We start from the raw sequence: 532249 nt of genomic DNA on the forward strand, positions 1-532249 counted from the left end.
CATTTGGTGAAATGTTATAGGTATGTACTTTTAACAGGCTACTATGTATATGCTTCTAACAATGATAGTCAATGGGGTTTACTCCTGGGTAAGTGTGGATAGGATTGCAGCCTTTGGGATGTTTTGGGAATTTTTTTAAACAGCCGCTTGGGAGGGTTAGGAGGATTTGTCTTTCTTTTAAATAAATTTTTAAACTTATACTTATTGTAAACTTTTAATTTACGCAATTAATTGATTTGATTTGATTTTGTCGTATGGGGGTCTTAAAATTTTTCCTGATTGATGATGTCACTTCCAGCCATGACATCACTTTCAAGCTAATGACCACTTCTGGTGGGTCCCAACAGATTGTTATTCTAAAAAATGGGTCCTGGTACTAAAAAGTTTGAGAACCACTGCCCTACTGACATGCAAAGAAGTAGGGCAGTGAAATTTGAGAGACCAGATCATGGAGCCATTGTGGTCTAATTAATTTCATTTCTAAGGTAAACTGTTTTATCTCTCTCTAAAGGGCTACATGAGTTCACATACGTGGATGTGCACTCATCCATTCATATGCTAATAGGTAAAAAAAGTTGCAAAAATTCCTCAGGCATTGTAGGAAAGTCGGAACCATGTTACTCTTCATGGGTACTATCCAAGAAGTGCCCACACCAAAATGTGCAGCACCAGTACCAGTCACAGTTCTGGAGCTGTTTTCAGCTTTTCTGAAGCACAGCTTGGTGTGCCATTTAAAAAAAAAAAAAAAAAAGGTTTCGACATCAGATCCTGCTGAGACACATATTCAGCAATGAACACGTGAATCTCAGGCAGTGATGGCTATTCAGTACCACCTCCAAGTTGCTGGAAAATGACCATCTGTACACACCCAGGATTTAGATTCGTGGTAGCATCATCAGCTGCTGTATACTGAAAGAGCACGCCTGGAAGCAGGACAATTTATTCATCGAGGAGGAAAGAACGACCCATATTCATTTCATACTCAGTCTACCAGAGCGCTCAGAAGCAGATGCCGAGCACTTATCAGATTTATCTCAGTGCCTTTTGCTGCTGCTGCTGTAGAGCCAACCTGATATACTGTGATTGCATGCAGTGGTTTGTCTGTTTCCTTTGCCCTCTTGGGATGCAAGTTCCTATAAATAAATACTGCAGTTCTACAACCCAATCCTAAAGGCACTGCTGCCAGATGCAGTGGCGCCAAAGTGACTACCGTTGCATCTGGCAGCACTGTGGCAGCTCCTGGAGGTGTCCTAGGGGGAAGGGACTTTCACCGCCTTTCCCTGGGGAAAGCCCCAAGCAGTGGGACTTCTCAAGTCTGCACCAGCTTCGGAGCCCTCTCCCACCTCACTTCCTCCTCTTGCCCTACACTCCCCCCACCTTGGAATGCCTCCCCCCACCCCCAAAGCCCTAACTGCTGCCTGGAGCTCTTATCTCTCTCCAGGCATTGTCCAGCCAGCACTGGGCTCAGTGCTGACTGGTGCTGGGCCAACGCCAGCATTGACTTGGTGCAGGGTGTCGCAGGCGTGCCTTATGGCACATTTGTGATATCCAGTGCCGGCACTCGAGGTCAGTGCTGGTGCTGGCTCAGCACAGGATTCGGCCCCTAGTCAGCTATGTTGAATTTATGACATTTAGGGCGCAATCCAGAGCACCCCTTCGGCCTGTGCAAGTCCCTTGAGCCATCCGAAGAGTGTCATGAAAGTGCTGTAAAGCACTTTTGTGCCACTCTTGGGATAGATAGGCTGGCACATGGACATGTGCTGGCCTCCCCATGCTGATTCAAGCCCTGGAGTTCGGTAAGGTTGTGTTGGCTGATCTCAGCCGGTGTGGGGGTCTGGGAGGGCAGGGAGGAGGTGGGAGGGAAGCGTTTTGGAGCAGCAGGAAGGCAGGTGGTGGACGTTCCTGGGGGTGAGCGGGGAGTGGGAGAAGTGGCCAGGATCTGCCACTTGCAGCTCCAATTTTGGTTGCAGCTCTCCCTGGGATAAGGTGAAAGTTTCCTCTTGCCTCGGGCCATGCCTCAGACAGCCCAAGTCTTCACTGGATACAGCACAGGCCTGCCGGCCTGCCTGTTCCAGCACAAGTTAGGATTGCACTGCTCTTTCCCAATGCAACCCAGTATGGTATGGGTGCAATAACTGGGAAACATGGAGGGCAGCTCCTCACTTGTACATATCACATTTGTCTCACAGAGGTACTTATCACATTTTTCTGTCCATCTGCTGCGTGCTTTCAGCCTTTCTGGTGCCTCTGTTGGAGAAGAGTCAGGAGCAGGGTTGACATAGCTGGCTTTTTTCTGTTCTGCCAGCTGAACCAACAGTTGACAGCAGAATAATTTATTGCTGGGGTAGGGAATAACAACTTTTGAGAACAACTGTCTGCCAGGCTTTCTGAGAAACCTTCTCTGACCCCAGAAGGACAAGAGGTGAGAAAGACATTGACGGCATGCTTTGGACCATCTTTTTGCTCCAAATGGCAGAGCAACCAAAAAGAATGGAAGGCTTAAGTGTGTCAACCCTTCAGCTGTCCTTTATAGCTGTCTTTAAAAGGAGCTTATATTTAGAAACTAGTGGGTGATCAGGTTTATCTCCATGCTGTGTACCACTCCATCTGCTGCTTTGTACAGATCCAGTTGCTGTTAAAAACACAACAGTAGAGCAGTCCGTTTGTTTTCTGGTTGGCAACCCTATAGGAAGGATTTAGAAGTCTAGATTTAGGAGTTAGAAGATGTTTTTTATAAGTAGGCTACCTCAGAATGCCAGTTGCAAGGGAGTGGCACCAGGATGCAGGTCTCTTGTTGTGTGCTCCCTGAGGCATGTGGTGGGCCACTGTGAGATACAGGAAGCTGAACTAGATGGGCCTTTGACCTGATCCAGTGGGGATCTTAAGGATCTTCCATTTTATGCCATGGAACCTTCTGGAGGAGTGGTGGTTGCTGCTGTTGCATCAGTTGAGGAGTGTGCCAATTTCCAAGGTCTGGCTGGAGATGAAGATGGTCTGGCTGGCTCTCACACGGTCTCTCTAGAAAGAGCCACCAAGTCCTGAAAATCAGCAGAGTTGGTGTGGAGGATGGGCATTCATAAAGGTCACATGGGAACAACATGGTTGACCAAACAGTTAGGCAGAACAAGGCAGTTGTCCCAGGCAGTATAAAAGTATGGCAGGTTGGCATTAAATTGATGGTTATTAGGTCTATTTTCCAATTAATGAAATCTCGGTTGGTCAAGTAGTAGATTAATAGCACAATCCTAACCAGAATGAGCATGTACACTGTTGCAGACATGCCATAAGGACTAATCATAATGCAAAGCAGTGCGGTATCTGGTGGTGCTATGAAAAGGCTTTGTTCTTTCCATGCAATTGACATTGTTAAGGTACTGTGAAACTGGCCTTCCCATTAAGCCATTTCTGCCCAACGTTGCATGTATGCAACAAGGATCAAATGTGTACACCTGTGGGCTGGTCAGAAAGAGGTTAAGGGGAAATGACCCAGCCAAACCCAGCAGTTATTTTATTTTATTTGTTTATTTCAATACTTACACCCCACCTTTCACTGGGATTAGTGTTTGCCTAGAGCTCAGGTCAGGAAAGTTTTCCCAGCTCCACAATCATTACATGTGTGAGAGAGGGATGGAATAATGGCCTGCCAGCCATTCCCAGTGCTTGCTGGTCAGAGCCCCAGGCGGCTGTGCATCTGATGTTTGTCTGTAAGAGGACAAGCAAGATGTGTAAAGTGTCCTTCCAAGCAGCTTAAAGCAACTTAAAGCCCTCATAGGGTTCCAGACTGTAGAGACGGACAGCCCAGTCCTAACCGACACTGGCACAGCTGGGCTGAGTGGCCTATGCCGTATCCAGCACAAGTTTAGGAGCAGGCTGGGGGTCTGCTCGGGGTGAGGGGATATTTTCCTTTTACCCTGAGTAATGCTCCAGCCTGCCAAATGGGGCTATTCGGATTTGCGCCAGCTAAATGTCTGACGCAAATCCAAGCAGCTCCATGTAAAGCTGTTGGTTCTGGGAAGGGGGTTAGGATATGGCAGAAGCCTCCTCAGCTAATCCCCCCATCCAGGCCTGTCCCACCCTCCTTGCTCTATTAAGCCTCTCCTCGCCTCCATCCCACCTTCCTGCTACCCTCCCACGCACTTACGCTGCTCAGCTGAGTACTCACTTCTGCCAGCAGCCTTTCCTTTGGATACTGCAGGCCTTCCCACCAGTGCTGCTTGCTATAGAGTAGTCACAAAAGTCTTTATGGCATGTTTGTGACATTCTAGGTCACCGCCATGACTGGCGGAAGAGGAGATCAAGATTGCACTGAAAGTGAGTTCGGCTCTGCCTCTTGTAAACAATTGGTGAATGCTTTGTTGCTGGGGTGACCGACCAGAGGGTGCATTGGTGCTTTGGGTGAGTGATCTCCCTCACCCCTGACATATCTGTTAAATGCAGAGGAAGGATGCTGTCTGAACAAGGTTTCTCAGTTTTACCATCAATGCCCCATTAGTATTACTGGTTTCCAAGATCTGTAGCTTGTTTCAAGTCAGAAATCAATGTTTGGATTGTTATTTTTCTGCCTGCACTCAAGGCAGAGCTGCTTAAGTTCTAAGCGCCTCATGTTAATCACTTCCCTAATGACTTCCTCTCATCTCAGAGTGACATGTCATTTATCTGACTGCTATCCAATGATCATGTTTTGGATGTGAGGAGCAACAGTTGCTGTCCTAAAAGTGCAGAAGGCCAGAAGCCATTGAGCGGAACTGCTGTGATTGGTTGAGCAGTAAGGTGGCTAAGTTTGCAGACAACACCAAACGTCACAAAGTGGTGAAGACCAGAAGTGATTGTGAGGAGCTCCAGAAGGATCTCTCCAGACTGGCAGAATGGGCAGCAAAATGGCAGATGCGCTTCAATGTCAGTAAGTGTAAAGTCATGCACATTGGGGCAAAAAATCAAAACTTCACATATAGGCTGATGGGTTCTGAGCTGTCTGTGACAGATCAGGAGAGAGATCTTGGGGTGGTGGTGGACAGCTCAATGAAAGTGTTGACCCAATGTGCGGCGGCAGTGAAGAAGGCCAATTCTATGCTTGGGATCATTAGAAAAGGTATTGAGAACAAAACAGCTAATATTATAATGCCGTTGTACAAATCTATGGTAAGGCCACACCTGGAGTATTGTGTCCAGTTCTGGTCGCCGCATCTCAAAAAAGACATAGTGGAAATGGAAAAGGTGCAAATGAGAGCGACTAAGATGATTACTGGGCTGGGGCAGCTTCCTTATGAGGAAAGTCTACGGCGTTTGGGCCTCTTCAGCATAGAAAAGAGCCGCCTGAGGGGGGACATGATTGAGACATACAAAATTATGCAGGGGATGGACAGAGTGGATAGAGAGATGCTCTTCACACTCTCACATAACACCAGAACCAGGGGACATCCACTAAAATTGAGTGTTGGGTGGGTTAGAACAGACAAAAGAAAATATTTCTTTACTCAGTGTGTGGTTGGTCTATGGAACTCCTTGCCACAGGATATGGTGATAGCATCTGGCCTGGACGCCTTTAAAAGGGATTGGACAAGTTTCTGGAGGAAAAATCCATTACGGGTTACAAGCCATGATGTGTATGCGCAACCTCCTGATTTTAGAAATGGGCTATATCAGAATGCCAGATGCAAGGGAGGGCACCAGAATTAGGTCTCTTGTTATCTGGTGTGCTCCCTGGGGCATTTGGTGGGCCGGTGTGAGATACAGGAAGCTGGACTAGATGGGCCTATGGCCTGATCCAGTGGGGCTGTTCTTATGTTCTTGTGTGATGGGCAGTCCACTGGGGTGGAGAATAACGGCACCTTATTTTCCTTGAATGTCTTACCAAAGAAAAAGTCAGGCTGCTAGAACAGTAAGAAATGAGATACATTCAGCAGGCTTTTAGTAATTACAGAGCAACCCAGGAAAATTTTATGCTTTGTTCTATTTGCAGAAATATTTCCTTAATTGCAGGGATATCATATCTGCTGATACAATTTAAGCTGATCACACATTCATACACCTTCCCTAGAGATGTAGCTTGGCTGTGGCAAGACAGGGCAGGTGCCCTATGTGCCATGGGAGGGGATGCCAGGCACAGACTTACTGGGTGGTGAGCAGTAGTGGCGGTGTCCTCTCTCCACGGCACTCCAGGTGCCTCTCTGAGGGGCGATGTGTGTGCTGGCAGCTTTGCATCCTTCATTCCTTGTCCTGTAGAAGCTTCCCTTTGGGGAGAGAGCCTCTGCAGAAGATGGAGTGGGACACACAAAGCCACCAGCATCCCCTCTTCTGGGAGAACCCAGAAGTCAGGTCAGAGCATCACATGATGTCGTGATGCCACTGTCCCAGGTGCTGGGGCAGTGTGGTATGCCACTTACCTCCCCCTCCCAAAGTTTTTAATAGACCTGATCTTGAATTATCAAAGTTCATCTGGATGTAAGACCTAAGATGTCTATCTGATTTGTATTCCATCCTTCATCTAAGGAGCTCAAGGGGTTTTTCATCCTGTTTTATTTACACAATAACTCTGTGAGATAGATTAAATGGAGAGTAGACCTATAGATCATATAGTTCTATGATTCTTGGGGGAGATTTTTTTTAAAATCTTTAAACATAATGTGGCTGCTGAGATTACAAGCTGAAGTGGAAAACTGGCTGCACATCTCTTTTTTAGGTGGAAAATCAATTTGGCTGTATGGAACCTCAGTGATAGGCTTTGGCCTCATGGCCAGCTGTAAAACACCCTGGACTCACTGTGTGGTCTGTGCCTAACTTCAGCCATGAATTTGCCCTAATAGGAGTCTGCAAAAGGCAGAAGGCCACCACAAGGATTGCATGTTGTCTGCCTCTATTTCAATCAAAAGGCTCCTTGTATACTTCAGCCTTGCCCTGATGTGCCAATGATACTTGGGAAGATCTCGTTTCACATTTCTGTGAAACATGGCAGCTGTTTAGCAACTGGCAGCAACACTACACACCAGTGATAGGAGGGGAAGCAGGAAAGAATGGCATCCAACTGGACATGCAAAAGGGATTGCAAGTAGGGAGAAGAATGCGTCATTGCCAGCCTTGGACCCAGGCCAAGACAATTTTGAATAACGCCTCTATTTTAACAAACAGGGGCATCTGATCTTCATCAATTGGGGCTGCAAGACACCATGACCTTTAACAGAAGTTCCTGGCACCATTTTGGAGACCTGCTCCAGCATGTGCCATTCCTATTGGGCTAGTAAGAACAAGCCAGACCTTCCATAATTCTAGGCATGAGCTAAATCTAATGAATTACCAAGAAAACTTATGAGTTCAGGTAGGCTATAAGCATAATTATGGAGATGGGAGGGCACAGAGGACATATATCTCTTTTTTCAGTGGTGGAAGTGGATGTGTGTGAAATATCTAAGAAGCTGTTCAAAGACAGTAAGTGAAAAATTCCCACTGGGCATGTCGAAGCTCTTTGATCTAAAGTAGTTCTCTGGAACCCAGACCATACTGTTGTGAATACAAAACTTGTACAGTCGTTGAAGTCTTATCACGTAGCATGAAGTTTTTCTTTCTGTCTCAAGTGATAGATCTGCACTTGAAGATCTGAGGCTGGAGTTTATCTGATGAAGTAGCCTATATGGGAAAGAGAGAGGGCACAGCAGTGGTTGCATCTAGCAATTAATGACAACACCCTTCTCCCTTGCTCTCCGCTTCACTCCTCTTACTGAGTAAACTGGGAATAAACTGGGAAAAGGGGGTTCGATACTAGGGATTGAATTTTCTGCTCTTAAGAATCAGTTGTGCTGAACAGTCCAGTGAGCTGACTCAAAGCCAGGTTCTTAGTTTACTGGTCAGCAGGGGAAGAAGATTCTTGAACAATAATCAACAGCAAAGGACTCCTGCCCTTTCGCTCCTGTCCCTGGCTCAGCAGCCTCTTGAGGACTCAGAGGCATCACAGAAAACTCTAGGTGTTAGAAGGGTCCAAAATTGGTGACAAATAAGCAAGAGGGGGTGGTGGTATCAGAGATTTTCACCACATAGTTTTTTTTGCCTATAAAACAGTGCTTCCCAAACGTTTTAGCACCGGGATCCACTTTTAAAAACAACTATCTATTACAACTCACTAGACAAAAAATAGATCTAGAAATAAATATTTATTAATAAAAATAATTAATACATTATTAATTAATAATACAGTGGGCCCGCATTTTCCGCAGGTGTTCCATTTCCCCAGATTTCAGGCCCTTCACCCTCCAAAACCAACTGGAGCTGAGCTCTGCTTGGGTCTGAAGTGTCTTCTGAGGCACGCAGAGGCAGTGCGTGACTGCCTGCTGCCACTGTGGGCCTCAGAAAACCCTCTAGAGCAGTGTTTCTCAAACTGTGGGTTGGGACCCACAAGTCAGGTCATGAGCCCATTTCAGGTGGGTCTCCATTCATTTCAAGATTTTATTTTTTAATATATTAGTATTAACAAGCTACTAAGCATATTCTTTTAACAGTGCTAGTAAGTGGGACTTACTCCTAGGTAAGTGTTGGTAGGATTGCAGCCTAGGATTGATAAAAGTTTTCCTGCTTGATGTCACTTCCGATTATGACATCACTTCCGATGGGTCCTGAGAAGATTCTCATTCTAAAAAGTGGGTCCCGGTGCTAAATATGTGAGAAACACTGCTCTAGGGGAGTGCAGCTCCCCCGCCTGTGGAGGGTCCAGTCAGCCCGCCTGTGAGTTTGAGGGACTCAAGGATAAAGGAATCCGGGGTTTCCGGATCCATGCATAATGAGCGTGGACGGTAACTGAACCTGTGCTCCCGAGGCTTATAGAGACTTTACATGGAGTATGAGTGTGTAGAAATTTGCTAGACTCTCCCTAAAAATGGAGTTCAGGCTGTTTCCCCAAATCTTTATAGAAACTACTCAGAAAGCTGAACTGGAGAGCAAGATGTGCAATTAGGAACTTCCAGTTCAGACAATAACTGAAACTGGATTCACACATGATCGATGGCATGCCAATTCCTAGAAAAAATGGGAAATATAACTTTTGAAATTGGGGGTATGAAGATTACTTCATACCAGTTAACTATTTTGTTCTGCAAACCAGACAAGAGTGCTTGCAAAGTTTTTCTTAATGTTTCAAAGATGTTTCATGGCCCACCAAAAATTGGTTTGTTACCCACAGTTTGGGAAACACTGTTATAAAAACCAATACTATAATACATGCAGAGGCGTAGCTAGGTCATTTGACACCCGGGGTCCATAAATTTTTGTCACCCCATATGACTTAATTAATTAATTAATTATTAGTTAATTAATAATAATAAATTAATTATTAATTATATTGTTTAATTAATTCACTTTTTATTCCACCCTTCCTCTAAGCAGCTCAGGGTGGTGTACATGGTTCCTCCCCTTATTTTGTCCTCACAACAACCCTGTGAGGTAGGTGAGACCGAGATAGCAATAGTCATGACATGAAATGAATAATAATAATGGCCAGAAAATAAATGCAGTGAATATTTCCCCACAAGAATATTTCCCCAAAAACCATGATTTACAGAATTTTGGTCACTAGGCTGTCACCCCCCCTCTCTGGATGTCTCATTGGCCTGGTTTGAATTAAAGCAGTGGTTCTCAAATTTTTAACACTGGGACCCACTTTTTAGAATGACAATCTGTTCAGGACCCACTGGAAGTGATGTCATGGCTGGAAGTGACATCATCAAGCACAATAAATAATTATAAATAATTAAATTAAAGAAAAACAGATAAATAAGGGGAAGCCAGCCCTGTTTCATCAAGTGAATTTTCTCTGTAGCCTGCCTGCAATAACACCCCCCCACACACACGCACAGATAAAGCAGTGAGATTTTCAGCCCTCCCCAGTGACCACGTTACCAGCTCAAGCTTCTGGTTTATTCTTTTTTTTTTGGGGGGGGGGGGTGCCTTCTGGAACATTTGTTGAGCTCCACTTTCATTAGATGGGGACCATGCAGCTAGCCTTGCATTCCTCTTTGCCTGACTTGACCAGGAGCCAAGGCACATTTGCTTACTCGCGAGTAAATGCAACAGTGTGGCTTACTTTCACTTTCCATAGGGCTCAATACATTTGACTGCTTGGAGGGAGGGACTTCCTTCTTGGGTGTTTTTTGGGGGCTGCTTTTATTGGATAGGAACAATTCTGGTGTCATTGGATTCCTCTCAGCCTGCCCTTTCCAACGAACTATGGCATGTTCACCTACTCACAAGTAAACGCACAATATGGCTCAGTTTCATTTTCCATAGGGTTCAATGCATTTTTTGGTTTCTGGTTTTTTGGCCATAACTTTTGATGGAAAGGAGATATTTCAATCTGGGTTTTTTGCATTGCATTCTGCTGGAAATTCCACATCCAATGGTATATGGCATGATGCGGTTACTCCTAATCTTTGTGACATTAGCGATGTTGGGGCATTTGTGGTGTTACAACCCCCCAAGGGTGGTACCCGGGGCAGACTGCCCCCTCTCCCCGCTAGCTGCGCCACTGACTACATATAATACACCTTCGGACTATCACCAGCCAAGTTTTCATTGTCGATTATGGCTAAAAATACAGGGCCAAATCCTGCCTGTGTTTACATAGGCCACAAGGTGTCTTAGGCCACAAACTGTTAGACCAGGGGTGTCCAAACATTTTGGCAGGAGGGCCACATCATCTCTCTGACACTGCGTCGGGGGCCGGAGGAAAAAAAGAATTAATTTACATTTAAAATTTGAATAAATTTACATAAATGAATTTATTAGAGATGGAAGTTATATGAATGAATATAACTTGCAGTAGCTCAAGGCCTATAAAAAGCCTTGTACAAAGCAAGACCAGCCTTTCCTTTGCTGCCATTGCTGCATCACGATGTGAAACAGCAAGTAGCAGAGGGAGCCCTCATCCCACAGCTCAGGCGAAAGGTCGAACAGTCGTCCTCATGCTGAAAGCAGTTGCATTGAGCCAGCATGGGCTCCAGCAAGTCTCCAGAGGGCCAGAGGCTCATTGGAGACTGGGGGCTCCCTGCGGGCCTGATTGGAAGCCTCCGAGGGCCGCAAGTGGCCCCCGGGCCAGGGTTTGGGCACCCCTGTGTTAGATAGAATGCAGAACACAATATTTACCTCTCTTCCTTTGCTCCCCCTGTCTATTTTAGAATGAAAGCAACTTGGTGCTTGCCTGTTTTGTTCATGTAATTCTCTGAGCTGTGTACTGATACCTCATTATTATTATTTCGCTAAGAATGATCTCTTACATTATTTTACTTTTTTATTTTTCACATTTTTATACCACCGTTCCTCCAAGGAGCTCAGCATGCTTTCTTTCCTCCTTTTGTCCTCATAACAACCCTGTGAGGTAGGTGAGACTAGAGTTAGTGACTGCCCCAGGTCCACCCAGGAAACTTCATGGCTGAGTAGGGATTTGAATCTGGATCTTCCAGGTCTAAGTTCACCTCCCAGACCCCTGCACCATCCTGGCTCTCATCTCATTGCAAATGTACTTTGATGGTGCATGTGTTTGCATGTGTCACACCAATTGCGTTCACACTTGAAATGTTCAGGTCTGTATCTATACCTAGAAATCAGAGTAACGCCTCATCTAGAGCAGCATGTCTACCATGACTAACCCTCTGTCACTGAGACTGACAGTTTAAGATTCTTTCCCAGATCTGGTTCTTGAGATCCAGATCAAATATCTTGAGATATTTTGGTGAAATATCTGGAACTTTGACTCTGGAACTTTATACATGTTCAGCTAAGCCCCTCCCTCCTCTGGAAAGAGTCTAGGATGTGGATTAATGAGAATACTTAGGACGTTTTTATCACTTTTGCATGTTTTACATGCATGATCACATGTATCATCATAAATTAGAATATTTATATACAGCTTTTCATCAAAAAGTTCAGAAAGTAAAATCAATCAATGTTTCCAAAGGCTTGCAATCTAAAAATGGGTGCAGAAAAGACACAAGCCACTGGAAAGAGGGACAGTTGCAACCCCCTGTTTATTATAAGAGGATACCACTTTAAAACATGCCTCTTTGCCCAGTTAGTATGGACTATCTATGGGTAATTTTTTCACAAAGTTTTTAAGCCACATTATTATTATCCATATATTGCAGATGGGTAACTAAAGCAATTGCAGGGCTAAGACTACATAGTGATTTCATGACAGAATCAAGATTCAGGCTGTGAGCTTCTTGATTCATAACATAGAAGCCCCTTAGCTATTGTTGTACCCCAGCTCTACACCTGCTCTGGTCACAGCTTGGTTCCTAGAGCATGTGGACATCAGTGCTGCTCCCTCTCACATAGTAAGCAAATATCCTATCATTTGAACTAGTTCCCCTCTGTAATTCTAGCTGTAACAAAAGATAGGCTCCGCTCTTGGACCCAGGAAGGCAGCATTATAAGGTTACCGGTATATATACTTACAGTAGGTGAATGAGTTCAAGTGGCACACAGCCGAGTTTGTGCTGATGGCAGATAAGCCAGGAGTGACTATCACATGACAAGGCAGCAAAACAGAGAGAGGACACTGGCATTTCAAAACACCAAACCTACCCCAATAAATACAAATCCCCTTTGCGTGCTACTTAATTCCTTTCTCACTAGAATACCTTTCCGCAGGGCTTTTTTTTGTAATGGAACGCACCGGAACAGTGTTCCGGCACCTTTTTCCCCCCTCCTCTCTGCCCCCACCTTTTCCCCCCCTGCCTGCACCGCCCTGCCCCCTTTTTTTACCTCCTCCTTGCCCCCACCTTTTTTCCCCTGCCTGCACCACCCCGCTCCGCACTGCTGGCTAGGGAGGGATTCGAACCTCCATCCTTGTGCTCCACAGCCCAGCACTCTCTCCATTGGTCTATAGGAAAGCCTAGTGTTAAAGTGTTCAGAACTAATATATAAGTTCTTCAGCCCAGCTGGTGGCTATCAGTGCCTCAAGTATTAGTTCCAAACACTTTGAGCCTAAGAGCTCTGGTGGCTCAATGGCTAAACTGCAGGTCTGGGGTTCAAATCCCAGTGAGGAATTATATATATAATATAATAATAATAATATAATAATATAAGGTAGGACTTAACCCACAGCCTCCAGCAGGGGGCTCACTCCAGGAGCTTAACTGTGGGTTAAGTCCTAACTGGAACTTAAAAAAAAAAAAAGTTCAAAAAAGAGCCTGCCTGGGACTGAACTTTGAGGAGTTTTGCAGCCTCAACCGGCCCCCCTTTTGGCAACTAGCAACCAACCTTTATATTTTGCAGCCATGGAGCACCTTCCCACCTAAAAAAAATTATTCCTCATAGGGATTTGAACCCCCAGCCTCTGGCTCCACAGACCTGCAGTTTAGCCATTGAGCCACCAGAGTTCTTAGGCTCAAAGTGTTTGGAACTAACACTTGAGGCACTGATGGCCACCAGCTGGGCTCAAGACCTTATATATTGTTCTGAACACTTTAACTACTGTATAGGCTTTCCTATAGCCCAATGGAGAGAGTTTCCTATAGCCCAATGGAGCACCTCCCCACCTAAAAAAAAATGGGGTGTTTCACTCCAGCTGTGGCAGGAGTGCTTTTGCTATCAGGGAGCTCACACGGGATGGATGCGCGCGCGCGTGTGTTTGCACGCGTGTATGTGCGCGTGTATAAAAAATGGTTTAAAAATAAATAAATAAATAAATAAATAAATAAAAAGTTGTGAGTTCCTGCACCTATTTTTTTTTTTACAAAAAAAGCACTGCCTTTCCGTATGAAGTAGGATTGTACCATACCTTCTTCTTTTTCAATTTTGGGAGTGAAAATATTGTTTTATTGGGAGGGGGTGCAACTGCTCATTTCTCCACCCCTTTAAGCAAAACAGGAAGTGCAAGACATGCTGGGAGTGCTGCCCGTATGTTCCCTACTTCCTGACTTGTTTAACGGGGCCACACAAGAAGGAATGCAGGAAGGGGAACAGGGAAGTAGATGACTACTGCATGCCCTTCTGAAGAATTGTATGGAAAGTGGCAATCTGTTTGCTTGGAGCTAAGAGGGTGGAGGCTTGTCTAACAGGATCATGTTGTGCTGCAACATGCTACCAGATCCATCCCCCCCCCCCATTCCCACTGTAGCTAGTTTGATAAGGAGGAGGAAGCCATGGTAGAGACAGCAGATTTTCTGCACAATGGGTGCAAACTGCCCTCATAGGTTTGTGCATGTGTTGCACTTCTTTGAGCAGCAAGAAATTCCAGGAATAGAATTCCTCGGTTTAGTTTCCTTTAAATCTGGAAATTTAAGGTATTTTTAGGGATGGGCAAGTCCAACATGGCTTGACTTGAGTCAAGTCATGAGTCTTCACCCCAACTACTCAACTCGAAAACAAGTCCTAATGGGGGACCTTTCTGAGTCACCTGGAACATTTTTGTGACTCGAAAAGACTAGAGTTATGAGTTTTTTTTTCATGGAAAAAAAAGTATTTTTATTTCAATAGTTTTTTTTTTCTCCATGGAAAAAAAACAGAACTGCTGCCAGGGTGTGTTTTTTTTGGAATTCTCTTTAAACACCCCCCATCTCAACTATAAACAAGGCGGGAGGGGGTGGGACGAACTGCATGAGAGCAGGGACAGAAGCAGCAAGAAGGAGAAGGGTCTCGGACAACAGCTGGGAGGTTTATCAGTATGACCCAATCCTTTGCAGATGCTGTCAGAAGTAGTCCCTCTGTAGCTGGTCATTCAATAAGGCTTAGTCCTCTCGAATAACAATGGAGCTATGTGGTTGGAATGTGTGATTGCTACAAACCGCCTCCCCCTCCCTGGGCTTCTCCAGCCAATTCTAAGGCAAGAACCCCCTTGGGTCCCTCCTTTCATCTTCCCTCATCCAAAGAAACAAATCAGACTGCTCATCCTACCTCCAATGACCATCTGTCCAATGACCATCCTACATCCTATGTCCAATGTTCCTTCAGAGACAGAAAAGAAAGCCCACTCCTGCCTGCCCCCTCCTACTTAACATTAACTTTTCCCTGCCTCCTGGCTGGAACTTCCCTGCTGCTTGCCTGGTCTGAATGATGGCCCCACTAGGTCTTTCAGGTCCCGAAAAAAATAAGCAAGCACACCCAGACACAGACAGATTTGAGTCTGTACGCGTGGTGATCAAGTGTCTGGTCAGTGGACTCAGACTTGAGTCAGTGCCCGAGTCATTGATGGGTAACTTAAGTGTAAATGAGTCAGCAAAAAACACATGTTTTGGGAACTCGGATTCAAGTCACCTGACTCGAGTTCCCATTCCTGGCATTTTGTAATATTTGAGTTATACAAGCAGAGCATTGCTTTCCTTCCTATGGGAATAAAACAGAAAAAGGCCGTCTCCTGTGCGTATATGTGAAGCAGCAGAGGGAATGCCTCATCCAAAGGACAGGCTGTAACACATGCCTGTGTCATTTAAAAGCAACATATGCTTTTTCCTTGAGAATGGCAGGTTTGACTCATTTGCAAATCTATGCTGATTTAATTGATTAAACAGCTAGAACTCATATGATTTGTTGGCTGCAAATCAATACACACTTACCTGGAAGTCAGCTGAATGACTTCTGAGGCTTCTGAGAAGGCATGCATAGGGTTGCACTGTAAGGTTTTGTAAAAGTGATGACAGCCCCATACATAAGACCACATGGCTATCAAGCAATGCCAGACTTCCAAAGCATCCATCTCCAACTTCTTGTTATGGACGGTAAGCTGTGTATTCAAAGACGTCTGCAACATCCAGTTTTGCTGTAGCATCCCAGACAATTAAATTGCCACATCAGATAGGATTTGATGGTAATCATGTGGTGTGCTGACAAACTGCTGAAGAATCAATCCTTGAGGAGCCTGTTCTAGGCAATGTATTATGGCTCCTATGCACAGCTCACCAGATGTTGAATTTAGCCTGCAGGTCCTTCCCACGGACCTTGGATACTCACCAATATTTCCATAAAATGTATGCTGTTCCAAGCATGACAGTTTCTGTAGCTGGTGTGTGGTGATTTCACTTACACATAGGGTGTAAGTGTTTTTCCAAGTCTTTTGGCATTGGCTCCCTTAGAACTCAGCATCTGATTCATAATCCTCTTTGGTGTGCATAAGAACTACAGACTTACCAGGGAGTAAGCCCCATGGACTATGGCAGCAATCTGGGCTCCTATTCCCTTAACTTGCTCATTCCTCCATCCCTTTAAAGAAAACAGAAAGTGCCAGACAAGCTGGGAGGGATTCTGTGTAGACATGCATGGTTGACAGCAGTCAAGAGGAATCTCCTATCTGTGAATTGATAATGAGTAGAGATGTTTGTTTCCAGTGAATAAGATGGATCCTAACCACACTTTCCTGAGAGTAAGCCCCATTGAACCACACTTTCCACACTTTCCTGAGAGTAAGCCCCATTGAACCACACTTTCCACACTTTCCTGAGAGTAAGCCCCATTGAACAAAATAGGACTTACTTCTAAGTAGACCTGGTTAGGCGTGTGCCCTAAGTCTTACTGAACACTAGGACTTCTGAGTAACACAGTTTTCTAACACCAGTGCATTATGACATTGATGCACAGGATAAAACAATGAACAAATACCATGGCCCCAACACAGCTGAAGTTGGGCATAACTGCACCCCACGGAAATGAATGCAGCAGACATGGTTAGCTCATATTCCAATGCTTTCTAAGTGACTCAGAGTGCCATCCCATTTCAACGATACGCAGGCACAGTGGTCCCTATGCTGGGTGAAGGTGTTGCAGACATGCCACATAGAGCATGTTGCAACACTTGGAGAATAAGTAGTGCCAGCGGGGCAGCCTGCACCAACCTGCTGATGTTGCATCCAGGCCTTCTGCTGGATAGAGTAGGTAAGGTCGTGCCAGGTGGCAGGAGGATGATTTGGAAGTGAGGAGAAGACATTTCAGGGTGGGGGAGGGGGGAACAGGTTGGATCAGGACCAGGAGGCAGGAGGGCTCCGTGAAGGCCTCCTCTGTTGTATCCTATCATTCCTCCTGGGCCTGACAGCTTTACAAAGAGACTTCCACCAGCTACATAGCTGGAGAGATTCAAGTAGATCCATAGGGCAGGCTGAGCCATTATTCGGGGTAAGGGGAGAAATATCCCTTATCCCAAAGAGACTTCCAGCCTGTTCCTAATCTGAGTTGGATGCAGCAGAGGCCATGTGGTCCTGCTGTGCCAGTGCAGCTTAGTAATGGGCTGCCCGGTGCCTTTTCTACATTGTAGCAGTGGTGCTGGAGCTTCTTTTTCACAGCTTCATTCGCTTAAGAAGAGGAGAAAAAAAGATTTATTAGAATGAATGTTTCTTGGTTTCCAAGAGTATCTTATGCCGGCTGCTTTGGACAGAATGATATGCAAATCAGATCTTGCCTACTGTATACCTTAATTGGCTTCATTTTACACAACTTAATAGGCATTAAAACAAACATAGTGTATAATGATGTTTGTGAAGCAGGTGCGGTTTATTTTTTGCAGAGATGATGTACTTGTCAACAACCAGATGCTGTTGAGATATATATTTCTCATCATCTATGAGGAGGTAAGCAGCTTCAGGTTCTATATAATCATTGGGAGAACAGTCCTTGTTATAATTACTAGATTAATGTGTTTTTCCCCAGATGAAATCCAGCATGATCCAGCTGCACAATGTTAGACTTGGATCTGGGAAATGTATGGACATATGAAGCTGCCCTCTACAAACTCCACTGCAGAGTGGAGCAGAGAGAATTCAGCAGAGAATTGCCTACGCTGACTGGCAGCAACTCCCTAGGATTTTAATAAATAATAAATAATAACTTTATTTTTTTACCCCGCCTTTCTCCCCGAAGGGATTTTAGAGGGAAGGGTCTTTACCAACCCTGCTTAGAGTTGCCAGGGAGATACCAACTTGGAACCTTCTACATTGAAAGCATTGCTTTAACTAAATTTAACTAAATTAAAGTTATATTGCTTTAACTACCATAATTTCAGTTCAGTTCCCTAGCTAGCAGTGAATTTGTGCCCTCAGTTATCACTGTACAAAAGAAAATCATGAGATGGTGGCCCATCTCATGGAGCTGCTGTACAGTTGAATGAAGTCTTGCAATTTGCCATGACCCATAGGAATTGGAGAATATGTTCAGCAATGTTCAGGGGTGCTCCCAATGTTGTGTGAGAGAGCAGTCAGTGTGTTTTACAGGTGTGCAGACTCCCCCCCCCTTTTACCAAGAAATAGAAACTCCTGTGACTTGATAATTCTCAAATGTTTCCCTTTGGAGGAATCTTGAAAGTCGCTTTGAATTTCTCTTTTCTGAAATGTTGATGCCAACCACAATTTTGAGAGTGTATGAATAGAAGACCAGAGTGGGAAAGACTTAACAGCCATGCAACTGACAAGGGCACCATACTCTAGAACAGGGGTCACCAAACCCCAGCCCGGGGGCCAGATGTGGCCTGTGGACAGCCTCTATCCAGCCCATGGCCAGCTTCTGATCCCCTGAGAGCCTCTGGCCCAGTTGACCAAACACAACCAGTGTTGTGCTTGTGGGGTGGGGGAATGGGGGTCCATTTAAGTGTATGCTTAATTTCTTGGGCTGTGTTGGTGCTTGGAGAAATTCTGGACATTTGAACCCATTCATTCATTCATTCATTCATTCATTCATTCATTCATTCATTCATTTGTCTAAGTTCCATCTCTAATGTATTTAAATTTTATATTTAATTTTTCCCCCAGCCCTTGACACTGTGCCAAATATTTGATGTGGCCCTTTGGCTGAAAAGTTTAGAGACCCCTGCTCTAGAACTGTCAGCAGACATGACCTACTGTACAGATTTCCAAGAAGTTCTGCAAATATAAAGTTGCTGATCACTCATACCAGATATTTACTTTATGATTCAGTGCCATATGCATTCTGAGCATGAGCTCAATCTCAGGGTAATCTTTACATAAACCTGCCCATTCAACCTAAAGATGAAGCTCCTTGTAATGATTGGAATAAAGTGATAGATTTTCAAGCAACTTTCCACTTCCAAGGTGGTACTGGAAGGAGAAAGGGATGGAAGTTTAATTTGAACAAGGAAGAGGGAGCAAGAGAGAGAAATTTGGCTGCAAACATCAGGTGCCGAGTGCCATTATATATGAGTGAAATTTCAAGATTTGTTATCCTTTGCTTATAGTAACATGCAGAAAGTCTGATGAATGTTCCTGCAGGCTGCAAATTGTTGATGCCTGGTTAGTGTTTACTACGACAACATGTTGGAGCTCGGGTTTCAGTTTAATTTTCAAGATGCCTGCCAAAGGCACTGGGGAAAAAACAGGCCTTGAACCCACCTGTTGAGACATGCATCTCTTATTACCAAATTTCATGGTGCTATTTTTATTGTACCTTCCAGCAGCTTGACCAAATGGTGCGTAAGTTTATGGTTTATGGCTTGATGTCTTTTAAGTTATAGAGGACAAGAGGGTGGAAGAGATGGGAACTTACTCCTTTCCAGCCCTTAATATAGCTCATTTTAAAATGTGACTTATCAGATTTTTCATTCTTTAGTTAAATGTTGGGAAAATGTCACATTCTAATTCTTGAATTTCAACTCTATTTACAATAATTCAGATTTGGAAATGCAGAGATTCTAAATGTGAATTTTAATCATTTCACAGGAAAATGATTTCATTTTCATTTCACAGGAAACCATTTCACAGGAAAACAGCTGCCTTGGGCGCCCTTCAGGGATAAAGACGGAATACAAATCCAATCAATCAATCAATAAATAAATAAAATTTGAAATATTGAAGGCTTGTTCAGGCTTGGGTTGGATTTTGACTTTTGATACTGTTTTTGCGTCTGTGCTGATTTTCAGATTGTAGACATCTTCAGATCAGAATTTCAATTTCAGAAGTTTGAACTTCTTTCTTTTCCTCAAGTTGATTTGCAATGTAAACACAAATGCCTTAAACAAAAACACTGAGAAAGAGCAATTAAAAAGCTCAAATTGAAAAAAGCGCATACAAGCCAATCAAAACAATTACCAATACCATTAAAAGCTATAAAAGACATGAGTGAATGGGTTGAACCAGTGCTTTATTTGTAAAAAAAAAAAAAAAAAGAGGTGCAGGAACTCACAACTTGTTAATCTTTTATTTATTTATTTATTTATTTATTTATAAACCATTTTTTTATAGGAGAAATAAAATATTTTTTATGTGCTTCCCCCCTAAAAATGAACTTACTTCTGAGTAGACATGCATAGGCTTGGGCTCTCAGGCTGCAAGTTTATGCACCCTTTCCCAGGAGCAAGCCCCGTTGAGCACAATGAGACTTACTTCTGAGTAGACATGCATAGGCTTGGACTCTCAGGCTGCAAGGCTATGCACCCTTTCCCAGGAGCAAGCCCCACTGAGCACAATGAGACTTACTTCTGAGTAGACATGCATAGGCTTGGGCTCTCAGGCTGCAAGGCTATGCACCCTTTCCCAGGAGCAAGCCCCACTGAGCACAATGAGACTTACTTCTGAGTAGACATGCCTAGGCTGTCTCAGGTGCAGGGGCTGCACCAGCCAGCTTCCTTCCTCCCCTCCTCTGCCAAGTCAGTACCTGGGTGCTGCAGCCCGTCTCCCTGGCTGGCTGGCTGGCTGGCTGGCTGTTCCTCATTGTCGTCCTCCTCCTCCTCCTCCTCAGCACATGTCCCCGCACCCTCCACCAGCTTGGAAGCTGCGCGGGAAGCAGAGCGCGGGGAGAGGAAAGGGCTGGGCTCAGGCGAGAGCTGTGAGTGCGGTGAGGCAGGGGCAGTGCTTTTTTTGTTAAAAAAAAAAAGGTGCAGGAGCTCACTTACAAGAACAAGTTTAAGATTAACAAGTGTAATATTTTATTTATTTATTTACCTCCCCACCTAAAACAAAAAGAAGAAAAAAAAAAATTCCTTATGGGGATTTGAACCCCCAACCTCTGGCTCCACAGACCAGCACTTTAGCAATTGAGCCATAGGAAGTCTTAGGCTCAAATTAGGCTCAAATTAGTTTGGAACTAATACTTGAGGCGCTAATGGCCACCAGCTGGGCTCAAGACCTTATATATTAGTTCTGAACACTGTAACTCTAGGCTTTCCTATAGCCCAATGGAGAGAGTGCTGGGCTGTGGAGCACAAGGTTGGAGATTTGAATCCCTCCCTAGCCAGCAGTGCAGGGCGGTGCAGGGAGGGAAAAAAGGTGGGGGCGGGGAGGAGGGGGAAAAAAGGTGCTGGAACGCCATTCCGGTGTGTTCCATTACCAAAAAAGCCCTGGGTTGAACTTTGCTAATGCCTCACTGGCATAAATTAGCATTGTATATTTTGAATAAAGACCATTTTGAACATTTTTAATAGGCTGTTTGAAAAAAAATTACAAAGAGGGTGCCAGGGAAATGTGTCTGGGGAGGAAGCCTTTTTATAATTGGAAGCTGCTATCAAAAAGATCCTGTCTCTATAATTTTCCTTTAGGTGTGTCCCAAAATTTGAATTCCTTCTGTGGGATTTGGAGCCTTTCATCCTTTGAATTCTACACTCTCATACCATATCACAAGTGGCTGTAGAAAAGTAATAGCATTTTTTAGTCCAATGGGGAAAATTTGCATGTAGAGTCTGCTGTCAGTGCTGTTCTTGGGTGTTCTGCTGCCCCAGGGCCTCCCTTAAAATGCCATTCATGACCTGGAAGTAATTGTGGTGACATGATGACATCACCACAATTACTTTTGGTATGCTCTGAGCGGTTACGCACCCCTTGGAGTGGCTGCCCCACTTTGAAAGAAGTGGCTGGCCACTCCAAGTGACACACAACTACTCTGAGTGTCTGTGAGGAGGGCAGTGGATAGTGCTGGTGCCCTGTAGGCACGCTGTAGGAGTCACTTGCTCCTGCTGACCCCTCCCCACCAGGAGCACTAGGGGTCCACTTAGATGGAGACATTTGTTTTCTGCTATCGTAAAACTGTAGCACAAGTTAGTTCTGCTTTTGTGCAAAATTAAAATTCATTATTAAATAAAGTTATATTTTTTTAAGTGCCAAAAGATTATTTTTTAAGTATGGATGGGCTATTTGGCAAACTACTGGTGCTCCTTCAAGTGCGTTAACAGATAGGATATATCAGAAGATGACTTTGGGTTAGGAGCCTGTGATTGAAAATTACTGCAGCTAAAATTAGGGCCCTAAAGACAGGGCATGAGGGTTCTGAGTTTTGGCAGGTTAACCCATTAGCAGAGCTGGTAATATTGAGTTGCTACTAGGGTAGTCCTTCTTCCATGCAGACTCCTCATCTTACAGCTCAATGTGATGACAGCTAGGAAAGACCTAGTGCACACAAGTACTACACATTTAAATGTGCTCAACAGCCATTCCCTCTCTCCAGGAAATCCTGGAAATTGAAGTTTTGGGAAAATGACTAAAGGTTTCCTGAGAGATTTATTTTTCTGATCTGTCACTTCTACTTGACAGAGAGATTCTGACCAAGTCCAGTTAAGCCTTCCTATGGCAACACCTGGTTGGAGAAGATGTGCTGTACTACTACTACTACTACTACTACTACTACTACTACTACTACTAATAATAATAATAATAATAATAACTTTATTTTTATCCCACCCTTCTCCCTAACGGGACCCAGGGCGGCTAACAACATATTAAAAAACAGATTTTTAAAAACATTAATACAAGCAAATAAAAACATTTAAAAACACACACTACTGAGGCCATAAAAACAGTAGTCAGATTAAAAGAGTAAAAGAGCAGATCACCGAGGAATCAAGCCTGTAAAACTAAAAGATGTATAAAAAGTTAAGAAGGCCAGAAATCAGAAGGCTTGTTTAAACAACAGTGTTTTCAGGCCTCGCCGAAAGCTCTCAAGAGAGGGAGCCATTCTCAAGTCAAGGGGAAGGGAGTTCCATAATGTTGATGCCACTACCGAGAAGGCCCTATTTCTTGCAGCCTTCATGCAGCCTTTATTGCAGCTAATAGGGCTGGCCCATCCATGAGGCTGACTGAGTCAACTCAGATGGCAGATTGGCAAGGAGACCTGTCTCTGTCTTCTTCTTGTTCTTCTTCTTCCCACTCCCTGGAGTTTAAAAGGAAGAGAGAAAAGAATGAAAGCGAATGTGTGGAGTAGAGCAGCGTTTCTCAAACTGTGGGCCAGCAGCTTGGTGGGTCTAGCTATGCCATTGAGCTCGCCTAATGTTATCCAGAGGGTTCTGGCAATTCTGAGAACTGAATGTGCCCCCTTATCCCCTACATTTACTGTCTGCCACAGAACTGTAACAGTGAAAGCTCCAACTGGCTGAAAAAGAGCAGTGTTATCAGCCGAACAACAAGCCATTTCTCCTAGATCAGCAGCCAAGGCAAGAGTATGAGAAACTTAATTGAAAATTTCTTTCACACCACAATCAATAGTTCCCAATCACCAATGATGCTGAAGAGATAAATCATCCTCTGCTCCATCTTTGTTATGGTCATGGTGCAACCAATGTAATAAAAAGTATTTTTTATTCTGCAGCTCTTCATGTCGTTAAAGCACTTGGGTTCTAAGTTAAATGGCAAGAGCAGGGAGTGTAGGAGTGAATGTCTTAAAAATACAGGTGCTTTTTTCCCCCTGGTTCCCAGCATGATTTCTGCCATGTACACCACACAGCTGCTCTGGCCTCTCCATGGTTACTACCTACAGCATGAATGAACAGGAGTAGCCAGGAGAGCAGCATGAGAAAACCTTTCAGCCATAACTAGATGGCAGGACTCAATGCACCCTTGAGACATATCCTTCAAAACTGCCACGTGAGAGTAAATACTCTCACCCTGAGGTTAAATATATAGCATGCTACTGGGATAGCTGCTGAATTTGGGTGAAAATTGTGGTTGTAGAAAAACGTTTCTGCAAATTATGAGGAAACATACCCAAATCCATACAGTTCATATGCAGTGGTGTTGCTATGCCATGGGGGTACTAATGGGGTCTGAGCTGTCTATGACAGCTCAGGAGAGAAACCTTGGGGTGCTAATAGACAGCTCGAAGAAAGTGTCAACCCAATGTGTGGCAGCAGTGAAGAAGGCCAATTGCATGCTAGGGATCATTAAAAAGGGGATTGAGAATAATACAGTTAATATTATAATGCCATTGTACAAATCAATGGTGCTGCTGCACCTAGGGTATTATGTTCAGTTCTGGTCCCCACATCTTAAAAAAGATATAGCGGAACTAGAAAAGGTGCAGAAGAGAGCTACCAAAATGATTACTGGGCTGAGATACCTCCCTTATGAGGAAAGGCTGCAGCACTTGAGGCTCTTCAGTCTAGAAAAGAGACGACTGAGGGGGGATATGATTGAAACATACAAAGTTATGCAGGGGATGGACAGAGTGGATAGAGAGATGCTCTTTTACTTCTCACACATCAGAACCAGAAAACATCCACTAAAATTGAGTGTTGGAAGAGAACAGACAAAAGGAAATATTTCTTTACCAAGCATTTAATTAGTCTGTGGTGGTGATGGCATCCAGCCTAGATACCTTTAAAAGAAGATTGGACAGATTTCTGGAGGAAAAGTCCATTACAGGTTACAAGCCATGATGGGTATGTACAGTCTGAGATTAGCTGGTCATTTATTATGAAGGCCTGGTTGGAATTTTTTTCTGACATCCGAACTGGCTGTGGATGGCAGGTTTTTTGCCTGTCCCAGACTGGCGAGGGAGCGAAGGTATATTCAGTAGGTTTCATGCATTAAAAATGGTCACTGTTTAATAAAGTAGCACAAGTTCAACCCAATTGCAATTTGGTGTCTTTGCTGGGGTGTGTGAGTGTAAATAGAATACTAGATGCAGGGAGGTGGCAGCAAGATGCAAGTATCTTGTGGTTTCCTGTGTACTTCCTCAGGCATCTGGTGGGCTGCTGTGAGATACAGGAAGCTGGACTAGATGGGCCCTGGGCCTGATCCAGCAAGGCTCTTCCTATGTTCTTAAAAGTGCATTTCTAACACCTCTGGCAGGCCGTGTAAGACCTTCTGAGGTTCAAAGAGGCTATGCACAGCACCCCTCCCGGGCCTCAGAACGGCACCCCCCAACACATCCGGGTGCGTTGCCTAGGGCAATTGCTCCCCTCAACCTCCCTAGCTATGCCACTGTTCATAAGGATCCTTACTAAGTGACCCTTGGCCAGTTGTTAATCTGCAGCCTAACCTACCCCAAAAGCTGTTGTGAGCATAGAACATGTAGTGGTGGAGTGAGAATCTTGTGCAACATGCTGAGCCATCTCCTTGGAGGAAGGGAAAGATAGAAATGTAACTAGTACAACAACTACTACCACCACTAATAGTAATAATAATTCATACTGCAAGGAGGAACGGTGTTTTTCTGGCAATATGATGCACAAGAACCATTCTCCAAATACCACAGACACTCACCTATAAGTTGATCTCACAGATAAGGCGAGGGCAGGTCTTGAGCCGAAAATCAGTAGGATTTGTATCACCCGGTACATCATCCCCATAATGAACCTCTTCCCGTGCAGTGGGCGGGGCAAAGCCCCAGGCGGTGGGTGTGGTGATGCACCATGGTTTTTTTGCTATAACTTTGATAGAACAGAGATGTTTCAACGCAGTTTGTTTCATTGCGGTCTGCATGAAATCATGCTTCAAATGATTTATAACGGGATGTTATTATTCAAAAGTAAAAATTTTGGTCAGTAGGTATGGCCACATGCAGTGTGGCCCACACTCCTCTAGCGACACCACTGGGCTGGGTTGCTTGTTAGAAAATTTGCATACCCTGCACCACTATTTGAATAAAAGGCGAACCTTTTTTTGCTGTTCAGTCTTACATCTGATCTTGCTGTAGGAAAGAGGAACCTCACGTGTTCAGCACTGTTCTCTGAGGTAAGTGAGAAGAGAAAATGGCTTTGCATCTCTCCTCCATGAACTGGGATTCCTATTTTCTATAGACAACAGGCAAATATCATTTTGTGCTACAGCTAGATAGACCCTTGATGACAGAGTTTGCTGAACAGTATCGCAATTCCCATTTCTCCCTCTGCGTTCTGCGCAGTCAGAGGAGTGCAGGTGAACATCAACCCCCACAGTGTTCTGTTCCTTAATGTGGCCTATCCATTAAGTCTCTGGCACAATCCATCAGATACGCTGTTTATGTATATTCCGGAATAATTAATGTGGCTTCCAAAGCACAGGGAAACAGTCAATTTGCACATCAGACCAGGCTAAGCAAAAGCAGAATGCATTTGCATAATGGCTACTGCTTGGCTAAATTTAACAGTGGCTCTGAATACCAACAAGTACTCTTAATGATCACATTCTTGAAGCTGGAAACAGACTGGGTCAGATGCTTTGTGTTATACAGAAGGTGATCAAACCAGTGGAGTAGCTAGAGGGGGTGCAAAGCACAAAGTTTTGCAGGAAGCCTCACTGCAGCATGCAAGGGAACCCTCCCCCTCCCCTTCAGAGCCAGGCATTCATGTCCGTTTTGCTCCCCCCACCTGCAATGGCTTCGAAGTAGAGGGGGAGGAGCTTTGCACCCCCTCTAGCTACACCACTGGTTTGGTAAAACTTTTAGGGCATACCAACAATGCCTTCCTTTCTTGGCATATTCCATTAAGTATATCTTAGCATTTTTGGAGAAACACTTCAAAATGAGTGAACTATCTTGGCTCCAGAATTCCCCTACATTGCAACATGGTGGCTGTTCCTACTTTGACAGGGGATGCTCTCCCTTATGGTGAGATGTTAAATACTGATAATCTGGGCAGTATAAGCAACCGAATGGCCACACTTGCTATTTCATAGTACAAGATCTTATGGTATGGGAAATCCTCCTTGGTTTGATTCAGAATTGACCTAATAATCATAAGCTTTCTTAGACTACAATCCAATACATGCCTATCTAGGACAGGGATGTCAAACTCATTTCATACAGAGGGTCGAAGTTAGCATTCATGGTGCCTGCTGAGGGCTGGAAGTGACATCATTAAGCAGAAAGTGACATATTAAGCAGCTGATGCCCAGAAATATGCATTTTGTTCTTACATAGAAACTCATTAACTGCAACTGACAGAAGAGAAAATGTACAAATCTTGTTCATATTTTCAAGATATGAAGGAGTCCAATTATCAAGCTGGGCGAGCCCAGTTAATAATAACTAGCTTCTGGGGGTCGCAATCAGATAACTGGCCAGATAACTAGCTTCTGGGGGTCGCAATCAGCCCACAGGCCTTAAGTTTGACACCCCTGATCTAGGAGTAGGACCGGTTGAACTCACTGGAGCTTATATTTGAGTACATGTGCATAGAATTGCAATGTCAGTGAGTGTTTGAAAGAAAGCGTTTAATGTTGGTGCAGACTGAAAACTGAAACCATTGTTAAAGTTGAGGAATATGTTATGTCTCTTCCAGGTAGTTCATGACTGATTTCGTTATGATTATGAGACAAGGTGACCTTTGAACCTAGACCTGGATAGCCCAGTAGAGTATGAACAAAAGTACTGAGAATTAGTTTAATGTTATAGCATATGCACAATAAAAGGGAGAGATGCCTGATTTCTAGAGACAAAATGCTTAAACAGCTTGAGAAAAACCACATTGCCAACTGCTTGACTTTGAGGCACAAAAAGAGACATCATAAGTTGGTCTCACAGAATGGGCGTATGTCATTTTCAGAAGAAGTGAAACATTCATGAGTTTAGAGGGGCATCGGGCAGCTCAAGAGATAACAGGGCTGTTTTGATTTACGCACAGGTTCGGGCAACATGCCAGATGCCACCTAGTTTATTCTTGCAAGGAAGGAAAACCCAATATAAATAGTTCGTTCTTGCTTTAAATCAATATAATCAATATAAATAGGATAGAGATATAGTAGGAATTAAACAGAATGTATGGTTTTAAGAAAGTGAGGCAGAGAGTTTAAAGGTCGTGGCAAGGGCAGACATTTGCAGAGGGTTTGTACAAAAGCAACAGAGATAAGAGGGGGTTAGTGCAGAGAAAATGTTTCAAAGTAGTTGGTTATGTCATGTGTAGAAGGTCAAGAGAACAGAGAGGAGCCAGGAAGATTCCATGCTATCAAGACAGAAAGTATTGAAGTGTAGGAAAGTTACAAAAACCTTATTTTTAATTCTTAAAAGGTTATAGAGCCTTCAACATCAATAACTAGTCATAGAAATATATAGTGAGAGTGTTAAAGAAGTTTAAAAGATTGGTTCACATGATAGAAGGTGAAACACACACACACAGGGAATATATTACACCCAGAAGAGAAATTAAAGCCATTTAATTAAAAAGGGATTTAAAGGAATAAAAGTCAAAATGGGTTTGTTTTTGTGTTCTCTTTAATAGAGATGGTATGAAAACTTATTTTCTCAAAGAGGTCCATAATGAGATTAATAAATGTGAGTAGGGGTCAGTGTTGAATGAAATGATGTTACAGTGAACCCTACTGGTTCTGAAGATTGTGTAATTTTGGCAAAGTGTTGAGATGAAACCCCTCTTGTATGTAAATAAGAGCCAATCAATGGTCATGTTTATTTGTTGCCCACCTATTTTCATCTTGTATGTAAATGGCATGTTATCTATGTCCTACTAAAACTGAGAGACTTTGTGATGTCAAACCTTCAGGATTGTGGCGTATAAAGGTTGAAACCCACCGGTCAAACTTCGTCCATGCTTTGGACGAGAGTCCTGTGGACCAATTGTATACAATTCAATAAAAGCCTGTAAACCGAGTACCTTGAGTACCGAGTTGCTTATTTAAGTGGCTGTTTGGCCTTGCAACAATTACACAAGGGTTACAACTTTTTTTTTTATTTAAAAAAAAGGATTTTTTTTGGGGGGGGGGGGGGAAATGAGATATGCTGCTTTCAGTAGCAGGTGATGGAAAAAAATAAATGTCAGAGGCCTGCTTTCCAGATATCAGGTTTGGAGCTTATATTCAACTGACGTTTTAAAGTTTTTTTTTTTAACCTGCACAATAATAGAAAAATAACATTCACAGTTCAAGGGGGAACAAATCAAAATGTGGAGAGGCGAGTAAGCAAAGCAAATGAGATTGTTAGTTTGCAACAGATGTCATGGGTGACTGCTGTCATTTGAAATTTGAAATTTAAGAATTTATTATATAACCATAGGTCATTACAATGTATGAAAGCACATACTGCAATATACACATATAAAACAAACAATAGCATTACAGCCTTCCAAACACATAATATGAGGCAAAAAAATTTAGTGCTCAGCATAGGTCAAAACCATAAAATGGAGGATATTTTTTTGGAATAGTTCAAAAATAAAAGAAGCTTTAACCATTATCGGGATCTTGCCAACTAATAAAGAGGACAAAGAAATTTGAATTTAAGATAACAAAAATTTGGCTCGTATTTTCTTTGCCACAAGGGGAAAGATAGCCACTTTATAAGTGACATCAGGGTCAGAGTCAGCAAGAAGCCAGCAAATCAGAGGACTGCTGTCATGAAGTCTCCCATATCATGGGAGACGGCGGCACAGGCAGGGCAGAACCCACTTTTAGTCCTCAGAGGCTCAGCAGCACGAGGGCAGGGATGAGGCCCTGGCTGGGACTGCAGGGCCACCTCAGAGGCTCTGAGGTTCGAGGTGGCCTTGCCCGCAGTCTGGCTGCCTCACCCTTCACGGGGTGAAGAACTGGATAAGCTGCGCCGCCTGTAATGGGGCCAGGCTTGGAGTCGGGTGCACGCCCAGCCCGGGGCACAGATGCGATTCTGGTGCCTTCCGAGGGTCCGGCCTCCACACCACAGGTGCTTCGCTGCCACAGCATCTGCAGGTCTCTCTGCCTCTCCTATACTATCTTACTTGGTAATAAAGTGGCCCTTTTCTCCCAGCTCAGTTGTCTCGAGTGTTCTTTGGGGGGTGCACAAACAAATGAGATATGCGACTTTCAGTAGCAGGTGATGGAAAAAAATAAATGTCAGAGGCCTGCTTTCCAGATATCAGGTCAGAAGCTTATATTCAACGGATATTTCAAAGTTGTTGTTGTTTTTTTTTAACCTGCACAATAATAGAAAAATAACATTCACAGTTCAAGGGAGAAAAAACCAAAATGTGGAGAGGCCAGTAAGCAAAGCAAATGAGATTGTTAGTTTGCGACAGATGTCATGCTGCATGAAGGACTGCAGGAAGGACTCTGCTGCAGGACTCTGCTGCAGGAAGGACTCGTGGAATGGATCTCTGAAACAGGTGCCTTCCTGCAAAGAGCTTGCTCTGAAGGAATCTTAACAACATGGAGCTCTGAGCCAAAATAGTTGAACTGAATGACCACCCTTGCTAAAGCCTGGTTAATGGCTAAGGTCTTGGCTCTATAGATAATATCTGAGAAGGAGAACATATTTTTCTCCAGAAGGTGCTCAGGTCACTGTGGATTCAGTATTGGCACAGTAAAATTCCAAGGCTGCTTTCTTAGAAGTAATTTCAGTGTGTTCGGTGGCATTTACGCCCAAGTGAGTGCACACAGGGCTGCAGTATTATTCTTATAGGAATGCTGTTTTGTTAGCGTGATTGCTTACCTGCCCATTCATTCTGGCTGGAGTTTGCTAGCAGCCCCTAAAGAAGAAGTAAGTCATGGTTTTATTTATCTTTTCATCCTCACTTGTATATACTGCCCTTTCTGTAAGAAACTCAGGGCAGTGTTCTAGCTTTTCTTTTATCTTCACAACAATCCTGTGAGTAAGGTTACACTGAGAGACAGTGGCTGGTCAAGGGCACTAAGAGCACCATCCTATGCTTGTCAACTCAGAAGAAACTCCCATTGTCTTCAATGGAGCTTCCTCTCAGGAACGTGTCCTTAGGATTGCAGCCTCAGTAAGCTTCATAGCTGAGTAGGGATTTTCATCTACTCAGGTCTTCATGGTCAAAGTTCAACACTAAGCACTGCACCACCATGGCTGTCTGGTCTGGAGCAGCTGTGCGAAAGGCAGTTGTGTCAGAGCCATGCACACCAGCTGGATGCTTCCTGTGACGTCACAGCAAGACTCATCACAAATCCTTCTGTGTTACTTGGAATGGCAGGCTGATTTTGACCTGCATTTTCACCTGGCCTGCATTCCTTCTTTGGTTTTTTCTTCAGAGGCAGTGTACCTTTAAAAAATGAAAAAGCTGCCTCACTCACAACAAAGCCATTATCAATAAACGCCACTAAAGTCCTATTCAAAATCTCTCCCCCTCCCCTTTCAGCAAATGCACGAAAGGACAGTGGAATCGCACCTGCTAGCCATAACAGGGCTGGCCCAAGACTTCCTGATGCCTGAGACAGTGTCCCCCTTACCTGGTGATGTGCCAGCCTCTGATCCTCCTACTAGTGGTATCCCTAGTGTTAGAGCCAGGGGGCCACGTGGTACTGGGTGGTTAGGAGTCGTGCGGCATGGAGTGCTCAGAAAGCCTTCTGAGCCTTCTGAGGGACTTCCGATTTTCCGGAGGGCTCTTCGGAGGGTTCAGAAGGCTTTCCGAGCACTCCACAACATCGCACAAGGCTCTGGAGCACCCAGGCAAATGAGGCGGGATGCCTGTTTCAGGGGTAGATGCCAGCCTGGGGGGGTGGACTGGTCATAGCCCTGGGCGTGATGTTTCCCAGCGTCTCCACTGCTTCCTACTGCCTGAACTGGTAGAGGGATACGAAGTGAAAGAGAAAGTGTAGAAAGAGAAGAGTCTCTGCCACTCTAGCCCACCATTTTTTCTCTCTTCCACAATTTATCTTCCATTCCATTTTCCTCTTCCTTTTCCAATCAGGGAGTGGGAGAAAAGGAGTCGCGCAGATGAGTGGGTGGACAGACATGGGCACTCCCTGCCAATCTTCTGCCTCTGACGACTGCCTCTGACATCCTCATGAGTTTGACTGAGCATTTGGCTGTGATTTGGCTGTGAGCCACCCCCTTTAGTGCTGAAGACACCATGGGTTCTGCACATCTCCAGGGCAAGCTGTATATGGGAAGGAGCTTGTCATATGTGCAACAGTATGTGTGGAGGAGCCCTTGCAGAAAAATGACAAATAGGTAGCCATGTAGAGTGCCTGGCCCATACATGTGTTGGCTTCAGTGCTTGAATTGTAGGAGGGGTCGGATGGTGCCTGCACCCCTTAGCTTTTGTGATGCACTAATGAACTAATGAAGCACATGCTAATGCTATCTATGTGTCTCCGGTTAGGTAGCTCCCGTCCTTAAGGGGGCAGCATCCCAACAAATGTTGGGAACCACTGTCCTAGAGCATCTTAGCAGATGCCCAGCACGCCTCTCCTTGTAGATATCCAGTGAGAGAGAATCCACCTCCTCCCTTGGCAATCTGTTCGGCAGGGCGGCACTGCCAAACCGCCCTGACAGTCAGGAATTTCTTCCTGATGTCCAGCTGGAATCTCCTCTCTTGCAATTTGTATCCACTTGATCTAGTTCTGCTCTCAGAGGTAGTTAACAAATTTGTTCCATTTGACAGGTATTCAAGTACTTGAGGAGCACTATCATATCTCAGCCTTCTCCAGGCTAAACATATCATGTTTCTTGGCTCTTGCTCTTTCGCTGGCTTTATTGGTTTCTGGATGCCGCTCCTCTGCTTTTGTATATTGATTTTTTGTTTTTCCTTATTTTGTTGAAAGCCACCCTGAATCTTGGGGAAAAGGCAAGGTGTACATTTGTAAAATAAGTAATAAAAAGATCTTATCTGATTTGCTACAAGGGTGGAATGCGCTTTAATGGAAGCAAGAGCAAGACTCAAGAGAACTACCCAATTTAAGTGAGGACCTGTGGCGTAGCTTGGGGGGGGGTGGAGCACCCAGTCTAGTGGGGAGTCTCAGCCCGGTGGGCAAGCGGTCCCTTCCTTCGGAGCCATTCCCAGAGGGGGGGGGGAAATGGAGCCACCAGCGAGGACCCAGTCCCACCCAACAGTCCAGCGCTGATGCAGCTGTGCCAAAGGGATGTGCACTGCATCCTACGTTGGGGGGGGGAGTCACTGAGGTCTCCTCAAAATAAGGGAATATTTCATTCCTGCTCCTCAGGGTTGCATTGCGGCTGCATCAGTGCTAGAATGTTGGGTAGGGTTGGGCCCTGAAACAGTTGCAAGCTCATCTGAAGGTTGGAGCCTGCCTCTCTTGCCATCTAGTGGTTGGCAAGAACAACTTCAAGTTGATGCACCAGCAACCATCCTTTCCAATCTATTTTGTTGCCGCAGGTGCTGATCCTCACTATATATGGAATACTAATGTTGCAATCCTATACACTAGTGGTTCCCAAACTGGTGGGTTGCGACCCACCAGCTAGGGAAGCACTCAGTTCTGGCCCCTTAAGTGGAAGGGGATGGCAGTGATGCGATCCCCAGAATCATGCCATACTGGGGACAGAAGGGTTTTTTTTAACTTACCTACAGCCAGCGCCGGCCTCTGGAGGGTGTAGGGAGCCCTGCGGATGCTGAAAGCCACCCTGAATCTTGGGAAAAAGGCATGGTGTACATTTGTAAAATAAATAATAAAAAGATCTTATCTGATTTGCTGTAAGGGTGGATCGCGCTTTAATGGAAGCAAGTGCAGGACAGATATGTATATCTTCTTCATCATCATTATCATCTTATGTGGCTATAACTATAGATGCGTATAAGTCAGGAGGGAAAAAGAACAATTCAAGAAATATGTGCAAAGTTATTGCACACCATTGTATTTGACAACAGGACAAAGAAAGGCCTTAATTCATGGATATTGCCAATGGTGTTTTAGAGTTGTGGCTTGGGAGGGGAATGGATGATGAAGATATACAGATGGGGTTGGTGGCTCTGATTGGGTATGCCAGGAGTGAGAATGTGCTGGCGAGCAGGAGCAATCCGTATAACTAATGCTTGGTTTTGCATCTAGAGACGACAAGGATTGCCTACTGTGACAGCAGGGGAAATAAGAGCAGGACCTCAGCAAGCAATTTAGTAGACATCACTGGATTTTATTGTGGTGTTTCAGAGCAGCTCTTTAAAAATACTGCCCTGTTTATATATCCATCGTGACACAAACATTCACCACACCGATTCTGCACAACTGTGAAACATGTAGCTCTTGCGATGAAAATACTATGCAAAGAAGCAGCAAATTGAATTTCCCTGAGCAAATTTCCCATTTTCCTCTTTCAACAGCCTTAATGTGTATTTTATCGAATTATTTCATGTGCTCATATCTTGGCTCAGTCGCCAAGAGTTTGCAGGCCCTATGCTATATTTGGTCCACGGTGAGGTCCATATGGAGAACAAATCAATATTTTTTGGGGGGTATGTTTTGTCATATTCTGGGAGACATTTCACCTTTGTGGATCATGGGGCACATACACACAACTGAAGTGTTAAAACTAGTTTCTTGGAGTGTTGTTGCCAATTGCAAGGGGGAAAAATGGCTTAGATAATCTCAAATGCTGATCTAGTCAGGGATTCTAATGAAACCCCTGTTCCATTGACTGAGCCTCAATCCTGGTGAGACTCATAAAAAAGAATGGGGAATATGCAGAAACATTTTCTGGCAGGTACAGTTCCAGATTTGGGGGGGGGGGACGGGGACACACGGACCTTCACCTGCCACTATTTTGTTCTGGATTTCTGTAATTCTAGGCTGCTTTTCATTAAAAAGGATCATTGGGGACCACAGACTAGCAACAACTCCATTATGAGGTCTGTTTTGGACTCTTTAATTACTTGGAGGAGACAGCAGATGTAGAAAGTCGATTCCACTTATCAAATAGCTAGCATAAGGTGTTCTCTAAACACTGCAGCCAGGCTTTCTTGGGGTCTTTGATGGTTTCCCTTCCCAAAATCATTTGCCAGGCTCTAGTTAGGTTGCCCAAACCTTTCCTCCCCCCACAGCGAGACCTAAAAGCAGAAGAAAACTCTGACAGAGCGTCTGAGTTTTCTGCTGAAGGCAACACCGCTGGATAGGGAATGACTTAGGACCGTGCTGCCAATGCAACTCTGCTTGAAAAATATAAAGTATAACTCAGCCTGGCTTGGGGTGGCAGGGAAAACCACTTCAGGAAAGCAATGTGGAGCACTGAAATGGTGAGCAGGGAGGGGTTAATCACCCCCCCCAACTTCTCTTCTTTCAGTCCCTCATAAATTTCCTGTTTGAAACAGCTTTTCAAACAAGAAAGAGTTCATTGGGTGGCTAGTATAAAGCAGCAGGCTTTGGACTCATTTAGAATGAGAATCTGAAAGAGGCCTAAAATATTAAATCTCCTAGCAGGTGCCAAGTGCAGAGACCATTACTGCCCTTGGTTTGCTACGAATGACCAAAATGCCATGACCATTTTTGGGTTTTCAGTGCTTCATCTGTATTCTCTTGTGATCCTCACAACAGCCCTTGTAAAACAAGAAAATATTCTTGACCTCATAACTGCAGCTGGGGGTGGTAGGGGGTGGGTGGCAAGACTAGACCGAGGAAGCAGAAGTTGCTTCTTTCTTATGCTAAGGACAGTTTTAAATCAATGACTGACAGTTCAATCCTAACTAAGGGCTCGATCCTGAACCCTGCACACCAGCTTCCTGCCAGTGTGCACTGTCACAAATGTGCCGTAAGGCATGTTTGTGAGCCCTTACTGTGGGTCCAGCACCAGAGGTAGCCCAGCATGAGCTGACACTGGGCCAGCTCTGGCACTGGGTCCATATTCCACTGCCCGGCAGTCACTCGGATCACCCCACAGAGGAGAGGTGAGGCATGGGGGGAGGTGGGGGGGAGGATTTCGAGGGGGGGAAGGTGGGGGAGGGAGGACAGAGAGGAGGTGTGGCAGGGGGAGGGAGCAGAGCGGGAAGGGGTGGGACCAGCAGAGCTCAGCTCCACTGGATCCTGAACCCCATGTTGGGCCGCATGGCCCAACATGGGACTCTGATTCTGCGGTGGCTCCAGAGCTGCCACAGAATTGAGTAGGCCCATTACAGGCTACTCGATTCCCCTTGCTCAGGGGGAAAAGATGAAAGACATTTTCTCCCGAGGAGATGGTGGCAGCTGCCCGGGGCACGCAGGATACTGTGGCAGCCGATTTTGGCACCATGGTAGCGCTATGCTCCAGGCAGCTCAGGATTGGGCTGTAATTTTCCAGCACTGATGCAGCTGTGACAACGAGACAAACACTGCATCCTGCAGTGGGGAGGCAATCAGGGAGACCGCCTCAAGGTAAGGGTACGTGTGAACTAACTCCAGACAATATTTGCTGGCTTCATTTGTCCTGAGCAGCTCCCTGATTCAGCTGTCCTGATTCAGCTGCTCTAGTCACTGTGCTTTCTTTTTGTTCATGACCATATGTGTAATGACATATTTTATGGAGATTACACTGCAGCATGGAATCTGTGGTGTTTGTTTATAATGTGTTTATGAGGTCTTGAAGCTAAACAAACAACTAAGAGCTTTAGCATAATGACAGAAGATGGTCTTCCATGGAAACATTCAAAAATACTGGGCAAATAAAGATATTATATGAATACAGAATGTTCTTACCACAACAAACACTGAAAACTTTTGATATGAACTTTGAGGAGGTTCAATGAAAGCACTGCAGATTGCAGTAATATTTCAATTTGTATGTCTGGAGAATCAGAATATTTGACTTGCATATCATGAATGCAAAATTTCTGAAACTGCACTATTAAAAAAAAATCTAGTATTTTTTTTAGACCATGTTTTCCTTCTGCAGGATAATCCCTTAAATAAGGTTTAGTTTCTGTTCAGATAATCTGTTCAGTTCTGAGTGGGAACCTTGTTTGCATAATGCTTTCAGTGTATGACCAAGTTGGCTGAAACTATAGGTAGAACTTTAGGGATTACCCTTTGAGCATTTGCAAATTGCCATATCCATGCCCTTTATTATGTGAGATCAATAAGAAGCTCAGTGACAACTAAGCTGAAAGTAACAGAGGATAAGAAATTTCCAGTACAATAAATTTTTCTCTCTTCTCAGTTGAGGAGGCATTGATGCAGACTGGGCTGATTATCAAACCAGGGTCTTAACCTTTTCCACAAGGACAAAAGAGTGAAGTCTAAACCAGTTTTGTCTCCCATTAAGCTGTCATATCTGACTGACAGATGCGACTGACAGATCCAATGCAATGGATCCATATTGCAGAGTTTGGATCCAGGAGTAAACAACCACAATGTAAAGAAATTTCTGCTCAAAGAAGTCCATTTGAAATATAAATATTTGAAGGGCTCCATCCTTTCCTTACAGCCCAATGCTATCCCCTACCAGCAGATAGCACCCAGTGCTGAGGTGGGTGGGGGGGATCAGATTGCCCAGGAGAGGTAACACTGTTTCTTACTTACCTTCCTGGTCTCCACTGGGTCTTTTTGAACCCATGCCACTATTTTGCTGGCCTAAGTCCAAGGAGTGGCTCAGGGTGGGGAAAGGGGGATAGGACCTTGGTGTACATTGCTGCTGCTGAGATCTACCGCCCAACCATTCTTTGTGTGACCTGCTCCCGCCTCAAACTGCCTATGATCCCCCCCAACAATCCTAGCTGCTGACCCACCTAATCCAGAAGAGCATCTTGGAGCTGCTATTGTGTGTACAGGGCCTCTGACCATTTGTGCCAGTGGTCTGGGGCTTACAGTGGCAGACTGCAAGATCTGCCACCATAAGCCCCTGGATAGGATTGGGCTGTGAAGCTTATGCATGCACAAAGATTTCAGCACCTTGCTGAAACTATGATCAGTGCTAGAAGTGCACACAGTGTTAATGGGGCCTGAAAGGGGACACCTGGGCCATGCCCTCCACCTGCATCTCCACTATGCAAATTCAGGTTAAAAATTAAGAATATACTTACAAAGAAGTATTTTTAATTGATGGTGCAGTTGATCTGCCCAGCCTGGTCCTTCAGCAAACTAGGTGGATTAAACTTCTGTGGTGAAAGAGCACCCCCTAGACCAGTGTTTCTCAATGTTTGTCGTCCCCCCAACCACTTTGCATGGTTCATTACTGAAAGTGCCACTGGAAGTATGATGATGTGATGTCATCATCAGTTCCTTCTGGATTGGGAGGCCATTCACAACACAACAAACACCAGTAAGAAGCTCAGGGAAGACAGGAGGACATTTTTGAGCTTGTGAAAAGCACATGTGGAGCGCTGCCCATTGAGCCAAGCCTTCTACTGCTGCTTGTTGCATTGCATTGCTGGTCTTGTTGCCAGGTGGTGGGGATTTGGGGGTCCTGCATGTACCCCCATAACCACCTCAATTACCACTACTGGTACAAGAACCATTGGTTGGAAAACACTGCCCTAGACTGAAATGCTGAGTTGACCATGGTCCCTTGGCCCCTAACCTAGAAATGGTCAACTTACCTCTTTGCCCAGTGGGCTCATCAGGTCTTGCCTCCAATCGAGTCCAGTGATCTGAGTAACTCATATGAGTAGCAAGCAACACAGTCTCACTTCACTTTGCTTCACCACTTCCAGTATCTAATCATGAAGCTGGCTCTCATTGTGCCACTCTGGCCCCCTGCTTCCCCTGTCTCACTCAGTACTCAACACTGGCCCCTCCTAACCCACTTTCCAGCCCAAATGGCCAGAGTGAAACTAATATTAACTATGGCCCAAATCCTAACCCACTTTCCAGCACTGGCATAGCTGTGCCAATGGGACGTGTGCTGCATCCAGCAGTTGGGTGGCACTCACAAAGGCCTTCTCAAAACAAGGGAATGTTTGTTCCTTTACCTTTGAGCTGCATTGCCCCTATGTCAGTGCTGGAAACTAGGTGAGGATTGTGCCCTATGTCTCCTAATTCCTGACTCATCCATGTCTGAACTACAACCTGCTTCAGTACTTGTCCAAGACATGACACAGACCAGTCTAGCAGAAAACAATTGCTTTCTAATATTGTACATCAACATTTCCATTCCTCATAAAGTGTTTGCTAATTCAGTTGATTCTGGGTACTTAGTGGAAGTTCCTGCTTGCAGGATAAAAATCCCTAGGAGAACATCTGACATGCCTCCGAAATGAGCTGAAAGATCATCTGTACAATAATGAATTTTCCAGGTGAAAAATGACTGCAGCATTTGACTACTGAAGAATAAGATACTGCATTGCTGTCAAAATATTAGCAACAAGGGGACAATATTCAGTTATTAATTCTTGAAGCAGCATCCAGAGGACCAAGGCAGTCATCAGAAACCTATTATAGGTAGTACCATGCTAACATGAGATGTGCAGTGGGGTTAGAGACAAACAATTGTTTTCAAGAAAACTGAAAGATGCTGTCCCTTAATGGCAGAGCACAGCATCTCCATGGAGTGCTAGGGAAGACTCCCCCACCACCTGAAATGCTGCAAGACAGCACAGAGTCAACTTTTGCAAGCCAACTAGGAAAGGTGAACCAAGAATCTGACCAAATACTGGCTGGCTTGGATGCTATTTATGGCCAGAATGGAATTACTAGCATGTGCTCCCACTGCCAGCACCAGAGGTGTGATGCACCTGGACATCACTTCCAGGTTCTCCCCGGAGGAGGGAATGCTCTCTGTGGTGGCTTTGCACCCCCTGTTCCTTCTCCTGTGGAGGCTCCCCTTTGAAGGAGAATAAAAGGAGGGGGGAGCAAGAAACCATCAGTGCCTCCTCCGAAACTAGGGGCATGAGGGGCAGTCATGCGCCCCCTTTGGCGTAGTACTTGGGGCAGGTTTCCCTCAGGCTCTACCCTAGTTTCACCTCATCCTGACTCCTCCTGTTCTTTCCTGATTAGTTTTTTTGGTTTTTTTTGCTTATCCTACTTTAAAAGTAGGTTTGGCAGTGTGCTTGCAGGGGCAGTTCAGACAAACCTCTACACCCCTCATTAGAAAAATAACAAGGAAGTGAGGAGAGGGGCCAGAACAGTACCAGTGCTGGGTTGTTGTACAGCAAAGCCCTACAAAGGCATTCTTTGGTACTCACCAAGCCCCAAATTGTGTATTGGGCACTAAGGATTCAGGGATTACTGTCATATACTCCCAGGGTTAGGAGTGCTCAGAGTTCTTGGCTCTCGAACCCTAGAGCCTTCAAGGACCCCTGTTCAGTAGTACTGCCACCACCCTGTATGTGCCAGCATCTCAGTCCAGGGACACTGAGACCCTCTAGGCTTAGTCCTATCCCTTGCAGGCACTGAGCACTTTTGTTAATTAAAGCCTCAGTCCTCAAGTTACTAGTCCTCAATGAGTATTTGGTAGCTTGCTGAACGGCTAGGCAGGATTCTGAACCTTTGTCCCCAACAGACAATGAAACAACTTAGTAAAAGGATTTTTACTTTATTAAATACATAGGGTTACATAAAGTTACAAAAGGCACCAAATGCTAGAGGCATAAAACATCTAGCAGACATATCAGCATTAAAATAACAAAACTAACTGGCATCTCTATTATTCCCTAACTCTCACTTGGGTCAGCTTTCTTTTGTAGATCTTTCAGCTCCAGGTTACCTATGAGGCCACATGGCCCTGGTGGACCAAGCTCTCCCTGCAGGATGTTGCACCCACAACCTTTTCCACCAAAAGACCTGACACACCCCTTGGGCTTTGTTCTTATACTTCTCAGGCTAACAGGATGGAGGTGACTCTGTATTTATTTAAACTGTCCGATCAGAAGCTCTTTGGGACAGAATCTTCCCGGAAGTGGGGCTGGATGCTAGCCCTCTCAGCTCTCCCCTCCCCACTGGAGATCCACAGCTTCATTCCCCCTTGATGGGCGCCTCTCTGTCTGCTTAGGTGCTACATTAGCACCTCCCATTGAGTTGTTAATTTCATTGGCTGTTGTTACATCCTTGCAGCTAGGAACTGCAAGCCACCTCTGTTACTGGTTTAGTTTGGTTCAGGCTCTACGTGCTACTAGGCCTAAACTGTACATATTCATGACAATTACCCTGCACACACAAGCCCTCAGCCAGTGCCCACCTTGGCTGACCCTTGGTGCCACCCCAGAAGCAGAACATGCACACAGAGTGAGCATGCACACTAATAATCATGGGGAATTAGTTTGGGTGCTAAAGTATTGTCTCACCTAACCTTATATGGCAGCTTCATATGACAGAGGCATTACTTCCTGCCCTTTTTTTGGCCCGACTATTGTCTTGCTTCAGTTAGTATGGCAAGTTGGAAACAATGCAAAGGTGAAAATAGGACATGGACACACTTTCTTTCATATCACCTCCAACTCTCTGGGATGAAACAGTCACCACAAGGCAACTTCCCTCTCAGATGGTTTCCTGTCTCCACTGTGACAGTCATCTCCAAAGATGCTGATAATCCATCAGCAAGAATGCACAGAGGTAGATAAAGATACTAAGGAGGAAAAGGCAAGATTCTAGTCACAAATGGACAAAGAGGTTATGTTTTGCAGATCTTATCCTCTGTTCCTTTTTGCAGGACAAACTGAAAACAATCCGAAATATGTCTCATTCTTTTATTTAAGTCAGATCACATATTACGCTTGTGTTGAATGTTAATATGCTTGTTTCTTTTAAATAGATGGGGGTCCCTATGGATTGGGACCATGTAAGAGGGATGGGGGTTCTTTAACCCCACCCCATGGTTGTGATCTGTATCAGCTTTATTCTGTGCCCCTGGATTCCCATGGCAAAAAAAGCTTCCATTGACTCTAATGAGGATACATTCCTTGGTCAAAAGCAGTGGGGGATAGGGGCAGTCTGCATCATGACCACTATGCAGGGATGATGTTAAAGTTCCCCTTTCTCTTCAATGCTATTCCAGCCAAAAACATTAGTGTTAAGGTCTGCATAACTTAACATGTGATTTGACCTTGATTGCATGCAATTCAATAGTGAAACAACACCACTAGAATCTCTCCATCTTTTATTTTCTCTGCAGACTCTTTTAGTTCAACAACTTAAACTACTCAGAATCTTCACTTGGTTTCTGCCTCACACCATGTAACAACCACTGCTAGTGAAATGAAATAAATACGGTTTATTGGAATCCCAGAAGCTTAGAACTGGGAGACAAGTTTTAGACAGAAATTTCATAGCAAAAGGGTGAGATGTATTTTTCATCCTAGTTATTAAACATCAGGGTTGACCTTACTGCCTCTGACCAGACCCATTGAAATGAAATGTCAAAAACCGATTCTCAGGTTTGGAAAGTGGAAAAGCCACCCTAAGAGGTGACATTTCACCTTTCTTTTTCCTGTAGTGATAAGTTTACCAAATGAAAATAAGGATAAAAATAATCTTTTGGGGGACATTGTCACCTCAACAAGGATTGCGTCAATTGAGCCTATTAGATGTCAGCTGAAATGGATCCTCTGAATAATGAACATCCCAGGTTTATGGGTACACAGTCAACTTTTGCAATTCCCTTGGCCTAAATTTAACAGATAGCAACCCCCAGTCCTCCCCTTTGATTTAAAATGTCTCTTCTGTGACGATAGATCCCAGCTATATCCCCCTTAACCTTTCACTACTTCAAAAAAATGCCAAAACCCAGTTACCGAAACGAGGAATTGGAATCAGTACACTCAGAAAAACTTGGGAACTGCTTGCAATAGTGGAAACTTTTCTGATATTTGAAGGATTAGGACTGTGCAAGAACCAGCACTACTAGCCCCCAACAAAAGCTGAATTTGGTGCCAAAATAACCTAAATCCTATAAATGAATAAGGGCCCAATCCTATTCAACTTTCCAGTGCTGCTGCAGCTGCAATGCAGTCCCAATGTAAGGGAATAAATGTTTCCTTACATTTGGTCTCTGTGGTCTCTGTGACTGCCCCCCCCACCCACTGCAGGATGCAGTGCAAGCCCCATTGGCATGGCTGCATCAATGCTGGAAAGATAGGTTTGGCTTCTTAGGGCACAATCCTGAGGAGGTGATGGGATGGCGCAAGTCCCCTGCACCAGCCCATCACTGTCACAAAAGTGTGATCAGCCCATCAGTTTGCTCAGATCCAGTGGCGTAGCTAAAGGGGTGCAGGGGGTAGCCGTTGCATTGGGGCATAAGCTTTAGGGGGGCAACAAGCTGAAGTTGATGCTTGTGACCAAAATTGTGAAAATCTTGGTATGTATGAATAATACCATCATGTTATATATCATTGGAAAGCTAATTTAATGCGGAATGCAATGAAGTAAACTGCATTGGAATATCTTTATACTATCAAAAGTTATGGCCAATTAACCATAAAATGAAAATACAACTGCCTTATGGAACCAAAAGTGGATTTTCTTAACTCAAAACTGACCTATGCAACTGATAGGTCTGAGAGGCAATGACATGTTATTATGTTATTGACATGTTTCAATGACATGTTATCATGATACAGCATGGAACCAATCATAATACAGTTACCCCTGCTAACTGGGTAAAAAGGCACTTTTTCAAGTGATGCTCCTCTTATATTTAGCAGGGGGAGAATAAACGTCTCTCTTTACCCCAGCATGGTGTCTCTAGCCAATAAGGGGCACACTTTTTATTTATTTACTTAATTAAATTAGATTTCTTTTCATGTGGGGGCTACAAATTTTCTTTGATCCAAGGTAGCAGATAGATGCCTTAGCTATGCCACTGACTGAGGGGAGGCAGCAGAACAAGTGGGTAGCAAGCTGCTGGGGGAGGTGGGTTCCTCCCAATTTTCACTTTTTAAAAAGCCCGAGTGTGATGTTACTTCCTGTTGTGACATCACTTCCGGGGCAACATTTTGATCTTGGTACCGGGCTACATGATCATTAGCTATGCCACTGCTCAGATTTTGCCGCCTCTTTAGGTGGTGCAGATCTGAGTAGACCTATTGGGGCTGCTGCTGCTTTACCTGGGGTAAGGGGAAGCAATTCCCTTTTCCCTGTTCTGAGCTACTTTTGCGTTGCGGCTGAGCTACAATCTTGCTTTGGATATGGGGCAGGCCAGCCGGCCTCCCCATTCCAGCGCAAGTTAAGACTGATCTGTTAGTTTCACAAGTTTTCAAAAATTGCCAATATTTTGTTATTTGGCATAATTCATTTTGCTTCTGCCAGCCATAGAGAGGAATAAGAAAGGGTATAAACATTGAGTTACTGGAATTCCTACTAAGTTAAGAGATGAGACTATTTCCCCAGTTCTTTCTTGTTCTTCTGGTTCATTCTATACACTCATCCTGAGTTCAGTTTAAGTAGAATTTCTAGCATTAATTCCAAAATTGGAGCATGTACCATTTGCCACAGCTTTCAGATTCTTCACTTTATTTGCACTGTTTTTCCTAGATATGTTACCTGTGAGCATGTGTCCTGGAACGTGCTGGAATCCCTAGCATGTATGCACTGCTGAAACAGACGCCTGCGTTGGCTCGGTCATGTCGTGAGAATGGATGATGGCTGGATCTCTTCTATGGAGAACTCGTGCAAGGAAAGCGCCCTACAGGTAGACCACAGCTGCGATACAAGGACATCTGCAAGAGGAATCTGAAGGCCTTAGGAATGGACCTCAACAAGTGGGAAACCCTGGCCTCTGAGCGGCCTACTTGGAGGCAGGCTGTGCAGCAAGGCCTTTCCCAGTTTGAAGAGACACTTAGCCAACAGTCTGAGGCAAAGAGGCAAAGAAGGAAGGCCCATAGCCAGGGAGACAGCCCAGGGACAGACTGCACTTGCTCCCGGTGTGGAAGGGATTGTCACTCCCGGATTGGCCTTTTCAGCCACACTAGACGCTGTGCCAGAACCACCTTTCAGAGCGCGAAACCATAGTCTTTCTAGACTGAAGGTTGCCAATACTGCAATAATGTGTGCATTGATAAAACAATAATAATAAAAAACAATCTTGAAGTGACTGTATGATTACAGCAATTTTTTTGTGCAGTTTTACTATGCATACATGCAGTTCTGCCCACTGGCAAAATATCACACAAAAAGAATTTTGATGCAATCATGAGAAGATCACTTTTTGTTGTTGAAGTGTTTTATGAATTCTGGCCTGATAAGCTGGAACTCCTAAATATGGGGGGGGGGGGGATTGAAATAAGAGAATTTCAGAAACATCTCCAGCTACAGTGGTGTCGCTAGAGGGGTGTGACACACACAGGGAGGTGACACCACTACAGGCCTAACTTTTTTAAATCTTGGTATTTTCGAATAATACCATCATGTTACATATCATTCAATGTGAAATGTCATGCAGTGCAATGCAATGAAACAAGCTGTGTTGAAATATCTCTATTCTATCAAAAGTTATAGCTGAAAAACCAGCGGGGCAGGGAAGTAGTGCATCACCACACCCACTACCCAGGGCGTTGCCCTGTGCACTGCACTGGGGAGGTCCATTATGGGGGAGATGTGCTGTCCTCTGGCATGGGATGATGAGAACCCTAGTGATGCTACTGCAGCTCAGCTTTCACATGTCTTCTAAGACTTCATCAGGCATTGCTCAATTCTTTTTTAACTTTAAATTTACCATACCACCACTTGGTTGAAAAGTGGTATATAAATATTGTTAATAAAATACTATTATTAATAAGGGCTAGTTTGAAAAAAGCGCACACACACACACACACACACACACACACACACACACAAAGATTTTCAGGATGCTGCATTACATAGCCACTAGCAAATTCTATATTTGCTCAATACAATCACAGAAGCCCAAGGGTAGAATGTGTTCCCTGTGAAGCTGCCTTATACCAAGTCTGGCCATTTGTACATCTAGACCACTCATCACCTCAGAGGCAGCATTTCTTCAGGACTTTGGAGAAGGGTTTCCCCAACCCTACCTGGAGATTCCTTGGTGTGAACCTGGAGTCTTCTGCATGTGAACGGGATGGTCTTCTGTCAGCAATATCATTCTGTAATTTCTTTTCAGCCTTTTTAAAAAAAAACCTGCAACCACTGAGACTTCAATCTTAAGTGGAAGTTGAAGTGAGGGAGGGAGATGGAATTCATAACGCTTTCTCCCCTTTCCAATGAAAATGTCCCCAAATCTGCTTTTGCTCTCATAGGGAGTCAGATGTCCATATATTTCTTACCTGTAAGGCAATAAGCACAATGGGGCGGGGGTGCATCAGAATAGCAGCTTGAAGGGAAAGCACTAAGAAACTCCTCCCCTGCCCATGCCAGGATGAAACTGGAGCTTCAGCAGTTGCATTGTGTAAAAAAAAAAAAAGAATGTTTGGAGGAGCAAAATCATGGAACGATGCACATAGTGTAGCATCTGTCCCCAACGTGCTCAAGTGAAAGCCATCTTCCTCACTCCGCCGCTCCCTGTTGAAGCCTCTGCTAAAGACTGGGGGACCCTTTGCAATAGCATGTGGTGCAAGAAGGCTGCAGAAAGCTGCAAAGGGTGGGGAAATTACAGGCAGCCAGGAAGGGAACCATGAGTAGAGGCTCATGTTGTTATATCCCATCCTCCTGCATGCCCATCCCCCTCACTGCATTCCATGTTGCTGTGAGGATCCCTTGGCTTTCAGTGGAGGCAGTTCACAGCACTTCAGAACTTTGGTAAACTGGGTTGCAGAAGTTGACTTTCTCTCACACAAATTGCAGGAGCATCACTCCAAATGCTATCCAATCCATAATGTGTGGGCCCGCGTGTCTCGCACAATATTTTCAGCCTGTGGTACAAAGCTCTTTATTGAAAGCATAAGAAGGCAGATTAATGCTTTTCTTTCTTCCAGGAAGAAATGTTTTTTTCTGTACAAAACCATCACCATGAATCAAATATCAAATGTATTTTTACATTACTTGCAAGATGTAATCATTTCCTTGCTTTTACATATGTGGAAAATAATAAATAGGTACTATACACCAGATATGTGGCCCCTAAGCAAAAGTACAAGAGGCAGGTACAGAAGGAAAAAAAGAGGCAAACTTTATGGAAACGGAAATGTCCTGTTGTATGTCTGAAGGATCCATATTGCTCCAATGGCCTGACTGCTTTGGTGAGTGGTTCTAGCAGGAAATCATGAACTAGGGCTCCTTTACATCTGAAATGAAACAAGATTTCAAGTCATTTTTCTCTTTTGGTTGTATGAAAGTAAACCTTATAACTTTAGGGTGCCAATATAAAATGAGCGGTGTAGGAGCATTTGCCGCATGGATCAGAGCAGACAGACTGTGAGTCAAAAGAAAAGCCCCACTGGATCAGATCCAAGGCCCATATAGTCCAGCCAGTGGCGTTGTAACGGGGGGGGACACCAGGGGGAGTGCACCGGGGGAGTGACACCACTATACACCAATACTTTTAAAATTTTGGTATTTTAGAATACCACCACCATGTTCTATATAAATCAATGCACAATTTCATGCATAATGCAATGAAACCATCTGCATTGAAATATCTCTATTCCAGTGGTGACCCACCAGTTCTTGTAAAGGTTCCCCGTCCCTTTAAAGGGGCAAGGGAAGGGGAGAGGCAGGGAAGCGATTCTCAGGATTGCATCCATATGGAAGGGTGACGGGGTGCTTTTTACTTACGTTATGAAGACAGGGATGCAGCATGCTGCAGGAGGTGTGGGAAGCCCCGTGGAGCCCTCTGCAGCGCTCCCCGAGGCTTGGAACTTCTGAAGCACTTCCGTTTTGCAGGAGGTGCTTAGCATCTGCTATTACTGAACGTTCCAAGCCTCGGGGAGCACTGTGGAGGGCTGTGCAAGGCTCCCCGCACCTCCTGCAGCCTGCTGCAGCCCTACCTTCATAGCTTAAGTGAAAGGCATCCCCTCTCACCCCCCCATACGGATGCAATCCTGGGAATCGTGTCGCTGCCCTAGCCCCTCCCCCACAAAGAGTTTGAGAAACAATGCCCTGTTCTATCAAAAGTTATAGCCAAAAAACTAGCGGGGGGCGAGGCAATCATATATCATTGCGCTCACTGCCTGGGGCATTGCCCCACCCAGTGCATGGGAGGAGCTCCATCATAGGGCTGATGAGCTGGCCTTCCGCATTGGGTCACGCAAACCCTAGTGATGCCACGAAGAGCCCAATCCTGAGCTTGACATGTCAGCTTACTGCCAGCCCGCACTGTCGTAAACATGCCGTAAGGCACGTTTGCGAGCTCTAATGCCAACTGAGCACCTGTGCTAGCCCAACTCTGGCCGGCGCTGGGTTAGCGCCGGGCAGGCGCCCGGTCACACAGTCTGCAGAGCAGCGGAGAGGAAAGTGAGACACCAGCTCACAGGGCCTAGTGTACCCACGCGATGGGGCAGAACTCGCTATAGCTGCTTACTTGACATCTTCCGGGCTGTATCACCCCAGGAGAACCGAAGAGTGAGGGTCAACTTGCCCAGGATGCTGACTGAAAGGCTTGTGTTAAATGAAGAGTTGGGAGCAGTAGTTCTGGCCTGCAACCCACCCTGCTGCTTCAGTTGGCTCTCTGATCCTCTTTCTCCTCACTCTTACAGTAATGTGAAGAGGATCAGGTTGGTAACATTCCACCTCTGTCTCCAGTGCCACTGGATGAAGGAGTGGTGGTGGGGAAACTGCTTCTATCACCTGACACCACCTGTTTGCCCACACCTGACTGCTCAAGAAAGCAACTAGATGGTGGCAAGGAGTGGGAAGCATGGTGGGCCAAAGCCTGACCCGCCCCTTACTGAGAGCTCTGCTGCCACCTCCCAGTGGCAAACCTGGGGCAGGGACAGGGGCATAACTGCTGGGTCCCAGTCCCACCTCCCGCTCCCCACCTGCCTGCCAGCCCCTGGGGCTGCCCTTTGCCCTCCCTCCCCCCACCCCGGAACGCCTCCCTCCCACCTCCCTCCTGCCCTCCCCAGACTCCTGTGTTGGCCGAGCTTGGCTGATGCAACCTACTTGGGGCAAGCTGCCATGGAGCCTGGATGCAGCCTCTGTGCTCCAGCGCACCTCCATGCGCTGGCACTGCTTGCTCCTGAGGAGGTGCAAATGTGCTTTATAGCACATTTGTGATCCTCCTGGGCTGGTACAAGGGATTTGTCCCGGCCCAAGGGTGCTTTAGGATTGCGCCCTCAGTGACATGCACTCAACATTTAGCAAACATACACATTTGCTGCCCAGCTGCAAAGAGGAACCATCATGTTGTCGAGTTTTATTCTTCCCCTGAGATGAGTGCTCTCCTAAGAAACAGAAGATGTGTGTAATTAATTAGACACAGAAACACAATCACATCAGAGTTTATTGTATTAGCTATAGGCCACTGCAATCAGCAGAAGTGAGTCATAGAAATAACATACATCCAGAAAAGTTCAAGCCAAATATTATTGCAGCATTATGTCTGTCTAGCACACAGGCACATCCTGAGAAATTAGTTGAGATGCAATACTTCAAAAAGAGTTAGCAAACCAAAGTTCAGCCCAAACAAGACCAAGGTGGTATTGCTGAATTATCAATCTGGGGAAGTAGTATTCAGCCTATTCTGGATGGAGTTGCATCCTCCCTTAAGGGCCAGGTGTTGCAGTTGGGGATGCCACTTGAACTAGCACTATTGTCCAATGCCAAGCAAGATCAGTAACTCACAGTGCCAGTTGCATTCCCACTTGGGAGAGAGCTGAATTGGCCACAGCCTTCCTGGCTGGAGTAACAACCAGGCTACTAGTTCAATCCTATGTGTGTTTATTCAGAAGTTAGTCCCATTATTCAGAAGTTATTATTCAGAAGTCCCATTATTCAGAAGTCCCATTATTCAGAAGTTAGTCCCAGGGACAGACTGCACTTGCTCCCGGTGTGGAAGGGATTGTCACTCCCGGATTGGCCTTTTCAGCCACACTAGACGCTGTGCCAGAACCACCATTCAGAGCGCGATACCATAGTCTTTCGAGACTGAAGGTTGCCAATACAAAGTCCCATTATGTTCAGTGGGACTTACCCCCAGGTGAATGTGTATAGGATTGCAGCCTAGATTACTGTAATATGTTGTACATGGGTCTGTCCTTGAAGGCAGCCTGAAAACTACTGCTGGCTTAAAATGCAGTAGCCAGGCTTCTAAGTAGGACTGAGCGCTGTGGGCATATTACACCAGTATTCAAAGCCCTGGCAATGAGCCTGGTTTTGGGACCCAGTTCAAGATGCTGGTTTTGACCTTGAAAACCCTAAATAGAGTTTAGGGACTGGGGTATCTTAACAACTGCCTCCTCCCCCACTAGCTAGCCCTCCATTTATGATCTTCATCAGAGGCTCTTCTCTTGCTTCTCGTGCCCCTTGCTAAGGTAAGGAGACAGTGTGGGCCATTTTGGTGGTGGTATCCAAATTGTGACACTCTCTCTTGGTACATTTGTAAGCACCTTTTACAATTTGCCTGGTACATTTGCAAGGACCTATTAGGCATCAGGCAAGTTCATCCTGTTCTCTCGAGCTTTGAGTAACACTGGATTCCCTTTTAGGATAACTGGGTCCCCTTTTAATTGGATGTTTTACAGTGCAATCCTATTCATGTCTACTCAGATGTAAGTTCCATTGTGTTCAATGGGGCTTACTCCCAGGAAAGTGTGTATCAGAGCCTTAAAGGTTTTTGTTTGTTTTTTGTCTCATCAACTTGCTACCATTATTAATTTTTATCTGCTGCATTTGTCTCTAATTATTATACTTCATTCTTGTTCTGGTTCTAACTGATGTTGTTGGTTGCCTTGAGGCATTTACAAAAAAGCAGGAAGTAAATTCCTAAATCAGATCAAAGGATATTGGGGGTATGTCTACTGGAGGTACCTTCTACCCAACAGAACATGTTTCAGTGGAAGTTCAACGTACATGGTTAAGAGCTTGTATAATCTTGTCACCAATGAGAGTACTCACATTGGTTTGGAGGGCTCCAAGGGGAATGGAATGTCTAAAGGCAAGTCATATGAGGGAAGGGCCAGGAAACGGGACATGCCTAGCCCAGAAGAAAATAAAGATTAATGGGGAATAGCAAAAGGTGAAAATAGATCTGAGATATGGAACATAACAGAAAATCTCACCAAAGTAGAAATATACTAGAAGATGAAAGCATCGTCAGTACCTGGTGCCACCTATTCTCCGAGCAAACAGTGTTTGGTTACTTAACCTGCTCCTTTGGCTCTGCTTTTCCAAATAGCGACTCACTGAGTCAGTGAGGAGGCAACTCTTAATCACAAGCCCTGTGCAGATGTTATTTCAGCAGGTGTGGGGGGAGAAGCAAAGGCATACCCAGCAGCCTTCAATCCAGGGACAGATCTCTCCCTACATACTGTTTGTTGCTGCAGTCAAACATTGCACTCACGCAGTGGTGTAGCTAATTATCATGTAGCCCGGTGCCAACCTCAAAATGATGCCCCGGAAGTGATGTTACAACCGGAAGTGACGTCATGCCCAGGCTTTTTGAAAAGTGAGAATAGGTGGAAACCCCACCTCTTCCCCCCAGCAGCTTGCCACCCACTTGCTCTCCCCCAAGTCAGTGGCATAGTTAAGGCATGTATCCGCTACCTATTGTCAAAGAAGATTTTGTAGCCTCCCCACGACAAAATCAAATTTAATTAAGTAAATAAATAAAAAGTGTGCCCCTTATTGGTTAGAAACACTGTGCTGGAGTGATGAGGGATGGTTATTCCTGAGAAGACCCATAGGGGCTGCAGTGGCTTATGCAAAGGGTAAGGGGAAGAGTTTCCCCTTACATTTGGCTGAGCCACTTTGCAACCTTATCTCGCACTGGATACAGCAAAAGCCTCCTTGCTTGCCTGTTCCAGTGCAAGATAGGATTGTGTCATCAGTCTCATAGGTCAGTTTTGAATTGAAGAAATCCACTTTTTGTTCCATAAGGCAGTTGTGTTTTCATTTTCTGGTTAATTGGCCATAACTTTTGATAGAATACAGGTATTCCAATGCAGTTTGTTTCATTGCATTCTGCATTAAATTACCAGCTTGTTGCCCCCTTAACGCTTGCTGCCCAGTGCAACTGCTCCCCCCTGCTCCCCCTTAGCCACTCCACTGCACTCATTGGGCTTGTGCACAGGGCTAAAGGATCACGTTGGAGGGAGCTTGTTGGCATGGGGATAGGCCTTGCCAGCATGCTCTCACTGCCTTTCTCAAATGTGCCTATATATGCTCAAATAACATCTGCATAGGGCTAGTTAAATGCAACGATCAACGTGATATGGGAATCCATGTGAGGAACACCCAACATCATCTTCTTTTTCCAAAAGCAGCCACAGGACCCACTGATTTGGATAAGGGCGATGGCATAGAGGGAGGGTGTCTAGCTCCCCCGCCCCCCCAACACACACACACACCATGTCCCTAGTCATCCACCTGAAGCCTTTATTAGGCTTCCCTCTATGTGGCGGGGAACACTTATGGGCACTTGGCAATAACAGAGAACTTATCTGCCAATATGCATGTACCTGCCCACTTCAGAGGAGTCAATGCTCCATGTGCCAAGGTCTTTGGAAGTGCAGCTGGTGGATATACAGGGCAGGGCACTCTAGGTGATTGTGCTCAGGCTGTGGAACCTGCTGACATAGAAGATCCATTTGACTTCCATTCTGTGTGTCCCTCAACATTAGCAAATTCCAGCATTTTGTATGTGTGCATTTAAGTAGGTGCACTTGTATAACATAGTACTTGGAATGCTTATACTGCTGTTTTTGTTTTTGTTTTTGCTAAGTTTATATGGTTTATGTTTTCTTGAGAATTGGTTTAAGGTGGTTTTTATCTACCTTGAGAAACCTATTTTAGGATGAAAAGGCAGGATATAAATATTTTAATGGAGAAAGAAAATAATTCTGCAGGATGTTCCAATCTTTCTTTGCATTCCTGCTATTATGAACTGCTATTCCCTGAATTCTGTTTCCAGACTTGGTAGCCTCATTTCCTGAAGAAGGCAGAGATCAAGGTGAATGTGATTATATGAGTATGCGGAAAAATATCCCAAGATGATTTGGAGGCAGCAGAACCTTTAAGTTTAGGCCCTTTTACCGAAAAATTGGATATTTCACAACACCTGAAAGGCAAAATTGGATTTTATACTTATGGAAATGTGTGTGAGGTGGAAATGTATTAAACTTTGGAATTCAACTGCAAAAGTATATTAAGTATGAATCAAATTAACTGGAGTGCAAGAGGAAAGAAAAAAAATAATGTTCCTCAAGTGGTTATGACTCAGATGTCTTCCAAATGCAATACAGAGGCAACGCTATTCAGGAAAGTGTTTATTGAATGTTTATTCTTCAAAAGAAGGACTTGTAGGCTGAATGGGAGCTTTACAGCACAATTCTCTGCATGTCTACTCAGAAGCAAGCTCTAGTGAATTCAATGGGCCTTACACCTTGGAAAGTATGGATCAGATTGCAGCCTCAAAAGCACCCAAGGACATTAGAAATTCTCTTTCCTATTCTCTTAAAAAAATAATAATCTGTTTGCTAACAATATTTTCTGTTGCTTCAAAGTCAGAAAGAACTAAGTCTAACAGAAACACACTAATACCTCAATAGCAGAAGCTTCCAGACTGTGTTTCACTGAATCCTGGAAACTTATCTGGAGCTTCTCAATGAGAAGATCAGTTGTGGTGGACAAGTTCCTCTGAAAGTCAACTCGCCCACCATTACTGACCTTCCCTGCACTGTGCAGTTCCAGGAGAGCATGAGGTGTGTTTTAGGGTTGTAAGGCCCAATAAAGCTGGCAAAAGCTGATATTTCCTTTAATCCTAAACCTCTGAGCCAGTCTTCACATCTTGCTAGCTCCCAACATACTGGCAAATATGAAGGAATTCAATCAACTCACCAGCCTCCGGAGAAGTTGTCTTAACAGAAATAAGTTTCACGTTCTCTTTATCCGATGGGGCTCTGTAGGGAGATATTAAAATGGAGAGTTATACCATGGAGGAGGAGGAATATATTACTGGAAGATTAAAGGCGCAGTCCTGACTGCGCCCTGGGCTGGCACAAGTTCCTTGCGTCAACCTGGGAGGGTTGCAAATGTGCTATAGAGCATGTTGGCACCTCCTTAAAAGTCAGCTGGGCCGGCACCCAGAGGTGCACTGGCCCGTGGAGGCTGCATCCAGCCTCCACTGCACCAACGACAGGTAAGTGAACAGACCTTGCTGAGGGAGAGTCAGCATGGCTTCTGTAAGGGTAAGTCTTGCCTCACGAACCTTATAGAATTCTTTGAAAAGGTCAAAAGGCATGTGGATGTGGGAGAACCCGTGGACATTATATATCTGGACTTTCAGAAGGCATTTGACACGGTCCCTCACCAAAGGCTACTGAGAAAACTCCACAGTCAGGGAATTAGAGGACAGGTCCTCTCGTGGATTGAGAACTGGTTGGAGGCCAGGAAGCAGAGAGTGGGTGTCAATGGGTAATTTTCACAATGGAGAGAGGTGAAAAGCGGTGTGCCCCAAGGATCTGTCCTGGGACCAGTGCTTTTCAACCTCTTCATAAATGACCTGGAGACAGGGTTGAGCAGTGAAGTGGCTAAGTTTGCAGATGACACCAAACTTTTCCGAGGGGTGAAGACCAGAAGTGATTGTGAGGAGCTCCAGAAGGATCTCTCCAGACTGGCAGAATGGGCAGCAAAATGGCAGATGCGCTTCAATGTCAGTAAGTGTAAAGTCATGCACACTGGGGCAAAAAATCAAAACTTTAGATATAGGCTGATGGGTTCTGAGCTGTCTGTGACAGATCAGGAGAGAGATCTTGGGGTAGTGGTGGACAGGTCGATGAAAGTGTCAACCCAATGTTCGGCGGCAGTGAAGAAGGCCAATTCTATGCTTGGGATCATTAGGAAGGGTACTGAGAACAAAATGGCTAGTATTATAATGCCGTTGTACAAATCTATGGTAAGGCCACACCTGGAGTATTGTGTCCAGTTCTGGTCGCCGCATCTCAAAAAAGACATAGTGGAAATGGAAAAGGTGCAAAAGAGAGCAACTAAGATGATTTCGGGGCTGGGGCACCTTCCTTATGAGGAAAGGCTACGGCGTTTGGGCCTCTTCAGCCTAGAAAAGAGACGCCTGAGGGGGGACATGATTGAGACATACAAAATTATGCAGGGGATGGACAGAGTGGATAGGGAGATGCTCTTTACACTCTCACATAATACCAGAACCAGGGGACAGCCACTAAAATTGAGTGTTGGGCGGGTTAGGACAGACAAAAGAAAATATTTCTTTACTCAGCGTGTGGTCGGTCTGTGGAACTCCTTGCCACAGGATGTGGTGCTGGCGTCTAGCCTAGACGCCTTTAAAAGGGGATTGGACAAGTTTCTGGAGGAAAAATCCATTATGGGGTACAAGCCATGATGTGTATGCGCAACCTCCTGATTTTAGGAATGGGTTAAGTCAGAATGCCAGATGTAGGGGAGAGCACCAGGATGAGGTCTCTTGTTATCTGGTGTGCTCCCTGGGGCATTTGGTGGGCCGCTGTGAGATACAGGAAGCTGGACTAGATGGGCCTATGGCCTGATCCAGTGGGGCTGTTCTTATGTTCTTAAGTGTGCTGGCCAAGCTTGGCCAGTACGGGGATATGGGAGGGGTGTGGGGAGGGTGTGGGAGGGTGTGGGTCAGGGCAGGGGGAAGGTGGGCCTGTGGGTGGATGGGTCAGTAGTGGGAGGCGGGACCAGGACCTGGCAGTTATGCTGGATCCTAGCCCTGTTCCCAGGCAGCACAGAGCAGCTCCAGGCTGCTTGGGTCTTCTTGGATCTGCACTACCTCTAGGTGGTACAGATATGAGTAAACCGATTGGGGCTGCTGTAGCTCTCCCAGGGGAAGGGAATTTTTTCTCCTTGCTTCAGGCTGAGCCTAAGCCAGTCCGAAACTTGCACTGGATACAGCACAGGCCTGCCAACCTGCCTGTTCCAGTGCAAGTTAGGATTGCGCTGCCTCAGGGGGTTAAACCACTTGCCTGTTTATTTCCAGGTTCAGTTCAGAGTGCTAGCTTTAATTTCTAAATTGCCAAACAACCTGGCACCAAGTTAATTTTACGGACTGCCTATCTGTATGTTCTACCTTATGCGCTCCAGTTAACAGATGAAACTCTTTCCGGGTGCCTCCACCAATTGAGTCTGGCTAGGATCAAGGCTTTTTCAATGGTGGCACCATTTCTATGGAATGTACTTAGGGAAATTTGCCACATGCCTTCCGTGCTCTTCTTAAGGCATTAGGATAAGGTCCAGCCCCCATCTTTTTTTTAAGCCTTTGGGACGACCTGCTTTGAACTACAGTCATCTGATTTGCAGCTGGATTGTTCTGAAACTGACATGTGGTTTTGTTCTTGATTATGTCTTTGTATTGTTTTACTGCAGGCGTTTTTGTGTAGTGAATTTTGTTGTTCTGACTTGCAGAGTTTTTAATCATAGTTGTTAGCCATTTTGAGTCATTTTCAGAATGAAATAATGTGGGATATATAATGTTTCAAAACAAATAAATACCTACTTGCCTATCTACCTATACTTACTAAGGAGACACATGTCTGAATAACCGTGCATTGACATGAGATGCATGTCTGATAGCTTGTCAGTTTGCTCCAAAGCAGATTTGCTAAATTCTTTATGACTTTACTGCTTAGCAAGCATAGGATTACTGCCTGAGGCTTTTGGAGAGTCTCAGTGACTTGCATGTGGGCTCCTCACAGATCTAATGGCAATAGCAGGGTCTGAATTGGTGTACTTTTGCTGATTACATGTATAGGCTGTATACACATACTGCTGTACGCACATGGAACCCTTCTTTATCTTTGGCCTAATAAGCAGGGGGCAGGAGCAGGGCCAGGGGAGATTGAACAAGGTTATTGTTTTTAGGGTTGACATTTCAGTATTTGCCAGAACCTTTAAGGAAGTCTTGACTAAGTAGAATCAACACATGACTTATGAAAGAAAAGTGCAACTTATGCTTGTACAAAATTAAATTTTGGGGGAAAAGAAAATAAACAAGGATAGCACAGGCCTAAGTTTAAACTAGGTGTGGGCTATTGAGAAACACCCATGAATACTCCAAGTATGTATTTGGGAATAGTAAACTGCTTGAATTACCACTGGTCATATTTATTTACACTGTTAAATCCACTGAAGAGAGTTGCTAAAGGGAGATATTGCCTAGCTCTGGGAGGAAGAGACTGCTGTTAAAAGGGTGAAAGAAATGAATTCTCTCAACTGTCCAGTCCCGAAATGCTATAAGTCAAGCAAATTGACACTGGTGAGCACAGATGCCAGTAGCAATGGTAGAAGAAGTACAATTTTGCAACTGAGTGGAAGCCAACTGTATATTGTTCTCCTACATTCACAACCACAGGGAGACCAGATGCACAGTTCTAGGAGGACTGTTCGCCACACGAATGGGTATATGAGAACTTCTACACATATTTGGGTGGACTAACTAATAAGGGACTGCAAACCAATAACTAATGGGAAGGGTCTAGACCAGTGGTTCCCAAACGTTTTAGCACCAGAACCCACTTTTTTAAAATGACACTCTGTCAGGACTCACCTAGCTTCATGAGACTTTAAAAAAAAAAAGTTTCACCTTACCATCTGTTCAAGCCTCTGTTTTTATCCATTTTATTATGGGGGGGCACCTTAAGGAGTGTTTATTGAGCTCCACGTTCATCAGATCGGGACCATCCTGGTTGCCTTGCATTCCTCTTTGTCTTTGATAGGAGCTGAGGCATATTTGTCTACCCATGAGTAAACAGGCATGTAAGGCTCAATACATTTTCCTAGTAACCTTGGAGGAGCTTCCTTCTTGAGCCTTTTTGGGGCCTGTGTTCACCAGATTGGGAACATTCTAGTGGTGTTGCTTTCTTCTTGGCCTGCCCTCCGAAGTAGACTAAGGGCACAATCCAGAGTCGCCCATGGGCTGGCACAAGTCCCCTGTGCCAGCACAGGAGGGTTGCAAACATGCCGTAACATAAGCCTCTGCGCCAGCTTCCTCTCTGAGGCTTGCGTTGACCCGGTGAGGCCGACGCAGGCTTCTGGGGTGAACAGGGAGGAGGCGGGAGGGAGGGATTCCTGGGTGTGGAGAGGGTGGGCAGGCAGTGTGTGGCCCTGGGGGTGGGCGAGGAGCAGGAGGCGGGGCTGGAATCCAGCACTTATGCTGGATTCCAACGCCTGTTCCCAGGGAGAAAGGAGCAGCTTCAAGTCGCTCTGCTCTCCTTGGACTTGAGTCACCTCAAGTAATGGTGCAAGTCTGAGGAGACCCATAGGGGAAAGGGCACCTTTCCCAGGTATAAGGGGAAATGTATCCCCTTGCCCCTGGCTGAGCCACTTGTGGCCCCTATCCTGTCCTGGATACAGCGCAAGCCTCTGTTCCAGTGCAGGGTAGGATTGTGCCCTTAGGCACATTTGCCTAGTTGTGAGTAAACATGGGTGTGCGGCTCATTTTCCACGAGGCTCAATACATTTTCCTACTCTGCTATCAGCTTGTCAGTTTCAGTTTCATGACCCATCATCAATGAGGTCACAATTCACTAGTGGGTCTTGACCCACAGTTTGAGAAACACTGGTCTAGACCAAGCCCTGTTGAAATACCAATGTCTCTATCTGCACAATCCTAACCTTGGGTTAGGCCAGCACATGTCCCCTGCACCTGCCTAAGAGTGTTGTGAATGTGCTGTAAAGCATAATTGTGATGACTCGGGAGTTGGATAGGATGGTGCGAGGACAACAGTGCCAGATCCACACTGGCCAGAGGTATGTTTGTGCCGGCGACAGACTGCTGATGTGGGGGTCTGGGGAGGGTGGGGGAAGGGCAGAACTGGGGTGTTCTCCTTCAGCCAGCCCCAGCCCTGTGCTGGATAAGGGGCAAGCCAGCTGGACTGCCCTTTCCTGCAAGGGTTAGGATTGGGCTGTCGAGCAGTTTGACTTGTTGTGGAATTTGTCTATCGAAAGAAATGAACAGTCGACAGTGAAATGTCACAGAATCATTGTCACAGGAGGATCCCTATGAACTTTGAAAAGATATAGGACTGGGCTGAGATACGCTCAGTCAGGAATGCAGAGAATGCACTATTACTTCCAGTGGTGAAATGCCATTGCTCTTTTCATGAACACTTAGAGCAGATGTCAGCAACCTTCTTCCTCACAGGGGCCAGACATCGAATCCATCAATAGTAAGAACCTCCTGATGAGGCCACAGAACTAGGAAAAGAAGAAATGGGCGCAGTATGGAGAGACATGTGCTCTGGCAGAGAATGATGTTCTAAGGAAGCTTCTGCCCTTAGCCTGCATATAGAAGCAGAATGAATAGAAAGAAAACGAAATATAACTTACTGTTCTGTTCCATTCTCTTGTCTCTCTGGAAGATAAGGAAGTTCACATTATTCTGATATCCCAGCACTGATGAGTTAATATGTCAGGAAGAAGGGCCCTAACTTACCCTGATCTGCTAGTTTTCCACATATGAGGATTTTTGTCTTTTACACAGTGAAGCAGACAAACACGTCATGTAAGCATTTTCTAATTTCAGCACCAATGACTGAATTATACAAAAGAGGTTTGGGGAGCAGTAAGGAGCCAAACGACCACTCTTTCCTGAAGACCTAGAGCTGATGGTTTAAGGCAGTTGTTTTCAAACTCTCTAGGAGAGTTTGCACCACTGTAAGTCCTTGTGGAGGCAGGAGGAAGGCAGTGGGGGGAAGGCAGCGACATGATCCCCAGGATCGCGTCGCTCAGGGGGCTGCAGGGACTGGGATGCACTCACCAGTCCCTGCAGCAGCCGCTCGCAATTGCTGCACTTTCACTTCTAATGAGCTGGGGAGCCCTGCAGATGCTTGCGCAGGGCTCCCGCATCCCAGGACAGCTGCTGCAGGGACTGATGAATGCATCCCAGTCTCTGCAGCTCCATAAGTGATGCGATCCTGGGGATTGTGTTGCTACCTCCTCCCTGCCTCCCCCCTGCCCCTGCCTGTTAAGAGGAAAGAGGCCAGTGCTTTCAGGCTGGGGCATCGCAATGCCCCAGTTTGAAAACCACTGGTTTAAGGGTTATCTAAGTTGTGCAAAAGGTTGCTCACACATGCAGTCTACTTTCAAGCAAGGGCACTCCTAGAAATCTCATCTGCAAAGGTCTTTATGACACTGTTATCCCACCACTTTCCCCATGCAGTTTAGGGTGGTGTGAGCCTGCAATCCTATGCACACTTTCCTTGGAGTAAGTCCTCTTGAACAACGTGGGACTTACTTCTGAGTAGACATGCATAGGATTGTGCTGTGCTTGTGTGTGTCCCATTTAGGCCCACAACAACTCTATGATGTGAATTAGTAAGGTTGAGAGATAGTGACTACTCCAGGTCTCAGGTAGAAATTGTACCCAGGACTTGCAGTCCAGCACTCTCACCATTACTCTCACCATTACTCCACACTCGCACTCAAATTTCAGACTGAAGCACACTAGGAATGTTGAATGGCCATGCAAGCTACAAGTGGGACGTCTATGAGTATCTATCAGTAAGATTTTGTAGCAGACTATTTAGAGCAGTGGTTCTCAAACTTTTTAGCACTAGGATAAATGTTTTTAGAATGGCAGTCTGTCGGGACCCACCACTTTTTAGAATGGCAGTCTGTCGGGACCCACCAGAAGTGAATTCATGGCTGGAAGTGACATCATCAACTTAGCGACGCAATCCTGAGGTGCCCTTTCACTGGCCCAGGAGGGTCGCAAAGGTGCCATCAGGCACGTTTGTGCCTCCTTGTGAATTGGCTAGGCCAGGATGCAGAGGTGTGCTGGCCTGCGAAGACTGAATTCAGCCTCCATGCCTACGGAGGAACCGAGCCTTGCGTCGGCTGAACTTGGCTGATGCAAGACTCTGGGGTGGGTGGGGAGGAGGCAGGAGGCTTATGCTGTTATTTTGCATAGCTCGGATTTCAAACATTCCAGCTTGGAAGTCAAAGCAGAACACGGATCCTTCTCCAATCACACAGCCCTCCCCCCTTTCCAGTGTTCCATTTTCCCACCTATTCAGGGCAAAGCACCATTCCTCTCTCCCACTGGGAGCCCATTCTGCCCAACTGCTCTGTACTCTGTATTTTCAGTGCTGTATTTTCAATGGTGGCAGAACTAGGTACTATGCAACCTGCCTGAATTGACTAATGACCCACCTAGTGGGTCCCGACACACAGTTTGAGAAATGCTGATTTAGAGAATGTTTAAATAGAAAAATGCTATATTTAAATAGAAAAATGCTATTCTATTTAAATAGAAAAATAGAAAAACACTTTCAAACATGGGACACATTGAACATAATAAGATGTTCTCAAAATCCCAATTGGTTCAAAATACTCCACCAAATACTCCAGCTGAAATTATGGCAGCATATATTATTAGAAGCCATTTTTAATATTTAAAAATTAAGTGTAGTTATCAGTTGACAAATACCTGGAGTGGTCTTCCAACACATTTTGTACACAGTGATGAGAAGGAATACGGAGAGCGTTATTACTATCAAGGCAATGATGACTGGCATTATAATACCTGCAGTTAATTGAGAGAATTATTTTGATTCACCCATGTTGTCAAGTACACTCTTTTTTCCCTAAAGCATTAAAATGCCCACAAGTTCTGTTCGACAGCTCCTCCGATGGCATCCTTTTTACCCATCACTTGTGGAAGATCTTGGCTGACTTGCTAGGCCTCCTATATATATGCAGCATATCCATGTACAACCGCTGGGTGGCAGACTTGTAGCCTGTATGAAAGATGACAACCTGGCTTCCTCCCCCAATTGAGAAGCCTGTATCTTTCCTGGGAAGCCTGCATCCATACACTTGATTCTATCAGATCTCAAGGCTTAAGGCAGCTTCCTCACATAAATACAGAATGACATTACAGATCATTGACCGAAAGTTCCAATTTGGGGAAACATGTTTGTGTTTCTGTGTATAAATAGGCCTCCTATATATTTATGGTTTTGCTGAGTCAAGCCCACACCTCAATATACATGAATACACATCTTTAATTTTGCTGAAAACAGCCTTTGGGGTTTCTGATGCGGGACCAAAATGCAGGGCAAAAATAAATCAAATGCAGGGCAAATTTAAATCAACACACACATGCAAATGATAATGGTTGGAGCTCTGGTAACTGTATTTTGAAAAACTAAGCCTTAGATACATTGAAAGCAGCCTTCCATGCAGCCAGACCATCTAGCTTAGCATGCTGTCGGTAACGGCTTTCCTGGGTTTCAAACACAGGGCTTTTCATAGCCATACCTGAAAATACCTGCTGATTGAACCTGGGGCCTTCTGCATGCAAAACACATGTTCTAACCACTGACCTACAGGTCTTCCCTCATAAACTAAACATTTTCCTACAGTGCAGATGTCCTATGCTGTAGTTTTATTGTTGTGTGTCACAGTGATGGTGTAGCAGCCAAGTAGCAGCAGTTAACAGCAGCAGAAAGCTACCCAAATTGTATTTTGTGCCTGAAATGCTTTGTTTATTGTAAAAGAAAAGGCCTGCGAGAGGCAAGCCATTTGGGCATGCATATTCTGAGGTCTGTGCTCTAGCAGGACGACATGGTTCAGTTTTTCCCCGTGTATTGGGTTGACCTCTCTCCTCTGGAATAATTGCAGTGCTTGGAGGTGAGAGCAGTGCCAGTTCGGTGCCCATTACTGCCACAGCTTTCTTCCGGGGAAGCTTGAGACAGGTAGGGAGATCGCTTGTGCAGGCAGGTTCATGGTCCGCCAAGGACTGAGATAAGGCTGACAATTTCATTTCTTACAAAAGTTGACACATGGGGAAGCAGGGGAGGTGTGTGTTTAAAAAGCATATCAACTCACTGAAATAAGAGGAAGTTTCTTGCTTGTGTTCCGAATTTTCAGTGTCATCTGCAAGAAAAGACTGTTGTTTAATTCCCAATTTAATATATTTCTATACTGCCTTTCATACGGTTGGCACTGTACTGAAGACAGCTTTGAAAAGGCAGAGTACATTAAGTGATAAAACAGTAAAAACATTTATACCAAAAATGATTTTTAAAACCCACTAAAGTGGTGGCCTACCTGTATCCCTTTAATTATTACTCAAATTCAACTACAGGCCCTCTTACATCCAGTACTACTGCCAGGAATAAAATGAAAGTTAATTGTTGGGAGGGCTGTGGGAGCTGCAAAGATAAGGTTTCCCTGTATCCATGGGAGGCCCTGGATGTGGGGGAACGCCTGTACTCATTAACTGACAAGTTTTCTGCTCCTTTAGAAATTACAAACAGTCCTTTAACATAATTGCAGTTTTCCCAACTATCCCCACCCTGCTCAGGTCAGAGTCATACCTGTGACCTAAGGCAGCAGTTCTGAACTGGTGTGCTGAAGCACTTTGAGCACAGAGGTTGAAAATCATCGAACAATTTCTGGGTGTCTGCGGCTCTGTTTTTAGGGCAACTCTCTGTAGTAACAGTCCCTCTTCCTCCACTGTCTCTAAGGAGGAAGACTTGGTTCTGTAAGGAGTGGGCAGAAGAAGAGAGACAGACAACAGCTGAGACTGTTGATTGTCAAGGGTGGAGAGGTGCCTGAAGTTTTGCAACTTGAGGCCCATTCCAAACTTGCAGCAGAATGAAGTGTAGAATCTTGAGGAGGCAGAATGGGTTGCACCACTTCATGCTCCAGGTGGGGAATGCTATTTCGAAATTTATTTTTTTTAAAAACAACTCTTTCTTCCAAGTCTAAGAAAAACAACCATGTGTCAGGCAGGTCTAGCTCCAGCTGTGGCTGCTCAACCTGAGAAAACCCAGAAGGATGGCTTGATTAAAAGAGAACACACCAGACCAAGAGGGAGGCAGCGGTACCAAGATTTCCGATACTCTACCCTTGACGCAGCAGAGGGGTGGGAGACTGCACCATAGGGATCGTCACAGCAGCCGCCTGCATCTGCCTGCACCTTTGGGCTTTGGGCTGGGCTGGCTGTGGGGCCAGTGAGATGGTCAACCCACCAGCGAGTGCCATTGTTCACAAGCTGGACCTCCACCTAACAACTGCTCCTTTAAAGTGGATCCTTCCCCCCCCTTTCCTGTGGGAACTTGCCTGGGGTGAAGAAACTACATCCCTGCCTATAAGCCACCTCCATTTCTTGACCCTTACCTAGAATAAGTCATGACCCACTGTCAGGTAAAGTTTGTCGGAGCCTCCCCTCCTATCCTGAAGAAGACAGGGGCGTTAGGTACCTCCTTGTGAGTTTTGGTCAGGCAGGGCCTAGATTTACATTTCTGGTATTTGTTGGCCGAGCTGAGCCTCTTTTTTTTTGGACTTATTTTTTGCTCCTGCTGGTGAAGTAACAAAGGACAGGGGGCTGTGTTTAATTAAACACCTTTCTCCCTCCAGAAGTTCACCTCTGTGGTCTTTCACTGGGCTGGTCACTGATGTCCTCTATTGATCCATTCACCACCTCCCTCCCCTCCTGGGGAGATGAGGTATCAAGACCGGAAGAAGCAACACCATAATCAAGGAGAAAAGTTCTTGATCAGCCCACTCTTTGTTGTGCTAGTTTTCTATCAAGCTAAGAAAAAGGGTAGCTTGGCAAAACACAGCGCACACCCCCCCCCCCCAATGCAATTAAAGGAAAAGCCCTGAGCTCCTCCAGATAGAATGAGAGAGGCCAGGCCCTTGCACCCTCCATGAGTACATGATCCTTGTTGTGTGGAGCCAGCTCAGTTGATAAACAGCACAATCTTATGCCTGTCTACTCAGAAATAAGTTCCACTGTGTTCAGTGGAGCTCACTCTCAGGAAGGTGTGCATTGGATTGTAGCCAAAGTGTCAACTAGCCCATTCTCAGTGCATTGCATGGGTGGGTCAGACCTGATATTCATGAAGTGTTAACTTCTTCTTTCCTTAGTTTAGCTAGGGATGGTTGTCTTGCTTTCAAAATTTCATCACAGGAAAAAGATATGGGTGTGTCTGCACATCTTCTAATGTGAAAATATGGGAGTAACAGAGGAGAGTGGAAACAGGAAGCAAGAGACACTTGCTGTTCCTTTCCTATTATCCTGTTCCTTTCCTATCTTCTGAAGCCACTCTAAATACCAAACAAGAAGCTTGCCAGCCACAAAGAGCAATCCACGACAATTCAAATATTAGCCCAATCCACTTGATTTCAACCTAATCTTATTCCGTGAACTTCAGGTACTTGAGTTTAAGCCAATTCAGCATCATTTGCTTCAAAGAGAATTAAATTGGATTAAATCCAAGTTCCCCAGCTTTAGAGACTGCAGGCTGAACTGACGACATATTTTTCTAAAAAATTAATTTTCTACCAGTAGTGCTTTTCAGGGATTTTTTTCTTTCGTTCTCTTTACTGACATTGATGATCTCATTAAAATTAGGTCCTGTCTTGTGGATCTAGGATCAGCCGTACTGAGTTAGTGTTGATCTTATGCTGAAGAGCAATATTCCATCTGTCTACCATGTTATTGCTGTGAAAAATTACCTGGCACTCATTACAATTCCTTGAACTTTTTCTTACAGCCCAATCCTGAGCTGCCCGGGATGCCCAGGCTTGGCGGCATCGAGAATGGCTGCCACTGGATCCTGCGTGCCCCGGGCTACAGTGGGAGGCACCTCGGGAGAAGGGGACTTTTGTCCCCTTCTCCTGGGTAAGGTATGCAGCCCCGCAATGGGGCTACTTGCTTTACTGGCGATCAAAAGGTCAGCAGTAAGGTAAAGGCGCTCATGTAGGGCGCGGAGCCCTCCTCAAGCACCTTGGATCCTGCAGACCCACCTCCCTCCCTCCCCACGACATGCCCCCTGTTGTCCTCCCCCCTCCATGTCACGGCTCCACAGTCTGGTCCAGCCGGCACTGGGCTAGCACGGGTGGGAGCCTGGTGGTGAGGCTAGCAAACATGCCTTATGGCACGTTTGTGACATTGCTCGGCGGCATGGAGCTATGCTGCCGAGCACAGGATTGGGCTCTCAGATAGCTACCACCTAGATGATATTTTTGGCTTAAAATTGCATTCACCTTTTTGTTTTAGGCTAGCATTTCTCTGTCCATACTACCCTTTTTACAAATACAGATATGTGTGAAAAAATAATGTCCAGTTCCCTGAAAGTATGCAATTTAAAAAAAAAAAATCACCCCAATTTAATGTGTTATCTGCCTTATGCCTTTGCAATGATTCCTTTTTTGTATTTTTTGACAATATTTACATATCCAGCACATGCAACCCTGCTGCATTCCTCATTCGAATGAGAAACAGGTTGGTTCTATAATGAAAACATCATAATGTCACTCATTGGTTCTTGTATGAATTGCACATTGTATAAATAAATCATTAAAAAAACTCATATCTATTAAATATAGCAGAGGGATGTTAGAAATAATTTGAAAATAAATAACAGAAAAACTAATGCATTCATATTGATAGACTTGTCTATGATTGAAGAAAGGGAACATATCTCTGCATTTTAGGGTCAAACAAGATGTGATATTAAAAATGTCATGATTGTATTTCCATCAAATAGTAGCTGCAAGTGTGGTCAATACAGACTGGAACTGTAGCATAGAGAACTTTTACAAAACTCTTTCTCCATGTGCCTGACAAAAATCACCCCCTGAAGCTGGTATTTGCCCAGGCAGGAAGGTGCTGCTGGGCATTTTTCACGGGGAATCATGGCTCAAGGTGAAAGGGTTTAAACTTTGCAATGGTGTCAATTCAGATTGGGCTTGCCTCTTAGAAGGCTGCACACATGAAGGATGCATACTTATCTGGGAGTAAGTCCCATTTAACTCAATGGGATTTACTTCAGAGTGGACACACACAAGATTGCAAGATGCCAGTTGTGTCAACGTAGTTTGGTTTGTTGTGTTGGTAGCTAATATAATGTAATAGTTAAAAGATTGCAACATGAATTTAAAGTTCCCATTCAAATCACAGATTAATTATAAAATAATGGAATAGTCTTAGATAAGATAAACCAAAGTTTCCTTCTCATGTCCCAATATAGGGATCTGTGATTTGCTCAAACCATGGTTACCATTGCCAGGACTTACCATCTGATATGCATGCAGATTTAAAGAAGTACATGGATTTTATTCTGGGTTTTTTTTTTAAGTTTCGTATCTTACTTTTTTGTTTGAAATAATATCTACATTTCATATCATAAAATATTTTTTATATTATTGTATTTTTATTTGGTGGGCCAATTCCTATTGAATGATTTCATACACACAGGTCCACAGTCTTGCATATTACACGTGCACTGTATAACACGAGGACAGCAGAGTCAATTTAGTCATGTTTACATCCAAACATGTGCATTGGGAAACCAGGTCCTGCAACTGCTTCACTTGGAGATGCTCTGACGAACATCAGACCTCATAAACGATGATCCATCATTGGTTTACTGGATAGCTACAAAACTCAGCTGAAAATGCCTAACAGGTGAAAACTCCTTACCATGGTGGTGGTGGTGTTGTCATTAGGAGGTCCCAGTGGCCTCTTCTGGGTCATGCCAGACCTTCACGGGCCTTAGAATGGCTTGCAGAAGCCTCTGGAATTTACTTCCAGTTTTCTGAAAACTACTTCCAGTTTGCTTCTGAAAACTGGAAGTAGCTTCAAGAACACTGTTTCTCAAACTGTGCGTTTAGACAATTTCAGGTGGGTCCCCATTCATTTCAGTGTTTTATTTTTAGTCTCTTAGACTTGATGTCAACATGGTATGTGACTGCATTTGGGGTGATCTGTACTTTTAACAGGCTACAGTGTATATGCATTTAACAATGATAGTCAATGGGACTTACTCCTGGGAAAGTGTGGATAGAATTGCAGCCTAGGATTGTCAAAAATTGTTCCTGCTTGATGATGGCCATGACATCACTTCCAGGTTAGTGACATAATTTCCAGCGGGTCCCATAAAATTATCACTCTAAAAAGCAGGACTTGGGCTTAAAAGTGTGAGAACCACTGTTCTAGAGGCTTTTGCGGGCCATTCTGAAACTCATGGAGGCCTGGCACAACCCATAAGAGGCCTCTACAGACTCCTAAAGACAACGACAACAACACCAGTAAGTTTTTATGCATTTTTTGCATAATAATGAAATTGCTTAATGATGGGGTTCAGAGAATTCAACCCCATCATTAAGTTGTATGAATGTTGACTGCATGCACAAACATGCAATGGCACCATAGGTATGCAGGCAACTGGGAACATAAGTAAGGAGGAATTTTGTACTCAATGTACCAGCATAGTCTGTCAGGAATGGGCAAAGATGAGTCTCCAAAACAATGGCTAGATTCTCCCTGGGACTAGGAGACCAAATCTCTACCTTTCACTTACTTTTAACTTCAGGCGTACTGTCTTCTTTACTTTGTGTTATGTCTCTCATAGGGGTGTCACTGCTGTCAACAGAGCTCCCAGCAATTGTGTTGTCCCTTTGACCTGTAAAAAAAAAAAAAAAGAATGAATTTCCATGAAACTCAAACACCATGTGCATGTGTGTGAATAGGGCCAGCTAATTCACAAGACAAACTGAGGCAGCCCCTTCAGGGCATTCAGCTCCACCTACCCACTTGCCTCTGCTAGTCACCCTCATCACTTCCTGGATGGGAAAAGGATGAAAGGAAGTGTGGAATTGCAGCCCCTGACCTGTTTAAGAAATTATTTTTAACATTCAGGGACCTTCAGCAACAGTTTACATTAGAGGATGGGTCAACTAGAGATGCCATCCTGTTAAGAACAAACTAACTAATAGCCTTCCAGGCTTGCTTAGTTTGCTTATTGGCCATATTGTAAAACAGTCTGGTTGAGAAATGTTCATGAATTTTAGACGACAGCTTTCTTTCAGTGCTTCATATAGATGCCATCTCACAGCAGTTCCATTTCAACTGAGAGCAGAACATCAATAAGTTCTCCACTAATATGGGTGCAGACTATTCTCAGGGTTTGTAGTGATTTCCCCCCATTCTTCTAGTACTCAAAGTGAGCTAGGCAGGGAGAAAACTACTTGAAACACCTGAGCGCAGGAAGGTAAGGGGGGTGAAGGTAGACCTACCCTGACCCAAGCCCTCCTGAATGGGCAAATGTTGCAAATGCATGTTTAACAAACTCATGGATCCCCCTGGATGTCTAGTTTGGCCCTTCTTTCTGAACCGATCCAGTCCTGGGCTGCTCAACCATCTCTTTAGGCTACACGCTGAGGAACAGAACTGAGATCCTTGACTATGCAGGAAGCACTGCTTGCCATCAGAGACAGAAGTACAGGGAGTCTCTGTATCCATGAGGGTTCCCAGAAATCCATTTTAAAAACTATGTGATTTAAAAACAGCCTTGCTTATCTTTGTAATGCAAGACAGAGGCATCAGGCAGACAACCATTCTTTCTCCAGACACTTAGAAAGGCTTCACTCCGAGGCAGCGGAGCACAGGGAAAAAATGGAGGAGGTGATAATTGCTTCCACTTAGCATTCTTTCACATACTCAGGGGGAAGGGAGGGGTCACTTGTCTCGGCGTGAAGCTACTCTAAGTGCCTGGAGAGAGGATGATTGATGGATTGTCTGCTGGCTGCCCTCTCCCACATTAACGAGGCTATTGTTAAAAGTCTTTTTCCCTTTAATTTAAAGGGCTCTTCTTATCACATTAAGATAAAATCACAGGTGAAAAAATCAGTGGATAATTAGGTTATACCTGTAACTTCATTTTTTAACGGATGCCCATCAACAGATCTTTGGGATGCCAGTTATGCACACTGCTTTCCCAGGCAACTCTGAGGGAGCACTTATTTAGTTGTTTTGACATGCAACCCATATGGTCACAAAGGCTTCAAGTAACTAATTTTATACATATTTTAGTTATGGAAAGGACAGTGAAGTGCACTTACCAAGGAAAAAATGATAACTTTTATATCTGGGTAGAATCAAAGGCTGTTCTAAGAATAGTCACAGGGCGCAATCCTAACCCCTTATGTCAGTGCTTTCCAGCACCGTTATAAGGGAAATGCAGCTCTGAGGTAACAAACATTCCCTTACTTTGAGGAGGCCTCCATGAGTGGCACCCAACTGCAGGATGCAGCACACATCCCATTGGCACAACTATGCCAGTGCTGGAAAGCACTGACATAAGGGGTTAGGATTGCACCCACAGTTACATTAGGAAGGAAAGACCCCCATTTCCAAACTCTCACCTGAGACCATAATAATGGTTAGAAAATGTCCTGGGCTGAACTGGTTCCCATTTTCTAATACAAGGAGGCCTTCTAGCATCCAGTCTAGTCCCATTAATGCATTGAATCATCACGTTCCATCTCCCACTGGAAGATCTGCATTAGGATCAAACTGCACCTAACCGGAAGCATGCTTTTAGTGCTTTAGTGTTTGCTTTTCTAAGTAAAAGGCAGCTGAGTTAGACACTCTGCAGATTGGGATTGAAGTAAACTGAGAAAGGTGCTTTAACCCAATACCCAGCTCAGTTCCAATCCAAATCTCAAGTGCTATTTGTCAAGGAGAAAAAGTATGCCAAAACTATAACTGAGAATAATTAATTTGCTATGGAAGGAGAGAATGTAAGAGCAGGGCTCTCACTCCACTGGAGTGCCAGTGCTCTTGGACAAAATTCTCTGATCCCCTGGAGCATGCTGGGACTCAGCTGAAATGAGATCTGGAGTTGCAAGAAAGCATCATGGTTCAGAAGCAAAGCTGCCACTACAATAGTCTCACTGTTTAATGGGCCAGTTGTCAAATGGGCTGGTCATCAACACTTGATTATGAATTACATTAAGAAGGGGATGCCTTACCAGTAGTTGATAGAGTAGAATTAGGTGCTGTAGTCACAGAACTCTCTGACAGCAACGATAGTTTAGATGTTCCTGTTCCTATTTGGATAAGATAAATGACAGTGTGTTAACCACTGTTCTCAAAACATATTTGTCAAAAGAATAATTAGGAGGCAAGTGTCACTCAGCAGAGCTGTAGCTTGATAATCTGTAGGTCTCAGTCTTTTCCTCCTTTTGTTTTTGGCACCCTGTTTTGTTCCTAGCACACTGCACAATTACAGCTTCATGACCAAAATGTGTGTGACCCAAACGCACATCTTTCTGCAAGTTTCAGAAGGTTTGCAAAAGTACTCACAATGGGAGAATATATACAAGTATAGCTGCCCCAACACTACTTAAATAGTGTGGACCCGTCTGCCGCAGCTAGAAAGCTAGTGTAGTATAGTGTTTGGAGATGGACCAGGAAAACTACCTGGAATCAAATCCCTACTAATGAAATATACCACATGTTGTTGGGTAGCTCTCAGCCTATCCTACCTCACAGGGCTGTTGGGAGGATAAAGGGAGGAGGAGTCATCTACATTGTCCTGAGCTTCCTGTTGGGAGGGTGATATATATATCATATGTATGTATGTATGATGTATGTATGTATGTATGTATACATGGTTCAGCTTCAATAGGGAGAAACCAATTGTGGAGTACACCTATTAGCTAGCGCCTGTGACATCAACATACTTCTTGCCCAGTCACCAGAGCAGTACTGCAGCTGTTCTTTAAATGTTTTGTGATTCTGTGCCACCTTTTTGATAGCACATAGCCTGTCTGGTGTATAAGAGGAAGGACAAAAATTGAGGCTAATTCAACATTCAGCATGTCAGCATGAGGGTCTTTAAGTGAAGCTAGGCTCCCATTGCAGGCAAAAATCCCACTATGACAGCTCTTAATATACTATGTCTATATTCAACTGAGGACCAAATGGGATTTGGATGGACTATCAGTGGTGTGATTGGAACTACCGTGAGCAGCCATTGCAGGATGTGGTGGGATTTGGATGGGGCCATGGCATGGAGGAGGAAGGGTTTAATTCTTTCCTCCTGAGCTGCAGCCTTCATCCAAATAATCTCCCTCAAAGCTGCTATTAACCACAAAGGGGAAAACTTCCAGTCAAAAAATTGTGACCATAAATTCTCCCCTCTGTGGCTAAGAGCAACTTTGGGAGGGATGTAATGTGGGGAAGTGGCATGGGTGCAAGAGGTGAAGTTCCATCCCTCTGAGCCACAGTCCTGATTCAACTCATATGCAAACAGCAACTTTCTGAAGAAGAAGTAAACATTCACACCCCCTCTCTTTGCCCCTGAGTTTACACAGATTTATTCTGAAGCATTGCAACATGAACATACACTTAATTCAGTTATTCATGTAGTCTAGGGCTGGAACAAGGAAGGGACGGGACTTCTTGTCTATTTACAAAAATAATAAAAAGGGATAGAGGCCTTCTGCTTGCTTCAGTAAAGCAAATCTGGGTGAGCGAGTCAGTGGAGGGGAAAAAAACACTAAGGGTTGCAGGGGGGGGGAAAAGGCCACTGCACTCTTATAGAGAGCACAGTCTTGTGATGTCTTTTTCCACATGTATAACAAGAGGTGACAGCAGCCACAGAAATAGGAGTCGAGAAGGGAAGAGCTGTCAAATCCCTGCTTCTAGGATGGGTCCATTCTCCAAAGCCTGTATCACAGGTTGTTTTTTTTCCTTCTGGGGAAGGAGAAGTTGCTGAGGAAGTCAATGTCCTCTGCCGCGAAGCATAACCAAATGCACCTTGGAAGAGGTCTCTAAAAACATATAATCTGCTTTATGCTCTTCGTAGTTGAGGTGCAATGAACAATTAAATATTCTTTAGGAGACTTAAACTGCATTTATTTAATTTGCTTTGAATATTACATCCCACCTTGTTGCAATTGTCTCAAGGCCAAGAGCCTTGGGTGGCACAGAGTGGTAGGTACTGCAACTGAGAACTCTCCCCATGACCTGAGTTTGATCCCAGTGGAAGCTGAGATCTCAGACAGCCAGCTTGAGGTTGACTCAGCCTTCCATCCTTCCAAGGTCAATAAAATGAGCACCCAGCTTGCTGGGTGAAAGGTAACATGACTGGAGAAAGCAATGGCAAACCACCCCCACCATATGGCTCCATTTTGCCCCCCCCCCCGCTGGGAATGGCTCCGAAGGGAGGGGCTGCTCGCCCACCTCCCTGCCAGGCTGAGTGCTCCAGCCCCCTTCCAGCTACACCACCAACCCCACTTATAGTCTGCCATGAAAGCATCACAGAAGCAGCAAAACCCCAAGGATCAGTAATGACTTGGTGTTTGCACAGGGGACCTTTCTTTCTTCAAGGCCAGGTGGGGCTGGGGAAGGCATTATCCTGAGAGCTGTTGCCAGACTGTTGGACCAATGGCCAAATGGCTCAATAGAAGGCAACTTTCTACATTCTCAGATGTTACCAGTGAGCTGTCAGTTAAAGGACCAGTTAGGAACATAGGAATGTGCCTTATAGGGAGCTAGATCATCAGTTCGTATTGTCTACTCAGGCAGAAAATCTTATCAGGGATTAAATCTGGAACCTTGTGTGTGTGTGCAAAGCAGGTGAGCTGCTACTGAACTAGTCCCCCTGAATAAGTGATGATAACACAGACGATCAATAAAACAACAAAAGATGAGTGGTCAGATAAAAGGACATGGGTAACATTAAAGGTCCAAGAGACCAGGCTGGGCTTCACCTGTTGCCTAATGAATAACAGAGAATATGCCAGGAACACAAGACTATGCCAGGGAAACAAGGGAGGGAATTCCAGAATTCAGGTACTGCCACAAAAAAAAACCTTTTCTTTAGGAGTCATCTGCCAGACCTCCAAAGGCAAGAGCAGTAAGAGGAGGGCCTTTCATGGAGGTCATAACTGGCAGATAGGTTTATATATGAGAACGGAGATATCCAAATCCCAGGCTGTTTAGAGGTTTAAAGGCCAACTCCCTCAAGGCCTGGTATCCTGGGAAATGTACCTCCCACTCCCCTTTGCTACGCCACTGAGAAGTCACAGTATGTTTAATAGAACTAAGCATAGGATTGCAGCCTTAGATTATGCATAGAACTAAATTCGTGTTTACAATAACAAAAAATACTTAAGAAGGTCAATTACATTATGAAAAGCCACAAAACTCTGTTTCATCTTAAACAACATTTATCCAAGTCACGCTACAATTCATGCAGATATGCTTGTAAGAAAGCCCCATGAAACACAATTGGACATCTTTCTAAATAAATATGCACAGGACTAGTTCTGTGTTCCTTACAGTTCATTTCCCAATACTGTGGGGGAATTTCCAGACATCAAGTATTTGAATCTATTGATTTCCCCCCCTCCTTAAATCTAATAATGCAAAACACAGTTTTAAAGTGATATTAAACATGGGGTTCTCTTTTTGAAAGTCTGTTTGGAATTCACACTGAAAGTAAAACTTGGAGAAAGTAAAACTTGCTGAAAACTTAGATGTAAGATGTAAACCCCACAATACAGTTTTTGTTCTAGGGCAGCGTTCCTCAAAGTGTGGGTTCGGACCCACTAGGTGGGTCACAAGCCAGTTTCAAGTGGGTCGCAAAGCATCTAGCACAGTAGCCATTGAAAATACAGAGCTGAAAATACAGGGTACAGAGCTGCTGGGCTCCCGGTGGAAGAGAGGCATGGTGCTTTGCCCTGAATAGGTAGAAAAATGGGACACTGGAAAGGGGAAGGCTGTTTGGTGGGAGCAGAAATCTAAGTTTGTATTCTGCTTTGAATTCTGAGCTGGAGCATTTGAATTCCAAGCTCTGCAAAATAACACCATGAGCATGCTGTGTAATGGGAATTTTGGCTGATTGTGTCTTAGGTTTGAAATCTAAATTGATGATGTCATTTCTGGCCATGACATCACTTCCAGGTTAATGACATCACTTTCAGTGGGTTCCAACAGATAAAGTGGGTCCTGGTGCAAAAAATTTTGAGAACCACTCTTCTAGCTTGATGTACTGCAAGGAGGGGAGTGCTTGACTTTTATACTTTCACCAGGACCTAAAGGGAAAAGACCTGTCAAGTGCATAATACATTTATGGTATTTGAGGCTTTGGGACAAGGTGATGGACACTAGCTTACAGCCTCACTGCACTTTACAGTAAACATGTAATTGACCCTGACACTCTTAACTTTTCTTTACTAAACAGCCTTTGCAGCAGCAAGAAATAGTGTCAAGAGCATGGCATGGAGACCATTGCATTTCCCCCTTCAAATTGTGCCCACTTGCAGCTGCTATTCCCTCTGGGAGGGAAGCTCCCATTCCTGTCAGTGAGAGCTTTCCTCTTGAGGCCAATAGCTTGTGGGCTTCCCAGAGGCATATGAATGACTATTGTGAAGAACAAGATGCTGAAGATCCACCAGGTTTCTTCCCTCTAGATACTGATTCAGGCCACTGCCTGGGATTAAGCTGCACAGACAGTTGTGCTGTTTGTCCTTAGATTTTCTCTTACATGCCACAAGCTTTAACTTTTGGTACAGGTTAATTCCAGGTGACTGTTCTGCAGTGACACCCCTCAAGTGAGAGCCTCTCCACAACCTCAGGGAAAAGGAGCCACATTTGTGCTTTGAGTTTGTTTCCATCCATTAGAACTTCTGCTAAATGCAGAAAGACAAACCACAAACAAACAAACAAAAGCTTCTTCATGGCCTACAGCAACATTTCTGCAGTATTTGCATCAGTAAAGCTTTATTCAGGGCTGCCTTTGTTTTGTGGCAGCGGCAAAGGCAGACAGTTCAGTGGTTAAGGCTGTGTAGGTGAGTACAAAAGAACAGATCAGCATTGAAAAGTAGGGCTAATTGAGGCGGCTGCAAGTGCAATTACTTCTGGGGGCTGCAAGGCAACTCTTATTTTATTTTTTCAAGTTCACAGTGTTCTGTCGAAATGGCCTCTTGCACTGTAGCAGGTATTCATAGTGCCTTAAAGGGAAGTGATGTCCTTATACAGAAGGTTGACAGAAGCCCATTCCAAGTTATGTGAGAGTAAAATGAAATGACCTTCTGCTAAGAGTGGAAATGCCATACCTTAGTTTCTGATTGAGTGGCCTTACTTTGCTGTATTTTCCTGAGAGTACATTTCTCAGTACTGTAAGAATTTCTGGCCATCAAGGATTTGGACTCCCACCCCACCCCTTAAATATAGCAAGGCCCCCTCCCTCAACAATGCTATTCTGATGGAATCCACTCTCTCTTATGGTTGGCTTTTGGTGGGCTGGCCATGTTTTGAAGAGCTGTTAGTTTGGAAACTGGGGGGGGGGGTGTTATGGTACCAATTATGCATACTGTAAAGGAGTTCCAATAAGGATCACTTGAAAAAATGTTGGGTGGCTAGCTGAGGATAATAATGTTGAAGGGGCAGAAATCACCAGCAGGGATGTACTGATATAAAGGCAGTAAGATGTGGGAAAGGAAAGGGGCATAGAGAGGATTCAAGGTAAGGACCCTATGAAATGGGCCTGTCCGTTTGTATCCCATTCAGACAAGTACTAAACATGAGGCACAGAGGGTTGTGCCACTGCCATCGTAGCTGACTTCACAGTTGCCATGGCAGCTGTTGCCATCTCTGTTGTCTGGGTTGCTTGCAACATTAGCACAACATCATCAGCCATAACATTGCAACGGTTCAGCCTTCAGAGTGCTTGTAAATTGTAATTGGGTGCCAGAACTGATCCTGAACAAGCTCAGCATGTGCCTGTTGGCATGTGTACAATTGCCTCTGCCTGGGCTGATTAAAGACTGCACCAGGCTCCAAAGGTTATGTGAACTGCCTCTTCATCTTGGCTCTGTAACCTCTAATTCATATGCAAGAATAGGGCCATATGACTATATGTTACTGCACCAAGCAATAAAGTATCATTTTGTTTTTTAAGATGCAGCTTCCATTAATATAGCAGTTGAATACAAAACATGCAGTACTTACGCCTAGTGGTTGCATTAGATGTTGCTTCTGATTCTTTTGGGGTCTCTGTTGTTTGGGATGTTGAATTCACTTTAGAATCTGATGGAGCCATCAATTGAGTTGCAGAGTAGGACAGTTGGTTGGTAAGAGAGAAGGAGAGTTGGTTATTTGCAAGGTTGTTTAATGTAGTGTGCTCTATGGGGGAGACTGCCCCTGGGTTGCTAAGTGCATATCATAGTCAGTGGTTCCTAAACCTTTTTGACTAGCGGCTCTCTTGATCTACTGGGCCATTGTCTGTGACTCCCCATTTGTGTTACAATCCTATACATTGTACAGAGTGGTGGTTTTTTTGTAAGGATTTCATGGCTCCCCTGCACGGTTTCCAAAGCTCCCCAGAGCTATGGCTCACAATTTGGGAACCACTGCACTAGAGTTATACCAGCTCCATTTTGTTACCAGTTTCTTTAAGGGTCAATTCAAGGTGTTAGTTATTACCTTAAAGCTGCAATTCGATCCACACTTTCCTGGGAGTAAGCCCTATTGACTATAATGGGATTGACATCTGAGAAGACATGCATAGGATTGAGCTCTAAATGTCCTACATATGGTCTGGAGCCAAATTACAGCCTGAACCTGTGTGTTTTTCTGGACTTTAAGATTATTATTTTGGGCCCTGATGCTGGCCCCTGGGAGGGAGCAAGATCAGTGGTAGTGGCATATGCTGCATCCTATCCCCCTCCTTTGCCCACCGGCACAGGTGAATGCAGATTTGCACCAGTCATACGGCTTGCACTGGTCCAAGAAGACCCGTTACATGGGTCTAATGTCCACTTATCTCAGTGAGACCTCTAGCCTGCAGAACTCCCCCACAGAATGCAGTGCAGCCCACACTGGTCCCATTGCACTGGTACACAGGAATTTGCACTGGATTGGACTGCCTGAGTATAAACGAGGACATATCCAACACTTTTCGGGCCTTTACACTGTAGTGGAAGATTAGTAAGGGTAGCCAAGGAGTATTCCGTACACTTATCTACCATTACTGATTTTCTCACTGAGAAGCATCCTTTCAAGGAATAGTTTGAAACACTGTTCTAAGCCAAAGGGTTCAAACGTGTTAATTCGTTCAGTGTAAGGAAGATGCTCCATTCCCTTGAATATTTTGATTGTCCTTTCTAGGGTTGGCACCAAAATTTTGAAAAAGCAAAATCTGAAGTGAATGTTAAGAACCTCCCCTAAGGGGAAACACCTGAGTAATTTCAAGGACAGCCAAATTCTTGGCCCCACTGCACTCTCAAAACATTTGTCTTTTAGAAAGTAATTTGGCTTTCCTTGAATGTAGGGGTGGGTGGGTTCTCCACATCCCTACCTCAGTTCTGAGTTCTTGTGCTTCCTTGTGGTAGTGCATATTAGTAGTCGCATTATCCTACCATCAAAAGGAAAAGTATATGCTGACATCAAAAACAGCACAGCAATAACAGAGCGAATCATGTCTGGAATGATTTCCTCAGGGTGCCATTTACTCTCCTCAAAGTGATTAATTCTGTGCTACTGTCTAGAAGTGAAGCTGCATTGTCCCTTAGAAGAGCTTCACTCTAATGAAGGTTAGCACTTTTTCATCTTCGAACATGCTTCCACAGCATCTGCTAATTCATCTTTGCAACTCTCCTGAAAACGTAAGTGTAAGAATAATATTATTCTTGTTCTATATTGAGTTAAAGGAGCCAAAGCTATTGAAGAGTCAGTGAAAAAGGAGAGCAAAAATGTGGAAAGTAGACATTGGGAGCTTTCTTGGTAGCTCTGCCTTAGTACCACAAGGCTGTTTCTCAGGGGCAACTTTACACAATCATTTTGCTGTGGAAACAAATGACTGCAAACAGAGGCCGAGTCATGTAGTAAGGCCCCCAACTTACAATATCCGGAGTCATTTTTCAAAAATGAATGCCCTTTAGTTATGATGGCTTTACTCCATCTTTCTATTTTTAAAAAATCAAGGTACCTAACAAGTTGCTGAGGACCACAAAATAACAATGGGTTGAATCCAGGGCCAAAGAGAGGGTGGGCCCCAGGAAAGATTTTGAACAGTGGTCCTTCATAGTCTGCATTAAATGACCTTTATCAATTTTTTTAAGGGTTCAAGACATCAAAATTTCAGTTCCAGTATTTGGCTGTATGAATGAAAGCAAAGAGTAACTTCAGAGCACTGCCATTTTCTGAACTTTTTTCATCAAAATTCATCGATCACCTCTCTGAAATGATCGAGCTGATTTCGCCTCAGTGCTCCAAACTGACAGATCACTCGGCCTATCCTGTAACTCTGCTGACCATCAGCAATTCTGGACCAAGTCCATTTTGCTGAAAGTTCTCTCAGCTGTGGCAGTTGTCACAGGGATGCTGCAAGAAATCCTCAGAGAAATGGCAAGTGAAAATATTTCACAGGAGAAGAAAAGGGGAGGCATGAAACCACCAGCACTTCCTCTGTAACTAGGTTGGAGCCTGAGGGGCAGTCATGTATTCCCCATTGGTGAAGCACCTGGGGCAGGTATCCCTCAGGCTCCGCCCTAGATACAGCTCTGCTACTAGATGAAGCATCCTGGTTGCTGCAGCTGGAAGGATGTGCTGCAGGGTGCTTGAGAACCACATGGATTGTTCCAGATTGGTTCCCACAGTGATGGGTATGTCCAGGTCAGAGTTGGGAGTGGCAGCTGTGGAGCTGTCAGGTCATTCCGTCCCTCAACCTATTTGGGTGGCAACCTTATTTGGGGCATGTTTATCTCAGGGCCCTGTGGAATTATCCTTGGCAACAACACCCCTCTGCAGCCCTGGTTGTAGCCTAAGTTTTTGTGAAGTGCTGCTTTGTCTTCCAGTTCCTTCTGCCCCTGGAAGACGTGCTCCACTTACTAAAGCCTCCTGCCATCTTTATAAATACATAAGGATAAATAATGATGCAAGCCTTTGAAACTTTTAGGGTCACAAATACACTCTTTCTGAACAAGTTATCTGGTAATATGGGGGCCTTGGGTGCCCTTCGGGGAGACATGCGGACTATAAATCAAATAAATAAATAAATAAAATAATATTGGTCTTTGAGAGTTCTACAAGTTATTGTCTGAATCTTCTGGGAAGAAAATTCTTCTAGCCTACCTTTCACAATCAAATTAGGTTTTAATTGTATTACAACAAAGTGAACACGTTTGATATGGATTAATGAAATAGCAGAGTCTGGGCCGACGCAGGCCTAAAATAACAGAAATATTCAAGAAATTACCTTCTGCAGTAGTTGTGTTTTTGGTTGTCAAAGTGTTTCCTTGTGTAGTATGAGGACAGGGGAGGGAGGAGAAAAAACAAAATGCAGTTTGTTATAAAAAATAAACTAGTCTGCTTGAAGAAAAGATGCCCCTCCCTAATACCGAATTTTAATATGAAGCCTCGCAGGAGAGGAAGGACCACTGCAGCTGCTGTATTACCTCTCATTACCTGGCAAGCTACAGCAATGCTTGCCAAGGGATGGAACTGGGGGCACTTCTGCGACAGCAGTTGCTGCACTGGCACAAGGAGCGAGTAGGATTGTGCTGATTGACAGGAATGGGACTTTAGATAAATCACAACCAATTTGTCCCATTCATTTCAATGATGCTTTGTGATGATTTAACTTTCTCCGGGTACAACCCACTGATCATAGCTACTTTAGAATTTCCACAAAGTAAGAACCCAAGAGTTTACCTGTGTGTGTGGTTGTTGAAACAGTGGTTGTAGAAAGGATTGGTCTGCTACTGATTGAACCTGTAAAATAATATTTCACATTCAATGTAGTCATTTCATCCTGCAATTCAAATTAATGTGAATTAATTTGGTTAAATTTGGCTATGAGACTAAAATATTAAGCTAAAGATTAATTAATCCTTCTCCTTTGATTGTCCTGCAGTAGTTGCTACCAGGTGTAACTAATTATACATCTGGTTGCCTCCACTGCAGGGCAATCAAAGGAGAAGGCGAATTCCTGCCCTGACCAGGAAGTGCGGAAAGCAATAGAGGAAACCTTGGGCAGCTCTGGCAGGATCTAGCAGATGCACTTTTGCTGACTGCATAGCCTCCCTTGCAGATATCAGCAGCCTGTACCTGTGCTGGAGGTCGGTATGCAGTCAGCAACAGTGAACTTGTACAGCTAATAGCGTTAGAGAAATGGGTGGTACATTGGGGAATTATTTTTTAGGTTTGTGAACTGTTTGTTTGTATATGTATATATTATGCCAATAAAGGTTCTGATTACTGACTGACAGTGAACATGTATGATGTTGACAGAAGTGCCACCCACCTCCACTGTTGCCTCCCAGTGGCCATAGGCAGGAATTCTCCTCCCCCTTTGATTGCCGCACACACACCCCAGTGTCTGCTGGCACCACTAGCTGGTGTTTGCTACAGCAAACCACTTTATTAACTGCTCTTGCTCAGAATTTACATTCAAAGCCATAACTCCTCCCAACCAGGCAAAAGAAGCATCTTTTAAAGTGGCATCTTCTTATATTTAGAGAGGGGACAGCAATTGTCCCTCTTCAGCCCAGCATGGCATCTTTTCCAGTAGCTGTTACTGGTGTCTTTTCTGCATCTTTTTTTTAGATTGTGAGCCCTTTGGGGACAGGGAACTATTGATTGATTTCTTTTGCTATGTACAGTGCTCTGCAAACTCCTTTTTGTTGAAAAGCAGTATATAATATTCATGATAATAATAATTCAAGCTTGCAACATATGAAGCTAATAGCAGAGTGCTTTTGACACATGCAATGCACTTGGCCTTTTCACTGAGTGAACATAACCATTCTTCACATATCTATGATTCAATAGCAGGGGTGCACAAACCCTGGCCCAGGGGCCACTTGTGGCCCTTGAGGATTCCCAATCCGGCCTGCAGGTAGCCCCCAGACTCCAATGAGCCTCTGTCCCTCCGGAGACTTGCTGGAACCCGTGCTGGCCTGATGAACTGCTATCAATATGAAGGCGACTGTTTGTCCTCTCGCATGAGCTGTGGGGATGAGGGCTTCCTCCATTGCTTGCTGTTTCACGTCTGTGATGTGGCAGCAGCAGTGAAGGAAACGTCAGTCTTGCTTTGTGTAAGGCCTTTTGTAGGCCTTGAGCTATTGCAAGATCTTCATTCATTCATATAAGTTCTATCTTTAATATATTCATTTATGTAAATATATGTAAATTTATTCAAATTTTAATGTAAATTAATTCTTTTTTATTCTTGGCCCCCCGACACAGTGTCAGAGAGATGATGTGGCTCTCCTGCCAAAAAGTTAGGACACCCCTGTTCAATAGTAATGAGTGTCCCTAGGTCAGAGAGCCTTGCTTCTCATCACATTATTCCCAGAACCTCATTCATGGGATCCCATCAAAGATTAAACCTAAGACTTTATACATGCAAAATGTATGGTGAACCGGTGAGTTAGAATCCAAGCAACTGGCACAACACTAGGATGTAGTCCCAGCTTTGTGCAATTTGCTGTTAGAAAAGCACATTAAATAAAAGTTTGATATGTTAAAATCAAGTGGCAAAATCTAATCTCTGATCATAGGAGGGGAAAATGCTTTCTTTTTCAACAGGCCCGCCAACACTATAGCCTAAATGTCCCTTAGCTGTTTTTCTCTTGTTGTTTTCTGTGTTCCTGTTGCTGATGCATTATTTCAGTAATTAATCAAGTCATCTGTTCACTCCTCTGACACTGGGATTCAGCTGGAGGAAATATTTTTTTCCAAAGCTTTGTATTTGGAGACATAGATTTATGACAGTGCATGGCAACAGGGGAAGTGGATGCTTTTTCTAGAACAAAGCCACCCCAACTGATGGGCCTGTTCTCAAGAGATGCTTAAAAATAAGATGATAAAGGGTGCTCCTTACCAGTAGTTTGAGACAGGCTGGTTGCTGCTGTAGAACCCTCTGCTGAAGATAAAAACAATGTTAACCATTGTTCTCAACAATCTCTGTCAAAGAAATAATTAGCACTCAAGCAGAGGGAATGGGTGGAAACAGGAGCCATTCTGTGGAGCAGCTGTTTTAACAGTTGGTGATGCTCCCCTTTGATGGTTTATTGATTAACCTTTTCCATTATAAACTGCCAATCCTTATATGGCTTTGTGATATCAGGGGGTATCCAGATCACTATCAGAGCCCATTTCCCCAAATGGAGCCCATTAGCAAAATATTTTCAGGTGCATCTGTTTAACTATATTCTAAATTCTCTCATTAAAATCATCTCACAAAATGCTTCTTTTTACTTCTTTTTTGGGGAAGGGCAATACGATAAAGTCAATTAGAACAGCTTTCTTCAATCAATTGTCAATCAGTACTTTGCTCCTGTGTTGAAAAGGCAGTAATAGGGACCGATTTGGGTGATACTAATAGCTGGTCCTGCCCATCACAAGAGTAACAGTGGGGGCATACATGTTTACAAAAATAAATATTTAAAACACATAGCACTGGATAGTTCACTCACCCCCCTATGGGGGTGGGGGGTGGGATCTGTACACATTTACTATTAATCACATGGCATGCAGGATACCATCCAAACTGTTCTGATGATAAGGAAGGAGAACTGAAGTAAGATTAAGCAGACCACTCAACAAAATGGATCTTTCCACTCTAAAACCCATTTATATTTAGTAGTTCACCATGCAGATTAAGCAATTTTTTTTTTCTTTGCCACCACAGACCTTTTATTCTGGACTTTGCAAAACTGCATATAAACCTGAAACTCTGGCTGCTGGGCTTGGGCACCATGATCCCTGTACCACCAAAACAGCTTTTGTTAACCCAAACCACGCCTTTGATGAGCATTACTATAAGTAAAAACAATCCAACAAGTGAAAGATCATTGTTTTCAGTTGGGGGAAAGATGTTCAACACTTGCCAATCATGTTGGGTTGCATTAATACCCTGTCTATGCCCAAGCCTGGGTGGTCTGAACCTGCAAAGCCCTAGAAAGGTGGAATTTAAGAGCATGATGGCCTACATGGAAGGGAGTTGGCAGTGTGTGGCAGAAGCACTTCTGGCCCCCAGGTCACTGAGACACAGTGAATTCCAAGAATGTATAAGATGGCAATCCCATGGAACACATCCCTAATATTATCTGGGCACTTATCGTAGACACTCGCCTATAAGTCGACCCCACAGATAAGTCGAGGGCAAGTCTTGAGCCAACAATCATGGGATTTTCTATGACCCTCAGATAAGTCGGGGGCTAAAGGTGTCTGACTATAGTTTTGTCTGATTTTACCCCACGCCACATCCTGAAAAATAACCTACCATTAATTGTTACCTAAGAACTGTAACCTCTAATTTATTAAAAATATAGTAAAAGATCATAAGATACATTTTTATTCTTTTTAAATTCTGGTCTTCACCACCTTTTTGTAAACACTATCAGAGTAAGTGCACTGTAAACAACATACCGGTAAATCAGTGGTTCCCAACCTGGTATTCATGTATTCCCAGGGACACTCAACAGGACCTTTAGGGGTACTTGAAAAAGAATGGAATAATGGTAGAAAAAGGCAGGTCATGCTCCAGAATACCTTGCAAGGACCAGCAAGGCAGGAAGGGAGGTAGCTAGTTGGTTTTGAAAGCCCCACCAACAGCTAGTTTTTGGTCATCAATTCATCTATGAACCAGTGATTGAAAACCAGCACAGTAAAAAAGCTGAAACATAATATGGAAAGTGATCAATCACCCAGAATTTCTCAGCACACTTCTGGTGCAAAACAGTGCAAAGGCAGAGTCTTCTGTTCCTCAAACAGATAAAAAGAGAAAACACTGTGATGAATACATGAAGTCTGGGTTTTCATAGAGAGGAGATGAGGGCTTGTATTATTACAAACATTTTGCTAATATGAAGGGTACAATTTATTATTGCCAAGGGATATGCAAGTGAAAAAGGTTGGGAACCATTGCAGGAGAACCAAGAATCAAATCCACCTTTAAGGTGTCTGGTGTGTTAAGCCAGAAGCTCTACATACAACATACAACCCATAACACATAACTGAGAGTGTGCAATTCAATTCACAGCAGAGAGATGCAGCTGCATATATTTGCAACCCTTTTTACTTAGAAGTAGACCCACTGCTTTCCATGGGTGTTATTCTTAAGTAATGCTGCATTGAATTGTAGCCTGGGAATTGTTGCTTCAAATGGAAAGGGGATCCCATCCTGGTGTTGAAAAAAAAAGACCTTTGCCAAATGCAAAGCCTTTGCAAAAGGGAATTGGGTTGCAGTGGCAAAAGGGAACGGAGGGGAATAAAAGCTTAACTTTGGCTGAAACGTCCCAGGAAAGTAACTAAAGCAACTTAACCAGCTGCCTGCCTAAGCTTAGCAGAGAAAGAACCTGTTCAGAGTTGAAAGGCTCTGCCCTCTGATTAACCCGGAGATAAGGCGAAGTGAGAATTGGAGCTTGATTACTTGGCAAAAATTTCACGTACTATACCTGAGTATCTACGTATATATCTTAAAGACCACCTTGTAGTCTGCATCCCACTGCAGATCTGTTGGCCAAAAGCAGCTTTGGGTGCAAACTTGCATTCATGAAATCCTAATGATGACAAGAATTAGGTATTTTGGTGGCTTCTGCCACCATGGAATACTTTCATCCAACACTCTCAACAGAACCTTGGTCTACACACACAGCAGAAGGACATGGGCAAAAGGTGGTAATACCTTGGAAGTGGCAGAATGGACTGAACCACTTTGGGCTACTTATGAATGCTCTCTGCAAACATAAAACACACACACACCTAAGGAAGATTATGTTGTGCTGCTTTTCTGTTCTCTAATGTTTAGTACAGAAGAGTATTCAAACATGTGATTTGCCCACCTACATAATATGAAGTGGTTCAGTCCAGGCTGTCATTTCATGCTACTCATGTTACACCAGGCCATTGCTTTAAAGTATCTTCTGGAAATGAGTTTCCTATTCAGGCAAACAGAGATAGGAGTACTGTGCATCTATATACACACATATGTGTGCAATTACTTTTTGTCATGAATGTGATTACACATTTGCAAATGTTTTCTGCCATGAAGCTCTGTGGATAATAACGCTACAGATCCACCTAACAAATATTGTTTTGTTTCTGAAAATTCTAAGGAGAAAGATTCCATAGCCACAAAACCACCAGTGCCTGCATGCAACAGCTAAGATAATTTGGGATCTTAGCTGTTATCTTGGGATAATTTGGGATACACTTAGGACAGCTATCCCAGTAAAGGAGATGTGGCTTGTGGCAAGAATATTTTAGGATGATACCTGGTTTCTAGAAATATGAATAGCTTGCTTCCTCTTTCCGAAAAGTGGACTTAGGTTTTTTTTAAAAGCTAGAGCAGAATTGGGTGGCCTCTGCCTCTCTGGGCGTTCGTATAATTTCTTTCCAGTAAATACTGTATACTTAAATGGCCCTGTTCTCTATGCATTGACTTTGCTGTGAAAGAGGTCAATCCACTATGAAAAGCTTAATTATATGGCACTTATTATAGTGTGAAGAGCAAATTATAGTAGTGAACCCAGACACAGGAAAAGTCTATTGACAGTGATGATAGGTCTGATTTTAGTGCAATGTGCCATGGAAACTGCAGGCCTGATTGCTTAAAGTATTAAGTGGTGAAGGCTGTGTTGTTTGGGGACAGAGCGTGGGCGGAGAAAACTGTGGGACTTCAAAACTACCTTATCGCTCACTGAACAGATACGAAGTCCAATGCGTGTATATAAAAGGAGCTGAAATTGATAGGCTTAACATGAGCTGTTGAGAGGACCAATTTGCAACAGCAGAAGAGACTTCCACTGTCGTAAAATGGCTGCTGAGTGCATGTGCACTGCTCTGTCAGTGGTCATTCTGCAAGTGTTGCTACAAGAGGCAGCAGCACTATAGATTTGCCGCCAGACCCAGCTGCACCTACCAGACTTGGTAAGCTAGAGGTGGGGGTGGACAGAACAAGGCAAGCTGAATGGGGGGAGTTTCTGAGTGGGGAGGGTAATGGTTGGGACGTGGAATGAGAAAGGGAGGGGGTGGATCTCGGCAGCATTAGCATGCGCTGGATCCTAACCCTGTTCCCTGTCCTCTACTTCTCCCTTACTCTCCTTAGACTTGTACCAGCAGAAGAGTTGGCACATATCCACAGACCGACTAAGGAAGCAGAAGCTTGCCCTGAGGTAAAGGAACCAAAGTTTCCTTACTTTGAAGAGATCTCAGTGACTGCCCACTCTCATGCCCCCCACAAGATACAGCACATGCTCAAGATACAGCACATGCTCCATTGGCATGGCTGCATCAGCATGGAGGAATTAAAGCTAGGAATGGGCCTAGAGGTGAGCTGGTTGTGTGTAGCCAGCAGAGATGGGCAAGTCAGGCATGACTTGACTTGAGTCAAGTCAGCAACTTGGACTCAAGTCACCTGACGAGTTCCCTTTGTTGGTAGCCAACACTGATCCCTCAGCAGCCCTTTTTAGTAAATGGGAAAAGTTGTAAAAAAAGGAATCAGGATTGCATCTGTTGTTCTCACTCCTGAACTTCTCATCTTATTCTTGTCTGTACAGAGCCTCTACACAAACTCAGGGGTAATCAGATATTTTGAATGCACATAGAGGAGAGAGCAAGATTCCTGGCCCTACTCTCTTCCCACATTCAACAGGAAGTCTAAGGGTGCAATCCAGACCTGACGTTGGGCCGGCGCAAGTCCCTTGTGCCAGCCCGGAAGTGTCTTGAAAGTGCTATAAAGCACTTTTGCACCACTCTGAAGGAAGTTAAACCAGTGCACAGACTTGCGCTGGCCTTCCCGTGCTGCCATGGGCCCCAGGGACAGGGAGGTTTGCGTCAGCTAAACTTGGCCGAAGCAGGGGTCTGGGGAGGACAAGGGGAGGGCAGGGAGGAGGTGAGAAGGAGGCATTTCAAGGCAGGGGAGGGTGGGCAGCAGGCGTCCCTAGGGACAGGTGGGTGGGGAGCGGGTGGCGTGACCAGAATCCAGCATTTATGCTGGATCCTAACCCTGTTCCTGGGTAGCCTGTTCCAGTCCCAGAGGTGGCGCGGATCCGAGTTACCCCATTGGGACTGCAGTGGCACTCCCCAGGGTAAGGGGAAGTGATTTCCCTTGCCCCTGGCTGAGCCACTTGTGGCCCAAACCTTGCACTGGCCTGCCAGCACGTTAGGATTGCACTGCCCATGTCTTTTATACAAACCATATGCACAGCTGAGGACTCTGCCTCTTTTAGGATCCCTGTTTACTCATAAAGAGCCTATGCTAGTATTGTTTGCATGCCGTTGAGGCTTTCAGACAGCATGCTGAAGCAGAGGTTCCCAAACTTGAGGTGTTGTGATGCTTTAGCCAGCAAAGCAAAGCCCTTTCTCTGCTACTGTGCTCCTGCCAGGGACATAAGGGGGATTTACTTACTCCTGGCATCTCTGGCTTTCTGGAGGACACAGGAAGTCCATGGAGGGCTCCTCAAGCCTCAGAACAGTTTAAAATAGCGATTGTGACCCACTTCCAGTTTTGTGATTGCAAAAAATCTTCTGAGTCTTCACTTCCAGTTTTGTGATTGCAAACTGGAAGAGGTTCTTGATTGCCCCTCCCCCAGAAGAACTTACAGTGATTCCCACAGTTTGGGAACCACTGCACTAAAGGTTAGGGACCTGCCCTTATAATGTGTGTTCAGACTAATGTCTGGACAACATTCCTCTTGGTATGTATGTGGACTTGCTCTGCATGCTCTGGAGCCATGAAAAATGTATAGTGTGAATTGTGCAGAGAGAGCACAGAAACATATTGTGGTGTTTTTAAGTGCTTAAGCAGAAGCACACAGAAAGCCTTGGTAATATGGCAATTGCGGGCAAACCCCCCCTTTCTTACGGCAAACCGACAGGGGTGCTAGTTCCCAGGCTGAAGTGTGACAATAGCTGATACAGCACTCTGAGAGAAGAAGCACCCATTGTTCTCACCCCTGTATGAGATTCTAATGTGGCTTTATCTGAGAACTGAATGTAGCTGTTAATGTTGCAAGTACAATAAAAACGCAGGAGGAGGCTAGTAGAATCAGCTTTTCTCTCTCTCTGCTTTGAATCTAAAAGTCTGTCTCTCGTCTCTTCCTTGGCTCCTTGATTCTTTCCTGCACTTATCCAGCAACCTAGCCCGGGGGCTTGGTTGCTCCCCCAAGGGTCACTGCAACATCTGGCGCCCGAACAGGGACATCTAATCCTAGAACAGGACTTCTAATCCCAGAACAAGAACCTCTAATCCTAGAACAGCGACCCTCTGCAACAATCAGGTACAGTAGACAGGCTGCTTGTCCACTGGTGACCTCCCATTCATTGCTTTGACTTTCTGTCGCTCCAGGTTTCAAACCCTCAGAGTGCTTCTGCTTTAGCACTCTCCCTCAGGCAACAAGATACAGTCTTGTGTGTCTCCCAGGCAGCCTTGCGTTGCTACATTTGGGTTTATTCTGACTCTCTAACTTCTCACTGCATCTGTTCTTACAAGCATCCTGACTCTGAAGTCAAGTTGCTTCTCAACGCTATTGTAGCTATACCAGGCGCCCAGACCTGGGGCCAGCCAAGTATAGCAAACAAGCTGCTTTACTCTTTCCTATATCAAGTAGCCTGTTTCGGGTTGCTTCCCATTCATTGCTTCACATGACCCTGAAACAGGGGCCACGTTTCATCTGACCCTGAAAGAGGGGCCACGATAGCAGCTAGCTTACCCGCCTTGCACAGGTTACAGAGCTCATTCATCCTGACTTCAGGATCCAGGTAAGTATAGCATTGGTAAGTATGGGTATAAGCTTATCAATACCGAAGCAATGATTTACTGTTTCTCTTTAGCAAAGCTCAGCACCATGTTTCCTCCCAAAAGGTCACAGACGTAATTTACCATCCAAACTTACACTCTACAAGTAGAGCTGCAAACACAGTCAGAGGAAATAAACAGTGTTACAAGCCCTCTTCTGCCAGACATCAGCTTATATTTTTCCTTTTCCTCCTCTACACCAACCCAGCTAGAACAAGCAGCCATCCCATACAGAAACCATGGCTCAAAACGCAATAGCATCAAAAAACTTAATACCAGAGGAGTCTTTAAAGCTGTCCATAGTTCTCCCTGTAAAACAAGGTCAGAATGCCCAAAGGCAAACAGTCAAAAAACAGAAAACTCTCCCCCATTCTGTGCCAAAAGAGGTACAGATTACACTTAAAAACAGTTAGCATCACTAGCATAGATGCTGAAGAATTACAAAAAGGTGCAACACATACATATCTTTTAGTTCCCTATGGTTGGAAGTTCCTAAGAACCCCTGCACAGAATGCAGTATAGCTCAGTAATGTTCCAACCACTTAAAAAGAAATCCAGAAGTATCATTAGCTTTTTCCAAAAGCATTTTTGCTAAACAGCCCAAAGCATGTTAAATAGCCTAACTTCGTGTCAACTAAGTGTAAATTAAGCCTTATAGCCATTTATCATATGGATTTTAATAGCAGGTTCCCAAGTAAATCCTTTTTTCCTACAGGACCTGCCTTAAATTTCACAACAGTTTAGTTTTTATATAGTACCAGAAAAAGTGGAAACACAAGCACTTTATTTGTAGTAAAGAGTATAAAGTGTTATTTCATGTTGTACCTGCAACACCTGAATTAAAAGTCCCCCAACAGTTAACTTTGGTGTAATTGCAACATTTAAGAGCAACATTTGTAATAATTGTTAAAGCCACTGTTTGACCACCTTAAAAAAGGTCAATCCTACAACACAGGCTATTTTTCCCCCAGATGCTTAAATAGCTTTATTTTTTATCTAACCCCTCAAAAAATGTGTTCTGCTATCCAGAAGCCATCATTTCCCTTGTTAGAAAAAGTAGGGAGCAAGCAATAAGACTTCAAAGTCAAGAAGTCTTAACAATCACTCTACCCATTATAAAAAACAAAGAGTTAAGATTTTAAACTTGCCCAAGTAACACAGGCAAATCTCTCTTTAAAACCAGTTCTGATCCTCAAACTGCTACCGACAAGCTAAACTCACCCCTCCCTTTCAGTTTAGTTTGTAGTAGTTCCCTAACTTTTCAGTGTTTCTCATTTCACACACCTTTCAGAACAGCAACCATCAGCCATTTTACCCATCAGCAGCACTTATCACAGCTTTAAAGTCAAACTAAACCTTATTCTGTTATTAGTCAGAGTTACACCTCTTTTTTCTAAGATGTTTATGTAAAGGTAATAACAAAGCTATTCAGGCTTTTAAAAAGTCTCCCTGTTCCCATAGCTTTGACTGATTCTATCCTGTTCCATCAGAAACCTTTTCTGATCCCAAGGCCCTTAAAGGCCCTTAAAAGACCTCCCTGAATTCACCAAGAAAATGATTTTCTGATCCCATTCTGCTGCATCAAAAAATTTCTCCTGATCCCATAGTTTCATCATTCATCAGGAAAAAGATTTTTTGATCCCATTCTGTTTCATCAGAAAATGATTTTCTAGTCTCATTCTGTTCCATCAGAATCCCATAGTTTTAATCAAGCCCTTAAAGCCTTTCTGTTTTCATATACAAGTAACTAGCAGACAGTAATATTTTAAATTAGTTGTAGTGGTTTAACTATATCAGAAAGGTTTACACAAGGTTATTTCCAGTTCAAAGTTCAGATTCTTACAGAGAATGCAAAAAATAGCAGTTTAGCAACAGTTATGTTGCATTTCAAAGGCCAGAGTAAGTCATACAATGGTTATGAGAAATGAAGTCATTATGATTAAAAGTGCAATGCCATTTGCTGACTGCAGAGAGTATGTGAATTGTATGTGAACTGTATGTGTAAGATGGAACAACAGAATTGTTTCCAGTAAAAAATGTATGTGTTTCAAGAAGAGAACCCCACATTGTAATAACACACATACAAACTTTTCTCTTCTTCTCACTTCTAAATCTCACACACATACTCAATGCTTAAACATAAATCCCTTAAGATGTTGATGTGACTTCACTCACTCTCACGTCTAACTCTAACACTCTCTCAATGCTTAAAAATGTTCCCTTGAAACGCTGTGTTACAACCTTTTGCTAAATTCTAACTTTCACATTCATTCTCAATGCTTAGAAATAATCCCTTAAAATGTTTAAACAACTAAAGGCCTAAAAATAATCACCACTTCTGAATGATCAGTTTGTTTTCAAACCTAAGCATATCTCCTATAACATCTTAGACCTTGCAACACACACACACAGTGCATCTTACAATTTTTCTATTTAAATAATTAAAAAAACGAAAAATATGAGATCATATTTAAGCAACACTTTACAAGGCTCAAGCCTCCCTGTCTTTAACACTAAATGCAAATATAATGTGCTTTCACAGATAATTGCTGGACCCAGAGTAAAAGGGCAATCTTCATTAATAACTTAGCAGCAAGATTTTGCTATTCTGTTTATTTTCACAGAAATGTTTTAAGTGTCAGCACAGTGCGTGAAGATGCGTGGCACTAAAGTTTCCTGAAGACATCCAGTGAACCAAGAACCCCTAATAAAAAGTTCAATGTGTTGTTCTTATGTTTGTTTTTGCTTTTTATAATTGTGTTAAAAGATAGTCATTTAGCACCCCCCTTAAGGAAGTGCATAGTATGTAACCAAGTTTTTAAACTTTCCCAATGTTTGCATAGTTCATGATGCAATGTCTTATAATGTAAATGTAATTCATGGTAAAATCCCAATGTCCATTTTGCATGGTGTCAAATGACCCCACAATGCCAAATGCTATCTCAAAATTTAAATAAATAAAAAGGGGGACAATGTGGTGTTTTTAAGTGCTTAAGCAGAAGCACACAGTATTGGCAACCTTCAGTCTCGAAAGACTATGGTATCGCGCTCTGAAAGGTGGTTCTGGCACAGCGTCTAGTGTGGCTGAAAAGGCCAATCCGGGAGTGACAATCCCTTCCACACCGGGAGCAAGTGCAGTCTGTCCCTGGTCTGTCTCCCTGGCTATGGGCCTTTCTTCTTTGCCTCTTAGCCTCAGACTGTTGGCAAAGTGTCTCTTCAAACTGGGAAAGGCCATGCTGCACAGCCTGCCTCCAAGCGGGCCGCTCAGAGGCCAGGGTTTCCCACTTGTTGAGGTCCATCCCTAAGGCCTTCAGATCCCTCTTGCAGATGTCCTTGTATCGCAGCTGTGGTCTACCTGTAGGGCGCTTTCCTTGCACGAGTTCTCCATAGAGGAGATCCTTTGGGATCCGGCCATCATCCATTCTCACGACATGACCAAGCCAACGCAGGCGTCTCTGTTTCAGCAGTGAATACATGCTAGGGATTCCAGCACGTTCCAGGACTGTGTTGTTTGGAACTTTGTCCTGCCAGGTGATGCTGAGGATGCGTCGGAGGCAGCGCATGTGGAAAGCGCTCAGTTTCCTCTCCTGTTGTGAGCGAAGAGTCCATGACTCGCTGCAGTACAGAAGTGTACTCAGGACGCAAGCTCTGTAGACCTGGATCTTGGTATGTTCCGTCAGCTTCTTGTTGGACCAGACTCTCTTTGTGAGTCTGGAAAACGTGGTAGCTGCTTTACCGATGCGCTTGTTTAGCTCGGTATCGAGAGAGAGAGTGTCGGAGATCGTTGAGCCAAGGTACACAAAGTCATGGACAACCTCCAGTTCATGCTCAGAGATTGTAATGCAGGGAGGTGAGTCCACATCCTGAACCATGACCTGTGTTTTCTTCAGGCTGATCGTCAGTCCAAAATCTTGGCAGGCCTTGCTAAAACGATCCATGAGCTGCTGGAGATCTTTGGCAGAGTGGGTAGTGACAGCTGCATCGTTGGCAAAGAGGAAGTCACGCTGACATTTCAGCTGGACTTTGGATTTTGCTCTCAGTCTGGAGAGGTTGAAGAGCTTTCCGTCTGATCTGGTCCGGAGATAGATGCCTTCTGTTGCAGTTCCAAAGGCCTGCTTCAGCAGGACAGCGAAGAAAATCCCAAACAAGGTTGGTGCAAGAACACAGCCCTGCTTCACTCCGCTTCGGATGTCAAAGAAATCCGCTTCGGATTTCTCCGCTTCAGATGTCAAAGCACACAGAAAGCCTTGGTAATATGGCAATTGCGGGCAAACCCCCCCTTTCTTACGGCAAACCGACAGGGGTGCTAGTTCCCAGGCTGAAGTGTGACAATAGCTGATACAGCACTCTGAGAGAAGAAGCACCCATTGTTCTCACCCCTGTATGAGATTCTAATGTGGCTTTATCTGAGAACTGAATGTAGCTGTTAATGTTGCAAGTACAATAAAAACGCAGGAGGAGGCTAGTAGAATCAGCTTTTCTCTCTCTCTGCTTTGAATCTAAAAGTCTGTCTCTCGTCTCTTCCTTGGCTCCTTGATTCTTTCCTGCACTTATCCAGCAACCTAGCCCGGGGGCTTGGTTGCTCCCCCAAGGGTCACTGCAACACATATGGTATGGTTCCATAAGTACTGGAAAGTTGGATGGGATTGGGCCCTTATTTTTCTTTATATAGATCTGCCTCTGAAGATATCACAAAAATAGAACACTACAATTTTCAGATGGTTTTTACCACCACCCTTGCAACACACTAGTGTGTATTCAGTTGAACAAATATACCTCTTTATATATGATAACTACGACTGATTATTTGCAGAGAGAGATTTTGCACAAAGTAAATGTTTTTCAGAATGAGGGCACCATGGTGGAAGAGCTGCTACTGCTCCTTCTTCAACTGGGCTTCTCGTCTTTACTGATGAGGAAGTTCAGGCAGTTTATATTTCTGAGATGGATTAAGATGAGGCAACCCTCGTTATACATCAAAATAATCTTCAAGTATAAGCAGTTAGGTTTTAAGGGAAGGAAAAGATAATGTCAAGAGTTTGAATTTATTGCATTAATGTATCCCACCGTTCCTTGCAGCAAGGCAATGTGAAATATGGTACACCTCATTCACATTCACACCTCTATCACACATTTTCTATTAAACATTACTTTTGCTTCTTATAGCCCAGTCCTATTCTCACTGGAACAGGCAGGCTGGCGGACCTGCGCTGTATCCAGGGTTGAGGCTGCAGCAGTGCAACTCAGGGCAAAGGGAACCAACCCCCCTTCTCCCAGGTAACAAGGCAGCGGCCCAAATGGGGCTACTCGGATCTGCGCCACCTAAAAGGTGACACAGAGCCAAGCAGCCCAGTACTATGCCGGACCACCCAAAAGGGGGTTAGAATCTGGCCTAAGTGCTGGATTCTGGGTCCACCCTCTCCCAGACCTGGTTCACCCATGGAATGTCATAAATTGATTGTGCATTAAGTGAAGAAATACTTTGTACATGCTCAAGAGTTTTCTTTTTTCTCGGAACCGGGGAAAATGTGAATGTGATGAGTCCAGTGAAAGGTTCTGGCCCAAAGTACTACAAAAACCTGGAGCCAGCTTTGCATGTATACCAAAAGGCTCATGTAAATTCGGTGCATACATGTGGAGAGCAGCAGTCATTTCTCTGCAAAAAAGGGGGGGGGCAGTTGTAATCACAGGAATGACTATCAGCTCCTCGCATGCTAGGCCAGTTCACACAATTCTTCTGTACACAGAGGTCAGTGTGTGCATGAATGTGCACCTGATCGTGTTAGAGAATTTGACAGTGTGAGCTTGCCCAGTATGTGGCAAAGTGATGTTATAATTCAAGTCAGGGAAAACAGGTTCCATCCAACTGAGGGCAGAAAGGAATAGGAATTTGGAAGTGAAGCAACCGATTGCTGATGTTGTTTTTGCATTATTCAAGAGAGTCTTGAGTCGTAGCTGGCTTGACCTGAGTGACTAACATCAGCTACAGGAATGTGACAAAGCATGTACAGCATGAAGGAGGTCACTGTAGCTGCTTCCATAATGCACTTATTTTTAGAACATCCTGTTATCTTTCAGACACTCACTGCAGCTACAGCCACACCCACACACATCACTCAGCTTCTGACACATTTCTGGAAGTGAACATGTTGGGATCGGTGAACAGAGCCTGACTCCCACACAAAACTTTCCGTGGGAATGTTGCTTATAACAGCTTCCACAACTGCTGAAAATTTGAGTCCGTCCGCATGAATATTTTCCCAAATACATCAAAGAAAATAGAACTACTGTAGCCAAAGGTATATAGAGCCTGCTGCGATGGTCTGAAAGCAGATCAGAGAAGTGCAACCCAAAGGAAAGTGTGCATGGGTGATTGGGAAACCAAACCAACACTACCATCATTGGGCATGAGAACTAAGAGCTAGTAAGGGAACTGTAGGGGAAAAGGGACACCGTTCACACGTTATGTTAAGATAGCGTTTCTCAAACTGTGGGTTGGGACTCACTAGGTGGGTTGTGAAACATTTTCAGGTGGGTTGCACAGCATCTAGATCAGCTGCCAGCTGCCATTGAAAAAACAGAGCTGAAAATACAGGGTACAGAGCCGCTGGACAGCGTGGGCTCCCAGTGGGAGAGGATGCGTGGGAGAGGCAGCGTGGGAGAGGCATAGTGCTTTTCCCTGAATAGGTGAGAAGATGGGATGCTAGAGAGGGAAGAGGGCTGTGTTGTTGGAGAAGGATCCAAGTCTATGTTCTGCTTTGGCTTTTGAGCTGGAACATTTGAATTCTGAGCTATGCAAAATAACAGCATGAGCGCACTATGAAATGGGACCTTTGGCTGATCACAGCTTAGGTTTGAAACTTAAATCGATGATGTCACTTCTGGCCATGACATCACTTCTGGATTAATGACATTGCTTTCCAGTGGGTCCTAACAGACTGTCATTCTAAGAAGTGGGTCCCAGTAAGAACAAGCTTGAGAATCTCAGTATAAAGAGATGTGCTGTAAACAGGAAGTGTCTCTTTTTGGTCAAAAGTTTACTGTGAATGTTTTAGGACTGAGGTGCACAGGGAGATTTTTTAAAACACTTTTCTTTGTGCTATTTCCAGTCTAAAAATCACACACCGCATGTCTGTTTACTGCAAACACAGCTATTTGTCCCTAAACTAGCAATCAAGTAGATGCTTTGGGGACAAATAGGTACATGGGGACAACTCTTGAGTAGAAACAAATAGCACAGGAGGAAAATGCTAGCCCTCCCAGTTGGCCCCCTTGTGGCTGCTTTTGGATAAAAAAGGAAGCACTCTACTGGCTTGTAAACTTGGCATTAAGAGATAAGTTTAATACAATATGTGCTGCTCCAAAGCAGTCCCCCAACAAGTCCCTTGTTCAAATGTATTGTCAGCCAATAACTCACTAGGCCAGTGGTTCTCACATATTTAGCACTGGGACCCACTTTTTAGAATGAGAATCTGTCAGGACCCACCGGAAGTCATGTCATGACCAAAAGTGACATCATCAAGCAGGAAAATTTTTAACAATCCTAGCCTGCAATCCTACCAATACTTACCCAGGAGTAAGTCCGATTTACTATCATTGTTAAAAGAATATACATAGTTGCTTGTTAAAAGTACAGGTCTGTAACATATCCCCAAATGTAGTCACATAGCATGGCAGCATCAAATCTAATATATTAAAAATAAAATATTGAAATGAATGGGGACCCACCTGAAATTGGCTGGCGACCCACCTAGTGGGTCCCAACCCACAGTTTGAGAAACACTGTACTAGGGAGTTTTACAGCCCAATCCTATCCTGCGCAGGAATAGGCATGCCAGCTAGGAGGTGGCTGCCAGGCAACTTGGAGTAAGGGGATTTATTTCCCCTTAACAAGTGTTGCATGCCAGCCAACCCTCATGGGGCTACTTGACCCACCTGAAATTGGATCTGGATTTATTTCTTTACCCAACATGTAATTAGTCTGTGGCGATCTTCGGCTTGCTACAGACCCAGGGCCAAATCCTATCCAATTTTCCAGTGCTGGTGAGGCCATGCCAACAGGGCATGCGCTGCATCCTGCAGTAGGGAGGCAGTCATGGAGGCCTCCTCCAGGTAAGGAAATGTTTGTTCTCTTTCCCCAGGGTTGCACTGTGGCTGCACCAGCACTGGAAAGCTGGATAGGATTGGGCCCACAGTTGTTTTGTATTATTGGCAGCAAGCAGCAAAATCTCAATTGTCTGTGAGAATGAAAGATGGCTGGGCCCTTAGTGGGTTGAAGATTGCCAAATTGAGACTTAGGTGGTGTGATGTCACCCCCCCCAAGGGTGACAACCAGTGCAGTCCACACCTACCGCACCCCAAGTGATGCCACTGGCTCAGTCTCTGAGGAGAATGGAGAACAGCTGTCCACCTTAGGTCTGTCCAGTCCCCCTTTTAGGTTTTATAATTATCAGCACATTGAAAACAGATTTGGCAGCAGAGTTAATAGTTTGCTCTCAAGAGTCAAGCCTGATGTGATAGTGATAGTTCCAAGTGCTCAAACAGGGAACTCCTACAAATGTAGGAAGTGGGGTTTGGTCTTACTAGCAAAAGGTTACAAGGTGAGAAAAGCAGAACCCCTTCCTCCACTTACGGTATCTCACCTATCAGTTTCTCTCCTCCTTAATTGAATGCTGCTACCAGAAGTAATCTCAACAGGGTCAAATTTGTATAGGGAGAGGAGCTGCAGGCAGGCAACTAATGGCCCCAGGATGACTCAGCACCCTTCATTTCCATTCTGTTACCAGGATCCTGTTGCTGTTAAAACCAGTCATCATCCCTATCCCACTCTAGTGGTAACTGGGCAGTTGCACATTTAGCACCCCAAAACTGCCTATCACCCATTCCTACTGGGGTTTTTTCCTTTTCAAAGTGGTTCTCCCCAATTACTCATAGAGTGACCCAGTAGCGCACTATAGAGTGTCTGCATTTTGTGGAACGCAAGTTCCAGCCGTGCAACCCATTGATAGGATTGGGCTCTAAGATATGGAATCCCAGTTAAGAATCCCAGCTGAGGATGGATGTTTCTGAAAGTGAAGATTCCAAAGGGCAAAATACATGAAAAGAGATAAATTGTCAAGGGGAACATGAGACCATTACTTAGAGCTACGGGGTGACATTCTGGAGAGAATGCACTAAAATGGTGGAATATCATCAAATACCCTGCAGTGGGGCCCACTAGATCATGGAGCAGCCTGTAAGGGAAAAGAAGAACAGCTAGATCCCTGTTTCTGCAAGCCATTTAAATTGGACAAAGCTGTGGAAAATAAATTTACAGGAGAACCTAAATTCTGCTCTTCAGAGAGATGGATAATTTGTCTAAGTAGGTCAGGTCACTTGCATTCCTAATTTAGGGGAAAGAAATGAAATATGCGAGTGGGTCAACACAAATAGGATTAGGGTAATTGTGTGAATAGCTATAATTATACAGGCCTACAAAATTGAGGGTCGGAAAAGTTTTTCCCAAACTTTATGATGGTTTGATATGAATTTGGGGTGCTGATTCCAAAAATGGCATCCGTTTTGCCCTATCGCATCTAGTTTTGGAGACACGGCACAGCCTCTTTAGTGAATGGTTCAAGCAGCTTCCTCATGCTTCCTCATGAGGAAGCTGCTTGAACCATTCACTAAAGAGGCTATGCTGTGTCTCCAAAACTAGATGTGATCGGGCAAAATGGATGCCATTTTTGGAATCAGCACCCCAAATATACCCAGGAATTGGTGTAATGTTTAAGGAAGCAAAATGTGTGTTGGCCTGTGTAATTAGCTGCATGTCTCAAGAGTATCCTTAAAGCAGTTTTAATATCACACTAACAGCTCAGTTCTATCCTCGCAGTTCGCCAGCATATCATGAGGTCCACAGGTGTACCACAAGGTATGCTGGCATTGCAGCCTCTTTGCCAGTCTGTGTGGTGTGGATCAGCCACCAGCAGCACCAGCCACCAGCAGGGGATTGGGGATCAGGCTGGGGCAGATTAAGGTGGGACATGAGCAGGACAGTGGTGGGTTGTGGCAGCACCAGTGTCTGCCATATCCAAAGCTGCTGACTCAGCCCAGACATGCCCTGGCAGGCTTCTCTGAGCTCTGCCAGCAAAAGAGCTGGCATAGAGGAGTCCTATTGGGTCCATGTGGCAGCGAAGAAGTAAAGTTTTTCATGTCTTACCTCTCCCAACTGGCCTTGTCCCCAATGGGCACACTGGATGTCCTGCATGCAGCATGCCAGCCCAGGATCGGATAGGAAGGCCATAAGTCTTCCAGCAAGGAAAGAGAAACTATAAGAATTTTTAAGTCCTCTCAGCTCCTGGACCCCTTGCAGATATTGGACCTGTGAATTTAAGATCAGTGGAGGAGGGGCCTTCAAGGACCTCTGGTTTTTCGTCAGACTGGAAGTGTCTCTTAGAAGCCTCTGGAAGACTTTTTGAGGCACAAGGAGGCTGCACACAGTCTCCCCACGCTTCAGAACACCTCCCAAACATGACTGGAAGACATTTCTGGGTGCATCTGAGGAATTCAGTGAAGCCCTCCAGAGATGGCTTGGGACCATGGGTCCCAAACCCACAGATAAAGAGGACCAAACTCTATATACATCATTTGAACATCATGAGATGTTTATATCTATATCTGCATCTATGTGTAATACCTTAAGAGGCAGTGTGATGTAGTGGCTAGCATGCCAGACTATATGATACATGTTCAAAGCTTCACTCAGCCATGATGCTTACTGAGTGATGTTGGATCATCTGGCTCGGACTAACCTACTTCATATGGTTATTGTGAAGGCAGAATGGCAGGGTGATGGGACCATGCCTGTCTCTCTGAGCTTCTCAGAGAAAGGGACCGAATGAAAATATAACAACTAAACAAAAAAGTTCATTCCTAGCATTGTATCACATTGCACACATAACTCAACCCTATATACATTTATTCCAAATACAGGGTGCAATCCAGAGAAGTACTTGAGCCAGTGCAAGTCCCTTGTGCTGACCCAGGAGGGTCGCAAACGTGCTGTAAGGCACATTTGTGCCTTCCCGTGAGTTAGCAAGGCCGGTGCACGGAAGCACTTCGGCCTGCAGAGGCTGGCATAAGCCTCCACACTGACAGAGGCACCAAGTCTTACGTCGGCCGAGCTCGGCTGACACAAGACTCTGGAGTGAGCCGGGAGGAGGCGGGAGGGATGTGTTCCGGGGTGAGGGGTAGATTTGGTAGTCATATTTGGAGGAGGCTTGAGTAAGTAATTAATGTTACTGTTTAATTATTTGTGTTTAACTGTCTTGGAGACCCGTATGTGTGGGTGGAGAGGAAGGATACAAATGTATGAAGTTAAGAAACAAAAACCACAGGGGGCCAACCACAATGCTCCCAAATGCGAGGACTTGTCTAGGAAAAAAAACAACCCAAATGGCCATGCATTGTTTGTTTGTTTGCAATTTACACTTCAGTAATTCCAAAAACAAGACTAAGGGTCCAATCTGATCCAACTTTCCAGCACTGGTGCAGCTGCAATGCAGCCCCAAGATAAGGGAACAAATGTTTCCATACCTTGAGGATGCCTCTGTGACTGCCTCCTCCACCATACGATACAGTGCAAGCCCCATTGGCACAGCTGCACCAGCAGTGAAAAATTGGATAGGATTTGGCCCTTCGACACTTACTGAGAATCTGCACCTCCTTCCTGAAATATCCTTCCTTTCCCCTCTGACTGAAACCTGAAACAGCATCCCTGCAGCACAGTTCCAATGTAAGAGAATGAGGCCCAAATCCTAACCCACTTTCCAGCACTGCTATAGCTGTGCCAAAGGGACATGTGCTGCATCCTGCAGTTGGGGGACACTCACAGAGGCTCCTCAAAGTAAAGGAATGTTTGTTTCCTTACCTAGGAACTGCAATGCCCTTATGTTGGTGCTGGAAAGTGGGCTAGGACTGCGCCCTGAATGAATGAACACAAAGAGATTACAGGTCAGCCCTCAGCATCTGTGGGGGTTTCATTCCCGGAACCCCTGCAGATGCTGAAACCCGTGGATAACCGAATCTATGGGTCAGGGCCCTCACCTGACCTCCAGACATGACAGGAAGGCGCTTTCAGTTCCATCCAGGAGGTCTATTCTGGGTCCTCCCACAGGTTTGGAACCCGTGGTAGGTCAAATGCATGGGTTCCGAATCCATGAGTAAAGAAGAACCACTGTACAGTATTAAAAACAAGGAATGTATAGGAAAGCAAGTAGAGGAGCATTTATTATATTTCATTTCAGCAACTGCACTCTTCATGTATCCAACAACATAGAGTGCTGTCTTGTCACATATACATCCCCACACAACAGCCTTTGCAACAATAGGCCACATCATATTAATAGGCACAGTGTATGTGATGCTTTGCTGGCTGTGTGAATCATTAATTTGTATATTTTTGTGATTGAATATCTGGATATTTAAGTCATGCAAAATTACCTATAAAAATAACTGCTCTGAATTGTTTTCTGGCCTCCAGTTCTGTCCATTTCTAACATACATACATCCACTGAGAAGTAGGTGCCAAAAGACTCTCTTCCTTTCGTAAACATAGAAACTAGGCACCACCCATTCTCCATAGCTTACCAAGAACATTTCATGAGCGCATGTGCTTTAAGGTATTTTCTGTGAAACAAAGCATTAAAAGGAACTAGTTCTGTGTTTTTTTTAATTTGTTAACTAATCATATCTAGTCTAACCTCTATATCAGCCTAAGGTTTTCACTTCTCCAATCACTCTCCTGCAGAACAAAAGACATAGCGTTCATGGACCATGCAGTACATCCTCTTGTAGTGTTACTTTCTGATAAACGGAGAGCAAAGCTCGGTCTGTCCCTGTTGATCCCTTTCCACCTTGCTTTCCAGAAGTCCTATAATTCATGCAAAGTTTAACAATGGCAGCAAGCTCATTATTCTAACGCTGTCAGACAGCATCAATGGTACTTCTATCTAGAGTTTCAGAGCTTACACTGACACGATATGGGTTTTAAAAGGTTTAAAAGCGGAACTTTCAGTGGCAACATCATTAATGCCAATCTCCTTCTCTGCATTTTTAACCTGCAGTGAGCCCAAACAATAACATGGATTATACCATACAAGACTCCTGTTTATTCCCCTTCATTTCCTAATGAATAACACACAGACTGGGCTTTTAATTCAATACCTGCAATTATGTAACTCTTTGACAAGAGGCATTCTGCTAGCCGATTCGTAGCCATTCAATCAAGTAGAATCTGTTACCATAACTGTGAAAGGGTAAGATGATGTTTTCTTTAAAAACAACAACACACACACACAAAACTTCTCTTTTTCTTTTTTCTAGAAAATTCTGGATTTTAAAAAAACCCTTTTTCCAAACACAATGAAAGAACAGTACTAGTTGCTTTTTAGCTATCATCTTGAATAACATTCTTGATTTTACTATAAAAACAAACAATCCCTACTGCAAAAATTGATCAAAGTATATAAAATCCAGTTTAAATGGTTGAAATGTGCTTAAATAAAAGCCATTTAGGGGCCAACTTTGAAAGAAAGAACTGATTTGGTGAAACCTAGTAACGAACTTGGCCATCCTAAAAGCAATCTTATGCATAGTTACTCAGAAGTAGTTTCTATTATTTTCAGTAGGGATTTTCCCAAGTAAGATTTCCCAAGATACTTGGGAAAATTCCAAAGTATTTTCAGTTGGGGATATTCCCAAGTAAGTATTCATAAGATTGCAGCCCTAGTCATACATTCATTTCAGAAATTTTTTCAGAGTTGGAATGATAAACCTATCTGCTGCGTTACAGTTTTTTCTCCCTCTACATCCTTTCACCGACATTAAAAATAAATAAAAATGGCCATACAATAATGAAGCACCTTTCTCTGTCTGCGTGTAAACCTGACATTATGTAAGCATCTATTCTGTGCATCATTGTTGTTCTTGGGTCGTAATAACAAAGAATTACATTCTATAATTCTCTAAAATGATCTGACTGAGTGGAAGATCCTTTCGTGGGAGATCTTGCTAAACAGCAATTAGGAGGACCTAGTGTGTCACAGATTAAGGGCACAATCCTAACCAGGTCTACTCAGAAGTAAGTCCTATTTTGTTCAATGGGGCTTACTCTCAGGAAAGTGTGGTTAGGATTGCATCCTAAGTGAATTTTCCCCATACGCCTGATGCATAACTACCTAGATCTCTAGAAGAGTTTACCAGCAATATATATATTCCTATGTCCTCCTCCTCCTTCAGACATGAAATCACTCAGCCCATACGTGTGGGAGCAAAGCGTTGAGGAAGTGGCAGTTTAATTGGGAAGCCTCTTCCTAGCCAGAAATCCCCACTGTTCCCAACTGCTCGGAGATCATGAAAGTCAAAAGAGTGGTAGAGAGGAATGTACCCTTACCACCACTACAGCAGAGACTGAACACAGCCAGAGAGAAGAGGGCCGTTCCAAAAAGCTTCATCGCTAGTCCTTCTCTTGCAGGCATTCTTGTTCAGAGGCAGCAGGCAGAAAGCTCTCACACCGTGGGAGAGGGCCTTAATTAGCCAGTGGAAACAGTGTGCAGTGAGTCTATGAATGGTCACTGCCCATTCCTGCTTTTTGGGGGGATCTTGATAAAGAACAGGAGGAAACACGACAGATTCCCTCCGGGATTCAGCACGGAGGAGATTTATTGTTTCAGCTCTTTAACAGGAACTCCTTTTCTTTGGCAAGGCAACTGTGTTTTCGTTACTCCTTTATTTTGTTCTTCAGCCTCAGAGGTCACAAAAGGTTTCGAAGAGAGCAGATCTTTCTTTGGAAGAGGATTTGATCTGTGGTGTATTTTTTTTGTTTGTTTACCATGTACCTCTCTGTGTTCTAGAGGGGCAGCTGCATGGTAGTGCAATCCTCTGTGTGTCTACTCAGAAATTAAACCCCACTCAATTAAATGGGACTTACTCCCAGGGAGGGATGCGTATGGGATTGCAGCTTTGGTCTGGTGCAGCAGAAATCACCAAGCATCTTGTGAGCCCTTTCAAAAAAACGCATTTACTATTGCACCAGCTTTCATGTGCTTCTGGCAGAGGCTGCAGTCTCAGTGGGCCCAATCCTATCCAATTTTCCAGTGCCGGTGCAGCCATGCCAATGAGGCGTGCACTGCATCTTGTGGTGTGGGGGTAGTCACAGAGGCCTCCTCAAGGTATGAGAACATTTGTTCCCTTACCTCGAGGCTGCATTGCAGTTGCACCGGTGCTGGAAAGTTCGATAGGATTGGCCCCAGTGTTGGCTACAGACCCAGGGTAACGTTCATGCAGCTCACAAAGTGCTCTTTTGCCCATGAAAGCAATTTGTTTGTCTTGGAGATACCACCAAATCCTTCATCGTACATATTTTAAGCAGAAAGGAGAGAATTCAGGTATTAATAACCGCTTCATAATATTTCCTGGGATATTCCTCATGGTATTATATAAATAGCAATATAGATATTTTTAAGGAACTAAAGATGCACAACACACTCCTCATAGAAATTCTCTAGTACTATCCAGTACTATCTCTAATACTATTTTTGGTTTCCTTTGAAAGTCTTCTAGGTTTTGTCTAAGCAGGAAAAATTGCATCAGATGGACAAGAGAGCCTGATTCAAGTGAAATGAGTATCTCCCAGCATACAGCTTTGCTCTATTCCTTATTATCTTAACAATCTTTTATTGAAAATTAGGCTGAAAGATCATGACTGTACAAGGTACAGGTAGAGGGGGAGGTGAGGAGGGAAAACAAGCACAACTCTCAGAGCAGACTGGCCCAGCAATGTGACTCAGGGCACAATCCTAACCTTGAGTTCGGCCAACCCAAGTCCCTTGGGCTGGCCTGGGAAGGTTGAAAACGTGTTGTAAAGCACGTTTGCACCTCCTCAAGGGGAAGCCAGGCCGGTGCTCCAAGACGCACTGGCTTGCAGAGGCTGACAGAAGCCTCCACACTGGCTTCCCCTCCACCGCTTGTATCAGTCTACCTTGCTGACACAAGCGGAAAAGGTAGGCATTTGGGGGGCAGGGAGGAGGAGGGTGGGAGGCGTTCCTGGGTGGGGGGAGGGAGGGCAATGGGTGGCCCAGGGATGGGTGGGCCAGGAAAGGAAGGTGGGGCTGGGATCCGGCATAACTGCTGGATCCCAACCCCCGTCCCCGGGGAGAATGGAGTGACTTCAAGCCGCTCCGCTCTCCTCGGACTTGTGCCACCTCAGGAGGTGGTGCGAGTCCAAGGAGACCCATTGTGGCCAGCAGCCCTTACCCGGGGTAAGGGGAAAGGTTTCCCCTTTCCTCTGGCTAAGCTGCTGCTGACCACAATCCTGTGCTGGGTACAGCGCAAGCCTCCTCACTTGCCTGTTCCAGCGCAAGTTAGGATTGCGCCCTCAGCTGCCTACACAAAACCAGCTCCATACTATATACAAAAAGGGGTTTCTCATTAGCAGTGATGGGAACTTGAGTCAGATGACTTGGGTCCAAGTTGCAAAAACACATGTTTTTTGCTGGCTCCTGCAGACTTGAATCACCTGCGTCAATGACTCGGGCACTGACTTGTGCCTGAGATCGCTGACTGGACACTGAGTCCCCACACTTGCAGACTCGAGCCTGTCTGTGTCTGGGTGTGCTTGTTTACTTTTTTGCAATGTGAAAGACCTCGTGAGGCCATCATTCAGACCAGGTGAGCAGCAGGGAAGTTCCAACCAGGAGGCAGGGAAGGGTCAATGTTTTGCTTCAGCATTGAGCAGGGGGGGAGGCGGGAGTGGGCTATCTTGGAAGAAACTGATTACACAGGGCAACACACATTTTTCTTCCTTAAATGTTACAGCAATTCCTGGGTATCTTTGGGGTGCCGATTTCAAAAATGGCATCCGTTTTGCCCTATCACGTCTAGTTTTGGAGACACGGCATAGCCTCTTTAGTGAATGGTTCAAGCAGCTTCCTCATGAGGAAGCCTACACCATAGCTTCCTCATGAGGAAGCCTACACCATAGCTTCCTCATGAGGAAGCTGTTTGAACCATTCACTGATGAGGCTATACTATATCTCCAAAACTAGACGTGATAGGGCAAAACTGATGCCATTTTTGGAATCGGCACCCCAAATGCATATCAAACCACCAATAAAGTTTGGGAAAAACTTTTCTGACCCTCAGTTTTGTAGGCCTGTGTTATCATTGGATGAAGGATGGGCAGTCTGATTTTTTGCTTTGGATTAGCTAAGGCAGAAGGAGAAGCCCAAGTGGGTTCTTGCCTTAGAATTGACTGGACAACCGGGGGGGGGGGGGAATGAGGTGGGGAAGCCGGGAAGGAGGCAGTTTTTAGCAGTCACGCTTTCCAACCACATGGCTCCTTTGGGCTCCATTGTTACTTAGGAGGAGGAAGCCTCATTGAATGACTGGTGCTAATGAGACTGCTTCTGAGAACAGTTGCAAAGGACTGGATCATACTGGTAAGCCTCCCAGCTGCTACATGTGACCTTCCTCCCTCTTGCCACTTCTGTTCTTGCTTTCATGCTTACCGCCCCCTCCTGCCTTGTTTATAGATGGGGTGGGAACATCAGGAGAGTGTTTAAAATAGGATCAGGATGACCTGCCTCATGTCTGTTTTGGTCTTGAGATGTAGATCCAGTGCTTCTCTGCCAGTAAAGTAGCTACAGAGGGAAGAGTTCTCATTGACATGTTCTCAATGACGAACATGTCATCATCTTCCAGGTATCCCAAGCATTCTGTGAAAGACAGTTTAAAAACTTCTTACATAGTTACATTTATTCATTTCAAATCCAGGCTCTAGTATACGCAGGGGATAGGTTCCTCCCCCCTCGTGGATATTGGAAACCGTGGATAAGGGGGACCCTATTGTAAGTATAGGGTTTTTCCATGCCCCACCATCCCCCCCCCACCCATTACCTTGCACAGTAACACTGTGAAGGAGGTTTGGCAGAGAGATCACATGACTAGCCCAAGGTCACCCAGCAAGCTTCATGGGAATTTGAATCTGGACCCCTAATCCTGGTCTAGCTCTCAGCTACACTATACTGACTCTACATTGCTGTTGCACAACTACATAAAACATGCATTTGCACCAGTGACTTCACCGTGTGCTACAGTAGCAATATCAATACTAATATGAATGCTTATTATTAATAGGTATCTTTGATTGGTTGACTTTGATTGGCATATCCATATCCTTCTTTTGATCAATACAGGGGAGATTAGCATTATTATGCACGTACACTGTGGTGTAGTGCTAATCAGAAGCAGATCTTGTTATGTTTATAGTGAAGGGGGTCATAGAAAAAAGCATTATTGGATTGCTGCCATGTTCAGTGTCATGCTTCGGGGATCAGGAGTCTGGAAACATTTAAAATGGAGGCTCACAGCCTTTATGAATAATTGTCATATAAAGTCCCCCAGTATGTGTTTATGAGCCCTGCATCCTGCTCCAGCCTAATTAAATGGGAAACAGTGAGTCAGTCTCCTTGGCATCTTTTGTTATTTGAAATGCATGCACTGATTATGCTCTTGGCTGTCTCGAAGGAAGCAAAACAGAAGCCATGTGTTAGGGCCAAGCCTTAATTTTCCAAAAGACTGTGTAAGCTCAACCACTATCTATTGAAGCACAAATCACATCTTGATCCAAATCATATGTGATGTGAATGCTGTGGGAGAAGAAAAGGTGAGGTGGACAGAGAGAACGCCTGAGCTAACAAGCCAGCGGCATAACCAAACATCTGGCAAATACAATTAATTTTAAGCCCCTGCTTTTCACCCTGTTGTAACCTTACCGGGACCTCTTTTTTTCCTCTAGTTACCAGCCTGTCTGTCTGTTACCAGCTCAATGTTTAGTAATGGGAGCCAACAAATCTCTCACAACAGGAACTTGGAAATCTCTCAGTCCAAGATGGCAGCTAAAAAACTCTGTAGTCAAGGCTGAATTATTTTTATTACATTTATATCCCGCCTTTCTTACAGCTTGGAATGCAAGATGGGCTCCCTAGCAGTCACCCACCTGACCTAGCCCTACATATCTTCTGGAAGGTGGCTACATCATGTGCCCCCAAACCATGTCCTGGGACCAATTAGCTCCTCCAAGAAAAGCAGAGATGCCTCTGCTCTGTACTTTATTTTCCCCCTTGCTGGTTATGCGAGGCTGGGGTGGAAAAACACACAGCCTGATGACATCATATTATGCCTTGTGTACTGCATAATGTTGCAATGATGAAAGAAAGAAGCACAGAGCAGCTTTATGTTTCTTGTAGTGACTAGCTGCACCCCAAGTAATCACTCTAATCCAGGGCTGGCTCATCCATGAGGCCAACTGGAGCCTTTTGCTATAGGCACTTAGGCTATAGGCTATAGGCACTTAGGGTGCCTATCTCTGTCTCAGTGGTGTATCCAGAAGGGTGCAAGGGGAGCAAATTCTCCAGGCTCTGTGCTTGGGGTGGGGGTGGGGGCAGTGCAGTGACCTTCTCGCCCCCCCCCCCCCACTGTGTACACCAGAAACAGTGCTGAGAGTGGCTGCAGGACAGTAGCCACTGTTGGTGACATTCTGCTCTGCTCTGAGAGCCACCCCCTAGTCTCCTTTTCTTTAAAGGGGAGGAGAGGAGGGTGGCCCTCAGATGCAGCAGGAAGCAGAGCACACCTCCTCCAATTTCAGATGAGACACGTTCATTCTCTGGCTGAGATGGAGCCTCTTGTGCCACTTCTAAGCAGCACGAAAGGCTCCATTGGAGCACTTTGGGGCCGCTGGAAGTGGTGCCCAGGAGGCAGATGCTACCCACCTCCTGGAAATAGTGCTCACCTCTGTGCTGGGTGCTGTTCCTAGTGGCCCCAAAATGCTCCGATGGAGCCTTTCGCACTGCTTAGAAGCAGTGCAAAAGGCTCTGTTGCAGCTAGGGCTGCCTCCTTCCATCCCCCTCAAAGGAGAAAGGGAGGAGGCAGCCTGCGGAAGTAATTCTGGGTCAGGGGCAGGGGGGACACAAAGATAGGGAAAAGCCCAGGACTGCCTCTTCTCTGTTTGCCTAATTGCTTCCACTGCCCCTCCTTGAAGAATGCCCTGGATTGGAAAGGGAAGAGCGGGACAGAGGGTAAAAGGAAATGTGGGGGGGGGGGAGGAGAGCACTGAACTAGAACATTGAAGAGCGGGAGGAGCAGAGGCTGGCACAGCATTGGGAGAGAGGGATCAACATATGGCATGCTGCCTCAGGTGCCAGGAGGCCGTGGGTCAACCCTGCTCCAGCCAGACCACCACATAGATCAAGTCAATGTTGCCCTCATACTGGACAGATTGCCCCACTTTGAAATTATTTTAAATACCCTTTGAAATTCTATTTTTCATGTACATTAAAAAAAACAAGGCATTCATGAACTATAACACTTATTTTTATTGGTCTTATGTTCGGCTCTTAGTTATACCTGAAAATAGCTGATTTTTAATTAGATATTTGATGGCAGAGAGCCCTTTACAGAGTATCATAGCACAGTCAGAATCATCCTCTGATTGAAAAGACAGATTACTTAGCATTTATATAGCATATTCTTCACATAACACTTTGTAAGATTTCAGCATGTTGCAGAAGAGGCTGAAAGAGCATTAAACAGACACAATAAAGCATTAATAATACAACAAATAAAATAAATATTGATAAAACAGTATAGATTAATACAGGGGTCTCCAAAGTTTTCGACAGGAGGGCCGCATCATATATCTGGCATAATGTTGAGAAAAAATTTAAATAAATTTGAATAAATCTATATTAATCAAATTTATATTAAATTTGAATAAATTTCAATACCCATGGAAAATGGAAAATATTCCTGAAAGACAAGAAGCAGCCCAGAGTTGATGCTGCAAGGTTGAAGAAAACGACTCAGTACTCAAGGGTGATCGTTTGCAGGCTTTATTTCGTTGCTATCAACGGGCATCTCACGGGACTAGCGTCCAAAGCGTAAGAGCAATTGTCAATGTTAACTGGACCCTTTATACCATTTTGGGTTCTTTGTCTGAAAATCTAGACTTCCCATTGGCCGAAAATTCGCATCATAGATGGGGCAAACTCCTAATAGGCTGTAGATAACCTTAGAGACACTTGATAGGTATGTTTCAGGTTACAGGTTTCCATAAAAGGTAAAATTAGACATTTAAACATATTGAATTACAAAGTTTTCAAAAACCAGTAGGGTGTGCTATAATACCATTTACCCAGTGTTAAACCTTATTCACATCCATCAATCCAATTAAAATTATTTTGACAGGTTTCCTTGCCAACCTCATTAAAGAGATGACACAATGTGCTTTTGCCTGGTACCATTATCTAATCTGCATACCTTTCCCCTTTGTTAATAAAAACATTGAACACCTGTGGAGCCTCTCTGCAAAACTAAAGCTCTTTGTCTTTTCTTAAGACTCTTCTAAAATCAAGCAACCTTTTGGTTCCTTAAGAACTACTTCTAATGACTACTATATCCCCATATGTCCCCCATACAATTTAGGGCAAAGATTATTTTGTCCTAGCTTTTGCCTGTGTGTGAAAGAATAAGATATAAAGCTACAGGCAGGCATAGTGAATGTCCTTGCTAAGATGTGTGTACCTCTGCCAAGATGAGGCCTATCTTTTTGTTGCCTAGCTTCGTTATCTCTACCTACATTCCAGAGTGTTTACACTCTGAGGCCTAAACAGCTTCTGTGAGACTAACAATTTTGCTTTAAATGAAGTCAAACAGCTTTGTACTATTCTCTGTGTTTCCATGCTTTAGCAATGTGGCTTTTAAGCTTTTGCACAAATGGCATTACACCCTGGTTATTCTGCTACCTTCCATCACTGATTCCATGTAGCTGCTCTTGGCCAGCCCCATTTCTGCAGAAGTTGCCCTTCCACTGCAGTGCCTCCACTGCTCTTCTGCTGCAATTGCTCTGTCAACGCCCTGGGTCAGTCCCACGTGGGCCAGGGGAGCCCAGGCCCTCAGAATGCCTTCTAGGGCCTCTGGGAGGGCCTCCATGTGCCCCGGGTTGGACTGTCATGGATCTTCCAAAGGTGAGGAGAGCTGTGCAGCCTTCCGGGTTAGCTGTGCCTCCTGCGCAGCCTCCCTGGCCCTCGGGGAGGCCTTAGAATGTCATTTCCTTTTTTCGGGAAAAACTGGGAATCCCTCCCTGTCTCTCTGAAGGCCTTTTAAGGTCTTAAAACATAACTTCCAGTTTCTCCAAAAACCAGAATTGACCTTTTAAGGCCTCCCAGAATCCTTTGAAGGCCTTCAGAGGTGCACAGAGTCCTCCGCAGAACTCAGAACACCTTCTGGAGGCGAGGGGAGCTGTGCTCCCAGAGCAGTGTTTCTCAAACTGTGGGTGGGGACCCACTAGGTGAGTTGCGAATCAATTTCAGGTGGGTCGCCATTCATTTCAATATTTTATTTTTAATATCTTAGACTTGTCGCTACCATAGTATGTATGTGACTGCATTTGGGGATATGTTACAGACCTCTACTTTTAACAAGCAACTATGTATATTCTTTTAACAATGATAGTAAATGGGACTTACTCCTGGGTAAGTGTGGGTAAGATTGCAGGCTAGGATTGTTAAAAAATTTCCTGCTTGATGACATCACTTTTGGTCATGACATCACTTCTGGTGGTTCCTGACAGATTCTCATTCTAAAAAGTGGGTCCTGGTGCTAAATGTGTGAGAACCACTGCTCCAGAGAATTTCATGGCTTGCTGTGGGCCAGATGGAGAGGCTCACTGTGGACTGGGGTTTGGAGACCCCAGATTAATAGAACATTGCCCCCAAATCAGCAAAGTTGGCACTGGGTGAGCATCTCTGGGGAGAGAATTTCACAAGTGAGGTGTCCCCTCTGAAAAGGCCCTGGTGCCATGAGTGCAAATGGCACTGGATGCGTAATAAAATTAAATGTGTGAATGAGCCATCACAGATCACTCACTGCAGATACTGTATAATTTGCATGTCACCTGATGTCAACTAAGATATTTTCCACGGAGACAGCTCGCATGCTGGACTGAGATTCATTGAAAGTCAGAGTAGTCACCTAATAAGTATGGGTGCAACCTTCCATATCAAGGGGCAAGAATCCTATGAGTCAGGAAATCTCCTCTCTGCCAAAAAAATCTAGCTCAAGTTTAAGAATGAAGACCATATCAGTATCTTAGAATTGCAGATAAGGAGTCCAACTTCCTTATGTTTAGCATTGCTAACTGAACCTATCAGTATTATTTCCTTCACTTCAGAGCATATATCAGGTTTATGTTGATGTGAAATGTTTTTCTGCAGCTGCAGTTTCTTAGTATCTCAGCATCACTGAAATAACTGACCCTCTTCCATGTTTGCCTTCCAGTTCTTTCAATTTCTGAAAACATTTCCTTATTCTTGTATCCCACAGAGCTCTGGCAGCATGCATTTCCTGAGACAAAGTGACAGCATGCATCTAACCCCAAATCTTGTCTTGCTCATGAGAACAGCTATGTGGTTCCTAGGACCAGCTGGAGCTTTAAATTACCACCTGCATTGGCTGCTTGCTTGAGGCATACTAGTCATATGCCAATGTGTTCTCATGTCCAGGACTGTACTGTTAGCACTGCTAGCCTACATTTGAGGTGCTTAGTGATGCTACTGAAAATGGCCCATCTTCCATTGAAGTGCTATGTATGAACTGCTCGTTCACTCTGGGTAGGGGAACCAATGCATATTGTTCACCACTTGAAATGGGAAGCAGTGCTCATCTGCTCCTTTCCAGGTGTTTAACCCATTCTTGCCTGGCCCACAGGTGTACACATTTGGTCCCTGTTGTATATATGCAATGTTGGGCAGAAATGGCTTAATGCCCTCTTTAAATCAGGGACCTCGCCTTAGAAGCTGAATGAAAGCACCAGCATAGTGTAGAGAACTGAGTGTTGAATTGAACCGAGGAGACAAAATTCATGCCCTTGCTCAGTCATGACCTTGGGAACTATGAGGTCACTGTGTCTCAGCCTAACCCAAATCACAAGGTCCTAAAGAGAATTAAATAAGAAACTTGGGGAAAACCCTATGTATTCTACTCTGAGGGGCTTGGAGGAAACGTGGGAAGCAAATGAGAGAAAGAGAGAGGTGTTTCGCTCTCCTCCATCCCTCTCCCAATTCATAGTTTTTGAGGGATGTATTCCAAGAGTGGAAGTTTCCTGACAGTGAGATAGAGACCAGTGGTTTAATCTACATATTATTGACTCAGGGTCTCAGAAGAAAGTCTTTCCCAGAAGTCTTTGCAAAGCCAGATATCAAAGGGTTATATCTGAAGTTTTCAACAAGCAAATCCACCATCCCTTTCTATCAATATGTGAGGTCACATTGCACGGACTACACCAGTGACAATGACTGGACCTTGAAAGCAGAGGATTTGCTAGTGCCTTGCTTCTTCTTCATGCACAGTGCAATCAGGGGATTGATATTCCTTCCTTGTAGAAGGAATACCTCTGTCTATGGCAGTGATTTTCAACCTTTTTCATCTCACGGCACACTGGCAAGGCACTAAAATGGTCAGGGCACACCACCAGTTTTTTGACAATTGGCAAGGCGCACTGTGCTGCCAATGGGGGGCTCACATCCCTCAATGGCCCTACTAATAAATGACCCTCTCCCAAATTCTTGTGGCATACCTAGGGACCATTTGTGGCACATCAGTGTGCCACAGGTTGAAAATGGCTGGTCTGTGGGAAAGGAGAAGAAGCAGACTGGCGGGATGTGTACATGAATCAAATTTCAATCTACCTACTGGGTCAAGAAAACTTGAGCTAGCTCTGTTGACATTGCCATTTCAGGCAGTTTCTAGTGGCCACCAGTGGTTGTGCAAATCAGCTCAGAGTATCTAATATTAAAGGGAAGAAATACTTTTATTAGCGCCCAAACACTTCAGCTGCTTGGTCAACTGTGTATCTCACTTCTTTTGCTTTTCACACTCCTCCCCATGTTGTCTGTGTTTCCACTTTCCAATTTATATAAGACATATAAAACCAGATGAAATTATTTTCCTTCCCATGGAAGGCTATCAATTGTGGCAGTAAAGTAACCAACTGAAAATCAAAAGTGTTCAGGGCATCTTGCTGAAAGCCAATATTTCATATTGCCCATGGAAAGCTTGAAAGTAGAGACAATTTTTCACACATACACACATCCAGGAATTTATTACAATGCTGGACATTCCCTCATAACAGTATATTCCAGCACACAGCCATCTGTTCTTGCAGTGTTTCTAACTAACCAGAGTTATAAGAGGACTTTCAAAGCTGAGCTACAGGATTGGAAATAAAAAGAGAGCCAAACTAATATCAGACAGGCAACTATTTCATTCAGGAACATTCTGTGGAGTTGGGAATTGATTATACAATGGATCAATACTTTACCTTTTCCACTGTGTGCATTAAATAATTTACATTCTTAAAAATATCCCTGCAGTACATTCTGCCCACTTGTGTATAATATTCAGACAGTTTATGCATGTCTTTGAACAGAGCGCATTAGTAAAATTTACGAGGAAACTCTTGGTGTTTTGTTTTGAATTTGCAGTGACTAATTCCCTAAGCCTGGTGGGCCTGGACGAACCACAAAAAGGCTGGACTGTCCTCATCCATGATGTTATGGATGAACTCGAAATGCAGGAAAGAAGATATCAAGGTAGAAGTAGCTGTAGTCACAGCCTTACTCAACCAATAGAGACAAAGCAGCAGGGGATGGACAGGTTTTTCCCTCTCCACAGGAATATTGGCAGCTTCAGTTCTGTGAGAGGCTAGACATGTATCTGCTAGGTTGTTGTTCTACATAGTTGTGGCCTTTACCTATATTACTATAACTGCTGAGTAGCTATTTGTTGTCTTATGAAACTACCCATTCAGATCTGGTGGCCAGATTTTCCTTTGTGTACTGACACCTTCCAGAACTGGTTGAGCACATGAGACAAGCCCTCATCTGCACGCAGTGGCGTAGCTAATGATCATGCAGCCAGGTGCCAAGCTCAAAATGTCATCCCGGACGTGGTGTCACAACCAGAAGTGATGTCATGCCCAGGCTTTTTAAAAAGTGAAAATTGGAACTCACCTGCTCCCCCCAGCAGCTTACCACCCACTTGCTCTGCTCCCTCTTCCTGGTCAGTGGCATAGCTTAATAGCCCAATCCTGAGCTGCCTGGCTCAGCGGCACCAAAAAGGGCTACCACCGAATCCTGTGCCTCCAGCACTACCGCGGGAGGCTCCTCAGGAGAAGGGGATGTTCATCCCCTTCCCCAGAGTAAGGTAAGCAGCCCCGCAATGGTTAGTAAAGTTAGCCTGCCCCCGCCAGCCTCCCCGGAACGCCTCCCCCACGCCCTCATCCACGCCCCCGCCTCCTGTTCAGCAGCCCAGCAGCCCAGGAGACCGCGGAGCCGCAGAACTTGGGCCACCGCCCGGCGCTAGCCCAGCACCGGCCAGCACTGTGCTAGCACCTGTGGGAGCCCGGCGGTGAGCCCTGCAAACATGCCTTATGGTACATTTGCAACTGTGGCCAGTGGCATGGAGTCGTGCCGCCGACCACAGAATTGGGCTCTGAGGCATCTATATGCTGCCTAGGGTCAAAGAAGCTTTGGTAGTTCACTCTCCATGACAAAATCAAATTTAATTTAGTAAAAGTTTAGTAATTTAGTAAAAAGATATTGGTTCCATGCTGTATCATAATAACATCTCATTGGTGCTCAGAACAATTAGTCTCATAGGTCAGTTTTGAGTTAAGCATATCCACTTTTTGTTCCATAAGGCAGTTGTGTTTTCATTTTCTGGTTAATTGTCCATAACTTTTGATAGAATACAAATATTTCAATGCAGTTTATTTCATTGTATTCTGCATTAAATTACCTTTCCAATGATATATAACATGATGGTATTATTCCTACATATCAAGATTTTCACAATTTTGGTCACTGGTGTCAAGCTCAGCTTGTTGCCCCTCTAAAGCTTGATGTCTGGTGCAACCACTACCCCCTGCACCTCCTTAGCTATGCCACTGTCTGCACCCTTACTTAGGCTTTGGAATCCCTACCCCAGTGAGGGTGATGTTACTATATCTCGCCTGCTCTTCTGATGCTTCCTGAAGACATATTTGTTCTTCAGGCTTTGGGGATGGGATGAGCAGGAGGAGTTCTTAGAAAGAGATTCCTGGCCAATCTCTCTGTAGTTTGAACTCTGTTTTCATTGTACATTTTAATTGTTCTCTTATTGTTGTATGCTGTTAATGCATTGCAAATCACTTTAAGGCTGAGAAGGAAGGAATTCAGTTTGTCCATCCACAGACTTACATGGGGGGGGGGGAGAGGATGGACGGACTGGAAAGGTCTCATGGCAAGGCCAGTAGCTGGGAAGCTCTCAAGTCTGAAGGCAAGCTGGGCAGGTACTTGCTTGGGCTTGCCTCAGTTAACACTCACAGGGAACACCTGGGAGAGCAAAGAGGAGACATGAAGGGGAGGAGGAAGGCTATAGCTGGCAGGGAAGCTACAAAAGAGCCTGCCTGTGATGGGGGGGGGGATCTGAGGGAGGCTCGCCTTGCTGGGCACCAGCCACAACCTGGCTGGGAGGCCTTTTGAATCCCCAGGGTGGAGAAGGATATGTCTCAATCTCCTTCCCACCCCAGCTCTGATGCGACACTAAGGGTTCTGTCCACCCCACAGTGGGTTACCACCCTCACACTTGCTCAGTCCTGAAGTGGGTGCAGACCCTCAGTGACTTCTTGATGTGGTACCTCACCGCTGTGATACCCGTTGCAAGAGGCAGGGCAGTAGCAGTGCACCTCACACAATTTATCACAAAAGAAAGAAAGAAGGTTGTGTTTTTAGAGGTTCCAGCTTTCTAGGACCACCTGATAGGTTTGGAAATGGTTAAAAATGGAGAAGTTACAGCACATTAAACAAGTCAAGGTCACAGAGGAATAAATCTGTTAGAAAAGGGGAGGGGGAAAGGAGAGCAATCAGCAAAGCACTCCTTTTCCTCTGGGGAAATCTACCACCCAGCTAGTTGCTGTGGAGGCTGGTTAAAGTTTCATAAGAATTACTTTAATCACAGTTTCATATACATCTTCTGAGTGGTCAGACGCTCCTACTACTTTGGACCAGAGAACCCCAGAAGCTGTTCTGCTTGTGTGGAAGTGTGGGGGAGGGGGAGAGAGAGCATACATCCTTCTGCTGCAATGGTCTAAGAAAGAGAGCATGGAAGAATAAAATAGAATTAAGGACACACCTCCTGCAAGGAACATGGACATCAGGTGAAAGGTCTCAGGTGATTTTACAGTACTCTCCAGAGTCCTGCAGGCAGTGTTGCATCCAGATTCCAACAACCTAAACATTCTCTGCACTTCAACGTTCTAGCTTGCTCTGCTCTGTGCACCCTTCCTCTTGAATTCCTCCTTGTTTACTAGAAACATTTCTAAAACTAATTCCAGCATTGAAGCATGTGAGGTTTGCTACCTCATTCAGTTCCTCCAGTTCATTTGCATCTTTTTCCCCTTACACATTGCCAGTGCACGTGTGATAATTGATTGAACATTGAAAAAGAAACAATGTGAATTCGTATGTGAAAGATTTTGTGCACTGTTTTACTGATGTGAACATGCACTTCTGCATATTGGTAAAGCACCTTATTGCAGTATCTTGATATAACTGTAAGTATACCTACATTGCTTTTTTGCCGTGTTGTATCAATGCCCACAAAACTCCACACTAAAAGAATGCATATGATCACACCAAGATAACTTTTTTGCATTATTTTATCAATGTGCAGAAACACGTGAGGAACTCAAAGGTGTGCAAACTGTGCATGTGCAGGACTCTGTACAACATTTGAAAATTTAAAGAAAAGAATGGAAAATTCTTAGTTTATTAAATCCATTTTGGAAGCAAGACTAGGTAATTCAAAATCCTAAAATCCTGGAGGAAATTCAGATGAGGGGAATTTCAGAAGCATCCCCAGTGGTGGACCTCCCATTCATTCTATGGGTCAAATGCCATGGGCGTGGAGCCTTGAGCAGCTTTAGGACCCAGCAGAAGCCTCTCTGAGGTTCCTGAGGGGGTTAGAAACTGTGCTTCTGGTTTTAAAGGGTCAGGGAACCTCAGAGAGCTGCTCAATGCTCCATGCAACCTGGATCATGCGTGCTATGGGGGGGCGGTGCTATTGTGAACCTTTATTTTGGAGCATGGGGCTGGGGAGGTCTGCCACTGAGCATCCCTACTACATCTTTAATTACTATCACAAGTGGCTTATTGCCTTTCATTGCATATCTGCATGAGCAATTGTTAGAAAACAGTTTCTATGATGTGGCACTATGAGGCACAGAAGCTTTGATCACATCAAAATATTGGAAATCTAATTGGTCTGAACATACTACACATTGTTTGAGTGAAAGGTAAACATTTTCCCCTGCAATCTACAATCATTCTTCTTGTTGGGCTTTTAGAAAGTGGGTATTTTTGTGCTCTGAAAGATGGATAATTTAATCCATTCAGGTAAGTGTGATAACAGTACATTACATCCCTGAGCCTATCATGTGTCATTACAAGAACTGAGGAAGCTTTGATAATAGCTTTGTCCACAGAGCATGTCAAGCTCACGAATTAACAAAAGATGGATGGGTGCCCCAAAGAAGTTTAATGCAGCAGAAAAGCAAAGCCAGTGAATAAGTGATCTTGATGTTAGTTGAATTAACTGAGTCACATGTATTATTTCTCCTGCCACAATAAATATTTAAAAGACTTGAAACTGAATGCAAGGTCAGTGCCATTGTTATCTAAATGAGATGTTACAACAGTTTGGGAACAAGGAGTTCAAACACTTCAGTCAAAACTTGACCGAGTGGTGCTGGACTAACCACAGCTAACCAGCTAACCTTAGGCACAAGTCATTATTGAATGGAATGGATCCTAGCCCTAGAGCTTTGCTTCACTGGATCCTTAGCCCTGTGTCGGGCCTCCCGAAAGCAGCCATTTTAGTGCCACTGCAGCCCTGGGCACTGGACAGCTCAGGACTGGGTTGCTAATCAGGTGGCTTACTTCACCAGGGGATAGACCAGCAATTTTCAATTAGGGTGCCAGGGCAAGTTGGTGTGCCATGAATGGTCCACAGGTGTGCCGTGGGAGTTTGGCGGTGGGTAATTTATTAGTAGGGCCACTGAGGATGGGAGCTTCTCGCCAGCAGCATGGTGTGCCTTGTCAGTAGTAAAAAAAAACAACTAATGGTGTGCCTTGACAATTTTAGCACCTTGTCTGTGTGCCATGAGATGGAAAAGGTTGAAAATTGCTGGGATAGACTACCAACTACTGATTCAGCAGCAGAACTTATTCTGGCAACAGTTTGGGAGAGAGAGAGAGAGAAATTCTCAGTGTGACATCATGATTAGCAGTGAACTAATATTTGAGAGAGATTAAAGGACAGGAAGGAGGATGAAATGTGATAATAATGATATGAATCCATGTTCTCATTTGAGTGAGCATATTTCTTTGCTGTTTTCTTTTGTTGTTTTTCCTAGCAAAACGCAGCAACATTTTCGCCCCCAGGCAAAACAGATTAAATTTATTTACCAGGCTCAAAAAGTGCTGTTTCCTTAGTGTAACTGTTTGAAACAAACAGAAATTTGAAACATTATAAAATATATGCATTCATTGCTATTTTGTCTATAACATATGGCAGATAGGCATGCTTTAGTATACAAAGAGTGCAAATCACCAAGTAGCTAGTGAAGGCACACAGAGAGGGAAAGGACAACTTAGCAAGCTACCCTGTGCATTTTTCTGTTTCGTATCAAGTCCAAAGTCCAGCTGAAATGTCTGTGTGACTTCCTCTTTGCCAATGATGCAGCTGTCACTGCCCACTCTGCCAGAGATCTCCAGCAGCTCATGAACTGTTTTAGCAAGGCCTGCCAAGACTTTGGACTGACAATCAGCCTGAAGAAAACACAAGTCATAGTTCAGGATGTGGATTCACCTCCCTATATTGCAATCTCTGCGCATGACTTTGCCACAGTCTGAGGCAAAGAGGCAAAGAAGGAAGGCCCATAGCCAGTGAGACAGACCAGGGACAGACTACACTTGCTCCCAGTGTGGAAGGGATTGTCACTCCCGAATCGGCCTTTTCAGCCACACTAGACGCTGTTCCAGAACCACCATTCAGAGCGCGATACCATAGTCTTTCGAGACTGAAGGTTGCCAACAACAAATAGCGCATGACTTGGAGGTTGTCCATGACTTTGTGTACCTTGGCTCAACAATCTCCGACACTCTTTCTCTCAATACAAGCTAAACAAATCGGGGTAAAGTAGCTACCACATTTTCCAGACTCACAAAGAGAGTCTGGTCCAACAAGAAGCTGGCGGAACATACCAAGATCCAGGTCTACAGAGCTTGCATCTTGAGTACACTTCTGTACTGCAGCGAGTCATGGACTCTTCGCTCACAACAGGAGAAGCTGAACGGTTTCCACATGCGCTGCCTCCGACGCATCCTCGGTATCACCTGGCAGGACAAAGTTCCAAACAACACAGTCCTGGAACGAGCTGGAATCCCCAGCGTGTATACACTGCTGAAACAGAGACGCCTGCGTTGGCTCGGTCATGTCGTGAGAATGGGTGATGGTCAGATCCCAAAGGATCTCCTCTATGGAGAACTTGTGCAGGGAAAGTGCCCTACGGGTAGACCACAGCTGCGCTACAAGGATATCTGCAAAAAGGATCTGAAAGCCTTAGGAATGAACCTCAACAGACAGGAAATCTTGGCCTCTGAGCGTTCTGCTTGGAGGCAGGCTGTGCAGCATGGTCTTTCACAGTTTGAAGAAACGCTTTGCCAACAGACTGAGGCAAAGAGGCAAAGAAGGAAGGCCCATAGCCAGGGAGACAGACCAGGGACACACTACACTTGCTCCCAGTGTGGAAGGGATTGTCACTCCCAAATCGGCCTTTTCAGCCACACTAGACGCTGTGCCAGAACCACCATTCAGAGTGCGATACTATAGTCTTTGGAGACTGAAGGTTGCCAACAACTATCCTGCACCACTTTGGTGGAAAGAAGCCAAAATAAAAATAATACAAATAAATAGCATAAATAAATACTTCAGTTCGGGTGCAATCCTATGTTCAAGTTGTGTCAGCATCACTTCTATCTTGGTGCAACATCTCACATATCCTAAGTAGGTCCAGCATAGGGAGGGAGGAAACAGGAGGTTTAACTTCATGCTGGCTCAGCTCTCCCAATAAATCCAACAGCATCCTTAGAAATTCCGATGCCACCCATCACCCATAGGGTGGCAGCCCCACATGGGCCCCACATTCATAGCACACAGTGCCTATACCTTTAAACATGGTATAGAAGAGGGAATTTTAGCAGGTGCAGCTTTTTAAACCCTTCCATGTTGAGCTGGACCTGCCAAAATTCCTTCTTGTATGCAATGGTTAAAGGTATAAGAACTCTGTCCACCATACATCTGGTCACCCTACCCACATGGTTTGGTGTGCAAAGAGCCAATTATTACAACCTACTCAGTCTCAATGCCAGTAGTTAAAGAAGTGCCATCAGGGGGAACCAAGAAGGGAGTGAAGTCAGCAGCGCAGGTTCAATTAGCAGCCACCGCTGAGACAATTCCTTCATGGCAGTCCTCAGTAATGAGTAACACAGCAACAGGCACCACTGCCGACCATGGAAAATTGCAAAAAAAACACACACACACAGTACAAGGATGCCACAGGGCCTCCACTGCAGGAGCCAGTGTGGCACCGAAAGGAGAAGGCAAAAGAAGAGAACCCAGAACCACTGAGTTCACAGCAATCGTAAGCATATCTGCTCAGAAATCAGTCCCATTGCGTTCAATGAAACTTACTCCCATGTAAGTGTGTATAGGATTGCAGCCTTTCAGCCCAATCCTATGCAAGTTTACTCAGAAGTAAGTCTCATTAAGTTCAATGGGACCTACTCACAGGTAAGTGTGTGTAGGATTGCAGTCTTACAAATCCATCACCATTGGTCTATCTAGGTCAGTGTTGACAAAGGAGGCTGGCAGTGGCTCTGCAGGGTTACAGAAAGGAATTTTTTTCTGCCCTACCTAGACATACAGGAGATTAATCTTGGGATGTTTGGCATGCAAAGCATGTACTCTGCTACTAACCCCAGCCCTTCCCAATCCAAGAAATACCTTTTAGACATCAGCAGAGTAAGTAAAGGAAGAGAGCTCTCTTGGCCAAGGTCAGCTATATGAAATAAACACACATGCCTCTGCAGAGCAAGAATTTGAATCCCTGTTGGGGTATCTACCAGTTGGAAGGCACCCTTTTGCTTGGGGGGGGGGGGATTGTGATGAGCCACAAGAGGAGCCCAAATAGCACTCAGTCAAGCTGGTATCTCACTGCACAGAGATCCAGGATAGAAGCCAGCCAAAATGGGGTTGAGCCCTAGCAAATAAAGAGATGGTTTGCTAATTGTTATATAGCAGGCGTGACCAAACTTGCTGAATGTAAGAGCCACATACAATAAATTTCAGATGTTTAAGAACCTCAAGACATGTTTGAGAACCACAATATTTAAGAACCATTTAAATTCTTAAATCTCTCTCTCTCTCTCTCTCTCTCTCTCTCTCTGGCCCAAATCCTATCCAATTTTCCAGCACTGACACAGCTGTGCCAATGGGGCATGTGTTTCATCCTGCAGTTGGGTGGCACTCACAAAGCCTTCCTCAAGGTAAGGGAATGTTTGTTCCTTTAGCTCAGAGCTGCATTGCCCTTGCCTCAGTGTTGGACAGTTGGTTAGGACTGTGCCCTCGCTCTCTCATTCAGCTTATGTTTTAATCCAGTGGACTCTCAGTTTATACCTAGCAAATAATTGCAAAGCTTACAAATTTTTTATTTACCTTTTATATTAATTATAATACAAAAAGTAGCTCAGCCAATATATTTATGCGAGTCACACATTGTATGTCAAAGAGCACATGTGGCTCGTGAACCATGGTTTGGCTATGCCATCATATAGCTTTAGTTATAAACATCTTAGTTTTCCATGAACAAGCCATGCAGAATACATCAGACAGATTCCAAAGAGAGACTGAGGAAAAGGAGACTGACATTGTAACCTGTCCAATCTTCATCTCAAACATCTTGAAGCAAAAGTGTCCCACATTCTGATAACAGTTTTAGTACAAAGACAAAGGATAGGTCAACAGGAGAATGTGTGAACATTCATGCACCTCGTGCAGGTTAAAAACAAAACAAAAAAAACAACCTTGTTGTCTCTCCAGTACAGTTTCCTTCTTTTGCTGCTGTGATTGGGTAGTTCAGCATGGAAACAAGAGTTTCCCATCAGTCACCTCTTTCAGTTCCTTTAAGCGTTTTCAATCAATCTCATATTGTGAGTCCCTTGTGTTTCCCTACCTTTCCACTCCTGTGTGTTTTTAAAAATCACCTATAAAACTAGTATCCTTTATCCCATCTGTATAATATTTGGTAGGTCTACTAACACCCTTTGAGTGTTAGTAGAATGCCTGAAAAACTAATAGCAATTGAATGTAATATACATACGTTACCAAACAGCAGCTGAGACTCCTACTGAAAGCATCAGGAAATCAAAAGAAATGGTAATCACAAGAAATGAGATAATATTGAAAATAAATGTGATTTTACCAAATGAGCATCGGTTTACAATCCTATACACTCTTCTCTGTAACTTCCACCGAAATCAGTGGGACTTCTGAATAAACATGCACAGAATTGCTTTCTAAATGAATTAAATTTTAATAATGAAAATAAATTGAATAGCTAACCTTCCTCCTCCAAAAAGAAGTGGCTTGCCCAACGCTTTCTTGTGACCATACTTGTTTGTAGTGTAGGTTACATTGGGGAACCATGCATGAAACATTCCTGTGACTTGCATCCAACTAAGCATCTGTCAGGAGCCACGAAGGCTAGAATTAGGATGTACAGATTAGGAGACTGCTGTTTGCACAGTGAACTGTTAGGGTTACATCTCCAAGCATTTCTTAGTGGTGAAATATTCATAGGTTTACTATTAGGTAGGTTGTTCCCAAACTGTGAGCAGTGTCTTCCCAGGGAGCCACGGAAACCAGCCAGGGAAACTGTGGAATCCTTGTAAAAAACCTACCACCCTATACAATGGATAGGATTGTATAAGTGGGAGGATTGTATAAGTGTATAATTGTATATACAATCCTATAATCCAGCTCATACATTATAAATACAAAGTAACATACAAATAACATTAAAAATAAAAAACAATTAAAAACAATTAAAGCAAGATAAAATACATAGCAGCAGATTAAAAGCACACAGTAAAAGACATAATTTATAAAAGCCCCCCTTATAAGGCCTCGAAGGCTTTCCTGAATAAAAATTATTTCCAATGCCCCACTGGAACATTAATAATGAGGAAGCTGTCCTCAATTCAAAGGGGAGGGAATTCCATAGCGCAGGTGCCACCACCAAAAAGGCCCTGTTTCTGGTCGCCATCCCCTTCACCACTCTCAATGACGGCACAACATAAGAACATAAGAACAGCCCCACTGGATCAGGCCATAGGCCCATCTAGTCCAGCTTCCTGTATCTCACAGCGGCCCACCAAATGCCCCAGGGAGCACACCAGATAACAAGAGACCTCATTCTGGTGCCCTCCCTTACATCTGGCATTATGACATAGCCCATTTCTAAAATCAGGAGGTTGTACATGCACATCATGGCTTGTAACCCGTAATGGATTTTTCCTCCAGAAACTTGTCCAATCCCCTTTTAAAGGCGTCCAGGGCAGACGCCATCACCACATCCTGCGGCAAGGAGTTCCACAGACCAACCACATGCTGAGTAAAGAAATATTTTATTTTGTCTGTTCTAACTCTCCCAACACTCAATTTTAGCGGATGTCCCCTGGTTCTGGTGTTATGTGAGAGTGTAAAGAGCATCTCTCTATCCACTCTGTCCATCCCCTGCATAATTTTGTATGTCTCAATCATGTCCCCCCTCAGGCGCCTCTTTTCTAGGCTGAAGAGGCCCAAACACCGTAGCCTTTCCTCATAAGGAAGGTGCCCCAGCCCAGTAATCATCTTAGTCGCTCTCTTTTGCACCTTTTCCATATCCACTATGTCTTTTTTGAGATGCGGTGACCAGAACTGGACACAATACTCCAGGTGTGGCCTTACCATAGATTTGTACAACGGCATTATATTAATAGCTGTTTTGTTCTCAATACCTTTTCTAATTATCCCAGGCATAGAATTGGCCTTCTTTACTGCCGCCGCACATTGAGTCGACACTTTCATTGACCTGTCCACCACCACCCCAAGATCTCTCTCCTGATCTGTCACAGACAGCTCAGAACCCATCAGCCTATATTTGAAGTTTTGATTTTTTGCCCTAATGTGCATGACTTTACACTTACTGACATTGAAGCACATCTGCCATTTTGCTGCCCATTCTGCCAGTCTGGAGAGATCCTTCTGGAGCTCCTCACAATCACTTCTGGTCTTCACCACTTGGAAAAGTTTGGTGTCATCTGCAAACTTTGCCACCTCACTGCTCAAGCCTATCTCCAGGTCATTTATGAAGAGGTTGAAAAGCACCGGTCCCAGGACAGATCCTTGGGGCACACCGCTTTTCACTTCTCTCCATTGTGAAAATTGCCCATTGACACCCACTCCCTGTTTCTTGGACTTCAACCAGATCACAATCCATGAAAGGACCTGTCCTCTAATTCCCTGACTGTGGAGTTTTTTCAGTAGCCTTTGGTGAGGGACCATGTCGAACGCCTTCTGAAAGTCCAGATATATCATGTCTACGGGTTCTCCCGCATCCACATGCCTGTTGACCTTTCAAATAATTCTATAAGGTTCGTGAGGCAAGACTTACCCTTACAGAAGCCATGCTGACTCTCCCTCAGCAAGGCCTGTTCGTCTATGTGTTTTGAGATCCTATCTTTAATGAGGCATTCCACCATCTTACCCGGTATAGATGTTAGGCTGACTGGCCTATAGTTTCCTGGGTCCCCCCTCTTTCCCTTTTTAAAGATAGGTGTGACATTTGCTATCCTCCAATCTTCTGGCACCGTGGCCATTTTGAGAGACAAGTTGCATATCTTAGTCAAGAGATCTGCAACTTCATGCTTCAATTCCTTAATGACTCTTGGGTGGATGCCATCAGGGCCCAGTGACTTATTGATCTTTAATTTATCAATGAGGTCTGAAACATCTTCTCTTTTTAACCTCTATCTGACTTAATTCCTCGGTCAGGAGGGGCTGTTCGGGTAGCGGTATCTGCCCGAGGTCTTCTGCCGTGAAGACAGATGCAAAGAACTCATTTAATTTCTCTGCCATCTCTAAGTCTCCTTTTATCTCCCCTTTCCCTCCCTCACCATCCAGAGGGCCAACTGCTTCTCTGGCAGGTTTCCTGCTTCTAACATATTTGAAGAAGCTTTTATTATTCCCCTTAATGTTGCTGGCCATGCGTTCCTCATAGTCTCGCTTGGCCTCCCATATCACCTTCTTAGATTTCTTTTGCCACAGTTTATGTTCCTTTTTATTCTCCTCATTAGGGCAAGACTTCCATGTATGGAAGGAAGCTTCCTTGCTCTTTACAGCCTCTCTAACTTGGCTTGTTAGCCACGCGGGCACCCTCCTGGATTTAGTGGAACCCTTCTTTCTTTGCGGTATACACCTCTGCTGGGCCTCTATTACTGTTGTTTTAAGCAGCCTCCATGCACTCCGGACTCTTTTTACCTTCCCTTTCAACCTCCTTCTAACCAGCCTCCTCATTTGAGAGAAGTCCGCCCGTCGGAAGTCAAGGGTTTTTGTGAGAGATTTGCCCGGTATTCTTCCCCCGACATGCATGTCGAAATGGATCGCAGCATGATCACTGTTCCCCAATGGCTCCGTAACATTGACATCTCTAACCAGGTCCTGTGTACCGCACAATATTAAATCCAGAGTCACCTGTCCTCTGGTGGGCTCCATGACTAGCTGTTCTAAGGCACAGTCATTTAGCACGTCAAGGAATCTGGCCTCCTTTTCGTGACCAGAACACAAATTGACCCAGTCAATATGAGGATAATTGAAGTCCCCCAAGATTACAACCCTGCCCCTCCTTGTCACGTCCCTGATCTGTTTCCTCTTTTCAAGGTCCCCTTCAGATTTCTGGTCTGGAGGATGATAGTACGCCCCCAGTATAACATCGCTGCACAGGCCTGGTAATTTAACCCACAGAGATTCTACACTTCTATCCCTTCCTTAACATAAACGGCCACCCCACCTCTGCCTGTCCCTCCTGTAGAGTTTATAGCCCAGGATTGCAGTATCCCACTGATTCTCCGCATTCCACCAGGTTTCCGTTATGCCCACTATATCAATGTTTTCCCTTGTCACCAGACATTCCAGTTCTCCCATCTTTGCTCAAAGTCTTTGCTGTGATGACCATCTTTAATAGGTGAATAAGTGGTATTCTGAAATCATATTACACGATATAATTGTTTTTCAGTCTTCTTAGAAAACCCTGGCGTATACAAGCACATAGTTCCTTACCTACTCATGGCAGCTAGAATGACATTGAATAAATATTGTAACATTGGATTAATTAATGAATAGTCAGACACTGGAAACGAAAAGATCCTCTGACTATTTTATAATGGCAGAACAAATTCTGGGGATATTGCCATAATGGAAAAACTCACTCACCAGATCAGAACATCAGCCAGCTGGCAAGGATCAGATCAATTCTCATCCCCCAAGTAAGCTTCATAAGAGTGAAATCTTAGGCTGCCCATCTGTGAAAGTAAGCATTCTTTATTGTTTTGGAGGACAGAACCAGGCTGGCATGAGTCTGTTTGTTTTCGCTACCAATTTCCATGTTTTGGAAAGATAGCATGCACTGTGATGTGACCCTCAGTCCCTGTTCACAATGACTTCCCATTAACAGTCATGTAGATGACTTTGAACTAGCTCTGCTGAAGGCACAAATAAAGACTTGTTCAGGCTTGGATGGATTAGGAACAAAGGCAGATATCACAAGAAATTGTGAAATGGGAATTTGTTGTTAGTCACTGTATCTAAGAGAGATTTAAAAATAGAGCACCGGTTCCACAAAAACGGCCAGGGGCTTTGCAGAGCTTCTGGTTCTGTGCATCAATTACTGGGCAGAGAAGTTGGTGAAACCTTTATGTAGACAGGAAAGAAAGCTGAGGGCAGGAAAGCTTTTGTGATTTACTGATTTGCTTAATTCCCACCTGCTAAGCTCATTCTTGGGGGCCTTGCATGGCAGTTGCATAAATGTTTTCCGGAAGGGAACCTAAGTCATGTTCGGGTAGGCACATACATTTGAACAGTCTAAAGGCATAATAGTTTGCAGTTATGTCAAAGACTGTCTTTCTTAAAACGGCAGCAAATAAGGCTGCAGTCCTCTGCACACTGACTTGGCATTAGTGCAGGGCAATTTGCTGGAGACTATCAACTGCCGAGCCTCTCTTGACTTGTCTGTTGGTCAGTCTTGGACCTAATCAGGCCTATCACTAGATGATACCTGTTGCCCAACAACTTTTTTATTTCTTATAAAACGCATGAAGCATGACATGCATGAATACACATGTACATGGTGCTCAGTGCCCATCAGGATGGCCCAGCCCAAGCCATTACTTTGAAGCTGGACAGATGGCGAGAGAACTCAGATCTCACGGACCTCAAAGAAGGTCACACTTTAGACCAGTGATTTTCAACCAGTGTTTCACGGCACATTGGTGTGCTGTGAAAGGTTCACAGAAGTGTTGTGGGAGTTTGAGTACAGTGGCTGAAAATTGCTGAAAACCTCCTCTGAGTTCTGTGGCTCTGTTTCTAGGGCAATGGTCTGTAGTGGCAGAGCCAGTGGACAAATTGTTACAACAGATTGTTGCCCTAGAAATAGAGCCACAGAACCCAGAAGAGTCTCCCAGAAGCTGGAAGTAACATCAAGAGGCACACACAAAAGTGAGTCTTGACTCAAGTCTATTCCAGTATTTTCATTTTTAGGGTAGAACCCCTGAGCCTCAAGTCAGTGTCCAAATTATGATATTCATGACACTAGTTCTTACGAGTCGCAGAAAAGTGTATTTTTGTGGCTCAAGTCCAAATCATCAGAGTCTAGGGTCATCCCTGTTCTTTTTCCTCCTCTCTCCTGCCCCCTCTCCTCCTTGATTTTCTCCTCTCTCTCGTTCCTTGTACATAGTAATTGCTTACAATTAGGGCCATTGGCCACCACATAAGAGTCCCAATGCATGACATATATTTTCACCACATACATCTATTAATGTGTGTTCTGAAAAACATGACTGGTATACATTCCTTAAGGTAGTAACACCTTCATTCTCTCCAGGCAACATCTGAGATGTTCAGAATTAGCTGGCAATGATAGAGTAGATTTGTGAATGCCACATCATTCCTGTTTAAAGAGAGGTCGGGGTGGGGGGGAAATCCCATTCCATACTCCTGTACAAGTGTATGTGCATTATTGATATGAACTCAGCTATGGGGCTATGCTCCCAGTTCACTACAAGTTTGGTCTAAACATGAAACTTGCTTGAGAGCAGAAATGACAAACATGAGCAATCATTTCTATTCTTTTTACCTTCAGCTTCCCAGCATTTCAGAAGCTTCAGGGTTGTAACTAGGATGGGTGAATAGGTGGACCGTAAACAATGATCTCTGTTTCCATATTTACTTAGGAATGTTATACTTGGCAGTGCATGTTTCCACTGGCTGAACGCTCATTTCCTGGTAACACAACTGGGGGGTGAATACAGGCTTTGCAATGTATATCTAGGCATAGTATAAAAGATAGCTTACGTATGAATAGGGAATTGGGGAAAGCCAGCTGAGGGGAGGACATGTTATCATTATTGGAACCCAAATAAGCATATTGCTCTGAAAATTCTAACATGGGTTATTAAAAAGGCAGGGTCTAGTAAAACATTTTTTAAAAAAATTATTTGCACTATTTTCAATGTGAGTTCTGCATTGTTGGAGAACTTTGTAGCTTGGTCGTCCAGTACTCCAGCATAGTGGCATTTTGCAAGGGGAGGGGCCACAGCATAGTTGAATGCAAAAGGTCCCAGATTCAGTTCTTGGTATGTCCAGATAGGGCTAGAAAAGACCGCTTTTGAAACCCTGGACAGCTTCAGCCAATGAGCATTGACCATATTTATGTATCCAGGTGGACAGGGGTGCTATGGCTGGCCCAGAGGTGATCGGTTCTAGCCATTTCCAGAAGCCCAAGGATCTTTTACTGAGAGGATCTTAGCCACTGCTCCAGAATCAGTATCAAGATACAAATACTGTCCTGATATTTTTAAGGCTTTATTCAGATTACAGAAGAAATAAGTTTAATTCTGTTAGATTGCCCAATTATTTTATGGCCAATGGAACCCTATCCCTACCATACTCACACAGCCTACCAACCAACCTTAGGTTTAAGGTGGCCAACCTTAAATGTCACTACATTTCTGAAGTCAGAAGTTCATAACTATACTACCTTGTCTTTACATCAGTGGTCATCTTCTCTCTTCACGCATCTTCTGATTCTTTTGGTCAGCCAAGAACTGTTCTTCTGGGTTCCCTTTTAACCCTTCTTGTTTTCTTGCACCACTCCTGCCTCCTCCTGGATGCCATCAATCTGCTAATTTGATGTTATTTCTTCTTTCATTCTTGGATAGTTCAATAACCCTCCAATTGGACCTGTCATCTCTTATTGCTTTAGCCTCTCTTGACTCAGGTTGATCCTAGTGCTACAACACTATGGCCGCATAGTGCATGCCGGTCTCTCCGAAAGGCCAAACAATGCCAGTTTGCATTCTTGGAGCCTTACTCTTTGCTTGAAGTTGTGACCTCTCATTAGAATTCCAGCCATGTCACAGAATATCTCAGTTTGCTTCAGCTGTATTTCTTTGGCATACACACAAGCACACTCTATAATATTCATCTGGCATCATCTTCTCCTGCCCTGGAACGCCTCCCCTCACACCCCCCACTCACCTCTCCATTGCCTGACACTCACCCAGAGCGCCGGGCAGTGTCTGGCCAGCCTCTGATTGGCACTGGGCCAGTGCAGGCTTCTGCTAAGCCAGCTCCAGTGCTGGGCCAGCACTAACTGTCCCAGATATGCCTTACAGCACGTCTGTGACAGTGTGTGCCAGTGGCCGGCCAGCGCAAGCCCATCAAGATTGGGCTTTTAATGTACTGCATTTTTCGCTACATAAGACGCACTTTTCCCCCCCAGAAAAGTGGGGGGAAAAGTGTGTGCATCTTATGGAGCGAATACTGCAAAAAAAAAAAAAAAAACACAACTAACAACAACTGCGGGTTGGAAACGGCCCGGCTGCCCCTTCTCTGCCCTCAGCCCTGCCCTCTGCCCGCTCGCTCTGCTCTGCTCTGCATGGCTTCCCCGGGCAGTCAGAGGCTGAGCTGGCCGGGGGGGGGGGCTCTTGCCTTCCCTCAGTGCCTGCTCAGACTGTGGCAGCGCCAGACGGAGTGTGAGGGCGATGAGCAGCGGCTCCAAGGCGCCGCAGCCCGCCAGAGCCTGAGCCTCAGCGGTGCCGCCGCATGCCCAAGCCCGCGTGTCTATTCAGAAGTAAGTCTCAGAGTCAGTGGGGCTCACTCCCAGGAAAGCGTGGGTAGGGTGGCAGTCTCGCTGCCCAAGCCTGGGTGTCTACTCAGAAGTAAGTCTCAGAGTCAGTGGGCTCACTCCCAGGAAAGCGTGGGTGGGGTGGCAGTCTTGCTGCCCAATCCTGTGCATGCCTACTCTGAAGTAAGTCCCATTAGAGTCAGGGGGGCTTACTCCCAGGAAAGCCTCTCTCTCTCCCCCCCCCAAGCCTGGAGCATCACAGCCCCTCTTTCCCCCCACCCCAAGCCTGGAGCATCACATCCTCTCTCCCCCCAAGCCTGGAGCATCACAGCTTCTCTCTTCCGCCCCACAAACCTGGAGCATCACAGACTCTCTCTCCGCCCCCCAAAGCCTGGAGCATCACAGCCTCTCTCTTTCTTCCCAAGCCTGGAGCATCACAGCCTCTCTCTTTCCCCCCCAAGCCTGGAGCATCACAGACTCTCTCCCCCCCCCAAGCCTGGAGCATCACAGCTTCTCTCTTCCCCCCCAAGCCTGGAGCATCACAGACTCTTGTCCCCCCCCAAGCCTGGAGCACCACAGACTTTTGCTCCTCCCCCCAAGCCTAGAGCATCACAGACTCTTCCCCCCCCCAAGTCTGGAGCATCACAGCTTCTCTCTTCCCCCCCCAAGCCTGGAGCATCACAGACTCTCTTTCCCCCCACCCCAAGCCTGGAGCATCACAGACTCTTGCTCCCCCCCAAGCCTAGAGCATCACAGACTCTTCCCCCCCAAGCCTGGAGCATCACAGCCACTCTTTCCCCCCACCCCAATCCTGAAGCATCACGGACTCTTGCTCCCTCCCAAGCCTAGAGCATCACAGACTCTTCCCCCCCCAAGCCTGGAGCATCACAGCCTCTCTTTCCCCCCACCCCAAGCCTGGAGCATCACAGCCTCTCTCTTTCTTCCCAAGCCTGGAGCATCACAGCCTCTCTCTTTCCCCCCCAAGCCTGGAGCATCACAGACTCTCTCTCCCCCCCAAGCCTGGAGCATCATAGCCTCTCTCTCTCCCCCCCCAAGCCTGGAGCATCACAGCTTCTCTCTTCCCCCCCAAGCCTGGAGCATCACAGACTCTTGTCCCCCCCCAAGCCTGGAGCACCACAGACTTTTGCTCCTCCCCCCAAGCCTAGAGCATCACAGACTCTTCCCCCCCCAAGTCTGGAGCATCACAGCTTCTCTCTTCCCCCCCCCAAGCCTGGAGCATCACAGACTCTCTTTCCCCCCACCCCAAGCCTGGAGCATCACAGACTCTTGCTCCCCCCCCATGCCTGGAGCATCACAGACTCTTCCCCCCCCCAAGCCTGGAGCATCATAGCCTCTCTTTCCCCCCACCCCAAGCCTGGAGCATCACAGACTCTTGCTCCCCCCCAAGCCTAGAGCATCACAGACTCTTCCCCCCCAAGCCTGGAGCATCACAGCCTCTCTTTCCCCCCACCCCAATCCTGAAGCATCACGGACTCTTGCTCCCCCCCAAGCCTAGAGCATCACAGACTCTTCCCCCCCCCTAAGCCTGGAGCATCACAACTTCTCTGCAACACAAACACTTTCCCCCCTCTCTCACACACACAGGCTGCCCCCTTCTCTTACACACACACAGATGCTCTGCCCCCCCCATTCACACAGCAGGGGAGGGGCGCTTTCACTCACCTCATCCAGCATCTGAATGTAAGCACCCCCCCCCCAACCTGCCATCACAAAGAAAAAACTGTCTCCTTGGTCAGAATGCCTGTGTTTGCTTATTGTACAAGTCCCAGGTAAGGCTCGGTTCTCACCATAAATTCAGAGGTTTGTTGTGTCTTGAGAATTCAAGTTGTGGTTGGACTTTCCACTTGTTCATTTGTATTGGAATCATGGAAGAACTCGCGAGGAGGTAGATGTGGTGTCAGCCGTGGCCCCTTTAAGGGTAAGGCCTGGGCATCCAGCAGAGTGTGCTGCACAGCTGCAGCCACTGGAAGGCAATAGGGCCCTCAGGGATATAAGGAGTACCTGAGGCAGAAAGGGTCTGTGGGTTTTGAAGGAGTGTAGGTTGGAGGTAGGAGAAGAGACTGACTGATTGGGTTTATTGAATTTGGAATCTGACTGTGGATTGTGACTGGACTTGGATACCCTGATGGATTTGACTGACCTACCTGGAATCTGACCTTGGACTGTAATTTGGCTTATTGGCTCTGGACTCTGATTTGGCAACTCTGATTGATGGGACTGATTTACTTGGCATCTGTGGACTGGAACTGGACTCTAACTTTTGCTTGCTGCACTGGTGAGTTTCACAAGGGGGACTGATCAGCCTTAAGTGGGCACGAGGCCCAGTGGATTAGAATTTGGCAGAATATCATTGTAGCAGAAAGATAATGTGATCCCCTATTTGTGTGCACCTGCTTTTGTGAGCTTCATAAATTCTGACTCTAGCGATGATGAGTTCTTGGGGTTTCCAGAAAACTAGAGTACTCAAACTTTTAAGTCTCTCCATTTGTTAATGACAGTGATAATGGTTCTTAATGCCACTGTTGACTTCTGTTCACTTTACATGGTTCAAATCTTATTCTGTTATAGTTTATTAAATATTTTATTACACTATTTGGTTCAGAATATTTTTTTCCTGTTTTCCTCCTCTAAAAACTAGGTGCATCTTATGTTCAGGTGCGTCTTATGGAGCGAAAAATACGGCATTTATATTGTATGATTTAGTATTCTAGATTTGGTTGTACTCCCCCTTGCATATTTTATAGACAGGCATCTCATAAGTGTAGTTAATGAAGATATACGTATGTCCAGCGGGAATGTCTTGATGTTGAAGAATTGGAATAATTATAAGGGTATCCTAGAATATGTATCTTGTCACAAATTTTGAGACTACAGTGAGCTGTACTCCCTCACATGTTGGGAGTCTATATTATACTATACAAGAAAATCAGAAAAATGAAAAAAGATGGTGGCACTGGCCCCCTTTTTGACAATATGGATTTAAAAACCAAACCACAACAAAGCCATGGCCATGATCCAATGCACAGATGTTCACTTGAAATGGAGGGCTCTTGACTGTACACAGTTTGGTAAGATTGTGGTTCATGTTTACAAAACAAACATCTGCTAGACATCTTAGTTAGAATATTCAAGTGCTTTTAGGACTAAGTGTTTTAGGGTTAAGTGCGTTCAGTGTTACAAACTGCATATACTGCAATTTCCTTAGAGGAAAAACCATATTTTAATTTCCTTTTGGAGGAAGTTGTTTCTTTTTGGATGGTCTGATAAAGACAGATTCTTTATCACTTTATTCATTTGAAGGTTATGTCCTCCCCAGCTCAGATAACAAAAAGAAATTAGGTAAGAAGGTAAGAAGGAACTACTTACTGGCAGCTCAGTCTAATGGCCCAATCATATCCAGTATTCCAGCTCCCATGCAGCTACAATGCAGTGCCGAGGTTTATAAATGTTTTTTTAACCTTGAAGAGGCCTCCATGACTGTCACTTATAGCTGTTTTTTAGCAGTCTACTTATTTTTGATATGTCGATTGAGTAACTTTGGTGTTTTCTTCTTACCTTTAATCAGGCATTGATATGGCCACATCAGCACTGAAAAGTCAGTTAACATTGGGCAGTTAATAGTGATGCTGCCCCCTGCTCTCTAAAGGCCAAATGTCCTTTCTGTCCAGTATTTTATCTAAGGCTGGTCTAACACTTTTACAAATGTAGATTTCAAAACAAATTACAATATACATAGCTGACCTATCAAAATCCCAAAGCTTTGTTGCAAGTGCTAGTTATTATTGTCACTCTTTATAAACCCAACACTTGTCTTTATAAACCCAACACTGACAGGTCATTGGTGGCCCTTAATGGTTATTTACTTCCAATGGATGTCAAGAGATTTTTTTAAAGTCATTGGAAAGGACAAAAGTTTACAACATTTTCTGAGAACAGCCAAATCCATACTAATCACAACAGCTATGCAAATATTTTTGTTTAAGTAGGTAAGACTGTTAAGCTGATTGCACTGTTGCATCATGGCCTGTTAAAATATTATCACTGACTTTTGTTGAATTTCTGTTTATTCTGCATTTTGAGTCTTACTATGAGTGTCGTAATCTGAGAATGTCATAATAAATAAGTAAGGCTGCAATCCTAAATACACTTTCCAGAGATGGGCAGCCAATCCTGAGTTGCCCAGGGCATGGGGCTGGCTGCTACATCCTGTGCGCTCTGGGCAGCCGCTGCCTCATCCTTGGGAAAAGGGGACTTTCGTCCCCTTCCCCCAGGTAAAGAGAGTAGCCCCACAATGGGGCTACTCGATTCACTGCAAACCAGAAGATCAGCAATGAATCAAGAGCCTCCATATAAGGCAGCAAGCCCAACATGGAGGCTCTGGATCTGGTGGGCTGAAGATCCACTGGTCCCGCCTCTCTCCCTCCCTCCCTTCCCCTGGCACACCTCCTCCCTGCTCCATCCCCAGAACACCTCCTCCCCGCCCTCTGTTTGCCTCCCCCCTCCCTGAACGCTTCTCCCTGCCTCCCCCATGTCTCCACTTACCTCTACACTGCTTGGCACTCCATGCGACCTTAGGGCCAAGCAGCAGAGTTCCAGCGGCCACCCAGTGGTAAGCTGGCACACACTGTTCAGGATTGGGCCCTAAGGCTGCAATTCTATTCAGATTTGCTTGAGAGTAAGCCCTGTTGACTATAAGAGAACTTACTTCTGAGTAGACATGCGTACAATTGCACTGTAAATGAATTGGCAGTAGAGTAGGAGAGGCAAATGCAAGAGGAATTTTGCAGGCCACTCTTACTCTGGCTGGCTCCTGCACCTTTAACATGACAAGTCAAAATGCACATGGTAAAGTTTTTCCCCTCTCTATGTCAGGAAAAATTCAACTGCTCACAGTGTGTAGTCATGCCTGTGTATGTCTTGATGATTGCATGATCAAATGATGACCTGCATGTTTGAAAGTAGAATATGTCATGAATCACTAGCTTCAAACACGAAGCAGATGACCCTATGCAGTGGTGTAGCTACAGGGGGGGAGGCACAGTAAGTACTGTAAGTGACACAATACACCGTGTAAGTGGCCCCTCCCACTCACTGTCGGAGCCATTCCGGGCAGCGATGGCACTGTACAGGCACTCACCAATCCTGTGGCGCCTGCAGTACTTACCGCACTGCTCCCTCTGTAGCACTGCCCTTCGTAGACTCTTGGAGGGCAGACAGATAGACATCCTATCAAAATGACCAAAGTGGTGTCACATGGGAATTTAAACACAACATCCAAAATATACATTTTGTGCAATGTTGTAACAAAATACGTTTCTCCCTTCTACTCATTCAAAAAGGAAAGAGGCTTGGAAGAAGCAAGCCAGATGCTTAAGAGTTCTTCCACTGGTTAGCCTTTATAAGCTTCTCACTTCGTCTGTTCTGAGATTTTTTTCTTACATATTTGGGGTTATTGTAACAGATTTTTTTTGTAGATTCCCTAATTAACAGAATTATAAGAAATTGTTGCAATTAGAGAGATCCTCCCTTTTTACTGCCAGGTACACCGAATAGACAGGATGGGGGAGGGGGGTTTCTATTGCAGGAAAAATAGAGGGTAAATCAGAATGATTGGCTAATAAATCTTTTTGATGGGACAGTACCCTTTCTAGCTATAGGTGGGAGTAATTTTCATGTTAAATATTTCCCCTCCTATGTCAATTTCTGCTCATTGCAAAATAGTATATCAGGAAGAATTTCCCCACCAGAGGGAGTATGCAAACATTCTTCCCCTTTCTGTTTTGGCCATGAATTAACAGTCTACTGCCTCTTAAATGCAGCCCAGTATACAAATTCCTCCTTTCTTTTCTTCCCTTAGCCTGCTGCATACCTATATTAAAAGAGCGGCTAGGGAACTGTATGGTCCTTTTCAACAAACTCTGTTCAATTACCAGCATCTGTGTAGAGCCTGGCTCAGTTGTCAAGGTTCAAGCGACAACATGTTGTGACCGAGTGGGATGGCTTCCATACAGATCAGTGCAAGACAGTGGCGTAGCTAATAAAAGTGTAAAAGTGCCAAGTACAAAATGATGCCCTGGAAGTGATGTCACTTCCAGAAGTGATGGCATACCCAGATTTTTTAAAAAGTGAAAAATGGGGCAGTGGCATAGCTAAGGCATCTGCTACCCAGGGTCAAAGAAGATTTTGGCTGACCAAAATACAGGCTGGCCCTTGATGGCAAAATCAAATTTATTAAATAAATAAATAACAAGTTTTCTTCTTAACTGGCCATAACTTTTGATGGAATGCAGATATTCCAGCGCAGTTTCATTTCATTCAGCATTAAATTACCTTTCCAATTATATATAACATGATGATATTATTTGTATATACCAAGGTTTTCACAATTTTGGCCACTAGTGTCAAGCTCAGCTTGTTGCCCCACTAAAGCTTGTTGCCCAGTACAGTTTCTACCCCCTGAAGCTCCTTAGCTATGCCACTGGTGCAAGAAATATCCTTCTTTGTATTTGGAAACTGGAAGTATTGCAGAGAGCTGGATTAAACGGTCAAATATGGGTTTCTGCAGGATCAGATGCAGATAAATCATGGTTACAGCTCCCCAAACTGCTCATTTGCTAACATACATTGATGCAAAGGACAGGTAGAGATATAGAGCAAGGGTTCTTGGGGGAAGATCATAGAAGCATTCAACACATGCCCCAAATCGCATATTGTACCTATAGGCTGAAAGAACTTTTGTACTTATGTGAGGCACTCTAGGAAAAAAAAAAATGGCAGCTGCCAGGAGGCGGCCTGATGTTCCTTGTACCTTTATAAAAACAGTTTATTCAAAGAAAACAGCCCCTTGTTCTGTTGCATGACAAGGCAACCCCTTACCTAGTCTTTTACCACAAAAAATAAATCGGGTCACAAAGAGTGGGAATTTACCTAAAATGAATGAGGTTTTAACAAAAGTAGATGGGGGTTTAAACAATGCAAGCAAATGGCATACTGAATTGACATTTTCTGTTGTTGTTGCCCCAGCCCTACTTTTTATACCAAGCACAATCATATCCCTGGACCTTGTGGGATTGGTTAATAACATGCTGTAGCTCAAAAAGGCTGAGAAAAATTCATAGAAGGGAACACTGGATAATTATTCTCCATTAATGATCTGCCAAGGGTTACTTCCAGCATGAGCCTACCCTGCTATGTAGGAGGACCAGGGGCATCATTTCAGGCTGTGGGAAGCTGGTGTCACAGTAAGGCCTGCTTCTGGATATATTTAAGATTAAATTACAAACAAGAGTGCGATGAAGTTGAAGCACAATTCAGGGGTGCGGCAGAATTCTGAACAAATTCTTGAGTGTAACAGAAGAAGAGGTGAGCTAAATATTTACACAAAAATAAAAGAGCACTAAAACCTATTTTTGGTATTTGGATCAGGTAGAAGCCTCTATCAGGAATGAACCACAGCCATTGAACCAAATTGTGAGTCAAGTCACAAGTCTCTGACCCTTGACTTTGGTTGACTTGTAAGTCATAACAGGCAGCCGTTGCAACTCATCCTGAGCCACTGTACAGTCATTTTTGACTTGCGTCCAAGACTTGCGTACAAGACAAGAAATGAGTTGCAGTGCAAGTCTGGCATGGTAAAAAAAAAAGTAAGCAAGCACACAAACAAAGTTGGTAGCACACACAAAAGCAAGTCAGGTCTCAAGTCAATTTGAGTCATGTCTCTTTCATGAGTCACTGCCTTGAGTCACAAGTTGGGTCCGAGTCAGTGACGCCCATAACTCAAGTTAACACAAGAAGCAAAAAATGCATGTTTTTGTGACTCAAATTGAGTCTTAATGAATTGAGTTCGCATCCCTGGCCTCAATATACTCTCATTGGAGCACATAATGGCACATTCAAGCACTAATGAAGGTGGGTACTGATGCAGGTCTAGACTTAGGAGCTGCAGGGCCCATTGAAAACACTTTTTTGCAGGGCTCCAGATTCACAGCCAAGGTCACTAGAATCTCAGAGACATAAATACAATTTATTTTAGATGTTATGGGCACAATCCCAACCATGAGTAAAGCATATTTTTGCCTCCTCGGGAGCAAGCCGTGCAAGGGTCTGGGGTGGGCGGGGTGGAAGCAGGAGGGAGGTGTTCCAGGGTAGGGCAGGCAGAGGGTGGTCCTGGGGGCAGGCGGGCAGGGAGTGGGAGGCAGGCCTGGGATCCGGCTGTTAAGCCAGATCCCAACTCCATTCCTGAGCAGTGTGGAGTAGCTTCAAGCTACTCCACTCTCCTCAGACTTGTGCCACCTCAGGAGGTGGCGCAAGACTGAGGAGACCCATAGGGGCTGCAGTGGCTTACCCAGGGGTAAGGGGAAGAGTTTCCCCTTACTTTTGGCTGAGCCACTTTGCAGCCCTATCTTGTGCTGCATCCAGCGCAGGCCTCCTGGTCTGCCTGTTCCAGTGCAAGATAGGATTGCGCTGTACATCTCCATGGTAGAATGGAATGAAATCAAACTAAGAACTTAAAAAGTGTGTGTGAATTAATGGACCAAATGGATCTAAGTACATTTTAACCCATTTCTGCCAAGCCCACAGGTGTACACATTTGATCCCTGTTGCATATATTCAACGTTGGGCAGAAATGGCTTAATATAAAATTGCATACATATAAGCCCACAAGTAAACAAAATGTGTTGGGTTACCTCTGAAAAGTAAATAGTTACAAAGCACTTGATTTAGTAACTGTGAAATGATTTAGTAAAGGTATTAATTTTATTTGTTCTTTTTACTTTAGTGCAGGGCACCCTTAGGCAATTGATCCAAATGGCTTCACGCTGGCCCTGCACTGAGGATGGATCAGGTTTCTTAGTTGTTAAAAATCCCAGATTTGGTGTGTGGACAAGACAGGCAGCCACATGATCAAACGTATTGGACTGCTATCACATGATTGGGCTGCTATTATGTGCCTGAGAATAGACCATGGATATTGAAATATAAGGGGTAGATGAGAAAAAATTTAAATGTAAAAAAACATAAAGCTGTTTGAAGTACATTGCCTATTCAAAATCCAAAGAACACCAGATGGAGCTATTACTTAGCAGAGATTAATAATAATATATTGCTTTGTTCTGGTTTTGTGTGGGCAGAATAAGTGCCTTGCCATGGTGATTTGTGTGACCTGCTGGTGAGCCTTTGGTCTTGGCAGAAATTAAGTTTCTGTTGGGGAAAAAAACTGCGAAACAGTTGCACTCCCACCATTTGCAACAAGGGAACTTTCAAATGGCATATGATTCATTGCCCTGTTTCTTCATCTCTGGAGTGACAGCTTGAAATGATAACTTTTGGGTGAGCTGCCCACTCTTCAGCTTGTGACACCATAATTGTCTGAGCAAGAGTATCTAGCAAAGGGATTGTGCAGTAGTAAAGCATGAAAGCAGTGAAGGCCTTATCTGTTTTATCCCCTGTGATGTGTAGAGAGAAGCTGTGATAAAGGATTTGTCCAGATGAACATTTGAACTATGGTTTACATTACTGTGAATGAGATAGTGGGAAGGGTGGCTCACAAGCACCACCTGCCTTGAAGATAAAACTTTTAAACTACAGATCTGCTTGTTAACCAATCTCTGGTAACCATGGTTGCTTTTAACTAGGGTTCATTCAAACAAACCAGGATTAAACTGTCCTTTCAGATCTCATTGGTGAACAAATGAGAGATGCAATTAGTTAAAAATCAAAACCAAAAGTGTTCGATCTTTTCCTCTGACATGTGAAGGAGATGGGGAATGGAGAGGAAGAATACAAGCTTACAGTTTTTCCAGTTTTTCCTAATTTGTGATTAGGGTTGCATCAAGTGTCAGCTGTAACAGAGACTTGCTGTATGAGAGGGCCCACCCAGCCAGGCTGCAGTCTCAGAACTGATGGCAGTGATAGTGCCTAATGTACCATTGGAATGGGGGGGGGGGGGGTCCAGTGCAAAGCTTTACTCCAAGGTCCCCTCCAGTATCTGGTGGCACTGTTTGTGATCATTTAAACCGTTGTTGAAATTATTGTGTTTAGCTCATCTTACAAAGCCAGCAATGTGCTAGCAGTAATGAATGTGGAATTTGCTTCCATCAGAGGAGCAGGTGTATTTCCAGAAGGAACAGAAGCAATGTAACAGACCAGTGGGAGAAAGACAGAAATTAGATTTATTAGCTTTGCATAAGCAACAATCTCCAAGCTCAGAGAACTGTGGTTCAAGCTCAAGACAAACAGAATGGAATACAGTGTTCTTATGTCCCTCAAAATAGAAGTGACATCTCCTTCTATTGACCCAGTCCTCTTGTGAGCAAGTTTGTGTGTGGCACATCTGCAGCTGCCCACAATGATGCCGGATGCATGGCTAATAGCATTTCCAAGCCTCTTGTGTACAGCCTCAGGGAGAAAAAGTGTATGATACAACTCCCCTGAGAGGTGGCATAATTCAGGCATGTGCCCAAAACATCTCAAGATGTGATAACACCAAGTGTCATTACTAGCAGGTGTAAATGCTAACTAAGCATGATTCAGCAATTTTGAAAAGATTAACCCAAATGTGAAGGAACTGACTGACTATTGGAAAGAACTTGTGCAGACCACCAATACTTGAAATACACAGGTCTTCTGCTATCTACCAGTACAGACGGACCTGCCCACTGGGAAACAGAACTTCCACATTGCCAGTTGCTTCTCTTTTAGTTGTATCTGACAAAATGCTCCACCGTATCCTACCCTCTGTGTCAGACTGCGAAGCCTGATACAGAGGCTCTCAAGCCAGTGCCTGCAAAATAGCTGGTGCAGACTTGAGAAACCCCATTATGGGGCCTGGGGCTTTCCCCTGGGAAAGGGAATGAAAGCCCCTTCTCCCGAAGAGACTTCGGGCAGCCTTGGTGGTGCTACTGGATACAGCTGTAGCCATTTTGGTGCTGCTGCACCTGGCAGCATCGTTGGAAATAAGATTGGGCTGCCTGGGGCCTCTAGTCTAGGAGATATCACAAACTGATATGGATGGAAAGGTGATGCATGTCCAACATGCATTCTTAGTCCATTTGAACAAAGAATGATTAGCATCAGTGTAACACCCTTTGGTGGGTTAAGGATGCACATTGGTCCAGGCTCCATGTGAAAGCATTGTGCATAGAGCAGGAAGCAAGCTCGGGAGCCTAAATCCTCTCTTCTTCTTCGAAGTGCTCAGTTTTGCCAGTGCCATGGAATCTGTTAATAAATCCTACAACACCCACTTTCAGCGAAACTACATTTACCATAACAAAGCAGACTTTTCTGGAGGAAAAGAAATCACAGGCCTTGTTAGGCAATTTCTTGGTTTCCTAGCAACAGCATAGGGAAACCCATCAGAGACTTTGAACTAAAACTGCAAAGTGGGATGGCTACCTGGAGCAGACTCAGGTTAATCCAAATCAACAGATTTCACCTTTACATGCCAGAGGACACAACAGCAGATGTGCAACCTCCACAATAAAGAGGGTAATTATCACTGGTTCATCTTTTACTATGCATGTTAAGCTTCACAGTTCCCAGTACAAGAGATTGGCTATTTAATAATTACTAGCCCACAGAAAACAACAGGCAGGAAGCAATTGTCAGAAGTCGCATCACTGATTATTATCTTGCTCTTTCAGATGTTTCTGGACAGTTCAACAAGACTGCAGAATCCGAGCTTTTCTTTTTAAAAAGCCAGGGTTCTTGGTCAAGTCATTATCTCTCAGCCTAACTTATCTTATAGGGTTGCTGTGAGGACCAAAAGGAGAAAAGGAACTGTATGCACCATCCTGAGCTTCTTGGTGGAAGGAGTCTAAAAATCTGAAAAATTAAAAACACACACACACAAAAACTGGTGATCAGCGCTTGGAAATGCTTTATTGTAGACTCAGGCCTCCAAACTACCCCACAAGTTGGATCTAGTATATGGAGAAAAACCTACTGAGTGTGGTGTGGCGGTGGCAAAGCATTACCTACTGCCTCCTATCTTCGCACCTGATCTTTGCAGAGTTTGTGCTGGGTAGCCGCTTCCCCCAGAGAAATTGGGGCACAGTGCCTTCTGGGGTGACTGGCAGTGGAGGCAGCTATCTGGCACGAGTATCTGTGAAGATCAGGCATAAAGATCTGTGAAGATCGGGCATAAAGATGATTGGGCATAAAGACCACCAGAGGTGGTGGTCTGGAACAGTAAGACTTCACCGCTGCCACCACACCATGCCCAAGAGAATTCTCTCCGTGCACCACAAGCCATAGTTTGGAGGCTCCTGTTCAAGACAAATGATGAACCACAGGGATTGGCAAAATGACTTGAGTTCCAATTAATCTGGCTGTGATACATTCAGGGCAATCTGTCACTATCCATACACACCTTTCCCGTGTCTGTTGTATTGATTTGCACACATATTCAGTATGTACAGCAAACAACTCTGGTGTGAAACAGCATCATACACAATGACTCACTGGTGCTTTGGTTTCCATCCCACAGAGAGCCAGGGTTGTCGTTCACACTGGCATGTGCAACTGTATCCACAGATACATATAATCCAGTCAGTTGTCTTGTGGAACATGGCAGATAAACCCCGCTTTAAAACACACACACACACACACACACACACACACACACACACACACACACACACACAATGTTCTTGGTTCAGGGCATTTTGCAAAAGAATTGGTCTAGGGTGACTTCAATCTCTAATGACACCATTTGAGTGTATTTGCTTTATAACCTTTGATTTATGGATGAGCTCTTCCTAGTTTCTATGGCAATGTGCAGTATCATCAGTCATTAGTGTCTACTGTACAGAAAAGATCTATTTACTTACAGCGGCAAAGTGTGCTTAATAAATTACTTGTAATAACTCCAGAAAGCTTGATTGGCCTGTATCATTGGCTGTTTAATGTTACACTCTGTCACGAGCTGCATGTTTTAAATATCAAAGATGAAGCTCATAAAATAAGAGAGGAAGAGTGTTGACACGTTTACTGGCTGATTAGAAATTCTGTTAAGCGGGGCACAAGAGTGTTAATGCAACAAGAGTGTCCCTACATAAAGATGATAGATTCTTAATTTTCTTTTTAGACCCCTGTGATGAACTCACAGACCACCCTCCATCATTCCAAAAGGTGTTGTCTGGTTTGTCCTCTTAATTGAACCTCCTACTGACATACATCTTTGCTAGTCTTAATGGCCTCATTCAACCAATTTGCTCCAGTGCATATCATGGATTGCCCCTGCTCAGACATTAGGTGAGCAGTCTGTGTGAGCAGTCTCCTGTGAGGTTCTTCTGTGAAGATCATATAAAGCAGTGCAATGGCAATGACATCATCACCGGGTGCCGCGGCTCGTTGCATGAGCAAAGCTGAGTTTCCTATTCTTAATACTACAAGCTACGAGGGTCACCCAGAAAGTAATGCACCACATTTTTTTTCTCAGCCTACAGTAATGGTACGAATGCGAAACTTTAGATATACATTATTTGAATTTTCAGGAGTGCGCACACAGTTTTGGTTTCTTCAGACAGATAGTGTAGCTGCAGCAGTGTTTCGAAATGGCGTCTGTAAGTGATGTACGTTACAAGCAGCGTGTCGTCATTGAATTTCTCACTGCGGAGAAAGAAACTGTTGGGAACATTCACAAACGTTTGTGTACAGTTTATGGAGAATCTGCAGTCAACAGAAGTACGGTTAGTCACTGGGCACAGAGGGTGAGGCCATTAGAAGGCAGTTCGGCAGAGCTCCAAGATTTGCAGTGTTCAGGGCGGCCATCCACGGCTGTCACACCTGACAAGACGCAGCTTGCTGATGTGCTCATTCGCGAGGACCGAGGCATAACGACTAGGCAGTTGGCGCTGAAGCTGTCAATCAGCAAAGGAAGTGTGGATGCAATCATCCGTGCTCTTGATTACTCAAAAGTGTGTGCACGATGGGTTCCGCGCCGTCTTACGGTGGACCACAAGTCTCTCAGAAAAAACATTTCTTCTGAGTTGCTGAAACATTTTGAAGATGAGGGGGAAGCGTTCTGGTCCAGGATTGTGACAGGTGATGAAACCTGGGTTCACCATTTTGAGCCCGAAACAAAACGACAGTCGATGGAATGGCGTCATCCTCAATCTCCACAGAAGAAAAAATTCAAAGCAACTGCTTCCGCTGGTAAGATCATGATCACTGTGTTTTGGGACTGTGAGGGCGTCATACTCATTGATGTGATGCCAAGAGGCAGCACCATTAATTCTGAAGCTTATGTGAAGACATTAACCAAACTCAAGGAGCGCTTCCAGCGACTTCGGCGCCATAACAACCCAGGTGAATGTTTGATTCAACATGATAACGCTTGGCCTCACACAAGTTTGAGGACTTCGGAACACATCACTAAACAGGGTTAGACTGTGTTACCCCATTCTCCCTAGAGCCCTGACCTAGCTCCCTCAGACTTCCACTTGTTTGGGCCATTAAAGGATGCCATTCGCAGAAGACATTTTGAGGATGACGAAGAGGTGATTCGCACAGTGCAGAAATGGCTTCGTGACCAGAACAAGGAGTGGTACCAACAGGGCATACATGCCCTTGTGTCTCGCTGGAGGAAGGCCATAGAACTGGACGGAGATTACGTGGAAAAATAGGGAGTATAGAAGAAACATCATTCTTGTGTGTAAGTTTCATTGTGTTCAATAAATAATTGTTGAAGAAAAAAAATGTGGTGCATTACTTTCTGGGCGTACAACTCTCAGTATTCTTTCTTGCTCAAGCTCTCTCGTCTCCACACCTTTTGACATTCTGTTCTGATCATTGAGTATCCCAGTTCTCTTTTCTTCATCCCATTCTAGAAACAGATCTCTGAGATAGCTTGGCACTGTGAAAGGAGCCTGAGACAGTAAGTTAGAAAGATTCACCCTATACATACTAACACACTGCTACTGTACCTGTTTGATGTGACTTGGAAAGCTGAGCAGTGACTGGTGAAAGAGAGGGCAGTGGCATATATCTGCCCATAAGACCTGCTCCCAAGGGCAAAGTGGGATGTGATATAGAGGAGGAAAAAGAGTGGCAGATGCAGGCGGGATTAGCGTTGGGGAGTGGAAAAGCATGGAGGAACTGGGTTGTTTACTTTGACCTTTCAGCCTAGGGAAACACATCTCACAACCACTGTTCCCCATAAGCTGAGCAGCATAGAGCTTGGCAACTTGGACTTTTGCCAAACATCTGGAGATGGCATTGCAGCAGCAGAAGAATGTACCGGTGTGGACAACTTAGAAGGAATATTGCTCATGACCCAGTACGGGGTTGTGACCCATAATTTGAAGAACACCAATATACTTAACTGAATTTCTGGGGATTTAACTGGGGAATCAACTGAGCAGTTGGAAACCTGCAATTCCACAAGCAAATTAAACTAGAAGGTATCAAATCAACCATAATTTAGGTCTATAAAGGCCTTTTCACATGGTCAGAAATGATGAAGCCTGAATGTTTGGATGAAAGGAGGATCATGCCTGCTGTTCCTACTCATTACCTTATCACATTAGTTTGCGTCATAGAGATGATCAGCATGTGGAGGTCAGGAGCAGGTATGGTGGGTCTGTATTTGTGAAAAAGGTTCACGAAAGGCTGTAATACTAAACTCACCTACTCAGAAGGAGCTTCTTGGCACCCTCAGGACCAGTGGCTCCAAAGTGGCTACTGCTGTATCCAGCAGATGCCAGAAAGCAGCTGGAGGTCCCCTCAGGGGAAGAGGATTGTCATCCTCTTCCCCCAGCCCTGCAATGGGGCTTCTCATGTCTGTGCCAACTATGTATTTTGCCAGAGCAGACTTGAGAAACTCCATGTCGGGCTTTCTAGTCTGACATGGAGTTCAGATAAGGCGGAGGAGAGCTCCGCCAATCCCACCCCCCTCCTGCCTTGGTTCCTCCTGTAGTCCGCCCTCCCCCGCCCTTGTTTCACCCTCCTCCACTCCCCCCCCCACAGAGGCTGCACCGCTGCACAGTGGTTGCACTTACCCCTGTCAGTGACATGTTCTCTTCCTGCTGGCATTGGGCAGTCCCAGCTCCTTACTAACCGAGTGCTATAAACATGCTTTATGGCACATAAAGCACCCAGTGCCAGCATCAGGGCTCAGCACCAGCACTGGCTGAGTTTAGGATTGGGCCTTAAGTCCCCATGAATACATTAGGAGCAATTTTTCAAAATTGCACTGCATGTGGCAGAAGCACTGAAATGATTGAATTATAGAATCTTGAAAAATCTTGACTTCTTCTGTTTGGTTACAACAATTATAATGCCTGGAAGGAAATCTGGAATCTTGGTGAGCTCTCTTTAGGCACTGACTTCCCTTGTTAAATGTTCCAGCATGCTTTTTTGCCTTGTATCTTAGGCCACCAATGCTCACATCATCAAGTTGACTAAATATTGTACATCCATCTAGCCTTGAATAAACTGGTGAGATGCAATTACCCGGCACCAGAATCTGAATTAATGTAATGTGTGTGGCTGGGTAATAAGATCTTTTATGGTTTGATAATCTTTTTTTTTTTTTTGGTCAGACAAATTTACAATATTGGACAAAGGAAAATCATTGACCTATTTGTCTAATGCCATAAGCCCTCTATTATGAAAGATATTTGTTAATTGAGGAGAGTTTGTTGAGATCACTCCATCAGTGCAACCCAGCTTATTTCCAAAGGGATCCTCTCTCTCTCTCTCTCTCTCTCAGTTAGAAACAGGATGTGGGGTTTGCCTTGTTCTGCTGTAAGCCCACATCTTCTCTGATTTGGGAAATAGAAGAGTCATATTCAAGTCAGTTAGCCTTGTCATTGGAAACAATTCCAAACCATCTGCTATCTAATAAAACAAGCTGTCTAGACAAACCCCAAGCCAAGGAGCAAATCAGATACTGCACTTGAAGCCATCACATATATTAATAATGTGCTTGGTTGCCTGTCAAGTTTTCTGACTGGTAAAAGGACTCAAGATTACAGTTTCAGGCAAAACAGATTCTACAATGAAATGAACTGCTATCTTGAGCCTTTTGCAAGGAGCAAAAGTTCTCAAAGAGATAATTAATAGTTCTTGCACTGCCTAATGGGAATGACAACTTTGCAAATTCAGCATCTATTTTGACATTTTTAAGTCTGACTTTTATATGTCTTGTAGGCCCTGGTAGGTTTTAGACTTGAGGAATGAAAGTACAGCCAGAATTTATTTGTGGTTCCTTGTTTTCTGGCACTGAGGTTGCCTTTTCTCAAGAGTTTGACCTGAAATGTTAGGATCACTCAGTCACTGGACAAACCAGTAACATATCAGGATGAAGGCCTACAAGCATGAGACAGGCTTTCTGCATGCAAAGCACATGTTCCACAATTGAACTATGGCCCCTTTCCCAATATGCAAATTACACAGCCCAAGTTGGAGCAGCCCCCATAGATTCACTTATGGAACCTGTGGATAAAGTTCTGCTCCAGAGAGGGCATGGGACGAGGTGTGGAGTAGTTGTGAATCATAAGCCTGACAAAAAGCATGTAGAAACACATGTTAAAACCTTTGCTGAATAATAGTCCTATTGATTGTAAAGCATTACTGATGAAATGACTTTGCTGTGGGGCAGGGTAAGGGGTGAGGAAGAGACCTTTTTGTAAACTACTCCAACATGTCCACATCTGATTAAACTGCCACCTGTCATCTTTATGAAATTACAAACACTACTGAGAACATTAAGGTGACAGTTCTGGCCAGACATTAACTAATCGCTAGAACTGAAGAACAAAGGCTTCTGATCTCAAGTGACAAGTTGCCATTTTCTTTAACAAAAGGAGAGTTGCATTCCAGACAGAAGAAGGAGACAATATAATTTTTTTATATTGATGGTTTTTTCTTTTCCTAAAGGTGTGCATTAATTATTTTAAGTATATTCACATGAAAATTGTAGGCTGCTGTCAATAACACTGAGATCTTTAAGTTGCAAATACACTTGCACAAATGCACACCAGCTTTAAAATAGCCAGTCCAGAGTTCTTTTTAAGTAAGTTGCCTTCTTGGCACTTGGTTTTTTTTCTTGCACAGGCTGGAAAAATTAATCTACATATGGAGGTTTTGGCGCTGATTGGTACATTTCTACAAAAGAATCAGAAGAAAGCAATCTTGATGGCGATCAGTGGTGTACCTAATGATCGTGTAGCCCAGTGCCAAGCTCAGAATGTTGCCCCAGAAGTGATGTCACAACCGGAAGTGACATCACACCTGGACTTTTAAAAAGTAAAGACTGGGAGGAACCCATTTCTTCTTCCAAGCAGCTCACCATCCACTTGCTCTGCTGCCTCAGTGGCATAGCTAAGGCATCTATCTGCTACCTTGGGTCAAAGAAGATTTGTAGCCCCTCCCAGACAAAATCAGATTTAATTAAGTAAATAAATAAATAATGTGCTTCTGATTGGTTTGAGACACTGTGCTGGGGTGAAGAGGAACAGTTATTCTCCCCCTGCTAAATATAAGAGGGACACCACTTGAAAAAGTGCCTTTTTACACAGTTAGCAGGGGTAACTGTATTATGATACATGGAAATGAGAGCTGGCTCATATTAACACCTTATTGGTTTCATGCTGTATCGTGATAACATGTCATTGCAACATGTCAATAACATAACAACATGTCATTGGCTCCCAGGACAATCAGTCTCATAGTCAGTTTTGAGTTAAGAAAATCCACTTTTTGTTCCGTAAGACAGTTGTGTTCTCATTTTCTGGTTAATTGGCCATAATGTTTGATAGAATACAGATATTCCAATGCAGTTTGTTTCATTGCATTCTGCATTGAATTACCTTTCCAATGATAATATAACATGATGGTATTATTCATACATACCAAGATTTTCACGATTTTGGTCACTAGTGTCAAGCTCAGCTTGTTGCCCCCCTAAAGATTGATGCCCGGTGTGACTGCAACTCCTGCACACTCTTAGCTACGCCACTGATGGAGATGCATCTTTGTTTCATGCTAGGATGGAACTGTGCATCCACAAGTGGAGTTCTCTTTCTCCCCTGTAATATGCAGAATTGTGGTCAATGTCATTGTGGACAATGACATGAAACAGGGGCATCAAATGCACAATGCCATGATTCTACCTGTTATAAGGAAAAGGAGAAGAACTTAACATGAGAATTCTGCCTTCTGTGTCAGCCCTGTGTCAAGTGAAATATGTTGTTTCACCCTCACGGTCCAATCTTATTCTCTCCCCTCAAGCTGATACAGCCTTGTTAAAAACTGGAATGCTGTTCCAGTGGGGGGAGGGGAGGTGAATCAGGAGCCTTTGGAGGGGAAATGAAAATAATTTTATCACACTGACAAAACACTGATGTGTTTGACACCTCGAAGGAGTCCGGGAGAGGGGAGTGCAGCCACCATCAGTAGAGTGACTGGTTATGGAAGACATGGCAGTGGGGGTAGGGCAGGCCATTACAGGAGAATGAAAGTCAATTGTAGACAGACTGTTCCTCTGTCTGGCCCTTTCCTCAACCCTCTGACCCTTGCCACTCTCGGCAACAATCCCGAGTCTGTAAGGGCTACTCCTGAATGTCTGGTCAGTGAATAACAAAACCTGCCTTGTCCAGCATTTAATCCAGGATGAGGGTGCTAACCTGGCATGTATCACAGAGACCTGGCTAGATGAGTTGGGAGGCGTAGGCCTCTCCCAGATTTGTCTGCAGGTTTCCGGGTACTGCAGCAGCCACAACTATAAGTGAAGTTATGATGGTCTATCACCATCATAGTGGTTCTCGAACTTTTCTGGCTCGCGCCTCCCCTGATTGGCCATGGCTCCCCATTACAATACCTCACCTCAGTTACCCCTAAAATGGGGATGAAGGTGTTATAATTATACACTAGAAACAAAAAAACAGCTGCCAGTACTCTGAAGTGCCAGCAATCCTAACCACACATTCCTGAGAGTAAGCCCCATTGAACAAAATAGGACTTACTTCGGAGTAGACCTGGTTAGGATTGTGCCCTGAGTTTGTTAGCAGCACACCTGGAGGGTTTGGGAAAGGGAGGGGGGAAGTGATGAATTTGCTGGAGGATGTTTTGTGTGAATCTGCTAATTGCAAACTGAGACCTAGAGACTGTTTGGTTGCAATCCTAAACTCACTTTCCTGGGAGTAATTCCCATTGAACACAATAGGACTTACTTCTGAGTAGACCTAGCTAGGATTGTGCCTTTTGTCTTACAATAGCAGCCAACAGAGTACCCCCCTCCCCCCCAAAAAAGGAGGCAGGAGGAAAAAGGGGAATGGCTAAAAAAGAATGGGGATTTTTTATTTTTAATCAGTTTTTGGAGACAAAGCCATCAAGAGTGGCTTTTTTTCTTTTTTGAAGGGGGAGGAAAAAGAGAAAGGTGAGGATCCTTGGTTAAGCTGACCCAGACCCCAAGCCTATGTAGGTCTACTCAGAAATAAGTCCCATTTGCATCAATGGGGCTTACTCCCAGGAAAGTGTGGAAAGGATTGCAGCCACACCCAGCAAGATTACAACTCACCCCAAAGTAGATGGGGACTGCTCACACACACACACCCAACATGCAGATGCCACCCCTGTTCCCCCCAGGCAAGACAGAGGAATGCAGGCTGGGGCATTTGGACACCCCCCACTAAGAGCAGGCTGGCTCCCTCCTTCGCTGAGCTTACTCTTCCCTCCCAGTTTGAAACCTGTCAGAAGCGCACCCTGTGCTGATGAGATGCAGCACCTCCGCACTCTTCCCTCTCCTCCAGCCTTGACCAATCCCAGGACGCCCAGGGCGAGGGGCACACTGGGAAATGTAGTCCCTGGGACGAGGTTGGACATGGAGAGAGCTCCATGATGAGATGCGGCACCTCTGCAGATGCCCAGCCAGCCTTCTCTCCCACATCCCCCCACCACGTTTCACATGCCCTCCGAGCCTCACACTGCCCCACCCACCTCTTTCACAGCTGAAGAAAAGCAGCAAGTGAGCAGGCAGCAGATGCAGCTGAGCTGAGCAGAGCAGAACTCTGCAGAATCAGCTGCAGCCACCTCTCTCCCCAGATGCCTCAGACACCTCTATCGGCTAGCCACACCTCCCTAGGGAGGTGGGACACACAGACTGAATACCTCAGGTCTATCATGATACCATTCATCTTACCAGGTACCCTGTTCAGCAGTCCAGTGGGTTTGAATGCCTTTGTGTCATGATGGGGGGCAAGACAGAATAGAGACTCTGTTGGTGTAATGCCCACCATCCTGCCCAACAATCTCCGTGCCTGAGCTGAGCGGGGTAATCTTGAGCGTGGTATTGAAGTGCCCTTGTCTATTAGTGCTGGGGGACTTTAACATCCATGCCCCGGGGATAGTACAATCCAGAACTTCATGGCCACCATGGCAACCATGGGTCTGTCTCAGCAAATATCTGCACTTCTCTGTCTGGAGAGGGCTGGCCAAGTGGACAGGGAGAGTGGTGAATTCATCTCTGAGGGAGGTGTTGTTACCACCGATCTTGAAACAGGCGGTGGTTCTTCCGCTCCTGAAGAAACCGTCCTCCCACTAATTTGAATAACTTTCAGCCAGTCTCAAATATTCCCTTTTTGGGCAAGGTAATCGAGATAGTGGTGGCATCCCAGCTCCAGAGGGTACTGGAGGAAGCTGGTTATCTGGATCCATTCCAGTCTGGCTTCAAGCAGGGTTTCAGGACAGAGACTGCCTTGGTCGCCTGTTACTCCTGCTGGACCTCTCAGCAGCCTTTGACACCATTGACCATGATGTCTGACTGAGTTGGGGCTTGGAGGCACTGTTTTGTGGTGGTTCCACTCCTTCCTGGCTAACAGATTCCAGAAGGTGGAGCTGAGGATGCTTGTTTGGCATCCTGGCCCCTTAGGTGTGGGGTGCCACAAGGTTCCATTCTGTCCCCAATGCTGGGCAACATCTGAAGGAAGCTGCTGAGAGAGGTCATCCAGAGGTTTGGAGTAGGATGCCATCAGTATGAAGCATCTTTTTAACTGATCCAACCGCACCTTACTGTTTTTAAGGTTTTAATTGTTTTTATTAATGTTGCAGCATTGTTTTATCTATTGCATTGAAATATTTTGTAAGCCGCCTTGAGGGCCCCTAAGCAGGGTGGAAAGGCAGGATATAAATCCCTTAAATAAATAAACAAACAAACAAACAATCCCTTGGTCCCCAGCAATAGTGTGATATTGGGGATCACATTGCCTCCATCCTCCCACCCCTTAAGGAGGCAGAGACAGGGCTTCTTGGGCTGGTGGACTGCAACCCTGCACGAGTGGATTAGAAACTTGGAAACAAGTTAACAGAAGATTGTAGCTCAATATATTCTCCCTTTTTAAAATCATGCTGCAATGTGGATGTGAAGTATCATGTGGTAACTTGACATTCTCATGCATCATTGCTGAGACTTGTGAACGTCTCTCTCTCCTCTGCTGTGCTCCAGGCAGATGGGAGGCTGCTGGGTCTCGCGGAGGAGGGGACAGTGCAGCAAGGATGAGTCATGCAAGTGCTGGTAGGATGGTGCAGTGGGAGATGGCTGAGAACTGGAAGAGGAACAGAGCTGCACCTACAAGTTACAGCTAAAGATGCTCTGTATTTAGGAGCATCTTTCATCTGATTAAAGTAATCCTGATCAGTTAATGAACTGGTCAATTAATCTATTGATTAAATTTGTACATGGGTAAAAGCAAAATGTACCTTTGGTTTTTAGGCGAATCACACATGTCATCATAGGGAAGATCCTCTCCAGTATAAAAGAGAATGAATAATTCCTCTGTTAAGATGCTGCTGGAATCTGCAGCTCATACAAGCTCTTGTATTAAATAGATTTTTTAAAAAATCTGCTTTAGGATTAATTAGGACATCTTTGTGATTCAATTAAGTTTTTAATTAAGGGTACATTTCTATCTTGCGCTGGAACAGACAAGCCAGGAGGCTTGCGCTGTAGCAAGGGGGGATAGGGCACCACAGTGGCTCAGCTAAAGGTAAGGGGAAACTCTTCCCCTTACCCCCAAGTAAGCCACTTTAGCCCCATGGGTCTCCTGAAGTGGTGCAAGTCCGAGGATAGTGGAGCTGCTCGAAGCCTGTCTGCGCTGCTCAGGGAACAGGGTTGGGATCTGGCATAACTGCCAGGTCCCAGCCCCGTCTGAACATAGTGGGACTTATTTCTGATTATAGGATTGCACTGTACAAGTTGCAACTCCATCAAATATAGGGTGTGATTGGTCTAAGCAGAGGCAGAGGCTTTGCCAGGGGCTTAGAATCCATTTTAACTGAATAGTCGTATCATGTACATCTTATGGTTGGAGCCACAAGGAGTCCTCTGGCACCTGAGAGCCAAACATGATGTGAAAAGAAAGAAATATAACATGTCTCCAGGGCTTTTCCCAATATTTGCAGGATTGTCAACTGACCAGAAGAAACATCCTGGTCTGCTCTTGTGCCTTAGTTAACACTTATGATTGTTAATCATAAGCAGAAATAAGCAGGTGGAAATGAGCAGGTGAAGACAAGCGTTCTCACCTGCTAATGCTTGCACCACAACCTGCAATCTGCACAGTGCACAATGCAATGCACCTGCAATCTGCACAATGGTGTTAGGTTGAAAATTTGGCAACCTCACATCTCAGAGAAATTCACATCAGGAGCTGACTGTGTAATCTGTGTGTAGGTGGGGAAATATAATTAAAAAAAATAAAAATCCCAAGCAAATAAAACAACGCAACAAATTGTGTTTGCTTGATTGGCTAGACCTGGCTCTGACTGTATCGCAAGCTTTTCTTGCAACTGTTGCCATGGTAATGGAAATAGCTATAGATTTTAGTGATTTTTTTTTTTCCTGGAGGACAATGAAGGCACAGTTTGGAGCAACATGCCATCAAGGGCAGAGGAGGGCAGAGAGAGGCAAGCAAGTGCATCTCACCACCCACACTCAGGTCTCCTGTCGCTTTCCTTCATTCAATCACCATCCCTATTAAAGGGCCCCTCCTGGAAATTGCAGCGCTTGCCCTTTGAAAGCATTGCCTTTCTGCCCTTGGATCCAATGGAAAGTAAGCAAATGCTTCCTCCGGGCAGCTGCTGGAGTGCGCTTTTTGCTCCTTGAGAAATTGACATGACATTTCATGCAGGTGACATCCTTCGAGGTTTCTAATCCATATTAATTTGCACGTTATTGTTTCTAATCTGACTAAATGAGATATTATTCTGTGGGAGCAACTGCCTGGTCAGTGAGTAATGAAGTCATCCTCCCTTGTCATGTAATTACTACTGCAGGCTCTAGAAGGCTTCCCTTTGCCTCCTGCTACAGAAATGCTAATGAAAAGACCTGGGTCTGATTTAGGCCCGGCCCCTGCACTTATTTGGCCTTCAGGAGTGTTCTGTTTCCTCAGATGAACAAGCCCAGCCTGCCTCACCTCTTCCATTTGAACTTTTGGATACTTTGAGTTGCCTTGACAGTCCTCCCTTTGGTGTTGCTGAGTGCAACAACTTCAAGGGGGAGTGGTAAGTACAGCAGACACCACAACCCTCCATGTAAGCAGCTCTTCCCAGTTGCTGTAAGAGCCATTCGGGGCAGCGACGGCAATGTCCGGGTATAGCGAGTGCCTGCATGTTGCAAATGGCTCCGATGGCAACTGGGAGAAGTCACTTACATGGGGTGTAAGTATAGCAGTGTTTGCTATACTTACCACACCACCACCACCACCCCATCTGGCTAGGGCCACCCTTAGGACAATTTGGCCAAACTGGACCCCACATCTGGAGGGTCCTCTTGCTGGAGCAGCAATTGGAGCACCCACAGCCAGAGCTGGTACTTCACTGTGTAGCTGATGCTCAGACATGGACTCTTCCATGTTGAGGCGTCACAAGGAGAGAACAGCGAGCAGAGCATTGCCACTGGACAGCTTCCCCTGCCTACCACCCTTGGGTCCAATTGGCTTGAAATGGCTCCCCTGGAAGAAGTTGGCGGTGACACCACTGCTGGGTGCCTCGCCACTGCTGCCAATCCTCATAAGTAGGGGGCCCAGTGAAGGTGGGGGGCCCCTGCAAAAATATTTTGCATTGGGGTCCACAGCTCCTAAGACTGGCCCTGCCTCTGGTTATGCTACTACCACCAAGAATAACAAAAAAGCTGGTGCTTTTGAAACTCTGTTCATCAGACTTTAATCAAACTTCCCCTGGGGGCTGGGGATAAGAATAGGCCCTCAGTTTGGCTGTACTTGTCTTAAGAGGCGACTAAACAGCCACCTGGTAGATGGGACTCGTTAGGTTGGCCACCCCTGCTTTAAATGTTGCTGTGACTAATAAGGATATGCTCATACCTTATCTGATCTGTTTTACATCATATAACAAGTTTAAGAAATGACTCGTTTTATTAGTTGAGGTTTTTTTCTAAATAATGTCAGTTATCATCCTGCTATTCCCCTGGGGGCTGGGGGATAAGAATAGGCCCTCAGTTTGGCTGTGCTTGTTGTAAGAGGCGACTAAACAGCCACTGGGTAGATAGGACTCGTCAGCCTGGGAAGGCAGCTCATCTGAGAGAAGGAAAACTCTGATCCCAAACCTCCACTGCCTTATGGCTACATCCAGTTATGGAAAAGGCTTCAGGAGTCAACCTCGAGGCAAAATCCGGAGCTGGAGTCCCTGAGGCAGTTCATGGCTGAACACAGTCATGTTCTGGCAACTCCTGTGATGCCGCTGGAACCAACCATATTGACTTCTGCCTTTCCATTGGACCATTTCAGCGACGTGGAGAGGGGGGATTTGCTGCATTGAAAACAGTCTATCCTCCATATCTACTTTACCCAGGCTTCGCACACTGGAGAGGACACTCTTGTTCCAGAACCACCATTCACAGCGCAATACCATAGTCTTCTGAGAGTGAAGGATGCCAACATGGAATCAAACTGGGAGAGATACATCAGCTGCAGTAGCAGGGGTGACTTCCTTGATCTGTCTCCTCTCAGTGCTCAAACTACAGGATGTCCAGTGGAGTGTCTGCCATTTTAGAAGACTTTTGTTGTTATTCAGTCATTAAATCATGTCTGACTCTTTGTGGCCCCATGGACCACAGCATGCCAGGCCTCCCTGTCTACCACTAACTTCCGGAGTTTGTCCAAATTCATGTTCATTGCCTTCGTGACACTATCTAACCATCTCATCCTCTGCCCTCCCCTTCTTTTGCCTTCATTTTTTCCCAGCAGCAGGAACTTTTCTAAAGAGTCCTCCCTTCTCATGAGATGACCAAAGGATTTAAGCTTCAGCTTTAGTATCTGTCCTTCCAATGAACAGTCAGGATTGATTTCTTGTGGGATTGACTGATTTGATCTCCTTGCAGTTCAAGAAACTCTCAAAAGTCTTCTCCAACACCATAATTCAAAAGCATCTATTCTTCAGCAATCAGCCCTCCTTATGGTCCAGCTCTCACAGCCATACATTACTACTGAGAAAATCACAGCTTTGACTATATGGACCTTTGTTGACAAAGTGATGTCTCAGTTTTAATTAACGTGTCTAGGCTTATCATAGTTTTCCTTCCAAGAAGCAAGCGTCTTTTAATTTCATGGCTGCAATCTCCGTCTGCAATGATCTTGGAACCCAAGAAGATAAACTCTGACACGGCTTCCATTTCTTTCCCTTCTATTTGCCATGAAGTGATGGGACTGGATGCCAGGATCTTAGCTTTTTTAATGTTTAGTTTCAAGCCACATTGTGCACTTTCCTCTTTCACCCTCATCAAGAGGTTCTTTAGTTCCTCCTCACTTTCTGCCATTAGAGTGGTATCATCTGCATATCTGAGGTTATTGATATTTCTCAAATTGCAATTTTAATTCCAGTTTGTGACACATCCAGCCCAACCTTTCGCATGATATACTCTGCATATGTTAAATAAACAGGGTGACAATAGAAGGCTAAAAGTGACTAAAATTGGTTTGGCTAAAAAACTGGAGGACGTCAGGGGTGTAGGCAGTACTGCCACCAGATTGTTGTCCTGGAAAATTCTGACTTAAAAACTTGACATTAAAACAAGACAGGTGCCCCCCTCCCACATCTGCAGGGGATCAGTTTCAGGCCCCCCTCCATGGATACAGAAACAATGGTGTCGTCCGGGATCTTACCCCGCAGCGGGAACCACCTGGCAGGACGAGGCAGGCAGGCAGAAGGAGCTCCAAGCCCCAGCAAGCAGGCGAGAGCATGGGGCAGCGGGGGGGGGGGGACAGGGAGACAGGAGCCTGCCACATCAGGGAGCTGCGGTGGAGCCCGCGGCCACGGCACGGTCACTCATAGGGCGGGTACCCGGCCAAGGGAGCAGACGCATGGCCGCGCCACACCCGCACAATGCGACTGGGCCAGGTGGCCTCATATGGAGGCGGTCTGAGATGGCCTGCCCACTTCCCGGAAGGGGCGGAGACTGGTGGGGCAGACACCAGGCTCATAAGGAGCCTGGTCGCTAAGGCGGGAGGTGGTGCCTCCCTGGGCTCCCTGGCAAGGGAGGAGAGGGAACACAGGCAAGGGAGACCTGCACAACCTCTGTGGCTTGCTGAGGGGGACCCAGTCAGAGGGTACTGGGACAGGGACCACTCGGGCACCCCTTGGACAAGTGGGAGAAGCAGCACAACCCCGCAGAGCCAAGGCAGGCTGAGGGAAGGAGCCCAGGGCTCACCCTTACCGGGAGACCCCTGGAGGTCATCCCAACTGACCCCCACACTCTGGGTGAACCACATGGGAGCAGCCAGGTATCAGCAGGAAGCGGAAGCAAGGGGTTTGGCCAGAGACTCTGGGGCAGTGAGGGACATTCCTGGGGCCAGCGACCCAGCGGACTCTGCCCAGTGGCTCCCCACCCAACCTGTATCTTCACCTGGGGTAAGGAACACCCGGCATAGGCACTGTTCGTGCTAAGCAACCTTGAGACCTGTGATGCAACAAGGACTCAAGACACCATAAGGAAAGTACAAAAGACTTTATTGAGACAATTACAGTATTCAGGGCTCCTGTGATTTAACAGATCCCTCCATGAATGTTAGTGTTAACAAGATTAATACATGCCTACAAACCCCTTTTTGCTGTTCCTCGTGTTCCTTGCCGCTCCAGCCAGGACTCCTTTCTTGTTAATGCCTCTACTGAGACTCTGCCCCTGGGCCCTGCCCCAGGGATGAACTTCACACATGGATATGGGGGAACCCTATATCTCTGTGCCCCCCACGCCCATTAACTTTGTTTCAGTTCTTATTGCTGATGCCAAGAGAAAATGTTTCTCCCTTTTATTGAATGCTGTAAGCAAGCAAGCTTATAGTAGGGTATGTAGGCAGGCAACCTGAAGGATCTAATCGAACATTAACAGGATGATACAAGGGACACTCGTACAAACAAAAATAAATCAGAACAACTGGAAATAGCAATTTGTTTTAAGAAGGAATAATGAACTCTAAAAGGGGTAAGCAGACAAAATAAAAACATTTACCTGGGGTTACAAGGTCTGGGCAGTTGTTTTCACCTGATGCCTAAAGCTTGTAATCATCAGCTGCAACAGTCAAAGGTGAGGAGATGTCACCTTCCCTGTGCCTAGATGTGTATAGTCCCACTGAGCGCAGCAGCTTCAGGGCAGCCTCCTACTTATAGCTTCATTGAATTATAGGATTGAGCATGGGAGGCTTGGCCATCCCGACTCTGTATAATTCCAGCAACAGAAAGTAACAGGAAGAACAATCCTTAGCAAGCAGCACTGCCTGCTCTGCCATGGTTTCTGCCAATGACCGAGTCTCATTGACTCACTGACAGTCAGAGCATGCGGCAATGGAATAGGGAAGGTCCAATCCATAACGGGCAGCACTTCATCACGTTTGCTGGATGCTCCAAGGCCTGCAGCACATCTTGGAGGGACAGTTAAAACATTTTTGACAAACCCATCCATATGAGACTCTCAGCTTCTATGAGGTTTCTGATGGTATCATGATAATTCTTTCCCAATCATTTAATTAGTACTGATGCTGAGTCCCTGGTGCAGAGTGCCATTGCTGTTGAAAAGAAAGGCACTTCCCAATGATTGTTTATCTGTGTAATTGCAGAGCAGCAGCAACTCCTCACTTTGTCTCAAAGAGTCCCCTTTACTTGCCTTGGATCTAGAGGCTCTTTGTTTTAATTTATTTTGTTCTTAAATACCTCCTGCTATTTAAGCAATAATTCCCTGTAAATCAATTGTTAGCAGCAGTTAATGACTGGTTGGGTAATTAAGAGCTGAAAGCAAAGCTGAGGGTGTTCGGTGTTCCAAGAATCCAACAGACACTAGATGTAGTATTAGTGCTAATGCACCCTATAATCAATGGTTTCTCCTAGTAACAATTTATACTCCCCCCCCCTTTTTTTTGGGAAAGGACTGTATGTATTATAATTGGTGGCAAGCCTTTGGAAAAGTCACACCCTCTTGATTTGAATCATGTTTTTGTGCTTGAGGACCAGTTCTAAACAAAGCTCTGGATTTCAGACTTTTCTAAAGAATCGTGGGGTTCTTTGGAGGGTTGTTGTGTTGGAGGTCCTTCAATGAAAGATCATTAATGAAAGACAACAGTCTTACCCATGGCACTGATCCTCTGCAATGTATAGCTGCAAAGGGTGCACTTTCCATGTAAGATGACATAAAGTGTGCTGTGTAATGGGACATTTGATTGATCATGGCTTAGGTTTAAAGTCTAAATTGATGAAAGCATTTCTGGCCATGACATCACTTCCAGGTTAATGACAACATTTCCGGTGGGTCCAAAAAGATTGTCGTTCTAAAAAGTGGGTCCCAATGCTAAAGAGTTTGAGAACCACTGTGTTAGGGCCCAATCCTCATGTGCCAGCTCACTGCTGGTGCGCACTGCTGCAAAGGTGCCGTAAGGCACCTTTGCAAGCCTTACCTCAGGCCCAATGCTGGAGTTAGCCCAGTGTAAGCCTGTGCTGGGCCAGCTCTGTGCTGGGCCCGTGGTTTGCTGTCTGGCAGCTCGCATGAACCACTGACTAGCAGAGAGGTGAGCAGGAGTGTGGGGGAGGTGAGGAGGAGGTGTGGTGGGGGATAGGAGGAGGATGGGAGGGGGGAACAGGAAAAGCTCAGCTCCACCAGATACAGAGCTCTGTGTTGGGCCATGTGGCCGGACATGGGATTCCTTGATTTTGTGCGGGTTAAAGAGCCACCGCAGAATCGTCCCCTCCCCCCGAGCAGCCACCAGTGGCTGCTGACATGCTTAGGATGCTGCGGCAGCCATTTTTGGCTCAGCAGCAGCCCTGTGCACCAAACAGCTCAGGACTGGGCTTCCTGTCTGCAAGAGCCACATATCCAAATAATCAGAAGTCAAGATATGCATACACATGATATGTAAATCAATGTGAAAACTAGCCCCCATGCTCTGTTAATGTGCAGTGTTTTCCCTTTAATGTGCTGCTGCACAGGAACTTTTTGATCAGCCTTTGAAGTGCACCAAAGCAAAGACAGGAGCTTTTCATTATTTTTATCTTGCAGCAAAGAGCAAGAAAACAACTACTGGGAAGGAATCCAGCTGGAACGAGGAGTTCTATGAAAGACTAGAACTAAAAATTCCTACAGGGGTTTAGAAAAGCCTGCCTATGTAAACCGCCTTGGATTAAAGTCTGAGGAGAAATCTGAGGACCAAAGAAAGGCAGCATATAAATACCTGTATAAATAAATAAATACAGCACTGAGGTCAGGCAGCTCATGGTGACCTCCAATTACTTTTCAATGCACATTAACAAAGGATGAAACGAAAATTAAGTGTATTGATTTGCATATCAATAAGCATAACTGCCTTTTGCTTCATGAATTGGATTGCTTGTGGGGCTGAAACGTCAGAGGAAGCAATTACACAGTGGTGAGTAGGCACTGCAGCAAGTCACACATGTGGGTTTGGTGCCTGGTCAATCGCACACTGTGTTGCCATGGCTTAGAAAAAGTACTGTTGGGGGTTTGTTTGAATTATTCTGTTGCAATATGGTGTGCCTAATTGGCCAATGGTTGCCATAGACACCCAAACTCTGAATTGCCCCTTACGTTCCACACCAGTTTTGTTAAGGCCCTACTATACCCTACAGATTGTATTCCTATACTTCTCTCAAGGTTAGCAAGCAACATGGAAATATCCTCTTCTCCTTCCTCTATTAATTAATTGTATTTAAATTATTAACTCTAATCCTTCCATGTAATGGTCACATAAAGCAGCTAATATGCAACAGTTTATCATTCTGGTGTGCAATCCATTGACCCCCTCCTAGGCTGGGCCCCTTTCAAGAACAGTAGCAGTACATCTCTGAAATCTCAGACTGAGCACTGTCCAAACCCGGCTATCAGAGCTTCCTTTTAACTGGAGCTGCCTGGAACTGAACTGGGGAATGGCACACAGACTCCTTCCCTCAAAGTCTACACTTTGCCTGCTTCTCAGCCACTGAAGAGGAAAGACTGAAGAAGCCCAGACAAACTGTATACACAAATGCACTCTGATACTGCTCTGATGTGTGCAGAACTTTTCTGGCTGAGATTGATGAATATACCTTGTCACCTGAAGTATGTTTGGGAACAGTTCTTGTTTAGGTTCAGATGATTTCAAAAAATAGTCCAGGTTTTATTTTGGTTCAGGGGGAAAAAAAGTCTAATCCAGTTTGGGGTTCAGGTTCAAGTTGACCCCCTGTGGAACATATCCATCTAAGGAAGTGGTTCCCAATCTGTGATCTATGGACCACAGGTGATCTTCAAGATCCTAAGAAGTGGTCCATGAGGTCTCAGGAAAAAAAAAAAAAGATAGCCTTCAATCACTTCCAGTATCTTGCTGAGCCAAAGCTCCTCCATGGAACACCAGAGAGGGCGGAGAACAGATAGCCTGCAGCTGGCATTTCCAGAATTTCACTGAGCACTCCCCCATGGGCTGCCAAATTTAATTGTATTTTTTTTGTGCAGAGGAGTGGAGGGTGTGCATGTGGTCCATGACAATTCCAATTTTTGCCTGAGTGGTGTGTGGGCTCCTAATGGTTGGGAACCACTGATCTAAGACTTGCAGTTCCTTTCCTGGCAAAGGCCACTGTGCTTTAAACAGCTACCTGACAAAGAGAAATTCAAGAAGTCCACCCCACAGCATTCCTCATCAGTTGCAACTGTTGGGTTTCTCCCTGTAGGTCAAGGGAGTCGCCAGTCAAAAAGGTTTGGGAACCAGTGATGTAAAGGAATGGGAAAATCTTCATTTGTTCTATTTGTGCTTATCAGACTGTTGTTCAATGCACAGGACCAGGCCCTAGTACAAAGCTCATAATTTTGCAGACACCCTGTGCAGTAGAAGCAGATTGCCATTGGCTCCCCATTAGGGCTACAATTCTATATAAGCTGCTCAAAACAATAAAGGGAACACTTAAACAACACATCTGAGATCTGAATGAACGAAATATTCCTATTAAATGCTTTGTTCCTGACATAATTGAATGTGCTGACAACAAAATCACACAACAATCATCAATGGAAATCACATTTATTAACCCATGGAGGCCTGGGTTTGGTGTCATATGCAAAATTGAAGTGGAAAAACACACTACAGGCTGATCCAACTGCGATGTAATGTCCATATAGCAAGTCAAAATGAGGCTCAGTAGTGTGTGTGGCCTCCACGTTCCTGTATGACCTCCCTACAACGCCTGGGCATGCTCCTGATGAGGTGGCGGATAGTCTCCTGAGGGATCGCCTCCCAGACCTGGACTAAAGCATCCGCCAACTCCTGGACAGTCTGTGGTGCAACGTGGCACTGGTGGATGGAGCGAGACATGATGTCCCAGATGTGCTCAATTGGATTCAGGTCTGGGGAACGGGCGGGCCAGTCCATAGCATCAATGCCTTCATCTTGCAGGAACTGCTGACACACTCCAGCCACATGAGGTCTAGCATTGGCTTGCATTAGGAGGAACCCAGGGCCAACTGTGCCAGCATATGGTTTCACAAGGGGTCTGAGGATCTCATCTCGGTACCTAATGGCAGTCAGGCTACCTCTGGCGAGCACATGGAGAGCTGTGCGGCCCCCCAAAGAAATGCCACCCCACACCATTACTGACCCACTGCCAAACCGGTCATGCTGGAGGATGTTGCAGGCAGCAGAACGTTCTCCCTGGCATCTCCAGGCTCTGTCACATCTGTCACATGTGCTCAATGTGAACCTGCTTTCATCTGTGAAGAGCACAGGACACCAGTGGCGAGGTTGCCAATCTTGGTGTTCTCTGGCAAATGCCAATTGTCCTGCATGGTGTCGGGCTGTCAGCACAACCCCCACCTGTGGACGTCGGGCCCTCATATCACCCTCATGGAGTCTGTTTCTGACCATTTGAGCAGACACATGCACATTTGTGGCCTGCTGGAGGTCATTTTGCAGGGCTCTGGCAGTGCTCCTCCTGTTCCTCCTGGCACGAAGGCAGAGGTAGCGGTCCTGATGCTGGGTTGTTGCCCTCCTATGGCCTCCTCCACGTCTCCTGGTGTACTGGCCTGTCTCCTGGTAGCGCCTCCATGCTCTGGACACCACACTGACAGACACAGCAAACCTTCTTACCACAGCTCATATTGATGTGCCATCCTGGATGAGCTGCACTACCTGAGCCACTTGTGTGGGTTGCAGACTCCGCCTCATGCTACCACTAGAGTGACTGCACCGCCAGCATTCAAAGGTCACCCAAACATCAGCCAGAAAGCATAGGGACTGCAAAGTGGTCTGTGGTCACCACCTGCAGAACCACTCCTTTATTGGGGGTATCTTGTTACTTGCCTATGATTTCCACCTGTTGTCTACTTCATTTGTGCAACAGCATGTGAACTTGATTGCCAATCGGTGTGGCTTCCTAGGTGGACAGTTTGATTTCACAGAAGTGTGATTGACTTGGAGTGACATTGTGTTGTTTGAGTGTTCCCTTTATTGTTTTGAGCAGTGTATATTGTATAGGGCAGCAGGTTTTTCACGAGGATTTTGCAGCTCCCCTGACTGGTTCTCATGGCTCCCCAGGGAGCCATGTTTCACTAGGAACTTTCCATACATGCCAGGGAAATCTCCCCCATTAGGCGATAGCTAAAGGTGTAGGAATAGAGCTATACAAATCTGGCAATCCAAAGATTGAATTCCTGAAAATGAAAAATGCTACAAGCCCCAAAAGATACTCCCTCCCATCCAAACTCCCTACTGCTTCCAGAGAATACTTCTTCATTTATCATATGCTCCTCTTAATGATTAGTTCTTCTCTTGTCAGTGTGCACACCTAGAAACCATGTGGTCAGTTCTCTTAGTTCTATAAACCCTGAGAACAATACTGAGAACAATACTTTGCATTCCATTTTGTGAGGATCATAATATACACTCTAATATGTTCTGCAGTTTTTATGTTCTAGAATTGATTGTAGGTTGTCCTTAAATATACTCTTCTGTTAGTGTGCTGCACTTCAGAACATAAAGGTGAAATACACAGAAATTATCTCAAAGGTGGGGGCCTCAAAGCTATATTTTTCATTCTATTAGATCCACCTGATTCAGAGCCACTGGAACAAAATAACCAGCCAGTAGCCGCATAATTTTTTCTCCAACTGAATATATCATTATTTGAGACTGTTCACCATGGATATAGGGAGTGCTTTCATATTATCTCATTTCCAGAAATGGTAGAGCATGTTAAAAGAATAGCCTTCAGTGGATCATACTATATTTTAAGAAATACTTCACAAGTTATCTATAGGGCTATTTACATGTTATGCTGTACACATGGTCAGGTTCCTGTATGCCTAGTATGCATTTGCACTTGAATACAAATATTCATTCATTTCAAAGCATGGGAAATGTAGATCAACTTACAAGATGCTATCTAATTTGTCTTCATTCAGATGTTAGAATGCTTCTTTTTATGGGTTTGTTTTGTTGTGCTTTTATGTTTTGTGTAACTATGTAATTTTGTAAAATCAATAAAAAAGTATATTAAAAATGTAGACAACAGGTTGTGTGGACCACTGTAATACTGTGGAACATAACACTGCATTCACTTTGTATAGTTTGTATGCATGTCAAAAAAAATGTGTATGTGGGTTTTGGGAGTGTTTTGGGCAGGCGTGGGAGAGGACCATGTGGTTTTGATCTCTGTTTCTTTATTAAGGAGACTTCAAGCACAATCCTCCTGATTTTAGGAATGGGTTAAGTCAGAATGCCAGATGTAGGGGAGAGCACCAGGACGAGGTCTCTTGTTATCTGGCGTGCTCCCTGGGGCATTTGGTGGGCCGCTGTGAGATACAGGAAGCTGGACTAGATGGGCCTATGGCCTGATCCAGTGGGGCTGTTCTTATGTTCTTATGTTCTATGCTTGTGTACTCAAAAGTACGTTTTGTTGTCTTACTCTTACTTATTCTTAAGAAAATGTGCATAGGTGAAGTTTCAACCATTAACTTCAATAAATGTGTAACTGAGAAAATACTGAGGATCAGGGCCTCCTCTATTGTGATAGTCGCCTTATTGAATTCCCTCAGTTTATTTCTCAGGCTGCTTTTTTTGGGGGGGGGGGGAGCACACTGGCATGGCCATGATCTCTATGTTTTGACACATAGAGCATGGATGATGTGCCATGCCAATGTGCTCCCCCCAATGCAGCCTGAAAAATAAATTGCCAACAGCATGACATGTTTAATTTCTTCTGCTCCCAGCAATGAAGCCCCACTTGATGCTGGACAGATACCAAGTAATCAAAACAAATTAGTACACAAAGACAAGGGTGTCTCTCAAATCCAATAAAAAAGCTGGTGGGCTTCCTATGCTTCAGGGGAAACTCCATGACTCAGTCTGCTCATTATCACCCTGGGTTTCCCACTGCTCTCTTTAGGTGCCATTTCTGGGCCATGCTAATTCTTCAGAAAAGGAGCGTTCACTCCCGTAATGCAGCCCTGGTTTTCCAAAATAGCTGTCAGTCTGGCTTGTCTCCCAGTGTGATGTTTATGTATGAGCCTGTTTGTGTACTCTAATAGGAAGGATAAAGGTGCTATTAGCTCTCAGTGAGTCTTCTCTCACACCTTTAATAGAGAATGGCACTTGCAATTGGTCACTCTGTTATCCTCGCAGGATCAAAGATGTGAGGCAAACACTGGGTGATTTAGTCTTTCTCATGAAAGGCAAACTGCTGCTCTGCCTTTCACCAAGCTCAGCAGCCTCAGGACCAGCTGTCTCATCACAAAGCAGATACTATGATATTATTAATCTAGCACTTTTAATGCACTAAGGACGATATAATCCTTTTGACACCTTGTTGACAAGAAACCTAAAGGTAGTTCACCATTCTCCTATTCTCCTATCAGTGAGAGGCTATACAGGAGTGCCCCAGTATCCATAGAGCTGGACCCCTCTATGGATACTGGAAACCGCAGATTCTGGGGGAACCATTTAAAACATGTTAAGAAAAAAAAAGTTACTTTTCGGTCATTGAGTAGTGCTTTCACTGTGTTTGTAGGGCTCCAGGCAGTCTCATTGGCTTCTTCCAGCCTCTTCAGGTCACATGGAAGCCTTTGTCTTCACCCAGGTTTGCCCCAGAATGCATCACGCAAAAGAACCCACTGTGTGAATGTTAAGTTTTCTTTGGATGAATCAGTATAATCAGTGGCTTGAATTATGCAGATGGTGGCAGAGGCAGTGGCGTCACTAGGATTCGTGTCACCCGGTACGGGAGGCCTGCGCGTCACCCCATGCAGTGGGCGGGGGAACGCCCAAGGTGGTGGGCGTGGTGATGTATCATTGCCCTGCCCCCACTGGTTTTTTGGCTGTACCTTTTGATAGAACACAGATATTTCAGTGTGGTTTGTTTCATTGCATTCTGCATGAAATTACGCATTGATTGAAATATAACATATGGTATTAGTCCTCCAAACTCTGATTTTAGTGATTTTGAAAACTTGTAGAGTCTCACACACACACACCCCGTGTCAACTTACTAACACCTTATTGCAGCAGTTCTCAAACTTTTAGCACTGGGACCCACTGTGCTAATGACAATCTGTCCAGGACCCATTGGAAGTGATGTCATGGCCAGAAGTGACATCATCAAGCAAATTAAAATAAATAATTATAAATAATTAAATTAAATTAAAATAAATAAATAAATAAGGGGGAGCCAGTCCTGTTCCACCAAGTGAATCTACTCTGAAATAAGTCCTATTGTGGTCAATGGGGGTTACTCTCAGGAAAGTGTGAGTAGGATTGCAGCCTATGAGCCCAATCCTATGCATGTCTACTCTGAAGTAAGTCCCATAGTGGTCAATGGAGCTTACTCTGTAGCCTGCCTGCAATAACCCCCCACCCCCACCCCCCAAAAAAAAAGAATCAGTGGGATTTCCAGCCCTCCCTAGTGCCCAATTTAAAGTTCTTCTATTTCAGGCACATGAAGATAAAAACCCTTCTGGCTTCACAAGTGCAAAATAGAAAACTTTCCTCTTACCAGTTCAAGCCTCTTTTTTGTCCTTTTCAGTGGGGTGGGGGGAAAGCTGCCTTCTGGAGCATTTGTTGCACTCCAGCTCCATTGGATCAGGACCCTTCTGGTGTCCTCACATTCCCCTTTGCCTGGCCTGACCACCAGCCAAGGCACGCCTGCCTATTCACGAGGAAACGCGACCATGAGGCTGCTTCACTTTCCATATGCCTCAATAGACTGCAGCTGGGAGGGAGGCAGGGACCTCCTTCTCCCTTTTGTGTTTTTGGGGGCTGCATTCATTGGATCAGGACCATTCTGGTTGTGTTGGATTCCTCTCAGCCTGCCCTTTCCGAAGCAGTAAGGCACGTTCACCTACTCATGAGTAAACACGCAATATGGCTCACTTTCCATAGGGCTCCATGCATTTTTCTCCGGTTTTTTGGCCATAACTTTTGAAGGAAAGGAGCTATTTCAATTCTGTTTTTTGCATTGCATTCTGATGGTAAGTCCGCATCCAATGGTGTATGGCATGATGGAGTAGCTCCTAATGCCGTGATGTTAGTGCGTCACCCCCTAGGGTGCGTCACCTGATGCGGCCCACAAACCCCGCACCCCCCTAGTGACGTCAGTGGGCAGAGGAAATCTGGCCTTCTGCCTTTTGTCCTGGCTCCTTAGCTACTGTGTTTAGAAGACTATGAGGGCATGATTGGGATAAAATTTGGGGCGGGGATTTAGAGGCCAGGGTTGAGGATTTCATTAAATGCACCCCTATTGGTAAAGCAGCTACCACGTTTTCCAGACTCACAAAGAGAGTCTGGTCCAACAAGAAGCTGACGGAACATACCAAGATCCAGGTCTACAGAGCTTGTGTCCTGAGTACACTTCTGTACTGCAGCGAGTCATGGACTCTTCGCTCACAACAGGAAACTGAACGCTTTCCACATGCGCTGCCTCCGATGCATCCTCGGCATCACCTGGCAGGACAAAGTTCCGAACAACACAGTCCTGGAACGAGCTGGAATCCCTCGCATGTATATACTGCTGAAACAGAGACGCCTGCATTGGCTTGGTCATGTTGTGAGAATGGATGATGGCCGGATCCCAAAGGATCTCCTCTATGGTGAACTCGTGCAAGGAAAGCACCCTACAGGTAGATCACAGCTGCGATACAAGGACATCTGCAAGAGGGATCTGAAGGCCTTAGGAGTGGACCTCAACAGGTGGGAAACCCTGGCCTCTGAGCGGCCCGCTTGGAGGCAGGCTGTGCAGCATGGCCTTTCCCAGTTTGAAGAGACACTTAGCCAACAGACTGAGGCAAAGAAGGAAGGCCCATAGCCATGGAGACAGACCAGAGACAGACTGCACTTGCTTCCGGTGTGGAAGGGACTGTCACTCCCGAATCGGCCTTTTCAGCCACACTAGACTGCTGTTCCAGAACCATCTTTCAGAGCGCGATACCATAGTCTTTCGAGACTGAAGGTTGCCAACATGAATGTTCCCCTTATCATTTGAGCACTGTTTGAAAATGAAGGTGGCTCTGCAGGCAAGGTGGACATGAAACAACAGAGGAGGAGGAGAGGGCAAGGGTCATTCTGCACCTCTGCCTAGGAAGTCATCATCTGTGAAAATGAGAATGGTCTTAGGACTTAATAACATGCCTCATAACTTCATCAAAGTTTACATGATTATAATGTAACGTATTATAGCAGGATGTTGTTGGCATCCTTCCGTCTTGGAAGACTATAGTATCGCTGTGAATGGTGGTTCTGGAACAGAATGTCCTCTCCAGTGTGCAAAAACTGGGTAAAGTAGATATGGAGGATAGACTGTTTCCCATGCAGCAAACCCCACCTCTCCACATCGCTGAAATTGTCCAATGGAAAGGCAGAGGCCAATACGGTTGGTTCCAGCGGCGTCGCAGGAGTTGCCAGAACGTGACTGAGTTCAGCCATGAACTGCCTCAGGGACTCTGGCTCCAGATTTTGCCTCGAGGTTGACTCCTGAAGCCTTTTCCATAACTGGATGTAGCCATAAGGCAGTGGAGGTTTGGGATCAGAGTTTTCCTTCTCTCAGATGAGCTACCTTCCCAGGCTAAGGAGTCCCATCTACAGGTGGCTGTTTAGTCACCTCTTACAACAAGCACAGCCAAACTGAGGGCCTATTCTTATCCCCCAGCCCCCAGGGGAATAGCAGGATGATAACTGACATTATTTAGAAAAAAAAACCCTCAACTAATAAAACAGGTCATTTCTTAAACTTGTTATATGATGTAAAACAGATCAGATAAGATATGAGCATATCCTTATTAGGCACAGCAACATTTAAAGCAGGGGTGGCCAACCTTTCACCTTTAGGGCTACTGGACATTTAACAGTTGTGTAGAGGAGGGAATTTCAGCAGGTGCAGCTTGTCATCTCACAGAGATGTGTAGTACTGAGTAGCACAGGAATGGAGGGGAGGGTTTCAGGAGAGTGTAACAGAGGCAGGGAGGTGGTGGTGTAACAGGACAGGGGAAGGGCGGGATGGGGGTTTCCTTACCTTGAGGAGGCCTGCATAACTGCAGGAAGCAGTGCACACCTCATGGTATGGCTGCATCAGCACTGGAAAGTTGGATAGGACTGGGCCCAGGATCACATGGGATACCATTTCTTCAGTATTCAGGAACCACTTAATTTGCAATAGACTGCTCCTATTACAATAATACTTTATGATTTCACAAGTACATTGCCTTGAGTGCTTTTTTAAAGGCAGAAACCGCTTTTAAAATAAATAAAAGATCCGGTCTCTGGGTTTGGTTCCTGAGTTTATTTTGGTGTGATTCAGCACTTTCAGCTGACAGTCTGAAGCTCAAGCAGGTGTAGACCAAGCAAAAACAGGAGGTTCGGTATTCCTTTCTGAAATACATTTCTTTTTTGCTTAGAAAGAAAAAAAAAATATTAAATGGAGCAATCTGTGGCGGAAAAGTTGCAGATGAAATATAACTGACTCCATAATGATTTGTTGCCTCCTCCTGACAATGATGGTGTGGTACTTGCTATTTCGACTGAATCTCATTCCCAACATAGCCAATGCCAAAGAAATGACAGGGAAAGATATTTATCTCACGGCTGCAAGAGAGCTGTTTTTCAAGTAAGACAGAAGCAATGAGTGTTTTGAACACCTCATACTTCAATTAAATCCAATTTTCTTTCACTGGTTCCTTTTAGTTTTTAGTCTTTCACTGGTTCCTGAAGCTGAAGTCCACCTGCAAACTGTTGCAGGCAAGATTTCATTTGGGCTCAGGGATAATTTTTTTTAATCATTGGCATACCTCAAAGTTAAAAAAAAATACAACAATAATAAGGAGAAAGGTCTCTCAGATCAAGAGAGAGTGATTTCTAATTAAACTTGGGTCTTAAAACTATTCTTTTTAGTATTTATGTAATTTTTTTATAAAAAGAATCTCCATCAGATTGTACCACTTACAGATATTTACCAGGTATTACTGTACAATACAATAATGAATTGAATGCAAAAGAAGAGCAAACACATTGCACAAGTATTAAAACACCTATCTGAGAAGATAATCTCTGGGGGAAAATGTAAGTACTATTGTCAGGTACCTGCCAGTTGATAAATCACACTGTTCCTGATGTGATTAACAGCTGATTCAGGTTTAGTGCCAAGTTACACTGGGCTCTGCCCCCCATAGTTTAATGGTTGAGGCTGGGGGCAGCAGTTCCTCCCCCTCCCATCCTCAGGGGGTAGAAATGAAGGGCTGTTGCCACTGCTATGACTTTTTCCAGTTTTGGTGGCAACTCCTCCACATTCCCACTAAAGGGTAGCCAGAAGGCAGGGCTGTCATGCTAGTCCAGACTCTTGGCAGCAGTACCTTCTGCTGTCCTCTCCACCAGTGAATGCAATAACACAAGGTCTCTGGGAAATGCTCCCCTCCCATTTAAGGATGAAGGGCATTCAGGGGTGAAAACAGTGGCAGTGCCACCACTGTCTCTGCAAAGGAGTTGGTAAAATACTGGGTGGTCTTGGACTAGAGTGCCAGCCCTGAGTTGATCAAAACTTTCTGTTCCTCTCACAGGAATATACAAATCTCAAAATACACAGGATGGGATGCACAACTATGGAGGAAGAAACTCTTCCCCTGCTCCCCCCTGAGTCTTCTAGAAACGTGTTTGGCTTCCCTCAAAAAGGCTCCAATTCTTGGCCTTGAGTGGAACCCTGCAATTCACTTCAAATTTAACTTTTTCAAATTTACAGTGCCAAGGCCAGGCCTACAAGGAGACACAGAAACATCCCTGATGATTGGGTGCTGCCACTTATTTGCAAATGGACATCTCTGAAAGCACTGACAATTGGCAAGAGACCTTTGCAGGCTTTTCGGCAAAGGCTCAAAACACACCTGTTTCATCTTGCATTTGGTTGCTGAGTGGATCTTTGCCTTCTGGGCCTCTAAAATACCACTGTGTGACTTGACTCCTTCCCTGGACTAATTTGCTCCCCACTGGAGGAATTATTAAATATTTGTTAGAGCTTGCTCTGTTTTGGTTTATGTTTCATTATGTAATGTTAAAATTCAAGTTTTAATGCTTTGATATTTTTTCTTTTTACCTGTTGTGATACTTTGTACTTTGTTATAAAGTTGTTATAAAGACATCCACTAAAATTGAGTGTTGGGAGAGTTAGGACAGACAAAAGAAAATATTTCTTTTATGTCGTTAGCCTGTGGAACTCCTTGCCAAAGGATGTGATGATGACATCTGGCCTAGATACCTTTAAAAGGGGATTGGACAAATTTCAGGAGGAAAAATCAATCATGGGTTACAAGCCACGATGTGTATGTGCAACCTGCTGATTTTTGAAATGGGCTATGTCAGAATGCCAGGTGCATGGAGGGCACCAGGATGCAGGTCTCTTGTTGTCTTGTGTGCTCCCTGGGGCATTTGGTGGGCCACTGTGAAATATAGGAAGCTGGACTAGATGGGCCTATGGCCTGATCCAGCGGGGCTGTTCTTATGTTCTTAAGTTTTGTAAACTGCCTTGGGCATTTACTTTGACATGGGAAAGGCAGGATATAAACAAAAAAACAAACAACACTTATGGAATCAGGAAAAGAAAACAGCACCAACGTTCTTATAAAAGGTATGAGAACTGCATAAGAAAATGCAGTGGCCCGATCCAGGTCAAATTCCCTGATTATAACAGCTGTGTATGCACGGGGTGGTTTGGTCAAGCTATACATGGTTATGCGAGAAAGGCAAGTTCTGTTGCCCAAATAACATTCTCATGGTAAGTGATGGCAGCCCGCAGCTCATGCTTTTGTTGTCCCAGGCATGGGAATCTGCAAATAATTAAATCAGAAGGGCTCCAAAAATTAGTGTCAAACCTTGGTGATCTAATGCTGGCAAAGTACTTTGGGGAAGGATCTTCCAAACACCCATACATGTCAAAAACAGCCATCTCAACCTTCTTTTCTCACCACTGCTTTCCACAACAATGAGAAATGGAAATGGATGTCAGAAGCTGACCTTAAAAGCTGGAAATACTTTGGGCTTCTTTGTGGTTTGATCACAGATCCAAAAAAACACAAAAGCTGTTATATCAGCTCATACAACCCGTGTGGGTTTTCCAATTGCTTTCACAGCTGCATCTTTTTCCTCCTTTTGCAGACCTCTGTGTGATCCTTTCCTGCTGCTGAAAGAGTGTGCCAAAGAGTGTCTGCAAGTTGCATAGACATGCAGTGTGGGGGGGGGGGGGGGGAGAGAGCAAGGGAGAGATGTTGCTACAGAGCTCTATTGTTTTTGCAGCAACAGACCCGTAGGACTACTCCTCGAAATCTTCAACTCACTGATCACATCAGTGAAGGGAAAAGGAACGATCCCTATGAATTATGTTGTTTATGTAAGAACCTCACTGGATTGAAACCTGAAGAATCTACGGTTGGTCCAAATAACAGCTTCTGCACTCTCTGTGAGGCTTAAAGCCCCGCTCTACCTTCTGTGTCACACTCCTGATTCAGGTTGGGCCTCTTGCGCATGAGATGTACATAAGAAAAAAGCACAGCTGCTGAGTGGTGTGGCTTCCCTCTGTAACCCAAGTACCACTGTCCCAGTCTACAATTCCTGTTTCTAGGAACCCACTTTGAAAGGCACTCCAAAGGCAGTGGGCGGGGGGACATGGAGGCAGAAATTTGTGCCACTGAAGAATGAATATGCTAATGTAGCTCAGATCAGACACTTGAAATGACTATTAGGACGCAATCCTAAATACACCTTATGCTGGCCCAAGTCCCTTGGGTCGGCATAGGAAGGTCGCAAACGTGCCGTAAAGCACGTTTGTGCCTCCATGGCTGGGAGCCTTGGCGGCAGGCAGAAGCACTCAGCGCTCTCGCGCCAACACAAGCAGCAAAGGTAGGCTTGGGGGGCATGGGGAGGGGGCGGGAGGGAGTGTTTCTGGGCAGGGGAGGGCAGGTGATGGGCGGCCCCAGGGGAGGGCACGCGGGGAGCCAGGGGCAGGGCTGGGACCTGGCAGTTATGCTGGATCCCAACCCCCGTCCCCGGAGAGAACGGAGCGGTTTCCAGTCGCTCTGCTCTCCTCAGACCTGCGCCACCTTCAGAGGTGGTGCAGGTCTGAGGAGACCCATAGGGGTGCACAGTCCTTACCCAGGGGTAAGGGCAAGAGCTTCCCCTTGCCCGTGGCTGAGCCACTGCACCCAATGAACCTGCGTTGGATGCAGTGCCAGCCTCCTGGCTTGCCTGCTCCAGCACAGGTTTGGATTGCGCCCTTAGTTGGCTAACAGCACAATCCTAACTTGCACTGGAACAGGCAGGCTGATGGGCCTGTGCTGTAAGCAGCACAAGTTTGGCACTGACTGCAGGCCAGTCCAGGGCAAGGGGAAATACTTCCCTTTACAGCACAGCAGCCCTAATGGGGCTACTTGGATCCGCATCACCTAAATCAGTGGCACAAATCCAAAAAGCCCAAGGCTAGGACTAGCCTAAGTGCCAGATCCTGGCCCCACTTCCTGCTCCCTTCCTGCCTGTCCATAGACCTGCCTGCCGTCCGCCTTCCCCCACCCTGAAACTCCTCCTCTTTTATTCTGCTGTATCAGGGATAGTTGAACAGAAACCACTGTGTCTGATGCCATTGCTACTGTCCCACTCCAGTAGGAAAGGAACAAACACAACGGAGGGAGGACCTTCCTTCCTTCCTTCCTTCCCCTATTTATAAAACAGGAATTGGGGTTGCTGCTAGGAACTCTAAGCACATCCCACACTTTCTGTTTCTTTCAAATGGACCACAAGGAAGGATCCAGTACATGGCTGCTTCCCCACCTTGCTTCTTCCTCACGTGGTCTCTTTAAACTCAAAGGGATTGCACAGGAAAGGAATGAGGTTGGGGTAGTGGGTCATCACTGTCCATGCTGAAAAAACATTTGGGCAGTGGTGACCTCCTTCCATACACAGTGTTGTTACTAGGAGAGGTGAGGGCCACACTGGGTGATATGCACAGGGTATGGTGAGGTGACACCACTACTGGCACAAATTATTAAAATCTTGATGTTTTTGAATAATACCATCATGTCATATTTCAATCGAAGCGTACTTTCATGCAGAATGCAATGAAACAAACCACTTTGAAATATCTATATTCCATCAAAATTTATAGCCAAAAAACTAGTGGGAGCAGAGCAATGGTACATAACCATGCCCACCTCCCAGGGTATTGCCCAGCCTGCTGCATGGGAGGAGGTCCATCATAGGGTGCCTGCTGCACTGGGTGATACAAACCCTAGTGACACCACTATCCATATGTCCTCACTTTGCTCATTCCTCCCACAGTTAAAGCAAATCATAGAGCTGAGAATTCCTCACAAGGTCATCTAGTCCAACCTCCTGCCTGTAGCAGGAAATCCTTCTAGGTTCCTGTCAAGCCTCTGCTTGGAGATCTCTAGTGAGGGACAATCCACTTCCTCTCTCGGCAATCTGTTCCACAGCCAAACTGCCCTTATAGTCAATCATTTCTTCCTGATCATCCAGCCAAAGTCTCCTCTCTTGCCGTTTCTACCCATTTGATCTCATTCTACTCCCAGAAGCAGTTGAAAGCAAACTTGTTCCTTCTGCCATATGACAGCCTTTCAGATATTCGAAGAGAGCAATCATATCCCCTCTCAGCCTTCTCTTCTCCAAGACAAACTTACCAGGTTCCCTCAACCTCTCCTCACAGGGCTTGTTCTCCAGCCCCTCTGATCATCCCCATCACTCTTTTCTGAACCTGCTCCAATTTGGCTGCATAGTTCCCAAACTGGTGCACCGAATTGGACTCCTGGTGAGATCTGCCCAATGTAGAGTAAAGCAGAAGCACTACAAATGCAAGAGGAAGGAGAAAAGTGAGTGAAACAACTTGCTGAGTTAGATTAACAGCATAATCCTATGCATTGTTACTCAAGTCCCCATGTGCTCAGTGAGGCTTCCTCTCAGGCCTAGATGATGTGATTAAAGTCATGTCTAGTTTGGTCCAAAATGTCACTGAAATTCAAAGCTTGTCACTATTCTTAAAAACAGTCACTGACTGCACCTCTTTTATTCCAAAGCTTTTTAACGCCCCCCCCCCCGCACCTTTTACATTTTCATCCTTTTCTTTATATCTATATGTGCACGTATTCACTAAGGATTTCACTAAATGCACCTGCTGGATGGCAGACCTTGAAAGCTTATGCTGGAATCAATTGGTTCAGCATTAAGGTGCTACAAAATTCTCTGTTGTTTTTACTGCAACAGTGCTACCCTGCTGGACACTGAGCATCAGATTTGCAACTCAATAAAGGTATTTAGCACAGAGGGATTAACTCGCTTTACCATACTGCAGTTACACACACACACCATTCGCAGTTCCGTTTCTGTCCAGCAGAGGCCAGTTGCCACCTATGCACCAGCCAATGTTGTTTATAGTGTGATCACTAATTATTAGTGGAACACCCACATTTGCCAAGCAGAACAAATAGGGAGTACAGTTTTGAAGCAGGGAGCTTGCTGCTCCTGGTCTAAATGTATGCTGTTCTAATAGCACTGCACTAAGAATAGCTTACTAGTGAGATAAACATGTTAAGAAAATTAAGACCCTTTGGTCTCCAGGAAACAAAATGTATCCTTTGTCACTTTTAAATAATGAGAACATTTAGCACAAACCATCAGGAAGCATTTACTAGAACTTAAGTGGAGGACCTGGTAGAAAACACATGCCCTGGGAATATCCTCCTACTCCAAGTTGGGGAGGGAGGCATCTGCAAGAGCTGGTGGAAAAGATAAATGGATGAAGCTGCTCTCTGCCATTATCTTCCTCCCTTCACAGAGCATGGGAATCTTGTATCCATGCAGAAACTGCTGTTACATAAATAAGGGTCAACTGCCTAACTACTGGAACTGCTGGAGCTTGAAGTTCTGGTTTCATTAATCAGTTTTCATGCACTTAGTTGGGGATTAGCATAGACTGCCAGTTTTATTAGCATTATATTAGTTTCCTTGACAAATCCAGAGCTGAGCCGTCTAGCCCTCAAACAGTTTTCAGGATCCAACCCACCTGGCACTTTTTCCTCTCCCTTTCTCACTGTTTTATCCTGCCTGTTCAGAATCAATCAAGCATTAGACCACACGCTACACTTCACAAAGGTTACAGTGATTTTCCTTCCAGGCCAGATGGGCAAGTGCAAAACGAATTTTCAGAACAAAGGATGTCAGGAAAGTCACACTGCCAAATTATTCCGCTAAAGAGAGCTCCTGGAACTGTTTGGCTTCTCAGACTTTGTTAGGTCTAGCAATAAATTAGATCAGTGGTTCCCAAACTAGTGGGTCTCAACCCTCCAGGGGAACTGGAAGCAAGCCATTCTCCCTTAAGGGGGAATGGCACAACAAGGAGAGCAGCAATAACACTGCAGTGATCAGGGACTTCCTAACATACCTGGGGGATAATGTTGGCTATTTGAAGGGCAAGGGGGCTGCAAGCTGCTTAGAAAAGTTCCTTGATCTGATTGCGCCCACTTCCGGTTTGCGATCGTGAACCTGGAAGTGGGTTGTGATTGGATCAGGGAGCCTTTCTAAGCAGTGGGGAGGCCGTAGAGGGGGCTGCAAGCCCCCCATGTCCTCTGGCTGGCCAGCACCCATCTACTTTAGGAAACCCCTTAGTCACGGCAGTGGTGTCATCATGGCTGTGCCATTGCCACCCCCCACATTCCCACAAATACTTACAGCAGTGGTTCTCACAACTTTTAGACCGGGACCCACTTTTCAGAATGACAATCTGTCCGGGACCCACCGGAAGTGATGTCATCAACCTGGAAGTGATGTCATGGCCAGAAGTGACATAATCAAGCAGGAAGTGACATCACTGTTCTCACCCAGTAGTTCAAAAACTGCAAATGACAAGAGAAAATAGTCCAGCTGAGAAGCTTGTTTCAATTCTCACCACAACCCCCACCATTGCTACCAAGCATCCCACCTGCTCACTGTATTAAAGGGAGAGTATCTCATGGTGTTTTATTAGCTTTTATTGGGTTATTTCTCAACCATTTTCCAAATGCAAAGTATAAGGAGAAAAAACCTATTTAAACCTCCCCCACTTCAGGGATCTGCTGAGGTTTTAGTGCCTGGAAGTGGGCGGAAAAGGGGGGGAATAAAATGCCCCCACTTCAGGGATCTGCTGAGGTTGAAGTGCCTGGAGAGGGGTGGGAAGGACAGGGCTTGGGCTGGATGGGAGTGGGGGAGAGGGGAGCTGGATCACAGGGCAGAGCTTGAGCTGGAGGGAGGTGGTGAAAGAGAAGGCAAAACAAACCAAAAGACTTGCCCCCCATTTGCAGGGAGAGGCTGCAGCCCACCTCAAGATAATCCAGCAAGGCTCCCTGGAGGCACACTCACTCCTGTGCGCCTGTGCAAGCGCTCCTGTGCTTCTGCTCCTGAGAGGAGCTTTTACACAAAGGCAAGCTGAAGCAAAGGCAGTTCTAGCTTCCAAGATGGCTGCCTGCCCTCTTTGCCAGCCTCCAAGATGGCGTCGCACATACACAGAAAGCTCAGGGCTTTAGGCAAAGGCAGTTCCAGCTTCCAAGATGGTGCCGGCTGCCTAATTTACCAGTTTCCAAGATGGCCATCCGCATCTTTCAGCGACCCACTTGACCTCAGGTCATGACCCACCAAGTGGGTCGCGACCCGCAGTTTGAGAAACCCTGATTTACAGTATTTCCAACTTCCGAGGAGAAGTTTGGGAATCACTGAATTAGATACAGAAGTAAAACAACCACTGCTACCCACAGGGTCTCCTTGGGTCTCAATTTGTGTATTCTTATCTATGCATTCTCCCATCTTGGAGGTCAAAGTGGCACATGTGGTTTCCTAGATGCTCTCCCATCCAGCTACTGACCTAATCCAGATCTGCTTAGCTTCAGTAAGATGACCATGCCCGTATCTCCCGACATTTGGGAGGTTTTGTACATGATGAACCAATAATTCAACTTTTTTTTTGCTCTTCTAGGACAACTTGAGAAAGGACAACATATCTGTACCAACATATATGTGAACAACATATCTGTAGCTAACTCCAAAAGAAGGAATAGCTTATACATTTTATCACAGCAGAGCAAGTGAGTTGCTCCCTTGCCTCAGAGGCAATTAGAAGGGCACGTGCCTGCTGTCTTTCAGCACTTCCTCAAATTCATGAACCTGCTCCTTGGAGTGAAATGAAGACTATACAAAGAGGAGATGTGGCAAAGGATGCAGAGTCAGGTAGCAGCAATAGCACGATGAGACTCTAGTGGATCAGCAAGTGGAAGGATTGCTTAACCTTTGCCAGAGATGGTACTTCTTCCTTTAGCAGCTGAGTATAAGGACAATTGATACTTTTGCCCACTATTCAACATCTTTGTCCACCCTGATATAAGAGGCAGGGTGGACTTTACTTTTGCAATATTGTTGTCTAGCAAGGTGGGTGGAAAAAGAGGTCAGTGGAAGAATGGGGCAGAGCTGAATCAGCTGCATACATTTTTACAGGGTAGATCTAAGCAGTTATAGTATTCATTTTATACCACTTTAACGTCCTTGCTTCCTGCAAGAATCCTGGGAATTGTAGTTTGGAAAGTCCTAAAAATTGCAGTGCTTCTCAAACTTTTAGTACTCACATTTTAGAATGAGAATCTGTCAGGATCCAGAGGAAGTGATGTCATGACAGGCAGTGATGTCATCAAACAGGAAAGTTTTTAACAATCCTAGGCAGCAATCCTAGCCACACTTAACTAGGAGTAAGTCCCATTTACAATCATTGTTAAAAGTATATTCATAGTAGCCCGTTAAAAGACAGATCTGTAACATTTCCCCAAATGCAGTCACATACCATGGTAGCATTGTATCAAATATATTAAAAATAAAATATTGAAATGAATGGGGACCCACCTGGAATTTGTTTGTGATCCACCTAGTGGGTCCTGATCCACAGTTTCAGAAACACTGTTTAGAGAGCTTTAGCTCCACGCATCACAGAACTAAAATTCCCGGGGTTCCTGGAAAGAAGGAATAACTTATAGTGGAATGAAATACATGTCTTCTCAGAAGTAAGTCCCATTTACTTCAATAAATTCCATATCAATAGGCATGTATAGGATTGTAGCCTGAAACAAGTTTAAGTAGATGTGCTTTATGTCTCAAAGGGCTGATAAAGGGAAAGGCACCATTTATGAGCAAAGACCTTGCAATCCTACAAAGAAGATAGCTATCCCCAAGTTTTCCACCTAAGAAAGATGGAATGATGAAAGAGAGGGAACTCATGTGGTTTCTGTTCTCATACTTGTTTCTCATGTGGTTTCTGTTCTCATACACTGTTGTATTCTGCTTTCTAGAGAGGCACTTGCTACCCTACCATGGTTGGGAGTGAGGCAGCTTTGGAGGGAAAATAGCTATGATAGTAATAAAGATACTCAGAAATATGACAAGGTAGATAAGGCATTCTACCTGAGAAGAAGCCAAAAGTAATTACTCTGCAGAGATTTTTGACAAGTGCCAGAGAACCATCCGAAACGTATTCATCATGTTTACTACGCATCTGAAAAACTGTCATTTTGGGCTTTTTAAAATAAAAAATGATTCTATTTGTTTCATTAGAGAAGCAATTATCAGGATTGAACAAAACTGAGCTCAGATGTAAATGTGTCACCTGCACTTTGAAACTGGCACACTAGAAGAGAAAAAGAAAGTCCCTAATGAGGTTGCATAAGCCTACTGTCATTGTATATTAGGTTAGTATGCAACTTGAGCACAAATCTTGAGCAGCTGCAGAAACAGAAAGCATTTCCTATCACTGCAACAATATCTGCTCCAATACATGGTGAGGTTATAGCCTTCGATGGCATTAAATGGGCCACCAGATTCAGGACAGTACCATTTTGTGGGGTCAACAGTGGGAGCACACTATTGGTTTCATGCTCTGTTTGTGGACTAACCAAGGGCATCTTTTGGCCAGCGTGGAAAGCAGGATACTAGGATTGATGGACTATCCAGCGGGCTTCTACTTAAGTTCTCATGCTTGTCACCACTGCTGGGCCATTCATGGGACCACCCAATGCAGGTTGCATCAGCTGCAGATTGTGAGGGGTCCAAGATTCACCCTGAGTTTGACACTACTGCCTCCCTCCCACTTGACATCAATGCAAGTTGCAGTTATCTGCTTCCTGCTCGCTCAAGTGTTAAGTAGATAATTTGTACTTGGGCTCAGGGTCAAAAAGGGAAGCCAGGAGTCAAAGGAAGGCCCCCAGAAATTTCCTGGGAACTTATATTTTCCAATCACATCTGGACTTGCTGCCCATGTAGGATGTTGGGTGAACGGCAGCTGTGGCTTCCGCAAGCCATATGTGCTGGGCCAAGGAATGCATACATGACACTCCTGAACATTGTCAAATCTGGGTGGAAACTGGCCTGCTACAGTAGCTCTTTGGCTTGTGGATCTACTTACTATGAAGGAGTGTATCAAGGACACAGCAGTGGAGCTACAGCTGCTGCAGAAGTACATTTTGGTACATACAGAACACTTTCCATTCTAGTGTGAGACTAAATATGATGATCTAATTTTCTGCAAGGATTTTTCCATATTTAAATTTTTTTAGAGACTTAGGAGTGTGTTTGGTTTTCTGTATTACTGTATGGCAGCCATTTTCAACCACTGTGCCACGGCACACTGGTGTGCCAAGAATGTTTCCCAGATGTGCCACGGGAATTTGGGAGAGGGTCATTTATCAATAGGACCATTGGGAGATGTGAGCCCCCATTGGCAGCACAGTGTGCCTTGTCAATTATCAAAAAGCTGATGGTTGACCATCAGAAAGCTTGAACATTTTAGTGCCTTGCCAGTGTGCCGCGAGATGAAAAAGGTTGAAAATCACTGCTGTATGGAGTGGCTGACACTGTGTGCGCCAGTAGACCTGGGCTCTATATTGGGAAATACGGTAGACCAGAGCTCCAGAGACTCCTCATGCTGTTGCAACTCTCCCCTGCCCTGTTTTGCCCACCCTGTCACCACCCTCCACTCACTTTCATCCCCCCTCCCACTTTGGGAAGGGGGAAACAGTAACATTGTACCCCCTGATAAAATTCCTCTTGGAGGCCCTGGATGAAAGTGGTCCACGCCAATTCCAATATTTGCCTCAGCGGTCCATGGGCTCCTAAAGGTTGGGAACCACTGCTCTAGCTGAAACTGGAAGTAAGCCGAGAAGCTCAAGGTGAGGCTTTGGGGGGCTAGTTTGTCAGCAAGACGTGACATGAGAACAGAGAAGTAGTAGTTCAGTTGGGGGGAAAAGGTCTCTAAAGGAACTGAACACATGAAGTGTCTTCTACTGAACCACGCCATTGATAAATGAAGTTCAGCATTGCATACATTAACAAGTAGCTGCTCTGTAGGGTTTCAGACAAGTGGCTTTTCTAGCTCTATACCAAGGCTGTTCTGCATGCAAAGTGGTGCTCTCCCATTGAGGTCCAGTCCCCTTCCTTGAGAATGCCATAACTCAGGAAGTATTAAGCACACTTTCTTCTCACCCATCAGTCCATTCCCCACAGTCACATTCTCTCTGCAAACAGCAGTTTGGAACACATTCTTTGTAAAAGTCACATCTAGTGCCAATAAACCAGTCATTTGGATTATTAATTGCTATTATTTCCTACTGATTGGTAAGCAACACAGGTCATTTTAAGGGAACCTGCAAAACGTATCCAGAGGTTGTCAGTAGCTTTTTTCACAGGCCACAAAGGCATGTCTATTATAGAGGGGAACCAGCCCCAAGCATAGCTTGTTGCATGTGTACCTGTAACATACATAACATTCAAGACTGCATTTGTCATACAAACTGCTGGGAATCATCCTGAATGGGCCCCAAAATTTTCTCTAATTACCTCTCTCTAAATTTATCAGTGACCACTATGAGTCATGGATAAAATATTCTTGCAGTTGCTGGGTGACCATTCTTTGTTAAGCTGATTGTCTGCTAATTGTCAGTGATGATCAGACAATGTGCCACGAATGAGAGTGAATGATGAAAACCTCTCTCCCCTCCACCATTTTCAGAAGGTGACAACCTTCAGGTAGTAGGAGGGGCAGAGAAATAGCATTTTCACTGTCTGAACAGGGAGGAGGCGGCAAAACAAGCTGGCCTGGATGATTGCTTGATTTTCCAGCTGAAGTAGTGCTGGGGAGGGTGGTGAATCTGGTTAAATCAGCCAGGAAGGGGGTAGGGGTGAGTAATCTTTAACCTTGGCCTTTTTTCCTATTAAGATTGGCACCCACTAGTTGCTCCCCCTGCCACAGGAATAAAAATAAAAAGACTCTTTCTCTTTATCCTGAAGGTAAGAAAGCTGCTTAGGCAGAGGCATCACTAGGTTTGCATCACGCGGTGCAAGAGCTCAATTGTGTCACCCACTTGATGTAACTCCTCTCATACCAGACCATACAGAATAAATTACAATATCATACACAAAACCTTACTGCAGTGGCATCACTAGGGTTGGTGTCACCCCCATTAACTTTATTTATTTTAATCTATAACAGTACAGGTCACCCAACAAATCACTAAGCAACATAAAACCAGTGGCCAACCTGATGATACTCATACAACTGGATATGAGTTCTAGTATTACTTCTGATATATGGAAATGAGAGCTGACTCAAACTAACACCTTATTGGCTTTTTGCTGTGTCATAATTGTCTTCTAATTGTCAGCGATGATCAGATGATGTGCCAAGAATGAGAGTGACACCTCACTGGTGCTCAGAATAACCAGTCTCATTGGTCAGTTTTGAGTCAAGAAAATCCACTTTTGTTACATAAATAATTCCTTTTCTGATTATTTGGCCATAACTTTTGATAGAATACAGATAATTCAATGTTGTTTGTTTCAATGAATTCTGCATTAAATTACACATCAAATGATATATAACATGATGACATTATTCAAAATACCAAGTGTTACGTATGCAATTTATGCAGGATCGAAATCCTCAGTCATATGGCTGGCCATAAGTTTTGGCTCAGACTTATGGCTGGCCAATCGGGTGATGGATCAAAATCCTACCATCCTATTGGCCCTCTAGTTAATATTTCAACCACACCAATCATGGGAAGTCTGGGCGGAGCTAAAGGGTATAAAAGCCAGGGGTGTTTGCCTTGTGTCAGATTCATGCAGATTCATTGCCAGGTCCAGTTCTGAAGATGGAATAAACGTATTGAGCTGTTACCTCTATGCCTTCCTTTATTCGCATGGACCCACTATATAACACCAAGATTTTACCATTTTCTCCAGTAGTTGTGTCACCCAGTGCAGCCTGCAAAACCCACTCCCCTCCAGCAACGCCACTGAGCTCAGGAGAGATAATAATTAGCAAAATAGCTCAAGGAGAAAAGGTTAAGTCATCTGTCATTGCTCTGCAGTTCACTAGGACTGCATTTCAGTTTTATAAAAATCCCATCAGAAGACTAAATATGTCTCTTTCAGTATCTTGTTTTATCTTAGCCCAGAGAGAGTTAGACGGAGGCCTGGGAGATGTTTTGCTGAATTGGAAGGGGCTCCAAGGGTCTACACTGTTATCCTGGGAATTTGAAACAGGGTCAGTGCTTTGGCTGCCTTTCTTTCAATATGTTCTGCTTGTATATTTGTAAATAAAATTAATATTACAAAAACACAACCAGTTTTCATCTATTTCATTGAATGGAACTAACTTTGATGATACTGTGCCCTGAATTTCCCATCACTCAAGGAAGTAGGAAACACTTAATATTGTAGTTCTGGAATTTTTTACAAAAAGGTTCCATTAAAAAAAAAAAAAAACTTTAGCTACCAGAAGGCAATTCAACATCTGATTAGCAGTTTCAGAGAAAAGCCAGAAGCATATTCCCCTGTGAGCATGCAAATGGCTTCATGCTTTCCGGAGCTTTCTATTATTCAGAGGGGAGATTTTAAAAGCCTTGAGGTGTCCCAGGCACACACAGCCTACTGAATTTTAAAGAAATATGCTTTCAAACCATGAGTAGCCCAATCTTAAGTTGTGCTAGAACAGGGAGGCTGGCAGGCCTGCCCATATCCAGCACACGGTTGGGCCAAAGTGGCTCAGCCTGGGGCAAGGAAAATTGCTTCCCCTTACTCTGGGGAGAGCTGCAGCAACCCCAAAGGGGCTACTTGGATCTGCATCACCTAAAGAGGTGGCACAGATCCAAGCAGCCCAGAGCTGTGCCAGGCTGCCTGGGAATGGGATCAGGATCTGGCACTCCTGCTCTCCTGCCACCTGCCAACAGGTGCACCTCCTCTGTGCCCTCCCCATGTTCCCCCCAGGCCTCCACACCAGCTGAGCTCAGACAGTGCAGACTTACTTTCCTCCATCACCGCTGAGGCTGGAAGCAGCCTTAGTGGGCCAGCACATGTCCTTGCGCCAGCCAGCCGACACCCGTAGGAGATGCTAAGGGACTTTCGTTGGCCCATCTCACATTTAGAATTGCGTCCTTAGGCATTTTGAACATCTGGCAATTATTTCTGTCTAGAAACTGAACTTTCATTCACTCATTATTATTCAATGTTATGTTTCTTCTACTCCCAGCTTCTTCCATAATGTTACACATCCTTACTATGCAACAGACTGGACTTTCCATAAGGCTGTTCAACAATCCATGGGGGTAAGGCCAACCTATTTAGAGCCCTTCCCTCCTTGGAACCAGTAGGTTATGCCTCAGAGCATCAGGTTTTGAAGAAATGCCTACTTATTTGATTCACTGCTCTTTTTAGAAACCAAAGTAGCTGTAAGGAAAGGACTAAGGAGTTATTCCTTGAGACAATATATTGAAGGTTTCTGTTGGTATTAGAGCACTCAGTTCTTGGCTGTCTTGTTGCTCTGGGCAGGGCCTAGGAGAGGGGGGTAAAGGGGGTAATTTGTACCTGCGCCCAGGGTCCAAAGGGGGGCCCAGGAACCAAAGGAGGGGGCCCAGAAATTTCCTGGGATCTGACATTTTCCTATCTACTCAGACTTGTTGCCCATACAGGATGCTGGGGATACTGGGGACACTACTGATGCCATATGGGTAGGTAGAACTGGGCTCCAAAGACTTTTTCAGTTGTCTCTACCCTCCCCTCACCTTGCTTCATCCCTCCCTGCCCCTGTTCTGCTCACCCATCACCATTCTCCCCCACTCTGTTTCACCCCTCTCCCTTTGCAAAGGGGCCCAAAAAAACCTTTGTACTCCCTGATAAAATTACTCTCAGAGACCCTGGCTCTGGGCTCAAAATCACCCCGGCATACCTGTGACTTGACCTGATGGCTACCTCAGTCTAAACTCATTTGCTTTCACATGGACACTGACACTTTTCCCATGAACAGTGATAACCTACCTTTTCTATTCTCAGATCTTCTCTTGTGAGCCTACTGATCATACTGTTCTCCCTTTCTTTTCAGTCACCCTATCCTTGCTTCTCCCTGCCCCTTAGTTCCTTAGATGCTTGCAAGGCTGTCTACCTCCTGAGCCTTTCAGCCCTCCAGCAATTTAATGTTTAGTCCTTCAGAAATAGATGCCCATAATGGATTGATAGCCAGCGTGGCCAAAACTGTAGAAAGAATAAGCATTCAGTCCATTCTATCCCCCCTAGGCCCTGGATGAGTTTACCCTCCAAAGTTCCTGCACAACTATTCCATTTTTTCACCATTATAGAGACAGGCCTTTCACATTCAGTGTTAGAATGTCCATGAAAATTCTATAACCAGCCTTCAGCTCCGAATCCCTTGGCCCGAGGTCAGGGCTCTTGGAGGATATAACCCTGCTGGTTGGGGTCAGGCTGCCCAGCCTTGGGAGGGCCCCTGCTGTCTCTGTGCTGGTTCCCCAGCCAGCTGGCCCTCACGGGATATAGTGGGCTTCAATGCCCCATCTCCACGATCCCGTCCCTCTAGGGATCACCTTCTGTGTCCAGGAGGGTCCTGGGTCAGGGAAGTCTTTCCCCAGCCTCCTCTTTCCAGGGCAGATGCCTGTCCCCTGCCTCTCTCCTTTACCTTAAGCAGGAATGCTGCTTTCCCTCTGGCTTTCCTCAGGCCTTATTCCCCTCTGGAGAGGAGTGACTTCCCTCTCCAGGCTCCTTATGAGGCCTCTTCCCTCTTGGGCCGGCCCCACCCCTCCTAACCACTTGCCTGCCTGGTGTTCCCAGCTGGTCCTTATTCCTCCTCCCGGGTAGGTGCTCTGTACGGGACCCCAGTCCTGTGAGTACTCAGGTTTTTCTCCGGAGGAGTTCTCTACCCCAGAGGAGACCCCTGTTCCTGGGGAGCTCCCAGCCGCCAGGGTTGGATCCAGGTGACAGTAAGGTACTACCATGATTGGATTAGATTGGATTGGATCCAAGCACTTTCTTGCACAGGCTTTGAAAGGTTGCTGTGACCCGACCCCCCCATGAGGCTTTGTGACCCCATTGGGGTCAAAACCCACAGGTTTAAGAACACTGTTCTAAATAATAAAGAACGATTCTAAAAATATTTAAATATTGTAAATAATACATTGTTCAGTAGGAAGCATTTTCTAACTTGGTGATCTGAAACTGCCTTAAATGCAGACTGACCATTAGCCCATTCTAGGGGGTTATTGTCTGCAGTGACTGATAGCTACTCTTCAGACAAAGAAGGGTCCCAACCCTTCCTGAAGACTTCAGGGATAGAACCTGGGTACTGCTGCTTGCAAAATAGATGCTCTGCCATGGAGTTACAGTCCCTTCCCTTGTTTCTAAAATGAAAAGGACAAACTCAAGTCCCATCTCAAATATGTCATGCAAAAACCTGTTTCTCCAAACTTCACTTGTGCAACATTGTACTTCCACGGGAACAAGGAGCTGCAAAATCCTTTAATACAGCAACAGAGAATGTAAGCAGCAGCCTAGAGAAAAAGGCTTTGCTTTTAATGCCTTAGCATGTCGCCTCTTTTATTACACCCACAAGCCACCCACCTCCTCTAAATTGCTATTCTCTCAAACACCCAGTGCTATTTCTTTGGTATGAATTCTACATCAGCATGTGGGCCTAGCTGCGAGATTTGAGCAAACTCTTGCAGAAATAAGTAATGGTGGGCTTCATCAGCCAGTGGATTTCTGCCCCCCCAAATGCCCCCCCTTTTTTTAATTAAAAGCAATGCATTCTGTTACCCTGATAGAATGGAATAACAAAAGTGTTGCTTTTGCCTTCCCAGTCGTTGCTTTTGAGTCTTGCACAGAAGAAATGATCTCTGGGCGTATAGGCTGTCGCATCCCACAGACACTTTGAGAGATGTGTCAGAAAACCTCCAAACCTCCACAGCTAATTGGATGCTGAATTATTAGTGACACTTTAGTAGAGAGTAAGCCTGTCATTTACAAGGAACAAGGAGGAATTCTGTGGATACTGAAACTTGACATTTTGTGGGAGAAGGTGAATGGTCCCATACCACGGAGAAAGCACAGCTCTATATTTTTCAGAGGCAGAACATGACACATGAAACCAAATGTGTTTTTCGCTGCCAATTATGCTGCTTGAAATATGTATGACATGTGATCTTCCAAATTTGTGAAAACACTCTTTGTCCTTCAAATGCATGGTGTGCTATTTCATTTTATGAGGGTTTTTTGTTTTTTTTTTTGGTGGGGGTCCAATTATATTAGAGAGGGACCATAGCTTTGTGGTAGCACATGTATTTTGCATGCAAAAATATCCCAATCACAGATTTTCCTGTTTTCAGGTGTAAAAGATCCTGCCTGGAAGGGCAAGGTCAAACCTGACAGAAAAAGATTGAGATCCTGGAGAGCCACTGACAAAGTAAGCAACAGTGGACTGCATGAACCAGTTGATTGATTCCGGATAAGGAAGATTCATATGTTTATAGAGTTCCCAATGAGCAGGGGATAGAAGTATGCAGTAAAAAGATGTGAAATACATCAACTGCACTTTGGCTGGCCTCTGAATTTTATTTTTGATAGTTTAAATCCTGCTGGATTAACTGAACCTGTTAGATCTATGTAATAGGGAAGTACACCTATAATTTCTAGGGATGGGGTAAATCTGCAAATAAGGGTTAAGGCTGCAGCCTTAGCCTCCTTGGTGAAAGGATCAGTATATTTTTTTAATATGTTACCCTGAAAAGTGCCATTTGCAATAGATCCTGCCTTTCTCCCAGATTGCTCAGCGCTGCTCGCATTTTCATAGTGGGTTGGACGTCCATACACTTTCCAAACCAAGTCCTATTGTTATCTCTAACAAAATATTGATGATATACCTGTACTTGCACTTAATTTTTTTTTTCAATAAAAGGCATGATACCTCAGTATGAGCACAGAGTTCATCAACTCATTTGATCACATAGTGAACAAAAGAACACACTGAATCAGAAGTTCCCAAACTGGGGTGTCATGATGCCCCAGCCAGAGAAGCCTTGCAGCTTCCCCTTTAAGGGGCAGGACAACAGCAACTGCAGCAATACAAATGGGATGATCATGCTGCTACTGGGCAGGGAAGGGGTTTTTCCAACTCATCTGAGGGTTGCTATGGCCCTCTGAAGGGTCTGGGGAACCTGTGACACCCCCCCATCTGCTTCAGAGTGCTGTTAAAAGGGGGGAAAAACCACACCTGTTTTTGTCCCAAAACTGTATGTTCAACCTCCTGATTTTAGAAACGGGCTATGTCAGAATGCCAGATTCTGGGAGGGCACAAAGATGCAGGTCTCTTGTCTTGTGTGCTCCCTGGGGCATTTGGTGGGCTGCTGTAATATACAGGAAGCTGGACTAGATGGGCCTATGGCCTGATCCAGTGGGGCTGTTCTTATGTTCTTAAGCTGCCAGGAAAGTTGCAGAGATGCTTGCAGGCTCCCCAGACCCTCCAGAGAGCTGTAGCAACCCCCAGGTGACTTAGAAAAAACCCCTTCCTTCCCCAGCAGCAGCATGATCATCTTGATCACATTGCCACCCCCTCCACTCCCCCACAAACACAGGTTCCCAAAGTCTCCCTGAGAGTTTGGGAACCTCTGTCTTGAATTATCTAAATTTGCATCTAGATGTGCGTAGCTTGAGTGGTGAGCCACAGTCACTCTTTTTTTGTACAACCTTCCTCTGATAACTGAGCTCTGGAGCATCTGGCTTTTTCTGTTCCTACTAGAAAAGTACTTATTAGGTGACCCTTGTAGAATGCACAAAATTACATTCTCTCTTCCTCTACAGGTAGCTCTCAGAGTGCTGATTGGTGGTTCTTGTGCCTATTTTGTTTGTTTTGATTTGGTTTGAAGTCAAAAGATTATCTGAAGAATGGGAGAAATCAGTGCTTGATTCAAAGTCAGTGTGGGCACCAATAGAGGAGCAAAAGTGGGAGGAATCAGAGTTGGGCCTTGAACAGAAAAAAAGATGCACCTGGTCCTGTTGACATTTGCATCTGAAACAATCCCTAAATTAAATACACTGCAAGTCAAAAGGGACAAAAATCACCCTATCATTTCAAGCTGACCAGCCAAACCTTTTCCTGGTTGCTCTTAAAGGGGCCTTAAGTGACTAAGAGTGCAATCCTAACTTGCGCTGGAAACAGGCAGGCCAACGGGCCTGCGCTGTATCCAGCACAAGTTTGGGGCTGACTGCAGGCCAGCCTGGTGCAAAGGGAAACGTTTCCCTTTACCCCATGTTGCGCTTCAGCAGCCCCAATGGGTTTACTTAGATCTGCACCACCTGATGAGGTGGCACAAATCTGAGCAGCCCAGGACTATCTTGGGCTGCCTGGGACTGGGGTCAGGATCCGGCATAACTGCTGGGTCCAGGCCTCTCCTCCCGCTCCCTGCCCATGATCCTGCCCACTGCCCGCCCTCCCCCCACCCCAAAACACCTTCCTCCCGCCTCCTCCCCAGACCCCTGCATTGGCTGAGCTTGGCCAAAGCAACTCACCCTTTCCCTGGGGCCCACAGCAGCATACATCCATGCGCCAGCCTATCTCCCCAAAGAGTGGGGCGAAAGTGCTTTACAGCACTTTTGAGACACTTCCAGGCCAGTGCAAGGGACTTGTGTCGGCGCAAGTCCATTCTAGGATGCAATCCTATGGGCCATTAGTGCTGGCACATTTACAGCACCCGGGGAGTAGGGTGCACTGGCTCCGGGCCAGTGCCAGTTGGTGCTTAGCCTCAGTACTGGAAGGAGAACAACGTGCGGCCGCCAGGGGTGAGTAACACTGCTGGGCGGCAGTGCAGCTTTTTGGGGAGGGGGAAGGGCAGAATGGGGGAGGGGGATTGGAACCAGTGGAAGTTTCCTCTACCAGATCTTATCCTCGGTGTTAGGCTAGAAAGCCTGACACGGAGCCTCTCAATCTGCGCCAGCAAAATTGGCAGCTCTGATTTGAGAAGCCCCATTGCGGTGCCACTGTACCTCCAGCACCACTGCATCTGGTGGCCTCAGGGAGGATAGGATTGGCTGTTAGAACCTGATCCTATGCATGTCTAGACAGGAGCAAGTCCCACAGTATTAGTTACCCCCAAGTAAGTGTGTATAAGATTGCAACACAATGGGCATGGGGGTTCATTTTTAATGAGTATGTGTACTCTGTTTTTGCAAATCTATTTGAGGCCTCGAACTGAGGAAAAAGCAGAAATGCACATTCTTAATGACAAAATGATAATGGCAGCACATCGCCACAACCCGTTCCATCTCTTGCTCAAGACAGATCCATCGTCAACCCCAGCCTCATTCTTTTAACCAACCATGCAGGAAACGTTAGCAGCCAAAGGTTTAAATTTTTTGGCATTAGACAAAACTCAGGAGAATATACTTGTCAGAGGTTCTGCAAGTTTCCCACACCACGCCCCCTGGTCTCATGGTTGCCACAACACCTCCTGCCTACACAGCAGAGGAGAACAGGGCTCCCAAAGGGCCAATTTAGCTCAGTGCCACATCTGCAGGTAGGAGCATTTGCTACATAGAAAAAGTTTGTCATTCTCCAGGGGCTGTCCATTTCAAGGAAAAAAATGAAAAAAACCCAGAAATGCCATTTGCAAGAGAAAAAAAGGAGACAATGGTGTTCAGTCACAGAAACCAGCTAAAGCAGGGGAAAAAAATATGTATTCTTTTCGATACCATTCTGCTACAGCTCCCTCATTATTTTGCCTCACAACACATCCTAGAATACCTGAATCTGATTATTATGAAACTTCTGCATTACCACAGCTAATTTGAACAGCTCTGATTTCCTGCAAAAGGCCTGTCAGATTGACTGGAAAAGGCCACCATGAGTTTGATTTATGCACCCTGGAACTTGTGGGACTCTGAATTGAAACAAGATGGAGCCATAAATGTTGTCGTTCTGACTGGAAGTGCTTAAGCTCTTGGTTGATTCAAACATTCATACCTTGTTTCTCTTGTAATAGCCTACTTTTCATTGTCACTTTTGGAGAAATCTTAATATTACAACATTAACGGCCCAATCCTGAGCTGCCCGGAGCGCCCAGGCTCGGCGGCACTGAGAAGGGCTGCTGCCGAATCCTGCACCTCCCGTGCTACCACAATGGGGCTACTCACTTTAGGAAAAGGTGCTCATGTAGGGCGTGCAGCCCTCCACGAGCACCCTGGATCCTGCGGAGCAGAGCTCCGCCGCCCGGCACACCTCCCCCCGCCCTCTCTCTGCCCACCACCAGCCTCCCCCTCCACGGAATTCCTCCTCCACACCCCTGTCCACGCCCCCACCTCTCGTTCCACTGCTCTGTGGTCCAAGAGACCGCCGAGCCGCAGAAGCTGGGCGACTGCCCCACGCTAGCCCAGCACCGGCCTGTGCTGGGCTAGCACTGGTGGGAACCTGGAAGTGAGCCCTGCAAACGTGCCTTATGGCACATTTGCGATTGTGGTCGGCGGCATGGCTCCGTGCCGCCGACCACAGGATTGGGCTCTAAGCTATTTCTGCTCCATTTTGCATATATGAAACAGGGACCAAATGTGTACACCTGTGGGCCAGGCAAAAATGGGTTAAAGAGGACTACAGTGGGTCCTCCTTATCCACAGGTTTGGTATCTGCAGAATCAGTGGCTTCGCTAGCAAGGGATGGGGGGCAGTCAGCCTAGGTACCAGCCTTGGGAGGGGGGACAACCCAAGAGACCAAAGCAGTTAAAATCACAGTTTTGAGGAATATTATCATCATGTCATATACTGTTGGATGTGGAATTTACAGCAGAATGCAATTTAAAAAACAGAGTGAAATATCTCCATTCTATCAAAAGTTATGGCCAGAAAACAAAAATGCATGGAGCCCTATGGAAAATGAAACCGAGCCCTATTGCATGTTTACTCTATGCAAGTTATTGCATGAATGTGCCCTATTGCATGCATGAAACTGAGCCCTATTGCATGTTTACTCTATGCAAGTTATTGCATGAACTTGCCTTTGCCCATCAGAAAGGGCAGGCTGAGAAGAATCCAACAACACCAGAATGGTCCCAATCCGATTAACGCAGCCCCCCCCAAAACACCTGAGAAGGAAGTCCCTTTTTCCAAGCTGGTGAATAGATTGAGCCCTATGGGAAGCAAAACTAAGCCATACAGCTGTGTTTACTCACAAGTAAGCAAACATGCCTTGGTTCATGGTCAGGTCAGGCGAAGAGGAATGTGAGGCCACCAGAATGCTCCCAGTCGGATGAACATGGAGCTCAACAAATGCTCCAGAAGGCAGCCCCCCCCCAATAAAAAGAATAACACAGAGGCTTGAGCTGGTAGGGTGAATTTTAGACTTGTAAAGCTAGGTGGGTTCTGATAGTGATATGGTTTAAATATAAAAACTTAAATTGAACTGGGCACTGGGTAGAGCTGAAAATCTCATGGATTTGTGTGTGTGTGTGTGTGTGTGTGTGTGTGTGTGTGTGTGTGTGTGTGTGTGTGTGTGTATGTGTGTGTGTGTTATTTCAGGTGGGCTCCAGAGAAAATTCACTTAGTGGAACCGGACTGGCTTACCCTTATCTAATTATTTGTTTTAATTTAATTTAATTATTTATTGGTGATGTCACGTCCAGCTATGACACCACTTCCAGTGGGTCCCGGATAGATTGTCATTCTAAAAAGTGGGTCCCAGTGCTAAAAGTTTGAGAACCACTGGCTTAATTCAAAATTGACCAAATGACCCCCTCGGGGGTTTGTCCTAGTGACCAAAATTGTGGAAATCGTGGCTTTTAGGAATAATACCATCATGTTATATACCATTTAATGCAGAATTTCATCCATTGTTTGTGGGGAAATATTAACTGCACTTATTTTTTGGCCATTATTATTATTCATTTCATGTCATGACTATTACTATCTCTCAGTCTCACCTACCTCACAGGGCTGTTGTGAGGACAAAATAAGGGGAGGAACCATGCACACCACCCTGAGCTCCTTAGAGGCAGGGTGGTATAAAAATGCAATTATGTTGCATGGGGGTGACAAAGATATATGGGCCACGGGTGTCAAATGACCTAGCTACGCCACTGCGCAGAACCACTGCGAGTTCTGAACCCATGGCAGGAGGACCCACGGGGAGGACTCTGTGAGTCAGAAAGCAGTTTGGATATCCTTGGTTTTCAGCATCTGTGGGGGTTTCCAGGAACAGAACCTCCATGGATGCCAAGGAGAGACCTGTAGTTCTAGGCTTGAGAGTTGCCTTGAAATTGGCCTTTTACAGGTTCTGTTGTACCTCAGCAGCTTTGTATCTTCATTTTTGCAGTGGGTGAGGTAGCAGAATAGGGTCTCCATTCTTCTCCCTCTCCTGCTGTGAAAGCCATCACCAAAGTAAGGAGAAGGGGGCCTACCAGTGGTGCATCTGTGCAGTAGTAGAGCATGGGTGTATCTAATCCTTCGCAGATGGTTAGGGCAGGTATCAGTGACGGTTCCCATTTGGTTGCCTCGGTCCTGATAGCTGTCCAATGGTACTACACGCAGCCACTGATGGTATGGTTAAAAACCTATGCACATAGTATGTCTTCTTTTTGTGTAATGAATGGAAGGAATATTTTTCTCAGAGTTTCTGTAGAATTGTCTCATAGCACCTAATTTGAATATAAGTCAAAACTGTGCAAGCACCTTCAGTGTCTGAGAGCTTTTATGCAACAGTTTTATATAGTAGGCAGAAAAATTGTAGAAAAGGTGAAGAGCGAGGAGAAAATGAAAAAAAGGAAGCACATCTGCCATCAAGTCATTTTGCTCAAATTCTGTGAAGTGGAAATATTTAATCAAAATAGAAATGGATCAATTAATAGAGAACTGGAGGAAAAAGATCAGGCACATCAAATATTTGCTAGGATCAGTCACCTTAATAAGAGAAAAAGGCCATGACCCAAGAAATGTTTGAGTTTTGTTTCTACTACCTTAACTAAGGTCAGTATGCTTAACAGCAAACAATTGAAAAGATGATTTAGCAAGTTATGGCTCAGCCAGGCCAAGGGTTTCCAAAGCTTGATAAAAGATTCACTTCTAACATCTGGCAAATGTTTGACAGACTGCCTTTTTCTTTTGGTATAACCTTGATCCAGATTCTACGGGTTGCTACTACACCAGTGGTGCTGATGCATTGCTTTTCTATAATTTGTTGAAAGTGGAATTAAAGTGGAAGCTCCATACAGCAATTCAGTATCTCATTAGATTATCCAACAACGTCCTTCCCCATTTTAAAAATGGGGAAAAAAAAATAGAAGGAAACCAGGAATTAAAACTTCCCTTCTCCCTATTTGGGAACACTGAAGCAATTTAGGGCCCAATCCTATCTGCAATAGTGCCAGTGGTACACTGCTACCCACTGGCTCCAGCTGTCACAAAAGTGCAATAAGACACTTTGCTGCTGGCAGTAGCAGCAGCAGCACTGATGCAATGCTGGGAGGTCAACACTGAAGTATAGATGGCAGTGAGTGTTGCCGCTGGCCAGCACTTTTGTAGTGGGTGAGGGTGGAAAGGGGCAGAACTGGGCAAAGGGAGGGGAGGATTGGGCCTGGGGGTGGATATGCTGTCATATCCCCTCTCCCAAGCCAGGAGACCCGACACAGTTCTCCTCAGTGCTGCACCTGTTCAAAGGCAGGCGCAGATCCAAGTAGGTCCATTGGGGAGCATCATAGGCTGACACGGGATTAGGGTACATTTGTTCCCTTACCCCGAGTAGACCTGCAGCTGCTTCCCTGACCCCACTGGCATCTTTTAGATTGTGAGTCTTTTGGAACAGGGAGCTATTAGTTATTTGATTTTCTCTGTAAACTGCTTTGTGAACTTTTTGTTGAAAAGTAATGATAATCATAATAATAATCATAATAGGATTCAGTGTAGCCATTTTGCAGCCGCTGGAGCCCTGGGCACTATGGAAGCTCAGGACTGAGCTGTGAAGCTATTCATGGGGAAATTAAGGGGCAATTCATCACTAATCTCCATATTGTGATAAACAGGAAGCAATAATATGGGCAGGACCTGCAAACAAGGAACTTTTAATTTAAGGCACAGAGATTTAAGATGTATCAACAACACTCTGCCTGTCCATACTAGATTTTATTGCAAAAATCATCCCAAATCACACTGGAAAAAAATATGGGAGGACAACATAGAAAACTTTGAACTGCAACAATCCAACAGCAATTATACCTTCATAAAAAGTGAGAGAACAAACAATGGCAATTCTAGAGACAAGGCTCCTTTATTCACCTGCAGTTCTTCCTACCAGATCGCTATAACTACTTTGGAAATGTCAGCATTCACACTGCTTGTTGTGTTGATGTTTCTTTTCATCCAAAAGCACTGAAGTATGTGGTGTTGACAGTTCTGCAGGCTTGAATTCTAACTCTGCCTCCCAATGAACTATGAAAAAGTTGCATACAGCTTATTGAAATGGTCAGGCTGTGCCATGTTGTGCAATTGAATTTGTGTAACAAAGGATGCTACCATGAAAGCCCAACTGACAGGTAATGGGGCTTTTCGACAGCAACAGCTTTGTCAAAAGAAATCTATCAGGCTCCTGGAGCAAGTACAAGGAAGAGATGGACCCCTCTGAAAAGTCTTCATGTACAGCAAAAAAACAGTGAGGACAAAAACACACAAAGGGTAAGATGCTTCCCCCCCCCATCTTCTCAAAATCAAAGAGCCACAGAAGCTTGTCATTCAGAGTGATTTTTAACCCTGTTGGCAGACTGCATTCTTGTAATGGATATGTCATGTAATGCCACAGTCATTTTGTAATAGAGGATGGTGTTGGCCTCAGCGGTTCACACAAGTAGCCTCTCACACTGTCTTCTCAGGAGCATTAATATAATACCATTATAATTCTCATAAGTTGGCTACAAATAGAGGGGCATAGACAAAAAGATGCTTGACTCCAAGACACCTGCTTGGATTGTTGGCAGACAGATGGGCAGCCCAAATGTATTGGGCTTACCTCCCATGCTCTAGCCTTACGGGCTGGCTCTGGGTGTTGTAAAATATGCTGTAAGGCACTCCAGCATTGGAGGTAAGGCCACAGCACCCACACTGAGGCCAGCACTGAGAAGATGCATCGAGGGAGCACTGGGCAGTGCCGTTGAATCCTAAGCCCTTCCCAAGCTGTGGAGATGAACACGAATCTCCTCGGTTATGTGCCAGTTCAACAGAGGATGCAGATCCAAGTTGACCCACTGGGCCACCTGGGCTCTACACAAGGAAACGTCTGAGAGCTTCCCTGGCACCATAGGATACAGCAGTGACCATTTTGGCACCACTGTCTTACTGGGCTCTGGGTAAGCATAGGGCCTTTACGTTCCTTCACTCTGGAATCAAAAGCAAATCTTGCTTAGTCGCATGCTGTCAGAACACATTTTGCAACTGGCTGCTTTATGACAGTCAGCATTGCCAAAAGGCAGGATCCGAGGATGGGCAGCTGTATGACATAAGTATAAGATTAGGCTGTAAATTGCTGAAACAATTAAAAGTTGCAGCCCTAGTTTTGAAGACACTGTGGACACTGTAGAATGTAGACACCACTGTAGACAACCTACTATACACACCAGTGGCGTCACTAGGGTTGTGTGGTCCTCAGTGGCATCACTAGGATTCATGTCACCCGGTGCAGGAGGCCTGCGTGTCACCCCATGCAGTGGGTGGAGCAACATTGCCCTGCCCCCACTGGTTTTTTGGCTGTACCTTTTGATAGAACACAGATATGTCAATGTGGTTTGTTTCATTGCATTCTGCATGAAATTACACATTGATTGATTGATATATAACATGATGATATTATTCCTCCAAACTCTTATTTTAGTGATTTTGAAAACTTGTAGAGTCACACACACCCACCCCGTGTCAGCTTACTAAAACCTTATTGCAGCGGTTCTCATAGCACCGGGACCCACTTTTTAGAATGACAACAATCTGTCCAGGACCCATTGGAAGTGATGTCATGGCCAGAAGTGACATCATCAAGCAAATTAAAATAAATAATTACAAATAATTAAATTAAAATAACAGAAATAATTAAATAAGGGGGAGCCACTCTTGTTCCACCAAGTGAATTTTCTCTGTGGTCTGCCTGCAATAACACCCCCCCCCCCCCCCGAAAAAGAATCAGTGAGATTTTCAGTCTAGTTTAAAGTTCTTCTATTTTAAGCATATCAAGATAAAGACCCACCTGGCATTTCAAGCGCAAAATAGAAAGCATTCCCCTTACAAGTTCAAGCCTCTTTTTTTTTGTCCTTTTTAGTAGGGGGGAGAGCTTACCTTCTGTAGCATTTGTTGCGCTCTAGTTCCATCAGATCAGGACCATTCTGGTGTTCTCACATTCCCCTTTGCCTGGCCTGATCACAAGCCAAGGCACATCTGCCTACTCATGAGTAAACACGACCGTGTGGCTTAGTTTCGCTTTCCGTAGGGCTCAATACACTCGCAGCTGTGAGGGAGGGACTTGCATCTTGGGTGTTTTTGGGGGGCTGCATTCATTGGATAGGGACCATTCTGGTGTTGTTGGATTCCTCTCAGCCTGCCCTTTCCAATGCACTAAGGCAGGGGTCTGCAAACCCCGGTCTGGGGGCCAGATGCAGCCCGCGGAGTGCCTCTATTGGGTCCGCGGCCAACCTCAGATTCCCTGAGAGCCTCTGGCCCAGTTGACCAAACACTGGGTTGTGCTTGTGGGGTGGGGGAATGGGGGTTTATTTAAGTGTGTGTGCTTTATTTCTTGGGCTGTGTTGGTGCTTGGAGAAATGCTGGACATTTGAGCCCATTCATTCATTAATTTCAGTCATTCATCTAAGTTCCATCTCTAATGTATTTATTTAAATTTTATATTTAATTTTTTCAACACCATGCCAGATATTTGATGCGGCCCTTTGGCCAAAAAGTTTAGAGACCCCTGCACTAAGGCAAATTCTCCTACTCGTGAGTAAACGCACAATACGGCTCAATTTCACTTTCCATAGGGCTCCATGCATTTTTTTGTTTCTGATTTTTTGGCCATAACTTTTGAAGGAAAGGAGCTATTTCACTCTGGTTTTTTGCATTGCATTCTGCTGGAAATTCTGCATCCAACGGTATATGGCACGATGGGGTTGCTCCTAAAACACAATTTTAGCGCATCATCCCCCAGTGCATGTCACCCCCCCTTGCGTGTCACCCGGTGCGGCCGCACCCCCTGCACCCCCCTAGCGATGCCACTGGCGGGCCTCACCACATGATGTACACAGGGGAGAGATGCCACCACTGGCTAAAATTTTTAAAATCTAGATATTTTGAAATAATACCATCATGTTATATATCACTCAATGTGAAATTTCATGCAGAATACAATGAAACAAACCATGCTGAAATCTCTATTTTATCAAAAGTTCTAGCCCAAAAAAAGTGGGGCAGGGTAATGATACATCACCACACCCTCCGGCCCAAGGCACTGCACTGCCCACTGCATGGGAGGAGGTCCATCATGGGGGGGGGGGGGGGCTGACATGCTGGCCTCCCACATTGGGTGATGTAAACTCTAGTGACATCTCTGTTAGACATTGAGACTGACCCAGGTTCTGAAACCTCAAGCCGACTTCCAGTGAAAAGGCTCAGCTCTCAAATACAATGAAGTAAAAATAAAATAAAAAGAATAGTGCTTCTGAGCATATCCAATGTGTGTGCACCAAGGATGCTAGGCTTCTATAACAAATCTCCAGGCATGTTTAAGCCCTGACATAACTAGCCTTAGAAGTGATTTTGTTTTTAAGGAGCTGAGGAGAAATAAATAACAATATGAAAAGGAATGAGAAATGCCTTAAGAAAACTAACAATATTTAGTATTTCTGAATGTGCATCTCCAAAAAAAAAAAAAAAAAGTTAATTTTTAATTTTAATCAGTTACATTGTTTTCCTTCCTTTATTCATATGTCATTCCTTAACTACTCCTTGATAACCAATTCAGAACTTGGGAGTTCTTTTCCATTTCCAAGAAGAAGCAATTTTAATTTTTTGCCTTCATTACCTTAGAAATTTAAATGACTTGGCCTGATCTATAACCCAGTACTCCCATCTGAAATCCTGCTGAAGGATGTTGGCTGAAAGATGTCGAGGACTCTAGTTTCACTAATATACAAATTGGAACATAGTATTTTCCCCTAAACTATGTATAAGAAAGAACTTTCAGCATATTCATATGAAGCAGATAAAGCTGACCAGAGAGTACAACTTAGGTGACAAATGCTTTGAATTCTGGTTCTTTAGAATGTCTGCATCCATTTAAAACAGCATGGTGACAAATCAGGAGTCATACATGGTGTGCCTGGAAACCTGGCTCATGTGCCACCTGTCATATGCAGGTCAATTGTGTCTGGCTTACTCCATCATGTAGATGCAATTTTGCAAGAAGCTGATTGGTGCCTTGCTGACCATTAGCATTCTGGGAACTTCTCAGTCTGGCTCCAGCTCTTGCCCACCCTTTGTGCAGTCGGAGATTAGCTGGTTTGGAATCTTTTGCTTCCTTCTGGATTGGCCTTAGCAGGGAAATTTTTCACCTATTCCAGACTTTCATTTGGTTGACATGGTTCTTGCCTTTTTTGGTCACTTCAGGAAAGTTTCATGTGAACTAGGGAGGCAGTGGTAGGGATTTTTGTGTGCACCCTGAGGGCCCATTCCTATCTAACTTTCCAGAGCAACCATGCCAATGGGATGTGCACTGCACCCCACAGTGGGGGGCAGTCAGGGAGGCCTCCTCAAGATAAGAGAGCATTTATTCCCTTACCTCAGGGCTGCACTGCAGTTGCATTGGTGCTGGAAAGTTGGACAGGATTGGGCCCTGAGGTCAGTAAAAGTCAAAAGGTGAGCTAGTACTGGTCCTCAGGGGCTTGCTGGCTCAGGAAGGCTGACTAGTGAGGCCTGTAGCTTGGACTGCAAAGGCTACCACAAAGATTTTCTGGCTTGGGGGGGTAATACAGTTCAGCTACCTTGAGCCTTCAGGTTTAGCATAGAGAAGCTTGGACCATTTATTGATGGACTGTTGCTCTGAGTCAAGATGCCATTTTCGGGGAGTAGATGGCTATTTACTGTCTTGTCAAAGTTTGTTATCTGCACTTAAGGGGGAGGAGTTTCAGGCTATGCCCATTGCTAGTCTTTTCTCTGTTGGCTTTTAATAGTGGCCCAGTTTAACCCGGGCCTCTGTCTTGCTTGTTTATTGGGAAGGGCACATGAGAAAACACAACTCTACACAAAATCCAGTTTACTTTCACAGCTTGTTTGGACAGAAAAGAGTACCCCCCCCCCCCGGTCCTTCACATCACAAGACACAATTCCCTGAGCTAATCCTACAAAATGCCTTTGTATGATCATCCAAATGTCAATCCTGTAAGGCAGTGGTATTCAAACTGGGGCATCGCGACGCCCCCGCCTTAAGGGGTGGGGGGCAGCCAGGAGACAGGGGGAAGGCAGGTGCACTTGCCCAAGCCTCCTGCAGCCTCCCAGGGGTGCGGGGAGCCCTGCTCAACCTTCAGCAGGGCTCCCCAGGTCAGGAAAAGTGAAAGCGGAGCAATCGTGCCCCGCTCCACAAAAACTGCTCAAAAACTGCTTTTGCGGAGGCAGAGCAGATCACTCCACTCTCCCTTTCCCTGACCTGACCTGCTGGCGCTCGCACAGGGCTCCCTGCACACAGGGACGGCTGCTGCAGGGACTGGAGGGTGCACCCCAGTCCCTGCAGCCCCCTGAGCAATGCGATCCTGGGGATCACGTCACTGCCTTTCCCCTGCCCCTGCTGCCTCCCACCCGCCACCGCAAAGACTTACTGCGGGTTTCAAACTCCCAGAGAGTTTGAAAACCGCAGCTGTAAGGAGATGTAGGAAAAGCACTTGGAATCAATTAAGTGTGAAGTATTATGGATATGCATATGGTTCTTGACATTTTATCTTGGTCTGTTTAGTGCAGAAATATGTTTAAGCACCATTTGGAAGCCATGAGTAAGTCAAGGCAAGCACACATTGTGCCTAAATCAATCAAAAAATGATTTCATCAGAGTTATCCTCGAAATATTCTTTGGCTATATGTATTAGGCAGAGGAAAATTGCCCCTCTGAAGTCTGCCACAGGCGAGGTCATCCAGGATCGGACGCAGCAGATGGAACGCTGGGTGCAGCACTACTCTGAGCTATATTCCAGAGAAAATGTAGTCACCGAAGAAGCACTGAACAACATTGAGTGCCTGCCTGTGCTGGAAGAGCTTGACAGTGAACCAACCCTAGAAGAACTTCACGTGGCCCTGGACTCCCTTGCCTTTGGCAAGGCACCTGGAAAAGACAGCATCCCTGCTGAAGTCCTAAAATGCTGCAAAGAGATCATCGTCACTGAGCTGCATGAAATCCTCTGTCTCTGCTGGAGAGAAGGTGGAGTACCTCAAGACATGAGGGATGCAAACATCATCACGCTGTACAAGAACAAAGGTGACAGGGGTGACTGCAACAACTACCGCGGCATCTCTCTCCTTAGCGTTGTAGGAAAGCTGTTTGCCCGAGTTGTACTAAAGAGGCTCCAGGTACTTGCAGAGAGCGTCTATCCAGAATCGCAGTGTGGATTCTGAGCCAACAGGTCCACCACTGATATGGTATTCTCCCTTAGACAACTGCAGGAGAAATGCAGGGAACAACGACAGCCACTCTTTATAGCCTTCATAGATCTCACAAAGGCTTTCGACCTGGTCAGCAGAGACGGCCTCTTCAAGATTCTCCCCAAGATTGGATGTCCACCCAGGCTCCTCAGCATCATCAGATCTTTCCACAAGGACATGAAGGGCACTGTTGTCTTCGATGGCTCCACATCAGACCCTTTTGACATCCGAAGCGGAGTGAAGCAGGGCTGTGTTCTTGCACCAACCTTGTTTGGGATTTTCTTCGCTGTCCTGCTGAAGCAGGCCTTTGGAACTGCAACAGAAGGCATCTATCTCCAGACCAGATCAGACGGAAAGCTCTTCAACCTCTCCAGGCTGAGAGCAAAATCCAAAGTCCAGCTGAAATGTCTGCGTGACTTCCTCTTTGCCGACGATGCAGCTGTCACTACCCACTCTGCCAAAGATCTCCAGCAGCTCATGGATCATTTTAGCAAGGCCTGCCAAGATTTTGGACTGACAATCAGCCTGAAGAAAACACAGGTCATGGTTCAGGATGTGGACTCACCTCCCTGCATTACAATCTCTGAGCATGAACTGGAGGTTGTCCATGACTTTGTGTACCTTGGCTCAACGATCTCCGACACTCTTTCTCTCGATACCGAGCTAAACAAGCGCATCAGTAAAGCAGCTACCACGTTTTCCAGACTCACAAAGAGAGTCTGGTCCAACAAGAAGCTGACGGAACATACCAAGATCCAGGTCTACAGAGCTTGCGTCCTGAGTACACTTCTGTACTGCAGCGAGTCATGGACTCTTCGCTCACAACAGGAGAGGAAACTGAGCGCTTTCCACATGCGCTGCCTCCGACACATCCTCGGCATCACCTGGCAGGACAAAGTTCCAAACAACACAGTCCTGGAACGTGCTGGAATCCCTAGCATGTATTCACTGCTGAAACAGAGACGCCTGCGTTGGCTTGGTCATGTCGTGAGAATGGATGATGGTCGGATCCCAAAGGATCTCCTCTATGGAGAACTCGTGCAAGGAAAGCGCCCTACAGGTAGACCACAGCTGCGATACAAGGACATCTGCAAGAGGGATCTGAAGGCCTTAGGGATGGACCTCAACAAGTGGGAAACCCTGGCCTCTGAGCGGCCCGCTTGGAGGCAGGCTGTGCAGCATGGCCTTTCCCAGTTTGAAGAGACACTTGGCCAACAGTCTGAGGCAAAGAGGCAAAGAAGGAAGGCCCATAGCCAGGGAGACAGACCAGGGACAGACTGCACTTGCTCCCGGTGTAGAAGGGATTGTCACTCCCGGATTGGCCTTTTCAGCCACACTAGACGCTGTGCCAGAACCACCTTTCAGAGCACGATACCATAGTCTTTCGAGACTGAAGGTTGCCAATACAATTAGGCAGATGGCAAATCAGAAATTATTATTATAATTGTTGTTTATATACCGCTTTTCAACAAAAGGTACTTCACAAAGCAGTTTACATAGCTGAACACATAATTAAATGGTTCCATCCTTGCCTAACTGGTACATTGCCCTCCTTGCCTAACTTGCCTTCCTAAGCCATTGGGTGGGCAAGGAGATGGTGGCAGCAGCAACTCCCCCCCCCCCCCGCCACTGCCTGTGTGCAAGGTTGGCCCATGTAAGGGTGGCCAACATGTGTGTGTTGGCCCATGTAAGGGTAGCAGCATTTGGTGCTATACTACAAAATGGCCAATCTTCAGCCATCTGAACCAAAAGTCTCAAAGTATGGGATATTTGGGGAAAGCTTGGCTTTAATATAAAGATGCATGAGAATATGGCATCTTCACTTGGTCTTTTCTCTTTGGGGCCTCATGGTGTATTCAAGATGGCATGGATCACTTATATATTGTACTTACCTATGCAGTATACCACACAACTTTGTACTATAATTGTATTTTTGAATTCCTGTTGTGAGGCACCTTGAATCACCAGGAATAGGATGGCTAGAAGGACAAGGAGTGTCAAACTTGTTGCAAACAGATGGTCGAATAGCATTTGTGAGGCCTGCTGAGGGTCGGAAGTGAAGTCATATAGCAGGAAGCTATGTTGTTAAGCAGGTTATGACCAGAAATAAGCACTTTTTTCTCACTTAGGAATTCATTAGCTGCAAATGGCAGAAAAAAAAATACACAAATTTTGATCATATTTTCAAAATATAGCCGATCATGCAGGTTGCCCTTTCAGCAGTAACACCTCAGCACAGCTTAGCAACTGAGAGCAGCTGATGGTGATACTGGGGGAGCGTGAGGGCCAGATAAGGAGCTTCCAGGGGCCACATTCAGCCCATGGGCCTTATGTTTGGCACCCCTGAAATAAGATGTTGAGCAGCGGTAAACATGGAAATTAATTTTTCAAAGTTACTGCACACTTTAAAGACACCTAGGCAAGATGCCATTACCACATCCAGTGGCAAGGAGTTCCACAAATTAATTACATGCTGAGTAAAGAAATATTTTATTCCATCTGTTCCCACTCTGCCAACATTCAATTTTAGTGGATGGCCCCTGGTTCTGGTGTTGTGTGAGAGGGAAAGGAACATCCTTCTATTCACTCTTTCCATCCTCTACATAATTTACATAATCAGAGGGCATAATTAACAATCAGAAGGATCCAGGCTTGACTCTCCAGAGGCAGGAATGGCAAGTAGTGATAACTGCACATAGAATTGGGTCAAAATCCTAAACACTACCACCGCCACCACCCTTTAATGCAGTTTTATTCAGACCAGAACCCAAACCAGCACTATTCTGCTTTTCCTGATTTTCTGCTTGGAGTACTGGCCCACTTACTTATCATTATGAGTATGTGTATATGAAAAACTCTGCAGGTACCAAAAAGCATTTTGATCTGTGAATTACCTGTCCTGGATCTTTGTAAACTGTATTTCTTTACTACATTTTCCCAAGATCTCTTCAGATCCACCACCTTGTAGAGTTACTTAATTCAGTATTATTTCTTAATTGTTCACAGCAGTCTCCATGTTTTCACAGTAACTATAGTGGCAATGGAAAGATGCTACATCACCAGCCACCCTTTGTAATATTACAGAAAAATCAGCAACAGGGAGCTGAGCATTTCTTGGATTTTTGAAAAGGTTCATATCCCCTGATTTATGTGCTCACATTTGTTGGACAAAGGTCTTGCCAGCTGGTACATTCTTACAGCTTTCTCTGCACTGCTTCTTCCCTGGAAGGCAGTCTGTGTTCCAAGAATTTCTCCATTTATCCCAAACTCTATCAACTCACCAGAATGACTGTTCACCTTCTGGGGTCCATTTTTGTGGTTGGCTTTTCCTAGATCAAGATCTTCAAAGTATAAAAAAAAAATACAAGATTCAATTACTCTCCCAGATAGCTGCTTACAGCAGTAGGTCACCCACAGCTTTGTTCTTGGAATTTTGTAAGTAACATGGGGGCTTCTTTTGCTTACAGGAAGCCTAGAAGTCCAAGACCCTGCTAATGGAAATAGAGCCGCAAAGGGTAAGGACCCATCTATCATGTGGACCGGATTACATTCAGTGATAGAGAAACCAAACCAAACCCCAAAGATAAGTTCACATTTACAGTTAAAGTCAAACAAGACTTTGTTCTAAATGTGTAATGTACCCTTGTTGAGGGAGGAGGTGACAGGGTGAATAGAGAAGCTTAAGCACTTTGCTCCTACAACAGTTTTGATTTTGATGCAACAGTTTTGATGCAAATTGTGTTCTCCCTCTGCACTATTTTAATTAGGAAAAAAAAGTTTCAATTGAAAGCCAATGGAAATGTTGTTTTCTAAGTAAAATAGAGCGCAATATGCACGGCAACCATGACAGGGCAAAGTGCTAACATTTCTGCCCTCTGCCACAATTCAGCTCCATTTCATCACCATCCCCCCCTTACAGTAGCATAGCTAAGGGAGTGCAGGGGGTAGCAAGTGCACTGGGCTACAGGGTGGGTGAGGGCAACAATGTGACTGAGTGGGCAACAACCTGCAGGCAACAGCACGACAATTGGGCAGCTGCCGGCAACCCTGCCAGTTCCAGCCCTCACCTCCAGCAGAGCTGAAGGACTGCAGCAGTCGCGGCAGGCACTGTTGAGGAGCTGGCCCTCTTCCCTTCCCGAAGCTGAGACTTCTCCAGTCCGCCCGCCCGCCTGCCCGCCTGCTCATTCAGGCACACGCGCACCTCTCTTTCACTCATTCTGCCAGTCCTCCCTCCCTCCGTCATTTCCCCCGCCCATCCTGCTGGACACCCTGCCCGCTGAAGCCCTATCTGGCTTCCAAGGCAAGCGAATGTGGGGAGCAGAGGAGGGAAGGTCTGCCTGCATTTAGGGAGGGAGGAAGAAGTGTGCTTGGGAAGAGGGGGGCTGTCTGATGCTGGGACATGGGGTGTGTGTGAGTGGAGCCCCTGCTAGGCAGGCAGGGGGAGTCCCCAGAGACCCTAGACTTAGGAGGGGGTTCTCCTTGTGCAGCAGGACTAGCTGCTTATCGCTTCACCCCCCACCTCCTACTCTCCTCTGCTCTCCACACGTCCTCTCTCTATTTGCCCTCCCCTAGCCTCCTCTCTCCTCCTGAGTTCCTGGCAGGGCTGCACCAGCCCAATTGTTTCAGCCCAATTGGCAATTTAAGCCAGTAGGCTTTGCTTCTAAGTAGACATGCAAAGGATTGGGATCCCCCCCAGGCTGCAATCCCACCCCCACTTTCCTGGGAGTAAGCCCCATTGATTATAATGGGCTTGCTTCCAAGTAGAGAGGCAGAGGATTGGGCTCCCCTCTGAGGAGGCAAGTTGCAGCAGGAGCACTGAGCAGCACGTGGCTTGGCCTCATCATTTATTCACATAATTCCTCAATTCCACTTCCGAAAGGTCAGCTGCTGGCTCTTATGATTGTCTCCAGCCCCTCCTGCACATCTCAAACTGTGTAAGGCTGCAATCTCAATTCCTACCTTACCTCACTTACCAGGGAGTAAGCCCCATTGAATACAATGGGACTTACTTCTGAGTAGATATGAATAGATTGCACTGTAAAAGTGTAACAAGCACTTTCAACAAGTGCTTGCTATTTTAAAATGTTAGCTAACATTTCTCACTCACTTTAACAAATAAAAAGACCCAATTTAATTAATTAAATTTGATGTCATTGCTGCGGAGGGGGGCTACGGAATTGTTTTTGCACCTGGCAGCAACTTGGTTAGCTACACCACTGCCCCCATACACTACAGCGGGGATATGTTCTGCGAACCCTGACATTAGGCACATTCATCATTGTCCAAACAACTTAGAAAGGCAGCTGGGTAATGTTCCAGAATGCTTTGTGGCAGCTGGGGAACACCCCAGACTGCCTATGGGGCTGGTAAGAAAGGAAGGAAAGCTTGCATAGTGAGGGTTATCTAGTTGAGCCATCAAGGAAGAAAAGAAACCATCCCAGTGAATTTGGTGGATGCCCCCTGTGCACTCCCAATCACTTTGGCCTGTTCCATTGGTCAAACCATTCTCTCCACCCACAGTTCAGGAACTGCAGTTCCATTATGGGACCACCATCATATATGCAGTCCATTGTTGGTTGAAAGGTCATTATGTGGCACATACCTGTATTTGAAAAAGAAAACACCAGGGTATCTATACCTATAGATCTCTTTTATCTATAGTTTATGATAGCAATTCAAACACCACCTCCTGACAAAGTTATTGAGTTGAGAATGTGTGCTGAAGTTCCCAGGTAACACTCTCTTTTTCTGAACATGAATACGTCTGAAACTTTGCATGCAAAAAACTAGAATAAGAATCAGCCCTAAGTTTAATATATGATTTTAAACAGAGTGGGCTATACTAATGTGTTCAAATCTTAGACCTGGAAAAAAGGCCTGTAAGTACTGATCAAACTGCAATTTGCAATAAATATTTCAGATCATAGCCCAGAAACAAAACAGCAACTCTGATGCAACATATATGAATAATGAATTTTGGCTTCCTGGGCATGAAATTCCAAGAATGCTGCTGTTGTAGCTTGAAAAATATGTTAGTGTATTATTGATGTTCTTCTAAGGTCAGCTAATTCACTTAAGTTGTTGGACCAATATACTAGGACCAAGCTGAGTAAGAGATTTCCAGCGAACAGTTATGACTTTGGCTATTAAACATTGGGCTTAGCCAGATTTCATCATTTTAAGTACCTCAGATAAAATTCTAACTTTATTATAAAAAGTACATTCATGTCATAAAAATAAAAGTATACTAATTACTAAAAAATAGAAATTAACTGAATTTTGCACACATCTTTTTTTGTTAAACATTTTGTAAACTCTCTCAAAAACAGTGATTGCTAATTCATGTGTTGTGTTATGAGTGTATCTACTGCCATTGGTCCAAATCAGTGACCCTTATGGTTGACAGCAGATTCTTCATGATGCTTCTGCCCTGGATCTGATGCTGATTAATGCCTGGCCTCCATTTAATTTCCCTCTTGGATGATCTGATCATGGAGGAGAATACCCTGGTATGTTGCACCATGGACTGGCCATGCCCTTTTAAACTGTCACTATGACTATTCTGCAGAAGCAGCTTGTCAATGGTCAATCTACTGTTTAGATTGGGGTGTCAAACATTTCAGCCCATAGAAGAACTTTATCCAACCCTCAGGCTCTCTCAGCACCACCATCAGATACTCTCAGCTACTGAGCTGTCACTACTGAAAGGGCATCCTGCATAATAACTGGGTTCTCCCATATCTTGAAAATATCAAAATTTGTGTATTTTCTCTTCTGTTATTTGCAGCTAATGAGCTGTCACTCTAATGAGTGAGAAAAAGTTCTTATTTCTGGTCATAACTTGCTTAATGACATCACTTCCTGCTTAATGAGTGGTCATTAAGCAGGAAGTGATGTCATTAAGCAAGTCATAAGTTTCAGCATTTAGCAGGCACCATCAATGCTATTCATCCTGCTGTATGAAATGAGTTTGACACCCCTGCATGCACCCTGTACATCCTGCAAGCACTCTGTACATCCTGCAAGCACTCTGTATGCACACACACACACTAGCCAGTATAATACTAAGAGTTTGATTTATGGACAATTGAGAGTAACTGCACAATATTTGGAAACAACTATGATAATCTCTCCCTGATTAACTGGTATGCTAGCAGAAGTGCTACATCTGTGCAGTAGAAATTCAAAGGATGGATATCTGTACCTGCACTTTTTTTTGTCTCCATCCTGAGTCGAAGACTGAAGCAAGAACTAACGAGTTCAGTATAAACAGAGCCAATGAGTTCCAAAATCCATCACAAAATTTCATATATAATAACCAATGCTGAAATTGCAGGCATCCTAATCAAGGTCTGCTTTCTGTTACTAAATCATTGACTTGACCAGTATGAAATCTTGTACTTCACAGCTATATTTTATTTTGCCAGTGGAATTTAGAATCAGTTATCTTGAGACAAGGGACTAGTTCAGACATCACTTGCATGGAGGAGCAGGCCCAGGCCTTGGGAACTGACATCAGAAGTGAAGCAGACATTCAGTACTGGCCCAAGACTCCCAGGCACATCAGGCAAAATCTCAAATGCCATTATCCCTTTATCTGATGATGCACCAGCCTCAGCCACTCTTTGTCCTTCCTGGATTTGAAAAGAAAGAGAGGAACAGAACGAAACAGAAAAGGAAGTGTGAAGGTCTTCCGCACATTCTCCTCTGCTCCGTTATTCCTAGCATCTTGATTCATTTTGGGGGAGGTGGTATGGTTGGGTACCTCCTGAGGCCCATACACCTGCACTGGGGGAAGGACAATCAAAGGTTTCTTACTTGTCTTTGGGTCAGAGAGGGTGAGCAAATGAATGCTGGTGATGAGAGAGGGGGGGGTGCTGCGAGCTTGCTTATCAGCTTTCTCTCTCTGGCAAGTAAGCCAGCGACAGTAAAGTGGAACAGCAGCCAGTACCTGTGACTGCAAGGCAGTGATAGGCCCATTGAAAGAGTGGTGGCCACTTAGGGTATGTTGCCTGAGGGCCCCTAACATTTGGAGCTGACCCTGAAGCCCACTCATGATTCAATCGCTTTTACTTCACTGAAGAAAAAAACCAAACACACCACTTAATTTAAACCATCCATCGCACATCAGCCACACCTTCAGGCAGAAGAAGGCAGTTCTTACTTTCTGAGGAGTATACAAGAGGTTCCCTTTTGAAACAGCCTCAGGTTTCATCTGCTGTTTGCCTGCCACCTCCTTTAATATTCCTCAGCCAGCATGACCTCAGTAACCGCATGTGCTTGGCTCAACATGCTGTGCCTGTGTTCTGACAACAAATCCAGTGTTGATTTTGGCAGGCTGCACAGAGGCTCTCACCAAGGCCCAGTCAGAAAGATTTCCCTGACGGCCCCATTTCATTCTTGTGCCAGAGTCGCTCACACTTTCCTCTTTTCTGGCCTTTTCCTGAGATTACCTGGCATCACTTCTAACGCTCCTGCTAGAGCTGAAGGCGACTTTGTTTCCCTTATTTTCCAACCTTCTTAAACCAGGATTTATGAAGTGTAATATACTTTGAGTGTTTCATGCAGCGACAGTCATTTTTCTTGTTTGCTGTTTTATTCCAGACACCATTCTTCAGGTATCAGAATGGTTGGAGTCAAGAGGCTCCAGGAAACTTGGAGATGTTGAGCCCTTGGAAACTGGCTTCTGGTGCCTATAAGGAGAATAGCTTCTCCTCCATTTGTCAACTTTGTCCACAGGCCTGTCTGAAGCCAGGTTCCATTTCCACTTCCACGGAGTTCCATGCCTGGCCTGGTTTGAAAAAGCATCAGGTGGTGGAGGAGTTAGGGAGGTGATGATCCTCTTGGCTTTTCTTGGACAGCCGTCGCAAACAGCACCACAGCAGCCCTTACTTTTTCCTCCAGTGCCGTAGCTGAGGTTTTCAGCGGCAAGCAATCCCCATCCTTTGGAGCAACTAAGCACGTGGGGAGGTTCCCATACTTTTAATTAATTATACTTTTAATTAGTGTCTTTTTGTTTTTTGTCTCCCTGCCTAAAACCAACTCTAGAACCAGTGATGTATGGGAACTTTTGAAGTGAAGGAACTCAACATGACACCCTTCCTAAGCACACCACCCCAGGGTCATGTGTTCAGGTGTACTTACTCCCAGGAAAATTTTCCTAGGAATGTAACCTTGGTGTAATGCAAGTGATATACAGTCTCTCATTTCTTGGGAAAGACAACAGCCTAGACATTAACATATACTATGCCTAGAGCTTGTTTGTTTCTGATGAGTAAGACAGGATTACAGACTTACTGAACACAGTGGGCTTACTTCTGAGTAAATAACACAATTTTCAAACTACATATGCCCCAAGACAAATTTTGTCTTGGCTCAGTTTGCCTCTTGTTGAGCCTGGTGCTCAGGTCCTGGTTGAGCTCAGGTTGTTGAGCCTGGTGCTCAGGTCCTTTGACAAGCATAGCTCCTGAGCACTCTTGCTGCAGGAGAAGTTGTGGAGCTCCACTTCTCTCAATTACATCCCTACCCTGAATCATTTGTAGCAGTGGCAGCACCAGGGATGAACCCAGTGTTTGTGCTTGGGGGGGGGGGGGGCGGGCTGAGCACTACCTTATCTCCAGAGCCCAGGTCAAATGGGCTTCCATTTGAATTTTGGCCTCAGTCGCCAAGGTTTGCTAGGTGGGTAAATCTGGGCTCCTGGCTGGGCTAGGAGCCCAGATCTACCTGCTGGGTAGACCTGGGCTCCCATTTCTATTACCCTCTGGAGCTGCCTCTTTCAGGCTCCCAACCATTGTTGGGCTGCTACCCTTCCCTGCTGGTGCAACAGTTTGGAGTCTGGATCTGCCTCTGGGTAGCACCCAAAGTACCATCAGTGGTGAGAGAAGTGCCAGCTGGGAGGGGGGTCCATTGTGGGCCTTCAGTAATCTGGCTTTAACGCTGTCTTGGAGAACCTTGGCATTGTGTAACTGCTAATTTAGTCTTTATTCATCTCCATTTTAAGCATGCAATCAGCACGTGCCTGCTTGAGGTTTCTTTGCTAATAGCAGACATGAATGTGCCTGATCCCGACTAGGACTAAGGTGGGGGAGAGGGGTTTAATCCTTGATCTCACACCATTTTCCAATCCAGATCAAGACTTTCCCCATGGCTTATATTTGTCAGGATATGAATTTACAAGCCTGAACAGAACAGGACAAAGTGCACTACAGGTCAACCTGACCAGGTGCCTGTAATTAAGCTGAAAGTGCAAAGTCATGCACTGCATGCACATGCACTGCATCAGCATCAAAAGCTGATACAATGGGTTGCTGTAATGTAAAATCTGATTGGCTAAATGAAATATAAAGGTGGAGGACCAGGAGCTAGCTTCTGGGGGCTGTTTTCTTCTTTCTGTCTGTAACATTTTGGACTGAACTGCTAAGGGACTGCTTTGGACTTTTTTTGCTGCTGCTGCTGTGTGTGTGTGTACACATAGACTTGGTAATGGGAGCTACTGTGTCTGTATCTTATTTGCATTACAAGGACCAGTGATCTGGAGTACTGGTATTTTCTTTCTAATCTGTGCACTCTGTTAGGTTATGGGCCCAGAGCTGCCAAATTTCCAGGTCCTGCTGAAAGTCCAGTGAGGAGATGAGCATCTTTCTTTGTGCCCAGGAGGGGTAAAGAACAGCTGGAAGGCTGAAGCAGCAGAATGCAGTCTGCCATGGCAGTGGGTGGAGGATTCCCTCTCACCCGGCTCAGTGAGACAAATCATCTTTAATGGCGCCTGAAAATGGAGATGTACCTCAGAAAAGAGAATCTGTGGACAATTGTGAGTAACCCCCCAGCAGCCCCAGATGAAGAGAAGCTGAGGCTAAATGAAAAGGCACTAGTCAGCATAACTTTGTGCCTAGAAGATAGCCAGTTGTTCCATGTGCTGAGGTCTGCTGCAAGGTGTTGGGTTGTTTTGAGACAGATTTATGTGAGGGAAACAGCAAGCAGTAAAGTTTGTCTCTCTTGCAAACTTTACAGAGCATGGTTAAAACTTGAAGATAAGCTGTCTGATCATCTCAATTTAATGAGAAAAAACTCTTTCTGAACTAGAAGAACAGGGAATGGACTTTTCTGAAGCTCACCAGGTTTATGTTGTGCTCAGTTCCCTGGATGAGTTGTGGGATTTGTTGGTCACAAACCCTGAATCTATGCCAGAGCAGGAGCTGACTGTGAGTTATTTGACTGGGAGACTTCTGTGGGAAGAGCAGAAAAGGGCGGAAAGGTCCTCTGCTTGAGGGAGAAATGAGAGTGATTTATTGCCCAGGCAGAAGGGAGCTGCATTCTGAAGTGGTGGAGAAGAGACAGAGAAAGTTGTGTGACAGGCTGTTATAGATGTGATTCAACTAATCATCTCCAGAAGAACTGCTCAGCAAGGAAAATGAAAGCTGCGGCCAGGAGAGATATGACCTGGCTAAGGAGGGGCAGCACCCAAATCTCTGTGGTGAAAGCAGCAGGGGGGAATACAAGAGATGTGGTTGTTGGACTGTGGTGCCAGTGAACACATTCTAAATAATCCAGAGCTATTTTCCATTCTGGGACCAGCTGCCTGAGAGCATGTTAGTCTGGCAAATGGCAATTGTTCACCTGTGAAAGGACAAGGGTCTGTATATACACCCTGCATTGGTGAATCATTTAATGGAGTGTTATGTGTCCCTGATTTAGACTATAATTTGCTGAGTGTGTCTTGTCTTGACAATGAAGGCTATGAGGTTGTATTCTCAGGGGGCATATGTAAAACTAAGAAAAATAACAATGTGTGCACAAGGCACAATGCAAAACAATTTGTATGTCATGAAGCCCAAAGTAGAGAGCAGTACAGCACAGGCTACAGCACAGACAACATTTCATAACAAACCACTTCATGATCAGTGTGTCCACCTGTTACACAGAAGACTTGGGCATGCAAGTTTTAAAGTGCTAGAGAAGATGCCTGATAAAGCAACAGAACTGAATGTGAAGGCCTGTAGGACTTTTCTGGACTGTGCTACTTGCAAAGTCAAAATTTTTCCTGTCAGCAAGAAAAGTGACAGGAAATCTGAGAGGAGTCTTCAGCTGGCACATGCTGATGTGATTGGTCCCTTATCACCAACATTGGGAGGAGCCAGATTTGTGTTTGTAATAGTGGATGCTTATTCCAGATATGGGTTTTGTTACTTACTAAAAAGAAAAGCTGATGTCTTTGAACAGTTTAGACACCGGGTTAATTGGGTAGAGAGTTCTTATAACCAAAAGATATGCCAACTTCAAACTGATAGAGGTGGTGAATTCATGGCAGGCAATTTTCAGCAATGATTAAGAAAGAAGGGGATTAACCATAGAAAGACAAGCCCTTATACTCCAGCTGAAAATGGGGTTGCTGAACAAAGGAATGATGTTTTGCAGATAATGAAAGATTCCCTACAGTCAGGAATGAGTAAACCATATTGGGGTGAAGCAATTTTGACAGCCAATTCCTTTCCTCTTTCCATTTTTGCTGTTCTGCTCTAGGCAGTTGTAAAACTTCCTGGCAATTTTGAGGCTCAAAATAAATGTGACACACTCTCACCTCCCCAACTGTGAATCTGTCAGGGGGAACCCCTTTTTTGCTCTCTCTGATCTGCACAGAGCAACAGCTTCCTGTTTTACCTGGTCCTCATCAGTTACTTTGTTCTCTGAACTATCAGTGACTTGTGAAATTTGTTGCTGTGGCAATGGCTTTTCACCTTGTGGGGGACCTTGACTGGTAGGAAGAAAAACTTCAGAATTGGCATGTATTTTCCCCCCAGTTCTTATGTTCAGAAAAATCTGCTGAACGTGAAATAACATCTTTGCTTCCATCTGTGAAGCGATATGCCTTTGAACCAGATTCATATCCTGAAAACAATTTAGCAGACATTATGACAAAACCATTATGTGCACAGACACACAAAGAGCTTACCAAAGAGCTGGTACTGTAAGTTTAGGCACTGTAAGTTCTGTTCAGCTGTAAATTGGAGGGGTGTCAGGATATGAATTTACAAGCCATAACAGGACAAAGTGCCTGACCAGGTGCCTGTAATTAAGCTGAAAGTGCAAAGTCATGCTGAGTCATCAAAAGCTGATAATGTAAGATCTGTAATTTTGCTGCAATGTAAAATCTGATTGGCTAAATCGGGTATCAAACTAGTTTCATACAGAGGGCTGAATAGCATTCATGATGCCTGCTAAGGGCTGGAAATGATGTCATTATGCAGGAAGTGATGTCATTACAGGTCTTAACCAATAATAAGCACTTATTCTCACTTAGGAACTCATTACCTGCAAATGACAGAAGAGAAAATAAGCAAATCTTGATCATATTTCAAGCCCAATTTTCATGTTGGCTTCCCTTTCAGCAGTAACTCCTTAGCACTGCTCAGTAGCTGTGAGCCTGAGGGCCAGATAAAAAGCTTCCACGGGCCGCATCTGGCCTCCGGGCCTTATGTTTGACATCCCTGGGCTAAATGAAATATAAAGGTGGAAGACCAGGAGCTAGCTCCTGGGGGCTGTTTTCTTCTTTCTTCCTTCTGTCTGTAACATTTTGGACTGAACTGGTAGGGGACTGCTATGGACTTTTTTGCTGCTGTGTGTATATATATGTACATAGACTTGGTAATGGGAGCTACTGTGTCGGTATCTTATTTGAACTATGAGGACCTGGAGTGCTTGTATTTTCTTTCGAATCTGCGCACTCTGACAGTATTTGCCCCAGGCAAAAAAAAAACAACAACTCCCATGTGTACTAATGAGAGATTCCTATCAGGCCAAAGGCCCGTCTGGATCAGGCCAAAGGCCCATCTAGTCCAACTTCCTATGTCTCACAGTGGCCCACCAGATGCCTCAGGGAGCACACAAGACAACAAGAGACCTGAATCCTGGTGCTCTCCCTTTCATCTGGCATTTTGAGGTACAAATAGTAACTGAATTGGGACTGTGGTCGTGGCAATGGGTTAAAGCCTCTCTCAACACCATGGTCCCAGTTGGGATTTGGAGGCCAATGGCTGCTATTTTACAATTGTCTTCTTTAAAAAGCACACAAATGCCAATCATGTGCTTAAAATAGCTTCTTGTTTGTCACATATAGACAGTAAAACTCTGGTTCTCCTATTAACATTTTTACAGTGGATCATATGCCTTTAATGTCTTGCATAACAGTTGGTGCCTGAACTTGTGTACCGTATTTTTCGCTCCATAAGACGCACCTGACCATAAGATGCACCTAGTTTTTAGAGGGGGAAAACAGGAAAAAAATATTCTGAACCAAATAGTGTAATAAAATATTTAATAAACTATAACAGAATAACATTTGAACCATGTAAAGTGAACAGCAGTCAACAGTGGCATTAAGAACCATTATCACTGTCATTAACAAATGGAGAGACTTAAAGGTTTGAGTACTCTGGTTTTCTGGAAACCCCAAGAACTCATCATCACTAGAGTCAGAATTTATGAAGCTCACAAAAGCAGGTGCACTCAAATAGGGGATCACATTATCTTTCTGCTACAATGATGTTCTGCCAAATCCTAATCCACTGGGCCTTGTGCCCGCTTAAGGCTGATCAGTCGCCCTTGTGCAACTCATCAGTGCAGCAAGCAAAAGTGAGTCCAGTTCCAGTCCACAGATGCCAAGTAAATCAGTCCCATCAATCAGAGTTGCCAAATCAGAGTCCAGAACCAATAAGCCAAATTATAGTCCAAGGTCAGTCAAATCCATCAGGGTATCCAAGTCCAGTCACAATCCACAGTCAGATTCCAAATTCAATAAACCCAGTCAGTCTCCTCTCCTACCTCCAACCTGCACTCCTTCAAAACCCACAGACCCTTTCTGCCTCAGGTACTCCTTATATCCCTGAGGGCCCTATTGCCTTCCAGTGGCTGCAGCTGTGCAGCACACTCTGCTGAATGCCCAGGCCTTACCCTTAAAGGGGCCACTGCTGACACCACATCTACCTCCTCGCCAGATCTTCTGTGATTCCAATACAAATGAACAAGTGGAAAGTCCAACCACAACTTGAATTCTCAAGACACAACAAACCTCTGGATTTATGGTGAGAACCGAGCCTTACCTGGGGCTTGTGCAATAAGCAAACACTGGCATTCTGACCAAGGAGACAGTTTTTTCTTTGTGATTGGGGGGGGGGCTTACATTCAGATGCTGGATAAGGTGAGTGAAAGCACCCCTCCCCTGCTGTGTGAGTGTGTGTGGGGGGGCAGAGCATCTGTGTGTGTAAGAGAAGGGGGCAGCCTGTGTGTGTGAGAGAGGGGGGAAAGTGTTTGTGTTGCAGAGAAGTTGTGATGCTCCAGGCTTGGGGTGGGGGGAAAGAGAAGCTGTGATGCTCCAGGCTTTGGGGGTGGGGGGAGAGAGAGGCTGTGATGCTCCTGGTTTGGGGGGCACAAGAGAGAAGCTGTGATGCTCCAGGCTTGGGGGGAGAGAGGATGTGATGCTCCAGGCTTGGGGTGGGGGGGGGAAAGAGAGGCTGTGATGCTCCAGGCTTGGGGGGGAGAGAGAGGCTTTCCTGGGAGTAAGCCCCCCTGACTCTAATAGGACTTACTTCAGAGTAGGCATGCACAGGATTGGGCAGCGAGACTGCTACCCCACCCATGCTTTCCTGGGAGTGAGCCCCAGTGACTCTGAGACTTACTTCTGAGTAGCCTCTGACTGCCTGGGGAAGCAGAGCAGAGCGGGCGGGGCCAGGGCTGGGGCGGAGTTTTTTATTATTTTATTATTTATTTTTTTGCAGTATTCGCTCCATAAGACGCACACACTTTTCCCCCCACTTTTTTGGGGGGGAAAGTGCGTCTTATGGAGCGAAAAATACGGTATTTTTCTCTTACTCCCCTGTCACTGTTTCCTGCTGTTCTATGTCTATAAGATTTACAGGTGAATGTAACTTAGCGACATTCTGGTCAGCAACAGGCCATAGCAGATTCCTGTTCCCCCACAAGCCTCCGATGCTGAGAGGAGCTGTGCTGTGGGGCTCAGAATGGCCAAAAAACTGCAACTTCTGGTTTCCAGAATTTACATTTTTTCCCCCACCTTGTAACCCTGGAGAGCTTCCCTGGGCCTCAGAATGCCTTATAAGGCAAAAAAAGGCACTTCCTGTTTCCTTCTGGAAACTGGAATTTGCAATTTTTCAGACTTTTCAGCCATTCTGAGCTCTGTGGAGGTCACAGAAGGATGCCTAAGGCCTCTGCGGTACTCAGAAAAGCCTCCAGAGGCAAGGGGAACACAATTCCTCTTGGCTTTGGAGGCTTTGCGCAGGTGACATTGTTTAATGACAATGTCACTTGATGATGGGGATGGGAGAATGCATCCCTGTTAAGCGAAGCTCACCTGTTTTTGTAAACTGCCTAAACACTGACTAAAAGGTGTTATAGAACTATATTAGACAAGAAAACTCTATTCGGCTTGGGAAGGACAAAATTACTGGTGAGCACTGCAGTCTTTCATCTCAATTACTGTTCCTAAGAGAATCCTGCTATTATAAGCCAAGTTTAGTCAGGAAGGGTAAGTGGCACTCCTAAGGGTTGCACCTGAAGTCCCTTCCCCTGCTCATAAAAGTTCAACCTGGTGTCCTTTCTATTAAGCTTTAAAACGGCTTTCTTTGGGCTTGTCTTCAATGGCCAAGACTAAGCAGATGGTAATGTTAATTTAACTAGGTGGTGTTATGTATATTAAGTCTTGTTTTTAAATATTGTCGCCATCTCTGAGACCTTGGAAGGGGCAGCCTAGTAACTGAACTAACACACTACACACAGGTGGGAGAGAGGTTTAATATAGGGCAGGGGTGCCCAAACCCCGGCCCTAGGGCCACTTGCGGCCCTCGAGGACTCCCAATGCGGCCCTCAGGGAGCCCCCAGTCTCCAATGAGCCTCTGGCCCTCCGGAGATTTGTTGGAGCCCGCACTGGCTCGGCGCAAGTGCTTACAGCATGAGGGCAACTGTTTGACTGCTCGCTGTGGGATGAGGGCTCCCTCCACTGCTCTCTGTTTCACATCTGTGATGCAGTAGTGGCAGCAAAGGAAAGGCTGGCCTTGCTTTGTGCCAGGCCTTTTATAGGCCTTGAGCTATTGCAAGACCTTCATTCATTCATATAAGATCATCTTTAATATATTCATTTATGTAAACTTATGTAAATTTATTCAAATTTTAAATGTTAATTAATTCTTTTGTTCCCCGGCCCCCGACACGATGTCAGAGAGATGATGTGGCCCTCCTGCCAAAAACTTTGGACACCCCCGATATAGGGTGATGGTATGAGGCTGATCTTCCCACTGTTGCCCATGCTCTCATTTTCTGGTCAAAAAAGATAGAAATTAGAGAAAAGTGATGGGGGCAAGGAGAATTAATAGCTGTCACTGCCTACTCACCCACCTTCTCTTTCCCTTCTGGGAAATTGGACCTAGAAGAAGACATGGGCAGTGATGGTGAGAAGGAAGGACCCATCTTGTCCACTGCTTGACCCACCAGAATCTTCCCTGGCTCCAATACAACCACAGGATTCAATCTTATCCCCCTCTGCTCTCACAAGATTCCTCCAAGCTCCTGATCCTGGCTCAAACCCTAAGGCATGTGAGTGCCAGTTATTTCACACCTGGCAAAGGCATGAGCATAGGAGGCCCCCCACGTTCTTAGCTTTGTGTAAAACTCAAAACAGTAAAAACTCAAAAATGCTGTTTTGGACACGAGCTGCCACTTTTAGATTGCTCGAGTGTTACTATGGTAACTGACTTTGCTTAAACATAGCTATGCATGGAAGGGTGGTCTCAATTAAGCGCCAAAAAGAGAAATCTTTGCAACTTGACGTTACTCTTATTCAGATAATGGAGATTTTTGCCTCTGTGCACAAGAGATACATATTGACTGTGGAGCAGGGGAGGAGCGGTGAGGCTGTTTTATTCTAAACCTAGTTTACTCACCACAGCAGAATAAGATCTGTACAAGGAATGCCAACCACTTCACCCACTTGAGAATTTTCCCCTCATCTATTATAGTTGAAATAGAGCCTAAATAACCAATGATGCATAAAAATATATTTACAGCTCTGCCATAACAGAATGAGTTGTTCTAAAAAAACCAAACAAAGCTGACTTCAGGGTTTATTTCTTACGTTTTTTGGAATTCTAATGTTTCCCATTTGTATGATGGCAGCTTATGGGAAAATACCTTTCATCTTCTTGTCGGCTTGAACTTGCCTGTCTTAGCTGGGCTACGAGGCACTTTTTAAGTGGTGACTTTCTTCTATTTAGCAGGGGGAGGACAGGTGTTCTTCATCCCAGCATAGATCTTTTCCAGAACCGTTTGCTGATGTGCCCTTTGCACACACGCACACACACTCCCCATTGTTGGTTCTCTGGGACAGGGAACCAACTTTTCATTTATTTTGCTATGTAAGCTTCTTGGTGACCTTTGTTTCAAAGCAGCATATAAATATAATGTTGATAATAAAAGATATTCCCTGGTCCTAAATAGGACAAATGAACCTGGAATACAGATCAAACACAGAGAGAAACAAGCGTTCAGCCCTTGCAAGAGGCTTGGTAGAGTTCATGTCAAATCCTTGTCCTGAGCGACAGGAGTTGGAGATGTGTAGCCTTACAAACTATAGGGTTTGACCTTTCACAAAATAAGCACCTACAATTTTACATGTGGTGAATAGAGTAGTGGCTGGCCTACCTATAACTTAGGTAAACCAGGGAGAGGAAGATTTGAGGGTCTTGTCTGAGGAAAAGGTTAGTTAAGTCCATACAAGCACCTGCTGAATGCTGAGGGAACAGACACACTGTGTGTGAGGAACCTACTCTTCTGAGATGAAGCCAAGTCTGGGCAACTTTGCTGTGGACATCTGGCAGACCGGACCAACCCAAACAGAAGGGTCTCATACATAAACAATCAGAAAAAACCTAAATGAAGAAAGGACAACCCTTGTAGTGGTGGTGGGGTTAAATTTACTATACCATTTTAAATGGTGAAGATCTCAGTGCAGACTTAGCCCAAGGGAAGTTAGTTTATAAACAAGTATGCTAAAGTCTTCAGTTCCAGCTTATTAGTTAGAGTAGATTTTGGGTTCAGTTGTCAAATTTGGGTTTTGGGTGATTTGTTTTTTAAAAGTTCATTTTAAAAAGAGAGTATAGTTTTCAAAAACTGCTCTCCTGTAGCCAGGCTTGAAGTGGTTTGACATTTCCATTCCATGAAGGCTCAATCCACCTTTAAATCACCACACATAGTCTGGTGCAGCATGTAATAGTTAACTGTGCAGTCCTAGGCAGGTCTGCTCAGAAGTAAGTCCCACTGAGTTCAGTGGAACTTATTCCCAGCTAAGTGCATTTAGACTGCAGCCCAACAGCCCAATCCTAACTAATCCCCCCTCCCATCTGTTATCCTCAAGGTAAGTGAACATGTGTTCCCTTACATCAGTGATTTTCAATCTTTCTCATCTCACGACACACTGACAAGGTGCTAAAGTTGTCAAGGCACACCATCAGTTTTTTGACAATTGACAAGGCACAGCCATAGACAGCAGGGGCTCACATTCCCCAGTGGCCCTTCTAACAAATGACCCTCCCCCAAATTCTCACGGCACACCTGCAGACCATCTGTGGCACACCAGTGTGCCATGGCACAGGGGTTGAAAATGGCTGCCTTACATCAAAGCAACACTCCACTGCCCCAATGAATCTCCTTGGATCTATGCCAGCTGTTTTGCTGGTGCAAGTCAGAGGAAAATAAGGGAAAGGGATTTGGATCCTGCCACTGGTGCATGCCACTGCTGCTGAGATCCATACCCCTCCTCCATTCTGCCTCCCACCTGCCCCTTTCCCACCCAGAAACTCCCTTGTCCCCACTCCCTATCCTGTTCTCCCCCTCCCCGTCCCCACTGCTAGCTGACCTCCACTGCTGGAGTTAGCTGGTTGCAGCTGTGGCCTCAAAACAGCCTTCAGCGATGCTGGCAAGATTGGGCTGGAAGACATATACTCTTGCTGCAACTAAATCCTCCTAATCTAATGAGCTACAATAGTAATGGGAGCTACCAGGGATATACATTTAGTGCTAGCTTGCAAGTAATCCCATCTTTCTCTTTTCTAGTTCCATTTCCATGTATGAAGAGTTACATATCTATGCCACCCTGTAGGAGTAGACAAAGGGTAATGTGGATATAGTACTCAGTAGTTAGGGCAGCCATTTTCGACCACTGTGCCATGGCACACTGGTGTGCTGCGAGGGATCCACAGGTGTGCCACTGGAATTTGGGGGAAGGTCATTTATTAGTAGGGGCAATGGGGATGTGAGCCTCCCACTGGCAGCATGGTGTACCTTGTCAATTGTAAAAAACCTGATGGTGTGCCATGACAATTTTAGTGCCTTGTCAGTGTGCCATGAGATGAAAAAGGTTGAAAATTGCTGAGCTAGGGACCTGCACTTATTTCATCCTTCTGCTCCATGCTTTTAATTGGTTAAACTATGAATGACTTTGGAAACCATAGATCACTGCTGCTACCTGAAGCTGGAGAGTTCAGGCAGACAGAGCCTATGTCAGTGGTTCCCAAACTGGGAGCCATGGCTCCCCAGGAGCTGCAGCCACCAGCCAGGTGAGCCATGGAATCCTGGGAAAAAACCTGCCGTCCTATATGATGTATAGGATTGTAGCCCTAATGGGGAGCCGTGGCCAATGGCCCAGTAGGTCAAATGTTGAAAAAAGCCAGTTGAAAAAGTTTGGGACCCACTGGAACCCTATTAAAATCAAACAGCAGTGGAAAATAAACCCTGACACATCTTACTAGCTATGATCCCTTCCCTACTTACAATCCAATCCTAACTCCCAATGAGGTGATGCAGTGGTGCAGCATGGCTACCACAATATCGGGGGAGGTTTGGCCTCTGGAGGCCGCCTCACAGTTCGGGAACATTTGTTCCCTTGCCCAGGGTGTGCCCCAGCAGCACTCCTTTGGGTCAACTCAGACCTGTGCCAGCTTGATAGCCGGTGCATGTCCGTGTTGAGCTGTGCAGGCAGATCAGGCCTGAGAAGGGGGGGTTAGGATTTGGTAGGTGATCTGCCTGCTTCCTGGGCCCAATCTACCCTCCTCCCACCCTGCCCCATTACTGCCCACCCCTTCTCCCCTTCTGTTCTTCCTCTGCCCTGTCCCACCTCCCCCACTGGCTTGTCTGCCAGATGACTGCACTCCTTTGGGATGCTGAGGCATCATTAAAGCCTCCAAGGTGATGGAAAGGTTCCAAAGAGGTAAAAAGGCAGAAAATTGAAGGAAATCTGCATTTGGAGAACCCTTGCATTTTACTGCAACAACATAAGACAGACTCACATGGATGTAGTATAATTTAATGTTTATCCCTCTGCAGAGTATTTTTTCATCACTCTGAATCTGCAGTGTGAAGATAAATTATGTATTTAGGCATTTGAAAATTTTATTAAAGCTTTATTCCCATCAGATTTCTTTCAAACGATCCATATTTCAGGGTTTTCATCCTTAATTAATCTTGGCAATGGCAAGGAAAATGTGGAGATGGTTATGGAAAAATGATTTTTAACTTGTCTTAATACTGTGACTTCCCCTTCCCAGGAAGAGATGCTGTTTCACACGGGTTGCTTTTTTTCTACACAGCAATAATCTCCATGGAGGCAAGAAAGATGAGCCTCCACTTATACTGTCGCTCACTGTTGGTGCAAATATTTACTTGCTGTAATTACATATTTTAAGCAAAATTGACAGACAATTGTTTGGCCTTGACTCTTAATCAAACATATCGGTTTCCTCTTCAAAATACTTGTCTGTGATAATTTCCCCCATATCCTCATTGTTTCTACTAAAGATGCCACCAAAATTTGGTAAAATCAAAAAAGATGCTGGCAGCAGATTCTTGGCCCTACCCTTGTAGGACTCTGGGGGAGAACTGCTAGAAATAATTTCTGGACTCTGGAGATAATAAGAAAAGTGTCCAGAAAGATCTCCATGGGTTTATTGAATATAGTTCAAAGCCTGGCACATTAGTGATATCACCAATATGCATTGACACACCTGATCTTGGCCTAACAAGGTTGCTGTAGTGACTTACCTGTCCAACACAGATTGATGCGATTATTTTATAGTCTCTTATACATCTCTTATAGCGCAGCAGGAGTCAACCCCATGGTCTTGGAAATATTCAGAACAAACAACCATTCAGTATGGCCAAACTATTTCTAAACTAGAAACCACAGCTGCTCATTCCAGACACGCACACGCACCTTGGCTTCTTGTTCCCATGTCCCATTTTTTGTTCCCATTTCTGTTGGCCAATTGCTGCTAACAGACCTTCTCCATATATGAAGTAGCAAGTTAGCTTCAGCAGCTAGTCAGTCAGCATTTGAAGCAAGCTTGTAGGCATTTACCTTCACATCAAGCTGGGAGGGAAGCAATCACTGCTGGCTGATGAGCTAGTGTCTCCTAACAATTGGGAAACAGAAAAAAATTAGCTGACAGCTCAATACTAACCTGCAGTGGACCAGGCAGACCAGCTGCACAAATCCAGTGCAGGGTTGGGCCTACCTACGGCTCAGCATGGGGCAAGGGGAATCTATTCCCCTTACCCAGGTAATGCGGCGGCAGCCCCAATGGGGCTACTTGGATTTGTGCTACCTAAAGAGGCCGTCCAGGTTGCCCAGGGGTCCACCCACCACCTGCCCTCTCCTGCCCTGGAGCTCCCCTGTTCTGCCCTCCACAAATCCTTGCATAGGCTTGACTCAGCCTGTGTGAGCTTACCTCTCTGCCAGCACAACGGGGCCCATTTTGGCCTCTGGAGGCCAGCGCACAGATGTGCACCTGCCTCCTTACTCTTGCGCTGACGTGAAAGTGCCTTATAATTTCCTAAAATACCTTACAGTGAATACCTTTACCTTTACTCTGCAAGTAGGTACCGTTGTAGCTTATCTCTGATTTTTGATCACTGCTGACCCTTACATACATTTTTCCCTCTCCAAGAGGCTATAGATTGAGAAAAAGAGGGGAAACAGCACAATCTTTCCCCAATGGAGAGTTTATCATGGGTCACCAGGTCCATATTGTTTCACAAGCTCTTATGCAAGGCTACAGGTTATCTGCAGTAGACACACTAACCATTATCTCTTTTCCACTGCAGAGGAGTACAGTATAGAAAGCAAGCACTGACTGAACACAAACAAAATGGGGAATACTAAGAGAGGATTACAAGCTACTTTGCAGCCCTAGAAATGTTCCAAAAATATTAGTAGCTCTCACTTTTTCTACACTAAGCACTTTTCACCCCAGCCAAAGAAACCGCTTCATGAAGAGGTAGAGTGAGAGGTAGAGTGAGAAAGAGAAAGCACTCAATGTGTGCCTTTGTTCTCCACTTAGTAGTGGCTTTCTCTTGAGTCTTTTTAAGGGGAAAAAAGGCATGTACAAACTGAGTGGGAGTTTTTTTGTTTCTCCCTTCCTCTTCTTTGTCTCCTCAAAAAGACATTTTGGGGCAGCACTTCGTGTGCATGCACTGCAAACCTGGGTGACAAGAATACTTCAGGATCTACAGATAAGCTAGTAAGTGGGTATGTATGCCAGTGCTTGAATGGACTTTGTATGTGTGTGTAGATATAGATCACTGCACCTGAGATTTGCCATTTCAGATACATTCTAATCTCCCTCTGGTCTGAGGCATTTTCCATTGTGTGAAGCCCTGACTGATATCCGTTTGCTTTTAAGGGATTGTCTCATCATTTTTGCTTACATAATCCCTACAGCAATTCTTTCTGCTTTTAACATTGGATATGTAGTGTAGAAACAATAGTGATTAAGTATTATTGCAAGTAGGACATCCACGCAGTAGGATTTTGCCTCCCCTTCCCCCCACAGTTATACAGCTCAACAGTATGAATTTGAATTCTGGAGTGATTTGCTTGCATTTTATGCCTGCAAACCAAATATTGTGGAGGCACATTTTGTTATATAGACTTCCACAGCCAGATGAAATTGTCAGTGATCAGTACTGGTTTGCATATTCTGATACATGTTTCCATTCACATTTAGAATGCATATGTGGTATGAAGCAACCCCAATCACTTTTTGATACACTTCTGTAGCATAGGTGGACTGGGGGCCAACATATGTACTTTGAAGCTTCATAGACATCAGAAAAGTGCTCCATGTAAATGAATGCCTCAGTTGTTGTCACTCAGTCTCATCCACCCACCCACACCACAACAATTTGCTCCTTAAGAAAGAAAACACCCCAAAAATGTTGGTTTTGTTATTATGTAAATATATACCTACTGGGGGCTTAACCTATTATTGCTGATTTTGGACCTAGAGAGAGATGGGAATGGACACATCAGTCAATACAGTGACACTTTTAACGGATCGATTTCCAAAAGCCTTGACAGGCTTTTGAGCTTCATGCTTTGTCTGAACAGGTTCTGAGTGCACCCACTCAAACTATGCTATTTACCAATTTTGCTTAGGAAAAAGGAACAAACACTACAATCACAAACCAGCCACAGATGTTATTTCAAGTGACAACAGATGTACTCAAAGCTCTTCCTCCCCTCCCCAAAAATTATCATCAGTGATAAAGTCAACCAACTGCACTAAAGAGTCAAGGTCAAGTGGTAAGCTATTAGAAACCCATTAAGCTACCTTGGACTGAGCAAGGATGACTGGTAGCAACTCTTCATTGTCTCAGACAGCGGTCTTTTTCAATCTTGTAACACAAGATCTTTTGCAGTGAATATATAAGTGATTCAAACTGGGTGCTATATATATACAATACCCCTTTGCCCAACGCTTAATCTACACCTCTGTTTTAATGAGCAGAAATAAATATTGGAAATACTGTCTATAAGAATGGAAAAGAAAAAAAATAAACTCACATTATTTGCTAACGTTGTAGTTCAGCGGTGCAGTTCACATTGTGACAAAATTAAAACAGCCACTGTCTCTGGTTAAGCAAAGGGGACGTCTGCATCAAATGTCTTTATTCTGTGCACAAGTAAATAAGGGCCCAATCCTATCCAACTTTCCAGCATGCCCCATCGGTACAGTTGCACTGACACTGGAAAATTGGATAGGATTGGGCTCTAATGCTAGGGAATACGATGGGGTGGGAGAAGAGACCTCCATTGTACCACAGAGCGAGGCCAAATGGTCAGATTTTACCTGCAGGGAGGAATGAGTCCATCTTCTACCTACAGGTAGTCAGCATTGCCAGAACTCCTAAGGATAGGCATCCTGCTGATACGCAAGTGGACTTCTCTGGAGCAGAATTCCAGTGAAAATGCTGACGACTTTGGGCTTCTTCTTCTTATTGGCACTTGTGGAACAATTTGGTAAACAGTCTCTCTTTATTCAAAGGAAGTGACTATGATCTGTTAATTCCAAAAGACTACACAAGAGTGGTTACTGAGGTAATAGTATTTATACTGCACATCTGTATGCAGGGACTACTATCTAGGCCGTGCTATAGACCAGGAGTCTTCAAACTGGTGGGTCGCAACCCACCATCTTTGGAAGCCCTGCTTCTGCCCTCTTAGGGATGGGAAAGAGGGGAAGGTAGCAATGAGATCCCCAGGATCGTGCTCCTACCAGGGACAAGGGGGCCAGCCAGCACCAGCCTCTTTAGGGTTCCAGGGAGCCTGGGGACCCCTCTGCAGAGCTCCATAAACCTCCAAATGTCTGAACAAACACCCACTTCCTGTTTTTGTCATGAAACCGCAAGTGGGTTATTTTTTTTACTTTTTTCAGACATTTGGGGGCTTGGGAGCCCTGCAGAGGGATTCCCCAGGCTCCCTGGACCCCCAAAGAGGCTGGTGCTGGCTGTAGGTAAGAGTGCAAACCCCCCTTGTTCCTGGCAGTGGCACAATCTTAGGGTCTGTGTTACTGCCTCCCCCCTCCTCCCCAACAACTTACATTGGTACCCCCACAACAATTTACCTCCATGAGAGTTTGAGAACCACTGATACAGACAAACTGACCATTCCCCATTTTCCCTGAGAGGATGAAGCACATACTAGCATGCTTCAGAAATTTAGTGAGAGAAGGAGCCTTAAGTTCATGCACATTTTTATTGAGTAGTAATATAAAATGCTTTTTTTTCTTCATTGTTACAAGTGCATGCTTTGATTGCCAACATTTCATAAGTCAAATTACAAAGGCAAGGCTGTAGTGAATTACTTGGGCACTTATACAATTGTTAAAAAATATCAGTGGACTGCTTTGTTTGTTTTTCCTCTTCCTTTAAGAATGAACCAGTTGTAACCCGTAACTGATATACAAAGGGAAAAAAGTGAAAAAATTACACGTTTTGTGGCACATGACAGAACAGAACAAAATGACTAAACCATCATGACATTAACAGTTATCATGCATTTAGTTTCACATGTAACTACAAACTTATTTTAATTTCACAAGGTTTGCTAAACATGCTAACCATCTATATGTGCACTGACAAGCTTATATTAAAAACTTTTAAGAATACTCTCCCCCTTAGATTTTTCAAAGCTTTTTTGATTACAAAATTTCAAAGGCATTAGCATTTTCTTTTTTTAGAGAATATAAAGTACGCCAGTATACATACATTTCCAGTATAAGTCAGACCACTAAGCGCATTACAGTCCCATACAGGCCTATACAGCCAATTTTTTTTTCCTTAAAAAACATGCATAGGCAGATTTTTACAGAATATAGATGCTTTCACTGCACTTAATATGGTGTCTTGTTCACTATACTTAAAAATGCACCACTCATAAATATTTAAATTCAGCAAGCCACAACCAAGACTTGATTTACCAAAAAAAAAAAAAAAAAAAAATCCTAAGTATAAACAGCAAAATAAAAGAGAAGGGTATTGTTATTCCAGTTTTCTTACAAACTTAGAAGAAAAAGATTTGTCACTGCCAAATTAGTAAGGTAAATGTTATATTTAAAGAAGGGCTTTCAAGCACACGAAAGAAACCTGAGGTAAGCATAATCTGTACAAAATTAAACTGTCCTTTTTGGCATTTTTAACAAATTCGTAGCATTCTTTTTATTTTTTAAGATTGCCTAATTTTTTTTAGATAGTCATCGTCTGACGAGAGTAGCAAAACATTATCAATAAATAGTCTCCTTATTTAGTTTGTACATCACTTTGTTAAAAATGTTTTTGATGTTGTCCATGTTTAGTGCTGCAACTGTAAACGTACAATAGTTAGTAAGAAATCAGACAAGTTGTCATGTCCAGTAACATAATAAAAGGCCTTTCAGTTAACATATCTAGAAGTTTCCAATGCAGTAGGAAAACATGTTCATTCCCCTAACTTTGCAATATATACCAGCATTAGCTTTCATTTAGTTTTCTACAAGCATTTTAAAGGCATATCCAAAGGAGGTGTTTAACCCCCACCCCCCACCCACAGAAATTAAGTTTACTATCTCTTCTTAGATGATATTGTAAACTGAATCCAACACCTGGCCCCCAGAGCAAGTAAGCTATCATCAGAGGCAAGAACATCCAACTGCTGATGAGCAGCAATCCTGTCCTGCCCTGCAGCTCAAACACAGAAAAATCACAAGTCAGAAGTGGTCACTGAATGTTGCTGCTATTACTGCCATTACTGTCAGTGCCATTAGTCTCTGAGGAGATTGCCTTGTTGATGGAGTTAAGGCTGGCGTCTGATGGCACGGCATCCCTGCGTGGGGGCATCCTCTCGTTAATCCGATCCAAGCCTTTGGCTTCTTCAAAGCTTGTGATCTTATGCTGGGGCGAGAATCCTTTGATAGCTACACAGAGGATGGGGGAGGAATAAACAGAAACAGAGGAGAGAAAAGTCAATGGAGAGACAGTGTTGGCATTTTATCAGCTTACTGAACAGTCAACTGAGTGAGTAACTCCTTCACGGTGAAGAAAATAAAATGACAATGCAATTAAAGCTTCTGGATGTATTTGGAAACAGCTAGAAAGTAAACAGCCAATGTCTCTTGAAAGATTAAGATGCTTCCAACAAAAATGCAACTCTGACATTTTTTTCTGCAGCTTGGTTTAGAATGAACAATTTTTCAGGAAGAAATGGTGCTCACAGCATGATGATAAGCAACTAAAATCTGCTGTCTTGAAGTCTAAAGGCCGATTCACAAGTTTTAAATTTTTGATAATGCAGTGACATCACCACAGTGATTTTTGACTTGTCACCTTCAATGGAAGATTGTATTTCTGTGGCACACACTAGCTACATGAGACTGAAACAACAAAGCTGTTGTCAAAGGCTTCACATAATGCTGAAATGTTCAAAACTGCAATCTGTCCACAAATTCTTGTTTTGACCTCTCATGACCATGTAATACCAGATGTCACGCTTGTTGCAGAAAAAAAGAAGCGCTGTCCTGTGGGAAAAATCTTCTTATGTTCTTCTGTATACATTTTCATGTAGAAATTTCCCCTGCCCACTTTAATCATGGTTATGTATTACACTGGTACCAATGGTGACCACAGTTAAGACTAAGTAAGCTCCTCCTCTACCCTGATTTGTTAAGTGTCTTCAAACCCTGCGTAAGAATCCTGGCTAAAAATGGCAGCTGAACTAGCCTTGGTTCTTGCCAGCATCATTGCTGATTAATGTAACCATGGTTCACATGAAAGGATGGGTAGAAGTATACTGTCTCATGGTCTGCTCTACTTAATCATGGTAAGCAGGTTGTCTCCTTTGCCCAGGCACCAGCACTGGGTGTTTGGTTGCAGATTTATCATAGGAGGATAGCCTGATAGCTGCATTAGACAGAAGTTCCCCTCCATGTCTTCACTACAGCAGAAATGATCATGAGCTATTCAGGAACAATAACCTTCTCTGTCAGCCCTACAGCACTACAGAATAATCTGGTTAAGCTGTAGTAATTCAGTGTGACATGGACTGTGAATATCATTCTTTTGTCATATTTGTCCCTCTTAACTTTGAAAGTGTAAGAACATAGGAGCCAGTAACTAGATTTAAAAGTCAATGAACCTGCCCCTCAGCAATGACATTAGGAGTTCCACATTGATCTCACAGGGTATTTCACACACTCAATGAAAAATATTCAGGGGGTCTGATGCAATTCCATCCTTAGAGAGACTTATTTAACTGTGACACTTTCTAAAAATATAAAAGGGAGAGCACATGCTAGGCTTGAGTCCATTATGAAGGCTTAACTATGAATTGTTGCTATCCCTTAGTGTGCTTTTTTCTTATTCAATAAAGCATAAATCAATGAATATACTATATTTCAAGAATGTTGGTTATGTTCCTTTCTGCTATGTTTCTTAACATGCAGGACAGCCAAGATGGTCAGCTAGTACCAGCAACATTGGGGAGGGGGGGTGCATCTTGAGATGGGTAGGAGCAGAAAGTTGGGCTTTGGATAATGAATTGTGCTCTTTGGTCTAGCTGTCATGAACATTAACCAAATTTGGCCTGCATTAAGAAGAAAGCATTTTCTTCTCTGAATTGTGAGATATTTTCCCCTAAAGGTGAGAGTCCCTGGTTCTATTAAACCACTTGTGTTGAATTTTGTGGCAAGTACAACTTCTCTCATGCTGACATTTTGCCAACTACTGCTGTGGAAATGCGTACTACTGTGGACAGGTACAGAGAACTGATTTTTTCCACTGTGTGGTCATTTTTTCCCCCCATTCACTGATGGGGGCAAGGGATCCACTGCACGCTGGGCAATCTGAAGTGGTGAAAAATGACACTTCCTGATGATTCCAACAATTTCAGTCAGTGGGTTGAATCCAAAGATTCTTGAGTGGAAGGAAGTGTTATTGTGCAGACAATTCCACAAGAGTTCACACAGTACTATAAACAAGTAATTTCTACAACAGTTGTTCTCATCGTTCTGCTTGGGCAATAGGCTGCACAACAACAGAGGAATATTATTAATTTAGTTTCACTTTTCTTGTGCAGCTATCAAACAGCCTTTCCATGAGCACTGACTCCAACCAAGCGTGTCTATCAGCTTTGCATCCTGACCACTTCAGACAACAGTTCGTTGTGCATCCTGCCACACATCAAAGAAACCCACCTCCTGGTCGACTGGAACTTCACATGTGTAACCCTTCAGTTTACACCGGAATATTTACATCGGTTTACATTGGTTTACGTCAGAAGATTAAGAACCCTCCTACCCTCACCAATTTCACTAGATTTCATAGTTAAGTATGAAGGAAATCCCACTGCAGAACCTCCCAATTCCCACTTAAAAAGCCCCACAGCGCTGCTAATTGTTATCCAGTCCCTTGAGGCAGGTGTATAATGAATGGCAATGTTAGGTGTAATGTGGTCTGATTTGGGAGGATGTTCTGCTGCAGTTGGAGGTGTGGACATTAGGCTCTGTTAAAGGCTTAATTTAGGTCCCTAGCAAAACATTTCATCTATTAGATTTCTAAAAGGAGAACACCTTAAAAAAATGTAAATCTTTGGTTACAGTGTAATGTAATGATAGAGGCTGAACAATGTGTAGTCCCAGAATGGGCTGTGTATTCAGTTAATCATGGTGTCGAGCAGATATTTTATATACTTTGCTGTTGAAGAATATGGTCTGCTGCAGTTGCTGGTCAGACAATGATTATTAGCAATTTACATTGAGAGTACTACTAAAAACACAACACAGTCACAGAAATCACAGGAAAAAAAACAGCCAAACTGTAAACAAGAATGCACACTGCAGAGTAGAGTTTGCCAAAAGGAATAGAGAATTCCAACATAAATAGCAGCTTGCTCACTGCTATTTAGAAAGCAGTTGTATTTTCTCTTACTTATTGCTAAGAATTTTGGACACTGCTGTAACAAAAAGATATGAGGGGCCAAAATGGCACTTTTAGTCCAAAAGAGCTAATGATTTTTTTTTTTTAAACCCACACATTTTAGGGGGGCAAGAACAAAATACAACTGAAGATTTTTTTTGTTTTGTTTTAAAGGGGAACTTTTGAGAGTCTTCTTGCAAAATATTTAAATAACTAATTGCATTATGTAGATAAATATTTCAGGTACACACATTTGGAGATCTCCTACCCATACATCTGACAAAATTGCTTAGGAGTTGAAACAAAAGGATCCTTGAGAAAGGCAGTTTGAAGTTTTGCATTCAAATCTCTTTGACAGTAATTCATTTGTGCTGGTAGTCAATGATAGTGCTGATATTAATGGCTGCACTACAGGAAATTCCCAAAGCTTGTAGGAATATGCATATATCTATAGCTAAAATCTTACCATCATTCATTATTTAAACATTTTTTTTAAAGGTGACATCTTACATTGAATTACAGTGAAGACTCATTCAAAAATAACTTTCAGTAGGGACCCTGGTATGGGGAGAACCCCGTTCAAGTTTAGGAAATCACGTTCTCTCCATTTTTAGAGGTAGCTGAAGATTATTTGAGGAACTGATGGGTCCCCCGAAGGGAAACTGCTTGTTTGTCAACTGGCTTTATACTAAAGAGCTGACATACCCCCTTTGAGTTGAGTTGCAAGCTTCTTATCCTTGTGCGACATTGATTCAGCACTTTAAGCTTAATGGACACAGATCAGAACATCTTTGCAACTTTAAGAAACAACACCAACAACAAAAGAAACACTTTCCCCTTTAAAGCAAGTAAACTTAGGTTAATACTGAGCCACAATTGTTAGCTCAACACCCACACACTCTATACAAGCTACAGCAAAATGAATACACCCAGCAGAGCCCTTATCTGTTGCAACAACAGAAAGGGGTCTGGCCAATTTACCTTCATCAGCCTCAATAGCCTCAACAGTAGCTGAAGAGAAGAAAGGGGTAGCAAAACGAATGAGAAAAATGAGCAGAGGATTTAACTCTAAGAACAAGTCAGCGAATAGCAAAGGAGCTAGTACACTTAAAGGTTACTGTAAGTGCTGAATTTTGACACAGAAGACAACACAGAATGCTACACACAAAACAGAAACAGGTATTTTAATATGCAGGCAATAGATTTCTTTTTCTATGGGGGTGGTGGTGAAGAAGGATTCTTATTTTCTCTTATATTAAAATGATTGTGCATGTTGATTAAATTGAAATTCTAGCCCATGTTGTGTATCAAACCTGCAAAGTGGATTGTGAAAAACCATTACTGCAGCATGTGGAGCATGTTAGATTAAGGAGAGACCAATAATGCGGCATGAAGCCAACAGAGAAAAGCCACCACAAATGCAGATTCCCAGAATATTTGAGCACTTCCAGTGGGTAGGATCAGACTATGCCTCGGGGAAGTGGAAGTTTGTGAATTTTCATAAAGCACTTTTCTTTTTGGACTCCATTTTTTAAAAGAAGTGTTAAAAGTGGTCAAAGATATATTGGAAAGAGCTGCTAAGCCTCATTTTTTGCTTGTGTTTTTTTTGTTATATTAGAGAACATGTGTCCCACTGCCCCCAAAATTGCTTAAAATGTTAACAGAAGCTACACAGTTTTAAAATCCAGATAAATCCTGATCACACTACAAAGGGGCCCAACTGGCCATTTCACAGCTGCTGGTAGTATAGCATAGATTTCCATTCACTATGATTTCTTAAAGGAATGTCTTGAGCTTATGAAAAAATGAACAAAACGTACCCATAAATTTTTGCCTGGATTCATATTGACAGCCACAGGTTTAAAGCAGCTGTTAAATGCAATCTAAATTACTGCTGGTGTTAAGCATGCTAGCAAGGAAGAGTATTTAGACCATAAGGCAACAATCTGGCCAAAGCCTAATTCAGAGAGTTTCACTTTTGTAGTTGTAATGTTTAATATAGATTGAGATCAGTGGAATCTTGTTAAGTGTCATCTTGCATCAAGGACAAGTTCCCCCTTGGAATCTATAGCCCTCAGGTGAGGCAAATAAGTGAACTAAAAAAACCAAAATAAATATGAATAAATATGAAAGAGACACAATAGAAATTAAGATGAGTAACAGGATCCAAACAAGCACAAATACACTTAAAATAATGGCCACTAAGGATGTACACATGTCACAGAATATATTGCTCATATTTTCTGTTAATACATAGACTGGCAAAAATGTGCTTAACAGAAACTATGTAGATTTCAGTATATTTGGTGAATGGTGCAAGGTGTTAACTAATGGGTTGCGTATAGTAATGTTTCACTAAGCCATAATGCTGCAATATGAGGAGATTTCCTGGTAGTACAGCTCTTAGACAATATGAAAGAAACAAATGTTATTTATTTTATAAAGACAATAAGGTTTTTGTTGGGTCAAAGCACTAACAATGCTAGCATGATCCTTCCACAGGTTAAACATTCCATTGGTGTGTCAATGGCACTTTGGTCATCATGTTGCAGCATTGACAAAGCAGAACATGACCATATGTATAACACACAAGCTACCAAAAAGAGAGTTTACCACAGAATACCTGAATCTTCTAGATAAGAGAAAAAGAGACAGAAAAAGGGAAAAATACAGGGAAGAAACTCCAAGAAAGAAATGGGAAAGTTAGAGGCTGAGACTGAGTTATTGAAAAGGCGAATGTCCACATCTCACAGTTATTGAAAGCTACATCATTATTACAGCAGAACACTCATGGGTGCATGGAATATACGTTACACAGTAAAAACACAGATAACAGAGTGCAGTTAATGCATTAAATATTTGATCTGGGCTCCTCATTCCAAAAGGAATATTCTACCATCTATAGCATAACCCATACAATATAGAACTTGAAAGAAATGCCAAAGAAACTTGGAGAAATGCCTCAAATTTTACATACACAGCAAACTTACTGTTAAGAAATTCTTCTCTTCAAATTCTTCATTCAATTAAACTGAGAATTTGCTGCGTGTTTTTTTGAAATTATCTGCTAGCTGTTAGAATTGCTCTCAGAAACTGTGTTCCAATTACAGAATTCTGACAGGGCAATTCTTGATGAACAAGAGAAAAAGAATAATGAACAACTGTGTATTTTTTGTTGAACGAAATCTCCTGAATGTGGGTTGGCATGTGGGCCTATTCTGAAGCCTTACATATGTGTAACTTCCTCTGACCATGCATAGGGAGAGAGGTCATTTCTAGTGATATCAGTAACCTGAACACATTTGGAAAGGCACCCTGCCTGAATGCATAGTGCATTGGAGGACGGCTTGCCTATGCTCTGAAAGATGGAATTCTTAAAAGAGCAACAGTACTTCAGGCCAGAGGAGTAACTAGGACTGAGCCTGAAGGGCACCTGACCCAGGTGCTAAGCCAAGGGGGGGGGGCGCATGACTGCTCCCAGGCTCTGCCCTAGTTACGGAAGAGGCGCTAGTGGCATTGCCTACTGGGAAAATGGGGGAAAAGCCACTCCAGCAAGCACCCGTCCTCCAGGGAGAACTTGGAAAAAATGTCACGACATTGTGACATCACTGCCCTGGGTGCCGGGGCAGTGCATTATGCCTCTGCTTCAGGCCACTTACTGTAATTATTTGAGTGTTTACCTGACTCTTCTTCCCCCACTAAGCACCATGATAGGGTGTTCCAAGCTTGTTTCTGCTTTTTGTTTGCAGCACTAGATGATGTGAATTATTATCATAGTTTGAAGAATTTATATCTTCTTTTCCCATGCTGAAGCAAATGCCCAAGGCGGCACTGATTTATAGTCACCTGAGGGTTTTGTATGCTAAGTCAATGAGTTGTCGCTTGAGTCATAAGGCATGAAACCAGACAACCATGAAGGTTTTTGCTGGCTTAAGAACGCACATGGGTGTGAAGTGAACATTTCTATTTTATAAATGTATGTCTTCAGAAGCCATATATATTCCTTCACAGTGAATTCCTAAGCTCATGCAAGCCAGAACTGGGTTCCCAGTGCTGAAACCAAAGGCTCATGCAGGCATGGTGGCTTCTGGATGGGTCATGCTCAATCCCCATGGGAGAGGGGCAGGGGAGAAGCTTTATGGTGTATGCATGTGTGCCTCCTTTACATGAAATCACTACTTATTTAGATGTATTTTTCTACACATGAGTAAAAAAATGTGTCCCAGCAGAATCCCAGGAAACTAGATCAAAAGTGAGATGTAGTCGCATTTTCCCCTTGACGTGACTGAGGGACATTGAATCTGTGTGAGCTGAATCATTTTTTTTTCCTCTCATGGCAATTGAAACTAATAAACATTCCAAAATAGGGTTTGTTTGTTCATTTATTTGATTTAAACAACCCAAATTTTGCAAAGCAAACAATTTTCAGTTTGTGGTCTGGATTTCTCCCTCTCTCTCTCTTTTCAGGAAAAGACTGCGGTTTTATAATGGAAAAGCAGCTGAATTTATGCACAGCACATGTGCACAATATACTTACCGCTTTGCAGAGTTTGTTTTCCTCCAGAGAGCACCCCGCTGGGCAGCATTCCTGTTGGGGTCAACCCCTTCAGGGTCAGTACACTCTCACTCTCTTCCCTGGCAGGAACAGAATGAGATCATGTCAGCTACAGGTAAGCAATGGAGGCTTTCCAAGAGAGGACAGCAAAAGCTGGACACCTTTCCCTTGTATCTGAACCTAGCTCCAGATAGGAACCTGCGTCTGTATGTGCTAGATTTTGACTGCCATGAACGTTGGAAGCCAATTTTTTTTTAAATGAAAAACAGGGTAAAAATATAGTAAACATCATTGATAGGCGCTAAATACTTTATCAGTAATTTCAAACTACAAAATTATGCATGGGAAGGATAAAGTGGATAGAGAGATGCTCTTTACACTCTCATATAACACCAGAACCAGGGAACATCCACTAAAATTGAGTGTTGGGAGGGTTAGGACAGACAAAAGAAATTATTTCTTTACTCAGCGTGTGGTCAGTCTGTGGAACTCTTTGTCGCCGGATGTGGTGACAGCATCTGGCCTGGATGCCTTTAAAAGGGGATTGGACAAGTTTCTGGAGGAAAAATCCATTAGGGGTTACAAGCCATGATGTTTATCTGCAACCTCCTGATTTTGGAAATGGGTTATGTCAGAATGCCAGATGCAAGGGAGGGCACCAGGATGCAGGTCTCTTGTTATCAGGTGTGCTCCCTGGGGCATTTGGTGGGCCGCTGTGAGATACAGGAAGCTGGACTAGATGGGCCTATGGCTGTGGGGCTGTTCTTATGTTCTAACTATTACTCCCACTCCCAGGTCAAAAATTAAAATTTTATTTTTCTTTTGTTAGTTGAACCAATAGGTGATATAAAAACTAAAAACAAGCAAGGTAGGATGCTTGAGGTTGAGGTTCATTTTTACTTTTTATTGTCGTTCAGTATTATTTACAATATAGCGGACAGCAAACTCCATATATGTCCAGCAATCTCTCTGATACACCTACTCTCCTCTTAGGCCAGGCTGTGCTGCTGGAATATTTTGAGCTTCTTCACCTCCTTTTGAAATGTGACACACAGTATGATCCGAGCAACAAGCGGCAAGAATGAAAAGAGCAGGGGGTTGCCACGTCCTCTGCTACTAATTACAGTTACTGTATTCTTAGTGACTGATTTGGTGTTCTGTCACTATGTATATGATGTTTTCAATTGGATAATAAATAATATTTATATAGGTTTTTTTTTGTCATTACCATTCAATTACATGAAAAATGGTTTAACTGGTAGTTCAGCTACTTGTAATTTAACTACTGCCCATCACTGGTAAACACAAATTTTTTTCTACTTATGCAGGATAAAGAAATTGAAGAAACATGAGAAAATATGATCTTGACCACATTTGGTTGCATCCAAAGTTCTTGCTGTATGAACAGAAGGAAGTTCCATAGGTTTTCCTCTGTGTAGAAAAGCTCTTTTTGTTCATGAAAGGAGAACTTTTGATACAGCCATAAGGTTAATGCAAGATGTTCAACTCTTGTACTTGCACTGTAGTGCACAGAGAGTTAGGTTCTTGTGCAGAGGACCAATATAAGAAACATAAGCACATTTATACCTATCTCCAAATTGAAGCAATTCTTAACAGATTTTCAGCAGCTACAAAGCTGTCAAGGTTGTACCCACCTGAAGTATTTATACTTTAATCAAGAATTCAGCATAAATGGAAACTCCGAATGAATTCCCGTGTCCATGTTAGTCCCATGAGGATTACGACTGTCAGGTGACAGCTTGGGCACTTTTCCAGTATGCTGCAGTTCTTAGATCATTTAATTTCATTTGTGGCTTAGGGCAGAACTAATTATTAGGCAGTGTGTCTGGAATCCTGGTTGCTGCTACAGCCGAAAAGCAGTAGGGGAAGAGCACAATTTGCAAAGAAGCAGGAGTGGAGAAGAGATGTGCTTAATCCTTCTCCTGCTCAATGCTTTTGTTCTGTTACTCCAACTCCGAGCTGCGATTCACATGTGCATGCTTAATGTACTGCAGGCAAAAGCAGCAAGGTCTGGCTCTAATAGTGCTGCTGTTTCAAGGAAATCAGAACAAGAGAATCAAAATTCTCTGTCAATGTAAAATAATCCTGCACAATCCTTTGCATGAGACCACAGTGAAGAAGTGTTTAAAGAAACAGTCTTCCTGGTTCGTCTTTTCTAGAAAAGAACTGCCTGTGTGCCAGTTAAAATATGTCATGTATATACAGCAGCATCACTAGAGTTGGTGTCACTCAATGAGGGATAGGGAGTGGATGGAACAGAGGTTGGATGGAGACTAAATGGGACAGAGGGAGGGCAGTGACTGCCAGAAAAGTCTTGGGAGCCCAGGTCTATCACTTCCTAGACCTTGCCTCCCATTTGGGCTGGCCAGGGAATATTCTGGCTCCCCTACTCTGGTATCACTTCCTCATGGTGTCTCTCAATGTGTCCAAACCCTATGCACTTCACTAGTGCAAGAGAAAAAAAAATATGAAAGGAAAGAAACAAATTGCTGTTTACATTTCCTAATGCCATACAGTGATAAAGTTTCACTGCATGGGTGTAGCCAGATAGCTAAGCCAACCAAGGCTCTGCAAGTGCTCCAATGTACACGGATAGCTCCTTGCTGGTATGACCTACTCTACTTACTGTAACACTGGGGGAAGCTTGTCCCGCAGAGTTAATAGGGGAAGCACATTATCTTTCTGTTAGACAATGTGTAGGTGAAGCTTCAGCCAATTCTATTGTACATACTGGGGCTCCAACACATCCAAGTAGCCTCTCAATCAGGGCTGTAAGAAAGATAAATACTGAAGAAAAGCTCAACATATTAGTGCACTAGTTCCCAGTCTTAATGGCACTATGACTTACTTCTTCCTCCACAGTGAGTCACGACTCTCCTAATGGTGCTGGGAAAGCCTGGGTCTCTTCGGGGCAGCAACGTACTTTACTGGCCTCCACAGGCCTCATAATGGTCTACAGAAGCCTCCTAAAGCCACTTCTGGTTTTTGGAAGCAAACTGGAAGTTCTCTGAAAACTGGGAGTGGTTTTCAGAGACTGCTGCGGGCCATTCTGAGGCCTGTGGTGGCCTGTAGAGTGGGTTGTCGGCCTGGTGCAACACAGATGAAGCCTCTGGAACTGACCAATGCTTTTGGAATGGATTCGATTTGGCGCCATTTGGACACAAGTGCAGGTGGGACGGCTCAGCTTGCTACCCACCTTGCATGGACCAGTGACCCACTAGTGGGTCTCTACTCACCCTTTGGAAACAACGGCTGCATAAGTACATTCACAAACCAGAAGCATCTCAAAGTGGATTTGGAAGCAATGAACATCACACTGAAGGAAATAGCATCAACCTGTAGCATCAACCTTGTAGGAAATAGCATCAACCTGCAGCAACTCTGCTTGAGATGGAGGAAAGAAGATACTTCACAGCTTAACTTTTTTGCCCTCAACTGATTCTTCTCCCCTTTAATTCTCTTTTCATTTTCTCCTCAGTGGGTCAAGTCTTTACCATTAAGCTTGCAGGCAAGGCTTATGTTATTTCTAATTTTTGCACTGTGCCTAGAAATTTTCAGGTGCTTTATAAGTAATAAGCAACACAAAAAACATACCTCAGCACAGAGAACACTCGAGCCATTTTGCCTATTGCCCGGATCTTGTTCCTTATGACTTCTTTTCGAGCTGCAGCTGTCGCACCTGTGAGAAAAATGAGGTTTAAGAAAACATGCTGTAGAAACAGTCACACAATTTTTAGTACTCTGAATGCAGTAATTCCAAATTTTCAGTAATTCCTCAGTTACTTAGCTTCCCAAATGAAAATGACATCATAGGTAGCATATCCTGTTACTGTTCTTCCAGAGCAAGCAACTCTGGATGCTGCCCTGAGAAACTAGAACATTTAATCTCTGCTGCTGAAAGTTGTTCCATACACACAAATACTTTAGTCATACTTTTACCAGCACATTACACTTTTAATATATGCATGTGAAATCTATACGCTGCTTCTTGTTCAAATGCAACTTGGTTTTAGCTGTTTAAATGTTTTTGCATTTTCAAAAATGTAACCTGTGGTTAATGTGAAACCAGCTGACAACTCTATTCTAGAACTAACAGCACAATCCTATACATGTTTACTCAGAAGTAATTTTGTTCAAGAAGCTTACTCCTAGGTATGTGCATTTAGGATTGCAGGATTAATTAGAAACTGCACTGTAAATTATGCAGTTAGAATGGTTTTCTTTTAAATAGTTATTCAGGATTTGTCTTGGCTCATGTAATATTTTTGCAATGAAATATCAAGCTATTATTTAACATGCATACTTCAAAGCATTTGAATACACTGCCTAATCAGCACATTTCCTCATTAAGATGCAGAGTAAAATCCCAAGTTAAAATTCCACTGACAGTCAGGACTACAGTTTACAGTGTAAACTTAGGTCTGGGTTGTGGACTTGAGAAACTGGGCACATCTTGATTGCTCAAAACCTTTCAGGTCTTTTCACACTTTACATTCATGAGAAGTTCACTTTACATTCATGAGAAGTTGCTTCAGCATGGTGACTTTTTGTGTCCCCTGTAATGTTTAGAGCAGCTTGCCAGATGTCTGCTCTGGTTATATGAACAGCTCACATACTATTATTAACAGTATTTTTTATACTAGGAATGGGTATAAAACAGGTCACAGGCATGAATGTAATTGGGTAGATCCATGTAACAAGCTATTCCAGGCATTACCAACCAGGGAGTCATCACTTGGACGCAATATATGGTAACATGCACAGTTCTTCTGTTGATCACCAAAAGTGTTTATAAACCATTCCTGAAAGTCTTGTTACCCACAACACATATCCCCAGGCATTTGGTAGTATCAATACCTCGATTGTGTCAACTAATTGAACATCTATTCATAATGACTAGAGGTGTTTGTTACTGGTTAGTAAGACAGGATCACAGGCTAAGTCTTACTGAACGCAGTGGGCTTACTTCTGAGTAAAGTAACTACAGTTTTCAAACACCTCTAATAATGACTTGTGGTGGAGACCTAGCTCAGATTTAGAGGGAGTAATGTCTTATACCAGTGGTTCCCAAAGTAGTGGGTAGCAACCCACTATTGGGAACCAAAATTGGTAACCTTAAGGGGTGTGACAAAGTAATGCGTGTCCTGACACCGCTGCAGCGATTGTGGTGCTGTGGGAACCTAGGAGTTTTTTCCCCTTACCTGGGGGGGGGTCCAGCTGGCCTTGGGGGGGTCCAGGAGGCCCACAGTCTTATTCGCAGGCCTCCCTAATGCTAAAAATCACTCTGTTTGGGGATAAGGAGCACACACACTTTTTTTGTATAAAAAACACCTGCACCTTGGGTAACAGGTGCCGCTTTTGGGGGGCAGAAAGCACACACATTTTAAAATAAAAGAAACAGACTATTTTAAATACATCTTTAAGCTTGGATTCAAAACAAATGTGAACTGAGAAGGCACAACTGAGAAGCAAAATAATTGGAACTTTGTGAAAAAGTACTGGTGTGCACCCTTATCCATGGAGGTTCCATTCTGGAACCCCTGTGGATAGCTGAAACCACGAATAGCTGAAATGGCCCATCCCCGAGGTCCCAGGGGGCTGCCTCTCCTCTGGAGGGGCCTCTGAGCTCAGCAGAAGCCGAGGATGTTCATCCCTTGTCTCTGCCAAGCTCAGATTGAGCTCTGTAGTTTAAAAAATGCTATTTTCAGTTTCAAGGAACCCTACAGGCTTCCCCGGGCCTCCCAATGCCTTATAAGACATTAAAAATGTCACTTCCAGTTTCTCCATGAAACTGGAAGTAGTGTTTTTTTAAATTACAGAGCTCAGTTTGATCTCATCCTTGGCCTCTACTGAGCTCAGAAGTCCCTCTGGAGGTGAGGGGAGCAAAGCTCTCCTTGCCCCCTAAGGGGTTGCGCTTGCGGGTGCGCCCTGGACCCAATTCAAGGATTAGTGAATCTGCGGATATAGGATCTGCAGATATGGGACCCCCCTGTATTTAAATCTCTGCAGCAAATATTACCAATGGTTGGGGTGGCAAGTTTGTGTGTTTCTTTCATCTCTTTGACATATAAATCAGAAAGGTAAGTTCCAACCTTTAAAAAAATAAAACAAGTTACATAACTTCCTAAGAATGGTAGAAATTCAATTACAAGTTGCAGGCCATTTCGAATGATACAAAGAAGGGTTTGTGACATGTTACACTCATCTAACACACCTATGTTATATGCGGACAACCAACAATGCTGAACTCAATTTGTACCCTTGTCTAATTGGCAGGAATGGGAACTCAAGTCAGTGACTCAGACTCGAGTTACAAAAATGTGCATTTTTGGCTGACTTGTTGACTCATGAGTCGCGCGCATGGAAGACTCTGAAAAACACTCGAGTCAGGGCCCCCCTGACTCAGTACTCATCCCCACGCATGCTGATTCGAGTCTGCCTGTGTCTAGGTGTGCTTGCTTACTGTTTTTGCAGCATAAAAAACCCTATGGGGGTCATCAATTAGACCGGGAGAGCAGCGGGGAGTTCCAGCCATGAGGCAGGGAAGGGTTAATGTTTTCCTCTTGCAATGAATAGGAGGGGGGGAGGCAAGAGTGCGCTTTTTGCTTGTCTGTGATAGGAAGGAACAGATGATTAATGGATGCAGGAGGAGGAGCCCATGGGGGTTCTTGCCTTGCGATTGGCTGCAGAACTCCAGGGAGAGAGAAAAAGGAGGTAGCGAAGTTGGGGGGAGGGAGATGGTTTGTAGCAATCACGCTTTACTCCGCATGGCTGTTACTTGGGTGGAGGAAGCCTCACTGGCTGCAGTGGGACTACTTCTGAGTAGGGCTGCAAAGGTTCAAATCGTCCTGGTTAGCCTCACAGCTACTGCTCGTTACTCTCCTCTCGCCGCTTCTGTCCCTCCCACCCTCTCCTGCCCTCTTTACAGATGGGACAGAGCAAAAGGGGAATCTTTAAAGTGAACTCTCTTTATCACTCTCTCTCACACACACACACAGCCCAGCAGCAGCGATAGGCTTCTTAAAAGGGGGGAGGACTCAACTGAGTCCTTTAGACAGTGGCGGACCTCCCATTATGTTCAATGGGGCAAATGCCCCAGGCGCAAGCCTTTAGGATCCTGCGGAAGCCTCTCCGAGGCTCCCAACGCGGTCGGAAACTGTACTTCAGTTTTCTGGAAACTTCCCCTAGCATTGGGGAAGGTTCAGGAAGCTTCTCTGACGCAGCATGCAGTTGCACAAGGCTCCGTGAGCCTCAGATGAGTGGGGGGATGGAGTTGCACGCAGGGGGAGCAACTGCCCGCAGGGGACGCCATTGTGGACCTTTGCCCTGGGGCATGGGACTGGGGATGTCCACCACTGCCTTTAGAGTTGCGAAGGAGTGATTTAGTGACTTGGAAAGTGTCCCCATTATGACTGTTTTTAAGTTGAGTTGTGGGGGGGTGGAGACTCTAGACTCGACTCAAGCCCCGTTGGATTTTCCCATCACTGCCAATTGGGCAATCAAATGGGATCCTATCTTTCTAGAACTGGGTTTGTCATTTAAGTGGAAAGTCAGATTTTGTAACACTACAGTCCTAAGAAAATAGAGAGAATATTAAACACACAAGAGGCACAAAATAACAGAGGCAAGAACAGTCTTTGAAAGGTACATAATGAGAAAAATGGAAATGCAAAATACAACTGGAAAAAATAAGAAATGGAAGAAAGCATACTAAAAATCGTCAGTACAGTCTGTAAGATCATAATGGATGTCTCTTATACTTTTCATTGCCTCCTATTAAGTTTTTTCCTCTGTACATGCCACCTGAATCTGTTTTAAAATTTCTATTTCTGAAACAATGATACTGTCTGTCTTAGTACACTTTCAGAGCTGCTCTCAGTGGTCAGAACTAATGACAAATTCCATCAGTTGTTAACTTCCTTTCAAGTTCTAGGTGGTAATCAACATCTATCTAGCATTCAAGGCCATCACACTGATTAATGTTGCAATCCTATACACACTTTCCTGGGAGTAAACTCCACTAATTCTGGTTGGGAGAAAAGATGGTGGTGGTGCATGTGAATTTCAGACATGTTCCATTTGGCCCGTAAAACTGCACTTCTGTCCCCTGGCTTACATGTGAATAGAGCAGACTTGCATTTTAAGAAACAGGTCTTCTTCTGTGGCTTTTGTTGCCACACTGCATACAATTTGGGACCAACACAGTGTTCCTCCTCACTTAGGGCTCAGTCCTAACCAACTTTCCAGCACTGGCATAGCTGTGCCAGTGGGGCATGTGCTGCATCCTGCAGTTGGGGGGCAGTCATGGAGGCTGCCTGAAGGTGAGGCAATGTTTGTTCCCTTACCTTGGAGCTGCATTGCCCTTATGTCAGTGCTGGAAAGTTGGTTAGGATTGCGGCCTTAGTCAATCATATGCTTAATATTAAACCACATTTTGCAAGGGCTGCCAAGATACTGGCAGGATCAGGCAGCAAGTATAGAAGGAGAGATTCAAAATGGAAGATGTGAAAAGAAAGTCAAATTCCTGAGAGTCTGCACTTGGAAAAGTCAAACAGCAGCAAATGAAATTTAAGCCATTCTTGCCCATTGCATAATACCTTTCTTCTGCGCATAAATAGGATCTTCTTATGAAATTCCAAAGGGGGAGGGGAAAGAAACAGATCAGTGAAGATTGAAGAATTAAAAAAAGAATATATGTTTATATAAACACGATAACATCAATGGAAAAGTAATGCTTAAATAAATTCTGAAAAACAGAAAAGAAACAAATTAGGTAGGGAACAATGAAAAGGAATTTAAAAGGAATGATGAGGAGAAAAAAAAACACTCTTCAGCTCAAAGCCTTGTTAGCAAGCTGTTCAATGAACTAAAATGCAGCAAGACAACCACAAGGCTGGTCCTACACTGGCCATGCTGCTTCAGGCATGCAATTATTCAGGGGCCCTTGCATAGACACAAACCTTACATGTTAATTAGAGTAGGAGGAACTCAGCTAGGAATATGTATTGATTTGTGCATACCACACTTTAACCCAAACAAAGGAGGTGGTGGGCTGCAGATTTTTGTTTGTTCTGCCCTATCTGCTGTTCAGTGATAGTTCTGTATCCTTTTGCTAAGAATTGTTCATATATTTCCTGATAAAACATTGCCTAATAAAGGCAAAAAGCTTACGCACATGAACTCTGATCCCAAAACCAATAAACTGTATCAGACATTTGATGAGTGTGCCTGTACCTGCTGCCTCCCAGAATGATCCCTCCACTTCACAATCTGCCTTGAAATGGGATATATGTGTTTAGGTAACAAGCTCTTTGGGTAGTTTGGTAAAATACTGCAGCCCAAGAAGTGGTGGGATAAAGGAAACATAGTACATGTGAAATGGCCCTCAGTCTTCCATATTCCAATAGGGAGCAATAAGGTAAAAAGAGATGGTTGGTTCTTTGGGGGGGGGGGGTGTCTCACTACCACAGTTTCCATCTTTTTGCACAGATTTTACTGTAGTAATCATGCCTTAATACCTGTATTCATTACTGCTTTTGAAAACTTCATGAGCTTAAACAAATTGTATAGCTAACAAAATCGAATATATGGTGACAGAGTTATATTGCAACATGTATCTGGCCTGTCTCCAGCATTCCCCTACAGCAGGGCTTTTCAAACTGGGGTGTCGCGACACCCCAGCCTGTGGGCCCTGGCCTCTGTCCCCTTAAGAAGTGGTGGGATAAAGGAAACATAGTACATATGAAATGGCCCTCAGTCTTCCATATTCCAATAGGGAATATGCTCCACTTTCACTTTCACAGCTGCAGGGAGCCCTGCAGAAGGTCGTGCTGGGCTCCCCACATTCTGGGGAGTGCACCTAAGCCCCTGCAGCCCCCTGAGACGCTGCACCGCTGGCTTCACCCCCCCGCCCCCACAAGCACTTACAGTGGCTCAAACTCTCCACAAGAGTTTGAAAACCACTGCCCTACAGTTTAATCCCCAAATACAATTATTTGGAAGTTAAGTCTGTAGATTTCAAATGCAGTGCACATTCTAGAGAATACTTGAAAGGACTGCAATTCTAATCTGATAAAGGGCCAAGGTGCATATGACAACACGGGCCATGGTGTGCTTGTTTTGTCTTATATGACAGAACGTGTGTGGGGGCGGGTGTGTCCAGCTCATGTGGCGTAGGAGCACAATGGGAAAGTTTTTCATGGAGCAAATACCATCCATGCTCCCATCTGCATTGGAAACATAATGGCAGGTAGGCTCAAAGCCTCCTACCACCTTTCACATTTCTACTCTAAATAGCTTCTGGGAATCTATTATTTCAGAAGAACAGCTTCGTTAATTGCTGGCAGCAAAGGAAAATAAATGCTATGGCACTTCAATGCTTTCTTTCTGACCACTTAGGCCACAAGAAACCAATTAGGCTCAGATTGTGACCCCAATACAACCCCAATCCGCCACATGATACCCACTTCTAAATTTGTATATGGCTTTCAGCTTTTCAGTCTTCCATGCTTTCCTGTTATCTCTTCAATGCTCTGCTTTGTCCTCTCAAAAAATTCATTAAAAAAACCCCCATATTATATGGTGGTTTTACCCCAGTATAACCCAATTCAGGTTGACCTGCAGCCTAGCTTTGGGTTTCCCTAAGTCACCCGTTGAAGCTGAATGTTTTAAAATGCCAGTGTGTGTATGTTTTAGAATACAGGCATACATTGCTTAACCACTGTCCACTTAACAATGGACCTCATATATGATGGTGGTCAAAGCACCACAAAGAGGCTCTTAATGACGCACTCAGGTCTCCCATGGTCTGCAGCAGAAAATCTGTTTACATAACAAAGAAGCTCTTAATGCAAAGAAGAGGCAATCAGTCTCCAGTAGCTTGTGAAGCCAGCTAGTTTCTGGTAGGGAGTGTCTGTTTACACAACAAAGGTACTAGATTGGGCTGAATGTCCGCTTAATTACCTAACAGCATAACAATAGGGATTGGAGAAGGTATCCCCATCATTAAGTGAAGCACATCTGTACCACCTGTGACTCAAATAATACAGATGCTAGCCCCTGCTGCTTGCAAAGATAGAGGAGGAATGAGGAGAACAATTTGCATGAAAGATAAATTAATTGGAAGGTTGGAGATAAAACAATCATATTTGTTGTATTTTCCAAGTTGCATGACTTTCAGGCTTTTAGTAATTATTTGGGAGGGACAGAAAGAACAGTGAAAGTTCTTAATCACCCCAACGGGTGGTATGTTTTAGTCAACTAGACAAAGACTATTCCATCACTAGTAGCACTGTGTTCATCCAAATCATTTAATTATGTGCCATCTAACAGGAAACAGGCTTCAGCCCTCTGGCTCACTACAGGTTTCCAAGGCAGCTCTAGAGTTCAATCAAGTTGCTTGCAACTGCACTACCAGTTTAGGCAATTATTTTTCTAACCACCAGCTTTCACCTCTGTTGAAGATAACAGTATAGGCTCATGTTAACAACTCCAAGTTAAAGCTTGCTTGTTCATAGTGCCATTATGATTCAGACATAATCTTACAGAGATTACAGAGTGGCAATTGCCACACTTACAGAGTGGCAATTTTGATTACTAAACCATATTTCATGCATAATGTGGTCACCAACATCTTCAGGCTGAAACACTGACAGCTCAAATCCTAAGCCATTTCACTGTACTAGCTCTAAATCCTGGGCAATTCCTATCCACCAAGTACACAATATATTTAAAATGGTTACAGTTTCATTCAAATTATATTCAGCGACAGAAAATTAGGCCAGGTAATTAGGAAAAGGTACTTGTGCTGTTGACGCTAGTGTGGAAGACAAATCAAGGCTTACGCTTGTGTCAAGCTGTCTATCATATAAGCGCATAATTTTAATTAGTACCTCCTTAGGTATTTAATTATTTCAGTCAAACACATGAAGCCAGGAACGACATTAACCAGGATAGAAACTCAAGGTGTGGATTGGTTGTACAGTCTAGTTCAAGTTGCTAGGCAATACACACAGTTCATTTAAGCAATCAGCATGCTGCTTAACTGCAGCCATAAAATATATTTGATGATAAATAGGCAGAACCATAAACAGATGTAATTGCAATATAGTTAACTTCCATAAGTCAGAACAAACATAGGAAACAATACCATAGAAAGTCTATTTTTATTGCTATTAGTCACTAGTTCCTACTCAAACTAATTAGAAATAGCCAGAGCTTCTTCTGAAACATATAGCATTTACATGGCTATTTGACAGAATAAGTTTTTTTTTAATTTGTTAGTTATATCCTCCAAAGAATCACCTTATAAAGCAGAGATTATATACATGTTATATATAGAGCTGAGCTACAACTACTTACCTAGTTTCATGTTTGTTCTTGTGAATATCATTTTTTTGACAAAATTTTACACTCCTTGCAAACACATCTGCATGTGTTTGCAAAGGGATATTTTATGTCCCTTTTCCCACTGAGTTCTGCTGTTTTTCTTTCCTTTTTGATTGGTCCTCACTATTGTTTGATTTGACTGGTTGGGGCCATCCAGCAACTTTGCTGATAACATCGCAACCATGCGTTGCAATTTCATGAGTTGGTATAAAAAAGAGGCATGTGGGTTGCCAATCAGATTGAACAGCAGTGAGGGCAAATGAAGCTGAGGACAGTAAGGTCAGAGAAGAAAAATGGGACTTGGGTGAAGTAGCAGCTGGGGGCTCATAAGCATGCAGGTTAGTATCAAAGCAAATGTGAATATTCAGGGAGCAGCATATTTCTATGGTAATTAGTTGCCCTGTAGCAACTAAGAGCCCAATCCTCTCCAATTTTCCAGTGCCGGTGCAGCTATGCCAATGGCACATGTGCTGTATCCTGTGGTGGGGAGGCAGTCACAGAGGTCCCCTCAAGATAAGGGAACATTTGTTCCCTTACCTCGGGGCTGTATTGTGACTGCATCAGCACTGGAAAGTTGGATAGGATTGGGCCCTAAGCTCTTTGGGACCATCTGTAATAGGTCAGAACACATCATTAAAATAATAAAGATTAAATTAATCAGTGGGCAACTCTGGGAGCCAAGGAGAAGAATGATACTTGATTGGAGGATAAGACAACCAATTTAAGAATTGCTTTCCATTTTTTTAAAAGCATAATTTTGTTTCTAAATGCTGAGCCTCAACAATGAATAATAGAAATGATAAAAAAGCAGGTGTTCTTTTATTGTGGTTTTTATAATTAAGTTTTTTCAAAGTGAAACTAGGATGTATCTTGGGCACCTCATTTCAGACTCACCAATTAACTGCCAAGGGCATTTTGATAGTACCGGGTAGCTTTAGGTTGGTAATAGTAGGTTTATACTGTTATCCTAAAGGCGGCCCAGTGGAGTTCAACATATCAGTAAGTGGGCCTAGGATTGCAGACTTAGGCAGGGTTGCTGAAGACAAAGAAGCAATTCTAGAGAAAATAGATTTTCATCTTAAGACAACCATCTTAATAGGATCATCTTATGGAACCCAAACAAAGACATATGAGGTAACTTTTAACAAGGTTTCAAGGAAGTTACAAAATCTGCTCAAGAACTCAGGTATGGGGGAAATTATGGCAATAAAGGAAAACAGAAAGTTTTATGAAGTGATATGAAAATTATTCCATTAAAATATAGGTATAGTATTAAAATAAGTTACTCCCATTAAGGCATATTTTAATAAGATAGGGTTTATAAAGAATTTGTACACTGAAAGGCCATAGAAATGATAGATAATAATACTTTGTTATCACAATGAACTAAAACTTACAAGCTGACATCAAGACACCTCTGAACTGAAATGTAGATCTATGTGATGTGCTTATAATAAAGCTCTCTTGTATCTCATACATACTGAATTCACACCTAATAGTGCTTCCATGATAGCTTCTATGAAGTACCTCATGGCTTAGTTTCTATATGAAAGAGGAGACCATTCAAGCAGATAGGCTTTGAGGGCAAGGCCTGAGCTTTCATTTCATTATTGTTTTCTAAAAGACACTGGGTTGGATCCAGAGAGCTTTGGGACCCCTGCACACACACCCAGAAGGCATCTCCAAAAGTTCGGAGACACTCCCTAGAAGAGAGTGGTATCAAGTGAAGGAGACTGCATGGATAGGGGAGTATTGCCAAAAATTGTGCAGAAGCACCTTGCATGAGCAGAACCTCAGGAGAAGTTTTTCGGGGTTGCTGCATGGAAGAGAGGATAAGAAAATGGTGTTGCATGAACAGACTTCCAGTTGTGTGGTTCTAGTCTCAAACCACTAAGATCAGACAAGATACAAACGCATAGACAAAAACCACAATGCCTTTGAACTCCTATGCATCTGGGATTTTGCTTGCTCCTTTGAACAGACAGAAGCTTCAAGGCAACTTAGCTTTGCTTACTCTTTTTCCTTATGATTTGCATATTTTTGTTGTATTGGGGGATTTTTTTCATAAATTGGAAAAAGGAGGCAGATGCACAAGGGAGTTAAGACTTCTAAAAGAGTATATTTTCATTTTGTGCCACATCTGTTTTTTTTTTTAAATAAAAGTAACTCAATCCATAGATGACATGAAGGCAGACACTTGTACATATATAACTAACAACAGTCCTCTCAGTCAAAAACATGTGAATGACACACTCTCTTAAGTCCCAACAATTAAAACAATTCCGTCATTTTTCATAAGAACTGTTTAGCTTCCTATAGCTACTAAACCAATATGACCATGGGTCATAAAACAATTCCAGTTCTTTAGTCTGTGCAGAAGGGGGTTACTCTCAAGGTAGGGAGTGTCATACTGAAAGGAAACCTAGCAGCTATGGCATGCTAAATACGCGCTCAGGTAACTGTCTCCTTTCACTGATGAGCAAGGATCAAGTTCTCAATTTAGAGCGGGTGGTGTTAAAGATCTAAATAAGGCAGTGGTTTCCAAATTTAAAGCTCCAGGACCCACTTTTAAAAACAACACTCTAGCTTTATGAGACTAAAAAGTAAAGAAATAAAAGTTTCGCTCAAGCCTCTGTTTTTATCCTTTTTACTATAGTGGGGAGGCTGTATTCTGAGCTCCAGGTTCATCAGATCAGAACCATTCTAGTGGCTTTGCATTGCCCTTCACCTGGCCTTCGATGAGAGTGAGGGCATGGTTGCCTGCCTACTCACAAGTAAATATGCATGTGTGGCTCAGTTTTGCCTTCCATAGAGGGCAATACATTTTCCTTGCAAATTTGGGAGGAGGGACTTTCTTCTCTAGACTTTGTTGGGGCCTGCATTCATCAGATCAGGATCATTCTGATGGCGCTGTGTTTCCCTCATCTGTGCTTCAAAGTGGACCAAGGCACATTTGCTTACTTGAGAGCAGTGCTTTTTTTGTAAAAAAAAAAAAAAAAAAGGTGCAGGAACTCACAACTTGATAATCTTTTATTTATTATTTTATTTATTTTTATTTCTATTAGAAAAAAAGCCCTGCATATATACATACGTGTACATATATATGTATACACACACACATACATGAACATATGAACATACACCTCCAAACACATACGAACAACCCAACCAGCCCCCTAGACGTCCACCAGCCCCCCCGAAGGAGACGGCTCACGCCCTGCTCGTCTCCCGGGGCGGCTGGCGCTGAGGGCGGGGCTGCCCCTGCCCCCCGCAGGTAGACTGCTGCTGCCCAAGGAGGCTCCATTCTGGCCTCGGCGGCCAGGTGCTTCCCCTCAGCAGGATGCAGTGTGCCCGCCCCGGTCTGAGGCAGCCCACAAGCCGCTGCCCTTCTTACCATTGCGCCGCGGCTCCTTCGTGGCCCTGAGGCGAGACCTGGGCCTGAAGGCCGCCATGGTCCTCTCCAGGAGCGCTTAGCAACCGACGCGCACTGCCGATTGGCTCCCTAGTTGCCATGGGTGGGGCCCCCAGTCTGGTCCCAGCTGCCCGACTGCAGAGGTAGGAAGGCGGCTAAACTCACCCCTCCGCTCTGGTCATGGCCTGATCAAGAGCTTGCATGGTGACATTTGGGCTAGGTCGAGACTGGTCCTGGCTGGCAGGTGGCAAAAGCCTGAAGAAGGTTGTTGGCACTGCTCCTGCCCGTCCCCGTGGCTGCTGGCTTATTTATCGATACACACACACGCACGCACGCACGCACGCACGCATGTATGTATGTGTGTATATCATATATATGTATACGCACATACATACACACACATATATACACACACAGAGCGTGACGGTGAGAAGGGCGGCGGCTCGTGGGCTGCCTCAGACCAGGGCGGGCGCACCGCGTCCTGCTGAGGGGAAGTGCCTGGCCACCGAGGCCAGAATGGAGCCTTCTTGGGCAACAGCAGTCTACCTGTGGGGGACTGCATAAAAAAGGTACTGGAACGCTGTTCCGGTGCATTCCATTAGAAAAAAAAGCCCTGCTTGTGAGTAAACATGTGCTTCTCATTTAAGTTTCCATAGGGCTTAATGCATTTTTCTTATTAGCATCAGCCTTCCAGTTTTGCGACCCATCAAAAATCAGGTCCAACCCATAGTTTTGGAACCACTGACAGGCTTCCACAAATGCACTCGCCAGCTTGCCAAGAACAAGTGGCCCTTGCCCTGTGGTACGCTGATGCCTAGTATTACAGAGATACTGTATAAAGATATGCTCTTTTCCCTCTCATACAACACCAGAACCAAGGACATCCACTAAAATTGGGTGTTGGGAGAGTTAGGACAGACAAAAGAAAATATTTCTTTACTCAGCATGTAGTTAGTCTGTGGGACTCCTTGCCACAGGATGGGGTGCTGGCAACTGGCCTAGATGCCTTTAAAAGGGGATTGATCAAATTTCTGGAAGAGAAGTCCACAAGCCATGATGTGCATGTGCAAACCTCCTGACTTTAGAACTGAGTTACCTCAGAATGCCAGATGCAAGGGATGGAATTGGGATGCAGGTCTCTTATTGTCTTTTGTGCTCCCTGAGGTATTTGGTGGGCCACTGTGAGATAAACAAGCTAGGCTAGATGGGCCTTTCACCTGATCCAGCAGGGCTGTTCTTATGTACCCAGAATTCCCAGCATAGTCGAGAGAAAGCTAGAAACAACTAGGGTCTTCAATACTGCTTGTAAGTTATTTCTGCTTTTTAAAAGCAGCTCTAACACAGAGTTCCACCTTTAGATGCTAACTCAAACTTAGAGCTATAAGTTTTGTTTTGAGAACAAAATGGCTAATATTATAATGCCATTGTACAAATCGATGGTTAGGCCACACCTGGAGTATTGTGTCCAGTTCTGGTTGCCAAATCTCAAAAAAAGACTTCGTGGAAATGGAAAAGGTGCAAAAGAGAGCGACTAAGAAGATTACTGGGCTGGGGCACCTTCTTTATGAGGAAAGGCAATGGCATTTGGACCTCTTCAGCCTAGAAAAGAGACGCCTGAGGGGGGATATGATTGAGACATACAAAATTATGCATGGGAAGGATAAAGTGGATAGAGAGATGCTCTTTACACTCTCACATAACATCAGAACCAGGGGACATCCACTAAAATTGAGTGTTGGGAGGGTTAGGACAGACAAAAGAAAATATTTCTTTACTCAGCGCGTGGTTGGTCTGTGGAACTCCTTGCCGCAGGATGTGGTGACGGCATCTGGCCTGGATGCCTTTAAAAGGGGATTGGACAAGTTTCTGGAGGAAAATTCCATTATGGGTTACAAGCCATGATGTGTATGTGTAACCTCCTGATTTTAGAAATGGGCTATGTCAGAACGCCAATGCAAGGGAGGGCACCAGGATGCAGGTCTCTTGTTATCTGGTGTGCTCCCTGGGGCATTTGGTGGGCCACTGTGAGATACACAAAGCTGGACTAGATGGGCCTATGGCCTGATCCAGTGTGGCTGTTCTTATGTTCTTAATATTTTAAACTAATTTTTATTCTAGTTCTGTTCCAAAATGGGGTCTTCACAGTAAAAAAACGTTTTACATCTGGCAGTCAAATGAAGATGTATTGCTTTAGGGGACCACTTGCAGCCCTGGGGAATCCCAATGTGGCCCACAGCATGTCCCCAGTCTTCAATGCGCCTCTGGCCCTCTGGAGACTTGATGGAGCCCATGTTGGCCCAATGTAACTGCTCTCAGCGTGACTGTTTGACCTCTCTGGTGAAATGTGTAACGAGGTCTCCCTCCACTGCTTGCTGTTTCACGTGTGTGATGCAGCAGCGAAGGAAAGGCCGGCCATGTTTTGTGCAAGGCCTTTTATAAGTCTTGAGCGATTGCAAGACCTTCATTCATTCACATAAATTCCACCTCTAATATATTCATTAATGTAAATTTATGTAAATTTATTCAAATGTTAAATGTAAATTAATTCTTTTTTCCCCGGGCACCCCCGATACAGTGTCAGAGAGATGATGTGACCCTCCTGCCAAAAAGTCTGGACATCCCTGCTTTAGAATACAACAGGGATAGAATGTAAGAACTTTCAAGTTAGATCCGACAAAGGTCCCTTTAGTCCAGTATTCTGTCTCCTACAGTGGTCAGCCAGATGTTTCATGGAAGCTCATGAGCAAAACAGGATGGATACAGCTATCTTTATTTTCCTCCAAAATGCTTCTTGATGAATTTAACTTCATTTCCAATCCTATAAGGAAGACTTCCATCACAGTAATGGAGAGCATTCTTCCTAGAACAATTTACTTGCTAAACTGTATGACTGATATAGCACTATTTAGCAAACTTGAATATCATGAGCTTTAACATCATAAATTGAATATTATTATTGTTTCTTAAGTGGCTCTCCATGACATTCCATTCATATAAGTGACTCTCATTCTAAAGGTGGTCATCCATACTCTGCAAACTTGGGATGCACAGAAAAAAATATTTTAGTACTAGTGACCATTTTGTAATTTTGGTCTTTACAAACCATGCATAAAGCAAACAAGTCAATGCCTAGCAACAGCATGTTTTGGGGAGGGATTGGGCTTTGGAGAGTTCTCCCCAAACCCCACCCAACAGCTTTCCTTCAAACTAATTAATAAGATTTTCAGGCAAAAATGTTAATCCAAGCAAACCATCTCAACAGAAAGCACAAGGCTCTTACCATCAAAGCCGTCTTCTTCTGTTCCAAGTTCATCATCTGAGCAAATGTTCAGCACGTTGACTAGCATCTCTGTCACTAGAAGGGAAATCAAGTAGAAGATGTGAGAAGCTGGTACAGCTACTGGATCCATCAAGAGGGCTATCAGAGTAGTAGGGTTAATGATAGTCATGGCAGAAAACACTCAGCATATCAATGGCACAGAGCTTTTATTATATAAGCAGGAATATAGAGAGAATGAGGGTCCAAGATAATAAGGATGATGGGTACAATTTACTGCTGAAACTGAAGGATCACTGCAAAAGTTCCTGTTTTTAAACACATTCATCCCACTCTTTCAGTGTCTGAGTTACACAGAAGGAAAGTCCAACGTTCTTTTCTCAAAAACCTACTTTTCAGCTCAACTCAAACAGTTTTGACCAGACCCTCTACTGGTCCATTTTGGTTTTGCTACTCACCCTCCCCCCAATATACTAGGCACAAGGGCTGAGGTATTTGGGTGCTGTCAGTTACAAAAAAATAAGATATTTTAGCTAAATACTTAGAAATGTTTGAATAGGGAAATAAGGCATTTCTATATCTATGAATCCTCTGTACCATAACCAAAACCTAACATTGGGTGGCTGCTAATGCAAGTTGACAGCATGTCTTCAAAGTAAGGACTCCTCTGCACCAAGCATTCCTTTGATTTTGCTGAAAAAGCAGTATGTTTAACCAGGCTCAGAGGTCAGCCTAAGGCAATTCCCAAACTGTTCCTACCTCATAGCAAGTTGTAGGGCATCTACAGCCTATATTACAGATCCCATTTTATAAGGGAGATCTGCATCAATGACTTCCAGAACAGCACCAACTGAAAGAAGATCCATGAATGGATATATGCTTTGCACTTACACCATTAGCTTAGAGAATAATACAGAAGAGAGAGAGAGAGAGAGAGAGAGAGAGAGAGAGAGAGAGAGAGAGAGTCTCAAAGCACAATAATGCTTCCTTTCAGTAATGAGTAGCCGGAAATTCTGAAGAGATTTCTAGACTGCCCTTATGGCCAATGTTGCTCAAGGCAACTTAACAGCTTCAACAATAAAAATCTGTTAAGCATACTAAAAGCCCCACACATATATCAGACATGAAATGATGGAAAGTAAAGCAGCAGAAGTCATTCATATACAGATTGAGCCTCATTATTTCTCTCTCCAGGCGCTTAGAAAGGATTATCTTTCTTTCAGGTGTTCAGGGAGAAGGGAGGGGTTTGCTTGGAGAGAGAATGATTAATGGATTGTCAGCCGGCTGCCATCTTTCTAACTATTGTAAAGGACTGTTTTCCTTTAACTTAAAGGGCCCTTCTCATCATGTTGAGATAAAAATCTATACAACACTAAGAGTAGCATTTTAAAGGGGTGCATTTTTCCCCTTCTCCAGGGATCAGCACATTCCTTCTCATCTGCAGTGGCCATTCATGTTGAGTCAAACCTCTGTATAAGAAAATCCGTGTATAACAAGGTTGGACCTGTATATCACCCGCCTACACCCAGACCAAGCCCGCAACTGTGAGAAATGGCAATGACGATCCAGAATAGTGGACCATGCCATCACATGGGACAAATGCTAAAGAAGAAGATTATATCTATATCTAAATCAGTATCAAAATATTTTAAAAGCCCTGCAGAACAAGCATGTGTTCTCCTGGTTCCAAACGTTATGCAACAAGGGCTGCAATCCTAACCATACTTTCCTGAGAGTAAGCCCCATTGAACAAAATAGGACTTACTTCTGCGTAGACCTGGTTAGGATTGTGCCCATAGTATCTTGGTGGCTTTTCCTGGGAGATTAATTCCAAGGTTGTGCTGCCACCACACAAAAGACCCTAATCCATTAAAAAAAATATTCATTCAAGCAATTTCACCCTGCCTTTTGCCCCAAACAAGGCTCTCAAGGCACCCCACAACCATTTAAATACAAACACTATTCAATATCATTGGAGAGCTCTCAGATTGTTCTTGTGATTTAACCACAATTGAAACCTTGACCAGAAGAGATTGTGAAGAGCTCCAGAAGGATCTCTCCAAACTGGCAGAATGGGCAGCAAAATGGCAGATGCGTTTCAATGTAAGTAAGTGTAAAGTCATGTACATTGGGGCAAAAAATCAAAACTTCACATATAGGCTAATGGCTATCTGATGTGCCATTCAGCTGATGGCTGATCAGCTAATGGCATAGGCTGATCTGATGTGACAGATCAGGAGAGAGATCCTGGGGTCCTTGTGGACACCTTGATGGAAGTGTCGACCCAGTGTGCAGCGGCAGTAAAGAAGGCTAATTCCATGCTTGGGATCATTAGGAAAGGCATTGAGAATAAGACAGCAAATATTGTAATGCCATTGTACAAATCAATGGTTAGGCCACACCTGGAGTATTGCGTCCAGTTCTGGTCGCCACATCTCAAAAAGGATATAGTGGAATTGGGAAAGGTGCAAAAGAGAGCAACAAAAATGATTACTGGGCTGGGGCACCTTCCCTATGAGGAAAGGCTACAGCATTTGGGCCTCTTCAGTCTACAAAAGAGGCGCTTGAGAGGGGGACATGATTGAGACATACAAAATCATGCAGGGGATGGACAGAATAGAGAGATGCTCATTTCCCTCTCACATAACACCAGAACCAGGGGACATCCATGAAAGTTGAGTGTTGGGTGAGTTAGGACAGACAGAAGAAAATATTTATTTACCCCGTGTGTAATTAGTTTGTGGAACTCTTTGCCACAAGAAGTAGTTATGGCATCTTGCCTGGATGCCTTTAAAAGGGGATTGGACAAATTTCTGGAGGAGAAGTTCATTACGGGTTACAAGTAATAGTAGGTAATAATAAAAATAATAAAACTTTATTTCTATCCCGCCCTTCTCCCCAAAGGGACCCAGGGTGGCTAACAACATATAAACAGATTAAAACATAATTTCACAAACAGATAAAAACACATTAAAAAACACATTAGCAGAACCCATAAAAACAGTAGTCAGATAAAAGTCAGAATAAAAGAGCATAAAACAGCACTACTTAGAGGAATCAAGCCTGTAAAAAGCAACTAAAAGATGTATAAAAGATGTTAAAAAGGCCATGAAGTCAGAAGGCTTGGTTAAACAGCAAGGTCTTCAGGCCTTGCCGAAAAGTCTCCAGAGAGGGAGCCATTCTCAAGTCAAGGGGAAGGGAGTTCCACAACGTTGGTGCCACTACTGAGAAGGCCCTATTTCTTGCCGCCGCCCCACGTACCTCCTTAGGCGGCGGTACTTGTAAAAAGGCCTTCTCTGATGACCTGAGAGGACGAGCCGGATTGTACGGGAGTAGGCGATCTCTAAGATAGCCTGGCCCAGAGCAGTATAGGGCTTTAAAGGTCAAAACCAGCACCTTGAATTGGGCCCGGAAACGAATGGGCAGCCAATGTAGCCCCCGGAGAAGCGGACTGACAGAGTCAAACCACCTAGCTCCAGTGACCACACGGGCCGCCGCATTCTGCACTAATTGCAGTTTCCGAACCGTCTTCAGGGGCAGCCCCACATAAAGCGCATTACAATAATCTAACCTCGATGTCACCGTAGCATGGATCACCGTGGCCAGGTCTGCACGATCCAAGTACGGACGCAGCTGGCGCACCAGCCGAAGCTGAGTGAAGGCCCCCCTAGCCACCGCTGCCACCTGGGAATCCAGGAGCAGCTGCGAGTCCAGGTGGACCCCCAAGCTGCGGACCTGCTCCTTCAGAGGGAGTGCAACCCCATTCAGAGCAAGCCGATAATCCAGCACCTGCATCGAGGATTTCCGGAACAGGAGAGCCTCTGTCTTGTCCGGATTTAATTTCAGCTTGTTAGCCCCCATCCAGATCCTCACTGCTTCCAGACAGCGCTCCAGGCCCTCAACCGCCACCCTGGAGTCTGGAGGAAAGGAGAGATAAAGCTGGGTGTCATCAGCGTATTGATGACACCCCACTCCAAACCCCCGGATGACCTCTCCCAGCGTAGATATTAAATAGCATGGGGGACAGAATTGAACCCTGCGGCATCCCGCACTTCAAGGGCCAGTTGTGTCGAACAGGCATCCCCCAGCACCACCATCTGGGACCGACCTTCCAAGTAGGAGCGGAACCACCGCAAAACAGTGCCTCCAACTCCCAGCTCGGCCAATCGGCCCAGAAGGATACCATGGTTGATGGTATCGAAAGCCGCTGAGAGGTCCAGCAGGACCAACAGGGACGCACTCCCCCTGTCCAGTCCCCAGCGTAGGTCATCCACCAAGGCGACCAAGGCAGTTTCCGTCCCAAAGCCCGGCCTGAAACCAGATTGAAAAGGATCCAGATAATCCGCTTCATCCAAGACCCTCTGGAGTTGGGCCGCCACCACCCGCTCAATTACCTTGCCCAGAAACGGGATGTTGGAGACTGGCCGATAGTTGTTCAACACAGTGGAATCCAGGGAGGGCTTCTTCAGGAGGGGCGAACCACTGCCCACTTCAAAGCAGGTGGCAACATCCCCTCCCCCAAAGAAGAGTTGACCACCCTCCCCGTCCACTCAGCCAGTCCACCCCGGGCAGCTCTTATCAGCCAAGCTGGGCAAGGGTCAAACAGGCAGGCAGACGGCCTCACACTCCAAAGGAGTCTGTCCACATCCTCAGGCTGCACAAGCTGAAAAGAATCCCACAACACTGGACAAGCAGTTGCCAGGGGGACATCATCAGACATTGTCAATGTGGCATCCAAGTCGTAACGAATGCGATCGATTTTATCTGCAAAATGTTGCGCAAACACATCACAGCGGCTGACCATGTATTCCTCCTGGTCCACTGGCGGGGCCTGATGGAGGAGGCCCCGCACCACACAGAACAGTTCTGCTGGACGGCTATCAGCAGACGCAATGGTAGCAGAGAAGAATGATTTCTTCGCTGCTACCACCGCCACGGAATAGGCTCTATAATGAGCTCTACTCCGTGTCCGATCGGATTCATCACGAGTTTTCTGCCACCGTCACTCTAGACGCCTGCCCTGCCGCTTCATCCTTCGCAGCTCCTCAGTAAACCAAGGAGCTGCTCCGAGTCTGCGACGTGGCAGAGGTCGCTCCGGAGCAATCTCATCCACTGCCCTGGACATTTTCCCGTTCCAGAGGTCAACCAGGGCCTCAGATGAGGTGCCAGTCTCGGCAGTGGGAAAATCCCCCAGAGCCCTCAGGAAACCTTCAGGATCCATTAGCCTCCGGGGGCGGACCATAGAAAACGGTCCCCCGCCTCTGCGGAGATAGGAAGTCGCAACCAGCCTAAACCTTACCAGGAAGTGATCTGTCCATGACAACGGAGTGATCTTGATCTCCTCTACATCCAGATCACTGCCCCCGTGCCCAGCTGTAAACACCAGGTCCAACACGTGTCCTGCAGTATGTGTCGGGGCCAAGATCTTCTGGGACAGGCCCATGGTTGTCATGGCAGCCATGAAATCCTGAGCTGCACCTACCGCAGGGGCCTCGGCATGAACATTGAAGTCCCCCAGCACTAACAGGCGGGGGGCCTTCAATGCCACCCCCGAGATCACCCCAGTCAGCTCAGGCAGGGAGACTGTTGGGCAGCAGGGCAGGTGGTACACCAACAGAATCCCAATCCTGTCCGGTCCTCTCAACACAACATGCAGGCACTCGAACCCAGCAGACTGCTGGACAGGGCACCTGGTGAGGGAGATGGACTCACGATAGACCATTGCAACTCCCCCTCCCCGTCCCTGCAATCTTGGCTGCTGCAACACCTGGAAGCCTGGTGGACAAAGTTCAGAGAGACTAACGCCTCCCTCCACGTCCAACCAGGTCTCCGTAATGCATACCAGGTCAGCTTTCTCATCCAGAATCAAATCCTGGATGATACAGGTCTTATTATTCACCGACCTGGCATTCAAAAGTAGCAGCTTCAGATCCAGGGACTCACCGCCAAGACCACCAGGCATCCGAGAATTGGGGGAGGGACCAGAAGGGGAGATGATCTGCCTATGATTAACTCTCCTTCTCCTGTAACGGCCTGTCCGACCCCCAAGCTCTTGGTTTTAGAGGCAAGCTGCCTCTGACTGCCAGATGCAGGGGAGGGCACCAGGACATAGGTTGTTCCTGTTGTCTTGTGTGCTCACTGGGGCATTTGGTGGGCCACTGTGATATACAGGAAGCTGGACTAGATGGGCCTTTGGCTTGATCCAGCGGGGCTCTTCTTATGTTCTTATACTACTTTACTGCCCTCACTATACTGATCTACATTACCAATTTTTATCCCCATTTCTGCAAAATTCTCACAGAACTGATACTGTTCGTCATTTGTTGGATGGAAGAAATGAGTCCTGCTCGCTAAGTGTAGCAAGATATTTGCATTCTGTGTTGTCCAGGCGTAAATTTTTCTACTTCTGCTCCCCTGCATGTTGGTCTTGAACAGGGGCGTCTAAAGTTTTTGGTAGGATGGCCACATTATCTCTCTGACACTGTGTCGGGGTCCAGGGGAAAAAAAGAATAAATTTACAATTAAAATTTGAATACATTTACATAAATTAATATACTAGAGGTGGAACTTATATGAATGAATGAAGGGCTGGCCTTTTCTTTGCTGCCGCTACTGCATCACAGATGTGAAACAGCAAGCAGTGAAGGGAGCCCTCACCCCAAAGCTAACGCAAGAGGTCATGCTGAGAGCAGTTGTGTCAGGCCAATGCGGGCTCCAGCAAGTTTCCGGAGGGCCAGAGGCTCAATGGAGACTGGGGTCTCCCTGAAGGCCGCATTGGAAGTCCTTGAGGACCACAAGTGGCCCCAGGGCTGGGGTGTGGGCACCCTTGGTCTTTAATAGTGAATGGTTTTTGTGCCTGGCTGTTTTACTTTGCCTTGTTTGATGTTGTGTGTTGTTTTTTTTAAATCTTGCTCATGCTTGTCTTGTGTGCATTCTATGTTGTCCACTGCCTCTATTTCCTGGAAATTATTTTATGCCAATAAAGGTTTCAATCAGTTAATCAATCAATACAAACACTAAAGTATACAAAAAAATAAAATAAATAAAACAAATAATTGATATTTACAACTACAGCGAAAAACCAACACACTGACTGTCAGTGATAGACCTTGCACTCCTAGCTCTAACTTTCTGTAAATGGGGGATTTGGAGCAGGATCTCCTCAAGACATGTTATTAGAGATCAAAACTTCCAAGTCAGAGAGCATGATTTCTTTTGGGGTTGGGGAGTTTTAATCTGGTACTTCCTATTATGAATAATGAAGTTGTGTATAACTGAAATCCTTCATCTCGTACAATTACGAGACTGCTCCCGCACCTGTTATTTTAAAGTAAAATCATATACTAGAATAGTTTTAAGGAAGTTTCCACTCTTCTGTGCTGCACAGTTTTCTAATACTCTGTCCCAAGACATTTGTGTGGGGTTGGGGGAGCAAAATAGGTAGAATGGTGCAGGACAACAAGCCTAACTTTGAAAAATAATGACATAAAGAAGTCTGGTTTTAAGAAACAGGGATGGGGGTAGATGGTATACTGAGATTTCATTCCCTGGTAGCTTAACCCTCAAATGCACATTTAAAAAAATTCAAAGAATTTCAAACAAGGTATCCAGGTCCTAATCTGTGGATTCAGGACCTCAGTGAAAGACCAAATCAGGGCGTCCCAAAATGACCAGAAGTGCTTTTCTGGCACCACTGGAGGAGTTTCTGAGGCCCAAAGAGGCCTCATGTGGCCTATGAACATCTCTGGACACAACTGGAGAACATCTCAGGTTGTGTCCAGAAGTAATAATGGACTGACCTGTGGATTTGCTTATCCATGGATTTCAGAATCTGCAAGAGGTCAGGGAACGGATCCCTCACAGATACCGAGGCCCAACTGTATATGGAAGGAATAAAAGCATTTTTATAACTGCTAAAAACAAAAGTGAAGAAACATGATGGTACCAGACTATACTCTACTGCTGACCCTAAACAATATTTTGCCTTATGTGGGCTCATCCACACATTTCCGACATCCCCAAGGGCCATGTGTGCCAGTATATAAAGACTCCCTCAACTCACTGTATTCCATGGAGAAAGTAGTGGACATACCTTTCTCTCCAACAAACGGCAAGGACCAGGTGAAAACATCCATGAAATTGGGAAGCCAGTATGGATGAGGAGAACAGTTAAACTGTCTGATATTCATAACGTTGTTCTCATATTTCAATACTGCCGCTACAAAGGGGAAGAAAACAAAAATCATTAGCCCTTTGACATTAGCAATTACCTGGCACAATTCTCCATCAAGTGTGGTTAACTGAGGACAAAACTCATGGCTTGAAAACATAGCGAAGTATTGAGGTAGGCAGATAAGTGCAACCTGTAACACTGAGCTGGCTTGTCTAGACATCTTGAGCTAACCATATGCAATGTCTGGTAGGGCAAGATGGCTGAACAGGAAAAAGTGCCTGCAGAGGGAAGATGTTGATTCACTATAACTAATTGCTATAGCATCAGTGTTGCTGGAGTACAGCCCTTCTTCTCCCCAAGAGCCCAGCACTGATCAGTATGCATGCCCCATAAGCAAAAAGCAATTTTGGTGTGCGTGGGGAGAAAGGTCAACTTCTTCCATGCCCAGCACTTCCATGATCTTCAAGGCAGATACATGAGGCTGCTATGCACTAATCCTGATCACAAATCTCCATTAGTTCTGAGTGGTAAAGTGTTTGTTTTAATACAATTCCCTGCCCCTTTTCACAGAACAAATCACCAATATTTCTGTTGTATTTGTACAGAGAATATTTCATAATCTGTGTATAAAACGAAAAAAATATGCTGCTATTTGTATACAGGTCTTCCCTTCAACATAATAAGACATGTGTTGTTTCCTAAAAAAGGCAAAAATAATTTGCAAATCTTTTGTATATCCAAATTAGAAATGGGTCAGTGACCATCACCTTTGTTTCCTCATCAGTTTTGCTTTCATACTGACAGTTCAAAGAGTAACATTCAAACTAGATGTAATGTTAAACATATCATTTGCTTTATTATAATTATTGCTAATATTGTTATTAAAAAGTAGCTGTGCAAGGTCTTAGGATCATGATATGGGCAAAGGAAATTATACCCTTTGCTCTGTTATGGTTCTGATCTGAACTGCTCTCTCATGACTGTTCTGCATGCATTGGAAAGGAAGCAGCCATGGGTACAAGAGGCACAATATTTAAGTCAAATCTAGTTTAGCTCAGTATAGACTGGTTAGGAAAATGAATTGCAGCTATAAGAATAAAAAATCAGATTTTATTACAAATGACATGATTTAAATTCAACAATAATTTATGTAAATAATAGACTTTTTAAAAAAGCAACTAGAAAGAAGTCTCTAAAAATCCCTCTGAAAGAGCAGATGGTTGAAAACTTAAAAACTTTTAGGATTGAAAAACTATGGAGGGATGAAATAATTCCTTGAGGATCTAAAAGCAACTTTAACTTACATTAAAAATTTATATTACTGATATTGCACTCAAGTTATAAGTAACTTTGAAACAACCATTTAAACTGTATTTTTTTTAACGCTCTTCATTTTTGAAGGCTAGGAGGAAAGTATCTTGGCCATTATCTGAAAAGCAAAAGGGAAAACATGCTTTTATAACTGATCAATGTGAAAAAACTAAATAGCTACAAATATCCTAATTGAGAGCAAAGCTGAGATGAAAGAAAAACAGCTTCATTCAGTATGTTCTTGTAGTGCTATTGTGCTGTTAAATCTGTAAGGTTTAAGGACTGCCATTTCCCAAAAACTGTACAAAAGATAATTATACTGTCCATTAAGGTTTCAGAGAAAAATATTTCAGTTCTTCCCAGGATTTGTACTTACTATTATCAAATGTAATTGTATGATCCAATTGCTTCTGTACAAGGAGCTAAATTGTAGGTACAGAACAAAAAACTGTGCTGGTCATGATAGTGTAGCTCACCTGCCTTTAAAATCTAATTACCTGCAACTGGATATTTATCTGTTACTTATCTATTTTATTAGCAGCATTTACACCTGCCTTTTTATTACTAATGATATTGACTGATGGTTTTCTTGTGTCCACACAGCAGCTGTTGGTCCACTCATTCTGATACTTTTGAAGCATGAGTATTGTCTGAATACAGGGACTGGAAGAAGTCAGGTACCTTCCCCCACTCTGACATTAGCTATGCAAACTGCAAAACCTACCATGGCCTACTACCAATTCTACGAACAGATACAGAATTGTATTGCATTTTAGTTTGCAATCCCACACATTGTATTTATTTGCCACATTTTTATACCACCCTTCCTGCAAAGAGCTCAGGGTGGTATACATTTTTCCTTTCCTCCTCACAACAATCCTCTAAGGTAGCAAAAGCTGAGAGTGACTGGCCCAAGGTCACCGGCCCAGGAAACTTCATGGCTGAAGCAGGGATTTGAACCTGGATCTTCAAGGTCTCTCCCAAACCACTATACCAGTGATTCCCAAACTATGGGTTGTGACCCAATTTTTGGTGGGTCTCCCAAGCAGCTCCTCCAATCAAAACACTGGTGACAGAAAGATCAGATAACTAACTGTGTCAAGACCTGAAGCTAGATAGCTGCTATTACCCTGCAAAGAGCTCAGGTTTGCTCCAGCAGTTTGCAAAGAACTCAGCTCCTGTAGTTTATAAGCTTGTGCAAATAAAGAAAATAAAGTGTTTAAGCATCTTTTATCTGGTTATTATTACATGTAAATAAAAATATTACTTCTTCCTAGATCTCTTTTTTTAAGTCTTGTAAACCAAAGGGAGTAATGGGGGGAGGCAGGGAGGAGGCATTCCGGTGAGGGTGGAGTGGGAGGCGGGCAGAGGGTGGGGAGAGGGCGAGGAGGAGGAGTTATGGAGGGGCGGGGAGGAGACATGCTGGGGGAGGGAGGTGGGACCAGTGGAGCAAAGCTCCACCAGATCCAGAGCCTCGGTGCTGGGCTCACCACCCTACACGGAGGCTCTTGATTCACCGCCAACCTTTTTGTTGTTGGTGAATTGAGTAGCCCCATTGCGGGGCTACTCTCTTTACCTGGGGGAAGGGACAAAAGTCCTCTTCCAAAGAGACACTGGTGGATGCCCAAACCGTGCAGGATGCAGCGGCAGCCACACACCCTGGGCAGCTCAGGATTCGGTTGCCCAGCTCCTACATTTATACAACTATTAAACTGGAAAGGGGTTAGGAAGACAAGACATAAGTCATCATACTTCAAAAGTCATATAGTGTCTGAAGGAAAATTTAGCGCTTGCCTGCTTTTCAATCTTACAGTAACTAGCAGAAAGATATTTGTACTCCGATTGTCTGAGATTTGGGAATGTCAACATGTACATATAAATGTTGACAATTTGATACTGTGAATGTCAGTAGTCACTGTTATCATTAACAGTGCTTCATCTAATCAGAGCATTAGATGCCTGTGAAACTGAGGGTCAGAAACACTTACGGTATTTCAAAATTTCCGTGGTTTTATATGAATTTGAGGTGCTGATTCCAAGAATGGCATCAGTTTTGCCCTATCACATCTAGTTTCAGAGATACAGCATATCCTCAGTGAATGGTTCAGGCTGTGTCCTCATGAGGACACCTACACCATGGCTTACTCATGAGGAAGCTGCTTGAACCATTCACTAACAAGGTTATGCTATATCTCTGAATATAGATGTGATTAAGCAAAACCATTCCATTCTTGGAAGGCTTACTCATGAGGAAGCTGCTTGAACCATTCACTAACAAGGTTATGCTATATCTCTGAATATAGATGTGATTAAGCAAAACCATTCCATTCTTGGAATCAGCAACCAAATATACCCAGGAATAGGTCTAACATTTAAGACAGCAAAATGTGTGTTGGCCTGTGTTATTAAATCTAAACTATGAAAATAGTATTATGAAAATCATGAACTACTGAAAGATTACCGAAAGACTACCTGGAGACAGGGTTGAGCAGTGAGGTGGCTAAATTTGCAGACAAAACCAAACTTTTCCGAGTGGTGAAGACCAGAAGTGATTGTGAGGAGCTCCAGAAGGAGCTCTCCAAACTGGCAGAATGGGCAGCAAAATGGCAGATGCGTTTCAATGTAAGTAAGTGTAAAGTCATATACATTGGGGCAAAAAAATCAAAACTTCACATATAGGCTAATGGGTTCTGAGCTGTCTGTGACAGAGATCTTGGGGTCCTTGTGGATACCTCGATGAAAGTGTCGACCCAATGTGCGGCGGCAGTAAAGAAGGCCAATTCTATGCTTGGGATCATTAGAAAAGGTATTGAGAACAAAACAGCTAATATTATAATGCCGTTGTACAAATCGATGGTAAGGCCACACCTGGAGTATTGCGTCCAGTTCTGGTCGCCGCATCTCAAAAAAGACATAGTGGAAATGGAAAAGGTGCAAAAGAGAGCGACTAAGATGATTACGGGGCTCGGGCACCTTCCTTATGAGGAAAGGCTACAGCACTTGGGCCTCTTCAGCCTAGAAAAGAGACGCCTTAGGGGGGACATGACTGAGACATACAAAATTATGCATGAAAAGGATAAAGTGGATAGGGAGATGCTCTTTACACTCACATAACACCAGAACCAGGGGACATCCACTACAATTGAGTGTTGGGAGAGTTAGGACAGACAAAAGAAAATATTTCTTTACTCAGCGTGTGGTTGGTCTCTGGAACTTCTTGCCACAGGATGTGGTGATGGCATCTGGCCTGGATGCCTTTAAAAGGGAATTGGACAAGTTTCTGGAGGAAAAATCCATTACGGGTTACAAGCCATGATGTGTATGTGCAACCTCCTGATTTTAGAAATGGGCTATGTCAGAATGCCAGATGCAAGGGAGGGCACTAGGATGCAGGTCTCTTGTTATCAGGTATGCTCCCTGGGGCATTTGGTAGGACCGCTGTGAGATACAGGAAGCTGGACTAGATGGGCCTATGGCCTGATCCAGTGGGGCTGTTCTTATGTTCTTATATTAAAAGTGAATTGATTTAAACCAGCAGTCTTCAAACTCAGGACTGCTGTATGCTGAGAAATTCCTCCCTGGCATGACCGGAGCTTATCATGACCGGGGAGCCTTCTATCTTCATCTTTGATCTCTCCCAAATGTTGTGCACATGTGCCCAGAAATCTGGGCACAAAGTCTGTTGGCGTGACATAATGTGGGAGCGACTAGCTGGAATGAGGTTTGGGGGAGATTATAGATGCAGATAGCAGACTCCCCTGTGAATGGTTAGCTCCGTTTAAGCGGGTTTGGTGCCCACTGATTTAAATAACACAAAAGAATAGCAGTGAAGTGAGATACAACTGTAGTGGCAAAAGTTATCTTACCTTTGTTATTGTATACATCTAGATAGTTTGGTGCTGAAAAAATTGTAATTAGTGAAGGGAAGCCTGTTGTCTGGCTTTTCCTGTACATACGATACCTGAAACAAATTGCATAAGCAACACTATTAGAAACATCTATTGCTTGCATAGCAGTGTTGATCTAGATTTTGTTATGAATATGGCTACATGATACTGGCTAAGTTATAGGATACATTATAAAAGATATAGGATAAAGTATTTAGTTATGTATATGCACAGTATGTGGATTTCATTAAGACTTGCATGTGCAACTTGTTCACTTGATTATAGTCATAGGGTGCAATCTACCAACCACGATGACTTCAAAATTCTTTTTAAATGACACTTGAGTGGAATATACATTAGACACAGCGTTAGATAATCTGCAGCCCCAAACTGGTTAAACTTAAAGAATATAGCCTTTGAACACAGCTGAAGTGAATTTCCTTCCTTTGGGTTTGGGACTGACTAGGTCAGACTCTAATAAACTGATGTTTGATCATGAAAGACTGCATAAGTATCAAAGCAGCTTTCTGGCTTCCTCCAACTTTGAAAAGCAACTTGTAGGGCACAGTTGTGAGTAAGTTTAAAAATAAACAGTTTTGTATTGGTAGAATGCTTACAACATACTGTGTGAACAAGCAAAGCAAAGCAAAAACAAAAACTTCATGGAACTTCAACCTCTTCATGGAAATCCTTAACTTTAAAAACGAGATGTCAGCTCTACTGCAGGCCATGCAATAGTGAGATTTATGTCTATTTTTGTTCCCCATGTAGTCTTGCTTCTGACAACAAAACGTTACTGTCTCAGCTGGTCTATACTTATTTGATCAGCAGTGAAAATGAAAGACCTCAGAATCTTGGAAACAAACCAACCAATATGATATTTCCTCCCTAGGAAGAGGCAAGAGTAATGAACAGACACAGCACTTTCTTTCCTTTATACCCTCCTCTTTATATTCCCTTAGGAATATAAAAACACTCTAAAAATCTTGGCAGTAAAACAAAGCAAAAAGCAACCCATCACTTCTAAAGTAATTGTAACTTGAATCTCTATCTTGTACTTAACTTTCAGCATACAGAAAATGAAACCTGATGAATTGTTGGATACATCATTAAGGATACACAATTCATTTCACAAAGCTTTTGAATATATTGAGAATAACAATTTTACAGACGTATTTAATATAAACATTGGCAACAGTGGAATAAATTGCTGGGGTTTCTAACTTTTGATCACAAACGTCTGAAACGTGTGCCAACCAAAAAGTCCCCAAAACATTTAGGCCCAAATCCTAACAAATTCCCTAGCACTGGCATAGCTGTACCAATGGGACGTGTGCTGCATACTGCAGTTGGGTGGCACTCACCGAGGCCTCCTCTCAGTTTGCAATTAGCAGATACACACAAAACAAAGTCTTCCCCTCCTGCAAATCCATCACTTCCCCCCTCCCTTTCCAAAATCATCCAGGTGTGCTGCTAACAAACTCAGGGCACAATCCTAACCAGGTCTACTCAGAAGTAAGTTCTATTTTGTTCAATGGGGCTTACTCTCAGGTAAGTGTGGTTAGGATTGCAGCCTCAGAGTGCTGGCAGCCTTGTTTCTAGTATATAATTATAACACCTTCATCCCCATTTTGGGGGTAACTGAGGTGAGGTGTTGTAATGGGGAGCCGTGGCCAATGGCTACAAGGATCAGGGGAGGCGCGAGCTAGAAAAGTTTGAGAGCCACTGCCTTAGGGAGACAACTTGCAACTCCATGCACCAAGCATCCTTAACTATGACGATGTTTGAATGAACATGCAATATTTCAAGGTCTCCACTTCTAAAACCTAATGGAAAAATCAATGTATATATTCTTATACATTACTTTTGGGGGGGGTCACTTCCACACCTGTTTGAATGGTAGATAAAACTGAAAAACTGTGCATAAGGTACTGGAGTAAAAATGATTCCACAAAACACTGTTTACTATAGTGCAGAGGAATTATGCACTGGAACAGGCAGGAAACTCTTCCCCTTACCCCTGGGTAAGCCACCAATTAAGACCAAAGCCCAGTGGGTCTCCTTGGACTTATGCCACCTCAGGAGATCTCAAGTCTGAGGAGAACAGAGCAGGTTCAAGGTGCTCCGTGCTGTTTGGGTAACAGGGTTAGAATCCAGCATAACAGCAGAGTCCCAGCCCTGCCTCCTGCTCCCTGCCCCTGGGACCGCCCTCCCCCACCCCAGTACACCTTCTCTCCGCCTCCCTCTCCACCCTCCCCCGACCCTTGCGTTGGACAAGCTCGGCCAAGGCAACCCTCCCTCCCCAAGTCGGCGCAGAGGCTGGATACAGCCTCTGCAGGCCGGCACACTTAATTTAGCTCCCATACACTGTTTGTAGAACTAAGGGATGCCCTTGCAAGTCACTTTGTAAACAGTAGTTGATTTGCTGGCTGTGGTTATTCATTTCCTTTTACTCCTGACTAGCAACCAGGAAAAAAGCCAGTTATTTTTCCTGCAGATTCTGATTAGCAAGAGGGGGGGGAAAAAGAGCCAAACAGTATTCCATGAAACAAACGGTCATGGGGTTATTGGAAAGGTCTCAGGTTAATGGCACAATCTGTGGCTTTATGTTCAAGCATGGGGGGAACTCAGACATGGGGTCTCTTCTTATAGAAGCTATATACTTTACATTGTGGGGTGTTACTGACCCCAACATCTTACGTGCAACTATACTGCTTTACTGAAAAAGGTCTCAATAAAGTTTTATTTTTTACTTGCAAATGATCCTCAGGGCACTGCGGTGCCCAACTGGAAACATTTTTTGGAGGGCCCCAGGTTCACTGCCATTCTACTCCATGCCACTTAGGTTCTAAGTGAGATAATTTCCTTCACCTACTACAGAAAATATTTAACATTTTCTTTATAAAAAGCCTTCTTTGGCAACTGTTCACTAGCTTCACTAATACCTAAAGGCAGCTTTACACATACCTTAATGTTGAAAAAATGTTTAACATGTTCCCATGTACATGGCATCCAAATGTATGTTGCTGTGGCAAAATAAGACACAAACACACACATTTTCATAACTCACAGTATGGGCTTGTTTTTGCAGAATGTGTGTTTTACTTTCCTACACAGAGGTTCTCCCTGTGAAAGAAAAAAGTCACGTGTAAAGCAGCCCTAAGGATCCTACAAGACAGCTAGATAGCTTGAAAAAGTTGGTTTTCATTCGGCTGTTTTGAAGCACTCAGCCATGGCCATTTTTCATTTTGAAGGACATTTAAAAGCATTTCCCCTCAGCAGGCTTGGAGAGGAAACATACAGAAGGCAACGCAAGGGAACATCATTTATTCAAAAAGCAAGGAAAAACACTCACCCGGCATCCTGGGCTTCATGAGCTCGGAGTATAGATAATAAGTTATTGTGCTGTAGGAAGTCGCATACAGCAGGGTAACTGTTGGGGAGGAAAAGGAGGAAACATTTGTTAATGAAAGGACCAGAAGCCATCCATTTGCCTCCGACACTCACAACATCTCTGATTAATTCAGAAACATTCAGACTATGAGGTCAGGCACTTTTATGAAAGCACAGCTTCTTTGCAAAAAAAAAAAACAACTGTGCATGTGATAAAGGCAAGAAACTTGTTATAGACCAACATTGGCATCTGCAGGGGTTCCATTCCTGAAACCCATAGATAAATGAATCCACAGGCTGGGGATCTGACCTCTGGACATGCATTCCAGTTGCATCTGGAGGTCAGGTCAGTCCTACACTGCAGGTTTGGAACCTGTTGATAAAAAGGACTGACCTGTATATACAGAAGATACTCAACTGGGCTCAAAGACAGGGAGGCATTCCTAGTATTCTTGGAATTAGATCTCACTGAGTCCAGTGGGATTTACTCCCAGGTTACTGTTCTTACCTTAGAGCAAGCTCCATCTGCATTCAGTGAAGTAGACAATCTGTTTTCAGAAATATTAGGAATGCCTCCCTTAATCTTAACCTGACCTTCATAAAGGTATATGTTTTATGTGGCAAGTGTGGTGTGTTCATCAAAGTGTACACATATAACTCTGCTTGGAACTTGATTATTTCATTTAGGGCACAATCCTAACCCACTTTCTAGCACTGCAGCTCTGAGGTAAGGGAACAAATATTTCCTTACTTTGAGGAGGTCTCTGTGAGTGCCACCCAACTGCAGGATGACCCACACATCCCATTGGCACAACTATGCCAGTGTGGGAAAGTTGGTTAGGATTTGGGCCTTAGTGACTGTTTTCAGTTTGTCTTGGGATACAATATACAAATGCTGATTTCAGTGGAAAGAGGCACAGATAAATTGCATTTCACTGTGTATAACACTGTTCAAAAATTTTAACTTTTTTTTTACAAAAACGAAGTTAGCCGTTCTTTATAGATTTTTGGTTGCTGAACGCGAAAATCACAGTTAAAATACTCTCCTAGCTCAAATTTCCAAGTAAATCGACCATTTCTGTTTCACATATATTTCAATGGGATGTTATAATAGCGACATTCATAAGTTAGCGTGGCAAACATTAAATTCCAGTCCGGGTGAGTTGGATCACATGTCTGCCTCATAAATCACGTGATCATACCAAAGAAGTGGTTAGAACCAGATCCATCCAGTTTGGACATCCCATTGAAATACATGTGGTATCTATACAAAATATAAAAAGTCAGATTAATCTGAAACCATAGCTAATAGAGGATTTTTACTATTATTTTCGTGTTCAGCGCCCAAAAATCTATAAAGAAAAACTATTTCCATTCTTGTAAAAATTTCATTGTTGAACAATATAATTTGCCCTCTTACTACCGCAAAAGGACACTCACGAATCGAGACGTTCCAGTCATTACCAGATAAAACATTAGATTTAGGAATGACAGTGTTTTGGTGTATCCAAATTTCAACCTATGAGCCATCTTTCAATCACACTGTACAAGGTACGGTCTACAAATTATTTGTACTGCATCTAGGACAGATTTACACATGGATCTCCCGACAGCATATTGACACCTATGCTGGAGAGATTAGTCACCAGTGTGCAGGAGTTTCATGCCATAGGAGAGGATCAGTGGTGTGAAGAGTACAATGGTGTGGAGAGCTAATGGGAGGATCACTGTATCAAGGCATGCAAGATGTTACATTCAGTTGTAAAAAAAAAAGTCACATGGAAGTGACCTCCCAGACCAATAAAGCACTCCCTCACTTGGTCACAGCTAGCAATCTTGAATTCATGCCTGGACAAGTGGCTGAGGTGGGGGCTTTATTCACTTTTAAAACATTTTTACTCTGCAGATAAAAGTGCCAGGAGTGTCACTGTATACTCCAAATCTTTTACCTGGGATTACACTTATGGATAATGAAGCACAGGAGAATAATATTTAATGTAAAGGGTCAATCAAATTCTCAGTCATGACTGCATAAAGATAGTACTTAGTATTGGCAACCTTCAGTCTCGAAAGACTATGGTATCGCGCTCTGAAAGGTGGTTCTGGCACAGCGTCTAGTGTGGCTGAAAAGGCCAATCCGGGAGTGACAATCCCTTCCACACCGGGAGCAAGTGCAGTCTGTCCCTGGTCTGTCTCCCTGGCTATGGGCCTTCCTTCTTTGCCTCTTAGCCTCAGACTGTTGGCAAAGTGTCTCTTCAAACTGGGAAAGGCCATGCTGCACAGCCTGCCTCCAAGCGGGCCGCTCAGAGGCCAGGGTTTCCCACTTGTTGAGGTCCATCCCTAAGGCCTTCAGATCCCTCTTGCAGATGTCCTTGTATCGCAGCTGTGGTCTACCTGTAGGGCGCTTTCCTTGCACGAGTTCTCCATAGAAGAGATCCTTTGGGATCCGGCCATCATCCATTCTCACGACATGACCAAGCCAACGCAGGCGTCTCTGTTTCAGCAGTGAATACATGCTAGGGATTCCAGCACGTTCCAGGACTGTGTTGTTTGGAACTTTGTCCTGCCAGGTGATGCCGAGGATGCGTCGGAGGCAGCGCATGTGGAAAGCGCTCAGTTTCCTCTCCTGTTGTGAGCGAAGAGTCCATGACTCGCTGCAGTACAGAAGTGTACTCAGGACGCAAGCTCTGTAGACCTGGATCTTGGTATGTTCCGTCAGCTTCTTGTTGGACCAGACTCTCTTTGTGAGTCTGGAAAACGTGGTAGCTGCTTTACCGATGCGCTTGTTTAGCTCGGTATCGAGAGAAAGAGTGTCGGAGATCGTTGAGCCAAGGTACACAAAGTCATGGACAACCTCCAGTTCATGTGCAGAGATTGTAATGCAGGGAGGTGAGTCCACATCCTGAACCATGACCTGTGTTTTCTTCAGGCTGATTGTCAGTCCAAAATCTTGGCAGACCTTGCTAAAACGATCCATGAGCTGCTGGAGATCTTTGGCAGAGTGGGTAGTGACAGCTGCATCGTCGGCAAAGAGGAAGTCATGCAGACATTTCAGCTGGACTTTGGATTTTGCTCTCAGTCTGGAGAGGTTGAAGAGCTTTCCGTCTGATCTGGTCCGGAGATAGATGCCTTCTGTTGCAGTTCCAAAGGCCTGCTTCAGCAGGACAGCGAAGAAAATCCCAAACAAGGTTGGTGCAAGAACACAGCCCTGCTTCACTCCGCTTCGGATGTCAAAAGGGTCTGATGTGGAGCCATCGAAGACAACAGTGCCCTTCATGTCCTTGTGGAAAGATCTGATGATGCTGAGGAGCCTGGGTGGACATCCAATCTTGGGGAGAATCTTGAAGAGGCCGTCTCTGCTGACCAGGTCGAAAGCCTTTGTGAGATCTATGAAAGCTATAAAGAGTGGCTGTCGTTGTTCCCTGCATTTCTCCTGCAGTTGTCTAAGGGAGAATACCATATCGGTGGTGGACCTGTTGGCTCGGAATCCACACTGCGATTCTGGATAGACGCTCTCTGCAAGTACCTGGAGCCTCTTTAGTACAACTCGGGCAAACAGCTTTCCTACAACGCTAAGGAGAGAGATGCCGCGGTAGTTGTTGCAGTCACCCCTGTCACCTTTGTTCTTGTACAGCGTGATGATGTTTGCATCCCTCATGTCTTGAGGTACTCCACCTTCTCTCCAGCAGAGACAGAGGATTTCATGCAGCTCAGTGACGATGATCTCTTTGCAGCATTTTAGGACTTCAGCAGGGATGCTGTCTTTTCCAGGTGCCTTGCCAAAGGCAAGGGAGTCCAGGGCCACGTGAAGTTCTTCTAGGGTTGGTTCACTGTCAAGCTCTTCCAGCACAGGCAGGCACTCAATGTTGTTCAGCGCTTCTTCGGTGACTACATTTTCTCTGGAATATAGCTCAGAGTAGTGCTGCACCCAGCGTTCCATCTGCTGCGCCCGATCCTGGATGACCTCGCCTGTGGCAGACTTCAGAGGGTCCCACTTGCTTAGGTCAGTTTGGCACTGGGAGGATGAACGAAAATGGCCAACGCCTGCTAGAGTTTTGCTGTCATCACGGTCTCTGTGTCAGCAACACGTTCTTCAACACAAAGCCCCAACATAGAGTCTCTTGGAGACATCCAAGATCAAAGCACTGGCACCAGCTTGACCTGATCCTCACCAGACGCTCCAGCCTTCCCAGCATCAAGATCACACGCAGTTATCATGGTGCTGCCTGCGACACTGACCACTCCCTGGTATGCAGCAGAGTGAAACTGCAAACAAAGCGACTGTATCACACGAAAAAGGAAGGAAGACCTCGCATTGATACCAGCAAGACCCGGGATCAGAGAAAAGTGGAGGAATTTGCACGAGCGCTTGAGGAATCTCTTCCAGGCCCGGCCGACGCAAACGCATCCAACAGATGGGAACATTTCAAGAATACCGTTTACAACACCGCCTTGTCCATATTCGGCAAGAAGACCAACAAGGCGGCAGACTGGTTTGAAGCCCACTCTGAGGAGTTGACACCAGTCATTGAGGAAAAGAGGAGAGCTCAAGCAGCATACAAGGCCTGTCCCAGTGAGCGCAACCTGCAGGTCCTCCGAACCGCTCGCAGCAAAGTCCAACAGACTGCCAGGAGATGTGCTAACGACTACTGGCTCCAGCTCTGTTCCGAGATACAGATAGCAGCTGACACGGGCAACATCAAGGGGATGTATGATGGTATCAAGCAGGCCCTAGGTCCAACACAGAAGAAAATTGCCCCTCTGAAGATAGTACTGGCAACATTGAAAAGATACAATACAGTCTCCTCACCTCTCACTGTTGGGGAACCCACACAATCACTTATAGGGACTGGGCTCCAAATGCATCAGAAAGGAATGGGCAGAAATTACAGAAGCTGTGCTGTAGGTCACTCTGTGCTGTAAGTCGCTAGGTCACTCCTCTGACAAGTGACACTAGGGCAGCTACCACCTCCACCTCCCTATGCTACAATTCCAAAGTGGCCGTGTGAGAATTAACACAAAACCCCCCAAAATGAGACAGACACACACAACCAATTTAGAAGTCTTTAAAAATGGAACTGTTTTTGTTTTGAGCATTTGTATGTGTCGCTTGCAGCCAAATGAGCACCCAAATGCGATGCAAGTCAAGGTGGTTGCTTGAACAGCACTACTTGCCTGGTCCTGTTTGTGATATGTTTGACCTGTCACAAAATCATCATAGTTCAACTTAAAGCAATCTATATTTTAACTACCAGTTGATATTATCAGCATATTTGCTTTACACACAGAGACAGGACCTTTGGTGCATAATGATATGATCTGTTCTCTTGATGGGCTATTATGATTCAACTGACATTTTTCTACTGTGCTGGATAAGAAAATTAATTTCCCTTGAGCTTGGCATTAATGTTTTGCACTATTATAGACCTCTCTTAAGAACAGCCTCGTCTTTAAAAATCAACCCAACACCAACAGGTCTCTTTAGTTTAACAAAATTAACTGGCCCAAAAATCAAGCATCTTTCAGAGGTTTTTTGCTAACCCCTGAAAAACTCGAGGATTTCTCTGCCGCTTTTAAAATATTACAATACAAGGAACTCACAGAAACTGTCTCAAGGCACCTTAAAGACTGAGAGCCCAATCCTATCCACACTTACCTGGAAGTAAGCCTCATTGACTCATAAGTAGATGGACATAGGATTGGGCTCTGACACTCTTACTGTAGTACAAACTTTTGTAGACTACAGTCCATTTAATCAGATGCATAAAGTCAAATTTTCAGAAGGGTGTCTATGTGAGTATGCATTACAGAGAAGATAAAATTTAAAGTAGCTGATACACATACTGTAGACACTCGAGTATAAGTTGATCTCAAAGATAAGTCAAAGGCAGGTTTTGAGACAAAATAATGGAATTTTCTATGACGTTGGCGTTTAACTTAGGGGGGATGTCTAACTATAGTTTTGTCTGATTTTACCCAAGGCCAGATTCTGAAAAACAACTACCAGTAATTGTTACCTAAGTACTGTACAGTCCCTAATGTATTAACAATATAATAAAAGATCCGAAGACATTTTTATTCATTAACTTTTTAAATCCTGGTCTTCACAACCTTTTTGTAAACACTATCAAAGTAAGTGCACTGTAAACAATATCTGTTGTGCTCCCAGGGGCATTTGGTGGGCCGCTGTGAGATACAGGAAGCTGGACTAGATGGGCCTATGGCCTGATCCAGTGTGGCTGTTCTTATGTTCTTATACAGTAGAACCATTAATCAAATCCTTCTTTAAAGGTGCCTGCTGTGTGAAGCCAGAGGCTCTACATATAACATATAACTGGGAGTGTGTAATTCAGTTCACAGCAGAAAGACATGCAACAAGGACTGAGCATCAGCTACACATAGTTGCAACCCAATTTACTCAGAAGTAGACCCGCAGCTTTCCATGGGTGCTATTCTTAAGTAATGGTGCACTGAATTGTAGCCTGGGACTGTGTTTCAGAAGAAAATGATGATTACATCCTGGTGTTTTAAAAATCAGACCTCTGCCAAACATTTGCAAAATGGTCCAAAATGCAAAATTTGCTAACTGGTGCAAAATATTTTGTAAAATGTTTGCAAAACATTTGCAAAATGGTGCAGAAGGGTTGGGTGTGATCCTGCCAAAGAGAAGGAGGCTTGATTTAAATGGAAATATCAGGAGCAGTGAAAAGGTTAACTTTAGCTACAGTTTGCTGCTTCAGATGGAAGCAAGGATTACATCCTGTTTAAAAAAGCAGACCTCTGCCAAACATTTGCAAAATGGAATGAGGGTGCAGAACAGTCTGCTTAAGAGAAGGAGGCTTGCTTGATTTAAATGGAAGCCTTGTGCCCTGGCTGGCTTTTTGCTCAGGAGGAGAATAAAAGGTTAACTGTGGGGGCAGCTTGCTTTGTAGCTGGGTCACCATAGAGATTGATTGCCCTGTCATTACCTCTGCTGCCACAACACCCCTGACCACTGAGTGGCCTGGAACAGGGGTATCCAAACGTTTTCGCAGGAGGGCCACATCATCTCTCTGACACTGTGTTGGGGGCCAGGGAAAAAATAATTTACATTTCAAATTTGAATAAATTTACATAAATGAGTATATTAGAGATGGAACTTATATGAATGAATGAAGGTCTTGCAATAACTCAAGGCCTATAAAAGTCTTTGCACAAAGCAAGACCGGCCTTTCCTTCTCTGCTGCTGCTGCATCACAGACGTAAACAGCAAGCAGTGGAGGAAGCCCTCGTCCCACAGCTCACACATGACGTTGAACAGTTGGCCATCATGCTGAGAGTGGTTGTGTCAGGCCAGCGTGGGCTCTAGCAAGTCTCTGGAGGGTCAGAGGCTTATTGGAGACTGGGGGCCCCCTGCGGGCCAGACCGGGAGTCCTTGAGGGCCGCAAGTGGCCCCAGGGCCAGGGTTTGGGCACTCCTGGCCTAGAAGATAAGGGGAGGAGATGATTTACACTTGATTTATTGGCAGAAATTTCTTGCTTTATAGGCGTGCACCTATGATATATCCCTGTCTACTAAAGCTTTCACTGTATGTGTCTGATGACATTAACTGTACCCCATGAAAGCTTTTGTCACAATAGTTTGTTCATCTTTAAGGTGTCACAAGACTCTTTGCTGTTACAGACTAAAATAACTCCTCCTCTGGAAGTTGCTATCACAAAAACTGGGAGTAGTTTTCACCACCTTATAATTTTACTAAGAACGTCTAGGGTGTTGCAATGAGAGTAAGCAAGGGATTAGTTTTCATTCGCTGGACAAACTCAGTTTTGTTCAATTCATGTTCAATTGCCATTAATTCACTCGTGTCCCCCTGACCCCACAAAGGAACAATGACATAAGAACATTTCTGCAGGGTCACACCAAAAAGGTTCACATAGTCCAGCATCCTGTTTATCACAGTAGACAAGGAGGTGTTCCTGAGAATCTCACAGCTCACAATATAAAAGCAATAGCTCTCTCAGCAGCTGTTATTAATAGAGATATTGATTTTGAATCCAGAGGTCCCATTCAGCTATCATAGTTGATGCCCACTGTTAGACTAGTCCTCCATAAATTTGTCTAATCCTGTTTTTAAGACACCTGAGCAATCACTACAACCTGTTGCAGCAAATACCACAAAATATGTATTGTAAGCAGAATTTTCTATTGTTTGCTCAGAATCTATAGCCCAGCAATATCAATAGGTAACTGGGGGTCAATCCTACCCAACTTTCCAGAGCTGATGCAGCTGTGTCAACAGGGTGCACACTGCATCCTGTGGTGGTGGGGCAGTTACAGAGGCCTTCCTAAGATAAGGGAACATTTATTCCCTTGCCTTGGGGCTACATTGCCATTGCATTGGTTCTGGAAAGTCCTAGTACAGCACTTCCCAAACTGTGTATCCATGGCCCACCACGGGTCATGAGTGAATTTTGGTGGGTTGTGAAACTGAGAAGGCAGATTAGTCTATATGCATCAAGGGTTAAACAACCTGCTTCTTGGGGGGAAGCACTGCTGCCCAATCACCATTATAGCCGAAGAGGCTTGAGCAACGGGTAAAGTGAAACTTCTTTAGGTGGGTCCTGATCCTAAAAAGTATATATTTCCAAACCTAAAATAACCACAAACACTTTAGCCCTTTCATACAGTAAAGGTGCTCCAATCCTAGGCACAGCACTCCATGGTCATTTTGACTGTGCTTTTCAGCAGCTTTTCTAAGTGTCTGATGTCCTTTTTGAGATGCAGTACTGTGAAATGCAATTAACTTAATAACTCATGTCTCTCTTCAGCATCTACACCTTGAAAATCCAATCTGAAAATAAACCCTTGTTCCCTAAGGAACAAAAGAAATAGGAGGGATAAGACTTCTAACAAGTCGAGCTGAACATTTTTGGTTGTATCCAAAATATCACTCAGAAGCAAAGAAAGATACAGACAAGAAAGTCGCTTGTGATGCATCAGAAAACTGCTGCCCTGCTTGCGACATCTCTTGCTTCACTTAACCATGCTGGGTTAAATGCTTTCTATGAACCCATCATATTGAGGTTGCCATAGTAACTGGCTTTTGTTATATAACTAAGGGATCTGCTGGTAATATGAAGTAAGGAGGAAGATTTTAGATACAGTTGCACCAGTAATTGGAAAGTCTATTAATTTATAATTTCTGACTAACGCAACCTGAGCTCTCATGGCACTGTAATTGATACATGACTAGTGTGGCAGATGTAATGTAGTTCAGTAAAATTACCAAACAATCTGTCATGTACATTAACATAATAATTGTTGCCATTATTATAAAGCCCATGATTCAAATATATGCACTCCTTTGCCGTCTGCTTGCACTTTTCTGTTTGCAACTTTGCTCTGTTAGAAGACAGAACTTTAAGACCATTAAGTTCATTTTGGCAAATGCATTTAGGCTTAGGGTGCTTCCAGAATTGTAGTCTGTCTCGGATGAAGTAAAACAGACCTATAGGCTTGGTAGACAGGAAAACGGGGAAGCAAGGACTGGAAAGGCAGAGATGTAGACAGAGACTGGTCTGATAGCAGCTTAATGTTCTTAAAAGAATGCTGTTCAGACTGAGAAATCAAGACAGAGGCTTTGCAGAGCCATGTGCAGTCCACTGGCCTCATGCCACCTGACCTGAACCACTGATCCAGTGGCAGCAGTACCACCATCTGTACCGACAGTACCACAATGCAGACTGGCAGCTCCCTCTTCTGGCAAGCTGGTGAATTATACAGACTTGTCATACTTCAGACTAGCACAGATGCACATAATTTCAGTGGTGAGCCCACTGGGGCAGTCCACACACATTTCATTTAAAACACAGACAATTTTTTTCTCCCAGATAGAGTTCAGGGGAAACTCATTGTGTGAGATCACAGTAAAAGTTGGCTGCGTACAGTACTGATTGCCTAAAACCAGTGAGACCACTAACGCACTTTGTCCCAGAAGCAGGTTTTAAACATTAGTTCTGCTTTAAAAAGGGAAGGGATTTAATAACCATGCAACTGAATACATGTCACTTTTCAAAATTTAAAAAGAGAAGAAAAGATGGAAAGCCTGCCCAAAGCTGGGAGATGAGAAGACAGACTATTGAATGGGTGGTCAATATGCTAGCCAGTATATACTATACATTTTGAAGTACAAAATGTACTTCAAAATGTAATATGAAAGTGTTGCTGGGGTGGGGTGGGCTTGAGTTGTGGGAGAAAAACGCAATAAGTCTCAATTTGTATGCATGTTGGTATACAGCCTTCAGTTTTGCTTCTCTGTGCTCCCTTCCTGAAATTGAAGACTTTTTTTCTTTTTCACTTTTCACTTTTTTCTTTTTCACTTTTTTCTTTTTTTTCTTTTTCACTAAAATATTTCAGAATTCATGCAACCAAATGTCCAATGAAGCCGTGTTATTTAACTCAGGAGTGGGTTACTTGTTTAGGACCAAAAACTATTAATCAGATGTCTTCTTTAGACCAGCTTTTTAAGCCATTTCTGCCAATGGCTGCATATATGGGACCAAATATATACACCTGAGGGACGGGCAAAAGGTGTGTGAAATTCTAAAGTTCCTGACTATCAGATATTCCTACTCTCATTTATTAATTTATTTTGCTATGTAATTGCTTTGTGAACTACCCCTGTTGCAAAGTGATATATAAATATTCATAATGATAATCTGTTACCTTTAACTTTAACCTTAATCTTTAACTAGTTACCAATTCATAAAAGGACCTGCCCTCTTATTCCATGACTGCTACATTTACTCAAGAGCCTTTGGTGAGAAACTCTGTCAAAAGCTTTTTGAAGGTCCAAGTATACAATATCAACAGGATTGCCTCTATTCACATGTCTGCTGGAACTCACTAGGAACTAGAGAAGGTTAGTAAGAGAATATTAATCTTTGCAGAAAGCATGCTGATTCCCCTTCAGAAAGGCTTGTCCAATATGATTAATAATTTTTTAATTATACTTTCCCCACCAGTCTATTCAAAACAGAAATTAAGCTGACCAGTTCGTAATTTCCTGGACACTCCCCCCCTTCCCTTTTTACATACTGGACTTACATGGGCTACTTTCTGGTGCTCTGGCACAGACAGGTAAATACTTTTATGAAAAGATTAGCAGTTTCATATTCGAGTTCTTTTAAGAACTCTTGAGTGGATGCCATCAGGATGGGCAGCCCAATCTTGCGCTCACGGTGCCAAAAATGGCTGTTGCTGCATCCTGCACGCTCCGCAGGCAGTGGGGGCAGCTCCTTGGGAGAAGGGGACATTCATCCCCTTCCCCCCGGTAAGCTGAGTTGTCCTGCAATGGGGCTACTCAATTCTACGTCGCCCCAAGTGTCAGCGTAGAGTTTTGAGCCTCAGTGTCAGTCTGGCAGCCCAAAACAGAGGCTCAGGATCCAATGGAGCGAAGCCTCCCTCCCACCCCACTCCCTCGTTCTAGAACGCCTCCTCCTTGCCCTCCACTCACCAGTCTGCCCTGGAACACCTCCTCCCCACCTGCCCCCATGCCCCCAACTACCTCTCCACTGCCCAGCAGTCCATGCGACTGCCAAACAGCAGAGCTCCGGTGCTCACCCAAAGCTAGCCCAGTGCCAGCCAGTGATGGGCTAGCACTGGCACTCCACCAGTGCCAGGGGCTGCAAACGTGCCTTATGGCATATTTGCAACAGTGCGCGATGCAGTGACCTAGTGTGTACTGTATAGGATTAGGCCCTCAGTGATCTGTGAACATTTGGTTTGTGTATCTAGGACTTCTACCTTAATCACTTCTAAATACTTATCTAAATACTAAAACGTCATATTTCTTTGCTTTCAATGACTTAAGTAGATAATCGCATTATAGTGGCATTTCAGAAAAAAAAATTCAGGAAGACTAATGAATATTTTTCATATTCTGAGCTCATTTTATCAGTGTATAAAAGAGTCTGTCTTGATTCCAGCGGTTGTCAATGTTTTGTTTATGATCTCTCAAATACAGTATATATACAAATATTTTGATTGTGGAATTTTACATTACAAAATACTTTCACAGTTTAAATTTTAATCACATGTTATTTAATACAACATTCATTTTTATACATGTTAAGGCAAAAATGATGAAAGATGGAGGCTGCATTCCAAAATATCTTCTTGGCACTAAGGTGCAAATTTGATTAAACTACTAGAGAATGGTTGACTTAAACCAGAGGTCTCCAAACTTTTTGGCCAGAGGGCCGCATCAAATATCTGGCATGGCGTGGAGGGCTGGGGAAAAAATTTAAATATAAAATTTAAATAAATAAATTAGAGATGGAACTTAGATGAGTGAATAAATGAATGAATGGGCTCATTCATTCAACTTCTCTGGCCCTCAGAACACCCTCCAGACACAATCAGAGCACAGTTCTGGTCATGTTCAGCTGAGTGGGCCAGAGGCTTTCAGGGGACAAGAGGTTGGCTGTGGGCTGAAAAGAGACTTGCTGCGGGCCGCATCTGGTCCCCGGGCCAGGTTTGGAGACCCCTGACTTAAATTATCAATACGACCTTGCTCTTTCTGGAATTCATTTCAAGTTTATTTAATTGACTTGTTGCTCTTTGGCATATTTTGAATGTAAATATCAGAGGAAAGGGTCTTCTTTCTGCTATATTTTCTTACGTTTTTATGCAATACAAGCTTACACCAAGAGTAACTGCATTTTTTTGCAGTTTCTTCTAAACATATTCTACTATGCCATTTTATAGATTTTTTCATTCCAGTATCAAAAAAAGTTCAAAGTATTCAGTCACATCATTTGAAGCCATCATCTTAACCAAGATACCCACAGACAGGTGAATAATTGATAAGCACTACTGAAATGGTACTGAAGCTATTTTATAAAGTCTACCCCACCTGCTAAGATTGCACATTACTTTATCCTGGGTAATGTTTAAAAAAAAAAGGAGAGAGACTGGATCACAACTTGGGAATGGATGGGAATTGAATCACAATTGGAATGGATCACAATTGGATAAAACTTATTCTGGATAAAAAGGGGTGGGGGAGATGAAAAGCTCAACATGGGTATCTGGAAGGAAAGCTGAACTGCTGTTTTTCTCTCAGCAGAGGTTACTTTCAGTCATAGAGTTCCATTAGGAGAACAATGGCTGGGAAGTAATAAAAGTAGGAATTTAATTCTCCCCTTCCCCGACCCAGGTTGTATTTTAAATAGCTTTCCCACTTTACAGGGAATTACATGCCTGCTGCCAGCACATCTAGTGGTGTCCTCTGATGTTGATGGAATTTTCGTGTAAGATTCTATGTAAATTTCATGTGAAAGAGAATTTTCAGGCACAAGAGAAGTACTGGTAGTACTCTTTGTTTTCAGAACAGTATTCAGTAGTTATGGAAAAATCAAGCCCTATATAGAAGAGAGAGAATTACAATAGTTTGCCCAACAGCACAAGCATGGACCAATCCAGTTCTCTTCAGAGATCATATTAAATAAGAAAACACCCTTACCTGTAGAAGTACGAGCACCCCCTGACTGTGTTGTGAGTGAAATGTTCCTGAGTCTTCTCATTTCCAAAGTCCTCTAGGGGATCTGACCACAGGATGTCACACATAGGTCCATATGCAGGTGGTTCTTTGAATCGATCTAACTAAGAAAAAAAGACCAAGAGAAAGGATAAGGGCATGTCTACATCCTTTACAACTTCCACTGTGGTCGAAGCTAGCTTGTACTTGCAAAGTATTAGATGGAAGGACCCTGCATTAACCTACTCTGTCAATGAAAATCAGGCATATCAATTCTGTTTAGTGCTGCTATTTTAATGCTACCCCCTTTCTCTTTTGACCTCTATAGGTCAATCTCAAGGTTGAATCAGAGTGTGGTTCCGCAGAGCCATAGCAGATCATCCTAATGCTGGTTGCATATTAGCTTAAAACTGATGTGCTACTACAGAATGTAGGTATGCTTCATATGTAAAGGTATTTGTTTCCGGGGAGTAAAACAGGATTACAGCCAAAGTCTTACTGAACACAATGGGCTCACTGAAGATGCTTGCCTATAAGTCGATCTCACAGATAAGTCAAGGGCAGGTTTGAGCCAAAATCATGGAATGTTCTGGGACCCTTGGATAAGTCGGGGAGAGGTTTAAACTTAGGGTGGCATCTGACTATAGTTCTGTCTTATTTTACCTGAGGCCAGAACCTGAAAAATAACCTACTAGTAACTGTTACCTAAGAAATGTAGTCTCTTTTACAAATATAGTAAAAGTTCCTAAGATACAGTTTTATTCTTTAATTGTTTAAATTATGATCTTCACAACCTTTTTGTAAACACTATCAGAGTCAGTGCACTGTAAACAACATACCAGTGGAACAGTGGCTCTCAAACTGGGGTACATGTACCCCCAGGGGCATTCAACAGAACCTTTAGGGGTACTTCAAAAAGAATTGAATAATGGAAGAAAAAGACAGGTAGTGCTCCAGAATGCCTTGCAGGGCCAGCAAGGCAGGAAGGGAGGTAGCTAGTTGGTTGCGAAAGCCCCACCAATAGCAAATTTTTGGTCATCAATTCACGTATGAATCAGTGATTGAAAACCAGCACAGTAAAAAAAGCTGAAACATAACATGGAAAGTGATCAATCACCCAGAATTTCTCATGACATTTCTGGTGCAAAACAGTAAAAAGACATAGTCTTCAGTTCTTCAAACAGATAAAAAGAGAAAATACTGTTATAAATACATGAAGTATGGGTTTTCATATAGAGATGAGGACTTATATTATTAATATTAATTACAAACATTTAGCTAATATGAGGGATACAATTTATGGAAATGGACTACCAAGGGTTATGCAAGTGAAAAAGGTTTGGAACCACAGCAGGAGAACCATTAACCAAATCCTTCTTTAAGGTGCCTGGTGTGTTAAGCCAGAGGCTCCACACATATAACATATAATTTATAACTGGGAGTGTGCAATTTAATTCACAGCAGAGAGACAAGCAACAATCAATGACTGTGAGCAAGTGCTGCTGCACATCATTGCAACCCTATTTACTCAGAAGTAGACCCATTGCTTTCCAAGGGTGTTTTTCTTAAGTAACAGTGCACTGAATTGTAGCCTGGGACTTTGTTTCAAATGGAAATGAGGACTATATCCTGGTGTATAAAAAAAAAAGGCCTCTGCAAAATGCAAGCATTTGCAAAATGGAAGGAGGCTTGCTTGATTTAAATGGAAGTCTTTAGCCCTTTTCTCAGGAGGAGACTAAAAGATTAACTTCAGTTGGAGTTTGCCATGGAGGTTACCACGGAGATTAACAGCTCTCCAATTACACAGGCCAACACACATTTTGCTTCCTTAAATTCCTTACACCACTTCCTGGGTGTATTTCTAGTTTTGGAGACGCGGCATAGCCTCATTAGTGAATGGTTCAAGCAGCTTCCTCATGAGAAAGCCTACACCATGGCTTCCTCATGAGGAAGCTGCTGGAACCATTCATTAATGAGGCTATACTATATCTCCAAAACTAGACCTATTCACCCATCTCCAAAACTGGAACCATTCACTAATGAGGCAATACTATATTTCCAAAACTAGACATGATCGGGCAACACGGTTGCCATTTTTGGAATTGGCACCCCAAATTCACATCAAACCACCATAAAGTTTGGGAAAAACTTTTCTGACCCTCAATTTTGTAGGCCTGTGTTATCTCTGCTTTGCTTCTCTGGTGCTGCAACTTACTTGAAAAGCCCTGACCCTTGAGTGACCTTGGAGATAAGATGAGGTGATGATCTAAGCTTGATTTATTGGCAGAAATTTCTCACCCTATAGGCGAGTATCTATGGTACTTCCGAGTAAAAGTGACAGAATGCAACAGAGCCCCCAAGATGCAACAGAATCTCCCTAGATGATCTCATTAGGTGAGTAGATTCATATGGAAAAAAATGCTCCTTCAGGTGTATAGGATCCAAACCAGTAACAGCTTTATACGCTATCACCAGCTCTGTCAGTTGTGTCAGGAAGTGTTTATCAGCCAGATGGCATGAGTGTGAAAGCGTTATAACCCCAGCACCAGTTAATCGGCAGTAGCATTCTGTACCTTGATGTCACCGTTGCATTGATAACCATGATTGGGTCTGACTGCTCTGAAAGAAGTTTGTTGGTGACCCAGCCTTAGCTGGCTGAAGGAGTGCTGAGTCACAGCTACCACCTGCAGGTTCATTGCTTATAAACGAAACTGGTTTATAAGAAGTGACCCATCAAGTGGTGAAAAATAAATGTGTAACACCCTGTTGTTTTGACATTCAACTGCCATCAGCACCGTCATCCAGACAGAGGCTACTTGCTGGACCAGGAACCACAAATGGGAATCAGTTGTGCATATAAGCTTTTTTATTTTTTTGCCACCTAGATATCCTCAGAAGTCTTAGCTCCCCTCAAGGTATTTCTTAACTAACGAGAAAGAGGCTCAAAGTCACTTCATTTTACTCTATACCCACTGAATTTACTTAATAAAAAGTAAAGAATTCCCCCAAGCCACATATTATTCTGTAGCTTAAATTTAAAGTGATATGAAAATATAAAACAATAAGTTGCATGTACAGAAATAACTTTAAGCTTAACAATGTGGGATTTGCTGAAAATAAGGGATTGCCCATTCAGATACACCTGTTATTTGAGGCATTAGGGATGTTCCTTTTAATCCTTTGAAAATTTTCTATCAGTAGGGTAAACATGAAGTTCTTAAACTGGGCTGTCGCAACAGTCTGAGAAACCCTGCCTCTGGCCCCTTAAGGGACATGGGAAGGGGGAAGGCAGTGATCAGAAACTACTTCCTGTTTTACCATGGTAATCCGGAAGTAGTTTTCTATCACTTTTTTTAAAAAAACAAACCATTCTGAAGCTTGGGAAGCCCTGAGAAGGGTTCCATGGGATTTCCTGCACCCGTTGGAGGCTGGTACTTCACACAGTGAGTAAAAAAACACCCCTTTGTGCTCAGCAGCAGTGCAATCCTGGAGATCGTGTTGCTGCCTTCCCCCCTCCCCAACAAGACTTACCCCAGTTCCAAACTCCCAAAGAGTTTGGGAACGGTGGAATAAACTATCATAGCCATTACATTTTTCAGTATTCAATAAAATGTATTTTACATTCTGTAGATTAGTTAGTTAAATACTTATTCATGAGAGTCTATTACAGCCATTTTCAACTGCTTTGCCGTGGCACACCGGTGTGCCGCAAGTGGTCCACAGGTGTGACACAGGAATTTGGGGGAAGGTCATTTATTAATAGGGTCAGTGGGAGATGTGAGCAGCATTGGCAGCATGGTGTGCCTTGTCAATTGTCAAAAACCTGGTGGTGTGCCTTGACCATTTTAGTGCCTTGTCAGTGTGCTGTGAGATGTAAAAGGTTGAAAATCACTGATGTATTAGTTCTAACTCAATGGAGCAGTTTTGCAATTTTAGTTTGGATCAATTGATTAACGCACTTGATATAAGGGGTCCTCTGGGCATTACGATGCTCTAATAATTTTAAGCAGAGTACAGTTCCTTTAAAACCTGGTCTAATGCCTTTAAGTTTTCCATTCAGAATTCTTTGTATATGGAATTGTATTCATCACCACTATGCACCAGCATTTCCGTAACCAGATTTGTTTTGTTTAGGTATAACCCCACTTCCAGAAACCAGTAATGCAGATCCCTGCTACAATGGTGAAGTTCAAAATTAAGGATAAGTCATTTCATTTAGGATTGTATATTTGTAGGGTTAACAAATAGATTAGAGGGGCTCTGGCAGATTGATAACCTACCAATCTACCGTAGTATTTTTTGCTCTAACATATGTATGTCAGGGTTTGCTCTAACATATGTATGTGAACTAATTCACAAAACCTACTGATGAAACAAAATCCATTTTTCAGGAGGTAAAACATAAATCACATGTTTAGTCATGGACAAAAGAACAAGAGAATAAAGCAGGGGTGGCCAAACTTGCTTAACGTAAGAGCCACATATGGTAAATTTAAGATGTTTGAAAGTCACAAGACATGAATAAATATTACACACGCTTTTATTGTTACAAAATGTATATATAAATACTAAGAAATCCATGTATGCAATTATATTAATTCATGGATGTTGTTTTTTTTAATCCCTGATACAAATCTTACATTAAGAACTGCTCCTTGATTTAAGAACTGCTCCCTCTCTTGAAACTTTCCTGCGAGGTCTGAAGACTCTTCTGTTTAGACAAGCTTTCTGAGTTCCTGGCCTTTTTAACATCTGTTTAACATCTTTTAATACATTTTTAACACCTGGTTACAGGCCTGATCCTTTTATAAACTGCTGCTCTATGCTCTTTTACACTTTTATCTGACTACTGTTTTTAATGATGTGTTGCAAAAATGTTTTTATCTGTTTTTAAATTATGTTTTTTAATTTGTTTTTAACCTTTGTTGTAAGCCAACTTGAGTCCCTCCGCGGAGAAAGGCGGGGTAAAAATAAAGTTACTAATTAAAATTAGCATTTAAATGATTAAATATATTTACTCACTATGAACAGTAAACTTATGTTTTAATCCAGTGGACTCTCAGTTTATATCCAGCAAATAATTACAAAGCTTGAAATTCTTCTATTTATCTTTTATTTTAATTGTGATGCAAATTGGAACTCAGCATATTTCTGCAAACTGCACATTTTATGTCAAAGAGCCACGTGTGGTTCACGAGCTGCAGTTTGGCCAATCCCGGTATATAGGAGAGCTGAAAAATTACAGCACCTACTAATAAATTGAACATATATGAAAACAGTAAGAATATGCGCCTACTAATAAATTGCGCCTACTAATGCGCCTACTAATAAATTGTACATATATGAAAATAGTAAGAAAACAGAGAGAACATTTGGAACCACCACATCGGTTTGTGGCTTTTTAGATTTCTATTATCCAAACTTACTTTTCTGATGTCATCTAAAGTGTTGATCTCTGGAGACAGGCCACCATGCACACATAGGAACTGTTGATTCATCAGAGCAGCCAAGGGAAGGCAGTCAAAGGCATCCATACAGGCATCATACACACGTTCTGAATACTTTATTTTACCTTTGGGATATTAAAATAATGTCAGAACAGGGCTTGCAAACGGAAAACGAAATGACTGGGCTTATGAGTTTAGACTTGCAGGTTCCACTTAAGAATATAAGAGGAGTTCCACGGGATCAGGCCAAAGGCTCATCAAGTCCAGCTTCCTGTATCTCACAGTGGTCCACCAGAAGCTGTAAGGAACATACAAGACAACAAGATCCCTGAATCCTGTTGCCACTCCCTTGCATCTGGCATTCTGAGGTAGCCCACTTCTAAAGTACATCACACTTGTGATGGGATGCAAGAGAGCCTGACATCTGACAAGCACTCTGACATCATGAATCAGGAGTTCTGGTCTAGAGCTGCCATTAAGCCCAAAGATAACATCTGAAGAAATCCAGTTTGAGATCATTGGACGCTTCCATGAGCTGCGAGATCTTGAGAAGTGACTGACAAGCTGAGCTATTCCAGTTGCCCTTCAGTGAGAGAGAAGGAGCTATTTGTCAGTCAGCATGGGTGGCAACTGTGGCTAGAACCGATACCAGACTGTGAGAGATCCGTCCAGAATGTTGTTTATTCTTGAAAGATTAGAACTTCTTTGTTATTGTAAAAACCCCTCAGGGGTTTAGAGAAAGACTGCCTATGTAAACCACCTTGGATTAAAGTCAAAGGAGTAATCCAATGACCAAGAAAGGCGGTATATAAATACCAGTTGTTATTATTATTGTTATGAACCCATAACTGGGTTGGATCCCAATGGCACATGCAAATATCAGTGCCTTATGGGACACCAATGCTCACACCATAACATTCACTATACACTTTCCCAGGTAAATAAATATGGCCTTCAATCAAGGTGGCCTTTAATAGCAACAGAGAGTCAGTAAGAAGAACAAGAGGAGCTGCCAATGCTAAACAGGGAGTTGCTACCCAATAGCGTAGCACAGTAAGTATTGCAGGTACCATAATGCACTGTGTAAGCACCCCCCTCCACTTGTATTGGAGCCATTCCGGACAGCAGCGGCAATCTGTTGTTGTGGCATCTGCAATACCCACTGTACCAACTCCTGTAGTTACGCTGTTGCTGCTATCTCAATAATAATAAGGATTAGAAAGCTGCCCTACTCCCCCTGTTCCCTCCATCACTGTGCAGAAGTGTCCAGCCTACACACACATCTTCAATTGATCATGATGTTGTTGCCTTGTTCTTTAGAATTCCCGAGCCATGGGAAATGCTTTCAACATGAACTTGCTGGTTTAGTTTAATTTTTTTGTAGGGCTTGGCGTGCTCTTCTCTGCTAATCTGTGAAATTAGCAGATTAGCAGAGTGTTGGGAGAGTTAGAACAGACAAAAGAAAATATTTCTTTACTCAGAGTGTGGTTGGTCTGTGGAACTCCTTGCCACAGGATGTGGTGATGGCATCTGGCCTGGATGCCTTTAAAAGGGGATTGGACAAGTTTCTGGAGGAAAAATCCATTATGGGTTACAAGCCATGATGTGTATGTGCAACATCCTGATTTTAGAAATGGGCTATGTCACAATGCCAGATGCAAGGGAGGGCACCAGAATGATGTCTCTTGTTATCTGGTGTGCTCCCTGGGGCATTTGGTGGGCTGCTGTGAGATAACTAGATGGGCCTATGGCCTGATCCAGTGGGGCTGTTCTTACGTTCTTATGTTAAATTAGTTTGAAGATGGTTTACAACCTGCTGAATCAGTTCATTTCTGCTTTTATCTATTGTTTTAGTATAATACTGTATTTTTATTCTGTTTACTGTTTGGAGATGGCTTTAAGGGTTTGTTTTTTTTTATTTTGTGAAGCCACCTTGAATTCCATTTGGGGAAAGACAACATATGACCTTTAAAATAAAATCAATGAATACATATTAATTCAGTTTTGTTCTACAATCTAATCTATGCAGTCAGGATTATATGCTATATAGCATTTCATAGTGCTAACCATCCTTTAAAGCTGCATCTACAAAAGCCTGTAAATTCCTGCTAACATTTTAGTAGGCACCCTAAAAGGTTCTTCCAGAAAGCTATAATTTCTTTTTAGATTCCATTGAGCATTCCCCCATCCCTTCAAAGGGCAGGTCATTATAGAAACCTTCACCACACATCTTCTTAATTATCTGCAGAAACATCATTACAAAATGAATGAGACAGTGCAATTAAACCAAAATGTTAATTCACAAATGTGCATTTTAAAAACTCAGTAGATTACGAAGTGCTGAGTCAATTAACATTATTTTAATCTTCTGTTCCATAAAGGAAATGTAATTGGTATGTCATTGTCCACAGTTCTCTAGGTCAGAGCAAATGCAGAGGGTTGCATCTGGACCAAGAATGAGCAGGAGACCCATTGACAAATGGAACACACAGGTCTCTGCCTGAGCCCTGGGGGCAATTACCCTGTCTCAGACAGGGTGGAAATAAACCCCCCATTACTGATCTCCAGGCCTGCAACCTCTTTACTTTCCCCACCATATAGATCAGTGGAGCTATTTCTTGAACTAATATTTGTCTATGCCTCATTTTCTACTTCCCAGTTCACTGAATCTTATCCTGCTGATTTCTCACAAGTTGAGTGCTGTACCCTTCCTGGTACACTTGCCTACTGTTCCTGCCCCTACACCGAACTGAAATGTCACAGAATTTGTAAAGGGACAAATGTCCTGTTCGTTTCGGAACAGGTGTACTCTACTGAAATAAGCCACAGACTAGGGACATACACAGAAGAGCCAGCCTCCATGTCATGGCCCTGAATCCAGTTTAATCTATCCAGTTTAATGTATTCCTGAATGAACTTCAGGAATACCCCTCAAAAACAGCAGTACAAGTAAAACAAATAATTTTTATTCATACTTACATTCTTGTTTAAATGTGAAATACTCTGTTAAATGTCTACATTCATGATTCCCACGCAGTAAAAACAGTGTTTTGGGATAAAGAATTTTCAAGGCCCACAAATACAGCACACACTGCAAAAGAGGAACAAAAAAAAAGCTGATCAAGGATGAACCATCAATTCTTCTTTACAAAAGGTACTGTGTTCAAAATATCTTATATATTAATAATTCCTACTCATTCAGAGATTTCATTACAGTTTAGCATTGCTACACAGTGGCATCGCTAAGTGGGTATGAGGGGTGCGGGCCACATCGGGTGACATGCGAAGGGGGGGTGATGCACAAAGGGGGTGACATCACTAGTGACCACAATCGCGGTTTCTAGGAATAATACCATCGTGTTATATACCATTCGATGCATGGTATATTTCCTACAGCAGAATGCAATTAAAAAACGGAGTGAAGTATCTCAATTCAATCAGAAGTTATGGTCAATTCAATCAGAAGTTATGGTCAAAAAACCAGAAAACAAAAATGCAACTGTCTTATGTAACAAAAAAGTACATTTCCTTAATTCAGACCAATGATTGTTCGAACAGTCAGAGATGTTATTATGACACAGCTAGAAACCAATAAGGTGTTAGTAAGGTGACATCCTCGGGGGGGGGGGTGACACCACTAGTGATCAAAATCGCCATTTGTAAGAATACCATCATGTTACGCATCAATCAATGAATAATTTCATGCTGAATGCAATGAAACAACCCCCACCGAAATATCTGTGTTCTATCAAAAGGTATAGCCAAAGAACCAGCAGGGGTAGGGCAGCAGTACATCACCAAGTCCACCATCCAGGTCGTTGCTCAGCCCACTGTATGGGAGGAGGTTCATTATGGGGGTGATGCACTGGCCTCCTGCACCAGGTAGCAAATAGCAGCAGCTTGTTTAACCCTTGATGACACAGTCTAATCTGCCCCGTCAATTTTGCAGCCCAACAAAAATTGGGTCACAACCCACAGTCTGGGAACCGCTAAAATACCAATCAAACTAATTTTAAATTTTTTCAACAGACTAAAAAGGCACCCCAAATAATCAGGCATTACATTTTATTAAAGTAGTTACTTTTAATATCAGTACTTATTAACGCTACAGATGCAGGAACCTTCTTAGAAGAAATCTTAACTGTATATAGTGCAACTGTATACATGTCTGCTTAAAAGTAAGTCCCACAGTATTCAAGGGAACATAGGAAAGTGTGCAGATGACTGCAGCCTAAATGTGTTCTCATGTATCCCCAGATACTTAAACTTTAGTGTACTATATCAAAGCAACAGAACTCATTTGGATGGAACAGAGCGCGTGGAGACACACACACACACTCGAAAAATGCTTCAAACTATGACCAGCGTTTTCCGATAAAGATTCAGTAGAATATTTCATCAGCTTTTACGAAAGTGAATTAGCTTGGAAACCTGTTAAGTACAAACATGACTACTGCGCTACATAAAATCAGTAAGCAATCCACTGAAGGGCCTGCCTTCCACTGCGGGCAGCACAGAAGATCTTTCAAATGTGAGCTAGGCCTCTCTGAGGAGGCACAAGAAGATGCTAAGCGGGGTGGGAGAGAGAAAAGCTCCTCTTCAACAACTATAATGCACGGATACCGTCACTGGTCTAGAAAGTAGAATGCAAAAATTGTACTGCTGTTACATTTATTTCACATTGGCCACAAGCTCCTCTCACAGCAGCTCAGAACCTGACAAATGATCCCTTTGATCTGCCTATCTGTAATGAGCATCTGAGCTGCTTTTGGAGTTTTATCTTTGTGATGCTGGAAAGGATCAAACAGTTTCCTGACTTAGGACCACCTCATTTGCTTAACTGGTGGGGGAAATTGGATCATATTCTTTACATAAACTCTATAAAATTAAATGAGGCTGCAATGGAGAAAGACAGAAGCACACTTGAACTAGAGGAAAGAGGAAGCAAAATGTAACTTTTGAAGTTGCTCTCCTTTTAGGAGCCCTACAGCTACTCTTCTTGCCAAGTCATCTCTTCTTTAGATACTTAAAAAAAGAGGACAAAAGATTCCTAGAGGCTTTATTTCATACATGTGATGCTTATTAACAAAAGGTAGCATATTAACCTACAGCACTCCTTCCAGAACTGCAAAATTAAAAAAAAAGTATTGGACATTTCTAAAAGTAACAGAAATATCCAGAAATATACTATTTCCACAAATTATTCTGAAGGACCAAAAATGACAGCAGGGGACATTGGAGCTGAAGAGAATAACACGCTGAACTTTGAATTGAAGGGAGGCGGGGAGAGAGGGGTTCATTTCTGGAACAGTTTCTGGCTGGTCATAAACTGGACAACACTTGAAATACCAGCGCTTGATCACTGCCATAAAAACAGAGGAAGAGGCTACCTCAAAGGCACACTCAGAATATTCTTTGGCCCAACAGATTTCAAGTTATTTAACTCTTTTCAGGGGCAACTGGTGTGTTTGTACCCCGACCAAGTGGTTCTTCAAGTTGGACCTCTGTTTCAAACCTTGTAATCTTCCGGTTGGGAAAGAGCTCTGTCTGAGACCCTGGATAGTCATTGCCAGTCAGCACAGACAATACTGAGTTAGATGAACCAATGATCCAACTTGGTGTAAGGCATCTTCATAGATATTCATAAAGGTTTTTTCCCTATTGATTGTTCCAAGGTCCAACAAGGTTAACAAAGATGGACATTTCATTTAATCACACTCATCCCTTAGCGATTTGACCAAAGGCTGTCTTAAAAATTAAAAAAAACAAAAACAATTCCAGAAATGGGAAAACAAACTCAAGGCATACTGTAAGGCAGTTCTTCCCAATCTTTGATGTCCTGTACATTGAGGGTGTAGTACTTGGCTCCCAGAAGTGACTAGCGATTACATCATCATCAGTTATTTCCGGAGACCGCATAGGACTCTACAAATGGAAGTAAGAGGTTCAGGGCAGGTGGGAAGACCTTTCTGAGTGTATGAAAACCATGAGTAGGAGCTCAGCCCACCAAACCGAGCCTCCTACTGCCATTTGTAGTGTCCTTTATGGTCTTGCTGCTGCCCAGCCAGCAGTCCATGATGCCCCATGGTGTATTCAAGTATTCAAGTTTTGATGAAACACCAGTAGACTCTGATTAGGGGTCCAAGCCAAACTCCCTTCACAGGATACACATTTATAATCCATTTTTCATCCAGGAGAGACTCCAAAATCAGCTTACAATTTAAACAATAAAAAGGTATAATATATTAAAAGGGGTAGTTCATGGGAGTCTGGCTGATGTGAAAGGTACCAACTCACAGCCCCAACCATGGCCCTGCAAATGAAACTAAACTAAGGGTGCAATTCTAACCCCTTATGTCAGTACTTTCCAGCACTGGCATAGCGGTGCCAATTGGACGTACGTTGCATCCTGCAGTTGGCTGGCACACACGGAGGCCTCTTCAAAGTAAGGGAATGTTTGTTCCCTTACCTCAGAGCTGCATTGCCCTTATGTCAGTGCTGGAAAGCACTGACCTAAGGGGTTAGGATTGCACCCTAATTTTGAGTTCCTCCATTTGTAAACACTTGAGCCACATTTTTATTTAGTCTATAGAGAAAAACTTCAGGTCAATTCGCATGTCACTTGCAGGAGCCCAACAAATTCAGTATGGTCTCTGATATATGCTTTTGTCACTCCTGTGCTATTTCAGATGCTGCTCTATTCTACTGAATATAACACAAGGAGGATGAGAAGAATCCTAGCTCACAACTCCTTAGTTACATAACGTCTGCAGTAACTTGAGTGAATTTCACAAAATGGGCAGCCATAACTTTGAGCACACAAGGGAAACAATATATGGAACAGAGTGGTGCCTTTATTACATAGCAATTTATTGCCACACCATATAAACTGGATTCTATTTTCCCTTGGGCTTAAATGCAATGATTCTTTTTCCCATTTCTTCTGATAAACGTAGGCCTGTCACTACACAGTGAGTCACAGCCTTCCTACTGCTGAAATCTGTTACTGTCATTCCACAATTTGAGGCCTCGCTTTTCAGTACACAAACTAGCTGACATAAGAGAAGTTTAAATTCTTTTTTTATAAATAGAAATGTAATTGCTGTTCTCAGGTCTGAATAGCTTTCCCCCCTTATTCAGACTGACTTGAGACACAAGGGTTTGGTAACATTGATTTGCTTACTATTAGAAGACAGTTTTACCCCTTCTTAGGGAGCACTGTACACTATAAAGGACATGAGCTGGTCCAAAGCCCTGTAATGTTAAGTTCCACTTACCTGAATCCTGACATCATTACAGTGCATTTTTTTCTTGCCCCATTGTGATATCATGACTGCCACAGAATAGGCCTGGAAGATACACTGTGCAATGATGTGAAGACTTGGGAGTAAGTTGAGCAAGATGAACTGGAGTGAAGAGGAAACTTGACTGAATGCCAACATTTTCCACAGCAGGACCAATTCTTTTTTAATGTGGCATTCTGCCTAATGTTTTGTTCAACTTTCACTCTCTACAATATCATCCCTATTTCTTGTGCCCTATTCACCATGATTTCTTATCAGTGTGTTGAATAATTTTCTCCACAGTCTTCAGTGGGAGTTTTCTTTGTGGTTAGAACCTACAGCAGTGAAAAGAGTTCCATCTGGCTGGCTTTCTGCTTTTTTGCCACTGACTAATTGCATGACCTCAGGCAAGATTCTCTCTCTGACTTGTATTTTAGTTTATTTACATGACAAATTACAAATCAAAATATTGATTTGCCAATCAAAGATGCTATGAGGCTTAATTAAAGTGTTTTGTGCTATTTCAATTTGAATGCTTATGGAAACTTCAAATTATGATAAAGGTCTCTCATGGCTGTTGTTATGTTATTGAAGTGTGACCTCACAGACATATTGTTGCTTTTAAATACAATCACTGAGAATTATGACATAGTTACCCATCACCAAAACATAAACTGTCTTCTACCCTACAGCAAATTCAACAACGGATAGTGCTAAGGCCATTTTCCTAGTTTCCGGAATCATCTCTCTTCACCAACTGGAAAAGTTTGAAAAATGGAAAGAAGAAAGTAGGGCACACGTAAGAAAGATGAACAAAGGTTCCATTTGTTTTTTAAAAAACCAAAAAAAAATGTATTCCAACAAGCAATTATATGCTATTCAGTATTTCTGGGCTATTTGAAAACAGCACAAGAGCACATGTGCATGTGATAGAGCAGTGTTTCTCAAACTGTGGGTTGGGACCCATTAGGTGGGTCATGAACCAATTTCAGGTGGCTCCCCATTCATTTCAATATTTTATTTTTAATATTTTAGTCATGATACTACCATGCTATGTGACTGCATTTGGGAAAATGTTACAGATCTGTACTTTTAACAGGCTACAGGCTACTATGTATATGCTTTTAACAATAATAGTCAATGGGGCTTACTCCTGGATATGTGTGGGCAGGATTGCAGCCTAAGATTGTTAAAATTTTTCCTGCTTGATGATGTTACTTCCGGTCATGACATCACTTCCAGTGGGTCCTGACAGATTCTCATTCTAAAAAGTGGGTCCTGATGCTAAAAATGTGAGAACCACTGTGATAGAGCATAAGTGAGGCTGCTTAACTTCACCAGGCACACCTATCCCACCACTGTGCCTGCCCAGTATCTACTGATTGGCTACAACAGTGGAATATATTTTATGTCTGTTGAATGCAACATGTGTGGTCTTAATCCTTACAATCATCAAGCCCTCAAAACATGGAAGGGAAGGGCAGTCAGGAAAACACAGATCAGGCTCATGTACTGTATATGGGAGCCTATGTACCACTTGATCTTAGTCAAAAGGCCAAGAAGGGATCCTATGTATAAAAACTCTGAATTGTATTCTAGTTTGTGGGTGAGACAAAGTCTCATGGGCAGTATAGGTACTGGGGTGGGATGCCAAGAGATTTTTGTAAATTTATCTTAACGTAAGTGACTAACGTAAGTGCTCCCGTTGTGGAAGGGATTGTCACTCCCGAATTGGCCTTTTCAGCCACACTAGACGTTTGTTCCAAAACCACCTTTCAGAGCGCGATACCATAGTCTCTCGAGACTGAAGGTTGCCAACAACTTCAAGTGATTATACAAGCACAAGCATACAGACATTACGGCATTTGAATATTTTCAAAGGAATGGGGAACTGCTGTGCTGTTTTTAATGATCTAATGTCTGTGAGACTTTCCAATAACTGTCCACTCCTGCTTGAATATTTTCTTGTGTGCAAAGTTGTTGTCATATTTGCACCACAAAAGTGTATTATATCATCTTGAACATTCTCCAACCACAGTACTTTATTGTTTTGTGTTGACATTTGATTCCTCATTCATCACCTTGAGGCTTAATTACTGATGCACACACTTCCAATTTAAGAAGGTAACAATATGCAAAACACTCTTACTTGAACTATTTTCCTTCCTACTGGCTCAGCAGCACCTACTCATCTAATATTTTAAGAGGCACCCATTAAATCCATTCCTTACAAAACTTGAAGGATATTCTCTCTCTCTCTCTCTCTCTCTCTCTCTCTCTCTCTCACTGTAACCTGCATGGAATTAGGATCACTCTGGGTCTGCCAAAAAGAATGGCTTTTCTATATGGATCTACTCAACTCAAAAGATTAAAATAATTATCCAGGTTTTTCTTATGCTCTTCTGAGACAGCTGCTGGGCAATGGTTAACAGTTGTGAACGCCTTAATGCATGTTTCTGCCCTCTTTTGACATTAAATGACTAGCATACAGCAGTGTGCGGACACTGGCAGAAGCAACTTCTTGGCTTTCTCCCTAGTTTGAGTAGTCCCAGCAAGCTCTCCACCACCTCCTCACTTAGGGGGGTATCAGCACTGTTAACGGACTTCCAATATTGGGCACACACATTCTGACTGTTTTGAAGAATTAAATATTTTTACCTTTCCTCCCTCAAATTTCCCAACATCAATTCTGACCTGTAACAGACAGTACTCAAAGACGGATCCTGTCAAGGCCAAAATGGAACAGAGTGTTGGCTATGGGATGTCTGGTTCCTTGCAACACACTGGAAGCAGCCTCAGATATTGGCCAGGGTGGGGGAGGAGATGTTTGGTGGTAGCCAGGAATGATTCTGAGTTTGAAGAATGCAGCCTGTCCTTACTAGTCTACTGCTGCTGGTAATTTTTATAAAGTACAAGTCTCTTTGAATGTCAAATGCAAGGAACCTTTCTGAAGTGATTTTTGCCTGGAGGTCAGCCTGGAAATTTCTGAACATCAGCCTCTTTTGCAAGAGGAATCTGTGGTGGGAAACTGCGTGAAAACACTTTTGCTCCCAGCTGGCAGTTTCCAAGCCTTGAGGTTTGGGATGACTAAGGGAAAAGCTGAAATTTTCCAAATATATGAACTTAAAACCAAAAAACAAAACCCACACTTCAGGTTTGGCCTGCATTTGAGCCTCTTGCTTCCCTACCAAATACTATCCAAATGCTTCACTTATTCGTTCAACAACAGTTTTCTCCTATGCATGTTCCTCACAATGGACTGACTAGTTGATAAAGGGGAAATAGAAGACAAGGGGAAAGGTAAATAAAAAATGCAGACTCCTAGGACAGGGATGTCAAACTTATTTCATACAGAGGGCTGACGTTAGCATTCATTGTGCCTGATGAAGGTCAGAAGTGACATCATTAAGCAGGAAGTGATGTCATTAAGCAGATGATGACCAGAAATTAGCACTTTGTTCTCACAAAAACTCATTAGCTGAAAATGATATAAGAGAAAACGTGCAAATTTTGTTCATAGTTTCAAGATAAGAGAAAGCCCAAATATCAAGCTGGGAGAGCCCAATTATAATGGAGGCAGAATCAATTGCTTCTGGGGCCACATTTGGCCCATGGGTCTTAAGTTTGACACCTTTGCCCTGGGAAATTCTAAAGCTTGAAATTTATAGGTGACTGTAACCATTTGCATTGATGTAAAAGCAGAGAAGAAAACAAAACAAAAAAAAAAACACAGTTAACTGCAGAGGTGAGATGACTAAACCAAAAAGAAAAAAGGGCAGATTCTCAACACTATCCAGAAGTCCAAGAGATGTTCCTATATTAACAGGACAGCAGTTCTATCTGAGAAGCACTATTATTTATTTGTTTAATATATTTCCCCCCCTAATGGTGGCACCCAAGATGACTTACATAAAATCAAGAATACAACATATGAACCTTAACATAAAACCATCAACATAAAACAATGCAGTAATAAAACAGAAAAAAAATTCAAAAGCCAGAGGCAGCAGCACAAAACGTCACAAAAGCATTAGCAGTACATAAAAATCTAAAACATAGGAGCACAAAAATGTAGGAGTACAAAAAATAAAAACAGCAATAAAGTAACAATAGATGGTAATAAAAGCATGAAAAGACAGCTGTCAAACGTGGCAATAAAGGCAGGCATAGAACATTAAAAACTGGCACATAAGAAGAGCCCCACTAGATCAGGCCAAAGGCCTATCTATTCCAGCTACCTGTATCTCACACATGTCTCAGGGAGCACACAAGACCTGCATCCTGGTGGCATCTGGCATTCTTGCATCTGGCATTCTGAGGTGGTCCACTTCTAAAGTAGGCTAAACAACTTCTAAAGACACAATATGGTGCAATAATCCCCACCCTACCCATCACTGCACAAATGCCAACTGAAACAAACATGTTTTTAGTTGCCACCAGAATGCTTCAGAGGGGGCAGTTCATAACTTCCAAAGGAGGGCATTCTGTAACTGTGATGCCACAGCCGAGAAGGTCCACAACCACCACCACCCCCCCACACACACTTCAGTTGGCAGTGGTAAGGGCCCCATCTGCTTATCTTGGGGAGTGGGCCAGAACATATGGAAGAAGGCAGTCCTCAGGTACATTTGTCCCAAGTTGTAAACAATTTTTAAAGATCAAAACTGGTACCTTGCTTTTGGCCTGGAAGTAAACCAGTAGCCTGTGTAGTTATTAGAGCAATGGTCCAACAGAATCAGACCCCTGAGCACCAGAAATCACACGCAACCTAAAGTTTCTGAACCATCTGCAAGGGCAGCCCCACATTGAGTGCAATGCAGTAATCTAAACAACACTACTGCAGTCAAGTCTGACAGACTCTAGTATGAACACAGCTGGTCAAAAGCCCCCATAGCTATAACCGCCAACTGGAAATCCAAGAGCAGTTGGGTGCCTGATCCCATAAAGAAGTGTTCTTGAACTTTGGGGTAGGGACACCAATGGGATCGCAAAACCTTAATTTGGAGGTTGTAGCAACTTTCAGGAATGAAAAGGTTGAAGACCACTAGACTAGAGGGGGGAGGCATCTGGTGTACTGCTTCAGGATCCAGGAGATGTGTCCCAGTTCTGCTCAGGTTTTTCGCAATTGTGCTAAAATAGTTTTCACTAGTGCCATGCTTCATTGTAACTTTTTCCGCTCTCTCTAATATTTGGTTACAGTGAACAGGGCTGGGAGGGCATAACAGGGGTGGCGATGGGCGGAACCAATGGTGGGTTGCACACTTTATTGAGGTTGTGACATGAAAAAGGTTGAAGTCCACTGCAGAGGGTGTGCAGCCCAATTCAGAGCAGGTTGGGAGTCTAGCACCTTTGCAGGGGATTTCTGAATCAAGAGAATGTCTGTTTTGTCAGGATTTAATTCCAGCTTGTCAGCCCACATCCAGTTACCAAATACCTCCAGGCAGCGCTCCAACACTTCAATAGTCCTCCAGTATTTGGTGGAAAGGAGAGAATGGCTGGGTGTCATCAGCATACTGATGGCATCCCACTCCAAATCCCTGGATAACCTGTCCCATCAATTTCATGTAGATGTTAAGATAGACCCCAATGGCACCCTTTACATCAACAGCCAGGATGCTGAACAGACATCCCCCAGCATCACCTTCTATAAACTGTCAGCCAGGAAGTGGAATCACTGCAAAACAGGGCCACCAAGCCCCAACTCTGCCACCCGCCCCAGTAGGACATCATGGCCAATTGCATCAAAAGCCACTGAGAAGTCCAGTTAAGACCAACAGGGATGCACTTTCCCTGTGTAGTCTCAGGAGTAGGCTTATTTGTTCCAGAGTCAGTCCTGAAGCTGAACTGAGAGGGATCCAGATAATCTGTTTATTTCAGAACCCTCTGGATCCTGGATGCTACCACCTGCTCAATCACCTTGCCTAGAAAAGGGAGGTATGAAACTGGCCACAAAAAATCTAGCACAGAGTTTGCAAACTGCATGCATGAAGCTAGCAGCTGAGCACTGCTGCATGTATTCTGGCGGATCACAGACGGCAAATCCTCACAGATAAATTGACAGCTTTACAGTTTGGCAAGAATCATATGGGACCGTGCCCTAAAACCAACCTACCTTGTCCTCCCCTTCCCCCAACCCCCCAATGGCGAAAAGTATTTGTGATCCGTTTCCACACTGTAAAAATCACAGTTCCCCTTGATTGTGAAATTGTATCACAGGAGATGAAAAGTTCTTCCAATTTGATATACAGACGGATTATTCCCTAGACATGCTGAACACCCACATCTTGCTTCGTACATGCTCTAAGACAAGCAGGGTCTCAAGATCAATCTGGATGACACTTTAAGCACTTGTTATGCAGCTGTATTCTTGCTTGCTTTTTCTTTGGCGCTAATGCTTTCTTCCTTGGTCAAAAAGTAATCCAGATTATTACTGCCCCTCTTCTCTAGTCATGATCCAAAGAGAAAACAAGCATGCAAGACGCATAGCATGTTCTTAAACCAGTTATTTTCAATCTTTTCATCTCATGGAACCTGACAAGGCACTAAAATTATCAAGGCACACCATCAGTTTTTAGACAACTGACAATGCACACTACACTGCCAGTGGGAGGGTCACATCTCCAATGGTGCTACTAATAAATGAACCTTCCCCCAAACTCCTGCAGAACACCTGCAGATCATTCATAGAATCAAAGTGTTGGAAGAGACCTAAAAGGTCATCTAGTCCAATCCCTTGCCTTAGGCTTCGCGGCACACCAATGGGTCCTCCCTCTCTCTGTAAGATTTTTGCCCCACCTTTCCTCTGCTGGAGCAGATGCTCAAGATGGCTCATTTCAATTAAGGTTGCTAAGTATCAGCTGCTAGAAGCTCACACAAGTTGTGATGCATCAAGAGCAACACAGACACCTTCCCAACTGACATGTGACAATATACCAAGTCCTTGATAAATCTCCTTTTTTTTTTTTTTGCTGCCTACCTGGCCTCTGAGAAACAAGGGATTAGCAAGAACCTGACGTGCTCCAACATGCTGCTGGAATGCTTTCAGCATCATGGGGCACAATTTGTGCAGGCCGCTACTAGCATAATATGAATGGCTAAAAGTGCATGCAGGTCAGAGGAAACACCCAAACTGCTGATTCGATACAGAGTCAGACAATCTGGTCCATCTAACTCAATGGTGACTGGCAGAAGATTTTCAAACACATGTCTCCAGGCCTAGTTGAGATTCCAGGGACCAAACCTGGGACCTCTACATGCACAGCAATGACTTTGAGCTACAGCACTATCCCCAAACCCCAAAACAGCCCTCATTTCATAATCCTAATTTATAAGACAAAAAGTTATTTCAATGTGTTATGAATTAACTTTCTTCCCACAATCTTCCCACAGGAGGTAGTTTAAAAAACAAATGCAATAACAAGAAAGAAAGGGCTTACACATCAATAGGAGAACAAAGCCCATTCCCTTTACTTGTTGCCTAGAAAACATCAACAATTATAACTGATTAAAAGTCTGGAGATTTTATTGTGCTAAGTGGCATCTATCTAGATATGTATGTGCGCTTACCAGATATTTTAAGCACTTTATTTTGCTTTCCAACGCATTATTAAATTTCTTCCGCCTACCTTGTGTAATTTACAATTCTTGCTTTTAACAAAAAGGACTTTCCTTCATATACATCACCTCTCAGCCAGAAACAAATTATTCTCAGCCTACATACAAGGATAATTCCACCCACCACAGAAAGACTGAATCAAAAGAACTTCAAGTCTAAATGCCTGAACTTAGTCCAGGTTCACAATAGGTGCTACCCAACTTGCTTTCATAGTACATTTCACTGGCCAACACTTCAAATACTTTAAGAGACAAAGGCCGCAATCCTAATCAATTTTCCAGCACTGACTTAAGGGCAATTCAACTCCAAGGTAAGGGAATAAACATTGCCTTACCTGGAGGCCTCCATGACTGCCCCCCAAAGGCAGGATGCAGCTCATGCCCCACTGGTACAGCGATGCCAGCTGGGAAGTTGGTTAGGATTGCACCCAAAAAACTACAAATCTCAACTACTTTCTATCCTCTTGTTCAAAGACCAACTAGTCCCTGTAGCATGCCTCCTGACAGTGTTGAAATGAAAAATTCTGATAAGACATCCTGATTGACTGGATTCACCATTTCTTTTTCTACAGTCCCTTTAAATATTCACTATACGTTATAAATACATAAATTCATTATATAATGCTCCCCTTTGAATTTAAAATGTGCAAGGTTATAAAACACAGACGTTTTATACACGTTATTAAACGGTAAGAGTTAATGCTTTCAAATGATGGGAATGAGCATCAAGAATATAAACGTTAAGACAGGTAAATGCAAAGCCTCATCTGGGAAGAATAACAAAAGTGGATGAGTTCTATTTTCTCCTGTTATATATTTTTTCGCTAGAAAAGAGGGTTCAAAGCTCATGGAAATCTATAGGACCACAATATGAATACGAGTCCAATATTTGATGCTGGAAAGTTATTTTGACTTAGATGAACACAAAGATAGTAAGCAAATCTGTCCACAAAGACATCGTGCTGTGGCTCTACAGTACTTAACATTGGTTGATCCTCACCTGGAATACTATAGTGGATTTTGAGTTTAAGACAAAAGATTTAACACATATTTGAGGAAAGGAAAAACACATGCTCAGAAAAGGCAGATTACAATGCAAGTTTCAAACAGCTACAAAGCTCCCATTAAAAAAGGTGGGGAATCCTTGTTGGTCCTGGAAACTGATAAGGATTGATGATCAGTGCAGGCTGTGGAGTCTGCATGGCGGGCTTCCTACTGTTAAGACAAATGAGTTGGCTCTCAAGGGAAATGGTCCAGTGTCTACCCAAATGTGAAGAAAATTGCCATCAAGATGTATCTTTACACTGTGCGGCTTTAGATAGCATGAAATGCCATCTAACTGCATGTATGGTTGCACAACTGAACATATCAGCTGGGAAAGTTGTGGGATCTCCTTTCAAACAGGTTTAAAAAATGAAGAATACAGGTGAATATCACTTAGGGCACAATCCTAGAATTGATTTGGGCTAGCACGAGTCCCTTGTGCAGGCCCAGGAAGGTCACAAATGTGCCATAAGGCACGTTTGTGCCTCTTTGGGAGGAAGCCAGGCTGGCTCTTCAAGGAGCACCAGCCTGCGGAGGCTTCCTCTCTGAGGCTTGGGTTGGTCCACCATCTTACCACCACTGGCCATACTGCTGCCACCCTCCACAGTCACATGAGAGGTGGAACATCAGAATCACATCTCACTGTACAGTCAATATGCTAAAGCTGCAATTTAACTGCACTGGGTGCTTTTTGGATGTTCTGCTTCCAAATGACCACGTAGGGGCATCACATGGGAGAGGTTCCACATTCACTCCTCATCCAAGTCAGCTCTCAACCATATTTCAATGTGCAAAACAAGATTTCTCTACCACACCTGCCACAGTGGTAGAGGCACAGTGAAATTTGAAGTCATGTATTAACCCGAATTGTATGTTTTCCTTTTGAAATTGATATTGCAAGTTATCTAAAGTTTGAACATACTTACTTCAATACTGAAGTACCCTCTGTCAACATAGTCCCCTAGAAAAAGGTACCGTGTGTTGGCAGGAGAACCTCCCACTTCAAAGAGCTTCATCAAGTCAAAGAATTGTCCATGGATGTCCCCGCAAACTGAAAGAGAGAGGAACAAAAAGAGTCATTTATTATACACATGCATACATATATATTTATACACACACACACAAGGTGTACTTGTCTGCTTTGGGTCTAACTATGCATGACATAAAACCTTTCTTTAGAAGACAGAAATCGAATGCAAGTGGTCCTTTTATCTTAAAAATGAAATGCAGAGAATCAGAGGCCATTCAGTCTAAGACTGTGACACACAACAAGGGGCAAGAACATCTCTCCCCTGCATCAAAAATCATTCTCTGAAGCCAGGGTTGGCCCAACCACGTCTACTGCCCAATACCATCCGTTCCTCACTGCTGCCTTCTTTGCGAACTCACATCCTCTCCCAGAACTCACATCCTCACTTCCTCTCCCAGAAAAAGTTCTTATCTCCTCACTGTGCTCCATCCTTGCACCAGGTTTAAATGCAGTGCATCCTATAAACACTACATGGGTATGGAGCAAAGGGGTAGAGAAGTGCTCTATTCTTACGCAGGGTTTAAAGGGATGTGTACCATTGAAATGCTAGCCCTGAGAGTGGATAGAACGGGATGATCCAATTTTCACTTTAGTGTGAGAGGAGCAATTTAATGTGACTCATGTCGGCATGGGCTGGAGGGAGTCAGCAGCAGACTTGGGGTGAAGGCACCTAGAATCTGCAGGCTCATCCTGCCATCTGCTGAGGATGCAAGTACATCAGTAGTATAAGGACCCCCCTTCTGTCAAAATACCAGAACCATGTGGTGTTCAAAACATACATGACCGGAAGCACATGGTCGGATGCGGAAATATGTCAGCGGAAACCACGCCCTGGAAGGGGTGGAGGGTGGTCGTGTGACCCCTCTAGGAACTCCTCTAGAAACCCTTGACCACGTGGTGGGGGTTTCAGAATGGCTGGACCAATGGGGTGGGTGGCGCCCAACAGGCGCCATTTTCTGCGCTGCCCCCCGGAAATGGGGTGCCGTGTGACCCCTCTAGGTAAACTCCCCTTGGGACGCTGGACCAATAGGTCCAATAGGTTTTGGGACCACGGAACCGGCAGCGTGGTGTGGAGGGTGGTCCCGAGGACATGTCAGGGCATGTCTGGATGAGAGGAAGGCATTTAAACTGCTGGGGAGAGGAGAAAAAGCCCTCTTCTTTTTTTGCAGCCAGCCTTACCACAACAAACTTACCACAACAAACAAGCAAAAATGGAGAGACCCATGGAACTTGACTTGCCAGAGTGTTTTGGAAAGGAGAGACCCATGACTTGCCAGACGGCCAGTGTTTGGGACGACAATCAATTTTTATAACCAGGAACCAGAGGACATTGAGCAAAGTACAACAGCACCAGAATGGGTGACACACTGGAATCGTGCTTTAGAGCTGGAAGATGAGACAATTGTTGATCCCCTTAGTGTGGAAAATGATTTATCCCAAGAATTAGAGACGGGTGCAGGACCCGTTTGGCCCAAACCAATGGTAAATATACATGTTTTACAATAAGTGCTTGTGACATAGAAGGGTTGTGGGAAGTGTGCTTATAATGGGGGGAGGGGGAGTCTGGATATATGTGATTATGGATCAGCTATACATTTTTATAACCAGAGGGTGGAGGAAATGGAGCGTAGGATGACAGCGCCAGAATGGGTGACATACTGGAGTCGTGCTTTAGAACTGGGAGAAGAAGAAGCAAGCATCCCCCCACTTGTTGGGGCACATATGGTGGCTGAAAGCCGAGAATTAGAGGGGGATGCAGGACCCGGTCGCCTCATTTCCCCAGTAAATATATGGAGGTGGAAGTTGGGGGCAATGTCTTGGGGCCTGCTATTCCATCGTGTATACTGTATGTTGAGAGCATTTTTCTTTGTCTAGACAGATGAGCTGGTTAGAAATTTCCAAAATCTGTCTATTGGGGAGCCTCTAGGACAACCCTGCAAAGGCCTGTGCCCTTGAATGACTTGTTGTGGCAAAAGGAGAAGAATCACCTGTAAATAAAAATGTTTTACAACAGACACTTGTGTCCATATGTGTGCTAGTCAACAACATGGCAGTTCAAATTTTAAAGAACATATATTATTCACCAGGGGCAATCAGGAGCTGTGGAGGAGTGAACCCCCTCTACCAGGAGGCTAAAAAGCAAAGTAAATCACTGACCAGAAAGCAAGTTAGCACATGGCTTTCAGAACAGGATACTTATACACTGCACAAACAGGCAAGAGTCAATTTTAAAAGAAACAAGACTATTGTCTCAGGAGTGGATGCTCAATGGCAGGTGGATTTAGTGGAACATGCAGCAGTTTTCTAAGTACAACAACGGTCACAAGTATATCTTAATGGCAGTGGACATACTGTCTAAATATGCATGGGCTAGAAACCTAGAAGACAAAACAGGAAGGCAGGTGTCTGGGGCTTTTCAACATATCTTCAAACGGGGAAGAATACCTCGCAAGTTACAGACTGATTCTGGTAAAGAGTTCCTGAACAAGCCTGTAAGGGAGCTACTAAAAAAGCACAATGTCCACCACTTTGTTACCAACAATGAAGTCAAAGCCGCAGTTGTGGAGCATTTTAACAGGACTCTGAAAACAAGAATGTGGAGATTTTTTACAGCTAAGAACACATTCAGGTATATTGAAATGCTGCCACAGCTTATAAAGAGCTATAACCATTCTTTCCACAGAACAATCAAGACACGACCCATGGATGTTAACAAATCCAACACACTATCTGTCTGGAGAACAGTTTATGGAAACAGGGTACACAGAAAAAAAGCAGCTCCCTTGTTCAGAAAAGGAGATCACGTACGAGTGTCCAAGCTCAAGTGGGTTTTTGAAAAAGGTTGTGAACAAAGTTTTACCACAGAGGTTTTCATAGTTGACCGAGTCCACCACAAAGCAAAAAGGCCTACATACAGATTAAAAAATTATGTGGGGGACCCAATTGTTGGGACATTCTACCCTGAAGAATTACAAAAGTTGAAGACCAAGGACCAGGTTTACAGGATTGAAAAAGTTCTAGCTACAAAGGGGCAGGGTAACAAAAAGCAACACTTGGTGAAATGGTTAGGCTGGCCTGACAAATTCAGCAGTTGGGTTGCAGGTGCAGATCTGTGTGAACCTGCAAAGGTGAGAAAATGGGGGGAAATGGATTTTATATCACTCTACCTAGCAATGCATGCGCTAAGGTATTTCCTCAGAACACCAGCGCCTCTTTCACCACACAGCTGGCACGACCTCTGGAACTGCCGGGGGACTGGGAAGTTGGATTAGCAGAGATACAGTATATCTCTGTATCCAGTACAGTATCTCTGTATTCCAGTACAGCTGGAATACATTCACCGAGAATGCAACATTTGAAAATTCTAATGGGGAGAAGTTTTTTCTACCAAGGGGCTATTACGCATCCATACCTGAGCTGCTGGATCACATGAACAATGCCATGCTGGCCCACGAGGACCCCCTGGAAATGGTTCTGCACTATGACACCGTGGCTAGCGAGGTCAGGCTTAAACCCCCCTTCACTTACACATTTCTAGCAAACGGTGAGCTGGGCTATATATTAGGGCTGTTCCCTGTCCACCCTGTCAAGAAAGTACCTTTCACCGCAGATATAACTGCAGGGTTTACCACTTTGTACATTTACTCAGTTATTGAAGCACATCAGATCGTGGGAGACTATTATGTGCCCCTGCTACGTTGTGTGCCCATACGCTGGGAGAGCAGCAAATGCATCACCATAACTTATGACAAACCTCACTACGCTTCTGTGAACAGCGATCACGCAGACACCGTCTCTGTGGAAATAAAGACAGTTCAAAACAAAAACTTGTCATTTCGCTTTGGCAAGGCGATTGTGAAGCTTCACTTTCGGCCCCGGAAAAGCTGCGTGTTCTAAAAGATGGTTCTTTTAAAAAGTTATGGGGATCCTGCCATTTATAGCAACTATTACAGGGCACAGGCAGGACAAGGCCTCCCTGGCTACTAAGGCGCCCCTGTTATGTATGGGGCACGGGTTGGGGGGTATTCTGGAGTCTTTTTCGAAAAACTGTTCCCCTTTTGAGAAAGGGGTTCGAGATTATCAGGCCCCATGTAAAAACAGAGGCCCCGTTAGCTGCGCCTTCGCTGCTTTCCTTTTAAGCCCTTTTCTTCTTTTCATGTACACAAGCCTGGACCCCTCTTGTGTATTCACTTTACTCAAAATGTTAAGGAAGGGATAGAATCCAGCAAAGTAGAGATTGAAGGTGGGTCCGACTCCACTGTAGAATCTCGATGGGTTAAATTACCAGGCTTGTGCAGCGATGTAATACTGGGGGCGTGCTATCGTCCTCCAAACCAGAAATCGGATGGGGACCTTGAAATGAGGAAACAGATCAGGGAGGTGACAAGGAGGGACAGGGTTGTAATCATGGGGGACTTCAATTATTCTCATATTGACTGGGTCAATTTGTGTTCTGGTCACGATAAGGAAACCGGATTTCTTGACGTGCTAAATGACTGTGGCTTAGAGCAGCTAGACATGGAGCCCACCAGAGGACAGGTGACTCTGGATTTAATATTGTGCGGTACGCAGGACCTGGTTAGAGATGTAAACGTTACTGAGCCATTGGGGAACAGTGATCATGCTGTGATCCGTTTTGACGTGCACGTTGGGGGAAGAATACAGGGCAAATCTCTAACAAAAACCCTTGACTTCCGACAGGCAGACTTCCCCCAAATGAGGAGGCTGGTTAGAAGGAGGTTGAAAGGGAGGGTAAAAAGAGTCCAATCTCTCCAGAGTGCATGGAGGCTGCTTAAAACAACAGTAATAGAGGCCCAGCAGAGGTGTATACTGCAAAGAAAGAAGGGTTCCACTAAATCCAGGAGAGTGCCCGCATGGCTAACCAGCCAAGTTAGAGAGGCTGTGAAGGGCAAGGAAGCTTCCTTCCATAAATGGAAGTCTTGCCCTAATGAGGAGAATAAAAAGGAACATAAACTGTGGCAAAAGAAATGTAAGAAGGTGATACGGGAGGCCAAGCGAGACTATGAGGAACGCATGGCCAGCAACATTAAGGGGAATAATAAAAGCTTCTTCAAATATGTTAGAAGCAGGAAACCCGCCAGAGAAGCGGTTGGCCCTCTGGATGGTGAGGGAGGGAAAGGGGAGATAAAAGGAGACTTAGAGATGGCAGAGAAATTAAATGAGTTCTTTGCATCTGTCTTCACGGCAGAAGACCTCGGGCAGATACCCCTCCTGACCGAGGAGTTAAGTCAGATAGAGGTTAAAAGAGAAGATGTTTCAGACCTCATTGATAAATTAAAGATCAATAAGTCACCGGGCCCTGATGGCATCCACCCAAGAGTTATTAAGGAATTGAAGAATGAAGTTGCAGATCTCTTGACTAAGGTATGCAACTTGTCCCTCAAAACAGCCACGGTGCCAGAAGATTGGAGGATAGCAAATGTCACGCCTATTTTTAAAAAGGGAAAGAGGGGGGACCCGGGAAACTATAGGTCGGTCAGCCTAACATCCATACCGGGTAAGATGGTGGAATGCCTCATCAAAGATAGGATCTCAAAACACATAGATGAACAGGCCTTGCTGAGGGAGAGTCAGCATGGCTTCTGTAAGGGTAAGTCTTGCCTCACGAACCTTATAGAATTCTTTGAAAAGGTCAATAGGCATGTGGATTTGGGAGAACCCGTGGACATTATATATCTGGACTTTCAGAAGGCGTTTGACACGGTCCCTCACCAAAGGCTACTGAAAAAACTCCACAGTCAGGGAATTAGAGGACAGGTCCTCTCGTGGATTGAGAACTGGTTGGAGGCCAGGAAGCAGAGAGTGGGTGTCAATGGGCAATTTTCACAATGGAGAGAGGTGAAAAGCGGTGTGCCCCAAGGATGTGTCCTGGGACCGGTGCTTTTCAACCTCTTCATAAATGACCTGGAGACAGGGTTGAGCAGTGAAGTGGCTAAGTTTGCAGACGACACCAAACTTTTCCGAGTGGTGAAGACCAGAAGTGATTGTGAGGAGCTCCAGAAGGATCTCTCCAGACTGGCAGAATGGGCAGCAAAATGGCAGATGCGCTTCAATGTCAGTAAGTGTAAAGTCATGCACATTGGGGCAAAAAATCAAAACTTTAGATATAGGCTGATGGGTTCTGAGCTGTCTGTGACAGATCAGGAGAGAGATCTTGGGGTGGTGGTGGACAGGTCGATGAAAGTGTCAACCCAATGTGCGGTGGCAGTGAAGAAGGCCAATTCTATGCTTGGGATCATTAGGAAGGGTATTGAGAACAAAACGGCTAGTATTATAATGCTGTTGTACAAATCTATGGTAAGGCCACACCTGGAGTATTGTGTCCAGTTCTGGTCGCAGCATCTCAAAAAAGACATAGTGGAAATGGAGAAGGTGCAAAAGAGAGCGACTAAGATGATTACGGGGCTGGGGCACCTTCCTTATGAGGAAAGGCTACGGCGTTTGGGCCTCTTCAGCCTAGAAAAGAGACGCCTGAGGGGGGACATGATTGAGACATACAAAATTATGCAGGGGATGGACAGAGTGGATAGGGAGATGCTCTTTACACTCTCACATAATACCAGAACCAGGGGACATCCACTAAAATTGAGTGTTGGACGGGTTAGGACAGACAAAAGAAAATATTTCTTTACTCAGCGTGTGGTTGGTCTGTGGAACTCCTTGCCACAGGATGTGGTGCTGGCGTCTAGCCTAGACGCCTTTAAAAGGGGATTGGACAAGTTTCTGGAGGAAAAATCCATTACGGGGTACAAGCCATGATGTGTATGCGCAATCTCCTGATTTTAGAAATGGGTTATGTCAGAATGCCAGATACAAGGGAGGGCACCAGGGTGATGTCTCTTGTTATCTGGTGTGCTCCCTGGGGCATTTGGTGGGCCGCTGTGAGATACAGGAAGCTGGACTAGATGGGCCTATGGCCTGATCCAGTGGGGCCGGTCTTATGTTCTTATGAGAAACATTTCCCACCATATCTCTGGCAATATTCCAGGCTGCTGTTTTTACATGTTTTTATATTCAACAACAACAACAGTATTTATATACCGCTTTTCAACAAAAGTTTCACAAAACGGTTTAGAGAAAAAATCAAATATCTAATGGCTCCCTATCCCAAAAGGGCTCACAATCTAAAAAGATGCAACGCCAGCAAACAGCCACTAGAAAAGACACTGCTGGGGTGAGCCCCGAGGGGAGTTCCTAGAGGGGTCACATGGCACTCCATTTCTGGGGGCGGTGCAGAAAATGGCGCCCGTTGGGCACCACTCTCCGCATTGGTCCAGCCGTTCTGAAACCCCCACCACATGGTCAGCAGTCTCGAGAGGAGTTCCTACAGGGGTCACACGCCTACCCTCCACCCCTTCCGGGGCATGGTTTCCGCTGACGTATCTCCGCATCCAACCATGTGCTTCTGGTCACGTGTTTTGAACACCACGTGGTTCTGGTATTTTGACAAAAGGGGAGTCCTTATACTACTTACATCAGGTTGCTTCATGACTGGGCTGGCCATGCTGGAAGCAGTGGTTTGCTGCCCCCAAACCATTATTTGCTGTAAACTTGTAAAGATGGGTTTTTGCATAGTTTGGCATTACTAACATTTAAATCCTACTCTAGAGCTCAGTGTAGATTTTAGGAAATAAAATATCATCTTTAACTGAGTCAGTAATTGAAGTATATTAATCCAAGCTGCTGTTGACTGGTCAACTCTAGTCCAACAGAGTATATAAATTTTAGTAGTGCTTCTAAAATCCTTAAAATCTGCATAACCAGAGAAAACAGAAGGCCAAATCTGTGTGTGTAGCATAGATAACAAGGTCTCTATTATACAAACTTCTTTAAAAAATGCTTCTCTATCTCTAGCCTCAGACCACCTAAGTGAACTAGTTGCTTTACCACAAGTTATTTGTGGTTTACTTGCTTTGTTATAGACAGAAAAGAGGAGAAATTTTATAAAGCATGGAAATGGCAATTTTTGCACTGCTTTGTCTAATAGAACTGCCCTTGACACAAGCAATTCACTATGGAACACAATAAGGTATTGGTGAAAGATCTGAATTCTTATCACCACCAGGAAGAATGGTATTATTCAGAATAATTGAATAACTCAGTGGTTCTCACACATTTAGCACCAGGACCCACTTTTTAGAAGGAGAATCTGTCAAGACCCACTGGAAGTGATGTCAAGACCGGAAGTGACATCAAGCAGGTCTGTAACATTTCCCCAAATGCAGTTACATACCATGATAGCATCAAGTCTAATATATTAAAAAATAAAATATGAAAATGAATGGGGACTCACCTGAAATTGGTTCGCAACCCACCTAGTGTGTCGCAACACATAGTTTGAGAAATGCTGGAATAACTGGAACAGTTTGATATAAAGTGTGTCAAATTCCTTTACTTACTGAAAGAGAATACTTTTCATACTTCTTCCAAGTATGAAAACCATGTGATTGTGAAACCATGAATCCAGAGTAGGAATGGGTGTGTTTCATGTTAGTTTTCACTAGAGAGCAAACATATGAGGCATGCAGCAGAATCACACCCACAAATCACCTTCCCCCACATCAACAACGCACTGGCATACCTCCACATGATCACTGTTGGCAGAAACTAATACTGAATGCCAGGAGAGTTTCTCCTTGTGACTAACAATCTGATTATTCTAGGGTTCCAATCCGGCACTCAGCCTTTGCTTCTGCAGACCAGCTCTGAACATGAGGAGCCCAGGAAGAAGCATGCCTTACCAGCATGTCTTTGGCAGAGACAGTGGTTGACAAAAAAATGGGCCATTTTGTGGACGTTTGGATAGTCACTTGCTTATCAATTTCCCATAAATATTTTCAAACATTTGATTTCAATTTCTTTGAAAAGTTACATCCCTCCAGTTTTTTCTATCTCTATTATCTCAGTTTTCTTATTAACTAAGTTAAGCCATTGTTCCAATAATATCCGAACTCCATTACTGCTTCATAAGGATTATTAACATTTACTGCATAAACACCAGCTTTCTATTCCCTAGTTTAATGCAAACTACTTTCTTACTTTCCCTATAATAACTATCAGTGATTCTAAAGCCATAACAGTAATGCAGACGAAAGGTATTCTAGCCTAGATCCTTTTTAAAAATACAATTTGGATTGTTTACTATTAACATTTACCTTTACCTAGTATCTTTATATATTGCAGACATCTGTGTTGTACAGGTCTCACCCCAACTGAATACTCTTAAAGTTTCAAATTATAATCCAGTTGCAAGGTATCAAAGGTCTTCTTAGGTCTAAAATATCATTAAACTCTCCTCCTCTTTTACACACATTGGATTCCTTAAATTAAACAAAGAATGTTTCTCACTTTATCCTTTAACTGCTTGTAGAAAAAGCAAACTACTGTGATTTTCATGAATACATGCTCTTACTCTTCCCTTTACATCAGGGGTGTCCAAAGTTTTTGGCAGGAGGGCCACATCATCTCTCTGACACTGTGTTGGGGGCCGGGGGGGGAAGAATTGATTTACATTTAAAATTTGAATAAATTTACATAAGTTTACATAAATGAATATATTAAAGATGAACTTATATGAATGACTGAAGGCCTTGCAATAGCTCAAGGCCTATAAAAGGCCCTGCACAAAGCAAGGCTGGCTGTTCCTTTGCAGCCGCTACTGCATCACAGATGTGAAACAGCAAGCAGTGGAGGGCACTCTCATCCCACAGCTCATGTGAGAGGTCAAACAGTTGCCCTCATGCTGAGAGCAGTTGCATCGGACCAGTGCGGGCTCCAGCAAGTCTATGGAGGGCTAGAGGCTCATTGGAGACCAGGGGCTCCCTGAGGGCCACATTGGGAGTCCTCAAGGGCTGCAAGTGGCCCCAGGGCCGGGGTTTGGTCACCCCTGCTTTACATGAATAGAAAATATTAGAGCAAATATTTTATAGCCATTATTATGGCTATAATTAAAGTGAATTAATTAATTAAGTTAATTAATTAAGTTAAATAAAGTTTAATTAAGTGAATTAAATTCACTTTAATTTATCTGATTTATTCCCATTTTGTGGAATATTTCCGTTTACCATATATAACATTCCTGAAAGCTGTGTACTCTTCCTTCAGCTATAATAGCTCCTTAATCTTCAGGATGATGTCAACATTTATTGTGTTAAACTGGTATTATTATTATTAGTATTGAGGTCAAGTATACCCCAAGAAAATAAAATAAAAATAAAACACCTGGGGAACTCTACTAAGCATGAAACTAGTCGCAAGTTTAAAAAGAATCCACAATATACGTACTTAGGAAAAACTATAGGTTTAAGGGTCTCTTCATAAAATGCCACAGTGCCAATAAATGGAGAAAATCACATTCAGGCAAGTCTTCCAATAACACCATGAAATCTCTTCAATTTAGTACTGTTTTGCCATTTTTCTTCCCTCTTGCTAGTCAGAAGCTGCAAGAAAAAGAATTGGCTTTCTTCCTGTCTGTAGTTAGAAGCTACAGGAAACAAGATGACCACAGTCAACAAACTAACTAGCCTTTTTACAATGTATCTGGCAAGGACATCTACAAGATATCTAAGGTGTTACACTGTATTACTTCCCACCACATACTAAATCTGCATTTGTACTGGTCTGGGATGGCTGGTTACGAAGATGCAAGCAATCTTTGAAGTACTAAAGGTATTTGTAGAAAAGAAACTGTGCAAAGCTAACTGAAATGAGTTTTTATTGCCCATATTGGGCCACTTGTCATATGTCATACTTCTGCCAGCAATAGAACATGGAGCATGGCCTTTGGTGCTGAAATGCTGTGCATGACAGTTTCATGTGGGAGAAGGAGGTCTTTTATGTACCTGGGCCCCAAGCCATGTTATAATCTGGACTTGAACCGAGTCCAGAAACATACTGGCAGCCAATAAAATCGATAAAGCACTGGAATAACGTGGTCAGACAATGGACTCCCAAAAAGAACCTGACTGCCACACTTCATACCCACTGATGTTTCCAGAGCAACCTCATGTAGAACACTTTACATTAGTCAAACCATGATGTAACTCAGGTGAGGACAACTGTGGCTAAGTATTAAACTGGTATTGAGGTCAAGTATACCTCAAGAAAATAAAATAAAAATAAAACACCTGGGGAACTCTACTAAGCCATCAAGAAAAGGCTCAACTGCTGTACCAGATGAATCACGATGAATGTGCTCCTGGCCACAATCACAACCTGGGCATCCAACAGTCAGGAGCAATAGGCCTGATCTCTCAGGGGCTGTATAGCAGAGGCTGCAAACCCAACCTTGAATCAGCTTTCCAACAGCACTACACCTTGCCTGGATTAAGCTTCAGTGTACTGACCCACATTCATTCCTGCAGTCAGGCTGTGATTCAGAATGTTCACAGCTTCCATTATGGCCAGATGGAAAGAAGAGAGAGAGAGAGAGAGAGAGAGCTGGGTGATATCCGTATCCAGTGTTGCACTCCAAATCCCTGGATGACCTCTCTCAGTGACTTCACACAAATATTAAGCAGCATAGGATGCAAGATAGAACCCAATAGGTCCTATAGGCCAATGGGCTGATCAGCAGTCCTGCACTGCAACCTTCTGAACCCTATATGACAGATAAGAGTGGAACCACTGTAATGTAGTGTCTCTAAACGTATTTCTGTCAGGAAGTCCAGAAGTTCCAATGGTCAATTGGAACAAAAGCTGCTGCGAGGTCCAGTAGAATTAGCAGGGTTGCGCTCCCTATCTAGTTTCCAGAAAAGGTCATCCATCAGGGCATTTAAAGCTGCTTCAGTTCCACACCTAGGCCTGAAACCAGACTGAAAAGTATAAAATTAGCAACATAATTCAGGAACACCTGGAGCTGCTCACCACTACCTGCCCAAGAGTGACAGGTTGGAGAACAACTAAAAATTATCTAAGCTGGGGAAGTCTAAAGAGCATTTCTTTAACAATGGCCATCCTATCATCTTCCAAGGCAGCTTGCATCTCATCTCCTCTTGAAAAATCACTAAGTATCTCCACCACCCAGCTAGCTGGTACCTCTCATGCCCCACCTTGATTCACTTTAAACAGTAAGGACGGGCAAGGGTCAAGCAGGCATGTGGTTGGCCTTGGACTCCAAGCAGTCTGTCCACACTGTCAAGTTGAATAAACTGTAATGTACGAGTCATTACATGACTCGTAGTCATGAAAACTGGATGTGTAGCTTGCCAAAAAGCACATCCTGGACTACATCCAGTGTGAAATCTAAGTTGGAAAGGATGTGGGCTCTTCGTCAGAAAAGTATCTTACAAATAGGTTACAGCACATTACCAATATTTCTTCATTCTTTCCCTGGGAACTAGAATGTAAGAAGTTTAATAATAATAATTATTATTCTAATAATAATAATTCTAGCAACAGCCCAATCTAATGTAACACCCCCCTCACTCAATGCAGCTGCACAAGTGGGGTATGTGTAGCATCCCACAGGGGAGTTTCAAGCCCTAGAGGCCACCTCAAGGTAAAGGAACATTTATTTCCTTGCCCTGGGGCAAGCCGCTGCTGCCCTGATGGGTCTATTCATCTCTATGATGGGTCTATTCATCTCTATGCCAGCAATTTTGCCTACACAAGTCTGAATGGCCCTGGGTGAGTTGATCGAGGCCAGGAAGGGAGATGGGGGAGCTACCAAGAACCACCTCCTTCCTGTCCTGGTCCCCATTCCACACATCTTCCTGCCCATATCATTCCATCCACCCCCCACCTCCCATGCCAACTTACTGGCATGGGGGATCCCAAGCGGCCACTGTTGCCATTCACCATTTGCGGTAGTGGCTAGGCTGCATTCTATGGTGCGTCACATTTTGCAATAGCTGTAATGCATGCTGTGCCACTGAAATGCATGTTCTGACAACTCAATAGCCCAGCAGGATAATTTTAGCTCTCTTTTTTCCATAAAACCAAACTGCTTCCTTCCATTTTTTTCCTAGTATATATCAAGAAATTTAACATTTTCATCTTCATGTATTGTCAAACTGCTCAGTCAAACCTAATATGTTTTCCAGTGTATGCTCCACATATTCCTTACTGATATCTCTACAATAGCTCATTCTACCCTGCTGAGGGGACAGAGAGACAGCTTTTAAAGTGATGACTTCTTAAACTTAGCAGGGAGAGAGCAATTGTCCCTTTTCATTCCAGCAAACCATCTTTTTCAATGGCTGTTGCTGGAATCTCTTCTGCATCTCTTTTAGAATGTGAGCCTGTTAGTGGCAAGGAACTATTTATTGATTTATTTTGTTTTGAAAGCCACTTTGTGAACTTTATTTTCACAATATCATTCTATTAATTGCTCATATTCTCCTGTCATATCCTCAAGACAGTCAATTGTAACCTGTTAGATTTAAAATGACGCCATTTTCTTTTATCCTTTATTTAGTTTGATAAATTTCATTTCAAAAACATGACAATTCTTTTAAGAAAACTTTCAATATGTCCAATTTAATTCTTTTAATTTCTTCACCACCATTTCTTGTATCTATATTTCCCACTCACTGAATTATTACCCTTTGCCCTTCTATCATTGTAATGTTATGTAAATCAAATTTAGAGTAGTTCTATAAGTCAGTATTAAAGATCAAGAATAAATACCTATTCAGCTTTATAATTAGGCAAACAAGCAGGTAATTAGCAAATCACACCCACCCACATTAAATTAATTTGTCAAATGATAGGGGAAAACAGTTACACAATCAAAAATTCAGATTCAAAACCAATTAAAACAATTAAATGTTCAAGTTTTCTACTGACCAAGCCCTCAGGCCCTGCTTATCACATCAGATGTAATTAATCTAAGAAAAAACAAAAAATGCAAATACAGGCATGACCCAGTTTTTTTCATTTCAGTAGCCTATTTTAGGAGAAGACCATATTTGATGTTGTTATTCTTATACAACCCAGAATGATAAACTTTGACCAATCTAATGCAGATTCCCCAGAAGTTTAACAAGCAGAACCAAATCTACTGCCCGAATTCAATGTAGCCTTTATAATTACTCCTTTCTTCTGTCACTATTTCATTTATTAGACTAGGGATCTCCAAACTTTTCAATATGAGGGCCACATTGTATATTTTATACATTTTCACAGGCCGGGGAAAAAAAGTTGTATAAATGAATGAATGAAATTTAAACAAGTGAGTAAGGTTTTTTTTTTTGATCTGTTTTGTAATCAGCATGATATGATTCAAAACAAAAGAGAAATGGGAAAATTAGATTGGAGACCCCAAACTACTTTAGAGATTCTAATGCTCTAATTGCCTCCTAGATCGTTTTATTGTTTTTTAAATGCATTTAAAGAAGTTTGGCTTGATGTTTTTAACCACATGCTTCTCATATTTTTTTTCCTCCACATCCCTCATTGTCAGCTTATATTTCTTTTGCCGAAGTTTCTGTTCTTTTTTGTTTTCAGCTGGGCAAGACTTCCATGTGGTGAAGGAAGCCCTCTTGCCTTATACAACCTCCTTGATTCCACCCATGAGCCATGCTGGCATCCTCCTGGATCTGGCAGCACCTTTCCTACTTAATGTTAAACATTCCACTTGAGCTTCTGTTATTGTGGTTTTAAATAACCTTGATGCATTCTGGAGAGATCTGAGTCGCTTGACTTTCTCTTTCAACTCCCTATTTACCAGTTCCCTCATTTATTAGAAGCATCTTAGGGCACAATCCTATCTTGTGCTGGAACAGGCAAGCCAAGAGGCTTGCGCTGTATCCAGCACAGGGGCCATAAGCAGCTCAGCCAGAGGCAAGGGGATACATTTCTCCTTACCTCAGGGTAAGGGCCACTGGCCCTTATGGGTCTCCTCGGACTTAGGCCACCTCATGAGCTGGTGCAAGTCTGAGGAGAGCGGAGTGACTTGAAGCTGTTTCGTTCTCCCCAGGAACGGGAAATCCCTTTCCCCGCCCGCCAGCCCCCGTGGTCACCCACCACCTGCCCTCCCCCCACCCAGGAACACCTCCCTCCTGCCTCCTCCCCGCCTACCTTTTCTCCTTTCATTGGCCAAGCCAGGCAACCCGCACGGAGGAGGCTGGTGCAGAGACTTGAGTCAGCCTCCGCAGGCCAGCGCTTATCTGAGTGCCAGCCCAGCTTCCACCTTGCGCTGGCCCAAGTCAAGGGCTGGATTGAGCCCATAGCATCTGGGTTGGATTTCCTTGGAAATGTTCCTGTTATGAACGCTGAATTGAATAGTGCTGTGATCACTGTTCCCTATCAGTTCAAAACCACTTGCATTCACACTAAGGTCAGCTCCTGGTCAGTTCCAGGTCCAACTAGTTTTACAGCTCAGTCATTTAGTGTAGAGGTCTCTAAACTTTCCGGCTGAAGGGCCACATCAAATATCCAGTACAGTGTTGAGGACCGGGAAAAAAATTAAATAAAATTTAAATAAATAACGTAGAGATGGAACTTAAATGAATTAATGGGCTCAAATGCCCAGGATTTCTCCAAGCACCAACACAGCCCAAGAAATAAAGCACACACACTTAAATGGACCCCCATTCCCCCACCCCACAAGCACAACTCTGGTTGTGTTTGGTCAACTGGGCCAGAGGCTCTCAGGATATCAGAGGATGGCCGTGGGCCGGAGAGAGGCTGGCTGCGGGTCACATCTGGCACCCGGGTCGGGGTTTGGAGAACCCTGTATTAGACAATGGAAAGTGTTTCTTTCTTTCTTTTCTTTTTTTTTTGGGTAATCATCCCATAGTTCTACAGCTTACTTCAGTTTGACAGCCAGAGGACAAATATCTGTCTTGTTTGTTTGCGGAAGCACCAAACATGTTCCTGTAGCCAATAAAAAAAGATAATGAATTCCCACCAGGTTTTACACTCCTTTATTTACCAAGACCATGAGTTGTCATATGATAAACATCTCAAATGTAGAACTTGAGACACAAAAGCCATTTATTCATAGAGAAGGAAAATTGCTGTGTAGTGCAAGTGCTGTTAATAAGGTTACACTGAAAGTTACCTCACTGCACAATGCAAACATTACTCATATTTCATTGTCTTCTTTCACAGCTTGGCTTCACATTATCTTGACTTGCTATCTAAAGGAAAACAGCAAAATTAACCTCATTTCTCCCTCCTCTAATCATTAGGACATCCCTGCCTGACAGCTACAGGAAATCAATGCAGCAGCTACAACAACAGGATTGCTCCTGGAGCCGTTACTCACAGTGATCCTCATGTGAAACCAATCCTACAACTGATACAAGTCATTTCTTCCCTGTTTGTTTTTCTATATCATGCAACTGGCCAAAGCACCTCACAATGTAAAATGGATCTGTGTGTCAAATACTCATTTCCATTTTATTGCTCTGAAATCAAGGGCTGCTTTAGATGTTATTTTGCCTCTGATATTTAAATTGTCAAAATGTTGGTTCCTACCTTGTATTTTCATAGACACTTCTCACTCTCATTTCCTGATTTAGGACTTTTGTTAGCCGCTTTGATTAAAAATATAATCCAAGTGGCTAACAAAATCCCAAATGAGGAAATATATTATAAAAACAGTAAAACAAATATCAGTAAAACAGCCTGATATTTCCAGTATAACAACCTGAAAGTAAAAGAGTAGCAAAATGCTTTTTAATTTAAAAGCATCACCAAGCAGTTTTGGCTGCCGCTGGAAGGTATGCAGAAATAACAGCAGGGAGATCTCTTCTGGTTGTTCCATATTCAGGATGCCCCTACTGATAAGGTGCTCTCTCACATGGTTACCGTTCACACATCTAAAGGTGGTAGCCTTGGTGAGACATTAAAAAAAGACTTCAGCCATGTATTATAATGCTTGACCAGTTTCTTAAGGGAGGAGGTCACTAAGGGCTTTAAAGATCAAAACCAGCATCCCGTTCTGCAAATAATTTCATTGGAAGACTATTCCTGTGGATGAAAATAATATGCAGTGTATTACATAAAGGGCAGTGTCCCATGTATGTGTGTCAGGCAGCCAATACCTGAAACAGTTTCCCCATCTATCTACACACAACAGAAGACAAAGTGACACTATTCCTCAGATGTTACAAAATAGTTTTTTTTTGCATTGAGGCAATTTCAAATGTAGTAAAAACATAAAATATGTTTTCAATGATGCTGAAAATCAGGCTGATGGACTTCATTGAAGTCACATGTTTTTGGGAACAAGAAAAAAAACAGCTTTCATAATATAAATCAGAAGCCATCATCATTGTTTGGCTAACTTGATTGAAGTTCCCATCTCCCAAACTGCTACGGGGGCTCTTTCATACCTTATATAGAATAGACAAGACAAAGATCCAGGCCCAGGCTTGTCTTTAATGCAGATACAGTAGCTTTTTGTCAGGGCACCCATGTGCAATGCTGCAATAGAGTATAATTGCGAGAACATGAATGAATACTTCACTCAGGAATGTCAACAGGATGTAGCTGTTGGATGTTCTTCTTTGTTAGGCACCTCTATGAAGTATATGCAGAAATGGTGCTGTAGTATAATAGGTCTTTTATGAAACAAATCATTAGAAAAATATGGTTTTAAGAGTGGCTCCACTTCCAATATCTAATAAGTTTATGGAGAGCAAAAAATAGAATAATTTACTAAGTAGGATGACTTACAAGTCTTCAAAGTTTTGCCCAAGAGCCTTCAAAAAAAAGTTGATAAAAATGCCAACTATATAACCGTAGCTGAGATTGGCTCAGACTTACAGAAGTCCATCTGTAAAGCAAAATCTACATTGGTACCACCTTGCTCAACAAACCTAAAACATAGTTAAAACTGCATACGATTTCTTAGGCGCATACAGAAATGTTAATATTGTAGTTAAACCTGAATGCACAGTAAATTAATGAGTGTGTACTCATCCATACACCCCCCACACAGATAACATACGTGACAATAATTCAGACAGGATGAAATCAACAACCTATACATGAAATCTTAAGTTATGAAAAAGTATTACAGGTAGGTCATGCCTTATCTGGGCATCCAATATTCTGACTATTCTGAAATCCAGACATTTTTATCCCTTGCTTCCTATAGTGTAAAACTAGAAGGCTTTGTGCTCATTCCCACATACTGTGCAGCACAGTATGTAAATTCAGTATGTTTTTTTCTTGCTCCCAAAAACATGTGACTTCAGCAAAGTCCATCAGCCTGATTTCAGCATCATTGAAAACATATTTTATGTTTTTACTACATTTGAAATTGCCTCAATGCAAAAAAAAAAAAAAAAAAAAAAGCTATTTTGTAATATCTGAGGAATAATGTCATTTTGTCTTCTGCTGTGTGTAGGCTGTAAATTCTGCTCTGTGGTGTGTACCTGTATAGATACTGTTGAAAAATGTAAAAGAGGTTAGCAGTCACCCATATGGGTAATAGCGAGAACAGCAAGAGGAAGCATTTTTCATTATATTTATGCAATTATTCCAAAATCCAGACAAATCTGAAAACCAGACACCTTCCCATCCCAAGCAGTTCATATAAGGGTTAATCAACCTGTACCTTGCCCCATGCTTTAACATATTGGTTATACTAAAAGAATACCTCATTGGAGAATCTATGCTTGGATATATAATTTTTCAGGATCAAAGTAGTTAGCCCTGCTAATTTGGCTAGAGGCATCTCCTAAAAGTTGTTTCTTGTATATAAGCTGGAGGAGAGCAACTGTCTCTATTCACCTGAAAACAGAATCTCTCTCAGTGATTTTTACTGATCTCTCCCTTACATCTTTTTTAAACTGTGAGCCATTTTACGACAGGGAACCACCTTCTGAACACTGTATTGAGACTTTTTGCTGTTAAAAGCAGGGTATAAATATTCTAAAGAAAAGAAATCAGTTTTCTCAAAGGACCCAAGGATTCTGAGGAGAATATTCACTCTGCAACATTACACCACACACACTCACAAACCTTCCACTGCTCAGGCATCATTTCCCCATCATTCTTCTTAAGAGAATGATCCCAGTCAAACAGCAATCCCAAAAGATCTGTGCAGATATTATTGTTTGTGTGGAAAGCCAATGCATGGAGGGGAAACCGATCACATCAGCTAGTCATGCTGCCTGCATCAGTGCACTGCTAGCCACACCCCAAGCAGTTTGAGGGGAAAAAAAGTATTTTTAGAAGTTTGCTAGTTTCATATAAGCTACACAGAAATTGGAAAAAGTAATCAAGGCCACAAAAGATAACGGGTTACTTGGCAGGCGCACAGGTTTGGGCAACATGCCAGGTGCCAACTTGTTTATTCTTCCAAGTTTTCAAAGGAAGGAAAAACAAGTATAAATATTTAGTCTTTGCTTTTAAGTGTGTGTGTGTGTGTATATATATATATAAGTAATTAAAATTAAAACCAAGTAATTAGTTATATATTATAAAGTATATATATTATATACTTATATTATACTTATATATATTAAAGTTATATATATATACTTTTAATTTTAGTTACATATATATTATATGTAATATATATGTAATATATATAAGTAATATATGTAATATGTAATATGTAATATATATATATATATATATATATAATAATTAAAATTAAAACCAAAATGCTTGATTTTAGGAAAGTTTAGTTTAACACTGCATGCATCCTTATCTTAAATTGTCAAGGATGTTTTTGGGCAGACATTGCAGAGGGGAGTTCAGAATAGCTAGATAGATCAACGGGACCATCCTTAAAGAAAGAGTCTTTGTTTGAATGTAACTGAGATGGAACAGAGGGGGAGCAGGTGCAGAGCTGCCTCAAAACGGCTCTGGATTGTAAGCCCTTTAGGGCAGAGATCTGTCTTTGTACTCTTCGTAAAACATAAGCAGTGCTTTTGTTTTTGTCATACTTATTGTTATTGTTATATAATATTAATACATGTAATGTGTTTGAAGGTAAATGAAACAAGAATTTGTTAAAAGAAATCACATATGCAGAGTACTAACTGTTTTTGTGTTGGAGTGTAGAAAGGTCACAAGAAACTAGCTGAAGCCTTATGACACTTTAATAAGTGCTAGTCAGTCACAAAAGAAAGGTCATAAAGCCCTCAATACCAATATACTCAAAGTAAATAGTTATATAGAATTATATAGTAAAATTCTTAAAAGGGAGTTTAAAAGATTCTAGTTTGCACAAGTTAGCAAAAGGCCCACAAGAAACATACTAAACCCAGGAGGGAAGATGCAGATGAGTAGCATAAGCAAAGCCATCCTAATTAGGAAGGGTTTAAAGGAATAAAAGTCAATAAATGGGTTAGACGTTCTGCCAAATTAAGGTCTTCACACCCAGGTTTAAGTATTTGTGTGTTCTCTTTAATAGGGATAGTATGAAAACTTATTTTCTCAAAGAGGTCCCTGATTAGACTAATAAATGTGAGTAGGGGTCAGTGTTGGAAAGAATAATGTTACAGCGAATGCTACTGGTTTTAGAAACTTTTGGAAATTGTGTAATTTTGGCAAAGTGTTAAGATGAAACCCCACCTGTATGTAAATAAGAGCCAATCAATGGTTTTGCTCACTTGTTGCCCACCTATCTTGTATGTAAATGGTATTTATCAATGTCCTATTAAAAATGAGCCCCATTTATGATGTCAAACCTTCAGTGAATGAGAAGTCTGGATTTTCAGACAAAGGATTGTGTAGTATAAAAGCTGAGGACCACAGTTCAGATGGGGTCCATGATCTGGACATGAGTCCTGTGGACCAACTGTGTACAATTCAATAAAAGCCTGTGAACCTTCATCCTTGTGTACTGGGTCATTCTGAGTTGCTTATTTGAGTGGCTGTTTGGCCTTGCAACAAAAGAACACAGATATTTCAGTGTGGTTTGTTTCATTGCACCCTGCTGTAAATTACACATTGAATGGTATATAACATGATGGTATTATTCTTTAAAAAAAAACACAATTTCCACAATTTTGGTCACTAGTGGTGTCCCCTCCCCCAAGGATGTCACCTTATTACCCCAAGGATAAGGATGTCAGCTTGGGGGTCCACCTGGACTCGCAGCTGCTCCTGGATTCCCAGGTGGCGGCTGTGGCTAGGGGGGCCTTTGCTCAGCTTCGGCTGGTGCGCCAGCTGCATCTGTACTTGGATCGTGCAGACCTGGCCACGGTGATCCATGCTACGGTGACATCGAGGTTAGATTATTGTAACGCGCTTTATGTGGGGCTGCCCCTGAAGACGGTTCGGAAACTGCAATTAGTGCAGAATGCGGCGGCCCGAGTGGTCACTGGAGCTAGGCGGTTTGACTCTGTCAGCCCGCTTCTCCGGGGGCTACATTGGCTGCCCATTCGTTTCCGGGCCCAATTCAAGGTGCTGGTTTTGACCTTTAAAGCCCTATACTGCTCTGGGCCAGGTTATCTTAGAGATCGCCTACTCCCGTACAATCCGGCTCGTCCTCTCAGGTCATCAGAGAAGGCCTTTTTACAAGTGCCGCCGCCTAAGGAGGTACGTGGGGCGGCGGCAAGAAATAGGGCCTTCTCAGTAGTGGCACCAACGTTGTGGAACTCCCTTCCCCTTGACTTGAGAATGGCTCCCTCTCTTGAGTCCTTCCGGCGAGGCCTGAAGACCTTGTTGTTTAACCAAGCCTTCTGACATTCTGGCCTTTTTAACATCTTTTATATATCTTTTAGTTGCTTTTTTACAGGCCCGATTCCTCTAAGAACTGCTGTTTTATGCTCTTTTATTCTGACTCTTCTGACTACTGTTTTTATGGATTCTGCTAACGTGTTTTTTAATATGTTTTTATCTGTGAAATTATGTTTTAATTTGTTTTATATGTTGTTAGCCGCCCTGGGTCCCTTTTTGGGAGAAGGGCGGGATAAAAATAAAGTTTTATTATTATTAACAACTTATTGTTTCCATGCCATGTCATAATAACATCTCATTGACACTTTGGATAAACAATATCATTGGTCTGTTTTGAGTTAAGGAAATCTACTTTTTGTTACATAAGACAGTTGTATTTTTGTTTTCTGGTTTTTTGACAATACATTTTGATAGAATGGAGATATTTCACTCCGGTTTGTTTCATTGCATTATGTTGTAAATTATGTATCGAATGATACATAACATGATAATATTATTCCTAATAACCAGATTTTTAGCAGTTTTGGTCACTAGTGGTGTCACCCCCCTGCAACTTGGCACCCATGGCCTGCAGCTGCAGTTCCCTTGGCCCCCCATTTGTACGCCACTGCGCACATGCTTCTTTTCTTCTGGGATCATCATCTCCTGGATGAAGAGGAAGAACAAGTATTGGGCTTCTTTGCCAAACAATTTGTATTTAAATAATGGTGCAAACCACAGTTCAATTCTGTTCACAGGGAAACCAGGAGCAAGTGAGCCAAGATCCACTTATGACCTCTCCCAGGATTATTCCCAGAAGAAAAGTACCAGCTGCTTCTGGAACAAAGAGAATCATTTGCAACAACCCTGCTGTAATTTGGTATATAACCCATGCTTCTTTCTACACACCCACCCATGCATCACCACCCCCAACCTCTCTTTCTGCTTTTTTGAGAGAACACAGAGCTGGAGAATGCTGGCTTCTTTTCCTTAGCACCTTCTGCCAAATTAAATACTTATGCCAAGACAGAAGTCTGATCTCTGGATGAACAGGGCTCTTTATGTGCAACACATACACAGGTCAGAGGAACCCAAGGACTCTGTCAGTATATTAGGTGCATACATACATTTATACACGTATGTGGGCACTCTTCTGTGGCCTAATAAAGCCATTTTTAAAAGGCTGACTGGTTATTGAGCACAGTGTTCATTGGGTAGATGGAGACTGTAAATTGTCCATAACTTTTGGTATGCATGTGGGTCGTGGCAAAGGATTACAAGTTATTTGAACATATGTCCCAAATGCAACAATGTACACTGGACCCACAAGTCTACACTAAGATCATCTGAAGTCAAATTTCTAGACATACTGGCCTATTCTGTGGAGATACTGTAGTCTTCGAATTGAGTCTTTTAAGGGCAAACTACCAATTATATTAAATTTGCCATTAAAACTGATGAGCTTTCTTTTTTAAATAGGAACCACAGGGGACCTAAACCAAATCAGAATCTGGCATGTGGGAGGGAGCATTTAGTACCTTGTCCCTGTTTAATCCCGACCTGAATCTCTCTTCCACTCTCTCTTTCTCTCTCACACACACCTGGCAGTTGCTTTATTTACCCCATGCAAAAAGCTTCCATTATACTTTTTGCTAAATAAAATATTCATCTGCTAGCAAAGCCTGATATGCTATATGAATTCATTTGACATGCCTAGTGTACAAAAACACCCTTGGTTTTGTAGGGTTTGGACAAAAGATTTTTCCTTCTTAACGGTACTCCTCATGCAACCTACCTATCAACTAATACAATAAAACATGTTAAATAATGTACCCATTTAGAATTCTTATTGAGCAGCAGGTGACATGGATGAGTCTGCTTTGACCCACTTTATGGGAAGGTGGGGAACAAGGCACATAAATCACACACCTGACATTCTCAGTTATTCCGGGTACTCACAGACAGTGTTGTATCATTCAAAATGGAGTAATTTCTACTACCAGAAAGGGAAAACAAAACAAAATAAAGGGGCTGCCTTCCCACACCCTACTATCTGGGATTACCCAGCTGGGGTACTCCCAGTTACTGGGGTTCCTCAGCAAGGAAGCTGGTTGCAAGGAAGGGTGTCCCAGGAAGTCACCTAGCTTTGCTATCCCACCATAAGTAATCTGTCAGGGACCAAAGACCTATCACTCTTAGTTCTGGATGGATCAAAACAAGCACTTGTAAAGTGCTTATTGAATTTCTTGAGGAAGACACATGTGCACGCATACGGAAATAGGAAAGTGTCAAACAGGCCAAAACAGGCATTTGAACTAGTGGCTAATGAAAGCAGTAAATCCCAATGCAACTACCTAAGTTTTGCCTAGAAAGCATTTACTTGACTGAAAAATCCTCTGGACACCTCTGGGTGGGGGCAGTCACTAATGTACAGGTAGCATCTGCAGGTGCTGAAACAGAACATGTGCTGGCTCAAACTAGTCAAGTCCTTTCATGGGATTTTGCAGCATCAAGGTTCTACTCTAACGACAGGCCAATCCCAAGATATGAATCCTAGGGTCAACTTCTTAAACCTCCTCTTGGCCATGGTCAGGTGGATGGACTTGACCAGGGGTCAGCAACCTGCGGCTCTAGAGCCACATGCGGCTCTTTCAGCTGTCTGCTGCGGCTCCTCCCGGTGAAACTGGCAAAGGGGTTAACAGGAGGCACCTGTGTTGGGAGGGCAGGTTGCTTCCCTCCGCCCCCTGAGCTCACTGCCCTCCTCTCCCTTCACCCCCACCTGCTCCACATTGGTTTCCCTTTTCAATTTTGCGGGCTCTGCAGGCTTAAGCTCCCTGTTTTTCCCTTCCCCAACTCTCCAGCAGGCTCAGCCAATCAGCATCCAGCAGGCTCCTGGCTTTTTCTGTTGGAGTAGCTCAGGGCCCTTCACTGGCTGACCACCAGCCAATCCTGAGCTGCCCTCCTCCTCAGCCATTGTAAGCCCTTGCAGCCTGCTTTTCCTTGAGCAGGTTCCCACTCAGTGCAAGGAGGGGCTTTTCCTCCACAGCAGAGGAGATATCCTGTGTCTCTACTCAGTAGTAAGCCCCATTACAGCAGATGAAGCTTACTCCTGGGAAAGAGTGCCTGGGATGGCAGCCCTGGAGCCTGCTCAAGGCCAAGCGCAAGGATGGGTGAGTGGGAGCCTGCGAAGGTCTGTTTGAGAGTAAGCCCTGCTGTAGTCCCTGGGCTACTCCTAGGAAGGTGTGGAGGGCTGTAGCCTCAGCCTCCTCCTGTGCAGGTCTACTCACAAGTAAGCCCCGCTGCAGTCAGTGAGGCTTCCTCCCAGGAAGGTGTGGAGGGCTGTAGCCTCAGCCCCCTCCTATGCAGGTCTACTCACAAGTATTCAGTGAGGCTTCCTCCCAGGAAAGTGTGGAGAGGACTGCAATCTGAGAGCTCCAACCAACTTGTCTGCTCAGAAGTCCCATTGTAGCCAATGGGGCTTACTCCCAGGATAGTGTGGAGAGGGTTGCAGCCTGAGTGAGGGAGGGCAGGCAGGCAGGGCAGAAGCTGGCCTGTGGCTGTCCCCCCCCCCTTCTTCTCTTCCCCACCTCTGGAGTCTGTGTCCTTTTTTCCTTCCAGCAGGGTGCCTCTGGAAGGTGGGGGGAGTTCTTTAGTATCCATGTAAGATAAGCAGATGTCATAACCGCCATATATATTGGAATCCTGGAAGATCTGGTGAGGAGGTAGATGTGGTGTCAGCAGTGGCTCCTTTAAGGGTAAGGCCTGGGCATCCAGCAGATGTGCTGCACAGCTGGAGCCACTTGAAGGCAATAGGGCCCTCAGGGATATAAGAAGCACCTGAGGCAGGAAGGGGGGTGTGGGTTGGAGAAGGAGTGTAGATTGGAGAGGAGACTGGCTTGCCTTATTGACTTTGACTTGGATACTCTGACTGATTTGACTGACTTACTTTGGAATCTGACCTTGGACTGTGACTTGGCTTATTGACTTTGGACTCTGCCCTGGATACTCTTTGTGAATAACTGCTGGAGACACTGGAGTTTGAAGTGTGGCTGCTGTGCCCAAGACCTACTAAGGACCAAGGGTCTGCTGTAGTGGTGGGAGGCTGCTGGCAGCAGAGAAGACCTCTGCAGGTTGAACAGGCGAGCTACCCTGGAGGTGGGGTCCAGCAGGACTACAGGGCAGAACCAGGGTCATTTGTTGGGGAAAGAAGGGGAGCTAATTTGCTTAAAGTGGGCATAATTCTCCAGGCAGCGAATGACCTTGGAATCAGGCAAAACACCATAGAGGACCAGGTGTCTGAAAACACAGGACAAGAATGCATAACAAAACTAACTAAAAGCTACAAGAGGGGGCTACATTATAAAAATGGGACCTGTAAGAGCATAAAGGTAAAAAAAAAAAAACTATATATGCAGTATTATCTTCATTTTAGATGTCAAAAGGGTTTTGTGGCTCCTGAGGTTTTTTTCCTCCAGAAAACGGGTCCAAATGGCTCTTTGAGTGTTTAAGGTTGCTGACCCCTGGACCTGACCAACAGATACCATTGATATCTAAGGGTATCAATAAAACAAAGCAAAGTTTTGCCTAGCCCTTTGTCTCATCGAGGCTAATGCCAGATACTTTGGCATGCCAAACACACACTTGAAGTTAAACGTTCCTGGTGGATGCGCAGGTTACTCAGGTCAAAATGATAAAGTTGTAGTGGCAGCCTAAGACAAGCCAGCTTCATATTAAAAACACATAAGACTTTCTATTAGAGAAACTAATTTAATTTTCACCATAGCATTAGAACCTGCTGTGCTAGTCACCATGGCCAGGAAAACAAAATCCAAATTAATGAAGAAGTTCCTGGCGATAATCTAGGCCAGTGATTCCTAACATGGGGTACGTGTACCTCTGGGGTACTTGTTAGGACCTGTAGGGGTACTTGAAAAAGAATTTTGGAAAAAGGCAAGTCTTTAATAAAGACCTTGTGCCTTGTGGGGCTGGCATTAGAATGCCTTGCGAGGCTAATAGGAGGGGTACAAATAATAGAAATTTGACTGCCAAGGGTTACACAAGTGAAAAAATGCTGGGAACCAGCATTTAGGCAAATGAACAAATGTTTAACATCCAGTGCTGAATGTAAACCAAAATGGTTTTTTCTCATCTTCAGTTCCTCCAGAAACCAACTTTAATTTGGATTATTATCCATTAAAGCTTGTTCTCGAGAAACTCCTTCCTCCAGAGAAAAGAAATCTTAGTATTTGTTTCCAAATATACAATACTATACTATTTCCCTGCACTTTTAAAAATCCTTCAGTTTCAATATGTAATCAGGATTCCAAGGTCTTTAAATAAATGGCAAAAGTAGCTTCTGGTCACCTGAAGCCTTCTCAATGTCCTAAATTCTTTGCTTCACAGAAATATGCATTTCCATATTTAGAAGATCATTCAATATATAGTCGCACTTGGAAGAAGCACCCAATTATGGGTTCAAAGTGCCATAAAATAACTTCACCTTATTGATTAATATTTTCACTGTTACCCTGCACATGCCTGATCTTGTCTGATCTTGGAAGCTAAGCAGGGTCAGGCCTGGTTAGTACTTGGATGGGAGACCACCTGGGAATATCAGGTGCTGTAGGCTTATACCATAGTCTTTCGAGACTGAAGGTTGCCAACCATTGATTAATTGTGCAAGAACATTTTTTTTGCCAGGCATTTTTAGCCTTTTCTCATTGCTAAAATCAGCTATTTGTTCAAAAATAAGATTCAACAATAAACAGGCAATATTTAACAAACCTAACACAGGTTACAATTTAGAACTCTAAGAGTGTAATCCTATGCATGTCTACTCAGAAGTAAGTTTCACAGGAATCGATGGAGCTTAGGTGTGTATATGAGTACAGCCTAAAGAACCATATAATTTATCAATTTATTCCTTCCTCAATAAAAGTGGATGCACGTACTATCTCTTGCATTTGGCTACACACAATTATCACAGTACTTAATTAGGGTACATCATTAGAATCTAATAAAATTAAGACTCTTAAGAACTACTTTTTTCCCCTCAAAAGCAGTTTCTGTAGCTCCTATTACCAAGGCTGTATTTGTCTGCTCTACAGAAATTTTCTTACTAAAACCACTAACTCCATTTTACCAGCTTATCTCTCAGTTAATACAATCAAAATGCATACATGGTACAACTTTATTATGATAGAAAATATATTTTGAGAGAAATGGGAAAACTGCACAGTGGGAAAGGATCTGAATGCAGTTATCCTTTCATGATCTGATTTCTTCAATGGCTGCAAATGGAGGCAATATTATTTATTGGGTTTTGAGATGAAAGCCTGCTTTGTCGCCCACAGATACTTATTAAATATTTTATCTTGAAAGCTGTAAAACAGAGCCCAAGGGCTTTTAGAGGAGAGCTTTGCTCCATTTAACTTACAAAGGACACTGTTTCAGCCATTATACTGTAAGCCTCTTCTGGTCCTGCAGCAGAAGGATGTTGGCGTAGTATGCCCTTTAACCCCCATCAGCACACATGTTCAGATGGTCATTGATTACATGACATACAGAGATGTTCCAATGGAAAATACCAAACAAGTGAGTTATAAGTGCGATAATTTAGCGATGACTTAGATGCAAAGCCTGTATCTGTTTTATGTCAAAAAGTAAAAGAGCCAGGAAAGGGAGGAGGGATTTGTATCATGGAGATGGGGGTGGGGCTTCATCATTTTTTTGCATACTATTTTTCAGGCTTAAATAGCATCCCTCCCCCCACACACAAGTGGCTATTCAATTTACAGGGAAGACATAGAGGTTTCAAACATGTCAACAGTGCAACAGCTTGAATCCACCACTCTCTCTCCCCTATGCAGTTACCCTTTCAAAAAACCAGGTATCCAGTTGCCAACCTCCGAAAGCCATATACACGTTTTTTGTTCCACTAATCAGTACCAGTTTTATCTTAGAGCCCAATCCTAACCAGCTTTCCAGGCACAATGCAGCCCCAAGGTCGAGAATTCTGTGAATGCCCCCCACTCCACAAAAGATGTAGTGCATTTTCCACTGGCATGGCTACATAAGAGCTGAAAAGTTGGACAGGATTGGGCAATGAGTGTCATATCTGGATACTTGTTGGCATCCTTCAGTCTCAGAAGACTATGGTATCGCGCTCTGAATGGTGGTTCTGGAACAGAGTGTCCTCTCCAGTGCGCAAAGCCTGGGTAAAGTAGATATGGAGGACGGACTGTTACTCATGCAGCAAATCCCCCCTCTCCACATTGCTGAAATGGTCCAATGGAAAGGCAGAAGCCAATACGGTTGGTTCCAGTGGCGTTGCAGGAGTTGCCAGAACGTGACTGTGTTTAGCCATGAACTGCCTCAGGGACTCCGGCTCCGGATTTTGCCTCGAGGTTGACTCCTGAAGCCTTTTCCATAACTGGATGTAGCCACAAGGCAGTGGAGGTTTGGGATCAGAGTTTTCCTTCTCTCAGATGAGCTGCCTTCCCAGGCTCATTAGTCCCATCTACCTGGTGGCTGTTCAGTAGCCTCTTAGAACAAGTACAGCCAAACTGACGGCCTATTCTTATCCTCAGCCCTCAGGGGTTGGATAAGATATCTGGATAAGACAGGAAGTATCTTCTTTACAGGAAATCTCAACATGTTCCACACTAATACATAAAATAGTCCCGTTATCTGAAGTGTGCTTCTATGCTGTAGTTCTTACATCCATTTACACATAATCTTGGATTCTGGAACCATAACTCTTCCACCCGTACAGCCTTCTCTCTCCACTTCTCCAAATATCTCTGCCAGAATAACTTTTGATGCTAATCAGAGTGCTACAGAATGAAGTAGTCAACAATATATTTGTAATTATTTAATTACAGAAAATTGTATTGGGATTTGATAATCCCAATACAGAACACTGAACTGTTTTAACTTGGAGAACTTTTACCACACTGGAACATTTGACAGACTGCAAATTGCAACAGACCCATCTGGCTGCGCAAAAAAAAAAAAGTTCTTCATCAAGCATCTGATATATTGGTCAAAACTTATAGTTATTATGGTGCATACGGCACAGGGGCCACAGATTGTGCTAATTTGATCTCCATTATCTCAATTACTTTATGTCATAACTAAGTGGTAATTCGATCTCCATTATCTCAATTACTGTAGATACTCGCCTACAGTATGTGAAATTTTTGCAAAGTAATCAAGCTCCAATTATCACTTCGCCTTATCTCCCAGTCAATCAGAGGGCAAAGCCTTTCAACTCTGAAAAGTTTCATTTCTCAAGCGGCAGACAGACAGGTGCCAAGTTTCTCAAACAGCAGGCAGGCACAGCTCCTTAGAAGCAATGTGTTAACCTTTTATTCTCCTTCCTTCTGCTGCAGCCTGGTTCTGCTTTGCAAATGCTTGCAAAGCAGGTCTGTTTTTTGAAACACTAGGATGGGAATCCTCTTTTCCATCTGAAGCAGGCTACAATCCAATGTACCCTTACTTAAGAATAACACCCATGGAAAGCAGTGAGTCTACTTCTGAGTAAAAAGGGTTGCAAATATATGCAGCTGCATCTCTCTGCTGTGAATTGAATTGCACACTCCCAGTTATGTGTTATGGGTTGTATGTTGTACGTAGAGCTTCTGGCTTAACACACCAGACACCTTAAAGGTGAATTTGATTCATGGTTCTCCTGCAGGGGTTCCCAACCTTTTTTACTTGCATATCCCTTGGCAGCCTATTTCCATAAATTGTACCCTTTATATTAGCAAAATGTTTGTAATTAATAATACAAGCCCTCATCTCCTCTATATGAAAGCCCAGACTTCATATATTTATCACAGTGTTTTCTCTTTTTTTCTGTTTGAAGAACAGAAGACTCTGCCTTTGCACTGTTTTGCACCAGAAGTGTGCTGAGAAATTCTGGGTGATTGATCACTTTCCATATTGTTTCAGCTTTTTTACTGTGCTGGTTTTCAATCACTGTTTCACACATGAATTGATTACCCAAAAAAAGCTATTGGTGGGCTTTCACAGTCAACTAGCTACCTCTCTTCCTGCCTTGCTGTTCTTTGCAAGGCATTCCTGACTTGCAAGGCATTCTGGAGCATGACCTGCCTTTTTCTACCATTATTCCATTCTTTTTCAAGTACCCCTAAAGGTCCTGTTGAGAGTCCCTGGGAGTACATGAATACCAGGTTGGGAACTACTGTTTTACTGGTATGTTGTTTACAGTGCACTTACTCTGATAGTGCTTACAAAAAGGTGATGAAGACCAGAATTTAAAAAGAATAAAAATGTATCTTATGATCTTTTACTATGTTTTTAATAAATTAGAGACTACAGTTCTTAGATGACAATTAGTGGTGGGTTATTTTTCAGGATCTGGCCTCGAGTAAAATCAGACAAAACTATAGTCAGACACCCCCTTAAGTTTAATTCCCGACTTATCCAAGGGTCATAGAAAATTCCATGGTTGATGGCTCAAAACCTGCCCTTGACTTATCTGTGGGATCGACTTATAAGCAAGTATCTGCGTACTTTATGTCATAACTAAGTGGTTTTGGACACACAGGCATGACTCGAGTATTTATTTGTACGAATGCAAGTATGTGTAAGAAGAAGTGTAACCTTTACTCTGAGCTTGTCTCTATAGCTGGTGGGGGATGAAAATAGTATGAAATTACAACACATGTATTCAGAGAGGTCTCCATAACTGGGCTTTCTCGGAACTTAAATTCCATCAGCAGGTCATTGCATAAATGACACACTGTGGTTCATTGTTTCTACATATCTTGTAAGGAAAGGGAATGTCTCTGTGACCAGATGTTGTCCTGATCCACAGGAACCTTCTGTATATCTGGGTGCATCATAAGCAGTACAGAATGCACCTATAAATGTATAGGAGGTCTTGAGACCAGGTCGTTGGCATAAAAGTGCATGGGCCTTACTTCCTGCTAAAAGAGCAGCTCCCAATCTTGAGGGAGTTCAGCCCAATTTCTGCTATTCTGCAGCACCACCTCTGCAGTGACTAGAACTTGTACTGCTTCTCTGCAGCTCAACAGGTTGTGTGAGGAAACAACAAGGATCTAGCTGGCTTCACATAACCCTCACTCCAAGATTTTTCTCGGCAGTCTGAGCAGCCTCTCAGATCCATTAACAACTCTGTCTCATCTCATCTGCCTACTCCAGTGCCTATTCACCACCTCTCTTTGACTGCATCTCTTGCTTCTTACCCTGTGATTTTTACTTGCTTGTGTTGAAACAGGGCTTTATTCCTCCTGGGCCTTGACAGAATCCAAATAGTAACCAAGACATGCAGACAGGACATATATTTCTTATTTCCCATGATGAGCAAATTCTATTAACAGATATAAAAGCCATCTACTTGCAATCAACATGACCATGTGTTGTCAAAATGAAAATTTTTAAAGTAACATCTTGATGTCAAAAAGGATTTTTGTAAGTCTTAATGCATCTCTCTTGTGCAACACCTCACTGCTTGAGAGAGCTTTACTAAAAATAGCCTAGCCTGCTTAGGTGGCATCTTTGTATTATATGAAGCACATCTACTAACTTTATCAAGGACCCCTACAGACACGGGCTTCACACAGATTGTAAGCAGCTGACAGTACACAAGAGAGAGAAAGAACATTGCACGCAAATAATTTTTTGCAATTAGAAGTTTTCAACTATTCTGGAAAGATCTGCACTTTCCTACGCACTACATTGTCGGCACAGTATTAAGAAAAGCACTATTGAAAGCACTCCCATTTCACGGAAAATCTCATACAGTGAGACTAATTCATTTGTCAAATTGTTGAACAAAAAGTTATGTTCCAAATGTCTACAGGAGAAGTAGAAATAAGGATTAGAACTAGTGCTCCCAATTACCACTGATCTATCATCTCCTCCCCCAATCAGTGTAACTCATAGATTTTTGAAGAGAAGAGTTTAGTACAAAGTTTAAAGGACCAGTCGTCTCAGAACATTTTGGGATTTTACACACACACACACACACACACACACACACACACACACACTTTTTTCCAAATTCAAGGAATACTATTTATATGAGACTACACGTAAATACCTTAGCACTATAAACGTTGCATGCAAATGAACACAACACCAGGGTGACCAGATGGAAGAGAGAATTTTGGCAGGTACAACTTTTTAAACCCTTCCCTACTGAACTGCACCTGCCAAAATTATCTCTTCTATACAATGGTTAAAGGTATAGGCACTCTGTCCTCCATTGTATCTGGTTACCCTATGCAACACAAAACCATGGTTTGGCATTATCTGTGAGCAGTGGTTCCCAAACTCAGGGAAGGGGGCGATAACATGATTGCCATGATCGCACTGCTGCAGAGGGCAAAAGGGCTTTTTAAAACTTACTGGAAGATCTGGGGAGCCTGTGACCTCTTCTGTAGTCCTCCCTGCACCTCCAAACTCCTGTAAATAGCAAAAAAAAAACACAAAAAAACAACCCCACCACTTCTGGTTTTCATTGCAAAAACCATAAATTGCCTTTTTTTCCTATTTACTAGAGTTTGGAGGTGCAAAGAGGACTGAAGAGGGGGTTGCAGGTTCCCCGGATCTTCTGGAGAGCCATAGCAGCCCCCACTTAAGTTTTAAAAAGCTCTTTCTTCCCTGCAGTGGTGTGATCATGGTGATTGCATCACTGCTCTCATCCCATCCCTTAAGGGGCAGTAACACAGGTTCCCAGGCTGGGGCACTGCAACACTCCAATTTGAGAACCTCTGACTGTGAGAATAGCAGACAGCCTTGGCTTTCCACACTTCTCCTCCTCCTCCTCACATTACATTATTTCCAACATTCTTTCTGAGTTCCTGGTAAGTAAAACTTGCTGTTCTTAGGCATGATGACAAACTATTGCTTCCTAACAGCCAGTGCATAGTTGGCAACCTTCAGTCTCGAAAGACTATGGTATCGCGCTCTGAATGGTGGTTCTGGAACAGCGTCTAGTGTGGCTGAAACGGCCGATTCGGGAGTGACAACCCCTTCCACACTGGGAGCAAGTGCAGTCTGTCCCTGATCTGTCTCCCTGGCTATGGGCCTTCCTTCTTTGCCTCTTTGCCTCAGACTTAACAGCCAGTAAGGCAGTTTAAACCACTGTGGCATGCAGGGGAGGAAGGAGCATGAGAGTCTGAGACTCACTGCTTGTGGTGTGAATGCATTCAGTCTCCAAGATACCCTTCCAAAACATTGCAAAAACCTTTTCCTAAAAACATGAGGCGCAGTGGCTGAGTGGTTAAAGACGCTGGACTGTTGACTGGAAGGTCAGCAACCCAGGAGTTCAAGATCCAGGTGCTGCAGGTGAGCTCCTGTTACTTGCCTCAGCTCCTGCCAACCTTGCAGTTCCAAAGCATGTAAATGCAAGTAAATAAATAGGTACCACTTTGGTGGGAATGTAACAGCATTCCATGTGCTTCAGCGTTTAGTCATGCTGGCCACATGACCATGGAAGATGCCTTCTGACAACACTAGCTCCCTCTGCTTGGAAACAGAGATGACCACCACCCCCTAGAGTCAGACACAACTGTGCAAGTTTACCTTTATTTTCCTAAAAACATAGCCTGAAAAAATACATCCTTAGTAGCAGGGAGTGATTTCAAATATGTTATCTGCAATGAAACAAATTGCCTAGTCCAGTGTTTCTCAAACTGTGGGACCCACTTGGTGGGTTGCAACCTGAGATCAGGTGGGTCACGGAAAGATGCATGCCGCCATCTTGGAAACTGGCAAAGTAGGTAGGAGGCGCCATCTTGGAAGCTGGAACTGCCTTTGCCTCAGCTTGCCTGTGTGTACTCAAAGCTCCTCCCAGGAGCAAAACAGAGGCTTGCACAGGCACACAGAAGTGTGTGTGCCTGCTGTCTTCAGGGAGTGGGTTGCTGGATTATTTTGAGGTGGGTTGCACCCTCTCCCTGTAAATGGGGTGCAGTCTTTTGGTTTGTTTTGCTTTCTCTTACCCCATTTCCTTCTAGTTCAAGCTCTACCCTGCGATCCAGCTCTGGTGGAGAAAAGTGCATTCTTCTCCCCCTGCAGGCACTTCAGCATCAGCAGAACCCTGTAAGTAGGGGGCATTTTTATTCCTCTCCCTTTCCCCACTTCCATCCAGCCCAAGCTCTGCCTTTCCGTCCCCCCTCCAGGAACTTCAACCTCAGCAGATTTTAGGTTTTTCTGGAGTCGTGCATTTTTAAAAAAATGAAATAGATGTCTCCGTTCATGAACTTTTTAAAATTACATACCTGGGAAGCCCCCTGATTGTAAAGGTAACTTGAGGAGATATGATATGTTGGCAACCATCAGTCTCGAAAGACTATGGTATCGTGCTCTGAATGATGGTTCTGGAACAGCGTCTAGTGTGGCTGAAAAGGCCGATTCGGGAGTGACAATCCCTTCCACACTGGGAGCAAGTGCAGTCTGTCCCTGGTCTGCCTCCCTGGCTATGGGCCTTCCTTCTTTGCCTCTTTGCCTCAGACTGTTGGCCAAGTGTCTCTTCAAACTGGGAAAGGCCATGCTGCACAACCTGCCTCCAAGCGGGCTGCTCAGAGGCCAGGGTTTCCCACTTGTCCACTCCTAAGGCCTTCAGATCCCTCTTGCAGATGTCCTTGTATCGCAGCTGTGGTCTACCTGTAGGGCGCTTTCCTTGCACGAGTTCTCCATAGAGGAGATCCTTTGGGATCCGGCCATCATCCATTCTCACGACATGACCGAGCCAACGCAGGCGTCTCTGTTTCAGCAGTGCATACATGCTAGGGATTCCAGCTCGTTCCAGGACTGTGTTGTTTGGAACTTTGTCCTGCCAGGTGATGGCAAGAATGCGTTGGAGACAGCGCATGTGGAAAGCATTCAGTTTCCTCTCCTGTTGTGAGCGAAGAGTCCATGACTCGCTGTAGTACAGAAGTGTACTCAGGACGCTCTGTAGACCTGGATCTTGGTATATTCCGTCATGTTTTCTGGAGTTGTGTGCGTTTTTTAAAAAATGAAATAGATGTCTCCGTTCATGAACTTTTTAAAATTACATACCTGGGAAGCCCCCTGATTGTAAAGGTGACTTGAGGAGATAGGTCAAGCATTATGGCAGAAGTCCTGCTGTGCTACATAACAGTGATTCAGGCTACAGTTCTATTCACGTTTACCTGGGAGTAAGCTCCTTTGACTATAATGGGTCTTCTGAGTAGACATGCATAGGATTGAGCTCTCACTGATATGGATTTGGTCCTTGCATATAAATGTGGAATCATTATAGAAAGCTGATGCAATTGTTTAGAGATGGAGGGAGGGAAGGTACATCTATTGGTCTTATGCTAGGAATGGTATCTGAAAAGGCAAGGTAGCATTACTTATTTTCACTAATAAGTAAATAAGTGCTTTTTACTTATTAGTGAAAATACAGACTGAGCAAGACAGTTTTCTAAGCCTGATTTGTAAGTGATGCAGTAGGAAGCCCTTCCTACAGCTTTTGTGGCTCTGATAAGTTGAGATGCTGATATTCTTCCAAGCTGACTTTTGCAGAATATTTGCTCTGGCAATCCTGTAGTTCAGGTTATTATTTTGCTTTTGTCAAGGTTGTAAATAGGTTTTTTTTCTTCTTATACTTTGCTATTGGAAAATTGCTGAGAAATAATCCAATAAAAGCTAATAAAATACCGTGAGATACTCTCCCTTTAATACAGTCAACAGGTGGGATGCTTGGTAGCAATGGGGGGAAGTGAGTGCAAATTGAAACAAGCTTCTGAGCTGGACTCTTGTCATTTGCAGTTAATGAAGTACTAGGTGAGAACAGTGATGTCACTTCCTGCTTGATGATGTTACTTCCGGCCATGACATCACTTCCGGTGGGTTCCAGAGGGCAAGTGTGAGAAGGAATGCAGCCTAGGATTGTTAAAAATTTTCCTGCTTGATGATGTCACTTCTGGTCATCACATCACTTCCAGTGGGTCATGACAGATTCTGACAGATAAAAAGTGGGTCCCAGTGCTAAATGTGCAAGAACCACTGCTCTAGAGCATACCTGATTTACCACACTGAGGATGAAATCCTAAACACACTTGGGGCTAAGCCCTATTTAACTCAATAGGTCTTACTTCTAAGTAGGCACACATAGTACTGTGTTGCACTTAGAGTAACTGGGGGGGTGACAGAATCTTGATTGCCTTGGCTGTGGGAGCATGCACAGATTTAGCCACCTCTCTAGCAATCATGTTTAAACTAGGGCAGAACATTAGCACAAGCTATTTCTGACTTAAGACAACCAATTCAGTTTCACTTCAAGGGGGAAGAAAAGTAACGTAATCCTGATTTAGAACAGAACTCTGTTCAATCCCTGTCAGGTTTAACATGCATATGACTTGCCTCTGGGCAAATCCTTTGACCCCTGAAGGTACATAAACAGTTATTTTAAGTTATCTTACAGCCCAATCCTGTGCTGGCATTGAATGTCACAAAGTGTCATAACTGTCACCCATCAGGAGAGACCCAGCACCAGCGGAGAGGCCAGCGCCAGTTGGTACTGGGCCTCAGCAACAGAAGGATCCAGGAAAACCACCAGGCGGTGACTATTCCTGTTGAGCGGTGGTGAGGCTTTCTGGGGTGGAAGGAAGGTGGGGATGGGGTGGAACTGGGCGGAAGAAGGTAGGGCTAGTGCGTGGATTGGGTCCGAGAGGGGGGCAGGGAGAGTGGCAGAGGCTGCCACCGAATCCTATCCCCCCTTCTCAAGCCACGGAGCCTGACTCCTTGGGTCTCCTCAGTTCTCCAACAGCTGGTACAAATCTAAGTAGACCCTTCAGGGCCAGCTGTGCTTGACACAGGGTAAGAGAACCAATGTTCCCTTACCCCTAGGAGACCTCCAGCAGATCTCCACCCCACAGGATACAGCAGTGGCCATTTTGGCATCATTGTACCACTGGGAGCAGGAAAAGTCTAGGATTGGGCTGTTAATAGTCTAACATCAAACATTTTTCCAAGAACTGGATAGAGAATGCATAATAAATCCCACAGAAGAACAAATTCCCAACAAATCATGAATGCACAGTTTTATAAACACAGTTAATATCTCTTTCAAGAGGGTCTTCTGCTTGATAACAAAGTGCTGATTCTTGTTGCTCAGATGTGATCCTTTATTTACAAGTAATGGAATGAGAAGAATCTCAGCAGAATGAACAGGTGGTCATTCCCCAATTGGAGATCCTGCCGTCCCTCAGGCATACTTGGTATTCCTAAATGGTGTTGTAGCGTCCTAGCCGTTTGCACTATGCTCCATGTGCTATACTGTACTTGATCTTAAGCTATTTAGGAGTTTAACTAGTTGACGGGGGCAAAAAGTAAGTGGAACACTTTGCTTCAGTTTATACTAATCTTTTCAAAAGCAACAAAACATCCTTCCTATCAAGAGGGAAGATGAAGGAAAAAGTAGCAAAATCATCAGGATAAGGCTGAAACAATTCATGCTTTCCCCACTAGTAGGGCAGTATGAGTATAAATTTCCAAATACACAAGTGGCCCACCTGGAATTCATCAACTGCATTCAAAGTACGAGATGCAGAAAATGGAAATCTAACTTAGGTTAGCATTGCTTTTAAGTGGTTTCAGGAGGCCTCCAAGGGTGGCACTGATGGCAGGGGGAGTGCCTGAACTACAGCCAGGTCCTATGCCATCATTAGGTCAACAAGACAGCCACCTAGGGTGCAAACCTTAGAGTGGCATGGTATGGACCTTTGAGGGGCACAGTTTTCTACATACTGGGTTTAAAAAAAAAAACCTATGTAAAAATGCAACTGAGAATTTTTTTATTCTAAGAGAAATACCACAACAATGCTATGGAAAACAATTATAAAGTTTTATTTTAAAAAATGGTTGATGGGTTAGCCTTACCGAGCGTACAAAGGCTGGCCCTGGCCACAACAACAGGCAAAGGACTGAGACGTGTACTTCTGACAAATGGGAGAGAATCTGGTACTACAGAGACAGTGCTGATGCTTTTATACTGGTTTGTGCCATTTTCTGTTTTTGATATTGTACTTTATGTTTTTTAATTGTTTGCTCACTGCATCTTTGCATGCTTTCCTAGTTTTCTTCCCTAAATCAAAAACAGTCTCAACATTGTGATCAGGAAGCCAGTATGCAAATTATTATTTGGGCCTAGTATTTTCGCCTATAGTTTCACCTAAGTTTTTTTTTAATTATTATTTTTGGCTGTGAAGTTTTGCTCAGTTTGACTCACGACTCGACTCATTTCTCAAAATGACTCAGCTCGAAAGACTCGAAATTTCTTGTGAGTTGAGTTACAACTGCTGTGTGTTATGACTCAAGAGTCAAGTCATGGGATCGGTGACTTGGAACTCCACTCGCAACTTGGGCTTCTTGCCTTGAGCACATCCCTGATATCTAGTCCTTTATTCTGAATGAGGCTAGCAGAACTAGTTAAAAAGGTGTTTTTTAAACAGAGATTTGAGGAATTACATTTTCGTGCATCATTCAAGTGATTTGAAAAGATGGAAACAGAGTACTAGCATAAGGGCCATCATTGGTTCACGAATATTGAGAGAGAGATTCACTGGCAGAAACTAAACCACAACATATTCTGCTGATGCTGAAAAGGAGATGCTTAGGAAGTAACACAGATGATGATTTGATGTCTGCAAGCAAGTAAAGCAGCACACAAAAGGCAACTAAGAGTAACTAAATTGGCTGAATTCCGACGTGCTTCTACAATTCCGCCTTCTGCTACAATGATAATCCCTGGCCTGAATGCTCCAAATGCTTTCAAGTACTGAATGGACAGAGGATTTCGAGTTTTGTTTGTTGGACAGCAGGCGAGTTTTTCAATTAATAGAACAGCTATTACAGTAAATGGCTGGCAAGGGACAAGATGTCTCTGCCTCTTCTGCTTCACACAGTGTAATTTGACCTTTTCATAGTGCACACATGGTAAAATCATCTTGGAGTTCCTACACACTAATTGTACAACAAACAGACAGCGGGGGGGCGGGGCGGTACAGCCCTTCTGTTGACACTGTTCTGTCTGATTCAGAGGGTTGCCTGTAGTGCATCTTTACACATTTCTAAAGGCTCACACTGGTAACATAATGGATTGTTCTCTTATAGAACCCTGCTATATGGGAGGAGCAATAAGACTGATTGCAACCATTTTGACATGGATAACCATGGCACAAGTGAAAAACTTTTTTTTAAGCCATTCTATTCCAATAGCCTAGATCAGAATTCCTCAAACTGTGGATCGGGACCCTCTAGGTGGGTCACAAGCCGATTTCCAGTGAGACCCCATTCATTTCAATGTGTATTTTACTTTTAATATATTTGACTTGATGCTTACATGGTATGTGACTGCATTGGGGGGAATTACACATCTGTACTTTTAACAGGCTACCATGTATATGCTTTTTAACAATGCTAAGTCCATGGGGTTTACTCCCAGGTAAGTATGGCTAGGATTGCAGCCTTTGAGATGTTTGCGATTTTTTTTTTTTTAACAGATCAGCAACTGCTTGGGAGGGTTCTTCTTTATTTTAATTAAATTTTTAAACTTATACTTATTATAAGCTTTTAATTTACATAGGGCGCAATCCTAACCCCAACACTGGCATAGCGGTGCCAATTGAACATGTGCTGCATCCTGCAGTTGGGTGTCACTCACGGAGGCCTCCTCAAAGTAAGGGAATGTTTGTTCCCTTACCTCGGAGCTGCACTGCCCTTGTGTCAGTGCTGGAAAACACGGGCATAAGGGGTTAGGATTGCGCCCTTAATTAGATTTGCTTTTGTCATATGGGGGTGTTAAAAATTTTCCTTCTTGACTTCCAGGTTAATGACATCACTTCTAGTGGTTTCCTGACAGATAAAAAATGTACTTTTTTATTATATAAGACAGTTGTGTTTTTGTTTTCTGATCTTTTGGCCATAGTTTTTGATAGAATGGAGATATTTCGCTCCAGTTTTTTCATTGCATTCTGCTGTAAATTACACATTGAATGGTATATAACATGATGGCATTATTCCTACATACTGTGATTTTAGCCATTTTTCAGCTTCATCATCTGGGCATGCAGAGCAAGAAGTGAAGGCATTTACACATTTTACTCATCCTCCTGTACCATTTTAAGTGTAATGCAAGTGTTTTCTAGTCATTCTGCATTTGGAAGAAGTTGAACTTTTGGTTCTGAAGGAGAAATGCTGGAACTACACAGCTTTATTCTTTAAAAGGAGCAATAGCAATTGTCAATCTGTGGTTAAGAAATCTAGAGTTTTCTTCCTATAAGCATCATGCATTAATGGATTCTGAATGTATGACAACACACACATATATGGAGAACAGTTTTTGTAGAGAAAATGCAGGTTCAGAGTTGTCTTGGTACAGAAAATCCAAAAGCTGTAGTTCGAAAACCACAAGCAGAGTGGCACACTAGTGGGGCTCTGCCAGAAGAGAGGTGGAGTGGGGGTGAAATGAACCAGAACCAGTAGCTACCAGTTCTCAAATCCCCATCCTGGACCAAACATGCCTCCAGCAGGCTCTTCAGCAATACAGCTGGTATAGCTTTGAGGAGCTCCACAAGGGACCATGTAGCAGCCAGGAAAGTAAATCTTTCTCCCTTACCCCTCTCAATTGGTCTTTTCCCAGGGTAGCATGTAGGATGAAATGGATGCTGCACCGGGGCCTGCACAGCATCCCCAGGCAGGAATGAACTGAGACAAGTAGACTTTTTCAGATCTTGTGATTTTTAATGCATCTTGCATGGGTTTGTGAAAACCTCTGATCTTCTTACCCCATACAAAATAATTTCAGAACAGAAAGGAACTAAGGAATATCTGCAGCATGGCTAACTGTTGTAGTATGGTCTCAACAGTGTTCACGAGAATGCTGGTCCAGCTCATCACGAGTTTCCAAAATGGTCCCAAGTGCTAGAAGAAGTTAATTCGTATCATCTTTAATTGGTACAATTCTTTGGAACTGTAATTCTGGAAGCAGCATTTGTGTATCTAAATAGGAGGATACTTGTGAAGATCCATGAGTGATTGCAGCTGTGTTGTGCAGTTCTTTCTTAGCCAAGTCCTAAAAGTTGAAGATCTCAAGAGTTGCTTCTTTGCTTGCCTGCCAAGATGGCAACTGTAAGTGCAAACATTTTCTTGCATGATGCCTACACTTTATAAGATGGATGCAATCTTGGCTCTGCAGGGCTCTCAGCTCAAATTCTGCTGGTTCAGCAACTCTCAACATTTTGCCCAGCAGGGACCCATAGTTACCCAGAACATTTACTTTTCAAATTAAGCCTTGATGATACCACTGAGTGAATTCTAAATATTGTCCCGTTTTTCCCTTGGTCTTAAGAGTCTCCTGTAAAGAACTTGGTTACCAGAAGAGAGAAACTGCAATTTTAATAACTAGGTTATTGTTTTCAACTCTCATAGGTTATAGAATATTAATCTACATGGATTAATGTAGGGAATATTACATGGAGGGAATATTATGCAGCCTCGTCTTTACTGGGTCTTTGCTCATTACACAGCCAGTTTTTTAAACATACAACATTGTGGCACAAAGCATTTCTTACCTTTTTAGTGCCAAATTCAAAGAACAGTGTTTTATGGTTCACGCTGCTGAACAGATTATATAAGGTCAAACTAGATTTTATGCTAAAAAATGCATAATGCGGTTTAGTGTTTTTTTGTTCTTTTTATAAATAGCATAATGGGGGGAAGGAATGTGATGAAACCACAGGAAGAAAGGGGACTTTAGTACTTTGGGAATGAAACTGCAACAGGGGCAATTACACCCCCTGGATTATTTTTATTGGGGAAAAATGCCATTAGTTTGACATTTTATAAGAAAGAGAGTGATTGAGTGAGATGAATATCACAGCAGAACAACACACTAAAGCTCACCCTACCATGTTGTCAATGTGCTCCCCCCCGTACTATTTATAAAAGAAACAAAACCATTTGGCCACGTTGCATAGTGTAGCATGGTCTTCATTCAACAGACAAAAACTGGGCATTTTTTTCCATTCGTAACAATTACATAAGCTAACATAACAATTATAGAAGCTACATTTTTAATAAGCTGTTTCTGCACTCCAAGACATTCAACACACACACAGGCTGGATTCATATGACCAATTTACCATACAGAATATTGCAGACAACCAAACTTCCCCGGAGTGAGACTGCTAACCCCAGGTAGTTCAGCCATCAGACACTCACATTTTATTGCAAACTCAACTGAAAACATTACGTAAGTTGCATCTAGTGTGACAATAGCAAATTCATTTTTACAGCCCTGAATGCTTCCAATGCCGCCATAAAAAACACACCACTGTTCTTAAAAATAAATTATTATATAGCAAGACAATCGGATCTTCTTTACCGTCATCAATAGTTATCTCACAGCTTGAACAGTCACCCTCCTGACCATGCTGACAGCTCATTTGTCTGCTGTACTAAATGCATGTCTAACTTCCATTAATTCTCTGAATCACTTAACACAAACATTAGAATGGCATTGCCTGTGTGATACAAGATATCTGCTCTCCTACCAAGCCCTATCCAGCAAGCCAAAAATAAAGGCATGCATCCAAACAAAGCAACTGAACCAGCTGTTTCCCTTAGCAGTGTAAATTCCTACTTGTCACGTGAAACAGAATTTGTTGACTGAGCAATGCACGTTGTTCAGAGGGCAGCACACCAAGCTCTGCATGTTCAATGAGGTGGCCGAGTCCTGACATCGACATCAGCCCCATGTGACACGATAGCCTCAAGTCTGCTATCAGTTCCATTTGCCACTTATTCCAAGGAACAATAAAGACATGCTCAGGTTGGGTCCCCTGTCTTAAATTTTAAAGCATCTTACTCTTCCTAGTCTTACAGTAAATCCCATGCCTATTTATTCATAAGTCTCACTGTGTTCAGTAGGACTTACTCCATTATAACTGTGTTTGGAATGAGATCAGAACTGCAATTCTACAAACTAATTCTATGGTTTTCAAACTCGCAGGGAGTTTGAAACCCGCAGTTAAGTCTTTGCGGGGGGGGGGGCAGCGGCATGATCCCCAGGATTGCGCTGCTCAGGGGGGCTGCAGGGGCTTGGTGCACTTGCCCAAGCCCCTGCAGCCCCTTGGGGTGGGGGGGAGCCCTGCATGACCTTCGGCAGGGCTCCCCGGGTAAGGGAAGGTGACAGCGGAGCGACTGCGCCCCGCTCCGCTAAACCGGAAGCGGTGCGTGATCGCCCCACTTCCCCTTTCGACTGGGCTGCAGGGACTGGGGTGCACCCTCTAGGCCCTGCAGCAACCATCCCTGGCTGTGGGGAGCTGGGCACAAGCACCTGCAGGGCTCCCCAGGTCAGGGAAAGTGAGAGTGGGGCAATCGCGCTCCACTTTCTGTTTTGCAGAGGCAGAGTGTGATCGCCCCACTCTCACTTTTTTTTGGGGTGGGGGGAGGTAGGGAGTCCTGGCTTACTGTTTCTATTGCTAAGACAATGGAGGCACTCAAGACAGGTACAGAAAGAAGCAGGCAGGAAACTACAGGCCTGGCAAGTGCTGGGAAGGTTAAAACTCTGATCTGTGCCTACAGATGAGGAAGGATGTAAGGCTGAGGCTTTTGACAGAGATGCTCCAGCTTAGATGCCTAGGAAGTCTACCTCAGGAAGAGAATTTGGTGCCATTTAACCCCCTCTTTTCCATTACTTTTCTGACGCTCCAAAGAGAAATTGGGTAGGTGAGATTCCCCCCCCCGACTTTTCATTTTTCTTCAGGTTCACCCCCCTCCCAAAATGGGAGGACCCTGATGAATAAGCCAAAACTTCCACCCCAAATGGGTGAAAGTTAAGCAATGTGAGTGTTGGACACTCTGGAACACTCATCCCTATTCATTCTGTCAAATCTATGACCCAAGAGAAGTGAAGGCCATGTACTTGTCAGCGCAATAACCAACACTCACCCCATATCACTGTTTCCCTTTCTTCCCCATGTGTCATCCTCCAGTGTCTCTAAATTTTAGAATGTAGGCACCTTGAGGCAAGATTCAGTTCTCTCCATTTCTATTACTTTGAAACACAATATTTGATGATTGAGTTGGGCAAATAACCCATTCAGTCAAATTTTGGACAAATAATGGAGGTTAGAATAAGCACAATTTTAACCCTATTTGTTCAATTACGCTTAAATATATTGGCTAGTAATCAGGAGATGCTTGCTCCCCAGAGCTGTTACACTAATGCTTTGCATGGATGGCTTGCCAACTGAAGACTGGTGCAGGTGGCATTCTGCCCTAGAGACTAAACACAGCTGCTCGGGGATTCTCCCAGGTTCCTCCAGCCAACTGTCCAGGGCACCAAAGCCAATCTCTATGCTCATCACAGCACATGGCCGAGATTGTCAGCTGCCACATTCTGTATCCACTAGGAACACTTTCTTTTTCTGACACTGTGAAGAAAAATTGAAAAACATTCAAAACAGCATTTCTTAACCTGTGCAGGCATTAACAATACTTTTTATGAAAGTATCCCAAAGCTGAATTAAGTCTAACTTCATAAAAATAAGGGTTTTTTACACATGGCACTGAGTATATAAGCACTTCTTTCTTGACTTAGATGTCATGTATGAATGCTGTCATGACGAGGACAATTCAAAAGGAGCAAATTTTTTCTGTGGATCTAGCTCAACACAGGTCCCGTGTTAAGTTAGACTTGGTCCCACCTGAACCCCCCAAAGGCAACCAGAGCTGTGCTCCAGGCTTCAGAATGGCCAAAAAAAGCTACTCCAGAAGTGAGTAGCCCTGAGACATTCCACAGGCCTCAGAATTTCTTATAATAAGGCATAAAAATACCACTTCTGGTTTCCCTCTGGAAGTAGTGTTTTTCTGTCTTTTTGGCCATTCTGAAGCCAAAAGACAGAGACAGCGGGTGGATGTGAGCGGACTCTGTGGGCTTCAAGAAAGCCCTCCAGAGGTGACTAGAGCACAGCTCCAGTCACCTTTTGAGGGTTTAAAGGGGCCAAAACAGCCAATTTTATAATCTGCGGTTTTCGGTATCCGCAGGGAGTCCAAGAAAGGATAGTTCACAGATACTGAGGACCAACCTGTATAATATGAAACTATGCCCAAGATCTGTGCCTGCTGGGAGAAGTTCACCAATACTGATGGGCACCTACTTTTTATGTGTATTTTAAAAACATCTGTAATGACTATACCAATTCCTCATTTGTCTAGTAAGTTTATTTGATGTTTGGACTACAACAGTCCTAGGGATTATTAAATTCTGTTTCTTTATACCATCCTACCACCTCCTCCTGCATCGCCCAAATGCACAAGACACATGTACTGTAAAATGTCTCGGAAAAAAACCACACAAACCTCAGAGCTACCCATAGCGCAACTCAGTTAGCTGTTTGCACAGTATTAGCTGCCAAATTATATCAACCTCCTCTTATACTGGAACACTGTGGCCTATCTAAGGATTATTGTTTGCATCTCTTCCTGTTTGTTCATGAAAATCATTTCACTTCAAAGAAACAACTGGCAGGATGGATCACTATCTACTTCCTGATAGAGCACTTAACATCAGCTTGCCTGTACTGAAATGCTCTGTGCCACCAACATGCACAAACTGAGAGCAAATTAAATTTAGAGGTCATGCCAGAATAATCATTCATTGGTTCAACATTGCAGATGATGGAAAAGAAAACAAAACCTATACAAATAGAGAGCTTGCATTTCCTGTATACGATTAGGATCTTTTCCAACAAGGATTTCCAACCAATGTTTTCAGCCATTTATTTCATTATTCTGAATGACCAATAAGCATTTAAAGTGCCCATCATGCTTTCTTGTGGTTTGATAAAAGTGTTGCAATTAGATGGATGACAAGTATGCAAGATTTAGGGCTATTTTTCACAATGCTGTGTGTACTGGAGAAAGAGACAATCTCATTTGCATTTGCCATAAAAAAACAGAGAACTTTGAAATTTGGTTTGCATTTAAAAATTGCTCAATTTTTCCATTTAAAAATTGATCAAGTAAAAGTGTGGACAATGACAGGGAAGAAGCTTGATAAAGATTATCTACAGTTACAGTGGTTGAAGAGGGACATAAAACATCAAGAACCCAATGGCCTCTCAATTCTAGACACAAGTTCTAGAACCTTTGTATCTATTCTAATTAAAGCAACATGGAGATCAATCCCCATTCTGAGTCCATATTACTTGCTAAAATCTTTTAAGTTTAGCACTGAACAGTGAACAACCAAGCATGATGAATAAGAACTTTTTATATCACATTCAGAGATTAAATTAGTTCAACTTTTTAAACAGCTTTTCTATCAAGATGTAAAACAGAACAGAAAAGATAATAAACATTATTTGCATTTTTAGCCTGCCCTTGTCCAAGGAACCCCAAAGCAAAGTACATGGTGCCCCTTTGCCTTTTGTCTTCACAACAACCCTATGAGGTTGGTTAGGCTGAGAGATGATGTGTGGTGGCTCCAAAGTCATCCCAGGGAGTATCATGACTAGTGGGGATTTGAAGCTAGGTTTCCCCAATTCTTGTCCAAGACTCTGGACACTACACAGGGCTGAATTTGGCAAATATTTAATGATTGTCCTATTATCTACAAGCATAACTCCCCTAGAGTTCTGAAAGTGTCTCTCAAAGTTAAATTCTAAAGATGATCTTTAAAAAACATTAAATATGATCACACTTACTTTGCACTAGTGTTTATTTCACAAGTTTGATATATTCAACCATGTCACTGAGGCCCCTATATAGCAAAGCAACTACCTTGCCTGAACACATGATTCAAGTTAACCAATCCAATATCAAGGATATATCAGACATGTGCCACCAGATGGCACCTTAAAAGCAACTAATTGTGTTCTAATGGTACATATCTTATGAAGCAGCATATGGGTCACACAAAGTCACACAGTGACTCCACAGCACAGTGTCCAGAACCTATCAGGGGCACACTTTTTATTTATTTACTTAATTAATTTGATTTTGTCTGGGTGGGGCTACAAATCTTCTTTAACCCCAGGTAGCAGATAGATGCCTTAGGTATGTCACTGACTGGGGGCATGCAGCAGAGCAATTAGGTGGCAAGCTGCTGGGGGGAGGAGGTGGGTTCCTCCTCACTTTTTAAAAAAGCCCAGGTGTGACGTCACTTCCGGTTGTGATGTCACTTGTGGAGCAACATTTTGAGCTTGGCACCGGGCTACATGATCATTAGCTACGCCACTGCTTTTTTGTGCTGTTGAATGTTCACATTTCCATCAAATGAATCAACCAATGGTATTCAAAAAATGCTTGCTACAAATTTACACCTGACTTGCTACAAATTTACACCAGCAGCGTAACTTTAAATGACATTATTTTTCCAACCCACTTTAAGGGGGAAAAAAGGGGGGATTCTGACACTTTGCTAGATCAATTAAAACACACAAGAATGATCAAGAAGATGCACACACACTTGCTACCTTCCAAAACAGTCCTACAATTCCTTTACTTAGCCCAGCCATTTTCAACCTTTTTCAGCTCATGGCACATTGTCCAGACACACTCCCAATTTTTTACTTACATTAAATTACTACATTGCAATTAATTAATTAATTAATTAATTAATTAATTAAATCATTACATGACAAAGGGCACAATCCTAACCAGTTCTACTCAGAAGTTAGTCCTATTTTGTTCAATGGGGCTTACTCTCCAGAAAGTGTGGTTAGGATTGCAGCCAAAGACTAGGGCGGGGTGGACATGGGGGGGGGGAAATGTGCCTGTGGGACTTACTTCTGAGTAGACATGCCTAGGATTGGGTTTTTGGCTGCACTCTTTTTTTCTCAAATACAGGAGCAGGCAATTGGCACTTCTCCTCTTCCCCACCTCATCTCCTCCCACAGGAACATTCCCCCATCTCATAATTGCAGTTAGCACCTCTCCTCCTGTCCTTCCCCTCTCTTGTCTACACCTTCCAAAGGTCCAGAATCACTTGCCTCACATTCTCCCCCCCATTGCCTGCTCCTTTATCTCAGAAAAAGTGACCAAAAGCCCAATCCTAGGCATGTCTACTCAGAAGTAAGTCCCATTATAGTCAATGGGGCTTACTCCCAGGAAAGTGTGGAGAGGATTGTGGCCCAGCGCCCTTCCTCTGAAAGGCAAAGGCAAGGCAGGGAGAGTCTCATTGGGGAGCTGCAGGCAACTGTGGCAAGGAAAAGGGGCTTTTCAGCCCTCAGTCAGCCCATTTTTAGGCTGCTGGCCTCAGCAGACTTGTTTATAGCTGCTTGCCTGTCCCTGGCTGTTCTCACTCACTCCGCCCAGACCTCCTCCAGGCTTCTCTTGATGCCCAATCAACACGCAGGGCAAACAGCAGACTTGATACCAAATCCAAGGCGTGTCTACTCAGAAGTAAGCCCTATAATAGTCAATGGTGCTTACTCCCAGGTAAATGAGGACCGGGTTGCAGCCTTGCTCTTGCTCAGCCAAGGCTGTTCCTTTTTCCACCTGCTGCTGCATGGGAGTCAAAGCACCTGCTTCTCTGCCTGCAGCTGCTGCCTGCCTGCTCTGGCCCCACAGCGGTTGAAAAACGCTGACTTAGTCTGTGATGGTAACTGTGAAAGACAGAGTAAAATTTCAACAGCTGGATAGAGGATTCCCTTCACAGTTTCATTTTGTTCCCCATCTTTTTTGTCTCTCCCTTCCTGAATGGCTTCCAATACCAATTGCCATGCAAACCTAAAGCAACATCCCAGTTAATAAAAAGTTATATCAAAGAGCAAGTCAGAATGTTACACTGCTGCTGCCTATAACATCAGTAGGCCCAGCACAAGCTGAATGGGTACCAAATGGTGCCCCAGTTTTCTACCTTTCTTTTTTGTGCACATATATCAGTGGTTGCACGGCCCAAGCTTCCTCTGCTGCACCTTGCCCACCCAGCCACTACACCAAAACAGGTTGGGCAGAGTGTACTGGGAGCACACTCATGACCCAATTTTTGGTAGGTCATGAAACTACAGGTAGAGCTTATTTATCCACATTAGTTCCGTTCCATGACTCCGCACAATTAACAAAAACCGCCTTGTGCTAAATTCCATAGAGTTATGCAAATACACTGCAGCCTGACACTTCTAGATGGAAGGAAATTAAGGCAGCTGTTATCAATCCCCTCCATACTCAGCCCTCCCATTGCCAGCTGCCCAACTTCTTTCACAGGTGGGATGCTGATCTTTTAAGAGTCCAGCCCTATGCATTTCTACTCAGAAGTAACCCCCATTCCGGTCAATGGGGCTTATTCCCAGGAAAGCGTGGAGAGGATTGTATGCTAAATCTCATGCTTTGCTTGGTGAGAAGGCTTGCTTGTGTTGGTGACTGCTTGCATCATGGGGGGGGGGAAATTTGGCAAACACTCCCTGGGTTTTTTAAAGCAATCCCCTCTGTTGCTACCACACCTGCCCCTGTGTGTGTGTGTGTGAGTGAGTGAGAGAGAGTGAGTGCAAGCGCGCTCCACCTTGCTGCACGTGTTCTGGCTACAGAGATTTTTGCCCCCCCTTCCCCTCTTCAGCCTCTTTGCTGGCTCTGGGCTCCAGGACTGTTCCTTGGAAAGGGGAACCTCTTCCAGGGCTATTTCCCTGCCTGGGCAAGACAGAGCCTTTTTGCAGTGTTTTGGGCTGCCTGGAAATGGAGTGAGATGCCAGCTCAGGGCAAAGGTGTGCGTGACTTTCGGTTACCCCACCCCATTTCGTTGAGACAAATCCACAGATAAAAAAATCAGTGGATAAATAGCCTGCACCTGTATCTGCATCATGGGTTAAACACCTGCTACTTGGGGGGAGCACTGCTGCCCAATCACCATTATAGGCACAAAGGCTGGTAAAGCAAAACTTTTTCTAGGTGAGTCCTGAAGCTAAAAAGTTTGGGAACCATTGCACTATCAGGGTAATCGGTGGGTACTAAAGTGCCATGTACATTTTACAGGAAACCCCCATCTCCCAATAAAGTTCTAGTCACTCAGGGACAAAACATTGTGCAGGACCAAACATGCTATGGACCAAACTGAATGGAAGGGATGAATGACAACAGAAAATAGGAAGGAAAAGATCTTTTGATATAGGGCAGAAGTATTCAGATGCAAGTAATGATTGCTCTGGAACCCTTGTATCTTCCAAAGAATCATGTGACTATTCTGAGGCATAGTCTCAGTAGCTACCAGAGAGGACTATAACTTTTTGCTGTTGGCTTGCAGGAGCCAAGAATGCACCCTGGAACATCCCCCCCCCCAACAAATACTGTCAACTTTTTTTGCCTGTGATGCAGTTAAAGCCACAGAAGAAAGAAAACTGTACTTGATTAATTTCTGCCTACAAAGGTGTTCTTAAATTCACACAAACACAGCCTATTTTTCTTCTAAAGACAGAATCATCTGGAATGTAGTGTGAATTTAAAAATGCCTTGGTATGGACAGAGTGGAACCCCTGTCCACTCTTGCTGACCTCATTGAAGATCTCCTGGTAAGCTTCCAAGGAACCCCAGCGTTCCAACACAGCCTGAAAATGCTGCTCTGACATGGGATAAAACTGCTAAATTATGTCTGGTAAGTATTATGTTTGGCCAATACTCCAACATATAATTAACAGAGGGTGCTCCTTGAAGCAGATATTTTAGCCCACCTGATGGCTAGGCCACCCAGTCTGAAACATAAATGCACCCAGCTGTCTTCCAATCTGCAAGGTGGAAGATCAAATCAGGTGCTCTGCAAACTTTCATGCAGACATCTGAACATCTTCTGCATGCAGACATTTTCTGGAATAATGGTTACTGAACAAGACACAATTTCTTTGAAGGAAGACCAGTAACAATGAAAGCAGGATGAGGAAGAGATTGAGCCAGTAGGGGGCCTGCAGATATACCACCTTCTTATCCCTGGATTTCAGTGTATTTAATGCAGTCCCATCTGGGGCCAGAATCTGCCCTGTTAATTCCCTGCTATTCCAGGGGAATCAAGGCCTGCTGGCAATGCTACAGAGGTGGGAGTCTAGCTGTGAAGAGAAGATTAGGCAACACCTGCCAGCACTATGCCTGGATTTGTGGAGTATTATCAGCTGCTAATTCCTAAATAAACCCTCATTTTTTATTATTATTTTTTTAAAATTATAATAGCAGCCAAGCAAGATGAGAAGCAAAATGACCAGAGTAAACTTGTTTCCTTTTCTACCATTCAGTTTTCAGTATACTCATCCACATTAAACAACAAAACAATCTGCTATTACAGATATGGATTCATTGCAGCAAGTAGACGTTGCCTAATTTATTATTTCTGAGCAAAGATGTGAACTTCAGACATTTTAGGTTTTTCAAATGACAATTAAATGTGCTTATTTCTAATTTGTTGGCAAAGCCGGTTGTTTTTAAAAACAAACAAACAAAATAAAGACTTCTGTAGAGATTACAGAATTTTTGCATCCTCTCTCATGGCTTACAGATGAATTCAAACAGCTGCTATTAGAAAACATCAGCATTTGCCAGAATCTCCCAGTGCCAAAGCAGCCAGCATTAGAAGTAGGTTCCATGAAAACTAGGACACAAATGCACTGTTCTGCTGGGATGACAGGACAACACCCCTAACTACATCAAAAACTGGAAGAGCATTGATGAAATGTTTATATCCATGGCTATCAGTGGCAGACCACCTAAACAAAGTCCAAGCAATTCTCATTAGGAGAAGGGAACTTCCACATTGCCATTACTTCAGCAGCAGGCTATGAGGCTGAGCTGGGATCTTTGCAGACCTGGAACTCTAACCCACCTCCTACTCTATCCGTACAATATGCACTGATCTGGTATCTCCCTGTCTGCATACAAGTTTACCATTCTGGTTTGTCATTGTTTTACTTGTACCATGCCTGGATGATATGAGCCAGCCAAGTCATCCCATCCCTGGCTGGGACCCAAAAATTACATGTGAAATTTTCATTTCCACCATGGATACAGGGCTCATAGGCTTGGTGGTTGCAGTGGCCATGTTCAACACATCCTTAGGTCTTCTACACAACACAAACAATTTGGTCCTGAAAGTAGCATCCCTCAAACCTTTCACTTTCACTTAAGGAGATGGAGGCTTCTGCTCTTTCAGTATCGATCAAAGCTCTGAAATGAGTGTGGAAGAGGTTTTGTGAAAGAGTTCCAGATTTCCATGTCCTATGAAATATGACAGCCTGCAATGCAGCCTTCCTGTGCTCCTCTCATACACCAATGCCTTCTGTCCTTATATTTGTACCACCAAATGACTGTAAATAGTTCTAAGCAACTGGAAAGCCATGATTTTTTAGAAGCACAGAAATAACTATGCAAAGCAAGTTACTCATTTGCATAATTTATTATGGGGGTTCTTATCGGACAACATACAAACCTGCGTATGCTGCTTTTACTTTAACAGTGGGCAAAAATAAAAAGGGCAATAAGTAGTAGTTATGCTTCAGGCAACAAAATCAAGGGTACCAGATCTTTCTTTATTTCTGGCTCAGTTCAGACAAAATATCAAGTTCTGATTTTCTGCTACAGTGACTGTTGCGCTCTCCCTCTGCTCCTCTTCTTTGCATGTCTTTTCAGCAAAAGGTTCTGCTTTCAGTTTGAACTAAAACACAGTTTTCCATTGGCCCAGTTCAGATGTCATTCAGAGCAACCTTTTAATTCCAGTTCTGCATGGTACCCCCTACTCTCCTGTACACCCGAGGGGAAGAAAGATTCTACTTTCAATCGTGGCTGACAACAAGCCAAGATTTACCATGACATCCAAACCTGGAGGATACTGGTTTATTGAACATGTGTGAGGATAGAAAGTCACCTTCTGCTAAATCAGATCATTGGTCCATCTAGCTCAGTACTGTTAACAGACTGGCAGGATGTCGGACAGGAATCGTTTTTTGCTCTACCTGCAGTAGCTTGACCCTGTGACTTTCAGCATACAAAACAGGTGTTCTTCCATTGAACTACAGTCTAAAAACGGAGTCTGCAAACAAGCCAGATCTGAAGCTGGGATGCAATCAAAAATAGAGTTCTTCCTCTCTCTGGCACATTTGAACCAAGCCATTAAATTCACACTCAGGGTACATCAGATAACAAACCAAGATCTGAAATCACAATTTGATCGTGGCTTGTTTTTCCTATCTGTATTTTTCCTATCTTGTTTTTCCTATCCTATCTTGTTTTTCCTATATGCCAAATTCATATGCAACTGGAAACTATGGCTGAGTTCACAACAAAATTAAAAACTCATTTTCCTTATGTCATGTATGAAAAAGGTGGCAGAGGACAGGAAAGCACACAGCTCTTGAGACTTGGTCTTGTAACAGGACACAATGGTTTTCCTTTACAGCTGCACTAGCTATCTATTCCTCACTCACCCATACACACTCATGTCTCAAAAGCATAATACTTTATATTTACATGATGCATGAAGGCTGATCAATAGCTGCTTATGATTTATGTCTTTCAGAGCTGAAGAATTCATTCTTTATTAGTTGAGCAGGAGTAAATATATGTGCAAATGAATTAAATTCTATGAATTTCCTTTCCTACTTAGGACACTTGCTCAGAATCCAACTTGCTTTGTTTCCTCACCACACCATTTGATTTGAACAGCTACCATTAACCATTTCAATTTGATAGTCACTTTGGTTTTCATTTGTGAAACTTCCTTATTACAGCAGCTCTTGATTGCTTCCAAAATTCCTTACCAATACTGTGGTAGCAGCCAGTTGCAATCTGTTAGCTTTGATATCCGACTGAAACTGAGCAGAGGAAAATTTACGTCCAACATCAGGAAACATTTAGAACCGAGGTCTAACAGCCACTGCAATAATTTCCCAAGGGAACCTCAGGAAGATTCAGAGAATTTAAAACTAGAACTGACAAAGAAGAGAAGAAAAACCAACACAACAAAATCCTTCTCCCAGTGCAAAAAAGCTCTTGTATGTCTATTTTACATAAACTTAAAGCAAAGGATGTCAAACATAAGGTCTGCAGGCCAGATGCAGCCCCCGAAGCTCTTGATCCAGCACCTGGACTCTCCCAGCACCACTCTCAGCTGCTCTCAGCCGCTGAGCTGTCCTGAGGTGGCAAACCTGCTGCAGGGGCAACCCGTACTGCTGAAAGTGCAACCCACACTGCTGAAAAGGCAACCTGCATGATAATTGGATTCTCCCATATCATGAAATATGATCAAGATTTGCATATTTTCAAGCCTTGGGAAGCCTTGGAGAGAGAGGTGAGGGTGAGCAGAGAGCCGGAATACAAGTTCCAGAATGCTCTGGGGCAGAGGAGCTTCCATGATGGCGGTGGCCAGGGAGGGCTGCAGGAGCGGCGGCAGTGAAGAGGAGGAGGAGAACCTGCAGTGCTGTCGGGAGGCTCCCTGGGACACAGAGGACGAGGCTTCCCAAGCAAGCTCAGCATCCTACCCATGAAAGGGGAAGGAGGAGGAGGGGGAAGCGGGGGGAAGGGGAGGGGATTGATAACAGCTGCCTTAGTTTCCTTCCATCCGGAAGTGTCAGGCTGCAGTGTATTTGTGTAACTCTATGGAATTCAGCACAACACGTTTTTTGTTAATCGCAGCGAGTCACGGAACGGAACTAATGGAACTAACGTAGATAAATAGGCTCTACCTGTAATGAGTTCCCAAGTGAGAAAAAAGTGCTTACCTTCCTGTAATGACATCACTTCCTGCTTTGTGACATCACTTCTGGCCCTCAGCAGGCATCATGAATGCTATGCAGCCGGCTTTATGAAATGATTGTGACATTCCTGACTTAAAGAGTTTCTTGCTTTACCTACACAATCTTAATCCATTATCCCACTAAAAAGCTTCTTCACAACAATTCACTATAACCCCTTTGCTAATCCTGAAGGTCTCCACCCCTAACTATTCTCTTCTCCTTGTTATACAGAACATAAGAAAAATGTACAGTTATCACAACTAGTAACCATTAACCATTAATAGACAGATCTGCAATTTCTTCTACCCGTTCTTAACTACTGTTGTTACATTTAATACCTTCAGTTCCTTGGCACCAAGGTCAATATAAAGGCAAGTTACTTCTAAAAAGATCAGAAAATTCACATTTGAATTCCTTAAGAACTGTTGGGTGGATACCATCCAAATTTTATTTTTTATTTAAAAGATTTTTATCCCGCCTTTCCTCTGCCGAGAAAGGAAGCCAAGGAAGGAAACAGATGCTGAGGCAGCATACCATGCAGTGATTTTAATCTTTAATTTGTCATAATGCTCTAGGACAGGGATGACAATCTTGTTTCATAGAGGGGGGTGAAATTAGCATTCATGGTGACTGCTGAGGGTCGAAAGTGACATCGTTAAGTCGAAAGTGACATCATTAAGCAGATGATGGCCAGAAATAAGCACATTGTTCTCACACATAAACTCATTAGCTGCAAATGACAAGAGAAAATGTACAAAACTTGTTCATATTTTCAAGATATGAGTGAGCCCAATGATCAAGTTGGGAGAACCCAGTTATAATGGGGGCAGGATAAATTGCTTCTGGGAGCCGCATTCGGCCCATGGGTCTTATATTTGACACTTCTGCTCTCGAACCTCATGCCTTGTCACTCCTGTTTGACAGTTTGTCAGACTTCCTCCAGAGAATAATTTAGATAGGAGCATGTGCTTTACATCTTCTATAGTGGAAACAGTTGCAAAGAATTCACTCAGCTTCTTTAGGAATCTAACCTTCCCTTTTATTCCTTCATTATCAAACAGTCCAACTGCTTCCCTAGCAGATTTTCTGCTTCAAATGTATTTTTTAAAAAGTTTCTATTGTTTTCTTGGCTGTTTTAACATATTCTCTTTTTATACTTCTTAATGTCAATAAAATTTTCCCTACCAGACCCTGTGTTCCTTTTTGTTGTCTTCATTTGTGCAAGACTTTCTGAAAGGAGCTTCCTGGCCTCTTATAGCTCATATGTACTAGCTAGTAGAACTTGCTTCCAAATATTGCCTCATCTACAAATCATATAGCAGTGGTTCTCAAAACTTTAGGGTGCGTTACTCTCTAAGTAAGTCTTTGCAGGGGAGGGGCAAGGGCAGGAACACAACCCCCAGAATCCGGTTATTAAGGGGGGCAAGGGGGGATGCTTTTTCTTATTGTGGGCTTCTGCAAGCAGCAGGAGATGTGGGAAACCCTGCGCAGTCCTCTGCAGGGCTCCTAGAGTGTTAGAATGTTGAGAAACAGCACACGCAAACCACCTCCTGAAAATCAGAAGCAGTTTATGTGCGCCATTTCTCAACATTCTCAACACTTGGGAGCCTTGCAAGAGCTCCTGCTGCTTGCAGAAACCCACAGTAAATAAAAGCACCCCACTCGCACCTCTTAGCGATGTGATCCTGGGGATTGCGTCACTGCTTCTCCCTTCCCCCACCCCTTAAATGGATGGGGAAAGCTTTACACAGACTGGTGGATCGCGACCCACCAGTTTGAGAACCACTGTCATATTAGGATACCAGGCTGGCAACACCAACATCAACAGTTCCATCATTGTGTGACTCCTGCTAGCTGATCCAACACATTGTATTGGTGTTAACACCAGAAGCCACCACCATTCTCTGATGTGGTTCAGCACCAACATTTAGACTTGTCATGCAAAATGGAGATGGGCAAGACAGAAGAGGGGAAATCTCCCTTGTTTATTGATCATCCTAAAATTTGAAAGGAAAGACTATGTACTAGGGCTGCCATTCATGGAAATGGGTTGGGACACCCACTGGAATTTCTATTAGAATTTTGAGGCTATATCCTTTTACACCCCTTTTGCCACAGTTGCCAACTGTCTTCCAACACTGCTTCTCAACTTTTCTTCCATGAGCCTCAGCAAGTTGCCCCCCACAACTTTCACCCATTTTTGTATTCTTTCCCCCGTTTATAAATTCATATGATGAACTGAAATCAATTCAATTTTCTGTAAACTATCTGTATAAACTTTCTGATGAAAATACAAACAATAATTATAAAGGAAAAGCCTGCTTATATTTACATAATGCATGCTTATAATATGAAAATATGCAAGCCTATAATTTTCATGGGCAGGAGGTCTGGTCTAGAGGGTAGAGCCTCCGTCTGCCTGAAGATAACATCCACAAGGTCGCCAGTTCGAGGCCATCGGCACAGTGCGACCTTGGAGCAGCTGACAAGCTGAAGCCGAGCAATTCCATCTGCTCAGAGCGTGGGAGGATGGAGGCCAGAATGTGAAGCCAGATCGGAATGAAACACCTTGAATGTAGTAGTTCTTGAAAGAAAGAACCTTCTTTGAAATTGTAAAATCCCTATTTAAATAGGGATTTAGATAAAGCCTGCCTGTATAAACCGCCTTGAATAAAGTCTTGAATAAAGACCAAGAAAGGCGGTATATAAATACCTGTTGTTGTTGTTGTTGTTGTTGTTATTATTATTATTATTATTATTATTATTATTATTATTATTATTATTATTATTATTATTATTATTATTATTATTATTATTTCAGAGGCCCTCATTCGCCTCAGCCTTCTGAAATTTGGAAGCTGATGACAAGAGAGATGTCTTTGTCAGCTGTGGTACCTTTATGTCCTCCCAAGGGAGGCTCACTTGCTATCAAGTCCCATCTCTTCCCAGTGCCAAACAAGGACCTTTTTATAAGCCCTGAAGATGAGTGTCTTACTGACTCTACCAGATCTTATTATGTCGTTACTTTTTATTGCTTTGACAATCTTATTTTAAATTCTGAATTTTACTATCTCTCTCTCTCTCTCTCTCCAGTCCTGACCTTGTGAGCTGATCTGGAAGTTTAACACTAACAGGCAACACATATGTTCTTAAATAAATTTCTCTCACATGAGAGGGAATACCTCTGAATGTCATGCTTTCCATATGCAATTTCTATAAAGCAACATATATTAAAAGGTATCATTTTAATCCAGTTTAAATCTATTGTGCAGTTAATAAGGGGCGCCTTGTTCTCTATTAATTTTTTAAATCAATGAATCAGATTAATCAACAAAATATTTCAAACCTACTTGGCACACTTTGTAGACCCAACCATATAAATACAACCCTTTTCCAGCCTGAACTGCATTGTAGTAAGTAAGCAGCTATGTTGGAGGTAGCAACAGAGGCAGAACAGCATAGCACTCCAAGCCAAGTCAAATCACAAAATACTAACAAAAGGTTTTGTTACCCCACCTCCTAACACCAACCTGTTTCAGTCTTTTGTAGTGGAAGAGAGAGAAATACTAATTTTTGGAAAGTTTCTGAGACTGGGTCCTTGGGAGGTTGCCAAAAGGGAACTAGGATAATTGTATTCTTGTGAACAAAGACTCTGTCACACGTCCCTTCCAAGGTATTGCTACGGTTGCTCTTAAGAACATAAGAAGAGCCCCGCTGGATCAGGCCAAAGGCCCATCTAGTCCAGCTTCCTGTATCTCACAGTGGCCCACCAAATGCCCCAGAGAGCACACAAGACAACAGGCACAACCTGCGTCCTGGTGCCCTCCCCTGCATCTGGCAATCAGAGGCAGCTTGCCTCTAAAACCAAGAGCTTGCACATACCTACTATGACTTGTAACCCAAAATGAACTTCTCCAGAAATTTGTCCAATCCCCTCTTAAAGGCATCCAGGCAAGATGCCATAACCACTTCTTGTGGAAAGGAGTTCCAGAAACTAATTACACGCTGGGTAAAGAAATATTTTCTTCTGTCTGTCCTTACTCACCCAACACTCAGCTTTCGTGGATGTCCCCTGGTTCTGGTGTTATGCGAGAGGGAAAAGAGCATATCTCTATCCACTCTGTCCATTCCCTGCATGATTTTGTAAGTCTCAATCATGTTTAGGTTCACTTCCATATCAAGAGGCATTTCAGTTCATCAAACACAGTTTTTTTAACATCAAAAGGCAGGAACTTTACAGCATGGCAAACAGAGCATGTTCCCCATTAAGTCAAGAGATTCCTATAGTGCACGGTCAAGTAGCCTCACATCTATCTGCACAGTTATCAAAAAAGGAGAGTCTTCTCCCTTGCTAGATTTAATGTGCTCCCGTCTGCAGTCTTTTCGGGAAATTTCATAAGACAGCTCATGCTGCAAGGCTATGCTCTTGTGGGCTGAAATTCACTAAGATCATTGTCCACTCCATTCTCTATTGTCCCTTTTACACTGAGATCTGTCAAAGATATCTGGATCCTATACCAAGAACAAGAGAATTTACTGATATGGCAAGAATATGCTACCTCCTAAATGATTCTTCTGTGGAAATAACCAATATTGTGGCAACCTTCCTGTAGCAGGTCACTGAGCTATGCGATCGAGAAGTTGATCTGCTTCCTGGCTGACCAAATGTGATATAGTTGCAGATTTGTTGGTTTTACATGCTAGTAAAGGATTCTACTACTATGAGGGTGCAAACCATCTTCTGTACCTTCCTAGTAACACAGCTATGTAGTTATCAGAGTTTAAAGTGCATAATACATTTTCCTTACTGTAATATGCATTTCAGGTTTTACAGGGAAAGGCAATATCCATCCACCCAAGCAGAGGCATCAATAGAGTTTGCAACACCTGGTGTGAGAGTTCACTGTGTCACCCCCATGATGGACCTCCTCCCGTATCAGACCATACAGAATAAATTACAATATCATAAAAACAGCCTAAATTCAGTGGCATCACTAGGGTTGGAGTCACCCCCCATTAACTCTATTAAATACAGTGGTGCCTCGCATAACGAAATTAATCCGTTCTGCGAGTCCTTTCGTTATGCGAGTTTTTCGTTTTGCGAAGCGCGTTTTCCCATAGGAATGCATTGAAATTTAATTAATGCGTTCCTATGGGCAAGAAAAGTCAGAACAAAGTCAAATTTGGTTTACAAAGTGTTTATTAAGTGCTCTTTAAAGGCATACATACTGTACAGAGGATTTCAAAAACAGGGGGGATGCTGAGTGGGGAGCTTGAAGGCTGTAATCCTGTGCACACTTTCCTGGGAGCAAGCTGACTTGAAGATCCTCCCCTTACTAGGGTGGATGGGATCATAAAGTGACATGAAGATCCGCCCCTTACTAGGGTGGACGGGATCATAAAGGGACATGAAGATCCGCCCCTTACTAGGGTGAATGGGGTCATAAAGGGACATGAAGATCCGCCCCTTACTAGGGTGGACGGGATCATAAAGGGACATGAAGATCCGCCCCTTACTAGGGTGGACGGGATCATAAAGTGACATGAAGATCCGCCCCTTACTAGGGTGGACGGGATCATAAAGTGACATGAAAATCCTCCCCTTACTAGGGTGGACGGGATCATAAAGGGACATGAAGATCCGCCCCTTACTAGGGTGGACGGGACATGAAGATCCGCCCCTTACTAGGGTGAACGGGATCATAAAGGGACATGAAGATCCCCCCCCCTTAAGACAAACCAGGACAATTAAAAAAAATTCGTTATGCGAAGCATAAGTCATAAAAATTCATTATGCGAGTTACCAAACTTCGCACACCTCTTTCGTTCTGCGGGTTTTTCGCTGCGCGGGGCATTCGTTATGCGAGGTACCACTGTATATAACAGTACAGATCATCGAAGAAACCAGTAACCAACCAAAAACCAGTGGCCAACGAGATGGCATTCACACAACTGATTAAGAGTTCTAGAATTCGCTCTTAGAGACATAAAAAGTGACTCATACTAACACCTTATTGGTTCCCTGCTGTGTCATGACGCTATGTAATTGGATCTCAGAACAGTCAGTCTTGGTCAGTTTTGAGTTACGGAAATACAACATAAGGTAGTTGTATTTTCCTTTTCTTTTGGCCATAACTTTTGAGAGAATATAGATATTTAAATGCTGTTTGTTTCATTGCATTCTCCATTAAATTACTCATTAAATTAATTTTGCATATAACATGATGGTATTTTTTGAAAATACCAAGATTTCACAATTTTGGCCATTAGTGGTGCCACCCCCCCCAAGTGTGTCACATGGTGCGGTCCACACACCCACCCTGCACCTCCCTAGCAATGCCACTGTACCCAAGGATAAATAGCAGTGCCTAAAAATGCATTCCTTCTCCACTTCCCTCTCCCCAAATCACGTGGAAACATAAATAACTTTTAAGTGTTTTTCCAGCATTTTAAGTATTTAAGTATAATAAGCAAGGATGTACTAATACAATCTTTAGCCTTTTCAGTTTCAGTGAATAATAACACAGGCCTACAGGGAAAAAAACAAAACACCACTTTTTTGTTGCCAGGAAGATTGGAACAAATTTAGGATATTTTTGGGCTGCTGAATCAAAAAAATGGCATCGGGTTTGCCTGATTGGCTTTTGTTTTAGGGGTCCAGCATAGCCACCTTATATACCAATCCAAGCAGGTTCCTCATGAGGAAGCTGACACCATGGCTTCCTTATGAGGAAACTGCTTAAATTGGCATATAAGGTGGCTATGCTGGACGCTCAAAATAAAAGCCAATTGGGCAAAACCGTTGCCATTTTTGGAACCAACAGCCCAAATAGACCGCAAAATAGGTCTAACTTTTAAGATAGCAAAATGTGTGTAGATCTGTGTAATTAAAGAACAAGAAAACCCCTTCATAATAATAAAAAAGAGAGGTTACAGGATTGAACTTTTTCTCTGTTGCAGGCTTTAAACTTGTTCACTGTTCCAACAAACACATTCTCAACTCAGCAGGAGCAAGAGTTGAAAGTGATCAGCAGTAGCAGGTACACAGCTGTTATGTTTAGGCAATTTTTTAAATTCCCAGCCTCAGGGAACCCTTCTACAAGAACTTGGTTATCAAGGAACCCCTGGAATCTGCCATTGGACCCCTACATGTTGCAGATGCAAATTTTAATGGGACGTATCTCTCACACATGTCCCAAATAGGCATAAGTGTTGCCCATATAAATGAGAGATAAACCTTAGAAATTCACTCAATTCCGTGAAGGCCTGTAACGTCAACTAAAAAGCTAGTCCATTATTAAAGACATTTAAACTGAGCAATGCATGGGTTTCTTGCAACACAGATTGAAAATCATGGTGTTCTAGACATAGGCAGCAATATAACACATGTCCGATTCTTCACTAGCTCTTAGTATTTTTTTTCCTTAATATTATAATTTATACTGTATTAATTCATACTATTTCCATGTATGTGATCAGGGCGCATGCTGCTTCCCAGGTCTCAATGCAGCCTTTTGCGCCGCTTGTAAGCGGTGCAGAGCACTGGAGTGGTTTGGGGCCACTGGAAGCGGTGCCCAGGAGGGGAGTGCTCCCACTTTCAGTGGTCCCAAAACAGTCCAATGGAACTCTCCGTACCGCTTACAAGCGACATGGAAGGCTTCGTTAGGGCCTGGGTTGTCTCCTCCCTCTTTTCAAGGGGGGGAGGCAGCCGCGTGGAAGTAACTGTGGTGATGATGATGCCACCACAATTACTTATGGGTCAGGCGGGTGGGGGGCAGCAAAGGCAGAGGTAGCCCCAGATGCAGGAAAGCCTGGGAATGCCTCTGCCTTCTGGGGTAATCTTTGGGGAAGCCTCTACAGTGAAAACATATCTCTGCGCAAGGCTCTATGTACCCAGCCCATCAGCAGGCTGCTGTGGACCAGAATGGCCAAGCTTCCCCATTACATGCTGCAGGCTGGATCAAATCCTCTGGAGGTCTGCATGCAGCACCCGGGCCGGGGTTTGGAAACCCCTATGCTAAATAAAAGTTGCAGTCAGCTCACTGGTCAAATCCTTGCAGTTGCAATCTTACCTAGGCTGTCAAGGTCATGCCCAAAATGATTTTTCTTTCTTCCTCTCATTATTTACCATTTAATACAATATCTTAATATTAATTTTTGTATTATTTATTATTAATAATAATAATAATAATAAATATACATTAATAATTATTATTAATATTATATTAATATTAATATTGATTTTAATATTTTGATTTAATACAGTATTTAATACAATAATCACACAAATATTTACAAAAGATTCACATTCCAGAGTCATGATAAATACTAAAAACCTCTGCACGCCCGAGTGACATGAATGGGGAGCTGTAGAAGAGCATTGGTGAGTCTCATGAGGCCCCCATTCATTTCAACTGGGTTGCCCAGAAAAAGTTTCCACTGAGACTGAGCTCTGGGAGGCATGGAATGCAGAAAACAAAACGCATTCCCATTCACAGAACCCAACCACAAGTAGTAGTATTGGCAACCTTCAGTCTCGAAAGACTATGGTATCGCCCTCTGAAAGGTGGTTCTGGCACAGCGTCTAGTGTGGCTGAAAAGGCCAATCCGGAAGTGACAATCCCTTCCACACCGGGAGCAAGTGCAGTCTGTCCCTGGTCTGTCTCCCTGGCTATGGGCCTTCCTTCTTTGCCTCTTTGCCTCAGTCTGTTGGCAAAGTGTCTCTTCAAACTGGGAAAGGCCATGTTGCACAGCCTGCCTCCAAGCGGGCCGCTCAGAGGCCAGGGTTTCCCACTTGTTGAGGTCCATCCCTAAGGCCTTCAGATCCCTCTTGCAGATGTCCTTGTATCGCAGCTGTGGTCTACCTGTAGGGCGCTTTCCTTGCACGAGTTCTCCATAGAGGAGATCCTTTGGGATCCGGCCATCATCCATTCTCACGACATGACCAAGCCAACGCAGGCGTCTCTGTTTCAGCAGTGAATACATGCTAGGGATTCCAGCACGTTCCAGGACTGTGTTGTTTGGAACTTTGTCCTGCCAGGTGATGCCGAGGATGCGTCGGAGGCAGCGCATGTGGAATGCGCTCAGTTTCCTCTCCTGTTGTGAGCGAAGAGTCCATGACTCGCTGCAGTACAGAAGTGTACTCAGGACGCAAGCTCTGTAGACCTGGATCTTGGTATGTTCCGTCAGCTTCTTGTTGGACCAGACTCTCTTTGTGAGTCTGGAAAACGTGGTAGCTGCTTTACCGATGCGCTTGTTTAGCTCGGTATCGAGAGAAAGAGTGTCGGAGATCGTTGAGCCAAGGTACACAAAGTCATGGACAACCTCCAGTTCATGCTCAGAGATTGTAATGCAGGGAGGTGAGTCCACATCCTGAACCATGACCTGTGTTTTCTTCAGGCTGATTGTCAGTCCAAAATCTTGGCAGGCCTTGCTAAAACGATGCATGAGCTGCTGGAGATCTTTGGCAGAGTGGGTAGTGACAGCTGCATCGTCGGCAAAGAGGAAGTCACGCAGACATTTCAGCTGGACCTTGGATTTTGCTCTCAGTCTGGAGAGGTTGAAGAGCTTTCCGTCTGATCTGGTCCGGAGATAGATGCCTTCTGTTGCAGTTCCAAAGGCCTGCTTCAGCAGGACAGCGAAGAAAATCCCAAACAAGGTTGGTGCAAGAACACAGCCCTGCTTCACTCCGCTTCGGATGTCAAAAGGGTCTGATGTGGAGCCATCAAAGACAACAGTGCCCTTCATGTCCTTGTGGAAAGATCTGATGATGCTGAGGAGCCTGGGTGGACATCCAATCTTGGGGAGAATCTTGAAGAGGCCGTCTCTGCTGACCAGGTCAAAAGCCTTTGTGAGATCTATGAAGGCTATAAAGAGTGGCTATAAAGAGTGGCATACATCAAGGGGATGTATGATGGTATCAAGCAGGCCCTAGGTCCAACACAGAGGAAAATTGCCCCTCTGAAGTCTGCCACAGGCGAGGTCATCCAGGATCGGGCGCAGCAGATGGAACGCTGGGTGCAGCACTACTCTGAGCTATATTCCAGAGAAAATGTAGTCACCGAAGAAGCGCTGAACAACATTGAGTGCCTGCCTGTGCTGGAAGAGCTTGACAGTGAACCAACCCTAGAAGAACTTCACGTGGCCCTGGACTCCCTTGCCTTTGGCAAGGCACCTGGAAAGGACAGCATCCCTGCTGAAGTCCTAAAATGCTGCAAAGAGATCATCGTCACTGAGCTGCATGAAATCCTCTGTCTCTGCTGGAGAGAAGGTGGAGTACCTCAAGACATGAGGGATGCAAACATCATCACGCTGTACAAGAACAAAGGTGACAGTGGTGACTGCAACAACTACCGAGGCATCTCTCTCCTTAGCGTTGTAGGAAAGCTGTTTGCCCGAGTTGTACTAAAGAGGCTCCAGGTACTTGCAGAGAGCGTCTATCCAGAATCGCAGTGTGGATTCCGAGCCAACAGGTCCACCACTGATATGGTATTCTCCCTTAGACAACTGCAGGAGAAATGCAGGGAACAACGACAGCCACTCTTTATACTCTCAACCACAAGTACAAGTCAATTAAGATAGAAAGATCAAGGCATGAAGCAATTCATGCAAATTAATGAGTGGGTGGGAAACTTTTTCAGCCCAAGGCAAAATCCGGTTTTGTTACCAAGCACAATTCATTAATTCCCCTAGTGACATTTTATTGCGACTCTTCTGTCGTTTCTTTTTTCTCATTTTTTAAAGTTTTCTGTTAAAATATTTTTTTCCTAGATTTTTCTTTCCCAAACCAGCCTGTCCCTATATCTCTGAGGTATGCTGGTTTTGTCAAAAGGATCTCAGTACACACAGCTTCTGTTGGAAAAGACATCCACATGCAGCTATGAACTATTTGGGGCAAGGGCTCATCTCTTCAGCCTAGGTTGCTTATGTCACCAGCTGCTCTCAAAAGCTGCCCAATAATGCTAACCTCATACAATGCAATCCGATGCATGGCTGCTCAGAAGCAAGACTCATTGATTTCAATGGGACTTACTCCTAGGGGAGTGCATACAGACCAATTCCTATTCATCACTCAGGTTACTTCTCTCTGCTTCAAGATCTAGAGAGCAGAGATTTTTCTGTGCCATTCAAAGATAGTCTACATGTGCAACTACACATAAAGAGGGTCCCCTATAAAATCATGTGTGTATAAAATCGAACCCCTTTCATAACTTTGGCAATGACATCCATACACCATCACCAGCTTCTAGGTAGCTGAGCTCTGAGTTGCATGGAGCTGGGCTATGAGGTACGCAGTCATGCACCTTAGAACAGAACCTTAGGATGGATATTTAAAATGTTGTATGGCCATGTGTGTGCATTTTCTAAACAGCAACAACAGGGGCCATAGTCTGAACCATAACACAGGGGAGAAGGCATTTATCTGGAAACATCAGCCAAGTTATCTCAAGCCAGGAGATTTCAGCTGCTCATTAAAACCCATTTCTTGGGGAAGGTGAACTCTACAAGCTTCTGAATTCTTTTCCAGCTTGCTTTAAAAGTCAGGGGGAAGATAACTGCCATTTCCCTCGCTCCTTATGGAATGTTTTGGAGCCCCATTACATTGCAGAGAGGTCAAACTGGGGCTTTTTGAACAGCTGCCCTCTGGAAAGTGTAGGGGAAAGGTTGAGGCAGAGACCCTTTGTCACAGTGCACTCCTTTAAAGAAGCTTCTTTGCTAAGAAATAGAGAGGTTACTCCCTTGCTTTGCGAGCCTTGGATTAGTGTGGAAAAAGAACCAAGCATTTCTGACTGATTGCAAAATGGCTCAGTTCTTCCAAGATTTTCGGAGCTGACCCTTGGGAAACTCACTCAGCATAATCACTCACTTTATTTGCTTCAGACCTCCGCAATCAATTCTCACTCATCTTGCGATTTAACCTTTCATACCTGCCACGGTCGGAATCCAGTTGGACCCCCAACTGCTGTTTGCACCAGGAGTGAAGCTGCTATTGGTGACAGATTACATCAGTGTCTGAAGTCATGGCTAGTTTGGCCCTAACAGTGGTATCGAAAAACAGAAGCAAGCATCAAAATTAAACATGGACTAGGAAATCATCCATTCATCTATCAGACATTGATCATATATTAGCCATCCTGTTATCTCTTCATTCCGATATAAACATTTGCACCTACCAGTGACTGGGGCATCTATATCCAGCAAATTTTTTTCCTGGCGGAGAATTGAAGCACCCTCTGTTATTATTCTCAAAGCAACACTCTCTTCCAGCCTTCCTTCCTTCATAAGGTGTGCCTTTAGGATATCCACACGAGGTTTTCCATCATTGTCAAACACTTCCTTTGCTGTGAGCCGATGGCTTGGAGGAAATGGGACAGCTGCAAGAATAAAGACAAATAGATTCAATACACCAAGTGGGTCCATTAAACCCATTAGGCCCAATAAAAGCAAAAGTTGTGACCAGTGGAGGTGTTACCAGATCAGTTTTAAATAACTATTAAATTGTCAAGCAATTAGGGCTTATTTCTGATGCAGTGGTATTTAAAGTCAAATTGTAAGAGATGGAAAAGTGTAAGTAAACATTTAAGAATCCTATAAAATTGGTGCTCTCATCCTAAAATGAGTGCATCATATAAAACCTACAGGTATTCAAGAAAGTTTGCTGCAATCACTTGGAAGTTTCCTTTACTGCTTTCTCTTCTCGCCATGCTTGGCTGTATCCATGGGTATTTCAGCAATCACACAAAATGCAAGCAAAATCTAGATTTTGCCAGCAATAGTCACAGAATCAAACCAAATGGTTAGTGCAGACACACCCACTCTTTAGAAGCCTCCATGCAAAGCACACAAACCATCACAGACCCACAGAGATGACAACCCTGATGTTCTAGGAACCAACTACAATATTAAGTCATTTCCCCATCAAGGGTTTAGCACAAAGCTTTCCATTGTCACGTAGCATTGTCAGGTCAGCTTTACAGAACTCATGAGATGCTGCCGCTTTCACTTTTTTGCTCCTAGCTCAGAATAAGGAGAGGTGATGCTCAGTCTGAGGATCAAGATGCCGCATTATCCCAGCTTAACCCCCTTTTCCAAGCAGCTAAATTGGAGTGGCATTAGGGACTGCCTGCCTTGCCAGCTGCAGGGTAATTATACTGATCCCAGCTGCTACTCTTCCGGGTGGGTGAGATTATAGAAAAGTGAATGAAAAGCTCCGGGGAGGATTCAGAATTGGGACGTTTACAGTATATACAGGCCAGGTTTCAAATGGAGTGCATCTCCCAGGGTATATTTGAAGTTCCTCAAGTTATCAGCAAACATTACTTGAGCCTGCTATTTCTTAAATGGTCATTTCAGATTATGCTATTTTCCTCTCTTGTAGTTCACAAGCAGAATGGAAAAGAGAAGCCAGAAACTCCTGGACTGGTTGCAAAAGGGATGAATACAAACCAGAGAAAAAGTCTGCAGGGAAAGGAGGTATGAGAGCAGATTACACCTGCAGAAGAGATAAGGGTGAGTATAACAGCTGGAGAAGCTGTGAAGATCTCTGATTTAGGCCCTTGTGACCACTGAGCAGTGGCATAGCCAGAGGGGGAGACAGAGCGCTCAGTGTGGCGGCGAGCGTGTGAGCGGCTCCTCCCCTTCGGAGCCCTTCCTGGCGCGGGGAGCAAAACGGAGGCATATGCAAAACGTATGTGGGGAGCAAAACGGAATGGCTCCGAAGGGGAAGGGCCACTAGCACGCTCCCCACCACACTGAGCGCTCCCCCCTCCAGCTACGCCACCACCACTGAGGTCTCTTCCTCATCCCCCCCAGGCATGTAGCTCCAAATCAAAGTGGTGCAGAGTGACATTGCTGGTGTAGGGAAACAGGAGAATTAAGCAAGCCTGACACCACTGAGTATGATGCTGAAGGAATGTTTATTGGGCTCCAAGAGGGTCAGTTCATTCCTAGTCCTGGGAGGTTGCTTTTTCACAGTAGACCCCACCTGAATGGTGGCACTGTGTTCACATAAGGGCAAGGGCCTGTGGGGGAAAAGGAAGAGTCCAGGTCATTTGCCACTGCAGAAGCAGGGAAGGGTCTCTTAACGGCTGGGTTCTTCCAATCACAGGGTTTGAACCCACAAAGTCTCAAGTCTTGTTAGGTATCCTGGTATCTCTTCCTGGTCTTCCTTTCTCCCCGTCGGTCCTGGCTTTTTCTCTGTCTCCTCCTCAGCTTTGCTTTATCGTTGCTCATCCAGACCTGCTTAGAACTGCCTTCTGTCTCAGGCACTCTTGGCTTGACCAGCCAGCCTGTCCTCTGTCACTGTTGTCTTCATCCTCTCTCTGTGGCTCCCGTTCTCCATTCCTTTTCTTCTCTGGCTCACTCCTGAACTGTCCTGTCCTCCTTTCCATGCTCCTGCTCACCCCACTCTCTCTCCCTACCCCACTCTACCTTCTCAGCACCTTCTTTATAGGTGAAGATTCCCCACATATAACAAGGTCCAACATGTACCATCACCTGTACAGTGGGTTCAGGGGTTGTCTTGTGTGCTTTTTGTCTTGTGTGCTCTCTGAGGTAGTGTTTCTCAAACTGTGGGTCAGGACCCACTAGGTGGGTCACGAGTCAATTTCAGGCGGGTCCCCATTCATTTCAATATTTTATTTTTAATATATTAGACTTGATTCTACCATGGCATGCGACTGCATTGGGGAAATGTTACAGATCTGTACTTTTAAAAGGCTACTCTGTATATGTTTTTAACAATTACAGTAAATGGGACTTACTCCTGGGTAAGTATGGGTCGGATTGCAGTGTAGGATTGTTAAAAAATTTCCTGCTTGATGACGTCACTTCCGGTCATGACATCACTTCTGGTGGGTCCTGAAAGATTCTCATTCTAAAAAGTGGGTCCCGGTGCTAAAAGTGTGGGAACCACTGCTTTGAGGCATTTGGTGGGCCACTGTAAGATACAGGAAGCTGGACTAGATGGGCCTTTGGCCTGATCCAGCAGACCCTTCTTATGTTCTTATGTCCTGGTCAGCACACTACTTGGTCTATCTTTGACATCATTTCTGATACACAGTTACTGGATTCGTTCATTTTAAAAAAAGCCGAATCTGATCATCTACGTTTCTGATAATTGAAATTACTACAAATTCTCTGCCATGCATACATTCACAATCAGTGCACCTCTAACTAAAAATACATGTTTTGTTTTTTTTACAAGCCAGCAAATATTTTATTCCAGATTTCACATTAGCTACTGTATAATTATCCTTATTATTTATAAAAAGAGCTTAAAGGTAGAAGTTTTCTTGCAGGTACGATATGTACTGGATGGAATACATGAAGTATTCCTACATGAAGTATATCATTTTAAACTGGAGTTTGGACATGCCTTTAGTATGAAGGTTAAACAGAAGATGTGAGTGAGAAAGATCTTCCATGGCTCCCACTTCAGATTATTCCCTTGTTCTTAGTAAAATACCTAAGAGGCTGAATAAAAAATCCTGCTAGGAATGGGACTCGTCTGCTTGCTTCCTGCAGAAAAGAGATAGTGGCTGTGGAGATCACACACACACACACTGTACCTTATGACCCAACTCTATCCAGCTTTCCAGTACTGATGCAGCCATGCTAATAGGGCATGCATTGCATCCTACAGTGGGGGGACAGTCATGAAGTCCTCCTCAAGGTAAGGGAATATTTGTTCCCTTCCCTTGGGGCTACATTGCAGCTGCATCAGTGCAGGAAAGTTGGATAGGATTGGGTCCTTAACCTGCTTAAGTTCCTGCGTTCTCTTCCAGGTTAGAAGAGAACTGACAAGACCCTTAGGTTGTTTCAGAATTTTCTGCATTCAGAAAACCTTTGTCGGCAAAACCTTCGCTCAAATGCAGCAAGACGCAGGAATGGTTAATGTTTTCATTCATTGTGATATGTGCCAGCATCACCAACGTTCTCAACATAGCTATGGGAATAAGGTTCTTAATTAAACAACCACTGTGGTGCCAGCAGAGAGGAACACAACACCATTCTTGGCACACACTGCAAGCACTATTGTTTTCCACACTTGCTTCCTGACATTTTAACAAGATACTCTGGCTTCTACTTATCTCACACTGCACACAACACAACTTTTCCACATTTCCAGGTACACTCATGTGGTCTAGAAACAGACACATGGTCCAATGTGACAATTTAACTATTAATTTTAACGTCAAATGCCAGATGTTAATAACCATCTAAAACAGAACAGTGGTTCCCAGCCTTTTTTCACTTTACCACTCGGCAGCCCATTTCCATAAAGTGTACCCTATAACATTTGTAATTAATATACAGTAGAACCTCTTTAAGTTGACCACCCAAGGGACTGGAAGAAATTGGTCAACATAGGGAGGTGGTTGACATACGGAAAAAAAGGCATTTAAATATTATCATGTTTAGCTCCCAGGACAACAAATGCAAGGCCAAGTTATTATTTAGATTGGATTTTTAAAATGTTTTATTGCAAATATCAATGAGAATTGATCCTCTTGTGATGCTTACTATTTATTTCATCTATATCTATATCAAGAGACAGAGAATAAACAGCCCACAAACAGTGTTTTAAAAAAACCCTGAAAATTCATAAGCTTAAAAAAAATTGTAAGTTAAAAAAAAATACTTGGTTTCATGGCAGACAGGCAGACCAATGCTATCCCTTGCCAGCCCATAGCATGTAGCATGTTACATAGCCCCAACAGCTTTAAAAAACAACACTTTTTTTACTTAGGCTGCCTGGCCTCCACTGGGTCTCCTCAGATTCACTAAATGCCAGAAGGCGTCTGATACGGTCCCTCACTAAAAGCTGTTGAGAAAACTCCACAGTCAGGGAATAAAAGGACAAGTCCTCTCATGGATTGGGAACTGGTTGAGGACCAGGAAACAGAGACGGGTGTCAATGGGCAATTGACAAAAAAAAGTGGAGAAAGGTGGAAAGTGGAGTGCCTCAAGGATCTGTCCTGGGACTGGTGCTTTTCAACATCTTTATAAATGACCTGGAAACAGGGAGGTGGACAAGTCTGTGGATGACACTAAACTTTTCTGAGTGGTGAAGACCAAAAGGGATTGTGAAGTGCTCCAGAAGGATCTCTCCAAACCGGGAGTAGGCAGCAAAATAGCAGTTGTGTTTCAATATAAGTGTAAAGTAATGCACTGGTGATGGGAACCAAAGTGAAAGAACAGTGGTTTCACTATGCACAAGCAACCTCATGTTCTTCACAACTTGGTACTTGTCCAGGTAGAATTGGCAGCTGGCGCAGGTCTGTCAGCTATGTGCAATGTGCCTACCTATAAAAACCCTTTCGCACACGCGCTAGCAAGCATAGGGGAGGGACTGTCGTGTGGCTTCTTGCTTTTCCAAGATGGGACAAACCAGACAAAACACAGGCCCACAGTATCGCGTACAGTGGGCAACTTACGGAGGGTAAATTAATACTCTGTGCAATGGTCAAAGTGGTCAAGATACAACTTACAGAGGTGGTCAATATAGAGAGGTTGGTCTCCCATAGTGTATATGCAGTGTCTGTCCATACTGTGAAAATTAGGTCAACTTAAGGAGGCGGCCAACTTTGGAGGTTCTACTGTAGTTGCTGTTATTTTAAATTTATATATTGTAACTGTAAATAAGTGGCACAATAATGGGATTAAAAAGCTGGTTTTCAATAATAATAATAATAATAATAATAATAATAATAATAATAATAATAATAATAATAACAACTTTATTTCTACCCCGCCTTTCTCCCCGAAGGGACTCAAGGCGGCTTACAACATATTAAAAACAATTTAAAAACAAATAAAAACATATTAACACATACTAAAAACAGCAGTCAGAGTAAAAAAAAAAAATAGGTAAAAAGAGCATAGAGCAGCAGCATGTCATAAAAGAATCAGGCCTGTAAAAAATATTAAAAGATGTTAAAAAGATGTTAAAAGGCCAAGTGGTTTTCAACCACTGATCCATATCTGATAATACACAAATTGAAAAAAATTAGAACTTAAAACAATGACAAAATGACCATATGTAGAGACAACCTGGAAGAACACACTCATTTGTCAGGTCTATGTTCTGGGTAAGACAGAAACACAGCCAACAAGGTGGTTCAGGAACAGGTGCAGATTGCTGGAGTCAGCAGGATCAGCAAACACCTGTGACTGCCTCACCCTGGGTGTGGCATAGCCTACACTGATTGGCCACTCCAACTACTTAATGCTTGGTCTATTCAGCTTCCAGTGCAGCAGTAGGAGTGTAGTAGGAGACTACTGAACTGCTGCCAGTAACTTGGGAGGCTGGATGTGAGTATATACATGTTGTTACTGACCATGGAATGAACTTTGACTGTGTATCTTGGAAAACTGATTTGGATTTGTTGTTTATGGACTGACTGCTCATTGTGCTGACTAGGACTGTTTACTGATTACTCTACCTGTGATAACCCTTGCTCTGAAATATAACCACTGCATTCAAAGAACTCTGCTGGTGTATGCTGTTTTGTGTGCCTGCTTGTCCAAGGTTCCATACAACTCTTTACCAGACAAAGGGTTGCAACTCTAACAACGGTTATGGGCCCAGCAACTGCTGAATTGGTGGGCTGGTGAGCTACAAGAGCTACTGTTGCTGTTGCTGTTAAAGCTACAGGAGGCTACAACTCGAGAGAGCATGGAGATGAGTGCAGTCACAGCCTCTAGGTTCCTGATAACCCGGTTAAATGGACATAACTATGCCACTTGGTCTCGCAAGGTTACATTGCTACTGAAGCGTGAGGCCCTGTGGAATGTGGTAGTTGCTCCACCAGATTTGGGAGCCCTTGATGAGGAAGATGATGCAGAACTTATAGAGGCCTACCACAGGGACAATGAAAAGGCTCTGTGTACTATTGGCCTGACTTTGGAGGATCAGCAGCTGGTCCATATAGATGGACTAACCTCAGCAAAAGACTGCTGGGATGCCCTTCGAGCTATTTATGTAAGGGACAGTGTCGGTGCACAGATACACCTAATGCAAAAATTGCTCAGGGCTCGCCTCCAAACAGGAGGAAACATGCTTAATCATCTGGAGTTTATGAAATGAACTCTAAGGGAACTCCAAGAACATGAGCTAATATTTACTGACCTTCAGCAAGTGTACATCATTCTGTGCTCACTAGATGAAAGCTATGACCAATTTGTAGCAAACTTGGAAGTGATACCACGAGCGGAATTGACAATACCCAGCCTCACCAGTCGACTCCTTGATGAGGAAAGGAGGAGACAAGATAACAGAGTGATAACAAGCTGCATTCCTCAGCCCAGCACAAAGTGAAAGCAGCTGTGGAATGTGACCTTGACCCTGTTGAGTCTGCAAAGGCTTATGCTGTGAAAAGATGTTTTCGATGCCAAAGCACTTCTCACCTAATTAAGGACTGTCATTCCAAGGAAGGCAAGAAACCCCTGCATTCTGGCAAAGGAGGAGGGGTAAATTTGACAGTCACCAAAGAAACAAAGGACTGTGTTGATTGCTTTGTAATTGATAATGGGGCCACGGCAAACATTAGCAACAGCAAGGGACTGTTGAAAACGTTTGAGGCAGTGAACAACCCTTGAAATGGTTTATGTGCCTAACCTCACTTATAAACTCCTGTCTGTTGCTGCATTGACAAGGCAAGGATACACTCTGACATTCACTGAGAAGGAGTGTGTGATAAAGAAGGATGCTAGGCATGTGGCCACTGCTGAACTGCGTGGGGAGTTGTATCTGTTAAGCACCACTTCAAAGGCAACTGTGGGGGTCTGTGTTTACTCATGAGCCAGCGCATAAAGACTGTATGCGCTGTCCAAGTTACATCGCCAACTTGGTCATGCGTGTTTCCCAGCCCTCAGAAAGACTGTTGAACAATCTGAAGGGATAAAATTAAAACCCTGTGGCCTATACCTGGACTGTGAGGTGTGCAAAGCTATGAAGTCCAAGGCTGCACCCACCAGGAAGCCTGGTAATTATGAAACTAAAGAGGTCCTGGACCTAATCTTCATGGACTTGATTGGGCCATTCTCTCCCAGCATGGGGGGAGCAAGATTTGTATTGTCCATTGAGGATCATTTTTCTCGTTATGGTTTCTGTTATCTAATGAAAACAAAGGCAGAGACCAGCCAGACTGTAGCGTACTGGCTTAAGTTTGTGAAAAGAAAGACAGGCAAGCTCCCAAAAACCATCATTACTGATCGGGAAGGAGAATTTGTTAATCTGAAGTTTGAAAGGTTACTAAAAGGCAATGGCATTGAACATCGCTTGACAGCCCCGTACCGACCGCAGCACAATGCACATTGTGAAAGGCGGGGCCAGACATTACAAAATATGGCTTTCTGTATGATAAAGGACAGCGGGTTACCCTTTAAGTATTGGGGCGAAGCAATGATGTGCGCTTTGCATACTTTAAACGCAATCTGGCATTCTGGTACTGGACAGATACCGTACAAGCTCTGGCACGGGAGGACACCCTCTCTGGACTATTTACATGTGTTTGGTGTCCCCGCATATGTCCATATCCCTAAAGCACTGAGACGCAAAGGGCAACAAAAGAGCAGGAAAATGTATTTCCTTGGTTACGATGCAAACCATAAGGCTTACAGGTTTGGGTATTTGCACTCTAAGGCCATTGTGATCAGTGCGAGTGCAAAGTTCTTGGAAGATACTACGGGGTGGGAACGTTTAGGCCCCTGTGTCTCCACTTCCTACCCGGTGATAGACCACAATGGAAAACAACCACAGAAAACTGTCCCTGTTAAAGGGAAATCACCTAAAAGGCAACTTCCAACGCTGAAGAAGGAGCCTATGGAAAGCAAGACATCCCTTGATATGGATGTAAGTAGACCCCAACCTGAGCTTGAGCCTGAAACACCAGCTACACAACCTGAGGAGGAGGAAATCACTATACCTCGTAGATCAACTAGGGAAAGGAAGGAACCTGACCGGTTTAAACCAGGGACTGTTTGTCAGGCATTCATTGAACCTTCCTCCTACGACTCCATAAAGGACGTGCCTGTAGAGGAACAAGCAGCCTGGAAAGATGTCATGAACTCTGAATTAAAATCCATGTCTGAATTGGATGTATATGAAGAGACTGATCTCCCACTTGGGGAAAAGGCAATTGGGTGTAAATGGGTTTTCAAAGTAAAAAGGGATGCAAATGGTCAAACCAAGTGCAAGGCTAGGTTAGTTGCGCAAGGGTTTGGGCAAGATGCAACTGACTATGCCGAACTGTTTGCACCTACCCTTCGAAACAGTTCACTGTATAGTGCTCTGGTAATAGCGGCAAAAGAGGATTATGTGATCAGACATCTTGATATAAAAACTGCTTATTTGCATGCACCTCTAAGATATACCATTTACATGAGAAAACCTACAGGAACTCCTGAAATGATAAGAAATACTGGTTACTTAAGAAGACTCTATATGGGCTCAAGCAATCAGGGTTTGAATGGAACCAATGCCTTTCTAAGACACTGAAAGACGAAGGTTTCCACCAAGATATAGCTGACCCATGTGTGTTTACCAGGGGTAAAGGTCAGCGAAAATGCATAGTGCTATGTTTCGTGGATGATTTAACTATACTGTGCAAAACAACAGAACAAGCAGATGAACTAGTTGAGGTATTGGGAAAAAGGTTGACGTTACGGGACATGGGTAAGATACGCAAATATGTTGGGGTGGAAATTACGGAGGCGTCTAATGGCTATAAGATCTCTCAGAGAGAAAAAATAGCCCTATTGCTAAAGAAATTCAACATGGAGCAATGTAATGGGGTGAAGACTCCTATGGTGACTGGTTTTGATAAAGATAATACACCCAGTCCCATGTTCGATACCACAATGTACAAGTCATTACTGGGGAGTCTGATGTACCTTAGCCAATGGACGAGGCCTGACATCGCTATGGCGTGCAATTTGTTAGCCAGAGCATCGAACCAACCCACGCAGAGACATTGGCTAGCAGCAAAGCATATATTAAGGTACCTGAAACGGACAATAGACATGTCCTTGTACCTAGAACCTAAGGGTGATCAGAGACTCACCGCGTATGTAGATGCAAGCTTTGCCACAGACACTGAAACTAAGCAATCTACCTCGGGAATGGCACTGTTTCTAGCTGGAGCCTTAATTGGGTGGAAAACTGTGAAACAAAGACATGTGTCTTTGTCAACATGTGAATCGGAATTTGCTGCACTGAGTCTAATGTGCACCGAGCTTATTTGGCACAACCAATTGCTAATGGATCTTGGCATACAAGTGCCAAAACCCATTAACGTGATGGAAGACAATCAGGTGGCCATACAGATGGCTACGACACCTGGCGTAAGGGGGAGATCGAAACACACTGATGTGCGCTTCCATAACGTAAAGCAATGTGTTTCCGATGGTCTTATCTCCCTGCTCACTGGACTGACGGAGATGCCCGCTTATATACAACCACCAGTACTGGCGTGGCAGCACTCAAATGCTTGTGAAGTGGAGGAGAGTGAGAGCTGAGCCTATGAAGAGGCACTTTGCCAAGCCTGTGTGCTGCAGTGGCATGTTTGCCACAGAGTTTAGGGAGGGACGCCCCACCAGTCACCAAAACAATAAAGGGAGGGAATGCAAGCTTTTCTCAAGGTTAAATAATGAAGAGAACCCATCGTAATGCTGAATTAATTTCACAACTTTTCTCTTGTCTTGTCTTACACTGTTGACATATGTAAGTTTTCCCAAGAGTATTCATTTTTTTTGCATGCCCCTAAATGTTCCAATGTGTATGTGTACCCCAGGTTGTGAATCACTGGTCTAGAACACTTTTCACTCAACAGTCTGCAACACAGACCATGTCATACTCACAAAGCCACAGTCTTTTCATTTTAGCATTATAGAAAACATTGATCCCCGTTTCCTTTCAATGACAAACTCTTATCGACACCTGGAGCTTTCCTACTTGCAGGAGACTTACAGGCTTATCTACCCATTCCAGCAAGGGAAGACCAGTGTGGCCGCAACTAGAAGTAAATCCCTGTTAATAACTCACCACTTTGATCTATCAGATTGATCTTACTCCTCTACCTTTGCTTGTCATTTGCTTCTCCTTGTCTGACTTGTATTTTAGTTTGCAAGCCTGAGGGCAGGGCCTGTGCCTTATTTTTCATTCACATACAGAGCCTGCTGCCACCTCTGCATACAGAATTTTAATTGAATGCAAGTGACTTTGGGAGATTAGTTTTACCTGAAAAGTAGAACATCGAAATAATACTATCATATTCAATTCATTGCCAGGGAAAGGTCTGGTTCACATATACAAAGAGATACATACAGACAAACTGCCTGCTTGTTTCATTTAATGCTGGCCATACAAAGAAAACTGTTCACTAAGACTAGTGGAGAGTTTCTTCCTAGCCAGCATTTTCTGCTATTCCCCCCCCCCCCAGCCACTAGATAGGCAGCAGCTTCTGAGTCATGATAGACAGAGAGGCAGACAATAATTTCTATCTACTCTAGATTAGATTATTCCAGAATAACCACAACCCTTTCATTCCAGCAAGGACTGAAACATCTATAAGAGCAAATTGCAGATGGAGAAGAACTCCACCCCTTAATGAACTTTTAACAACTCAATGAAATTATAGCAGCGTTGCTTAAAGGAAGTATAATTAATCCATATTAAGAGACCTGAAGTGCTCCAAAACCTAGTCTATTTTGTATTCAAGCAAAAAACTACAAATAAAAAAACTCATTTGTCTGTTTCAAATCAACCATATTCAACCCAGCACTGGCATTTAATTTTTCAAAGCTGATTATATATACACACACATGAAACATTTATAAATACTAAAAGCAGGCCAATAACAATACAAGTAGTCCTTTTGTAGTAGGACTACAAAATTGAGGGTCAGAAAAGTTTTTCCCAAACTTTATGGTGGTTTGATATGAATTTGGGGTGCTGCTTCCAAAAATGGCATCTGTTTATCCCTATCACGTCTAGTTTTGGAGATATAGTATAGCCTCTTTAGCGGATGGTTCAAGCAGCTTCCTCATGAGGAAGCCATGGTATAGGTTTCCTCATGAGGAAGCTGCTTGAACCATCCGCTAAAGAGGCTATGCTGTGTCTCCAAAACTAGACGTGATAGGGCAAAATGGATGCCATTTTTGGAATAAGCACCCCATATATACCCAGGAATTGGTGTAATGTTTAAGAAAGCAAAATGTGCGTTGGCCTCATTATAATTTAATCTTATGTCTGGAGAGGCAAAAGTACAGCCTGGCATTTCAAATGAAATAACCATAATTTTTTTTTGTTTATAGCATTATGCCATAAAAACATGTTAGTAGCATGTTTAAACAACAAAGATTGTTGGATCCAAGTAAGTCATGAGACTTAAGCATGGGAAGCAAACTCATTTTGGTTTTTTGTTGTTAAATCTCTTGAATTAGGTGCTCTAAATTTAAAATACTAATGTTAGCTACTAACCTCTTATTTTTTATTTATTTATTTATTTATACCCCGCCTTTCTTCCCTAAGGGACCCAAGGTGGCTTACAACAATGATTAAAAACATAATTAAAAACATGATTTAAAAACAAGATAAAAACATAAAAACTCGTTCTGACTCACAACCAACTGAAAGATGTTTCAGCTGTAAATGAAGAACAATTTTTTAAAAGGACAATGGAAGCAGAATTCTTGTCCTCTGTTACTTGGTGGCTAGTGTAATTTGTACATAGGCAAAGTAAGTGCATACAGTATTCTGTTTGCACAGAGGCACTAAAACGCATAACCAAACTTTAAAATGGGTGTGTTAAAACCATGGTTTTCATACCATCACCAAGAGAGGGCAGTAACGATTTCTAAAATCTGAATACATGTAGTCTACGTGTTTGGATTTTCATTTGTTCCCCATATAATTTCAGCTGAACACTTTTAGACTGAACTTCAAAGTCTTAGCAGCCTCGAGAAAATGCAGCAAAGGAGAGAGACCATTTGTTCATCTACACCAGGGGTGCCCAAACCCCAGCCCTGGGGCCACTTGCAGCCCTTGAGGCCTCTCAATGCGGCTCTCAGGGAGCCCCCAGTCTCCAATGAGCCTCTGGCCCTCCGGAGATTTGTTGGAGCCCATAATGGCCCGATGCAACTGCTCTCAGCGTGAGGGCGACTGCTTGACCTCTCGCGTGAGCTGTGGGATAAGGGCTACCTCCACTGCTTGCTGTTCCACGTCTGTGATGCAGTAGTGGCAGCAAAGGAAAGGCCAGCCTTGCTTTGTGCAAGGCCTTTTATAGGCTATTGCAAGACCGTCAATCATTCATATAAGTTCATGTTTAATATATTCATTTATGTAAACTTATGCAAATTTATTCAAATTTTAAATGTAAATTAATTCTTTTTCCACCGGGGCCACCAACACAGTGTCAGAGAGACAATGTGGCCCTCCTGCCAAAAACTTTGGACACCCCTGATCTACACTAAACAACAATGGCTCTCCAGGGTTTCAGAGAGCGGTCTTCCTAGCCTTAGATAGAGATGCCAAGAACTGAACCTGGAACTTCTGCAAATGACCTACCACTGAGCTATGAACCTGATCCTAGTATTGTCTTCTACAACACCATAAAGACTTGAGAGACCCATTTGGGGTTAGGCACCAAAATGGGTAATCATTGAAACTATGAGTGAAAGAGAAGCAGTAAAGAGACTGAGGTTTACCATAATTTTAAAAGTTTGGAAAGCAAGTTGATAATCAGGTGACATAAGTTAGATTTCATTGATTTTAAATGGGACTGAGGAATGATTCACACTTCACATTGCAGAAAATGTGTTTGCAAACATGTGCAGACACATGCACAGGGAGATGTGGCCAAACCCAGCTCTACCAGATGTACTGTACTGGTATCATACTTGTATTTGTCATGGTATACGTTATAGCAGCGGTTCCCAAACTCACCTTGCCACACGTCACATTTTGTCACAGCCATTCACTTCTGGGTTTGGAGGCCTAACATGAACCTCCAAACAGCAGTAAGAGTGTCAAGGTGGCAGGGCACACAGCACACACAACACTCAGTTTTTGTGCACTGCAGCTCTGCTGCCATGTGGAGTCTCCCACCACTACTTGGATGCTCACGCCATATTCTCCCTGCTGGGGCAGTGGGCAGCCCATGATGCCCCGGCAAAAGCTTCAAGATTGGGAATCACTACATTATAGATTTACAGGTTATTATTTGCTTACAAATTAATAACTTTAATATTTTTATTACCTACTTTGACAACATAAAAACATGAGCAAAAGACAGGTTCCAGCCCCCAGGCATGTGTGAAGTGGTCCCCAAAAGTTTTAATTGTCTGAATAGCAAGCCTCCTTTTGAAAATCTTTGTCAGACCGATTTCCATACAGTTGCAGGTTTACCACTCTGTAATAATTTTTTGTAAAACATTTTATTCTTTCCATGTCTTTTAAGCGACTCCGGAATGTGAAATAGCAAACTGAATTGTTCATATTAGTTTTCACCATATGAGCTAAAGAGAAAAAGCCTTGACAGTTGCATCTCCTCCAAGTGCTAAGAATAAACAGAACCTTCTACAAACTGCCTTTTAATGGTCAAGTTTGGAGGGTCCTTAGGGTCCAAGTTCCTTAGACACCATTGCAACAAATTGAAAACATGGATATTTTTCGCCTTGCAAACTTTCCTCTAGGGGAAAGTACTAGCCATGTCGTCATGTGCTTCTCCACAGTCATGTGGATTTTCTAGTAGTCCGCCAAAGCAAACTAAATCATTGGGGCTGTGTTTAGTTAGAGCTACAGAAAATAATAAATGGAACTTTTATTCATCAGAACCAAGCTTAACTATATTTTTTATGCCCCAGAAACCATTCTCATGAAAAGAAGTTTTGTTTGGGTACATTAATACAACCGTGTGTCGCTTAACAAGCTTCTGCTTAACAACAGACCGCATATATGATGGTGATCAAAGCACAACAAAGAAGCTCTTAACGCAAAGAAGAAACTGTCTCTAGTAGCCTGTGCAGCCAGCTAGTGTACGGCAGGGAGTGTCCGTTTACACAACAAAGGCACTAGATTGAACGTTCACTTAATGACCTGAACGTTCACTTAATGACCCAATCACATGGAAGCAGGGATTGGAAAACATATCCCCGGCATTAAGTGACACACCTGTACTCATATCTCAGGTTGTCCACACATTGTCTCTTGAACCACCCATGACTATTTTACAAAATTATTTTTTAAAAAAGGTTTCTTACTAAACAAGCAAAGACAGCAGTCTAGAAAACAACCTCTTCAGAGAAAGCAGATCAAATATTTTTAGTCATTCATGGCCTTAAATAGACATAATGAATCAATGAAGCTTCATAAAGTTTTCCTCCCTGGTTACCTGGGAAAAAAATTATATTCACTACAGGTGTGGCTATTTATAGACATCTTAATGGAAACGTCCCTTTTTCCAAACACAATAGATCTAGGCATGTGCATCAAGGCCACTCCCTCAACCCAAGTTTCCTATTAACCAGGATTTGAAAACCAAGGTTAATTGCAAACCCTGTTTGAGAGATTTTTTTAAATTCTGCTCTTAAAACTCAAACTCTTACAGGCAACATCATAAAAGAATTAAGTCATGCATGTTGCCAACTTACTAATTAAACGATGGATTTTCCACCTGCAAATACATTGTGGAAGAGAAAGATGTAGGCATATTTGCAACGAACAATTGCTATGAAGTAACTGCTATTTTAGACTTATTTTGCCAAGTTGCTTATTACAGGTGACATACAGTACACAGAAAGTGAGTCACTATAGTGCACGGTTGCTAAGAGATGGCATAGTCACAGCCCACTTATAGTAGATAAGCCTGCCAAACAATGTGCCACACTGGAGAACTACTGTACCTGGTGAGACCTCAGTAGAATATCAGTTTTCTTACTGTTACTCTAAGTACCATGCACACTTGATGACCTTACATGTGATGGCCAATATTTTGTACTTGTGGTTCTAAGGCCAAAATCCAAAACACACACAGCTGGGAGTAAGTTTCATTAAACTCACTATGGCTTAAAACTCATTGTGGCTTACTTCTGAGTAGGCATGCACAGGATTGTATTGTAAATAATCTTCTAGGTTTGCAGTTTAAGAACCCCTTAGAACAGTGTTTCTCAAACTGTGGTTCAGGATCATGAGTTGATTTCAGGTGGGTCCCCATTCATTTCAATGTTTTATATTTATTAGAAAAGGCTTGATGCTACCATGGTATGTGACTGCATCTGGGGAAGTGTTACAAACCTGTACTTTAACAGGCTACTCTGTATTAGCCAATTACCTCCACAGCCCCATGCCCGGGGCAAAGCGCCATGAAGGCACCCCCCTATGGGCTGTCACCACCCCCCTCAGCCAGAAATCCGCCCCCCTCCTTACCAGAGGCTCACTGAGCCTCGCACAACCTCCTCCCACGCTGGGGAAACCTCCATGAGGTTCCCCGGCGCTATAAACTGTGCTTCCAGCAAACCTGAAGCACAGTTTCCGCCCCGTCAGGAGCCTCAGAGTGGCTTCCGCGGGGCCCTAGAGGCTGGTGCTTGGGCATTTGCCCCAGGTCAGCCTATGGCAGGCACGTAACTGCTCTGTATATGCTTTTAACAATTACAGTAAATGGGACTTACTCCTGGGTAAGTGTGGGTAGGATTGCAGCCTAGATTGTTAAAAAATTTTCCTGCTTCATGACATCACTTCTGGTCATGACATCACTTCCTGTGGGGTCCTGAAGGATTCTCATTCTAAAAAGCAGATTCCAGTGCTAAAAGTTTGAGAATCACTTTTTTCTAAGGTTTACATAAATCTAAGGTTTAGATTATCTTAATTTCTGACTTTTAATTGTACAATTGTATTTGTTTTACTTTTCGTAAGCTGCCTGGAGCATTGTTTAAATAAAGTCATAAATCTTATAAATCACATAAATCTAAGGTTTAGATTATCTTAATTTCTGACTTTTAATTGTACAATTGTATTTGTTTTACTTTTCGTAAGCTGCCTGGAGCATTGTTTAAATAAAGTCTCTCTTTCTATCTCTCTGGACTAATTTGTTCAAAAATCTGCACTGACAGAGCACAGCACATACACACAAGACAACAGTTTCCACAACTTCCAGTGTGGCACAGTGCTATCAACAATTTTTTTCCTCAACAATGTACTAGTGCAGAGGTCTCCAAACCCCAGCCCGGGGGACAGATGTGGCCCACAACAAGCCTCTATCTGGCCTGCGGCAAACCTCTGGTCCCCTGCAAGCCTCTGGCCCGCTCAGCTGAATGTGACCAGAGCTGTGCCCCAGTTGCATCTGGAGGGTGTTCTGAGGACTGGGGAGGCTCTGAATGCCTTCTAAAGGTCTTTAAACATCACTTCCTGGTTTTCTTGAAAAATCAGAAGTGACATTTTTGGGTCATCTGAAGGCCTTAGGCTTTCTGAGGCTTTCTAATGTATGTTTTTAAACTTTATATTTAAAGGGTGCAATCCTAACCACTTATGTCAGTGCTTTCCAGCACTGATATAAGAACAATGAAGCTCCGAGGTAAAGGAACAAATTTTCTTACTTTGAGGAGGCCTCTGTGAGTGACACCCAACTGCAGGATACAGCACATGTCCCACTGGTACCAGTATGCCAGTGCTGGAAAGCACTGACATAAGGGGTTAGGATTGCACCCAAAATTTATTTTTCTGGCCCTCGACACCATGTCAGATATTTGATGTGGCCCTTGGGCCTAAAAGTTTAGAGACCCCCTGTACTAGTGAAAAAAAGAAAAAGAAAAAAATTAACTTAATACAGTATATAGCTTGATATATGCAGGTCGTACATACATAGGAACTCCTACCGCCATCAATCTGGAGGATGGAAATAAAATTATTTCCAAAACTACAACAAACAGTGACTTAAGATCATTCTGACCTCCATAGTGGCTTATCACCACAATGTGTCGTACTGCATCAGTAGGCACCAGCAAGAACACGGCAGCATAGGTTGACACCAGTGGGACAGAAAAAGGAGCCATTGTCAGATTCATTGTTCCAGCGTAAGACAAAGTTAGTGTGAAGTACAGAGCTGGAGAGAGATGGAGACACAGTTGGTAGTGGGATAGAAAAGACTGACCAGTTCATCACCTTAAAGGTATTTTAGCCAATAATCACCAGTCACAGGCCTACTAGACCATATAAGGCAGTTCTCTGTATGACTGGATACGTTCCCACTTGCTTTGCCTTTCAGAAACTCTACGCTAGACATCTATAGCAGAATTTTTGTACTTTTCTCTCTTAATGGCAGGTTCTACACCCCACTTACACTTCCAAAGGTGAGAGGTTTCCCGTGCATGTTGATGCCGGAGAAACACTAATCCAAATCTCCTTTGACTGTATCACTACTTGAATGACAGGGAGGTCAAAGGTTCCAGCATCCTTTCCCTTTCACTACTGCTTTTAATCACTTCAAGAAGGGTCATAATTTGGCTACAATTAGGGGGAGTAAGAGGTAGGGGTTAAAATTTTATACATTTTTGGCATAACTTCAGTGCTGCAGTGGTCAGAACTGGTCACAAAGTTCTTAGATAAAAGCTTAAGTAAAATTTCAAGGGTTATTCCAACACAGCGTTTCTCCCCCACTGTACCACTTCACATGGTTCACCTATTGGGAGATTGTACTGGCAATGATGTCATCACCAGTTATTTCTTAATTGGGAGACCAGATACAACACGACTGGATAAGAGGCTCAGGGCAGACAAGAGGGCTTTTTTGAGTGTGTCTGTGGCTCCCATGAGTACCATTGGATACCACCTTAAATACCACTAGTGGTACAAGTACCACTGGTTGAGAAACACTGTTCTAAGATGTATCTTGCAGTTAGAATAGTTTGCGCCATTTCAAATAAATCTCAAAACAAACAACGGCTTCTATCATAAATTCTGATCTGGAGTTTCAATTAAGAACAAAGTTTTCCTAATTTCTTTCCCTCTCCAATTTCTTCCCCCCTCCCCCAACATACACACATATATGCTTTGCGTTGGTGAACCCTCTAGATGGTGTGAGGGGCCTGAAGTTAGAGAGGGAAATCAAAGGGAAGAGCTGGCCTCAGTTGTGTGTCTTTCTACTTACCCTAGGGCATTACTGGAACTTTGCATATACTTGAATGTACACATTATCTCATATTTTCATGTCAATTGTTTTGACTACCAACATTAAAAACATTTTTTTTAAAAGCCAGGGAAACAGCAGACCCTTTAAGTGTAGACAGAAATCCCTTTAAGTGTAGACTGGCACATGGAGGATTACATCTGGAAAAGCTGATTGCAGCTTCCAGCCCTCCATCAGTGGAATTTGTTTTTGAACTTAATGCTCCACCCAAGTTTGTTCCATAAGCTTCCAAGAAGCGTTGACAGCTTGTTACTTTTATTAAATATTTAAACAAAGAACAACTGCATTCCATAACTGCCGTTATAGGAACAATACAATGGTTGAAACCACTATTTAAAAGCACATGTGCATGCACACCCTAAAGGAAAATGCAACAGCTCCAACAAAATTTAGGAAGATACTCACCTGATGATACAAGACAAACTGGTAACCTTCCCTGGTCTTAAGCGCACACTCTGCTTTATGCACCTTCCAATACCTCCTCCAATGAAAGCTGGCACAACAATTTCAATGTTTCTATTTCCCTAGTAAGGACCTCACAGCTCTTCTATTGCATCCTTCTATCCAAGTAGTCCCAACATTCCCACTTTCCAAGACAAAAGGAATAGGGAGCACAATAACACCAACTTTCCAAACACCATTCTCTCTCCAAACTTTGTCACTAGGAAAAATGTTCAAACCACCAAGTATACAAATGACTCAATATGCAGGATTTGGGCTTTTTGTCTATAGGAGGGTTCATTGAAGGTTTCTTTCAGCCCAATCCTATCCTCCCCTCTCCCCCCACCGCTAGGGGGCTGCAGATCAGGAAGCGTGGGAGAAGTAAAGGAACACATTTCCCCTTACCTCCCCATAAGCCTCCTCAGACATGCACTAGCTAAATGGCTGGCGCAGACTGGAGGACAGAAAGAGGGCATGTTGGGAGATGAGGAAGGGGATAAGATCTAGCACAACTGGCCCGTGCAGGGTGCCACCATCTCCCACCTAGCCTCCTGCCCTCTTCCTGTTCTGCCCTCACTCACTGTCCTTGGCAGGTGCTCCTCCATCTCTGGCATGCAGTGAGCCTCTCTGCCGGCAATTCAGCAGCACACAGTTTCATATGCTGTCTCTGTTTGGGCTGTTAAATATTCTTTAAATCACTGCACAGGAAGCTGCCTTATACAGAGACAATTCATTCATCTTGTCTGATGCTGTTGACTCAGATTGGCAGTGACTATTCAAGGTTTCACAGCAGAGACAGGTCTTCTCAGGTGGGATTCCTACACCCTTTTAAATAGGTGATGCCAGTGAGTGAGTATGGGACCTTTAGCTGCAAAGCATGACCTCTACCAATGAATTATGGTCTTTCCCCATAGAGCTATGCTTGAAGTCTTCCTTATTTGTTTTTCAACAGAACAGAAACATAGGTGTCTAGATACAACCATGCTCTAAAGGCAAGCATATGAATTCGACAGTGTCCTAGAAGGGCAATCTGAATTTTTTCATGACCACCCTCCCCGATTCACATAACTGAACTCCACTCCTCAGTCTGGCCAAAAGACAATTCCAAACGTTATCACCCGACACTGTGAACCTATTTATTCACAGATCTGGGAATTCATGGAACCATGGTCTATTTAAGCAAGCGTCTTTACTTCCATGTGATTTAATCTTTGGGGTTAAGTCACACTCTGAACATTTCTTGCTTCAGCTCAAGGACATGAGACTATCTTTGACATGCTCTGGTTCCACTGAAGGAAGCTCACAGAATTCTTTTCTTTGACCTTGGAAAGATTTCTTATGAAGATCCACAATCCTAATGGGAGTTTGTCACAATTTGACAACAAAATGGCCCTCCCACAAGGAACTGTCGTCTTTAGAAAGCAAAATTCAACAATCCATATTTAAAACACATCTCATCTTCTAGAACAGCACACCAACAGCCATGGTTAAGTGGGGAAAAATTCCCTGGCTTTCTCCAATTCACAGGCACTTCAAAGTTTCATCCCACATAGCCATTTGTGCTGGACGCAGCAACACCAATACATTCCTTTCAACCTCTTCAAGGAAAATGGCCACAAGCAATCCAAAGGAGCCCCAAAACAAGTCTCCATAACTATACTGAAGTCCAGCTCTTTTGCGATTTCCGAAATGCTCTTTAAACCACAACACTGTGACATTCAAACCATGTTACAATCAATACCTGTAGCTTAATACAAGTGTTTGATCTACACTTTCTTTGTATCTGAAAATAAACTGCTCCTAGCTTCTGATGTTTCAGGCACCATGGTGGCTCCATTTAAAAAGCTAAATGTTTGACATTTTACAGCTCAGAGAAAGGTTTTGGGGGAAAATGTAAGCTAATTACACAGGTCCAACTGTACCTAGTTAAACTCCCACTGAGCAATCCAGGAGCATGTGGGCAGTTCTGTGTAGGTAGGAGTAAAGTTGTTGCTGATTTCACCACAGCATGAGCAAACTTCTTATAAGCTGTTCAACCATTTCATTTGAATATCTCAGTCAGCAGTAGGAAAATAACTTGAAAGACAGCAGCCTAATAGTTTGGTTCCATGCTACAAAGAACATGTAACTCCTATCCCATTATATCACCCTTCGCTTCCTTTGTAAAGAATCACACTTTCACCACAAAGTCACATTTGATATAGCTAAGTGGGTAAAGCTACTTTTTTGCATTCTCTTTTGTGGGTCCAATTTCTCTGCTCTGTTATTCTTATGATCATCTCCATTCCAAGTCATTCTTAAACAAGGCAACAACAGGTGCTCAGATTGCAGCACTGATTAAGTGGCATTAGCTCCCATTCTGTCTTTCTTAAACAAGGATGATTCTGTGGCATTGTCTTGCCACCACAAGGTGCTTCTTATCACCATGTGTTTCATGTTGCTCCAGCAGGATAACTTTGAGACATTAGGATTCCTTCATTTACTAAAAGGAAAAGATGCAAAGTCTAAAACTGGCCTAGAAGTTATACTTTCTGGTCTTGCCACCTAATTCTACAAGAGGAGGCTGGCTGTAGGTAGCAGGTATGTACGGTCAAGGGAGGCAGAGCTTCATCTGTCAAATTACAATGAAATGGGCTCAGTGATTACACACATGAGCCAACCAGTTTGAGGTGTTGCACAATCACAAGGGTGGTTGAATTCTTGTTGTATCAAGTTCTAGTAACGTGCCTGTTACTATACATGCCTGTATACTACACAGGGAGAGACTAGAGGATGAAGCAGCGAGAGCTCAGCACTGTGATTGCGTACACATGCTGTGGTTTCTAAGTAAGCCTCTAGAACAGCTATTTTCAACCTTTTTCATCTCAAGGCCCACCATAAGTTTTTGGACAAATGACACCACACTGCCAGTGGGATGCTCATATCCCCCAATGGCCCTACTAATAAATGACCCTCCCCCAGCAGCACACCTGTAGACCATTCACAGCACAGCCACGGCACACTGGTTGAAAAAATTGCTGCTAGAATGCTTTACAGCACCACAGGAAATGTCTCCCCAGACATTCGCTTCACTGGTTGATAAGTAACAGAGAGGAAGTGAGGCCCTGTGCACATATTCAAAAATTCTCTTTCTAGGTGAGACCTGGGCACTGTCTTATCAATAAACAAGAGAAGCCACTTCATGCCTTTTACAAAATTCATCAGCTGCAACAGGATGAGATGCCATAAGAACAGCCCTACTGGATCAGACCAAAAGCTCCACCCTAGCCCAGCATCCTATTTATTTTACTTACCTATTTATATCCCACTTTCTCTCTCTGGCAGACATTCATTCCCACATCAAAAGCTCATTAAAAGTGATTCATTAAAAACCTCTAAGAAGCTCACAAGCAAGAAATGACAGCAACATATCTCTCCAGTCATTGCTCTCCAGCAGTGACACACTGCCTAGGAACCTGGAACCACCATGACTAGTAGCCTAGCAAATGACTGGCTTGTCTACTATGAATTTGTTCAATACAGTTTTGAAGCCATCTAGAACAGTGGCCATTGCCACATCTTGTACAAGCAATTCCGTAAATTACATCAAATGTTTACCATAAAGATTTGCAGCCTCAGTTGCCAGTGCCTTGCGTACAACAAGCTCACAGTGACTTCTGTGAGCATGAGAAACATTCAATGTGCAACACCTAACCCACTCACCTCACTCACTACTTGTGCCAGAATCACACCCTCAAGAGTATTTGCCCTCGTCCCCTATTATCAACCAATCTGAGATGGTTTGCAACTTTTAATTCTGTAGACTGGGCTAGAGTTACAATCAGTCACTGCCATCCATTTATCTTATATGGAGAAGGAAAATGGAGACACTAATGGCAAAATTACTCCCTACGCTAATCTTACAGAACCTCAGTTTTACAAGGTCTAATCAATTACTGCATAAGTAAGAGATTTTTCTGCAAAGAATGATCTATTGACAGTAGTTATAAAGCCTATTTAATTTTTTTTAATTCTCATGTAGACCTGCATTGTAGTTTTCAAAACATTGTCAGTTTTGCTACTAGCCCCCTCAAGTTATTTTTCAGTTTATCATCATTCGCAGATCTCAAATTATACAGCTAAAACGGCAATCTGGATTGCACCGTGGAAAAACTGTTTCAGATTCAACATAAAAATTAAAAATAACCCATAGTTTAATAAGAACTTCCCTGGTACAACAATGCTCTTCTAATTACAACAGAAAAGAAATTACACACACTCACACACACACACACCAAGCCCAACATAATAATGAACTCACTGCTCAATAGCCATAAATCCCTGTAGCCCGGCAGGCTCCAAACTGCGGCCGGGATCTGGCATTTCAAAAACAAAAAAGCAGTCCCCGAGCAGCGCTGTGCTTTCCATTCCACACTGTAGCCCCTTATCTTTCCAGTTGATCTGCTCAGAAACATGTGCCGGGCAGCCACTTCCACCCAGAAATCAGGATACAGAATCTGCTGGGGCAACAAGCAGCAGAGGCGGCTGCCAGGCACACGTTTAGACTGGAAAGATAAGAGGCTGCAGCAAGGGGATAGCTTCTTCTGCACACAGTGGCCCACGGTTTGGAGACCACTGCTCTAGCCATACAAAATTACTAAAATTTCTTCCAGAGAAGTAGCCAAAAGACAAGGAACACATTTAAATTTATATTTTGAAATTTGGTGTGATGCACCATGCCAGAGCTCCACAAACCAAGGAGTGGATGAGATTTTAAAGTAGAGCATGGTGATGAGTCATTTTTCTCTCAGTGGGGTTGCTTCCAGTTACAAAGCAACATTGTGAAAACAATTTTTAATTTTTTTTCAAGGGGTGGGGGAGGAAAGTGAAGGTTTCCCCTCCTAAGTACCTGCCACTGCATTTTAGAATTTCTCCTCCTAAACAGACAAAATTTTGAAGCAATCAGATTCTGGTTCACAGGTCTGTCTTCATCGTGCCTCGTTTGCTCCCAAAGTCTAACTAACTTAACTTAACTAACCATGTTAAGTTTAAGGGTCATTTCATTGAGATCGATATCCAAGTACAGCAAGTCTGCAATCCTAACAACACTCAAGTAATTTACTTGTCAACTTCTATATGTAAAAATTGATTCATCCTATTAAGGTTGCAGTTTCAAGCTCAGTAACTAGGGAGTGAGTGCCACTTAATGTGATGCACTTGCTGCTCAGCAAACACACACAGGACTATCATATCTGTCAATGCCTATAAAATGAACACATAATGTCACAAAGATGCTTCTGTATCAATGTTCTAAGGCAATGGTCTAAGCCAGGGGTCTCCAAATCCCGGCCCGGGGGCCAGATGCGGCCCACAGCAAGCCTCTTTCCGGCCCGCGGCCAACTTCTTGTCCCCTGAAAGCCTCTGGCCCATTCAACTGAACATGACCAGAACTGTGCTCTGATTGTGTCTGGAGGGTGTTCTGAGGGCCAGAGAGGTTGAATGAATGAGCCCATTCATTCATTTATTCATTCATCTTAAGTTCCATTTCTAATTTATTTATTTAAATTTTATATTTAAATTTTTTTTTCTGGCCCTCCACACCATGCCAGATATTTGATGCGGCCCTCTGGCCAAAAAGTTTGGAGACCCCTGGTCTAAGCCAATCTCAACAAGGAGGAATCATGACATAAAGGCAGAACAGTTTCTGAAGGTAGAAGAACTTATAGTATTGTTATATGGGGAGAAACTTATTTTGGCTCAAGACCCACAGAATTGCTTTCCGAAAGGGAAGGTAATCCCTTTGAAATCTTGATGCATTTAAGTCAACATCACAGAGCTAAGATAAGCTTTGACTGTATGCAAAAAAGAGGAAGAAAGATGTAAATGAAGATCATATTGAAAGAAAGAGCAAGAAAGCAAAGAAGGCCAAGATAAGGGCTGTTCAAGCAAGTTCCAGGACCCAAAGAAGGAAGAGAACAATGCAGAGATAATTAGAACAGTGTTTCTCAAACTGTGGGTCAGGACCCACTAGGTGGGTCGTGAGCCAATTTCAGGTGAGTCCCCATTCATTTCAGTATTTTATTTTTAATATATTAGACTTGATGCTACCATGGTCTGTGATTGCATTTGGGGAAAAGTCACAGATCTGTACTTTTAACAGGATACTATGAAGGTGCTTTTAACAATCATAATAAATGGACCTTTCTCCTGGGTAAGTGTGGGTAAGATTGCAGCCTAGGATTGTTAAAAATGTTCCTGCTTGATGATGTCACTTCCGGTCAAGACATCACTTCCGGTGGGTTCTGACAGATTCTCATTCTAAAAAGTGGGTCCCAGTGCTAGAGGAGTGAGGACCATTGAATTAGGCAACCACTTCAGGGCAAAGCTGCAACCAAAGTTAACCCTTTATTCTCCTCCTGAGAAAAAAGCAAATCAGGACTCCAGGCTTCCATTTAAATCAAGCAAGCCTTGTTTTCTTTTGCAGACCCTTCTGCACTTTCATTCCATTTTGCAAATGTTCAGCAGAGGTCTGGTTTTTTAAACAACAGGATGTAATCCTCATTTCCATCTGAAACAAAGTCCAAGTTTCAAATACAGTGCACCATTACTTAAGAATAACACCATGGAAAGCAATGAGATGTACTTCTGAGAAAATAGGATTGCAAATATGTGTAGCTGTACTTGCTCACACTCATTCTTTGTTGCTTGTTTCTCCACTGTGAATTGAATTGCACACTCCCAGTTATATGTTGTATGTTATATGTAGAGCCTCTGGCTTAACACAGCAGGCACCTTAAAGAAGGATTTGATTAATGGTTCTACTGGTATGTTGTTTACAGTGCACTTACTCTGATAGTGATTACAAAAAGGTTGTGAAGACCAGAATTAAAAAAGTTAATGCATAAAAATGTATTGTATGATCATTTACTATATTTAATAAATTAGAGACTGTACAGTTCTTGTAGCTTATTTTCCAGGATCTGGGATTCTTATTTGGGTAAAAATCAGACAAAACTATAGACAGAGACCTCCCATAAGTTGAACCCCCTGACTTATCTGAGGGTCGTAGAAAATCCCATGACTGTTTGCTCAAGACATGCCTCGACATCTGTGAGACTGACAGGTGTCTGTGGTAACTGTGGTCTATTGCCATGTTGGCTCTAACTCATTGCAACTCAAGCATCTTTCCATCCTTGGTCTACACTTATAATGGGAAGAGTGTAGAAGTGCACTGTGACCCTGTTGGTTTGACATTAAATTCAGAGAATGCAAACCTCAGCTGTCAAAGCAGCTGCTAAACCTATCAATTTTCAGATCAGTTACACACTGTTGATCAGTCCCAAGTACAACATAACTAGGGTCTCCCAAGCATACTGTCCTAGGAGGTTTCTGCTCTCCCCCTTCTCATGCCTAGTCCCAGACTCTGAAATTCTTCAGTTAATTGTTCTTCAGAATCATGTACTCTTTACCCAGAAGATACAGACTGACTTTCCAACACAAGCTCAGATTAAATTCATTTCTTCCAGCTGTTACAGAAGCTCAGAACAAACAGGGTTAACTTGGTCCATCCTGAAAGTCAGCTTCAAGTCATATTCTAAATACAGAAACAAAGGACATCCTCAACACTTATTTAAGCCAGGCAGAATATACCAAACTGACATACATTTCCAGTGCTACAAATGCTCTCATGGAAGATGCACAGCCAAACAGTATTATATGATTTTTCAACATTGGCACCTCACTAGCACCTTTTGGTTTCAAGGATATCTTCCAATCAAGCAAGGCAATATCCTATAAACACTGATTGATTTCTGCTGATAGTCATAATTTCACCCTGTAGCAAGGAGATAATTATTTTGTGTCAGTGGTAAACCTAGAAGCACTTCTAAGTAGGCCTGAAGATAGTTCATGGTCTAGCTCAGTACTTCTCTAACACTTTAGGGGCCCTAGAGGCTGCTGCCTGATTTATAAATGCCAAGGGATGTGGCTATAATGGTGATGGGGCAGCAATGCTCCCCCCCCCACCAAGTAGCAGCTTGTTTAACTCTTGATGCACATCTGCCCTGTCAGTTTTGCAAACCACGAAAAATTGAATCACAACCAACTGGTGGGTTCCCGGACTAGCTGATGCTTCTCTGTAGTCCATATGAAACCTCTAGACACAGCAAGACATCCAAAAGAGACTGATTGGTAACTGGCTCCCTTTAAAGGCATCTTGAGATCTGAGAAGCCAATGCTAGGAAGGACCATTCTTCCCATCTGTGAGTCTTCAGTGGTTTGCCACAGCTGAAGGAAAGTTTTACTTGCCCAAAGTGAAGCTCTTTCAGCAGACAATAAAAAGGGCAACGATTTTCTCCAGTGACTGAGGCCTTGGACAGCTGTTCAGCAAAGAATCTAAGGGAAAGATCACTAGACAGATGTGCCCTCACAATATGGGATAAGATCATATTTTGACAAAAAAATTCAGCTATACACACAAACACACACACCAAGGTTAAAATTTCCTGATTTTAGGGAAGTGATAAAGTTTATGTTATACATGAACTACTTTCCCCATTCTAAGAACTGTGTAGATTAATGAAAAGAAATTCATACTAAAGATAGTTTATGAGCTTCTGTAAAATTTTTATATGTAACCCTGACACTGACATGTGCACTCCAAACCAGGATATGTTCAAAACAATGGAAAGTTAAATTCATTTGTTTTTCCTCCACAGTGAATCAATTTGATTAATGTTAATCAAGCTTTACCTAAACTACTGGAAGTCCTTCCCCTCTTGTCCTTTCATAAAGGAAGCAACTCTGGGAGGCTGAGAATTGAGAAGCAAGATGATCTTAGGAGAACATGTCACCTTTCAAACTAGGTAGCACATAAACTGCTAATCAATGTTTGGTGTGAAAAACCAATGCCTATAGAAACAGCTGCATATCCCATATTCTTGTACATCACATATTATGCATGTAACTAAATTATTGTGTTGTGGTAGTAGTGATAGTGACAGAAGCCAATACTTGCTGCCATGCATATGAAAACAGCGCAGACTTACATCTGCCATGGAATTTAATTTCCAGGGTATCTCAAAAAGCCTGGTCAAACCAGAGCTTACTTACAGGAAGATACAAGGACATTATCATGGTTAATAGTTCCCTGCCTCTGCGCTCCTTTGGTTTCTGCTTGCCAGGAAAGGAAAGGGGGGTTGATGGGGACTGAATGGTTAGCAATGTCACATTTTTCCCCCAGCTGCACATTACCATGGAGATGTGGTTTGGTGGCACACTAGCATCTTCTGGTACGATATAGTTTGGACTCTAAATGACAAAGCACTAAAAGGTTTGGAAACATCTTAATAGATGCCCACATTTCATAATTTGGTTCAAGGATATGGCCTAAGGGGCCTGGGAACTTCACATACACCATTTTAAGTTTCATAACTGAAGAAAAGTAAGATCTAAATGTAAATTTATTTATGGTTCTATATTTGTCTATTTATGGTTCTAATATGGTTCTATATTTATTTATGGAACCATATTGGTTCTATTCACTCATTTTTACCATAGCACAAAACAGCCCCTGCCTATGGCTAGACTCCTAGAATGAAAGGCAGTTTCTTCAGTTCCAGAACATAGACGAACAGACAATCAGACATTATCTAATGTAAGGGAGAATTCTCCTAGTTGCCCTTGCAACTAGAATCCAAGGGACCCAGGCGAGTACCAGGTTAATTCTTTGTTTTGGCAGAGAAGATGAAAAAGTTGGTAAGTCAACAGTATGCCTCTGCAGATGAAAATTCCTGGCAGGAGTCCTGCAGAACAAAAATGTCAGTCTTCTGCTTGCTTTTCCTCAAAGCTCATTATGCCTTTCCTTGCATGCCCAGCACTTACAGTGAATTCAAACCTGTTCCTTGATACCATCATCTCCATCAGTGCCTCAGCCTCTGTCAACCACAAGCCCAAGAGAATCCTCCACATAAGCCTTTGGGAGGGTCAGAATCAAATAGTATTGATTTGCTTGGAAAAAAGGCCCCTTCCAGGAAGGCATGACCATAATGCATCTGTAGTAACACATTCCTCTGCAGAGTGTGTGTGGGTGAGCTATAATATTAGCATTTGTGGGAACAAACCCATTTGAAATAGGCTTATGTTGCTTCTTCCAAAGCAAAAAGAATAGTGTACTGGAAGATTTTTAAATGCATGAAAACCCACACATGCACACAAGGTCTATGAATGCTAATGACTGTACCGAGAAAGTTAAGAACGTTTCATTTGAGGATTTATAAAAATGCAGGGAGAAAGGTTCATATTCTCTTGGCACTGTGGGAATCCACCCATGCAGTGAACAGGATTACTGTACAATAGTACTGGAAGTGAATATTTAATAAAGGCTTTCAAGTACCGATGGCTAGCTACAGTAACACAAGGACTATATATGCCTGTTTTTCTTTTTCAAACTCTTTGACCTTCAGCAACATTAATATGAGAAGAATTGTTAATGTAGTAAGACAAAAACCTTACTAGGATTACTACAAGGGAAAACTTGCATGTGCCTGTGTGAAATGCAATACAATGTTAACCAAGCTCCAAGCTAATACATACATCCACACAAAGCTGTTTATACCCAAATACTCAGACACTGTGCCGATACCGGACACTGTGCCGTTACCAGAGAGCCAGTGGTTCTAATGGGTCGAATGTTACTTAGCTACAAGATCAAATCCCTGTAAAGCAACACATTGTATTGGATTATCTTGGGCAAGAATGGGAGTGGGAATTATTGTCCTTGCTATCCTTCAAGATGAGAATGCTTCATGGGAGAATGAATAAGCGAGGGGGGGGGAGAAGATAGTGTAACAACCATGCAACTGTTTTAAAGACCTGTCTGTGGAAGGAACTGAAGAGGAAAGGATGACAAACTTGGCATAAATTGGGTAGGAGAGGATGTATGAAAGTCTTAAATCCTTCCCTGTCTATAGAATTGGACAGAGTATAAAGGCAAATATGTTAACCAACCAAGGCAAACCAAGGCAAAGGTTAACCAACAAAAAGCTTTTTAGTAATTAATCTTTTTCAGCCTATTATATTTAAATATATTTCCAAATTATAAAAATCTCAGTTTATGTGGCTTTTTGATGATATTCAAAGAAGGGCTAGTGAGAATGGGCAATTTAAACAAAAACCTTGTGAACTATAATTGTCAATTTTTTTTTCCAATATCCAGAACTGCCTCAGAAAGAAAGACACATGTCTCTGTCTCTGCATGTCAAGTTTTTGTTACCAATTAATATTGCTCTCGATTGATTAAGCAACAGTTACAGAGGCCGACTGCAATGTAGGAAGTTAGCGGTTCTGGGAAGGCTTTTTGAAGCCTTATTTATTGGTCATAGCTGCCGATGTCCAATGCATACATATAAAAAGAAAACAAATGGAAACCCAAACATAGCACTGAACAAAGACACAAGTTCTTTTGAAGTAAATGTGTAACTTCAGGCACCTTGATCAATGTTTTGAATACATTTAAATGAACACACATCACTTTTAGTTTCAGCTTTCCTGGGGATTGTGGGTAAAGTGAATTGTTTACACTTTCAGCAACAAAGCCAGACTCTGTGGACAGGTGCAGCTTATGTTTACTCAGCACCCAAGAGTCACCCAGCACCTGCATGGCGCTGCACTGTTCATCCCTAAGGGACCCTTTAGGCAAAAGAACACAACTGTGGCCTGCTCTCGATTACTCCAGCTACACTGATAAAAGCAGCACTAGATGTAAAATCCTTTTAGACTTGAAAAAGTTATCAAACTTTTTGGCAACCATCTAATCATTCCTGAGATTTACCTTCATTTCACCCCACCGACATCCTTGTTTTCACAAAAAAGAGATATGTTCTTGGACCAAAGAATGTATTTCTTCAGTTCTACAAAGATGAAGACTTAGGTACAGTCTGGCTGCTTATCAACCTCAGGCCACAGACCCAGAGCAATACTTTCCAAACTATGGGTCGGGACCCACTGGTGGGTTGCAACCCAATATTTGGTGAGTCCATCTTTCTGATGGAAAGATCAGATAACTGCCTCAAGCCCTGAGGCTGCTCAAAAATAGATACTGTAGCTGATAATTACCCTGCAAAGAGCTCAGTTCCTACAGTGTGCAAGATAGTTACTAACTGCCCTGCAAGGAGCTGAGTTCCTGCAGTTTGCAAGCATATATAAATATAGGAAGTTTAATGTTTCAGGGTCCTTTTTTTCTGGTTATTATTACTACTTATAAACATTTTTTCCCCTAGATCTCCTTCTTTTAAAGTCTGTAAACTTAAGTGGATCCCAACAGATTTTCACTTTAAAAAGTGGGTTCCAGTGCTAAAAAGTTTGGGAATCACTGCCCTAGAATGTCTCTTGCATGCATTTGTTATAGAACATTACACCATGGTCAAATGCAACACTAAATCAGGGGTAAGCATTACAAGAATGGGCCTCAGACGTTCATGCCAAGGAGGGAGAAAGGCAATGAGAAGCAAGCAAGCAGAGCGTACCAACAGCTCCCATTTCCCCACAACCACCAAATTAGGCCAAGCCACAAGTGATGCTAAATATGTAGAGGTATTTGTTTCCGGTGGGTAAGATGGGTTTTCAGCCTAAGCGTTACTTCTGAGTAAAATACCATTTTCCAACACCCCTATTATACATTATATAGTAAGAGGCCTGACTTTACTCATGAGTAGCAGCCATGATTACTTTGGGGACCCCCAACAAGGAAATAGTAGGTATTTCCTTCTGTGCCTCTTTCCTGCTGAAAAAAATCAGTGTCTTTCCCCAACATGGCTACTTAAACCTGAAATGGACATTTGCTACAGTGATACTACAGAAGAACATAAGAACATAAGAACAGCCCCACTGGATCAGGCCATAGGCCCATCTAGTCCAGCTTCCTGTATCTCACAGCGGCCCACCAAATGCCCCAGGGAGCACACCAGATAACAAGAGACCTCATCCTGGTGTTCTCCCCTACATCTGGCATTCTGACTTAACCCATTCCTAAAATCAGGAGGTTGCGCATACACATCATGGCTTGTACCCCATAATGGATTTTTCCTCCAGAAACTCGTCCAATCCCCTTTTAAAGGCGTCTAGGCTAGACGCCAGCACCACATCCTGTGGCAAGGAGTTCCACAGACCGACCACACGCTGAGTAAAGAAATATTTTCTTTTGTCTGTCCTAACCCGCCCAACACTCAATTTTAGTGGATGTCCCCTGGTTCTGGTATTATGTGAGAGTGTAAAGAGCATCTCCCTATCCACTCTGTCCATCCCCTGCATAATTTTGTATGTCTCAATCATGTCCCCCCTCAAGCGTCTCTTTTCTAGGCTGAAAAGGCCCAAACGCCGTAGCCTTTCCTCATAAGGAAGGTGCCCCAGCCCCGTAATCATCTTAGTCGCTCTCTTTTGCACCTTTTCCATTTCCACTATGTCTTTTTTGAGATGCGGCGACCAGAACTGGACACAATACTCCAGGTGTGGCCTTACCATAGATTTGTACAACGGCATTATAATACTAACCGTTTTGTTCTCAATACCCTTCCTAATGATCCCAAGCATAGAATTGGCCTTCTTCACTGCCACCGCACATTGGGTCGACACTTTCATCGACCTGTCCACCACCACCCCAAGATCTCTCTCCTGATCTGTCACAGACAGCTCAGAACCCATCAGCCTATATCTAAAGTTTTGATTTTTTGCCCCAATGTGCATGACTTTACACTTACTGACATTGAAGCGCATCTGCCATTTTGCTGCCCATTCTGCCAGTCTGGAGAGATCCTTCTGGAGCTCCTCACAATCACTTCTGGTCTTTACCACTCGGAAAAGTTTGGTGTCATCTGCAAACTTAGCCACTTCACTGCTCAACCCTGTCTCCAGGTCATTTATGAAGAGGTTGAAAAGCACCGGTCCCAGGACAGATCCTTGGGGCACACCGCTTTTCACCTCTCTCCATTGTGAAAATTGCCCATTGACACCCACTCTCTGCTTCCTGGCCTCCAACCAGTTCTCAATCCAGGAGAGGACCTGTCCTCTAATTCCCTGACTGTGGAGTTTTTTCAGTAGCCTTTGGTGAGGGACCGTGTCAAACGCCTTCTGAAAGTCCAGATATATAATGTCCACGGGTTCTCCCGCATCCACATGCCTGTTGACCTTTTCAAAGAATTCTATAAGGTTCGTGAGGCAAGACTTACCCTTACAGAAGCCATGCTGACTCTCCCTCAGCAAGGCCTGTTCGTCTATGTGTTTTGAGATCCTATCTTTGATGAGGCATTCCACCATCTTACCCGGTATGGATGTTAGGCTGACCGGCCTATAGTTTCCCGGGTCCCCCCTCTTTCCCTTTTTAAAAATAGGCGTGACATTTGCTATCCTCCAATCTTCTGGCACTGTGGCCGTTTTGAGGGACAAGTTGCATACCTTAGTCAAGAGATCTGCAACTTCATTCTTCAATTCCTTAATAACCCTTGGGTGGATGCCATCAGGGCCCGGTGACTTATTGATCTTTAATTTATCAATGAGGTCTGAAACAACTTCTCTTTTAACCTCTATCTGACTTAACTCCTCGGTTAGGAGGGGCCGTTCGGGCAGTGGTATCTGCCCGAGGTCTTCTGCCGTGAAGACAGATGCAAAGAACTCATTTAATTTCTCTGCCATCTCTAAGTCTCCTTTTATCTCCCCTTTCCCTCCCTCACCATCCAGAGGGCCAACCGCTTCTCTGGCGGGTTTCCTGCTTCTAACATATTTGAAGAAGCTTTTATTATTCCCCTTAATGTTGCTGGCCATAGTCTCGCTTGGCCTCCCCTATCACCTTCTTACATTTCTTTTGCCACAGTTTATGTTCCTTTTTATTCTCTTCATTAGGGCAAGACTTCCATTTACGGAAGGAAGCTTCCTTGCCCTTCACAGCTTCTCTAACTTGGCTGGTTAGCCATGCAGGCACTCTCCTGGATTTAGTGGAACCCTTCTTTCTTTGCGGTATACACCTCTGCTGGGCCTCTATTACTGTTGTTTTAAGCAGCCTCCATGCACTCTGGAGAGACTGGACTCTTTTTACCCTCCCTTTCAACCTCCTTCTAACCAGCCTCCTCATTTGAGGGAAGTCCACCCGTCGGAAGTCAAGGGTTTTTGTTAGAGATTTGCCTGGTATTTTCCCCCCAACGTGCACGTCAAAACGGATCGCAGCATGATCACTGTTCCCCAATGGCTCAGTAACGTTTACATCTCTAACCAGGTCCTGCGTACCGCACAAAATTAAATCCAGAGTCACCTGTCCTCTGGTGGGCTCCGTGACTAGCTGATCTAAGCCACAGTCATTTAGCACGTCAAGAAATCCGGTTTCCTTATCGTGACCAGAACACAAATTGACCCAGTCAATATGAGGATAATTGAAGTCCCCCATGATTACAACCCTGTCCCAAGAAGAGAGGAATTTGGGGTAAAGAGAGGGAAAATGCTATCTCTATGCTGCAGCTCTAATTGATTTGCAGGGCATCAACTACTCCTGCATAAAGTCAAACCCCCAAAGTATGATGGTGCTGTTGCACTGTGTCTTTAGGGTTCAAAACAAACTCAGCAGACTGAAATTGTGGTGATTTCCAAGTCTTTATTCATTGCCAGCAATGGGCTTCTCTCAGTGGTTCAAAATGGGGAACACAGAGAGCTGTGGTCTCTCAGTGTCCCAGAAAAAAAGCAACATTCCCTGCTGGGTGTGACCGTATATACCTGTGGGTTCTTTGTCTCGAGAAAACTCCAATCATATTTGTTAGAGCCTATGATGTCCGATATGGGGATTTTTCCATTGGCTATTGCCATATCTGGAGCATACATTTAAATATCTCAGGTTAACTGTATTCGCCATTTTGGAGAACTCCTCCCCTTTCTGCAATGTCAATACTATTTCAAAAGGGGGCAGTGTGCCTCTATCTTAATTTTCCCAATTACACTAATCTTGTAATAATCCATTTATTTAAATCCGTGTTTGTATTGGCAACCTTCAGTCTCGAAAGACTATGGTATCGCGCTCTGAAAGGTGGTTCTGGCACAGCGTCTAGTGTGGCTGAAAAGGCCAATCCGGGAGTGACAATCCCTTCCACACCAGGAGCAAGTGCAGTCTGTCCCTGGTCTGTCTCCCTGGCTATGGGCCTTCCTTCTTTGCCTCTTAGCCTCAGACTGTTGGCAAAGTGTCTCTTCAAACTGGGAAAGGCCATGCTGCACAGCCTGCCTCCAAGCGGGCCGCTCAGAGGCCAGGGTTTCCCACTTGTTGAGGTCCATCCCTAAGGCCTTCAGATCCCTCTTGCAGATGTCCTTGTATCGCAGCTGTGGTCTACCTGTAGGGCGCTTTCCTTGCACGAGTTCTCCATAGAGGAGATCCTTTGGGATCCGGCCATCATCCATTCTCACGACATGACCAAGCCAACGCAGGCGTCTCTGTTTCAGCAGTGAATACATGCTAGGGATTCCAGCACGTTCCAGGACTGTGTTGTTTGGAACTTTGTCCTGCCAGGTGATGCCGAGGATGCGTCGGAGGCAGCGCATGTGGAAAGCGCTCAGTTTCCTCTCCTGTTGTGGGCGAAGAGTCCATGACTCGCTGCAGTACAGAAGTGTACTCAGGACGCAAGCTCTGTAGACCTGGATCTTGGTATGTTCCGTCAGCTTCTTGTTGGACCAGACTCTCTTTGTGAGTCTGGAAAACGTGGTAGCTGCTTTACCGATGCGCCTGTTTAGCTCGGCATCGAGAGAATGAGTGTCGGAGATCGTTGAGCCAAGGTACACAAAGTCATGGACAACCTCCAGTTCATGCTCAGAGATTGTAATGCAGGGAGGTGAGTCCACATCCTGAACCATGACCTGTGTTTTCTTCAGGCTGATTGTCAGTCCAAAATCTTGGCAGGCCTTGCTAAAACGATCCATGAGCTGCTGGAGATCTTTGGCAGAGTGGGTAGTGACAGCTGCATCGTCGGCAAAGAGGAAGTCACGCAGACATTTCAGCTGGACTTTGGATTTTGCTCTCAGTCTGGAGAGGTTGAAGAGCTTTCCGTCTGATCTGGTCCGGAGATAGATGCCTTCTGTTGCAGTTCCAAAGGCCTGCTTCAGCAGGACAGCGAAGAAAATCCCAAACAAGGTTGGTGCAAGAACACAGCCCTGCTTCACTCCGCTTCGGATGTCAAAAGGGTCTGATGTGGAGCCATCGAAGACAACAGTGCCCTTCATGTCCTTGTGGAAGGATCTGATGATGCTGAGGAGCCTGGGTGGACATCCAATCTTGGGGAGAATCTTGAAGAGGCCGTCTCTGCTGACCAGGTCGAAAGCCTTTGTGAGATCTATGAAGGCTATAAAGAGTGGCTGTCGTTGTTCCCTGCATTTCTCCTGCAGTTGTCTAAGGGAGAATACCATATCAGTGGTGGACCTGTTGGCTCGGAATCCACACTGCGATTCTGGATAGACGCTCTCTGCAAGTACCTGGAGCCTCTTTAGTACAACTCGGGCAAACAGCTTTCCTACAACGCTAAGGAGAGAGATGCCGCGGTAGTTGTTGCAGTCACCCCTGTCACCTTTGTTCTTGTACAGCGTGATGATGTTTGCATCCCTCATGTCTTGAGGTACTCCACCTTCTCTCCAGCAGAGACAAAGAGCCATTGTTCATCCTCGGCGATTTCAATGCTAGAGTTGGTGCTGATAACAGTTCATGGCCCACTTGCTTAGGTCAGTTTGGCACTGGGAGGATGAACGAAAATGGCCAACGCCTGCTAGAGTTTTGCTGTCATCACGGTCTCTGTGTCAGCAACACATTCTTCAACACAAAGCCCCAACATAGAGTCTCTTGGAGACATCCAAGATCAAAGCACTGGCACCAGCTCGACCTGATCCTCACCAGACGCTCCAGCCTTCCCAGCATCAAGATCACACGCAGTTATCATGGTGCTGCCTGCGACACTGACCACTCCCTGGTGTGCAGCAGAGTGAAACTGCAAACAAAGCGACTGTATCACACGAAAAAGGAAGGAAGACCTCGCATTGATACCAGCAAGACCCGGGATCAGAGAAAAGTGGAGGAATTTGCACAAGCGCTTGAGGAATCTCTTCCAGGCCCGGCCGACGCAAACGCATCCAACAGATGGGAACATTTCAAGAATACCGTTTACAACACCGCCTTGTCCATATTCGGCAAGAAGACCAACAAGGCGGCAGACTGGTTTGAAGCCCACTCTGAGGAGTTGACACCAGTCATTGAGGAAAAGAGGAGAGCTCAAGCAGCATACAAGGTCTGTCCCAGTGAGCGCAACCTGCAGGTCCTCCGAACTGCTCGCAGCAAAGTCCAACAGACTGCCAGGAGATGTGCTAACGACTACTGGCTCCAGCTCTGTTCCGAGATACAGATAGCAGCTGACACGGGCAACATCAAGGGGATGTATGATGGTATCAAGCAGGCCCTAGGTCCAACACAGAAGAAAATTGCCCCTCTGAAGTCTGCCACAGGCGAGGTCATCCAGGATCGGGCGCAGCAGATGGAACGCTGGGTGCAGCACTACTCTGAGCTATATTCCAGAGAAAATGTAGTCACCGAAGAAGCACTGAACAACATTGAGTGCCTGCCTGTGCTGGAAGAGCTTGACAGTGAACCAACCCTAGAAGAACTTCACGTGGCCCTGGACTCCCTTGCCTTTGGCAAGGCACCTGGAAAAGACAGCATCCCTGCTGAAGTCCTAAAATGCTGCAAAGAGATCATCGTCACTGAGCTGCATGAAATCCGTGTTTATACTTATTTTAATCACCTTTTTATCTTCTCTTCTAATCTAATTTTAATTATTTTGTAACTTTTTCCTACAAGAAGTTATATAGAAATCTCTGATTTCTATAAAATCTCTCTCTTCTCTGATATAAGTTGCATTTTCAAGAGAAATCTCTAGCTGGAGGCCTCTCTCCCACATTCCTGAGCATCTTCCTTATCGGATTCTGCCAACTTTGAGTTTGAACAGACTCTCTGTTAATGAGTCTGTGCCTACCAAGATTAATTATTCTCATTACTAGAAATAGTCTTAAATTCACTATCTATTCTGGCGCCTAGGAAAGTCTGGGCATTTTAGTTAGTTGTCAGGTTTGAAATATTCCTGCTTAGATAAGAATTTCACATTCCATATTAGCTGTACTGCCTTTATTTTGCAAGCCTCACTCTAAGGCAGACTTAAATCCTTTTAACTTTGTTTTCTCATATTAATTTAACTAATATTCAGCAAAGAATATACTTGCTAACTTCTGAGTTTACAAACAATAAATTTTGTAACATCCTATGTGCTACTTTCCCCTTTTAAATGACTTTAGAACAGCTTTTAAAGTCCCTATTTGGTGCTTGAGCGTCTGAATCACTGTTCAGAAGCTGCATTTTCACTTGTGGACTTCATGTGGCTTCTGTTGACCTCTAATCTATCCTACTAATTATTTTACAACTTTTACCTAAACAAAACACTTCTGCTGGTAGCAGAAGCTGTCACTCTCTATCTACTGTTATTGCTCTGGCTAATTTGCTACTGTTTCAGAGATCATAGAAGGCTGCTCTGTTGTCTAATTGTAGGCCTTTCAGTCTGCAGCCTAACTCTTAGATGTTACACTGTTTCTCTGTAAATACATTATTTTAAACTTTATTTTGGTTTAACAATGTCTTTTGGTTTTTAAAATAATCCAATGTGCTCTTCTGTGTGTTTTCCCTTCTCTGCTTAATGCTGTCTTGGAATTGCAGATGAAGAGGGCGGGATTCCAGCAGCAAGTAGTTAGAGCTCAGATGTCATAAATCTGTCAAGGGGATTCTTTGAAGCTTCAGCTTGAATCTATAAATTTTACCTAGTTAGCTTGACAACAAATTGCTGTTATCTTGATTGTGTCAAATTGGTTTATTGCTTAAGCAATTAACTACCTCTGTTTATCTATCTGGGACCTCTCTGTGTTAGGCTAGCTCTGACTCTGAAGGGTGACACAGAGTTCATTTGATTTTACCTATTTATTCCCTAACATTTCCTAACTTATTCTTTTATTTCTTATTTACCCATTTCCTTTACTTATTATACTTCTCATTTAATTTTGTTCTTGTAAAAGACCAATTAGGATGTATCCTTGATTCCTTCCTAACAGACTTTTCCCTGAGGACTCCCAGCTTGTAGTCCTTCCTCTAAGGCTTCTGGGTAAAATGGATCTAAACTCTTCTTGGCAACTGTGCTTGTGAACATGCTAACATCCCTCTAACATAACATAACATTTGGCTCATACATACATTCTGATATCCCAAATGCTCTCTCTCATGAGTCTTCTTTGTGAGATGTATTTGCATCTAAAATATTTTGGTTCAGCATAATGGCTACATACAACTTGTAACTTCCAGGGCCTTCCCTCAGTGCATTTAATGTTCTAGGTAGTTTCCTTTAAATTGCTAAAATCAAGAATGTAGAGAAGCGGGAGCAGATTTTTGTGCGAGAGGACTGAGAGCTCAGTTCTGGCACCACAAATAAATTCCTGGGCTGAGGTAACCCTGCTCTTTAATTCTAACTGCAGGTCCTCCCCAGATCCACTATTTGCTGCCTGGTTCCAGTTAGTAGACCTCAGGGTTCTAGTAAAGCACTAAGCAAACCCTATAAAGTCTGAAGTCTGCTTGACAAGGGATGCTGGTAAATTTAAAATATGGCTAACCCAGCAGTTTTCAACGATTTTTCCTTCTCACAGCACACCAGCATTGCTTCTTGTGATCACTTGTCACTTCTAGCTTCCAGAAGACTCTTCCAAGTTCTGCAGCTCTGTTTTTAGGGCAACTGTCTGTAGTACTGAACTGTCGGTCCATCTTTCTCCACCAGAGGAAGAGGGACAAAGAGTTCACTACTACAGACGAGTTTGACAACCAGCGGAAGAGGGACAAAGAGTTCACTACAGACGAACCCAGAGGAGTTTTTCTGTGATTTTTCACTGCTGCGCTCCACAGCAGTGGCACGCACATCAGTTGAAAATTTCAGAGCTAACCACTAAGCCCGACACATCCTTAAAACTACAGACAAGAGATTCAATTACATCACAATCCTACATGTGTCTACTCAGAGGTTCCAATGTGTTCAAAGGGGCTTACTCCCAGGAAAGTTTCTAAGCAGTCTCTCTTTCAACTTGGGCGAAGTGTTAGTTGGCCACTGCTCACACAATGCTATTTTGACTGTAATGGATGGATGTTAGTCTGCTTCTGTAAGTATCTTGTCCAATTTCTCGCCCTCCAGGACTGTGAAATTGATTACATAAAAGTACATAAAAGTAGGATAGTACTATTCTTTCCAAAGAGCAAACATGCAAAGAGTGAGAATGAAAGATGTAAAAAGTTCATATTGTGGGTCATACTGTTAGCCTTGATGCAACTCAATACATATTGAATTGCTGATGATGGTATTCTAACAAGGGTACCATTTTGAAATTCATTTCACTCACTGTCATGCAACACCTTGAAGACAGCAGCGTATCATTGAGTGCAGCATTGTAAGCCAGTGGATTCAAAGCACACACTCAGCACCCAAACAAGGCACACATATGGTTAGTAACAGGTTAGCAAAAATTTCAATTTGTACAATGCCACTTTGCGTCTGGCATGTACAAGAGAAAATCAATTACGATGTCCCCCCAGAGATGTAAAATTGCAGAGCAGGCAGACTTCAGTATTGCAAGGAAAAAAAGTTAGTATATTATTGATTTCAAGACATACAGGATTTCTCCTTTCCCCCTTCCCCCCCAAATGTTTGGACCACACATCTTGAGACTGCAGCATTTTAAAAGCCTGTTTTCACCCTTCTTCCAGAACCTTTGCTTTACTTAATAGATTACAGTGAACACAAACCAGGAAGCACAAAATTGACACAAAACAGGAAGAGGAACACAGATGTGCAAGACTAAAATACTCTAAACACCAGAGAATATGCAAAGAGAGACCAGCGTTTGCTGTCTGTTTTTGCTTTGTAAACAGGTTCAGCTACTTGGATCAGAGACAAGAATCTGTCCTGTTCAGGCTTTATCTGCAGAACCCTACATGGCCCATATTTACTGACGGGTTAGAAGTTCAGATTATGAATGCATGATATACTACATACTTATCTATTCCAACTTTTGACCAAATACATACATGCATTTGCCTTCCATTTTGAACCCAAGAAGTAAATTTTATGTAATTCCTCCATGAAGTTCAGGACAGAGTTTTATAGTCTGCTTTAGAAACCTGATGAGTGCAAATCCCAGCTCCAGGGATTACAAAACTCTTTATCTGGTTTACAGCAAAGCCAAACAGTTGTCAAAACAAAGGCATTTTGCACAATCCAGCAGGATTGGAGGCATGCAGCAGCTGGCTGAAAAGGATAGTCCAGGTTGCAATGAAGTCTAACTGAGTCCTGTCATCACCAGTTACAGACACTCCTGAATGAGAGACAAGCGCTAAGAGAAAGAGAGGCCCAAAGGGTTAAGAAAACTTTGTGTGACAGCTGCAAAAATAAAATAAATTCATACAGCATTCATATTGCACATTCTCCACCCAGGATCTGAAAAGAAGTATGTTCACCATGACAATCCTTCCTCTACTTTTTCCAGACAGTATAAAAATCACCAATTTCACATATTTACACCACAGTTTTCCAACAACCACCATTAATTAATTGCTTCTCAAGCTTTTGTTTTTAGAGAAGCACAGTACACAGGATGGTCACTCAGAAGATGGGAGGCGAGATCAAAAAGAGAAGATAAGCCCTGTTGTTCACAAGCTGTCATCCCCAACATGTTCAATGAATGTGTGGAAAGTGGGACCATGACTGCTTCCCCCATCCAAGATACATGTGCCTTCTAGGCCTACCCCTTCTAGGCCTAACCTTCTTGGCCCTACCCCCAATCTTTGCACATTCAGTGAACTATAGGAAAGGGAAGATGATTCTTACAACTAGACACTACACATTATTGGAAACCCTGCATAACTGCTGCCCCCGATTGCACAGAGTAGGAGTCTCCAAACTTTTCAGCACAAGAGCCACATCGTATAACTGACTCGGTGCTGTGGCCAAAAAATTAATAAATTTAATAATAATAAATAAATACATTAGAGATGGAAGAGGGGGAATAGATTTTGAAAAGGAAAATTAATTTTGGGAGAATTAATTTTTGAAAGGAGGGAATATGGTAGTGAATCAGTATTTTGGGGGGAAAATTGATGGGGAAATTATTTGGAGGCAATGGGGAGAGAACTAATGTGTTGGAGCAATGTTTTTCAAATGCTGGGTCGTGACCCACGAAGTGGGTCGTGAGCCGATTTCCGGTGGGTCGCAAGAAGCAGCACACCGCCATTTTGGAAGCTGGCAACTGTGTGGGTGCCGCCATCTTGGAAGCTGGCAGAACCGTCCAGGCTCCCAAGCGGCTTGCGGAAGGAGGGAGTGAGAGCGGGAGAAGTGGGGTGACTGCGTCAGTAGCCATAAGAGGGAAGGCTCTGGAGCAGCTTGTGGGAACAGGGGGGAGAGTGGCTGGCAGACAGCAGGCAGGCAGGCAGGGGGAGGTTGCCCCCCCAAGTAATCAGGCTGCCCCCCCCAAGTACCAGGAGCTGCCACCTGAACAGGAGGCTCCAGAGAAGCAGGCGGGCAGGTGAGCAAGAGGACGGGAGACTGGCAGAGGCAGGGGCTGCTGACCCAAAGTGCCGGGAGCCTCCTCCACCTTCTGAGAGAAGGAGGGCTCTGAAGTTGTTTGAGGGCGGAAGGGAGGGGGAGAAGCAGGAAAGCCGCCACTGCTGCCCCAAAGCGGCTGGAGCTGCCTGGCTGGGAGTTTGGATAAGTTTGGGGTTAGCCTCACTCATTGCTTCCTGCTTAGTAGCTGCTTTTTTCGGGGGGGGGGGGGGGAGAATTTAAAAAGGGATGAGTTGGACTACAGTCCTATCCACAATTTCCTGGGAGTAAGCCTCATTGACTGTAAGGGGACTTACTTCTGAGTAGACATGCATAGGCTTGCTCTCTCGGGCTGGAATCCTATCCACACTTTCCTGGGAGTAAGCCCCATTGACTATAAGGGGACTTATGTCTGAGTAGACATGCTTAGGATTTGGCTCTTGATCCATTACAGCAGCTGTTAGTGTGGAGCGCATGCAGCCTTGAGCTAGTCAGCAGCAGGTATGCTGAGGCAATCTTCCTGCCAACAATTAAATAAGCACACAGATATTCATGAATGATGCATTAAAATGCACCCCCCTTAAAAGGAAGAAAGGAAGAAAATAAGAGGTCAGGTACTATTTCCTTGCCTCCGTCTTTTTCTCTTTCTATTATTCCTCACCCCAAAATGGGAAAGCTCATGCAATGGGAATGGGGACTTGGAATAGCAGGAGGAATTGGAGGTTCCTTCCAGCCCTTTCCATCCCAGTCCCCACACCCTGCATTACATTTTCTTTCAGCAACACCTCTCCCTCACCCCATGCTTCCTGCCTGTCATGTCAGAGGCACTGAGGTCTCTGGAAGAGTTCCCTGCACACATGGCTGTCCTCCATAGATTCTGAGCATGTGCTTATGCAGCCACATAAGGGTACATGGGAGAACTGCTGTTATTCTCTGTGTGCACTTATTTTTAGGACTCTTTCAGGTTTGAATTAAATTAACCATCCTGGTCCTCTTAGTTGGAATATTTTCTATTGTCACCTACAGTTTATGGTTTCCTAGGTGATAACAGTGACGTCACTTCCTGCTTGATGGTGTCACTTTCTGCTTGGTGATGTCACTTCCTGCTATGACATCACTTCCAGGTTAATGACATATTTCCAGTGGGTCCCGGACAGATTGTCATTTTAAAAAGTGGGTCCCATGCTAAAAAGCCTGAGAACCACTGTGTTGGAGGGATAAAGAGTTGGGAAACAACTGAATAATAAGAAAAGCTGGGAGTAATCTGAGAAATTAATTTGTAAAGAGAAAACATGCTTTCAGTGTATATTGGATAGATGGGGCTGATTGGCCAGCTGTCTGGTCAGGCTATTGAATGTATCTGGTACGCCTTCTCTCAGGTTTCCAAAGGGTGTGTGTTATAATTTTGGGAGTTGAGAATCAGGCAGAAGTTACTCTTATGTTTGCCTTCCCCCCCCCCCCAGTCTTCTGAGACAATCTTTGGTGAAGCCTCTTCAGCAGAAGCATCTCTAGGCACAAGGCTCAGCATTCCTGGCCCGTCAGCAGATTGCTGTGGACCAGAACAGTCAAGCTTCCCCACCACATACCATGGGCCACATCAAAACTTCCCATGGGCTGGATTTGGCCCCCAGGCCAGGGGGAGACCCATGGCATAGAGAACTTTGTGCACATCCATCCCCCATTCAGAGCACATGCTGCATGAGCAAGAGTTAGGGTAGAACAGGAGACAAATTTAGATTCTTGGCTCCCCCTCCATGTTTTCAAGTGAGTGCATATGCCTGTGCAGAGAGGCCAGTTAAGTTGTGAATAAAGTTTATGCATTTTGGAGTCTCCCATGTTTAAAAGGTTTTGCTTTTGCAACAGAATTTGGGACATGAGCTATCAGGTGGCAGAGTCATGTTGATAGGACTTAGAGTCTCAGAGGGGGAGAGAAGGAAAGTTGTATTTTTTGAAAGCTTCCCTATGGAAAATCTTTCAGCAGGCAATACGGTGGTACAGGAGGGAGGTTGGCATATAATCTCCCCTGCCTTTAATAATTTTTTATTTTTATTTTTATTACTATTATCAGCAGCAGCAGCACAGAGTTTCTTGCTCAAGAAACATTAAATAATGGCATCACTCACTGCAACTTGTGGTACAGTCCTTTCTACCTACTCAGAATTCTGCCACCACATTCTTCTGCACATGCAAATCAGGTCTTCAATAAGAGCTTAGCTAACTCCATTTTTACTTACGTAGTTTCACAAACCATTGTTTTTGGAACGTTCAGTTCAATGCCAAGTGAAGACAATCCTTGCCCAATTTATGCTTTCCAAATGTAATATACTGCTTTTGATAGCTTTTCATCACTTGGGCCAGCTCAATACAGGAGTATCATCTATTCTAGAAGCAACAAATGTATCACTAAGCTACAGATAATAAGCTTAAAGTTTCTAACATGATAGTTGCGGTCAGACTCTGGTGAACCATGCACTTTTATAAGATTACATATTAATTGAATTAGTTTCATATGATGCCAAATTCTGGAGAAGAGCAACATATTTATCTAATACCCTGTACTGAAATAACATTACGAGGGATTTGGGGTATGCTTATTTAACTACCAGGAAGTCTACAGGTCTGAAGGTAAACTATGGTATCCAAGATGTTTGTCAGAACTCTAATCTACAAGTGGCACAGAAGATCCCTGGTCAGACATTTTCACTTTAAAGCACTCGCACTGAGAGAATGTGAGTGCACTGATCTGTATTCACTATCTCATCCTGGACTGGGACTGGAAGCAAATGGGCAGCCACTGTAGTTGTTGAGGCAGTGATCCAGCCGAGTCATAATGTCTGGCCCCTGTAACTACTTGAGCCACTGCATTCTGCACTAATTGCAGTTTCCAAATTGATTTAGTGTGTAGACCCACATAGAGTGCACTGCAATAGGCAGTCTTGAGATTACTAAAGCATGGGTCACCGTAGCCAGGTCCAAATGGCTCAATTACAGTCTCTATTGGCGCACCAGCCTAAGCTAGGTGAAGGCATTTCTAGCAACTGCTGTCATCTGCTTCTCCAGAGAGAGCCAAGAGTCCAGGACAACTTTCAACACACCTGCACATCTGTTCCTGCAACCCCATTCAGAGAGGGTAGATGATTCAGTACCTGCATCGAGGATTTCTTGACCAGGAGAATTTCTGCCTTTTCAGGATTTAGTTTCAGTTTATTGGCTTTCATCCAGTCCTTAATGGCATATAGACAGCATCCCAGAACTTCCACTGCTTCCTTGGAGTGAATTACATGAATTACGTGAATTACTTGCATTAGGGTCACTTCAGGTCCTCTGGAGGCCAGGCCAGGCCTGCAGCCTGCAGGCCTCCTCACCTCCTCAGAAGGGCTCTAGGGCATGACCAGAAACCACTTCTGGTTCATGTCCTAGACTCTGCATTCACAGGTGGTGGAATCCACTAATGCCAAATCCACTGTACCCACTGTAATTTAATTTGTGTATGGAAAAGGCTTGCCCAGACACCATACATCTCCTGGCATTGCTCTCCTAGACCACTGCTGTATATGGCAACAGTGTGGCACATTATGCACAGTGATGGCTCACAAAGCCTCTGTTGCTGCCGGTAAGTTGGCAGCTGAGGCTTGTCATGGGCAAAGAGAAGGAGGGCAGAGGGTGTTTGGTGGCAGATCAGGGGAGGGCAGGGGACTGGAAGTGGCTTTAGCGTGCACTAGATCCTATCCCCTCTTTCCCAGGCTTCCCACCCCTTTTTTCTCTTGGAACCTATACCACCAAGACGGCGGGTGTAGGTCTGGGGAGACTCATAGCTGACCAGGCAGTCTACTGGGGATAAGTAAATTATTTTTGCTGCTCCCTGTGCAGTCTGTACCAGTCTCACATCTTTGTTTCATATTGTACTATCGCATACCTTTTGGAAACTGAGTTATCTAGAATAAAACATGCATGATGTATATGTTGGATTCTTAAGACAAGAATGGATAGGTACCTTAAAGGCTGACCAGTTGTCTAGAAGACTGACTTCTAGAGGTTCAGAGGGAAGATTCTGGGTGGGTAACCACACATACTGATTAGTGCCTAATCCTAACCCCCACCAGTGTCACCAATGCAGCTTTCTGTTTGTGATGTAAAACAGAGACATCAGGTGCTTAGAAAGGCTTCACTCAGAGCCATTGACCCCTCCCTTTACCAATGCAAAGTGATTATCTTTCTTTCAGGTGCTTAGGAGGACGGGAGGGGTCACTGCCTTGGAGTGAAGCTGCCCTCTCTAGTTTTAACAACTATTTTCCTTTAATTTAAAGGGCCCTTCTCACCATGTTGAGATTGAAAAATTGATGGATAATTAGGTTATACTTGTAATCGCTTGCATGACTATCTACAACAGTAAGAAAAGCAGTTTTTTGAAAATTGATTTTAAAGGGATAGATTTTCCCCTTCTCCAGGGATCAATACATTCATTCTCATTTGCAGTGGTCATTTGTGTTGAGCCAAATCCGTGTATAAAAAATCCATGTATAACAAGGTTGGACCTGTATAATCTAAAAGTCTCATTAAAAGTCAGGGGCAGAGAGCTGAAAACCAAGAAACACTAAAAAGCTCATAAAACTAATGCATAAAGGCCTTAAATCGTCATATTAAAAAGCCCAAACCTCAGAAGGCAACAGGAAAAAGAAATGTCTTTAAGTCCTGCCGGAAAGCCACTAAGAAAGGAGTAGTTCATAAACTTAGACTTAGAAACCTTTATTGGCATATATACATATTTAAAAAGTTCATAAACTGAGAGGGAGAGAATTCCATAGAGTAGGTGTCACTATGGAGAAGACCCTACTTTTTGCTGCCGCCCCTCCCACCTCAAGAGCTGACGGCACCTGTAAAAGGGCCCTCTCCCATGACTGGAGAGGATAAGCTGGATTATATAGAACAGTGGTTCTCACACATTTAGCATTTAAAAGTTTGAGAACTGCTGCTCTAGCACCTGCATCATGGATTTCTGAACCAGGAGAAACTTTTTCTTGTCCAGATTTAATCTCATCTTGTTAGCCCTCATCTAGGTCCCAGCTGCCTCCAGGCAACACTCCAAGGCCTCAACAGCTACCCTGGAATGTGATAGAAAGGAGAGAGAGCTGGGTGTCATCAGCATACTGATGGAATCCCACTCCAAATCCCCAGATGACTTCTCCCAGCTGTTTCATTTAGATGTTAAATAGCATGGCGATCAGAATAGAACCCTGAGGCACCACCATCTCAAGGAACAGGGTGCCGAACAGTCATCCCCCAGCACCACCCTCTGGGACCTGTCCACCAAGTAGGAACCACACCCCCAAAGCCAACTGGCCCAGAGGAACACCATGATCAATGATGCCGAAAGCTGCTGAGAGGTCTAGCAGGACCAACAGGACACACTCCCCTGACCTACACCAGAGATTGGACATCTAAGCAAGGTGATCAAGGCTTGTTTCCAGCCCAATGCCCGGCCTGAAACCAGATTGAAATGGATTCAGATAATCCGCTTCATCCAAGACCCTCTGGGATGCCATCACCCGCTTGATCACCCTGCCCAGAAATGGAAGGTTAGAGACTAACTGGTAATTTTCTAGCACAGTAGAGTCCAGGGAGGGCTTTTTCAGAAGGGGTCAAACCACCACCCACTTCAGGGCCAGCAGCAGGAATCCTCCATCAAGGAGGAATTAACCACCCTCCCTGTCCACTTGGCCAGCCCCTCCCAGGCAGATCTGATAAGACAAGCTGGGCAAGGGTTAAGCAGGCAAGTGAATGGCCTCACTCTCTAAAGGAGTCTGCCCACATCCTCAGATTGTACAAGCTGAAAAGAATTCAACAAAGCTGGGCAAGTAGACACCAAGGGGACAACATCAGTCATTGTCACTGTGCTACTAAGTCATGACAAATGTGAGTGATTTTATCTGCAAAGTGCTTTGCAAACATGTCATAGAGGGCAACTATGTGTTCTTCCTGGTCTATTGGAGAGGTCTAATGGCCTTGCACAACATGGTACAGTTCCGCTAAACAGTTATCTTCAAGACACTATGGTAGCAGAGAACATCTCTTTGCAGCTATCACTACCACAGAATAGGCTCTATTATCCCCTACATGTCAGGGACTGACCATAAGCCAAGAGAAAATGCTATCTTCCTGAAGGAAGTTATACTTACTTCTCATACTTTTCACTGTCAACAAACCCTGATCACAGACCAAATTAGACCATTGGCCATCTAGCTCAGCACAGTACCATTTCCACTGCCCAGCAATATCTCTAAGATATCAGATAAGAGTCTTTCTGAATTCTACTTGGAAAGGATTGAACCCGAGACCTTCTGGACACAAGGGATGTGGTCTATCACCAAGGTAATACACAGTCCCAATCCACACTAGCATTCAATCTAGTTGGGTCCAGGAATTGTAAAACGAACAGATCAGGACCACACACTTGCAGCTTTAAAAAAAAACAAAAACAACTTATTTGTAAATGGTGATTGAAAATATCTTGCAATTTTCTGCATCCTTAGGTGGTCTCAGTATTAGAAAGGCAATGTTGAAAAGGTTTTGTCTGTAGAGTCTCAGTTTCAGAAGGAGACGGAAGCTTGAAAACCATCAACACAAACTGCCATTTAAGCTTTGAATGCAAGAACACATACTTCTCTATATATCTGCAGTCTCCTATAGATCATGCATTAATGGATTCAATAACCGATTACTTCAGCTCCATGGGATGCAAAATTCGGGCGTACCCTCTTAGGAATTATGACTTTGTTTATTCTTCTCTCATTCTGCATCTTGCTGTGCACATTTCATTTTTTCCCCCTCTTTCAAGCACTCCAGCACAAGCCCACAGGAATACATTATAACATCTTTTAATTAGTCACCAAAATGAGTAATCTACAGAATGCTTTTCCTGCAAATGAACAATGACCAATATTTTTCATGATCTGAACATTCTGGTTTCAGATGTCCCGGCAGGTGGACTTTCCAACCAGAATCTAACCCAGAGGAATTGGCTTTTGCTACCTGTTTCTTTCCAAACATTCCTATGAATCCTCTTCCTTAACACCAGTTTCATTTTACTCAGTTCTACGCTTTTCTTCATTATTTAAGGCTCTCAACATCAATTACTTAAATTTTCCAAAGGTCCAGACTGAGAATGCTAAATTAGAGAGCTCATCCCACTTAAGAAGGGCATGAGTAAACTTCAAATAATGCTTTGTTAAGAATCACAAGCAGCTTGACAACCCTACAACCACACAATTTTTAGCATCAGTATTATTTTGCTCAGAGGGGACCCTAAGATAATAAACTTGCTTCACACTCCTAACAGAGCATAAATGTTTGTATTGGCAGAAGTGTTTAAACTAAAGCAAGTCACACTATTTTTCTTTCTCTGAAGGAGGTGGTGTTTACTGTCAGAGACAGAAAATGGTTGTCTTCCTCTCTGCCTTTAAATAGAGAAAACAGTTTCCAGTCCAGGGTAGGGAAAGGAATAAAGAGCAGTCAAGCAACTAAACCCCTCAACATCAGCACCAGAGGTTCGAAGAGCAATATGGGATGAGGGAATGGAAACAACCACAGCAACCTAAGAAGAATTTGGGGTGGGGACATGCCACTCTGGATTGATTCTGTGTGTCAAAATGGATGGAAGTGGCCCTAGCTAAATTTTATTTTATGAAACCTATGCAGGAGATCTTTTTTGACAGTGTAGAAATCAAATAAATCAATCAAGCTGAAGTAGCTCTCACAGTTTGCAACCCAGGAAATGGTCACCTGAATCAAACGTTTCAGTGTGTACTGTGTTCGTGGTTTATATCACAAAACCAGGATTCTCTGGGGTTAGGTGATGGTTGTTAGGCAATGCTACTGTGCTGTAGCATGTAAGAGGCATCCAGTAGTATCTAAAAGGCCTTGTCTTTGGCACCTCTCCTGGAGGCAGCCTAGAGGCAGGGAAGCACAGGCTGCTACAGGCAGATGGGCATGAATTGTCAAGGAAACAAAATGAGATCTATGAAAGAAAGGAACTGAGCAGGCCACACCATGATCATTTATGTTTCACAGTTATTATACTCGTATATCATATTTTAATATATGTTCCAAGGAGCTCAGACAAATGAAAATCCCTCTACTTTTATCCTCACAACAACCCTGCGAGGAAGATTAGGCTGAGAGAAAATAACTAGCCCAAGGTCACTCAGGAAGGTTTATGGCTGAGCAAGAATTGGAACTCGAGTCTTCCTGGTCCAGGTCCAAGCTCTCAACACTACACAGCAGCTAGTTTGATGGAATGGAAAGCAGGAAGCTGCTATCATTGCTGACTGGAGATTAAATACCCTGATCCCCAAGCCATATCATGATTTAAAAGTCAAAACCAGCATCTTGACTTGTGCTGAGAGATGAAGCAGCAGCCAATGAAACCATTTATTAAATAAATGGTTCTCAAATTTTAGAACCTGGACAATTTTTTAAAATGACACCGTATTGGGACACACCTAGCTGGATGAGATTTTTAAAAAAATTTATTTTTCGATATCACTTTTTTATTTATTTACAAGTAATATTTTATTTATAGGTGTGCGTCACTTAATGACTGGGATACTTTTTCCTATCCCCGTTGTTATGTAGTTAGGTCATTAAGTGAACATTCAGTCTAATCTATTGCCTTTGTTGTGTAAACAGACACTCCCTGCCAGACACTAGCTGGCTGCCCAGGCTACTGGAGATAGATTGCCTCTTCTCTGCATTAAGAGAAGACTTTACTGCAGACCTGATTGCCTCATTAAGAGTATCTTTACTGTGCTTTGACCGCCATCATATACGCAGTCCGTTGTTAAGGGAACACCTGTATTTGCAAAAAAAAACAACTCAATCCATTTACCATATCAAGCAGCCCTAATGGATTGTTTAAAGTACAGGTGAGCAGTATAGCAACAAGATGCAGACACATGACCTCACACACACATTCTCTCTCTCTCTCTCTCTCTCTTTCTCTCTCTCTCTCATACATATGCATTTATAAACCCAGGCTAGTTACTCCAAATAGTGCTGGGAAGAACTGCTGTTTGAAAGAGCTGTTGCTATTGAGCATAAGGCCAATGACCTGTTTTAGTACAAGGCAGATGCACATTCTTGCCATTGTTCGCTCATGTTCATGTGAACACAAACTAACTGCAATCTCATGCATGCATACAGAACTTGGAAGATAATTCCATTTAGTGTAGTGGAGTGACTCCCAATAAAACCTGGTTAGAATTTGGATGTAAGAACCCATCTTGCCAGATAGGTTGCCACTGGCTGGTTACAGCTGTGTAGTGTACTAATGGGAACTAGTTTTACAACTTCAAAACAAATGCCTTTAAAATTAAGCTGTTTGTCTTGATGTTGTAAACAACATGTGGAGGGATTATAAACCCAGCTGCATGAGGAGCTTACAGAGTATAACCCAGTCTGTTACAGTCCTGCTATGGAGGCATCTTTTTCATGGCTCAAGCTTTTAAATTGCATGTTTACATGTGTTTGGATTGGCAGATGCTCTGGGGTCGCCCAGGGCCAGATTAGTCAACAATGACACCAAGACAGCTGTCCAAGGATGTCCCCTCCCATTTCTCTCCATAATGCTACATCTTCTGATTCAGCTTCCACTAAACTTAGTCTTTAAGCTTTTATTATAACAAAAATATTATGATTTCAAGAAGTGATGACGCTGAAGTGTTCAATGTGAGAGGATTTTTTTAAAAATCAGAGGTAGTCTCTGAAATGGGATAAGGGAGCTGAGGGCAGCCCTCTTCCCACCAGGGAAGCACCTATGAGGCCCAAAGAGCACCGAGTTGGCGTTGTACAGATGTGCAGCTTGTGATGAACAGGTGCTGCCTCAGGACTAGTAAGGTTGTGGTACTTCCTGCCACTTCACTCATTTTTGTCAGGCCCACACGCATTTGGTCCCTGTTGCATACATGCAGTGTTGGGCAGAAATGGCTTAAGGAACTATCTCCTCCCATACAAACCAACCTGTCCCCCAAGGTCATTTGAAAGGGCCCTCCATGTGCTGCCTCTGGTGGAAGACAGGCTGGCAGTGACAAGAAGCAGGCATGGAGAAACACCTTTGTGGACACTCCCACCAGAAGAATTAATAACTATGCCCTTTTTTGCTAGCCTGCCTGCAAGGCCTCAAAACTTTTTTTCTTCATTTAGCTTTTCCCTCTTGAATATGATACTTGATGTTTGGAATTTGTTTACATTTTATACTACACTTTTTGAGTCTAGCCATTTTAGACATGTTGCTTTATTACTGCAATTCCGCTGCTGCTGTTTTATGGTCAGTGTTTAATTGCTTTTTATTGTAAACTGCCTTCAGCACCCTACTTCAGGGGGAAAGGTAGGATATACGTAAATCCTTAAACAAAATCTGAATTTACCAAGTATTAATTATATGTTTGTGGATACCAGGCTTACTTAAAATGAAATGCTTAGTTATTCTGAAATGCTGGTGTCACTATGAAATTATGTACTGGTTTGTTATACGGATATAGCTTATTGCTGACTTTGTTTTCAGTCATTTTACTTGTTGCAAATAGCTTCAAGTGAAATGTCTGTGGAAAAACAGTACACAAATACAGTTAGCCACAACGTAGATGCATTTAACTTACATGAATTCAATAATATTCGCTCAGCCAAAAAGGGGGGGGGGGAGAGAGAGAGAGAGAGAGAGAGAGAGAGAGAGAGAGAGAAGCAGTTTACATAATGCCTGCAATTCCATCCAATCACTAAGTTTATGCCCTGGGGCACATGTGAGATGGGAGAAAGAGGTGCCCATCCTAACCAGCTACACCATCCAGCTAACCAGCTGGTAATATGTAAATAACCAGCTAACCACCCGTTCCAGCTACAATGCAGCCCCAAAGAAAGGGAACATGTTTGGGAGGGGGGCTTCTGTGACTGCCCACCTTCCAAAGGATGCAGAGCATACCTTGTTCTCAGGGTTGCAACAGTGCTGGAAAGTTGGGTAGATTTGGCCCTGAATCTGCTGCTGTCTCAGTTCCTGCTTGTCTCTCAATGCGATTTTGATTTTTAAAGAGACAGTATGTATTTTTTTAAGGGAAATTTTAATTATACCTAATTGTCACCTAATGCACTGACTCCAGAATCTAACCCTTTTGTAATATGTAGACTGTACATATGTACAGTGAAATAGGACAATGGCTCCTCCCAAACATCTTTCTTCAGGAACTCATGGGAGACATTGCTACTCTGCAATCTTGCTCGAGTCTCCAACAACAAGGCAGCCACAGCACATAATGTATTTGTGCAATATGTGAGGAACTGCTCTGAGATAAAGAGTAGGTTGAGATTTTTAAGATGCTATAGTACAGGCTTATGAGACTGCTGATTAAAGGACAATTTTAAATATACCACAGAAGTTGCTGGCAACAAAATTCACTCAGCCAGTCTGCAGTAACTAACTGGCAGACCTCTCCTGTTGAACTAAGTAAAATAAAGCAGCATCCCTATAACACCACTATACAGTACTTCTAACTACAAGCACTGGACATGAATCCCGCTTGAGGGGGTGGGGGGCAGATCACGAGGCAAAACCACTCCAAATGATTGGATGTAAAGCACTAAACCAGCTTCCAACAAGCAGCAGTATGTAATCCCAATTTGAAAATGTAAAATGTTCTGCATTAAGGTACACCATCTGTTCTGTGCACTGTTCTGTACAAAACCCTATATTATACTAACATCCTTTACAAGGACAAATCTAAACCAAGCAATACGAGCCAATGTAGTTTTTAGTAATCAGTACCTTCTTTCCAAGGGGTGGGAGACACTTTATCAACAGCTTCACTGCAGAGCCAAGGATATTTTCTCCCTTTTTACTCTTACAGGTATCCACCCACTAGCCTTGCCAAAGATGAACAGCATACAGACTTCTCACTAGAGCTTGGAGGATGTCATACTGGTACCTACTTGCACTAGAGATGATGATGATTTCAACAATCCACCAAACAGAGTATGGTTTGAGGTGTTTGAAAACAGTGGGGTTGACCATTCCTGTTATAAAGGAAAAAACCCAACACATTACATATTTAGTCTTTTCCCGCACTGCACCCAGGACCACTACAAATCTCTCACTGCAACTGTTCTTTAAATGTTAGAGTTGGAAGGGATCTTGGAGGTCATCCAGTCCAAGCACTTGCTCAGTGCAGGCAATTATAAGGTTGCCCTCATTACCTGCAGGGGTTCCATTCCCTGAACCCCTGCAGATACCGAAATCCACAGATATTCAAATCCGAGTTCAGAGGGTGATCCAAGTTGTGCTTTTTTTTTTCTTTTTCTTTTTGCTCAAAATGGGCATTTCTGAGGGTCAGGGAAGTTGCTTGCGGCCTCCTCTGGCTCTCAGATTATTCTCTGAATCTGACTGGAGCACAGCTCTGATTGAGTTGAGGTTCCAGGTGGTATGGAACCTGCAGATATCAAGGGCCCCTTTTACAGTATCCCTGACAGGTGGCCAGACAGCCTGTGCTTAAAAACCCCCAATGTGACCTACTACTGCACAAGGCAGCCTATCCAGTTCCAGACAGCTCTTTAGAAATTTTTCCTCAAGCCTAGTCTAACACAATCCTACATGTGTACTCAGAAGTTTCATTGTATTCAACTGACCATTTCTTCTAGATGCTACTGAAGAAAAACTGATCACAATACAAAGAGAAGTGTCATAGCAAGTTTTTATTAATTTATTTTAAACTTTTCACCCAGGACCCACATTGCTAGGTAAAAGGATATTGCTATTTTTAAAAAAAAAATGTGTAAAAGAAAACATGAAATAAGATTAATAAAAGTTGCTTTAAAAAAAATCAGGAGTTAGGCTTGAAAATTAAGAAATACTGTTCAAGACAATGTCTCATCCTTTCTTTTAAAGAAAAAAATAATCTGTGGAGGCATAAGAATAATGTTCATCATTTGTGGGCCGTCAGCTCCCAAATGTCATCAGTTTTAGTTGCCATTAAAGCGCCTTTAAAACAGTTATAACCACATAAATAAAATTCCTTTTTGCATACTGGATGATGCAGCCTTTTGAGGGAGCCACCCCATGAACCGATCTCCTATTACAGACCTGAAGACAGTAAAAGGGGAGGGGGGTGTCCTTGTGAACTTGTTCTTCCCCTCATTAAAAGCCACTGGTACATTGCCAGGGTGCTATTTTGACACGGCTGTGGTACCAATTATACACAGAAGGGCTGCACGGCAAACTGTTTTTTTCCCCGGGAGAAAGCAGAACTCACTTTTGGAACACTGCAATGGCAGCTATGCATGTCACAGGACTTGAAGACATCGTGGCCATCTAGTTCCCTTTAACAAGGTTTTAGTAAGTAGGTCAGCTGTCACCTGTGACAGGGTTCAAACTACTCACTGAGGAACATTATCTGTGGTATCCCAGTATCGTTTTTCAGCAGCTGAGTCTGGAATCTTTTGCGCCTTCAGAGCTCCCGGGTATATTTTTCAACTGAGGACTTCATTTCTTTTTCAGGATCTGGGTGTAGGTGAGGACAGACAGCAGAAAACGTTGATCTGACAAAATGGCTTTTTATTAAGGTTTTCCAGCTTACAAACATAGCAAACACCATTCATTCATTAATATTGTGGATGATCCAGGATGATGGAGTATAAATTTCCATTCTTAGATTTTCAAATACAACCAACAAGAAGCTAAGCATACATCCATCTGTGAGAACTCTGAGCAGCACATCACTCAACTTCCTCCTTAACAAATTTATCCCTCATACTTCCCTCTTAATGTGTTAAGAAATTTTAAAAAGGTAAATGAAAGCCTCCATCACTTTTTAAATGCTTATTATTGAGGGCTAATGTTGGCTGCCATTGGATTTTAATTAGTCGCCTTCTGGATTTGCCAAAGCAGATTTACAGAAAACCCACTTTAAAAAAAGAAACAAAAACTAAGCTGAGTGACTGAGCTGGCAAGACAATACCCTCAGTATTGCCTGTAGTTTGATCAAGTCCTCTTTCCCCTTTACTGTTGGTGTATCTGATGATATTTGGGGGGGGGGGGGTAGGCCACAGATCACAAGCCAAGTAGGTGTTTTGCATGCTGTGGGGCCCACATTCAATCCTTGGCATCTCCAGAAAGGTTGGGAACTTCCTCTCTGAACCCTAGGAAGTTTGTGCCTGCTAGTGCAGAGACTACTAAATAGATCAGGAGTGTCAAACATAAGGCCCGCAGACCAGATGTGATTTGTGGAAGCTCTTTTTCCAGCCTTCTGGCTTTTCCAGCACCACCATCAGCAGCTGAGGTGTCCCTGCTGAAAGAGCAACCTACATAATTGAGTTCTTCCATATCTTGAGGATTTGTGTATTCCCTTGTCATTTGCACCGAATGAGTTGCCAAGTTAGAAAAAGTGTTTATTTCTGGTCATGACCTGATTAATGACATCACTTCCGGGCCCCAGCAGGCATCATGAATGCTATTTGCATTAAATGACTTTGGCACTCCTGAACCTGGAGTGGAACAATGGTCTGACTCATTATCAGGCAGCTTCCTTCCTAGTTTCCAGTGTTTTAACTCTTAATGTCTTTGTCGTCCCCCCCCCCATTTCTGCACTACTTATAATTAGCTACCAGAATCTTTGAAATTATGTCACTATAAAATAGTATGCTGTGCACCTCAGCTATAAGAACTAATATAGTTCATAGTAAATGTGAAGACAATTCTCACACTGTAGGGGGGGAAAGCTATATAAAGTCAGCCATAAAACAAAAACACAAAAGTTACTGTTGTATTTCTGTTGCCCAGTTACATGAATAGCCACAGCTCTGAGTATATGCTATTTAATAATGGAGCTGAAACAGATAATTGTATTTTCAAATCACTGTTACTGGATAGAATCAACACACTGTGCTCCAGAACAAAAACAGTAAAGCTGGGAAAACCTACTCCTGTCCCAGGTAGTAGAATAACCAGGGGGAAATGCAGTATTAACCCAGCCCAATGATGTCCGGGAATACCCTTTAGCTTTCTTTCATATAATTAAATGCTGTGACTTGAGCAATCAGCAAAGAGCTGCACTCAGAGACAACTTTGCTAAGGACATAAAACCAATGAAAGGCCCACTTTCAACAGTCAAGTGACAACACACTGCACTCCCTCCACACACCCATCATCACATCAGGGGCTATTTCACTAATTTAAACCAACCGGATTGTGTTTGCAGTTTTGGAAATATGTATTAAAATCAAGACAAGGTTGAAAATCCTGACTGTAAAATGCCCTTTTGTGAACCCTCAACCCAACAGGGTAATGACAGCTGGAGACAGGTTGTTGTTGATAAGATGATGTCACCTTCAGGAATTCCCCCAAGCTCTGCCAGCAAAGCAACCTCGCTGGAGTAGTGGCACAGGCTAAAAATAGGCTTCTCAAACATGGGGAGTTAAGGAACTTGGGATGGAGAGAGACAGTCTTAGGAAAACAAACTGAGCTTTTTTTTTTTTAGCTGTAGCAGTTTGCTCTACAACACAGGCAAATGCCTATAGCAGACACAATGTGCAGAAGTTGGGAAGGGGGCAAAGCAAGTTTTTTCTGAAGTAGCACATGTACCCTTTCGGCCCTAACTTCAGGAAATTGAAAATGCATCTCTCTATTTCCAGTCAATGTGCAGAGAGAGAGACTTAAGAACAACTCATTGTGAACTAGCCTACAGTCCAAAGGCCACATCTGCTGTTCTCTACCTCTGAAAAGCTTCTTTCATCCAGTCTGTATTATGCAGTGTTGCTGCAAATCAACCTCCACAGACTATGAAGTGGTTTTGGACAAGCCCTCTTCTACAAATTGCTTTGTTGGAAGTACAGCCAATTACTGTATTCACTTTTAAAAACTCCTTTACAGAACTGGAATAACCCAACCACGGTTGGGAAGCACAGTAGCTAAACAATTTGAAACTGGTGTTGAGTTTGCAGTGTAGATGCACTTACAGTATATGCAGACTTCATGGGCTAATACTGCACTGTCACTTGAGTCATACCTAGAAAATAGTGGTAGACTCAATAAAAGCCTAAAAAAATAATGGCAGGCTCAATAATTAAGACAAGTCTAAAAAGACCCATGGTGTCCGACAAAAAAAAATTCAGGACTTCACCAAAGAGTTCAGGGTGCAGAAAATGGTGGCAGGATTAAAAAGGAGATTCCCAGCAGGCCCAGATAGCATCAACCTGTTACACCTACTATTTTGAATGGGCTGAGTATGGAGTTTCGTGCCATGTGTCCTTCAGCCTTTGGGTCTCTGTTGTTTAGAACAGAGGCTTTTCTAAACATGTTTTATGGGGCTTTTGCCCGGGTGAGGTGCTGGTTAGGTCAAAGCTTGCCTCCCCTGATAGAGTAATTCAATAGGGTGACTGTGTTTTGGAACACGGGATTTTGTCCCTTCATTTGAGGGTGTCCAAGACTGACCAGAAGGGGCGTGGGCAATGGATACAGCTTAAACGGGCTCCTATGTGGTACCTTTGCCCTGTATCTGCCATGGAACAGTATTCCTTATTGGCTCCTCCAGGAGCGGGCCTGCTATTTTGACATTTGGATCGGCCCCCCTCACGATTTATCAGTTTCGGACCATTTTTAAAAGGGCATTGGGTCACTTGGGTTTGAGGCCAGAACTATACGGGCTTCATTAGAATTGGGGCAGCATCAGCAGCGGCTCGAACTGGTTTTTCACCCCAGGACATCAAGCAAATCGGCAGATGGTGCTCTGGTGCGTTTAAATACTACGTTTGTTAATGCTAGGCCTGTTAGTATCGGCCGTGACTCCCTGGGTGCGCTTGGGGGGTAGTTATTCTGCCAGTTGCATTTACCCCACGTTGGCGCGATGTGAAGGTGCCGTCTTTGGTCTATAAGGAACCCTGTTGATCAGGCTCTGGCCTGGATCATGTTTGGCCGCAATCCTGTTTTGGATGGGGTGATGTGTTTGTGATGTCCAGGTTACTGGCCATGCAAGCGTTTGCCCAGACCCATTTGGATGGGGGGATGTGTATTCCTCACAAAGTTGAGAGAATTTGTTATACCTTTTTAACCGTGAGCTATTCTAAGTGGGTGTTAAGTGAGTTTGCCTCACGATATGCTTTTCTTTCAACAGGTCTGCGAGGGAGGTGCCCAGCCAGGGTCCTGATCTGCGGACATTCCATAGTTTTTTGGACCCGGAAGACACCATATCATCCAGTTTTGGCTCTCAGCTGGAGCTAGGTGATGTTGCACACATTGATTGGCTGGCCAAGAGGGGTATGTGTTGGGGGCGGTTTTTCCCAGCCTTTCTGGATTTTATTGCACTCAACCCCCTGCCCCAGGTAATCATTGTCCACTTAGGCGAGAATGACTTGGGCCAGAGGATGTCTATGTCCTTGAGGCTCCAGGCCTGCAGGGATTTTACAACGCTCATTAGTCAGTTCCCTGGGATTACTGTCCTGTGGTCTGATATGCTGCCTTTGAGGGTTTGGAGGTGGGCGTGAAGCATCAGAAGAATAGACGTTCCCTTTAGGGAGAAGGGCGGGATAGAAATAAAGTTTATTATTATTATTAGACGTTGCCTGCAAAAGAGTTAATGCTTACCTGGGCAGAGTCATCACGGAGCTCGGGGGAGCGGCTATCCATCATCCTGGAATTTGTTTTGGGCAGCCTGCTCTTTCCCCTATCGGTTATGGCCTCTTTTTAACAGACTTGCGACAGGACTTGAGAACCTTTTTGAGTGCAGGGAAGGCCAAGGGCTAGGCTGACCTCCCCTTGTGGCGGTAGAAGTGCGGGGTGGGTAGGCAGAAGACCTTCTCGGTATCCAATCTAAGTCAGCAAGGATTTAGGGAGTGCATGGTAATAATAAAATCATGTTATATATCAATCAGTGCGTAATTTCATGCAGAATGTGTTCTATCTTTGTTCTATCAAAAGGTACAGCCAAGAAACGAGTGGGGGCGGAGTGATAATACATCACCACACCAACCACCTGGGGTATTTCCCACCCACTGCATGGGGGGGGGGATGACACACTGGCATGCCGCACGGGGTGACACAAACCCTACTGACGCCACTGGACCCACTAGAAGTGATGTCATGACCGGAAATAACATCATTAAGCAGGAAAAATTTTTAACAATCCTTGGCTGCAATCCTACCCCTACTTACCCATGAGTAATTCCCATTTACTAACATTGTTAAAAGAATATAGATGTGTGCGCCACTTAACGGGGATATGTTCTGCAATCCCCGTTGTTATGCGATTAGGTCATGAAGTGAACATTCAGTCCAATCTATTGCCTTTTGTTTTGTAAACAGTCACTCTCTGCCAGACACTAGCTGGCTGCACAGACTACTGTAGATTGCCTCTTTTTTGCCTTCAGAGCCTCTCTGTTGTGTAAACAGACACTCTAGGGGGCTATAGGAGATGTGATTGCCTCATTAAGTGCAACTTTATTGTGCTTTGACCACCGTCATATATGCGGTCCGTCATTAAGCAAACCATTAAGCAGCAGATGTCTGTATATAGTAGCCTGTTAAAAGTACATGTCTGTAACATTTCCCCAAATGCAGTCGCATACCATGGTAGCATCAAGTCTAAAATATTAAAATTAAAATACTGAAATGAATTGGGACCGACCTAGTAGGTGTCAACTCACAGTTTGAGAAACACTGCACTAGGTTTTCCAGGAACCTAACGCTAACCGACAACAAGAACTGACTGTAACTACTTTTGAGCAGAGAAAAATTTCTAAAACAGCTTGTGATATGGAGTTGTGTTCACAAAATGTCAAAAATCCCACCAGTGTGCTCAAACCCTTAAGTAGCATTTTTGGTTCCCAGCTGTTTTGTTATTCCCTAGAAAAAATAAGAACCACAGGCACAGAGTTGCTTCATCAATGAGGATGATCTCTGCAAATGTTCAGCTTCAGAGATGTACACCAACATAATCAGGAGGATTTGAGGTAACGAAAAGCTCAAATATCTGCAGATATAAACCAGATTTCTTCAACTTGCGTTACTTTGCACCACTTTGCATTTGGCACGGACTTTTATACACTCCAGTCATTTTAGCTTTATGGGATCCTTCTGCAGTTCTTCACAGTCTGCTCTGCATGAATTGATCTTGGATAATTGTGTATCATCTGCTAAATGTCACTGAAGACTGATCTTTTTTCTCTTCCCAAAATTTTATTGTTAAGCAATACACACCCCAGGACAAATTCTGGAGGAAAACAGACTAGAACAGTGGTTTTCAAAGTGGTGGGTTGTGACCCACCACAGGATGTAAAAAGGGACCATTCCCCCTTAAGGGGAGTGACCCAGGAATGGGTGCTCCCGTGGCACTACAGCGATCATGGCGCTGCATGGATCCAGGGACTTGTCTCAGTATGGGGAGGGTCTGGGAGGTCTGCACTCCCCTCTGTAGGTCTCCCCCAAGTTTCTTACTGCTCCAAGCTGCAGGTCGAAGTGCGGGGGGGGGGGGTCACACAATCAGAACTGCAGAGCAACCTGCAGATCAAAGCAATAAGAAGCTTGGGGGAGACCTGCAGAGGGGGCTGCAGACCTCCCAGATTCTTTCTGAAGCCTGCAGACCCCTGGTAGGTAGACAAGCCCCCCCCCAAGTCCCAGCACCACTGCTATCACTGCAGCGCCAACAAAGCACATCCCTCCTCCCAGTCTCCACCCCGCCAACACTTACCAGAGGTTCTTGAACTCCCAGAGAGTGAGAACCGCTGGACTGGAAAGAGGTGAAATAGTATAAGAGCAAACCATTAACTGATATTTCTTTAGAGTTATTAATCCATGAAAATTCCCTACACTTCTTCCCTATTACTTAATTTTAATAAGAGTTTTTGCAAACAGTATTAAAGGATTGTATTTCTTAAAAAATATATATTGACATTCCTGTTAAATGCAGACTTGTTGACTCCTTCAGTGAACTATATCTGATGGAGTCACAACTTTATCATTTATGAAAGCCATATTAAGCCTAGCATACCATATTGTTTTAAATATATGGTTTATAGTTGTACAACATTTTATGTTTAACATAAGAGCCCTGCTAGATCAGGCCAGAGGCCCTTCTAGTTGAATTCCCAAAGTGGCCCGTCAGTTGCCCCCTCAGAAGCCTACAAGAAGGAGGAAGGCACATCTTTCTACCAGCATTCTCCCCTCCTCCCCGCAACAAGTATTCTGAGGTAAATGGCCATTGAACCTTACTTAATCACTCCCCCCCCCCCTCCAAAAGTAAAAAGCCTCAAGTGTCTTTCCTTACAAAAATAATGCTTCAGTCCCTGATCGTTTTGGTTGCCCTCTTGTGCCTTGACCACCTCTACAGTATCTTTTTGGAGATGTAACAAGAACTGTACACATTATTCCAAGGGTGGCTGCACCAAAGATTTATAACAGGGCATTATAACAAATTGGCACTTATTTTTGATCCTTTTTGTAATGACTCCTAGCATGAAATTTGCCTTCTTCACCGCTACTGTACATTGGGTTGACATTTTCAATGAGCTATCCATCATGATCCCAAGATCTATTTCCTCATTTGTCACTGACAGCTCAGACTGCATCAATGAATATATGATGTTGGGATATTTGGGCCCATGTGCCTCACTTTACATTTATTTACTGAACTACATTTGCCATTTGGTTGCCCATTCACCTGACTTGGAGAGATCCTTTTGGCAGTTGTGGGCCTACCATAGGGTGAGATGGGGCAAAAACCCCAGGTGCCAGCTGCTGGGACCCTGTGGAAGCCTCTCTGAAGCTCCCGACGGGGGCAGAAACTGTGCTTTCTATTTGCCAGAAGCACAGTTTATAGCGCCAGGGAACATCACAGAGGTTTCTCTGGCATGGGCTGTGGTCATGCGAGGCTCCATGAACCTCTGGTGAGTAGGGGGGCGGATATCTGTGCAGGGTGCCATCGCAGATCTTTGCCACAGGTGCAGGACTGCGGATGTCCTCAGCTACCTTTTGCAGTGCTAGACTTTCAGTTGTGGTTTTCAACTGAATACTCCAAGGTCATCGGCAACCATTACCACCTCAGTGTTTATCTAACTCCAGGTCAGTTATGAACAAATTGAAAGGACTGTGTTCCGCACATATTTTTGGAGGATCCCACTTATTCCCCTCCATTGTGATTATCCACTTATTCCCATTTTCTGTTTTTAACCCGTTACAAAACCAAGCAAAAGACCCATCTTCACATTCCATGACTGCCAGATTAAGAAGCTCCTATGCTGAATCTAAATTGTACTAGAGCTAAGCTCATCCAGCTCCACATTCTGGAAACACACCTGGGAATTCAACTAAGTACATGAAAATGAAACCTCCTTTCATTCCCTTATATACATTTTTATTATGTATAAATGTAATCTTCCCTACATTTGAAGACTACAATTTATTATAAAGTAAGAAGGAGCAGCTTGAAGTAACAACCAAATTCATAGCTCCTTCTCAATCCTGGCATTGCAAATTTATGTGTTATGCATTCCTGGCTAAAGTGTTTATATGATGCCAGTTTCTCAGAGCTGGTTGTCTAGAGACAAGCAACGGTCAAGCAGGGAGAGAAGTCCAAGTACAGTTCAATCTGTACCCAAGAAATAAACTGCTCAGCCAGAAGCTAGGCCAGAATTAATCTCCTCTTTAGGAGCATATACACACTTACTGGGCTGTAATATCACCCTCTGATCATCTGTTGTAGTAGCAGTGAGCAGCTGCCCCCCCCCCCCGCAGCTACCTTCCAGGTGGCTTATAGAACAAGGTAGCTCAGCACCTTGGTTAGATTTCTCAATTCAAACCACCCTGTGCCATCAAGAAATGGTAATCCAGAGTATCCTGAATGGATTTCCTGGTTAATAATTCATGCACTTTAAAAGACGTCAACAGTAAACTCCAAGAGGACTCTTCAGTTATTGAACATATTTAGAGCAAGCTTATTATATATACACCCAAGTACAGTCTACTACTGGCATATCTGGGGTGGGTCAAGGGGGCAAATACCCCAGGACACCCATGCCTGTAGGGGGGCACCTTCCTCACTCCCCACTGCTGCATTCCTCATCCCCATTCAGAGGCTGAGGGCCTTAGAATGTGACATTAGAAGGTCTTCTAGGGGCCTTAGAAGGCCTTCTGAGAGCAGAGAAGGCTGTGTATGGCCTCCCTGGTCCTTAAAAGACTTTCCAGGGCCAAAATGTCACTTCCAGTTTTCCAAAGAAAACCAGATGTTTAAAGGCCCTTTGGAGGCCTCAGAAGGTTACTGAGAGTGAGAGGGTGTTGTACACAGACATGGCTGATGGGAGGGGGGCAGCATTTTGGGGCCCTGGTCCCAGGTGGAACAGGGGACTAGGTCGCAATTGAAGCCCACACACAGACTATCTTTAACTGCCCTTGTGGTGTGCAAAGTTATTTCAAGTTCTTATGTTCATCCCCAAAACAATTGTGTCACATACCATCTTTATTTCCTTTTTTGGTATATGAGAAAGAGAATAAATAGCCCACTGAGAGCAAGTCCAAAATATTTGGCTGTAACAAATAGTACAGTCCTAATTAGATTATACCTTGGGCGCACATATGAATCTCCTGTTTGAATGTGTTTCCACTGCAGAAACTCTCTACAGCAAACATGATCTAATCTAGGGCAAACCATTTTTTCCACATGACTACCAAATGTTCATGAGAGACTTCCCCCTCCCCAAAATGTATCTGCCTTGGTGTTCCTGCTAGGGTTCCCAGATCATCAGAGGGAAGATCTCTCCCCAAGTTTACCATCCATCAGCACATACAGATTTTTTACCCATGGAGCACAGAGAATAATGCTTTTAAGCATACTGCCAGCAGGCCTTGCTGCCATGGGTCATGGATGTGTTGTAGCTATGAAGATGATCCACAGCGATTATACACTTCTGACCAAGACTACTGATAAGAACTAGTCTGTGGAATTATCCTCTCCGCAGAGATCCAACTAGCTCCCCTATTAGCTGTGTTTAGAAATAAAGTTACACTGAACTAGTCTGAAATATTTTAGCAGCAGTCTTGGGGTACAGCCAATGAGTAAAGCTGTATTATGCAGACTATAAAACAATGGTTAACCAGAACTTGGAAGATTGAAAAGATAATTAAACTGGCTGAAAAGATATCAGCTAATGGAAAGGGGAAAAATACCAATGACTCCCCCCCCAAAAAAAAAGTTGTCATTTTTAATGTTTAAGAAGTTTATAAACCAAAAAAATATACCTTTAGTTTATAAACCAGTATAAATCTTTAAGCTAACCAATAATGTATTTTTCAATTGACATGTTGAATTATGATTTTAAAAATCATTTTTATATAGCACTCCACGCTTTGTTGATTTATAATCATATTTGCATGCTGTTATACCCATGTCTTTTCCCTTTTATGAGGGTTTGCTTTGAGCCTTTATCTTTGGTATCTATTCTTTTTTAATTGGAAAAGTTTAAAAAAAAGAACACATAACTGTACTCCAAGATGTAATTCACTTCATGGACAAAGACTTTGATTTTACTGCATTTTAACCTCTAAAGTTTTAGTCTTGGTTTTAATCATCCAATTTGTTTTAATATTGTAGAGTAAGTTATAAACTATTTTGATACCCCTAAGGCTAAAAGCAGGATGTAAATATTTGGAACAAAACACCAAATACAGAGGGTTTTTCCAACACCACTGAATCTCCATCTTGACTCCCCTATCACAGATTTCTGGGCAATTACTTCTGAAGGCAAGGCCCAGCCATATTGTGACCAACCTCTTTGCTACATGACAGGCTGCAATACTTCAGATCAACTGACTTTGCTTAGAACAGCAGGCAATACATTTCATTTTGAACTGGGTAAGTTTTTTTTTGTAATCTGGTTATACTACAATTTTTTCCTTCACCCAGAAATAATTCAGTAGTCACTACCACCTGCTCTGGGGTAATAATATGTCCTTCAGGATCTATAGCAGGGGTGTCCAAAGTTTTAGGCAGGAGGGCCACATCTCTCTGTCACTTCATTTAAAATTTGAATAGATTTACATAAGTTTACATAAATGAATATACTAGAGGTGGAACTTATATGAATGAATGAAGGTCTTGTAATAGCTCAAGGCCTATAAAAGGCCTTGCACAAAGCAAGGCCAGCCTTTCCTTTGCTGCCGCCACTGCATCACAGATGTGAAATAGCAAGCAGTGGAGGTGTTGCAAGGTTGAAGAAAGCAAGACTCAGTACTCAAGGGTGATCGTTTTGCAGGCTTTATTTCATTGCTAGCAACGGTCATCTCACGGGACTAGTGTCCAAAGCTTAAGAGCAATTGTCAATGTTAACTAGACTCTTTGTGCCATTCGGAGTCCTTTGTTTGAAATCTAGACTTCCTATTTGCTGAAAATCAGCATTATAGATGGGGCAAACTCTTAATAGGCTGTCGATAACCTTAGAGACACCTGATAGGTGTGTTTCAGGTTACAGGTTTCCATAAAAGGTAAAATCAGACATTTAAACATATTGAATTACAAAGTTTTCAGAAACCAGTAGGATGCGCTGTAACATCATTTACTCAGTTTTGAACCTAATTCACATCCAACATTCCAATTAAGAGTATTTTGACATGTCCTCTTACTAACCTCATTAGAAGAGAGTGGTATTACACAAAGACAGGTGTGAAGGCCAACTTCATAAGATATTTTCTAGGCAGAACTTACTCATCCCTCATTAGGATGGCCTGGTACGAGCAGCCTGTCTTATCTCTTCTGCGTTCCTTTTCTTTGTGTTAGTCCAAACACTGAACACCTGTGGAGCCTCTCTGCAAACTAAAGCTTCTTGTCTCTTAAGACCTTTCTAAAATCAAGCAACCTTTTGGTTCCTTAAGAACTACTTCTAATGACTACTATGTCCCCATATGTGAATTACAATTTAGGGCAAAGATTATTTTGCCCTAGCTCTTGCCTATATATATGCCTTTTGCTCTGAAAGCATGAAAGATATAAAGCTATAAGTGAGCACTGGCAGGAAGGCATAGTGATGTCCTTGGCAATACGTGTACTTCTGCCAAGATGAAGCCTATCTCTTTGTTGCCTTAGTTGCACTATCTTTTCTAAATTTCAGAGTGCTTACACTCTGAGGCCTAAACAGCTTCTGCGAGCAGCTTCTATGAGACTAACAATTTTGCTTCAAACAGCTTTTTACTATTCTCTGTGTTTCCATGCTTTAGCAATGTGGCTTTTAAGCCATTTACTTGAATGAAATATTACCCAGGTTAACATAAGAACATAAGAACTGCCCCACTGGATCAGGCCATAGGCCCATCTAGTCCAGCTTCCTGTATCGCACAGCGGCCCACCAAATGCCCCAGGGAGCACACCAGATAACAAGAGACCTCATCCTGGTGCCTTTCCCTGCATCTGGCATTCTGACATAACCCATTTCTAAAATCAGGAGGTTTGCGCATACACATCATGGGTTGTAACCCTTAATGGATTTTTCCTCCAGAAACTTGTCCAATCCCCTTTTAAAGGCGTCTGTCACCCTGGTTATTCTGTCACCTTCCATCAGAGGAAGCCCTCATCCCACAGCTAACGCGAGAGGTTGGACAGTTGCCCTCACGCTGAGAGCAGTCGCTTCGCGCCAGTGCAGGCTCCAGCAAGTTTCCGGAGGGCCAGAGGCTCATTGGAGGCTGGGGTCTCCCTGAGAGCCACATTGGGAATCCTTGAGGGCCGCAAGTGGCCCCAGGGCCGGGGTTTGGGCACCCCTGATCTATAGTACAGACACAGTTTAGTTTTCCAACACCAATCCCTACAGACTAACCTTTCTCAGTGGATTTTAATATAGTTTCACTAGTGCAAATCTTTCATTTTCTGCTTTATCTGACAAGCCTGATGAATATAAGAATCAGTCATCTAACCAAGACCTAAAAACTGTTAAGTGCGGAGTCATGACAAGGGAAATCCAAAATTCTCTTCAATCTGCAGCTAGCACAGTAGCCTTGAGTGCATGCTAGAAGTATTTTTAGCCAAGTTTTTCAGGTAATGTAGGCTACAAAACAAGGTGTATTGCTGAGGCATCTTTTCCTCCCCCACTTTTTTTGCTTAGTGTCATGCCCTTACATATATTTTCTGACTTGCCGGGGTTTCACTTCCTGTTCATTGCCCAACAACAAAAGCATTCAGGCAGTAAGTGTGATCTGATGATGACTCACAGCCTAATTCTATCCACATTTTCCTGGGAGTAAGCCCCATTGACTCTGAGACTTACTTCTGAGTAGACATGCATAGGATTGGGCTGTAAATCATTTGGGACCTTGTAACATCTTAACATGATTATGTTGACCTAAAGGAAATGACAAGTGTTCCAAGACCCGTATGTACAGCAACATGCACTGAATGGGGTTTGAACTTGCTGTTCCTGCAACACTCAAATATCCAGAAACCAGAGGCCAGTTTAGGAATCAGATACTTATCATATAAAAGGTTACCAATCAAAGGAACCCAGCCCAAATTAGGTGTTTTTTAGAAATGTGAGACAATTGGATTACAAAAGAACAGATTGTGCAAGAGACCTCCATTGCATACAGGAGTAATTATAACAGATGCAAAGAGTTTGATTACTTCTATTTCTTTCTTTTTTTTGAAGCACATATGACCATAAAGGGGGAAAAAAGGAGTCCCATGTTGCCTTGCTAAGCCACATTTCCCCCAGAGCAGGTTCTCACACATTTAGCACTGGGACCCACTTTTTAGAATGAGAATTTGTCAGGACCCACCAGAAGTGATGTTATGACCCAAAGTGACATCATTAAGCTGGAAAAAGTTTCACAATCCTAGGCTGCAATCCTACCCACACTTACCCAGGAGTAAGTCCCATTGACTATCATTGTTAAGAGCATATACACAGCAGACCTGTACAGGTCTGTCACATTTCCCCAAATGCCGTCACATACCATGGCAGCATCAAGTCTAACATAATAAAAATAAAATATTGAAAGAATGGGAACCCACCTGAAATTGCCTCATGACCCACCTAGTGGGTCCCAATCCAGTTTGAAAAATACTGCCCCAGAGCATTTCATAAAAAATGCCTATGCCTACAGATCCAGTCTATTTATACACTGATTTTTTATACACGGATTTGACGCAACACTAATGGCCCCTGCAAATGAGAAGGAACATGCTGATCCCTGGAGAAGGGAAAAAGGCACCCCTTTAAAATCAGTTTTAAAAAACTGAACAGTCCTTTAACAGCCTCCTTAATGAGAGAGAGAGAGCGCGCAGCTGGCTGACAATCCATCAATCCTCCTCTCTCCAGTGGACCCCCCCCTTCCTTCTGAGCACCTCTGAAAGAAAGGTGACAGCTTTGCATTTCTGAAGGGAGGGACTGAGTGAAGCCTTGGAGGAGGACTGATTGATGGATTGTCTTCTTATCTTATCTCTTATCTTACATCGCAAAGATCAGCAAGGTTGTTTTTAAATCAGTGGAGCAAAGAAACTTTGTTTTTTAAATGGAGCCTCAACCTGTAAACAATAGAGACATCAACATTTCAAGTAACTAAGGAGTGGAGTGTAGAGAAGAATCAATGCTCTTCTACAAGCCACACACACCCCAATTCCAGATGTCATATGACCAGTTCATGGGGCAGGGGAAGACAACAGGAGTCAAAGTATGATCAAAGTATGCAGGGGCCTGCAAGTGTTGAAATGCTAAAGGTCTCCCATTTTCAGTTCAGTACAAGTGTGCTTGGGCTACATTATTGCAAGCTGACACTTTTTCCTTGTCATACATATTCCTGCATCACATTTGGGTCAATTTCACAATGCAGCAGGCACAGTCGACAAGTTTCTAGTTAAACTGCTTTTTTAAAATAGGAGTTTTGCGATGCCAAGTTGAGTTAAAGAACAAACTTGTTATAAAACAGGAAACACATGTTGGTTGCCTTCCTTTTTTCAAAAGCTCACATTTCTTATCTTTTATACTTCTCTCCAGACTGGTTAAAGAACCAAGCTGAATGTGTCTCCAAATTTCTTCTGCAAGATCTACAAGAGATTTGGCTGGAAAAAAAATGAGATAATTGTAACCTATATTTAATGGTATGTACCTCATGACTGCATAAGGAAATTGGGATGCATTTCAAGATTTTTCAAAGTGTTCTTTGGTGTCCTGTGCGCCCTGTGAATCTGTTAAAAAAATATTCATGGACAACGAACAAAATTTGCCAGGATGTCCTTTTTTATAGTATCTGTATGCTACCAACTTATACTGCCCATACATGGAATAAAGCAGCACATATATCCTAATTGTCCATGGATTTTTCACCCATGGCTTTATCTGTGATGAAAAGGGTTTTTTAAATGAAAGGAAAAAAGTTGTTTAACAATAGCCTCATTAGTGTTAACAGATCTGTACTTTTAACAGGCTACTATGTATATGCTTTTAGCAATTATTGTAAATGGGACTTACTCCTGGGTACATGTGGGTAGGATTGCAGCCTAGGATTGTTAAAACTCTTCATGCCAGGTATGAAACAGCATTAATGCCAGGCAGTAGATTCTCCATGCGCCATTATGGTTGCAACTCTAGCAGGAACTTTAATTGCTTAAAATAAGCCAAAAGCTAGTCAAATTGGGCTATTTCAAAGTTGTGATAAACTTTTTGCAGGCGACTATAGCCATCATATTAGGCAATCAACTCATGGAGAAGGAACAAAATTATGGTCACTGGCCCCACTCCTGATCTCTGTGGCATTCAGGGGAGAACAGGTCTCACACACGCACTCGGGGCTGGAACAACAATAACCCAGGTCTTTTTCAATGTATAGATATAACATCAGAAGGCAGTCCAACATGTAGGTAACACACAAGAGCATAACAAGAGCTAGTCTTTCTAGCTACAAAGATTGGCAGCAGCACTCCACAGTTTCAGGCAGAGGCCTCTCTCATTTCTACCAGGAGATGGAAGGTTTTGAATCTGGAACATCTGCATGCAAAGTGGTTGCTCTACTGCTGCAGCATGACTCTGTCCCTATGTGTACATCTAGTGTGCAGTTCTTTGAGTGTGCCAACATCAGACAGCCAGTAATTTGCAAGGCCTCCATATTTTTCCTTGAAAATTAAAAAACGCAAGGAGAGGACATTGTCAAGACTTCTATAATTACAAGTATTCTAACAAATATATTTGCTAATGAAAAGGTTTAAATTCATCCAAATTTAGTATTTAAAGCATGTGAAGTGCTTTATCAGTTTTACTGAATCAAGTATTTCAGTTCAAGGATTTCTGGCTGTTAGAAACTTTGAAATATTTATACAGCATGTAATAATACAGTCTACATGTTCAGTTTGTTGACTAAACATCAACCTGTTCACTAAACATCAACTTCAATGCCAAGTTAGATTCGATCAATTTAGGGCAGTGGTTCCCAAACTTTTTAGTACCGAGACCCACTTTTTAAAATGAACCCACCTTACTTTATGAGTCTAAATATAATTTCACCTTACCAGTCGCTCAAGCCTCTGCTTTATCCTTTTTATGGGGTGGGGGACACACACACTGCCTTCTGGAGCTCCATTCATCTGATCAGGACCATTCTGGTGGCCTTGTGTTCCCCTTTGCAGTGGATTGAGGCATGTTTGCTTACTCATGAGTAAATGCCCATGTGTGACTCAGTTTCACTTTCCACAGAACTCAATACATTTGTCTTGTCAGCTTGGGACTTTGAGCATTTGTTGGAACCTATGTTCATCAGATTGGGACCATTCTGGGGTAACTACATTCCCCTTGGCCTGCCCTTCAGATGGCACAGTTGTCTAGTAAACATGCATGTGCTGCTCCATTTCTGTTTCCATAGGGCTCAATATACTTTCTATGTTAGCTATCAGCTTGTCAGTTTTGCAACCCAACCAACCAAAAAAAAAAAAAAATCGGGTCCTGACCCGCTGGTTGGTCCCAACCTCCAGTTTGGGAACCACTAATTTAGATCATTGGAAGGTTTCCCTCAAAACTCACATCACGAGTGAGGTATACTCTCACTATCCAGAGCACCAGATTCCATTCAAAAGTGGTTTATGTCAAGACACACTACAAATGCTACTGTGTGTGTTTTAATTTGTACACCTGCTTAATGTATCCAGTATTGGACTCAATATTGTGTCTAGTATTGCATGTGAGTGTGGAACTCCATGCCCTTGCTTAAATAAGATACAAAGATACAATGCACAGGAGTAAAATACTACTCAAACTCAATTACATTTTTTTCCTCCTTGGAAAATGAGGCAAAAAGAACCTTTGAAGTAGACAGCTGGAGCTTCTAACAAATGGTTTGAGTGGAAAGGCAAACCACATTATCTGCTTCAAGTCTATATTTACAGCTGACCAAATACTAATGTTAAATAAAGCATTTTTATGTTTATGGTGTACGCAGATACCATTCCACAATTTTTATCTCTCTCTCCTCAAACCTAACAGTTAACATCCACTCAGAACCTTTTAAACTGTTCAGATCACTTCACACACCCATTTTCAGCACTCTTTCCAACAACCCTATATGGTAAGAAAGTACGTATTAACATGCCCTATACTGCAGGGCTGGGAGTGCTGAAACTGACAGAATGGGTAGCCTAAGGCAAGTTAAGTTTTTGCTACAGGCGAGATGCAATCTGAGGTTTCCTGGCTCACTGTTCTCTCTTTCACACTCAGAGAGAGAGATCGAGAGAGAGATCTATTCTTCTTACTAAGTTTGGGCACTACATTAAGGGCAGCACCAAAAGCCACTGTTTTATTACCTATAGTGATGCAAATATCACTGCACATAGCTGCACTGAAGTAACCATTTTCAACCTTTTTCATCTCACACTGAGAAGGCTCTAAAATGGTCAACACACACCACACTTTTTTGAAAGGCACACTGTGCTGCCAGCTGGTGGCTCACATCCTCAATTGCCCCAATATATGACCCTCACTCAAATGCCTGCGGCACAGCTGCAGACCATTCATGGCACACCAACATGCAGCAGCACAGTGGTTGAAAATCTCTGAGCTAGAGACACTGAAGAGGTCAAACCACTTGTTGGGCAACAAAGCCATCCATCCACCAGCTCTCCACATCAAGATATGCAGTCCAGTCTGCAACCAAGGAGATGCCATGGAGCAGTGTAGGCAACCTATGACTTATGGCCCTATCCTCCCCACCACCCAAAATTGTCCAGCCCATGGTCCCAAAAATATTATATCCGCTCAGTCCATGGTGGTCTTAAATAAGAATTCAAGTTTGTCATTTTATCTCTGTAGGTGCTCATGCTATTGGCAGACCAAGGACTAAAACATCATTTGAGATTCATTCTCCATCTGGGCATATATCTCTCCATGTTGTGCCCAACTCTTTTTTTCCCCTTAGTTTTATGGCCTAATTCAGGGGTGCCCAAACCCCGGCCCGGGGGCCACTTGCGGCCCTCAGGGACTCACAATCCGGCCCGTGGGGAGCCCCCAGTCTTCAATGAGCACCCGGCCCTCTGCAGACTTGCTGGAACCTGCGCTGGCCCGACGCAATTGCTCTCAGTGTAAAGATGGCTGTTTGACGAATTGCATGAGCTGTGGGACAAGGGTTCCTCCACTGCTTGCTGTTTCACATCTGTGATACAGCAGTGGCAGTGAAGGAAAGGCTGGCTTTGCTTTGTGCAAGAACTTTTATAGGCCTTGAGCTATTATTGCAAGACCTTCAATCATTCATACAAGTTCCATCTCTAACATATTCATTTATGTAAATTTATTCAAATTTGAAATGTAAATTAATTCGGCCCCCAACACAGTTTCAGAATGATGATGTGGCCCTCCTGCCAAAAAGTTTGGACACCCCTGGCCTAATTGGACGTTTTGTGCATGTGTATCAAATGCACACGAGTTCTTACTATTGACAGATCCAATGCCCCTTTGTGAAAGATGGTTGCCGATCCCTGCCTTAGAGGAACTAGTTCAAGACCATGCAAGCAAACCAAACATGTTTCCCAGAAGAAAAGGCAAAAAAAACATGGTCCCAGATGATGTGCCTGAAAGCAGACAAGTACCAAAAGTATGGAAAGAACAGAAATTAAAGGAACTGTGTTTTTTGCAAGATCGCAGAGGCAAGATCATAGGAGGATGCAACTAAGAATTAGGTGACATGAATAACTGGGAGCACTACAGAGATTGCTTTAATATTAATATTCTTTTCCATTTCTAAGAATCATCCTCTAATTAGGCTTTAGTATAACAGGATGTTCCCTATGACTCTGTTCTCCTTGCAATGTGCATCCATGAAGAAAAGGAATCTCAAGGCCTGAGGATATTCCATTATAACACACCCTGTTTTGAAATGTTATCAGGATGTACAAAAGATCATCTCTTTAGAGAGCTGGCAACTTATGCCCCAAATGGAAGTTCCAGACTTTCAGGTCCATTTCCTGTTGCTTGAGAGGTTTTGGATTTCAGCCAGGCAGAAATGGATACTGTTCAAAGCAAAAAAAGAAAAAAGAAAAAAAGAAAAAGCAGGTCGGTCAACTTAGAAAACAGGAAAGGGAGAAGAAAAAATCCTTCAATTCCCCCAACAATTTGGGTTACATGTTCATATTAAAAATATAGTTGTTGAAAAAACCTAAAATATTCTAGTTGAAGTATGCATAATTAAATTTATGCATGCAATCACAACCAGGAAATCGGTTGCAACCACATTTTGTCAGTGTTTAGAGGTGTGGGGAGCCTTGCAGAGGGCTCTGCAGGGCTCCCCACACCCCCTGGATGCCAGCAGGGACTCAGGTAGGTTTAAAAAAGTCCCTTGGCCCCCTGCAACAGCACAATCCTGGGGATCGCATTGCTGCCTTCCCCCTTTTGCTGCTCCTTATGTGGACAATGGCATTTGTTCTCAGGCTGGTGGGTGACAACCACTGCATTAGATGTTAATACATTTTTAATCAAGAACCAGGATGGTGTAAGCACATAGGGTCAGCAACCTACAGTCCGTGGGCCAGATACAGCTCACCAGCTAAAGTTATCTGGCCTGTGTTCATTCAGCTTGGGAAGCAAAGCCTCCCACAATTTGCCATGTGCTTGCCACATGGCAGATGTGCTTGCCACATGTGATGGGAATGGCAGAGCCGCTTGCAAGCCCGGGCGGATGATACCACCATTCCCCATCTGATGCGTAGCAAACTGGGCAGAAGGGTGTGCTTCCCAAGCCAAGTTCCATGCAGCCACTTCCAGGTATTCAGCAATCCAGATGTTCGTCGATGATGTCAGTGCAGAACATCTGGCCCCTCTTTCACAAAAATGTGGTTGATCCCTGCTATAGTGGTTGGTGTTAGACTTGGAAGATCCAAGTTCAAATTCCTGCTTAGCCTTGGAGCTTCTTGGGTGACCTTGGGCAAGACACCATCTCTCAGCCTAACCTACCTCATAAGGTTGTTGTAAGGACAAAAAGGGGGGAGGGAACCATGTATACTACTCTGAGCTCCTTGATGGAAGGGTGGTAAGGAAATATGAATACATAAAAATTATCTAGCAACGAAATAGATGTGGCCAATTCAATTCAGAGGACATCACTTATACACAAAAACAATTAACAACCAGCCACAGGTGGCAAGCACCATCTTAACAAAGGCATTTCTTCCTGTGCATGAAAGAATGGGGAATGTCACCTTTAAGATGATGTGCATGCTGATGATGATGAGCATATAAAACATGTGCAGGCTGCATTTTAAAAAAATTTGGTTTATTCTTTATTTAGAATTATTCCTCTTGCGCAAACGTGTGCAATTTTAATCAGCTAATTAACCAGAACTTTTGATACAATCAATCAACTAACAGCATAATTATATGTACCTTTACTAAGAAATAAGTCCCCAATGTGTTCAATGCTTACATCTTTACTGGGCATCAGCCTTCATTTTCTATAACCCTTGCAAACAGCCAAACACATACAGGTTGGCCAGACATATCAGTCCCATACTGTTCATTTTTGTTTGAGGGGTGGCAGGGGAAGCTGAGGTAAGAGTGGCTTTTAGTTTATGGTGAGACTTGAACCAAGGACTTCCTGGCTCAAATTTCACACCTTTAAACACTATGCCACACGAGATCTCCTAACAATCCCATTTACCATCAAATCAGCAAATAAGACTGAGAACTCAAAATGAAACGGCAACATTCAAAAAGTGTTCCTCTATCATTAAACAATCAAAGATGAAGATGATGATAGGAATCTGAGAAACACAAAGCCAGTTTTTGAAGTGTACATTCCAAATGACTTTTCTAGGTCAATAAGAGGATTTTCCCTACTCAGCCTCATCACTTTCTTTTCTTACACAAGATACATTACGGACCACCCAGGGTGCATTGTGCCACTTTCCAATCTAGAACAAGATCCGCAGTGAAGCACAGCATGCATTATTAACTGCACTTTTTCTCTGCTTATAACCAAACCTAAGACCTGAATCAGGGATTTTCCAATATGCAACAGTGAACCTGTCCAGAAAAATGTATCAGTTTTGGCAAAAGCAGAACAGAGTTCTGGCAGCAGTGAAAAGCAAATCAGGAGGAAATCTCAGTAGTCTGAGCCTATCCTACTCACCCCTTACCAAATATGTTATTGAGAAGGTAATTCTGAGTGAAAACGAAACTGTACTTTTTTGTTATAAGATGACCATTATAAAGCACACAATCCAAACTCACCCAACATGTGGAGGCAAGTTCTGCAATTATATTTCAATCTACACAGTGAAAGCAAAACTGCATTTTGGCAGTTTTAATACTGTGCTCCATTTGCAGTGCTTGACTTCAAAAGTCACTTTTTTGGTTCCTTGCTTTATACAAGGGGTCTCCAAACCTCAGCCAGAGAACCACATCTAGCCCTCTAGTCATTTTTTTCCAGCCCGTGAGGTTCCCCAGCATCTCAGAGTTAAAAATAGCTCAAAAGACACACTTCCAGGTTTTCCAGCATGGGTATATAATGCATTCAGCCATTAGAGGTGCCAAATGTAATGCAATGGAATGGAAAGAAATTATTCCATTATATTCAGCACCTCTAGTGGCTGAATTAGATATACAATGATGCTGAAATATACACATTAAATGTATACCTGAAATAGAATTATAACTTAAAGTCAATGTCTGCATTAATCTTATACGGAGCAGAAACTGAGACAAAAAAAGTTTGTGATTTGCATTGTAGCTTGCTTGATACTTTTTCAAAATTCATTCCTCCTCTTCCTTTGCAAGTCAACTCCCCTCCTCCTTTAGCCCCTATCCACTTACTGTAGTCAAACATTCAGCATACTGGTTCTCCATGTATTATTTATTTTCTGGTCCTCCAACTGTGTCAGATACACAATGTGGCCCTTATGCCAAAAAGTATGGAGACCCTTGCTTTATACAGAACCCAAGGTGTTTAGCAGAGGCTTATGGATTCTGTTTTAAGTAATTAATACTATCTGTGATAGCATAGTTTCCAGAAAGGGAATGCAGAGGAAAAAGGGGTGCGGGTGAATTTTGATCTTCTGAATCCTGCCCCACCTCAGCAAACATGTACTGCCACTATTCATACGTCACACTTTTCCCGTCACACACTTACACATCACAATGTAAGCACATTGCCTTCTGCCATCACAGAAGATGCAATACACTTCCCCCAGCCCTTTGTTTACTACAGATGCCAGCCCATGCTGCCCTACAACTAGCCTTGGATGTTATGCAACAGCTATCTTTTTAGCCTCCTTTCATTGCGTATTCTCTTCAGTTCTCCAGCAAAAGTGAGAAAGTTGGGTAGTGTGCAGATGAGCAAATAGGATAACTGGCCAAAACAACAAGATTTCCCTATCATATTTCTGTATAGGGAAGTTAAAAATGAAAAAATCATCTATAAAAGTGTAACACTATAGGAAAAAGTGTAGACAGAACTAAAAGTGAACTTCAGTTACAATGTATCCTATTCACAGGCTACACAAAAAGGCAGGAAGGCTGAAATGATGAGATTGAAAAGAGATTGACCGTGTCTTTCTGCATGGTCAACTGGCTATTTAAAAAACCCTAATAAAAGAACATTTTAAATGGTATTTGTCTTTCATACGTGCATGCTAGCAGTCAAAGAAATGCACAAGAGTGTTTGAAGAAACATGTGAACATTAAGAGCTAAGATCTACAAAGACACACTTTTCAATCTCATCATTTCAGCCTTCCTGCCTTTTTGTGGGCACTCTGCCTATACAGGTGGGGCTTTGGTATTTGCAGGGGATTTGTTCTTGGACCCCTAAGGATACTGAATTTCGCAAATAATTAAATCTGTGATCAGCCCCACCTTTTTTGGCCAAAAAACGCTACTTCCAATTTCCCAAGGGAAATGAAGTTTTTTTTAATAATAATAATAATAATAATAAAAAAATAATAAAACTTTATTTTTATCCCGCCCTTCTCCCTAACGGGACCCAGGGTGGCTAACAACATATTAAAAAACAGATTTTAAAAACATTAATACATAACAAACATTTAAAAACACATTACAGAGGCCATAAAAACAGTAGTCAGATTAAAAGACAGAATAAAAGAGCAAGTTACCGAGGAATCAAGCCTGTAACAAACTAAAAGATGTATAAAAATGTTAAGAAGGCCAGAAATCAGAAGGCTTGTTTAAACAACAGTGTTTTCAGGCCTCGCCGAAAACTCTCAAGAGAGGGAGCCATTCTCAAATCAAGGGGAAGGGAGTTGCATAATGTTGGTGCCACTACCGAGAAGGCCCTATTTCTTGCAGCCGCCCCCCGGACCTCCTTGGGTGGCGGCACTTGCAAAAAGGCCTTCTCTGATGACCTGAGATGGCGAGCCGGATTGTACGGGAGTAGGCGGTCTCTAAGATATCCTGACCCAGAGCAGTATAGGGCTTTAAAGGTCAAAACCAGCACCTTGAATTGGGCCTGGAAACGAATGGGCAGCCAATGTAGCCCCCGGAGAAGCGGACTGACAGAGTCAAACCGCCTGGCTCCGGTGACCACACGGGCCGCCACATTCTGTACTAATTGTAGTTTCTGAACCGTCTTCAGGGGCAGCCCCACATAGAGCGCGTTACAATAATCTAACCTTGATGTCACCGTGGCATGGATCACCGTGGCCAGGTCTGCACGATCCAAGTATGGTCGCAGCTGGCGCACCAGCCGAAGCTGAGCAAAGGCCCCCCTAGCCACAGCCGACACCTGGGAATCCATTTTATGCCATATAAGGCATTAAGGCCCAGGGAAGCCCCTCAGGAAACCAGAAGTAGCTTTTTTGGGCTGCAAGGCCTTTCTCAAGTCCACAGAGGCAGTGGGCGGACACGCTCTGCCTCTGCAGGCTTCAGAAAGCCCTCCAGAGGCAACTGGAGCATAATTCTGGTTGCCTCTGGACGGCTCGGGTAGGAGCAATTGCAGATTTAATTATCTGTGAAATCTGGAATCCGCAGGGGAACTGTGGCACTCCTGCGGATCATTTGCGACACACCAACGTGCCACAGCACACTGTTTGAAAAAATTGCTGCTCTAGATGAACATGAATGCAAGGTTTGTGCAATTCTCACGCAAACTCCTGTAGATGCAGTCAATGAAGCAAAACAGAAGCTCAAATTCACCTGGAAGCATACAAATTATGCACAGGAAGGATAGAGTGGATAGAGAGATGCTCTTTTCCCTCTCACACAACACCAGAACCAGGGGACATTCACTAAAATTGAGTGTTGGGAGAGTTAGGACACCCAAAAGAAAATATTTCTTTACTCAGCATCTAGTTGGTCTGTGGAACTCCTTGCCACAGGATGTGGTGATGGCATCTTGCCTAGATGCCTTTAAAAGGGGATTGGACAAATTTCTGGAGGAAAAATCCATCACTGGTTACAAGCCATGATGTGTATGTGCAACCTCCCACTTTTAGAAATGGGTTATGTCAGAATGCCAGATGAGGGAGGGCACCAGGATGCAGGTCTCGTGTCTTGTGTGCTCCCTGGGCATTTGGTGGGCCACTGTTACAGGAAGCTGGACTAGATTCAGTGGGCCTGATCCAGCATGGCTGTTCTTATGATCTTAAAAGTAAACCCTGGAGAAGTTTGCCCCCTTATCCATCCATCAAATTCCTGAAATCATCACCATGATGGAGAATACAGCCAGCAGTTAAAGGATTCCATTATCTTGAGTGTATTCAGCTGCTGCTTCTTTTGTGAACCAATAACTGGTACTAGTAGAGAGCTAACATCTCCTTGCCTGAAATAAGGGGACCCAGAATCTGGTTTGCTCAAGCCCCAAAGACAAACCAGGAGAGAAGGCTCAAGGATGTGAAATAAAACATAACCAAAGACAGCAAAGGGACCAGAAGATTCTACAAGAGAATAGGAGGGCACTTAAGCAAGAGAAGTAGATCAGTGCACTTTCTGGGAAGTGGAAAAAGCAGACTGAGATGCAGCCACCAAGTCAGAGAGAATAATTTCATGGCTGACCTATCACGCCCTTTGCAAGCGAACACCAATCATCCTGAAAAAGCAGGACAGATTGACGATATCGCACTTGAACTACCACCAAGTCTGTTTTTGTGAGAGTGTAACAGCCTGTGCAGAGGCAGCAGCCACACCAGAGCCAAGCAGTCCTAGGGTGGTTCGTGCTTTCAACTATCACAGGTTGTCAAATGCTGTATCTCTCCAGAGAGGTAGACTCTCTTCCACACATTGTTCTGCAATGTGCTTTTAATCAGGTGCTCAGAGACCAGTATCTCCCCTCATTGTCAGGAAACAAAAAAGGTCTCTCTGAGATCACCTCTTTACAACTTTTGCTGGTAGGTGAATTTGAATCTGTGACCCTTCCAGTTGCTAAATTTCTACATTTGAGCAACTTGAAGCGGGCTAAGTTGCTGGTTCTAGGCAACTTGAAGTAACTGTGTAAGCAAACTGGTGTGTTTTAACTCTTATTTCCTATCTCTCTTTTAATATATACCTTCATACATGACTGTTTGGAGATATTAGTTGTAAAACTATATGCCTAATAAAGGTTTGTTGTATGTTGTATGTATGCTGTTTCTCTCAAAAACACCAATATCAGTGGCTATTGTGCAGTAAATGGGTGGTCTATGAGGAGGAAAAGAGGAGCATAAGGGATAGCTGAAATTACCAGTATGTTAAGTCAGGTAGAACGCTAAAAAGTTGTATCAAAGGGTTGACTGTGTTGGCAGTTCATTCATGTTCAGATAAAAGTGTCATAATTTCTGTGCATTAGCTGCATAGAATTACACATGTCAATTTGATCAAACTTCATATATATATGTGTGGGATGCAAACCACTTCTGATCCAATTCCTATTTTTTAAAATCCTTTTTAAAAAAAAAAAGGAATTTGAGCTTCTTTGTTTATTGCAACACACTTTGTAGCTTGATTTTCAAGATATATATCTGCAGCTAAGGTGAGCCACAAACCCATTGCTACTTCTTTGTAAGGGAGTCTCTAATGAAAGCTGAGCATCAGCACATACTTAACCAAGGCCAGAAAAGGAAAGAATGCCACTGCAGGTAACACATGGGCATTCACTACACCAGTGGTTCTCAAACTGTGGGTTGGGACCCACTTGGTGGGTCGCGAGCCAATTTCAGGTGTGTCTCCCTTCATTTCAATATTTTTAATATATTACACTTGATGCTTCCATGGTATGCAACTGCATTTGGGGAACCTGTACTTTTAACAAGCTGCTATGTATATTCTTTTAACAATGAGAGTAAATGGGACTTACTCCTGGGTAAGTGTGGGTAGGATTGCAGCCTAGGATTGTCAAAAATTTTCCTGCTTGATGATGTCATTTCAGGTCATGACATCACTGCTGGTGGGTCCTGACAGATTCTCATTCTAAGAAGTGGGTCCCGGTGCTAAATGTGTGAAAACTGCACTACACAATGAACCCACGTGCTTTCCAACACCCTCCATAGAACGTGACATACAGAACTATGGACCTTGCTCTCATAAAAAGGTAGTGAACCTATTTCTGGGTTGTACCACTTTACGTTGCAGGGTAAGGCTTTCAACTGAATGCTCCTCCCTCCACACACACACCCTCTGCATACATAAAACTACTGTGTGAGAGAAATAGGCTATAACCTAGCCTTCTCCCTGATATGCTAACTGCCTAACAGTTACCACAAAAAACTGATGAACCTGGTGTGTGAGTGAACTCATCCCTCCCAAACCAGGACCCACTGGGTCAATGAGACACCTCCCTAGTTAACAGAGAGAAAAATTCCTTGTCCTGCTTAAAAAAAGGAAAAGAGATGATCAGAGAGACAAAAGATGACAATAGTCTAATGAACCACATGGAGTACATCCACTTTACCTACCTCAGACCCGTCTCCATTTGGGAGTTGGCCTTGAAGTTGGAGTGATCAATTGAAAGAAAGTTATATATTGCAATCCTGGCAAACTCATAGATAGAGGTGTTTGAAAATGGTGTTTACCTTATTGAAAAGTAAGCCCACTGTGTTCAGTAAGATTTAGGCTACAAACCTCTCCTACCAGAAACAAGGCAACCCTAGTCATAGATGATGCTTTCCTGAAACCAACCACACAAAAATCAAGAAGCCATATTTACAGAACTCCAACAAATAAATTTTATCAAGAAAAACCAAGTAAGAAATCCTAGGCCAGTATAACAATCAGTCATACCCTCTAGTTTAGTCAATTTCCCCAAGACCTTATTTGTCCTTGAAGGAAACTATGAACCCAAGAGTGAGAGTGTGTGTGCAAGAGTTGTTTCAAAGATTATGTTTTCATGATGCACCCATAAAACATATCTGGTGTTTACATGATCACATATCCCAATAGAATAAAGGCACCAAGAGTGCACAGTTAATAACAAACCATTTTCCCAGCTCCCAACTTGCTTCAGTATTGTTTCTGCGAACAAATTATACTAATGAATGTCACAGAAGCATTGCTATGAACTGGTTGTGCGGATAAGGCTGCAACTGTTGAATGAACTATTCACGGCTGCACACAAATTAGTTCTATGGTGTTTGTATTAAGGAGGTATCATTAAGCAACAAACTATTAGATGATGTTCAGGATGAAGTGCATGGAGAGATGCTGTGAACTCTCCATTAAAATAATGAAGTTGGTTTCATAAGGTTTATGTTTTATCCCAAGTGCCACAAGGCATGCATGCTCTGTACTCTCAACTCAGCAGCCTGAAGGTAAGCTTATCCATTCAGCACCTGCAATAAAAACAAACAAACGAAAACGGATTTGTATTATAATCTGTCTAGCCGGAGTACCTGATCTTCTAAAATAGAAGCCAAACTGAACTGCAACATCTAAAATGGTGTAGCATAGTGTGAACTGGCAGAGCACAACAGCTAAGAGAGAAAGCTATATATTGGAAACATCCTGGTTTGAATCCCACCTTCACCATGAATTATCTTGGTAGGTGACTTAAGACAGCTGCTCTCTCAGCTTCAGCTGCCCTTCTGAAACAATAACACTGACAAGGTGAATTGTAAGGCTTACATCAAGCACGTGAAGTGCTTTGAACCAGTGCTTTGAACCGTCAAAAGCATGGTCTAAATGCTAATGAGATCACCACAGTTCTATAGACGCCAAAATAACATTGCCAACTACAAGTAACATTCCTTGAATCATTATTGGGCAAAATGCAAATTCACTTCTCTGACTTGGTCAGGATAGAGTAAATATAACCATGTCTCATCTCATTCAGCGTTATTCTCCAAAGCACTCATTTCTAATCCTTTCAGAAGTCTCTTTGAGCAACCAGTTTAATTTTCCTTGGAGACTCATCACTAATTAGTTTAGGACAAACAGGAGCCACCTCTACTTCAAAAGTGTGTTCACCCTTAAGATCTTTCCAAACTGATTACAATAGATAGCAATTTCAGGAACTGAAGCAAGCTACAGGCTGTATACATGTAGCGGTTTTGGAAAGATCTGAAGGATAAATAAGCTTTTGAAGTAGACATGGGCTCCTGTTCTAATAAAAATAGAAGACTCACACCTAACATCACCAGATGCCTTCTATGTGCTCTTTCTGCATCTAATTACTAGAGACTCCATTTTTACCTTTTGTGTAACTAATGACTTGAGAGCAGGAGTGCTGAATCTAACCAAAGGTTCAGCTTACCATTAACTACAGTGGACCACCAGCTGCCTCTCAGAAGCCCACAAACAGAAGAGAAGGCTCACTTCTCTCCCCCATTGAGCCCCTGCAACTGATATTCAGAAGCATACTGCCACTGAATCTGGAGGCAGCATACAGCCATCACGACTAAGAGTCAGGGATAGACCTCCCTCCCCTCCATGAATTTGTCTAAACTCCTTTCTCCTCTCCTGGGAAAATGCCTCTTTTTTCCTCCTAAAGTACAGCACTCAGTATACACTGACAAAGCAGATTGTCACATTCTCATTCTAGATCATGTATTATGCAGTGCCTTTGTCTTTCTAAGGTAATTTGGAGTCTCATGATGACTGCCTGGTTTCACCGCTGAACAACAGGATTGTCTAAAACCTAGCTCACACCTAGGCATTGATCCATTTTATTCACCTGACTTGGGAGCAAGGAATTTGAATGCCTATTAATTTAAAAGCAGCCTATCAGAGCTTGAGAGAAGGGGCTAGGCTCCAAAAACCTGACTAAGAGCTGTCCAGCTGCACTGAGAGATGTGTGGAAGATGCACTTGGGCTTTGCAAGACGCAAGCCATAATCCTGTACAGTTAAGGTAGTTAAATCCTAGGACTGCTGTTCCCAAAGTGGTGGGTCACAACCCACGACGGGAACCAGAAGTAGGGCATTCCCCCTTAAGGGGAATGGCTCTGCCCAATGGCAGTGATGGTACTGCAGTGATCACAGCTCTGTCACTACCAAGAAGCTTGATTTTTACCTGAGAGGCAGAACTGGCCTCTTGCAGGCTCCTGGATGCTCACAGCCCCCACCAATGTCTTCCATGGTTGTGTAAACAATCCTTACCTCCAATCAGCAGCTACTTCTGTTTTTGCTAGAAAAACAGGAAGTAACTGCTGATCAGAGGTAAGGGCTGTATACATAGCCATGGATCTTGGGTTCTAGAGACAGTGGAATTTACACCAGAGGTACATCCCAAGCATGACTGTATAATTTTTTTTTTACTTGATCTCAGGGCAGTGAGAAGCTTCCAGTTTCCCAGAAGGGAATGTGGTCCTTCCCAGTACTACCCTGGAGGTCACCACAAAAGCCATCTAAGCTAGTGACACACAGTGAGATCACTGTGACGCAGCTAGTGAGAGCAACGCATCTCATGGAAGTGCTGTGAATGACAAATTATGTGTTGTGCAAAGAGGTACTCTCTCTCATCTGACCTGAATCTACTGCCAATCAATTTCATTATAAAAAGGGTGAAAACCTGTTTACCATCTACTTTTGGTAAGTCACTCCTAAATGTTCAAAGCCTTATCATGTCCCCTTTAGTTGTCCTCTTTCTAAATTAAAATGGTCCCACATTTTAGGCTTTCCTGTACCTGTTCAAGGTAAAGAGGAAAAATAGGGTGCCTGGGAGTATTTCAAAAAGAAAGAATGTGCTATGAAAACAAGTAGTGTATATCAGCGGTTTTCACACATTTAGCACCAGGACCCACTTTTTAAAATGAGAATCTGTCAGGACTCAGCAGAAGTGATGTAATGACCAAGTAGGAAAATTTTAACAATCCTAGGCTGCAATCCTATCCACACTTACCCAGGAGTAAGTCCCATTCACTATCATTGTTAAAAGATTATACATAGTAGCTTGTTAAAAGTACAGGTCTGTAACATTTCCCCAAATACAGTCATACACCATGGTAGCATCAAGTCTAATATATTAAAAATAAAATATTGAAATAAATGGGGATCCACCCAACCCACAGTTTGAGAAACACTGCTGTATATATTTTGGCACAATAGTGGAGTTTCTACTTTCTTCACTCCAACCATGGTAACTTGAAACCAAATATGTATTTTGCATGAAATAAATCTGTTTTTTCTTAGATTAAGTCACTTAAATATTATAGTATGCTCTATCTGAAATTAATGCCAGAGCAATACCCACACAGTTTAATGAGAATGTTATCCCTAATCCCTAAGCACTCAATAGCAAACACTGTTTACTTGCGAGACAACTACACCTGAGCTTCACAGCCCTTAGGGAAATAACAGCCAGAGTTGGAGAGAACTGGGGTTTCATATTCCCCAATGTGCCCATTTTCCATGGGGAGAGATTAACTTTCTTGTCCCTTTGCATTTCATAATGAAAACAGTGCATCTGCTTTCTAATGCCAATGAAGTCATTTGATAGAGGGGGGAAAACAGACAATTATGGAAGTGTTTTACATTGCTGCTACAATGATTATAGCTCACAGAAGTTCTTGCTCCTAAATGACTATGAAAATTTATAGTATTTCTTTTATATGAATCACAATTTTACAAAATATCCAGGAAACAAAAAATCCAAAACATCCAGTAAAACACTGAAGTAAAAAATCAGTCCTTTTCAAAGAGTATTTTTGAAAGTGTATTTCAGCACACAATTTTCATAAGGTGTTGGTCTTTTCGATTACTGACTGCAAACTGCAAACCCGCATCTGAGCCAGTGGCTTTTACAATTTGTTCCAAATAACTTTGGAGTCCCCTATAAATAGAGGTATTTGAAAATGGTATTATTTACACCCATTGTGTTCTGTAAGACTTAGGATGTAAACCTATCCTATTCACCAGAAACAAACATCTCTGCCTAGAAAAATATCTGAGATTCTTCAATGAGCCCATCAGTAACAGCATATATAAGTTCCTCTAAAAGACAGCATTCCCACTCTCTCTTCAAAACGCACAGTTAAAGAAGAATACTGGATGTATACTAGGGTGCTCTTTGCCCAGGGCAGTGGACTCATCAACTGATAACTCAGAGTTATCAGAGTTACCAGAGTTAACTGGTAACTCAGAGTTACCATGGGTCTAGCACAGGGGTGTCCAAACGTTTTGGCAGGAGGGCCACATCATCTCTCTGACACTGGGAAAAAAAAAAAAGAATTTGCATTTCAAATTAAATTTGAAAAAAATTAAATAAATGAATATATTAGAGACTGAACTTATATGAATGAACGAAGGTCTTGCAATAGCTCAAGGTCTGTAAAAGGCCTTGCACAAAGCAAGGCCAGCCTTTCCTTTGCTGCCACTGCTGCATCACAGATGTGAAATAGCAAGCAGTGGAGGGAGCCCTTGTCCCACAGCTCATGCGAGAGGTCGAACAGCTGGCCATCACGCTGAGAGCAGTTGTATCAGGCCAGTGCAGGCTCCAGCAAGTCTCCGGAGGGCCAGAGGCTCATTGGAGACTAGGGACTCCTTGAGGGCCGGATTGGGAGTCCTTGAGGGTTGCAAGTGGCCCCAGGGCCAGGGTTTGGGCACCCCTGGTCTATCAAATTGATGTGCAAAGACTAGATGTACCCAAGAGTTCACCTGGATATCTGCTACCAAAATATCGGATGGGGGAGAGATTAGTTGATGAATTCTAGAGGCTTATTTTGTTTATCCCCATTTGAAACCTTGTAAAAGGCAGCATGTAATGGCAGATAAACTGACAGCCACTATGCTCAAATAATGTAACACTTGGATAGAAAAACACAACATCCTTACTGCTGGTGTTGAGTGTTCCGGGCCACTGATCCTAAAAACCTAATGTATGACACTGCAACTTTGAGAATTACAAAATATTTATCTGAATGGGAGTAGAGGAGATGCTTACAAGTTTGCTTAAGAAGGAACAGTCAGGATTTAGGTAAAATGAAACGGGTAGGAAAAACCCTATAAGAGGGTTCTTAAATAGAATAATATAGAATCATAGAGTTGGAAGGAACCTGATAGGTCATCTAGTCCAACTCGCTGCCTTAGGGGTTGAAAATCAAATCATTTGATTTTCCTGTCCTTTAATACTGGAAGAACATGGCTGCCAAGCACAATACTTTGGGCTTTTAAAAAAGCAGTTTGTATTTCATTCTCAGAATTGGAGAGCTCACATACTGAGCAATATACAGGGTCCCTGCAAGCAAGAGGTGACACCCTGCACTCAGACTACATAAAAGCTATGTTAAAAAAACAAACAGAAATACACATTTGTGTTGCCCTCTTCTGACAACTTAACCCAGGCAAAAGAGATGTTAGCTGGGATGACGTTAGCAGCCTTGTAAAATCATTCATGTCCAATGAGGCCATGCTGTTTTCCAAATGGCAGTGCTATTATACCAAACAACAACGGCATATCTTGCCAATTAAAATAGAAATTTTATAGCCCTAACCCAGTGGTTTCTAAACTTTTTAGTATCGGGACCCACCTTTAAAAATGACTATCAGGACCCACCTAGATTTATGAGACTTTTAAAAATAGGAGATCTAGAAATAAATAAAAATATTACTTGTAAGCAACGATATTATTTATTTACAAAAAATTTGATCTATTTCTCATAATGAAGCAGCCCTAATGAACTGTAATAAATGCTCTCCTTTTCCCACACTTCTCCCTGGGGGGGGGGGGGAACAAAAAAATTTCTGGGTTGTTTTTTTTAAATTCTTTATTGGGTGTATCAGCTAAGCTCAGCTCCTTGCAAACCCCAGGAGTTGAGCTCTTTGCAGGGCAATTAGCAGCTATCTTGCAAACTTCAGGAGCTGAGCTATTTGCAGGGTAATTAGCAACTATCTGATTTTTGAATAGGGCTTGGGGCTATTAACAGGGCCTCTGAGAGGAAGTTTATCAGATGCTACAAAGTTTCTTTTGGGCCCCTTTGCAAAGGGGGAGAGGTGAAACAGCAGGAGAGGGTGTGGTGGGCAAGTAGAATGGGGGCAGGGAGGGGTGAAACAGAGTGGGAGGACAGTGGATACAGCAGAAAAGTCTTTTGAAAAGGGAGACAGCTGGAAAAGTCTTTGGAGTTCAGGTCTACCCATGCATATGGCATCAGCAGCTAGATACAGTAATACAGAAAAACAAGCACTCCTAAGTCTTTCTAAAATATTTTAAACATAGAAATCAGGCAGAAAATTAGCATTATCATATTTAGGCTCACTAGAATGGAAAGTGTCCTGTGCGTATCAAAACTTGCTTCTGCAGCAGCAGTAGCTCCATAGCTGTGTTGATGAGCTCCTATACACTTCTTCAAGGTCAGCAGATCCATAAGCCAAAGAGCTTATGGCAGGCCAGTTTCCTCCCGGATTTGACACAGTGTTAAGGAGTGTCATGTATGCATTCCTCAGTCCAGCATATATGGCTTGCTAGTAGTTGCAGCCACATTCTCACAGTAGTGTCCCCAGCATCCTGTGCAGGTAACCAGTCTGAATAGACAGGAAAATGTAAGATCCCAGGAAGTTTCTGGGCCCCTTCCTTTGGCTCCTGGGCCCCCTTTTTGATCCTAGGCACAAATTACCCCCTTTACCCCCCTCTCCTAGGCCCTGGCAATTAATTATCTGATCTTGTCATTACTTGTGTTTACATTGGAGGCTCTGCCCAGCATTTCACAACCCATCAAAAATCGGGTCCTGACCCACTAATGGGTCTCAAACTACAACTCAGGAACTACTGCTGTAACCACAAGGGATTCACTTGCCTATGACCAGCCTTCATGCTACTGAGATAGCACTTAAATAACCAAAGCAGATGGGCAGACTTGATCACATGGGGCTAGAAGTAGACTTCAGTCCGAGGACACTTTACAAACCAGCTCACGCCCATACACTGGGGTTATTTAAACATCACCCAAATACTCATAAGAGATGCTAATGGAAAACTGCCTTTCACTTGCATAAGGTAATAATACAAAAGGCCCCATTCTGAGTGTCAAAATGCATGCAAGTTGCCAAGTCTGGAGCTATCAATCATACAGCTTTGGGGAAAAGAGAAGCCAGCAGAAAAAGAACGTAAACAGTGGCATCCTTTGTTACAATAAAAAGTAGAAAGATTTGCCATCATAACATGTCTTTTTGCTATAGTGTGGCACCTTTGCCTGTCATTAAGGGAAACAAACAGAAAATGAGTTTACCAGATGAATTCAATGTGCTTGAAGTACAGCTTGCCATGTGACTGAAGCAAATCATTTTGGTTTGCTTTTTCTGATCTACCTTGGATAGGTCAGCTATGCCCCACTTGTAAACAAAACGGCTCATGTAAGACAAAGCAATGTAAATTTGAGCTGTATCACTTTTCAGCAGTAGTGGCTCCACTGACATTGTGCTTTACATCCAACTTAAACAGATCAATATATGGTAGTTATTTTCAATAATAAGGTGGAAGAACAGAAATAAAAAAACTGCAGTAAAGAAAATATTAACAAACATTAAGATAGATAATGCTGTCAATGACCTTCCATTCCAAACTTGCAGAGTCTCTTCCAACTATGTTGATTCCTTTGCTGATACACTTGAGAGTTATCCACAAAATCACCCCAAAGGGGGTAAGTCAGGATAGCTAATTAAGGACATGCTAATAAAGGGCTACTGAGTAGATTGGAAGGCTACAGCATTGCTGACCATCTGTATATCACCCTCTTTCTTCTAAGGCCTTCCAAATCGAGGTTCCCCACTTTGGGATAATCATGTGTGCACAGTGTTGGCAACAATAACACTGAAATATCAATTAAGTATCTTGTATACTTACTTGTGTGAAGTATACCACATCCAGGATTCAGCACAGGTGACAGTATACAAAATTTCACTGTACCACCAATTCACATGCACCTCACTCTGCCTCCCAGCAGAAAGACAACAAGCCACTGTCAACTGCAGACTTTCCACAGTTTGCCAGGAGGTCGTCAGTGATCAAGACAGTACACGCCATGAAAGGCTATATACACTTAGGACAGTGGTTCCCAATCTGGGGGTTGCACCCCCCTATTTTGCACTGTTAAATCCTCCCCCTTAAAGGGGGGTGGGGAAAAATGACCGGTAGCATCTGTACCCATCACTTCCAGGTTCTTGCTGACAACAGGGAGGTGAGAAATGAGTTTGAACAGGGCTTTTTATCCCCTTTCAGCATCTGTGGTCATGGTGCAGAGAACCACAAATGACAGGCACCCTCACTATGGGTCCTCAGAAGGTTTCTAATCCTGCCTTAAAGGGGTAGGAGTTTGGGAGCCACTGATCTAGGGCATAAACTTGGCTACTGCATATTTAGTGAGGAGGGTCCAGAGGAGCAGAACTGAGCAAGGACAGAAGAGCTGACTTACCCCTTCTGCCCCCTCCCCACTATGGACCACCTGCTTCCTGCTCTATGCATCCAAAAGTCTGTGCTATGGCCATACTTTCTAGGAGCGCCAAAGATCACATCCAAGGTTCCAAACAGATTTGCTTCATTAACACACTAAAGAGAATACATTCTTAGAAGAGAATTGCATGTTTTAAGCCATCCAATATTTTAGCACATAAACTTATTAAAAATTTCCTCCCAAACAGAAGTCAACTGGATCCATTTTAATGAGAGCCAACCTTAAGAGGAGCACATTACTGGGTCAGAAATGGCAGCTTTCCTGCCTGCACTGATGTCAACTCAGCTGGAACTGAACTCAAGTTCCTTTTATAGATACTACTTAACTGCACCTTCAGCTAATCAAACAAATGCATTTTCATTTGTATCAATTATGTGCACAAGAGGGGACTAAGCAAACTAAGTATTTACAACTTTGCACACACATATTCCAATGCTATATGCATTTGCACAGGCATGCACTATTCCATATCATCTCAGACACCAGAGGTCTAGAACTAGCTGCAGTTCTCTTCTATTGGTAAATTCAGTATACACACACATACCATCACAAAATGTGCAAAACAGTCAAATTATCTGTGGCAGGAAATTAAGTGGTAACTTGAAATTCATGCCAAAAAAAAACACAAAAACTTACAATGGCATACCAAAAGCTCAACAACATGTCTGAAACCCATAATTCTTTAAGTCTATTACCCATCAACTCCAGGAAAAACACTGAACTTGCCAAGTAGTTCTGCTTAAAAATTGTCACTATGCCCACTGCTAAAGCAAACAGAAGCAAGACATTTAAAAGCCATTGTTACAGGTAAAATCATTTGACTGTATCACGACTACTCTAAATGCAAGTTTGGTTCCCTAAAAAGGATAGTATTTACTCATGGAGGAAAAGATGCAACCTATGTGCAGGCTCATGTGTGGTGATCATGTACAACAGCTTTACTTCATGGACGTAGAAAGGGAAGCCATAAGCCTTGAGAAGACTGTATGTGCAATCAGCATGGATTACAAGCTACACAGGAGGATTACACCTTTACCTAAAGGAGTGGTGCCCAAACCCCAGCCCAGGGGCCACTACTGGCCCTCAGGGACTCCCAATCTGGCCCTCAGGGAGCCCCCAGTCTCCAATGAGCCTCTGGCCCTCCAGAGATTTGCTGGAGCCCATACTGGCCTGACACAACTGCCCTCGGCATGACGGCCAACTGTTCAACCTCTTGTTTGAGCTGTGGGACAAGGGCTCCCTCCACTACTTGCTGTTTCACATCTATGAAGCAGTAGCAAAGGAAAGGCTGGCCTTGCTTTGTGCAAGGCCTTTTATAGGCCTTATGCTATTGCAAGACCTTCGTTCATTCATATAAGTTCCATCTCTAGCAAATTCATTTATGTAAATTTATTCAAATTTGAAATGTAAATTAATTCTTTTTTCCCCTAGCCCCCAACACAGTGTCAGAGAGATTATGTGGCCCCCCTATCAAAAGGTTTGGACACCCATGACCTAAAGGAAAGCATGTGCCCTCTAAGAAAGGTGTTTTTTAAAAAGCTTGGATTGTAACATCAGGGAGGGGTCACTGCTCAGTGGCAGAACACTTGCAATTCATAAATAAGTGCAATGTCATGCCAAGGGACTGAGGCCTGATCTAAAAAGCCAGTTGAAATGTTGCCTCTGCCATGAACTTACCATAGGCATGCAACTCTCCTTCAACCCAGTTCTCCATCTGCAATAAAGAAAAAGACACTGACCTACCTACACAGCTCTCCTAAGTCCTGCTAAGACAATGTACATCAGTGGTTTTCAAACTGGGGCATCGCAATGCCCCAGTCTGAAGGCCCTGGCCTCAGCCCCCTTAAGGGGCAGGGAGGAGGCAATCCTGGGGATTGCGTCGCTAATGGGCTGCAGGGACTGGGATGCACTCACAAGTCCCTGCAGCAGCGTCCTGGGGGTGCGGGGAGTCCTGCGCAACCATTTGCAGGGCTCCCCAGCCTGCAGAAAGTGAAAGTGGAGCAACTGCACTCCGCCTCCGCAAAACTGGAAATGGAGTGCAATAGCTCCGCTTTCATTTTTAGAAGCATAGGGAGCCCTGCAGACACTCACGCAGGGCTCCCCGCACCCCAAGACGGCTGCTTCAGGGACTGGTGAATGCACCCCAGTCCCTGCAGCCCCCTTAGCTATGTGATCCGCAATCCTCCCTCCCCCCGCCCTCCACAAGAACTTACAGCAGTGCAAACTCTCCCTGAGAGTTTGAAAACTGCTAATGTACATGAAGAGCTTTGAACACATACAGCTTATATAGATGGGAAGAATCCAGGGAGCAGCTGCAGTGCAAAGCACCTTCTTTGCATGCAAATGTCCTTGGATCAATCCTTGGCCTCCTCAGTTTGGATTGGGACAGACCTCTACCTAAAACCCTGGAGTGCTGCTATCAGGCAAAGCAGACAATAATAAGCAGAATTCATTAGTAGGCACCTTCCAAACGATGAGACCACAGAATCCAATTGTAAAAGACCAGCCTCCAGTTATCTTTTTATGGGAAAAACCAACCCGTGGAAGCCTCAGGGGCGGAAATCGTTTGCCATAAGAGAACCACTTCTGAAAAACCTAAGCTTGTGTAGCCACATGAATGGCTACATTCTGCTGAATTTTGCCTTGAAGTGGCAACTTCTTTTGTAAACTGAAACTTCATTCGTCTTTCTGAGCTGCCTTAAAGGTCACAAAAGAGCAATAAATATACACTTCAACATGATTTATCAGTAATATAACCCAGTGGTGTCACTAGGGTTCGCGTCACCCGGTGCAGGATGCCAGCGCATCACACCCCCCCCCATGCAATGGGCGGGGAAACACCCCAGGTGGTGGATGTGGTGATGTACCATCACTCTGCCCCTACTGGTTTTTTGGCTGTACCTTTTGATAGAACAAAAATATAACACATTCTGCATGAAATTATGTATTGATTGACATATAACATGGCGGTATTATTCCAAAATTGTGATTTTGGTCACTAGTGGTGTCACACACCCCCCTCTGGTGTCAACTTTACTGCAGCAGTTCTCAAACATTTAGCATTGGGACCCACTTTTTAGAATGACAATCTGTCCAAGACACACTAGAAGTGATGTCATGGTGGAAGTGACATCATTAGACAAATTAAAATAAATGAGTATAAATACTTAAAGTAAAATCAATAAGCCCTGTTCCACCAAGTGAATTTCCTCTGCACCCTGCCTGCAATAACAGCCCCTCCTCCAAAACCAGTAAGGTTTTCAGCCCTACCCAGTGCCCAGTTCAATTGAAGAACTTCTGTTTAAACCAGATCACTGTCAGGATCCACCTAGCTTTGCGGGTCTCAAAAAAGTTCACCTTATCAGCTGAAGCCTCTGTTTTGATCCTTTTTAGTGAGGCTGCCTTCTGGAGCACTATGCACTGCAGGACCATTCTGGTAGCCTTGTACTTTCCTTCACCTGATGTTCCACACCAACCAAGGCACATTTGCTTACTCACGAGTAAACACAACTGTGAGGCTTCATTTCGCTTTCCATAGTGCTCAATACATTCATCTGCTTGGAGGGAGGGACTTCCTTCTCGGGTGTTTTTGGGGGCTGGATTCATTGGATCAGAACCATTCTGGCATCATTGGATTCCTCTCAGCCTGCCCTTTCCAACAGACTAAGGCACGTTTGCTTACTCGCGAGTAAGGATCCATGCATTTCTATAGGGATCCATGCATTTTTTGTTCTCCAGGTTTTTGGTCATAACTTTCGATTGAAAGGAGATATTTCACTCTGGTTTTTTGCATTCCACTCAGAATTCCGCATCCAACAGTATAATATGTTGGGGTTACTCCTAACCATCACGATTTTAGCACGTCACCCCCCCAGTGCACGTCACCTGGTGCGGACCGCACCCCCCTAGCGACATCAGTGATATCACCCTCAACCATAAGGCTTCCTGTGCCATGTTCCAGCAACCTGAGCTACAATTCATAAAAAATATTAAAAGCATATTTTCAATCTAATACTGGTCTTTGAAATAGAACCCAGAGCATTAAACACAGTGTTAGAAGTTCCACTGTGACAGAAATAAACAAACCCAGGCACATTAATACTTGATGCTTGCACCTATTTTTCCAGACTTGGCCATGTGCATTTTAGTAAGTTTAAAGAATATAGAAATTGGGAGAAACGCCATAGCTCAGTGCTGAATTACTACGAACATGGAAGGTCCACCCAGTGGTGTCACTAGGGTTGGCGTCACCCGATGCACTAGCATCTCCAGGCAGCAGGAATAAAAAAGATGTCATAAAGGCTAGAAATACCACTCATATAGGAAGCAACAGAAGACAACTGGGTAGCAACTATCACCCACAGCATTCTGCCACCAAGAAAAGGGAGATAAGCTTACTTGCAGTTACACCACAGGCAAAGTGTCAATTTAAACTGGACTTTCCCACAGCCCCAATATCGCATACTTAGTATCTAATGAAGGACATAAAAATAAGAGCATTGTGGAACAAGGATAACCACTGTAGGAATAATAGCACAGATAACATGAATGCTATTTGGCCTACTGTATGAAACAAGTTTGACATCCCTGATCTATACCAAGAGTGTTGGGAAGAGAGACATTCAGGTATTATAGTATCATTTTTGTGGAGCTCAAATTAGAAAAAAAGGGCACAATCCAACCCAAGTTAAATACTACTTTTAAAAAAGTCACCATTTTCTGGTTAGGCCTCTTTCTACCTCCTATTAAATGTAGTGAATGAATGTATTGTGGCAGTACATAACAAATCAGATATGGCTCCATGACAATATCAGTGAGGGCAAGCAAGGCCTATTCAGCAACTGATTCCTTCATTCCAAATAGGTGAAGTCTTCCATTGTCTTGTGAACCAATTGCTGAAAAAATCACCAAGGAGATGTTTTTTAAATGCTAATGAAAGTGTCTGCAAAAATGGTCTCCTCCCAGCTCATCCTTATTTTAAGTAACTTTGATTAAAACTAAGGAAAATATATGCGTTGCAAGATTTAACTTGCTGAATTATCCTACAAGACAGTTACAAAATACCCATGAACATTTTAATAAGCAGGTGTCATGTCTTTGCAATAGTGCACATAACTTTTTTTAATGACTTATGTGAGCCAGAGTTGTTACTTTCCTGCTTAAGGAATAAAAAAAGATCCTTAATTTTTCAGTTAAATTGTCATTAGAACAGAGGCACGTTCCAGGTACACACCTGAAAATCCTATCACTCTCATGCCAATAGTTTGTCCTGCTGAATCCGGAGTGTTTTGTAGACATCTTCCAAACCTTCATGGACTCCTTTAGCAATTACTGTATACATTTAATAGCAGAAAAAGCAGCCATTAATCCTGGCAGCAGCAAGATGGGAACCATTCAGCATTAAAAGGGTTTGAGTGCATCTTTTAAATTCATTGCTAAACCATAAAACAAATAATTCTGCAAATATGTAGAAAAGATCAATGTACTTGCTTGTCAACAAACATTCTCCCCTTCCCACAAACAGGGATTAAGCTAACATAGGGACCCCTTTCTCCTGCTCAAACTCATAAATGGCAGAAATTTTCAAAAATACTCTATGTAAGCATAATGCATTATGCTTTTCAAGATGAACTACAAACATGGCAATATCAGCCCACTCCAAAACCTGGGTTTATCAGAGGGGCAGGGTACCAAAAAACGAGCATCTCATGCAGACATCCAAGGTTCATGATTTCACAATGGGTCACCAATTTCAGTTGCATTCATATGGTGACATTTCCTTTAGTACAAAATACATATCTAGGTGTCTTCACACACATGAAGACGAGTAGTTCAGTAGCTGTACGCATTATTTCTTCATCTTAAAATGTGGGATTAAGTTATGGCCAAGAGGTACAGTCTTACAGGTAATAGATAATCAAAAGCCAAGCCTTTCTGTTCCTCTCTGGGAACAATATACCCTCAACGCACTTGACAAAAATCCATGCAGCAAACCATGTGGGGTTTTAAAGGTCATGCTGAAAGGACTATCTGCAAGGTAGCTTCAAATGTGCTGGATGGAAAACAGGTCAGAGTTACTTACAGCGCAATCCTATCTTGCACTGGAACAGGGTGCACTTTAGGATTGCATCCTTAGGCCTGTTCTTCTCCTAAGTCACACATGTACAACCTAGCAAGAATCCAGGATGTCAAACTCACAATGGGTATGTCCACCTGTTACCGTTGAGGCATGCCAATAAATAAGGACCCAACTCCCTGCATCACACAGATTGGAAATGGTTTCCATAATAGTAATACTGAAGAATGATCTTCTTGTAAAATTCTTGCCACAGCCCCATAACACAAGCAAGCATTAACCTCAGACTGAGGCTTGGGAGCTGATGCTGAGATGAGCAGCTTACCTAAGTGAATTCAAGAGGCAAGTTTCAAAGCAGGGAAATCCAATTCATAGCTCAGTCCCTTAGGCACAGTGTCATACTAGCTCTCACCCTAACCCCTTGCCCATCAAGTACACAGTTGGAGAGGTCAGGGAAGACCTCCTTTGTGAGACCCTACTATTTCAGAAAAACAAAAGCATTGACCCAATATTTTGTTTTAAAAATGTATATGCTCCCTTTCCCTTGCCAAGGTAAATGCCCAAGGTGACTTAAAAAGTGTAATTCAGTATTTATCAAACTGTGCTCTGGGAAAATCTGGAGTTCCTTGGAAGCTCCTCAGGGGAAGACAGTATGCAGGCCTCTTTCGAAACCAACTTGCTCAACGCTACCAATCTTTCATGCAGGCATAGCAGAGCACTGTGTGTCTTCCAGGGTGCCTTCTCAGGAAACAGCAGGCAACAATAAGATCCAATAGGACTGGCCTTCACCTTGCGTGAACTGACTGTGCAACCTAGAAGACATGCTCTCTTTGGTAGGCACATAAATGCAGAAAGGGTTCCTCAAGGGAAGGAAGGTCCTTTGAAAGCCAGTACTCTGGTGAGTGTTCAGAACAGGACCATCTCAACTCCAAAGCATATTTCCCTGATTACACAGAGAGAAGTTATTTTGCAATACACCTGGGAGTGCCCTGTGCATTCCACTTCATGATCATGCATGGCACTTATGTTTCCCCTCTAAAGGCTGAGCATTCCATTAAAATTTTTCCCTTATTTGCAATTATGTGAACCCATTTCAAACAATGCAAGGAATTTAGTGCGCTAAGTACCACTTGAGTTTATTGGGTTCTGAACAGATGTGTGCATCACTAAGGAAGATGGTTCATTTGTTTGAAAATGAGATGCTACCAACAAAAGCTAGGACAAAAATCTAGGACTGAAAACATTTTGAGCTTTGCCATCAACCTCAATAAAGCCAGAATGTGTTTTACACTAATAGTGATTACATGAATTTTAGTAGTTGCTATACCAAAATCATTGCTGAATCAATGTTTTCTATTTTTTTTAAAAGTGGAGGCTCTTAGGGATACCACCAAATTTAGCCCCATTTCCTCACTGTGTCCTTTAAACTGTTTTTATACTTTGTTGAGAAAACCTGGAACTCTAATCTGCTGTACAGTATTCTAGAGGTAACACACTGATTTAATAGCGGTGTTTCTACAATGCAGTCCTATAGAAATGCAAGTCCCATGTTCAGTGGGGTTTATTCCATAACAAACATGCTTAGGATTAAACAGTCAAAATACTTAAGACCTAGAACCTTAGATCACTGCATCTGTATAGAGTTCAGACTCCTTAAAACAGCATTTTAGCTTCAGTGGGAATATTTTGCACAGATTATCATTGTGTATTATTACTGTGTAAAGCTTCTTTAAATACAACTTTAATTCTTACTACAGTCACAGTGCCCAATAAGCTTTCCTTGCTATGTGTCACAATAAGCTGGTATTCTTGATCCATCATCTAACGGAGTATCTCTTCCATAAGCCTTTCTTCAACTGCTAGAATGCAACTAAATAAGAATCTGTCTTACAGATATTTAGTTAACCTGGTGACACACCTATTAGGTAGCTGAACTTTTGGATATTTGTACCCTGGTAACTGACATTCTTCTGATCCCCCAGCAACCTGCATAGGCATACACAGGCAAAGAACTAAATATACCTATTGAATGACAATACAAAGAGTTAAGAAAGGTAATTTTTTCTGCAAGAGATTTGCTTTCACGTTCTCAATCTCTTTTAGGCCAACAGAAGTCCTTGTGGTAAAGCTCCACCACTGGACAAGCATGACTATCATTATAGAAGACATTTTTCTTACTGACACAGATGTTTAATTCCATTATAAAACCTTTTGAGGATCTCGGAAATCACAAAGGTCCACAAACATGAAGACAGCTAAGAGATACTAGCCCAAATCAAAACAGTTAGCCATGATAACCCAAGAAGCAAGCCTTATTCCACCCCCCCAAGTAGCATCCCCCCACCAAGTAATTCCAATTAGCATAATTAGAAGCAAGAGTATACAGTCACTTGGGTGTTAAATCTCCACTGCTTCACTCCCAGTGTTGCAGGTCCTTAGAGGATTAATTTGCACTTTTTCAAGAACTGGAAGCAGAGGGCAATTCTGTCAAATCTGGCTGTGAAGATGCCTTCTATTATTGTTTTGAGCTACTTTCTTTCTCAAAAAAACTATTTGCATGCTCTTCATTCTTGTGCAGAGCACAAGTTGTTACAGAAGTGGCAGTGAAAGATAGAGTAAGCCCCTCCTCCATGTTCTGTAACATCCTTCCTAACATCTACTCTAGCACCAGCACTGCCGATTGATCAAGGGCCCAATCCTATCCAACTTTCCAGTGCCAGTGCAGCCGTGCAGATGGGTGTGTGCTGCATCCTGTGCTGGGAAGGCACTCACAGAGGCCTCCTCAAGGTATGGGAACATTGTTCCCTTACCTTGGGGCTGCACAGGTGCTGGAAAGTTGGATAGGATTGGGCCCCAAGTCACTTGGGGCCGACCTTTTGGAAAATGATGCTTGTGGGCTTCTAAAAGCTTAACAAGGTTCCGCAAGCTAATAAAATATCTGCTTCATTTCAATCCCTAGAAGAAACGTCTTCCAGGGTTACATGAACATATGTTTTAAAGCATCGCTTTAAAAGAAGCAAAGGTTCTTTTTGCGTGTAAAGTGACAATCTCTACAAGAGAAAACAACCAGACATTTCCAAAGATGCCAGTAGGTTAAATCATTTTCCTTCCATTCCATCCAATGAACACTCTCTACCTTTAAATACTAGTATACACCATGGGTCAGGAATATAACCTTTAGAAAAATGCAAGCATATTTCACCCCTTCCAACCCACTGATAGCAATTATAGGACAGCACCTACCTAAGAGTTACACTGAGACATGAATATATGTTGTAACAAAACACCTCTTGTCTGCTGCCGGAGAACTGCACGTTTAAAAAATTCACAATATCTTACTTTCTCCCCTCTCCTCACTGCAGCAGACAAATTCCTGGACCATTTTCTCCAAGATACTCAAGAGAATGAATCAAAGTCAAAGATACGTATGCTCATAGGTTTTTATTCCCAAATAAGTTTCTTTAATATATATTTTTATTAGAATACTTCATCTGACCCACATTTTATAAAGTCAACAGGATCCAAAGAAGAGTTTTAAGGGAGGAGAAAATGTATCACTAAGAATAAAAAAAAAAAAACCTGCATAATTTTCAATCCAGGCAAGAAGGTCTTGAGAAAGACCTTCATGAACACATCAAATGCTTATGTGGAACCATTGAACAAAGTGAGGTGTACTTCCAAGCAAGCGAGCATACATAGAATTCAAGCTGCACAAATGCTCAAAGTGGGATATATTTAGCAAAGCAAAGAAGTTAAGAACCTGTGATTGAAATATTTTACATAATGCTACCAGGGAAACAAAATATTTCTACAATGCATTCCGTTTTTGTATTTGAAAAGAAAAAATGCAACTTAATATGCCTGTTCTAATACTAGATCATACTTCATTTTAAGCATTAATAGGCACTGTTCTTCAAGGGTCTATATTTCAACCTTCAAATTGTGTAACACTGAATAAAAGAATCATATTCAATAAGAGAATGATTCAAAATCTTATTGACAAAAATCTGACATGTTTCACCACCATCACCGCTGGGCAGCCAAGCAGTGATGCTAGACAATTCATGTGAAGTCCAGTCCCTTACTTCAGTTCACTTAAGTAATATTGTTCTGCAACCAAAGATTTGGTTGACCAAGAGATTGCCTGGTTAATAAACTATGGCAGCCTCATTAAATTTCCATCAGAAGAACAAAAGCTTAGAAGAGTTGTTAACCATTTACTTGTTAATGTGACAAGAATATAATGCATATGAATGGCCTTTTAAGAAGGCCAATGAAATAAACCTTTAAAAGCAAATTTGCTCCACCCCCCCATATGAGTAATTGAGCCTGCAAATCTTCAAGTTACTTACTTTATAGATCATGGGGCCCAATTTAGAAGGTAATATTTAAGAGGCTATAGCCTCTTATTTTCTTTACAACTACAGCCCTATCCTACACTTGCACTATATTTACTCAAAAGTATGCTACCGTGTGGCTTATGTCCAAATATGCATGCATTTGGACTATCTCCCTAATACGAAAACATTTTTGCTCTTAAGTAGGCTGAATTCCAAATCCAGCCCACTCTTGCATTACTTAATAAATTCAGCAATTTGGACTGAGAACTCCTATAGATGAAGAGTTCCTTCATCTGAAAACTGAAGGGAATCCTCCACAACCCTCAGTAAGTCTCTCATTCCATTTCAGGGTTATGGATTCTCATAAGAGGCAAAAACAAAGTTCTCAACATCCATTGCACTAACATGCAAGCTTACATACATTAGAACTACTCAACCTATTGTGCCATCACAGACATGTAACAATCTATAAGCTTAACTAGGTGACGTGACAAATATTTCAGGTAGCAACCAGTTCAATTCTGTGCATGTTTATTCAGAAGTAAGTCCCACTGTATTCAATGAGTCACACTATGCTGGATTTCCCAATGTAACTGCAAAACATATATACAAGTCTGATATATGAGAAGTTAATTAATTCAGTTCAGAAGAGGAGTTTTAAGACGACTATACACCCACCCACCCCCAGTATAACCTACAGCTATGACCCTGATGCTAACAGAGTTCAACAGAGATCTGTGGGGTGCCATCACAGCTTTAGTTTGTGACAAAGTAGAAAATGTTCTCCTTTGTTGTTTGAATTTTAGCATAAAATTTTATCAATTAAAATACAAAGACACTTTACCCTAAAATAAATATGCAAGATTTACACTGGTTCATACCCAAATAGATATGGTTTCTTTTAGATCACTTAGATCCAGAAATAAAAACTAATGAGAGTTCCTATTTTGTTTAGACTTGAAAGCACTGTTTTCTAAAATAGCATTTTAAATAACCTGGCCTGCAGAAACACTTTGCCAAGTAAGTGCCCTGCTACAGCTCAATTGCACGTTTTCTTGGACATATCTCACTGATTCCAATGAGGATTTAGTCCCTAGTAAATATGCTTAAAATTGCAGACTTAATATGCATAAGTAAATATGCTTATACAGTCTTAAGGATGCAATCTTGACTTATTAAACCTACTGGAAGAGTTACCATTGACCTCAATGAGAAGTGGACTGCACCTCTGGTTACAATCCAGAACCAACCTACTTAGAAGGAAAATATCAGTGAAATGAAAGAGATGAACGTGTTTTAAATGAGGGCAGAAGGCTTGAATCCTAAGCATACTTATGGGAAAGTAAATCTCATTGAAACAGTCGGACTTCTGAATAAATATAGTTAGAACTGGCAAATTACTCACATCTGTAGTTTCTCACACAGCCATGTTTAGCCATTCCCATGGTGTATGCGTGTCTGTGCGTGTATATAAACACACACACACCAGGAATAGATAAGCATTTTCAATGCTTTCCCCATTAAGGTCGTACATCTTGAAAGTCACAAGCCAACATAAAAAAATTGAAACCAACGGATATGTATTTATGAGGAAAATGGAAACCCCAGCCGAATTCTGCACGTCTGCTAGACAACTTAATGTTCAGCTGAGCCTGATCACTGGGGTGGGGGTGGAGGTTTACATGCAAAAAGAGAAATGATGGTGCTAACAGTTTGTGTATTGCTCTCCACCATGCTCCGTTTGCTATATGGCACGGTTCTGACCGCACATCTGTATCAGTCTAAATCCAATCGTTCAGGGATCCTGGATAAAGAATCTGCATTCCTCATCCATGAAAGGCATGGATCCAGCTAGCGACATGATGGCATCGCTGACAGATTCCTTGCTGCTGCTGCAACTGCAGAGGGTTCGCCTGTCACCATACCAGCATTGGCTAGGAAAAGCAGACAAAGGGGGAGGGGGGAAGGAAAGAGCTGCACGTATACAGGTGGATTCTCGTCCTCTCCCCTGCAAATAGAGAAGTGGGCCAAAAAGGAGAGCCAATGGAGAGGAAAGAGTCCCCCCTCCGTTTCCTCCCTCCGCCCCCTCCCTACTCAAGCACTACCTCCAGGTTGTCACACATCAAACAGCATGTTAATGCTAGAAGGGGGGAATGGAGGGCAGCGGTGTGAAGGGGGGAGCCCCCGCTGTCAACGCTTGGAGAGAGATACACAACACAGGCGGGGGAAGCTGACACGCATTTCGCCTGAAGGATCTCGCCGAGCCCCCAAAGGGCCACCCACCCCAAGGTGGGCGGAGGGAAGGTGGAAAAGCCCTCAGGAATCGCGGGCGGGGAAGGGGCGTCGAGAGGGAGGCTACTCTGCGGCGATCCCCTCCCCCAGATCCTCCAGGGGAAGGAAAGTGGGGGGTTTCCTTCCACTGCCACCCACCCCCCACACCCATCTGCCTCTCGCGAGCCCCGTGCAGTCACTTGGAGGGAGGGAGGGAGGGAAAAAAACTGCTGCAATGTAGCAAGAGAGAGAAAGGCGACATTCCTCCCCACGTACACTCAGAGAGCGCGAGGGCTTCCCCCAGCCCAGATCGATGTCTGCCAGGAGGGGCTTCCCTCCCACGCACCCGGTCCCCAGTGCCCCGCGCCGAACCCTTCCGCAACCCTCCCCCCACACACAGGGGAAGGCTCGTTCTCAGGCACCCACTTCCTATTCCTCCCCCACCCCTTTCCTCGCGCCCTCCCCACACACACCTCCTGCCCAGTTCGCAACCGCAAGTCGGCAAACACGCAGCCAGCCCGGGCGGAGCGCTCCCCTCCCTTCCCCTCTGTGGCCAAAGCGCAAGCGGGGGGGGGGGGCAGGCGAGGGCTCCCCTCCCCCAGGGCTCCTCCGAGCGCGGCCGTCCCCGTGCCCGGTGCAGCGCGCCCGGGCTCACCTCTTACCTTTCACCACCCTCTCCGTCGTCGACAACTTCGGGTCCAGCGCCTTGTGCTCAGACATTTCCAGCAGCAGCAGGAGGAGGAAGGCGGCAGGGGCTGCTCTCTTCTCCCTCGCACAAGGCTGGAAGGCGGCGGCGGCGGCGGCGGCGCAAAGCAGCCCAACCTCTCCGGGCACCCTCGGGGCTGCTCCGCTGGGCACCCTTCGCCGAGACTCTGCGCTCGCTCTCCTGCGCTCCTTCCCCTCCGCCGCTCCTCCTCCGGATTTCGGGCTTCCCCTCCCCTCCCGTTGTCAATCACGCCTCTCCTTGATTCGAATTAGCGGCCAGAGGAAGAAATCCAGGAGGGCGCGAGCGCGCAGCCAAGGAGGAGAGCAGTGCGGGAGCCCCAGCGCCTCGACAGCCTCTGCCGCGCCAGCTGCTGCTGCTGCTGCTGCTGCTGCACGAGACCCGTCTCCTTCCTCGCTCCCTTCCTCCACCTCGCTGTCGTCTTCGCCTTCTCCCCACCGCCGCCACCCCTTGCGCAGGGTCTCTGCCTTCACTCAGCCGCCCCAGCCACTAGAGCGCCGCTCAGTCCCGGGCGCAGCCTCCCCGCAGCCTGCCACTCGCCTCTCCCTGCCCCCTTTCCAAAACGCTCAGCTTCTCAGCCATTGGCTCCGGACGGGCTGCCAATCACTGTCAAGGTAGCTCGCGCCCCCCCTTGGAGCGCCTCCCCTCCTTCTTTGCCGCCCCCTCCTGCTTTCCCAGGTGCGCACCGTGGCGCGCGCGCGCACACCTTGGAGGGAGGAGGGGGGTGGTGGGAGAGCGAAAGCAGAACTGCAGCAGTGGTGGGGGAGCGGCAGGCAGGCCAGCTAACCAGGAGGAGGAAGCAGAGGTGGGTGGCAACCTCCCTGGAGGCGGTGGGAGTTCGGCGGAACAGAGGGAGGAGCGAGGAGTCTTTGTGTGCCCTGCCTGGAGCGAGGCGAGCGTTCTCCACCGGGGCTGCGGCTCCCTGAAAGGGCTCCTTTGGGAGAAGCCACCTCAGCCCTTGCCTGGAGCGCAGGAGCGGCTGCCGGCCTCCAGCTCCTCGCCCTTCCTTCCTGCCAGCCCCCCAGCCGCAACCCAAGGCCGCAGCAGCAGCACAGCCTTGAGGAGGGAGGGAGGCGAGAGTGTATCACTGGCAGGCGGGGGCGGGCTCCGCATCTGCCGCTTTGCTACAGAAGGAACAGGAAAAAGGCTCCAGCGAAGATCGCGCCTGCGTGTCCTTGCAGTCGCTCCAGGCTCGTCTCTCCATGCGGTGCTGCGGCCGGCCTGGGCGGCGGGGGCGAAGGGGGGTGCAGGAGGTGGCAACAAGCTGTAGGGGGGCAGCCAGCTGAGCTTGACTCTAGTGGCCAAAACTGTGGGAACCTTCTATGGGCGAAGAATACCATCGCAGGATCTCATTGGAAAGGGAATTTAATGCTGAACGCAATGAAGTGTTGGGAGAGTTAGGACAGACAAAAGAAAATATTTATTTACTCAGCATGTAGTTGGTCTGTGAAACTCCTTGCCACAGGATGTGGTGATTGCATTGGGCCTGGATGCCTTTAAAGGGGGATTGAACAGATTTCTGGAGAGAAGGTCCATCATAGGTTACAAGCCATGATGTGTATGTGCAACCTCCTGATTTTAGAAATGGGCTATGTCAGAAAGCCAGATGCAAGGGAGGGCACCAGGATGCAGGTCTCTTGCTGTCTTGTGTGCTCCCTGGGCATTTGGTGGGCCACTGTCAGATACAGGAAGCTGGACTAGATGGGCCTATGGCCTGATCCAGTGGGGCTGTTCTCATGAAACAAACCACATTGGAATATTCTGTATTTTGTCAAAAGATATGGCCAATTAACCAGAAAACGTTTTGTTTACTTAATAAATGAAATTTGATTTTTGTCATGGGGGCTACAAAATCTTTGATCTCAGGTAGCAGTTGCCTTAGCTGCACCACTGAGTGAAGTGAGCTGTCAGGTTTCCTTTGGATCTGGAGTGATGTTTGCCCTCCAAAAGCAGAATAGCTGTCCCCTCTTCAAGGCTTTTGAAGAAGAGGAGTGGCTGATGAAAGAAAAGAATGGGTTACGGCTGCCCCTCCACCTCTCTCTCTCTCTCTCTCTCTCTCTCTCTCTCTCTCTCCCCCCCCCCCTTTTAGATTCCAAAATGTGACAGATGTCAGACAAAACTACCATTTTGAAAGTGTCAGATTCCCATGAGGATTTTACCCGTATTTCACAAGTGAGGTCAAGAATGCCCCTTTTAAAATCTGGACGGGGGGAGGGTGGGCGATGGGCAGCCCCAGGGGTGGGCACGTGGGGAGCCGGGGGCAGGGCTGGGACCTGGCGGTTATGCCGGATCCCAAACCTTGTCCCCGGAAAGAACGGAGCAGCTTCCAGCCGCTCCACACTCCTTGGACTTGCGCCACCTCCAGAGGTGGCACAGCTCCGAGGAGACCCATTGTGGCGCGCAGCCCTTACCAAGGGGCAAGGGGAAGAGCTTCCCCTTGCCTGTGGCTGAGCCACTGCACCCAATGAACCTGCGTTGGATGCAGCGCAAGCCTCCTGGCTTGCATGCTCCAGCGCAGGTTTGCATTGCGCCCTTAAATTGTGTATAACAGCTAATTTCTTTTTTGGTCAGACTGGACTGCAGTGCATCTTCCTCTTCTGTGGGAGATAAGCCACATTAAAATCCTAAACTGAAAATTAGCAGAGAATGGAAAGACTGACATTTTCATTCAGTGAAAAATGAGTAGTTAGGGACAGTCTGTGGCCAGGCTGCACAGAAGACCTAGATTCAAACCATGGTGACTCCAATTGCAGAATTGGGCAGCTTGTGAAGGGGGTAAGGCCCCAGAGAGCTAGTACTAGTTGCACCCGATGCTACTTGACTAGATCAGGATGGTGTAAAAAGTCGACCAGGTTGGATACTGACCCATCAAAGTGCCCAACTGGCCAGCTGATTTCTGAACCCTCAGTACCATGCACCATCAGGGGTTGGGCATAGGTGACCCAGTGCAAATCTTTGCCCAAGGGCCACCAGTAACCAGGTGTTTGCACTGAACTAGATAAATCAGTGCTCTGACAGTATGAAGCAGTTTCATAGGTTCATGCCTTACTTGCAGGATGCAGCTGCCATGACTGGTGAGAAATGCATCCAAAGTATGAGGCATAATATTATTATTAATATAAAGTTAATAGAAAATTAATACTGGGAAATGCAAACCGGAGAGTTTATAGAAAGCTGCCTCTTACTGAATGGGACCATTGGGTCTTTCCCAGCCCTACCTGGAGATGCCAGGATTGATCCAAGGAGCTCCTGCATGCAAAGCAGTTGGGCAGGAGGTCTGGTCTAGAGGGTAGAGCCTCTGTTAACACCGAGGACACCCGCAGCTCCCTGAACGGCTGAGAATGGCAAGACCTTGAAGCAGCTGACAAGCCCAGCTGAGTGATTCTACCTGCTCTTGGGGTGAGCAAGAAGTGTCTTGGCTGCCCTCCATGTGAGAGATGAGCTGCTTGTCAGCCTGCGTGGGAGAACTGGAGGCCAGAAGTGAGACCGAACCAGGAAGATCCATTCTGAAATGTTGTTTGTTCTTGAAAGAGAGAACCTCTATGTTTGTAAAAATCCCTTGAGGGATTTAGAAATGACTGCCTATGTAAACCACCTTGAATAAAGTCAGAGGAGTAATCTGATGATCAGAAAGGCGGTATATAAATACCTAGTTATTATTATTATTATTTTCCAGTGAGCTACAGCGAGCAATATAGTAGCTTCCAAGGTTGTTAGTAGAAAAACATGTGCCACACAATCCTAGGCAAGCCAACTCAGAAGTAAATTGCACTGGGTTCAATGGAACTTTATTTATTTATTCGATTTATATTCCAGACTTTCAGATATGTCATTTTAGGATTGCAGTCTTAGCAACTAGAGCAGTGTTTCCCAATCTGGGGGTCGTGAAATGTTTTCCCCCTTGAGAGGAGTGGCAACTTGGCAGTGATGGCACTTCCAGATTTGCACTGCCACCTCCTAAGTAAAAAAAGGGGTTTTGGACATATCTGTCTGCAGCGGCTGGAGATGCCTCAAAACCTGGGTTCTCACTGCCACTGAGCACAGTTAAGTCCAAAAGCTCCTTTTTTTACTTATGAGGCAGAAGTGGCGTGAACCTGGCTGTCACTGCCAGCTACTTCCCTTAACAGGTCCAGCAGCCTCTTACAGGTCCCTTTAGGGAATGGTTGGGAACCACTGAACTAGAGGATGGTGAAAAGAGAGTTTCAGTACTGTAAAGCAAAATCATGCACACCATGTACTTAATCTGTGTATCTAGCTGCCATGGCCGGGATTCTAAACTTTGCCCCAGAATTAATATCCTTTTATCCTTTGGACAGAGGCTTAGAGTTCAATATCCCATGGAGTTCTGGAGCCTTTTCATTCCTCTGCCCTCATTCTCCAAGTAATTCTATAAAGGCAGATCATAGCACAATAGAAGCTACTTGTGTGTTTCCCTTTTTTGAGGGGAGCATTCAAAGGAGGACCTTTAGAACTGTGATGCGCCTTTATTTCAAAGGCTTGACTTCCTTGTTCAGATCTTGTGTGTTTGAGCTTTACTTCCTTCAGAAATTGGATAGAAATTTCTGTCCCCCTTTTGTATCTATTTCCCCCTTCAGAGATTTTTATAAAAAGTTTTACAACAATTTTATATTTTAAATATTTCTGGTTGATGCATTTACCAGTTCATCAGTTATGCTTGCTTGTTAAAGCAGTAAGCCAGTTTGCCTGTTATTATATACAAGTGAATCTTGTAAAAGCAATTTAAAGGTTTGTGTTCCTTGTCCTCACTGGAGAGAGAAAGGAGGGGTTGAATCTCTCTTAACCCTGGGATAACTGTTAGAACTTATAGTATTGTATAGTAGAACTTGCTTGCTCTAAGTTGCTTTAAGTTGACGGGGGAAATGAACCTAGCTCAGCTGTGCATTTAACCTGTCCATTCCTGGTCAGAGCTGAGACCTGCACACTGATCTCTGCTGCTAGATGTATCTCCTGACAACAGTGGGAAGTGTGCATGAAGCTGGGACAGAGGCACAGGTGGATATTTTGATCCCTCCATTGTTTGTCTGCAAGAATAATAGTCTTACTATGTCCCCTCTCCCCAATTGGGCTGTCAAATATAAATGCAATAGTGTGGAATAAAAGGTAAGAATAATAAGCCTTTGTGGGAGATCAGTTTTATTTACCAGGAGAACATGTACAGCCTGTGCAAAGAAGAACAGTAAAATGGTTTAAGGTGAACTGTGCTGGTGTGTACCTGTCTCCGTGAAGGTTATTTTCCTTAGTTCACCGACAAGCTGAAGGTTACATCCTTGTTCTGATTCAGCTTTATAAACTCGCAGCATTGGGAAAGATAAGGCAAGAGGAGAGGCAAAAATTAAATAAAATGTGTGTGTTTTTAAAAAACAAAACTTGTGTTGATCATTTTTGTTATAGGCATCAGTCTAATCCTATGATCCTTCTCAGATGGTCACCACTGAACCTTGGCACTGGTTTGTCAATATACTCATTAAAGAGCAATATTACAGCACATAAACAGGGAAGGAGAAAAAAAATGCTTCCCTATCAAAGCAGCAAAAGGAACAAATGCAGCAAAAGGAACAAAGGCCAAAATATGACACCTGCGTAGTTTTGCCAGTCAAATATACTCCTGCTTCTGGACAATTTCCCTAGCAACAGAATTCAAAGAATACCTATCAAGATGCCAAAATGCACAATTTCAGGGCACAGTAATATTTTCATCATATTCACATATGTATGGGACTGTTTCAGCACAACACGTTAGGGAGAGTTCTCCTGTAGGCTATGACCTGCTCTGGCAACTGCCATTGCTCAAGTGCCATAAGGCACTTCGCCACCAGCAGGGAGCACACTACGACACAGGCCGACAGGAGCCGGAGCACAGGCCGACAGGAGCCGAGGGGCATCCGGTTCGGGACTCCTCATCCCTATGGGATGAGGATGGGGAGGTTAGAGAACAACAAGACAAAGGCAGGGTAGGAGAAGAAATTGGGAAAGGTAGGGAGATGGGATGTGATAGACGGTTTGGCACAATGAGAGGATGCGGGGACAAAGGAGTGAATAAGCAGCCCATCCTGGGGCACTCCGTGTATAAATGCTTTTATGCGAATGCCCGAAGTCTACGAGCAAAGGTGGGAGAACTGGAATGTCTGGTGACAAGGGAAAATATTGACATAGTGGGCATAACGGAAACCTGGTGGAATGCGGAGAATCAGTGGGATACCGCAATCCCGGGCTATAAACTCTACAGGAGGGACAGGCAGGGGCGTGTTGGAGGTGGGGTGGCCCTTTATGTTAAGGAAGGGATAGAATCCAGCAAAGTAGAGATTGAAGGTGGGTCCGACTCCACCGTAGAATCTCTGTGGGTTAAATTACCAGGCTTGTGCAGCGATGTAATACTGGGGGCGTGCTATCGTCCTCCAGACCAGAAATCTGATGGGGACCTTGAAATGAGGAAACAGATCAGGGAGGTGACAAGGAAGGACAGGGTTGTAATCATGGGGGACTTCAATTATCCTCATATTGACTGGGTCAATTTGTGTTCTGGTCACGATAAGGAAACCGGATTTCTTGATGTGCTAAATGACTGTGGCTTAGATCAGCTAGTCACGGAGCCCACCAGAGGACAGGTGACTCTGGATTTAATTTTGTGCGGTACGCAGGACCTGGTTAGAGATGTAAATGTTACTGAGCCATTGGGGAACAGTGATCATGCTGCGATCCGTTTTGACGTGCACGTTGGGGGAAGAATACCAGGCAAATCTCTAACAAAAACCCTTGACTTCCGACGGGCGGACTTCCCTCAAATGAGGAGGCTGGTTAGAAGGAGGTTGAAAGGGAGGGTAAAAAGAGTCCAGTCTCTCCAGAATGCATGGAGGCTGCTTAAAACAACAGTAATAGAGGCCCAGCAGAGGTGTATACCGCAAAGAAAGAAGGGTTCCACTAAATCCAGGAGGGTGCCCGCTTGGCTAACCAGCCAAGTTAGAGAGGCTGTGAAGGGCAAGGAAGCTTCCTTCCGTAAATGGAAGTCTTGCCCTAATGAAGAGAATAAAAAGGAACATAAACTGTGGCAAAAGAAATGTAAGAAGGTGATAGGGGAGGCCAAGCGAGACTATGAGGAACGCATGGCCAGCAACATTAAGGGGAATAATAAAAGCTTCTTCAAATATGTTAGAAGCAGGAAACCCGCCAGAGAAGCGGTTGGCCCTCTGGATGGTGAGGGAGGGAAAGGGGAGATAAAAGGAGACTTAGAGATGGCAGAGAAATTAAATGAGTTCTTTGCATCTGTCTTCACGGCAGAAGACCTCGGGCAGATACCGCTACCCGAACGGCCCCTCCTAACCGAGGAGTTAAGTCAGATAGAGGTTAAAAGAGAAGATGTTTCAGACCTCATTGATAAATTAAAGATCAATAAGTCACCGGGCCCTGATGGCATACACCCAAGGGTTATTAAGGAATTGAAGAATGAAGTTGCAGATCTCTTGACTAAGGTATGCAACTTGTCCCTCAAAACGGCCACAGTGCCAGAAGATTGGAGGATAGCAAATGTCACGCCTATTTTTAAAAAGGGAAAGAGGGGGGACCCGGGAAACTATAGGCCGGTCAGCCTAACATCCATACCGGGTAAGATGGTGGAATGCCTCATCAAAGATAGGATCTCAAAACACATAGACGAACAGGCCTTGCTGAGGGAGAGTCAGCATGGCTTCTGTAAGGGTAAGTCTTGCCTCACGAACCTTATAGAATTCTTTGAAAAGGTCAACAGGCATGTGGATGCGGGAGAACCCGTGGACATTATATATCTGGACTTTCAGAAGGCGTTTGACACGGTCCCTCACCAAAGGCTACTGAAAAAACTCCACAGTCAGGGAATTAGAGGACAGGTCCTCTCGTGGATTGAGAACTGGTTGGAGGCCAGGAAGCAGAGAGTGGGTGTCAATGGGCAATTTTCACAATGGAGAGAGGTGAAAAGCGGTGTGCCCCAAGGATCTGTCCTGGGACCGGTGCTTTTCAACCTCTTCATAAATGACCTGGAGACAGGGCTGAGCAGTGAAGTGGCTAAGTTTGCAGACGACACCAAACTTTTCCGAGTGGTAAAGACCAGAAGTGATTGTGAGGAGCTCCAGAAGGATCTCTCCAGACTGGCAGAATGGGCAGCAAAATGGCAGATGCGCTTCAATGTCAGTAAGTGTAAAGTCATGCACATTGGGGCAAAAAATCAAAACTTTAGATATAGGCTGATGGGTTCTGAGCTGTCTGTGACAGATCAGGAGAGAGATCTTGGGGTGGTGGTGGACAGGTCGATGAAAGTGTCGACCCAATGTGCGGTGGCAGTGAAGAAGGCCAATTCTATGCTTGGGATCATTAGGAAGGGTATTGAGAACAAAACGGCTAGTATTATAATGCCGTTGTACAAATCGATGGTAAGGCCACACCTGGAGTATTGTGTCCAGTTCTGGTCGCCGCATCTCAAAAAAGACATAGTGGAAATGGAAAAGGTGCAAAAGAGAGCGACTAAGATGATTACGGGGCTGGGGCACCTTCCTTATGAGGAAAGGCTACGGCGTTTGGGCCTCTTCAGCCTAGAAAAGAGACGCTTGAGGGGGGACATGATTGAGACATACAAAATTATGCAGGGGATGGACAGAGTGGATAGGGAGATGCTCTTTACACTCTCACATAATACCAGAACCAGGGGACATCCACTAAAATTGAGTGTTGGGCGGGTTAGGACAGACAAAAGAAAATATTTCTTTACTCAGCGCGTGGTCGGTCTGTGGAACTCCTTGCCACAGGATGTGGTGCTGGCGTCTAGCCTAGACGCCTTTAAAAGGGGATTGGACGAGTTTCTGGAGGAAAAATCCATTATGGGGTACAAGCCATGATGTGTATGCGCAACCTCCTGATTTTAGGAATGGGTTAAGTCAGAATGCCAGATGTAGGGGAGAGCACCAGGATGAGGTCTCTTGTTATCTGGTGTGCTCCCTGGGGCATTTGGTGGGCCGCTGTGAGATACAGGAAGCTGGACTAGATGGGCCTATGGCCTGATCCAGTGGGGCTGTTCTTATGTTCTTATGTTCTTATGACAGCTTAGAGGCCAGCACCAGTCATTGGCAGAGGCTGCTACTGAATCCTATCCCCCTTCCTGAGCTGCAAAGCTCTATACAGGCCTCCTCAGTTCTGTGCCAGCTCAAAAGCTGCCCCATTGGGGCTGCCTGGGTTCGACATGAGGACACGTGAGGACACATCTGGAAGCTTCCCTGGCGTCAATGGATACAGCGGCAGCCATTTTGGTGCTGCTGTACTGCTGCATGCAGGAGAAACTTAGGATTGGGCTGTAAATGATGTATAATTCTTAATGTACACACACTTTCATAGACTTTAAAGTTACCACTGCACTCTCTGTTTGCCTCAACACTGCTCTCTTTCTCGAATTCCCAGGTACCCACAATCCCCTCTCTTCCCCCTCCCCCCTGCATCCTCCGTTTGCCTCCACACTGCTCTCTCTCTCCAATTCCCAGGTGCCCACATGTCAAAGGGATGTCAAAGGGATGTCAGACCCCTTTGACATCCGAAGTGGCGTGAAGCAGGGCTGTGTTCTTGCACCAACCTTGTTTGGGATTTTCTTCGCTGTCCTGCTGAAGCATGCCTTTGGAACTGCAACAGAAGGCATCTATCTCTGGACCAGATCAGACAGAAAGCTCTTCAACCTCTCCAGACTGAGAGCAAAGTCCAAAGTCCAGCTGAAATGTCTGCGTGACTTCCTCTTTGCCGATGATGCAGCTGTCACTACCCACTCTGCCAAAGATCTCCAGCAGCTCATGGATCGTTTTAGCAAGGCCTGCCAAGATTTTGGACTGACAATCAGCCTTAAGAAAACACAGGTCATGGTTCAGGATGCAGACTCACCTCCCTGCATTACAATCTCTGCGCATGAACTGGAGGTTGTCCATGATTTTGTGTACCTTGGCTCAACGATCTCCAACACTCTTTCTCTCCATACCGAGCTAAACAAACGCATCGGTAAAGCAGCTACCACGTTTTCCAGACTCAAAAAGAGAGTCTGGTCCAACAAGAAGCTGACAGAACATACCAAGATCCAGGTCTACAGAGCTTGCGTCCTGAGTACACTTCTGTACTGCAGCGAGTCATGGACTCTTCGCTCAAAACAGGAGAGAAAACTGAACGCTTTCCACATGCGCTGCCTCCGACACATTCTCGGCATCACCTGGCAGGACAACGTTCCAAACTACACAGTCCTGGAATGTGCTGGAATCCCTAGCATGTATGCACTGCTGAAACAGAGACACCTGCGTTGGCTCGGTCATGTCGTGAGAATGGATGATGGCCGGATCCCAAAGGATCTCCTCTATGGAGAACTCGTGCAAGGAAAGTGCCCTACAGGTAGACCACAGCTGCGATACAAGGACATCTGCAAGAGGGATCTGAAGGCCTTAGGAGTGGACCTCAACAAGTGGGAAACCCTGGCCTCTGAGCGGCCCGCTTGGAGGCAGGCTGTGCAGCATGGCCTTTCCTAGTTTGAAGAGACACTTGGCCAACAGTCTGAGGCTAAGAGGCAAAGAAGGAAGGCCCATAGCCAGGGAGACAGCCCAGGGACAGACTGCACTTGCTCCCGGTGTGGAAGGGATTGTCACTCTTGAATTGGCCTTTTCAGCCACACTAGACGCTGTTCCAGAACTACCTTTCAGAGCACGATACCATAGTCCTTCAGGACTGAAGGTTGCCAACGCGCAAAGTTACCACTGGTAACGGGCAGCCCAATCCTGTGCACAAGGCTGTAGTGGTGCTGAAAATGGCTGCCGCTGCATCCAATATGCTTCAGGCAGTTGCCTCTTCCCCCTCAGGAGAAGGGGACTTTTGTCCTCTTCCCCTTTGTCCTCAGGTAAAGCTGCAATGGGGCTACTCAATTCTACAATGACCCAAAGGTCGGCATAGAATTCAGAACCTCCGTGTTGGGTGGTCAGCCCGACATGGAGGCTCTGGACCTGGTGGAGCCCTGTCTCCCTCCCACCTGTCTCCCTCTCCCCCCTGGCCCTGGAACGTCTCCTCCCTGCCTCCCCATATGCCTCCACCTACCTCTCTGCTGCTTGGCTGTCTGTATGACCACAGAGTGGCAGAGCTCTGGTCTAGCACTGGCGCTCCACCAGTGCAAGGGTCTGCAAATATGCCTTACCTGCCAATCTGCAAACATGCCAATCTGCAAAACTGAAAAATTAAGGGCACACTCCTAACAATTTTCCAGCACTGAGATCTCTGAGGTAAGGGAACAGACATTCCCTTACCTTGAGGAGGCCTCCATGTCTGGCAACCAACTGCAAGATGCAGCACGTGCCCCACTTGCACAGCTATGCCAGTGCTAGAAATTTGATTAGGATTGCACCCTTAGGGCCCAATCCTATCCAACTTTCCAGCACCAGTGTAGCCGCAGTGCAGCTCCAAGGTAAGGGAACAAATGTTCCCTTACCTTGATGAGGCCTCTGTGACTGCCTCCCCACTTCAGGATGCAGCACACGCCCCATTGGCACAGCAGCACCAGCACTGGAAAATTGGATAGGATTGGGCCCTTAATCATTTCTTATATAACCTCTGCATATTTGCATGACAGGTAATGGAAATGGCTAGTTCTACCATGTTTTGAATATACTTGTTTAATAGGGCTGCAGGAAAGCTCAGACATTTTGGTCTATGATTGCAGAAACAATCTTTGACTGTTTATAAGTCTGTTTACTCATGGATCTGGCTATTCCTTTTCAGTTGTGTAACTTACATTACTCTGCCATATCACAAACACTGTATTTTTTATTATGTTAACAGTTGCTAGACTTGTTTTGGGGAATTTTGGAGAAGTTTGGGGAAACTTTGGAAATTATGTTCAGAACCTTCCAAAAAAAAAAAAAAAAAGCACAGCTAATGAAATTATGGGACAATTTATTCTCAGGATGACTGTCACCAGTTGCAAACAGCTAACCAAGTGCAGGAACTTTATAATTCTATATAAGGAGAGTAATAAGGATCAGCTTTTTCTGCTTCTCTGCAATCACTTCGGTCATCCCCCCCCCCCACACTTCTTCTTTGTCCCTTTCTTTTGATCCAGCTTAATGAATACACTGTTGCAGCACAACTGAATTTTATTTCCTATTGCAACTGGGCCTACTTGCTTCTATGTGGCATATTCTGCTCTGAGCGTGGGAGGATGGAGACCAGAATGCGAAACCAGATCAGAAAGAAACATCTCGAATGTTGTGGTTCTTGAAAGATAGAACCTTCTTTCAACTGTAAAAATCCCTACGGGGATTTAAATAGCCTGCCTATGTAAACCGCCTTGAATAAAGTCTGAGGAGAAATCTGACGACCAAGAAAGGCGCTATATAAATACCTGTACTACTACTACTACTACTACTACTACTACTACTACTATTATTATTATTATTATTATTATTGATGCGAGTTTGTCTCCTTGATGTCGTGCTGTGATTAGCTATTGGTTTTGTCCAGATCCTGGAGAGGGTAACTCCAACTAGCCTAGTCAGGGTTAGAAAATGTGGTTTTCCAGATCTTGCATTATCTAATTTTGTCTTCTGAGTGAACACTTAGGGTGCAATCCTAACCCCTTATGTCAGTGCTTTCCAGCACTGGCATAGCTGAGCCAGTGGGTCATGTGCTGCATCTTGCAGTTGGGTGTCACTCACTGAGGCCTCCTCAAAGTAAGGGAATGTTTGTTCTCTTACCTCAGAGCTGCATTGCCCTTATGTCAGTGCTGGAAAGCACTGACATAAGGGGTTAGGATTGCACCCTTAGTGTGATAGCACAAAGCCTTCATGATAGGATACCATCCAACTCCAAACAACCTCCTTTCTGTACCCAATTTTGGTCATGGGTAGATGCGCCATTAAACATTTTGCACTTACATAACATGTCTTGTAGTTGCCCAGCACAAGAGAATTGAAGTGCAATCACGCCTGCTCAACATGTTCAGTTTAATCATTGGATCACACTAGCAATACATGTTTTTTGATAGATGTTAATCATTACAGGTATTTGATGCAACCTTGAAGCCACTTCTGCTCATGTACATGTCTATACTTCTGTTGACCTGAAGTGCATAATTGAACAGAGGGTTCACAGCCTAACATGTATTTTAGGATATGTGGTGCTGAGTACATGCTAGGAGAGCATGACCCAGGTCCATCTCGTTTTGCTTAGGCTGATGGCAAGAGAGCACCAGGTCCCACATGTCTTTGGGTAAAAGGCCAAACTTTCTGGTTTGTGAGAAACCTTGTTTTGGATAATTCTGTGACAAGCTGCTCCTTGCTTGGCCATCCTTTTCAGACCTACAAGCAATGCCATATCTTGGGAGCTTCCTGGCTCCAAAATAGTCAGGACTATTGGTGGTCACAGAGGTTGTGCCTTCTGCTCCTAGTTTTCCTGACCAACTTTATTGGCAATTCAGTCAGGAGCTTTATGCTAATCAGGACACAGGTCACCTGAGCAACTGAGAAGTCTCCAGTTGCACCTTTCCCAGGGTGTTGCACAATCAAAGATTACTTTCTCCACTGGGGATGGGCAATCGAGGTCTGGCCCAGGATGAGCTAACCCCACAATAGACTCTAGGTTGTCTTTGGGAAATGTTCTTATAAAATCTCTGGTCACAGAAGCCTTATTATTGCATACTCTGTGTTGCGTGTGACCCGTTGGTACTATGTCAAGCACCTCCTCCTCCTACCAGCAGAGGCCAAGATAAGCATTCGCCCACTCACTTCTTCTCCCTTTCCCCATGACCTTTTCTCTGAGTTCAACAAACCACAGTTTAGTGTTTGCTGAACTCTATTCCAAGAAGCCTTCCCCTGCAAAGCACTCTTGGCTTCTCTGCCATGCTTCTGGAAACTGGCTGAGGCCACTACCTAGCCCCTCTAGAATTGCTTGTTGAACCCTTTTCCACCTTGTTACTCTCTCTAAACTGGAAGATTGTTGTGTCTTTGCTAACTGCAATCCCTGCATCAACCCAATCTTCAGCTACTGCAGATATGGATAGGTGACTTTGGATACTGACCAATGCACAGTCTTCTGTGCCTCATGTGCAGTCAAATTGGATGACTTGCTTTGTGTTTCTACACCATCCTTCTTTGTTTAGTGCCTGTGTGTGGGAGTCTAGGACTTTGGATTATTTTAGTACTGTTAAGGTAGTGACCTGGGAATTAGCCCCAGGCCTCTTTTCCAAGGAGACTCCCTTAACTGTCACAACAGCTGCCCAAACAACTTAGATGCCCATTATTGTTGGCAACCTTCAGTCTCGAGAGACTATGGTATCGCGCTCTGAAAGGTGGTTTTGGAACATCGTCTAGTGTGGCTGAAAAGGCCAATTCGGGAGTGACAATCCCTTCCACAACGGGAGCAAGTGCAGTCTGTCCCTGGTCTGTCTCCCTGGCTATGGGCCTTCCTTCTTTGCCTCTTAGCCTCAGACTGTTGGCCAAGTGTCTCTTCAAACTGGGAAAGGCCATGCTGCACAGCCTGCCTCCAAGCGGGCCGCTCAGAGGCCAGGGTTTCCCACTTGTTGAGGTCCACTCCTAAGGCCTTCAGATCCCTCTTGCAGATGTCCTTGTAGGAGCATTGTTTAAGAATTGAAGTGCTGGTTAAGGGGAACAATGCAGTAGGAGAGACAAGTTCCACACACCAAGTGACTGAGGGCCCAATCCTAAACACTTTCAGTGCCAGCGCTGGGTGTCGCAAGTGTGCCATAAGTCATAGAGCTCTGCAACACCCAGAAACGAGTAGCCACTGGCAGTGGGCCAGCACTAGTTGACACTGAGCCTCAACACCATGTGGAGGGCCGACTGACGCTGGTAGAGGGAGGCAGGGGGGGTGGGGATTGAGCAGAACGTGGTGGGGGAGGGTGGGAGAGGGGGGAGACCAGCCAGATCCTGAATTCTGTGTCAGGTTGGAAGGCTGGAAGGCAAAATAGCTGGCACAGACTTGAGAGACCCCATTGTGAGACTTTGGGTTTTCCCTGGAGGATGGGAATGAAAGTCTCCTTCCCCCAAGGAGACCTCCGGAGGCTTCGACTGTGCTTTATGGCTCTTTGAAGTGCTCACTCCTTGCCTCTAGCTAGCCACTGTTTCAAGCTACAGGATACTCTAATCTGAGCCATGGTCTTGTACTGTGGCTGGAAATCTTGGTCCTTTCCAACTTCTTTCGCCATTCTTCCCAAGCTCTTCACCCCTCCTTTCATTCCCCTGACTGGACACAAACCTTGTTCCCTATTTTTTGGCTCTTCTAGTTAATATTTCTCACTTGCCAAGATGCTAGTGTCTTCCCATAATATCCTATTCTTCCCTTTTCTCTTTTTCCTCCATTTTGCACGTTTGAACAAAATTTTGCATTTGCCCTCTTTCCAATGATTTCTTAATGTGGTGTGTGATGTAAAGCAGGGCCTTTTCAGTTGTTGCACTTGGCCTTTGGAACTCCCTACCACTGGCAAATAATCAGACGCCCAACCTCATGGCATTTAGGCAACAAATAAAGATGCATGTATTCTCTCCACCTTTACCAAGTTGTCTGATTTTCTTGTCATATTACTGTCAGTTACTAACCGAGGGCCCAATCCTAGCGAACTTTCCAGCTCTGTTGTAGCCACAATGCAGCTCTGTGGTAAAGAAACAAATATTCCCATAACTTAAGGAAGCCACAGGAATTGCTCCTCCACCGCAGGAGGCTGGCACAACTGCACAGGCATTGGAAATTGGATAGGATTGGGCCCTCAGTTTGTTTTAGTGATTTATTTTTTAATTTGTTATAGAGTTTTAGAACATGTTTCATGTTTTATAACTTTGTTATAAAATGCAGCTTTGAAAGCCCTTAACTGAAAGGCAAGATACGGATACTAAAATAAAACAACTATATGTTTATATCATGTATATACTTTACATTTTTAACATATTTTAGGAATATGCCTAAAAGATGCAATTGGTGAAGTGCCAGTTCAAATGAGATGACTGGGGCACAACAACTGTGCTAATTCCATTGTTGTGATATCTCAAGATTAAAAATTGTGCGATGGTATGCATTATTTGAATTATCAGTCTATTAATAAAGGAATGGTGTACACATTCTGGTAAATGACTCCCCTCCTGCACTTCAGACAACCTTTTCATAGTACTTTGCGATGGAAAAATAAATGCTGGAACAGCTAGCTCTCAATCTGCTACTATAAAAAGTCAAATATTTACAAAGCAGCGCACTGAACCTTGAAGGTTATTGTAGAGCCCGAAAGGTTTTAATGAGTCTAATTGCTTGAAATATGCCCATCACAATACTTTTTGTAAGGTTCAGCCATCATCTTTTCATGTGCGCACTCATGTGTGCCTGTGTGTATACATACACATGTGCACATGAATGCACATATAAGTCTGCATTCTGGAAGTGTCCCCTTCCCTAAATCTAAGTCTGAAACGCCCTTCCCCATGCAACCCCGCAGCCAGCTGACTTTGCTGCATGCTGGAAATCTAACAGCCCAATCCTATATCTGGTGGCTCCACTGGGTACAGTGACACCAAAATGGCTACCGCTGCCTCCAGAGGCACCACCGGGGGTGCTGGAGGGCTCCTTGGGGAAGGAGACTTTCATCTCCTTCCCCTGAGTAAGGGTGCAGAAGCCACAGTGGGTCTTCTCCATTCTGTGCCAGCTGTTTTGCCATCGCAGACCGGAGGAGCTCTGTGTTGGGCTTTTCAGTCTGACACGGAGCATAGGATTCAGCGGAGCAGGGCTTCCGCTCTGGTTCCTCTCCCCACCTGACCCTCTCCCTGCCCCAGAATGCCTCCCCTGGCCCCCACAGCCCTCACTCCTGCCCAGAACTCCTACTGTGCTCTGGGTGATTTCCATTCACTGCCAAGGTGGCACCGGTGCTTACTCCTCTCGGAGTGTCACAGACATATCTTACGGCACGTTTGCAACACCCAGCACCAGCACTGGAGCTCCGCAGCCTCGCTGAGGTGCCTTAGAATTGGCCCCTAAGACCATAATCCAAAGCATACACATTCCTAGGAGTAACTCTTATTGAAGATAATGTGACTTATTTCTCAGTAGACTTGTATAGTCTTGTACCCTAAGATAGGTTTACTGGTCAACATGTGCTAAATTTCAATGTTCTGGGTGACCTGGAAGTACTGTAACAATTTGGGGATACTTTTTCAGGGTTTGAAGAAAATGTGTATGAGTATTTTAAGATTTTTGTTGTAATTGGGCTGCCTTGAAATATATGTGTTCTCTGTGGTAGCACCTCACATGTGAAATGTGCTACTGGTTGAAGACCAGGATGGCGCCCTCTCTTCATTATTACAGTATCTGAAAACCCACCTTTGAAGAGTTGTGTTAGGAACAGTTTTATTTTTTCCTTGGATCTTGGAGTTGTGGTGGGTCACAGGATGAACATGAGTCAGCAGTGTGATGCAGCTGCAAAGAAGGCAAATGCAATTTTAGCCTGCATTAACAGAACCTTCCAAGTCACAAGAAGTTGTGGTTTCGCTTTACTCTGCAGTGGTCAGACCTCACCTGGAGTATTGTGTCCAATTCTGGGCACCTCACTTTAAGAAAGATGCACCAAACTGGAGCAGGTTCAGAGGAGAGCGATGAGGATGATTAGGGGGCTGGAGGACAAGCACTGCGAGGAAAGGTTGAGGGAACTGGACATGTTCAACCTGGAGAAGAGAAGGCTGAGAGGGGATATGATAGCTGTCTTCAAATATCTAAAGGGCTATTATATGGAAGAAGGGAATAATTTATTCTCAGCTGTCTCTTAAATAGAACTAGAATCAATGGGTACAAACTGCAAGAGAGGAGATTTCGATTAGACATCAGGAAAATTCCTGATGGTCAGGGCGGTTCGGCAGTGGAACAGATTGCCGAGAGAGGTGGTGGACTCTCCCTCACTGGAGATATTCAAGCAGAGGCTCGACAAGCACCTGTCAGAGATGCTCTAAGAGGATTTCCTGCCTAAGGCAGGTGGTTGGACTAGATGACCTATAGGCCCCTTCCAACTCTATGATTCTATGAAATCCTGTATCCACATGTGGCTTCATTTACCAGTACTGAAGAGCTGCCCTCTAATATGGGGTAATCATCATGCCATGAGTTAAGGTTTATTGAATTTTCTAACAATAAAGTTTCTCGATTTCATACTTCAGGCTATTTCAAATAGAAGGAAAACAAAGTTTTTAGCTGTGGTTGGCTTTGAAGCCACAGGAAACTGTGGGTACTGGGGGCAGGGGAGAACTGTTACCAAAAAAGTAATGTACTGTATATGCTGCCATGAGCTGCAAGGTGTCTGTATGTATGTGGGTGATCTGGGTTGGGACACTTCTGAGCTGGTCTATAAGTTAAACAAGAGGGATGTACTTCATTCACATTTGCTTGTCTCCTTTCTGTTAAATAAATAATTCTCAAAACAATGGGCATGAGGGGGCCCCAGTGATAAGCACTGAAGTACCTGGGAAGCAAACACATGAGTTAAGCACTGCCTGAGGAGAAGGTAAGTACTAGCTTTTATTTCATGTAGGTTTGAGGTTTAAAGGAGAGCTCTGTAATGTAGGACACCCATTGTCAGGAGCTGATTCCTTGGGAATTCTGCAGAAACTTACAACTTTTCAGCTCCACAGCAGCAAAGTCTTGATTGACTGCAGTAAAACTAATTTGTTCCACTAATAGTCTGTGGAACTTGTTGCCACCACACCACACCACACCAATCAAGGTGAGACGGTGGCCACTAGTTTAGAAAACTTTAAAAGCATTGGAATAATTCATGGAAAGCAATCTATCAATGCCTGCTAACCTATTAACGATGGTTATACTCTACTTCTGAGTTAAGTGGCAGTATGCTCCTAGCAATTACTGCTTGTGGGCTTCCTGGAGACAGCTGGTGGCCCACTGTGGGAAACAAAATGCTGGACTAAAAGGGCATTTGACCTGATCCAGCAGGGCTCAGTTCTAATTCCACTGAGATCTGGCAAATTAAAAGTGGAAGAGAAGCCCTTGGAGACACAAATTTCCCCTTTCCCATCTTCAGGATTCAATGTGCACAACTGCACCTGATTTCTAGTAAGCTAAGCAGGATGAACAGGTACTGCAGAAAATTCTGGTTCTTTTGTTTTCTTTAGTGCTCATCTTTGATAATGGATTACCTGTGGTAATATTTATTAAGACTTGAGATGTCCCCAGGTCACGTTGACAGTGCAGTGCTTCCACATGAGACACTAGCCATTTAAATTAGAATACCCTCTAAACATATTTTAGTGTGGCTTTGGTTCCTTCCATGAATTATGAAAATGTATAGATGGTTTTTCCAAGGATATTTTCTTGAGGGTTTTTCTATGAACCATTTCATACATAATATGCTCATTCTATCTAGATGTACTTTCCAAAATACTTCACAGTCTCTTGACTGTATTATACTTACACAGAATACAATTCACCCTATTTGAATTACTTTACTCTTAGCCTAGCATAATTCATTGCCTTTACCGTTACACCCAAATCAGTATGAGGCAAGGTTGCCATGAATGTAATTCCATACATTTTGTTCTTGCTCACAACAATACTTAAAGCAGTCAGCTTCCATCTGCTGAAGAGACTCCAGAGGCAAGCTAGGTAAGATTGCTCCAGAAATTACTCATAGTCATAAGGTTGGTGAAGAGGATCAGCAATGTCATGGAGGAAAATTAGTTGGGTGATGGAAAAATTATGATGCTTCACAGGAAATACGGAGATATTTACAAAGTTAACATACCAGCAATTAACATATATACAGTAGTTCTTTTAGAGAATTCCTCCATCTGTATCTGGCCTTTCTCCAAGTCACTTTTTACTGGTAGCACCCTTTTAGCAGTTTTAAAATTGCTTTTCCATATGCTTTGCAGTCTCTGTTCCCTAACTTCAAAAGTTTTTGTCACCTGCTTTCCTAGGTTTTTCTATGGCCTGGTTCCCCCTGATGTGGTGAACCCATGTCTGGGTGAAACCACTTGAAACTGCATATGCTGTTTGCTAGCCTGAATGTTTCCCATTCCCAGTACAAAATAGATATTGGGGGATAGTTCTCACAGAGCCTTCTCCCTCACATGGTCATGTTTTATGTGCAGGAGAGTTTTTGTATAGAATGCATTTAGTCATCATGCAAGTCTGTAGCTCCAGTCTGCAGTGAGACAGCCCAGACACAGGTTTACCACCTTAGTGAGAACTAGAGCTCAGTGTTCCGTTGTCCACAGATCCCATTATATGTTTTAGGATTCTTTTTTTAAGAATACAGTCATGCATCGCTTAATGACAGGGATAGGGACTTCCCCCCTCGTCAAGTGAGGCTTGATGCAATGCAAAGGCTCCACAGTCAAGGGGATGCTCTGCTCCCCTTGCCTCTGGAGGCTCAGCCTCCCAAAGGCAGCACGCGCCCACTTGTTGCCTCTGCAAAGCTCTGACTGCCAGAATCGCATGAGAGACGCGACTTCTGGTTTCACGGAGGAAACCAGAAATCGTGTCTCTTATGCGATGTGGTAAACCCATGTTTCTTGCGCTATTGGGGCATTCTGAACCTTGCAGAGGCAGCAAGTGGGTGCGCGCTGCCTCTGGGAAGCTCAGATGAGCCTCTGGAGGTGAGGGGAGTAGAGCTCCCCATGCCTTTGGAAACTTGGGGTGTGTGCTCTGCGATGACCATGTGACCAACTGTAGTCGTTGCATATGTAATCCAGTGTTGGCTGGAATGTTGCTAAGGGTTGCACACCTATAATTCCATTTTCTTAGCTAAAATAATCTGAGATTGCACAGGGCTGGTGTAAGTCCCTAACGCGGGCCCAGGAGTATCGCAAGTGTGCTATGAAGAGCGTTTGTACCTCCTTCTGAGTCAGCCGGGCTGGCGCATGGAGGTGTGCCAGTGCACAGACGCCCTATCTAGCCTCCACGCTGACAGGAAGTGGTAAGTTTGTGCTGGCCAAGTCAAGCCAGCATGGGATGAGGCATTTCATGGTAGGGGGAGGGCGGATGGCAGGTGGGCCCATGGGCGGGGGCCAGGTGAGTGGAGGGCAAGGCCAGGATCTGCACTTATGCCACTTGAGGTGGCACAGATCTGAGTAGCCTCACTGGGGCTACTGCAGCATTACCTGTGGTAAGGGGAAGTTATTCCCCTTGTCCCAGGCTGAGCTACTTTGGCCCCAACCCTGCTCTGGATGCAGGGCTGGCCTGCTGGCCTGCCTGCTCCAGAGCAGGTTAGGCTTTGGGTTTCAAACCATTTCAAACCCTTTTCAAAACCCACCTTTTACATGAATGCTTGATCCAGTGGTTCTCAAACTGTGAGCCATAGCTACCCAGATGGCCACAGAAACTAACCAGGGGAACTGCAGAATCCTTAATCCCTTACTCCCCATATCCTACTGTCACTAACAGCCCAATCCTATGCTGGCCTGTGCCGGTAGAACAATCACGTACACAGTCACAAACATACCATAAGGCACATTGCGCCAGCACAGAGGCCTGACCCACCAGCAGAAAGCCCTTGCACTGGCCCCCTTCCACAAGTCGGAGGCCAGCACCTAACAGAACAGATAGGCACTCCATGAAAGGGCAGGGGGTGTAATGGGGGTGAGACGAATTTTCCAGCCCTGACTTAGGGCGCAGTCCTAACCAACTTTCCAGCACCAGCATAGCTGTGCCAGTGGGGCATGTGCTGTATCCTGCAGTTGGGGGGCAGTCATGGAGGCCTCCTCAAGGTAAGGCAATGTTTGTTCCCTTACCTTGGAGTTGCATTGCCCTTATGTCAGTGCTAGAAAGTTGGTTAGGATTGCAGCTGTAGTATTATAAGGGAGTGTGCAGTGAACAAGAATCTAGGTATAAGTTATTGAAGCGGCAGGGCCATATAAAAGGAAGAGTTAGTCTTGCTGTTCTTTGAATATTTTTAATTGGTGATAGGTGATTTATTGCCACTGGGTGCCACAGTAGGGTAATTCACAGTTGCCTATTTGCTTGTTTTATGCTTATTTTGAAGCACACTGATGAAGAAAAAAATAATTCAGCATTTTGAAGTTCACAGAATTCAAGTGGGTGGGCCAAGAACTATGTTGCTAATCTCAAGCTATTGTCACATATTCTATCCATAGTCATTCCACATAGCAATTCCAGAAAGTAATGCAAGCTCTGTGTGTTAGGAGGGAGATGGGTGGAATTGCATTTTATCTTGACACAAAATACTGTAACTGAAGTGCTGGGAAAAGGTGATATCATTAATTAGAAGTGCTGCTTCAAGGTCCTCCAGTGCAAGACACGACTAACAATTATGCTTCCATTGCACTGAACGCAGTGATAATTTGAAAAAGCCCCACAGCCACAAGGCATTTCTTCTTTTGTTCCCAGTGGGATTGTTGCATAACTAATTTTTTTCTTTTCTTTTTCACATTACAAGGGTAGTGCATGAAAGATTAAGTCAGGATAATTCAGTGAACTGGAGTTAAAGCATAAATATTTAACAGAGAAGGGAGCACAGAATGTCCCTATCACATGCACCAGTTAAACAGGGTATAGAAAGGCCTTCCAAACAATTTGGTTCTGCTCATAGGTAAGTTATGAGTGGAGTGGATGCACTAAGTAATCTTAATAGCATGTTCTGCTCAAAATGTAGCTGTAAATTCAAGTGTGAAATTGTCAGAATTGAATTCTTACTCCCATTGGTTTGTTATGCAATTTGGAATTTCCTAGCGTACCTGCTAACTGATGATCTCAGTGATCACTGGTGACCTCAGTATATAGCTCAGTATATAGCTTTTAGTGTGATGATATTTTTAAATCCTATCTAAGCTACCTTGGGTGTCCATATAAGTGGGATTCAGATATGATAGATAACCACTATCACAATAAACCCAAGTGTAAAGGACTTTTGCACATACCCACTCCACATCCATGGCAAAAGGGATGCTTTGGATTCTTTACTGACAAGTGAGAGGATGAGGTGGAATTATGACATTTTCCCACATCTCTTTCTCAGTGCTTCCCAAACTGGAAGAATGACCAAAATTCGCCTCAGGCTGATTCAGATTGAATTTAGGTTGAGGAGTTTTTCCCCCATATTCAAATAACACTTTTCAACATAACCAGTTTTAAAAGATTAAAGGCGCGATCCTATCCAATTTTCCAGCACCTGTGTAGCCACAATGCAGCCCCAAGGTAAGGGAACAAATGTTCCCGTACCTTAAGGGGGCCTCTGTGACTGCTGCCCTACCACAAGATGCAGTGCATGACCACCACCACCAACAACAGTATTTATATACCGCTTTTCAACAAAAAGTTCACAAAGCGGTTTACAGAGAAAATCAAATATCAAATAACTAAATGGTTCCGTGTCCCAAAAGGACTCACAATCTAAAAAGATGCAACACCAGCAGACTGCCACTAGAACAGACAGTGCTGGGGTGACCAACTGGCACAGCTGCACCAGCACTGGAAAATTGGATAGGATCTGGCCCTTATTTAAAGAAAAAGAAGATGCAAGAATCACACCCAGGTAGAGTTTGGTTTAAAATACCTTAAGCAGCACAGAGGGACCTAAATTCTAAAATCTATATACCTTTTCCCTAAGCAGTTGAGCTAAGCAACTTTTCCCTAAGTAGTTGTGTAGTGGGTGAGGGGGGGGGGAAGAGGCCCACTAGACAACTGGGCAGCATCTCAACCCTCGGCAAGTGGAAGGGCAAATTGCCAATTTCCTAACCCATTTTTATACTTAATTTAGCCAATCAAAATTAAAATTATGCATTAAATTCTGCTGATTCATGCTAGCTGGCAAAAGCTCTTTTTTATCCTCAATCACCCCTCCCATATCCATGTCCAGCTGGAACCAATTTGATTAGGTACCCAGAATTCCACACCTTGTCCTTGGAGATGAAACAGAGATACCTCCACAGCTGTTAGCATTCTCCCCTTCTTCGCACCACAGGAAAAAAACCAAGCAGATTCTGAAAAGGGTAGTCTCTGGGCAGAGTTTTATAACCCTCTACTTAATGCAAAGTCAGAGATCACAAGATGGACTCCAGACCAAGATACTGTAAAATGTAAAATAAATGTTATATATCAAACATTCTCCCAAAGAGCATAGCTTTTCAAAGAAACCAAGGCTCAAAGAAATGTTGATGTTGCTTGAACTGCCAAGATTCCCAGCAAAAGTAAAAAAAAAAAAATGCAATTGCCTTTCTCCCACACAAAAGTAAATGGCCTGCTGTAAATGGTCAGCAGTTGCACTAATTGTATTGCACATTACAATACCTGGGAAGCCATCTTAGTGACCACGAAGTCTGGACTGTCACAGGAGGTGACACTTCTGGCTCGAAAGTGATGAAGTTGCTCAGACTAAGAAAATGGAGAGGTGCGGTAAAAAGGAAAGAATGTTAGGAGTTGGAATTAGACACTCTGAAGCCTTCCTGGGTGCAGAATGCTGCTTGTTTGGTTTCTTGGAAATAATTTTTAGGGGAAAAAAACCTAATATCACAGTCCTCCTTAAGAATATAACATTAGAGCCCATTTCAGACTTCAAATCTAGCAATAGACATTAAGAACAGTCATACAAGTGTCAGCATTATGTTTTCATTAGTGATGGCCAAATGCTTCTGAGAAGCTCAGAAGTAGGGCATGAAAGCAATGATCATCTCATATTTGAAAACATTTATCTACTATCTATTATGAATCTGTCTTCTATTGCATTACACTACTATTGAGCTGTCTAGGTCAGTGCTATTTACACAGGCAGTGGCTGTCCAAGAAGTCTTGGGGCATTTCCAAGCCCAACCTGGCAATGCTGGGGATTGAACCTGGGGGCTTCTTTATACCAAGCATGTGCAATGAGTCCATACACCAAGAAGCTGATCTCCAACCTCTGGACATCAGAAACATATTATCCCTGAACGTTTGAGCCTTCTACTCATTAGTAGGTGACTTACAGAAGTTGAATCATTTTATAAAGCGTGAAATAGAATCACCTGGCTTAGATCTACAGGTTCTGTAGAAGCAGGCAAAGTCTTAATGACTTGTGTTGCCTTCACCTTCCTGTTCTCCATGATGGAGTAATAGTTTATGAGCTATATAAACAGGTCTGTTCTGTTTCATGTTAATATCCCCTCTTATTCTCAGCTATCTGGTGTTAGCAGGTTACCCTATTCTCAATAATCTCAGGACAAACTATAAATATACAGAGCAAATTTCCTCCCTTCCATTCTGTTATCAAATATACTGTATTGCCAAAAGGTTAAGCTGAAAGCTGGGTAGGGTACTTTGCCAAGGAATATTACTAGTACCTTGTACTTTGCCAAGGAATATTGTTCTAAGAAATCCCATTATGAATGGAGCTGGTGGAATTGTGTAGTTACTAAAAATGGGAGCCACGAGCTATGAAGTCCCTGGTTCAATTGTCCTGGTTCAAATGTCCCTGGTTTAAATGTCATGAACTCACATGTTGGCTTAACCAAGCCATTATCTTGACAGCCTCTTTCATCTGTGATATGGGAACAATAATATTGCTATACCTCTCAATGTTGTTGTTTACTTTACTAAGACAAAGTATGTGAAGTGATTTGAATATTTGAGGAATATATAGAACATTTAAGAGAAATTTCACTGGTCTTATAGAAACCTGTTTTGGTTTGTCTTAAAAATTCTCTTAAATGTACTACAGCTGTATCAAATGTGGTTAAGAATGTCTGTATTTTTCCATTTTTATCTCACTTTAAAAAAAAAAAAACAAAACCCCAAGGCAACTCACAGTAAGATATAAAAACATATAAACAATTAAAATATTTTTAAAACAGTTTGTTTTACACTTCCTCCAACAAGCTCAGGATAGCATACATGGGTTTTGCAATTATAGGTTCAGCCTCATTATTCACATGGGTTCTGTTCCAAGCACTCACATGGATGGCAAAAAAAGCACTATAGCAAATCAATTTAAAAAACAAAGATTTAAAAAACTTTAAAAAATTTAAAAAACCCTTCTTCAGGGTTCAGTACATTCCTTCTCATTTGCAGGGGCCATTCCTGTTGAGTCAAATCCGGGTATAAAAAAATCCATGTATAAACAGGCTGGACCTGTATTAAATGAAGGCTACACTGTGCAAATTGTGCGCACTTTTCCCAGCTGTGAACATTTCAAAGTTTTAGCTCCTTAAGGCTACAATCGTAAACACACTGTTCTGAAAGTAAGTTCCATTGAAAAGAATGGGGCTGAATTCTGAGTGGACACACATAACTTTGACAGTTTTACACTGTGATCCAAAAACAAAATTTGTAAATTTTTTACTGGCATTTGAAATAAAAACAGTGCACTTAGAGTAAGCATGACTTCTGGCCAGGGATGGAAACACAAGTCAGGTGACTTGAGTCTGAGTCACAAAAACATGTGTTTTTTGCTGACTTATGTACACTCGAGTCAGGCATCTCAATGACTCCAGCACTGACTTAAGGCTGAGGCCACAGAAATGAGCCCCCACACATGCAGACTCGAGACTGTGTCTAGGTGTGCTGGCTTACTTTTTCGTGTCATGAAAGACCTTATGGGGCCATCATTCAGACCTGGTGAGCAGCAGGCAAGTTCCAGTGAAGAGGCAGGAAAGCATTAATGTTTTGGTTTTGCATTGAGCAGGAGGCAGGAGCGGGCTCCCTTTTCCATCTCTGAAGGAACCAATGATCATTAAATGAAAGTTTTTTCCCTGGACGAGTTAGGGGAGAAGGCGGGGGAAGGCAGTTGCTAGCCATCCAAGAGAGATAGCATGGCTCCAACAGGCTTATTGAAGGTCTGGCCGCAATGGCACTACTTCTGAGTCAAGCTGCAAAAGACTGGGTCATACTGGTAAGCCTCCCAGATGCTGCATGTAACTATCCTCCCTACTGCTGCTTCTGTCCCACTCTCTTGCAATACGTCCCACCCCCTCCTGTCTTGTTTTCAGATGGAGACATCAGGGGAGTGTTTAAAGACAACTCTGGCACACACACACACCGGCAGCTGCTCCAGTGTTTTCCAGAGCTATGCCTGACACTTGTATCAAAAAGACTCAGAACTCAAATCTTTTAGTGTCCCCAAAATGCTCTGGGCAACTTGGAATGTCTGCCCATTAGGACTTGTTTTTCTGAGTCGAGTTAAAGGGGTGGAGACTTGTGACTCGAGTCAAGCCGTGCTGGATTTGCCCATCTCTGTTTCTTGTACAGGTTTATTTCATAAGAAAGAGTCATAATCCGCTGTTTTAAAAACAAAAAAAGGAAACATTTGCTCAAGGAAATAAATTCTGTACCAGGCAAATTGCAAATATTGCACACAGAATTTTATAAGTGCAAATGTACTTATTTTGTTCAACTGTTTTCAAGTTGGAGACTTCCTTTGAATTCATAATTCTTAGTAATATGTTTTTTGCAAGAAGCACTATGGTGTCAGGGGGAGACTTGGGAGTAAGTGATAGACAATCCTGGTGTATGGTTAGGAGAAAGAGGTTAAAGGCCATATGATGGGGCATGAAATAATGTTAGTCACTTTCAGTTGCGTGCCTGCCATAGACCTCCCTTAGGCAAATGTCCCAGGTGCTGGGTGCTAGGACCCCACGGAAACCTCTCTGAGGCTCCCGACGGGGGTGGAAACTGTGCTTCTAGTTTGCCGGAAGCACAGTTTATAGCACTGAGGATCCTCACAGAAGTTTCTCCGCATGGGAGGAGGCTGCATGAGGCTCTGTGAGCCTCTGGTGAGTAGGGGGGGGTGGATTTCTGCATGGGGTGGCAGCGATAGCCAAGGGGGGTGCTATCGCAGAGCTTTGCCTTGGGCGTGTGGCTGCGGAGGTCTGTGACTGGTCCACTTTGAAGTCTTTGAATGCTTGTGTTAAGCTGAATTCCACTGACCCCCTGCACAGCAAAATAATTACCATGCTATTTATTGTCAAGATGGGCAAAATTCAGAAAAATGTTTTCCAAGCCACGTGAAATTAAGCAGGAGCTGACTCTTAATTAAGAGTTAAGAGTTAAGAGTTAAGAAATTAAGAATGACTCTTTATGCAGCTTCCATTTACTTCAGTGGGATTCAGGTAGGAGAACTTCCCACTGGATTTAGTCTGTACTAACTTCTGCCATCATTGAAATGATGAATCAAGAGCCATTTACAATTCATGGACTCCTTTTATTGAATTAAGCACTTGACTCTATAAACAAATTAGTCTAGAGCAGGGGTCTCTAAACTTTTCAGCCGAAGGGCCACATTAAATGTCTGGCAAGGTGTCGAGGGCCAGAAAAAAATTTAAATAAATACATTAGAGATGGAACTTAGACTGTTCTAAATTCCATCTAAGTTGGATGTCTGAAATGAATGAATGAATGGGCTCAAATGTCCAGGATTTCTCCAAGCACCAACACAGCCCAAGAAATAAAGCACACACACACACACACACACTTAAATGGACCCCCCATTCCCCCACCCCACAAGCACAACTCTGGTTGTGTTTGGTCAACTGGGCCAGAGGCTCTCAGGGGATCAGAGGCTGGCCAAGGGCTGGATAGAGGCACTTTGCGGGCCGCATCTGGCTCCCGGGCCGGGGTTTGGAGACTCCTGATCTAGAGCAATGTAAGAAGCTCCAAACTCAGGATAAATGATTGGTAAATGTGCCTTTAGTCTAAAGCCAACCTTCTCGTCATCGTGGGAAGGCTGCTGAGATTTCACAGGGACAGCCAGCAAGCTGTCACCAATATGTGCTAGTCAATGCATTGTTCTCATATTCCTTCATCCCCTGAGGCTTTATGAGAGCATTTGTAAGTTGTCACTGATATTGGAAAAATGCAAGCTCTATCCATGTAGAGGTATTTGCAAATTTAGAGCTGTGGCCAACAATTTTCATAGAATCCAAAACTATTTATGTGACGTCTTCGTATTAGATCAGTGTGTGTGTGTGTGTGTGTGTGTGTGTGTGTGTGTGTGTGTGTGTGTAGTTACTTAGATGATTACCTGCAAATGTACTAAGCACTACCAAGACTTCAACGTCCAACTATCAAATATCAGAAGTACCCTCCAAGCATTGACCAGAGAAGGAGCAGCTGCAGCGATTAATAAAACATCTCTGGGGCAGAAGGCATGGTTCAGAGGTTGAGCTGCCTGAAGCTAAGTGAAAGCAGTTCAATTTGTGCCTGGAAGGAAGACCGGAGGTTGCTGCCAAATTGTCATGACTCTTGGTGAGAGAGGAGCTACTAGCTTGCTGCAATGAAAGGGTGGGCTAGAATGCTGAAAATGTCACTCACTAGGGTGATAACAACTGGAGTTCCCCTGCTGGATGTGATTTGTGGCTGTCTGCAGAAGCTGAAGGCATTTGCTGTGCAGCTAGAGAGATGACAACACCATGGAAGGAAAACATCTGGAGACTGAAGCGTTCTATATATATAGAACAATGTTGTAAACACTCTTATTGGGTCTAGGGGTGTCCAATTCTGGGCACCCCCCTTTAAGAAAGATGCAGCCAAACTGGAGCAGGTCCAGAGTAGAGTGACAAGAATGATCAGGGGGCTGGAGGACAAGCCCTGCGAGGAAAGGTTGAGGGGACTGGGCATGTTCAGCCTGGAGACTGAGAGGAGATATGATAGCTCTCTTCAAATATCTAAAGGGCTGTCATAAGTTATTTAGTTTAATAACATTTAATATGCCATTTAGTTATTTGATTTTTCACTGTAAACCGCTTTGTGAACTTTTAGTTGAAAAGCGGTATATAAATACTGTTAATAATAATAATAATAATAATAATAATAATAATAATAATAATAATAATAATTAATATGGAGAAAGGGAATAATTTATTCACAACTGTCTCTGAAAGTAGACCTAGAACCAATGGGTACAAACTGCAAGAGAGGAGATTTCGATTAGACATCAGGAAAAAATTCCTGATGGTCAGGGCGGTTCGTCAGTGGAACAGATTGCCGAGAGAGGTGGTGGACTCTCCCTCACTGGAGATATTCAAGCAGAGGCTCGACAAGCACCTGTTGGAGATGCTCTAAAAGGACTTTCTGCCTAAGGCAGGGGGTTGGACTAGATGACCTATCAGGCCCCTTCTAACTCTATGATTCTATGATTCTAGGACAAACTGTTTACGTAAACCACCTTAAGTAATAATATAATGAGAAATCTGATTATGAGAAAGGTGGTATTTAAATAAAACACCACTCTCTTCTAACTTCCTGTTGCCCAGCACCAGCAGAACCGAAGAGAAGCAGCTGGGTTGTATGTATGTGTGCATGTCTGTGAGTTTTGACTTTCTTACTGGGTAACTGCAATCTGTTGTAAGCCATCTTGAAGACCATTCAGTTAAAAGGAAGGATATTAATTAGAGAAATCCCATGAGTCAAATGCAAACCCAGAGAAGGGATCCTAGTTGTCTTGCAATTGAGGAGAGGGACAAAATACTAAAAAGGTGGGAGCAAGACCTCCTAGAGGAATTTTATCAGAAGGCACAAAGTTTGTTCTGGACCCCTTCCCGAAAGGGGAGGGGAGAGGTGAAACAGAGGAAGGGAGAGTGGAATCAGGGTGGGCAGGAGTGGGGTAACAGCAAAAAAAGTCTTTGGAGCCCATGTCTACTGGGCTTCTCAATGCAGAGCACTGTTGGCAGCTAGATACAGTAATATGGAAAATTAAACACACTCCCAAGTCTCTCTAAAATCTTCTATATATAGAAAATCATTGCAGAAAATTAGCATCATCATAGTTAGTCTCACACTAGAATGGAAAGTGTCCTGTGTGTACCAAAACTTATTTCTGCAGTCCCACAACTGTGTTCCTCAGCTCCTTCATGGTAAGTGAATGCACAAGCCAAAGAGCTAATTTTGGCCCATTTTGGCCCATTTTGACCCAGATTTGACACTGTGGGCCCAATCCTATCCAATTTTCCATCACCAGTGCAGTCCCAAGGTAAGGGAACAAATGTTCTCATACCTCAAGGAGGCCTCTGTGACTGCTGCCCCACCACAAGATGCAGTGCATGCTCCATCGGCACAGCTGCACTGGCACTGGAAAACTGGATAGGATTGGGCTCTCAGTCATGTATGGTGGAGGGTCATGTATGCATTCCCTGGCCCAGTGCATATGGCTTGCTGCAGCAGTCATGTGCTCAGCATCCCACACAGGCAGCAAGTCTGGGTTAGACTGGAAAATACAGACATGCCCCTGTATCTGCCAAGGTTCGGTTCCGCAACCCCCCATGGATACCTGAATCCACCGTTATGAGGGAATGCCTACCCTACCCACCAGAGGCAAGTGGAGCATAATCTCTGAGAGAGGGGAATGGTCCTCTGAGCCCTGCAGAGACCGTGGACATCTGTCTGCAGCCTCTGTGGGGCTCAGACTGAACTTTACAATGAAAAAAGTCACTTCAGTTGTTTTTTTTGTAAAACTGGAAGTGATGTATTTAATGCCTTATAAGGCATTAGAAGGCCAGGAGAAGCCCTCAGGTCCTCCTAATGCCTTATAAGGCATTAAATACATCACTTCTGGTTTTATGGAAAAACAGGAAATGATATCTTTTACATTCTAGGCCAGGGGTGTCAAACTTGTTTCATACCGAGGGCCGAATAGCATTCATGATGCCTTCTGAGGGCTAAAAGTGATATCATTAGGCAGGAAGTGATGTCGTTAAACCAAAGGTCACAACCAAAAATAAGCACCTTTTCTCAGAAACTCATTAGATGCAAATCACAGAAGAAAAAACACACAAATCATCATATTTCAAGACATGGGAGAACCCAATTTTCATGTGGGCTGCCCTTTTAGCAGTGCCACCTCAGCATTGCTCAGCAGCTGAGAGCCCAAGGGCCTGATAAAAAGCTTATTTGGGCTGCATCCGGCCCCCGGGCCTTATGTTTGACACTCCTGTTCTAGGGCTTGGTCTGAGCCTGACAGAGGCTGCAGATGGCGTCACTGGCCTCTGCTGGGCTCCAAGGACATTCCAGAGGGGTTGTGCTTGGGGGTGCATGGACCCAATCCGTGGATAAGTAAATCAGTGGATATGGGATCCGTAGATATAGGGCTCCCCTGTATAAGATCCCATTAAATTTCTAGGTCCCTCCTTTGGCTCCTGGATCCCCTTTTTGATCCTGGTTCAAGGTAAAAATTACTCTCTGGATTGCCCTCTCATGGATCCTGGGTGACCTTAAAGAACATGTGATCTTTCAACAATTTTCTGCATCCATAAGCACGCTAGCTGAACTAGCAAATACAACAGACAGTGACGGGCTGCCCAATCCTGAGTTGCCCAGCGCACAAGGCTACTGTGGCGTCAAAATGACTGCTGTGGTATTCAGTGTGCAACCAGGCAGCCGCTGCTGGTTCCTCAGGGGAAGGGAACTTTTGTCCCCTTCCCCTGAGTAAGGGAAGCAGCCTCGCAATGGGGCTACTCAATTCTATGGCAGCTCAGGAGCTGCTGCAGAATCAGAGAGTCCTGTGTCAGGTCTGTCGTGAATATGTACAGTTTAGGCCTAGTAGCATGAACAGCCTGAACCAAATTAAACCAGTAACAGAGAAGTGGCTATTTATAAGCTACTCTAATTCTTCAAAACTTTTGCCTCTTACGCCTAGGAATATGAAATAGAATGGCTCATGGAACTCTGCGATGTATTCAGGTTCCATTAGGTCATGGCTACAAAGCAAATAGGGTGGTGGTATCAGTCCCCAGCTGTCTTGTTCTGACAACTAAGCAATAGTGTTTTGAGTGACATGATTAGATTTCCCATGGAAACTCATGAGGGTAGGATATAAGAGAGTGAAACAATTGCAGTAGCTTTGGAGATAAGACCTTAGTACTTATTCTGTACCCAAACTCTTGTGGGTATTGTGCTGCTGTAATAAGTAAGCGTTGACAGCTATTTATGTCAGGTCCTTTTGAATTTGCAAACAGAACTTGACAAAACTAAAGCAAGTGTCAAGAGGTTGTTTTACACTCTGTTGCACTACATAAAGTGATACGAAGACATTTCAGAAAAGTTTAATGCAACAGGGGAAAAAAATTCTTGTGCTTTGTTGGACAAGAAGCCAGATCATGTTAAGCAGACAGAAGTGACATGACACATAAGGATTTCAACTTTAAACACTGCACTTAAAATATGAAAAGCTGGCCATCTTGAAGGTTTCTAGATCTTCAGACAAAGGTTAGCAATCAGTCCATCAGCAATGATGAGCAGGTATCCCCATAACTAACAAACCATAACTATGAACCAACCTTAACTATCCACCAAGAAGTGCTGAAATTCTGCAAACTAAGGACATTTGCATTCATTGTCTTTGAATAATTGATTCTGTGGTGCTAACTATAGAGAATGGGAATGAGTTATGCATGCCACTGGAACCCCTAATTCATCATTGCTTACAGACTGTTATTCTTGGAACTCCTTGGAACTCTAGTCCCAAGAGTTGGAACTAGTTATCTCTCCAAACAAGAGAGTTTGGAACTATGAAAGAGAGTAACTGTACTGTTCACATGTTTAACAATAGTTCTTAACAAGATATTTATAATGCATATATTATAACACAGCAATTACATTATGTCCAGCTATGTGTGTATTCCACAATCACACAAACTTTAGCATTGGGTGTCATGTCCAGATATCTGAGAGTCTCAGTTATCTTTTTAAAGAAGCTTCATTGTTCTTATGAATGTGAAAAGAAGGTTTAAATGTGTGCATGAAACGCCAGCTGAAGCCTCAGAAGTTGGAGAGAGAGAGGAGAGACGAGTAGTGCTTCTAAATTACTGGAATTTGAGAATTAGGGGTTATTCTTGGAAGAGTCATGAACTTAAAACCTGAATCAATGAGGCTAAACGATGATATACAGATAGGTTTCCTTTGCTTGATTTATCTGCAATTTGAACTTCATTCATCGGAGCAGAATCTGGTTCCAAAATGGTGTGACTGATTGCCATAATCGTTGGATTTCAATTTTTAAATTCTGATATTTACTAATTTTTTCATGTGCCGTTTCAGCAATTCTATCACCAGGAATTGCTGCCGATAACGGTCACTTAATTTTTTTCTATTACTGTAATATCTGGTGTATTATGAGCCAAAACTTTATCAATTTGAATTCGAAAATCCCACAAGATCTTGACTTGAATCATCATCATCATCATCACCATCAGAACATTTGGACACTTTATAAATAACTAATTGTTGAGCGCTGCCTCTTTAAAAGCCAGGATGAAATAGACTTGGGGGACAGTTTCAGTTTTTCTGTCAAAGCCTATGACAGCGGGTTAGGCTTGCGTAGTCTCCTCAAGGGCCTAAATCAGTGGTTCCCAAACTTTAGGCCCTAAACAGCTGTATACACACACACACACACACACACACACACACACACACACACACACACACACACACACACACACACTTTTAAAAAAATCTACATTTTTATTCCTAACTTTTGACCTTAACAATGGCATCACTAGGGAGGTGTGGGCTGCACTGGATGATGCACATGGGGGGGAGGTGACCAAAATAGCTAAAATTATGGTTTTTAGGAATAATACTATCATGTTATATACCATCTGATGTATAATTTACAGCAGAATGCAATGAAAAAACGAGTGAAATACCTGAATTCTATCAAAAGTTATGGCCAAAAAACCAGAAAAAAAATGCAACTGTCTCATGTCATGAAAAAGTACATTTCATTAATTGAAAAAGGACTAATGAGACTATTATTCAAAAAGCCAATGGGATGGTATTATGATACAGCATGGAACCAATAAGATATTAGTAAGGTGACACCCGGTGTGTGTGTGTGTGTGTGTGTGTGTGTGTGTGTGTGTGTGACACCACTAGTGAACAAAATCATGAAAATCATGATTTGTAGGAATAATACCATCAAATTATATACTATTCGATGCATAATTTACGGCAGAATGAAATGAAAAAACCACGCTGAAATCTCTGTGTTCTATCAAAAGGTATAGCCAAAAAACCAGCGAGGTGGGGCGATAATGTCATTGTGCCCACACTGAATCGTTGTCCTGCCCACTGCATGAAAGGAGGTCCATCATGGGAGTGATATGCTGGCCTCACACACCAGGTGATGCGAATCCTAGTGATGCCACTGTATCTTAAACCTAACCAAAAGTGGTTAGGTACTAAGGATGGATAGGTACGCAGTAAATTCAAGCAATTTCAAATCCTATTGATTTCAGCAAGAGAATTAAAGCTGAATCCTGAGCTGTATGGGGCTGTGGCAGCACCAATAATGGCTGTGGCCGCATCCTGCATGCCTCAGGCAGCCGCCAGTGTCTCCTTGGGATAAGTGGACTTTCGTCCCCTTCCCCTGGGTAAACGGAGTAGTCCTACAATGGGGCTACTCAATTCACCACCAACCAAAACGTCGGTGGTGAATCAAGTGCCTCCATGTCGGGCAGTGAGCCCAACGCAGAAGCTTTGGAACTAGTGGAGCTTTGTCCTGCCTCCCTCCCTCCCCCTGGCATGCCTCCTCCCCGCCCTATCCCCGCCTCCCCGTAACACCTCCTCCCCGGCCTCTGCCTGCCTCCCCCCTCCCCGGAACACCTCCTCCCCACCTCCCCCCATGCCTTCTCTTACCTCTCCGGTGCTCAGCAGTCCGTGCAACCACTGAGTGGCGGAGCTCAGGTGCTCACCCGGTGCTAACTCAGCGCCAGTCAGCGCTGGGCTACCACTGGTGCTTGGGCCCACAAATGTGCCTTATGGCACATTTGCAACAGTATGCGTCAGTGGTAAGCCGAGCTCAGGATTGGGCTCTTAAGCATGTGTTCTAACAATTCAATCCTAAACCTGCTTACTCAGAAATCAGATTGTATCAGATTGCAGTCTAAATTTTGAAACAGGAAACAAAACTGACTGGGTTCCATAATCATAATATTGCATTATAATATAGTATTATAGTTCAAGAAAGGAGATCAAGTTTCAGTAAAAATCCTGGCCAACTGGATCTTGACTTTTCCATTTGAACTCAATGCCTTCTGAAATATAGCCACTAAATTAATGCTGGAAAGAAAGAGGGAATATGTAATGTTTGCCAGAGTTAAAACTGTAAAACATGGAAAATTTTGTTGAGCAGCTGAGTACAACAGATGGAGAGATCTTAAGGGAAATAAACAAAGTTTGGGAAAGCAAGCAACATGTTCTAGCAGTCACCAGTGATCTCACAGTATTAAAAAAAGTCAAAAATTAAATAGAAGCTACAGAACACAATACTATTGCTACTGGCATCATATAAGAAGGGCAAGCAAACAATTGGGTGGGAAAGTGAAGCAAGATTCGTTTTACTGGTAAAATACATGGCTGTTACAGATGGTATTACTCCAGGTAAACTGGAATGAGGAATGAAGAGCTTCCAATCATATGACAAAGAGCATACAAGTAGATGGTGAAATTAAATGTTCTTCTACATTATCTACAGGGGAACTTACATGGAATATTGTTTCCTGTATAATAATATTCTCTCTAAAAACAGTGAATCTGCTCTTCTAAGACACACACACACACACAAAAGTGGCATGCAGCTTTGGGATCTGTTGTTAGAGAACTATACATCCAGAGTCCCATCAGGTCCACTAAATAGGTGATATGGTTCCTTCAGTTAATATGGTTCCTAGATAAGTAGGTTAATGATAAACAAGAGGGACAGTAGCTGAAATTAGTGCATATTAATATAAATAGGGAAGATTCCAGAGAAAACCAAGTGTTGTACTGAATCCCATTAATACAAAATGCTTATATTTACACTTGTTCCCTTAGTGGGAATCATAAATGTCTGATTTCCTATAGACTGCAAACAAGTGGATGTTTGACTTGCGTGTAAATCAACAGATTTGTACCACTTTATATTTAGTACCCTTCATGCGAAAGGCACTTCATAGTGCACAGCAGGATTATAAAGGACCTGTAATATTGGCAATCTAATCTTAAGGAGAATGCATCAAACTAGGCAAATTAAATAAATGCTTCTGTGTGGACAAGACACTGGTGAGGGAAAAGTCCAAACTGGGTAGGGGAGCATCTTATAACAATGATACCAGTGTGGTGAGCTTAGGGCAGTGGTTGAACTTACTTGGGTCATGATGCCCCTGTCAGGCCCCTTCATCTTGAATCTCACAAAATCTTGTGAGCAGTGCCCAACTCTTGCGTGATTTCATGAGATCCAAGATGGCAGTGCCCAAGTCTTGTGACTTGTGTGTGATGCAGCAGACATTTTGGGAACAAATGGCCTAAGAAGGTATTTCTGTGAAAACTTTACTAGAGTAACTCTTGAGGTTGAAATTGAAGAATGAAGGTGAGGGGGCCATGCCTTCCATCTGGAGTAGCCTGAACATATAAAGCTGTTATCTACTGAGTCAGAGCCCAATCCTAAGCTCTTTAGCACTGGTGGTACGAGCATACCATGAACACTGGGTGTCACAAACATGCTGTAAGGCACATCTGCAATACTCTTCCCATCAGCACTGGCGCCATGCCAGTGTCACTCAATGCTGAGCCCAGCACTGGCCAGACGCTGCCCAGAGCTAGGTAAGAGCTCTAGGTGGTAGAAGAACCTCAGGGGCAGAGGGAAGGCAAGGCAGGGGATGAACTGGGGTGGGATTGGCAGAGCTCTGCTCTGCCAGATCCTGAACTCCATGTTGGGTCAAAAGGCATGGCATGGAGACTCTCAAGTCTGCGCCGGCAAAATAGCTGGCACAGACTTGAGAATCCCCATTGAGAGACTTGGGACTTTCCCCGGGGGATGGGGACAAAGGTCCCCGTCCCCTGAGGATACCTCTGGCAGCTGCCACAGGGCTGCAGGATGCAGCAGTAGCCCCTTTGGCACTGCTGCACCCGGCGACAGTGCCACCTTTAGGACTGGGCTGCCTGGCTGTTGGTTCATCTAGCCCATTAACTATACTGAATGGTAGCAGCTCTCCAAGATTTCAGGCTTGGGCCTCACCTGGAGATGCCAAGGATTAAACTTGCAATCCTCTGCATATAAAAGATCACATATGATCCTCTGCATGTACTGTCTTACTGAGCATATGCCCTTCCTTCAGCTTGGCGTGAAGATGGGAAGAATAAAGCCAGCAAAAGATTGCTAAGGAGAGATGAGCTTGAAGAGTAGTGACCTCCTGCAGTGTTGAAAAGGAGTAGAACTAAACTGAAGTTGTGCAAATATTCAAAATGCACAAAGATTTCCAATGTTGTGTTTCAGTTTTTTAAAGGAACTTTTCAAATTTGAGACTCAAGTTTTGGAGACAAAGATTTTAGGAACCGTTGGGTTGTTAATGGTGCTTAATGTTGGAAGGTATCAAATGGGAAATCTCAAAAGTTGCTTGCTGTCAAATGCTGCAGTATTGAAATATAATCCAGCAGTAAATATCTTTGCTTATGATTTAGTGTCAAATACCACATCAAATTACATGCCAAATAATAAATAATGATTAATATTAAATATCAGTTCCAATTGATACTAGACTTCTGAGATGGACACCAGGGCTACATGCCTTAATGAAATCAAATCTGGATATTTGCAATCAAATACTAAATATTAAAAATTTGAATATTTATCATATTTGCAAATATGCAATGTTGTCTGCCTCCTTTCTGGAGCAAAATGGTTAGAAACTGGACAGTATTGCCAACCACTAACTAAAAGCAAAGACTGACCATCCATACCAATATATTCCTAATTATAGAGCAACTCTGTCTAGTTTCTGATTGTAAGCTACTTGACTGAAATGCAAAGTATGAATGAATTAACTTGAGTAGAGAGTGCATGTGGAAAATTCAACACCTAACAGCACAATCTGTTCTCCTGTTGCACTCGTACCGCAACTGTTGCAACAGCACAGAAGATGGGGTGCAGGCAGAAAGGCCTGTGCCACCCCACTGGTGTCAAAGCAAGATGGAGTGCATGCTAGAGCAGGTAAAAGCTGCTCCCAGCAGTGCAGGGGCAGGGGAGGGTAGAGAGGGAGTTTAACAGTGCAGGGAGGGGCGGTAAATGGACCAATTGGACAGGAGGTGTGGGTTGAGGCAGGAGGCATGGTCTGGTTGTTGAGATGATAGTTGCCAGAAGAATGCTAAGCAGGAGCGGTCCTGGCTGAAAATGGGATGGGAGACTGGAAGAAAGCTGAAAAGCTGTCATGAGAGGACAGAGCCAGCAGGAGTCACTGTTATGACCTGTGACTGTGAGAGTGTGATGGACTCACAAGCAATACCACAGGAATGCGGAAGAGTACGGAAAGTCAGTTTGAAAGAAAGAAGAGTGAACGGATTCTCTCTTCTGCGCAATGGTGAAAGGTATAGACACTCTGTCCTCCATTGTATCTGTTCACCCTGCATGGAAGGCATACCCAGATGCCCGATATCTGGAAGTGAAGAGCTCTACAAGTATTTGTAGAACAATTATTGTAAAAACTCATTTGAAATAAAGATGAGTTTAGTATAGCCTGCCTATGTGAACTATCTTGAGTCTGTAAGTCTCTCTAAATGTATTGTGAGAGTCAGTGAGAAAGGTGGTATACAAATGCTGTAATTATAATTAATGAGTTCTGGGAGGGGGTGGGATCAGCAGCCACAAACACCATATCTTATCCCTCTCCTCGGGCCTGAAATCTTGATATTGCCTGAAATCTTGATTTGCACTGATGGATTTGCAGGCACAGTTCCCACTAGATCCACTGTGCAGGCTGGGACTTTCCCCAGGGCAAGGGAACAAATGTCCCCTGACCTCAAGAAGACCTCCATCCTGATTATTCCAGCATAGGATGTAGCATGGCCACACAGTATCAGCGCTCATTAGGATTGCTCCAAAACATATTTTGAAAATAATTTTTTAAAACAAAAGTATATCCATTTTAAAGACAATGCTGGGATCTCTTGAGGATTCCCCACTTGAACTGTGTGCCCTCTTACTCCCTCTCAAAAAATACTGCTGCTCTGAGCAACTGTTTGGGGTGTTTGGCCTGGCCCCATTTTTAGTGCACTGGAATGGGGCTGTCACACTCCACACGGACAATATCTGTGCATTGTTGGTTGTATTATACCATGAGGATCCTGATAAGAATATATATGTAGAGGACCAGTGGTGTAGCTAGAGGGGGTGCAAAGCACTAAGTTTTGCAGAGAGCCTCACCACAGCATGTAAGTGGCCCCTCCTCCTCTCCATCAGAGCCATTCTGGGCCTGGTCAGATTTGAGGGCATGCACTACCAATCTTATCAACAAAAGTTTTGGACAAGTCAGTAATCAGAAAGTGGTGTCAAGAAAGATATCCCAAGTAAGTGCCTGTCAACCTTTCATATCAGCCTCTACAGTACCTGATGTTTTGACTATGCTAGATACACAGCAGGAAGCCTGCCTTTTATACATATTTGTTTTACTAATTATGTAGCTATTTCTTTGATGCCAATTAAAAAAAACCACTAAATAGCTTCAACAGCCTAAAGGAAAATGAACAGGAATAGTCAGGAAATTTTGTTTAAAAGCTAATAATGTGAATGTATTATTAGTTCAGCAATTCCCAAAATTTTTAGCACCAGGACTCACTTTTTAAAAATGACACTCTGTCAGGACCCACCTAGCTTTATGAAATTTTTCAAAAAGTTTCACCTTACCAGCTGCTCAAGCCCATTTCTATCCTTTTTACTACGATGGGGGAGGGTGCCTTCTGGAGCATTTGTTGAGCTCCACATTCTGATGAATGTGTTCCCCTTTGCCTGGCCTTTAATAAGAAGTGAGGCACATTTTCCTACTCATGAGTTAAATACGCATTTAAATGAGTTAAATGTGCTGATCTGTTTCACGCCACAGACTGAAAACCTCTGCCCTATGAAGTTGACTGAGACATGCTTGTCTACTCATGAGTAAACATGCACATGTGGCTCAGTTTCACTTTTCATAGAACTCAATACATTTTCCTAGGCCACTATCAACTTTACAGTTTCAGTTTCACGACCCACCAATGACCAGGTCGTGACCCACTGGTAGCTCCCAACCCAGAATTTGGGAAGCACTTAGTCTGTTCTGCTTAATGTTTGATTTTTTAAAATAAAATAATCATGATGGAATATTCCGTTCAGTTACCCTGCACATGCCTGATTTCGTCTGTTCTTGGAAGCTAAGCAAGGTCAGGCCTGGTTAGTATTTGAAAGGGAGACCACTTGGGAATACCGGGTGCTGTAGGCTTATACCATAGTCTTTCGAGACTGAAGGTTGCCAACCATTCCCTTGCTTTATTTTATTGATTTGGCTTTGTCCCACTTCCACCAATAACAACAAGCCCCTCAACAACACCAATCCTCCCCCCGCCCTCCACTCCCTGGGTTGGAAAAGGAAGATGGAAACAAAACAAAATTGTGTAAGAGAGAAGAGCAATGGGCTAATGTTGGAGGAGCAGAGGCTGGCACACCACCAGGGAAGGGGGCAGTTTGTTCCCTTGCCTCGGGGCTGCATTGCAGTTGCAGTGGTACTGGAAAGTTGGATCGGATTGGGCCCTAAGACTCACATAGTGAACCTGGATAGGATACCGGGGTGTTCCAAGCATGTTCATATTTTCACATGAAATGGTGGTGCAGATGGAGTTGTACTGATATGCACCAGTTCATTATCAGAGGACATACGGTGGAACAGAATGTACACCTTCAATAGAGCTTAGAAGGTTACAGACATCATAGCGAAGTTCATCATTATTCTCCTGTCAAATGTCTGACACCTTAATTCCTAAGAATGATGAATCCTCCTCAACCTAAACTGATGAGATGGTGCAAATCTGAGCAGACCGGTTCTGCCCTGAACCACACAGGAACAGGGTCAAGATCTGGCATAACTGCCAAGTCATGGTTCTGCCTCCCGCTCCCCACTCATAGTTCCACCCGCCACCTGCCCTTCCCCACACTGAAACACCTCCCTCCCGTCTCCTCCCCACCCTCCTCATGCCCCCAAGACCACTTGTCTCCAGGGCCATGTGCTGGCGAATCTCCCCAACAAATGGCGCAAAAGTGCTTTAAGGCACTTTTGTGACACTCTCAGGCTGGCGCAAAGGATTTGCGTCGTTCCAATTCCATTGTAGGATTGCGCCCGAAGTCAGTTATTTCATTCATTGTTATTTAAATTACTCTGCCCTGCTTTGGTGGATCATGGAGAGATTTTGTTGTAGCTTCCAAAAGACAAGCTGGAATGCGTAGCTTCCAACTCTTGGCATCCGTCACATTAGATAGTTTAAATGCTGACACATTCTGACACATGTAATGCTGAAGATTTAAAGTTTCTTTACAGTTCCCAGATGTATCATACAGGCTAATTTCATGGCCTTGCTAATCACTCTCTTCTGCCTATGACTTCTTGCAGGCTGAAATTTCCAGAGTGCACTGTATGTTGGGAAGCAGCTTGGCATGTGAACCTAAAGGTGTTTCTCAAACTGTGGGCCCACCAGTTGGTCATGACCCAATTTTTGGAGGTTCAGAAAACTGACAAAGCTCGCATATTAAGCTATGTGCATCAAGGGATAAACAACCTGCTGCTTGGCGGGAGCACTGCTGCCCAATCACCATTATAGCCACAGAGGCTTGAGCAACTGGTAAAGTGAAACTTTTTGAGGGGTGAGTCCCAATGCTGAAAAGCTTGAGAACCACTGCTCTAGAACAGTGGTTCTCAAACTGGTGGGTTGTGACCCACCAGCCTGGGAAGCACTGTCCCTGACTATTTAAAGGATGGGGGAGTGGGAAGGCAGAGGTGTGATCCTGGGGATTGCGCCTCTGGGTGTGCAAGGAGTCCCACAAAACACTCCACAGGGCTCCCCAAGCCCCTGGTAAGCTAAAAATCACAATCAGAAACCACTTCTGATTTTCAGTCACAAAACCTAAAGTGATTTCTGACTGTGATTTTCAGCTTACCAGAGGTTTGGGGAGCCTTTCAAAGGGCTCTATGGGCTCCCTACACCCCTGGAGGCCAGCACTGACTATTAGTAAGTAGAATGTCCCCAATCCATGGCTGAAGTGCTATCCTGGGGATATCCAAGATCTCCCCCTGGGAGTTTGAGAACCACTGCTCTAGACATAAAAGGGAATTCATTCGGTAATACATCCACATGTAACTTTGTGATTTGTCAAAGAAGGGGCCAAAAAAAAAAGATATTGCAGTTATGGTGGTAATGAACCATGCATAATGCAATTTGAAAAGGGACTGTGGCTTAGCGGTATAGCACCTGCCTTTTCATGCTGATGGTCCCAGTTTACATTCCTAGTATCACATACCACCAAGAAAAAAAATCCTCTTGGAAAACCAGGAAAGCCACTGCCAGCCAACAATAACATGCTAGATAGACCCATGGCTTGACTCAGTCTAATGCATTTTCATATGTTAATTCTAGTTCTCCAGCAAACTGAAATAACAGAGTGTTCCTTGGACAAGTGGCAAAGCACAGAATATTTTCTTATGGTCTCAATAAAAAATGATCACCTATACCTGAGGTATTCAATCTGTGCATCCTGCCTCCTTAGGGAGGCGTGGCTAGCTGATGTGGCATTGCCAGGCATCTCAGGGAGAGAGGTGGCCAGCAGCTGCTCTGCTGCACATGCTGCCTTCTGACTTGCTGCTTTTCTGCAGCTGTGAAAGAGGTGGGTGGGGCAGCATGAGGTTGGGAGGGCTGTGAAACATGCTATGGGGAGGTGGGAGAGAAGGCTGGCTGGGCAGGCAGTGGTGCTGCATCTCATCATGGAGCTCTCTCCATGTGCAACCTCGCCCCAAGGACTACATTTCCCAGTGTGCCCCTTGCCCTGGGCATCCTGGGATTGGTCAAGGCTGGCATCTGCATGTTGGGTGTATGTGTGTGAGCAGCCCCCATCTACTTTGAGGTGAGTTGTAATCTTGCTGGGTGTGGCTGCAATCCTTTCCACACTTTCCTGGAAGTAAGGAAATGGGAGTTGATGCAAATGGGGCTTACTTCTGAGTAGACCTACATAGGCTTGAGATCTGTGTCAGTTCAACCCAGGATCTTCACCTTTCTCTTCCCCCCCCTTCAAAAAAGAAAAAAAGCCACTCTTGATGGCTTTGTCTCCAAAAACCAATTAAAAATTAAAATCCCCATTACTTTTTAGCCATTCCCCTTTTCCTCCTGCCTCCTTTTTTTTGGGGGGGGGGGTACTCTGTTGGCTGCTATTGTAAGACAAAAGACACAATCCTAGCTAGGTTACTCAGAAGTAAGTCCTATTATGTTCAATGGGGCTTATTCTTAGGTAAGTGTGGTTAGGATTACAGCCTCAGAGTGCTGGCAGCCTTGTTTCTAGTGTATAATTATAACACCTTCATCCCCATTTTGGGGGTAACTGAGGTGAGGTGTTGTAATGGGGAGCCATGGCCAATGGCTACAAGGATCAGGGGAGGTGCTAGCAAGAAAAGTTCGAGAACCACTGGCCTTCACCAATGACCAAGAGCATTTATGCTGCTAAAGGTCTCAAAGGACCCAGAGAACGGTATCTAGCATTGGCTTGCCAGATATTCTTATGAAATTAGATCCTTGCCATCTAATGCATTTTACTTTAATGCCTTCATATTTAATGTATTATGTGATCATTGCTTCTGGGCATTATAACTTGCTGAAAAGCCATCACAGGCTCAACAATAGTACAAATGGATACATCTACTTCTGCCTCATTTCACAAAGCCTGCTGAATGCAACATAGTTCAAAAGTTGTTTTGAACAGATATCAGCCTGCTCAAGAAAGAGCTTTCATTTGTCCTTCAGCAATTCTCTATCCAATCCCTATCTCGAGTCCTTCTTTCATGGCTTATATGAGTAAATACTGTACATAGAAATCAATGAAACTGCACTAGTGTAGTTAAGACATTTGTTAGAATTGCACATATGTAAGTGAAGCTCAAACCTGGTGGTGGCAGACCTATTTATTTATTGTTATTTATCTATTGTATCTCAGGAGCTCAGGGTAGCATCAGGGGTGCAGTTAAAGGAGAGTAGAGTTCCAGAACTTCTTTTACAGAAGGATGGTGATATCATCAGCAGGATTGTTTAAAAAGCAGCCATTATGCCCTCCATCAGGCATCAAAGGCTTTCTGAAATAAAAAAAGTCTTCAGACCTCACTGGAAGGTTAACAATGAAGGAGCTGTTCAAACTCAAAGTGAGGGAATTTCACAATACAGGCACCATTACTGAGAAGCCCTTTTCTGGCCACCATCCCCCTAACCTCTCTTGATGGTGGCACAACCAACAAGGCCCTCTCTGATAACTGAAGAGAACAGGCTGGATTTCAACTGAGCTCCGAAAATAAAAGCCTGTGAATCAGACAAGTATGTACAAGTATATACAGGTAGATCAGGTCTCCAGGTCCAGACAGGAACCCAGGTCTACCCACCCAGCAAATCTTGGCCACAGAGACCAAAGTTCATCTGGGAACCCAGGTCTATCCACCTAGTTGACCTGGGCTCTGGAGTTAAGGTAGTGCTAATGGCCCCCTCCCAAGATGATGATTGAAGACAAGGCTTTTGTAGTTTTGTAGATTAGTGGAATGTCTTCCTTAGGAAAGCTTACCTGGTGCTTCTGTTATTGTCTTCCAGGAACTGCCACCTGAACCTTTTGATTCTTCTATGTTTTTTTTTTCTCAAGAGGGAATTTTGCCAGCTCAACATGGCTCAACAGCTCAACATGCCAGCTTTGCCAGGTGCAGCTCAACATGGAATGGTTTAAAAAGCTGCACCTGGCAAAATTCCCTCTTCTATACAATGGTTAAAAGTATGGTTAATAGTATGGGCATTCTGTCCCCCTTTGTATCTGGTAACTCTATTTAGAAACAGTAGTGCTGTTTTGCTCTTCAGTGCCTACTTTTGTTGTTTTGTTATTTTTATTATCTACCACTTGTGAGTATTTTAAAAATAAAGTCTAATATAAAAATGTCTTTAGTACAATAAAGTAAAATGAGTACTTCTGCCTAGTAGCATAGCTAGAGGGGGCAAATGGTAAGTACTTCAGGCACCACAATGCACCATGTAAGAGGCCTCTCCCACTTTCTGTCGGAGCCATTCTGGGCCTTGATGACAAGTCCCCAAACCCTAGTGGGTTCTTTTCTCTCCCTCCTACATGCTTCTCCTTCTACCTTCACCACCTCTTCCTCAGCAGCAATGGCCAGGGTAGGTTGGATGGTCCCCCCATGCAGCCGCTCCTCCACTGCTCTGGTAGGCAGAAGGTGGGACCTGAGAACAGAGACAGGGTTGCTACAGCAGATACTTCATTCCTTCCTCTGCAGCAGGTGGTTGATGTGGAGGGGAAGGAGAAGCAGTTGCTAAGCAACGTTCACCACTGCTGGGTGGGATAGACCTGGAAGGCAGAAACAGCTGCATTGCGAAGATGGCCTTTACTGATACTGGGTAAGTGGGGCAGCAGTGAAATGGTTGCCTCTTCCAATTATAACTATGGACCCCAGGGCTCATTCGTGGGCTGCCTCTATGCCCATCCTCCATGTTCTGGGCCAAGATACCCTGACACTAAGAAGGAGTGAAGCTCTTTCTTATATGCTTAACACCATACATAAGTGTTTAAAAAAGGTTGCTAGCTGCCAATCCAGGTAATATTGCTGAATGTTGCAGGCAGCCTATAATAGATCCAGCCGGATTCATCGTGGTATCAAACATTCTTACATGTTAAATGAGGAGGCAGTTCCAGTCTAGTTCCTAGCATAGCTGGTTCAAGAACCAGTGCAGGGCATGCTACTGGAGGAAAAAAAAGAATATAAGCATTCAACCAGGGAAGAGCTTCCACTGTATGGGGGGCGGGGCGGGGCAGGAGAGACATCCTACACATGTCTACTCAGAATAAGTCCCACTGTGTTCAATGGGGTTTATCCTCTAGGAAAGTGCATATAAGATTGCAGTGTTAGGTTTGTTCTGAGAGAAAGGGTAATACGAG

General features: G+C 43.8%; 2 protein-coding genes across 4 annotated transcripts; both read right to left on the minus strand.

Annotated features, from left to right (window-relative positions):
- Nucleotides 1-46478: 46478 nt before the first annotated feature.
- EMCN (endomucin) lies at nt 46479-103900 on the minus strand. 3 transcript variants are annotated; one of them, XM_066631793.1, is made up of 14 exons: nt 103707-103900; nt 82352-82390; nt 80179-80238; nt 79724-79762; nt 76477-76554; nt 70485-70562; nt 68033-68134; nt 62544-62591; nt 61141-61236; nt 59040-59064; nt 53559-53620; nt 50619-50697; nt 48873-48946; nt 46479-46849 (listed from the first exon to the last, which is right to left on the minus strand). In XM_066631793.1, exons 1-13 carry the CDS (start codon nt 103789-103791, stop codon nt 48919-48921), a joined length of 819 nt encoding a protein of 272 aa, XP_066487890.1. In that variant the 5' UTR covers nt 103792-103900; the 3' UTR covers nt 46479-46849; nt 48873-48918. The 3 variants fall into 3 exon arrangements, with proteins under 3 accessions (XP_066487890.1, XP_066487888.1, XP_066487891.1); XM_066631791.1 differs by having other exon boundaries at nt 82352-82393; nt 103707-103899; XM_066631794.1 differs by lacking the exon at nt 50619-50697 and having other exon boundaries at nt 82352-82393; nt 103707-103896.
- Nucleotides 103901-230985: 127085 nt separating this feature from the next.
- On the minus strand, nt 230986-485842 carry PPP3CA (protein phosphatase 3 catalytic subunit alpha). The gene is made up of 13 exons (XM_066631723.1): nt 485264-485842; nt 379542-379742; nt 311940-312064; nt 298052-298163; nt 295052-295197; nt 289611-289750; nt 276069-276146; nt 272693-272787; nt 267435-267560; nt 259346-259420; nt 243861-243945; nt 240228-240325; nt 230986-232695 (listed from the first exon to the last, which is right to left on the minus strand). The coding sequence occupies exons 1-13, from the start codon at nt 485319-485321 to the stop codon at nt 232499-232501; spliced, it is 1536 nt and encodes a 511-aa protein (XP_066487820.1). The 5' UTR covers nt 485322-485842; the 3' UTR covers nt 230986-232498.
- Between the last annotated feature and the right edge of the window lie 46407 nt (nt 485843-532249).

This window comes from Tiliqua scincoides, chromosome 6 (genome assembly GCF_035046505.1).
Source record: "Tiliqua scincoides isolate rTilSci1 chromosome 6, rTilSci1.hap2, whole genome shotgun sequence".
Taxonomy (NCBI): domain Eukaryota; kingdom Metazoa; phylum Chordata; class Lepidosauria; order Squamata; family Scincidae; genus Tiliqua; species Tiliqua scincoides.

Bases quoted from the DNA above. Each gene is read 5' to 3' on its own strand.
- EMCN (XM_066631791.1), bottom strand. From the start codon at position 103,791: ATGCCTGCAAGAGAAGGACTAGCGATGAAGCTTTTTGGAACGGCCCTC. The intron at 61,237-62,543 runs GTGAGTTGATAT...AATTAACTGCAG, and splicing joins AGAAACTTCCTCTTATTTCA to GTATTATAATGCCAGTCATC. The intron at 48,947-50,618 runs GTGAGTACTCTC...TCTGTTTCTTAG, and splicing joins TTGGAGCCCTCCAAACCAAT to GAGAGCACTCATCTCAGGGG.
- PPP3CA (XM_066631723.1), bottom strand. From the start codon at position 485,321: ATGTCTGAGCACAAGGCGCTGGACCCGAAGTTGTCGACGACGGAGAGG. The intron at 295,198-298,051 runs GTAAGTATGAAT...AATATCCCAAAG, and splicing joins TTTCACATTTAAACAAGAAT to GTAAAATAAAGTATTCAGAA. The intron at 289,751-295,051 runs GTAAGTTTGGAT...TTTTTTTCTTAG, and splicing joins CTTTAGATGACATCAGAAAA to TTAGATCGATTCAAAGAACC.